Raw genomic sequence first — 576,716 nt, 5'->3', positions numbered from 1 at the left:
GAGAACATTTATTCCCATAGGGAGTGGTGATGCAGTGGCACAGCTGCCCAGGGAGGTGGTGGGGTCACTGTCTTTGGAGGGGTTCAAGAACCACGCAGATGTGGACTGAGGGATGTGGTCAGTGGGCATGGTGGGGTGAGTTGGGGTTGGGGATCTTACAGGTCTTTTGCAATATTTATGAGTCTAGGATTCTAACTTTCTAAACGGGCATATGATATGAGGACTGTTGGACCAAAAGTGTGTGATGTGTTGGTACCAGCTCCTGCTGCTGGTAGGAGGGGCAGGAGGGGCAAAATCCTCTTTTGTGGGCTTTCCCAGAGAGTCACACACGCTGAACCCCACCAGAGCCTGTACTGATTAGTAGTATCTTTTTGGTAGCAGTGTGGATTCAAGGAACTTTGCATAATAAAGAGAATCATTTCTAAAGCCTGCTGGAAGGATAACTATGAAGTGATGGAAAAGGAAATAATTAATTAAAAAAGAGAAACATTTGCAGCCAAGCTGCATTTTTTGCTGCTAATCTTGTAGTAGGCCGTTTTGATCTCATACTAAAAGCACAGGAATAAAAAGTGTCACAACAGATATGGAAGGCACATTCTGCAGCCCTGTTTCCTATAGGACCAAATGTCTTACTGCATATTCATCTATTTACTGCCTTGAATTCATCTCTCGTTCCTTTATTTTCAATATGATAATAGACTTTTCCCTGTGCAGACTCATTGTTACCATGAAATAGAATTTGTCTACACCTGATAAGTTCATACAACGCGTGAGGGCAGAATTCATCAAAACAATTGAACTATGAGTGGTGATATCACTGAGTTGCTTTTTGCCTCCTTTATTCTCATTTTCTTGCATTAGCATAGTTAAACAGGAGCTGCTCTGCCAGAATGTCAAAGAGTATCTTACAAAAGCAGTTGCCATAGTGTTATACCTGGATAGGAATTCTTTTTATACCACCGGCGCGATAAGTGGTTATTTATTTGTCCTTAAGCATATTTAATAGCTCTTAATTAGAAGGATGACACAGAGCGTTAAGGAACATCTTGTCTAGCAGAGCTATCACTCCTATTGTGCCTGATAAAGATTGCACAAAACTTCTTCAGATAACTTATTAAATAAGTAGTTACAGGAAGATAACTCTTTTTTCTTCTCTCTTCCAAGATTCCCCAAACTCCCACTGCAGTTGTTACTTACACCAGCAACACAACCATCCTCTCCTCTTTGGGAAACCCTCCCACAAGCGAAACTTCTCCCTGATTGCAGGAGGGGGAAGATCTTCCCATTTAATTACACTCTGAAAACCAGGAGCAGCAGCTTTGCTCATTCAGCACCATGGGCTTGGTCAGCACATGCTTTCTTCTCCGTTGGGCTCTTGTCTTTCGTGTGGCTCAGCAGTGGATTTAACGCTGGGCCTCGCCTGGCAGCTCTTTGGAGCAGAACATATTGCAGGAGGCAGGAGCAGTGCCTCAGCTGGGCTTTGCCTTGGGACTCAGCTGATTCTGTTCTATTCTTGACTCCAAGGCTGACTTGGGTGACCTTCAGCTCTTCCTGCCCATTGTCCTCATTTATAAAAGAGGGGATACTTTATCTCATGAAGCGCTGTGGGATCTACAGCCACGTGGGTTTTCTCTGGTGGCGATGTGTGGGAGGGGAGCGTAGTAACACCAAGGAATAAAAATTTTTCTTTTATCACCTTTAGTCATAGAATATTCCAACTGATGTATTTACATACTCGTATTTCTACATAGCTTTATTTGGCTGAAAAGAAATTTGTGTCAGAACATTTTCCATTAAATGTAATTTCCAGTGTCCGTTTTTAAATTCTGAAGTCTTTCTGGTCTTGTAGGATGGAGGAAGAAAATATCTGTGTGTGCTATGTGCAGTCTTCCTTGGGTAATTTCTAATTGTTCTAGGTTTACAGAATGTCACGATACAATTACAGCCCCACAAGTCCTCTCTGGATATGTCACGAGAGGAGGAATTTTAATGTGAAATACATTTTCAGAGGTTTTTATGTGTCTGCAGAATGCAACATGACAGCTTTGTTCTGTGCTGGAACGTGCCGTGCAAATGCACTGACTTCATCAGAGGTACTATTTTCATTTATGACAGAGTTACTGAGGACAAAAACCTTCCCCTTCCCCTTTCCTCCCTTTCCCCCCTCAAACCTGTATTGTTTTGACATACTGAATATGAGAAATAATGTAATAGCAAAGGAAATGCAGTATATTTTCCCCTATTGGAAGGTCTGTGTCGTATTTACTGTCTCCTTCATTGAAGACCTGTTATGAGGATTGAATGTTAAAAAAATCCTTCTCTGGCAGGTTTGTTCTAAAGCATCTAATTCTTCTTTGAAGGTTTTTATTCCCCTAGAAGTATTGGAAACACTTTTTCTGTATCTCCTTAGTTGAATGCAGCAGTATTCCAGCAGTACAAGCCAAGGTAAATCTTATTTCATTGTAAAACTACTACCTTGACATAACCAAAATAATAATAATAAAAAAACCCTCAGGGAAAAAGAGCCAACAACCCTGAAGCCAGAAATTACTGCTTATGCAAGAGTAGCGTTAGTGGTTGTGCCATTCCCTTTTAAATAATTCCTCTCTAATTGGTAACCCAATGTAATGGGTAAGTGAACATATTTCACAGCAGCAGCTGTTGGATGTTCAATGACTGGAAAATACAGTGATGGTTAAGTGTATGGAGTACTCATCCCATCAGTAAGAGTAAGTTAATCATATACAATTCACTGAACAGTAGAGTTGCATTTGCAGAGCAGTGGGCTGCCTTTTAATTGTTGCAGGTCTTTTTCAATATCTTGCAGTATCTTTTGTCTCAGCTGTAGCAGTTTTGGTTGCATCCCTAAAACTGTCAGTCTTCCTTATTTTTGCAAGGGCCTAACAATTCCTCCTTCACAATGCAGCTTAAATTGGACCAGATGCTGCATCAATAGAACAGTCTGCCCATCTCAGAGGCATTAAGCCCAAAATTATTTAGAAAATTGAAGCCTTTAACGTACTCTGGATTAATGTGATTAAGTAGAGCTTGCTTTAATTCATAGCCATCTATTCCTTTATTAATAGCCATTTCATCAACAGGAGCAGCACATATGGGTACAAGATGACTGAAAGTTAAATTGATTGCTGTAAGCCTGTAAGAAAAGCATTTAATGTTTCAATAATAACTGATGTAAGACTTCACTGTGGGGCATTTTAGATAGAATCAGACCAGCTTATAGGCACAGTATTTATTAACATCCTTTAATTTTTAATATAAATGAAAGTCTTTTTTTTTTTCTATCCCTTCTTTAAGTCAGCATTTGATATACAAGATCACTGTAGTTATAAAGAAGAGTATCTGATGTGAGTGGTAACAGCTGGGCCAGGGCATAGTGGAGACCAGACTTTTGTCAATCTTAGGGAAAGATAAAGCAGAACAGAGGTTTGTTTTGTGTGGGTAAACATATCCATGCATCCTCCAGTGACATACATTTCTGATCCTACAATCTTTATACATACTGGAAGCTTGTATACCCATAATAAAACAAGTCTGTGGTTCACACACTTACACTCCATTCTTGGGGAAGGTTTGGGTAGTCCTCATTTATTTCCTAATTCAGTAATGGTTATCATAGAATCACAGAATGGTTTGGGTTGGAAGGGACCTTGAGGGTCATCCAGTTCCAGCCCCATGCTGTAGGCAGGGACACCTCCTCTAGCCCAGGCTGCTCACAGCCCCATCCAGCCTGGCCTTGAGTGCTTCCATGGAGGGGCATCCACAGCCTCGCTGGGCAGCCTGTTCAGTGTCTCACCACCCTCACAGTAAATAATTTCTTCCAAATATCTAGTCTAAATTTCCCCTCTTCCTATTTTTGTGTACTAATTATATATACAAGCACACACATTACTGTTTGGAACCTGGAGCTGGACTTTTTAGTGGGTCCCTTCCAGCTTGGGATATTCTATGATTTTAAGTATCAGAAGAGCAGAGAGAGATTTACAGTTGGTATTTTTAAGAGGCATGAAAGAAGGGAAATCAGTGAGTTGCTCTTAGGAATGAATTGCAGTTTTTGTTTAAGTAATCAGTTTTGGCAAGTTTATAATCCAACCTTAAAGGAATGGGTACTTTTTCAGAAAGTAATAGGAGGCTGTCTCGCAGGAGGGTGAACCGCTAATTAGATTGTCACAATGTTTGTTAACAAATGTCATGGAATGTGTCAGAGCAGGTAGATTGAAGTTGGAGAGTAGTCCAAAATACTACCGACAAGGCTTTGTGGAACAGAGTTTGAGAAACTTGTAATTCAGTAGGAGTCTGGGTGATTAGCTTTTACTACATACCTAATTATTAGATGTTGGAAGCTAGATCAGGTGAGTCAAAACTGCGTTTTGGGCAGAAGGCAGGCAGTGGGATTCTCAGAGGAAGATACGTGGTCCCCATCAAGATGTGGGCACTGCTAGTCATTGAGGTGAAAAGAGCTTTCTCTGTTAAGAAACTGCATTGTGATACAGATTGAAATTATGTAACCTATGCTTCTCTCCCTTAGCAAGGCTGGGAAGCTTCTCACAACATAGAGAAAAGCCTCTCCAAGAGTGATGCACTGGAACAGGTTGCCCAAGGAGGCTGTGGATGCCCCATCCCTGCAGGCATTCAAGGCCAGGCTGGATGTGGCTCTGGGCAGCCTGGGCTGCTGGTTGGTGACCTGCACACAGCAGGGGTTGGAACTGGATGAGCATTGTGGGCCTTTTGAACCCAGGCCATTCTATGACTCTATGATATCCATGAGAAAAGAATGTGTGTCCCTCACTGTGCCAAACTTTATTGAATTCAAATAGATCTCACTGTTGTATGTACTGTGCAAGAAACACAAATGTGAGGACAGTGATTGATATTATTTGAAGGTATCAGTTTCTTGAGTTTTGTTTTTAAATAGGTATTAATGACTACTTTTCCTTCTCCATTGTTTTCTAACTACTTTTGGGCATCCACGTTGGTCATTTCTTTTTGGATGAATTAATATCAAGGAATACCGGTTTCATGTGAATTAAAAACATTTTTGGCCTTTCTTAAATATTCCCATTTAAGTGGGAATTTTAGAAAGGGTAGAAGGGACCTGTAATTTAAAACCCTTGATTTGTGAGTGGTCACATGGAGATAATGGATAGTCAAATACAATGAATGTCCATTAGGTTTAAACAGGAGGTAAATGCTTTCACTGGTTTAACATGAAGTACAACTTTTACATTTATGCAAAAGTGACAAAACTATTTTTTGTAACAGGTAAGTAACTATTAACAGTAAACTGTGTACTGGAGTAAATTTTAATTAATTTACTCAGCGACTGAAATAAAGGTGGCTCTTATTGGTCTATTATGGCATAATTAATCATCAGTAATAATTCATTTTACATGGCTTTGTGAGGTTATGCATTGGCACAGCCATTCATTAAAGTTGGAGTGAGAATTAATAATGTCTACAAGGTTTGCCACAAAAAAAAAAAAAGTGAAATATCTGTAAAGATTTATTAAAGGCTAACAATTGATCTACTTGCCTTTATTTTTCAAACCTGATCTCAGATATGGGTCACACAGCTGTAGAAATATATGAGCTGGCGTTTGATCTGTTTGCAGCGGTTAATGGTCTTTGTGAAACCTCTGACACCACGTAGCATATTTTTCATGGTGTCCTTAAGGAGATGCTTGTCATCACTATCTGGGGTTTTATGCTCAGGGTGAGATCCTAGGAATGAAGAATTTCCATAGTCAGAAATGAGAGACTGTAAAATGTACATGTAGCCTTCAGTGATGACGGCCTCTCCTCGTTGCAGGGCTGCTCATCAGGAAGGCTGGTGCAGCCTTCGTGCAGCCAAGGAGCAGTTGATTCTTTCCATCACTTTTAGTGGGTGACACGGCTTTTATTCTCTGTTTGTACAGCAGCTTGCATAGTGAGATGGCAGCTACAGTTGGCTCTGTATGATAGAATGGCTTGGGTTGGAAGGGACCTGAAAGGTCATCTGTTCCAATCCCCTGCTGTAGGCTGGGGGCCTCCCACCAGAAAAGACTGCTCAGAGCCCCATCCAACCTGCTCCAACCTCGAGCACCCCTAGGGATGGGATATTCAAGTAGTGTTAATGTCCAGGCATTACAATAATGAAATATGGCAACCACATTTTCTTGTTTGACATGAAGTTGGAGTAGCTATCCTGTTTCTTGTGAGTTTCCCACCTAATCCTTTCCCTTCTCTTTGCTTTGTTGCTCTTCTTTACCCGTTCTCTGCCAATTCAGTCTTCTACTTTCAAACTCGTTTGATTATTATTCTCTTAAGTCCTTTAAATAACTTCTTAATCAGCCAGCCAGCCAACTTTTCCACCCTGCTTCCCCCATCTCACATCTATCACCCACCACATCTGTACATGTCTTATTGACCTAATTCTGACCCCTCTGCAATTTTTGATACTTATACCAGGCAAATTTTTAGCTTCCTCCCTCAATGATCCTTCAAGAGTATCACTTCAATATGGACAACACTGTAGTGTGTGTTTGAAAGCAAAGTAATGGGATTTCAAAAGCTCTTAGCGAGGAGTGTTTTGCTTCACCAAAGCACTGGAAAGGAAATAACAAAATACATTTCTCCTGCTTTCAGATGAAGATTTTTTGTTCTTGTTCCCTTTTCTTCAGTTCCTCCGTCTTGTCTGATTTCGTTTTGAAGATGCCTTGTTTGCCTCTGTTCCCAGACATCAGCCTTTTAACAGTTCTCTGTACCAGGTCCAACATAATCACATGGATTTTTGTAATTATCGACCTCTCAGTAATGAACATCACCTGCACCTGATGTCTGCTTGCTCAGTTCTTCCCAGCATTCTCATAGCTGTATTTCAGATGAGTGAGTTGTCAATGCTTTGTCCTTCAGCTCCATTACACAGGTTGATTCCGACAAAGAGTTCAGCAGAAAACAGGTTGCTTGGCCACTTTCTGAATATTCTAGAACTCTACTGTTAGTTTTCATGGGCCTAAAAGCATTTAATTGGAATCTCTGATAGCTATAAAATAATCTCGAATGTTCATCCTGGTACTCTTTTCTCCGGAACCTCGTGGGTGTCTCTCTGTCATCATCACAACCTCTGCTCTGTTGCTCTCTTTGCGGTTTGCTGTCTATGAGAAGTGTCAGGTGAAACCATCTTCTGTTTTTTCCATGTTTATTTTGGGAAATAATGATCCTAACCATCTTTGTGTACAGCGTACAGCTGTCAGATTAGCTTAATAATAATTAGATATAAAGAGAAGGTTTCAGAGTACAGATAACAGCAATATTGTCTCATTTTTTTCTTTCTTTTTTTTATTTTTATTTTTTTTTATTTCTCTCACCTTCCCCCTCAAGTACTAAGTATCTAATTTGTAGATGTGAGCAGTTTTCTTCCAAGAGCTGTGTTGTTCCAATTCACAAAGAGTGAGAATTGGCATATTTCAGAAATCTAAGCTTGTATTCAGAGAATCCTCAGAGTGTGAAACTCTAACTGAAATCACTCAAAAGAGAAAAGGATCAAACTGCCATTTGGATGATCCTAGTGGAGAAGAAGAGATGTTAGCATATCTTACTTGTTTCTTCTTTTATAATCTTCCAGATTATTCAGCGTTTTCCAAATTCTTACACCAAAATTGCTATAATAGTTGTCCCTAGGCATTCTATTTACCTCCATGTATTCCTTTTGATATTTGTTCTCAGTTCACATTTCAGTTATTCTTTTCCTTCCATTCTGCCCATTTATTTAAGGAAATTCTGAGTGTCGCATAACTTCAGTACAGAGCCTTCCCAGCTAAAAGCTGCAATTCTTTCTTTTTTTGGAAAAGAAAAAATAAATCAATCTTATTTTCTGCTAAATTGACATGAGAAAAAGTTTTCCCGTTATAGATTGAAGCTAGGTCCCAGTACAGAGTGCAGGCATTTCATTTAGACGTATCTTTTTATCTTGTCCATTTCTCTTTTTGGCCTACAGCAGAGCCTGGAACTACTTCTGTTGTGTTGTTTGTTGTGTTTTTTTTTTGTGAAACAAAATGGACCTATCTATTGGTAGTCCCTTGAATCTTTTAGGGATTTGTATTAACTTTGGAGTAGTGAATAAATCACGACTCCCTAAGGAAAATTTCAGTGTTTCAACAGTCTTGCCTGGTTTTGCAGTCATCTTCTAGTTCTACAGGACTTTGGTTCTACATTCTCTTTGGTGAGAGAAGGGCATAACGCAGGTCCTGGGGAGACTGTCTGACTTTGCAAGGAAATACTGAGGAAATGTATTTGTAATCAGACAGGATTCAATCATTACCTATAACTCCATTTCTCAAATTGTCACAGGACCCGTAGGAGACTGCTGCCTTCTGGAGCAGCAGGTGAAGTCACAGAGTCATAGAACTGCTCAGGTTGGAAAAGACCCTAAAGATGGTCATTCCAACCACAACTTAACCATACTGCCCTAAATCTAACAACCCTCTGCTACATCATGTCCATGAGCACCACATCCAAACGATTTTCAAACACATCCAGGGATGGTGACAAGTACGAGTGATTTGTTCTGAGTCAGCTCCAGTAAACTAGATGCATTTGTGGCACTGCTGCATTAGTGGAGATAGCTGTTATTTCATGTAGTCAAAGATACCATCCTTTTTATTGGACTTGTTAGAAAAGCTATATTCTAGAAATGGAAGATACTATAGTGAAATTGTTTGCCATATGAATTTCTTACCTGCAGTCAAAATTATATCATTTATATTCCATGCATCTTGACAGAACTGATTTTGTTGTTGTTGTTATCTAAGCATGGTGATATTGTCTCCCTATGACCCACATGGCATATTTATACAAGGCAGGTCTGTGTGTTTGGGTTTTCGATGAACACAAAAGCTCATGGCAGAGCTCATTGTATTCGAATAAATTATGTTGCACATTTGGAGAATTAATTATGAAGAACACAATGTAATAGTGGTTTACGCTCTGCAAAATGGGGATAATGGAATCCAGATTTAGAAAGCACTTTGAAGTCCTTAGGACAAGAGCATAGTGCAACTGTGACACTGTGTTAATCTTTTATCCTCAAAGTTTTTCATGCCCATGGATAATAGGATATATTTCCTGGGCAGGTCTTTATTCATTGAGTTTATCTTTTATGATAAAAAAAGCCAACATCATTTCATTAATTGAATCCTTCAAAGGAGCTCTGCAATGGGCTTCTGGGCTACTGAATTCATAACTGTGTGAGAGAAAAAAATCCATGATACTAGACGTAGGCTAAAGCAGTGTGGAGTGTAATGCAGTGGGGTAATGAATCTTGTACTTGAATCAGTGGCCGACGTTTGAGTTGCAGTTCAGATCAGGTCAAATCCACATAGCAAAGGGCAATGGGTGTAGGTTGGATGCCCCAAAGTCTTACACTGCTGTGTTCTGTCTCCTGTTCTCTTCTGTTTCCATGCATTCCCATACAATTTTTTCTGTTGTTGATCTCTATACATAATACTGTATATATCAATCAGTGTGTATCACTGCAGCGATGAACATAAATTCACCTTATCCAATAGAGAACTAAGCTGAGCAGTTTGAGATTGGATTCTCCCCAAACACAGAATCTAGCACTGTGGTCATTAAATCTTTCCTACAGCATGATCAATTTTAATCGAAGGAGTAGCTTTATGTTTGTGATGAGCTTCCAGTGACAGGGTTATAATTTTTTATTGGAAATAAATAAAACTTTCTAGTGATATTACTCTACTGACAGCAGGTTCGGCACAAGCCTTGGACATACCTCCTCCTAGAGAGATTATTTATTGAAAAGTAAAAATCTTTCTTTCCCTTTTTTGGGTTCTGCTCTGTATTACTGTTTGATGCAGTACAGAGAAAAAAACACACCTGTAATGCAATGACTTTGAGAAATGTCAAAGTAGAGGGTGATAAAATCAAAGAAAATCGTGACATCATCTTCCAGGCAGAACGAATGGGCAAAATATAAAAAATCCATTGTATAAGGATCATCTACACAAAAGATAGAGTGTTCACATATAGTTAAATCAAAACTGTATGTTGTGCTGCTACTTTGCTGTTAGGAAGTTCTAGGAACATGTAGTAGATTTTCTTGTACATTCTTTGAGGAGATAGAAATAGATGTATTTGAGTTGGTTGGACTCGATGATCTCTGGAGGTCCCTTCCAACCCCTACAATTCTGTGATTCTGTGAATGAAAAATGATGGGCTCTGTATTTTGTTGCAGTCTCCCACAGCTTGTAATATAGTCCAGGAAAGAAAATTGAATGATTTCTGCTTCTTTATGTTATTGAGCGTTTCAGTCTCAGCCATGTGATGCGTTTCCCACCTAAACTTTGAAGAAGTTCAGTATAATTTTTCAAAAGCACCTGTCTGCTGAGCAGTTTGTTCATTGTGCCATCCATCCCGTGTTCATTTGACCAGATTTTTGACCTTAATTTATTTCTTATCACTGTCCAAATCGACTTTCTTTATATATATATATATATATATATATATATAAACATCTCTGCAGATGTTCAAGACCTGCCTGGATGCCGACCTGTGCGACCTGCTGTAGGGAACCTGCTTTGGCAGGGGGTTGGACTCGATGATCTCTGGAGGTCCCTTCCAACCCCTACAATTCTGTGATTCTGTGATTCTGTGATATATATATTGCAGTCTTTCAGTATTTGAAAGTCTCTGAAAATACCTTTTTATTTCCACGTCCTGAGCGAAGTTTGAAGCTTTTGTAACACCAATGGTTATTCTGGCATGCCATTCCTACAGAAATGTACATGTAGACCAGCTATGCCTTAACACTGGGCTCCACAGCAGTGTAAGATGTTGTCAATAACATGAGATTGCTGTTAGTTGGGTGGCTGTATTTCTGTAATTCCTATTACTTCTTCATATTTAATCTTTCATTTTATAAAGTAACATTCTAATTAACGTGTCCTACCCTAAAGTCATTGTTCCTCACTCTAAGGCAGGCACAACCATTTGTTTTGTTTTATATCCACCCACTGGAGCTTTTAGACTAGGTTAGATGGGAGAAGCCTGGCATTGCATTTTCCATAGTGCCAAGTATAACTGGTTTGTCAGTAAACATAATTTATTGAGATGTAAAGGCTCTGTCCATCTGATGTGTTTAAATTTAGGGTTGAATTCGGGCTTTAAAAGAAGAACTTTGTAAAAGTAGCAGCATGGTGCTTTTCTGCATCCAGCACTTCAGCTGAAAGTTATTAACTTAACTATGTAAAGATCATATAGAAACTGTAGTTAGGTTATAGTCTAACTCATTGGCGACGATGAAAAGAAAATACAGAAGTTCCAACTCTGTGCAGATAGCAGTGTTTGGAATAGAAAGGCTTTATTAAAGTTAAGTGAACAAAGGAAAAAGAGAGGCAATTCACTCATATATTCACAGCATTTAAGGCTTGTAAGGGCTTACTGCATTATTTAATTTGATATCTTTTATATCACAGGTCATTACATTTCATCCAGTTACTATTTTATTATGCCTTATATCTTTTTCCCTTAACAGGTATTTGTCAGAAGTGTCTCTTCCAAAAGGAGAGCTGATTGAATTTGAGAGTACCAGAAGGGGAATCAACCAGTTTCCTTAGTTTATAGGACATAGGTTTATAGGAGCACTGAATGGTCAAATGGTGTAATTGAACACTGTGGTGTTTTGTAGAAGATAACCTTCTCCAGTACGAAAAATGTGCCTGCCTTTCCATTTGAGTTTGCCTGGTTTCAGTTCCTACCGCTGGCTCTTGGTATGCTTTTTCATTGCTTGTTCAAAGACCCTCAATCATTCTCTATATTCTCTAATTGAAAACCTTTGGATTTTCTTTTTGAAAGCTAAACATAACATGTCTTCTGGGATTGTCTCTGAAACTATTTGTGAGGAGCTACTTAATGTCAGGATTCATCTCGCCAGTCCTGTTCACACCAACCTCATTTTTCTTATTCAACCCTTTTTTTTTAATGGCAAAAGGATTTCTTCTTTACTTGTTCCTCTGCTTCCACTCTTGCACTTTCCTCAAAGATTGTTCCTTATTTTCAGATTGTGCCACTTGTTCCCTTTGGTAAGATTTTACATATGACTGGTTTTGATTTTTGATTGCATGCACCCTTAGAAAGTGTTCGCTTTCTAAGACCCTCCTGTCAGCTTCCTCATCTGAGTTACCCAGAAACTTTGTAAGTTGAGACTTTTTATTTCTTTACTGATAGCAACAAGCAACAAGCTTTGTACCAGTCCCTGGAATGTGCTGATAAAAGTGCTGCCATTCAATGCACGTTCCGTTCAGACAATTTTTTTAGAACTGTCATTTAGACAATTCTTAATCCATTTAACACGTGCAGTATTGATATTGTATAGTGCTAATTTTTTAATCAGACTGTCATGAAGTAATAAGTCAAATGCATTAATAAAGTCTAAGTCTATTACACCCATGCTATTACATTCTACATTTATTACAACTAGACTTGTAATTTCATCAGAGAATGAAATCAAGTTTGGCTGACAAGACCTACATTCCATACAACCATATTGAATGGCATTAATTATATGCCTATCTTCAACAATTTTTCTTCAGCTGAATGTCTTGTGAGATGCTCTGTTGTGTTGTACAGTATCCCCAAGGCAAGGCAACTCATCGAGTTCACTGATCTCTGCTGTGAAACACCAGTCAAACCAGAGATATCCCGTATCACACATCACAACCAATACATTGCCCTATGACTCAGACATTTTTCCTACTACAAATAGTAGAAAAGCTTATCACTGGCACCTACAAGAAAGTGCTTAAATATTTTTTGATGCTGAGATTCCTTTTGAAAGAAATCAAATCAGAATATTCTCTCCTGAAGCACATTTAATGCATTCCAACTGTGAATAGCATTCAGCCCACTTGCCCAGACCAAAGTGAGTCTATTCTGCTAATCCCTCCCAAAGTGCTGGCAGTGGGAGCCTTCAGCCTAACAAAGACCTATCCTGTGTGTACAGTGAACAAGATGGCAAAGTTTTGTTGTCTCCTTTTATCCTATAGGCGATATATACGTGTGTGCATGTGTTTGTGTGTGCACATATTCCTGTATTTTCCTTTTACAGATTCTTCAGGCAGGGGAGATTCAGGCTGGACATTAGGAAGTATTACTGTTCAGAAAGGGTGGTCAGGCACTGGAATGGATGCCCAGGGAGGTGGTGGAATCACCGACCCTGGGGGTGTTCAAGGAAAGGCTGGATGTTGTGCTGAGGGACATGGTTTAGTGGGAGCTATTGGGAATAGGTGAACGGTTGGACTGGGTGAGCTTTTAGGTCTTTTCCAACCTTAGTGATTCTATGATTCTATGATTCTATGATTCTATGATTCAGTTGAAAGTACAGTTGAAGGAAGAAGGGCCCCCACGGTGCTGGAGCCCTGGCACAGAGAGCAGAGATCTGTAGGGTCTCCCCCTTGTGGATCTTCCACAGCCCCTGGCATGGTGCTGGACATCCAGCTCTACATGAATTTGCTGGGGCAGGGGGGACCAGAGGGACCCCGGGGTGCTTCCAGCTCCAACCACTCCCTGATTGTCTGAAGAGATACTGGGGAGGCACACATACAGAATCACAGAGTCATTAAGGTTGGAAAAGACCTCTACTATCACCCAGCCCAACCCCAGCCCAAACATCCAACACCCAACACCCAGCCCAACCTCGCCCGCATCTCCACTGCTTTGGAACACCTCCCTGGGCAGCCTGTCGCAGTGCATCACCACTCTTTTAGAAAAGACATTTTCCCTAACATTTTCTTTCTAAATTTTCGTTTACTTTGACATTCATCTGTCCTCTACTGAAACCAATAAGCAGACTTTCAGAAAATTCTCCTTTGCTATGTGCACCACACTGTAGCTGCAGTACATGGCTGCCTTCTCTGGGCATGCTGTTTTTTCAGGCAGAAGTTCGTAGTATTTAAGCAAAATTTTATTTAGATTAACAACTGCAGAATTGGCCCACGGTGATAAACTGGTTCCTTTCTCTGTAAGGTTGACATATATTTTAGTACAGCTGTATAAAACAGCGTGGATCACACTGAGAAGGTAAAGCATTGTATTTTGTAAATCAGAAACTCACGGAGGATAATGAGCAAGACATAACCTCCTATTTCAGAGCTGACAAAGTCTGTAGAGAACTGGGAAACATAAAGAAGGTAAAAACAAAAAAACAGTTAGCCAAATGTTAGTGCCATTTAATATTTCACAGTGATCTTCCAAACAATATGAAACTCCCCCCAGAAAACTGAAAAGTGGTCAGGAAAGAGGGAGTTGCAGGACTTTTTATCTACAAAAATTCTGTGTTAGGCAGGAAGTCAAATCATATTGCCATTATGGGCTCTTTTGCCCTCTGAAAGTCTATCAGAATGTTATTATTGCCATTCTTTTCACGCTCATTATTTGGAAGGTTAAAAAAAAAAAAGAGTTAAAAAGTTAAAAGGATCCCCAGAGTGGTTTCTCAGTGTGTTCTTGACTAACCTTTGTTTGCTTGCTTAACACATCGCTATCTGAAAGAGAAGCTGGAAATGTAATGAATGATATCTACAACATAATAAAAATTCCCAGGCTGGTTTGAAGAAGCAGATGCTCAAAAGACCTATTACTTTTTCATATAATACTTTACATATTCACTAGGGCCTTGGCTTTAGCTAGCACAAATTGTTTTAGCTCCAAAATCAATAAGCTCTGAAATATGCATTGGCTGAAAATCTGCTGCCTGTTCCTTTCAGTTACATTTAGACATTTGTGTCAGAAAGTATATGAGACTTACGAAAAGTTTATTGCACAAAGAAGGGGAAACTATAAGGAGAAGCTGTGAGATCATCTCTTAACTTTGGTGCTTGAGCTACACACATGATGCCTTACTTTATAGAATTGTAGAATCATGGCATGGCTTGAGTTGGAAGGGACCTCAAAGATCATCCAATTCCACCCCCCTGCTGTGGGCAGGGTTACAGTAGATCAGGCTGCTCACAGCCCCATCCGACCTGGCCCTGAGCACCTCCAGCAGAGGGGCATAATGGATGTAGGAGATGGAGAGGCTGGGCTGGCCGTATGCCTACCAGTGGCACACATGTCTTTGTTTCAGCAGGCAAAGAGAAGCAAGTCAGAAATGGGGCAGGAGGGAATAGCTTTGGCATTGCGTGGATTTCATAACCCAGTTCACCAAGGGCTGAAGTATCAGGAGAAGAAGCCCACATGCCATGTGGGTGCTGGCAGGTGAGGAGCCCTTTGAAGTTGTTCCACTTTGCAGGAAATAATGAACTGCTTACAGCATGCAGCAAGTTAAAAAGAATGAGCTCAGTTCTCTAATCCGTTGGCTTGGGCACTCACCTGGGAGATGATTAAGAAGGTGAAAATCTAAACACTATTAGGGAGAAAAAAAAATTGAAAAGAAGCACTGATGTGTCACTCAGATGTCTTTTTTTTAATATATTTTTTTTTATTTTCATTGCTCTTTACAGGGAGGCTTTTGCCAGAGCTCGAATCCCCACTGAAAGAGCTCACTGTAGCTAATCCTCTGAGAGCGGCTATGTTTTCTAAGCGGGAAATAGATACAGGATAAACAGACAGTCTGCTGTTGGCACACAGCCCTACCTGCCACGGTGTAATAAAGTCTTATCGGCTGCAGCGAGGTTCTTCTATGGCTAAGCTCCTTGCAGAGCTGAAGGAGAACTGAGCACCATGGCTAGAAATCCAATACTGGCACCTACAAATAAAGGATTTCCATTTGCACATTGAACAGTAAATTGAATTATACTTAGTGATTCAATAAATCATACGCTTCAAAGTTGTGGCTCTCTTGGGAGGAGGCTCCTGGAACTTTTGGAACTTGAAGTGAAGCGCGCTTTCGCTGTGGAATATTAAAAACCAGATAATTAAAACCAATAGGTGATCTGAGGACACTATGACTCTCTGACTTAATATAAATGGACGTTTTGTGATGAATTCTGGAAGAGGTACGAAGTTGAAGAGCTGAATATCACTGAAAGAACACCATCCATCACTGAGCAGATTAAATTGTTTCAGTTGTTCTATGTTAGCTGGTTTAAACCTCTCCTTAGAGGATGTGCAGCTTTTTTCTTTGATTACTGCCTCTCCATTTTAAGAAATCTTACCAAATAAAGATTTGGTTAGAAATGTTTCGATATGGGTGGGTTTTCTTACAGTGCAAAGGAGTGGTTGGCTGTTGCGATGCCTGCTCTGTTCTTTTCCCTGTTGTGTACTTAGCATATAAATCCAAGATAAATGCAATTATTCTGTTTTTGCAGTCAAAATTCACAGAATGATAGAACTGCTGACCTTGCAGGTCATCTAATCAAACTCCCCTGCAAGGAACAAGGGAATTTAAGCTTAATGCCAAAAACTAAGAAGGCAAACAGAGTTTTGGTTTCCTTTTGTCACTTTGGCTTTAGCTGAGTCACATCCAGCACGATGAGCTGAGCTTTGGCGTGCTGCTCAGGTTAACCTTGGGCCTCTGTTGAATTCTTGTGAAGCACACAGTACCTGCAGAGTGATTGCACCTTCTTTCTGTCCAGTGCTGTTTTCTCTTTGTGCTTCTCCTAGGGAAGCTTGTGCTCAATCAGTGCCACACGAAGCCTTTTACCTCTGTTTGCTCTTGCGCACCCAGTTGATCGGAAGAGTTTCCATGGAAATTGGTGGGAGCTGGGGGTGCTCACCACAAATGATTTGAGATTGTTCATAGCAGAAATAGCCACGCCATATTTGGAAGGAAAACCCAATAGGTTGTGGAAAGGCTTTGAGGATAATTAAAGGTGAATCTGATAAGACTGGCCATCATTATCTCCTGGCTTTCTCTGTGAGGATGAATATTGATTTTAAATATGCTCTGGGTTCTACCAGTCTGTTAGCCACACATCTAAGGGATTTTTTTCCATGAGGTCAGGCTATAGCATTCTTAGGGTAATGCTGTTATTTCCCTATTCAGAGGAAAAGAAGCAAACCGATTCTTTGAACTTCTGGATTAGTCAGAGCAGACAGTGTTGACAAGATATAATTGCTGCTTCAATTGAGAGGAAAGGTAATGCCTCTGTTGTTTTGAAGTTCTTGAAGAAACACTCATGTGGTCTGAAGCTGCTTGTCTCAGACAAGCAATTTGCTCCTGAGTGACAAGAACTTTCTCATGGTTCACATTGGCTTAAAAAAATAATGAAGTCGGAAGCTGCTCCTGAATCCTTTTAGTTACATGAGGTGGGCTTGCAAAATCTGGACACATCGTTGTCCATTTGCTCTCCTTTATCTCAAGCAACAATAAAAAGCCCAAGCTGGTCTTCAGCTAAGGGAAAAAAAAGAAACACTATTATTTTCCCTGATAATCCATGTTAAAACATGGAATTTAGAATAAATTCCTTCCCTGACCTAAGCTGGCCGTCAGTTCGCACCATTCTACAGGAAGACCATTTCACTTTACTATCAAGCCAACTACCTGTGACTTTCATTTTTATCCTACTAAATGTAGGATCCCTTTCAGTTACCTGCCCTCACAATTTGCCTTCAGATATTGGATCGCTTCAATTGTTGATTTCAATAGGCACAGTGCATGTGGAAGAGGAATGGGGCCATCGTTTGCCTGGACAGTATCCTGGTGGTCAGGATGACATGGCTTTAGCTACAGGTTACATATAACTTGTACTTTTTTGCCTTTTAATTGCAGGGAGCTTATCTTTGCTGTATTGTCAAGCACACTGGACAGGAACCAAATTGATTTTATCAAAATTTTCATTACAGGTATCCCAGATATTCCCCTTTTACTTCTCTGTGTTCTAGACTAAATTTAATCCTACTCTTTTAAATCCCCTTTAATAGCTAGCCCACCTGCCTGTGTGCCTCATTTAAGTTTTCTTCTTTTCACATGCCCCAATTAACTGATGTAATGCTGTCTTACCTTTCCCTCTGACACCTCTTTCGTATGTCCTACATCCTTTGCATTTCCTTCCGCTACTGTTTGGTTTTTTTTTCCTTCAAATTTCCCTTAGTACCAGATTGGTACTGATTTCACTGAACATTCCCCAGTAACTTATAGACTGATTTTTCTTGTTTGGTGGCAGCTAATTCAGAACCCCCCAATGGGCCAGACTCACCTGGTTGTTGCACTGCATGAAATTCCAGATGATTCTGTTGAAGTCAGCTGAGTAAAGGTGAAATTTATGCTGGTGAGAATGACAGGAAAACCTGGCGTAGTTTGAACAAGTAGCCTATTTTAGAATCATAGAATCACCAAGGTTGGAAAAGACCTCAAAGCTCACCCAGTCCAACCGTTCACCTATTCCCAATAGCTCCCACTAAACCATGTCCCTCAACACAACATCCAGCCTTTCCTTGAACACCCCCAGGCTCGGTGACTCCACCACCTCCCTGGGCATCCATTCCAGTGCCTGACCACCCTTTCTGAACAGTAATACTTCCTCATGTCCAGCCTGAATCTCCCCTGGCGTAGCTTGAAACCATTCCCCCTGCTCCTATCACTGATGACACGAGAGAAGAGGCCGACCCCCAGCTCACTACAACCTCCCTTCAGGAAGTTATAGAGAGCAATGAGGTCTCCCCTGAGCCTCCTCTTCTCCAGGCTGAACATTCCCAGCTCCTTCAGCCTCTCCTCATCAGCCCTGTGTTCCAGACCCCTCACCAGCTTTGTTGCCCTCCTTTGAACACGTTCCAGGGCCTCAATATCTTTCTTGCAGTGAGGGGCCCAAAACTGGACACAGTACTCGAGGTGCAGCCTCACTATGCCAACCTAAAAGTCATTCTGACCATCCAGCTTACTTTGGCTGATTAGTTCCTTGTTATGCTTTAACTGGAGAATAGGGTTGTTGTTTTTGGTTTTTTTTTCTTTCAAATGGAGATATTATGGCAACAAAAATGCCTACATTTATAAATTTTTGGCGTGTGCAGCACTCAGCACCATGGACTCTCACCTTGCAATGCCTGGGTGTTCAGCAATCTGTTAGTTTTTGCTGTGGAAAGTCATGTGGCCAGATACTTCTCCTTTTATGAACTTCATCTTTCAATAATATAATAAAGAATGAAAGAATTTAGGCCATAAAATAACTGAAAAACAGGAATAATGTCTTTTAATGTGAAGTAATCCCTGATTGCCTTCCTTGAACTTTATCTACTGCCACGAAGTTCAATTAGGAGCTCACTGACTCTTTCTGAGGCCCATTGGGAGCAGTGTGTTGGCGGATATAGAGTTTGGAATTTGTTGTATGATCTTGTGTAAACAAGCCTTTGAGCTTAGTCTTCATTATCAATTATTTCATCTGTATCTTACCTCATTGCTGGTGAAGCCCAGCTTCCTACTGCCAGGACAGTGTAGGTGTTGTATTTTTCATGTTTTCTTCATATGCTTTCATATTTTAATATTCTGGTTAGAATACTTGATAATATTTTACTAATTGTCAGGCACAAATATTTAAGAGATTTATTTTATTTTATTTTATTTTATTTTATTTTATTTTATTTTATTTTATTTTTTTGCTGAAACTTGATAACACCTGCAAAAATATCACTGGCTTACCTTATTTACACTCTGGCTGGTTTATTTCATGATGGCCTTGTCCAAACTTGTAGATATCATAGAGCTAGTATGTACATTAAACATTATGTATAAGAAGCTCATGCCTTTAAAAATACATTAAAAAAAATAAAAAGGGAAATAAGGATTGTGCTTTTGATCTCAATATTAAAAAAAAAATGGGTATGCAGCAGCTAATTCTCATTAATAGGATCTGATTTTTGTCTTTTAAGGTAGAACTGGCCACATGGAAGCTGTACGAGTGGTATATCAGCCAGAAAACATCAGCTTTGAGAAACTGCTCAAGGTCTTCTGGGAGAATCATGACCCGACACAAGGTAGAGTGATGAGTGAGCCAGTATTTAATTATCTTACTAATTACAGCTGGGATAATTAGTGTTTGAGCTGCATGGAAGAGATGAACCTTGAAATCACACTGGAGCTTGAGAATATGATTGCAGACATTTATTGACAGAGAAAGAGAGGAAGAGAGAGAATGAGAGTACAGAAACTCACAATACCCCTCCTCCTTTACAGCTGTCTGTGCTGGGAAAATTCCCACAGAGAGACACAGCAGACAATAGAATTTTTTTTTTCTCAGCTTTGATTATGACAATTTCTTCTGTAATGCTATCTTTTGTCCCTTAATTTGAAGCACAGTTCTTTGCAGCTTCAAATGTGGACGTTCTTTTTTTTGCTGAGAAAATTTATACTTTGTAAAATAGATATTTTTTTGCTGTATTTTCCAATGGCAGCGAATATACCTTTTTTTTTATGATGAGCAAAAAAATGAACAAAAGATGTCAGAATTGATATGCTGAGTGGAGCATTCTGGCTATTTGCTTTCTTCGAACCTTTCGATTTATCTCTCTTGGAAGAGATTTCGTGGTGACTTTATACACATCTGTGCAAACATAAATGGGAAACTGTGCTGGGAACACATTGTACATGTTTATATAGTCTCAATAAGCATCATGCTTTCTACCATTTTCCAGAAATATTACGCTCAGTCACTCATTTCAATATTTTAACAGCTATCATAATTATGCCACTTGTTACCACATCTGGTAACAAAAAGCACAGATGATACCTACAGAATGGGGCACCACCCTGAGAGTCAGTAATGCTGAAAGGGATCCAGGGGCTTTTGTGGATTAAGTGTCTTCCACTGAGCCCAGAGTGCAGCAGAAAGACAAAAAATTGCTATTGCAGCTCCTGCCTGTGTGAAAAGGGAAACCCCAGTCAGGGCGAGGACGCTTTCTGGAGGCAGCCAGTAAAATCTCATGGATTTATAAACAAGGCTGGAAAAGACCACTAAGATCATCAAGTCCAAGTGTCAGCCCAAGATCACCATGCCCTCTAAACCAGTGTTCCTAAGTGCTCTATCTACCCTTTTCTTGAACACCTCAAGGGATGGTGACCCCACCACCTCCCTGGGCAGCCTGTTCCAATGTGTTGGAACCACTCTCTAAGAAGAAATGTTTCCTAATATCCAACCTGAACCTCTTCTCATTCAGCTTGAGGCCATTACTCTTGTCCCAGTGCTGTTACCCGGGAGCAGAGGCTGTCCCCCACCTCACCACAACCTCCTTTCAGGAGTTGGAAAAACCAATGAGGTCTCCCTTGAGCTCCTCTGCTCCAGACTGACCCATCCCAGTGCACTCATCCACTCCTCCTAACACTTAGGGTCTATGTTCCAGTCTCTTCACTGCTTTGTTGCCTTTCTTTGAAAAATTTCATGTGGTTTCTGTGTTGACCTACCAAGGATTATAGAACAGGAAAAGGACACCTTCAAATGTCAAACATCATTGTGAGATTGACAGTCCAACCACTGATGGACCATGACAAAATCCAATAGCTGGACATTCAAGTTTGAGAAGTTTCACCTTGGAATGAAATAATTTTGCAGCTTGCAGTGTAATTAAGCACTGGTTTCTTTTTCCATCACTGTCATTTCAAGACTTTAAAATGAGATCATTTATCGTTTGAAAGAGGAGCTCGATTCAACTCCTGAGAAGCTCTGCCTATGTGTGGTGGCAATGGCATGTACTGGGATGTGCTGATTTATGTGCCTCCTTGATCAACCCCTTCCTTTCTGTTTGTGATCAGAATGATGTGCTTTCACCATCCTTGAAACACTAGCTCTGAGGCTATACCTGTCTTCACATCATTCTTCAGGGCCTTTGTGGTTTGCTTGTAGGTTTCAGTAAGGAATTTTACCCCATCCTACCACTGGTTAGTTCTAGTTTTGTTCTTTTTAATTTGGATTGTCAGCGATTGGCCATAACCTGGCCTCTTTGTGTTTTACTCATCCATTGGATTCATCCCAATTGCCAGAGCTAGGATCCTAGCCTTCCAGAGCAGCATGAGGAATGGATCTCTGTTGATATACTCAGGGAAACTACCACCTAACCAATTCTCTGCCACTGCTGTAGTCTTGCCTTGGACTGTGTTTGGTTGGTCACTGCATGTGGCACAGATGCAATAGCTTGGTCTCTAAAAAGCTTCAGTGCATTAGGTTGGCTGAAGTACGAGTACTGGGCATAATATAGTAGTTGTGGTAAATGAACTTAAGATTCCTTCTGACTTTAAAACAAAATAATAATAATAATATCTTTGTATTCACTTTACATCCTCACATAACTGAGGTTCAGAATAGTTCCAGTCAGTGCTTTCGGAAGAAGGTTGGATGCTGGCAGATGTATGATTCACTTCTTGATTTCTGGCAACTGAGGAAACATCACCTAATTAGCCCGGGCACAGAGCCACACTAATGTGACCGTATTCCTTCTGGGATGTAAGCTAATATCTCTGCATGATGCTGCAGTGTGCATACCCAAGTCATTCACAGCTACCTCAGGAATCTGTGTGGCTCTGTGGTGCCTGGTATAAACACAGCTAAGCCTTCATTAGGAGGAAGTTTTTCACCCAGAGGGTGGTGAGGCACTGGAACAGGTTGCCCAAGGAGACTGTGGATGCCCCATCCCTGCAGGCATTCAAGGCCAGGCTGGATGTGGCTCTGGGCAGCCTGGGCTGCTGGTTGGTGACCTGCACACAGCAGGGGGTTGGAACTGGATGAGCACTGTGGGCCTTTGCAACCAAGGCCATGCTGTGATTCTATGATTCTATGATTCATCCTAGCTTGACTCAGTAGAAGTTCCAAGTGGTTCTTTTGTAATAATTTGCAAAAAGCAAGAGCATCACTTTACCTGCAGAGATGATGGCAGTCACTGAAGCCTTCTTGTGTTCCAGACAAGGCTGATGTGGGCAGATTGCTTTACCTATGTATTTTTATGATTGCTTAATGCTAAACTCTGTTCAGTGTCTCTGCAAAGCTCGCTGCATCTCTATAGCCTTTCTTGATTTGAGAAAAACTAAACCACTAGTGCCCAATTTCAAGTTTCTTTGTCCTGTGGGATAGGGATGGTATGCTGTGTATCTTTTTCAAGTTGTGGCAGTTAGCACTAGAAGCTTGGTAAGGTGGAATTATTTCTTCATCTTTTTTGCACCCCGCTCCCTGCTTTTATCTTGCTATGAGAAATGTGGTTTTCTGTAAAGATACAAAGTGAGAATTATCTCCCTGACCTGTGATATTTTTCTTCTTTCCTGAAATTCAGCTATGAGCAAAGTCTTATTTAGCCAGCCTTGTGGGAATGCAGCTCAGTCTGTCAAAAGGAAGGCTTTTACTAAGCAGTTAAATTAGAAAGATTTCTTATTCATGAAATTCAGCACACTCCTTGGATGAATCCAGTGTCTCATACAGCCAGCAAGTGCTGGACTTTCTGAGTATAATGCTCACTCAGAAATACAAAAGCTTTGTCTGTGGCACTGCCTTATCTTTCCCCCAGAAGTCGGGTTAATGCCATTTAAGCCCTCGTATCCCCCAGCGAAACAATGGACTGGTCTGGTTGTCCCAGTGCCATTAAGCATCAAATATGGAAATATTCACTTGTATTGTTTCAGATTCACTTGCAATTAAGGATCTTTCAAGTATCGATCTAGTTGGCACCAACTTGCTAAAGGATACAGATGGGCAGTCCTATCATTCATTGTTGAAAAAGCATATTAATATGCAGAAGTTCCTGCTTTCCAAGCAGTTGGACCTCCTGCCTTCAAGATGAGGCAGACATCTCACTGGGATTCAAGGTTTCTCTGGGAGGCAGCCTGGCTCTTGTTTCATGGAGCTCTTGAGTCTGAGTATTATACAGAAGACTACTGAAAAGCAAGAACCTTTGATCAGTCAAACAGCCTGTGAGTTGAAAGAGATTCTCCCATATGAGCATCTCCTAAGTGTGGGGCCCTGATAAAGTCCTCCTTGACTATTAATTTAGGCTCTATTTTATAATTCATTACATTCGGGATACTGAAAAAGCAACAAACCCTCGAATTCTGCCAAGTGGCATATGGTTGTCATCTCTGTTCAGCCTCTACTGCACAGATCACCATTCCTTCTCTCCTAGGAATAATCTTATCCATAACGGGAATGCTCTACACAACTCTAGAAGTGCTTGAGGTGGTTGCTTCTTTGTGGCTGATACAGCAAAAGAGGGTGAATGTCCTATGCTAAAAATACTGCTGGAGAGTCCTACAGCTGTCTGCTTTGTGCATTGCTTTGTAGACTTACAGAGGCACAGAGCAGATTCCGTACTGCCCTGTTTTTGCACCAAAGGTGCCTTTCTTAGAGCCATCTCCTCCGAATTGCATCCTTACAATGGATTTGCTGGCACCTCCATTCTGTGTGTCCATTTTCAGCCCATCAGTTTGTGTTGTGCCTCAGCCTGTTTTCACGTTTTCTGGAAGCTAGTTTTTGACCTGTCTGGAGGATGCCACGTCTTTCTTCGTGCTGACACTGAAAGCCACAAAAAAATTCTCTGATCAAGCTGAAAAGTAACCCTGCATGAACTAAAATATAGCTTTGAGCCTGGACTTTCATTGCCAGAAGCACAACTGCCAGTGAAACTGCCCTTCTGGCACCAGCAGTGCCTGCCAATGTGTGAGCCAGTTGGGAAACCCAACTTTACTTATGTTCAGGGAAGAAAATGTCATATTTTATCTAATCAGAGAGTTTGACTACTCTGAGGGGAGTCAGAAACAATTTCTCCAAGTCTCTGGAAACATCTTTATAATATTGGAGGAATCAGTTTGTCATGGTGCAAGCAGGATGGCTGTTAAGCATGGTGCTATTCATAATTATGTTGATCTTTTGGAAGATTGAAGTCTTACATGTGTTAAAGATTTCAGCTCAATCAGAGGCAGCTTTAAAGGATGATTCTTTGTTGCTTTCATAAAATCGTGGAATCACAGAATCATTCAGGTTGGAGAAGACCACTAGGGTCATCAAGTCCAACCAATCACCCAGTCGCCCTTATGCCTGCTACCCCATGTCCCTCAGAGCCACATCAATAGTCATACATTTCTTCTTAGCAGAAAAAAATCCCAAATACTGTTCCCTCCTTTTGAAAACATACCTGGAGCAAATGAAAAATCCACTCATCTCCTTTAGCACCTTCCTCTCTTGAAAACTTTATGCTTGTTTCGGTAGTTCTGCTCCTTGTATTTATCAAGAGTATCCAGTGCTTCCCAGCTACGACAGTTCTCAATTCTCTCTCTGTACACAAATCCTATTGTCTTTCATTGCTGCTTCTGGCTTCTGTTTGTATTTGTGGTAGCTGAAGGAGCTGAGGGGAAGGCACGGCCCAATGGCCTTAGCAGCCCTCTGACACAAGGGTGTAGGGCAAAGATAGCCATGGCCATCGCTGCCTAAGAGCTTCTAGAAAATGACTTCTACTCATTCCTTGAGTATACAGAAAACCAAAGCTAGCGGTAAGTAATCTCATTCGTCCTTTCTGTCATGAAGAAGTCCTTATCTTGCCTGTGTTTGTCCAGGAAATGTAAGCAGAACTGATATTTTTCCAGCAGTTAAGGACCATCTGTACTACAACAAACTCATCACCTGCCAGATTCATTCAGAACATCTCTTAGTCCATAAGTCTTGTGTATCCACGATAAAGAAGAGATGTATGAGCTGTTTCTCCTCCCTGTGACCTTCCAAACAGTTTGGCATTTAGCCTTAGTGCTGATACATGAATTCTCCAGATTAATATCTGGTTTTCGTTGTGCTGACCCGTTTTAGTTGCAGAGGGTATATTTATTTCTCACCAGTTTTGAAGGACTGTACTTTTTTTAGACATCACATAAGGAATCTATCATCTGCAAATAATTAAAATTAGACACTGGAAATGACATTGTATTGCTAATGAGCAGATGTGTCTACTTACACCAGTGGAAGAACAGCTGTACACATAAAAAATGCTGCAGCGACCCTAAACTAACATTATGTATTCTGCTACAGGCCTGTAACTTGATTTAGAGATTGAAGGGGAAAAAAATCTCTCCATGTAAAATATATTCATTTTTGACTTTTTTTTTATTTCTGTGAATCTCTTCCCTTTATAATTTGAATGAAATCTTCGAGTCTCAGATTGATGCACAAACACCTTTGCCATCTACTTCAGATGTAATTAAAAGCCCTGATAGTTTCAGCATTATCACAAGCAGCAGAAACACAAACCTATTGTCACCAGGCACATTAAATATATTCAAAATATAATTACAGACCCCCTCGGGAGCCATTCCTGGTCCCATATTCTTCAATATTTTCATTAATGACTTAGAAGATATAGTGGAGAGGATACTAATTAAATCTGTGGTAAAGACGATGCCAGTAGGCTCTTGGAGGAAAGGAATAAAACCCAGCTCTGGGTTGATAAATCGAAAAAGCCGTGGAAATTGATGTACTGATACTCAGTGATGATAAATGTATATTGGTTCATGCAGGACTGGATACTCAACAGTGGGAATATGGAATGTATTCTAATTTCTGCTCTTACCTCAAGGAAGGAAGGTTTAGATTGGGTCTCAGGGGGAAGTTCTTTACCAAATGAGTCGTGAGATGCTGAAACAGGCTGCCCAGAGAGGCTGTGGATCCCCGTCTCTGGAAGTGTTCAAGGCCAAGTTGGATGGGGCCCTGGGCAGCCTGGTCTGGTGGAGGTTGGTGGCCCTGCATGTGGCAGGGGGTTGGAGATTTATGGAGATTATGGAGATTAAGGTTGGAGGCAGCCTGGGCTGCAGTGAGCACGCCCTGGTTAAGTTCGTGATCTCAAGGGATGTGGGCCTGGCAAAGAGTGGTGTCAGGACCCTGAACTTTGGAAGAGCAAACTTTAAGGTGCTCAATGGACTGTTGGCCAAGATTCCCCGGGATGCTGTCTTTAAAGACAAAGATATTGAAGAGAGCTGGCTACTCTTCAAGGATGCCATTGTGAGAGCACAAGAGCCCTCCAATCCTATGAATAAGAAAGCGGGCAGAGGAGGTAGGAAACTGGCATGGCTCAGCAAGGACCTGCTGGGCACACTGAGGGCAAAGGAAGGTGCGTACAAGCTCTGGAAGCAAGACTGTGTCACCTGGGAAGAATACAGGGAGGTCAGAGGGGTCAAAGCTCGTGTGCCTCCTTTGGTAAATGTAAAGGGAGAACCAGCTTCAATGGATGAAGAAATGGCTGAGGTACTGAATGAGTTCTTTGCCTCGGTCTTCACTGGTGGCCAGGATTCCAGTATTTCTCATGTCCCTGAGCCCTGCATCCCTAAACCTCTGGGTGGGGACCAGGGCAGTAAATCCCCCTCACTGTAAGGGCAGAACAAGTCCGAGACCATCTCATGAGACTGAATGTGTACAGGTCTATGGGCCGGATGGCTGCATCCCAGGGTTCTGAAGGAGCTGGCTGAGGTGGTTGCCGAGCCGCTCTCCATCATATTTGAAAAGTCGTGGCTGTCAGGTGAGGTCCTGGGTGACTGGAGGAAGGGTGACATCACTCCCATTTACAAGAAAGGGAGCAAGGAGGACCTGGGGAACTACAGGCCAGTGAGTCTCATCTCTGTGCCTGGGAAGGTGATGGAAGAGATCCTCCTGGATGACATGCTTGACCACATGAGGAATGAGTGTGTGATCTGAGACAGCCAGCACGGCTTCACCAGAGGAAGGTCATGCTTAACCAATCTGGTGGCCTTCAGTGATGGAGTGACGACATCGGTGGACAAGGGAAAGGTGACTGATGTCACTTACCTGGACTTGGGCAAGGCCTTTGACACGGTCCCCCACCACATCCTTATCTCCAAATTGGAGGGATGTGGATTTGATGGGTGGACCACTTGAGGGATAAGAAACTGGTTGAAAGGCTGCAGACAGAGGGTGGTCATCAATGGCTCTGTGTCCAGGTGGAGGCCGGTAATGAGCGGCGTCCCCCAGGGCTCTGTGTTGGGACCGGTGCTCTGTAACATCTTCATCAGTAACATGAACTATGGAATCGAGTGCATCCTCAGAAAGTTTGCTGACAGCACCAGGCTGAGTGGTGCGGTTGACATGGTGGAAGGAAGGGATGCCATGCAGAGGGACCTCAAGAGGCTAGAAAGGTGGGCCTGGGTGAAACTGATGAGGTTCAACACAGCAAAGTGCAGAGTTTGGCACTTGGGCTTGAGGAATCCCAGGCATCCATACAGACTGGAAGGAGCGGTCCTTGAGAGCAGCCCTGCAGAGAAGGACCTGGGGGTCCTGATGGATGAAAAGCTTAACATGAGCCAGCAGTGTGCTCTTGCTGCTCGGAAAGCAAATGGTGTCCTGGGCTCCATCAGCAGAGGGGTGGCCAGCAGGGACAGGGAGGTGATTATCTCTCTCTATTCTGCTCTTGTGAGGCCCCATCTGGAGTACTGTGTCCGGGTCTGGAGCCCCCAGTACAAGAAAGACAGGGAGCTGTTGGAGAGGGTCCAGAGGAGCCACAAAGATGATCAGGGGACTGGAGCACCTCCCCTACAAAGACAGGGAGCTGGGCTTGTTCAGCCTGGAGAAGAGAAGGCTGTGGGGTGACCTCATTGCAGCCTTCAGTACCTAAAGGGAGCCTACAAACAGGAGGGGAATCAACTCTCTGAAAGGGTTGGTAACAGCAGGACAAGGGGAAATGGTTTAAGTTGAAGGAGGAAAGATTGAGGTTGGATGTCAGCGAGAAGTGATGTCAGTACCTCACCTCACCACTATGAGAGTGGTGAGGTGCTGGAACAGCTGCCCAGAGAGGCTGTGGATGCCCCGTCCATCCCTGGAGGTGTTCAAGGCCAGGTTGGATGGGGCCCTGGGCAGCCTGGGCTGCTATGAAATGTGGAGGTTGGTGGCCCTGCATGTGGCAGGGGGTTGGAGCTTCATGATCCTTGAGGTCCCTTCCAACCCAGGCCATTTGTGATCCTTGAGGTCCTTTATGGTCCACCAGCTATTTTATGATCCTATGAAATCTCACTGTTGGGACATATTTGTCTGGTGTCTAGCCATCCCTCCAGCAACCAATTTAGTGGTCTCCTGTCCATAATCTCTTCATACATATCTGTGGTCTATACTTTTTGCGAAGCAAGTAACAAAAATACTCTTTGTCAGTAATGCTTCACTACTGTTGCACTTTGAGAATGCAACTTCTTTTCTTTCAGGAACTGAAATGCCTAATGATGTGCTGTTCCCATTTTTTGTCCTTCCTCCAGAACAAAATACGCATTAAAAATACTTATTATAAGGCTGTTTTGCGTCCCCAGGAACTTCAGCTGACATGACCTTATTTGCATATTATACTCTTTTTATCCGTATAAATTAGAATAGACTTTTTCTGACCTAAATTTCTAGTTTAGTAGCTGTTGTTTTCCATGGCACAGTGAGAAGCTGAGATTTGACTTTGCATCTTTTTTAATGAAGGGAAGCATTAGCCAGTGTTGTGCTTGCTGAGATTGCTGAAGAATTTGCATTATGAAGTGAAGCAGTTCTGGCTCAAGGGCAAAATTCCATCTGGGTTCTGATTTCTTCTTCGCTTTAAACTACTAGTGGTTTATTTCTTTCATTTATGACAACAATGTGTTATCCAGTTTTCCAGAACTACTAAAAGCAAACTTTCAGTATTGCTAAGTAAAATGGTACCTTGAAGATAAGAAAGGCCGTGGTATTAGTCTTTTATTCCATTGAGGGTAATGTGGTGACTGTTATGCCACAGAAAACATGCATCTACCACTCACCTGAAGGAATTCCATTTGTTTATGATTTCTATATCTGCTAAGAACAATTTTGGAAAATGCATCTGTTCTCTTACAAGTTTCCTTGGTGGTTGGGGCTTGATGATCCTTGAGGTTCCTTCTGACCCAAGCCATTCTATGATTCCTTGAGATCCCTTCTGCATCAGTTCACAATTGCAGCGTAGATGTGATTGTAACAGAGGGGAGGAGGAAAGGAAGAGTAAGGGAATATTCGTTTTAATTCAAGTTTGCTTATTTGTTCAGTGAGTTCTTAAGGAACATTTGGACTTCTCAATGTTTGAGTGTCATCATTAGCATTCAAATTTCAAAGGAATCAAAGTGCATGCGGTGTGAATAATGGCAGCTACTTCTGCATTTGCATTTACAGTATTAGAAAAGGGTAAACTATGGCCTTTTTCCTGCAGAATTTTGTGATGAACGGTTCCAATGTTTGTACAATTAAACAAAATTAGAACAAAATGAAACCAAACATTTCTTTTCTTCTTCAAGTAACCCACTTGTGAATTTACTGCACTTGGGTCTAGAAATCCGCGGCACTGAAGCGTGGTATCATTAATCATAGTTTATGGTGATTATTAGTAGGCTTTTAATCTTTGTTTTCATGTATAATTAGGTACAAGAGGTCAAAGCCGACTCTATTCTAAACAACAGTATTTTCAGTGAATGACTGTTTTTCTCTGCTTGCAATTTTCTCTTGCATATTTATAAGAGCATACTTGTCTGTATTTTAAGAGAGCAGTGTCCCATGAGTTTATCTGCTGATAAAAGCAAATGACAACACTGTAATTTTTATTATCTCTAATTATTTTTATTACTACTGCAGTAACACCTAGCGGATCATAGCAGGTTTAGATTAGAAGAGATTTGGAAGAGAAAGGAGAAGGCACATGAAGAGAACAATAACGAATCTGTGAGATCCCACTGCTGAGCTCTGCTGAGCTAATTCCCGATCAGAATTTCTGCATTTCTTAGTTATATTTGCTCACTTTATCAGTAGTTGTTCAGCTTTTTGTAAGCATTACAGCAGTGTGAGTCCATGAAGAACGGGGCAATGATGGCCCAACTCAGATGTCTAAACAGAGATATCTTTTGCCACACCAGAACCTGTGTGCATTCTGCCTGTCAGCAGTGCTTTAGAAAATGTGGGGCTCCCATATGCCTCACATCATGTCCTCCAGGCTTTTGCAGATATCTCTGCTCCATGCATTTATTTGGTGTTGAATACTACCAACTTAGGTTGGATTTCCCTGGCCAGCATAGACATGTCAGGTGGAATAAAGCTTGAATTAGAGCCACATAGATATAGATATTTCCATGGAGCTTCCATGGCTGATAATGGAGATCTAGTAACATGGTGGACTCACCTCAGCCATGTGTGTGTGGTCAGTTTTTGGTTGTCTAAGCCTGGAAGCTTAATTCCAGCTGCATCAGTTACATCAAGAATTGCTAAAAGTTATGGCTTTCACTCCTGCCACAACTTCATCCAGCCCTGAGAAAGATTTTTAAGAGAAGGCATCTCTGATGGAGCCTAATGTCTGTTTATGACAGAAGTCTAAAACCTTTCAAAAACTAACCATATAACTTTTAATGACAGTTAAGCAAAAAAATTTGTCTGCCATGAAGGATGACTCGCACATACACTCTCCATTCCACTTGCCTGTTCTGTGCACTAGTGGTAAAGGTGTATTATCAATTAATAATTAGAAATGGATTAAAGTTCCTGTCCTCCAGTAGCATTCAATTCGTTGTGACACTCGTTAATAATTAAACTGTGGTTTTACATGGGCTCAGTTAGATCATCCATTTCATTCACAGGTCAAAGAGCATTCAAAAATGCATTCAAACAATGTTATGTCTGATTTAAATAATAATTAAGCATACAGGGAAATCCTGACAAGGGGAAATGGTTTTAAGTTGAAGGAGGGAAGATTTAGGTTGGATGTCAGGGGGAAGTTCTTTACAGAGAGAGCAGTGAGGTACTGGAACAGCTGCCCAGAGAGGCTGTGGATGCCCCGTCCATCCCTGGAGGTGTTCAGGTTGGATGGGGCCCTGGGCAGCCTGGGCTGCTATGAAATGTGGAGGTTGGTGGCCCTGCGTGTGGCAGGGGGTTGGAGCTTCATCATCCTTGAGAACCCTTCCAATCCAATGCATTCTATGATTCTGTGATTCTCTTTCAAAGCCTTCTTTCGGACTTTCTAATTGTGTAAAATGCTTGAACTATCTTGAGAAGCAATCTTCGTAGCTATAGAATAATAATGCTATAAAAATAAGGAAAGATAATAGATTAGAGACAGATCCCCAGTGAGTATACTACTGTTACTTTGCTTTGGTTGCAGCAGTGTGTTGACCATCAGTGATGGGAATAGAGAAGGTTTCTTGTTGCATCAAATTATGAATCGTGGCAGCAATTCATCCCATTCCCACAGAATGTTATCACTAAAAATGAAGGTGTTCTCTTGTGTGTCCATACTTTGGGGTATGCTGCGGCATTAATGATGAATCTGTTGTCAGAAAAGATTCTCTTTAAGTCTACAGCTTCTGTTATTTCATCCAGTGAGTGTTTAGAGGCTGTTCTTGACAAAGATCATTTACACCAGCGCTGGCAATCCTAAGGAAGTATTCTGTGATGCATTCATACTTGGAGATATTCTGAATGGAATGGGATGAGATCATGGGAAGCCCGCTTGAACTGACACTCCTTTGAGCAGGGTTGGACTAGAGATGTCCACAAGACCCCTTCCTACACCAGCATATCCCCAATTCTATTTTAGCTTTAAAGATGCACCAGAAAACCTGGCAATCTTGTGACTTGATAAAGATTAAAGAAAAAAAAATGCCTGTCACCAGACGTTTTTGCAGCTGAAGCTATATTTATGTTTTCATTTAAAAAACATTGTAGACATGATAACACATGTACACATGTAAGTACACATACAAGTCAGAATTTATAGGGAAAGCTTTGGTCCCAAACCAAATGGGAAAGACCAGAACTGCAGTATCTTTCTTGACACTGAAAAACTCCAGTACTGAAAGCTCTGGAAAGCTTGTTTCCTATTGATAGTACGTTCCCTTTAATGTGTACAAACTCATTATTGGATTGTAACCTTCTGAAGAAGCTCTTTCATATCTCATTTATCCTTCCCGTGCTCCAGCACCTTGAAATTCATCAAGAACTCTCAATCCACAGCGCAGTCACTACCTTCTTTTCTATTAACATTTTTCTCCTTTAATCATATGCCATAAAGAGTTCTACTTTCCCTTGGCAACTTTTAAACTGTATGGATGTAATCATTACAGTGAGTGATGACATCAAGCCAGGGTGACATGGCGCAATTGATTTTTACTAAATAATTATATGATGAGCTGGAGGAAGGAGTTATGTTAGTGTTAATTCAGCAAGCATTGATTGGGGGAAAGAAAATGACTAATCAGTATATCAGCTTTCTGTGGGTCTAAGAAAATAAGTGACGGCTGCAGGAAAGCCTATAAATCTCAGGGAAAAGAAAAAAAAAAAAGAGATAAAAATAAGAGCTATGAACTGCCCTTTAAAATTTCACTAGGTGACACAGAAGACAGTAACAGACCTCAGTCATTTATCTCCATTTTGCTTGGGATACTCTGTGAAGAGCACGGTTGACTAATGATGCCATTACTTTCTTTTATTATTTTTAAATGGGGAGAAGAGAAGAAGTGTTGCACAAGTATTACTTTTAAGTCATTAGAAGGTTGAGTCTTCAGAAGAAATTCCTGATTTAGAAAGAAATAAAGTATATTTTGCATCATTCCTCCATAGGAATATACTCAAAAATCACTGTTTGGAAAGATTCTGTATGTTTGCAGGGAATTTTCCATTTCTAAAGGAAAAAAAAAAAGGGAAATACATGTTGTTATTAATGCTTTGGGTTTACCTATTTCTTACTGCCTATAAGATGCCCGGAAGTTAGAGAGGAAGGACAAGCACCACGTAAGAAGCATCTCAATACAAGTTCAAGCTTGGTGTGATAGCAGGACAGCTGCTTTAAAGGAGCAACTCTTAGGCCAGGAATACATAATAACTTTCACAAGGTGTAGAAAATGTGGAAGTGAAAGCACTGACCAGCTGCATAGAGGCAGGGATGCTTTCATGTGTTCTGATCATCCAAATCAAAGAAGAGCTGATACTTGCTACTTTGATACCAGAGGAAAGATGGGAGACCCAAACTAAGTCTAAGCACTACCCAGGTGCTTCAGGTGATATCAGATTGTTGGTAAGAGTCATTTAGAGTCATTTCTTTGACTGTTTTCTACATACACTACAGCTGCCATTCCTGTGCTCACAAATTTCTGTTTCTCCTACTTATCAGAGGTGGTCAGAGCAAGCTCTTTGAGAGCAGTCAGCTCTTTGGGGCATTTCTTGATTAATTGGTGTTCTAATCTCTGCTGGCACAGTGGAGAAATTTTATGGTCTCCAGAGCTCCAGTCTCCAGACTGTGAACCACTGAGATGCTTGGTCAGCCAAAGTGAAATTCCTAAATATGATCCGTGCCCAAGATTTAAATACATTTAGAGCTCCAAACGCCTTCATCCATCCTGGTTCTCCAGAGACAAGAGCTTACAAAGACTGGCTAATGCCAGGCACTGGGCTTTGGGCTTGTGCTCTTTGGCATCATGCAGCCTGATCCAAAACCATGTAATTTTCTGTCTTGCCAGAGGAATGCAAACTCTGTGCTTGTCTGTCAGTTCTAAAATCAGCCATTGTACCTAAACATCCCTTTGATGGGAGAATTTTAGTGTTGTCTTCAGCATGAAGGCTGGTTTTCTTTGCCTCAGGTATCAACAGCAAGTGCCAGCCTTTTGACTCCAGGATGTATTTGTTCCTGTTACTGATGGATGTGTTCCTCATGTCCTGCTCAGGGAGACAGATATTTGCATTTTAGCCAGTCACTGTCTTACAGCCAGATGAAACAGAGTGATCTTGCAAACTTTGGGCCGACCAAAGGGGTTCTGGGTGCTGTGGGAGCAAACATGGAGCTCAAGGACTTGTCTCTACTCTTCATCCTCTTGCACCAGATAAGAAGCAGGTAAATCACCCAGGTTGTAGCTTCATCTGCTTCGTAGCAGGGACATTGGGTAGCCCCTGAAACTCTGCCGGGTTGTCTTTAAACATAGAATTTCTGATCTTCACAGTGAACAAGCCCTCCTGACAGTGACAGAGCATTGACACAGGTTACCCAGAGAGGTTATGGAGTCTCTATCATTGGAGATGTCCAAAAGCTGCCTAAACATGGTCCTGGGCAACTTGCTGTGGGTGTCCATCCCTGCTTGAGCAGAGGCTGGACCACAGATGGCCTCCAGAGAGCCCTTCTAACCTCAGCTGTTCTACAGGTCTGTATTAATGCTTACAACAGGTTTATAAAGAGCCCAAATCCAGTGCTCCTTTTAATTGCTCCTAAGAAAACAACAGTAGGTAATCAAAAATCTACAGGTGACAAACCTTAACATTGGTGCATAAGAAACCTGTGAAAATTGCTGTCTGGATCTGTTGGTACCACCAACGTTGTAGAATCTTAAGTAGATGTCTGTACTTGTAAGAGGCAGATGGATGAAAATATCCACCTAGGTCTGGCATAGGATTTAAAAATGGAAGGAACAAATGTCTTCAGGTGTCAGCATGTAAACTGTTCCATAAACAGTGTCTTTGGAGCATCGTTTGGTTGATGAATGTAGTTCAGTAGTTGGCTATCTAGATTTACTTTTAAATATATGTCATTACAGAGTTATTTCACTTATGTTTTATGGTTGTGTCTGAAAGTTTGCATAAAAATTGGAAACATCTGAAATTGTACAGTTGCAGAATCAATCGTTCTCTCCCAAAAAAACAATATGAAGAGGTTTGTGATGGGCTTACAAGGAATAGGAGAGTCAGGAAAGGCCATAGCCAAGTATGGATATCTCATTAAAATGTATGGATTAAAAAGTGGTCCTCTTTTGAAGTTTCAGTGGATTGCAGGATGTGTATAGCTTGCAGTTAATTCTTCTACTCTGCAGCAGATTCTTCTAAATGCTGTTGTTGCATACAGTTGCATATGTAGGTTGATCTGGCAAATAGCTTGCTCAGGATCTTCTTCATTCCTGTCCCTTTGTGATTAGCAATGTCTAATAATGAGAGTGTCAAAAGAGTGCTTCAAATGCTTTGTGAGTAGATTTAATGTTCACTTTAGTAAACCTTCAATTTAATTTTGGAAAACTGCAATATAATTGACATCTTAGGTAAATAACTTTAATTTCTCTGAACCAACACCATCCCTATGTTTCATACATGTTACAGAATAAAAGACCAGGCATCTGGGAACCTGCTTTAGCAGGGGGTTGGACTAGATGATCTCCAGAGCTCCCTTCCCACCTCTACGGTTCTGTCACACTGGATTGAAAGCTGAGAAAGTTCAGGCCCTACTGACAGGGTCAGAACCCCATGTGTTATATCCTTGAGGAAAAAAGTTTGCAACAACCATAAATTCTGTCCCTGCATTAGCAAGTTTTGCACACAGAATGGCTGTAAGGCATCTTGCAGAAGGACAGTTAGAGGCAATCAGCCTTCCTCTGTGCAGAGGATCATACTGTACTGAAGATGCTCGGTGCATGTTCTCTAGGAATTATTTCTTATTCCAGTGTGGGGATTTACACAAACCTGATTCACTTTTTCAATTTGGAATTAATAGAAAAATCATTTGCATCCCTTAAAAAGAGGAGTCCAATATGTGTCCAGAGGAGCTGGAATAAGTGGCAACAAAGCTGACAATCTGATATGAATAGCTTCTGATTGAGCAGCACACAGTATCTTCCAATAACTTTAGCATCTTTATTAAATTAATTATTCATATTTTCTCATTCCTATCTGAAGCCTAATGTGCATAGCTGTGGTATTGTTTGAACACAATGAGACAGCGTGGCACGACAGACAAACTAAGAATGACATTCCAGCAAAGGAAGGAGAGGTAACTAGAGATGACACAGTGAGATTTTTAGATCGCCAAGCAGAGATCATTTCTGATTTAGTAGCAATTCTTTCAGACAAAGACAAGATAGTTAAACTCAATCATCCTACCACAGTTGTTTACTAAATTGAATTTCCTGCCTTGTTTGCTACTCATTGAGTTAGTGAATCTCAACAAGGAAGAGTTGCCAGAGGGTTTTAGAAAATCCATGATGGACCTTTGAGAAGTAAGTTTGCACGTGTGAAGTACATTACAAATAGCAATAACAAATAACAAATAGCAATAGGAACAGTGGTACTTGATTATTCTGTGCACATGGAATTTGTTTTATTTCAGTATCTTGTAACCTCTGTGGCTTTGGCAGATTATGTGTTAGCTACTTATCATGATAGATTTAGGTACAAGTTGTTATGAAACCGTCAAGAAGGGGTATTGATACAGTGTTCACATGATGAATGCTCTTCACTATTTTGATGTTGTCTTATTTCCCGTCTGGATTTTGAATTCTTTTGCTTTCAATTGCTCCATCTTATTATGCAGTTTTGGCAAGACTAAAGAGCCTTGTCTTTGAGGTTACTTCCCTATTTGCATTTATAAATCAGAGTCAGTTCTCCTCTTCAATAAATTAACTGAACTGATCACTTTCTTATCTCTATGTAATGGTTGCATGTGCATATATCAAATGATCTTGTTTACCTTCTCACTCAGAGTACCATGAACAGGAACTCATACTATAATGCACTCTTGATATGCATGCTAGAAACTGTCATACCAGGTAGCAATCGTCCATTTACAGAGATTTTTACTATCTGCTCCCCAGTCAGTTCTCAATTGGTTTGCTAAGCAATAAATAGATCTGTAGAATGCCAACGCTTAAGTACAAACATAAATCACCATTAACATATCCTGGCAAAACCAATGCTTAGCTGCCCTGGATTCATTTTACGCCAAACTATTCCTTAGCACTGGCTTTGTAGTCACTCTCTACCATCCTAAAATAACTTGTAAATAAACAAGGAAAATATTATGTGCCCTGCAGAGCTTGCTATTAAGTAATGATGAAGAACGTTGTTGTTGTTGTTATTATGTGTAGCAATGTAACATTTTAGTGCTTAAAGCCTAACCCAAACAATGTGAAAACTCCATAGGATTTTTCAGAATCAATTTCACTCGTAAGTGTTGTTGGTTACTGAATGGACTTTTAGTTCAAATGAATCTTTTAGGATATTTCTGCGTCTCGTTTTCTCTGTAGTCCTGACATGTTGATGCTGATCTTCAGAGGGACTTCTGCAGTGTAGGACAGTCCAGAGATGAGTCCTAATGATTTCCACTTTGTCTTGAGCTGTAGACATTTGGACATTTGGGAATAATCAGCTTTTTTGAGTCTGCTTCAGAGATGGGTTTTTCACTCACTCAAGTTCGATAAATAAGTTTTGTTACATCAAAAGCAAAAGCCTTTTTGTTTCTTTGTTTGCTTGTTTGTTTGTTTGTTTTCCAAACGCATGAGAGGAACAAGGTTATGAAAGACTGAAACTGCAAAACTGCAGTTCTAGATCAGCTTTAATGCTTGATGCTAAAGCATTTATGGAATGATCCATAGCAAAACTGGCTTCCAGAACTTCTGCCTGAGGGAATGGGAGTGGACAGTGATGGAAGGCAGCAATGCCTTTGTCCACTGAAGCTCCCTATGACTGCATCATGCCAAGCCGTGTCAGGGCCGCTGCTTAAGGGAATAGGACCCTTTATTTTATAGTTTTGTAGGTAGAGTCTAGCTCTGAATTTGGAAATATGTGCATGAGCAAATTCATGCAACTGGGTTTTTGAAATGAGAGCACATGCATCAGCAGTAAATGGGCTAATCCTTATACCAAAGTTATGTATTTGTGGTGTCGTTTCTGGAACTTAGTGAGCGTGTAAAATTAGGTTTTTTATTCATAATGTTAAATATAAAAAGTATTATATACTTCTGCCATCCATATTATCAAATGTGGGTTGCAAATAGAATTTAGTAGAGAGCTCATATATACCGTTATTTTCTACTTCTGCCAGACACCAGAAAGCTTTAAGGGTTGCTGTTCCTAAGCGTTGCTCACTCTAAAATCCATACGTTCTCCCAACCTTCTTAGCATGTTCCTCTACCAAAGTCCTTTTTGGAGTTCAGACTTCACAAGAATCCTTTCTTCTCTTCATAGGTAACGGTGGTGATGGTGTGAATTAATAACTTTGCTCCAAACTTGGTTCAGCAGTATGTGCATGCTAGTTTTTATCAGGGTTTCAGGCATCAGGGTTATCAGGTGATGGTTTACGAATAGAAGAGAATGGGTAGTTGTCTCCATGGATATTTCTCTCATTAAGATGTAATCCTCCAGCACAAGAAAATGTTTAAGCACTTGATAAAATCAAAGTTTTATTTATAGCGTTTGCATGGTTCAAAGCAAATATTTTAAAAGTACCTTGATTACAGTAACTGCAGCTTGATTATTTGAGGCTTTACATCTGTATTTGACTACTGTGTGATTTACCAAAATGTAAAATATTCACATTTCATTTGCACATCATTTCAAAGGAAGCATTAGAATTGAATCTGCTCTGGACTGTTCAACTAAAGAAACACTTGGTCTTTCTAAAAACACTTATGGAATATGCACATGAGAGACAGTTGTAACCCAGGAGAATGGGAAGTCCTAAATTTGAGTCTGCTAGGCTCACATGTTGCAACGCATTCACTTACGAGCAGGATCCTCATGGAGTGATTTTCTTTCTCCAGGAATGCGGCAAGGTAATGACATTGGCACTCAGTATCGTTCAGCCATCTACACCTTTTCCCCAGAACAGATGGAAGCTGCCTTGAAATCTAAGGAAGAATATCAAAAGGTAATGTTGGGCAGAGTGTGGCAGTGCTTCCCATGTTGATCAGAGGTCAAGGAAATTTCTCACAGCACCCCATCTCTTCTTGTGCTGCATGCTTTCTCTGTGTTGATGTTGGAGGTCCTCACTCTAATACTGAAGTTGAATCTTGTTTGCTCTGAATTCCAGTTGTTACGAAGAAGCTTGTTTGTGTTCGTGACAACTTGATGCAAAAATAAAGTATTTAGTTACTTGTACAGAGACAATTTAATTTCTTTCAGAGACTTTTTTCATGTGGGCTCCTCAGAGCAAAGCTGGGTGTCCTCAAAGCTAATGAAGTGCATCTGAGCCCCATACTCTGATGGGTGAAGCCAGTGTCTCAGACCCAAAAGTTCTTGAACTCTGGGGAAAAGTCCTCCTCAGCATGTCAACTTGGGATCTTAGGATTTCCTACCTGCTGGTTCTGAGATGCTTTTATTCCCCAAATTCCTTTGTTTAAATGTGGCATTCAGTGACTTCAGAAGGCCGTTTGTTTCGATGTGTGAGAGAAGGATGATTATTTGATTTACCTTTCCTTTACACAGTCTTGTTTTTCAGTGAAGATGAATTCTGTCTATCCCCTGCCATGCAAGCTATTATAGGCCTGGGTTTAATGAAAGACAGAGAGATTACTGTGTCCTTTAGTGTTGCTGCATTATAATTTCTGTCTGATCTGTCTAGTGGTCCTGCAAGGCAACATCCAGTGTCTGCTGCAAAAAAATATGACTTCATGTAACTTACAGGAAATAAATTATTCACCTAGGGCATCGGTGCGACAGATAAACTATTAAATGGTACTGTGAGCTTTCATGCATTCATTTGTGCTACGATTCCACGTAAGCATTATTAAAGATTTGGGGATTTGGTGAATATCTAATGTTAAAACAAAGAAATCTGTTCTGAAGAGTTATGCTGTATCAATCAGAGGCAGGCACCAAGGCACGGAAGGATATGCATGTGGTTTTTATAAGCATATACATGACGTTGGTTGATGATTGAGCTTGATCTGTGTTTGCAGGACTGTTGGCATTATTTTGTGTGCGAAGGGATGAACTACAGATAACTAACCTGCAATTTGTTCCTAGCAATGGGATAGCTCTGCATATAAATCAAATATTCAATGGCGTATATGTTTTCTTGTGAGTAGCTGAATGCATGGGGACGATCAGTCTTTCAGGTGTATATCTATTAGCAGAGCAGTTTCTGAAGGCTTGGTATTCATATTTATCATGCTGAACTTCTTTCTACTCACTGGTTACCTGAGATCCATCACTTTTCCAAAGTGTTTTTTGTTCCCATTTATTAACATCTGCTGACCACTGTCTCACTCTAAATCTTCCAGCTTTCAGTTTGCTTTCCCAAATCTATTATTCTCTGCAGTTATTTGTCATTAAATTAATACTGACTTGAAAGCAAAATTACAATGCAGGAGATTGCAATATGATATTACAGAATTTTCCATCATCAAATAGATTTTCTTAATAGCACAATATAAAATTTACCTACTTTGAAGTCTCTCACCATTTCAAAAGTCTGTATAATTAGTGCATTTATGTAATTAGGCGCAACTCTGTAAGTGGTCACATGTAGAGCTCATTTTTGCACTAATGGAGGAGGAAGGAAGGGACTGTATTGCCAGCAAAGGAACCAGAGCAAATATGTACTGAAATTCCTAGAGGAAATACAGTTTCTACATAGTATTTTCTCGTGTTATCAACAACAATATCTACAGTGTTATCTACTGTGGGATTGCAGCAGCAGTAAAATGGTTGAATTGGAAACACACTGAGCAAACAGTATGTTCAGGAATCCCTTTTCATATTAAATGCCTTGCATTACATTACTTTAAGGAAATGCAGTTTCCTTATTATTGCACTAATTTAAAGCAAATGCCAAATTCTTCTGGCAGGTGTACATTTCTTTACACCCGATAATGGCAGATTAAAAAAAAGTAAGGATGGAATAAAACTTGAATTTTCCATGATGGTCAGCATTGAATGTTCCAAATAGGGAAAGAACTAGAATCTGAGAATCATAGAATCATTAAGGTTGGAAAAAGACCTCTAAGATCGTGGAATCTAATCCTAACCCATCCCCATCATACCCACTAGCCATGTCCCTCATAAATATTAGAGCTATGGTAACCTCAATAAGTGAGTTTACTCAGTATGAATGACCGTTTGGTTTTCTGGCCCTGCAAACAAACAAAAAATGGGGTAGTTTATTTATTTGTCAATGTATAATTGTGTAAGTATGTGGTCTTGAATGCCTTTTTTCAGCTGATGACCCAGAAGAGAATGGAGAATGGCCTTCCAAATAGAATACTCCGTGTTTGCTTGAGGTGTTTTGTTTGTTTGTTTTGAAGCGAGGAATGATAGTTATTGCGAAGGAGTTGGTTTTGTTCACTGAGGACAGAAACTACCCAACTTCAAGATTTATGTCATGAATTTCTGCCTGATTTGCAGGCTAGCCCAAAGCCAGATAGGTGCATTCAGCTCTTTTTACTTTTAGAGTGCAGTTTGGGCTGGGAAGAGCAGATGAGCCGAACAAAATTCTCAGTGTCGAAGACCTAAAATGCACAATGTGCATTTCAGGGTTTGTTTTTCATTACCTATTGCTTGGTCCCATGTACCATTAGCTGGACTAGTGGTGCATTTCTGGTCTCTCTCCATCCAAAGGAATTAGGTTCATCCATCCCAAGACCATTCTGTGATGTGAACCTACATGTGGTAAGTGGTAATGATCAGAAGACGTTAGAAAAGCACACTTGTGCTACAGACTGAATGCTAATGTAGCTTACACACTTATGGTAGTGCCGTGCTCGAGTGCAAAAATACCACAATAAGTGCACCATGTCCACAGCTTCTACCAGCCTGCTGATGTGATCTGTGGTCATCCCTGAGCCCAAGTATCCTGTAAGGGCTACATCTGTTTTAAGTTGTGAAGCTTGTTGCTGTTCATGCAGCTGTTTTAACAGCTGAGAAATGGCAATCCAGCAATGAATATGCATTGAGCCATGCGTCCTTAGCTGTCAATGAAGCTGAATGCATGTGGGCAGAGTCAGCTAGTGGCAATTCAGTTCTGCTGCTGGTAAATTGTAGCACTGCGTATGCGTAATAAGAAAAACATAAAATGAGGGCCAGGGCTTGGTGAAAATGCTGTGAATGAGCTGTTCCATCAGTTTTGCCTGAAGCTGAAGTTTTTTAATACAGTTGAACCTGAGGTTACTCAATTTTCAAGACAGTTGCTAGGTTGGATTTGGTTTTCAAATGATTTATCTGGGCAGTAATCCAAATAGCAAAATTACTAGTGGGATGAAACTTTGTATTTACTTTTTTTTTTCTCTGAACCACGGGACTACATTTGTTTTGTCAAGCTCCTAATGCAGGGATTTCAGGCCCCAAGAATATATTGAGCCCCATCACCGCAGTTGACTTATATTAAGGTAGCACCCCCCAAAAATGAACATCTCTGCATCCTCACATAGGAGAGCACAGGGAATAAACAACGTGCTCAGAGAGCAAAATGCAAGTCTATTACTTTGCTGCAAAAGCAGATATTTGGTAGGAGAAGAGCAGCCCACACAGCAATAAAGGGCCTCTCTGTGAATGATTATGAACTGAATTCTGAGCTCTTGGCAGAGGTGTTATGTGATGTGAGCAGTGATAAGGTCCTGATGTTATGTGCTCTTATAGTGGTAACCTTGAGAAACTAATATGGGCTCGAACAGGCAGAAGAATAGGAACGTTGAGGTTTCATGAAAATGCTAAAAATGTGGCCTTTATAGAAGCCCCATAGAACTGTTTTCGTTTTTTTATGGAACATACAGGAGTTACAGATGAATAAAGAGGTAACTGTTCAGTTTTGTTTGATGGAACTCTGCTAGAAGTAATACAATGCATTCTTTTCAGGATTTGAGCTGTAAGGCTATAATTTTGGAAAGTTTCTCTGCTGGAAAAGATTGTGACACTAATAGGAATCCTCTCTGCAATCTAAATCAGCTAGTCAAAAGATTGAGAAAGCAAAATAAAGCAAGAACTGTACCAAAACTGGAGTTAAACAGAAAAAAAAAATAAAAAGAAACAATGCTAATGGTTTGCTTTGGGGCCTGCAGGTATCTTTAAGGAATTCAAAAAGCCTTGTACCTAGACATGAAGAGATTGAATTTTAAAAAAATATAATTTAGTGTAAATAGATAAGATCCAGGCAAGTGGAATTAACTAATTGCCCAGTCTGTCAGTCTGGAGAACATCCTCTGTGTGGAAATGTTGGGACTGAATGCTGCAGACAGGAGGGAATGAGGTCTGATGTGGAGAGGAGAGGCTGAGCCGTACTGCAGCTTTTTCTTCACCTTAGCAGCTATGTTTTGATGAAGAACTGAAGAAGATGCTTAATTAAATAAATGAAACTCTGTGAGAGTCATTTTTCTTGGCTTTTCATCAAAGTGTTATTTTCAGTTAATCTAGCAAATGAGTTGGCGTGACAAGCATGAATTTGACCAAACACCTACAATTTATTTTTGAATCAAGCAATGAAAGAATTAATACGTGGTACAAAATTCCCTCTTGGCATCACTCTACAAGACCTAATACAGTTGTGCCATGGATCTGATCAGTGTTTATAAGTATCTGAAGGGAGGTGGGAGGCAAATGGATGAGGCCAGACTCTTCTTGGTGGTGTGTAGCAACAGAACAAGGAGCAGTGGCCTGAGACTTGTACATAGGAAGTTCTGTACAAACATGTGGAAGAACTTCTTTACAGTAAGGGTGATGCAGCACTGGCACAGGCTGCCCAGAGCGGTGGTGGAGTCTCCTTCTATGGAGTCATTCAAGACCTATCTGGATGCCAACCTGGTGACCTATTGTAGGGAACTGCATTAGCAGGGGGCTGGACTCCGTTATCTCTTGAGGCCCCTTCCAACTCCTGCAGTGTTGGGATTTTGTGATTTACTCACGTGCAGCTGAGAAAGGAATTCCTCAACCAATAACTTCAGATCCTATTGGTTTCACAAGTGTACACATTGGAGCATCTGAACTTGAAACATCTTTCTTTATATAACTATTTGTGCTTCTGTGTTTTTTCATTCTTTTTGTTGTTGTTTTGGCCAACCTTCAGCTGCCAGCCCATGAGGCACACATACTCCTTAGGGTACTGTATCTGTCCTGTGTAGGTATCTGAGATACTTTGAGGGCAACTCAAATAGTGCTGAACGCTAATGGAATGGAGTGAAATAGAATTTTTAAGATTAGAAAAGAAAACATCTAAGATCTCCTAGTCCAACCCCAGCCCAACCCCACCATGCCTGCTGACCATCTACATCTCCACAGACATCTCCATGGTCCTTGAACACCTCCACGGATGGTGACCCCACCACCTCTCTGGGCAGCCTGTTCCAATGCCTGACCACACTTTCTGAGAAGAAATTTTTCCTAATATCTGATCTGATTACATTTAGCTAGCTGATTTTAGGCACACTCTGGTCTCTCATGGCTATAATGGAAACTGATATACCGTGGCCATAATGGAAAGTGATATACCATGGCTACAATAGAAGCTGATGTATTATGACTGTAATGGAAGCTGTTACACCATGACTGCAATGGCAGCTCTCAGAGCTCTCTCAGATGTGGACTCTGCTAGGTGTAAAACAGGTTGTGAGGGATGGATGCATTCTTCAGAGTAAGAAAAGCTTTCATAAACACTCTCTGGAATGATGTGGCAAACCACTCAAGTCTTCGACTGCAAAACCAAGTGGTGTCTATTTGACATGCTAGAAAGGAACAGAGATTTAGAAGCTGGAGTTCTCTGGCCAGCATAGTGAGCAAGCAAACAAATTGGTCGGGGTTGTATCTGTTGAAGCAAGGAAATGCTATTTACAGATCTGCAGGATCCAGCCGTTCTGAGCTAAATTTTGGTTGAAGGAAGGAATGCTTTGTGGAGTGAATGTGCAACATTCAGCCAGAGCTTTCTGTAGCATTCTGTGTGAATATTGAGCACGCTTTCACTTTTTTTTTTTGGCAGAGAGGAATTAAATAGGTCTTTAAAAAAAGTAGGTTGTTGTTAATAAAACAGCCTAATAGAGTCAATAAAAAAAATAACACCTGCTTACTCCTCTTCAAATTATGTCTATTTCAGAGCTTTACGTATCGAATTATCTTTGCTTCACTCTGAAGTGAATAGTAGCTACTTGATTCCTGATTGATGCTGGTAGTTCTTATGAAAATAAGCAAGCCTGATCTGATAAGCTAAGCCATTATTTATTTTGTAATCACTCATCTGTGCTACAGAGATACCCTTTTTATGTTCATCCCTCTCTGAGAAAGCTGCATTCAGCTGCAGTTGAGGAGGTTTTGTGTGAACAGTTGCAAACTCTTTTCATGTTTACCTAAAACTGCAGAAAATGTGCCTTCCTTGTTACACCCAGAAAATTCGGTCACTGTGCAGCAGGAAGATCATTCAGGACTAATACATGCTTTTGACTGCATTTCTTCATCACCATTGAGATGACTTTATTTTGAAAGACTGAAACACATAGAGCATGGTGGTGGGGTGCTGGCAATAGGTTGCCCAGAGGGGTGGTGGTGCCCCATCCTTGCAGACAGCCAAGGTCAGGCTGGATGGGCTCTAAGCACTGATGGAGATGTGGGTGTCCCTGCTCAGTGCAGGGGAGTTGGACCAGATGGCCTGTAAAGGTCCCTTCCAACTCCATTTGATGATTCTTTGACATGAAAACACCAGTGAGTATCCCTGAAAGCACAGGACTAAAGAGAGCTCCCAAACCCACTTAGGCAAAGTGCCTCCAAGCTATGCTGAATGCAGCATGTTATCCATTGAACATTGTTTCTGTTCCCCTGAATGCAGCTACAGCCCAAACTCCTTGCTTTTATTGACGTTGCACAAGTCAAGATTGTTTTAGCTTTCTCTTCTGCATATATGCTGTTCATTTGATGAAAGGCCGGGCTTTTCACTTAGCCCTTTGGCTGCTGTGAATACACTTAATCATGGATTTGAAGTTAGGCCTATGAGCAGCATTATGAAACCATACTTTCTATTTTATAATGACTTTTTTTTTCAGCTTGGAGGTCATGGGGTTCAGCAAAGAAACCCATTTTCTTTATTGTGCTGTGAGCATGAACCTGGGGCTTCAAGCTAACACTTATATTGGACACTGAAACTAATGTTTGAAATTGCCTTACTGTAAACCAATGTAAATATCAAATAGATTTGAATCTAAGAGTGCTCTGTAAATGAAACATTTCCTGCTTTGTGCTGCCTGCTCTGTTCAACATGGTGTTCCATCCCTGGAGGCACTCAAGGCCAGGATGGATGGGGAAGCCTGAGCTGGTGGGGAGCTGCCAGCCCACAGCGGGGTTTGGAGCCCCATGATCAGTCCTAGCCCATCTGACAAGGTCTCCAGCTGCCATCCCATGTGGGCATAGGTCTCTCTTAGGTCTTGAGTCACAACAGTGGAGCAACACAGTGGAGCCTATATTGATATCAGCACACTCATGCTCAATACCTTTACATCAGCCTGCAAATATATTCCTACACAGTTCGGTGGCATCAAGAGTCGTTCTGAAGGGCTTCTGGTTCAGCCTTTTGAATTCCTTGATCTTGATTATTCATCTGTTATAGCACTCTAAAAGTTTCACAAGCATATCAAATGTCAGGAGCATAATTTTAATAATGGTATTAATAATGATGGGTTAAGTGTACACAGTGCTTTACAGGGAAGAAGATAGGGTTCATTCTCTTAAGGAAGCTCTTAAGGATCTTAATTTCACTTAGAGCTTAGTTATGAGGAGGAAATGATAAAACAGTATAGGAGAAGGTAGAGGCAAAGGAAAGAAAGGATTAAAAACCATTTTTAGGATTAGCTATTGCTGTTCTGTGTTGTAACTTTTTGTCTTGGAGTTTAACGTAGCCCTTAAAGATGACTTGAGCGACAGTTCCAGGAAACAAAACCTGAGAAATAGTCTTGAGAAGCATTGAGAATGTTGTGTTGTATGTCTGCTCTGACTTGTGAATCCTTCTTTGGCCAGGTGAAAGATGTGGCTTATGTTGGGACTTCTTGCACTGACCTGGAGAGGGGGAAGGGACTTGGTCTGGTTTGCAGTTTCTGAACAAGTTTCCAAAATGAAACAGAAAGCTCTCTCTCTTTTTTTTAATGGCATTTTTAATGAATACAGTGAGACTGAGAGCACTACTTTTGCTGTCCAAACAGCTTGCTTGTCCTTACTGCAAGGCTGTGTGATTTGAGGAGTACTTTGGCTATTCAACCCTCTGATTTTCACAGTGACAATAATGTGCCCAAGCCACGATTAATTCAGTTAAGAATTCAAGTAGGTACTCATGGAAGATTCTTTCATTCTTTATCCAACTCTAAAATAAAAAGCCAAAAATTTGTCTGAAAGAGGTTTTCTCAAATCAGAAGAAAGAACATAATGGCACTTTGGAATGGTCTCAGTTTTACAAGTCACATATGGAAATCACAGATACTCTCTATTTGTAAAATACACTTGTGTGTATCTGAGTATGAACACATACTCAGGTTCAGTCTGATAGCTGGGTGAGCTACAGCATGCATCAACAGTTGTCACCTGATGTGATTGCTTTCTATCTGATGTTAACCTTTTCTTTAGTATCTCTCAAGATTTTCTTGCTGAACCAAATGCAAATCAACTGCACAGTTGCAAATCCACAGCAACACCGTTAGAATCAACGGAATTATTTTGGATTTCCAGTAATGCAGTCGAGATAAAAATCTGGCCCAAGACTTTCTTTCATTTCAGCAATTTCCCCAATGAGTTGTTGGAGGATTCTGTGTATTATTTGCTGTTTGAAGTATGCCGCTCAGTCAAATACAGCTCTCAGCTTTGGGGAAAACAAGTCAATACTTCCTGGAAAGAAAAATCAGAGCACGCTTTAACCAACAACATTGTCATGTCAGTTTTGATCTTGTGATCTTCTTGCATCAAGATCTTTTTCTTCTTTAATAACTTGCACATACTGCTTGTAGACTAATCTCTTATTCTCTTAGATCCCACATATCTACCAGTTGCAGTAAAAGGTGCAGAAAAGGGACAGGCTGTCCGTCTGCTACCGTGTTCATCTTTTGCTGGAGCTTTATGGGATTGTAGGCACTCAAAGCAACCTGGCTAGGAATCACAGAGAATCACAGAATCACAGAATCACCCGGGTTGGAAGGGACCTCAAGGATCATGTAGTTCCAACCCCCCTGCCTGGCAGGGCCACCAAACATACACATTCAGATCAGGTTGCCCAGGACCCCGTCCAACCTGGCCTTGAACACGTCCAAGGACGGGGCATCCACAACCTCCCTGGGCAACCTAGGAAAAACCAGGAGATCTCTTTTTATGTTCATGCATGGCTGTCATTCCCAAGGAGGAATGGGGTCAGGACAGGTCACACCTCAACTGTTTTCTCAGTGCAGCACTTCTGTCATCGCAGCAAGACCGATGGGTGAGGAACCGGCCCGATGGATGTCTACATTCATGTCACAACATCAAGCGAAGCCCACGTTACAGGGGCTCTTTATTTTTATGTGTGATTTGTTCCCTCCCTACACTGTTTTCTCACCCTTTTTCTTTCCTGGATCTTCTTGCTCCGTATCCCACCCTTCCTACTTCCACATTTTGCCCAATCTTCAGATTTTCCCCTTTCTTCCTCAGGTTTATGTGGTTGAAAAATTGTCCCTTGTCTCCATCCTTGAATACAAAGACTCATGCATATTTTCTAGCAGTTGGCCACAGGGTCTAAAAGTGAACCTTACAGCCCTGCATAACCAGGTGGACAAAATGTGTTCCTTCTTTGTGCTGCATAAAGCATCCCAAGATACCTCCTGCTGCCTGACCATGCTGCTGAGTGCTCTGCAGAAAGTAACTTCAAGGACTGACAAAGCATTTGGTCATCGCTTTGTTCCTGACCCTTCCCCAAGCAACCAGCTTCCTATGGCTCGTTGAAGTTAAGGTATTTCCATTCTGGCTGCACCTTTTCGGTGAATCAGTTAAAACATGTCTTTCTTGGAATTTTAAAGGAACTCTATTTTAGGTGTTCATAAAAGCAAACTTCCATTTTAGAGAAGAATTAGAGAATTTTTAGAGAATGAATGCACACTGAAGGCCTACAGCCAGAAACCTGAAGTAGGTGAGAATATATATTTGTAATAACAGATGACTGAGAGTGAAACCCATGGATCCACTTTCTCTTCATGAGGATTGTCAGGATTCTTCTATTATTTTTTATCGTGAGACGTGAGTAGTCAGAATTGTAGCTTGACATGTGGATGTGCTTTACGGTGACGTTCACCAAAAAGTGGGTTTTTTTTTGTCTGATTTAGTTTTAAACTTTCTCAAACTTTTTTTGAAGTTGGCTTTCTTAAAAAAAAATAATAATAATAATTAAAAATAGATACCAGAACTAGAAACAATACCCCAGAATTAACGTAATCAATGATGTAAATGTCACATTATGTCCCTGAGCACGCTGTTGTTAATAAATGGGTGTAGATGTGGGCTTCATTCTTCGTTCCTAGACATAAAATTCTGGTGTAGATTTTCTTAGGTGTAGAATTTGGGATTTAATTGCATTAAAATGATCTCAACTGCTCTATCTGAGCGCCCCAGGACTGTCAGCATTTGCTGTAGTCGACTTCCATTTTGCCACCACTAATTTTGTGGTTGTTTCTAAGACACAGGTAAATGTCAATCATGCTGTACTTCATAACAATTTCTGTTGAAGTCCATCTTACTCCATTTATTGTTTCCTGCATTGATACGATGTAGTACTTTACTTCTTTTTTTTTTAATTAAAAAGGTTAAATGGTACTAAATCTAAAATGGGAAATTGCTTGTATTGTACCTACAAATTCTCCTTCAGCTGATGAACTCGTAAACTCATCAAAGAAAGATGTTGGCTTTGTTTGACCTATTTTCTACAAAAACATGTTGATTGGCACTAATTACATTCCTTACCGTTTGATTTCTGCTTCATTTCTTGTTGTTTCTGTTTTTAATCAAGTACAAATAGGCCCACGTTGCGTGCGCTGCCTTACGCACCCCTTTTGAAGTGCTGCAGGAAACCAGACTCGTTCCCTCTCTCAGCATATCCAATACTAAACATCCAAAAGCACGGTGAGGACTTGCAGCATCCTCCTCCTCCTCATCACACACAAATCCGTGCTCACGATACCACCGTTTTGCTTTCTGTAATACTTTTTTTATCTCTGTTGGCTAATTATATGTCGGATGATTATTTTTCATCCAGCACTTCTTGCCATTCCATAGACGCGGTTGCTGTTTTATGTGCCAACAATCACAGGAAATAAATTTCCCCATTATCCCCTGATAGATTATTAGAGGAAAAGCCTTTGGTGCGAGCTGGGATTTAATGGGGCTGGAGGAAAACCAGATTTCTTCCATTGCCCTCTGGTGGCCTGGCTGCACGGCTGCAGCGGCACAGAGGCAGGAACTCGCTTTCCTCTTTGTGTGTGCTACACAAAACATTGGGTTTCTTATCACTTGAGTGTCCCAAAGTGATTTGTTCTATCTGTTATTTGGTATATTTGTTGCCTATGAAGTTATTTCACATCTCCTATAGCCACGGAGTACTGTTATGTAGGTGGGATAAAGCTGAATTATCCTGCTGATGGTTGGAAGGGATGACAGCAGGCGATGCTGCAGGTTTTGCTGCGGAAGAAGAAGATTCAGTTTTAGTTGTATGAGCATTATTTATCAAATGAATTTTGAGAGGGACACTTGTCCACAGTTACATGCAATCTGTAAGAATAGGCATCGTATTTTGTCATAAAATTGTATTTTAGGCACCATATTCTGCTTCCGTTGCTATGCGTAATCATGAATTCATCACATTAATGCTTCATTCCACTTGCCTGAAAATTATCCTTCATCTCAGAACAGAGATCTTCCTTGGGATCCATAGGGCTCATCTTGTGCCTGAGCGGATCACAAGTGTACTCATAATTGTAGGAATGCAGAGCGCTCAGCCCTGTGCACAGCTTCACAGTTGTCACGTTTGGAGGTTGACATTGGACAGAGATGACAGAAATCAATGGGGTCTAATTTTCATTTTGCAAACAAAAAGAATGTGAGGTTTTTTCTCCCCCCTTAATTTCACTGCAAGATAATGTTTGAACAAACATATTAGTAGGATGCATTACAGAATTAGATATTTACAAGAGACACAGAGGGCAGGAGGAAAAGGGAATAATGCTTGGGTTGGGAATGGATGAATATATTAAGAATTGCCTTTTGTGAATGTGGTGGGTTAACCTTGGCTGGCTGGAGGCCCTTTTGGGGCAGTAAGATGAGAGGAAATCAACCACTGCTCCAAAGCGGTTGCTGGCGCTTTCTACCCTGAGTTAAAATGCAACGTACTTTTGAACTGCAGCTTGCTAGCCTTAAAAATGTGGTGACTTTCAGCTGTAAAATGCCTGGGCAGTGTATATTGATTTTATGCCACGTCACATCTCTGTGCTGTTGGGTCAGGCATTAATTCAGCATCGTGGCTTTCATTGGAGAATGGAGCACCTGTGCCAGAGAGCTGAGAGCACACTTCTTTGTACATCCCTGCCTACGGATGTGCGCTGAGAGCACAAAAAAACCCCAATATCTTGCAGCTTTGCACTTACTTCCAAAATGACTCACTCCCTCTGGTGGGAACATTTAATTCTGAACGTGTGATGCTGCTTTCCCTCCTCCTCTTCTTGCAGCCGCCCCCCTCCCCTCGCAGCATTCATCTCGCTCGCTGTGACATCTGCTCCATGTGCTTTCGTTTCTATGGGAGCTGCTGTAGCCAAGGACTCGTGGACCCAACAGAGGAAGAAAAAGCCCGGGGTGGCCAGGTTTGGGTTCCTGGCTACTTGTTCTCAGTCAGTGAGCCAGGATCTATTGGACATGCCCCAGGGGTTGCTCGCTTCCATGGCCGACAGTGATCCAGAGCCAGGAGCATTTGCTTTCTCCTCCGGTGGGTTTGGTGGAGCTTCACTCCTTATTTCCTTTTGTCTTGTTGAGGTCTCCAATTTGGCAGCAAAAAGCCCTCAGATTCTGCCTTTCAGATGGTGAGAATGCAGATGCCAGACCCTAAGATATTGTAATTAAGAATCTATTTATAACATAGTTTGTCATTAGAATTACCATGTCATTTTATGAACAAGAGAGGATAATGACAGTTCTCAGTCTACACCTGTAACCCTTTATTCTTATTTATTTTTAGGACAGTTCTCTGATCTGCTTTAGCTCTGGATTCGTTACAAAGCCTGAGTTAGCATCGTGCCATATCGTCTGTGGCTCTTTTGCTCCTCCATTCCCTAGGTACCAACACCAGGGCTGTGGACTGGCTCCTTTCAGTCACAGGATCCCACTTCTTCCTTTTTAATACTTTAGGTAATGGAATCAGAATATGCTCCGTGTTTCTCTATCAAAAAACCCATAGGGATTGTTGTTCAGGCTGGAACATCTCAGCTCGTGTGCCATCACTTACCATGGGGCATTGCTGCTACGAAACATCCGATATTCAGGAGTGGTGTTATACCACTACAAAGACATATTTATTTTAGAACAGTTCATACATAGGAGACTAAGCCTGCAGGAGCCAGGATTGCTTAGTAAAATTAATATGAACTTGGAAAACATGAGAAGAAAGGTTGTCAGAGATTAATATCACTCCTGTTTCCCGTATCTGGTATAATAAAGGGCATCCATCAAGCTGCAGTGTGCTGCGAGTTGGGCTCAGTGTGGGAGGGTACTGGGCTTTGACATGCCTCCAGCACGACAGCTACAGCTTGGTGGGGTGAGGCTGGTGTTGGATGCGCTTTAGAGAATTGTGGGCAGTACTTTTTGTAGCAGATGCACAAGTTCTTTTCATGTCCCTGCTTTTATTCCTTTTCTTCAAAAAAATATTTTTGCCTCCTTCCATTTTCTTTAATTGTTGGAATTCAGGAAGCTAAGGATAAGTGCTTAGCCTTATGTGAACAGCATTTTACATCTTCAAACATGCCTGCTTCACATCATACGGCTGTGTTATCCAGTTATGTTGGTACCTTGCAACTTTTCCATTTTGATAGTTATTCCTATTTAATCCTACATATTCTTTCCCTGATCAGTATCAGCGTGTCTGGTCTCAGACCCCCTTCAGTCTGTGAATGGACAAAAAATGCTGCCAAGAGAAGAGGAGCCATGGATCCTTGGGATCTCTGGTTATCTGCTCCATTTTAAAAGGCTGCTCGGACACCTGACTTACTCCTTCTTTTGCTTCCATCCACTGTGTACAGAGTCCCTTCCAGCTGGATGGAAATCCCATCCTAGTCTTCCATCTTTGAGACCATTCCATTTCTATTTATTATCAATGGTCTTCCTTACAAACAACTTGTTTTTCTTTGTTTCTAAGAGCAGACATCGGTGATAGGATGTGATCCCTTTTGGAGAGGGGGAATAGGAATTCTGCTGGCAGGAAAAGCCATATCAGTATGGGGTACGGCCTCAGCAGCTCTTTGGAGAAGATGACAGTCTGTCCTAGAACGGTGCTGTGAGGAAATTGGCTGTAATCAGTGAAGACATGAGACCAAAGACACAAATCCAAGGGCTGAGGGCTAATTGCAGTAGTACAGACATCTGATTTGTTTGGGTTATAAGTTACATACTGTCTTAAATTCCTCCAGTCCAGTTTGACTTCCATTTTACATGCACAGCACCTAGCTCGTGTTCTCAACTTCCAGTTGCTATTTTGGCTGCCACTTCAATCTATATAGTTCATGCTGCTGCTGATAGAAAAAAAAGTCATACTGAAAGGCTCTTTTTTTATCATTGCTACAAATCCTTGACGTCTTGGTTGTAGGTGAAATGGAGTTGTATTTACGTTTTTGTACATTCCTTTTATACCAGTTGGTTGTTTTTTGTCTTGGTTTACGGCTTAAGTTTCTATGTACTGATCAATGTTTAAAGGTAATATTATAAGTGAGATTAGCGTGGAACAATGATATATTAAATAGTGCAATTCATTATTTTGTGAATAATGCATTCACATTATTAAATTGATTTGTTTAATTAAAATAACCATTAAAATGCTGGTGGTAGATTTACAGCACAAAAACACTACTGGCTCCCTTTTTGTCAATGGGACATAATATGATACAAGGTCTCAAACACTTCAACATTTTGCTAATTGAGTCAGCAGTTCAATTAGAAATTAGTATTGCTGGGGAGGAAAATCAAATCAAATATAGAACCTACTTAGCATTTAAAGCTCAGTGCAGGGGGTTCCCTTGTTTTCCTTTTGGTGAATGTGAGCAAGAGGTCAGGTTCTTCTGTGAACATTAAAAAATGTCATCACTCGACCTGCTGTATGTGTGACAATACATCATGTTTATGCTGACAGGAGGAAGCAAACAAAACCCAATGAGAAGGTAATGAGGTAGAGCACTGACAAGCTGGGAAATCTTCCCCTCAGAATGCTCTGAAATGTTTACTAAGGCTGATGGTTCAGTGTAAGAACACAAACTGCAATGAAATTGCACCATCTTTTTTTCCGTTTCAACTTTTTGGGCTTTTTTTTTTTTTTTTTTTGAATTTGACAGTGATTGAAAGGACAAAAATGAAATTGTTCCATATCTGAGAAGAAAAGCACAAGCTATATTCATGCTGGTAAATAGGTCTTGTTTCCATTGTGGTTCTGAAATACCATGCATAAGGTGGAGAAAGTCCAGTTATGTCCCTTTGATGAAACTGCCTTTACTGTTCACACTACAGCACTTGCAGACTGAGTGACTATTCTGTATTTCTCCCACAATCTTCACTCTCTGATCTAACTTTGTTCTGCCTCACAGTAACACCAAAGCCTTTTTTATATACATAAGCACAGTAAGTGCCTTAGCTTGGGGATCCTGAGTTTCCCTAGGCCAGAGGTCACCCCAGATGACCGAAGCCAGTTCCTAAAGCCTGAACACAAGGTCTGATAGCAGAGATGGAAGAGGTTGCCCAGAGAAGCTGCGGATGCCCCATCCCTGAAGGTGCTCAAGGCCATGGATGGGGCCCTGTGCAGCCTGGGCTTGTGAGTAGCAACTAGACCATGGCAGCACTTGGAACGAGATGATCATTAAGGTCCCTTCCAGCCCAACCATTCTGTGATTCTGTGATTCCATGATTCCGTGGTCTGTGTCAGGCACCTGGATCCAGTCTCTGGTTCACTAGTAGAAGCCTCTGTTGCTGGATTGCCCAGAGCAGGGTCATGAAGTGAGCTACACTCAAACACCTTGCTTGGGCTTGCTCGTAGGGTTATTTTTAAGCTGTATTATAGGCACACGTCAACACTGCACTGATGTTAACATGCTGACCACGGCTGTGACCTGGATCCACACACAGCTCTGCAGATACAAACATGGCATGCCTTAGTGTGTCCCTGGAATGTTTGTGGGCTTGTCCTGCCTGCAAAGCCATGCTTGTGGCAGATCCAAGGGCAACCCAAAGGGCTGTCCTCAGGAGGCAGTGGAAGAGGGGAGTCTGGCTGCTTGGATGTGAGCCCAGCTGCGCTTCTTGGCCTGGGGACTGTGTAATGAATAATGAATGATTCAGCACACTTTAATTTCCAGTATGAATGAAGCCATTCCACATCACTTCTGTGAATGAGAAAAGCTCCTACAGTTGCCTTTGATCACAGTGAATTCAGTTTTGCAGCTGGTTTAAATAATGCTTTGTACCTAGTTGGGTATCATTTTGATCATTGATGAAATGGATAGAAATATTTAACTAAAGCAGTGCCATGACCTTCTCTGGTGGTTGGACATTTTCAGATGCTGCAATCACTGACTAGACCTGGAGACACTACTGGAGGATGTGGGATGATGGACCTGGGATTTAGCAGCTAAGCTGTTTTCTATGCAACTGGGAATAGGAGCTGTAATGCAAATGCATAAAGCACTCATTCAGACCCCTTTGTAGCACTTTGTACATCTCTGCCTACTCATCTTCACGATACATTACTTGGTACAGGTGTAGAAAAGTCTTACCAGGATGCTCAGGGAAGATGGAAGCATTGTATGGGAGAGAGCTGTATGAGCGTGATTTCTTACCTGGTAAATAAGATAAGCAAAGACAAGATTATATTTGTTTGAGAAATACATCTCTGGAGTAAATTCCAGGGAGAGGAAAAGAGTCATTTAAGGTAGAGAACAAATCCGAGTGGGTACAAATTGGCCATCCTAACATTTAGGTTGGAAATTAGTGATTGTTGGTTTTTTTTCTAATCATTAGAGCCAATGAGTTCTGAAACAGCTGCCCAAACAGAATAGAAGGGGAGAGAATTCTGACTGTGTATGCAACAGTGCTGGCAAACTTCATGAAAGGATGTGTGTGAGCTTCCAGTGGCAGGAAACTCAACTTGATAGCACAGGAGGAGGTCTGTCAGACCTGTAGCCATACAAGTGCAGAGTGCTATAATTTTATAAGCTAATGTAACCTCAGTTTTTCCTTATTCTAAAAGAGCTGAGACTACATTAAGGCATTATACTGCACCCAGGGCCTTGTCTTTATGAGTTTATAGATTGACTGGGAGAGTCATTACCTTCATCAATATCCAATTTTCTGAACCCTATGGTTCACTTGTTACGTGTGTCCCAGTCTTCACAGCAGTTTCTGTAATGTCCCGAGTTGCAAACCCTGTTGTTCTGAAAATACTTGATTTACAGCAAAGAATAAGCAAGTCCTAAGGCCAGAGAGTACTCTGAAGTCAGTAGAAAGCTAGGTTTGCCAGGATCATGCACTGATGGCCAAATTGCATAACTGGTCGTCACTGTCTTCATAATGTACTTTAGCACTCTCAGCCTGGAGAAGAGAAGGCTGCGGGGTGACCTCATTGCAGCCTATCAATACCTGAAGGGAACCTACACCCAGGAGGGGAGTAAACTCTTCAAAAGGGCTGACAACAGCAGGACTAGGGGAAATGGTTTTAAGTTGAAGGAGGGAAGATTTAGGTTAGATGTTAGGGGGAAGTTCTTTACTAGGAGAGTGGTTAGGCCCTGGAACGGGCTGCCCAGGGAGGTTGTGGATGCCCCGTCCTTGGGCGTGTTTAAGGCCAGGTTGGACGGGGTCCTGGGCAACCTGATCTGAATATGTATGTTGGTGGCCCTGCTAGGCAGGGGGGTTGGAACTACATGATCCTTGGGGTCCCTTCCAACCTGGGTGATTCTGTGATTCTGTGTGATTGTGTGAAGTTACCCTTGAAGAACTCTTACCCTGACCACTGAACTCCCATCATCTTAATGACAGGAATATACAGAGAAAGCTTATCTATCCAAACACACCTTATTCTATGCAATAATCACAATGTAAGATGGCTTTTGCTCTTTGTTAAATGCAGCTGACAAATCTATCACTGTTACATATATACCGTGTGCATGTCTTTCTTTCTTTATTTTTACCCTTGCCGTGTCAGTTCATGAACATGGATCTGATGAAAGACAAAGTAGAGACCCCTGAAGTTAAGAGGGACATCTCATGCATGTACGTTCATTTAGATTTTGGGTAAATGATATGTGAGCTTGAGCAAAAAGCAAGAAGTTAATACAAATGAGTGTGAAAACACTCTTGTCAATTAAGCTTGCTAACACAAACATAGAGTCCTGTCTTTAAAGTCTAGGGATTCTGGTTGTCAAGTGCAAAGAACATTTTGTCCTGCTTAGCCAACCCGTTCTAACTAACAACTAATACAATTAGAATTTATTTGCACTTTTATTGCACTTGATCATGAACAAGTAAAATACTAAAGTTCACCTGTTTCTCTAGTAAATGGAGTATTTTTTGTTCATTCGTTGAATAAACTGCTCAAGCTCTTTGTGAATGGGTGTAATAGGGATTTTAGGCCTTTTGAACAGCAACTCTTTTCCATTGAAGGCTCCATTTTGCCAAAGACATCAACGCTCGAGATAAGTACTAGAGATGGCTGAGCTGTGGGGTCTTGTGCAGGGGCAGGGACTCCCTGTGAGAATTATATTTAATTCAGAAGATCAGTACTGGAGAGTGTTCCTCATGGGGAGAACTGGATTGCAGTGTGGTTTGATTTTTTGTAAAAAAACTGCAGGTTAATTATTGCTTTGATTATGGAGCTAGAATTGCCATCTGTCACAAGCACTGTGGGATGACCAAACTTATTTTAGCTTAGCGTTTTTCCGCATATAATGTTTATTATTCCCAAAATAATATAATGTGGGACAGATACTATCATCCTGGGACAACTTTGTCATGTGATGACTTTACTCATATCATCATATTGTACCGTAATGCAATTACATTTTCATGTGACACTCCATAGCGCTGTGTGCTATATTACATTGTGCACCACTTAGGTTGTGGCACAGCTACAGAGAAACAGTGCATCTGACTGACACATCTCCACTGTTTAATTAATGTTATTTCCTTATAAAGAGTGTCTAAAGTGTGTCTAGTAGTGTCTAGTAGTTAGCCAGTAGTGTCTAGAGTGTCCAGTAGTTAGCCAGGAGCTTTCTTGAAGGGTGAAGGGAAATAGGATGTTTCCTTTGGACTGAAATATCTTGATTTTGTCATGGATCCTTCTCACAAATTGATCTCCTCCCTTCCATTGGGAAGCTGTAGGATCTTGGGGGCCAACAGGTTGGCCATGAGCCAGCAGTGTGCCCTGGTGGCCAAGAAGGCTCATGGCTCCCTGGGGTGCTTTGCACAGAGTGTGGCAAGCAGGGAAAGAGAGGTGATCCTCTCCCTCTTCTCTGCCCTGGGGAGGCCAATCTAAAGCACTGTGTCCAGTTCTGGACTCCTCAGCTCAAGACAGACAGGGAGCTGCTGGATAGAGTCAAGAGGATAGCCACAAAGATGATGAGAGGCCTGGAGCATCTCCTGTATGAGGAAGGGTTGAGAGCCCTGGGGCTGTGCAATCTGGAGAAGACTGGGAGTGAATCTCACTGCTCAGCACTGTTGACAAATAGCTAAGATACAGGAATCAAGGGAATGGGATCAGGCTCTTTTCAGTGGTGTGCAGCATCAGGACAAGGAGCAATGGGCACAAACGGGAACACAGAAAGCTCCGTACAATCATGAGGAAGAGCTTCTTTACTTTGAGGGTGACAGCACTGCTCAGGCTGCCCAGGCAGGGTGTGGAGTTTCCATCTCTGGAGATATCCAAGATCCACATGGGCTCTTACCTGTTGCAAGCAACTGCTTTAGCACAAGGTTGAGGTCAGAGGTTTATCCTGTCCCCTACAGTTCTGTGATTCTGTGATCTGATGATTTGGCAGAGGGTTGTTAGAGTTAGGGTAGTATGGTAGGTTGTGGTTGGTCTTGATCTTTAAGGTCTTTTCCAACCTGAGCAATTCTATGATTCTATGATCATAGAATCACCACAATGCTCATATTGAGTTCCAACCCCCTGCTGTGTGCAGGTCGCCAACCAGCAGCCCAGGCTGCCCAGGGCCACATCCAGCCTGGCCTTGAATGCCTGCAGGGATGGGGCATCCACAGCCTCCTTGGGCAACCTGTTCCATTGCCTCACCACCCTCTGTGTGTATCTTCTGGTGCTGTTGCTGCATTATAAGGAAAAAGGTATGAAACCATCCAGATTTGTTTGTAGCTTTGCAGGTAAAAGTGAATATTTAACCACCACCTTGAACTGAAAACACTTCCAGGTGAGAAAACACAAATCTGTGAAAGTACCACTAAATAAATAGGCAGGGTGTTACCTACTAGCTTGACGAAGCTTCAGCTTCCAGGAAAACACATTGCTGTAATGGGCCTTGTTGTGATGAGAACTGCAAGTAGCAGGAAAATTTTCAAGTTTTGTGCCATGTAAAGTTGGGAAAAAAACTCACATTCTGAGCCAGGGCTAAATTAAATGATCGTTTTACACTCTGACAAGTGAACATAACGACAACAGCAAAGGCTCTTGCATGTATTTTTCCTGCAAAAAAACAAAACAAAAAAAACAAGTAGAGGAAAGCTGCAGGATGTGTCAGTTTTACCCATTAGCTGTTGAAAAGATACCTCCATGTCTTCGTGTGCCATTCTGCCCTGTCACTTACTGCTTGCTTCTTCAGGCTCTTCCTTTGCGTTCTTTGATCTGGGAACAATGAAGGGTATTTGAACCCAAAGTGTGTGCAGGGAATCGCTTTAGAATTACCTGATTATTTTAAATGTTTCGCATTAAGCTAAAGTCAGCCAGAAAGGAGAGGGCCTGGGTGTTACCTCCTCTTTCAGTTTATTGAAATGGCTCTGATGGAAATCCTTATGACCATTTCTAATCCCACAAAAAGGAGGAAGAGAAAAGGAGAATTAATTGCCAGCAGCCGAGCTTTCGTGGTGAGCACTGCTGACAAAATGCAGTCTATAGGCAGTGAATAAAGCGCGTGTGATTTCAAACTCCAGGGAGAAGGTGAAATCTGTAGCAGATCTCTGTTACCGCCTCTTATGGCTGACCAGAAAAAAAGCTCCTTTGTTGTTTTAGCCACAGTTTTGCTGTGGGATGCGAGTTACCGACTTTTTCAATTAAATTTCCATCAAAGCTGCAGATAGGAAAATCAATACGGTACATCTCGCGTTTCTCACGTCGCTCGAGCACTGCTTGAAAGGAACGCATTTGCAATGCTTCTTCTCCCCATTGTTTTGTTAATAATTGTAAATATCTGATATCTGGAGGGGTCACACCTTCCAAGCGTGATGCCAGCACAGAAGAGTGTTTTCCTCTCCTCTGGGGCACTGAAGGTGACGTTGCAGAAGTGGTGCTTTTATTGCTGTGGGTGTGCGCCTTAATGCCAGTGCAACAGTGGTCGAAGCAAACCCTCCCATGGGCAGCCGTGCCCAAGGCGCTCCTTCCAAGTAATGTTCTACTCCAAGGTGAGCCTCAGAGGATCTGCCAGAGGTGCTGGAAGAGATGGCAGAGGCAGCAGGATGGGGCCCCAGGAGCGTTTCGGAGGATTTTGCTGACGGCCTTTGCAAAAGCAGCAGCAAATTGTGAACCTAGCTGCCTTGTCAGCATCATTTTAATTAACTCTGCATCGCTTTAGCTAGCTCTGTGGATAACACTGGTTGTATTATTTCTTTAAATGAAGGGCTGGAATGCAAATGGAGTGCGTTTAAGTGTAGAGAGCAAAGGATGGTATTAGAGTCAGAGAAAACATATAAATGAGACTCAAAGAATCGCGTCTCGATGATATTGCTGCTTATGGCAAACTTGGTTGAAACGTGCATTCACCCATTATCTTAACTCCTCATGTGCACACAAATCGCATTCCTTGCTCTGCATACTGTTAGCACAGCCACCGGGGTGTTTGGGCAGCATTATTAAAACAGCATTAGTATGCAGCAAGGTGCTCCTCACCCTGCTAAATCACTTTGTAAAGTGGCCCTACAAGCTCTGCCTCTCTTTGTTATGACAGCATTACTCCTCGCGCTTCTGGTGCAAGACTAATAAGACTGATAAGTAGAGAGCTAAATGAGGTAGCTGGGAAATGAAGGCAGGGGTAGGGGCTGAATGGGGCTGATAGGGAAGAGTGGGTTGGTGGGAAAGGCAGTAGGGTGAGCACAGGGAGTGGCACTGAGAGTGGGACATGGGAGTGCAGGAAGGGCAGTGAAGGCTCTTCACTACCATTAACAATAAAAAAAAAACAACAAAACACAAATATTTGCAAAACGAGATGATCCAGTGAAGTGATGCATGTGAAAGGAATAAGGAGGACAAAATGCACAAAGAAAAGAGAAGGGAAGGCTGGAAAGTTAGAATATTCCCATTCAAAGGAAAGAACATTCAAGTCATTTTTCTTTCCTACAGTCTTTTAGTTTAAGAGTGCTTTTAACCAAACAGAATGCCGTATTCCTTGTCCTATATGGTATTTTTTAACACTTGCCAAATGGTGTCTGCTAACTTGTAGCAGATGTAAAAGATTATTTCCCAAATCTGCAAGAATTGTCACTTTACACTTGCAAAGTGAAGACATCTTGACTGGAATTACGGGAAGAATGAATTATGCATGGAAAGTGGTGCATGCCTATTTTTAATGGTGCATGGGCATCATCCGAAATAGTGTGTGTTTACTCGGCTTACCTTCCAGAGAGGTATGAGCAAGGAAGGAATGAGAAGGTGAGCAGGGGAATCTGTTGAAAAAGATATGCTGAGATTTTCTGATTGCAGGATCCAACAACACAGAGCAATGCTGCCCTGGGAAGAGCTACAGCCAATCCACACAAAATGTCAGTAGCATCTCGGTTCCTTTGTCACCACTGCTAGACAAATGGCATTACAGCTGCAGGGCAATGGCAGTGTTAGCAGTAGGCTTCCTAAATTCAGACTAATTAAAAGACTAATTTATTAACCACCCAAACTTTTGTTGTTTGCATTCAGTTTTAAAGGACAGGGAGAGCTTGCCTATCAGAAAGTTTGTGTTCGAGGGTGGATTGGTGAGATGAGGCCCTATTTGCTCCAGCCAGTTGGATATTTGGAGGAGGCTCTGTGAAAGATTTCCAAATGCAGGATGTGTTTGGGTGGTACCATCATACACGTGATACATAGCAGCAGGAATGTTAACAGAGGTACAGTTGCAATTAACTTTTCATTCTAAATTGAGTTTTGACTCCCTCAGCTCAACAAGTCTCATATTTTGTAGACAACATGAGGAAGACTGGAAAGCAAATTTCTTGGAAAACATCAAGATTACCAAGGCTTATGTGCTTGATTTTGTTTCACATTAAATCAGTTAAAGCTTTGATTTGTTTTCAATGTGAAAGAACAGAGATATCCTGCAGGAGAGACACACCACGCAGCTTGATGAGCTGGGTGAGGTGGGATCCACTGCTGCATTGCTTTGGCACTGCACTATCCTAGAGGTGATTTGTACCTTGAGAAGTTTTCATGGCAAGCATTTTGGTTCTGACCAAATGAACACAGATGCTTTGGTGGAGAGCAATAGGAGGGAATCAAGGAGCAGGAAGCGAAGCTTGGACAGGGATTTCTTCCCCGCAATTTGAGTTTCTCTCAGATAATTCTTCCCTTCTGTGGTTTATTAGACCATTAATTCTACCCTTCCATAGTTTAGGAGGCCACAAAGGCCCCTCAGCATGGTCTGGTTTTCCTCTGTCTGTCTTTTTTATTGGTTTTGCTATTGAGAAAATCCTGCTTGACGTTGATGTTTCTGTGTGTTGGTGTATTGATGCTTAGCTGCTTAATAACTGATAACTTCATCACAACAAGCATAATGGAGGTGGACATAGTAGAGAAAATTTGTAATACAGTGGTTTAAGAGGTCAGTAGACCCTCAAGAATACAGTCCCCATGCTCTGTGGGGACACAACTCCAGAGCTATCAATGCACACCATTCATGATGCATGCTTGCATCTTACTTCTTGAAGAAATAAGTCATTAGAGAGCTGAGCTCCCTCCTGGCACTGCCTCTGCCTTTTGGAGGCAATGGAAATCTACTCAGCCTTCAGTAGATTGGTTTGGCACGTACCTGCTACTGGCAGGACTTTGGCAGCTGGAGGACCCAAATGCCCAGCTCTGACTCAGTAGCATCTGGGAGTCAGCTCTTCTCTGATCCGGCTTTGCCAGCTCTCTTCTTGAAGAATATGTTGTGAAGTTCTCATCCGTGCGCTGCTTTCCGCTCTGTTATTTTCTTTAAATCTGATTTATTCATCCACTGTAGACTTGGAACTATGGGTAGAGTATCTATTGAGATAGTGGAAGAACAGCAAGAACTATGTACCATGTGCAACACCCAACACTACTGAACATGCAGTGCCTCCAGCAACTTCCCAGGTGACTATACAATTTCTAGAATTGTGTCTTATGATCTTTTGCTGTCTATCACACTTGAGCATATAAAATCAGCGAGAATTGTAAGTTACAAGTTGGATATTAGGAAGAATTTCTTCTCATAAGGGAGGTGCCCAGGGAGGTGGTGCTGTCACCATCCATAGAGGTGTTCCAGAACCGTGAGGATGTGGCACTGAGGGATGTGAGCAGTGGGCATGTTGGGGTGCAAACCTCAATGGTTCTCTGTTTCTATGAAGTCATGTTCCACATCAAAATTCCATTACATTTTTGTTATGCCCAATGGCTTTTGGAGGGATGGTGAAATCAAGATTCCTTTAAATACTGGGAATGTGGTTCCTGGCACATGTTTGCATGATGGTGACTTTGTGCCCCTTAATTTCAAGGGAAGCATTAATCCGTTTGGGGGTTGTAGGTTGTAGATCCTGTTTTCCTCTACCTTTTGGCTTCTTAGGGAAAAAAATCTCTCTCATATGGCACCATAGTATTTATATGTGTTTTATGCTCTCATGACATTACATCTTCACCATGTGTGAAAATCATGGTGACCCCATGCAGACCAATCATTAGCTGGCAGAAATAATCACAGCTCTGGTGGTTTCCACGCATTCCCTTTGTTTTATGCAATCTGAGAATATGATCTGCATCCTTTCAAACCTGCTATGCTAACGAAGTCAGAGCCCCATCCTGCTTTCAGCAAACCCAAGAGGCTTTTTGCAAATAGCTTAACAGTGCCTGAGAAGGCCCCAGGTCTTACAGTGTTCTTTATGTGCTGCTTGCAGTTTTAAGGTTTGGGAATATGTTAACTTAGCTCTGATGGAAGGGGAAACAGCTCTGCAGCATTGCTCTTCATCTGTGGCAGTACATTTGTTGGGTAGGCTGTGTTCTTTTAATGCTTTCCTCAAATGCCATTTTGTAACAGTAAAATGCTCACTAAAAATACTAAAATATTTTTAGTTGCCGAGTACAAATCAGATTGAGCTGCACATTTCCCTCGTGAGCAAAAGTGATGAGTTTGTGTTCATTAACTCGAGGCCATCTGGTACAGACATGCTGCAGTCTGTGAATCAAACATGCATCAAACTCCAGGGATCAGAGCCACGCCAGACCCGATGGCTGAGGCCTGGGGGTGGAGGGAGGAGGACGAGGGCAGCCTGCTCTACGTTCCTCTCTTTTTAAGAATTGCCTCTGCTCCACAGCAGGTTTAATGTGACAGGATTTTCAAGCTGAGCTCCGGGCTCATCGGTGACTATTGCAGCAGCCTTTGGGCTGCTTGCCTGCTGTTGAAGTGGTTGTACCTGTTGTCCTGGTTGTTTTCTGTATGAAATCACTGTGTTTCTCTGAGATTTTAAATGATGCATGTTGGCAGTGCGGCTACAGAAATGCACACAGGAAATAAACCCAAGCAGCATTTCTCAGTTGTCCTGATGCAAGTCAGCGGCGTTTTCATTTGCACAGCGTAACTGGTTCAGAGTTTGTTGCATTTCACAGCAAACTTTCCAAAAGGGAGTTGTAATTAAAAGGCCTTGCCTCTGTCTGAATCCTGCTCTGGTTCCCAGCCTGGCAGGCTTCCCACACCTCTCACCCAAATGCCTTTAGACTTTCTTCCTACCTCTCCCATACATTTTTTTAGGCGCTACCTTCAGCCCATGAAATCTCTTCAGCCCGGAGCATATGAAGCCAAAGTGTGAAGCAGCAGCACAGAATTAACTGTTACTAAATATTCTCCAATCCTGAGGCCAAGTGGCCACGTGGAGCCTGTTCCTATAGGTGTTCCCATATGTGGCCATGGCCACAGCACATTCAGAGTCCCTGTCCCACTGTGTCCCCGGGCTCAGGTAGTGCTGGGGCAGACACTAGGAGTGCCACAGACCCCCCCGCTGTGCCAGTGTCTGAAGCTGCCCTAGACTTGCTTGCTTTGTTCATATAAGCATAGCCTATGGGGCTGGGGAACTCCTCTGCGCAGTCAAAATGGATACGCATTTAAACTTTGCTTTTTCTTTCCAGTTTCAATCCCTATAATAACATATTACATTATTGTTATACAAGATATCTTGTTCTGAATAGGCCATCTGTGTCACTGTAACATCTGCTTATGAGATTTTTCTATTCCGAACGTCAGGAGGGGTAAAATCTCCAACAGGGAGCTGAAATTATTATGAGCTTGCTGAAGGAGCCATACATAGAGAGCCATAAAATAGGGAGTGCTGTGGCCATTGTCTGTTGAACTGTTTCTTCCAGTGATCCCTTGTGGGGTTTTGCCCAGGAAAGCAGGCATTTCCCTGAGTTAGTTCTGGATGCTCAATGGCTCTGTTGGTACATCTGACCTAAAGTCCTTGAAATCAGAGCCTCTGAGGAGGATGACTCAGCTGACCAAAGGTACATGTTGACTTTAGGAGCTGGATTGCTCTCTGGACTCCACTGGGCTCAATTAAGTTGCCCACACATATATGGCAAGTCATCTTAAGGTGGTCTGGGATACCTGAGATGTCCACACAACACTTGAAGACGTGACTCAGTACCCACAGGAGACATGAGCTGTGAGAAGGAAAGACAGGGTCTGGATATGATGATTAGGGATGTCTGTTAGACAACCACAGTGTGCAGCAGAACTTTCTTGTCTTCAAAGGGAGCCTAGAAACGTAATTCTAAATGCCCAAGTCAAGGTTTCTGGAAGAGAATCGCATTTCATCTATTTTAGTGGAAGTGCCATTGTACAGAGTGTATTCTCACTATCTGTGATGCTCTTTGGTGGCTCGCTGTCTTATAATCCAGAAGCTGTGACCTCACAGAATCACAGAATGGCCTGGGTTGGAAGGGATCTCAAGGATCATGAATCTCCAACCCGCCTGCCACAGGCAGGGCCACCAACCTCCACATTTAATACGGGCCTTAATACCTCCTTGCAGAAGGCATTTGTCTCCCTATTGAAATGGACACAGAACCCAGAAATGACACAGCTATAAACCAGAATGGAACCCATACAGGAGAAGATTCAGGTCCACAGTCTGTCAGTGGCTTAATAACCCCTCAGAAACTCTTTTATTAATAAATGGAGGGAACGAGAGCAGGAGTAAGTAATCACTTCTGAACAAAGACGAAGTTTCCATGACAATACCCCTATCGTCAGATAATCCATATAGCTTAAGCTTGTTCGTCCTGCTGGGATGTATTTGGGCATATTTGGAAAGAAAAGTTCTGAAACTCAAACAGAATTACACCTTTGAAAAAGTTGCTTTTTAAAGATTCTCGCTCTTTTCATCACTCCCTCAAATGAGTCGTTGTGTTAATGGGACGCAGTCAAAGCAGACAGCAGTCCTGCACAGCCCCCTTGTTTCTTCTCTCTGTTCTCTTTGAGTCTTCTCATCTAAATGACCGTCCCTGCTCTGTCTCTTAATTTCCTGCCTGGATTCAGTCACTCTGCTCTCCCATTAAGGGTATTTTGTGAATGACATCTTTGAAAGCTCATCATTGCTTTCATTTGCCTGTGAGCGAAATGACTGCTTACTCATCCCCTTTGGGAAATCAAGTTTACCTTCCAAGGAAGTCTTTTTTCAGTGCTTTGTACAGGAGTCTTTGCAAAATTCTCAGTAAGCCCGTTGGCTCTGCCTTTGTGCCTCCTCTAGGAAGAGAAATACGTGTTCGTGCTCATTTAGGGAAGACAGCGAGTGACTTTCAGGCTCCAATAGCTCCTCTTTTGACTAATGTTTTCCATCGGACAAGGTGACTCTTTGTCATCCTCTATTGAAGGATGTTTCAAAGTTGCATTGATTTGCTTCTCCATTGGACTGATTTCCCCCTTTGCACTTGTGGTGTTTCAGAGAGAGACTTTGGGTTTTAGTTGCTAATTCCAGATGCCTGTTCTCTTTGTTTTGCCTACCAGTTACTTAAGCACCCTTTATGCTCACTTTGTGGCATCTTTGTGGGGTGTCTGCAGGACGTTCACAGCAAACCTCCACAGAGATGACAATAAGGTGCATGGCTTTTGTTCAAAGCAGGTTCATTAGAGCATTTAGAATCATAGAATCCTTAGAGTAGAAGGGACCTTTAAAGACCAACTAGTCCAACTCTCCTGCAACGAACAAGGACACCACAGCTAGATCAGGTTGCCTAGGGCTGATCCAGCCTGGCCTTGAGTGTCTCCAGGGATGGGGCATCAACCACATCTCTGAGCAGCCTGTGCCAGCGCCTCACCACCCTCACTATAGAAGACTTTTTCCTTATATCCAACCTAAATCTTCTCTCTTTGAGCTTGAAACTATTTTCCCTTGTTCTATCACAACAGACCCTGATAGCCTGTCCTTTTCTTTCCTGTAGCTCCCCTTCAGATACTGGCAGGCTGCTTTGAGGACCTCTCACAGCCTTCTCTCTCCATGCTGCACAGCCCTGGCTCTCAGCCTGTCCCATAGGAGAGGTGTTCCATCCCTTGGCTCAGTTTTGTGGCCTTCCTTGGGATGTTGTCCAACAGGTCCATGTCTCTCCCATACTGAGGACTCCACTTGACTTTGCATTGCCTTAAGAAGCCTGAAGCTTCCCCATCCTTCCAAGTGGGCGACAGCATGCTGAAGCTGGCTCCAGCCCAGCTCCCAGTGCCCAAACACGGCACGGTTCACTGATCAGAACCAGCAGTTCTTGTGCTCTGCTCTCCGTGCTCGCCGTTATTGCCATCTGCAAGGCAGTGCTTTGGAGTATTGTGGCAATCAGGGGATCAGGTGCAGTTCTAAGTCAGGTAACAGTACCTCGATAAAGTGGCTTTCTGTTTTATTTCTGCTTGGGCTAACTGAACGGCTCACTTGTGTTTTCCAGGGGAGATTTTTTAGGTATTAATCTCTAGGAACAGTGATCTCTGGGGGTCATGGGGATAAAACAAGGCTATTTTCATAGATACGCACTTATCTTCTCTCTGTTCCTATCTCCTCTCAGAAATTGCGTCTTGTGTCAGAGGATAAAAATAAGGAGTTTTATTCAGATCTGAAGTGTCATTATTACACTTATTCTGTCCTCTCCTCTTTTCTTTTCTGGGCTCTCTTGTTTAGCTCTGTGCATATTTCTCCATGTAGGAGGCCACGTTTTTTAATTCAATAGGCTCAGTCCCAATGAAGTCAGCAAAGTTCAGGCTCCTCATTCACTTTGGGGAATTCAAATACGCTGCTTTGAAAGCCATTGGGGGCAGTGACTGTCACACACTATGCCAACGTGCTGCATCTAGAGCTATGCCAGCATGCTGTATCATGAAGCTATGGCACGTATTAGCTGACAGGGAAGAGCCAGCCTGTCTCCTTTGTAAATACGAGTGCACTGCAGCTGTGCACTCACACTGGGGTATGTGGGAACAGTATTAATTTAAATGTTTTAAATCCATCTGGATCTTCTTGGCTCTGTTGTGTGACTCCAGAAGAGCTCTCTTTATGAGGAAGGATATCTGAGGAGTTCTGTTTAATTCGGGTAAATAAACCACTGCTATGTGTTGGTCAGAAAAGAAGAATGAGGAAGTCCTAATTAATCAGATCTGTTTGTAATTGTCTGTGGCAAGGAGATTTTCAAGTGTGCCAAGTGCACAAAGAGGCTGAATGGCTGCTTTTGCTTAAATGCTGTACAGACTGTCTGAGACTGTTGTACGGAATCTGTTCTGATCTGAGCTGGTGAGATGGCAGCAAAATATCAGGTACAATAGCTGTGTTTCTGTACCTCCTTCTCATTGTGCCATTTCTTTGCTTCCCACACACTTTGTTTGGGACCTTGGCTGCATCAGTGTTAGCCCTAAATCTTGAATGGTCTGTACATAGAGCTGTGGCCTCCCCTTCCTGCTGTTGTTACAGATCCCTTGCTGGACTAGTACTAATCAGGGACTGAGAACGATCATTCTAATCTTTTTTTTTCCTGGTTTTGGTTCACGCAGCCTTTTGGGACCACGCTTAGCACGCAGTTTCACAGCATTTCCAAGCCTTCCAATGCGATGTTGACTGTTTCTGTTGGCTGTTCCTTGCTACTCTGAGGCCTCCTCCCTGGCCCAGATCTTCTCTCAGTTGAGGAACAGCACAAACAGAGCTGCTGAGCTCTCAGCCACACACATTCTTTGTGAAAAAAATATATATATATATATCATTGTGCTGTGATGGTACATCACTCAGAACAAGCTCCAACCCTGTGGCCCTCTGAGCTTGTGCATGGCGGAGTTCACCCTAGGAAACACTGTATTATGCTGGGTGCAAGGGACTTTTTAGCACTCTGAGGTGGATGTAGACACAGTCTGTCCAAGCCCAGCAGAGCCTGTGGCATCATTTCCCCCAGTATTGTAGGTAAAAGGCACAAGCTTTCCTCCTGGGTAATCAAGATGAGGGAAAAAGTGGAAGACAGCGTTGTTACAGCTATGGCTGCAATCAGCTTACAATGACACTGTATTGAATGTATCGTAAAAGTTCTGCTAATTAATTGATTCCTTACTGCCCAGCCTATTTGTTTGATCTTTCGCCTGCGTTTCTAAAGCAGAGTATCGTTTATTTTTCATTCCTTTCTCCTTGTGAACTGTACTTGCATACTTCATACTTCATGTAGTAACCATAGTAATGAAGTAAATGCATTGTCTTCATTTGCAGGGGTGTCTAAATAAGTACTCATCTCTGTGTAAGTGCTTTAACAAGGGATAGCCCCCTGCCACTATAATAAGAAGGCTATGGGCTATGTTGTTGAAATAATCCTTATGTTGATTTTGTGACGTCAAGCCCCAAGGCCTCTTAAAATTCATTTAGCTGTGTGCCATTGTGGCCAAGAAGGCCAGTGGTATCCTGGGGTGCATTGACAAGAGTGTGGCTGGCTGAGGGAGGTGATCCTCCCCTTCTGCTCTGCACTGGTGAGGCCACATCTGGACTACTGCATCCAGTTCTGGTCTCCCCAGTACAGAAAAGACAGGGATCTCCTGGAGATCCAGTTCAGGGCCACAAGGATGATGAAGGGCCTGGAGCATCTCCGTATGAGGAAAGGCTGAGTAACCTGGGACTGTTCAGCCTTGGGAAAAGAAGACTGAGAGGGGGATCTGATCAGTGTTTGTAAATATCTAAAGGGAGATGGGAGGCAAATGGATGAGGCCAGACTCTTCTTGGTGGTGTGTAGCAACAGAACAAGGAGCAATGGCCTGAGACTTGAACATAGGAAGTTCTGTACAAACATGTGGAAGAACTTCTTTACAGTAAGGGTGATGCAGCACTGGCACAGGCTGCCCAGAGAGGTGGTGGAGTCTCCTTCTATGGAGTCATTCAAGACCCATCTGGACACCGATCCGTGTGACCTATTGTAGGGATCTGCTTTAGCAGAGGGTTGAACTCCATGATTACTTGAGGTCCCTCCCAAACCATGCAATTCTGTGATTCTGTGATCCCTCTGTATGCTCTTTCTATACCTCTGCCAGCAGCAGGAAATGCTGAACTCATGTCAACACTGAATCTGGCTCTGATGAATGCAAACTGCATGTTGCTCCAAGTAGCACTGCAAGCATCTCTAGGACAGAGGAGTGTTTCAGCTACTGAGATTTAAATTTAGATTTTTCAGTTCCAGGCTGAAAAGGTTGATATTCTTGAAAAGAAAAGGCTTATTATCTCTTTTACATATGGAGCCTCCATTTCCAGGAAAAAGAGATTGGAAAGGATTCAAACCACTGGCAAATGAGAGACCTAAATTAGACTTCAATTTTGCACGGAAATATTTCTTGACTAAAAATGTGGAAATTTTCTTCTTAGAATGAATTTTGTATTTTTGGATATTGAAGCTTCTGAAAAAAAAAAGTATACGCAGTTGACTGTATGTATGTTGACATACACAGGTGTGTGCATGCTCTGTAAATACACCATCTGAAATATAGCTTTTTCATGAAAGCTAAGTGAAACCAGTGGGGTAAGAACAGATGGAAGTGCAATTCTTTATTTTTATGTTATATATGTATATATATTTGTGTGTGTGTGTGTGTGATTGTGCATGGAAGGAAAGAAATCTGCTAGCTCTACTTTTAACTGCAGGTATTAGCTTCTGGCCATTGCCTGTGTCTTATAAATGCCCAATTGCAAAAGCCAGCTGCTGACTCTGGACTTTTAAACTCTGTGTATCTCTAACACAGGAAAAAGTCTCTGGCAAGTGCATAGCATGGCTAGCAGCGGGGTAAGTAATTTATACACTCCCTGGGGTTTGCAGGGAGTCTGGAAATTGAAATTGAAGCTTAGCCCTATGTCCTAGTAACATCACTTCTGTATCAGCTGCCCATATGTTACTTAAAGAGCTCTCACCTGTTTCACTGCTGTGCTTTCAGCTTTGTCTGCTTGAACTAAAGTTTGCCCTGGCTGGGGCTGCTGCGGAGCTGCAGTCTGCATTTTGGGCACAGAAGGAGGACTTACAGGACTTGGAGGATTGCACTGGGTGCAGAGGGGTGTGCTGCCTTTTACTCAGCTGGATAATCCTTGTATTTTATGGAAAACCTCTGAAATCCTATTTATTTTCTGTTCTTGCATTACTGTGCAGGAAGTTCGTGTGAATTAGCTTCAGGGTTCAATTTTTTAGGGAGGTTGGTAAAGGCAGAGGCTGTTCTGACTGCAGTAAAATAGGATTGAAGCCTGCTGGTGGAGAGATGCCTTAGCCCGAAATAACAACAGTGATAATAGAAATAGCAGTGTTTTGGTGATGATCAGTCCTTACTTTTACGCGTGTCTCAAAGCGATAATGAGCAGAGAGGTTATGGCACAACAGTGTTCATCATGTCTCACCAGGAAATTCATGGGCTCTCCCATAGAGAATAGTTGTCTTAATCTTCTTTATGTAATCCTTTGCTCTTCCTTCCTCCTTCACCCCTTTTCCTGCTTCTTTGCCCCTTAGTAAACAATTTTGCCAACTGCAGATGTCCCAGATGTCCCAGCCAGGGCAGCTGTACTGTTCCAAGCCCAGAAGCTGTGGTTTTGTTATTTATTCTCCTAATCAGAAAAAATGGTTATTATAAATTATTATATCAGTGGTTCAATAAAAAGTCCAGTGAATGCAGAATTAAAGAGGTATCATATGTTATCTAAGTCCATGCTACAGCAGGCCATGTCGGATCACGTAGTTCTTTTCCTATAGATGATCTGACTTTGCCTAGGCGTACATTCTCTCCCCAATAACTCTTCCACATGAGAGCCTCTTTCATGGGCAGCTCTAGAATCTTAGGTTTTCTAAGAGGAAAATATACTGTTGCTTCCAAAGTAGCTGATTATAGAAATATGTGATATAGGAAAATTTACTCTTCCATCCCTCAGAGCTTCTGGTTGGTAGAGTGAAGACACCACAAGTGAACAAATGATGTTGCTATGGGGTCTTTCAGAACAAAGCCCAAACTTTTCCTTTTTGGGCAAGGGTTGGGATCTAGATCTTTTGCAGCAGTGATTACCCATACAAGAGCCCACATATTATCACAGGCTTTCAGCAAACTTTAGGGAGAGACTTTAGGGGAGACTTCATATGGAATTTGCAGTGTGGATTCAGCAGGCTTATCTGCTCAGAGGCAACACTGCTCATCCAAAAGCTGCAAGGCAGATCAAAGTGTTTCTGCACCAGAATTCACAGAATGACATTGTTTATCAAAGCAAGTGGATATGTTCGGATTTCTCCATCTGGTACAGGAAGATGTGAGTATGAAGGAGTTGCTGGAGAGATCTTGATCTAATGCCATAGGGTGAAACAGACACCAGTTCTTGGTATACATTTCTTTCACATCTTCATCTTCCCAGGGTCCTTCAAAAGCCCTGACTTGGCTGATGTTTATCATCTCAAACTTGCTTTGGTATTTGCACTTACTCAGACTATCCCAATGATTCTAGTGTCCTAGAATCATAAAATCATACCATATCCCAAGGTGGAAGGGACCCCAAAAGATCATTGAATCCAAGTTGTGGCTCCACACAGGACCACTCAAAAATCTGAGAGAGTTTACTTTCCTAACAGACATGGTGGGTAGGAACATCAGAGCAAAGTCTTCGTTAGGCATGTGCATTAAATTGCACTGGTCAGTAGACTCAGAGGAGCCAAGAGAACTGTGTGGGTGATCAGATGTTTGAAAAGTCATGGTGGTCAAGTGAAGTTGCTAGTGACTGGATAAAAGGCAACATGGCACTCATTTTTTTAGAAAGGATGATCCAGGGAACAACCAACCTGTCAGCCTCACCTAATTTTCAGGGAAGATGATGGAGCACATCCTCCTGGAAGCCATGCTAAGGGATATGGAAGAGAAGGAGATGATATAGGATAACAGCATGGCTTCACTGAGGGCAGGTCCTGCCTGACCAACCTTGTTGCTTTTTTTGATGGCATAGCTGTGTCAGTGGACAAGGGAAGAGCCATTGCTGTCATCCATCTGGGCTTCAGTAAGGCCTTTGACATGGTACCCCACAACAACCTTCTCTCCATATTGGAAACATATGGATTTGATAAGTGGACCATTTGATGGTTGAGGAACTGGTTGCAAGATCCTACTTAGAGAGTGGTGGTCAATGACTCAACGTCTGGATGGAAATCAATGATGAGTGGTGTCCCTTAGGGATCAGTACTGAGACTGGTGCTCTTTAACATCTTCACCAGTGACACCGACAGTGGGGTCAAGTGCACCCTCAGCAGTTTGTGGGTGACATCAAGCTATGTATTGTGGCTGACATGACTGAGGAATGGGGTCTAGGTTGCTCTGCCATCCAGAGCAACCTAGACTGAGCAGTGGGCCCAGGTGAACCTTACGAGGTTCAACAAATCCAAGAGCAAAGTCTGCATATGGATCAAGGCAACCTCTGCTATTAGTACAAGCTGGGGGATGTGAGGATAGAGCATAGTCCTTCTGAAAAGGACTGGTGGATGGCAACCTGACTGTGAGCCAGCAGTGTGCCCTCGCAGCCCAGAAAGCCAACCATACCCTGGGCTGCATCCAAAGCAGTGTGGCCAGCAGGGCAAGGGTAGGAATCCTGCCCCTCTGCTCTGTGCTGTGAGACCTCACCTGGAGCACTGCATCCAGATGTACAGTCCTCAGTATGAGAGAGACATGGACCTATTGAAATGTATCCAGAGGAGGGCCACAAACATGATCCAAGGGATGGAACACCTCTCCTATGAGGACAGATTGAGAGAGCTGGGGCTGTGCAGCATAGAGAAGGCTCTGAAGAGACCCGGGACAGGCTCTTTAGCAGAGTCTGTTGTAATAAGAGGTCAAGGGGAAATGGTTTCAAAGTAAAAGAGGGAAGGTTTAGAGTGGATATAAGGAGATTGTTTTTTGTTACAATTAGGGTTATGAAGCACTGGCACAGGTTGCCCAGAGGGGCAGTGGTGCCCCATCCCTGCAGACAGCCAAGGTCAGGCTGGATGGGCTCTGAGCACTGATGGAGCTGTGGGTGTCCCTGTTCAGTGCAGGGAGTGGAACAGATGGCCTTTAGGGGTCCCTTCCAACTCAAAGTATTCTGATTCTCTGATTCTACATGTCCTTATGGAGAGTAAATTCCTCCTGAGTCACACTGATTAGGTGCCCATTAACAGTACAAGGAGCTCAGACACCCAATGCACATGTAGGCCCTTAAACATATACACCTAAATGTAGTTGTCATATTCTCACACTGAATTCTTCCCTTAGGGCTAAATCATCTGCCTTAGATTAAATGAAGCATAAATGTGTCATTGGAAATACCTCGACTCATTCCTCTTGGCCTATAGCAGCCTGTCCAGATAGGTGCCTGGTCTCCTGTAGGCTGTGCATCATATATCCACAAGCCCTATGTAGATAAGTTGAGATGCTCTAGGGCATGGCAAACATCACAGGATGTCCGTATGTGGTAGCAGAATTCAATCCATGTAGGTACATGAATGGAGGTGTCTGATCCTGATGGTGGATGTCACTCCCAGTTTTCTAGAAAGAGATTCTCTGAGCTGTTCTGCTCAGAGGGTGTAAGGGGATTTAGCCTATAATGTGAAGCATATGTAAGGGCAGTACATGACAATGTTCCTGGCACTCCCCGATTTCCTCGGGACGTTTAAGGAATTCATTTCAGAGGCAGTTTCTTTTCGTGAACATAATTTGATCCTAATCATTTTTATACACGTAACATTAAGTTTTTCATTTGCCTCATTAACCGTTACTTTAAAATTTAGATGGTCAAATACTGATGAAGTACCAAGCTCAGAGACAGGCCACGTCCTCATTAACCAAACTCAATTGTTTTTTGTTTTTTTTTCCCATCATTTTTCATCCATTTCTCTGTATGCACTGATCAGTCACTTTTCTTTTAGCCAGAGAAAAATGTGTAACAGCTGAAAATAAATGTCTCACATCACCCCATACTGCAGCTCCAGAACAAGAGGGAGTCTGTTTTAGATCCTGTGTTGCATCTTGGTCCTGTGTGGGTATCTCAGATGCTGCATGACATAGAATCACAGAGTTGTTAAATTTGGAGAAGACTGAGATCCCCAACTCCAACCCAACCCACCCCACCATGCTGACTGCCCACGTTCCTCAGTGCCACATCCCCACAGTTCTGGAACCCCTTCAGGGACAGTGACCCCACCACCTCCCTGGACAGCCTGTGCCAATGCATCCCCATCTGCAGTAGCATTAAATGATTGTTTTCACGTGGCTGAATTGTACTCTGGGAAAACTCTCTGCCTGACAGAGGAAGTGCTTTTCATCTGAGGCATCAAGGAACAAAGTATTAGTATCTGTCAGCAACAGCAGACTGTGGTCCATGGAGATGCTACCTGCAGCCTTTACAAAGAGACTTGTGCTCGTGGATGTTGCTGTTTCAGCTCCTGAATTCTAAAAGAACAAGTCAGAGAGGACATAGATCTATCTCAGAGGACACGTGATAGTGTTTAATGGGCTTATAGAAGCTCAGTTATGGGCATGCTCTCTATACAGGGAGATTATTATTGAAGAAGCAAGGACCAATCAGTTCTCCACTCCTTGGGTGGTTTAACTAGGGCTGTATAAAGCAAAGGTTTAAGTTTTAATATCCAGTGCAAAGTGAAAGGGGAGTAATGCGGTAAAGTACGACTTAGCAGAGGGTTGTTAGGGCAGCATGGTTAGGTTGTGGTTGGACTTGATGATCTTGAAGGTCTTTTCCAACCTGAGCAATCCTATGATTCTATAACTCTTTCATTCAGTAGCGCTCTCTGTGATTAGTTATAATGTAGAAGACCACTGTGTTCTAAAATCTGCTTTGTGGGTTACAGAATCACAGGGGTTGGAAGGGACAGATGGAGATATTGAGACCAAGCCCCTGCTAAAGCAGGTTCCGCAGAATAGCTTGTGCCTATTGGACACTTTATCTCAAGTTTGTTCAGTGGTTCAGTGCAATACCAAAACCCAAACCAGGTTCGTTGTTGTGGAGGCAGACAATGAGGCCAGCAGTGCAGAGGTCACTGCAGAGCTACTGCTTTGCCTCAGAAGGTGACTGTCTTGATGTTGAAGGCTTTTGGTGTGGTTTGGCCACTGGTTCAGCCACTGATGGCTGTTCAAACTGCAGATCTAATGGAAGCTCGTATCATTATCTTCCCAATTAACATACCTCGTTTTATGCCTGGTGATGCAGTGGCACAGCTGCCCAGAGAGGTGGTGGGGTCACATCCCTGGAGGTGTTCCATAACCATGGGGATGTGGGACTGAAGGACGTGGGCAGTGGGCATGGTGGGGTGGGGTTGGGCTTGGGGTTCTTAGAGATCTTTTCCAACCTGAATGACTTTATGATGATTCTTTGATCAGTAAGTAAGTAATCTGCAGTTTATGTATGCTGCAGTATGCATGTCTGTAAGAAGATCTTGAGGTAAATCCAGCGGTTGACTCTTGGACAACTACTGCAATCATCATGCAATAAAAGTTCACGTTTCTTGGATTTGCAGAGTTTGAACCTGTCACCTGGAAACTAGAGGCATGTTCTGCCATCCTGAAATTAGTATAATAGATCCTTCTTACAGAATCCCCAATTTCTCAACATCCTTTTAAAATGAGATTGCCAGAAGTAGGTTTAATATTCCAGCATTAGCCTCGATGCTGCAGTAAATGAAAATCAAGTCACTCTCTACTCCTGCTCCTAGTCTGCTGAACACACATCCTTGGATTGCATTAGTGCTTTTCATCACAGCATCCTAATAGCAGCTCGTGCTAAGCTGTTTGTCTACTGTGACCCCTAAATTACTTTCAGATGCGATTTTCCATTATGTAATCCTTTGTTCTCACTGTTCCTGCTTTCCTTCTTCCTTTGCTGAACGCGGAGTCATATGTCTATGTTAAAATATGGGTTTGCTGATTGAGCCTAATGTACTAAGGAATCCAGGCTGATTTTATGACTGCCTCCCTCTCCTTAATACTTATCATGATGTCAAACTTTGTGTCATTTACAAACGTTAGCAGCAGTGATTTCATGTTTATTTCCATGTCCCATAAAAAAAATACAATAATAATGGTGTTAGAGGCCTTTAGAAGGTGATCCAATGCTTATGAAGTGGCTCAAACAGTTCAATCTGTAAGCAGTGTGAAACAGTGTATGTTTTGGCGTAATTCTCCTATTCAGAGCATGGTGAGTAGTGGTATTAACGGCCAACATGGTGCAATAAAACCCTGCTGCAAAAAAACAAAAAACAACAAAAAAAAAAACCATCACGTTTTGAGGGTAAAAATGAGGCAGATATTGGTAGCTAACACAGCCAGCTGGGCTCCACCAATTCCTGCCGCAGTTATTGGAAGAAGGGAGGGCTCCTCAGCTCCGAATTGGATGCGGGCACACACAAGTGCCTCAGGTCTCTGCGGGCTGCTGAAGGATGTCGGCTTCCGTGCCTGGAGCTGGGGGATGTGAATTACTCCTTTCCCCCAGCTGCTCAATGATCATCATGCTTTTTTATGGCTCCCTAATTTGAGGTGCCGAGCACCTATGAAATTCCCTCAATAAATAACACTGGGAACCTGCATTAGCAGGGTAGTGTTCAGAAGCCATTTTAGGCGTTAGGACGGCGGCTGTGCTAACATTTCACAAGCAGTGCTAATGCTTCCCCTGCCCACGTCTGTCACACGGCTATCCTGAATCTCCTGCTTGCACACTGCCTTCCCAGTAATGCAATGCACTGTATAGCACGCTGTAAGCAAAACAAGACAGCATTCCTATGCAGTTTTCTACATGTGCAGTGCTATGGAATAACAACGTATATCTGAGGAAATAAACAGCTCTCCTGCATTTCTTTTTTCATACGAATTAACTGTGTATTTAATTGCTTCATCTGCCAGTCTGCAATTTGCACGCGTTCACAGGTATATTGCTTTTGTATTTAACTGCTTCATTTCCATGAATTGTCTGCATAAAGGGGCTGTGGAGCTCTGTGCAGTACAACGCTGCTCACGAAAATATTAAATTACATACCTTGGAGAGAAGGAAGATCATTTAAAGCTGATTAAGATCATTTTAAACAGAGTAAGCATACAGTGAAGGGACACTTCCCATGTTTTGTATATATAAACAAAACAGGATTGTAGGGCAGTCTGTGATAGCTGAGATAGCAGGTAACAGCAGAACCACACCAGAAACCAAATTCTCCTAACAATAACTCTGTTGAGTTCAGGAGTTGGGCCAGAATTGAATCTGGGACATCTTTACATGTGCACCATCTGAGGGGGTGTACAGGTGCAGCTCCAGCTGTGGCAATACCTGATGCTTATTGCTAATTGCTTAATTGTAACATTCTCAGTACTCTTGGTTCAGAGTGGAACTTCTTAAATGGACACCACTCAGAGCTCATGAGCACCCACAAGTACACAGCAGCCAGCACTGTCCTGGTTAAAAAAAGTACCTGGAGGAAGTCTCAAGGCTGGAAATGATTCTGCATGAAAACCTGAACCTGGATGTGGAGTTTTGGCACATTGGGTCAGTCCATTGCATCGTAGCAGTGCAAAAAAATACAGCCATATAGGACTCTTCTTCCTTAATGCTTCTTCTGTATTTGAGGATAGGGAGAATGTCTGGGCACATCCAAAAGCAGTTTAGTCCCCACTTTCTAGTGTTTGCATGTGGAAAGGTTTAAGTTAGGCTGAGGCTGGTGGAGGGCCCCTGCAGGTATTTTTTTGTGTTGCAGCCTAATGATGAGCCCTGTGCCATGTGTGTAGCCTCCATCTTTCCAGCCAATCTTTATAGAATCATAGAATGGCCTGGGTTGAAAAGGACCACAATGATCATCTAGTTTCAACTCCCCTGCTATGTGAAGGGTTGCCAACCAGCAGACCAGGCTGCCCAGAGCCACATCCAGTCTCGCAATGAGCTGAGCCAGCATCTTGCCTGGAGGGCTTTGGTGCTTTTTTTGCTGCAAGGATAGAGGGAGTTGTAGGCATTCATCTCTTAGGCTTGGAGATGGAGGTGGAGATGGTGATGGAGATGGAGATGGAGATGAGATGGAGATGGAGATGGAGATGGAGATGGAGATGGTGGTGGAGATGGATGGAGATGGAGATGGAGATGGAGATGGAGGTGGAGATGGAGATGGAGATGAAGGTGGAGATGGAGATGAAGGTGGAGGTGGAGGTGGAGATGAAGGTGGAGATGGAGATGGAGATGGAGATGGAGATGAGGGTGGAGATGAAGATGCATTTGAGGCTGTCTGGAGCAGCTTATTGGGATGTAGCCCGTGCCAGTGTCTGTGCTGATAAGCAATGTCAGGGCACAGATGGGCACTACAGTGCTACTGTTCTCACCCCTGCCTGCCTGGCACAGTTTTAGCCCTGATGAATTTCTCAGACACTTCCCAAGCACAGTTTGGGAGTTGCCACACACTAGAGACAATTCCCAAGTGACAGTTTGGATTCTGCTACTCTGTTATGGAGTGAGTGTTAATGTCTATGGGAGCTAGCAGGAGATGGGTGCTCCATCAGCATTCAACAAGGCAGCAAGCACCACATCCCATAGTTGCTCACAGGGATGATGTGGACAAAGTTCATCCCCCCTGCAAAGAGCAGTGCAAGGCTTTGATACGCTCACACCCTTCACGTGGGTTGTGAGCAGTGCTAAAGCTCCCAGCTTGTCTGGGTACAGCTCAAAACCCAGCTCACTCTGAGTGCTGAGCAGTGTATTTGTGTGAACTGCAGTCTCTGACAGCTCGCATCCAGAAAGTGCTGATTGGAAGAAGAAAACTTTCAGCTAATTACCAACATTTTTTAATTTTTTTTTTTTATTTTTTCCCCTCCGAGCTCTGACTACTGTTCTTAATTTCCTGACCAGCTTGCGCCCTTCCCCCGTGCCTCTCCGAGCATCTGTGGTCGTTTCAAATTGAGCTGTACTACCTGCTGCTCCGACTTTCTAACATACCATACCAGTTGGTTTGCCAAACAGTGAACTGCCAGCCATCTGCCATCCGAAGCAGAATTTACATTGTTTCATCTTAAAATAACGCCTTCGGAATATCAAGTAACTCTCTGCATCAGGTTTTGGAGAACTGAAAATCGGCCAGGATTAAAAACAAATACCAAATGTGCCTGCGATAGGAGGGGAGAGGTAGAGTTTTTAATTTACTCTTTACCTGATCTGGATGGAGACCATAACACTGACAATTTGAGCCGTGCAAATGCAATCTTCCTAACATGGCAGCAATTTCACGGTGGCTGGTAAAGTGGAGCAGGGGGATTGGGACAGGATTCTTTGCATCATGTGGTGCTCGGCTACTTCTGCTCAAGTCAAATGCTGCCTGGGCCTCAGCTGATCTGTCTTCAAACACTTCTAAGTATTCCCAAGTTCATGGAGTACTTTGGCCTTGGGTCTGCCTTTTGTGTGTGTGGTTTTCATGACTAGCTGCAAATGAGTGGGTCAGCTGTAGTCAGAGTGCTAAATTAGTGGAGAGCTAATTTGCCTGACTCCTTAATCCCATTAATTAAGGGGAAAACCAATAGATTTACTGAAATTGCAGAACACATTCTACTGATTTAGTGGTTAGCAGCCCTGCCCATGGCGAGGACATTGGAACTAGAGGATTGGTAAGGTCCCTTCCAACCCAAGCCATTCTCTGATTCTACAGTTCTGTGAATATGATTCTGTGATTTCATGGTTCTGTAATTTGATATTGAGCACTTAGGAGGATTTGGGTTATGCATGGTATCTGGCAGTTCTGTACAACGTAAGCAATCCTCCAGCTGTACACATGTAATGGAAGTCTCCATAGGTGATGCTTGCTTGTAGACCCTACTCAATAAAAGAGGAATCCATTTGATTCTGTTCCTGGCTGCTGTATTTCTGCTTACAGAAGTCCGGAAGCATAGCCAGCCTACAGGCTGTTATGAAAAGTTTGGATGTCACCAACAGACCTTAACTTGTTTCTCACTTCTCCCACAAACCTTCCACACAGTTCTAAGATCTCTCAAGCCCTAAAAAAGGTATAAAGATTTCTTTTAGTCAGTATTTTACAAATGGCTGAAGAAGTTGTGAGTAGTGCAGATGCATTTACAGTAACACATGGGTTGCCTTTAGCAGTGGAAAGTAAAGGAACATAGATTCCATATAAATTCATTGTAAAGGAGCATAGATTCCATATAAATGCATTGGAATTCCAGACCAAAGGATGAATTTTCAATGTGCTTAGTTCCTAATTAAGGGGACTATGGGTGCATTTTCAAGCATGGATTGTAATAGCAGTCTCAGTCTTCTCATCTTCCATGAGTGATGTGTCTCTCAGAAAGGAGTACTTGGAGCAATATCCACCCTTTAATAGTAAATTAATTCCTTCAAATGGAATCATCACAAAACTGACATGTCTGCATGCAGACCCAAGGCGCCCAGTGAGAGTCAGACTGCTTATCTGCAGTGCCTAATACATGCTAAATACCGAGAAGGAATTCTTTCCAGCAGCATCTCCTCCAGGATCTGTAAACTCAGATGGAACATATGTTTGGGGCCAGAAGCATGTCAGCTTGATTACTTAAGCACTCAGAGGGAGATTACCCTTATTTTGCTTTAGCAAAATTAACAGCCTTAACCTATACTTGGCATGTAGGTTCTGTATTATCAATGGAGAGAGACCAGATCTCCAAGGACAACTCAACCCATTTTAGAAGAGATCTGTACTCAGAATACCTCAATGACAAATTTTCCTATCTTTCTCCCTCCTGAACCTCAAGAGCTAGCTAAAACTACCCGTCTGCATTTTAGATTAATCCTACTGGAATATATTTCACCTGCTATTTTGGGTTCCTGTTTGTTGTTTATTTTTTCTCCATCTGGTTTCCCATGCAAAATGCTTAAGCCTGTAACGTGGAGCAGAAACTGCAAAGTAGATTTTTCTTCTGCCAGAGCCCAACCTTCAGCAAAGATATTTGTTCTCAGGTTGGACATTGGTCATGTGAAGATCTCATTCAAATGCTTAAGCTTTAAGTCAGGTGGATAGACCCAACTTTGTGCATGGAGTGTCCAATATGGTAACTATAAATAATTCTGTAGAAGCACCAAAGGATAGGTTGGTGCTATTTTGTTGAAGAGGCAAGTAGAATTATGACACGGGTGCTTGCGTTGGAAGGTTCAGCTTCACACCACCAAGATGTTGTAAGGGTTCCTGGTGCAGCTGGCCTATTTTAGTCCAACTGAAACTCTGCTAACAGTGGTTGAACATGGTTACATAGCTTGGGCAGGCAAGTTGGCAGTTGGCAGCTGGGTTGCCACCAATATGTCTGGGAAGTATGACAGTGGCATCAATGAGGCTTCAGGGCCAGAAAACGGTACCTGGCATATTTTGTGTGCTGGTATAGATGGTAGCATGGGTCTCTGCATTATCTGTAGAGTGCTTAATTGCAATACACTGAATTGGTGCCAGGCACCTGCATTTTAGGCGTTGTACAGTCAAGGCTGGAGCTTGAAGCAGCCTGAATCTCACACATGGTGGTTTGCTCAGAACTGGGCAAGGACCCAGACTCTGTTTTGGGAGCTTTCTGCATTATTTATGTACTTGTATTTTAGTAGCCACTATAAGCCCCAAAGCCACTTAAGGAAAGTGTTGTGCTGATGTGTAACAGCAAGATTGTCCTGTCTCCAAAGCCACTTATGATTCATGAATAAGATGAGAGAGAAGAAGTATTTTCAAGAAACAGATGGTGGGAACACAGGATAACAAAGAGATCCATTAGTAGAGGTATTCAGTGAATTTTCTTCATTGCTTTGTCTCCTGAAGGTCACACCAAGTATAGTGTATGATAAAACTGCTAATAAAACTCAAGAAAATACCCTCAGTCAGGACTTGAGTGTGGTGAGATTCAAGCTGGTAGATAGGTCTTTACAGGAGCTCCAGAAAGACTAGTGCAGCATGTTGATAGCCAAATGACATTCAGAATGATTCTGAAGAGGAAAAATTGCTGACTTGAACTTCATGCCTGCACATCCAGCCTGCTTCTAGTAGGAAAAGCAGCTAGTTTAAAGCTATTTAAGGTGCCTTCGTACAGGTGCATGTTCTGTGATTTGCATTTACAGGTAAACTGTATTGGCAAATCTTGTGGTTTCTTCGAAGCTGATGTTTGACCACTACAAAATGCTGTTCCCAGAAATCATAGAATCATGGAATCATTGAGGTTGGAAAAGATTGTTAAGGTCATCTAGTCCAACCGTCCGCTCATCACCGCCATGTTCACTAAGCCATGTCCTTATGTGCTGCAACTGTCCTTTTATTGAAAGCCTCCAGGAAGCCATGGGAATTGTCAGGCATCATGCAGCCCTGCAGAAAAAGAAGGAGGTGCTCCAGTGGCACCTAGCAAAAACTAAGTTTTTTTGAGGGGGTCAGTGATTCACTTGTTCTGGACTTTTTAGGGTAAGCTGAACCCAACTACCTCCAAGTTTTTTGGACAATTTCTTTTTGACTTTTAATGTCTTTGATTTCTCTCCTTTAAGGAATCATTTATATGGCAAAAAATTGTGCGAGTGAGTGTATTTTCGTAGCATTTTTTGGCTTGAGGGACTGAAATATTCACAGAAGATTAGACATCAAATTTTCAGTTCTTTCTTTAAATATCTTCAAGTGTTTAAAGCCCCAAGAAATTTATAAACAAAAATATTTGAGATATAAATATTAGTGGCCGTAATCTCTGTGCTGTTTATTTATAGGAAACCAAGGAAACACAGGAATGGTAGGTGGATGAAATGAAATATCCTGAAGAAAACGCAGAGTGAGCAAACATTCTGTGCTTGGTGTTGTGCCTAAATTAGTTCACAGAAGATGTTCAGACTATGTTGTCATCAGTATTATATCATTTTTGAAAGAAGAGCATCAAAGGATGTAATTATTAGGAAGATCATTTCTATCTTGATATAAATGGACTCTTCCATTCTGTGGGGAAAAAAAAAAAAGAAAAGAAAAAGAAAAAGCCATCAGAATTAATTTGAGGTCCTTATATTGCCCATTTATACGCCTAAAATAGAAAATACTTGAGCAAGGAACAGTGAAGCAAGTGAGCAAGGAGATCAGATTTAGGCATGGGAGCAGCAATAGTGCTGAGAAGCAGTCAGTAGAAATGTTCATAAAAATGATTGAGAAAGGATCAGTGAAGGACAAAAAGTCAAACAACAACCTGCACCAAGCAGAGGTGGGATGACCTGCACCATGACTCCTGTAGTCACCATGTGTGTTTGCATCTGAAAACTGGGCAGAAAGGTGGCTGTAGAAATCAGGGGGGTGACTGAAATTGCTTTCTGAAGAGTTCAATGTGACTTTTTGACTTCTCACCATTCCCCAGTGAGAAGGCAGTTGAGAACTTTCCCAGCATGTATTTTCATGCCCGATGCAAACTTGCTTACCTTCCTCACCTTAGGCGGCATTTCTGCTGTCTGTAGAAGAAAATGTTCTGAAGACTGAAAAGAGCCATTAGTTCATCTCCCTCTGAGAAATGCATAGTCTGAGAGACTGCATACTGTTCAACATGCTGTCTGTGGGACGGATGGAATTCAGAAAATGTTCAACTCGTGCTGCAAACAAGGGCTGTGGACTAAATTTCACCTTGGTTCTAAGAGGTTCTGCGCTGTTCATACCTGACAGAGCTTGACCTTCTCTGAACGAGTAGAGCAGATGTCATATAAAGTTTGCTTTGATGAGGAAGGCAGGCTATGGAAACAATCTCCTGGAAAAAAATAAGCTAAAAAATGCTGCTTTAGTGCAGCAAACTTATGTCTGATACAAGGGTAATGGATGGAGTGTGAGAGGTGTTTCAAGTAGAGGAAGATAAAAGTTCTCATCTTTTCATGTGGTTTTAAAGCAGTTGCTGATATCCTATGTGGGTGTGAAAGTAATGGCAGTGGTTTGGTAGAGAGAAACAAAGAGCAGTCAATGATTATAAGCCAAAGGTTTTGAAGGTCGTTGTTCCAACTTACCAAAAAGGAGAGCTGAGAAAATAGGTAATTTTATCATTATTCTCAAATGCTTAACCATGGATTAGATCTCACACGTGGGACATTTCAGCCTTTTGAGAAAGATGTGGGAAGAGACATTGGTAGGAAGTCCTCATTGGGCAATATCTAACGTGGTATTTCCTGATAGCAAAGACAGCTGAACATTAAGACTGTAGAAACCCGGAATAATTCAGTCTGGAAAGAGATCTCTGATCCAATCTCGTGCTCAGAACAGGTTCATCTTAGATCATGTCGCTCATGGTTGTGTTCAGTTGAATTTGGAAGGTCTCCAAACTTCGATGCTCCACAGCCTCTCTGGTGCCCTGTTTCACTTTCGTGGTGAAAATGCTCCTTTCTTTATGCCTAAATGGAATTTCCCATCTTGCAGCTTTTGCCCATTGCCTCTTATCCTTCCACTTTGTACCTGTGAAGGAGTTCTTTCATCTTCTGTCTACCCTTCTTAGGTAGTTCAAGAAAACAGTAAGATCTCCCATCAGCCATTCCTGAGGTTGCATGATCCCAGTTCTCTACCCTTTCTTGTGCACCCCAAGCCCCTAATGATGGTGGTGGCCCTCAAGGCAATTTCTGAGGAGAAATGTTGGATTTGTTAGAAATTTTCAACAGAAGACCAGATAATTCTTCTGGACAACCTGCTTTGTAAGGTTTAAACAGAACTATGGCACATTTGCCCAGCATGGTTGTGGATGCCCCCTTCCTGGAGGCATTTAAGACCAGCCTGGATGGGGCTGTGAGCAACCTGGTCTAGAGGGAGGTGTCCATGCCTGTAGCAGGGGATTGGGACTGGGTGATCTTAAAGGTCCCTTCCAACGCAAACCATTCTATGATTCTATGATTATGCTACACTTCTGAGGCCATTGCATTTCTGAAGCAAAGTGAATTCATCAGTTTAACAGTAGGAAGAGACCATTCTCAGTCAAAAACCTGAAGATGATTGGAAATAATCAGAGATGATCAGAAATCTTCAATATTTCTGAATATCTTTTCTGTGTATTCAGTACATTCTTAAATATAAGTCTTTTGATCCGTGAGCTCTCAGTTATTTGGGAAAAACAAAGGAAGGAGAAGTTCTGAGAAGGTTGGAATTCTAAATTTATGTTTTTACAGCAGTGAAATCTTATTGCGGTTTTTTTCCATTAAAATGTTGCAACGTCATTTTCTACATTTCATCATGCCTTTAACTTCTTTTTCTCCCCATTTTGCCCCGTAATTTATCATAATGTAGCTCTTTGATGATTTTGTCAGTGTTTCACTGTTAACTTTATTTCTTTGGCATTAATTTTTAATTGTAAAGGAGAAAAAAATGGTGCGGAAGAAGAGATAAGCAAAGGTGCACTTTATTCTCATGCATACAGGAGGCCAGAAGAACCCTAAAATGCAGTTAAAATCAGTGATTTCTTAGGAAAGCTAGAATAGTTTAATAAAATGCAGGTTTCACATTGAGTTTTGATTTTCTGACAAAATTCATTTTCCAAAGAAAACACCACGAATTCTCACAGTTCTGTGCAGTGATGCTGTTGCCCTAATGGTTGCTATAGTAAACCTATTGATAAGCAGGTGTATGCATAGTAAGCTTTTAGATGAGTGCTTTCTTCATACTTCTTTCCATTTCCTTTCCTACATGATCCTGACCAAACAGACTTAGACATGGCCGCATCCTAATCTCACTCTAATTAGGGCAAATCAGAAGTGCTCTGTGAGTGCCCCTGGAAATATGCTGCTCAGAAAGCAAAACAAAATCTAGCTCCCATGATGCGTTTATGCTATGATTTTGTTTCACATGTTTTTTTTTTGCCATTATTTATTTATGTTTGGCTTAACAATCTCTATCCTGAAGGTGACACAAAGCCTGGTTTTACTGTTTTCCTGTTAGAGTCCATTTAGCGCCCAAAGCCTAGTTTGGATTGCTGAGCACAAGATCCCTTCACACCCCTCCAGCAAAATCTTCTATCAAAGAGTCATGAGCACTGAGAGGACTTAGAATTTATTGCATTATTAATAAAACAGCTGATTAAAGGACACGGTTCCCTCTGGCTTTTCCGAAACCGGTTTTGTTCATGACTTTGGTATTTTAATTTAGGCACATTATGTAATTAAGACATTTTGATTCCATTCCTATTAACAGGGATAAGAACTCAAGTCACCTGCAGTTAAACAGTGGAGAAAAGCCTGAGGACGTGACCTCTAAGATCCCCAGGTCCAACCCCAGCCTACCTCACCATGCCCACTGCCCACATCCCTCAGTGCTGCATCACCACGGTTCTGGAACACCTTCAGGGATGGTGACCCCACCACCTCCCTGGGCAGCTGTGCCACTGCATCACCACTCTTTCTGTGAATAAATGTTTCCTAATATCCATCCTGACACTCCCTTGAATGTAATGCAAGGAAAAGAAATCAAACTCATGAGAGCTGCATTCACACAGGAAGTGTACCGACCAATTGCAGATGTATCTCTCTACAGTACGCTGAGATTTGACCAGATTCTGGCATATTAGACAAAGGGTTTAATTGGCAAAAAAAAAAAAAGGCTTTAATTATGATTAGCATATGTGGAACATGCTGGCAATCCACTTTCAATGAAACGAGCATGAAGACCTGAATGAGCCGAGCTAGCTGGTGAGAAGGATCAGCGACTTCCAACTGTGATGAGCTGAGCCCATGTGTGAACCAACCCCAGCAGCACATCCCGGCAGAGCTGGCGTTCACAAATGCACAGCACTTTGGTCAGCTTTAGCTGGAGCCTGATAACTGACGTCTCTATTAGTACGCTAAGTACAGCCAGAACATGGGCTCAGATGTTGGCCTGAGGTTTTTAGCAGAGTCTTTGACACAGTTCTGGCCAGTTTAATTGGTGTTCTCACTGCTGCCCCGGATGCTGTCTGAGAGCCAGGGACCAAGCTGACGTTTGGAAATGGCTTCTCATAGAATCATAGAATGGCTTGAGTTGGAAGGGACCTCAAGGATCAACAAGCCTCAACCCCCCAACCTCCACATTTAATACTAGACCAGGCTGCCCAGGACCCAATCCAACCTGGCCTTGAAAACCTCCAGGGATGGGGCATCCGCAACCTCTCTGGGCAGCTGTTCCAGCACTCTCATAGGAGAGAACTTCCCCCTGATATCCTTTCCTCTTGGGGTATATTGTTGGTTATGGGGGCTGTGGCAGTTCATCTCCAATGTGTAGACTAGGTCTTTGCCCCTTTTTGAAATGCTCCAAAATAAGATCACTTAGGGCCAGATGGATAAGTAAAATGCAGGAGGAAGTTTATATACACATATATATTCTGTATTAACCCAACACTGCACTAGAAGTATTTTCTAGATGTAGGGCCATAAATGACTACTGAAATTTCTGTGCTTCTGAGTACCTATTACAAAGCCTCAGCATGTATTTTTGTAGTGACTGGGACACAGCATTCACTGTACTGCAGCTCTTTGCTGACTCAAATCACAGAAAATTGTTTTCTCTGCAGCAGAACTGCCTAAACACCTGCTGACTGCAGGAAATGTTGGTGGCTCAGTTCCTTTGCCTTCAGGAGGTGCTGCTGCTCATGGGAATGGTGGTGATGGGTTGACAGTGGTCTTTTCCAACCCTAATAATTCTATAATTCTGTGATTCGTGTGCATCACGCCTTGTGGTTAGCTTGTGGGGCTGTGGGCTAGTTTTCTTTCATTCCAGCTCACCACTGGCTCAGAAAAGTACTATTTTTCTCTCCCTGCTGGTCTATGCGCTAAGCACTAAAAGAAGAGTCTATACCCACTCTTCTTCTGTACAGGTTTTAAACATCTTCTTCACATCGAACTCTATAATCTCCCAGCCTTTCATAATAGATAGACACAAGTTGTCTGTCAGGGTCGTAATAGGAAGGCCATTGTGCTTGTTTCTGATCTAATGGATAAAGCTGGAACTTGCTTTCACACCGATGCCTAAAATAAATATGTTAGATAGATATAGATATAGATGTAGATGTAGATGTAGATGTAGATATAGATATAGATATAGATATAGATATAGATTAGATATAGATATAGATAGGTAGGTAGGTAGATAGATAGATAGATAGATAGATAGATAGATAGATAGATAGATAGATAGATAGATAGGTGGGTATTATATATATGTGTGTGTGTGTATTTTTTCCTTTAAGCTAGATACAAGGAAGAAGTCTTTTATAGTGAGGGTGGTGAGGCGCTGGCACAGGTTGCCCACAGATGTGTTTGGTGCCCCATCCCTGGAGTCTTTCAAGGTGAGGCTGGATCAGGCCCTGGGCAACCTGATCTAGCTGTGGTGCCCCTGTTCATTGCAGGGCAGTTGGACTAAATGGCCTTTAGAGGTCTCTTCCATCTCCAAGGGTTCTATGATTCTATAAATAAGTCAAACCACAGAAATCTAAGATCAAGTCCGCCTTTCCTTCCAACTCCTATTATTCTAACAAAATACATTTCCAGAATTCTTGTATTTATACCTGGTATTTTGAAGTTCTTCTAAAGGGATGTGTAAGACAGGGAAATATTTTAATATTGTATATAGGAGTCAGTTATTCAGTATTATTATCTTTAAGTACTGCTGCAAGCTGGTGTAATGAGCATATGCTGTCTCAAAGCAAGCTCAGAGGAGGATAACATTCCAATGCAGAGACACTTCTGGAGAGAAAGCAAATGCGTTCTCTCCTCGTCCCCCTTCCCAAGCCCCCGAATGCATGTAGTCAGCTCTTTCTTTTTCACCAAGGGGTTTTTATTCCTTTGTAATATGGCAAGCTGTTCCTTCCTCCTTAAATTTAGTTTAATCAGCAGTTAGGGCACAGTGTGTGGCTCTTCGTAATTCTGGGGATGTTTCTGCAAACGGTTCCTTAGCGCGGCGCTCTGTTGTTACTGCGGACGATCATTTACAAACATCTGTTGGAACTGACATAGGTAGAGCTGAGCCTGCCCGTGGATGGAAGGATGGCTTAGAGGTCCTTCCCAGGCTCATTTGTATAATAAGGACTCTGTTTATCCAGTTGCCTGGATTTCTTGTTTCTCTCTTTTTTTTTGTAACATCTTTAGCACTGGATGTCATTATCTGCCCCAAATCATCTTTTCCTTTTTTTTGCAATGCCCCAGTAATGAGCTTTTGTCATGTACGATGACTGCATCTTATTCTTTCCCCCTTTTTATCATAATATCATCTACTTGGGATGTTCAGAGAAGAAATGCAACAAGCAATGATAAATCACCTTGTCAAGTCACACGGTAATTCAAGCTGTTGCTGAAGTTGCAGCTACAATCCAGCAAGAGGCTTTGTGGGGAAGGAAGGGAGGTGGGGGCAGGAATCCAGCTCCTCAGAGCCCACATCTCTTTTCTGCTGGTAATGAATCTACGGGTGGGATGAAATGTGGGGGTTGTGTCAACCTTGGTGTTGTTTCTAATGAATCAAGAAGCCGTTCTGAAGACTTTCTCCCTCTCTCAGGAGCTGTTTCCGTGTTGCAGTCAGATGTGCGTTTTGAATCGCTGCCTCTTCAACCTGCACCTGCAGTGCAGTAAAACGTATTAAGTTTAGTGTGGTGCGTATGATCGGGTTGAAGGGCTGGGCAGACCTGGCTGTGAACCTTATAGATCTCTTTGCAGCCCAAGGTTTTACAGCAATCATGAGTAGAGATGTGGGAGGTTTGGCAGATGTCTCTGTGCTTGTTGTTGGGAACCTCAGAGGGGAATAAAAGCTTTCTCCTTTTCTCTTACAGAAAGTAAGCGGGTGCACAAACATCCCCGAGATCAGTTGCTCTGTAACACAGGGCTCAGAGTCCCCTTTGTAGTTTCTTCATCCAAAAAAATGGAGTTCTGGTGGAGCTCGAGCACACTCCTTTCATAGCTCTGTGCGTCTGTTCACAAGTCCATGGCAACTGCATCATTTCAGAACGAAGGACTTAGCTTTCAGATGAGAGAAAAAGGACACAAAGTCCAATGAGAAGGTTAGGACACAGTGTGTGTTTTCCTTTCACTGAATGCAGCCATCTTAAACTGCAGTCATTCTCTGAAGCACAGCTCCTGACGGCAGATGGGAAGGAAAACTGCCTGGATACAGAAGTAGGTACATGGAAATGGAAAGCAGATCACATCCTTGAGTACAGGTGAAAGCAATGGCTGCATTTTCACATGGCTTTGCTCCCATTTTTTCCCCCCAGTGGGGCAATAGTTCAGTGCTTTAACACAACTGGAATAAGTAACACCAGAAAAGACATCATCTGGAGGAGTTAAGATAGTATTATTTCCAGGATCCAGAAACCGTTGGTGTGTGAGGAGTGTGAAGTAAGCCCAGTGTAAATCAGTGCATAAATACAGCCAGGATCTCTTCTCACATGTACTGCTTGTGGGCACAGGAGCTCCTTTGTCCATGCTGGGCACTTGTTGGCTGTACAATCCAACCCCCAGGCCGAGAACCATTCCCAGCATGTGATGCATACGTGGAAAACTGTCATTAGGGCCTCAGAGAGGTTAATAGGATGGATGCGAGCTGTGTCATATCATCTGTCCTCTGAGCCATAGAGTGCTCTCAGGTGCATTTTGTGAAATGTAGGAAGGAGTGAGCGCAAAGAGTGTGATTTCCCCACAGAAGGGGGTTTCTTGTAACAATCCTTTGCAGCCAAAAGAAAAGATATATTATTAAATTACCTTTCCATGTAGTATTAGCAAGCGTAGTGTTTTGGCTGAAATTCGACTGGGTAATAGATGTACTTGGAGCCGTGAAATAGCAGGAGAAATGCTTGCTATGAAACCCAATTACAAATCCCAGCTTTGCACAGATGCTCGTATGGGGCCTCTGTTGTGTATTGCCAGATGCGAAAATATCCCTTTGTTCAACAGTTCAACACAGTTTGTTCAACAGACGGTGACAATTTCGGATCCACTTCGTTCAGCTGAGCTCAGGTATAAATTACTGGAATAGCCCAGGGTTTTCCCTGCCTGGGAGATAACCTCCTGGAACTGTGCTGTGAAGCTGGGCAGAGAGCAGCTCCCATGGGAGCATCTCCCCATGGAACTCCCATGTCTTTGCATCCCTTGGAAGAGAGCTGCAGGCAACGCAGTCCCTTTGCTTCAAGATCCTCCATCCGGACCTTGCTGTTGGGAATGGGAAGGCTTCAGGGCGTGCTGCAAGACTCAGCTGCTTGGAGGAGACAAATGTCATTGATCAGCACTATTTGGAGGAAGAAAGAGGGGATTTTTTCTCCTTTTTTTTTTTTTTTGTCCTGGTGAGAGATAAGAAATCACATCTGCGTACCGCAGTTTGGTCTGGCTGAGTTTTCAGATGGTTGCAGAAAATGCTTGTGGTCTGTTTTGCACCCTTGTGCGTGCCCTCGTAGCTGCCCTTGGTGCTCATGATCTGCCCTGTTGTGCCCAGTTCTGTTTGTAAGCTCCTCGGGGCAGAGACCCATCACTCCTCATTATCCTGACAAGAGCCGCGCGTACCCTTGCTGCTATATATATCATCATCTTGCATATAAAAACAGGGTTGTCATGGTGATGTTAAACTCCCTGAAAGCTTGCTGTAATGCAGTTAATCTTAATGCACATATCTACGCTTACTTAAAGTCAACCATAGGACAGGTCACCTTATGTGCGATGGCACCCAGCCCACCCCTTCAGGAGCCAAACATTTGCATCGGCCACGCAGCTGCCTTGTAGGGAAGTCATATTTGGAGCATCTAACTGCTTTTGACTTCACCTGGCTGCCAGATGCCGACAGCCATTCCTACAACCATGCAAGCAGTTTCCCTCATTTATAATTTACCAACCATAAATCGCAGCTCTTTCTCGGGGTTCAGGGCTCACACTGCAGAAGCGTTTGGGCATCATTCTTAATGGCACCTCAAAGTTCAGCACGAGGGTGGGGAGCTGCTGCTTTCTCCATGTGGTATATTCCTTAAATATTCAATGAGGAGAAAGCCAAAGGAAGGGGGAAAAAAGGATTCATTTTGCCAACCCTGTAGAGGTGCTCTGTAAGGAGCAGCTCAGCTCCCATGGATGTCAGTGGGAATGGGATCATGCCTTGAGTAGTCACTAGAGAAGAAAACAGAGATAGAAGATAAGTATTAATATTTAATTTTCAAAGACTGTAAGTTACATGGCTTTCCTGAAAAGAGCCCTTTCTGTGCCCAGCAAGAGTAAAGCATACAGTTCTTTCCCAGTCTGTACAAAAACTCAGTCTGAGGATAAAGATGAGATGTTCCCATACTGCACAGTGAAATCTTGTACCATCACAGAATGAAGTTATGACTTCATCCTAAGAGCGCCTGTACTGTAGTCTCGTTCTTTTTATGCAGCCATTGCATCTAATGCATGCTGAACTCCCCAAACACTGTGAAGAAGTCAGGCTTACAGTTCTTTATCTGGTTTGTTTTACTGCTCTGTTAATGGAGGGATCTCTGTCTCAGCCATTTCATTTAAACCATGTGTGCGGCACCAATTAGCTTCTCAAATGGTAATTGGGTGATAGTGAATAATAGTTAATCTGGAGCACTTGCTTCAGATGGAAGTTGTACTGTGCTCGTGTTTGGAAGCAGTTAGCAGCACTGTGAACAATTACCTATAATGCTCTGGCCCTCCTATTTACTGCCTTCCCATGGGGCTGCTGAGCCCATACTGCTCTTCTCTTACCCAGCCTGAAGGTGGATCACCCTTCCATCTCCTGGTTAAAGACCGAGAAGCACTCCATCCATCTCACACCTTTTCTTAGTGTGAAATGGAGCTTTTCTTGCTGTGCTGATCTACCAGTGGTTCCTTTAACCTACAGCCATTGCTTCTTACCACCAAACACATCATTATGAAATGTTTCATGATTTATCTTGGTCTGCTTTGGCGATGAGAAGGATCCATTTCAATGGGTGGCACACAGTACATTGAGAGCTGTGTATCTGTGGGTGATTTTTGTTTATGGCTCCTTCTGGCGTTGTGCTTCCAGTCTTATGGCTGGGCATGGTGTAGTGCCCAGGTCAGATGGGCAGATTCAGAAATAGCCCTGTAACTCTGACAATGACACTGGTGGTTTGGGAAGGAGAACAAAAGGTATCCAGGGGAGCTCAGGTGGGCGTACACATGATGGATCCTGTTGTTTTTCCTGTGTGTGTCAGAGGTTGAGCTGTTGGCTACCATAGGGGCACAGTGCTGAGCTGTGGGCCGGCAAGCTCTGCTTTTCTTGTGAGGACATGGAAGGGATTAAATGAATGAAAAAACATCCGAATGAGAACTTCTTGTTCACTTCTCTTTCTTTTTCTAATTTGAAAGAGAGTTTCCTCCTGATGTACCTAGCTCTCTTTGCTCTTGAGGGATTAGCTATGGGAAAGTGTGATACAAGGACTCAGATGTGTTCTACTCTATTCCTTCTCCATTCTTTTGATTGTGCTTTACATTTCTTATTTTTTGTTCGCCAGCATGTCTTCTTGTCCCTTCGTCTTCCTCTCCTTTGTGCTATGCTTGTTGCTTGCTAACACTTGTTACTATATATATACACAGTATTTCTCAACTGAAAAGCTTTCATGCAGTACCTTTATTTCTTGACGAGCTAAGTGCTTTTGCTGTTACTTAGTATTGAGTCTGACAGACACATGCCTCTGGCTTATTAATCTCATAGAGTGAGGTTCATTATGAGTATGTGCTCTTAGGAAACAGGAAAGTGCTTACTTGTAATTGCTGTTCTCTAAAGGTTGCCTTGTCTGTGGATTCAGATTCATCATCATCTTTGTTCTAGAAAGTGAAAATCTGTTCCTACTAATAGGGCTGGCCCTTATTAGCTTGAGCAGCAGTCAGTGGTGGCTTTAGGGGATCTCTGCTTTTTTCAAGAACTCCTAGGAACTGCCTATGGGATGGTGTTAGCCAGAGGCACCTCTGCTTTCACAGTAGAGACCCAAAGGCTGGATCCTCTGCCTGGCCCATCCTAGAGACACAAGCATGAAAAAGTACTCATGCAGTGTCTGACCTGTTGCCACAAACTCTTCTGGGGGAACTCAGCAGCCACTTCTTACCCTATTTCCATATGTTTCTGTGCTATACATGACCCTCAAACCCAGCTGTTGTCCTCGAGAAGTAGAGTCATCTGCTGGGATTCCTCCGTGTGCACTCTGGTCTTACTGCCTTGGCACGTTTTGCCAAGTTGCATGCAAGGAGTGAGAAGCCAAAAAAAGAAAGAAAAAGCAGCAGGAACCTCAGACAAGGTCAAAAGCAGGCAGCCTTGCCATAGGAGAAAATAACACTGTTATCTTGCTGAGATGCATCGCCTTGGGTACTTCCAGCCTAGCTTGCTGCGAGTGATTCTGCTGGGCACATGTCACCAGAAACACTGTATTTGGGTGTCGATTGTACAATGTCATATTTAGGATGACAAGGAAGGTGGTCTCCAATGGACTTGTTATTTAGATTGATCTATTACAGAATCACAAATGGCCAGGGTTGGAAGGGACCTCAAGGATCATGAAGTTCCAACCCCCTGCTGCATGCAGGGCCATCAACCTCCGCATTTAATACCTGCCCAGGCTGCCCAGGGCCCCATCCAACCTGGCCTTGAACACCTCCAGGGATGGACGGGGCATCCACAGCTGTTCCAGCACATCACCACTCTCATAGTAAAGAACTTCACCCTGACATCCAACCTAAATCTTCCCTCCCTCAACTTCAGACCATTTCCCCTTGTCCTGCTGTTATCAACTCTTTCAAAGAGTTGACTTCCCTCCTGTTTGTAGGTTCCCTTCAGGTACTGAAAGGTTGCAATGAGGTCACCCTGCAGCATTTTCTCCAGGCTGAACAATTCCAGCTCCCAGCTCAGCCTGTCTTTGTAGGGGAGGTGCTCCAGCCCCCTGATCATCTTCATGGCTCCTCTTGACCCTCTCCAACAGCTCCCTGTCTTTCTTGTACTGGGGGCTCCAGACCTGGACACAGTACTCCAGATACTCTGCTCACAAGAGCAGAGTAGAGAGGGACAATCACCTCCCTGTCCCTGCTGGCCACCCCTCTGCTGATAGAAAGTTCTGCTAGTAATAATTAGGGAATGGGAGGGCTCTTTCAGTGAGTCTGCGTGTTCAGATTTATAGTGCCACCACAGAGCAGAGGAGAAGATGGCAAAGATCCAGATAGTAGTTTGTGGGACAGTCTGTTTATCAGAGAATATCTCTATCATGGGGAGACACCCAATCCAGCCTGGAATGGACCCCTTGCTGTTAGGTGATGAATCTAACTGAGTTGGTTGGTGGTCTCTTAGCTGATAAGTCAGCCCCCCAGATCAGAGTCCTGCCAGCTACAAGCGAAGGCCAACTGTAGACTTTGAACTTTCATCTTTTCTGGAGTCAGCTTTCAAAGTTACAAGTGTCCACACTGTGCAGGCTACCAGATCCATAGTCTGTGGTCTCATTCATGAGCAGCCAGAAGTGACTGAGGGCTTCTTAGGACATTCCATAACCAACCTGATTTGCTATTCTAGGATAGCCTGGATGCTTCAGCCTCAACTCTTTACAAGGGTAGATAATGGCAGGACAAGGGGAAATGGTTGTAAGTTGAAGGAGGGAAGATTAGGTTGGATGTCAGGGGGAATTTCTTTCCTATGAGAGCAGTGAGGTGCTGGAACAGCTGCCCAGAGAGGCTGTGGATGCCCCGTCCATCCCTGGAGGTGTTCAGGGCCAGGTTGGATGGGGCCCTGGGCAGCCTGGGCTGCTATGAAATGGGGAGGTTGGTGGCCCTGCATGTGGCAGGGGGTTGGAGCTTCGTGATCCTTGAGGTCCCTTCCAACCCAACCATTCTATGATTCAATGATTCTTCAGGTGGGCTCCAGCCAGCAGTTTGGTTCAGGCGAATTCTCTGAGGAATGCTTTTCTGTCTGAGACCCCTTGTCCCCAGAGTAAAAAGTGAGGAAGTTGCTTCTGCATTCTTAAAGGAAAACAAAATTGTCTTAGTTTGCGCGGATGGGGTATGTTGTCTCGTAGATGTTTCCAAGGGTCATAGAATCAAGGTTGCAAAGGACCTACAAGATTTAGTCCAACCACTCTCCTATCAGTGTTACTACCCACTAAGCTACATGTTTCTGTGGGACAATTTAGATGCAGTGTGAGTATGGTTGGAGGCCTATTTTCAGTTCCATTAGTTTTCCTAAAAGAAAAAGATGAAGTAAGAAGTTATTTTGCCTCAAGCTGTGAGCCAAACAGCACCTCAGCAAAAAAGAAGCTGCAGAGCAGTCACTAAAAAGATTGCCAGCAAGAGAGTTAAGAGTCCAATAACTTATGGGAACTCTCTTTACTGTCTTGTCCTTCCACTGTAACAATGAAAGAGAAGGTGAGGTCATAGCTGGTTCTGAGATGACTGAATTCTGTTTTCAGGGAAACCTGGAAGCGAATCTTCATAGAGTCGTGGACTGTTCCAAGTTGGAAGGAGCCCACAAGGATGGAGTCCAGCCCCAGTCCCACACATGGCAACTCAAACCCTATGTCTGAGAGCACTGTCCAAATGCTCCTTGAGCTCTAGCAGCGCCTGGATTTTTTTAGATCAGGCAGTGACAGATTGCATGCATGGGGCATGCTGCTTCTACCTCAAGATGAACAACAGCGAAATGAAGCTGTGTTTTAGCATTTTGAGTTGTACGTTTTAACTCTGGGAAGCCAAGGAAGTCAAAGGCAGAATTTAAACACGAATCCCTCAATCTGTCCTCTTATCATTCTGAATTGCTGTGGTCTTTCACAGCGCGATCTCGGGCTGTTCTGGAATGCATAAACATACAAAAGGTTGCAGAAAAACAATATTTAAGAAACAGTATGCAATGATCTGATAAAAGATGACAACATAATTAATATCCTCAAGGAGGCAGAGTTAAAGCTTTATGAGCCTTGCATTTCTCATTTCCTGACTTTTGAGTGCTTAACTGTGCATATTTAATGTCATATTAAAATAAAGGAGAGGTGCACGCTGTAAGCAAATAGTCCCTTTCATGCTACTTGAGGATATTGAATTATTTCACGGAAGATGCATTGTTTTGATGATATCTGAACAACATGAATTGAAGTGACATCAGCTATGATCCACATTTATAATTCTAATTTGAACTATCGTATTAGTAAATTGGGTCATGTATTATTCTATCCAGCATTGGAGTACATGCTGCATTTTTGGCAGACATGAGCTAAGTAGGAAATTGAGAGAGTTGTTCTGATTGGAAACAAAAAGAGGCCAAAGCTGTTTTGCTGCTCTGCAACACGTTGTTACATAGAGCAACTGGTTAGGACTGGGGAAGAAAACATGGTCTGGGGAAGCGACCTAGAATGTATTAATAAATTTGCTTCTGGGGATGTTGGAGCTCACTTAATGCAAGTCTTATGCGAAGTAAAGCTGCTTAGCCACAGATTTCCAAACATAAGGCAAGGTAGCGACTTCCTGAGCAGTGGTGGGGACAAGGCTCAGTGGGGATTATTCCCAGAAATGTCACTGAGGCGTACTGCAAATGTTCCTGAACTCTTGAAAAGAAGAAGAGAAAAAAAAAGAGTGAATTCACAGCAAGCGTCCTAGGTGGAGTGTCACCCGTTTGCTCTTTCACCTTCTGTGCTGGCTGTGCTGCTGGCTCCCGGCTCCGGCACCTCCAGTGTCAAAGTCACAAGTCTGCACAGCTGAGCAGATGGGAGAGCCACGTTGAATAATACAGCCCCAAATCAATGCACGGCACTTGGCTCAGGTGGAGCACCGAGGTGTTGCTGCAAATAACGACACGAGTGCCGCTCTCGGTGCCCCTTACCCTGTGTTGTAAGGCTGTGTTTTGGGGGTGTGAGCCATCTCAGTGCTGTATGGCCACCTCTCTGCTTCACTTGGGAGGGCTGGTGGAGACCGTGGACAATGGCAGGAGCTCTTTTCCTTTTTGAATAGGGAAAACATGTTCACATCTTCATGCTAAGCTCTCTCTAACCAGGTTATTTTCCTTGCCCCATGGCCTTTGTATATCAAATACATATGAAGCAATCTGATTACTGACCCTTTATTACCAAACAGTGCTGACCAAGAGATTGAAGCACCTTTTCTCATGGCAAAACATGTTTGAGAGATGGTTTCTGGGGACCTTTACCAGATGTAAGGCTACTGCATTATTTTGCATTGGAATTTGCACAAAAATCACATGCCCAGAAAATATATATCTACATCTTTCTCCCAAGACTGCTCCATGTAATAAGTTTTCTTATCAGACCAATGAAATGTCTGGGTAGGTGTGGAGGATGATCACAGATGGGTTTTACTAGATATTTAATGCACTTTTTTGGTTGCAGGCTTTACACACCTATGTCTGAAATAAGGCTCTTAATAGATGGAGATTGAAGGCAAGCAGGAATCAGATCAAAATCAGATCTTTTGCTGTGGCCAAAGAGAGCCAGGCAATAGACAAGCATAGATATAATGGAATCATAGAGTCATCCAAGTTGGAAAAGACCTCTAACATCTAGTCCAACTGTTCACCCACCACCAATATTGTCCACTAAGCCACATCCATGAGTACTTCATCTACCCTTTCCTTAAACATTTCCAGGGATAAGGTGACAAGGTGACTGGAGCAGATGAGATCTTCAGGTTAGGAAGGGAGATAGGATGCCCCAGCTGCCAATCCTTCCTTTCTCATAGGTGTTAGGAGGGAAGGGATGAGCTGCAGGTTCTGCAAGGTTGTGCTGTTTGGATTATCTTTGTTCTTTCTTCAATAAATCACATATCCCATTCCTTCAGGAGGTAAGTCACAAACTGTGCTCCTGGCACACCTCAGAAAAGAAAAGCAGCCTTGGGAAATGTGGTGCCTGCTTTCCAGAAGAGAATTTGGTCTGTTTGAGATTTGGAACAGAGTCAAGAAGGAGTGGTGAAGTCATTGAACCCAGCACTTCTCAGACACACTGGGACAGGCTCTGAGGACCCACCTGGTTGACCAGAACATGTTGGAGAATTCTTACTCAGATCCTGGAAACCCTGTGCTCAAGGTCCCGCCAGTAAATCCCAGCCACTGTGAAATTTGGCTTGTTCTCTTCCTGCCTGTTCTGGGACGTCAGGGCTTCTGGTGAAGATTGGGAACCTCCAAGATCTGAGGACCCAGAGCCCAGTGTCCCACCTCAGCAGAGTTTCCAAGGCCTCAGTGTGGCTGGTGGCTTGGGATGGAGAAGGATTCGGGTGCCATATGGAAACTTGGGCAGGCTGGGGAAGGAATATTTGCCCCGAATCCTTCTATGATATGGCTGGGGCCAGAAAAAGGCAGGCTTTAGGTCTACTTTGCTACCACAAACCTTTAATGGTCGGTTGAGAGTCTAGCCTATTATCAACTTAAAATACCTTGTAGTGAGTACAAATAAAATACCCCACTGTTAGCAACTTCCTTCCATTAAAGTACAATAAGAACAAACTAATAATTTATCTAATTTATTTAATTTATCTAATAAAGCAATAGTTAATTTCTGGGCATAGGTAGTAGTATCTTGGATATTGTCTTCTGCTATATTTATACTTCTGATAAAGATAAGAGCTGCAGCAGCTGTCAATTCTGATTGCCAGGTATCAAAATAACAAGGCCAAAAAGCTGTCGTGTGATGTAAACTTTGGAGAAGAATTTTCTATGAATGTGAGACGTCAAGGCTCTGAGTCAGGACTCATCAGTACTATCTCTAACTCTGCCAGCAGACTGCTATGTAGGACACCACGGCTTGTTTTTCCTTCATGCCTCGTTTGCACCAAAATAACTCAGCTGACATCAAAGTCTTTACGTCTGTGTTGCAGCGCAGAAAGGAGGAGGAAGAGGAATAGAAGCATTGTGTCGAGGGACATGGTTTAGTGAGAACTGTTGTGGTAGGTGGATGGTTGGACTGGATGATCTTGTGGGTCTTTTCCAACCTTGCTGATTCTGTGATTCTGTGATTCAGGTGCAGTTGCACATTGCAGCAAATCATGGAGCTGCTTGCTATCGGAAGAGGTGATCCTGACTTCTGCCCCCTTCTGTGGTGCATTTCCTCCCCTTCTTTTTCACCAGCACTCATGTGAGTTTGTGTTGAGCCACTTGAAAGACCTAAATTGGAGAAAACGTTGTACTGTGTTGTGGGTTAGTTTTCCCCCAAAGGAGTTCCCCTGCCATATTGACTGCAAGGTGAGAGAAGCAGAAGCATCAGCCCAAAGAAAAGGGCAGGAATGCATGGCCAGGAGTGATAGATTGTCCATTGCAGCACCACCTCCTCATTTGTTCAGCTGATGCTTAGCTGATGCTAAGCACCACAGCCTGTTTTAGATACTTGTATTTTTTCGAGCAATTTTGTTTCAGTTGATGCTTCACTACTTTTCATGGATCTTGAGTTTCTGTAAGTAGTTCTTTTCTTTGCTGAGATACCGTAGTGAGCAGAAACAATCTTTTCTTGTGACCACGCAAAGGAATAGTTCAAAAGGGAAGAATTCCACATTACTGATAGGGTACACTAAGTCTACTCAAATGACCCAGTGATATTTGCTATTGATTAAAACCACACAAGCAAATAATCAAAAACCAGCTGAATGTGTCCCACTTCTATCTGTGCTTTGAGTCTGGAAAGAAGCAATCACATTAACTTCAGTACAAGAGCATGAATGAGATGAAACCAGAAGCATGAGTAGATTTTGAAAAATCGACCCAGTTAATAGGGCCAGATATCAGAGTCTCTACTTAGATCTCAACAGGCTTTTGCTGTGTAAAACAGTCTCTGTGCCAAACATGAGTCTTATCCAGAATCTCCGATTTGAAGCCAATGGAAGTTTGCCTAAAAGCCATTAAATGCATTATTTGGCACACTGATTTCAGTGACAGCTTTGAATGGGTGAGATCTAAGTCCGAATTCAAGACTTGGCCCTTAATTCTTTGTTTGTAAGAATATATCCTATCCAGCACTGTAAACATCAGTCCTTCCTTGTAAATGAAAATTTCCTTTTTTTTTTTAAGATGAAAATTCAGAAAGAGCTCATGCATTGAGACTGTGGTGCTTCACAAGGTATATCTTCAAGAAATTGTTGGTATGTTGAAGAGCTGGTGTATGACCTGGTGTATGATATGGATCCAAGTTGAAGGAGGGAAGATTTAGGTTGGATGTTAGGGGGAAGTTCTTTACTAGGAGAGTGGTTAGGCCCTGGAACGGGCTGCCCAGGGAGGTTGTGGATGCCCCGTCCTTGGACGTGTTTAAGGCCAGGTTGGACGGGGTCCTGGGCAACCTGATCTGAATGTGTATGTTTGGTGGCCCTGCTAGGCAGGGGGGTTGGAACTACATGATCCTTGAGGTCCCTTCCAACCTGGGTGATTCTGTGATTCTGTGATTCTGTGACCTGTATGCATATGAGCTCGCCGTCCCTTTCACTAGTATCTAAATGAAAAAGTCTGAGACTGCCACATAAAACTGGCTGGTATTGCAAGGAATACAGCAGAGCAACCCTGAAGTAATTACAGGTGAATGGACCAATGCACTCTTAGAAATGTAGTTCCATTAAGACATTTTTTCTTATAAATCTGGATGTTTTATTGACGCAGAGCTAAATCAAGTACCTGCCATCGCTGTGTTCTCTTCTTTCACCCCCAGTTGGCATTTCATGCAGCACATATTGCAGTTTTTCTTTTCGAACAGAAGCAGAAAGATGCCATAGGTGACATAGTTTAGCAGCATTAATGCATTAAATAGCTCTCTGTACTGCTGCGGATGGGTAAAAAAAGAGTCCTGTATGCAGGTCAAAGCTACAGAAATACTCGTTTTACTTTCAGAAATGAGCACAGCGTTTTTCATGCACATGGTTTAAAAAGAACAGAGATCTGAGTCTGGAAAGTGTTCCTTAGGTCATTGAATCCTATCCCTTGCTGTTCTGGACATCCATTTCATTGTATGGATGAAATGCGTAAATGAATTAAGTCCCATTTAACACTGTGAGATTTTTTTCTCTCTGCTGGTCCCACTGGGAGGCTGTTTCCTCATTTATCTGAGGGCTAAAGAATTTATATATTCTTTTACCTACGTCCTGTGTTTCTTCATGGCAAGTTTAGCCACATCTGTGATTCAGATTCTCTCACCAACTCTGTCCACATCTGCTGGTTTCTCGATGGCCTCAGAGAGTACACAAAAGTGCTTTAGAGGGCAAGGATAACATGGGATGGCAATTCTTTGTTGTTAGATAGTGCATTTTTATTTTATTATTATTTTTTTTTAGAAGAAAGCTGTCAGTCTCTGCTTATTGGAGTTTTTGCCAACTGCTACAAAATCATGACACAATTAAGATAATGTAGAAGGCTTGGGAGATTGAAATCAAGGAGGGTTAGCGATGTAGTTACACTGGGAGCATGAGTGAGCTTCTCATCTGTGTTGATACTTTGACTAACATGACCTCATAGAAAGGAATCATGGAATCATAGAGTCATAAAGGTTGGAAAAGACCTCTAAGATCATCATTGGGGGGTTGGACACGATGATCTCTGGAGGTCCCTTCCAACCCCTACAATTCTGTGATTCTGTGATCTGGTCCAACCATCCATCTGCCACCAGTGTTGCCCACTAACCCATGTCCCTCAGTACTACATCTGCCTTTTCCTTGAATGCCTACAGGGATGATGAATCCACTGCTTTGCTGGGCAGCCTGTTCCAATGCCTAACCACTCTTTCTGAGAAGATGGGACAAATAGGCCTAGAGTGAAGTGTATGTATATGTGGGAAGACAGTGAATGCAAGGTGCCTAGGAGTCCAGCTGGCCTGCCAACAAGGCTGCCTTTGATGGCCAGTGTTATTCTGGGCTCCTGGTGATTCAGCAGCCTGCCAGCAGGAGCTTTAAGGTGGTCTGATGAGTTTTGTGGTTTGTTAGCACACATTAACACAGAAGACCAGCTCTTAAGACATAGGGAAGCAGAAAAATATCATGGAGGTAGACAATAGAATTCTGAGGCTTTAGCTTCTCATATCGTTTAATGGCAGACAATGTATGTGACAAAGATGACACAGAGTGTCATCAAAATGAAAAATGACTTAAGATTGCTTACTCAAGCTCATGTCATCAGCACATATAAGTTAGTGTTCACATATAAGTTAGTGGAGTAATGGTTTAGGCCACTTGGTGATGTGCAAGTGGGAAAAAACAAACAAAAAAGCAAAACAAAAGGCTGGTAATGTGGGACAACATAAGAGATGCCCAAAAATAGTCTTTGTAATTACACTGTATGAAAGTTCTGTAATGTGAATAAACCACATAGGAAATACTCTAGGCAGGCAGGCAGGCAGGCAAGCAGGCTGTTATGGTATACATTGTCATGGGGGCAGTGGTTAACCTTTATCAATCTCTCCTAGAGCTGTACTGAACGGTTGCATCCCTGGGTTGTGTTTGACATTAATAGTTGCATTGTGTCAGAGGTGCAAATCTGGAATAGCAGAGTGTGACCTCATCCATATTAGTAGTCCTTCTGAAGCAAGGTAGTCACTTGCACACTGCCTTTTGGGAATGGTCCCTGGCCCAAGCTCTCAAACTGTGTTTGGAAAGCAAGGGCAAGTGTGTTAGTTGGCATGGACTAGAAGCATGCCATGGGCTGCAGTATAGGCTTCCTGGTTCTCACGATTGAGCTCCTCTGCCTGTGCCTTAGCATAGTTTACTAGAATGGCTGTAGCCACGTTATGCTTTATTAGCTTTGTGGATAAAATGGAATGACATTTTATCATAGATAAAACATAGATCAGACAGTCCAGGTTAGTTCCTAGAAATACACTGGATCAAATCATCAGAGCCTTTGCAAGAATGCCAGTGATAACAAGGAGCTGAGTAACAGTGAACATGGACTTGTCAAGAACAAATGACATCGTACTGATCTGATTTCCTTCTGTGAGAGAACAAAAAGCCTTGTGGACAGAAGAGGAGCAGTCAGTGTCAAATGCCTTTGTGCAAGAAAGCTTTTGACACTGTCCTTCATGACATTCTTGTAAGCAAGTCAAGGCAACAAGATCTATATGAAATGACAATAAAAGCTGTATGAAATTTGCTTGAAAGCTGTAGTCAGAGAACAATAGTTTTGACATTTATTCCATGTCAAAGTAGAAAGATGCATTGAATGGAATTATACAGAGTGCTGGTTTAGGCAAGCATTGTTATCTGGAGTTGAAAACAGAAGGCTAAGGTGATATTTTGTAGGAACATATTTAGGATGAGTATGATAAGTGGGACCCACCAATGTCCTTTGTGGAGAAAACTGCGCAAATACATCCTGGGATGTATATTTACGAGATTAGCCTGCAGGCTGTGTTCCATAATCCTGCTTTATTCAGCTCTCACAAAAGCCATAGCTGGCTTGCCATACATGGTTCTGGGTGATGCCCATCAACAAAAACCTAGATCAGCTGGTATGTGATGTAGGGGAAAGCAATAAGGATGATCAGAGGCTGGAAGATATTGGTCAAGTGTGCATCAGAACAAATGGAGATGTGTCTGTTGCTGTTATGGGACAGTAGGATGACCTGAAAAGCCCATGTAAACAATTTGATACTATGGTAGCTCTCATCTTTGTTGACATGAATGTGTTTTATCAACTCATTTCTGCTGTTCTGGGTCAAAGTAATGAGTGAGAATATGAAACAGGGTTAGTCCTAAGGATGTGCCTTGAATAACTTGAGTTCTAATCTTCCCTCTCTACCATTTCACTTCAATTTAGGATGTTTTTCTGCCATCTTTCATTTAGCCAGAGTCCTTGTGCTAATTAGCATCTTCACTTTCATCATTGATGTTTTCCCATCTGACACAAAATCAAACACATATGTATTTTTAGTATTAAAAGTTATCACAGAGATGTTCAGTTTAGGTTTTCCAGAAAATTCAGAAGGTTCTGTCCCTTCTAGGGAAACTCCCATGGGTGCTAATATTGCTTAAAGTGGTGTTTTGTGCCAATCTGTCAGATGTAGGTGTTATGTCTGCTTCTGTTACGTATGCTGAATACACAGGGGCTCAACTCCTGTGTTTGTTAGTGCAAATTGAACTTAAGTGTTGGAGTAGGCATGGCAGTTATGGTAGTCATTTGTAATATAGTAGGGATTTTGTATTTGCTGTGGCTTTCCCTCTTTAGATGGGCTATAATGAATGCAGGACGTAGCTAACACAAGTAACATGAAAAATTCCTGTGGAAACAAATGATCAAGTAGAATGTTTATTCCAACATTCTTCTTTCTGAGTGCTGAGGAGGCAGGCCTATATAATCCATTCATTCTATACTTTGTGAAATTTCTTGAACAGAATGGGCATCTCCTATGGGAACTTGATTATCTTGTTGCTAGAAATCAGTCCAAAATCTAAAGGAAGCTTCTTTCTGTTTCATGTCCTTTCCTGTTTCACTGCACTGGGAGTACAGAAGTGGTTAAATCTCTCCCTTCCCATCTTGCAGATGCACACACGTAAGAGCAACCACCACTTTACACAGTGTGTCTGCTTGGCAACTTGTGAGAGTATTGCTGGCACATGGGAGAGACCTGAAGGAGTCAAGTGCAGCGTTAATGCAGGTTCCCAGCGGCTTAGAGGGAAGCTCATTACTGGCCTGGCTTGTGAGCCTTGTTCATTTACAGTAACGCTTTAAATATTTAATCGATCTCTTGTTCTTTCCTGTCATGAACCATTTTCCCTCAATTGATTCCTTTTTGGGGGGCAGAGGTGGTTGGGATGCATTTATGGTAGCGGAATTCTATCAATTACGCTCGTTAAGAGGCCAGACACAATAGGCCAACGTGGAATTAGTCTAAGCCTCGTATTGTATTTTTTGCCCCGGGTTCTCGAAGCACTTTAGAAGCACTAACTAGATAAAAGTGAAGAGCAAAGCTGTGATGAAAGTTGAAATGTCTCTGTAAGTTCCCAGGAGCTGCTGCTTTGGAGACCTCGCTGCAGAGGCAACAGGATTATCTCCTACGTAGTGTTCAGCCAACTCAGCTTCAGCCTTTCTGGGTTTCCCGTCATGATGAGGGATGGGATGGATTCTACCTGGAGGGAAGGGAAGGCTGTGATGAGAAATGCCGCTTTTTCAAGCCAAAAGGTGTGTGGTCTTCTCACTTTCATCTCCTGAGACTCCTCAGTAGGTCAGGCAGTGCTGCGGCACCACTGGGGCTGTGCATAGATCTTGGAGTACAGTGTGGCTTTGTTCCTGATGAACATGTTAGTGCTCTATAAACTCTATAAAGAAGAAACTGAGGGGAGTTCGCTTTTCAGATCAGAGAAGATAATAAGAAAGCTTTGGTAGCTGGAGGTAAACACTCTCAGTGGGCAGGCAGAAGTGGGTTTCAGTCAAGGTACTTTAAGATAGGAGAACAAAATGGATGTTCAGAGCTGTTGCTGGGCTTGGCAAGTTCTGTGCCATTCTTGGTGAATGTGGAAATCACCTTTAAATTATGTTGTTCTCAAACGGAATGAAATTCCCTGCGCAATTCCTCAGTTGCTATTGATTTTAATGTTACTGATTTGCCAAGAAATGCTTAGATACTTCAGGTATTCCCACGTCATCTGGTTTTGTGCTGCCAGTCTTAAATCTAAACATCTTCAGTTACCTGAAAAAAGAAATAAATATCAAACCAACCCAAACCTGTCCTGTTCCCTAGTAACTTAGCGTGAAGTGCTATCCTACAAGTGTTTTTCTTCATATCACAATGATACAGTACATAAGAAATAGAAAGACAGGTTCATGCTTTGTGGGAACAGCGTGTTTTCGTGTATAGGAGTATTTGCTTTTCAACACAATACTTGGTAATACTATCCATCATCATGCAGCCTTTGAACTCCAAAGCTAGTATCACCTAACTACAAGGACCAGTGTCTGTGCAGCTCTATTTATGTTATTACTATTTAAGTAAGCATTTAAGCAGCAAGCTCTGAATGCAGTTAAATTGCAAAGACAAATGCTGCTATTGTCATTATTGATGGTACACGTCCTTGATACAAGTGCTGTATCTCAAGGAGTATTCATGCAGTCATCCTCTGCTGACTTTCTTGGCACCGTTCATTCCAGTTTTGTTTGGTAAGTGGTGGAGTCTTTGAATGAAGATGCAACATTTCAATTACTCATCTCTTTTCTTTTTTAGAAATTGTCAAGGGATAAGAGCTGTGATTGTAATTGAAAATATCACTCCAAAGCCTCAAAACGATTACAATTGAAATTAAAATCATATTATTTTACTACCACTGGGCTTCACCTTGAAAATTCATGCCCGACTTCCAAAGAATGATGTGTCAATGGCTATGAATAATCTTCGAGAATTTTGGCAAATATAGAATATTTATAGAGTCCTTACAGTTGGAAGGGACCTTTTAAAAGTCATGCTGTCCAACTCCCCTGCAATGTACAGGGACATCCACAGCTCCATCAGTGCTTTGAGCCCCATCCAGCCCAGTCTTGAAAATCTCCAGGGATGGGGCACCACCAGCTCTCTGAGCAGCCTGTGCCAGTGCTTCACCACCCTCACTGTAAAAGACTTTTTCCTTATATGCAAGATTTGGACCACTCATTTTCCTATATGGCCACAGAAGAAGAAGAAGAAGAAGAAAAAAGGAATTCTGAGTCTTTTAGCTGCAGATTTCATTTGCTTTGGCTTGTAATCACTGTCAGAAATTTTGGTACAAGATGCAAGAGTGTGGAAATAGTGGGTTCTTCTACAGTCATTGGAGAAGTACAGGCACTTCTGGATTGCCAGGCAAATTTTAGGAATCACAGGATCATAGAATCATAGAATGGTTGGGTTGGAAGGGACCTCAAGGATCATGAAGCTCCAACCTCCCTGCTGCAGGCAGGGCCACCAGCTTCCACATCTAATTCTAGACCAGGCTGCCCAGGGCCCCATCCAACCTGGCCTTGAACACCACCAGGGATGGGGTATCCACCGTACCAAGCTCCTTTCTTGGGATGAATTTCTCTTGATTTGAACTGGAGAGGAACCATGCTGACGAATTCCAGTTCTGTGGGAGGTTCTCAGCATGGAGCTGCTGCTATGGTTCTCGCAGAGATTTTAGATGGAGCCGTCCCCAACCAGTCACCCTGTAATGACAGCTCAGATAGGCACTGACTAAACTGTCTGCTAAACTATCTGACTGCTAAACTAGTGAATGGGTGAAAGAGAATTTCCTTCCAACCTCAGCCTTGCAGGTGAAGCTAGATGTTCCCCATTTTAGGGATGTCTGACAGTTCTTCTCTTCCTCACCTGATTGATATTTCAGCAGGCATCAATTTTGAGGAGGGGGGAGGGAGGGGTGGATTATTTCATGCCACTTTTCTGCCTCCTCAAAGTGATATTTTTTTAAGGATCCAGCCAAAATTGCTCAGAGAAGGAAGCTGAAGAAAAAACACGTTGTTTTCAGCACTAAAATATTTCTCCTGACCTATCTGCGAGCAGTTCTGGTGTCTCCCTGCAGTGGATCAGGGATCTGAAACTCAATGAGAAGATGTCTTCTGTGCATGTTCTGCTTTTTGATCTCCCCATGGAAACTTCCCTTGGCTTTCTTAATTTACAACTGTTTACAAGAACCTTTCCACCCCTCATCAACAGAGATCATAGAATTGAATTGGAAGGGACCTTCAAGGCCATCCGTCCCACTCCCTGCACTGAACAGGGACACCCACAGCTCCATCAGTGCTCAGAGCCCATCCAGCCTGACCTTGGCTGTCTGCAGGGATGGGGCATCCACCACATCACTGGTCAACCAGTGCCAGTGCTTCACTACCCTTATACTGAAAAACTTCTTCCCTATATCCAGTATAAATCTTCCATCTTTTAGCATTTCCCCTTGCCCTGTCCAGACCCAGGGGCCTCGGCCACTCCTCAGACCCTTTGACCTCCAGACCCCATAAACCTGGCAGTAATGACTGCATCCATAGAGAGGGCTGTAAACTCCAAGGAGGGGAAATGGGATGGAGGAGGCCTGTTTACTTGGAGAGATTTAATGGGGTCCTGCACCTCCTGATTTCCCACATGAACAAAGCTTTAAAAATAAGAGCCATGTTAAGCTCAGCACAGCAAAGTTCTTGTTGCTGGACTGGAATCCAGCAAACCCAGTAAGCATCCACATTCTTAGTGTTAGGTATTGGAAGGGAACAAGACACGCATGCCTTCCGAACAGAAAAAGAAAGGAAATCAAGCTGCTTTCATGTAGCCCTCGTAATTATTTTTCTCCTGTTGTTCAGAATTCAAGTTTGAAAAAAAAAAAAATGAAAAGAAAAAAAGAGGACTCTAACATTTACTGGCAGTAATCATTTCACCATCTGCTCCGACGTACTGCTTCCAGAACACACGTCCTCAGCTGTTGAGCACTCCGCTCTCTGCTCCCTTCCTTTTGGAGGCAGGGATGCCAGCAGTTCCTAAACTGTAACAGCATGAACAAAGCTTTTTTTTTTTTTCAGTTTTTCTTTTTATTAGTATTACTATTTTTTTTTAATATATATTTTCCCACTGGCTGGCATTTTATTCAAATGCAGTTAGGACTTTCTGCTGTCTTGTTTCAAAGATGGAGCAATTCCTTCTTCATCTGAGGGTGCCTATCAATGGCAAAAATGTGGAATACGTGAATGTTTTCATATTTAAGAGTGTCCCAAGAGAGTTCACGCTGTGGTGGAACTCCAGCTGCTCTCAAGGGTGGATTTAAAGGAAAAGATGGGAAAGATTTCCTAGTGGGGTGCTCTCAACATAGGTCATTGACACCTTTGATTTCTGCTCCCATCAGTCCTATTCCTGAGCTCAGCACCCTTCTTTCTCATGCTTTCTCTCTGGCATCTTCATGGCACAGCACATCACATGAACCAGGAGGAGGTGTACCTGGCTGGCAGACAGGCTTTGCTGCCTCCAAGCTCCCTTCAGCTGATGCTGAGCAGAAGCACTTAAGTAAATATATGGGTAATTTAGAGGGCAGAGGGTAACATTAATTAGCTCATCCTGTCCTTGACTGTTTCTGTGTCACTGACTCCCTAATCTATGACTCTTGCCTTTTCTGTTGTTCTTTCTCATGGCAATAATAACCCACGATCTCGGTTTGTACATTTAAATTCAGAATGAAAAATCATCCATCAGTGAAAGCCCCTGTTCAGTTTTCCCACTGTACAGCCAGTTCTTTACAAAGAAATGAGCCAGAGTGAATTCAGAGCCCATTAGGCATATCCCAGGAGGCACGAATCTATATGCTTACAGATGTGCTTACAGATTTAAGTCTGCATTAAGAGAAGAACAAAACCTGCTTGACCGAAGGTATTTTTTGTAAAACACAATTTAGAGTGCAGATTTATACCACTGAGTGACTCTGTGGGATGGCTGCATGTGATTTTATGTTTGTTTCACTGCGTCAGGATCAAATTTGCTCCTTTACAAGCACAGGAAATGTTATTCCTCTGTCAGCCTCACGCACTTGTTCTGCTTTCCCTGAGCCACGCTGGTTACCTACCCAGGAATCAGGGTTTTTTAATCAGCATTTGATGCAGCTGAACTGTAATGCGGACTGCAGAGGTAATGGGCAATTAAGGCTGAGGCTTCAAAAACACTTTGGGAATATTCATTGTTTTCCTGTGATAGGACAAGGGGGAATGGTTTTAAATTGAGACGGGGGAGGTTTAGGTTGGATATTGGGATGGAAGTTTTTCACACAGAAGGTGGTGAGGCACTGAACAGGTTGCCCAAGGAGGCTGTGGATGCCCCATCCCTGCAGGCATTCAAGGCTCCGGATGTGGCTCTGGGCAGCCTGGTCTGCTGGTTGGTGACTCTGCACATAGCAGGGGGTTGGAAGTGGATGAGCACTGTGGTCCTTTTCAACCTAGGCACGCTATTTGTAAAGGTGTTATGCGAGCCAAATACTTGTTACTCTCATAGCACAGGGTGGTGATATGGGACAAATCAGGAGGTCTGAAACAAGGAAAGAAGTCCTTGGAAGGGAAGAAGGAGGCTAGAGGAGAAAGTAAAGAAACAGGGCAAAGAGGAAAAGAGGGACAGGGAAGACATTCTGACCTGGAGGAACCCCTGAGTATCAGTGTTTATTGCAAGTTTTCCTTGTGCAAAGAAAACTCATCCATTGACCTCCTGCTGCTCCCATTACATACATGCAACTCCTTATAGTGCCACTGTATCTCTCGCAGTTATTACTTATAGGCCTGTGTGGTAAGGGGATCTTTCTTTCAAAGAGTGGTCGGGCACTGGAATGGCTGCCCAGGGAAGTGGTGGAGTCGCCATCCCTGGCAGTGTTCAAGAGGCATCTGGGTGACGTGCTACAAGATATGGTTTAGTGCTTGTGGTGGTAATGGTGGTAGGAGGACGGTTGGACTAGATGATCTTGTAGGTCCTTTCCAACCTTGCGATTCTATGATTCTATGCTTCTATTACTATTCCTTCAGCGGAAGCACAGTCAGCACAAGCAAAGACTATGGGTAGTCACTTTGAGTCCATCTGTAGTGTCAGGCGCGATGGGAGAGGCCGTGCTGACCTGTGGTCCTCAACGTATTGCTTGGAAGAGCATAGGAAATCCTTCCTGATGTCTCCCCTGTCCACTTGGAGCTGCCCAGATGGGGGATCCCCATGGCTTCCCCTGGGGAAATGGCAGCCTGGGTGGCATCTGCCGGTGCCTTTAGCCTCGGTGACAGCGAGGTTGGGGATTTTACACCGCTAGCCACTTCCTGATGAGGGCAAGCTCATAAAGGACCACTTGACATCCTGGGCGAGAGCCAAGTGCTACCTGCAGCAAGCCAACTCCAAAATGAAACTGATTTTTCTCTTACCTACATTCTGCATTCAAGCAGCTGCTCCTAACAGGTGCTCGCTCTCTTCCTAGCAGATGGCGACAGAAAAATGGGTTTGTTGGCAGGTTTCACCACAAAGCAGCCTTCTTATCGCACATATTGATGTGTATACAAACATACACACACACTATCAGGCTTTCAGTTAAAAAGTAATTCTCCTTCTGATTTAAGGGCAGTCACGTGGGGGCTTAGAAGGGACAGCGCGTGCTCTTGGCTTTTGCTGCATGGATCTGGAGGCATTTGTGGCTGAGCTGCCACAGCACAACCCGGCAAAAATTTGCCCATCCGATCGAGTCTTCTGCTGTATCTGAAAGCCCATGTGGTCGGAGGGATGTGCAGTGTTTGACTGCATACCTCTATATGTATCGGTCTTGTGCTGACTTAAATAACGGTGAGCTAGAAAGCCGGCAGGTTTGAGATAGAGACAGCCCTGATGGATTTCTCTGTGCCATTGTTAAGGGTAACATAGCAGCAATACAGAAAGCAAATTCTCTCTCTCCTTAAATAAAGCAACCGACTGAAAACTGACAGTGGAGATGCAGCAATGAACTCGAACAAAGAAACACAACAGCAGTGTCTTATCGCCAGGAGACGCACCGGGGTTTGGAGTGCTCAATGCGCTCCACGCTGCCTCGGGGAAGTGTAGGGGGAGAGCATTTGTTCCACGTTCCTCACCCGAAGAGAGACAGCTGTCAGACAGATCCTCACATCCCAGCTCCTCCTCGACCCGATAGCTCTGATTCTGCCTGGTGAGGGCTGTAAGCTCAACAAAATGGTGCAGAGCTGTGCCAGATTCGGAGGGCTGCGGTGTCGGTCCAAAGCTCTTTCCAAGCCCATGCAAGCAGCACCAGGAAGACCCCATGCTCGCTCTGTTTTGCTGCTCATTTCAAACAGACAGCCCGAGCCAAGGCAACCAGATGAGGGTGACATCTGGCTATCAAACCTCTGCCAAGTCACTGCTGTTCTGTAGCTGGCAGGGAGATGCTGTGCTGCAAATGCCAGCTTCTCGCTGAAACACAAAGTGCATTCCCTGCATTTTCTTTGCTTCCTCTCCAGCCACAAACGGTTCGATATTTTGTTTTACTAATAGCCAAATCCAAATCTCCTTTCCAGGGGCATAAATCCACTTCATCAATTCTAGAGGGCTTATACAACAAGTGGAATTTGACCCTGAAGTCAGAGATGGTCTCACATTTCTGTAGCTTGCTGACAAATTAACTTGTTGACTTAAAATCTCAGCTGCCTTCGTTCAAACATCCAATCCTTTCCTGTAGGGTACATTTGTGCAGATAGGAGAGCAGCTTGTATCTAAACTCCTCAGGCAGGTGGATAAGCTGGAGTAGCTCTGGAGGTCTCTTTCACTACTCTTTTTCTCTAAGCTGCATCTCTTTATATTGGGAAAAATTATTCATCAAACAGGCAGCCATGCACTAGCACAGGCTGCCCAGGGAGATGATGGACTCAGTGTCCCTGGAGGTGTTCAAGAACCATGGAGATGTGACACTGAGGGACATGGTCAGTGGGTATGGTGGGCTGGATCAGGTCCTGTGCAACCTGATCTAGCTTTGAATCATAGTGTCAGGATGGTTTGGGTTGGAAGGGACCTTTAAGATCATCCAGGTGCAGCCCCCTGCTGTAGGCAGGAACACCTCCCTCTAGCCCAGGTTGCTCACAGCCCCATCCAGACTGGCCTGGAATGCTTCCAGGGTGGGAACATCCACAGCTTCTCTGGGCAACCTGTTCAGTGTCTCACCACCCTTGCTGTGAAGAATTTCTTCCTAATATCTAGTCTAAATCTGCCCTCTTCCAGTTTAAAGCCATTTCCCCTCATCCTGTCACTACCTGCCCTTATAAAAAGTCCCTACTAAATGTGTCTGTTCATTGCAGGAGAGGTGGACTGGATGGCCTTTAAGGATCCTTTTGAACTCTAAAGATTTTATGATTCTATGACTTAGGGATCTGAGTGATCCTTTCCACCCTCATCACAGTGCACGGAGAATCACATGATTCTACATCTCTTTAGTAGGAAATCACTATAGCTTGTGAAAAAAATCATTGTAGCATGTGAAAGAAGTCTGTCACTAATCAAAGGTGCATGGAATTGGAAGAGAGCTTGCGGGGCTCCCCATAATACATTGCTTTTTATTGCTCTCAGGAACAGTTTGATCCCAGCGACTCAGGCGGAGCTCATTCTGGGATGATGCGTGAAGGAGCTGAGCTGCATGATTTACCCTGCTTCCTTATGTAGAGTTCTCATTTTCACCCATCCCTGTGTGCTGCTGTACTCTCAGCACTTCTTGGCAGCTGCCAGAGGGTGTGAAAGAAATAACTGCCCCAGTTTTTGCAGCTGGTATTGTGGCCAAGTGTGTTTCTCCACCTCTTCTGGTAAATTACTTCTGCTGCAGGCACAGTAACCACTTTGCAAAACTGAATATGCCCAAGCAAAGCTGGGGCCGTTGGGATGAATTTGCTTTGCAAAGGGTGCAAGTTTTATTTCTACTTTTCCAGTTAGCCTCCAAAGTTGAACTTCTTTGCCACGTATTTTGCAGGCTCCAGGAGCACTGTGCTCTCGGTCTGCGGGCTTTAAGCAGAAGCCATCTGCTTTTGAGGGTACTCAAAGAAGTGGATATTAATACTTGAAAAGTGACTCAGATCTTTTAGGATGTCTTGGGTGGACCAGCTTGCTATAGAAACTAAGTCTAATTCCCACAGCCCACGTAAAAATCTTCACCAGAGAATCCATAGCTGAGTAAAGACCAGAGAAACGGAATTAATTGTGTCTTATTTTGTCAACTGCAACTCACCAGCAGTTTTATCTTCCTAGCTAGCTTGTATGGAGCTGGTTTCAGAGGGATACATGTTTGGATGTGGCCCTAGTAAGATAATGCCGTGAGCAGCACCATATTTAGGAGGTCATCATCATTTCTCATCAGATCTGCCAACCTCCTGAGCATGGCTGTGGTACACAGAGCTCACTGCAGGAAAAACGAGGTGTATACATAACAGCATTATTTTGCCTTCTGTTCCAAGATCAGTTGATTTCAGTGCCACAACAGCAAAACCGATCTGTATGGAAATTCAGGGTTGAACATGCTGATTGAGTGGTGATTTCATCTGCTGGCTCCATTTAGATCTCGTAAAGAGTAAATGCAACCCATAACAACTTTTGTAACGTTATCAAAAGTGCCCTTCTATCCATGCTGTAGTAATAGATAAGGATATTTTAAATTTAAATCAGATTTGATCAACGATTTGTCAGGCTGGGGAAATCTCTGCATTGTGAGGCGTAGATGCTGGTACCAAGCTTGAATTACATCTGATGCTATGTAACTGCTCAAAGTGAAGTATCATTGTGAATCTATATCATATATAGCTTTAGATGCTGTCCTTATCATATCGTTGTGCCATCAAAACATGTCTTCCTGTATAATAATCACCTAAGCTGCAGAGCTATTGCAGCAGCATGGCATATTTATGTCGGGACAAACGAAAAACAGTCGGTTTGATATAATTCAGGTGCTTGGGAGACAAAAAGCTAATTCAGGTTTCCAAAAGTGCGTTTGCAATTATCGTTAGTAAGCAGCTTAACCAACCTGAAAGCAAACGCTAAACGATCCAGATCTTAGTCTTATTAAGCCTGTGTGTTTCCTGCCACTTAAAAGTCTATCAAAAGCCCAAAGATCTGGGAAAATGGGATTTTCTGGAAGGCGAGCTTTAAAGTTTCCCTCCTCCTTTTCTGAAAGGAGAAGGCGACGCCTCTGCTTGCATGCCGTTTCTGGAACTCAGACGGAGTGCGCACGTCACTGCTGCAGTGTTTCATGGAACATCCTTTGTTTATTCACACTGTGCCACTTTTAAACTTCAGATGTAAACAACAAAGGCTTCTTTGTATTTCACACTATCTCATACTTCACTACCTTGCGGAGTCCAAAGCCAAAACACTGTGCAATTTTACCCTCCTCACACTTTCTTCTGCTTGTTGGATGCGTTCTTCTATCCTTTCCTATTTATAGTAGCTGGAAAACTCCTTATTTTCTCCTTAAAATTTTTCCCTTGACTTTTCAGTCCTTGCTATGGGATTAAAATTGTATTCCTTTTAACTACTTTGAATATAATTTTAGTAGCAATTATGCACATATTCAATAACTGAAGCAATTTGTCATCATGAAGGATTCAGATTGCTTTAGAGTGGTCAACCTGTCTGTGGTTTGGTATAGAGATGAAAATCTGTATAAAGACCCAGAGAACTCAGCTGGTCAGTCAGAAAGGGCAGCTGACCTGGGCTGGAAATGTGGCAGCACACAGAATAGGATGGGATGGTTCCCATTTTGAACCAGGGTTCAGCTGGAAATTTCACAGAAATGAAGCAGCATAGGAACATCGCACCTCCATCACCAAGAGTTCTCCCCAGCCTTTACAATCATAAAGGGCTTGGGTTGGAAGGAACCCCAAAAATCATCAAGTTACAACCTCTCTGCCACTGGCAGGGCCACCAATCTCCAGATCTGGTACCAGCCCAAGGTCCAGGGCCCCATCCAACCTGGCCTTGAACACCTCCAGGGATGGACGGGGCATCCACAGCCTCTCTGGGCAGCTGTTCCAGCACCTCACCACTCTCATAGGAAAGAACTTCCCTGACACACAATCAAATCCTTCCCTCCTTGAGCTTAAAACCATTCCCCCTTATCCTGTCACTGCCTACCCTTGTAAAAAATTGATACCCCCATTGTTTATAATCCTCTTTTTAATACTGGAAGGCTGCAGTGAGGTCACCCCACAGCCTTCTCTTCTCCAAGCTGAACAAGCCCAGCTCCTTCAGTCTGTCTTCGTAGGAGAGGTGCTCCAGCCCCCTGATCATCTTTGTGGCTCTCCTCGGAACTTCTCCAGCAGCTCCACATCTTTCCTATGTTGGTGGCCCCAGACCTGGACATTTTTTTACCATGGGGTAGGACCTCAGTTTTATGTTGCACTGGATATGCAGTGGGCCAGACTGCATACAATCCTGACCTATACATGTATCAGAGATGAAATCATTTCAAGAAAATTGGAGAAGAGCCACGCTGACTTTTTCTTTTCCAAATGATACTCTCTCATGATCCCAACCCCTTACGATGCATTTGAGCGTAGAAGAGATTTCTGAGGAGCTCATTTAAGTGGAATATTTAACATACAGCCCAGAACAGTTTAGGCAGGTTGAATCAGAATGTCAATTTAGATGTGTTTGTTTGGGGCAGAAGATGGTATTGGTTGAAACCTTTCACAGAATCACAGAATTGTAGGGGTTGGAAGGGACCTCCTGAGATCATCGAGTCCAACCCCCCTGCCAAAGCAGTTCCCTACAGCAGGTCGCACAGGTAGGCATCCAGGCAGGTCTTGAACATCTCCAGAGAAGGAGACTCCACCACCTCCCTGGGCAGCCTGTTCCAGTGCTCCGTCACCTCACTGTAAAGAAGTTCTTGCACATGTTTGTGCAGAACTTCCTATGCTCCAGTTTCTGGCCATTTCCCCTTGTCCTGTCTCCACTCACCACTGAAGAGTCCGGCCTCGCCATTCTGCCCCCCACACTTTAGATATTTATAGACCTGGATCAGGTCCCCTCTCAGTCTCCTTTTCTCAAGGCTGAACAGACCCAGTTCACTCAGCCTTTCCTCATAGGAGAGATGCTCCAGGCCCTTCACCATCTTCGTGGCCCTCCGCTGGACTCTTTAACCAGGGATGGTCAGAGGTGAGGTGGGTAATAGTCCTGCTGCTCTAGAAAGCAGGCTCTGGGCTTCCACCACAAACAACTTTAACTTCTACAGAGGGTGAACAATACCACCCAAATAATCTCCCAGCCTTGCAAGGATTATATGGTTTGGCATTACATGCTAGTGGCTGTGAGAGGCTGAATAGAAAAACAGGGCTTGTTATTAGAGGCACAGTAAGTGGTAGAGATGCAGGTTGCATCAATCTCTACTGTAAGTATCTTTCAGATACTCTGATGTGCCAATTTTTGTGATTTCAGAAATAAGTTTTTGTGCTTGATGTCTGAAGGTTTTCCCCCACAGTTATAGCAGAAGTTTTCTCTGTATCTCTCTGTATAAGTTTAGGAAGAGATAAATTGTTTATTCATCTTAAAAATTTATCTTTCCTGAGAAGCTGTCATGCCAATGCACTGTGGAAGAAAAACTTGATATAAATCCAGTGTTAACTCCTGTTAGAAAAATAGAATGATTGCAGTGTAGGAGCTAAATAGAGCCCTCAACCTTAAGTATATTAAATCATAGGGTCATAGAATCATAGAATCACCAAGGTTGGAAACGATCTACAAGATCATCCAGTCTAACTGTCCACCAATCACCAATAGTTTTCACTAAGCCATATCTCTAATGAACATTTTTACTTCCACACTGCAACTCCCTGGAATGAAAAATAATTGCAGCGACTTCCATTTATTGCAGAGGATATTTGTGTCATGCAGGTTTGCAGTGTAGCATGGTGCAGAGATAACTGACCTAATGGAGGTGGAAAAGTCTTGTCAACAGAGCATGTTGATGTGGAGTTTTCCTTTGCTCATGGAGAACTTGAATTGGCCTCTTCTTAGCTTTATGCTGCTGTTGGAACCAAGTTAGCCTCTCAGCATCGTTCAGGGTTGCTCTACATGGAGATACCATCTCATGTTTGCACTGGTTAGAAGATTCTGCACTGAGCTTCAGTGCTCCGTATGTGGGTTGTTAGCAGTGTCCACATCTTGGTTTTGACTGGCCATTTTTCACTTCAGGAATATGAGGTAATGGATGAATGTTCAGTGAAGAGCAGTCTGCCATCTCAAACCATGGAATAGATTTTACCTTTAGATCCCTGCAAGTCAGAACAGGGCATATCTTTTCTTAGCCATCATCAATTATCCATGCGGGATGTGCAGTAAAAGGCTATTTGGCTACGTTAAAATTGTCTAGACAAACAGAACTTCCAACTCTCTCAATGTCTCCTTCAACACCTAATTAGTTCCCAGACGCTAGTTGAGCAAGAATGTCTTTTATCTTTGCTGATGTTGTCTTCCTATGCCTCCTAAATGCCCTCTGCTGCCTTTCTTCACTTTCATTTTCCATCCCTCAAGAGAAGGCAAGGTGGGTGTTCAGGAAGCTCTGTGCTGCAGGTCAAGCTTGTAAAGACTGCAGGTCAAGCTGATCCTGTTATACCAGTCAGTATCAGGAGCAAAAACTTTTAATCCAGAATTAGACTGATACGATAGAGAGCAGGACACAACTTCCTTTTCATTTCCAGAAGGAAAATAATAGAACTGCAGATTTTATGTCCCTGTCAGCTTCATTTCATACGATGTAGGACAATTTCACCATTTATCTTTTTGCAGCGCTAGAAGATGCAAAGAGGTCTGCCTGTACAAATGTGCCATTTCAGCTGGCGTAGCTGATTCTTGTGGGCAATGAGGAAGCATATTCAAATGTAAAAGAGGAGGAAATATCAGAGTAACTGCACCTCTGATCCTTCCTGCAGCTTCAGAGCATATCCACTTGGCACCTGGGCTGTGTTAATATCCAGGCTATCGGCCAGCAGTGATTTACCTTGGCAGGTCTGACATATATCCAGGCCCAGCAATTCCTTCCCCTCTGGCAGGGATGACTGACCAACAGCTTCCTTCAAGCTAAGTATTTATCAGAGAGAGCAGATCTTCAAACCAAGAAAACAGACTACATATATATATATTTATATACGTACTGTTTTCCCCTAAGGCTTGTGAGGCTGTGTCTCCATCTAGGTTCAGATGTGCTCTGTTGTGTCTGGTTGTTTTTTTTTTCCAATAGGCTTACAGCTCCTACAGAGTCGGTTTTGCAGTTTTATAGATTAGAATCAAGATTCTACTGCTTAGCACTTTGCACCATCATCTTTCTAAGTGCCTGTTGTATTTCTTTCTTATCTGCATTTTCCCTGTGCTGCCCTAGAATACAGTCATATAAACAATTACAACAGAGCCATGTAACAGCATTTTTCCTCTTTGACCAGGTTATGTGTGGTCCCTGTAGGATGATTTGCCTCCAGATTTATCCTGTAGTCACATACCAGCTAGTTTTCTCTCACAGCAAAGTCCAAAGATATGAAGCCATTGAGTTTCACCATTTCTGCTGTTCAATGCATATGCCCACGCTATGAAGGATGCAAAATTTGTGCTAGCCCAGCTAAATCTTTCCCAGCCTCAATCTTGCCCAGTTTGCAATTGCAAAGTAAGTTCTCAAGGCTAGACAGCTTCCCTGCAAGGGTATTAATAATACTTAGAAATTACATAGCACTCCAAAGCCCTGTGCAAGCATTAGCTAATTGTGCAGCACTCCAAAGCCCTGTGCAAAACATGAGTGAATCAATTCTTGCAGCACCTATCGGATGCATCAGTGCCTCTCAGTTCCCTATACAGAGAGGTAAATGGAACCAGAGGAAAGGATCCTTGGCAGCATTGTTCTGCCCAGCTGGCTTGCTGTGGGTAAAAACTTGATTTTCAAAAAGAGGTCACCTCCACAGATGGAAATGCAGATTTTACCAGCTAGGCACGATTTCAGCCAATTGCAGGGCTCTGCAGAGGTCATTGACATTGATTAGATTGGAAAAACCAACCTCAGTAAGTGACATAGAGAAGACTGGGCCAGGCACAACAAAATGAATTATAATGTTAGCTAGAATAGCAGGCGAATGTTTACCGGTGCAGTGCTCCAGCCAAATGAAGGCAGCACAAAGGAAACAATTTAACATGATATATCAGATATATCTCTGCAGAGAGGCTGTCTAAGGGAAGACAAGAGGTATGGCTACATGATACTTGGCAAATGAAAGAAAAGATGAAACATCCTCTTTCAATTGCACAGTGCTGAAGCTTTGCACTACTCGTGTTAATTCCTCAAGCTGATCCTCACTGCAAGTCTGCCTTGCAGGAGAAGTGAATTTCAATATTCATAGGATGACAGAATCATGAAGGTTGGAGAAGACCTCTGACATCACCAACCTCAACCCCAGCGCAGAGATTTTAGAGGGCCCATTGGAAATACAGAGGTGCCATGTAACTTGTTGAGGCAGCAGACAACCTGCATGTTGAAGCTGAGTGTGTGCTTGCTTCTAAAGAGCATAGTGAATCACACAAGGATGATGCTATTTTTATTAAAAGCCACAGAATGCTAGAAACCAATTAATATACTCCACTGCTTCACTAATGCTTCTGCTCAGAAAATTAAATGGTTTCACTTAACAAAACCAATTTTAAAGCTTTTTCTGTCAAAATTACAAGTGGGTTCAACCCATCCTCTAAACTGCCATGAGCCATGCAGTTTCAGCACAACATACCAAAGCATCAGTGACTAAAGTCTATTCCTTCAAGTATTTGGAGGTGCAAGAGTATCTGGCCTTTATGGCACAGTTCATCCCAAATTCTTAAAGCACTCTGTAAGTATTAGCTGCTCCCATCTGAATATAAGCAAGGAGCCACACACCTTGAATGTGTTGTTGCCATGCTGGTATACGTCAAATGATTAAATATTTTGACATACTTTGGCTCACTGTAGTCAGCTGGCTACCAAAAGATGAAGCAGCAATTAATGTCAATTCGGAGGGCAGCAGCAAATCCAAATGGAGAAGTATCGTATGCTAAATATTGTTGCTTGGGAATAAGTGAAGAACAACCCTCTGGTTGCACTAGTTTGGTTTATTCCTTGGCAGACTACCATACAATCTCCCTGGCTGAAGGACAGCCCATCACGAGGCATAACTGAGCAGAAGTGCTGCCAGTGAAACAAGCTGATTTCACTGACATGCAGTCTGCAGTGCACCCCAGTGACCAGTGCTAGGCCTTGAGTGAGGCAGTAAGAACATGTGGAAGATGACACTTTCTATGCCAAACAGTAGGAGGTCCCTTAAAATCTGTGTTTGCACATCGTGGGTACCTCACACTGCAGCTGAGATGGGACTGTGAGTCCTGGATTGGGTGACAGATGGTTGGAGAGCCAACTGGCGTAGTGCAAATGGGAAAATAATAGGGTTTGATTGCTGCAGTCCATTGTGGTTTTGAGCCTATGAGTCCAAAACCACTACTAATTCACTCATGTGTTTTCCTTATGAAAGTTGAGTATTTTACATCTCAGTTCTGGAGACTGACTATGCTTGTGGATGCTTGAGCTGTCTATAGAAGATATGACACAGATAACACCATAGCAGAAAGCCAAATTACTCACACCCATATTCACAACTGAGGAATGTGAGGTTTCCCACACTGCGTCATGGTTACAATTTGGAGAAACTGTCTCAAGTACAAGCTACAAAAGAGATTCATGGTAGAGCTGCTCAAGGGTGGCAGATCAGTGCACACACATGGATGTGTGGTGGTTGGCTACAGGTAGGAAAAGAACATAAATTAGAAGGGGCTTCCACACCAGCATCGTGGGTAAACAGTGATCTAACTTAGACCTGCTAGCAAAGGGCTGGAAGGTGGGCATCTCTGAGATGATCCAGCAGAATTAAAGACATTTTACACTGCAGGCTGGGTATTGGAAGTTGATGGACAAGCACAGAATGTGGCATTTCAGAGAAGAGTCCATGTGACTTTAGAAGAGGCAACTTGTGTCTTGCAGATATGCTTTTTTGAAGAGATGAGCTGAGAAAAAGGCAGACAGCTGCTGAGGATTAAGAGGAAAGTTTTTCTTTTGAATAACTGGTTATAGATAGGAAATAAAAGATACAAATAACAGGGCAGTTTTCACAATGAAAGGAGATTACCAGGTATCTGTCCTGGGAACTGGTGCAGTTCAATATCCTCATAAAAGAGCTGAAAAAAGGAGACCGTCATCAGTGATGGACTGAAATCTGCTGATGGCATAGAGTTATTCCAAGTAAGCAAAAGTAGACATTGCGACAAAAAGCCACAGAAGAACCTGACGATATCAAATGTCTGTGCAATAAAATAGCTGCTGAAATTCCATGTTGATGAAAGTCAAGTGCAGTCACAATGATGGGGTTTAAATTAACCCGCGAAATAAGTCCTGGTGCCATTGCAGATGGTTCTTTGAAAACGTCTGCTCAGAGCTGAGCAGAGGTCAGAAAGGCAAGTGGAATGCAAAGAATTTCTGGGAAAGAGACGGGGAATGAAAGAGAAAATGTAAGTGCAGCACTGAGTAAATCCGTGGTGATTTTGTATAGAGTGCAATTCCAGTCACCCCTTCTCAATGAGGCGGTAAAATAGAACCAGAGAGGATGCAGAAGAGGGCAAGAAGGCTGACCTGAGTTATGGGTGGGGAGTCTAAACAGCCTCAGCCCCTGAAGCCTGGAGAAGAAATGAATGAACGGAATGAAGGCAGAGAATCAAGATCCCTATGCAAAGAGCAAGTAAGAATTATTTTTTGTGGCAGAGGCTGTTCTGTGTAATGACATGGCCAGGCAACAAGTTTTAAGCAAACTTTTGCAGGCTCTAATAAATTACAAAACTCATCAAACAAAACCTTTCACATTCCAGAAGTACAAGTTGTTTAAAAAAGTGGTGCTGCTGAGGTTCCCAGTGCAGGCTCCAAGGCTTTTGTCTTCCACGACCGACCCCAAACATCAAAATGACTGTGTTCTCTTCATCCATTTTGGTTGGGCAGGACTTGAGTTCTGGTTTGGTTTGGCTTCTGTTCTAAAACCTGCGAGGTTTTTCGGGGCTAGGTTGTAATCAGATAGGGGATGGTTGTGCTCTTCCACTGTGATCTCTTGAGTCATGAAAGCCACAGAAGTCCCTTGAATATATTAATGAGTTAGGTCTATTTTAACTGTAGTGGGATATCTGGGGGAAAAATGATCCAAGAGTACTTCAGAAATTTCCTGCACTCTGTGAAAGGTCCCAATGGTGGATTATAGAATCCTATCATGGAATCATAGAATGGTTTGGGTTGGAAGGGACCTTTAAAGGCATCTACTTCCAACCCCCTGCTGTAGGCAGGAACACCTCCCACCAGACCAGGTTGCTCACAGCCCCGTCCAGCCTGGCCTTGAATGCCTCCAAGGAGGAGGCATCTATGAGCTCCCTGGAGATATTATAAGAGAATTACATTCTCTTTCACTCGATTCTTCCCATTTCTGCATGCAAAAGCTGCAGCTGCCCTTTTGGCTGCCGCATGGTGCTGGGAGCTCACACTGGATAGCTTGGGAATTGTGTGGACTAAAAAGCGAGGACCAAAAAGTCTGCTAGAACAGGATTATTGTCAAATTACATCTGCCTTGGCGGCAGGAAATCAATCAAGAGTGTGCTGATTTACACCTGCCAGAGCCAACACATCATGAACTTCATCATCTTTCCCGGTGATGTTTTTATCTTTGCACTGACACAGTCAGTGAGAGGAAAATATTTTCCCATTTAAAATCGAAACATTCAAGGTAGTGTTTGGCAAAGCACTGGAGCCTGCATTCCCACTGATTCTGACAACAGTGCAGGTATCTTTTGCTAATGACCAAAGAGCAACATAATGAGTTGTCTTGGGCTTCTGCTCTATTCAGCGTGCAGCGTTTTAATAGGCTGTTAGTAATTCTGAAAGGGATAAATGATGTTTATGCCCCCTCGTGGTGTGTTACTGAACGGAATGGATTTTCTAACTGGAAAAAAAAAATTAAAAAACAAATGAGGCCAATGATGGAAAAGTCCCAGGTAAAAATCTGTAACAAGCAGAAAAATACCCATCCCTCCAGCAGCATCCTCATGACTCAGACAAGGAGGAAGCCAATTTTGCAGCATTTTCAGCAGCAAGTAAATGACTAATGCCCATGATGACAGAGCCTGTGCCATCTTTCTGCGGTGAAGATAATGTCAAAAGTGCTTTTCTTTGCTAGAAATGTTAGGAAACCAGTGAAACATAGCTTCCTTAGAGCAGTTGTGTTGACATCTCTCTGTGTCGGTTGTTGCCAATCTGTTGTGATACAGGACTTCATGTTTTTATCTTCTTTGCTAATACATCTGGCACGTAATAGCCTGGTTCCCTTGGGACAAAACCCGTCCCGAAGATGAGAAATATTGTTCAGTGATTTTATGTGGGAAAACAAGATTGGAATCCTGTGAAATAGGGCTTGTTATCTCTGTGCTCAAATGTGGGATCACAACATTGCTTAGCTGGTCCACAACTTCCTTATCTGCACTGAGAATTTAGATGTCAGGTTTTGAATCAAAGGGCTCCCCACGCAAGTCCATCACGGATTTTGTAATCTTATTACTTAAGCCCTGATAGAAAGCTGAATACAGCCAAATGTGTCTCCAGGAAGTGGAATTACCGGAGTGCATTGGACTGGTGTCAGCCTTGTCTGGCAGCTAACTCCTGAATGGTATCAGTACTCTGCTATACTGAGGCAAGAGCTAAGAAACCCTATTGTATGGTATTTTAAGGCTCTTTGGCCCCAAATAATCACCTTTTAATGTTTAAATACTTGCTAATGCTTCATTTACATACTTTCTTGACTTGTCATCCTTCTCTTTGAGCAGTGACCAGGGATGTAGGAGACCACTGGAAAAAGAAAAGGAATGATTTCCTTTCCATGTTCATGATGAGTCTGACCAAAATAGTGGGTTTAAATGAAAGCTGTGGGCTTAATCCTGGCTAGGCCAGGATGGAAAATACTGGAATGCAATCACTGAGTAACCAGAAGGATGTCCATCTCTGAAGATCTCTGAGAAGCAGTTAGACAAAGGTCTGCTGGCTGTTGTGAGTTGTATTGTGATGAAGGAAGTTGGATTGGATGACTTCCTGCAGGTCCTTCCAGGTCTGCTTTTATGACGTGGTGGCTTCCTTTTATTGTTTTTATTGCCAATATGACAAGATTTGTCAGGTACACATTTGTCAGGTAATCAGCTTATCTGCTAATGCTTTCTTCTTAAAGCCCATCTTGCTGTCAATTCTGGCTGACAGCAACACAGATCTACCAATGTCTAGGGCTTTAGAAATATACTTTACAACAGTAAACACTAGCCTGACACCAATTAAAGTGCTTATAAGATTATCATGGACTGCAGTGAGCAGTCCCCACTGAGATGAGATGAGAACTGGCTCCAAAAGGTTGGTGCTTAGCAATTTCCTTAGAAATGAAAAATTCAGTAGGTAAAATGACATGGCAATTCATATGAAAAAGAAGTTTCCTCTATCGGAAAACCTCCAGGAGTTTTGAATTCAGATAGGGATATCAGAAAGAAATTTCAGTCTAATTTGAAATTCCCACCCACGTTCCTTCTCCTGTCCCTGCAAAGTGATTGCTGCTACTGGTCCACTCACTGGCAGATCTTCTTTCAGAAGTGAGACACAATTTGTCTAAAAAATACCTTTCTGTTCATGATGGAATCATTCATTTTGAAGGAAGGGTTTGCAGAGACAGTGAAAAGAGCCTGAATGTTCTTATTTCCCTCTGTTGTCAGTGGGGCTCAAATTTCATCCCAAAATTTTTCTTGGCACGATTGGCTGAAAAATGTATTTCAGAACTGAGACATTGGCCAAGAGAAGTCCTTGGACACCTGCAAAGCCTTGCACATCTCTTTTCCACTTGTATTGATGGCACCACGTCTCTCCCTGGTACTGCTCATAAAGAGAACAAATGTGTGGCGATAGCAAATTAAACAAATGAGCCATTAAAAATGAAGGGTGCACTGCCCCTTCTCTCCGACACGTATTTTGGTGCCCACAACCTCTTCTAGAGAAATTACAAGGATAAAAGGCTCTCAGAAATGTGCTGTAAGTGTGGTCCAGGCACTGAGAGATGCCTGTGGTTCCTTCTGAGAGGAAACCGTATGTCATTCATCAGCAGGGAAGCCAACAAACCACTAATGGATCTCCATGTTGTCTCTTGACAGGTATTGACAGAAAGCGGTTTTGGTGCCATCACAACAGAAATCCGGGAGGCTCCGGAGTTTTATTACGCTGAAGATTACCATCAGCAGTACCTCAGCAAGAACCCCAACGGATACTGTGGCCTCGGGGGAACAGGGATTTCCTGCCCCATCGGGATCAGGAAATAGCTTGTGCTCATGGCACCCCCAGTGCTTTGTTCTAGGGGGTTGTTCTGAAAAGGCCGACAGCAATGAGAGGTGTTCCGGTACCCACAGCATCAGCACATCAAGATTTGGGATGGCTTGCTGTAATCTGAGCAGCTTCCTGGTCGTTGACATTAAAAGCCAAGGAGATTTGGAAATTTTGCTTGCTGGCCAATGCAGCTTCTTGCTCTGTGCAGTTCCCTGGTTTCCTCATGAGCTTGAAATTTAGAGAGGAAAGAAACTTCTTAAAGTTTGGCTTGAAACGCTGTTAAAGGGATGGATTATGGGGTGGCTGCACCCATTAAGCACTTTGCATAGCTAATGTCTATAGGCATACTTATTTTCTTGGATTGATGAATTTGTTCATGCTTTAGCTTTGACTTCTGGAGACATGGCTGAGCTCATCTTAGCTATCACAACCCTGTAATTTGATGTCTTTGAGAATGATGAATTTAGAAGATCAGTAATTCTCTCACAATTCCACTTTTGCTGCAACGTGTAATATCACCTATAGTGCCTATTTTCTGAAGCAATTTTAGTAAGAAAAAGTAAAAATTGTAATGTGATACTTTTGACAGTTCCAAAAAATGTACAAACACAGAAAGAAATCAATTTGGTTTCCTGCACTACAATAAATTACAAAGACAGGAAAGAAAAATGCTATCTCCAGTGTGTTCCATGGCTCTAAATATATGTCTGGGTAGATCTGGAAAAGGTATCAAATATTAGAAAAGTCTGCAGCTTACTAATTAAACACCAGGGCTTTTTAAAATCAGTATTATTATGCATGACACTACAGAGGAGTATGCTAGGTGTACAGTAACGTAATTATTCCCATGATTAGCTATTTGTACTTCAATAGCTTGTGATGTCACCGCCAAGATTTTCTGGTCAACTGGAAGAGGTCCCAAAGGGTTGAAGACTTGCCACTGTGACTCCCATCTACAAGAAGGTTCCTAAAGAGGATCTGGGGAGCTGCAGGCCGCTCAGCCTGACCTCGGTGCCAGGAAAAATTATGGAGAAGATAATTTTGAGTGAGATCACATGGCATGTGTGGGACAACTGGGTGATCAGGTCCAGCCAGCATGGATTGAAAGTGAAAGGCAGGTCCTGCCTGGCCAACTTGATCTCCTTCTATGATGGAGTGACCGCTGCTGATGTAATCTACCTAGACTTCAGCAAAGCCTTTGACACTCTCTCCCACAGTTCTCTTGGAGCTTCTTCATACAGCTTCTCGTAGAGACTCGTGGCTTAGACAGGTACTCTCTTTTCTGGGTAAGGAACTGGCTGGAGGGCCAGGCCCAGAGAGTGAAGTCAAATCCAGCTGGTAGCTGGTCCAAGTGGTGTTCCCCAGGGATTGGTATTTGGGTCTGTCCTGTTTAATATCTTTACTGATGATTTGGATGAGGGCATTGAGCACATCCTCAGTAAGTTTGCAGATGACACCAACTTGTGAGGAAGGATTGATCTGCCTGAAAATTAGGAAGGCCCTACAGAGAGATCTGAACAGGCTAGATAGGTGGGCAGAAGCCAATGGGATGAAGAGCAACAAGACCAAGTATTGGGTCTGGCACTTTGGCCACAACGCCAGGCAACACCACAGGCTTGGGGCAGAGAAGCTGGCTGGGAGACTGCGTGGAGGAAATGGGCCTGGTGGGGTTTGTCAGTGCTTGGCTGAACATGAGCCAGCAGTATGCCCAGGTGGCCAAGAAGGCCATTGGTGTCCTGGCTTACATCATAAATAGTGCTGCCAGTAGGAGCAGGGAACTGATCATCCCTCTGTACTCAGCAGCACCCCTCACTGCAAGAAAGACATCGAGGCCATGGAATGTGTTCAAAGAAGGGCAACGAAGCTGTAAGGGGTCTGGAGCACAAGTGTTACGGGAAATGGCTGAGGATTGTCTGGAGAAGAGGAGGCTCAGAAGAGAATTACAGCTCTCCACAGCTACCTGAAAGGTGGGGTTTGGCCTCTTCTCCTGTGTAACTAGTGAGGGGAATGACCTCCTTGCATCAGGGGAGATTCAGGTTGGATATTACAAAAAAATTTTTATCTGAAATAGTGGTCAGGTGCTGGAATGGGCTGCCCTGGGAGGTGGTTGAGTCACTGTCCCTGGAGGTGTTCAAGAAACATTTAGGTGTTGTACTAAGGGACAGGATTTTGTGGGGAAATATTCGTAGGTGGACAGTTGGGCTGGATGATCTAAGAGGTCTTTTCCAACCTCAGTGATTCTATGATTCTAAGATCAGAGCTCATTATGGTAGGTGCTGTGCAAACGTAAGATGTGGGACTGCATCTGCATGTATAGAACGCAGAGCAGCCAGAAAGAGACAAAGCCTTTCATTTTGGGGGATCTCAAAAGACCAAAAGCTGGAGATGAAGGATGTAGGCAATGCAGGGGATATCCTGTATGGGTACAGGATCTTTTGAGACATATATACGTTCTATGGGATGTCATCTTAGGTTAAACAACTTCAGGGAGAAAGATGGGGATATGTTAATTCCACCTACACAGCTTGTTGCTTACGATATTTCTCAGACTGGTGAGAGATGTGGCCTTCAGCCTCTCGTTTCCTATTTTGGAAGCTGCCCAAATCACTACTTTTGGAGGGCGTTGGTGTGTTCTCAGAGATGTATAATGGAGCAACTTTGCTTTTCTTTGGAGAAGATTGGCAGGAGCTCATTTTGATGTGGCAATTCTGGGCAGAGGAACACGTAAAGATTGTTCTGAGGGCCAGATAGTGAGGATGCAGAGACACACATCCACACCATTTCACTGGATAGCTCAATGATAACTGTTCTTTTTAAGAGGCTTATGCCTGGGGCAAGTTTGCAAGGAGCTGCTACTGGCAGGATTGCCATGTTAGGCTCCTTCTGGAGACACCCCAAAATGTGTCCGTATCACAGTTGGAATTTCCAGTTGCCATAGGAACTGGTCACCTATTTGTTGTTAGTGTTTACCTCTGAATCGTTTTGTTGCTCACTGTCAAGGAAACCAGCACTTGTGCCCAATTTCCTAGGCATGGGGTGACATAAAAGCAAAAAAAAAGGAAAATAAAGTCTGACTTTCTTCCTATGCGTTTTTAACCTTGCTGCATTTCAGGCTTCAGCGGGATAACTCTTGGTTTGCTCCATTGTACAGGGCAAAACATATCATATTTTGAATCATTGTGATGCTCATAAGATGTTACCTGGTTTCCTTTGTCCTTTCCCCTCCCTTGCCCCCCACTCACTGGTGCAGTTATTGTATCACTAAAGTGTTTGGAGAAAACACCATTCTGTCCTTAATACTGAGCTCAGGTCTGAATTTGACTTCTTTTGAGTCCTCTCTCCTTATTTAGTGGAGGTTTTCTACAGAGGAATTTTGGCCTTGAACTCTTGCAGTTGCTGTTGGAGGTACAAACAGTAGGGAGGATAAAATTAGTTAAGGAGAAATGATGCAGTTTCATGGATTGGTTTTCTAAGCTGGGTGTTGTTTTGTAAGCCACTCTTGTACACAGTTTTCTGGAAGGATGGGAGTGGGTGCCTCAGCATCTTTGGCTCTGTAATTCCCTGGAGGCATTCAAGGCCAGGCTGGATGTGGCTCTGGGCAGCCTGGTCTGGTGGTTGGAGACCTTGCACAAAATGGCAGGGGGGTCGAAACCCAATGATCATTGTGATCCTTTTCAGCCCAGGCCATTCTATGATTCTGTGACTCTATGAATTCACACTGTTTGAACCTGGCCCTACCACAAAGCTGCTGCTTACTTCTGATAATGTAGAGGTGGTCTGAACAAAGGGGAAAATTCATTCAACTTTTGATAGGCTCCAGCACTTCTCAAAGATGAAAACCAAAGCAGGACCAACAAATAAAGTTTTTGGAGAGAAAAAGGTGGTTTGAGAATGAAGGCCTACAGCACCCAGCCCAAGAAATCCACTGTTGTGATACTCCATGAAATTCAGTCCAGGATGGAGTACTGACCAATCTCTATCATAACTAAAGCAACTGTGTGAGCTTTCCCTCATTGACAGTTGGACTAGATCTTGTAGGTCCTTTCCAACCTTGTGATTCTATGATTCTGTGATCGTCACAGAAGCGTAGCATCCAACTGTGATGTCAGCAGGACAAATGAATAGTGTGATATCACAGCCCAGTTGCCCCTGTCAGAGGGATGTGGCTGTGGAAGCATCACTGTCCTGAATATTGTGAAGAGCATTGGTCCAAGAGTGGGATGATAATGCTTCTCTTTACTTTCTGGGTGTTAACTTCTCTAATCAGCAGCATCCGTGCAGAAGGTCTTTCCAGAGCTTATGTGTTCTTCAGAAGTCACCAGCCGATCAAAATGGCTGCTACCCAGTCTGCATACTCACACAATGGTAAATGCAGCTCTCCTGTCTCATTCCTTGAACAAGTTGTAAGGATGATCAAGGATCAGTGCTTTCACCTACATCTTTCCCTTCGAATTTAGTAGCACAGGCAGTGCTGCAGGCATATGTGAGCAGTACGTCTTATTTTGTACCCAGAGTGTGGCCTTCGACCATCTTTTGAGTCCTTTCTGTGGACTGGCAAGAGGATCACAGGTGGGAGATATGCCAAGGCTGGAGAGTTCCCATGGCAAGTGAGCATCCAGAGCAATGGGAAACACATCTGTGGAGGCAGCATAATCAGTGCGTTGTGGATCCTGACTGCGGCCCATTGCTTTGCAGATGAAGTGTGAGTACTTCTTTGCCCAGAGGAGGGCTGTAAAGTTAGCAAAAGGGCTGGAGGGTAGAGGCTTAGGGGAGAGGATTAGGGAATATAAGTTGTCTGGCTTGGAGTAGAGAAGGCTGTGTGGACACCTCGCTGATCTCTTCAACTTCCTGAGGAGGGGAATTGGGTAGGGAGATGCTGGTCCATAATGTGCTTCAACTTTTTGTTAGTCCTGAAGAAATCAGACAGTTGAACTAGATGATTGTAGGTCGATTCCAACTCAAATATTGTATTGTACCGCATTGTATTGCCCTACCCTACCCTACCGTACCCTACCGTACCCTACCGTACCCTACCGTACCCTACCCTATCCTATCCTATCCTATCCTATCCTATCCTATCCTATCCTATCCTATCCTATCCTATCCTATCCTATCCTATCCTATCCTATCCTATCCTATCCTATCCTATTCTTTCTACTCTATTCTGTTCTCTCTGCTCTACTTGGGGTCAAAAAGAACTGCTCAGGCATGATGGAATGATAACACTGCTCTTCAGGATGTCCTTGGGATCAAGTGCAAAATATATGTGGTGGAGCCAGGAAAAGAACTCTGAGAGTTTTTCTTTCTTTGGAGAAAGAAAAAAAGACCAGCTATTGATCACAGGTAGCATTACAACAGAAATTTGCAAAAATCCAGGAGATCTAGAAGGCGAGTATATTGAAGGATGGTGTGAGCATCCTTCTGTAAATGGTCATGAAGTTGTTCTGCTGCCCCCCCAAACTGTACATCAGCACATGTTGGGGTACCTTGTAAAAAGAGATATATTCCATTCCAATTTATCCTAAGCCCCAAATTACACTGGTATCATATAGCAAACACCTTTACCTTACGGGCAGTCTGACATCAATCCAGCAGTTTCTGGACACATTAACTCATGCAGTGTCCAATGGAGCAGAGTCCAGCCCTCCAAAATAAGGCAGGTTCAAGAGCCAGGACTGTTCAGTGACAAATGACCTGTGGCACCACAGCCTGGAGCAACTGACAAGGGACATTGTAGTCATGGAGCAGCCAGCCCTGGGCACAGCTATCCTGAATACCTAGCTCTCCCCATCTGTTCATTAGCTAGGCTATTTAGAACTTGCTTGCATTCACTTTCTACCTCTTCTTCCACCTAACCTGAAAATTAGCTTTGCCTGGAAATGAGGGCTGATTTCTGTGATATTTATAGCTAACCCACCCCTGCTATTTGCAGAGAACTATGGTACCCTGCTCAGGGAAAGGAGGCATCAACCTCTATAACACAACACCTTTCCATTTGCTTATGCATATACTATTTTTATGCATATTTTTATGCTCATACATATACTTTTTTTTTTTTTTGTATGTTTATAAGGCCACCAGATATTAAGATTGTAATGGGAGCAGTTGACCTTGACCTCCCACTGGAAGTACGTGAGCCAAGCAAGTTGATCCTCCATGAAGACTTTGACAGAATAACCTTGAAGCACGATATTGCTCTGATCATGCTCAACTATCCCATTGAATTCAGCAATGAGAAAATCCCCATTTGCTTTCCCTACATGGATGACATCAGTTCATGGCAACACTGCTGGGTTGCTGGATGGGGAATGACAGGTGCAGGTGAGATGTTACAGGGAGATGTATTTGCTAATGGAGGTTTTCATCCACTTAAAGCAGATGTTCTCCCTCTGGGAGGGGTTACCCACAATGAGCATGTATGCTCCAGCTGAAAGCTTAGAACCCACCATTGCTTTGCAAGAACTCAACCTTCTTCCTTGACTTTTTGAGCACTCAAAGTAAGGCAATTTCCAACCACGCTGGGAAATTTACGTTGGGTCTAAAGTGGTGTTGAATAAGAGAAATGAAGATTCAAGGTTGCCTTTGGCAAGATGCCTTTATTAAACACATTATTCAATGGTTCTGACCACCCCTTCTTGTACTATATTTGGAAAAGTAGATTACCATTACTAATTGTTCCATTCAAGCCCTAATAAAGTAGCTCCAGCACTGATTGTGACCCAAAATGCCTATCCTGAGCAAATACCACCAAATAGCTAATGAGCTATTTCATTATTGGAAAGAAGTAATCAGGACAAAGTGGGTAGAGTGGTGCCTTGGGGCTTTAACAGTCCTTCCCTGATGCAGGAAGCTCATGTCCCATTTTATCCTTGCTATTCTGCTCTGTAGAGTTACTGTCTCCTCTCTGAACCTCTGCATTTTCTTTCTTATGCTTTATTCACTTCATATAACTGTAGATCAGAACACAAAGCTGTGTTTTAATTGTGAGGGTCTTCGATTTCACTAAGGTAACATGCTCTTAAGAAACAGAAAAGCAGGGGCAATTCTGTGGAATTGTTCTGGCAGGATTCCACCTGCAGTGAAGTTCTCTTTGCCAGGTGCATGGTGTGACTTATTTTGCTATGTGTCAGGCTGAGTTTGCCTCTGCCATCCAAACTGCACCCAGTGGGAAGTTAGTGCACCCAACCCTGGCACCCAGCCCTTCTGCCTGGGAGACGTTTCAGAGGAAAAACTGGAAAAGCTGAGACTGGCAAGTGGGACATGCATTGGTGTGGCATGGGTCATACCAAAAATATAACCTATTGTTCTAGCATGGATGGAAGCATGGTTGCTTTCTTGACTTTTGTAGGTAGACATCACTGAAATGTCACCTTGAGTGTCACCAGCCTGACTCCCTTTTGATTGCTGTCAATTAGACTTCAACTAGATATATAGCCACCTCCCTGGAGATTCCTGTATTAAACCATTTTAATTTCTGTCTGCTTCTATGAAAGGGTTCCATGTTAGCTGGAAAAGAGCATGAAAAATTTCTGTCTTTTAAGAAGTTACCTTTGAGTCCTATCTTCCTTAAGGTTGTGTAAAGTTGATGAGCCTTCTCTTCTCACTTGCTTAACATCTGCAGTGTCAGCATCCCACGTGCTGCAGAAAGCGAGGATGAAGCTCATCAGCCGGGAGGAGTGCTTGGACCAGATACCAAAGCTGCCAAAGGATATGTTATGCATTGAGCTGGAGCAAGGATCCTGCCAGGTAAACCATCCCCCAGGATGGCCATGCTGCCAGTGAGGGCACAGTGACATCCACGCTTCCTGTGGTTTCATAGGTTTCTTTGCATTAGGCCAGGGCAAGAAGCTGAAAGGCCAAGGACCTGCCTATCTGATGTACAGCAAGTGCACATAGACCCAAACACTGTGGTACTCCTGGAGGTCAGTGGTGGTTGTATGCAGTTGGGAGCTCAGCAAAGTGTGGTCTGCTTTCTCTTTGGTACAGGCAGCACTGTTCTGTTATCAGGTTAAATACAGAAAGAAGACAGGCAGGTCTATCCAGGAGGGCCAAAGCAAAAAGAGTGGGTGATAAAATGAGTCCAGGAGTGTTTAGTTTTTCTCTTGTGAGGTATTGGCACAGGCTGTCCAGCGAGGTGTGCAGTCAAAGTGTTCAAGTGTGGATGTCACACTGAGACACATGGTCTAGAGTGGTCATAGGTATGGGTTGATGGTTGGATTAGGTGATCTTGTTGGTCTTTCCAACCTTAATGATTCTATGATTCTATGAATGTTAGAAATCTTTCAAAGGCTGGTCTTTGTGCTGACAGGAATGTCCTTAGATAGCATGGCAGGTTTGTCTGTGGGTTCCAAAACTAACTAGTTTACATATTACAGTAGGTTAGTGATATGGGATGATGGAGTTTTGAAGCTAAATTATGAAGCTCGAGTAGTATTTGATATAAGGGACTACTAAGGGGAGAGAGCTGAAACAAACGTTGGTTGGATCAGATGACCTCCAGAGATCCTTTTCAACCTCATCCTTTCTGTGATTCTGTGGAATGTCTAGAAATGGGGAAACCTCACACAGAATAATGTGCTGTCAGAACATGCTCCACACACAGAATGGCTGTAATGATGTCAAAATCTGAGAGCCAAAAAAAACCCCTTGCTTTCACACAGTCTGACCTCCAGCCCCTTCTCTGAGTGCTCTCCCTGTAGCTTCTACCGTGATAGGAACAGGGCTAAGACCTTTCTCCTCTACTGAGCAAGGGTTTTCTTAGAAATGTGCCTGTGTTTGGAAAGGGACAGACAGTCAGACACTTGAACTTGTACAACTTCATCCTGTAGGAATCCTTTACTAAGGGAAATAACACCCAGGACTCAAAGAGATTCTTGACTTTAAGGTACAGGCAGCAGGAACAGGGGTGTGGATTGCTCATAGCTGGGTGGAGAAGGAGAAGCTTTGCTTTGCAAAATCTATATTTTTGATATTTTTTTTTTTACTTTGGAAAATAATTTTTGTTGATTAGCCAGAGAGTGTTTGCCTGTGAAGCCATTCATCTAGTGACTTTCACCTCCATTAAATTCAATCAAAAATGTAAGAAGAAAACTGCCATAGGATAACATTAACGTGATTAAAGAATGCACTTTCCAGCCCAGCCTTAAGTTCTGCATTTGAATTATGCTGGTGAAACTGCAAGAGCACTTGTACCCAGCAAAACTAATCTGCTGCATTCAGAAAACTGACAAGGGTGCTATTTTGATCTACAGTAATGTTAGAGTAGTCTGAGAAATGAACTAGAAATGTGAGCTTTCCAAGCAGTCAAAGAACAGAGTGATTGGATGTATAATAATGCTCATAACCCAGCAAGTGCCCACTTTAGCAGAAGTTTGGCCAGATAGAAATGACTTGCAACCTGAAATAATGAAAACAAGACTAGAATATATGCTAAGCTAGAAGTAGGGCTGTTTAGGGGTGAAACAGTGACATGACTTCTCATCAGGGTTTTCTAATTTTCTGGAGGGGAAGTATTTTGTGGTAGATGGTTTCCATTGATAGGGTTTGAGTGGGGAAGGTTGGAACCAGATGGCAGAGGAGTTGGAACTAAATGATCTTTCCAACCCAAACTATGCTATGGTTCTTTGACTATGATTTTATGGCTCTGTGACTATGATTCTGTGATTTTGGCCTTGCTAGGCTGGTGCAGAAGTCTAGTGTTTTGCTCACAGTAGACTGCCGAATAAGGAAGTGGTAGAGTAGGTCCCAACATGATGATGCTCTGCAGGAAGTCATACTGCTCCAAGTCCAATTTATCGAGCTATTCTTTTCCACAGACTGGGTTTTGTTTCAAATGAAGAAGAGTCCAAATCTCAAAATGCCTAAGTCCTTTACAAAGTGAGAGGGACTTCTCTGGACAGCTCTGTGGGAAGCCTTATTTATCACACCAACATACATCTGAATTTTGGGGGACCCAGATGGGATTAGTAGCATTGCTTGTGGTTTGGGGTTTGAGGTTGTTGGATGGGATTGGATAAACACTGGGAGATGGGGTGATAGAAGAAGAACACCTTTTATATTTTAGTCTCCTGTCCATGCTTCTAAGTGTAGGTCCTGCCCATGTACCTGGAAAAAGACATAGAAGGGAGAAGGGTGCCTTTGTTCACGCCCAGAGTTAGACTAAGATGGGAAAGTTGCGTTTAGACCACAGGCTGTAAGTCTGCATGATCTGACCTGGATCCAGAGGATTACCATGCTTGACCTTTACTCTGTGTACCACTTGTGTGATGGATTTTGTATGGTTTTGTGTGAGCAACCAGAGCCACACAGATATCTTCACCAAAGTGTCATGTAAAAGTTTTATTCTACTGGTAAAACTTGGTATACTCCTTGATATGTGGCACAGGTCATGAATCGAAAGACTCAGACTGTTTCATTAGCTGCCATCATAGTATTACTAGAGCATAACTAATTTGTGGATCACTGTCTGTATTCCAATAGTAATCCAAGGAGATAAAATAGAAGAGCTCCTGAGTATTTGTACTTAAAAAAAATCTATTCACTTAAAAAAGAAAAATCTGCTGTATACCAATTTCCAAGCAGTTCTTCAGACAAATATATAGATTGACCATGAATTAACACTAACAGGATCTATAATTGACTTATAGTTCTATTTAGTCATAATCATCAGCATTAATGGATGTTCATGGAGTACAAGTGCTAAAGAACAGATACTAGAGGTGGCCCATGTGTTATTTTTTTGTATGCTATGTTTCTTCCATGACCTCATGAACCTTAATTGATGTCTAATTCCTTGCTTCCTCAAGCACCTTTTGTTAGGCCCTGATGCAATAGTAACTTGAGTGATAATTAGAGTTTAAAGGACTTGCAAAGCAAATGCCTCTTCAATGTCTTGCCTACCCAGACAAAATTCATTAAATGACCCAATTATGTTTCAGAGAGCTTCTGCAAGGGAGGTTCTGTGGAGGTTGCTCAGAGATGTGGTGATTAGGATGGCACTTGTCTTGCTGGATGTCACATTTAATGTACATTTCAGACCCAGGACAGACTTGCAGGAGAGTGAACCACTGTGGGACCAGAAGCAGGCTGTAGAATTATTCCAATTCATCTTCTCTGCCATGCTGTGTTGGGCAGGTGCCGGAGCCCTGGCACAGGGAGCAGAGAGCTCTGGGGTCTCCTCCTTGGGGATCTGCCAAAACAGCTGGCTGTGGTGCTGGGCACCCTGCTCTGGGTAGTCCTGCTGGGGCAGCAGGGAGCAGAGGGATGCAGGGGTGCCCTGATCCCAACCATTCTGGGATTCTCTGAATGGCTCTGTAGCTTTTGGGATGCTAAGGCCTCCCGCACCATGTAGCTATAGCCGTAGCAGTAGTTCTTTGGTGAGGTCTATCTGATAACATGAAATGTCTCTTCTAAAGCTATTTGCAACTAGCCAGTCGTATTTCTATTAATGGGGATAAAAAAAAAAGTGATTTTGAATGTGTGATTCATTTGAATTGTTTCAGACATCTGTTTTAAAATGAGCTAAATCCCTGTAGGAGCACTGATCATTCAAGTTCACAGGTGAAGACACGGCTCCAAGGTAGGACAGTTCCCTACAAGGAAGTCTCCAACATAGTCTTAGATATTCCAGGATCCATGGGGAAGTTTTTCACAGAGAGGACAGTAAGACCCTGGCACAGGGTGCCCCATGTTGTTACCCAGACCCTGGAGGTGCTCAAGGCCGGGTTGGATGGGGCCATGGGCAGCCTGACCTGCTGCCTGATTTACTGGTTGGCAACCCTGCCCAAAGCAGCGGGGTTGGAATTTGATGATCTTTGAGATCCCTTTCGAACCAAGTCATTGTATGATTCATTCTGTGATTCTGTGATATCCTCACGGCATCCAGCTGTCCCCATTTTGAATCATACCCCAGTGGTGAAAACATGATTGGGCAGGGAGCTTGACATTTGCTCTGGAATTCCTTTGGAGTTGTGATATTTGTCTGGAGCTGCCTTCCCACTGTGCCTAAGAGTGAGAGGTAAACCCATGTAGTAGTGACCAGAACTCTTGCATCATTTTACAAGCCTTTTCATCCTTTTACTTGTGCTAACGAGGCTCAAGAACTGTGAAGGAAAACTTGTGAAACAGGATTTTTTAAAAAGGAGGTCTGCAAATGAAACTTGGCTTCATGCAGGTAAATGGTCACAGAAACGAGGCAAAGGCCACAAACCAAGAAAACTTGCTCAAATCCTGCAGCTGTTAAAAATATACACACAGAGGTGGATGGATGATGGTGTGATTGTGGTCTGTAGATGTGGAGAGTATCTGTGTGAGGTCTGAGGTCATAGGCTTTTTTTTCTATCAATAAAAGGTCTCCTGGGGTCTGGCTTTGGAAGCTAGCCATATTTCAACTCTAAGTTGTTACTGACAAGACAGTACTGCTTTACAGTTGCACCTTAATATTGAAGAGAGTTACCCACTCACATGTTTCATGATAGATTCTCCACCACAGGACAATTGCTATCATGTCAAGGTGTAGGGTAGTTTTTTCTTTTTTCCACAGAGTATGATGATTTTAAATAGGATGGTGTTATGAAAAAAAAAAAGCAGAACAAAGCAGTTGAAAGACATTTTTGCTTTTACAGTCTGTTACATTTGCTTCTAAAGGGTGCTTTGATGTGCAGCTTATAAGAATTAGAATATTTTCTTGTGTCCCATGGCTTGATAGAGCTTTCATCAAGTGATCATTTTATCATATGGGCAGGCAAGTGAACACATGCAAGCTGTAGTGACTTATTTCTTCCATCTGTGTAAGCTGTTCCTTCCTATGGCAAAAGGTGCTCGTGGTGCCCCACACCTCTACTAGAGTTTTGGTCTTTTGTCCCTCAAACTGAAGCTGCTTGGTTTGCATGAATGGGATCCAGCATTATTTGGATGGAGATCTGGGGAGAGGAGGGGGGGGTTGGTGGAGAGAACATCTCTGGATCCAACTGAACAGAAAACCCAGTGAGCACTTGTCCTTGGAGTGAGGTGACAGGTGCAATGACTCAGAGCAGCCTCTTCTCATTCAATTATGCAATGTGAGTCAAGCAGCTTTCAGGGGAAGACATGACTCACAGATAGATTCCAATTCTTTGAAGGAGTTGACAAGCATGTGGCAGAGGGTGATCTAGCTGATATAACGAACCGAGATACCCAAAATTCTTTTAACGAGATTTCTCACCCATGGCTCATGCAGAAAGTGAGCTGTCATTAAGTGGAAGGGCTTTGGTTTGAAAGGGAAGCAGCATGGAGGAAAGGTTTGTTAGGAGAAAGGGCTCTGGAGGTGGGTCCCACTGGGATCCGTGCAAGGATTTGTGCTGTTCAGGGAGGACTGAGAAGGCAAAGCTGGATGATGCCACAACACTAATCAGAGTGGTCAAGATTAAAATGGACTGTGCAGAGGTGCAGGAGGAGCTCATTATTCTCAGTGTCTGGAGGTTAAAAAAGCAGATGCAGTTCATTGTTGATAAGGGCAAGGTAATGAATACAGGGAAAAGCAACTCCAGCTGTACACATACAATAATGGGCTCTAAATTAGCTATTACCATGTAGGAAGATCTCAGAGTGACTCTGGATAGTCCTTCAAAAGCATCAGCACGAGGTTCTATAGAGGTCAAAGAGGCAACAAGAGCATAATGAGTTATTAGGAAAGGAACAGGTAGTGAAACAAACACGTATTACACTAGGGCAGTAATCTTGGAGGCCTACATCATGTGCTGATTGCAGTTCCCATCCACTTCATCTGAGAAGGAAGGTAGTGTTAGAAAGGAGAGTAGAGTGGGAAGAGCAGGGACATGAAACAGCTTCTTGCAGGAAGGGAGACAGCAGAGCACGACTCGAAGGCTTGTCAGATGTCACATGAGAGTATGACACAGATTTCTAAAGTCATGAACAGCACAGGCTGTTCTCTTGTCACTGTCGTTCAAACCATGTGAAGGATGGGGAACCCAGTGACTGTGTCAGGCGGCAGACTCAAAGCAAGGAGAGGGAAGTGCTTTTTCATCCAGCAGATAATTAAACTATGGAGCTCACTGACCAGGATGTTGTGGGTATTCATCCTAAGGGATAAATGAATTCAAAAAGCAATTAGATAACTTCCTGGACAAAGATCTCTCTAAAGGCTATTAACCACTGTGATGTAAATACAACTCTGTAAGCACTTGCCCTGCTTCTCATTCTCCTTCCCAAGCACTTGCTACAGACATCAGTCAGAGACAGGAGTCTGAGTCCCATGAGTCTTTGGTCAGATGCATTATGGCCACCTTTACTCACTGCCTCCATGGCTGCTAATGAACATCCCTGTGGAGAGTAAGGCCTTCTTATTCCCCCATTTTCCAATGAGGAAATGGAGGGATGGAGCAGGTGGAGGCTCTCATCTGGGATCTCAGAGGGATCCCATGAGAGAAGTCCAGGTGCCCTGTGTTACCTGATCTATCTTTGACACCTGCATGATAAAAAATGGCCATAGCATCCTTTCTTCTACATTCCCTTAAAGATTGTCTGTTCACAGAGAAGCAGCTGAAGAAATTCTCTCTTTGCTACAGCCTTTACTTCCTGCAGCCAGGGCAGCTCTAATGGCAAATCTTCTTATTCACATGCTGATTCTCTCCAATTTACGCAGAGCTTACAGTATGAAAATGAAACCAGCAATGACTCGCAAGGGTTGTGCATCAACCTAATGAGTATCAGATGGGTTGATCTCCCTCCCCCAGAGCTTCTCCCAGCTCAGACAATTTATGTGGCTGAATATGTTTGTTCTGATCAATTACCATTTTGCAGACACAAATACAAATACGAAGGGAAGATTAAGCTCTTGCTCCAAAGCCCACTAAAGTCAGCAGAAAGGCTCTTTATGTTCACAAGAAGACTTTGGCTGTGGTTGAAAGGATAAAACTTTTTATCAGCCTCAGTGAACAAAGTGCCTTGTTAGTCTGTGACAATTTTGACACAACCCAGAATTATTTACCAGCTGCTATATCTTTTTTCTCACCTCTCCTAATGGGAGGATTAACACATTGTTGTGGAAGGCATGTGTTCAACAGCATCTGATTTGACAGTGTTGCCTTTCATTTAGTTCACCAGTTGATAAGAAACATGCAACAGAAGTGAAGATGCTATTTGCAGTTATTTTGCTGTCCAGAAACTTGCCTGTGGGCCTGAAGAGCAGGAGTAGCTATCTGGCCCGTTGCTGACCAGAACCATTTCACTACCGGGATTCAATACATTCTTCAGTCTTCAGGGTAATTAACCTGAACATTCATTAAATTAGTGCTACTGGAGACATCAAGGAGGTGAGATAATTGTAGCAGCACTCAACATTCCTTTGTGCCATTATCTCCTACACAAGGATAGAAAATGCGAGGTCAAAATTTGTTGAGAGCTTAAGGTGGATAGAGGGCTATTCAGAAGTGCCCAAGAGCTGGGCACTTATTTTCTCTGTCTTCAGCCCAGTAAAAATCAGGCTCCTGATTCAAATGGGGTGCTGCTATAATTCAGTAGAAAGGATGATTTATCCCTCTTTTTGATGGACATGTAAGTTAAATAGCTGAAGTTGAGAGAAGTGGCACCTCCTCTTGCACACATGGCACAGACCATCTCAGTCCACATGGAAAGGTGTCTGAATTAGGATTTGGGTTCTAAAGTGTGTGGATTTGAGAAGTGGATTTGCACTGCCTAGTTCTTTCTCTGGGAAGCTTTTAAATCACTCTTCACAGCTGGCAGCTCTCCCTTTCCTCACCAACTGGGTGGAGAACAAAGCAAACACAGCTAAGAAGGAAAACGGGAAATCATCTCATTTGAAAGGAAAACTGCATGATCAATAGCTTTGAATAGGGATTCCTGGCTCTGGCTCCTGGTTCTGCCATTGCCTTTTGCAAATCCCATCCCTTCTCTGCCTCTATAAAGTGTGATATTTTCCCCTAGGAATACTCACAAGGTGTCAGGAATTAAGTGGCGTCAAATTGTGTAAGTGCCCTGGGAGAAAGATCCATTGCAAGTGTGGATGCCCTCCAAAACTGGCAGTGTGAGATGGATCCATTCTGCAGATGGTGGAAGCACTGCTGTGCAGATGACAGAGCTCTGGCACAGGGAGCAGAGAGCTGTGGGGTCTCCTCCTTGGGGATCTTCCAAAGCCCCTGGCTGTGGTGCTGGGCACCCCGATCTGGGTGGCCCAGCTGGTGGCAGGGAGGGACCAGAGAGACCCAGAGGTGCATCCAGCCCCAACCATTTGGTGATTCTGTCATCCTGGGGCTCCATGTGCAGGGGCTCTGCCAGTACTCATGTCTCTAATACTAAGAGATACCAACATGGTGCACCCCAACGTGTCACTGATGAGAGCTCTCCAGCCACGACTGTATCACACTCACTCTTCTGTCTTCATTCATCTTCCTGTAGGAGGCTGAAAGTGCCTTCCTTTCTCTACCATATAAGTTTGGCCTGTTCCTACCCTGAGGGAATTAGCAGTAACATTCCCAGTAATTTAATTGCTCACACAGCTTAGAAGATGCTCATTCATTCAAACAGGATGGCGTCACCCAGAGCACTGATAATGCTTGAGTCCAGGGTCACTGTAGGGTCACTGTGAATCACACCAGTTCTTGGCCAAAACAGAGTTGAGAAACACCTTTAGATTCTGACTTTGCAAAGGGCCCAACACCGCTGTTTGAGGTACAGAAACATAGCTGTAAGAACAGCACTTCAAAGCAAACAGTGTTGGATGCTGAAGAAACATGTGCTCTGCCTTTATCTTTGCTTTTTTCCTCTCCTGTTCACATGTTGAATTAAAAAAAAAAAAAAAAAAAGGAAGGTAAATGCATGATGAGCCTTGATCATCCATTTGATAAAATGAGCAGGAATTCTGCCACAAACTTTAGTTAGTGCTGATGAGTTGCATAGAATCATGGAGTCGTAGAATCAAGAAGGCTGGAATAGACTTCTAGGGTCACCTAATCCAATCATCAACCCATCACCATGATGCCCACTGAGGGACCACGTCCCTCAGTGCCTCACCTACTGTAGGGAACCTGCTTTAGCAGGAGGTTGGACTTGATTTCTTGAGGTCTCTTTCAATTCCCACTGTTCTGTGATTCTGATTCCCATGGTTCTTGGCCACCTCCAGGGACAGTGACTCCACCACCCTTCTGGGCAGCTTGTGCCAATACTTGATCTCACTATTTCTGAGAATAATTTTTTCCAATATCCAACGCAATATTGCCCTATTGCAGTGGGCAATACTGCCAATTCTCTATTAATTGATACAGATTAGCTTACTGTAGCTGCTGTGGCAAGGGAGTCCATACATGGGTGTTAGAGATAATTCTCAAACTAGGGAACAAATTTGGAAGGGCAACATTCCCCAGGAAAGTTGGCTGTCTTGGGAAACATGTTTGCATTGAATTTCTTATTGGCCACACACAAAGTACTGGAGACAGGATATAAAAAGTATTTGAACCCACTGTAGAATGAAACTACTTTATGTAGAGCATGGCTGTACAGTACATAATTGTCAAGAGGAGTGTTGTATGTGGCTGGGTACATTTTGTGCTGGTTTCTCTTCCCTAATAGGTTGCATTCAGAGGCCATATTCATAGGGTATTCCTCTTATAGGGTGGCTGCAAAGGGCATTTGAGATCTTGTAAATGCCACAAGGAATCTCAGATCTAAGCTGTGATATTTTGAGTCCCTGTTCCCCCAAGTCCTCATGAGCTTGGAATGGAGTTTGATTTTCCCAATCAGTGTCTAAGATGCAGATGTTCTGACAGACCTGAGGTTTGCTTCTGCTCTAATGCCTTTCTTATGCTGTAGGTGGACAGTGGGGGACCCCTGGTTTGCAGCTACTGGAACACCATGAAGTGGTTTCAGGTCGGCGTCATCAGCTGGGGAGACAATTGTGCAGCAAGGCCATATTATCAGTTCTACACTTCTGTCTATAACTACTATGAGTGGATCAAGACTGAGACAGCCATGACGGGGAAACCTTTCTTAATCGAAGGCATGGCTAAACATGTTGTGAGTACCACAGAGGTTCATTCTGAGGCCAAAGCTCAGCTGGTGTTTCTTGAGTCTGCTGTCCTTTTATTTGCTTCTCAAGTGGCAATTGGATTGTTCTAGAGCAATTTTTTCAAAACATAATAAAAGTCAGAATGACTGTCTTCTTCTTTTGCTTCAGAACCATAAAGTTGTATCTCAGGTCAGCATGCTCCATCTCACTGAGGTGGATATAGACAGCCAAGTGAGATGCTGCATTCGGACTAGAGAGTGATATAGGGCTGGAGACTTGAAAGGAGAGAGCAAGGATCCAGATTTTCCAGACTAAGAGGGTTACATCTGGCTCAATCGTTTGCTAACTCAGAAGAAATGTCAAGATGCAGCACCTCAAGGAGAGCTGAAACCTTAAGAAAGATCTTAGCTCACTCAGTTGCAAATTAGTTTAGCTACAAGATAACTCTGGGTTAATACATCCTACAGCTAACTATCTGTTCATAGAATCGTAGAATATCTTGAGTTGGAAGGGACCCATAAAGCTCATTGAGTCTGCTCCACTCAGCACCACCCAAAAATCAAACCATGTGGCTGAGAGGGCTAATATGTCTTCTGTCTTCAAGTTGGACCAAACTAAGACTTCCCGATCAGGGTGGTGTGTTGAGCTGCTGGGAAGTGACTACGTGTCAAACTCATCTATATCTCCTTAAGCTAGAAAAAGGACAAGAAAGCCATTGGGCAGTGTTGGAAGCTGTAGCTTCATCTAACTGGTTGGTCCTATTGCTATGGGTCGCAAACGGTACCTTTGTGTTTGTGTTTCTAAAGACACTGGAGAAAGAATCTGGCTGGCTGGAAGGAACTGCTCCTGAGTGTCCAGAAAGTGCTGTCTTCAGAAGTCCCTTGTTTTAGTAATAACTCAAAACACATCCCTTACAAAAATAATAATAGTAATAATAATAATAATAATAATAATAAAAATCTAAAGGAAATTGCCCTCTTTTTTTCTCTGCTAAAGGCCTGTTACATGCATTTCTGAGATGTCTGCTTCCTAGTTTGAACTGGGACTGAGCTGGTTCTTCATGGAATGCTGCCCTACACTCCTCAGGAACCATATATGTTGCAAAACTCTTTTCACAAGGAGATTGCTCTTCTTAAAAGTGGTGGGGAAGAAGGCAAGCAGCAAGGTCTCCTTCATGTCCCACCTTTGCAACAGCATAAAAGCACTTGTAATTTGCAGCAGTGATAAAACTCAGTGACTGTGCAATGGGACAGAACCTCACAAATTGGTTTTAATTACCTTGATATTTTCTGGCTAGCTGATGGAGAAGGCTTGTAAATGAGAATTTATTCATCTACCTTAAGCTAATGCAAACCCATCTTGGCATAAAAGTCAGACTTCATTTTCTGTGTTATCTGAGCAGAAAATAATGCTTAATTATTATTAGTTCTGAGTAATGCTTATGAAAATTGTTGCACATTAATTTCACATGGCTGACTGGCTAATGGATGCATAAGGGTCTTGTAACCCTTTGCAAAAAGACTAATAAAAGCTAAAAACAAGGAGAATATATTACTGTAGCAGCTATTAGTAGTAGACGCTGTCTGCTGGCATTAATACCTATATTTATTTTCCTTTCTATTAATAATATATCAACAGATTCTAGAAGCAATGGCAGAGGCTGGACATTAGGAAACGTCTTCTAATGCTGTAATCTATTTGACTACAGAACTGTTTCCCCCAAAGGAAACGAGAGATGTCCTACTGCTTGAATTGTGTTAATGTAGGGGTTGCATGAAGCATTCTTTACTGCAGCACAAGGCATGAGAAAAGCCTGCTCTTACAGGGATCTGCAGAAAGACTCAGTCAGTCTTTTCCCCAGCAGCATTTGCAAAGTGATAGCGGTCTGTGTAAATGAGGGCAAGGCTCCTGAGTGATTACAGCTGCTCACTTACTGGGTAGCCTTAGGGAAAGTCAGTATATGCCACGTGCCTCAGTTTCCCTGTCTGTGAATTGAGTTAATGACATCGATTCACTTGGCTTCACTTCAGGAAAGCACATTCTGTGGGCAAAGACCAGCTACAGAGCTGCGAAGTCACAAACAGCAGAAGCTTTTCCTCCCTGTTTAAATCATCAGAGAATTCATTCAACTAAATTAATCTTGGCCCTTACACACGCTGCTCAATAATTAGGGCGAGCAACAAAACGTTTGGCTAATATTTCTATGCCATTAGTAGGCCTGATGAAAACTTGTAGAAATGCCTATTTCTCTGCAAGGTGTTTGTGTTTTGAGAGAGCACACCATTTTCATCATGATTTTGATGGGAGTGTGGTGAAGTCACACAAAATCAGAATGCAGTTTGTCTTTGTCATTAACGCTGCAGTGTGACCCAATCATTTTTAAGCCTCATAGTACTTCTGTGCTGTTTCATATACTATAGAATTCTGCCATTATGGGTTTAGATAATCTCAGTGGAAACTTTCTAAGCACAACTATCTCAGCTTTTATATTTCGGGCTATCGTTTGGGATGTTAATTTCTCATCTTAATTTGCAGCTTGTTTCCTATTACCCTCTTCCGCACATCTAGATGGGCTAATGGAGAACACAGATCTACAGGCAGAGCAAAAGAAATGTTCCTTGTGAAGAGAGACCTCCTCTCTGTGAAGGAGATAAGAACAAAGGCACCTCCCACAAACGTCAGTGGCAGCAATTTAAAAGCCAATATAACAACAACAACAACAACAACAAATTGGCTTAGTTCTGTAGGACTGAAGGCCTCCATATATATTCATGTGTGTTAGGGGGTGTTGAGTGAAAAAGCATCCATGAATATGGCAAAAGTCATTGGTCAGCTCTTCCATTTGTGACTTCTACTGATAATCCAGTATAGTAGATCTGCAAACTTCAGAACACAGAGGAGCTGCATCAGTTCACACACTGACCATAACTTGCTAAGTAGCCTCTGGACAAGGCTTTTTTCAAACCAAAAGCTCAGTTTACCTGTCTGTAAACATGGGAATAATTTAAAAAGCCAGGAATGTCTCTTGAATGCACCATTTGTATATTGACTAATCTCTTTTATTAACTAAACTGAAGATATGGGACAGAAAATACCATTGAGTAGAACTGAACTTCTTGATATGTTCAACAACTGCAGAAGAAAAAAATGGTGTTAGACTACAAACTTATTTTAAGTATGTGTATTGAGGTCTGGAGGACAGCTTGGCTTTAGGATGAATACAGATGGAAGCTGACAGCCCTTGGCTTACTTAATTAAGCCACTGACATCCCCAAATACACTCCAAAAATATAACCTTGCCTTTCACTGCCATGTGTGAATGTTCAAGCATAATGGACCTACGTCCATCCTTTGAATGATGACTGTGCTTTCTCACCCTGATGAAACATATCTTCTGCCTGCCTGGCATTTTTACTCTTTGAGCAATTCATTGCCAGGTAAATCCCCCTGGTTTTGGCTTCCCATGACAGTGCAGCCACATTGCTGACCATTGGTGGCTTGGCTATGCCGTGTTTGAGCTGCCCATGCACCTCAAAGAGCACCACCTTGGCCAAATCTGGGGAGTTCACACTCCTTTGCTGTTCTGCCATTGGTGTGCACAACTCCCCACATTTATCACAGAATCACAGAACCAACACTGGAAAGACCACTAAGATCACCTGGTCCAAGCATCAACCCACGCCTTACAAAATGAACCAGCCAGCAGCTGGTTTCACTGCGTTCTATACTATCATGCAAAAACCTCTGAGTATTTCTGACTATCTGTGTTGAAAGTATCTGCCTTCCATGTTCTTCTCTTAGAGGTGTTTTGTGTGGTAACGCTTTTTATATTCACAACCAGTTGCTTTCTGAGTGTCTCATCATGACTCATTGCTTCAAGGGCTTTTTAATATGCAATACACTTCGTTCCCACAGCCCAGACCACTAAATGATTTAGTGTGTGACTGCAGTGGAGAGCTCTGCTTTTGACTCTTCTGCTAGGAAAGGTGAGCTTCAAGGCACCACGGGAAAGCAAAAGCTCCTCTTCCTCAAGGCTTATGAATTCATGATATGTATTGACATTGAATCTGAAGACATTAGTCATGAAGTAACCAACTCCAGGCCTAACTCGCCTGCCTCCAAATTAGGGAATGAGGAAGAAAGGATGGTGTGATGGGTTATGCACTGAATGCAGGCACATGGGTATGAATTCATCTCTGTAGCAACCCTGTGAGATCCTAGAGGATACCCAGAGGGTTGCATGTGAAGAGGTCAAAGTCTTGAAACTTGAGACAATCCATTGTGAGCCATCTGAAATTCCTTTGAAGAACTATCATTTGGAGAAGAGAGATTTGGTGTCGTGATAGAAGAGAATTTGGACTTGTGCTTTGAGTGCATTCTGCCTATAGATGGGGATGCATTTTCTAACCACCGTTGTTAAGAGTGTTGCTTCAACCCAAGTTTCTGAGGCATTCAGGAGGAAGAAAACTGAGAGCTTTCACTGAAAAAGGGTCATCTAAAGCAAAAATTTGGGGAGCAGCCTTGTTCTGAACAGAATCATCAAAAGGTCCAAGCAAAAAATAAGAGCTGAACTGTTTTGACCATGAGCACGAGTTTACAAACAGCTCCTGAAACAGCATGATGGTCTGGTGGTCTGCACATTCCTTTATTTCAAGGCACCCTAATAATTTGCCTTGATTTACAACTTCCTGGCCAGAGTCTCAAGCTAAAAGTGACACTATGCAGAGCAGAGGTCTTTGTTAGGACAGGAGGGGACCCCAAGAGGGATGCAGCAACTTGAAGGCACTGGGGAAGTGGTGAGAAACCCCCCCAGCCATTGGAGTGTCACTGCCCCAGACACGCTCACAGCAAGCTCCAAGGAGGTGGAGTGTGAAGCTGAAGGTGGCTGTGTAGGGGAGCGTGAAGAATCACAAAGTGTTTATTTGAGGCAGGCACAGTTGCAACAAGAGAGTTATTTTGCACATGAGCAAGCATCTGTTGCTCTGTTTGCACGACTGGTAACGGCAGAATGAAGCTATTCGTGCAGAATGGAGCCTCCCAGCAAATGCATGTTATCACATCCCAGGTGCCTGGGGTGTGTGTTCAGGGTATGCTGCCACTTGCAAGTTTACCCGCTTCCAATGCACGACGTTTGAACCTGCTTCCCTGAGGAACCTGGCAGAAGGGAACATAATTCACTCCAGAATCCCCTGCATACAGATGTATGATCTTTCAGTGTCCTTTATTGGCTGTTCTTCTAAGTGCCACAAGGACCTTCATACTGGGTCTGATATGGGATGGAGCTAGTTTTCTTCATTGCAGCTTGTCTGGTGTTCTGTCTTGGATTTGTGATCAAAACTGTGTTAGTAACACGCTGATGTTTTAACTGTTGCTAAACTCTGCTTGCTCAGCATCATGGCTTCCTCTGCTTCTCATGCTTCTCAGTGAGCAGGCGGGGGGTGCACAAGGAGCTGGGAGGGGACACAGCCAGGACAACAGACCCTAACAGACCAAAGAGATATTTCGTACCATATGATGTTCTACTCAGCATTAAAAGACAGAGGAAGAAAGAGAAAAGGGCCACATCCAGGATTATGACGTTTGTCTTCATAACCATTTCACATGATGGAATCCTGCTTTCCTGAAAATGATTGAACGTGCACCTGCTGACGAGAAGTGATGAATTAATTCCTTACTTTGCTTTGCTCACGTGCACCACTTTGCTTCACTTGTTCAGCTGTCTTTGTCTCAACCTTTGGGTCTTCCTTTTTTCTTTCTGGTTATTTCCCCCATCCAGCCTGGGGCTGTCTACCTGGGTTAGCCCCCAACACACTGCCAAGGTGCTGGTGCTTTGTAAATGGCCACCAAATTTGACATTACACCAGGTCTTTCACTTGCATTTGTTAAGGCATCCAAACCTCATGGACCATTAATGGAGCATTTAAATCTGCTCTTGCAGGCTCTTGCATAGGCTTCAGGAAAGTTATTGCATCTCATAGACTCGTAGAATCATTTGAGTTGGAAGGGACCTTGGAAGGCCATCTGGTCCAATGGCTCGTCAATGAACAGAGACACTTACAGCTCCATCAGTGCTCAGAGCCCTATCCAGCCTGATCTTAAGTATCTCCAGGGATGGAGCACCCACCACCTCTCTGGACAACTTGCACCAGCACCTCACTGCACTTATTATCTCCCCTGCAGTGAGCACACAAAGATTGTGGCATCCAGCTCACTCAATCCACACATCAAGCCTCTGAGCTGATCCAAGCTGCCTCCTGGCAACAGTTGGTGTTTTTTAGTTTGGCCTAAAGCAGGACCAGAGCTGGCAGTGAGCTGTGTGGGTGAGTGCCTGTTCACACTCACTGATTTGCAGCACAGAGCTATGGGTTGTGCATCCTTCCCTCCTTCAAATCCAGCTTCATTTCTAGTGCTCATGCAATAACTTCTGCTTGCTGCCCATCTCTAGCATCCTCCTACCAGCCTTGCAAGTTCACCCCAGACATAAAGCCGTTATTCAAACCCTTAAATGGGCTCAAAAAATGCCATTTGGTGTTCCGTTTCTCCCACTGTGTTTAGAGGCACACTGAGTCACTGCTGAAAAGGGTTCTGACTGAACTGCTGCCTGCAGTTACAGCAAGGGGTTGCACCACAGAACTTCTCAATGCTACCTACACTCCCACTCAGCTGCCAGGATTTCAGAGCAATCACTGCACGATTACAGGCTAACTATACAATGAGGAAAGGGAACGGTACCATCCCACTGTGATCTTGCAGAGAACCACTGAACTGTTCCTTAATAAAGGTAAATTGTTTTCTGCTTTGCTGCATAATCAACATCCGATGATTTCGACGGGAGAAATCCCAATTAGAAATGGGCTGAAAAGGGATGTCCCACCTTGGGAGCGTGTCAGAAAGGCTGAGATTTTTTTCCTGTTGTGTTTTGTGCTTAAAGTAAGGTCTTACATGGGAAAAAGCACCTTGAGCTAGCCCAGCACAAAGCTGCAAAACAACATTCAAGCCTTCCTCCATCTGTTTTGACCTATAGCCTGGTGGGAAGAACTTCTCACCAGAAGAGCTTGTGGAGTCCTCCTCCTTGGAAATAATCCACTTCAGCAATGATAAAGAGCATCAGTGCATGAGCTGTTCGGTGGTGGGAGTCTCTGTGGGAGCTGCTCTGTCTCATATAAATAACTATTCCTGAGGCTAAGGGGGGAAGAGATTGACACATTTCTAATATGGAAAGAAATTTGGAAATTCCCCACAAAGCTGCAGAAGCGAAGGAGGAGCAAAGGCTTATTCAGCCTGAAAACAAAATAAAATAAAATAAAATAAACCAACAAGATGTGGTTGTAAGAACCACAGATTTGCACTGCAGCCTCTGCTGCTTTGGGATTCCATGATCAAGAAGAGTTTTATTGGGCCTAGGTGTGGAGGGAGACTTGGATTATAATAAACATGAAACCTTGTTGGACATCTCAACTTACCTCACGTACACCGGGGTGAATGCAGAATGGCTCTGCCAGCACTGGTTATGGTAGATCACATAACACCAGAGTGAAACTGCAAGGACTGCTAAGCCATACATCATGAGGATGTGAGGATGCATATCTGAAGGTTTAAAATACTGAATCCAGAAGTTCTTCACTTTGCCTGGCCTTCACAACTGTAGTTGAAAGGTGTTTTCTTCTCCTGGCTCTGGCAATTTTGGGAAAATGCATGTTGTCTAAATCTAGCAAAGCAGACAGGCCATGGAGCACTCCCAACACACACTGGCCCATAGGCAACATCTGGCTGATATTTCTTACCTCAAGACCCTGATGACCCTGTGCTGTCATTTTCATTATCTATAAAATGTGTGCCAGGCATCCTCTTGTATTTGGGTTTATGAACATAAACTCTCCTGATGGTTTCCTGGGGCTCACAGAGCACGTGGGGGATCATAGAGGGCTTAATCTTCCCTCTTTCTAGAGGACAGCAATGGCTATTCCCTTTCTTAGGGGAAAAGGGATGGCAGAAGGGATGGCAGAAATTTGTATCCCAACTGGACTACTCCTAACTGGTTTGGAATGCATTTGCCATGAGATAGGGCAGAATTAATGATTACTTTTTTTCTGGCTGATGGGGCAGAACCTCCTGTAGGACTGACCAGGGAATCACACAGCAGCCCTGTCATGGTCTCTCAGGCAGTCAGAGACTGAATTCTCTTGGGCATTTTAAACCCAAAGGTATACTGTACAATCTTTATTAACATACACATTATGGCACATGGAGGTTTTTTTTTAACTAGAGGACAGCCATGGCTGAACAGGAATGTCATGGCAGCCCTCGTAATTTGCTACCTGCTCTTGAAGCAACTGAGCTTTTATGCAGCTATTATGGGCATGGAGCAATTGAAAAATCTGGTGCTAAAGCTTTTATACTTTTAGACCAGTAGAATATTTGGATGGAATAACTAGAAGTTGCTATTAATTTTTTAAGTGTTATTTCATCCCATAAGAAAATATTCATTTGAGAAGCAGATTTGGGAAAGAAAAAACTTCCAAATGAGCTCAACTTCTACATGGGGAACAATTTCCCAGTGGACACAACTCTCATCACTTGAGAGTCTTAAAATTTCAGCAAATAAAGTGTTAAAGACTCCCCTTCAAGAAAGAAAGTGGGCAGGCTGATATAGGCTCAATGGCTTTGCAGTGATATGTGCTGGGGGCCTGCAGAAAGGAGCACCGACCTTAGTAACATCCCCAAGCTCTTTAGATGTTCAAAAGATGTTTAGATGTTCTCCTGAGCAGTCTGTTGGATAGAGCGGTGTCCTGCAAAGCTGAATCTGAAGGCTGCACAAAGTGAGGCTTGACCTCAGTTCAGTTACCAGTAAAAGGAAGGTGTTTTCCTCATCTCATTCTCTTATCATTGTGCCAAGCATCTCTCATTTACCACTTTTGGGGTTATAATCATGGGCTAAACAGATCCACTCAACGTTCTTCATCTCACAGTGGCCACTTAGATGTGGAAATGAAATGTAAGGAAAACAAAAAAACATTTTTCATGTCCCTCCCAAGTTGCTAGACCTTTATCAGCCAGGTATAGTGGTAAACTTTCAGCAGTGTGAGATGGAAGTAGGGAAGCTGTGTCTGTATCATACTCAGAGCTCCTTGAGTCTTCCTCTGTAATACCACATTCAAAAACCCATTTTGCATTCCTCAATGCTGTGAATATGAACACTGGATGGAGTTTCATAGGGGACCCACCTGCTATCCAGAAAACGGTGATTTTAGGGATCCTGAATTTGATTTTGAATGTTCAGTTTAATTTGATTTTGAAATATCAAAGAGTTTCAACCACAGATTGCTCAGGGACGTGAGTTAGTGGAGGGCTGTTAATTAGGGTGGTTTGGTTAGGTTATGGTTGGACTCGATATTTAAGGTCTTTTCCAACCTGAGCAATTCTGTGATTCCATGTTTCTATGATTCAAAAGACAGATTCAAAAGAGTTTTGGTCTAAATTTTAGGGCCAGAAGAAACTCTTGTTATTGCAGAACCTGGCCATCAGTGTACCTTAGTTTTTGAAAAAGCGTATCTGCATATATGAACATATACATATATATTGATATGCATATATTAATAAGGTCAGATTACAGTTTACCTTTTTCATTCTTGGTTGTAATTGAAAAAAATGGCCCCTAGATGGCAGAAACTCCTTCTTTTGGCTTTTTAAAATTGCTTTTTAAATCCCTGAGCAGGATGCTGCAGTCAGCTTATTGCAAGAGAGAGAGTTTAATACAATAGATAGGTTTATAAATATTTAGCCCTATCCTTTCCTGGAGATAGTGATAGGACAAGAGGGAATGGTTTTAAACTGAGACAGGGGAGGTTTAGGTTGGATCTTAGGAGGAAGTTTTTCCCCCAGAGGGTGGTGAGGCACAGGAACAGGTTGCCCAAGGAGGCTGTGGATGCCCCATCCCTGCAGGCATTCAAGGCCAGGCTGGATGTGGCTCTGGGCAGCCTGGGCTGCTGGTTGGTGACCTGCACACAGCAGGGGTTGGAACTGGATGAGCATTGTGGGCCTTTGCAACCCAGGCCTTTCTATGATTCTACAGTGTGGAATCATCCATCTGTTAAGCCACAGTGAGTTCACTTATGCATACAGCAAAGTTTATGCCATACTACAAATATTTCTTCTCTAACCAGACCACTGAATGTATTTGGGTGGTCGTTTAGCCTAACTTGTTGCGAAATCAGGGTGAGCCAAATAGCTATAGGTTAGAGAATACGGGCATTGGAGAATCGTTCGCATAGTCTATCTGGTATATTTATCAGGAAAAAGGCGGGTTTATGGGGTGTGATATGAGGCAACAAATTCATTCTGCCTGGAAATGCCATCCAGATGGGACCTAGACAGGCTCTACAGAGCAGTGGATCCAGGAGAACCTTATGAGGTTCAACAAATCCAAGTGTGAGGTCTTGCACCTCAGTTGAGGCAACATCCACTATCAATATAAGCTGGGGAATGAAAGGATCAAGTGCAGTCCTGCTGAAAAAGAGCTGGGGGTACTGATGGATGGGAAACTAGACATGAGGCAGCACTATGCCCTCATAGCCCAGAAAGTCATCTGTACCCTGAGTTATATCAAAAGCAGTGTAGCCAGCAGGGCGAGGGAGGTGATCCTGCCCCTCCGGTCTATGCTGTGAGACCTCATCTGCATCCAGATGTGGAGTCTTCAGTACAGGAAGGACATGGAGCTGTTGGAGTGCATCCAGAGGAAGGCCACAAAAATGATCCCGGGAATGGAACACCTCCTCTGCAAGGACAGGCTGAGAGAGCATGGAGAAGAGAAGGCTGCGAGGTGACCTGAGAGTGGCCTGTCAGTGTGTAAAGGGGAACTACAGGAAAGAAGGGGACAGACTCTTCATCAGGGTCTGCTGTGATAGAACAAGGGGAAATGGCTTCAAGCTCAGAGAGAGTAGATTTAGGTTGGATATAAGGAAAAAGTCTTCTACAGTGAGGGTGGTGAGGCGCTGGCACAGGTTGCCCAGAGATGTGGTTGATGCCCCATCCTTGGAGACACTCAAGGCCAGGCTGGATCAGGCCCTGGCAATCTGATCTAGCTGTGATGTCCCTGTTCATTGTAGGGGAGTTGGACTATATCATCTCTAAAGGTCTCTTCCAACTCTAAGGATTCTATGATTCTATGATTCTATGAAATCAGAGTATAGAAAAGTAGGAAGCCAAGGATCAGAACCTTAACTGTAGCCCAGCAATGACCAAAGAACATGGGATAACCCTTGGTATTACTGAACAGTCTACATTAAAGCGTGAAGTGGCTAAAACATATCCTTTGGCAGGTGAATGCATAACACTGGCAAAACCTTGTAAAGGAGAATATGGCACAAGAAAATAAGAACAGCCAAACTGCTTCAGGTAATGAGTCCCTCCAGTGGATGCTCTGCTAGCGGTCAAGTATAGTCAGAGATGGGTTTGCCTATCTGTTCCTCTTGAACCTCATAATAACACTAAAGTCATTGTTCAGTTCACCAGAAGGAACATCAGAACCATATTCTCCAAGCTCCTCTGTAGGTCTGGCTCTTAAAATTCATGCAAAGCTCTCTTCTTCTGATGATGAAACTTCATTATGGGTAAGACCAGTTCTAGCACCGAATCAGGATCTCCCTGGGACCTGGCCTGGAAAAGGGGCATTTTCCAAGATAGATGCTGTGTTGGTACCAGGGGGCATTATGGAGCCAGTGGCCCTCAGGTTGTGAATTCATTGGGCTCTCATGTCTTCCTATGGCCCCAGCACCTGTTGTGTGGTGGATGGCTGTGGACTTCAAGAAAGGTAGCCTTGGCTCAACAGGGGAGACTGGAAAAGGCCAGATTTAATGGCTCATCAAGTCTTTAGGCTCCTGCTATTGCCTGTAAAGACCTAGTAAATGATCCTAGCTGGTGATTCATCTCACCCTAAATCAGAAACCTACACTTGGTCCAATGACTCACTTAGTTGACTGTGCTGAATGGGATTCTACTGACGTTAACAGGAGGCTAAACACCCACCTTAGATATAGATGTCTGTGCCATAGGAGGTTCTTGACTCAGCTGCTCACATGCAGGTGCATAATGATGCCAGTTGAGATGTCCATCTCTAATATCCATGATGCATCTGAGACATTTCCATCCCCTGGCAGGTGTGACGTGGGATATCTCTGCCTTTGGGGCCTGCACCTGGAGGCTAGATTGCACAACCATGGCATCTCACGTGGAACAAGATGTTCAGAACTAGAAACCTGAGCTGAGCATTTCCAATAGTGAGTCCCCAACAGGTTGACCGAGCAAACTTTCTAGGACATGTGCATGGGAGATGCAGGTTTAATTCCACATTGTAATGTGTACAAACACCAGAGCCACAAAAAGGGGAGTAAGCTGGAAAATACTCAGCCTATGTTGCTGATGTTTTCCACCTCTCACTTAACAATTCAGTGGAGCAAGGAGGTTTTGGATGATGGATGATACAGCCACCAGGTATGCTTTCTCCTGCAGTTCAGCAGGGTGGTCATCCAGGATTGGTACTTCTCCTGCAATCACTTCTGCCGTGGGAAGGAGGGATTGGGCAAAACCAGATCACATCCATGGATGTCTGGTGAATCACAGCTACTTGGACTTCAGGATGTGAACACTTGTAGAGATGTCTCTGATGAAGAAAACTCCACTGACATGCAAGTTGTATGGCAGAGAGGAAAAGGAGCCTGGATGAGATTAGGTTACACATGGTCACTTGTATGTCTCTGATGTGCTGATGGAATGCAAAACCCATTAAAAATGGAAATATAATCCTGAAGCCAAAGGAAAAGAAGAATGCAAAGGAAAGAATGCAAGGCATCATCAATGAATGCAGCAAGTTCCAGAGCAAGAGCTCTGCATGGAGCCAGGGGCACACTGAGGGAAGAAGAACCTACCTGGAGGGGTTGCAGAGCTGGAAAGCATTGCATTCATCTCCTCCATCCTGTAGCACATTGGGATGGGGGAAAGTTTTTACTGCAGAACTGATGTAATTCTCTGTCTTCATCTCTGAGGAGCATCTTGGTAACGTTCAAACCAAAGGAAGATTTTCATGGTCTTGGCAACCAAGTGGTACCTCAAGCAGGATCCTTGATAGCTCTGTAACATAAAGTACTCTGAAAACTGCTTGATTTTTGGCTGGCAAGTTATCAAGCAGTGATAAAGGTCACCAGGGGCCATTAAAAGACTAAACAAGCCATAATCTAGGACTTGCAGTGAGATACCTCCAAGCAGCTGGTTTCATGAGGAACAGGTGCTTAGCTGAAAAGCCTGATTCTCCTAGGAGGTCTTCAGCTGGACTCCTAAAAACTACAGGCACTAAAGCAATCTTCACCTGGATGCTGTTTTCCAAGAAAAAATACACCCTGTGTGTGACTTCAGTGGCTCTGCTACATGGTGCAATCCTTGATATGGGGGCAAAGTGGGGCACCATTAATGGCAGTGGTGCTGAAAGGCTGGTTTATGGCATTGTGAAGGGCTGTGTTGGCCCGGAGTGGGGTCTCAATGACTTCAGCCCCCCATGGAAAGTGAGCTTGGGGAGGTGTGTGGTGAGCATGCCCTGCATCTCACGCACATCTCCGTGGCTTGGCACTTTCATCCCAACAGCCTGTCTGGGGATTTGGAGAATACTGCGGAGATGGAGAAAGGAAGGAATAGAGTTTCACCTTTTATTCTTTTATCTTGACAACAATGCGTGGTGGGAAAAAGAAAAAAAAAAAAAGAAGAAGTTGTGAATGGCAGAATTAACAATAATATAAGGCCCCCCCCATCCCTCCTCCCTCTCCCTCTGCCGTCCATTCAGGCGGCCGACAATAAACAAGGTCATTTGATTCATTCGGCCCGGGGTGTAAACAAGGTCTCACAATAAAATCCCCACCACGGCCCCCCTTTTTCTCTAAGAATAGACACCCCCTATGCCGGGGCTCCCCCCTTCCTCCACCTCTCCTGCCACAGCAGCCCTGGATCAGCGGCCACGGGCGTCCAGCCCTGCTGCCACTTCCTCACTCTCCGTCCCGGCTCCGTGAGGCCCCGCTTCCTACTTGGTGTGGGAACCTCAGCTTCCCTGGGCAACATCTGCACACACAGCCCCGTTTTCTCATGCCGGCAACACGCTGCCCTATGGCGGGTTGCTGCTGCAGGGAGAGAGAGAGAGAAAAGGAGAGGAAAAAATACGGAGATAAATAAAAATAAACCCAACAATAAAGGGATCTGCATCCCCTCCCTGGTCCGTAGGGAGCAGGTCCCAAAAGCTTGTGATCAGCTTCCTATTTTCACAGGCTTTGCTGCTATCTGTGCGGCTGCAGGAGGAATAGCTGCATGTGTGAGAGTGTGTATGCATGCAGGTGGGGAAAGCCATGGGTTGTGCAAGGCAGGAAAGATGCCTTCTCCAAAAGAGTGGTTGCTCACAGACTGCCCAGGGAGGTAGTAGAGTCACTGACCTGGAGGTGTTCAAGAACCATGGGGATATGGCACTGAGGATATGGTCTAGAGTGGTCACAGGCATGGGTTGATGGTGAGACTGGATGATCTTAGTGGTCTTTCCTTAATGACTCTATGATTCTGTGTGCAAAGAGCCATGTGCTGGGATCAAGCATGAGATGAGGAATAGGGCTGAAATAACGAGCAACGAGGTGCTTCTTGATGTGTTGCAGTGCGTTCATTCCTGGGGGCTGGATGTGGGATTTGATGGCCCTATGTTGTTTATGGGAGGGTTGTAGTGTGGTGGTGGGATGGTGGTGGTGGATATGTAGGATAAGGAGCTTTGCAGTGACTCTGGGCCTGTCACAGCCCTCTGAAGGCAGATGGCTTAAATGCTTGGGGATGTGGTTAGTGGGCATGGTGGTGATGGACTGATGGTTGGACTTGATCTTAGAGGTCTTTTCCAACCTTCATGATTCTATGATTCTATGCTTTCTCCTGGCTGATGTCACTTCTGATTGGGTTCATGCCACAAGGTAGGCTTTGGAAGCTTGGAGACCTTTTCCATCTTATGCCTTGCTAAAAATGACTGTTGCAAAGCACTGAGTGGGTGCTGAGTTAACCACCCACACACCAAGGAATGTATTCCTTCCCAGCCTGCCCAAACTGTGTATCTCCTGTGCTACCTAAACAAGCTGAGGTGTCGCTTATGGGTCCTACCTGTGTGCTTCTGCCCTAATATGAGGTTATCTTGTACGATAGGTGTTCTCCAGACGCTCCTTTTGCCCTCCATTCCTTGAGCTCTTCAGGTGATCATAGGGTACAGGAAAGGAGATCAGAGTGGCCCCCTGAAGGACTGAAGCTCATGCTATAGTGAAGACAGATAGAAATTAACAGTGACTCTCCTAACATATTCAGTTTTGCTTTCCATATCTCAGCTCTGGATTTAATCACTGGCACAGCTGGCTCAGCTTTTGCTCTCTTGAGATGACCACAAACATTCTGTATATGATCTTGAGCAGCACAGATCCTTGGGACAATCTTGAGTTTCCTTCTCAAAGACACCAGGGCAATGCACGTTCAGTCTTTGTGAGTTCTTTTATCTTGGTGTTCAACTTCTCTTTTCGAGTGTAAATGTACAATGTCAGGGGTTCTCTCATGATGCTTCTGCATCATCTGATGCAATGGAAAACAACTCATCTTAGGCAATTTATCTAATATCACGACACTTCCACAATGGTGTCTTGAGTTTTGCAATAATAATAAAAATAATGAAAAGGAATGAGTTGTTCTTCCTCTGGGGAGGAAGGTTATTTTCAGAGATGCTCAAGCTATGGGCTATAGCAAGTAATTCTAACACAAAGCCTTTTTATTGTTATTTGTTTTTCAATTCAATGTTCTCAACGCTGCAAATCTGGCTGCATTTGTACTTTTTGTCTGTCTGCTGGATTCTTTCACGTTTTTTTTGCCAGGAGAAGACAAAGAATGCAATTTTTTCCCCTGTATTTCCTGGGAGGGAGAGGTATCCAAAATACAGCTGTCGAGAACCTGAGCTGTGAGAGTGAGGAAAACTTGCAGACAAACCACTGGGCAAATGTACTGCAGGAAAATCTAGCCAATGGCATCTAAATCTTTTGCTTCAGTTATCAGCAGCACAACGCAAATGTAACTTTTAGGCAAGGAAAATGCATTTTCCTCTCTCCCACACATTCCCTCACACACATAATAATAATTTGCATTTCATCTGCTGAACTGTTGGCAGGTGCATTGCAATCCTCACTGATCAATTCCCCTCCTCAAACACAACATGAAGTCATGGAATCACAGAATGGTTGGGTTGGAAGGGAGCTGAGCAATCATTAAAGCCCAATCCCATGGGTTGCCATAGGTTGTTCGCTCTGCTCCAGGTCAGGATGCCCAGGGCCCCACACAACCTGATCTTGAACACCTACAGGTCCATGCACAGCTCATCTGGGCAGCCTATGCCAGGGCCTCAGCACCCTCCGAATAAAGAATTTATTCCTAACATCTAACCCAGAGCTCATGCTATGCAACAACATGTAGAGCTCAGTCAGCATCACTCTCTTGATGTTCAACATGGCAAAATTTCATCCCGTCAAATGGCACAAGATAGATAATTGGAAATTTTCTATAGGCTTAGCAAAGCAGCATACTCTGAATAACCAGGCAGTGGAACAAGGTCCTGTCTGCATATCACTGGGATTTTTCTGGATTCAGTCTGGCTATATCAATAGAAATAAAAATAAAAAAAGAAAAAAGAAAAAAAAATAACTAGTTTTGAGCTAGGAAATGGCAAAAAGGACAAAACATCCATATTTTCCCCTTTGGGATCCTTTTAACTGCAGTAAGGTCACTCCAGGTCTGATTTTTCAAAATTTGTGTCCAGTATTTTCCAGAGGCTCAGCATCTATGTTTGTCCCTCAGTGGGACACTGGGAAGTTCCCAGTCTGAAGCTGTTTGAAAGGATACATTGCAAGGATGAAGGAAAATTTAAGCTCAGTCTCTGGGAATTCTTCTCGAGCCAAGAAATTCACATTGTTGGAAAGAGTATCCCAGAGGAAGTGATTGAAATATTGTCGTGTGAATCATATCTGTAAGAAGGCTGGGCTGTAGGAAACAAATATCTGCTGAACATTAGGAATAGATTAAATGACCTAAAAAGACTTTTTTCCCCCTTTATTTTCTGGCAGAAATGGCCTTTAGAAGCCCATGTTAAATGAAGGATCTTGCTTTTGTGGATCCATCAGGGCTGGGCTATTGTACCACATCATCTGCCACTAACTGTGCTGCACGAGGTGCTCAAGGACAGCTGTGGAATGGGATCCTGATATTTAGAGTTGTATGAACCAGTCCAAAGGATGGTTAGTGTGATTAAGGTTGCATGTGGGATATTCTCATGGTGTTGGCTGAGGCTTAGTGGAGCCACGGGTGGAGACCTGTCACGGTGGTGGCGGTGGTGGGGCTGTGGGGACAGGAGATATAAGGGAAGGTGAATACATCACATGAGCTTGGGGTCCTCTCTGGGGATGGCTGGTGGATGGTACAGAGTAGAAGAATGCAATGTGGGGCAGTGAACAGCGCGATGGTGTGAAGAGCTGGGGCACTGCACAGTTGTGTGAGGAAAACGTAGCCATGAACTCAATTGGGATCCGGGCTACAAGTCTTAGATAGGGCTGAGCAGGGGTTAACTCTAGACATACTTTCCATGATTCATCTTGCTGTGTGCTATTTGCTTCTACTGTAATTTCCCTGTCACCCCCATCAAGATTGTTGTGTCAGGGACAACGAACACAGACAGTATAAAGGCAATCTGCTCCAAGGAGATGAACATCTCCACGTGCCTTGCATAAAACTGCCAAAACGGTCTGCACGTACCTGAAGAGGGCATCAGATATCCTGCCAACCCTTCTATCCATCTCCACAGGTGGAAGGAAAAATGGAAAACCCACATAAACTACTGTTTATTAGATGGAATTAACAAATACCTAATTTTTTCAGTAGTTGCTTCATCCCACAGCCTGGTCTCATGGTTGGCAACCCTGCCCATGGCAGGGGGGTTGAAACTAGATGATCTTTGAGGTCCTTTTCAACCCAGGCCATTTTGTGATTCTATGATTCTCTGACTTCTACTCTGCTCAGTCCCACTTATAGCCTATATTTAACTCCACAAATCTGGCACAGATTTATACCAGTACTGGTAACAATGGCACTGAACACCTGTCCATGACTGCATTTGCCCAGGGATTCACTTCGTTCCATGCTGTGTGTTTAATAATTCCTGTGAACAATGGGACAAATAAACATATTTCTTACTAAGCTCTAACTCAAGCCAACACTACGGTCCAAATTGTACATGAGAGGCCTGGAGAGGCTGGTAGTTGTTTCCTAGACTTGTCCCCTCTTTCCCTCAGAAACGATGTTGTCAGCAGCTCTGTGCTCAGAGAGGGCATTTACCGCTTGTATGTAAGGAAGGAAGAAGGAAGAATGAGCAGGAAAGGAGCAGTCATGTGGGGCTCTGAAGGCGAGGATGATAAATATGGATTTGAGAAATGGATGACAGACAGTACTTCTAAGACAGGCTGAACCTGAGCAAAAAGAGTGGGAGATGCAGATAGTGCATGGCTAAGGATGGAAGAATGAAGGGATGCAGGAGTCAGTGTAGGTGGCAGGTTGCTTGGGCAGAGGAAAGGTAACACGTTAGAGATGTGCTGTAGAAGAAGATGGAGGAATGGGGATGGCTGCCAGTGCTGCCATTGGGTGGGGAATGGCTTGAAAGTCAAGGCCAGCTGTATTTAACATGGAGAAGTTGGCTGCTTCTGGCATTATCTCCCAGGAAAGGGCATCTGGAGAGCTGCTGAGAGCTCAGTGAGTCTTTGGCCAGCATGGGCTTTTTCATGTTAGGAGTAAGGGCCATGTAGTAATTTAATCCTCTGACTAATGATTTTCCAAGCCATGTTGGATGGGGTACTGGGAAACCTGGTGCCTGATTTAGTGGCTGGCAACCCTACCCACAGCAGGGGCCTTAAATTTGGATGGGTTTGGAGGTCTCTTCCAACCCAAGTCATTCTGTCATTCTGTGATTCTATGAATCAGTGCTTAATGTCATCAGGAAGATGAGCTGTGCCTTGTGAGGTTGAATGGCTGGATTCCTTCGGTGCAGGAGTGTCTTGCTGGTCACCTGTGGATGCATAAGAGCAGATGTCTCAGCAGGAGTTCAGCAGGAAGAATGAGTGGTCTGATCACAAAGAAAATGTAAGGCTTTCAGGCCTCAGATGTTTGGGGAAACCTTTCGACCTGAGTGTTGCGGTCACCCCTTATTACCTGTTGTATCTAGAAAGGGATCCACCACGACCAGAAGGGTTGCTGTTCACACTGTGGGCTCACCATGAGCTTGACAGTGGTTGAGGGAACAAATTCACCTTCATTCAGATCAGCTGAAATTCAGGTTTATTAAAAACAAAACAAAACAAAAACTAAAAACCCAAAATTTGGCAAGCTGGGTCTGTCCAAAGTCTGAATGAATAGAAACTCCAAAGGAAGCACCTGCTGCTAAAGGAAATCCAGGACAAGTTTTATTATCCTTTTTCACAGGTCTATTCAGGACTACATTAGGGGTTTCCTCTTTCCTTTTCTGGTACTTCACACTCATTCACAACAAAAAACATATTGTGCTTATGAATTATATTCCAGAGAATATAGCTGGAGATTATAAAGGCCCTGGCCAAAGATCTTTATTTTTAACCTTACTCCCCTGCGAATTAATTTCTCAAATGAAAGCTTTGCAATTGTTTAGGGTTATTTTTCTCTCTTTTTCTTGGATGGGGCACAAGCGCAAATCCTGCTTGTGCTGTGTTAACAAAAAGTGCCTCTCAAGGAATGAGGAGTAAAGGAGGTAAGTGGGGCTTTCGCTGGAGCTCAGCTACAAGGAACAAATGGAAAATATTAGCGTTAGCCCTCATAAACCAGCAACATGCTAGAAGGCCCCCTATGCCACAATATGTGCCACATTTTCTATTTCAAATGTGCAAAAAGCTGCACAGCAGAAGGGGAGAGAAAACTCTCATTGCTGCTGAAGGAGGTGCAAAGAGTTCCTTTTGGTTTTGGTTCTGAGACCACTGGAGCTCGTGCTGAGGTACCTGGGAAACACCAGGGAGTTTGCTTATCAAACACAGCTGCTCAGCTTGACATCTTCCAGGCACAAAGTATATAAAGCTGAAGGGCTTGCAAACAAACCCAGTGTAACGCATAAGCCACTCACGCACCAAAATGTTTGCTTTAGTGGGTCGCTTTGCACCTGTGCAAGATGGATGTGACCCAGTCCCTGAGCAGCCTGGGAAGGCTTTGCACCAGCAAAGGCAGCACAGAGGAGAGCACTGGGCCCTCTCCATAGAAAATACACTATCCCCTGTGAGTGTAAGGAGTTTCCTGCACACCCACAAATACTTTTCTCATTTTCTTTCTGATCTCTCCTTATACTGGTTTTAAATGCCCTGTTCCACCTTCTGCCTCCATGCCATCAGGTGTGCCCTGAGAACATCTTGGCACTGCAGCTGCTGCCCCTCTGGGTGCTGGTTCTCATGGAATCACAGAATGGCCTGGGTTGCAAAGGCTCACAGTGCTCATCCAGCTCCAACCCCTTGCTGTGTGCAGGTCACCAACCAGCAGCCCAGGCTGCCCAGAGCCACATCCAGCCTGGCCTTGAATGCCTGCAGGGATGGGGCATCCACAGCCTCCTTGGGCAACCTGTTCCAGTGCCTCACCACCCTCTGTGTAGAAAACTTCTTCCTAATATCTAACCTAAACTTCACTTATCTTAGTTTAAAACCATTCCCCCTTGTCCTATCTCACAATCTGCATTTGGGAAAAACCTGCCCTGTCTGTGAGCACTATTCAGCACAAGGATTTCTTCTCATTCCACAGCTCCTTGTTGCTTCTGCTGTGGAAATAGTAAATTAGAGCAATTAATGACAGTATAAATCAGAATCTGTGACCAGACAAGGTCACCAAGGACCCGAGGGTTGAATCATTGCAGTAAATTACCCAGACAGGAATTCCTTCCTCTGCACTGCTAGTTTCTTAACATGGTTCTGGCCCAGGCTGCAGCTATGCTGACCCCAGGAGAGGTTTGGGTGTTAGCACTGGACAGCAAGTGGCAGAGCATTTTGTGTTGTCCCCTCGCCTGAATGGTTAGAGGACAACCACTGTGGAGACATAGCCAATGAGCAAGGTATGGTGCTGCTCAGTGGAGATACAGCCCACTAGTAATGAGTATGAGGCTACTGTCAGTGAGTGTGTTCATTATGGGGAGAATAGGCACCAGTTCCCAGACTGGGAACTTGATGGTCTCCACATTTCAAAGAATGTGGAATTGTGGAATCATTAGGGCTGGAAAGACCACTGAGATCATCCAGTCCAAACATCAGTCCATTCCTAGGACTGCTCTGGACCATGTCACTCAGTGTGACATCTCCCTTGTTTTAACACCTTCAGGGATCATGACTGCACCACCTCCCTGGGCAGCCTTTCTTCACTCACGGATTACCTGAAGATGTTGAACCAAGGTCATAGAACCATAGAATCGTAGAACCACAGAACCATAGAACCACAGAACCGTAGTAGAACCATAGAACCACAGAACCACAGAACCATAGAACCACAGAACCATAGAACCGTAGAACCAGAGAACCAGAGAACCAGAGAACCATAGAACCACAGAACCATAGAACTGTAGAACCGTAGAACCGTAGAACCGTAGAACCGTAGAACCATAGAACCACAGAACCATAGAACCACAGAACCAGAGAACCGTAGAACCGTAGAACCGTAGAACCGTAGAACCATAGAACCACAGAACCATAGAACCACAGAACCACAGAACCAGAGAACCGTAGAACCGTAGAACCATAGAACCATAGAACCGTAGAACCACAGAACCGTAGAACCGTAGAACCGTAGAACCATAGAACCATAGAATGGCTTGAGTTGAAAGAGACTCCAAGGATCACGAAGTTCCAACCCTCTCACCACAGGCAGAACACCTCCACATTTAATACCGGACCAGGCTGCCCAGGGCCCCATCCAACCTGACCTTGAATACCTCCAGAGACAGGGCATCCACAGCCTCTTTGGGTAGCCTGTTCCAGCACCTCACCACTCTCATAGTAAAGAACTTCCCCCGTCATGCTGCTGCTGGTCTTTGTGATTTCCAAGTGATGCCAGACACCAGGTCATGCTAAGCTAAGGCACAATGTGGCTCCCTGCCTGGCAAAGAATAGTACAGCATATGAATCCCATGAAGCCCTCACTACACGACAGCAGCAGAGCACTTCTACACAGATAGAAGGATGTTTTTTTTTCCTTTTGGTTTTCTCAGTGTCCTTATTTGCCTTGTTAGATGGCAAGAACACTTCCAAATGTCACTTAATACCTTGTAATATAAATACCGAACATAGCTGAATATAGAGCTCATTTTCTTTATTGATGATCTGTATTACTCCTACCATAAGACAACTACATTGTTTTAGAAAGTAACATGAAATTTAGGAGCTAAAGCCATTGGCAGATTTGTATCTCGTGAATCCAAGCTGAGGAATAGCTTCAAATCTTGGTTGCTTCTGACCTGTTGCTGTGTAATTGTATCTCCATTTGCAGACAGTTCCCAGTGTCAGGCCTGGAATTTTGGTCTCCTTACAAAATATCCTGGTCAGAAAAATTCTTTGCAAAGCGTAGTTCCTCCCATTCACACACTCAATCATATCCTCCTGCAACTGGTTTGAGCTCTTGGTTAAGAAGAATGAACAGGATAAAGATGAAGAGGATAACTCTTTGAAAGGGCAGATAATGGCAGGATGAGAGGAAATGATTTTAAGTTCAGGGAGGAAAGATTTAGGTTGGACGTCAGGGGGAAGATCTTTACTACGAGAGTGCTGGAAGAGGTGCCATGGATGCCCCAGTCCTGGAGGTGTTCAAGACCAGGTTGGATGGGGTCCTGGGCAGTCTGGTCTAGTATTAAATGTGGAGGTTGGTTGGGGGTTGGAACTTGATGATCCTTGAGGTCCCTTCCAACTCAACTGTTCTATGATTCTATGATTCTGTGAACAGGAAAATATTTATCAGTCATCTTGTGATTTACTCCTTCAGTTCCTTATCCCAGGATTATCCCATATTCAATTTAGTTCTCCCCATATAGGTGCCTGCTGGCATTTAGTATGTTTGCTAGTGCTGTAGAGATGGAGATGGGATGGGACACCATAGAGAATGTCATAGAATCATAGAATCACTTAAGCTGGAAAGGATCTTTAAAAGTCATCTAGTCAACTCCCCTGAAATGAACTGGGAAATAAATTTCATATGGCATTTAGCACCTATCAGTAGATAACCAAAGACCACCTTTCATCTCCACTTGCTATAATGAGAGTTTAGATGAAGCCACGTGTAGATACCTGCTTGCAGACACCTGAATTGACACAACTTTCGTGACCTAAAAACTGGCCCTGTGAGCTGTCATAGACATTCCAGGGTTATATAGAAGGTAGATATGGTACAGGACTCAGAGGGAAGGTACGTGCCCATGGAACAGCACTGTACAACCCAGTGACACTAACAAACTGTGTTAAGGTAGTTGAGTTTGTCCCCTAATATGGAGCTGAACTCCACCCACAGATACCACTTCTCTCCATCCCTCTGCCCACCTTCACAAGAGGTGAAAATGTGGTGGTATGGAGCTGCTTTGCAACCTTCTTGTGTGGCTCCTCTTTTTCCTGATCACTCTTAACTCTTATAGGTCAATGACAGAGTTTGCATGGAGGGAGAATAAAGGACAGGAGATTTTTGTTTTATACCAGATAGGCTTAGCATAGCATTATTTCTAGAATAGGAAAATCAGAACAGAACAGCTGGCTTGACAAACACAGAGCTTTGTACACCTCTCTGCCAGAGAGAAACTGAAACCCACGTGCCTCCATCTGACCACCTGCCCAGAAGCCCTCCTTCAATAGAGTTTTGTTGTCTGTCCAAGTAAAGCAGCAGAATGTGAGCATCAGGGAAAGAGCCTTTATAGCAGAGCCCAGCTCTTCATGCTGCCTGGCCCTGTGGTGCTGTGCCAAAGGAGCTTCAGTGTCTTCATGGCACACAAGTCACCCCCAGGGCAAATGTCCGGATGTGGAACTATTGTGCAGAGGGCAGGGTGTGCCTCCTCTGGCTGTGCTTTCAAAGAAAACAATGGTTCTGGCTCCCAGGCACTGCAGCTCATGGGAATCGTGGGCTGTGCATCCCCACCATGTCTGCAGGCAACAGGACCAATTCATGCCTTGGTGTTGGCAATGGCCTTGCTCCAGGCTGCTGGCCATACAATGAGCACCTTGAGACATGCTGCTCTGCCAAAGCATGGCAGAAAGAACTCGAATGCCTTCAAAAGCAATACATGATATATGAGTGCTACCTCTGGTCAGGTATTGCGTGTTGGAGGCCACCTCCTCTGCTGAGCTTTCTTGGGACAATGTCCATCCTCATTCACATCTCTTCTCAGAGCAGTGTCTGAGCTGCTCTACTGGGATGGACGCAGTAATTTCAAGGGAAGATCCTTTGTGAGCAAGCTGTGGAGACAGAAAGTAAATGGACTGAGCCATAACCCCAAGTGGTGCTTCACAACTTTCCATGCTACAGAGCACATTCTCCTCTGTACAAGGATTTAAACCTTTTAGGGAGAACTTATCATCGCTTTGAAAGCTAAGAAGTGAATTAGGCTGTATCCCTTCTATCTTCACTGACCGGTGGCTATCCAAAATGCTGTTAGAATGCAACAGCTGAGTCTTCCCTACTTTATTCTGGGAACTGCAACCTGGTGGAGCAGCTCCAGGTGTAGCTTGTTGGGGTTTGTGGAGGGGCTGGCAAATAGCTGAAGCCCTTACGAAGTAGAGGAGCTGTGTAACAGTAAAGGAGTTTCCTCTCTTTTAATTTGTAGTGGCTTTTCTTCTGAGGGACAAGACTGTATCCTGTGCTTGTTTAGTGAGATTTTAATATTGTCTGATGTTCCTTGTGCTGTCTTGCCTGAGAAGCTCATAGAACAACCTGGTGAGTACTGTATGTTATTATGGAGGAAAATGACCATGACCAAGGTCAAGGAAGGGGGAAGAGGTTCCCACTATTTTCTGTTTTGCTTCTGGAATTGAATTCAGATCAAGGAGGTGAATTTGGGGACAAGCAAGATGAGTTCAGCAGCTGTGGCATTGAAAGGCAGGGACCGTAAATGGCAGGAGGAAGGGAAACCCAGTAAACAGTGTTCAGGACTCAGCTGAGCATTGCCTCTGAACTACAAAGACCTGCGAGAAAGTGGTGTCAAACACCCAGCTCCTGCTCTGACCCCTGGAGAGGGGAAATGAATCAATGTTGGGAAAATCTGGAAAGCAGGATGAGATTATCTGCAGTATAAAAGCAACTGGGAGAGATGGATTGGGATATTTGTGTATTGAGACTCCTTCCATGTCCTTTATAGGGGGGGAGGGTGCTATTGTACCTATTGTGGCAGATCTTTATCGGCCCTGTTTATCACGGTGGGTGCGGGGAATGTCAGATTGCTGAATGTCAGGTTGTTGACTGTTTTCATAACAGGAAGTTGCCTGCTGTCTTGCTGTGTTAAGGAACTCCCTCATGCACAATATTTTCCAAAACAAGAAGAAAAAATAATAATCTAAACACTCCGCTGTGGTTGGGTGACGGCACGGCTTCAAGTTTCTATTGTTCCTTGTAAGGCAAAATCCTGTATAGACAAATGCACTTGATACACATATGCCTGTTATTTCTTTTGTCTAAAGATACAGGAAATATGGCTGTTGTTAAGCCAAGATGAAATATTTCCCAACGCTAAAACTTAATCTCGGCTCTTTTTTCAGTACTTGGGAGCCTGGAGAGCTGCCATATTTGGGTGCAGGTGGGACGTGGGAGAGAGCAATGCTGGCATTGGTTTCTCATTGCAATGCAGAGCACTGCAGGACCCAGCTCTGAAGTGCCTTCATCCTTGTGAGCTGAAGTTAAGCATCCGCTTCCCCCTGGCACTTCCGAGAGCGGATGGCTAATTCCCATTTCCTATCAGAAAACTGTGGCTGCCTCTCTTCATCGGGGAGCCAATGTCTGTTTACGCTGTGAAATAAGTTACCTGAATACCAAATGCAAGAGATGCTCTTTGCAAGATGGGACATGTAGGAGCAGGTAAATTTGGGCACCAAGTGTTGAAATTCGGGTGAGAGGATGTCCTAAGTTTTCTGTTCAGGGTCCCAAATTTAGTGCATTAGAGAAAAGCACAAATGAAGCTCTTGCATGCATACCAGCCAAGTGGCAGTCACTCTGATGGTCCAAAAGGCATGCAAACACTGTGTGAAATAAAACATCTGCGAGCACAGCCTCTGATCACTCCGAGATACGCTGTGCCTTAGTGCAGTTAAGAGAAGTTGTTTTGGATTACCCTAGGATGCGGAGTTTGAACCTGAGTCTTCCCTCATCCTTCTGTCTGCTTTCATTGATGGACAGAGGCAGAAACAAAGTTCTTTTGCTGGGAGAGTGAAATAACTCAGAGGGAGATAGAGAGCTGACCAAAACTTTGGACAAGGGGAGAACATTCCCGAAGGGTTTCTTTTCAGACATCACGTAAGAGCATGATGAAACAGGGTTAGCATGCTTTCAAAATTGATCAGAGCACAGCTTTGGGTCCCTGTCATTTGGTCCACAAGATGTATGCCTTCCCTGAGATCCCATGAGGATGCCTCTCATGGGCACATGGCATCAGACTGCTGCCTGGGCTGTGGGATAGTGGCAAGCGACAATGAATTAGCAATGGGATTCCTTAAAAATCCCCCAGTATTGCAGGATATCGGTGCTGATATTATACAAGGTGCTTTTGGTATTTATACATAATCCTTGTGGTCAGCATGTTTGTTTTTCAGCCCCCACAAAATCCCACTCTTCTTACCTGTAGAATGACTGGAGTTGCAGTCAGTGATGCTAAGCCTTTCCACTAAGCACAGTGTGTGTTTTCAAGAGCATCTTCCCCTCTCCTGTGACCAGGCAGTGTCATGAAGATGCCAGCCCTATGCAGGTGATGTTGGCAGATGAGGTGGAAAGGTGCAGATGACCATGACTGGTTTCTACTTTGAACATCTAATGGGCAGCCAGCTGTTGCTTCCCAACGTGGCACCTGCACAAGGTGCTGCTTTTCTTCTCATGCTGTTTACTGGGGAGGGATGGGAAGGAAAAGATGCTTGTTACCTTAGAGCAAAAAGTGGCAGCTCTTGAAGGAGGAAATTACCTGATCTGCAACTTTGAAAGAAGTGGTTTGTTAGGAGTTCTGAGAATTTTGGAACAAACAAGATTCGTCCTAAGAGGTCAGCTGTGATTCCTCAGTTCTAGCTGTGCTGCTCAGGGATGGGAAAACTAATGATCCTTGGAGCCAAAGCTGGGACAGAGTCTTTAAAGCTCCACAAATCCTGTAAGACATCAGGCTGATGGAAGCAAAGACCTCAGGGCTTCTACTTTCAGCTCTTCACAAAGGTTGATAATAACAGAACAAGGGTAAATGATTTTAAGTTGAAGGAGGGAAGATTTAGGTTGGATGTCAGGGGGAAGTTCTTTACAGAGAGAGTGATGAGGTGCTGGAACAGCTGCCCAGAGAGGCTGTGGATGCCCCGTCCATCCCTGGAGGTGTTCAAGGCCAGGTTGGATGGGGCCCTGGGCAGCCTGGGCTGCTATGAAATGTGGAGGTTGGTGGCCCTGCATGTGGCAGGGGGTTGGATTTGATGATTCTAGGGGTCTCTTCCAACCCAAGCCATTCTGTGATACTTCAGCTCTTGAGGAGTGGCATCTGTAGGGCTGGGACGCAGATGCTGGAAGCAGGCTAGCCGTGGTGCCTAACCATTTGGTTGTGGTAATCAGAATTTGAGCAATATTGCACTTTGTTCTGCAGTAGGGCACGGTCAAGATGTCCTTCCATTCCTTTTTTTTTTTTTCTTTTTTTTTTTCTTGTGATCACGTAAGGGCTGAGCTAAGAAGTAGTGACACCAGGTCTGGCTTTGAATTTTAGCTTTTAAGCGAAATAGGACATACTCATATTTATCACATAGTCAGCAGAGGGCGTCAAATGCACGCGTCTCATAAGCTCAGCTCGGAGTTGGAACAGCAAATCCATTAATAAATGGCCAACTATTCCTCTGAGTGTGGCTGATGCTTCCCCGCCAATTGTGCACTTGTCCCAGGTTTCCTTCCCTGCTCGGCTGTGTGTGGTTCCATACATTAGAGGCAGACCGAATTGTTCAACCCACGGCCCCTGCAGACAGGATACAAGTCCAGTGCCAGGTGCTGAATTATTTTCCTGTGTGGTGGTATAGTGCATGGGAATTGTTGATAACACTAACAATACAGCAAAGGAAAAGTGGGAGAGGAGGAGGACAATTAAGCAGCCTTTGAAAGCCCAGGGGACATGTAAAGTACCCTCCCTCTATTCATGTGTCACCAAGTCCAAGTTCTTAGGCACAGAAATGTTCCTGCAGTTACTAGGTAAATCTTTTGTACTGAAAGATTTCAGCATGCCCTGGGCAGTCCTGTGGTGACATCCACTCCACTGGATTAGTGAAGTTAAGTCAGGTTTATCCCAGGAAGCTGTCAGTCATAGGGTCCTGCAATGTTAGGAGAGAACTTTAGAGCCCATCCAGCTCCAAGCCCTGCAATGGGCAGAGACACATCCCGCTAGACCAGGCTGCCCAAAGCCTCATCCAGTCTGGCTTGCATCATCTCCCAGGGAATAGCAAGATATAACTATGTTTCTGTGGTGTTGGGGTTCCAATCTGCTGTCCCCAAGGTCTTGTAAAGGCAGGTGAATGTAATAAAAAGATGGGGAGTTTGGGGAGCGGTAGGTTTTGTAGGAAAAGCAGACCTAGGATGTGTCCCATCCCTGGAAGTGTTCAAGGCCAGGTTGGATGGAGCCCTAAGCAGGCTGATCTAGTATGAGATTTGGAGATCGGTGGCCCTGCCTGTGGCAGGGGGGTTGGAACTTGATGATCTCTGGGGTCCCTTCCAACCCAGCTATTCTAGGATTCTATGATGTAGGAGATCTGGGGTCAGGTCCCATTTTGTTGTTATCAATTCTGAATGCTTGTAGAAGTTTTAAGATTTTAAGGTTGAAAATGCATATGTTGATGTAGCACACACAGTAAGAAGGTGTACCTGCTTTTCAGGAACTGAAGGTGTAACCAGAGTACATGGAATGGCTAACAACTGTTGGCAACAGCATTTCTGCCCCAGCCATGTGTGCAAGGAACTTGTCATCACCTGAGATGCTATTAAGTGGCAGCAATGTGTAGGTCTTTCCACAGAGTACTAGGGGTACTGGATACTGGATGGGGGTACTAGGATTTGTGCGAAAATAAGGATTCAGGCACCTTACTCCTGGGATTCTGAGCCCTTCAGGGCACAGGATGAGCCTTTAGTTATTTGCAAGCCCTGTAGAGCTGGCCCTGTAGAGCCACCAGCCCTGGAGTTTCTGCACTGCCCAAGAATCCACCATGTCCTGACAAGATGAGACATCTCAAGCTCACTGCTGTGGTGACACCTTCCTGTTGTCCAGTATGCAAATCCCAGCACAAATCACCAGCACTTCTTCGTCAGCATTTGGCACTGGCCCAGCAGAAGTGACACCAATTATTTGTGTCAGCTCCTCTCCTGATAGCAGGAGATATATGAAATCTAACCCTGAGACAATCCATCATGGTGTGCAGTGGGATTTAGGACCTGTCACCCTGATGGGGTATTGACTGAGCACAGCTTCTTCCAGGACAGAGAGGTTATGGAGAGCATTATATCACCCCAAGCAAGGCACTGCAGGTTGAAACTGAAAAATGAGCCTCAGAGTCTCTTAACTTGGGTAAATGGTCCAACGAGAGCAACTGAAGTGAAACCAGGCAGCTCCTGGTTTAGGGTTATTGGAAGAGTTTTAATAACTGTTATGTGATTAAATGTCAAATGTTTGTTTTAAAGCAAGCTGTGGCCAAGCCTTATATTTCTCTTCGTATTTATCATCAGCCTTGGGTGATGTCAAACCTTTTCATCAGGGGAGAATGGCAAGTTGTTGCTTTGCTCAAGGGCCATTGGAGTTTCCGAGTTGTAATGGGCCCTTTTCTTTGCTCTTTCTTCGTGAGCTTGTGCTGGGATGGTCTGGGTTGAAGATCTGCAGCTGACAGCCATAGATCTAGAAATTTGTTCCTGGGACCTCTGGTTTTTTCCTTCCATTAGAAATGTTCCATCCTTGCTGCAAAGTGATTCCCAGGTAACTCAGCTCCTAACCTCAGCAGCACCTATTTCTCAGCCCTCCTAGTTTCAAAGAAACTGGAATTAAGGAGCCTGGGTACTGCTAGGTGGAAACATTCCCCTTGCAATTGATGAAGGAGCACGCCTACATCCGCACTCGTGCATTAGAACTATGGATGAAAAGAAAAACATAAGCACATGGAAAAAGCATTGAAGAGGCAAATAGTCAGATCAGGAGGTATGCTTACAGTGCAGGTTAAAAGTGCATTTTCCCACTATTCAGAATATTTCTTCTGATTGTTTTATTATTGTCCCTTGCCAAATAGCCAGGAATAGGTGCTCTGCTCATGGATGAGAACAGTAACACAATAACACAACTTCTAAATTCTCCATTTCTTCAGCCACATGGCCACACTTGGTCTGCAGATTTTGAGACTCCCCTTGCCAGAATGGCAAGTTCAACCTTGGTGTGGTGGTTTTGGGATGCCTCAGTGTGTCCAGAGACTTACAAGATGTCCCACCCTGTAAGGGAGCCAGGAGTTCTGGGTTTCTCAATCAGGCAACTTCAGAAATGGCCCCAGATCCCAGTGCTGCACTTGCTGAACTTGCACTGCTGCATTCTGCTTTTGGGTCCCAACACAAGAAGGAGATGCTCCAACAGGTCCAAAGGAGGCCAAAAGGATTCTCAGAATGCTGAAGCTCTTCCCTTACGGACATGGGCTGAGAACTGGGGGTGTTCAATGAGGAGAAGCCTCTGGAAAGACCTCACTGTGGCCTTTCAGTGCCTAAAGAGGCCTGAAGGAAAGCTGGAAAGGGACCTGGTCTGATGGGAGGTGATCCTGCCCCTAGCAGGTATTGGAATAGGGTGCTTTTTAAGGTCCCAAGCACAGGAAATTTCCCCCCAAAACAGATGATCCCACTACCACAGTGCTTCCCAGCACCAACCAACTAATCATTGCTGCACCAGCTATGTTTGTGGGATGATGAGAACTCAGGGCTCTGGCAGAATTTCTAGTCTCATTGGATTTCCCTGGAATCTTCATTATTTTCAAGTGAAAATAAACCCTTTGACCCATGAAAATGCTATAGAGACTATCAGCAGAATCATTCGTTCATGGTGGAAAGGCGTATAGGATATTTTTTATAAAGAGGGGAGTATCTTTCTTCTTTGTCTTTTGCTTCAAGTACTGCGTACTCTTTCCCTGTGTTGGGAGTGCAGAATTAAATCCTCATTAAAGGCTGTAAAAAAAATAGTGAGTCTGAGAGGCCAGCAACAGATACATATTATTGCAGCTTTCATAGATCATATGAGCACTGTGGTGACATAATAAATAATCCACCCAAAGTTTTTAAAGGTAAAAAACAGCAAATCATTAATAATGGCTCTGGCACCATATATCAAACTGACGCCTTCCTCTTACAGCTGATCCCCAGCAAATCCCAGCTGCCCTTTAGCATTGCTGTGTATGTTTCTTCCTCCCTTTGCATTTCTCTCTCTCTCCTGCTACCATATTTCTGTGCTCCATGCGTAAGCTTTTGTTTCTCCAGTCCACTGAATGTAGGCATGGATCACCTGTGAAAATGCACACTGAACTGTTTAAACCCTTTTGCTCAGGAGGTTAAAACCTGCCCCTACAAATAAACCCTGGCAGAAACTCTTATTATCAGGGTAGAATACAGAAATCATAGGGTAATAGAATGGCTTGGGTTGGAAGGGACATCAAGGATCATCAGGTTCCAACCTCCTTGCCACAGGCAAGGTGTCCAACTGCTAGAATGAATGGTCATATGTTAGGCCATTTATTTCTGGCATACATTATTGTATGTCACAGAGGAGCACTTCACTCTGTGATTTTTGAGTTGTTGTTTAATCCACATAGCCTGTTTTATTATCTGTCTGCCCTTCAGTGTGTGTGTGCCAGAGGTCTTGCATCCAGTCCTGAATGGATGTCTCAGAGACCAAGAGGCACTGAAATCAAACCCTTCCTGTATCATGAGAGGGTCTCCTCTGTGTCGTAATGAGAAATGTGATTTGTACACGTGGCACCAACCTAAGGCAAACTCATTCATCTCTGATACCATGCCATTGCATCTTTAGGGCTGAGCGAGAGCTCAGACTCAGAGTGAAATGGGAGGGCTGTAAATGCATTCGCATGAAAGGCGATGATTAAAAGTTGTTGCAACTCTCAATGGAGCTAAACTGCAGAGATGTGTGTAGCACTGAGGTCACACATCCTTCCAGGTGTCGAGGAAGAGAAATTTGTTGCTCTGTCCTTACTCCATGAGCATGGATGGATGATTCCAGCAGGGGAAAATTATGGATCTCCAAAGGCTTGGTTGAGTTTGAGTTCAACACCAACCAACCTTTCTTGCAACACTCTTCTCTTCCTTGTCACGTTGAAACTTCAGTTTCCTTTGCAGTGTCCCTTATGCCTACTTCTGTGCTGTCCTATTGCCAAAGGAAAGTCGGATCCACTGAATGGACTTGTAATTTCTGTGGTCATCTGAGAAGGTTGTGAAAAATTTGAATGAGATATCTGTATTTAAAAAAGTATGTAGGGCCTCAAGTTCTACTGATTTCTGGGGGATTTAGGCTCCTACCTGTATTTCTGCTCATGGATGTAGATCTACTTGACAAGGGAATGGGTTCTTATTTCACATACTGCCTTCATTTGCAGTAGAAAGCCACCACTGATGCTCAGCATCGGTACTTTCCTCAAAGAACATCATAGGCTTACAAGTGTAGCTTCTACTGGGCTTACACTTAGCATATTCTGTTTCATGTCTATTCATAGTAACCAGAAAAAGGTGCAGGCAACGAAGGTATCATTCCTACCACAACTGTTGTGACCTGCCTGGTTCTAAGTTCTAAGCTTCTGCACCAGGGATGAAGGAAACTCTAGAAACTCAAAAAAAGAAAACACGAAAAAAGCAACAATTACTGTTCTGGATTCTCTAAGCACAGCAAGCACTTCGCGCTGTCATTCTTAGGGTTTCATGCTGCTGCAAACCTTTAGAGTAGTTAATTTCTGAAAGAGATCTACGGGCTTGAGACACCATGTATGGGAGTGCCAAGATCAGTAGCACTGAAATGTTTCCCTCTTTTTCTGAATGCTTGCTACTAGGGAGAAATTAGCTTTTCTTTTGATGTCCATCTGACTTGCTATCCCATGTATAAATACTGTATCAACTCATAACCAACTTGGAATCCCGTAGGAGGCACATCTCTGTGTGGTGATTGCCTAAAAATCTCGCTTTTGGTTACAATGAGGAGCCTGTATTTGTAACAGGCTGCAGAAGAAAACTTATCATGCCTTGACTGAATTGGGAAAACCTGGCAAAGGGTCCTCTTATATGTAAACACGCTTCTGGTTACAGCATGGTATTGGCTATAATTCAGATGGAAAGTGTTGTATCTTCCTTTCTGCTGGCACTGGAACAACTTCAAATTGAACTAATTTCTATAATACTCTCATAGCCTGATGTCTCATTGAAAATTTTTTTTCTTGTGTCTTCAAGGTTTCTAGGGAGGAAAATGTACCCAGTAGAGGTATATTGTCAGGATGTTGCTGTTTCATAACCAGGCTAACTGATAATTCTCCTGTATTCAGAAAAAGAATTGAAAGGAATCAAAAAGTTTCAAGCAAATATCTTGTCAGCTGTCTGTTCTACCTGCTGCCTACAAGCATTTAACAAGCTCATTTCTTGGGCAGTGAATTTTTAATGCCCAAATGATAACATCCTCCTTGGAAGCTGTTTTACAACTTTACCAGTTTCCATTTTTCCTCCTCAAGATACATTTCTCCATCTGCTTTTCATTCTGATTTTTCTAAACCCATCCCACAACCCTTGAGCATCCCCCCAGCGATCCTCTACATTAACACTGATGTAACACACAGCCTGAGCCCGTCCAGTTCTACAGTAGGACTCAATAGGGTTGGAAGTGTACAAAGAATTGGGTACCTCAATGACTCATATCGAGTCATCACTAAGACTAGAAATCTTTTGGTCACAGATTGGACAGTAACAACATAAATGACTGAAAACCACTGGTTACAACAAAATTTAAATTTTTGTGTTGGATACCTAAGAGCTATTTTGTTTTTCTTTTTTCCTTCTTTTAATTTGTTTTGGTGTTTTCTCATTTAAAAGCCCACCTTTTGCCTGTGAGCTTTCCTCCAGTGCATTTCAAGCCTGATCTTCCAAACGCTTGATTTGCAGCCTTCTATCTCTGGATGCAGCAGTTGCTTTTTATTTCCAAGTTCCCACCGGTCCAGTCTCCATAACATATCAATTTATCTGTTTCTGGACATGTTTGGAACAGCCTAAATCTTGACAGCGATGAGCAGTGAGGAGCTTACTCATGTCTAAACCCTGTTGGGATTCATCAGCTGAGCATGTCCTTACCTGCTTAGCTTAGGGGATTGATTCAGAGGGTGTTTTCAAACACTGCCAACTTGTTCCTTGCACAAATCGCAGCTGTAAGTGGAAGTAACTTCTTGCCTGTCTCACGGTTAGACCCTCTGTGCAAACTTTCAGAGGGTTTTCATTCAAATAACTCCAAATGAATCTTAAGCAAATATTTCCCACATTAGAGGAAAAAGTATGTGTACTTTGATACCTCTCGCAATTTCTCTTCCATTAAATCTACCCAACAGTGTATACCAAGAGTTAGGGTTAGGAGCTTGTAGTGAGGTGGGGTGAGGGAATCATAGCGAATCATAGAATGGCCTGGGTTGAAAGGGACCACAGTGCTCATCCAGTTCCAACCCCCTGCTGTGTGCAGGTCACCAACCAGCAGCCCAGGCTGCCCAGAGCCACATCCAGCCTGGCCTTGAATGCCTGCAGGGATGGGGCATCCACAGCCTCCTTGGGCAACCTGTTCCAGTGCCTCCCCACCCTCTGGGGGAAAAACTTCCTCCTAAGATCCAACCTAAACCTCCCCTGTCTCAGTTTAAAACCATTCCCCTTGTTCCATCACTGTCCACCCTCATAAACAGCCATTCCCCCTCCTTTATATGCCCCTTTCAAGTACTGGAAGGCCACAATGAGGTCTCCTCAGAGCCTTCTCTTCTCCAAGCTAAATAAGCCCAGTTTCCTCAACCTTTCCACATAGGAGGGATGTTCCAGCCTTCTAATCATCTTAGTGGCCCTAAGGGGCCACTGGGGTCAGACTGTGCTCCCTCGTAATAGTGATGGGATGATAGATAGTGGACTTAAGTTGTCTTAGGATAGGTTCAGAAAGAGCAGTGATGCAGTGGCACAGCCACCCAGGGAAGTGGTGGTGTTCAATGAGGAGCTGTGGCACGTGGGGGTCAGTGGTCACGGTGGGGATGGGTTGATGGTTGGACTTGATCTTAATGTCTTTTCCAGCCTTTGTGATTCTAAGCACGCTGCTCTGAATGATTTGCTCTGTCCCTTTGATATGCTCTGCAAAACAAAACATCTTCCTGAAGAGAGATCTGACTGCAGATCACTGCAGATCACAGCCCCCTACTGATATCCCTGAGTGAAAGGCTGCTGTGAGACTTGAGCAGCTGTTTCTGTGTGTATTTTTGCTGAATGCATTTGGCATCGCCTGTTGTCAGAACACTGAGCAAACCAAGGCCAGCAAGTATGATAGCTGGAAAAGTACCAGCTTGTAGACTCTGAATTTCTCAGCGTGACGAAGATGTAGGGGACTGTGTATGAGCAGCAGCAGACAGTTGCCTACAGTTAGTTAGCCAGCCATCAGTGCTAAGGAAAGAGTTGTGGTTTAAGCAACATCCTTAAATTGGCTGGGAAACCAGTGTGGTTAATTAAAAGTTCCTCTTTGGTTTTGTACAACCTATGTTGGAGGAAGGTGGGGCCTCCTCTCTCTCTGCAGCAGACCCATGTAAAGCAGTAAGAAGTTGTTACAAGACCCAGGTCATTGTGCTATCTCTGGTAACCCTGAGGATCATAGCTCTGTAAAATGCCTCCCCAGCTTAGTGTCATATGCAAATGTACTTAATATGATTGACTTCTAGCTCTTATTAATGATCTTAATACCAATCCCCCCCTTTCATTTCAACTATATGATCCTTATGGGGCCCTTCCAATCTAGGACATTCTAGGCTTCTTTGACATTCCACAAGTTAGTAAGTTCCGACATTGCAGCAACAGCAACAACAACAACAACAAATCCAGAAGCAGAATTATCTGAAACACTCCTGATTTGGAAAAGAGACCCTAAAACAGCTGTACTTGCTCAAATACCCAGAGCCCTACACGGGGATGGTCTGCTCCTCTTTTTGGTGGGGATCATAGGACAGACCATTTCCCAGCACTGCTCAGTCCTGCCACCCTGACTGCAAGAGGGGAGTTGGGTTCCTGTCATCGTTCTGGGAATAGGGCAGTCTCTGCCAGGATCAGCAGACAGGAAGAGATATGGGGAAGTTTTTCCCCAACTCCTGTCCTTCCTCTCCAGCACTCCCACACGCGGAGTCAATCCAGGATGCAGCCAGAGATGCACAATCCTCTTTCATTGCTCAAGGGATGTCACAGGAAGGTGAAATCTGATGAGATTAGTTGAGGTACTTCACCATGACTGGCTGGCAATCCAAAAGACATCTGATGTAACCAAATCCTTGCAGTTCAGTGTAGGCAACAGCTGTGGGAGGTAATAAAGATCTTGCAGAATGCATGCATTCTCTTTCCCTCCTGGCACATATTGCTGTTTGGGATTCATTTTGCCAGTAATTATTGTCCTCACTGGCCTGGAATCTTCCATGTAGCCTCCATATTTATTAAAAGCATCACCACAGCAGTGGCTTGGGAAACTGAGTTGTACCATGAAAGCTCCTGAATTGCTCTTTGCTTTGGTCTTGTGCTTTTGGAATGTGATTCTCAGACATGCAATGAGGTGCAAAGCTTGAATGAAGCTTTCCTCGCTTCTGGGACAAGCATTAGGCCTCTGTCCCCAGGGAAGTAATCAGCGTCCTTCAATTCTTACTCCTCAGTTTGCTAGGATGCCAAGAGAAATGCAACATGCTAGGAGTGATGAGTGTCTGTTTTTGCAGTTAAGATTGGGGCAGGGTGAAATATTGGGCATGAGGTAAAGACTTCTGCCATAATCATAGAATAATGAAGGTTGGAAAAGACCTCAATAATCAACCCAGTCCAACCCCAGCCCACTCTCACCATGCCCACTGACCACATCCCTCAGTGCCACATCTCTGTGGTTCTTGAACCCCTCCAGGGATGGTGACCCCACCACCTCCGTGGGCAGATGTGCTACTGCATCACCACTCCTTTTGAGGAGAAATGTTCCTAATATCCAGCCTGAAAGAATGTTAAGAAGTATATAACCTGGGCTATTTGGAAGAATAGGGAAGGTTTAATTAACAGCAAGCTCCTCTTTCTTCAGATCAGTGTAGATTTTAATGAAGAGTCCCTGCTATTTGCTCTCCTCCGTCATCTGAATGCCTTTGGGGTTTTACAGCCCAAACCAACTCTGCATGTCAACACCACGACCAAGAAGAAAGGGAATCCCCATACCTCTGCTGAGGCATAGAATCAGTGAGTGATAGAGCCTACATGCATGGATTCCCACACTGAACTAGTTATGCCTGACATGAATGTTTGGTGAATCACGTGTCTGACATATGGAAGCATGGCAAGGGAAAGACTGCAGCTGACAGACAGAGCCAGAAAATTACTCTTCAAATGTTTTAAAGAATTTTTGCAGGCTCCAGAGATTTGTCTATGTATTTGTGAAGCTTAACGTGGAATCAACCCTGAAAGGCTGAGGCTGCTGTCACGAGGAAGAGAGGCACTGCTTCAAGACAGCACTGCAATGGGAAATGAAATGGTGGTGTTTATCGAGTCTTGGTGCCAGAGCCATAGGTCTTTGTATCTGCATATGGAGAATCAGACATGCCAGAAACAGCCAGAGCAGCCAGTTCTCTAAGGCAGTCCTGCCACCAGGGACTGTGGGGAGCTCCTGGATCAGGGACTGGTAAGGGGGGGTTTCTGTGCTGCAAGAGACTAATTAGGCATCAAGGCAAAGCATTTCCATCCGCTTAGGAAGCACTGTCCTGACCTTGCTGCTACGCCTACTCCCTCTCTGTCACAGGACTGAAAGAGCTTTGTTCAGCTCTTTTAAAACTGGAAAAGGAGCCCAAGCGCCATCCTTTATGCAAAAGCCGAAAGGTTAATACGTGTCACTTTTGTTGGCTTGGAGGCTGCAATAGGCTCAGGAGGAACAAGCCCTTTTTAGTGAGGAAGAAGCAACACAAGCCTGTCACAGCCTGCCCTTTTCAACCCTCACAGTTCAAGCCCGTTTTCACACCACAGAGTTCAGAATACATCCATCCTTCTCTGCAGCAAATAAAAAATGTGACACAATGCAAAGCGATGCAACGCGAAGTGATATAATGCAGTGCAGGATGCTGTTAGATATGGGTTTTGCTGGGGATTGCATGGATAAGCAAGCATCAAGCCCCTGAAATTAGAAAGGTCAGCCGAGGCGCTTCCTGTTGGAGCTCACAAACCCTGGTGCTCAGCTCAGAGGGCAGGAGGTAAAATTAGAAGTGGCTGACACAGGGCAGGGTCTGTGGCTTGGGGGCATGGGAAAATAGGCATTACCAGCAATTCTGAATGTGTCAGAGGATCACCACAAAAAGTATTAACCCTTCTGTCTCAGATGCAAGGCTTGAGGTATCTGTAATCCCTCCCTAAATAATTCCCCTCTCATTCCCTAGTTTATAGCAGATAAGTACAGATCTAGCTACAGGCAACCAAATAACTGAGACTCAAATTGTTTGGGAATCACCAGCCCTGTTTCTTCCTAGAAAGACTGCGTTAGGTAAACAAAGCTCAGTAGATGCTTTGGTGTCTGGCACTTTCCTATGATATGAAAAACTGAGTAATTCACTTGTTAGTAGTTCAGAACTTGAGGCCCCTACTGCAATGAGAATGTCTTGCATCTCTAGGACTATATGTTCACCAAATGTGGAAGAGCTTCAACAGAAAAGACAAGGAGACTGCTCACAACTCCAAACAGCCTCTATTTGTTGCTAACCTTTTCAGATACTGTTCTTCAGCTGTTTGTCTCCCATGTACTCAAGGCATCTAACTCCAAGGAGGGCAAATTGCAGGCACTGTCTGCTTTCAGGGATGCAGTGTCGTCATATGCAACACCCTCTGCAAAGATTTAAACCAATGTGGTCTTAATCTCATATTCTAACCACAGACAGTTCCTCCAGCCTCCAAGAGGACACACTAACCTGAGGAACTAATGGGTCTGATTGACTTACCACTAATCATAGAATCATAGAATGGCTTGGGTTGGAAAAGACACATCAAGTTTCAAACCCCCTACTGCATGCAGGGCCATCTACCTCCACATCTAATACCAGACCAGGCTGTCCAGGGCCCCATCCAACCTGGCCTTGAACACCTTCAGGGATGGGGCATCCACAGCCTCTCTGGGCAGCTGTTCCAGCATCTCACCACTCTCAAAGATATTTTTTCAAAGGATTTTCTTCTAGATTTGCCTTGAAAAGCAAACAAACGAAAAAAAAAAAAGGAAAAAAAAAAAAACAACCAAGCAAACAAAATCAATGCACATCAAGAAGCAATTTGTCTGGCAGGTAAAATAAAAATAATGAAATAAAAATCAAAAGACAGAGATACACAGCAAAACAAGCTGTACAGCTCTGCTCACAGCCATGCAAGTCTCGCGTTGCCTCTCTGCCTTCCTCCTCCTGCCGAAAGCCAACAGCTGTAATCCCCTCCAGGTGCTGATAGGTTTATCTCTCCAGCCAGTATAAACGTGACAGCTCTGGAGCTGGCTGGCAGCACGTGTTCCTGTGCTGCAAGAGGCAGAAGAGAGCTGCAAGACTGAACATGAGAGTGAGTCACAGCAGCCAAGGGGAAACATCAACTTTGGAAGCAGCGAGAGATGTAATTGCGAGGGATCCTTTACAGCTGCGTGCCTTGTTCATGGGTAAACCTGGGAGATACTGGCAGCGAAAAGAAACACCTCCTTTAGCAACATCTGCCTCCTGGACCGATACCAAACTGCTTTCCAGGTGTTTGGTTTGGTTTCTTTCTTCCCACTGGTGCTGTCCGAGACGCCCACGAGTGGGGAAGCCGCTGACTCAACACGGATAGGGCGTGATGTTGACTGTGCACAAGCAGCTTTAGAATGAGCAAAGTCAACAGGCTGGAGGAGAAACCATGGGAAAGGCTTGGCCTCTCACTAACCCATGCGGTTGCAGCAGTGGTTTTTAGCAATAGTGTTAACAGAGTGATCTTGGAGCCAATGAACTTTTAACGCTTCCATGGGATGACTCTGCAAGCCATCACTTGGAGCATTTGGTGCATTTGTGATGCTTTGGTGCAGTTGTGTTGGGACCAGCTCTTCCCACACTAGACATCTCCATCCGAGCAACTTTAGTGTGTCTCGTGCCAGTATCAGAGCTATGACTATCTGGCTTAGTGTTCTTCTGAACCCCACAAGAATTGATGCCTCAGAAAGCAGACATTTCACTTTCCTGACGATGAAATCAGAATGCCTCTACATATGGCGTAGCACTTACTAGCCACAGTCAATCAGGAGAGAAATGCTGGGGTAGCAAACCTCCTTCAGGGACTACCAAGTACTGAGTACTGAGCCGCTTCAGATGGCAAACATATCCTCCCTAGCACTTGGTTAGCTCCCTAGTAGACATTAGAGAACAAAGGTGCCTCAGTCTGATCTTGCACCAAGTAGATTGGTGATACCTGATCAACTTCCAAATTGCAGTGGTAGTTACAGCTTGAATGTACACCTTTGCTCTGAGTGCCAGTGTTATAGGGTGCTGTGGTTGAAGAGTTCTCCCAGCCATATGACAGTCCTATGCTGATCTCTCATTAACACTGGCAGATCCTGGTTCTTTGCACTGCTTGGAGAACCCAGTAGAGCAAAACACCTACCACTTGTATTGGTGTCTTTTCCTTCATTGTATGTCAGCGGATAGAACTGTATTATCTGTATCTCTAGATACCTGAAAACCTGCTTTCTATATTGATTAGTGGAAATCTTAGAAATCTGTGTTACAGATTCACAATATTGGTGTCATGGGACAAGGCTATAGAAGGACAAAACAGCCCTGGAGCACACTACTAGTGTCCTAAATTACATCCTATATGGAGCTTTGATGGTATAGAGGCTACATAACTGGCATTTGGAGCAGGTATGGTGTTCAGCATGTATTTTAGGTGTGACAGGTCAGACTGTCAGCCTCTATCACAGTGCAATACTGAAAGACTAGATAATGCATGAGTCAGAATATGCATTGAGTCAGAGGAGAATAAGGTCCCATGTTCTTGTACTTCAAAGCCAACAAGGGTTTTAACACTGAGCTTCAAACTTTCACTTCAATCCCCTGTGGTAGGATTTGTCTCACACAATTTTAGGAGCAGATCAGTTCTTTTACATCCATGAGTAATACAGTTTAAGATGCCCTGGAGCACCTATCTATCTATCTACAAGGGGCTCTACACACCTTCACAACAACCCTGGGACATGAAACAGATTCTCTATGCCTTCTCAACAGGCATGAAACATCTATATTTAGACAGTGAAATTGAATCCTAGCTTGCAAGAGATCTTAGCTCTGGCAAGGTCTACACAGTAAACAGAGAACAGAGACTGTCAGGTGAGACAAACTTTAAGACAATTGGAGTTCAGTGGAGTTGTACCTATGGAGAGGTCTCGTTTCATCTGAAATTACCTTGTTGACCCAAACCATGCACATGAGGTAAACATATGGAATTGTGCTTGCCTTTAGGAAGGCCCAGATCTTTCCTCTGCATCTTGAGGACAGTGGAGCTGCCTTGGGCTCCCTGGAATATCTCAGCTGGCACTGTGAATCTCCATGAGGGTAGCTTAGCTGAGATCTAGCTCTGTGTTGATTGTTTGCATTGGCCCTTAAGTCACAGGCACTGATCACTAATTATCTATGTCTGGAACGGAACCCTACTTCTTAATTTAGGTGAAATGAATCTTATCTGTGGAAATCAGTTGATAGGGTATGAGTTTAAGGAAATGATTCTTGAAATGATAACAGCATTTATTATTTCATTTTGAATATTATTTCAACATGTCTGCACGCACCTGATACAATGCTACACACATACTTCTTCATCACACATTTTAAGGCATTTTGCTTTTACCCTCTCTTTGATTTTTGCTGTTCTGTTCTCCTTTGTAAATTGTTGATAAATTTAGACTGTTTCCCAAAGAGGTGTACACATGTTTGCAGCTGAGGTATGGTCAGACATCTCCTTACATTAACTGGGCATTTATTCAGAAATGCATACGTTGCCCTATAGGAAGAACAATGTACATAAATAATCCAATAGAAAATAGCTGCTAAATTAAGTTCACAGTTTTATCATGCTTTGTAAACTCCAACTTATCCAATAAATGCTTGAGCCTCTTCCAGTTGCTTGCTGCAGCACAAATACTCTGAATTGTTCCATGTTAAAGATGTAATTTGTTAAATAGTACTGATTGAGTGCAAGGGTGAGGCACTGAGCAACAGCTTTGGAACAGGGCCTCATACAAAATTGTTTGAGGGATCCCAGATGATTGTAAAGTGCTTAGATACCATCATTGGCATAATAAAGACAATCACAAGGAAGTGGAGTTTATCTATGTCTAATTTGGTCAACACTGCATTCAACCACTTGTAAAGGACCAAAGGTGGGACATGACAGCACTTCTCAGATACCTGGCAGATGAATTAATTCATCTTTTTTATCTACTAGTGCATCACCACATACTGCAGCGATGAGCACAGTACAAACGTATTGATGATCTGGAAGAGGAGAGATTGACTGGGATGACCCTTTTGGATTTCTGGTGATGTGAGGATCAGTCTCACTTCTCCTAAAGAAAAACAAGGAAAATAGGAAAAGACGTGGATGCCTCAGACCTTCATACAGAGAGGGAAGAGGAGATTGGAGGAGAGGGGAGAAAATGAGTGTACATCTCTGTGGGCTCTGACCAGACTTTGGCAATGACTCCAGATTTTGTCACATTTCTGTGGATTGGCAACCTTTCCAGGAAAATGGCATGCAACAGACGAAAGGCATCCTGAGGTTACTCAGACATGATGCCCAGCAGAGCCACAGATACTCAAGCAGCAAACAGCATGGCTTAAAGAAAAGGAACAAGAAGGTATCACAAACAAAACAGCCTTCTCCTTCCCCAAACCAGTTTTCTAATGAAACCACTAAATCTTTAAGAGTGTGCTAGCCCTCTAGAAATGAGGGCAAGTAATTGCATCTTTACTCACAGGATTCAAGATCAAGTTTACCACATTTAACTCAGAAGAAAAGCCAATTATGATGGCTCCACTCACTGGAGATACTGCAATATGTAATCAAAATTTACTTTAAAAAAAAAAAAAAGAAAGAAAAAAAGTAGTTTTTGATAAGCAGTTCTAGAAATCCAGGTCATCCTGGTCAATTTCATCAGAACCTTCTTTATTTTTAGAAGCCTGAACCTTATGTTTGTCTCCTTTCTGATCTGCACCTTCAGTATCTGGCTGTTCCTCATCTCCCAAAGGATCAATGCATGAAGATGCTTTGTCCTCTTCTTCTTCCTCACTATCAGGATACATCTTTGAAGGTTTGCTGCTCTCATCACTTTGAGCCTCTCCACTGGGGTGCTCGCTTATGGAGTTATTATCTCGGCATTCCTCTTCACTTTCATCATCAGAACCCTTCTGGGACTGTTGTGAGAAGTTTCCCAGAGAAGAAGAACCAAAAATGGTAACTGCTTTCTTCAGACTCTCTAGCTTTTTCCTGTTTCTTTTGCCTTTGGCCTTGGAGGCTCTTTCAGAAGACTTACTGTTGCCTTCCTGGTTTTTGTTTGCCATGACCAGGTCAGGGTCATCACTGGTGGGTTCCTCATCATTCTCTTCATATTTCTCACCACCTTCACTGTTGTTCTCTTCTTCATTTGAACATGCCTCATCTTCTAACTCTACATTTCCATCTTCTGCTGCCTCATCCTCATCCTGCTTAGCTTCCTCACTTCCTTCTACAGCATCTCCTTCAGGATTCTCATCTGCCTCTGAGCCATCAACATCTTTGCATTTGAATGTCTCCTCCTCCTCATCAGCTTCAATGTCTTCATCCTCTGGCTCCTGTTTTTCTTCAACTTCATCATCAACTTCATTTTCAGCTTTGGATTCTACTTCAATTTCCTGCTCTTCATTTTGCAGTTCTTTTTCTTCTTCTTCCCCGTTTGCTACTTCCTCCTCTTTCTTTGTTTCTTCTTCATCTTTTTCTCCTTCATTTTCCTCTTTTGCTTCTTCTCCTTCCTCTTTTGTGTTTTCTTCCTCTGCTTCCTCTTCATCCTCCTCCTTCTCTTTTACTCTTTCCTCACCTTCTTCTGCTTCTTCTTCCTCCTCTCTTTCTACTTCCTCACCTTCTTTTGCTTCCTCATCCTTCTTTGTTGCTTTTTCCTCATCTTGCATTTCCTCGTCCTCTTTTGTTTCTTCTTCTTCCTCCATCACATCTTCCTCTTCCTCCTTTCCTTCTTCCTCTTCCTTGTTTACTTCTTCCTCTTTTGCTTCTTCCTCCTCCTTCTCCATGTCTTCTTCCTCCTCCTTTGTTTCTTCCTCCTCCTCTTCCTCTTTTGCTTTTTCTTCCTCCTCTTCTCTCCCTTCTGTCTCCTCTTTTGTTTCTTCCTCTTCCTTCACTTCCCCTTCCTCCTCTTTTGTTTCTTCCTCCTCATTCACTTCCTCCTCCTCTTCCTTCCCTTCCCCCTCCTCCTCTTTTGTTTCTTCTTCCTCATTCACTTCCTTCTCCTCTTCCTTCCCTTCCCCCTCCTCCTCTTTTGTTTCTTCCTCCTCATTCACTTCCTCCTCCTCTTCCTTCCCTTCCCCCTCCTCTTCTTTTGTTTCTTCTTCCTCATTCACTTCCTCCTCCTCTTCCTTCACTTCTCCCTCCTCCTCTTTTGTTTCTTCCTCCTCATTCACTTCCTCCTCCTCTTCCTTCGCTTCTCCCTCCTCCTCTTTTGTTTCTTCCTCCTCATTCACTTCCTCCTCCTCTTCCTTCACTTCTCCCTCCTCCTCTTTTGTTTCTTCCTCCTCATTCACTTCCTCCTCCTCTTCCTTCACTTCATCCTCCTCCTCTTTTGTTTCTTCCTCCTCATTCACTTCCTCCTCCTCTTCCTTCACTTCTCCCTCCTCCTCTTTTGTTTCTTCCTCCTCATTCACTTCCTCCTCCTCTTCCTTCCCTTCTCCCTCCTCCTCTTTTGTTTCTTCCTCCTCATTCACTTCCTCCTCCTCTTCCTTCACTTCCTCCTCCTCTTCCTTCACTTCTTCCTCCTCCTCTTTTGTTTCTTCCTCTTCATTCACTTCCTCCTCTTCTTCCTTCTCTTCCTCCTCCTCTTTCGTTTCTTCTTCCTCCTCCTCCCCTTCCTCCTTCTCATCTTTTATTTCTTCTTCCTCCTCCTCTTCCTCCTCTTTTGTTTCTTCTTCTTCCTCCTTCCCTTCCTCCTCTTCCTCTTTCTCCTCCTCTTTTGTTTCTTGTTCCTCCTTTGTTTCTTCCTCTGCTTCCTCTTTTACTTCCTTATCGTCTTTCTCGTTTGTTTCTCCTTCAACCTCCTCTTTTGTTTCCTCCTCTTCCTCTGCCTTCAATGTTATGTCGTTCACTTTTTCTTCCTCTTCTTCCTCCACTTCTTTTGTTTCCTCCTTTTCTTCTTCCTTGGTTTCTTCATCTGTAACCTCCTCCTCAATTGCACAGTTTTGACTCTCTAATATTGGTCCTTCTGCATCTTCTTTCGGCACTGAACCATCCATTTCATCTAATACTGACTTCTTTTCTTCATTTTCTTTCACTTCCTTTTGGCCTGACTGGTGGTCACTCTCATCATTCTCTTCATCTCGATTGGTGTTTTCTGCTGTTTCCTCCACATTACTGGGAGTTGCTTTGCTGTCCTGGGCTGCTTCTGAGACACAGGCTTCCTCATTTTCATCTTTCTTTCTCTTCAGGATCTGCTGTAAATCAAATGCTTTCACAACTGGGGCATTGGTAGCCATCACCGGGTTTTTTATGGGCTTGGAAGACATTTTTTTCCTCACACAAGTGTCACAAGGGCAGTATTCCTCCTCACTTGGTTGCTCACTGATACTTGCCTCAAAAGCTGTGCTAAATGCTGTATCTTCATCTATATCTAACGATAAATCTGATGTGTCTGCAAGCCTGCTGTGGGTTCCAGTGTTGTCACTGAAGAATGACTTTTTATGCATAGTCTGCAGCCGCCGTCTCCTCTGCTCAGTTTGGAGCGTTGACTCACGCTTGAGAGGTCCATCTGGTGGTCTTGGCATCTTGGTTCCTGCTCTGCTTTTGATCTTCTTCAGCTCCTTCTCTATGCTTCTTTGTATCCTTTTGCTCACTTCCTCCTTCAACTCCAAGATCATTTCGTCCATTTGCTGGTTGTTCTGCAGGTTCCACCTGACTTTCAACTCATTCATAGCATTGACATAGTGAGCCATGAATTCCTTCTCAATTTTCTTTAGTAGCCTCAGGACCCAGACTGGATCCGGATCTACTGAGTTTTGCTGGACAAGGGATGTGCCCACATTGGTGGCCATATCAACTTTGGGCTCTGGATCCTTTGTAGACCCTTTTTCAAGCTGCTCTTGAATATCAGCTTTCAGTTCTGTCCCACAGTCATCATCACTGACGTTTGTCTCAATAGTAGTGGATAACTGCTCAGTTACCTCTTCAAGATTTTCTTTTAGAAGTGCTTCATTTACAGCTTCATCTTCTTCTTGCTCTCCATTTTCAACTAATCTGTTATTTTCTGTGTTCTCATTTTCCTCCCCTTCCACCCAATCGTTCTCACAATTACTGCACTGATCCTGAATCAGAGATTCCTCTCTAGCAGAATTTGCTTTTTCCTCACCTTTTGATTTTGAGCAGGCTGTTGAAGGCCGGGATGAGCGCTCTTCCTGTTTACTCTGCTCCTCAGCCTCAGTCAGTTCAGTGGCAGTTTCTCCATCTTCCACTTGACCATCTGATTTGAATTCAACAGTTTTTTGTGCTAGTAAATTGCAGTCCTTGGAACCAGCAGCAATCTCTTCTCCTGAACCACCAGAACCACTGCTGACATCCACCCCAGAGGAGGACATTGGAGTGAAGTCACCATTCACAGATTTGGGGACTTTAAACCCAGAAGCTGACTTTTCCTGTCCACTTGCCTCTTGACCTGAGCTTGGACCACTTTTTTCAGCTGTTTGTCCAAACCACAGGGCTTGGAAAATATTTAACAGTTCCATATATCTTGGTTTATTCAAACATTTTGATTTATCTGATGGATCTTCTGACTCTTCATCAAGGAGCTGCAGACTGGCAAGACAAGTAATCAGGACAGTGGCAGAATTACTCAGTTTTCTTCCCATTGTGGGAGACACTTCAGGCAAGCTGTTTGATCGGTCAAATTTTGCTTCGTGTTTTGAACTGAGCAAGGCCTTCATAATTTGGACAGAAGTCTGGACAGAGGTAGGCAGGTCTTTTTTGTTGCTATTTTGGCTAGACGTAACTGACTGACTGCATTCTGCTTGGTCAGCCTTGGCAGCTTCGGACAAGACTTCAGGGATTTGTTCCTGATTTGTGTACTCTTCAGCCTCTTCATTTACAGCAATGACTTCTACTGTCTCTTTCTCCACTTCATCCACTGTTTCATTTTCAGCTTCCTCAGCATTCTTCTTCTCAGCTTTTTCATCCTCTGGGATTTCCTCAGCATTTGTACAGCACGACATCTCAGTGGTTGCTTCTATACATTCCTCTTCTGCATTATCCTCCATTTCATATTTCATAAGCAGTGTTTCCGAAGGGATTTTACTTAGCCATTCTTGCACAACTTCTTCTGGAGATGTATTTGGTAAACTAGATGGCATTAAATTACTCCATTCCTCCTGCACTCCCGTGTCTTCCAACACCTCCTCCACTTTTCCTTCGCAAGAACCAGTAAGCTTTGTATTTTTCTGGTCATTTGCCTCAGTTACAACTGATTTAGATCCAAAGGAAGTTGGTTTGGAGGAATCTACAACTTCTTTTTGCTGTCTTCCTGTAGTGAACACTGACTCAGTACCTATGCTGCTAATGGAGGAATTCTTCAAAACGGCTGACCGTGGTTTTCTGCTGCTTGGTTTCCCTTTTGGTGGGGCAGGGCAATGCTTGCTGCATATTGACATAGTCTCTGATGGTGATGCTCGACTGGAGTTTGACATCGCCACATGAAGATTTCTACTTTTAATCTGCCTTGATTTTGAAGACTGAGATATGTTTGATTGTGAACACCTACCATCACTTTCCTGGGATACCTGTGTCAACAAGTGTTTATCTTCCACTTCTGATTTTGAAGAGACTCTTGAACTGACACTTTCAGGATTCCCATTCCTAATCCCAGTCTCAGTTAAGTGGTCACCTTTTGAACACACACTCTCACTTATACTTCCATGTCTTGAAGAATGGAACTCTGAATTCATCTTGGAATGACCTTCTCCACCTTTTCTATTAGGGCTTGAAACGCTTGAGCAGAGAGATGATGGCTTGCTGTTATCTTCTCTATGGATTCCTCTCTTTGAGCCTTTTGAGGATGCGCTGTAGCCATTAGTGGTACTTTTTGAGCTTTTCTCCTCAGTAATAACAGCAATTGCCTCTGCTTCACTTGTAGATGAAATGTTTGACTGAAAAGATCCTGAGTTATGAGACATGGGGTCTCCAATAGATTTTTTCTTGATTTCACATGAGCTTTTGGAGTAATTAGATGCTCTGCTGCATGATCTTAGATCATCTGCATGCAGGGAATTCTTCTTTTTATTCTGAGTGGATTCAAGCGAAGATACAGACATTTCAGACTGTGCATCCAAGTGAAGATGGCTGTGTTTGCTCTTTTTGGATACTCTGGAAGAGCAAGAGGCATTGCATGGAACAATCTCATCACTGTCACTTCTCCTGCTATTCCTGACACTAGCTATGGACTGGGGTGTTCCTGGCGCAGAGCACTGCTCACCTTCACTGCTCTCATCTTTAACTGATTGGTTGGGCTTTGTTTTTGTTGAAACTGAGCTGATTTCATTGATTTCATTTTCTTCTTCTTCAATCTCTTCAGCCTCTTTCTTAGGGCAAGACTCGCTGGAGAAGGAGGAGACTACTGCATTGTTTTCTGAGTGGTCATCGTGTTCACTCTTTGCTCTAGGTGTGCTACAGTTACTAGACCTGCTGTGCACACTGTTGGCAGGAGTGGAACACACAGTGTTATCTCCTTCATTTGCTTTCTGAAGGCTGGAGGAGGACACGGTCCTACCCACGCTACTTGTTTCCTCACATATATTCTTACTCTGTCTGGACTGCACTGATGACCTTGATACGACGCTTCCAACTCTGCTGCTTTCAACCTCCTCTGCATCATCCTTTAAGCACTTGACAGAGGAAATTTCAAAACAATTTTCATCTTCCTTCTGTGAACTGGTTTTACTGGCCTCATAGTCTTCAGGGGCTTCTTGAGTATCCAGGTTATTTTCACAACTTGAATGTGACATTAATCCCAAGGAAGAAGGCCTCTGACTGTTACTCGTGCTCGTCCGGGTGTATTCTTGCTGATCTTCTCCATTGGAAGCACCTGTAGACAAATCACTTCTACAAGTACACTTTTTAATAGATCGATATGCCACCCTATTCTCTATAGTCTCTGAGTAGGATGAGGATTCTTGCACAATGTGCTCAGAGAATTCCTCACTGGATGTGGTGCGGAAACTATCCACAGAAGCCTTTTTTTTGTGGATTACTCTCCTCCTGGAAGATGTGCTCGAGCACGATGACCGTGTGCGCCATTTGCTTCGTACACTGGGCTCTTCTCTTTGGGATGTGTGCATGGGGTTTTTCCAGATATCATAGTCCTGGTGTTTCTTGCCACAGCTATGACAGTGAGCCTCATCACACTCCGATTCCTCAAGTTTAGACATGTAAGAATCAACATCACATGGGTATAATGAATCATCTGCCTCTGAGCTGGCTTCTGGGTTCATTTTCTGTATGGGGTCTACTCCACTGTCCTCCTCTAGACCTGATTCTTCACAAGGCATCTGGTTCATCAAATTTGACTTTTTGATTTGGGTGGACCATTGCAAAGTCTCGTCATTCAGCAAGCGGAAGCGGACTTTCATCTCAACAGACAGGCTGCCATCCTTGTTCACATGCACTCGCTTCTCTATGTCATCATTGACCAAGGAATGGACCAGGTCTCCAGGCTTTGGATGTGAACAATTGTTTGAGAAAGGTGCACCATTATCTGGTGAGGCAGCAAGACCATTTGGGTATGACTTCTCCGATGATAAGGAAAATCTCATTGATCTGTTGCTTGATGCTGACCGTGGATGGATAATGCTTTTTTTGGCTTTCAGTCCAAAGTTCACTGCAGTTTGAAAGAAGTCAAGAAAAGAAAGATGGAGATAGATGTTAACTATATGAGGCTGACAAAAAAATATATGGATCAAATCTTCAAATTAGCAAATGTCGGTAATAGTCCGTTCAAGATATGCCAGTTCACATTGTTTGAAAATTTAGCTTTGACTAAGTGATGACTGTAAATGTTGAGTTAAAATAGAGCAGAATGTTTTGTTTGGACAATCTATATTAAAAACTTCTGTACCTAAACTTCATTTTTTGAATCTAAATTAGAAGAAAAAGGACATATAGAGCAAGTTAGTATCAGAACTTGTCTACTTATCACAGAATTACATTACGAATACTCCTTGTGAATGTTTACATCCTTATTTGAGAGAGAGAACTTAAATGGAGAAGTGACTTATTTCCTTTGCTAGTAGTGAAGTGTCAAGCATTTATTCTGAATTGTCTACTTTTCCATTCATATGCTCGTAAACACAGGTAGGGCCATGTAGATCAGAGCAGTGCTCAATACACACAGGGATGTGACACTGTAAATAATTACAGTATTTATTAAAATATGAAGAACAAATGGAAAAGAAAGTATAAATTGGTGGAGTTGGAAAGAGAAACAGTAATCATGGAAAGAAACAATAGTAGTAAGGAAATTTTAAGAATTTTAATCCAAACACCTTTATGACCCAATGCAGTGATCTGCACAGATTTCTTGAGGTGCTGGACCCTTCAATACAAGCAGAGCATATTGCTGTCATGGTGTCTTGAAAAATATGTATCTATAGCATTTCTTATACATACATTGTCTTGTTGAGAGGTTACTTGTTTGTACATAAACAACTAAATGGCTCCGTGGGCATGTGGATATGCAGCTGAATGGAAAGCATTTTAGGAAGGCTGTATGTCAAAGGGAGCACACCAACCAAGAAGCATGAGATGTGAAATAGCTCCTATCTAACCATCTTCATGCATTTGAACTGGCATGTCTGTTCAATCTCTTGATGGACAAAGAGCTTCTGTTTATTCTCTTTGCTCTCTACAATTTTTTTCTATCTCAGAGTGTGAGTGTAGAAGTTGCAACAGCTTGTTGTCAACATGTAAGTGAATATTTCCTGGTTCCTACTGTTGGCAATGGAGAGAGGAACGGCCACCTCAGAGCACACTTCATTTCATCCAAAACCAAATTCCTAATACGGATATTACCCTTTGGAAATGGGCAGCTCCTTCCCATTGGCTACTAAGGGTAGCTGGGGTGATTACCTGTGACCTCAGGCAATCCATGATGAGGTTCTGAATAACCTACAGCATACTACTCCTTTAACCTAACCTTTCTATAAAAGCATGTTTTATTTCCAAAGGTAGCTCCTTTAACTGCAGGTAGCTCCATTGTTTGAAATGACTTTCACACCCTGAAAAGTTGTCTGTTGTTTAGAAAAAGTATAACAGAGTCTGAGAAACTGAGTTTTCTGCAAACAAATACAGAGCATCCTCTGGTCCTGGTGCAGAAGTGCTAGCATTATATGAGTGACAGACAAAGAGACAGAAGATTCGTGGGAAATCTCAAGGGTTTGGGGAGTCTCAGAGGCAGACACAGGAAAGGAGGGAGTTCTGGAAGGAAAAGGAGACACAGAGATATGAAAAAGGAAGGGAAGTCAGCCAGACATGGGGAGCATGTAAAAGAAAGACTAGAGGGTGTAGGGAGGAAATCCTAGAAGGAAACCAGAGAAAAAGAAGGAGAGGATGGAAATGCCTGGGAGGCAGAGAGAGGGAAGTGCATTTTGCAAGTGAAGCAGCACACATGAAATCTGCACACTGGGGTAGTACAATGGGTGCCTATAATCTCCAAGTTGTAGGACACAGGCCTGGAGATGACTGTGCAATGTGCCCCAGAGTTTTTCTTACTTTCATTGTTTTCGTTGACATTGTTGCCATTGGAACGGGGAGCCAGGTCAGGCAGCTTCTCCACCGAGTGCTTCCTCAAATTCTCCATCGATACGGGCTTAAATGGCTCACGGCCGACACACACCAGCACGTTGGGGCAGTGCAGCAAAGCCTGCATGCTGTCAATCTAGAAAGATAAGAGAAAGAGGATCGCCATTAGGTGACTGATGAGACCTATGTTTTTCCTCCTGGATCTGCAGTCAGTTGGCTTTTAGATGTCCCTTAAAATAAACATGTTAACATTACGAAGAGTAGAGAACTTCAGGGTCTGTCAGAGGCTGCTGGAAGGCTCTCTTGCAGTTCTCTTCTACTGAAGAAAACTTAAAGATTGGATGTAAGGAAAACATTTCTTACAACAAAGGTAGTGAAGCACTGGCACAGGTTGCACAGAGAGGCAGTGGTGCCCCATCCCTGCAGACAGCTAAGGTCAGGCTGGATGGGCTCTGAGCACTGATGGAGCTGTGGGCGTCCCTGCTCAGTGCAGGGCATGGGACAGATGGCCTTTAAATTTAAACGATTGAACGATTCTAAAATTCTGTGGTTCTATGAAGAAGCTCTGTTATGCTTTAATCAGATTTCACAAAACAGGGAAGAGTTGGGAGAGATTGCATAATGGTGAGGATATCTCATTTATTGGAAAGTTTTACATCTTCTGGGAAAGAATTTAGCATGATACATATTCACTGAGAAAGACATTGGATCTGCTGACTTCTGAATTTCTCTTATAGAGGATTATATTCTGTAATTCCTCTAAATCCTGCACAGGACAGTAATTATGATCTGGTAGATGGTGTATTCCAGATTGATCATTAGTTTTCTTCCTTCCTCTGCTCAGGAAAGTATCTAAACTGATTTTCTTACTACTACCTCAAGCACTGTCTCAGTGATGGACAGTGTGGGACACTGTCTCTCAATGGGGATCATCCATGTGAAGGATTCCATTCCTCCATGAGAACCCAAGCTTACAGCCTGCATGATCATCTCCACTTAGTGACCTGTTGGTAGATTATGCACAGAGTCTTTCATGCCATCTGCAGCTGGTAACCAATAGCAGGGCTAGAAGTGGAAGAAAGCCACTTTTACTCAAGCACAACATTTGTTTAGGAAGTAAAGGAGCAGGACTTTTATTTTCACAGTCTGCTGATGAGCATTGGCTGGACAAAGCCTAAAACTCCTCGTCTCTCTTGCTTCTGCAGTCTGTTATTTGTAAGACTGAATTTGAGCTCCCAAGTAAATCACCTGATGGCTTTGAAGAGGATTGAGAGATCTTTCTCAGTGTCTGAGAGGACTTCACAGTGGCCAACATTTGTCTGGGGCCTTCATAGATGTGCTAGAATGCTCTTAGCTTCTCAGGCTGTTACAACAGGAGAACATCTCTGGAGCATGTGAGTGCTTATTACTAAAAAGCAGCCATGCATTGGGCTATCAAGAGCTAGCACTGCTGGTGAGCTGAGCACCATTTCAGCCATGAGATGCATCCTGACCCAACTGTGTCACTCAGTCATCAGCTCTTTAACCAGCAACTGAGGATGAAATAGAAAAATCTCACAGGCAGTGTGATGACACATGTGCCTGGCACAATGGAGCAAGAAGAAAAACCTCATCTTCTAAATTCCACATAGCAAAGGAATGCGGGATCAGCACCCATCAGAGTTCAAGTCTGTGAAATGCTTCTGAGGCTTTCTGAGATTTGTTAAACTGTATGACCAGTGCTTTGAGAGGTACTGGGATACCAGTGGTGGATCTTGTGCTACTCAGAGAATGGATGCATGAGTACAGGGTGAAAAAACAAGGCACACAGAGTCACACTGACAATCCTATTAAACACATCAGATAGATTTCCTTAAATTAAGGCACATGGCATTTATTTATTTGTCTACTTACTTGTTTACTTACCATGAATATACTTATATCCCATCATCCTCCTGTTAATTTTTGTTCAGTGTTTGCACTGTAACAACATTTGCAACATGAGTCCCATCCTGTTTAGTGCTCTGAAAACCTGCAGTAAGAGTGTCTCAGCTTTCTGATGTTGCATGAAGCACAACTGCGTGTAAAGCAACAAAACTGAGTCTATATGGTTAGTATAGTGAGGCAGAAACACAAATCCCAGTCTATGTCTATTGCTTGCCATTTGTAAATAAACCCAATTGCTCTCTGCACATTTCTAAAGGAAACACTTCTTTAGCTCACATGGAAAGTGTATAGAAAGCCTATAATCTAATAAATGACAATATTTGGAGTATTTTAACTGCCTGTACATTTCATTCCCACTCTTTTCTGATTTATTCTGTTAGTGAGATCTTTCGGTGTGTATTAGTACAAGTAGGAAAAAGGAGGTGGGGAGGAAGAGGAAAATAAAAGAATGGACAGGAGGAAGAAAATCAGAAATGAAACCCCTTCTGACCTTGATTTTGAACAATCTGTCTGTAAAACCCCACCATAGGAAATATCTGTATGATTTTTGCCCAGGTCATTTCCTTCCCTGGTGCCTTGCTTCAGTCACACACATCAGCACAGTGTTACGTGTGCAAAAAATGGATTGTGCCGATGACACCACTTCAGCAGTCAACAGAGCAGAGCCAGCTGAGTTACTGCATTTATATGCATGCATATGAATTCTCTTGTGTTGTGTGATTTCGAAGAAAGGCTCTGTCATGTAGCATTTCTGGCATCATCAGCTCTTTAGCAGTAGTCTTCCTATAAAACAGATCTTCTGCCTGATATCTTGCAGGATTAATCTTTTTAAATTAACGATTGTATAAATTCACTTATGTTTGGAAATCAGCATTTCACAATGTTTATTGCTCCTCAGCTTTGCCTCTCTTGGAGGCATACATAAAAACAATTCTTAACATGAATGGTTCAGCTCCTGATCCTGTAAGCACGCCAAGGTCTGCTGTTGAGACTCATAATGCAGAATTTCTGGCTTTTCTGGAGACTGCATCTTACTGCTGGCATGAAAACTATGGGTTTTATTTTGCCATTCCAAAGAGAAGCAATCCTGTTCTGCTTGGACATAACAGCCACCTGATCAAGAACTATTATAGCTCTCTGAAATTGTGTTTTCTGTGCATTTTCTGTCACTGATTTCCATGCTAGGAAAGGAGACAGGATGTCAAACAGAAAATTGATGAAGTGGCATGAGAGATTGGAGTACAAGATTTGTCAGTAGCACCATGGCTAAAAGCAGATGCAGCAGCTTATTCTTAGAAGCATGTGATCCCCAGAGAAATAGATGGAATAATGGATCTGATTAATGAAATTATGGAAAAATAATCTGATGTTGAATCTCTGTTCAGGACGTGTATGAGGTGGGAATGGTCTTACAGAGAGGATAGTATGAATGCCACCATATGGCATCTTGTTGTCCAAGGATGAAACGTGCCTTCCTGAGCACGATCCTTGTCTAACTCTTAGAAATTCTGTTACCCTACAATCACCACTTCTGGTCTTAGGCTTTGTGCAGTAATAGAACAAGATAGGCCAAAAGTTATAGACCTGGGATGAAGAAGAGAAACTATCACTGCCGTAAGAATTAAAAGATTTTAAAGGGCTCATTGACTTCATTGCAACCAGTTTAAACACAGGACCTTAGAGTCTGCTGTTGTCTGACCTGTACTGGATTGGATAATTCATTTATACAGGAAATTCCACTTAAGCATAAGGAAAAAATCATCATGAGAGTGATTAAACACTGGAACAGGTTGCTCAGGCATGCACAGTTGCCATCCTGTGAGATATCCAGCTGGACACGGTCCTGAGCAACCTGCTCTAGCTGTGGTTTGAATAGAGGAGTTGGACAAGATGACCTCCAGAGGTCTCATCTCACCTCAGCATTCCTGCGATTCTGTAATTTGTTGCAGGGTATGTTGTTGCTGCTGTCACGTAGGCGCCAACCTGATAAGCAGTATGGTGTCTTATCTGCTTTAGTAATCACAATCAGTGGAGAAAAAATAAATGCCAGCGGGGTAGGATGTGCTCCATTCTAAAAAAGTCACTTAATAAAACCTTAAATTGTTGATGTTTTATTTTAATACAGAGGAGAAAGTGGGAGGTCAGACCCAATAAATTAAAATGGCAGCTACCGATTGGACTCCACAGATTTCTTCCAACATTCATCTTCTCTTTGCTCAGAGATGCTATTATCTTTTCTGAGCAGGAACCTGTAAGGAAATCCTACTGGCAAACAGATTTCCCACTTCCTTTGGGCTGCCACAGCAAGATTCTTAAATACCCATGCCAGGATACTCTATTATGTGAAAACAGTATTGCATCTCAGTTCAACACAGTCTTTTAAAACAAAGACAGCTGACAGCAAACTTTCAAAATCTGGTCATCACCTGAAAGAAGTGTGATGGAGAAGAGAATGCTCTTCCCTCTAGTTTCGCCATGAACTTGACGATAAGAGTCATCTTATACCGTTTAGATTTCTTGCATACTTGGTGGAGAGCAGTTAGTATTTCTGGAGGGTAGGTTGTTGGCCTCAGGAAAGCCACCTGATACAGGTGATATATTCCCCTCTAGGCATGCTTATCTCTAGAGAAAAAAATCAACCAGTTAAATGCAGTTATGTTAATGTAGATGACTAGAGCAGTTTGAGATGGTATCTCAAGGGTATCTCTATGACAAGATGGCAGAGAGGATTCAAGATAAATACGAGACCTGTGTCTCATCAGACTACCACCTGAAACCCAAGGATGCATCTAGTACATTTACATAGTGACAATTAGAGAACTGTCTTCATGTGCAAGCTTAATCCGTGACTATGGCATCTGCAAGCATACTCTAATCTGTGATAATGAAGAGTTAGGAATAAATTAGAAGGAAACAAAAGGCTTATAATAAAGTTCTTTGGGGGGTTAGGAAGGAGTTCCTTTGAATCTCTCTGTTCCAAGCCCTTCTGTGAATTCCCTCAATGTAGTTACCCTATCATATGACCTCAGGGTAAGGACTACTAACAGTTCAAGGCACTTGAAATGCAGATATAAACTGCTCTGAACAAAATTTAAAGGGAATGTCTAGCAGTTGTCTCTCAGTGGGCTGAAACTGACTCTTACTGAAGTTTCATTGTGTAACTCATAGGAATGAAATGATGCCTCCCAGTCCCACAGCAGGGCCAGATCCAAATCCCACTGGAATAAATCAAGACCTCTTTATTGACCTCTACATCAATCAAGAACAAAGTGAATTCTGGAGGTTGTGAGGGAAGTTCTGGGCCAGAAAGCAAAAATCTTGATGCTAATGCTTATTTCTGTTGAATGATCTTTGCTCTGACCAGTCAACTTCTGGTCCAGAAACCACGGTGGTCTCCTAAAGATCAGGTGTTGGGTTCAGGGCACGTGAAAAAAATACAAAACCTTAGTTTGCTGCGCTTTAAACCTACATGCACAGGATCTTCCAGGGAAGTTTTGGCAATGTTCATTGCTTCTGTTGAATTCTTTTAACTTCTGATGATATAACTGCGATTTTGCAAAGCAGTAGAAGTTTTGTTTTCTTCTTCATTATGCATAGCACAAGAAATCCATGTCACTGTGGGCTGTATCGATTGGTTCAAAACACTTAGGTGTTATTTAAAGAAATAAATTAATAGACATTAACTTCAACCACATTGGGAAGGCAACTACTGTGTGAGGCAGAAATGTAGAGACATCATTTCTTCTGAACTACATCTCTTTCCTCAGTCTAGTTTTGATCCATTGGAGAATGAATTGTCTCCATAAGTACACCAGGAACTGAACAGTAACAAAGGGGCTGTGATCTCAGCAAGCACCTCTAGGTGCTACTGCAACACAATTAATAATGCAACAGTCATCAATACTGAAAACAGAAGAAGAACAAGCAAAATAGCTCTAATTTAAAGATTTCTCTGTGTAGAGAACATGCTGCCCTCTGCTTTATACCAGAGAAGAAAGAACTCATGGAAGCTGTACTCATCTCAGAAGCTGAATAAAAATACCAGTTCCTGATGAAGGTAAACAGCAGGATGTACACTTTGCATTCCCTTTACTGGCTGCCAGCCAACAAAAGGCATGTGAAGGAGTCAGGGAGAGAAAGTCCAAATGGGGAAATAATGCAAGATATGGATGAGATCACAAGTCCATAAGATGGTCAATTTTCCAAAGTACTGAGATGTGAGAGAGAAACAGGAAAAACTTGTAACAGGCATGATGAAGAAGAGGCTAACGGGCTGAGTTCATTGCTTCTCATGCTGACTCATTGCCCCATTTCCTTGAGTTCTTTCATCTGTTCCTTCTTGTTTTTCATTCAGATTTACAAGATAACCTTTCTGTTTTGTAGTCGTACTGTATGTAATGCAGGGCAATATAGGATCTGGATTGGAGTTTAGTAGTAATGAATTTTATATTTTATTAATTTGAAGAACCCGTTTTCTCTTCTCCGGTATTGCACTGGAGGAATGAGAGAGGTGCTTCTGGGGAGTGGTTTTTTAAAGCTATGCTAATCTGTTGGTCAGAATGTGAGTAATGGGGCGTTGCCACCCCATGCCCACATACATATTAGCAAATTAGCGGAAGAAAGAAAGGTGGAAGGTACAGGAAAGTGCATTACTTGACCTCGCTTTCACTGACATCAGCATGGCCAACCCTCTGCACGCCCTGCTGCCGTAGAACGCCCCATTTGCCAATTGGGAAAAGGCTGGTGGGCCTCTTGGACGTGGCAGGGTGTGTATCTGACGAGCAGCCAGAAGTCTCTCCTGTCACGTGAGGAGAGAGGCAGAGCAAAAGCTAATATTGAATTCAAAATAGGGAACTGAAGCATAGAAATGTGTCTAATCCTGCGCAAATGGTAGCATTCACCAGATTAGTCCAGAAAACACTACACATTATCTTTCTTTTCCATGGCACATCAATATTGTGATCTCCTAGGGGCTATATGAAATCTAGAATCTCAAAATCCATGTGCAGGAAACAGGAGAGATGCCAGTATCCTAGGCTCCTGTAGTAGCAGATGATCTTCTAAGCATATTATGCTACTACCTTTATTTGCTAATTATATCTGGGGAGTGTGGGCCTGTCCATTAGCTCAGATGCCAAAGAGATTCACTAATAAGAGATGATTGGTCATAGTAACACTTCTCAAAACATTAGCCTACGAGAATTGCCCAGACATGGGCTGCAGGAAGACTTTCCTATGTGCTCTCTAGGTTTTAGTTTTGACCATTGTGTAGAACTGCATGAAAAGTGACATCTTTGGGAGTTGTGATCTGGAAATCAGGCCATGAAGCGCTCAACCAGTCAAAGTAAAATATTTGAAATCTGGAGTAATAATGCACTTCTCTGCTTCCTCCCTCAACAAGGTAAAGATCATGTTTACCTGGCAGCTTGCTCTTGAGGACTCAAAGATGCATTTTCCCTGCATCTGGCACTTTGAGCAGGCATAAAGAAAATGCTCTGAGTTTGGTTCTGGAAATACCTTGGATGAACAAGTTCCTCAGCAGTGCAGGAGAAATACTGCAATCAGAAGTTTGGTGGCCATTGGAAATTGTTTGGGAATCAGAAGGAAAAAAATATACCACAAAGAATAAGGGAAAGGAAGAGGAAAGGAAAGTTCTTGAGAAACAGGTGAAGAAAGGGGAAGAAAACTGATTTACGGTCTGGTTCATCTGGTTGGACAAGCTGCTAGGATCAGATGAGAAATGCTGTGGTTACTACCTCTGCAGAAGAAGAGAAAGCTGCTGATGAATACTGTGAATGTCTTTCTTAGGACTTCCTGTGGGTTCTGGATGGAGTCATGAGATCTCCACATCAAGCCAAAGTCACACACAAGCTTGTTATGGCCTTTCCCTTACCCAGCCACTCCATCAGCTCAAAACAAGGTCTGACACTGAAGAATTTACTTACCGTGAATCGGCCAGAGAAACAGATGAAATTTCTGTTAAGAGGGCAAACTTCAGCATACAAGAGACCAAATATTTCTTGAAAAGTTTCTCCTGCAGATATTTTCCACTTTCTGATATACTGATATGCTGATATACTTACAGGACCATCAGTTTGCCACCTGCTTCTTTGACACCAGGTTCATTAAATAGCTACAACCAACATTTAAAACTAATAAGACAAACTTCACAAAGTGCATGACCGCATGCTTTCCAAGGATAGGCTTAGCTTAAAAGTTGACAAATGTTGAAAAATAATAAGCTTTTTGTTCTTATGATTAGCCTTTTTATGACTGATTCTGTGGGGATTCATGAGTTTGAGTTCTTCCCTGTGACCAGAAGTTCTCAAAGCTTTCTCTTTCTACGTAAGAAATGTACACAGCTGGAAACTGAAGGAGGACGGGAGCACAGTATAGATGTGCTCCAACTAGCTGTACAGAGAAACACTGGGACTGAGTATATAGACCTATTGCTTCTAGATCAAGCCCACAGAGTGCCCACAGGGCCCAGTATGGCACCACTCCATGGTCTTACCATCCTGAGCACTTCTTACATGAAGCATTTTTCTTCACTGAGCACTAAGAATACTAAGAATACTAAGAACTTCATTGAAAACTAAGAATACAGCCTATGATGGTCAATTTCTGGAGTAAAAAGGGCAAAAAAGAAAAAAAAAATCTAGCTGGAAACTTTGTTTTAATGGGACAGGAGTATTATTTTTATCAAGGCCAGACTATTAACCCCAGTTTGCTAAGCTTCTACTACAGATTTGAAATTGGCAGCACAGTAGAATTATCTTCCTGATATTAGGCAGATTTATCTCAGAAAAGATGCCCATCAAAAGAGAACTAGACCTCGCTGAGTTGAAGTAGAATGCTTTGGATTCTCTGCTCATAGTCCAAAGGAAGAAACAAATTAATGAAAACGTGAAAGACGTTCTGTTTTCTTTTTCACATTTGCCAAAAACTGCTAAATCTGTATTTGGAAAACTAGATATATTTTTAAAAAACTGCTTTTCTTGAAAAAATTATTTCCAGAATCAGTGATCTCTACTTAAATTGCTAAAAGAATATTCACAGTTTTTCCAGGAGAGGGTAGAATTCTGCTATTCTTTGCACTCTAGGTAAATAAATAAATGGAAGCATAATGCTAACAAATATTATTGCATGTACTCAACAGTAGTATCGGATTAAATTCAAAAGAATTAGAAAGTAATTACACTTTGCTACATTATTATTGAAAGAACAAAATCTCCTCAGGCTAAGGGAATCATTTGCATTTGGTAAATGATAGATAAGAGAGCATTAGATTTGGTACATGTTAGATAAGAAAGAGGCTAGCACACGGAGTCCATTTAACTGCATCTTGTAAGGCAATGGGCCAAATGAATTCAGGGCATCTCAAAGGTTCATAAAACACACCTGGATACGTGTCTTCTTATGGATCAGGTTCATGGAAAGTTTTGATGAGGTTTACAGATCGCTTGTGTAAATCTCATTGGAGTGTTTGTGGTTTTGGCATGGAATCAGAGAATATTGAACCTGAAACCTGTGGTTTGTTTTCAGACCATGAGTCACCCACATGGTGGGTGGAAAATGGTACAGTTCACTTGATAACAATGGTTTGCACCAGATGAGGGTCTGAAATTGATTGCAATCATTCATATCTGAACACAGCACAAAAACAAGTGTCACAGAGAATATGGCAACACGGAATGAGAAAATTAACTATTCCAAGAAGGGAAACAATCACCTTTCTTCTCTCATTTAAACCTTTAAGCATTTGCCTTCATGTATCACATTTCCCTCTTCCATCAGGGTCTCGATGACACCTATCTTTAAGATAGATGAGCTTGGTAGACAAATGTGAGCAGCCTTGAGGATGCCTGCAGATATCCTAGAAATGGCTATAAGGATGTGTAGGAAATATGTCAGGAGTCAGGAAATATGTCAGACAAGCCTGTTTCCTTGCCCTATACCCTAAGGTCACTGCAGATACAGTCATTATTACCAAGAATGATTTAGTAATAGAAGTCAGGATAATACCTTTACTAATAACAACTAAAAATAAAGCTTCTGTCTTTGGTAGTAAATTAAACAGCTTTGGATCCAGAGCACTGTGATATAGTTGCCAGTACTATTACATTACTAGAATAGCCTTTTATGTGTTTAAAGCCTGGATGAACCACCTGCACTCTCACGCAGTTCCTGGGAAGATATGGGATTCAGCACATGACAAGGAGCTTTCCACAGAATCACAAAGTTGAAGAATGGCTGAGGTTGGAAGGGACCTCTAGGTCCACCTGGTCCCATCGTGCTCCAGCAGAGCCACCCAGAGCAGGTTGCTCAAGACCAGATGGATTTTGAAGATCTCCAAGGAGGGAGACTCCAGAGCCTCTTTGGGCAACCTGTTGCAGTGCTCCATATAGGTAGCTTGGATGTAGGCATCTAGTTTTGCAGGTAAGGGGATATTTTGGAACACCCACCAAATGGGTATGGCTAGATAGTTCCATGTGGTCTCAGGATCAGAGTAGGTGCTCTGACGTAGGTCTTCAGGCTGCCTAAGGCTGGGATGATACATGAAGGAAAGAATCACTTATATGTGCCTTTCTGCTACAACTGTCTACTGCCAAAGCTTGCTTGATTTGTTTGAGAATGGTTAGTTTTGACACAGCTCCTTTTGTCTCTCATTCCTAACTCTACACAAACACGGAAGAAAAATGAAGGTCCCAACCTCCAAGGAGTTTCTAATGGCTAATCCTTTACATTCTCCAGTGAGTGATGCCTAGGGAAGCATTCCTTCAGTCAGGACTGTCTCTGATTAACTTGCACAGTAATTCATCCCTCAAGGAAACTTTCTTGTGTTCCATAATGATTTCTCTTTTAGAGAAACACAGTCTTTCTGGTCATCAAATATAATAACTTACAGTCAGTCTTGTGTGCCTACGAAAAAACATATCCAAGTCTTGGCCGGGCTCCAGCAAACACAAAGCTAGCCACATCCCTTGGAAAACTCTTCTGATGGCTGATAAGTCCCATTGGAGCAGCTCATGGTAATTGCCACCAGTAGCCATAAACTATGTGAACTATTTGCCATAACACAATGTGGTTTCAAATGCCATGCAAGAAAGAGGATTGGATTTTAAGGAAGAATTTGTTTGGGTTTTGTTTTTATATAAAGACAGCCAGTAAAAGGATGGCCTAATGATTCAAGTAAGTCCAGAAGTCACGAGATCTGCAGCTAGAGACACAGCTGTGTTTCTGGCTTCCTGTGGCTTAAACAAGTTCTAATGAGCGTTCAGCTGGTGGTTCCTGGAGGACTCACATTTGCAAGGGAAATCCTCTAGTAGTGTGCAGTTGCTGTCACATAATCCTACACGTTACTTCTTTATTTTAAATGTTTGTGAGGATTTCTGGTATTTCTGTGATCTCCATCTCTTTGCCCCAAGACACTTTCTTCCCTCTCTAGAGGCAGGCAGTGGGAATATGCACATAGGGTTCACTCTTCTGTGGTCTGACCCAAGGAGAAAGGCTGTACAATGGTTTGCATGATAACTTCCCATAACAGAGATGAAAATATGTCCGATGGAGATGGAAACCTACATGTTTTTTGTTCTATGTTTTGTTACTGAGATGTCTATTCTTAGTAGCATAACAGATTCTTTTTAGAGCTAATATCCCTAGCAAAAATGAGCTAAGCTGCAATTTTCAACTGGCTCACCAAGTAAGAGATTGTCAGATGTAGTATCCCGTGTCTTGTGTTTGCTAATGTTCAAATATTTGCAGGACTTTAAAGCAAGTGTATGAATAATTGTTCCTAGGTCAATCTCTCCTAATTTTAGGTGACTGGGCTGAGAAAGTCTTCTCATCTTTCTCTATTGAGAAACAAAACATAAGAGACAATTACTTCCAACAGGCAAAATGATCCCCGTCCTGTATGCCTACTAAGGTGATAAGATTAGAAGAAATAAGCCTAGGCATATCTACTTCTTAGTGCACAAACTCACACAAAGTTTAACTGGCAAGTTAATGACATATTAATGATAACCTAATTAACAGATTTCTCTATTTGGGTATTAAAATGCTGGTCCAGTTAGTCACCTTGAAAACAACAACTAGAACTGAAAGGTGCTATATTATTTACCCTTGCAGGAAAATTAACTTTTTTGCTAGGCTAAAAGCAAAATAAATTTTGTTCCAACACCACAGTCATCAATTTATTATGATTTAGAAACTGATAAGAGGAACAACTGCCAGCTCAAGAAGAGAGTGTTCAGACTCCGTTGAAATCAGTGCACAGACCCTTAAACACCTACTCAGTTCAGCAGGGGTAGCTCATTTTTCCAGTAGGCACAAAATCCAATTTACTGTCAATATACAAATTATTGGTTTCACCCAATTCAAAGCTTCGGGAAACAGAACAAAAATTCAACTGTGCAAACTCCAACAGAATCCCTTTGTAATTATGCTGACACTGGAATCAGTCTCTTTCAATTAGTTTTTCTACTGACCTGAGGATTCTTTTGTGATTATCAAAAGTTAATTGTGAATTTATAGCACTGGAAGAATTTTCAAACCTCGGAGCAATTAAAGCCCCATAATTCAGGCTATAGAAGAAACAACTGGCAAAGAGTCTGGCCTTCCCCAAAAGCTTGTAAAGTACTACTTTCAAAATGTGAGAGGTAAGAAAACAGCTGGCATCAAAAGGAAAAGGGAAAATAACAGCAAAATAATCTGATCCTGAAAGTAAGATCTCTGCTGGCTTCCAATGGATCTTGAATCTACACTACCACCTTTAGACATAGGATTGTGCATAACCACCCATGACCTTCTGCTGACTTTTTTCGATAGGGGAAAAAAGAGGTACAATATTTAGCCCGTTGGCTTCATGAACTCACTAGCATTTTTCCCTTCCCAACTGAAACTTCAGACTACAGATAATTTTGGAAAGAAAGAAAAAAGAAAAAAAAAAAGATAAAAGGCAGAATGAAAGTCATAAAAATAAATGAGACAAGTTGAGAAAAAGTACTGATGTACAAAAGCTAGTGAGATTTGCTGCTCGAAATTGTTATTTCCTTGAGTTACAATTGAATTAAATGCTGCATGAAAGGAACACAAAACAAGCCCAACAAGCCTTTTCCATGTTTATATCCACATAAAGACATAGAAGGAAAATAAAATGTGTAATTTTGAAGCGTTCCGTGTTTACTCAGGATGGTAAAGAAATTAAAACAGAGGCACTGGGATAATATAAGCTAACCATGCATTCTGTTCCAGAGATGATTTCACTTAAGATTTTAATTTAGATCTGGAGTTCCAGTAGTAGAAGAAAACAAAAGCAGACTGAAGGGGCAATGCTCTTAGGTCTACAAGCAGTACTTTCATTGATAGAAAAATACACTGATTCATCTGCAGGAGAGGGTTCATCTCTTTGATTTTCAATATGTTAAGGAAAAAAATGTTAGCAAAAAAGACTCCGAATCTGCTATTCAATGCTATGAATAGTATTACTTTAAGCCAGACAAATACAAAGTCAATCAAGCAGCATTCCAGATTCATTGCTCAGGAATAAATCTCACTGTTATTAAGCTCATCTGTCATATCACAGGAATGCATGTCAAGAGTTATAAGGGCTGCTCTGATGTGCCTCCTATTTTATTATGTTGGCCTGTGACATCAGATGGTGGTAAATAGGAAGCAGTGCCTTCTGAGCAACCTTTATCCCCTCTCTCCCCTTTCCAGGAAATAGGGGTCTCTGTAAAAAGGCTTTCAAAAATGTGCATAGGCACACAGTAAAAGAAGCTAAAAGAAGCAAACAAAATTATTAGAAGAGAATTTTAATTATTATATGTAGAGAACATAGAGAGCAGCAAAAATAACTACCCAAGAACTATGAGGCATATATACATCTTTGAATAGTCATGGAAGAATGAAGGCATGATTCACTGTCACTAGAAGAGAACATAAACAGAAGTATAAAGGTAAGACATATAGTCAAAATTAATCTTCAGCAGCAGCTGAAGGAGATAATTTGAGGAAAATTGCCCCAAAAGGTATGATAAATTTGTCATTTTCACTCTTCAAGATGACTCTTAGTATCTAGTGAAAACTTGGGGACACAAGGAACTGTACATAGGGAGCAGAGATCTTGAGGATGAGGCACGACAAGAAAACCCAGGCAGAAGAATAGAAGTAGTTGAGAAAATGCTTACAAAAGGGAGAGACTGAAAAAAAACAAGACTGAATGATTTTTTTCTGTTGTTGTTGTTCAAAAATGCTTTGCACTCCAGTCCAGGCTATAATCTCCATTAAGTACTAACATAAATGAATAAGCAGTAAGAACTGCTGGAAAGCAAAAGGTAAATGATTAAAATGAAGAATGGTAAAACAAAAACTTTAAAATCTTTCTCATTAAAGACAGCAATAATCACATTTCCTAGAGGGAAAGCTTCTTTATTTCGAGGATGGAAGAGCACTGGCACAGTTGCACACAGCAGGTTGTGGAGTTCTTCACCTCGGTCTTCACTAGTGGCCAGGATTCTAGTCTTTTTCACGTCCCTGAACCCTGTATCACCAAACCTCTATGTGGGGACCAAGGAGGTAAATCCCTCCCCACTGTAAGGGCAGAGCAAGTCCGAGAGTGCCTCCTTAGACTGAATGAATACAAGTCTATGGGGCCGGATGGCGTGCATCCCAGGGTCCTGAAGGAGCTGGCTGAGGTGGTTGCCGAGCCGCTCTCCATCATATTTGAGAAGTCGTGGCTGTCAGGTGAGGTCCCGGACGACTGGAGGAAGGGTCACGTCACTCCCATACACAAGAAGGGGAGCAGGGAGGACCCGGGGAACTACAGGCCGGTGAGTCTCACCTCCGTGCCTGGGAAGATCATGGAACAGATCCTCCTGGACAACATGCTCGGTCACATAAAGAATGAGCATGTGATCCGAGACAGCCAGCACGGCTTCACCAAAGGAAGGTCATGCCTAACTAATCTTGTGGCCTTCTATGATGGAGTGACGGCATTGGTGGACGAAGGGAAGGCGACCGATGTCATTTACCTGGACCTGAGCAAGGCCTTTGACACGGTCCCCCACCACATCCTCATCTCCAAATTGGAGGGAAGTGGATTTGATGGGTGGACGACCCGATGGATAAACAATTGGTTGAAAGGCCGCAGACAGAGGGTGGTGGTCAATGGCTCTATGTCCAGGTGGAGGCCGGTAACAAGTGGTGTCCCCCAAGGGTCTGTCTTGGGACCGGTGCTCTTTAACATCTTTATTAATGACATCGATGAGGGAATTGAGTGCACCCTCAGCAAGTTTGCTGACGACACCAAGCTGAGTGGTGCGGTTGATACGGTGGAAGGAAGGGATGCCATTCAGAGGGACCTCGACAGGCTGGAGGGCTGGGCTCGGGTGAACCTGATGAGGTTCAACACGGCAAAATGCAGGGTTTTGCATTTGGGCCGGAAGAACCCCAGGCACCTGTACAGGCTGGGAGGAGTGGTCCTCGAGAGCAGCTCGGCAGAGAAGGACCTGGGGGTCCTGATGGACGAGAGACTGAACATGAGCCAGCAGTGCGCTCTGGCAGCTCGAAAGGCAAATGGGATCCTGGGCTCCATCAGGAGAGGGGTGGCCAGCAGGGACAGGGAGGTGATTGTCCCTCTCTACTCGGCTCTTGTGAGGCCCCATCTGGAGTACTGTGTCCAGGTGTGGAGCCCTCAGTACAAGAAAGACATAGAGATTTTGGAAAGGGTCCAGAGGAGGGCGACTAAGATGATCAGGGGGCTGGAGCACCTCCCCTATGAGGACAGGCTGAGGGAGTTGGGCTTGTTCAGCCTGGAGAAGAGAAGGCTGCGGGGTGACCTCATTGCAGCCTATCAATACCTGAAGGGAACCTACACCCAGGAGGGGAGTAAACTCTTCAAAAGGGCTGACAACAGCAGGACTAGGGGAAATGGTTTTAAGTTGAAGGAGGGAAGATTTAGGTTGGATGTTAGGGGGAAGTTCTTTACTAGGAGAGTGGTTAGGCCCTGGAACGGGCTGCCCAGGGAGGTTGTGGATGCCCCGTCCTTGGACATGTTCAAGGCCAGGTTGGACGGGGTCCTGGGCAACCTGATCTGAATGTGTATGTTTGGTGGCCCTGCTAGGCAGGGGGGTTGGAACTACATGATCCTTAGGTCCCTTCCAACCCAGGTGATTCTGTGATTCTGTGAGTCTTCTCAGGAGATATTCAAGATCTGCCTGGATGCTTTCCTGTGTGATCTGCTGTAAGAAACATGCTTAGCAGGGGGATGGACTAGATGATCTCCAAAGGAAAGAATAAGAGTAGGTAGAATAATAATAAAGATGAAGTGTTTACTAGGTGTATGCTACTTCTAAAGCCCAGCTAATGTATTATTTTTTACAACAAACATGAATAAAAGAAGTTATATTGACTGGAGAGAAAAGGTTTAAAAAAAAAAAAAAAGAAACTGTGAAAATTCCCAAAAATTGAAGATGAAAAATTTACTACCACTACACAAGATTACTATCTTCATACAGACTGAACAGGAACCTAAGTCTTGAAAACTGGAAAAGTGGTCGGCAAAGTATAATGCTCTAGATTGTTACACATCTTAGAAGCAGCATTGATTGCTTTTTTCCTAATTCAAATTGGCTGTAATCATAAATCAAGCAGTGCCAGACCCTATTCTACACCATGGGAGCCAACAGAAACAGCCCAGCTGCTCTCACACTAACTTGGGCTGACCATATCCAAACTTCTTACAGTGAATGGTCACAAGCCCTAACCCTTAAGCTTTTCCCAGAATTTATCTGGTAGATGGTTATTCTGAGCCAATATCAAACCAGGAAGGATGCCAACAGTTTAGCAGCATGGATGAAGAAGTGAACTGACACTTTTAAAATTTAGTAATACAGTTGTAGCTGTGAGACGTGGTAAACTTTCAAACATTTCATGGAAGCTAGAAACAAAGAATCTAACCAATTTTGAAGGCTTGTGAAGTAGGCACCTATCTTTGGCCAGCTTCAAGTTCAATTGATTGTCAGCTTAGTTTCCAAAGCTGCATGGGAGCTTAGCTACTTACCTCGCCTATGGACACATTTAGACACTGACATTAAAGTAGCTAAGTCTGAAACAAAGCCATCTCCAGATACCTGCAGTCATTTAGACTATTGCTTATAAAGTTGCAATTGAAAGTGCCTATTTCTATTGGCAGTTGAAGTACTGTAAAGCATCAGCTTCCTCTCCTCCATGATGAAGGTGCCTGCTCTGCAAAATATCAAGCTTCTGGATGTGTCAGAAGTTGCCTGCCATTAACCCGAGCCAGCATGCGATATATGAAATTATTAGACGACCGAACCAGATTGTTCTCCATCACACCTACATAAAACTCATGGGGAAGTAACTAATGTGACAGTCACAAGTCCAAAGGCCTACGACAGTGTGGGTAAATAATTGGCATCATAGGATATAGGATTTGCATCATGTGGAATGATATGAAAACACCTCATAAATTAACAGCATCAGAGCATCGGGTACCAGAGACACTTGCCTTCTTCCCATCAACAGTGAAGAGCTTTTTCACTGGAAATTGCAGAATCTCTGAAATCTCATCAAGGAGTGTTTTGAAACTCCTAGCGTTTCTGCGGTTCAAGATAATTGAGCGCCGAAAGCTAGTTTCTCCATTCTTAACAAGAGTGATTTTCTTGGGTATTCTGGGACCATGCTGAGTGAAAGATGTGGAATAGTCATCTAGTCTGCCCTCCTGGGCTGCTCTTCTCAAGGTACTGGAGGGACGACCATTTCGTGGAGGACCTGGCCTATGTCCAGCAGAAGCAATGTTAATAGGCTTGACGTATTTCTTGTCGGAACAAAGGTAGCATCCTCCATCCTCCAGCTGGTCCAGCTCACTAATGCAGTGTATTCCTCGCGGGGTGGTGATGGTCCGTACTCCAAATGGCAGTGGGACCCTGTGAGAAAGGTCATCCATGAGTGCATTGAAGCTCTTGAAACTTCGCTGGTTGATGGCCATCTTCACTCCCCCAAACTGAGGATCCCCGCTCTTGAAGAAGGTTATTTTTTTGGCCGGGGGTACCTGGGTGACAGTGCTTGTCCGACCCACGGAGGGAAGGGGCTGATCATAATTGTAGGAGCTGGTGGTGGACAGGTAGTCAGCAGGCACCTGAGTCATTCCTCTTGCTTAAAGGTAACTACAAAAAAAGCAAAACTAGATTAGTTTGTTTGAGTCATGCAGAATCACAGCCCAACTCGCATGGGATTGAAGTTCATTTTCCTTCATAACTGTTTTACCATCTGAGGTTCAGGAAGGGCAGATTCTGACTCATGGAGTTGTGTCTAGGTAAATGTGAGGAAACAAAGCAGCAAGAGTAGCCATAACACTGCTCTTTACACTTAAACTATCCATGTCCTGCAGAAGCCAATGAGAACTCAGTCAGTGTCAGTAGCCCCTGAGACACAAAACCACAAGTCAGACCCCAGGCAAAACCCACAGAAACAGATATTTGTATTCTGTTGTCCTTCTGAGCTTTGTGTCCTCCTTGCTGATATCTTTGAGGTTTTTTTTCTGAAACCATCAGAACTGGAGATTACTTTGGTTTTCTTCTCACAAACAGAACTGAAATTCTCATGTAACCCATCAAGCCTAAGAACTGGCACCAAACAACAAAAAAAATACTGAACTTGGTCACAGAATCCTAGAGTATCCCAGGTTGGATGAGACCCACAAGGATCCTCAGGTCCAACTCCTGGTTCACATAGTGAGTGCACAGTGTAGCATACGTCGTTTCTGATTGTATCACGAGTAGCCTGGATTCAGAATAATTCCACATGGCCATGCCACAGTGTGCTAAGACAAGATCTAGATGAAAATTCAGACCAGTTATACAAACAAAAACAGTATGGCATATCTCAAGACCTCAAATAGAGCTACAGATTTGGTTCTGCTGAAAAAAGAGAAAACTTGAATTCAGCCTAGTAGGGACTGATAGGAGGATATTATCTGCCCAGTTTGTATGGTAGCTCCTGGTGCCTTCCACTTTTAAAGCTAAATTCATTTTAGAGGTAGAGTCTAAAAGCTTTGGAACCTGTTTTTAAACTATTTGCTTCAATGGAGGCAAGCTGAGAAGAGACTGGGTTCTATTCTTTCTTGCTTCTCCCTGTCCAATAAATTGTTTTGGAAGCCAATAACTAAAAGATTCTGACCCTCACATGGAATGAAACTACTATGCTAGAAAAAGACGTTTTCTTTTTAATATGGAGAAAGCAAACAAACAAACAAAAACAATTAAAAAAAAATCAACATTGGTTATAATGAATGACAATTTATGAACATACAGAGTGATTCCAAGGAGTAATTTAATCACTCAGATTTAAGTAGAAAATCTCACAGTACCATTTTTGGTGGTGGTCTCTGGCTGCTCCTGAGCTCTGTTAACTTTACAGATTACATTCTCAGTTGATAGCATTTTCTATGGCTACTTCAAAAAAAATCTCACAAGAAATAATTTTTTTAGTGTTCAAAAATGAGTTAGAAAGCAATCAATACATTTTTAATGACATACTTCCTTTATTTTTTTTTTTTTCCGGGCTGCTTTCAGCATTTGAATAAAGTTCTAGTTTCAAGAAAATAGTCATCCTACTAACAAGGTATTCATCAGAGAACCAGTTCTGTGAAAACTTTAAATAATGGGAATTCCATCAGTGATTTTCAGAGGTGCAGCATTCAACAACCTGCAAACACTAAGTTTCACTACGTTTTGGAGCGAAACCGTTGCTTTCTAACTGCGCTACTCTGAAGTGAAACACTCATGCGCTTTGCACTACAGCAAATTCATTTCTGCAGTAATTGAAAATTTAACCTGGGGAGGTGAGAAAAGACATTAGGCATCATTTGAAAGATCATCATTTGGAGAGTTCTTTTCCTTTCGATGTCTTTGCATACTGAAAGATTTCAGCGTGATTTATTCTTCCTATTGATGTATTTCACCAAGCAATTATTCAGTTCTTTATTTTCCAGTTAAAGGTCAATGCATCACCCTATCTTGCAGACAATAAATATCTCTTTTCTCTGTTTTTCAACAGTTTTCAGAAAGCTGACCCTAATTTTTTCCCCTGTGAGACCGACATCAGAGCTTCCAGACACCCGCAGTGTAATTTCCAAACAAACTCATAATCCAGACAAATTGTGGTCTCTAGACCAACAGTAACCCGCAATACTCTGGCAGCATTCCTAGACATGTAGCAGCTTCCCAGTGATTTATTCTACTATCTCAAACTGCTGGACCGTGTTGAAAGAACTATAAACAAGTAAAACATGGGGCAAACAGATTGAAGAGTTTTCAAACACCGGTTTTATTGGGGGATATTTTCACAGGGCTCTTTTGGGATCACCTGTGTGAAGCAATTCTGTCCCATGTGTTTGGGGTGATAATAGTTGGTTACCCACCCAAACTTTAAAGGTCTGTCAGACAGTATCTTATGAAGCAGCACGCAATATGAAGAAAGAGAATTCCATAAAAACATCACATGAAATATAATCATAGGCCACAGGGAGAAGTATTTTATTCTCAGTTTCTTACAGAATTGGAAGGGGATTCTACTGAATATCTGGCAAAACATCAAAAACGGTGATCTTGCCAAAATGCACCTTCTTATACATAGGTAACAGAGAAGTCTCAGTGCATACTTACATCGAAATACTTCATGTTGCTTGCTCAAGATGACTTTCTCCTCGTTGAATATCCAGGAGTTTTAAAATAATAAAATTAAAAGACAAAAGCCAACAAAACCATTCAACCAGGACCGAATGCATTGGACAACGCAGGGAAAAGTGTTACCAGGCTACATGCTGTCAATCAAACTGTCCTCAAAATGACTGACCACAGCTTGGAGGGTTAATCAGGACTGCAGCGCTAAAGATAGAAAGAAAAGCTACCTAATCTACTGGAGAAGGCTCTCAAATCCACTGGGGTTTAGGCATAGTTTGCCCAATCCTTTTCTTGCTTGTGCCCATGTCACTAGGATGCAAATCTGACTCAGTGACACTCCTCTCAATCATGCCAGTATAAATGAGGATGCAATCAAAACCAGAGGCAATTCCTTCCTCTTGCATAAAGGACTAGAGGACAACTTTACTGAGCCACCACAATGACCAACTCACCAACCCATCCACTCATCAGCCATGATTTGGAATCAGATTAATCCAGTTCAGATAAACCCAGGAAAATCAGTAGAGTCACAGTAAAGATGAACATTGTTCTTAAGAAATGTTTAGATCTTAATTACTTCTGAGCTGATAGATGGCAGAAATTTGAAGAAAATTTCAGTGCAATGCTGTCTTAATGGGAAAATCCAGTGGATCCTAGCCCAGTTGTTTTCAGATTCAGTGCAGTTGTCAAACTCATGTTCTCACATGAATGTTGAACAGCTGGATCACTGAGATTTGGGCAAAAGCTAACGACAGATAAGTAACCTGCGAATGATAAATGTCAGAAAGTGATGCTCTCTTTTCTAATTCACATACAAGAGACTTTCTCTTCTTGCATTTCCTCTTTGCTAAGAAAGCATACACAAACAAACAAACAAACAGAGTCATTTAATCAGTTGGATTCAAATATATAATAAGTGGAAAACCTTACTTTTGTACAAACTGAAATTCTTGTTTTATTCCTTATTTATGTAGCCATTGCCTCTCTTCACTGATGTCCCTTACAGCACTAAACATCTTCTGCAGAAAGCAATTACTTTCAGAGAGAACAGAATATAAGTGCTCTTACTGGAAGTGCAGGGGTTTGAGGGTCTTACAAGAGCATGTCCAGCAAGTTTTACACCTCAGATCCTTAACATGAGTTTCTCAAATGTGAAGATACATCTTGAGACACTATGCAGTCCCCCTCATCCAGCACTGCTGCTCCACCTGTGGACAGCATACCTTTCAGGTAGAGACCATTGTTGTGGGGTCCTTGATTCAGAGGAGCATGGTCATCTCTCTGTTGGCCTGTATTTTCTGCAAGATTTCAAAAGCTCTACAGGAAAATCTGTAGGAATCCATCCTTGAGAAAGACAGAACACCTTCTGGAGACCATTCCAACTTCTCAGGAACTCACCAGGTCCAGAGTCGCTCCAATTTTTTTGTTTCCAACCATAGATTAAATGACATCACAAAAACACTAAACCATAGCACTCAGACAGACAAGCCATGCACTTCTAAACCCTATCAGATCTCTGCTCGACTTCAACTGACCTCCTATCCTTCCTTCCTCCATTTGAGATACAAGAAAACCTTTATTTAACCATTCAGACTTCAACATTTTAAGTTAATTAGAATCTACCTCATCAAAAAGCAGTTCCAATAGTTAATCTCTCTTTACAGCTAAATGTCTGTGCCTTCTGTCTAACCTGAATGTGTCCACTGGGTTTTTTGTTTCTTTTTTTCTTAATGCTGATAAATTCACGTTTAACATTTTACTGGAAATTTCTCTTTCCACTCAAGTAATTTTAGCTGCCATTTTTAAAAAGTCATTTCTTCAGACTGAAGAGCAGTTTGTAGGTCACCAATAATATTTGAAATGCAGCTGGCTGAAAAATCTAGATATGTATTATTGGAAAATCATAAACGAGATTATTTCATTTGAAAATTTTCTCAGAAAAGGTGGATTTCTGTCAAAAAAAAAAAAAAAAAAAGCAAGTTATCTTGTAAGATCTAACCATGTTTCTCTAGAAATGTTCACTTCAATTTGCTCCCATATAGTAGCTTAGAGTCATAGAATGGCTTGGGTTGGAAAGGACCTCAAGGATCATTAAGCTCCAACACCCATCTATGAGAAAGAAAAAATATTTTCTAACGGAAAATGATCTTATCAACAATCAATATTCATGGACAGACCAAGTGGAAGCATTGTGTGGAAGAAGACAGAAGCGATAATAAAATGATTCTCTGCAAATAAAGCAGTTTATTGCTTAAAATTACTTGAAAAGGATTGTCAAACCTTGTGTTGGACTTGAAATATTTATTTGCTTGGAAAAGAGGTTTCTGATAGCTGACATTGTCATTCTGAGCTCTGACTGAACAAGTTTAAAACACACTGACCATCACCCAGGTCCTCAGCAATTTTACCTGTGACACCCAGCTATGGGGAGCAGCCCACGTGTTGGAGAGCAAGGCTGCCATTTGGAAGGACCTTAAAAGGCTAGAGAAATCAACTGACATGATTCTCAGAAAACACGCAGCACGTATCAGGGACAGAAAACCCCTCAGGCTGGTGGGTAGTAACCTTGCAGGAGTGGTTATGAAGGTCGTTGTGGTGAACAGGTGTCAGCAGTGAGCCCTTCTGGGAAGAGATGCCTTCCAGATACTGCACTGTGTTAGTAAGGATCTCATATGTAGACCAAGAGAAATCCTAATTCCCTTCTGCTTTGCACATCTGGATACTGTGTCAAGTTTGTGTTCCATAGCACAAGAAAGACACTGGCATACTGGAATGAGTTCAGCAAAAGCCACCACGAGGATAAGATGTGACAGACGTGCATGATGTGCCAATGGAGGGCAAATCACTGGAAGTGTATGATCTGGGGAAGAGACCACTGTCTCTAACTACCTAGAACATGGTTTTAGTCAGACTCTTCCCAGATGTGCCTAATGAAGTAGTAGGGTGAAGTGGATAGAAGTAGCAACAAGGAAATACATACCATTTAGAAAGTACAAAGATTTACCTTTTTTTTTTTTTTAAATGAAAGAATGCATTACTTCTTATTTACTCATATCCACTTCAGTTTGAAGCAGTCTGGTCTTTAAAGTGCAGCAGTACAAATTTTATTTCCAGGTACAAGCTTCCGTGCAGAGGATTACATTGTTCTTAACCTAGGTAATCAAGAAGACCAGCTTTCTGGAGGATAAGAATTAGTCTCAGGGATCAGATTCACCTACAGTAAATCTCCCTCTTGTTCTGGATACATTATCTAATGAGTTTCTCAGCAATAAATCAGGAGCGTGAAGAAAGAAAACCTTCTGAACTTATTATTTTCAATTCTCCTTACACTTAAAAATATTAATTCTGTAGAAAATATCTCTCGAGTAGTCTTTGACTTCAGACATTATCTTATACTATGAACCTGTGTTCTTCCTGCATGGAATAAAATCTGTTTGAGATGCATTATGATTGTGCCAGCAGTTACCTTCACCATTGCAACTAACAGGTGAATTTGTGAAGCTAAGACAAAAGCTCATAATGCTTGTATTTCAGAGTAAAGGGTTTGGGTCAGAGATCTGGTGCCAGGTCTGGATAGACCTTATCAAGGCTGGTTCCCCAGCAATTTAGGAGGGCTTGGTTCAAATTCCTGAGTTATGGGATTTGTTTTCTGCTTGGGAGGGGAAGCAAATGAGTGCAATGTAATAAAACAAGATGACAGACTGCTCTTTGAGAGCAGAAAGAGAGAGGGGCATGTTGGTGCCCCGTTCATTATCCTTTTCCCTGTACATCCTGTTGTCTGCAATCATTTCCCCAAGCTCCTCGATCCAACTGTACAATAACAGCTCCTATGGGATGCTGATAATCACAGCCCAATGTGGACAAAACTAAAGCATTCCACTGAAAAAGGAAGAGAAGAACCCCAGCACAGAGAACTGGTATTTCTAGTGCAAGAGCTTTCTGTTGTAGACATCTGGGTACTGACAGAGAAGATGTAAAGACCTTTACTCACACATCTAGCAATACTGTGGAAAATAACTTTGCATCTCCCTTTGAAGGAAGGCTTCATGTTTCACATCCAAGATTATAGAATCATAGACTCACCAAGGTTGGAAAAGACTTACAAGATCATCCAGTCCAACCGTCCACCGATCACCAACAGTTCTCGCTGCACCATATTCCCCAACACAACATCTAAATGTTCCTTGAACACCTCCAGAATCGGTGACTCCACCACCTCCCAGGGCAGCCCATCCCAGCCCCTGACCACTCTTTCAGAGTATGCACATCTTTATGCCAGAAAACTGATAAACAAATGCACTACGCATCCAATCAGATGGAGGTGACAGCATGGCAGGAGCTGAGCAGCTTACAAAAATGCAGAAACCTAGAACTGGCACAACTGCCTACATGAAAGGAACAAGAGCACATGAACAGATGCACCTCCCCAGGATGCTTGTGTAGCACCACACACACTTGTATCCTGCTATTTTCATCATCCATAAGGCTCATTCCCAGTTCCATGTTTCTCAGTGAGTTTCCAAAACAATACTTACATTACTTGAGATTATTAGTATCCTGCTATGTAACATTTACACTTTTTTTCCAGCATGGACCTTGTTTTTCTGACTGTTTCTAGTTTTTCTATTTAAACCCTTTCTCTTTCATTTCTGATACCCATGGTTCCTTATATTATTATCAATTATGATTTTTCTTAATATGTTTTTTTTGCACTTCTACAGAACTATTTCAAAATATATTTAACAAATCAAATCACTCTACATTTTAACATGTATACTCTTTGTAGATACACTTTTTCCAATATGTTTATTACTGAATCTGTGGACAGCTTTTACTCACCCTAAAATGAAACTTCTAAAATCTTTAGAAATATTTTTTTTCGAAGCCAAATTAGACATTATAAAAAATTGATAAGCAGTAGAAGCAGTCTTTTTCTTTCTTTTTTTTTGGCATTGTGCATTTACTTGGCCCTTCATCTGTATTTCTTGTGCCATGCAGCTGTGTAGCTATTTCTGCCTTAACATTTGTCCCATTATACTAGAATCTCTCACCTGGAATGACTTTCTTCTTTTGGCTTTGGTTAGTAAGGCAAAAACGAAAAAAACAACCCACCAACAACAACAAAAAACCCACAGATATTGTCCAAATCCTTTCTCCTTTATTCACTGCAGTTGGCATCAGTTGTCTCTGGGGAGCAATGCAGTTGGTTTCTCAATTCATTCTCTAACTTCCAATCTGCCATCATGATCCAGCTGATCCGTGTGCTTTCCAATTTTTTCAAAGATTCCTCCACTTTTTCTTTGTCAGTGGGGTTTTTCAGTATAGGGACTTCCTTTCTAACTGAGAATCCCATCCAAATTATTTTCCTATGTGTTTGTTTCTGTTGTTTAGGAGAGAGAGTTGGGTTTTTTAATGTTATTTTATTTTAAAGGAGTTCAGTAACTCAGACTGTTTTGAGTTGCTGTCCTTTTGCATTTATTCATGGACTTGCTTAATCTGCTATCTCTGCTTTAACCCCAAGATTCACATCCTTCCAATTTTCCTTACTCTTGATTTTAATTCAAGTCAGTGGACTGTTAATAAAGGATAGCATTGCTAACAATGGCACCCTTGCCAAAGTCTAAATTCGGGGGTTTCTCTTCTCTTGTCTGCACTTCTAAAACAATAAACTATTCTTTCTTTTCCTCACATACTGAACCCAAGTGCCAGATTCTCAGATTAGATAAGCTAGCAGGGCTCTGTGGAGCTCCCGTGATCTCCTGGGATTAGCACTTGCTGAACATCTGCTCCTTTTGGGCATTGTGCAGGAGCAGAAGGGACAATGCCTTCTCTCCACCACCAGCTGCCGTGCAATGATGGGCATTTCCTCATGCAAGCTCTTTTCCAAATGTGCTGGGGCCGTTCTGAAGGAACAAAGCAGGGGCTATGATCAGCCAAGGCCGTGGATAGGGGCAGCTCCCACCTGCCCAGTCTGCCCAGGGCCCAATCCATCCTGGCCTTGAACACCTTGGATGGGACACCCACAGCTTCTCTGGGCTCCCCACATTCGGCAACATGAAGAAAAGAAGCTCAAAGTGATGAATTCAGGTGGCGGAAATAAAGAGGTTTTATCAGATGTATGTCATCCCTTGTGTCCTGAGGCTCAAGAGAATATTGGAAATGTTTAAATGGAAGGGAAGGGAAACAATTGTCTTTGGTTGACTCCTGAAAAAGGATTTTTGGAGCTTTTGGGGAAAAAAAAAAGTATGGTAAAGAATTATCAAAAGTGAGTATATGAAATGCTGAGCAGAAAAAAAGGAAAAAAAAAATATTTTCTTATCTGCTAATCTTTCAAAATGGATTCAATACTTTTGAATGATGAGGATGGAAAAAAAAACACAACATTGTCAGCTGAACAAAAATTTAACTTCACCTGACTTTTCACATCCTGTTTTAAGGCAGCTGGAAGAATTGGCTAAGAAAGAAAAAAAAAAAAAAATTAGAGAAAAAATTCACTGAAACAATCAAAACTTCGTGGACAGAAAGGTTCAGGTTAAATCCTAACCACAAAAATCTCCAAGAGGGAAATACTTTAAAAATTCCATGTTGAACTTGGTCTTAAAGAACAACCCAAAAGGTCCACCTCCCTTTTAGTTTGAGTCCTTGGCATCCAGCTCTCCTCCGCAGCAATGGACATCACCTTCAGTATCCTCCACCTCCCCCATCTCTGAATGTTCTTCTTCCCCATCCTCATTCTCTTCCTCGTGACACCGTGCTCCCTGTGATGCCACCATGCCTTCTAACATCATTCACCGATCCACTGCAGCAGGTGCAGCTCTCCACTGCTGGGCTTCTCCTCTCATCCCCTCCCTCCGAGCTCTTTCCCAGCCATGGGGCTGCCAACACTTTTATCACGGTTGAAAGAACACCTCCTTATCTTTCACCACAAACTCTTCCCTCTGCCAGCCTTCCTCGCTGTGCATAACCCACACTTAGCTCACAGTCTCTGCGTTGTATTCGACACCTACATCTCCTTCACACCAAACCCTCACACCTGGATGGTGGCCAAATACTACAGATTACTGGCTGTAATCTCCCCAAAATCTCCTGCTGCCCCTTCTTGCTACAACACCTACCTGTTTCTAAGCTTATCTCAACTTTCATAAACTTTACTGGTTTTCAAAATGGTACAGAACCGTAGAATCATTAAGCTTGGGAAAGACCTCTAAGATCATCTAGTACATTACCCAGGTGTATTCAAAATCCTCCCAGAAAGACTCCTTTCTTTTACAATAAGGGAGGTGAGGCACTGGCACAGGTTGCACAGAGAGGCGGTGGTGCCCCATCCCTGCAGACAGCCAAGGTCAGGCTGGATGGGCACTGAGCACTGATGGAGCTGTGGGTGTCCCTGCTCAGTGCAGGGAGTGGGGCAGATGGCCTTGAAGGGTCCCCTCCAACTCAAACCATTCTATGATTCTGCACCCTGGTGGTTTCCCTCTGGTTTTCCAAATTTTTGCATTCACTCCTGCCACTACTGCAGCTCTGAACATTTTCACCTTCTCCACCCTTTCTTCTGCCTCTCCTGAAAATTTCTAGGGTTGGCCAATTCAGCTCACACCTCGCAAACCACAGCAGGAAGCACTCAGATATTGCAGCTATTGGCATCTTGTGAAACCGTAGGGAGAAATGTACTTCTCCTGCTGCAATTCACCTCCTTTCTGGGGCCTCATACCCATCTTCAGATCTCCTAAAACTTGTAGGAGTAAATGCAAAGCTTATACAACACCACAATCATCACTCAGCTCCTTATCACCACCATTTCCCAGCTTACAGCTGATGCTGACCTGGATTCATGTGTTAACACTGTCCCATTTGTCCTGTCTCTCACTCAGAGGCAGATGTGATAAGAAATAGATTATTTATTAAGAAGCTTTGCAAGCCTTTGAGGAAGCTTAAAGAAATGGCATGCTGAAGTGAGTGAACGAACCCCAAACAAAAAGGGAATACTCTGGAAAAGTACTGCAAGATATACCTGGGAGTCTGCATGCTATCTTTTTCATGGATTGGCCAATTGCCATGTTTGTCCAACCTCAGTGTTTGCTTCACTTGAACTCCAATGGCAAGAACATCTGCCAGATGTGCTCATGGGCATGCTGGGGTACTCATGGAGGCAAGTCAGAACCATGTCCCTGCCAGGCCTCATGACCATATCTCAGGGCACGAGAGTGGTGCAGCCAAGAGACAGGGACATCAGGTGATGCAGATAACTAAGCCCAGACAGCGAATGCACAAAGAATGCAGAAAAACCAAGCTACAGAGCTAAAGAAATCAATTATCAGTTCATGTAGGATGATTCCAAATGAATTATGATGCAACAGTGACTGTTCCCTCAAGTAGAAAAAAAATCCCGCCACACTAATTTATTCAACCAACTGTAGGGTCTATCCCAGTACTTGAAGGTGCACCTTTAACATCAAAGGTCTCAGTAAGTACAAGTCTCTTTTCCTAGTAATTCTAGATGTAGAATATTCTAAATGTTTAAATCTGAACTGGGCTTGTTCAGTCTGGAGAAGGGAAGGCTGTGGGAAGACCCTCAATGTGGCCTTCCATTAGTTATTTCACAGAATCACAGAGGTTGGAAGAGACCTCCAGAGATCATTGAGTCCAATCCCCCTGCCAAAGCAGGTAATTTATTTATAAACATGAGGGAAATCAACTTTTTACATGAGCAGGTAGATACTGATAGAACAAGGAGGAATGGTTTTAAACTAAAGGGGGGGGAGGGGGGGGGGGGGGGAAGGTGGAGAGGGGAGATTTAGATTAGATGTCAGGGTTTTTCACTGAGAAGGTGGTGAGGTGCTGGAACATGTTGCCCAGAGAGGCTGTGGATGCCCCATCCCTCCAGGCATTCAAGGGTTGGATGGGGCCCTGGATGGGTTGGATGGGTAATCTGATCTAGTCTTGATTTGGCAGTTGGCAATTCTGCCTGTGGCCAGGGGTTGGAACCTGATGATCCTTGAAGTCCTTTCCAATCCAAGCCATCCTATGATTCTATAAAATTTATTTTTATTGCTTGACAAGGCCTTTTCTCACCTGGACTCAAGGTCATGTTCTGCTCATCTCTCACTCCCAGTCCCTAGCAACTGAGCTAGACTAACCAGCACTTGAATGCATTTTTCCATACAGAAGCAAAGAATCCCGTTCCCACTCTCGCCACTCTGTGGACTGCAGCAGGATAGCAAAGTCTAAAAACACATTTAAGGAGCAGAAATGGCACAATACAGCTTTTAGATATGCATTGGATTGAGTAAGAAGGCAGAATATCTACAGGTTTACTGCTTCTTTAGATTCCAGCAGTGTTCTGAAGCCACCGCTGAGGTGACTGATGGTAAATGCACGTGTTAGGACATCTACACTGCCAGTCAGCACTGGCCCAAGCTTGCTGTCAGGAATGGGCTTGCCCAGCTCCACGCTGCAATCAGGCACGCGTACACAATGAGGTCACTGCGGCTCAGTGGATGCTGCGGTGGCAGCCAGGTTCTGCTTGCTGGGACAAGGTCGAGGTGGCCCAGCACATGCCATGAGAAAGCCATCAGCAGATATTACCTAATCTTGGCACCTTCCAAGTGGTTTCTGAATGCTGAGACACTGCTGAAGCCCAACACGTGGCACAGAGTGTGGGTATGAAGCAGGAAGTTCAGGGAACCTACAAGCGATTGGGGTCTCTGTTTGTTTCATGTTTATATACTCATCCATGAGCAATAGTTACAGTTCCTAGAGCAACAGTCAGAAAAGGCAGAGAAAAGCTGGAGTTGAACTCGATGGTCCTTGTCAGTCCCTTCCCACTTTAGGCTATTCTATGATTCTAAGCTAGAAGAGAAACTGAATCCTATATCACATATTAGGCTGTTGGAACATCACTAGGAAATATCTTCTCCAAAACAGTGATGATGTACTGGCACAGGTTGCCCAGGGTAGTGGTGGGTCACTATTCCTTGAGGTGTTTGATGTGCAAGGGGGTTGGAGTTTGATGATCCTTGAGGTCCCTTCCAACCCAAGCCATTCTCTGATTCTATGGAGATGTGGCACTGAGAGACATGGTCAGCAGGCATGGTAGGGATAGGGATTTAGTGGTCTTTTCCAGCCTTAATGATTCTATGGTTCTACGACAATTTTTGCCTTTTTGTTCCTAGCACGGTGACTTACACTGCCTTACTAAATAAAGCAAGAGGAGATATGGCAAATTTCCCAACAAAATTGCATTTTGTCCCTGTGAACTGCTCTGATAGCAGCATGGGGGGATTTGCAGAGCCACTTCAGTAGCCCACCCCACCTGTTAATCCTTTAAGTCTGTATGAGGCTCCGCTCACACAATAGGCCACCAATATAAGCAGATATACCTTGGAAAGTAAGGCAACAAACTTAACTTCCACACCCTGCAGGAGGAGGAAGAAGGCTGAGGATAACATCAGACAGCCTGCGGGATACCGACAATTTGGAGAGGTTTTGGAGAAAGGCAGCAAAATGATTAAGGGCTTGGTTGGGGGGGGAAGGGAAAAAGGGGGAGGAAAAAAAAAGATTGAAAGCACTAAATACACATTGCTTGGCCAACTAACGCCCAAGGGAAAATAGAAGAGCTGGCAGGCAGGAGGGAGCTGAGAGCCAAGGAAGAAGTAGGATCTCCATTGTTAGGAGCTCTCAGCATTTGTAGGCGAACAATGAGGAATGAGTGTGCTGCAAGCTAGGAGATAAGTTAGGGGAAGCTGACGACTGTAGGCACTACATAAATAGATGAAATCAAGACCCTTCTCAACCTATGTTCTGGCACTGGCTGCACCTGGGTCTAAATTTTCTCCTGTGCTTGTAATTGTCTGTGTGGTTGAAATGTTAAGGTACTGATTCTTCCCAGGCGTGCAGAGGAATTGCTCATCATAGAGCAAGAAAGTATAAATGGATGTAATGGGATGGAACTGTGAAAAAGGGGAATTGAGGTCACTTAGGTTGGAATAATCCAGAAATGAAGAAGTAGAAAGCCCTTCTCACAGGTTATTTAAGATTAGATTGTAGGAATTTATTTATTCCTATACAGGGAAATAGACATTAAAGAAAAGAATTTTAATGTAAAGGGCATAGAGGGTAGGATCCATTGTCTCTCTCCAAAGTATTTTATTTATATTTTATATAATCATATATTGCATACAATATATTTTCAATACAAAAAAAAAACACTGTATAAGCCACAGAAGTCATATTTACACTTAAATGTGCAGTTTTCCCCTTCTTTATATGTAATGGGATCAAATTAATAACAACATTAATTGGTAGCAATAAACCTCACCTATTTGGCCAAATGATTCGGGTTTCTCCAAGGCACAGTAAGAACACAATCATGATTACAAGGAAATAAATGAAAGAAATTAGAAGAATCTTATTAAAGCTCCAAAAGAGAGCCGAGGGAGATCCAGTGAAGAAGGAAAGAAAAAAAACAAGTGGAAAAAAAAATGCAGAAGGACATGGAATGACTATCTCACGCCTTCACCTGCACTAAGAAGCAATTTAGGGAGCAGATGTCCAGTGTTAAATACTAATCAGTTGCCATCACAACCAATAATTCACTGTGATTATGAGTAGACCAAGAACCTACTTTAGTCTTAGGTGTTCAAAGGCAAATACAAGTATCAATTCTAACCCTGCAGAAAAAGTCACAGAGATGCAGAAATCCCCAAATCAAGAGCACGTCCACCAGAAAATATTCATCTGAAGTAGACAAATGAAACCAAATGGGTTTTGAGCAAAAGGCAAGTGAATGTTGCGAGATCTTCTAATCAAAGGCTCAATTATCTGCTAAAATAGAGACCTGTGGCAAACCTTTATCAGCACCCTTCCACTTATCTGTGCTAATTTAGCCCTTAAAGATGCGAAGTCTTGACATCACGACTTCCACAACATGACATACAAGGACTGCAAAAAGCAAAAGACCAATAACTATGGGATGAAATTCAGTGCCCTGCACTATTCAAGGGGTCAAATTCTGTGCTGAAGTGATCCTTATGTCATCATCTCTCTGAGTCTGTTCAGCTTCAAATGTGAATTCATTTCTTCATGCTGTCTCACTCTTGAACAGCCAAGGGTTAACGACTTGAAGCCTTTATTAGCCAAAAACATTAGGCCTCCCTTTCGGCTTGTACAAGGCTGGGAGATTGCCAACAAAAGGGTAAAAAAAAGTCCTGTGGGCTACTCAGATCTTACTGAAGACAATCAGAGCTGAAATTCTGGTTGAGCCCCCAGCTGGGATTGTGGTAAAAGCCACCATCTCTGCTACCAGGGACCATGTTGGATCAGGCCTGTGCATGGCCTGGCTCCCTGCCTATGCAGCGCTGCTCAAAATGGACAGGAGTCCCTGATCTGCATGCAGGAGCCCTGAGCTTCTTAAGGCTTGATCCACTCTTAATCTCCTGCTGTCCCTGAATAGCAAGGGAGATTTCAGGTGGCAAAAAGAAGTTATATCAGGAAAGCTGCCGTCCAGCTCAGTTCAAAAAGAGACTCATTTTCTTAGGAAATACCCCACTAAGGAGTGGACTCAGATCCCAGGGCAAAGGCTCCCAGAAGAACAAAACCACAGCCTGTGGAAATCTGCTAGGATATTGCTTTGCATTGCTCCACAGAACAAAACACAGCCACCAGCTCTTGCTTGATCTCAACAAGCTTCTGCCATAAGAACAGCTCTTATTTATCACAGGCAACTCACGTTGGGACCAAACAATCTTAATGGCCTTTCCAACCTTAATGATTCTATGATTCAGCTAATTTTCTAACAGGAACATCAACTTATTTCCTAGTAGGAAACAAAGGATACGAGAGAAGACAACATACATTGGAAAAATGTTATCAATACTAACAACAAAGCCTCTATTTCTTGCCATTTTTCACTAGTCCAGTGCTTCCCTTGTTGGCTCCTTTCCCCTGCATCAATTCACACATGCACAGAACACTGAGAGAGGCAGGTTCAACTTACCACAGCAAAGGTAATCCAGGTACATAGCTTTGCTCAGGTCAGTAATCCATCCCAGGTTGGGCCTCACGTGAGCGCTCACAGAGGAGATGAAAAGCCGGAGAGAAACCTTTCCTCCTCACGTTGCTTGTCCCTATAAATGCAAGATGGAGCACTTCTGCTCACCTGCTGCCTACATGGGGGGACAGACCCCCATCTCCCTTCTAAGGGTTTACATTTCTCCCCTTCTCACAGCTTTCCCCACAGCCGCATGCTCAACCACTTCTCCTGATAAAGAAACAAATGGGCTGTTCTGCCCAGGGTAGCCACTGGGAACAGGATTAAGACCAGCAGAAAGGAGCTTACAGCTGGGCACCATCTGCAGTGACGATAATTAACTAATGAGGTTTAAAGATGTTTTTCCTTATTCCTTGCACAGACTTGTTGATTGAGGAATTTGCCCTGTTCTGTGACAAGCATGACTGAATACCTTCTTCTTTTTACACACAAGTCATGAGCCTGAATGCAGGGAAAGATTGATGGCCTCAAGTTGCAACATGGGAGATTCAAGTTGGATGTTAGGAAAGATTTCTTCTCAGAAAGAGCAGCCAGGCACTGGAATGGGCTGCCCAGGGAGGTGGTGGAGTCACTGTCCCTGGAGGTGTTCAAAAAATGTTTGGATTTTGTGTTGAGGGTTATGGTTTAGTGAGTACTATTGCTGATAGGTGGATGGTTGGGCTGGATGATCCTGAAGGTCTTTTCCAACCTTGGTGATTCTGTGATGTCTTAATGGGGAAATATTAGTGGTAGGTGGATGGTTGGACTGGTTGACCTTGGAGATCTTTTCCAACCTTGGAGATTCTATGAATCCTTTGCATGAAATGCCTGGTGGCAAGTGCTTTTCTGAACATTAAGCCCATGTTTTAGTTTCCAGCCTGCAATAAATCAGATGAGATGATTGCAAACTGAAGAATGAAGAGCACAAAGAAAAAAAATCAAAATCCAGGACAAACTTCCATATACTCCATCAAAGGATGGAATATGTGAAAGCAAAGGATTATCTCTAAATACTAAGGAATGAAAAAATCACTACCCCAGAGGGGTGAGTGAAAACATTATTCCTTGTTCACCAGTGGAAAAAGAGATGTTGTCAGATTCAGGGATGTCTCCCATGGTCAGGGCAGGTGCAGACCACAAATATTCTCAATCTCTTCACCCCAGATGAGATCCCATTCCTTACCAAAAGTATGCCCATAACGATTAATGATCATTAGCTCAACAGTTTGCCAGATTATGCTGAAGCTCTATTCTAGATTTCTTATAGAGGCTTCCATTGGGTTGCACCAGAAGTGTGGAGAAGATACGGTGCATGGCTGGGTGTCATGGTAGTGGGTCACATAATGGGTGAAAATGACATACAGTGTCTACCCCACGAGTTAGCAGGCTATGGTTCCTGTTCATCATGCTCCTGGGGCACAATTCCTCTTATCCCATAGCAGATGTCAAAGGAAGGAGTGATGATTCACCTTCAAGAGCAGCTCCTCCTTTCCAGAGCATAAAGGAATATTGAGATGCTAGCTCAAATACCTGCTAGGCACCTAGAGTTAATTGAGATGGATGCCCAGTCATAAAATGCTCATGAGAATAAGCATTTTCCAAATACTTTCCTTATCCTGGAGTGAAAGCAATTAGCTCACTGCTCTTCTGGGTACTTATTATCCAGTAATTGCTACAAGTATTTTGTTAGCGATCAGGAGTTTGAATCATAAAAATGGCACCCATTATGCTTTACATACAAAAGCTTCAATTGTTCCTTTTTTTTTTTTTTCTTTTCTTTATTTTGAGGTATTCTTTTATTTTAACAAGGTCAGATGCCTTCCCATCCCACCTTAGTTGCAGGTCAGCTTCAGCCCAGCAGTGTGAGAGTAAATCTCCAGGTTCAGAACAGAACAGTGCCTGAAGGCAGCCTGTGGAAACCAGTAGAATAATTCAGATTTGAATTATAGGGTCATTAAAGTTGGAAAAGACCTCTAAGATCATCAAGTCCAACTGTCCACCTTCCACCATATTGCCCTCTGACCACATCCCTAAGTATCACATATCACATATCACATATGCTTCTTGAAATTCGTGCTGAAGAATTAGCACAGTTCCCCTCATAGGTTGATGAGGATTTTCCTTTTGGAAAGGTGGGCAATAAAACTGCAGCTGTTGGAATTTTACTTGGTAGAAGACAGACACCTCCATACTCTGTGCATTAGGGTCATCTGGGGGATTTTTCAGTCTCTACCACAGTTCCAACTGGCTGCTAAGAGAAACAACAACATCATACAAAAAATATCTAGAGCACAATCATGAAGAGTATTCAGGATCTGAATTTACACACCCTGATTCCATGTGAGCTGCAGTGCTAGGCAAGCAGTCCTGGCAATTACCACCCAACCTCAGGTGCTTCCATTGCTTCTCCATTGCAGGGGAGATGGAGAGACCTCAGCCAGCTCTGAGCTACCTGAGCAGGTGAGTATTGCTCACCTACAGGGCAAAGGCTGCCTGGAACACATTATTCAAGAGACATAACTACAGCAGAATCTAATTCTGCATGACCTACCTAAAAAAAAAAAGAAGTATTATTTTATTATTATAATAAATAATAATAATAAAAAAGCAATGATTATGCAGTAAAAATGATTTTCCTTTGGTATGTTGTACTCCAGCCTCCCTTCTCACCCTTCCCTACCTGAAACTTAAATCACATCTGCATGATGTTCAGACTGGAACTGAAAGCAGGGCTGACTCCAGACATGTGTGAGGACTCCACATGCTGCAGTGTGCAACTTCAGGCAGTTGTAAAGTTGAATTTCTGGAGGGATTGATTGCTGTTTATCATCAGAACAAGGGGAATCTCTCAGGCATTAACCTATGAAATGGTATCACAGGTTAAAGCTATACAAGATCAGCTTGAGCTCATGCTGCAGTGGTTGACTTTTTGTCCCTCAAAAGAAGATTACATGCTGAGTTACTCAGAGTGAGGATTTCCAGCTCTTTTCTCCTCCAAGATTTTCTTAATAAATAATCATTAATTGCACTCTGGCAGTCTCTCTGGTATATTCTGCCTATAAATCTCTATGCAACTTCAAGGCATTAATGAAAAAGGATACATCCATGAGGATCGTTCAGGTAGAATTATGGGTGGGGTAAAGGGATTTCAGAAAACTCTTCAGTTTTGAGAAAAGTCTTGCTGGAAATGTTCCTCAAATTCAGAGCTGAACCCTGGTCAAATTATAGGGGAGAAGTAACACCCAGAATAGAATCATAGAATGGCTTGGGTTGGAAGGGACCACAAAGATTACCCAGTTCAAGCCCTGCCATGGTAAATCAGGCCCTAGGAGCAGATAGCTATTAACCCAAATTTGAACCTTTTTTTTCCTCCGTGAATTAGGAATCACACTGGAGGCTGTGGCTGCACATGGCAGTGGTTGTCCTGACCTTGCTTCCTCTCCAGATTAAGAGTCTTATAATGTCTTGAGAAAAAGCCATGGCATTTCTCTGCACTGAGAGCAAGAGAAAGGCAGATGCAGTAGCGCACGGAATGCAACACAGCAGCAGGTCACACAGCAAACCCCAGCATCTCCTTTTGCAGTCCCTATTTGCTCTTAATGGTACTCCCTGCCTAACAAGAAATCAGGCTGGTTACCAGAAGACAGGAGAAATTTGCTGACTGAGAGATGGAGGGAACCTAAGTTCTTTGACTCCCATAAACCCTTCCTTATGTTTGAATATTATTAGCACCTGTTTCTCATCCATTATTTAAAGGTTTCATGCTTAAGGGCTGAAATTGGCAAGGGTGTTAGGTCTCAGAAAAAAAAACCACAACTGTGTATAGTACAGTTGTGATTACTTTAGGCAAATCACCTGCTCCCTGTTGACAAGGGAATATATCCAGTACCTTATTTCCAGCAGGTGCTCTCAGGTTCTCTTCCTCTGAACAGGGCCTTGGTTTTTTTATATGGCCCTATTTTCCATATACTGAAAGGATATCAGTCCCAGCCTCCCTGAGGTATTCATCAGGAGATAATTGTGCTGCCTGGTCTTTACAGCACAAGAGAATGATCATAGACCTCCCTGTTTGCCTCAGCATTTATTGCTCTTAACCAAAGTAATTTTATGAGTTAATAATGTTCCTTGGAGTCTCCGTGTGTATGGTAATATATCAATATTGTGCAATCTTAGGCCAATCTTAGACTTAAGGACTGGTTTGCTCAGACGAGCCCAACTGCAGATGATCTACACCATGAACCTAGGCACCATGAAGCCTAGGCATGATCAAGAGTATGTGAAGACCTCTGGGGAATACAGAGACATAGGAAATCTAGCTGCAGGCAGACCTCTGCACTGGGTGCAGGAAATCTCTTTTCCACTGACACTAAATTTATCTCTTTGTCAAATCATAGAATGGTTTGAATTGGAAGGGACCCTTCAAGGCCATCTGTCCCACTCCCTGCACTGAGCAGGGACACCCACAGCTCCATCAGTGCTCACAGCCCATCCAGCCTGACCTTGGCTGTGTGCAGGGATGGGGCAACAACCACCTCTCTGTGCAACCTGTGCCAGTGCCTCACCACCCTTAGTGTAGAAAACTTCTTCCTTATATCCAATCTAAATCTCCCCTTCTTTAGTTTGAAACCTTTCTCACCAAACACACATTTTACTTCAATATTGTAGGGTCATTAAAAAAAAAAAAAACAAACACCTTTTTATTGTTTCTTGTGTATTATAAAAATAGAAACAAAGGTGGTTCTACCACTAGGGTGGGAAGCAGAGAGAGGTCTGCACTTATCTAGCTGCTTTTGCTCTGCCTGACCACAGTCAATCTTCTGCTCCCCTACAGCACCAAAACAGAGCAGCAAGGTGGAGAACAGAGAAGCCAAAACCACAAGCCTGAGAGCATTGACTGATTAGGAGATGTTCTACTCTCAGGACAATGAGATGACCTTGAGTTGATCCATTACAGAGATAAGAGCTGGTTGTGGGGTGCTCAAGCATCTCCCCAGCTCTCACCTTTGAGAGCATCTTGGAGGGGTGTTGACCACAGTGGGGGGTACCTGCAGGACTCTCCATCACCAGCAACATTTCTAGGTGACCCAAATGGGGAGCTTGAATTCCGCCAGCCTTTGCTGCACTTATCTCATCTGGAGCACAACTTCTGACTTATCTGTGCAGGTCCATCTCTGTGCTGCAACGCCAGCAGGCAGAGCCCACCAGCAGATGCACAGGGTGATACTGCTGCCTCCGTCCAATGCCCCTGCACTCATCACGCTCTCTGAGATTAGGATCTCAGGTCACTGTTGGGAAGCAGCTGAAGGACCACAAGCTTTATTGCTGAGGTCAAGTCCTCTGGACTTACGACAGTTATACCTGCAGAGGGTAATCGTAAGGGTTTTCTGAGCTGGTGTTCTTTTCATCCCTCAAGATGCTGTTTCTTGTGCTGGGATGGACTGTATGATGCACAGAGAGATGGGTGTGATGCAGAACACAAGGGCGAGAGATGATAGCCCCTCCCTACTAATCTCCTTGTACCCAAGATCTGTATAAGAGAGAGCTGCCTTATATGCTAAGGCATTAATGTATTAGTGCTAAGAGCATTAGGGGCTCAATTAGTACTGCAACCTCCACACCCCTACCCACCACGTGACCGAGTTTTAAAGAGCTCCATCCTTGCCTGGTCCTTGTGCCTTCCTGCAATTTCTTGTCATTTCTGTAGCTATACTAAAATACAACCACATGTCAGCGAGAGGCTTGATGTTCCTTTTCTAGATGATGTGAGACCTTACCAGGAGTCAGCTGCTCCACGTGCAATTCTGACTGATTCCTATAGCCACGCCATAATGTTGAGAGCTTGCCTTCAGTTCAGAGGCATTTTCTGAAGAGCAGAGGTTTTCATGATGAGGTTGTGTTCACAGTTTCAATTGCATAAGCCTGAATTCATCCAAGTTTCAGGCATTTATGTAGTTGCGATGAGCATTCCTTAGGTATAGATCTTTGCTGGAAATAATTCAGGCCATAAAGAAGATGTAGGGGTGGGGCGCATCTGATGTGGAAAGCTCCTGCATTCTGTGGAACGATGCATCTCAAATCCAAACCAGAAGATTTGGCCCCAGTTGTACCAGCTCATGGGGAGATCCCTTCCACTCATCCCGTGAGCTCTTTGTTATTACAAACACTTTGAACTCCTGAAAGCAACAACAGAAATGATAGTGCTAAACGAGGTACCAAAATATCTGGTTCTCTCCTGGTTGCGCAGCAGGTTCTGAATGCTTTAACATGTGCTCTGCAACCAAGACATGGACTTCTACTTAACTCACCCGATCAGCAGCCACTGTTAACCAGAGAACATAGGACATGGAATCATAGAATCATTAAGGTTGGAAAACATCACTAAGATCTTCTAGTCCAAATGTCAACGCATCACCACCATGAACAGCACCATGCATTTAAGACCTTCCCGTGGTGTCTAAGGAAGAAATGTTGCAAACTGGGGGTTTTCCCCACCAAGGAAAGGAAACGATGCCTCTAGAGAGGATTTGTATACAGTGTGGGATGGTTAGCACAAAATCCTGGCCATAGCAGGAAGGTGTTGTGTCAGAGAGGGTGCACAAATTGCATTATGTGTTAAATAGGGGCAGAAAAGTCCACGGTGGACTGAGAGTTGCCCCAGGCTGGGATGAGGCCAGGAGGGAAGGGCTCACCAGAGCTGTGGTTACTGGGGACACCAGGAGTCACACTCTGCTTTGCTCTGAGCGAAATGTCTGGGAGTGCAGCCCAGCAGAACAAGTCTGGTAGGGTTGTTGGCATATGCATACCGGTGTGATTGGTATGAAATCATGCCCTCACCCTACCTCCCAGTGAGCTGCTGAAGAGCTTCCCTGTTTTGTAATATAGATGACAACATCCATCCATTCCCTGCCAAGTGGGGATGTGAGCGCGGCAGGTAAACACCCCTGGGGCCAGCAGGTAAGATGGGGTCCTGCCCACAGCTGCTCCTGGTGCTGGGCTCACCCCTCCATGTGCCTGACACTGTCATCAGGTTAGTTTTGTCCCTGCCTTTTCTCACTATACAGCAGCAGAAAGGAAAAGTCAGATGAAAAAAATGAGACTTTGCATGATGGTGAAAGGTACTGCTAGGGATTTTACTCATATCTTATGTCACTTCAGACTTATGTCCATTCGTATCAGGTGAAGATACAGATTTTCCATTACAAAGGTGCAAATATGGAGTAAAGATATTAAAGTTGAAGGAGCTAGTATGGTTTTATATCATTGAAAATAATCCAGAATTCCATCCTCACTTGGTGTTGAGCATTATAACCATCTTGGGTGTGACAGTCTGCTTAAGAATGAGAAATTGGCTCTGCCGAAGGACTTCTGCAGATACCTGGTTTTGGCACTGCTGCAGACTGCAGTGCAGATGGATCATCCCCAGTGAACAAGGACAGACTGTGCACTTACCTTCTTCTAAAATTACCAACTCTGTTTGCCACCCCCCTGTCCTTACTTCTGTAGGCAAGTCAACACCTTGCCCAGCTCTGACTTCACAGAGGTGACTCCATTTGCTCTTTCATGAGATGTGTGAAGATTCTTATTAGGATATGTTTTACTCTGTTTGGTAGCGGAGTTACCCAAGGATTCACTAGTAAAACTAAGGAGTGAATTAGCCTGGAAGCATGTGTGAGCATGTATGGATGGTCAGGCTGCTGGGAGCTGGTCAGGCTCACTGGGAACTCTGGCTACTCGTGGGTTAGTGAGAACTATTGGTGATAGGTGGACAGTTGGACTGGATGATCCTGAAGGTCTTTTCCAACCTTGGTGATTCTATGATTCTACACTTCTATAAATAAAGTCAACTCCATGGCATCACGCTCCACTCTCCCAAGAATCTTCCAGGCACGGTTCAGGAGTTAACACAAAACCACTTCGCAGGCTGAATTTGCTACTGCCAACATGGCCAAAACTCATCAGGACTACCAAAGGTCACAGAATAGGCCACTGTTTGGTTTACAGGCTTTGTAGTATCTTTTTATTATGCTGTCTCTGACAGCTGTGGCTTTGTTAGGCATGAATGTATTGGTATCCTCAGGGCTTTGCCCTGTAAGAGTCTCAGTTTGCATTGTTTTACAGGTTGCACAGAAAGTAAAAACCACCTGGGTACTTTGAAGTATCTGCATTGTTATGGCCATTTATAAATATCATCGTGCAGCTTGTTTCTTTCTCATTCCTTCTTGCTGCCAAGAAGTAAATTAGGGTGAATATTTTCCTTGATTGCTTATGAGTTAACAGAATTGCTTCACACCACTGGGTGCCTCCCATTGCTTCGTAGCAATGGTAATGGGAGGATGGTTGGACTAGATGATCTTGTAGGTCCTTTCCAACCTTGTGATTCTATCATTCCACGAGCACTCAGCACAACTCTGAGCAGTGCTGGGCAGTCACCTCCCACTAGGGAGAATGGCTGCCCAACCTTCTGGCTTGCCCAGGCCTCACTGAGTGAAGAGGAATTGTCTTGGGTCACATATGCATAGGTCACTCCAAAAGTAACTCCTCCTATTTATTTCCATGGAAACTGCAACCGCTACAAAGAGTAACACTGTTTGATGGAGCAAATTCTCAGCTACAAAAGGCTGTGTTTCAACATAGCTGTCACCATTAGCTCTGCATTTTTACCAGTGGTGAACGAGAGCATGCACGCTGCACTTGTACAAAGCTGCATCAGCAGAGGATCTCTGCAGTGACCTTTAGGGGCAGAACACATCTATTTCCCTCAGACTCTACTTGTACGTTCTGTCTTTAGCCCTCTAACCATCTGCATGATCTCTGCCTCATTCTCTCCAGTTTGTCAGTCTCTTTTTCCATGAAAAACCTGAAACAGAAAAGTCCAAATCTAGATAAAGTATTCTGGATGCATCTCACAAAGTCCCAGACACTTCCATATAAAGGGGAATCAGTCCTCCCTATCACGCTCCAGAAGGTACAGTAAGGCTTTTTCTCCTCTTGAGATGCTTTCCCTTCCATCTCCTTGGCATTTTTAAGTTCTTATATGAACAGATGCACATGAGGCAGGAATCAGACCCAAGCTAAGCTAGGAGAGAGCTAGGGATGCTGGATCCTTTTCTCCTCGTGGCCCCGCTGAAAATTACAAGTGATAAGAAAAACCAGAAGCAAAACTTCATGAAGAACTCAGCAGGAGTTCTTCCATCCAACTGACAGCTGCACTGGATGGAAAGAGAACAGGGAATGGCAGTATCTCTGGGCACCTGTTGTCTTGCATGGGTTGGCTTCCCACCTCACTCATCTTTTGGAGGTTGTCCATGTCCACCAACGGACAAAGAGAGATAGCAGGGTTTGGTGCACCTGCGAGATGATCTTAGTGGTCTCTTCCAATCTTAATGATTCTATGCAGTGAATCTGTTCTCTTTTTCACTGTGATTTTGAGAGTACCTATGAAATAAAACTAAGATGTAACCCCTCCAGGCCCTAAACTCCATATCAAAGGTGCAGAACCAAGTGTGGAGGGAGTGTGGTTATCTGCCCTGGATTAGACCCTGCACAGGGAAACCAGAGATATTAGGTATTCTGGTTCTTACAGAGATGTTTACTCTTAAGATAATGAGTAGCCTGTTCACACAAATTAGGGTGGGTCGTGTTTGCATAATGTTGATTTCAGAGGTGAAATTAATCTCACAGGCAACTTGTTTCCACTGCAGATAATCCATTCAGCACATTCGATAGAGGATCAGATCTCAGCCTGACGAAATTGCTGCAGGGTGGATTTTGAGGGAAAGGAAGGAGGAAAAGGAAAGCACAACCAGAAACGTAGCTGAACTTTCCCATACAGTTGCTAATGGATTGCTATGTCTAGGCAGAATTTAGCCAAGGTTTTATGATTTGTTTCTTGCTGACCTTCCTAACAAGAGGGTGAGTTTTACTATAATTAATTCCTTATTCGTTCTGTAAAAAAATACAGCCTCAGTTATGGAACATCTCCTTCAATCCTCCCATGCTTCTTAACCCACAGACCTTACAATCTTCACTTTCTTCTTTACAAAAACACATCCATTCATTACCACCCCAACACTGTATGGGAGCAGAGCACCACTTTTCAAGCACTCACTTTGAAATAAAAAACAACTAATGACATTTTTGTGTGTGTGTGTGTGTTTGTTTGTTTTTTAATTAAATTTGAATTAAACAGTAAGCAATTAAATTTCTCTTTGCAGTCAGCTAGGTTGGGAAGGGCCATAGGGCATTATGACAAAGTTGCAGATTTTCTAAGCTTTCAAGGGGAGGGATCTATGCTGATTTACTTATAGTCAGCTCACTGAATAATGCATTGGATACCAATGACGGACTGAAATCCTGAGAAAGAGCCAGCATACTTTCATAGTTCACTTTTTTTTTTTGGAGAGAAGAAGTGCAGAGGGGAATAAAAATAAATTTTACTTCATCCAAGTGTTGGAAGGAAGAAGTGAAGGTGTAAAGTCAGGGGCAGACTGAGCTCATCTTCGTGCCTTATACTAACTTTGGTAGCAGCAAACTGAGATGGCAAAAAGCAATGGATCATTGGTGGTGGAGGGGCTCTAAGGTACTTAACACAGGTAAGCATGGAGGCCTGTGTTATTTATGGTCACAACACAGAGCAAGAAAGAGGCTGTCCAAGACCTACAGAAGCTCATGGAGGCCACCTGGCTTGAGAGCAGAAGTCTAGGGATGGAGAAATAGGCCCAGATATTACCCACAAGTGGAATGTTCTTGTTGGAGAAATGGTGGAATGGTGGAGAACTTTGAGCATAGGAAGGGAAAGAGTGCTTTGATTGCCAGTAAGGGGGAACCTACGCAGACCTCCTGAAATGAGTGCTCTTCTCAATGTTAGAAGGTGGCCAAAATCCTGGGCATGATTTTTGGTGTGAGCCATTTAACACACCTCTGGTGCAGGTCACGAGCCAACACAGAGCAGGGATCATTCCCAAGAAATGGCTTGGGTGAGGCCACTGTATTTTGGAGACTGGTGTATTTTGGTGACCACTGGCTGAAGGTGAAACCAATGGTGCCATTGCATTTTCATTTTATAGCGCAGATATAGCCAGAAATGCATCCCAGTCTGAGACACATCCCTCAGAAGAGAGTCCACTTTCCCAGAGGTGATTCCTACAGCCACCCTTTCCTCTCCTTCCTTTTGACCCATTGCTGAAATGAGAACATTGACACTGGTTACCTCCACCCAGCTCTGACTCAATTTTGGGAGATATGTTCCTAATTTGAGTACAAATTGCCAATTCCCATCCATCCTCCAGCATGGTTTCAGCCTTGTTCCTCCAAGGCATCCAACAATTTCCCATCTACTCCAGAGCTTCCCTTTGCTATTGCTTTGCATGGGGCAAGTCTCCTAACCAGCCCATTCTGTATTATGTTACAACTGATGCCTGATAAAGATATCAGGCTTAGAATCATAGAACTAGAAAGGTCAGAAAAGACCTCCGAGATCATCCAGTCCAACCGTCCAGCTACTGTCAATACTTCCTTACTAAACCATATCCTCTAATACAACATCTAAATGTTTCTTGAACACCTCCAGGGATGCTGACCCCCACTCCCTCCCTGGGCAGCCCATATCCAGCACCTGACCATTCTTTCTGAGAAGTTTTTCTGAATTCCTTGCAAGAGATTGTATTAGAAATACATTAAAATGTATTAAAAGCCATTTCTTTATGCCCCAACAAATGGAACGTGCATCACAGAGAGCAGAATTCATACTTTAGGAGACCCATAGGATGTGCTTTAACTTCTCAGCTCCTTTTGCAACATAGGAGAGCTCAGATCCCTTGCAGGCATCTACCAGCAGGTTGTGAGGCCACATCTCATATTGCCTAATCACTAAGTAACCTCAGGGAGGTTAGAGCTTAGAGCTCTGGACTTTCAGCATAAGCTTGAGGTCTCTTTCCGCTACAGCTGTCCTTCAACACTGGGATGTTACGAGTTCTTGGTGCTGCAAATAACTTCCTCATGCAGCTGAACTTTGGTGTCCCCTCTGCCTGTTTCTTGTCTGCAGGCCTCAGGGAGGAAATCATAGCACCTCATTTCATGTTGCATGATGCTGCTGTGAATTGAGAGCAACTCCTTGTGCTTTCATGGAGCTACCTCACATTGAGGTGGGTGTGATTAGGTGCTAAGGGGGTGCAAGAAAAGAGTGGGGGAAGCTACAGCTGGTGGGCCAGAGCTTACAGGGAAGCAAATGAGAAGTAGTTACGCTGAACCTTAGGGGGTAGCACTCAATGAAACCAGCATGTGGTTGAAATGAGTCCATATCCAAACATGATTAAGTCTGTGTCCATATCTTAACATGTTAACTCTGCATTTTGGCCTCCTAGCCCTGTCTGTAATGGGCTTGGGGTGAAGGATGTTGATACTGAGTATTGTTGCACACTGGCTGAAGTCCTCTGGCAGTTCAGTGATAACTGCTTACGTAGGCAGTAAAACACCGGCGGTGAATCAAGAAAACTGGGTGCTGTTGTCTAAGCTGCTTCAGGCTCCTCCTGTGGGGTTAGGATTTATCTTCCCAAGCTTAGTCACACAAAAAAGAGCAGCTAAAGCCAACTTCACCTTTCTCACTCTCCTTTATACTTTATAGAGAAGATACTGAATAATGGAGCATGAACAAAGGGCACTTCTATAAAGGACAAGTTGTCTTATTTTTAAATAGATGTCAAAAGCTTCCTAGCCACCTCTCAGCTTTCCCCTTTGGCTAGAGGAAAGCTAAGGAAATTATCTTGGTCTTCAATTTTAGGCTGTGCTTCTACTAGCAAATTAGGGAGTCTCAGAACACTCTGGGTTAGGGTTAGGGTTAGGGTCATGGTTAGGGTTAGGGTTAGGGTTAGGGTTAGGGTTAGGGTCATGGTTAGGGTTAGGGTTAGGGTTAGGGTTAGGGTTTGGGTTAGGGTTAGGGTTAGGGTTAGGGTTAGGGTTAGGATTAGGGTTAGGATTAGGGTTAGGGTCATGGTTAGGGTTAGGGTTAGGGTTAGGGTTAGGTTGTCTACTGTCTACTCTGTTAAATACTTAACATAGACCACAACATGGTTTTATATTGGCCAGCTGGCACTGACACAGGCTATTCCTGTGCATACCTGGGGAGCTAGTACTGACTGGGGACATTTCCAAAGGCAGTGTATGAGCATCATCCTAATAAAGAGGTTAACGTTTTGGTTGAAGATTCAACACAGCAGTTTGGCCAGAGAACAGGCCTGATATTATTTAGATAATCAATGGAGATATAACCTCCAAGTGCCTAAATTAAGGTAGGATAAACAGCATCCTGGTTATTATATGTGATCCTATGACTGATGCTCAGTCTTCCACCATGCAAAGCTACAATGCGGTAGAAAGTACAGCAATAACAGCAGGGTGGCAAAGCCCTAGTGCAGCAGCCATGCACTCAGAAACAAAGGAAAGACTCTACATGTAGAGCCAGGAATCTCCAGCAAGACACCCACTGCCAACCCTTAAATGAGGTCTGGGAATGGGTGGATCCTGGCTCCATCCCTTCCAGTCACTCAGGTGCATTGCACCAATGCTGTGAATGCCAGTTCCACAGAAATAATATTACCAGTGATGATGATGATGATATGAAGTGGTTATAATTTTTTTTTCTTCTTACTTCCCTGGATGCAGTGCCAAGTTCAGTGCTCAGTGCTACAGATCTAGTGCATAGTGAATAGGATTCTACTGCACTGCACACACTGAACAAAAGCTGTAGCCCAGCCTTCCTGACACTTGAGTGTCACTGCAATGTTGATAACACATATTTGGTCTCTTCCTTGTTGTCCTGTTGAGGAAGGTGTGCAAAGTTATACGCTATTTATTTTACAGTTTCTCTTTTATAATTGCACAAAGGGTGTAGGCCCCACTTCAGTGTTTGAACCAACATTTGCAAAGTCTGACTGTGTACTTAGGAAAATTTACACAGTGATAACCCATTCCCATTTGTCCCATGGATCCTGAAGGAGTTGCATGTCTAGGTAGGAAGAGGACGGGACTAGAGAATTCCTAGCCTTGTTCCTGTAAAACCACTCCTGTGACATGACTCATTTTTGGACATCAAGCTTGGAGAAAGTCTAAATGTGCCTCCAGGTGAGATCCCTGGCATCAGGCTCTCACATCCCCATGTAATTAAGACCTTTCGGATATTTTCCGTCAAAAAGAATCAGGGGAATGGAGCACTTAATAACCACATCAGTTTATTCAACACTGCTTTGCATCAGTTCCCCAGTGGGCTTGACTGTGCTTTTGCCATGTGTTGCAGTGGATTTTCCTCACCAACCAAATATCTTCATTCCAACAGTCTCATCTCCCAGGAATCAACCTATTGCTACAGACATTTCTCCCAGAAGACACCCATCGCTCTCCAAGTCATTACTGTCACCTTGGAGCAAATTAACAGCAGCATCTGTTCATTAGGATTTTGCAGAGAATAATGGATGTTAGATAATTTAGCTTCCCAATTCCCTTCAGGGAGGAATTGCCATTTGTGTACAGCAGACAGGTTAGCCAGAGCTCACTGAGGGTAAGGGGCTTGGAAGAGGCTGTGTAATGATTTGATGGCAGAAGAAAGACTGTAATTGTGGAGTCCTGATTCACGCCATTTGTAATTGCCATCTGCCATTAACATCTCTCAGATTGCAGGATTAAGAAATAGTTCTCCATTCCCCTTCAGACTTAAAAACCCATGTAACCCTCACACCTGATTTTTAGAAGTATTCCGTGATTTTGTAGAGGACATTTTGTAATTTGGCAATCAGCAATAAGAAATTGAACAATCTGAATTGTTCTCTCCATTCAGGTTTCTCATAACATTTTCTTCAACAAAAAGGCACGTTTCTGAAAGAATAATATTGCCTCCAAGTCACTGCTTCGCTGACTGGAAGGGGATCATCTGATGGAAACCTCATATCTTCCCACCTCTGTTACTGTGATACTGTGTCTTGAAACACCATTGAGTTTTAAAGTTGGGATATTATTATTATCATGAATTTCCTCCCACCACTCTCACATATTTCCCATTCTACACAGCACGTGGTAAGAGCATTATCCATTATTAGAAAATGGTCCCAGCAGAGATGTTGGGGTGGATTATTTCATCTCAAACAGTTCATGAAATAGATGAGTTAGATGTCCCAGTAATGCCTTTATCTCTGTTACCTACAGAGTTCAGTTCTCAAGGCAGTGCCTGTGTTATAGACATTAGAGGTGAGATACAGCCCACCTACCTTTAGGTGTCTCCATTGAGACTCAGTGACACTTCCAAGTTTGTGGACATAAATAAAGTACCTGAACTTTTGGACCTCCTTCACACCCTCAGTGGGACTGAAACTGATCAAAGACTTGCATATAGCGGGGTAAGGAACAATAGACTTGGATAAATTACGTGACTGCAAAATAACATTTCTGTAACACTTATGGTTTTATCTATTTTTAAGAACTAAGATTGTTTATTAAACAAGAAAAGTTCAAGGTTGGACATTTGGTTTTTCATTATGTCGTCTTTAATCTACTAAAACTGCATAAGCCTCCAAACTGTTAGAAATGCATCAGTAGTATGAAACCTAACTTGACAAAGAAGGCCTTAATTTCAATTAATAAAAAAGAAATAAGCGTCATGCATGAGAAAAAAAATCAGATTTTCTATTTTCTATGGATGCTCTGTGAGACAGTGGGTATTGCCATGAAAATATTACTTAAAAAAATATATGCACCATTTCCTTTAATAAAACCAATTTCACTCTGGCAGGTCAGTTATCACTTTTACTTTTCCTTTATATATGTGGTTCATTAAAGAGGAAAGAAGAGAGGAAATGTTGCGTAAGATGAATATTCTTTAAGTTTGTTTGAGGGAACCTAAGCCAACCCTTGAATTTTCGACAAGTTCTCTCTATTTTTCTTCAGAAGGAAGTTTTCTGCAAGGAAATCATCAATGGAAAATGTTTGGCCAGCTGTACTCTTATCTTTAGATCTGGAAACACATGCAATACATGGAAATCCCCACCTCACTTGAAGTTTCAAGGGGGTGATTGGATTTTGTGCTCATACTTCTTTCGGTATGAGTAAGTGTTTCAGCATTTACTTTTATTTGCTATCCATGCACTCCAGTTCAAAGAAAAACATGAAAATTTCCCCCTTTTCCATTACAGTGCATGATCACTGTGAAGGGAACCATGATGTTTGTGCTTGTTTTGCTGTAGTCCTCTGAAGAAGTCCTTCCTCGGTTCTTTCTTTTGTCTATAGGGAATTTAAAAAGGGAGATTGACTTCCAGCCTGCAGGAAACAGCAGAGACCTTCTGGATATCCCTTGATATGGATTGCTCACCAGAGCTCAGGCATTTGCACTGTTGTTAACATAAGCATTTGTTTGGCTTTCACTTGAGTCTGCTGGCAGAGCCCCAAGTGATCCTCAGCTGTGGACCAGCAGTTAGCACAACCTAAGGGCCATTCCTGATTGGTTGTTTCTATACAGTCACTTTGTTCTGGAGAGACTTTAGCTCTAGGGACTAGACCACACCAAGACCATCTAGGCAGGGTATGGGCCCTGCGACAGGTTAGTCTCTCTGAAAGCAATTAGTTCATTCATCAGAGTGGTTTTCTTTCCCTGAGGTTAGTGACAACTGCATCTTTGAACCACAGAAGAAAATGCCAGGAAGGTATTGTCCTTTGATGAATGTTGTCTCATCAAAATGCTTGCTTGACCTCTTTATTGTCAAAATCCTCTAGGCAGAGCTTACTAGGTTACCTTGGAGGATTCTTGAGCAAGATCTGGTTAAACAGTTCTTTGGAAACAGCAGCCTCTCATCCTCTCTCCTGTTCAGGTAAAAAATGTGGGAAACAAAATAATTATAATAAAGGGAAAGAGGAGGTTAAGTTATTTTTTCCAACTGAACAGCAGCTCAACTCATCAAGGTCCTGAATAATCTGCTATCACTGGTCCTGATTTGAGCAACTAAAAGGGAAGTACCAAAATAGTGCATGCTGATTGCTGCAGGAATCTTGCAGGCTTATGTGGGCTTGTGTTCACTCACTTTTGAGCACACAGTTAAAGATCCTAAATAGCTATTTTAGCTGAGAGGTCACCGTTTGTAGTTCATGGAAAGCCAACCATTTCTGGAGAGTTAGTAAGATGTCAAAGCAGGAGGTTCACACTGAGGAGTGCCTGTCTCTTTTCACTGGCTGAATTCATACCTCTGGGGCCATTATAGTCTCTTTCCAAGTCTAAAATCTCCCACGTTCTTCAAATCTTTTGGGAAGAAGTTGCAATCTATGAGCCAAGGCTGAAGCTGCTCGAGATGAACATCACATACAATCACTTTCTCAACACGTGCTTCCGATATTTCCACCTCTATCAAGTCATGCTGTGCCATGAAAGAGCAATGGCAGAGAAGCTATGTCAGCCTGGGGGTCCTTATGTCCCCATTTCTGCTCCCACATGTATGTAAGTGTTGAATCAGCTCATTACTACCCTATGGGACAATGATACCCAAAAATACAGCACCTTGCTGCTTCTGTGAAGGACACTGAGGACGGAGAAGGATATCATCATTAAGTGTACAAAAAAAAAGGAAAGTAGTCAGAAAGGTAAAAACCCCATATACTAAAAGATGTTAGTGGCACAGAGCTTGGAGCGGGCTAAGAGGTTGGAGACCAACAAATTCACTTTCTGATCTTTTGACCATCTCATTTTTCACCTGTGAGACTGAGGAGGAGGATGAGATATGAGACTTGCCTTGGATATACAGTCAGACCTGTCTTTGTTGTACAGAAATCTGTTTTTGTTTGCCATCCAAAGTTGTTGAGTTTGAATTTCCTCTATCCTCTTTCCTGCTTATTTGTTTGTTGGCTTTTGCCAAACTTTGACAGAAGGAATTGATTTATCTAAGGGTGATTATTCCAATTCTTGGTCCAATTCTCCCCTCTGTATCACGAAGTCACTGTTGTGCAAAATCCTGTTGTTCTTACAGGAGGAGAACATTCTTGGAGCCATGGGAGCAGAACGTTTGTAAGATCTGGCTTGTCTTCATACAATTTGGATTGGATTCCCACTGCTGGTTTTATTCCATAGCACACCAATGAAGAGTTGATGAGACTTTGGAGAAAAAATCACCAGTGTAAATAAAAAAAAAAAAAAAAAGACACTCCTAAAACCATACATACACACATACACATGCAGACCTGCTTCAACTTGCATTACAGGTTTTCAGCCCGGGAGCAAATCACTTGGGAAATTTAATTAAACTTTAATGAGGTACTTTGATTGTTGGGCCGTATGCCTAGTGAAATTAATGTACAATGAAGGGGAGTCTCGTCATGCTGCTGGCAATAGCTGGCAAGTTCATGTAGAGCAGAGCATGTCATCCTAAATCACCTTTTGAACTCAGGAAGCAGGGAAGAATAACCAGGAAGCTCTAGTGGGTCATTTAATTACAGAAAGTCCACTGAAAACCAGTCCTAAGCACTGAAAAAAAACCTTAATGTTGGTCATCTTGACTTTTTGGGGAGGGTGGGGATGGAGGGCAGGCTGTGGAGGTATTTTGGTGGTGGTCTGGGTTGTGGGCTTCCTTCTCCTCCTTCCACTGAATGGGCAGGAGCCCTGATATGGGGAGCCCTGCAAGAGATGGGTGGTGAAGGGACACCTCCAGGGGTTCTCCACAGGACCTTGGCTCCCAGCTACCTGCTAGCCATAGAAGGGCATAGTTTGGTTGCTGGTAGAGATGCTGCTAGTGGAGGGTCTATGCAAGAGAAAGGCTGCTCTGTAATGTAATGGTGGTTCAGAGAGGGCCATTTGACCTCACAATAATTATTCTACCACGTCCCATCTCCTTCTGCCTCAAAGCTAGGCCTTCAACCTGGAAAAGATCTGTCATAGATTCTGTCCTATCCCATATGGGATCTCCAGATATCTTTCCCAACCTCAAAGATTCTGTGAAGAACCTCTGAACTAGGCTGTATCTGGGCGAGTTCCATGTTCTAGAAGAGGAAGGAGTTCCAAGATTTGCAGGAGAGAAACACAGGATTATTCAAGTTGGAAGGGACCAAGAGCAGATTTCTAGTCTGTGCCCCTGCTCAAAGCAAGGCCAATTAGAACAGGTTATTCAAGAACTCAGTAAACTGAGATTTGAATACCTCCAAGAATAGACATCCCATGGATGTCCTGGACCTCATCCTCATGCTGAACTACTTTCAGAGCTTCACTGCTGCAACTTGCATCCTTTGAATTTATCCATTTTCTGCACAGGTCTCACAAGAGACTGTCTGCTCTACAGCCTCCCATTAGGTAAATGAAAGCAGTAATAAGATCTTCCATGATCCTTGTCTTCTCCAACCTGAACAAACCCAGCTCTCAACCTTTCCTCATACAATTACTAGAAAAAATAACCCTCTCCTGAGCTTGTTTGCCAGCAAGAAGCAACTTTGAAAGGTGAAGTCCCAACATTCCTCCATTTCATAAGGAGGCCCTTATGAAAGACATAAACAGCATCAAGGTAGACACCATCCATGAGATCTTCCAGGTTGATATCCAGACTGTCTTTGACATCCTGGAGCTGAGACTCCAGAAGCCACCTCTTTCAATGCATCTCTAGATTCCTCAGTGTAGAAATATAGACCTGCTCTATGCCTTTTCAAGTGTGCTGATGGGAGAGGCATTTTTGGCTCTGGGCCTGTTTTAGGATTCATCACCAAGGCAGGGAATGGCAACAGCTTCCATGAGGAAGGCTCCTGGAAGGACAGCTGGGTTTACTTGGAAGCCCAGGTATCAAGGGTTCACAATGGACTTGTTAATCCCAAGGAAGATCTAAGCATGCTCTAGTCAGGGATGTGGGACTGCACTGAAAATTCTGGCCGTTGGAAAGTCAGAAATGGGTTAGCATGTATCCACCTGAGTTTGGGATACCAAAGGGACATAGAGATCCTGGCATGTCACAGGGTGATCAACCTGTAACAGAATGACCTGCTGAACCCCAGCACCACCAGGTCCTTATGTGCAATTATCTCAGATCAACCCTCCACAATGCCAAGAGATAAAGGCCCTTTACCTCCTCTGGTCCATGCAAATGAACCGAAGCAGTGCTGGGAACACATCCCTGGAATGGGTGCTTAACTCAAAGCACAGCATAAGCTCTTGAAATCTGACTGAGCAAGCCAGACAGGGACAGAGCAGAAAGCTATGTCTGTACATGCCAAGTGATTATGTGCCGTGTTCTTGGAAATTTGGAGGCCACCTATCCGATAGCAGCATTTCTTGGCCTTTCTGTAAAACCATCCACCCACAGTCTTACAAAACCAAGCCGTCAGAGCACTGACGTGGTGTGGCTTGGAGGGACAAATCAGTTTGTGTTCTCCGCTGATCTTTCAGCAAGACCTGTCCATTCCTGCTCCTCTTCTCAGCACCTAGAGACAAGCCAACTTCTCCACTCTCTGGGAAGTTAAAGATGTGCGGGTTTCTGTCATGCAGGGCACTGAATGAGTGCAGAACTAAGAGCTCCTGCCCAACATCCATTTCTCCTCCTGGTGCCAGTGTTTTGTGATTCAGCTTTCTATTCTATCTCAGGATTGCTCCATTAGATGGATCAGACGTGCAATGAAGGAAAATGCTACTGCTGAGATCCCTTGGTCTTGCTGACTGGCAACACAAGAAGGTATGAAGTGAATGAGGTAGGGATGTTGGACAGGCATGGACATCCTTCCTCAGTGTTCACATGGACACATGTTGGTCTCAGAACCAGTTATCTCTTCACCTCTGCTGTTCAGACTGTCTATCAGGGTTGCAAGAAGATCAGCCTGCTGGAGTCACAGGCAGAAAGTCTTTTGTTTTCCAGATGCTTAATTTGTGAGCAGCAGCTGCTGTGCAGATGGGCTGGGTTGGTGCCCTTGCTGCAGGTAGGAGCCAGGCTGCTGAGTAGAGGTTGAGTGGGCATCCACCATCCATCTGCCTGATGGGAAGTTCCTTTCTCTCCCTGATATCTTGCCTCTCTGATGGCCAAGGAATTGGCTGAGCTTGTGAAGCACCAGAGTATTAGCAAGACAAACATCAAGAAAATCTAAATCCTCTGCTTTTGCAGCAGAGCGGAAAGACTAAACAGAAAATAAGTCCCAGATCTGGGCTATAGGTGAAGAGTGAGTAAATCTATCATCCAGTCATTACCAAGATGCTGTGATCTACACTTAGCCACCTGAATGATGCCTCTGCTGGGGTGTTCAAGTTGGGAGCACTGCTACTCTGGGATCTCACAGTGGAGATAGCTGGGCATGTCTGGGAAGTAAATCCCACCTTAAATAACTGATCAGACTTGCCCAAATCTGTGCAATCACCGGGGAGGGACCTGGCAGGCTCAGTAAAATGTTCAAATTGAGTGGATGCATCCAAATCCATCTGTGGGATGAAAGAGGCATAGATCCAAGGGGGGAAAAAAGAAGTGTGATCCTGTAATGTGATCATGTAAATAATGCCTCTAACTGCATGATCACATCACAGGATCTCCTGTAACCTCAGGTCTCCTGCAATGCCTGGCACCTAGAAGGAGTTGCACAAGCATGCTAGAGTCCAGTGTTTCCTAACACCGGAGCACTTGCCTGTGCAGTTGTTGCACACTTCTTCCACCAGATGAGACATCTGTCTCTGAGAGCAGAGAATCAGTTTGTTGGTCTCAGTTCAGGGGTGGTGAGAAGCCTGTTTTAAATTAGTTTGGTTTTTTTTTTTCTGTGTTCCTCCAATTCCTCCAAGATATTGGCCAAGGCCGAAAAGGGCAGCATAGGACCCTTAATTTTCCAGAGAAGGAAGTCCAGCTATTTTCACTCAAACTTCACAAAAAAAGAGAAGAAAGGAGAAGAGAAGAAAGGAGAAGAGAAGAGAAGAGAAGAGAAGAGAAGAGAAGAGAAGAGAAGAGAAGAGAAGAGAAGAGAAGAGAAGAGAAGAGAAGAGAAGAGAAAAGAAAAGAAAAGAAAAGAAAAGAAAAGAAAAGAAAAGAAAAGAAAAGAAAAGAAAAGAAAAAAGAAAAGAAAAGAAAAGAAAAGAAAAGAAAAGAAAAGAAAAGAAAAGAAAAGAAAAGAAAAGAAAAGAAAAGAAAAGAAAAGAAAAGAAAAGAAAAGAAAAGAAAAGAAAAGAAAAGAAAAGAAAAGAAAAGAAAAGAAAAGAAAAGAAAAGAAAAGAAAGAAGAAACAGTACTTGATTTCTCAAAGCTGGTGGCATAGGGGAAGAATTTTGATGCTACAGATGCATTAAGTAATCAGCAGACACAGGTTTGGGCAGTCACTCAGGGCAGTCGTTCCCACCTCCTGCCCAGGCAGTGGGGATCAGGACCATCCATCCCCTTGGTGCCTCCCAGCTCCCTGGGATACTGGGAGGGAGCAGCAGGATCGTGACTCAGCCCCCACGTGAGTGGGTTTCCTTCCTGTACCGCCAGCCCAACCTTCTGATGTTTTGTTCGCTTGCGAAGCTCTGGGAGCCAGGATCTGTGACTGGTGCGGGAGCTCCTGGAAAATCAAAGGGAAAGAACAACATCTTGGGCTTGCTGAGGCCCTCCTCGCTCCCCTGCTGAGATGCATGGGCTTCCCAAGCTCTGAGAAGGAGGAAGGGAAGGGCCATTCCCTTTTCCCCCCACTCCTCTCTCTGCCCACAGGGTGGGAAATGGGACCCCAGCAGTCCTTCTTACACTGAAGTGGTAAACAGGGGTGGGGAAGAAGTTCAGCCCTATAAATCATCCTGGACAGGAGATTGCCAGGTTTTCTCTATTTTTGCACTTTTCTACCCTTATGCCAAAGACAAAACTCTCCATCAGAAATTGCTCAATGTTAGGTTAAAAAAAAAAAAAAGAAATAACAATTAAAAAAAGAACAATACAAGCCCATACAAGCTACCAAAACCAACAGAAACTACAGATTGTCTGGTGGTGTCCAGATTCAAATTCTTGTCCCTAAAACCCCTTTGGATTACTCTCCATGATTCATATCCTCTCTGTTGTTCCCACTACCCAAATCTTGCTGCAGGACAAGCTGGCCTAGGCACTGCTGTACTGAGAGCTGTTTTAATTTTATAGAGTGGAAGTGCAAATCAATTGCAGGTTTCTTTCTGTCTCATCCTCTGTCCAGGGACAACCCTTAAAAAACATGCTGACTGTCAGGCAGTGCAGAGGTTTTGTCTTGAGCCTTATGGATGGCACTTGAAGGTCTACAGTTATAAATGAAAGAGAAGGGTCTAGCCAGTGCTAGGTTTTACTGATTGCTTACAAAAAGACAGAAATCTGTCCTTTGGAGAAGATTCCCATTTATCCCACTGCTTCCACATCCACTACACAATCTCTCCCTCTTCCTTGACCAACCTGACCCTGCTGGGGTCTCAGATGTAATTCTTCCATCCTCTTTCCAATATCCGTATCTGCTTGACAGAGTTGGGCAGCAGCCAAGCCTAAACCTTCAGCCTTAGAGACCTCAACTCCTGCCCTGAAGGGACTCTCCCACATACTGGGAGAGCTGAGCAAGGCCTCACTGGGGCTGAATCCCCTGTATGTGGGCACCAGAAGTGTAGGGGCAGGCAACACACTGGGTTTGATCAATCAGGTTGATGTGGAAACTGCTCTTGACTGATGCTGGGCCCGAGCCTGTAGGGTTGAGGTTGAACATCAGTCTCCAAAGAGGTGGTGGAATCTCCCTCCTTGATCTCCCACAGCCCCTGGCCATGGTGCTGGGCACCCTGCTCGGGGAGGACCTGCTGGGCAGGGAGGACCTACAGGTGCCTCCAGCTTCAACTGTTTTGTCATTCTCTGGGTTGACCTGGCACCAGCCAGTCCCAGGCTTGTTTCCCCAGCTACCTCTGCCTTTGCCCTTTTACCCTCCTATCCCAGCCCTGGTGAGGAGGAAAACCCCCCAGTCCTCCTTCCTTGAGGCCAACACTCTGCTCTGTGCCTCCAGCCCTGTTTTCCCATTCCCAGTGTTTATCCTCCTGCACGTAGCCCTGAGGGAGCCATAGGATTGCATGGAGGGAGAAGTTATTTTTCCTTGACATAAACAGCCAGGCCTTTCCTCAGCCTCCTCTCTTGAAACATGGAGGTAGGCCCTGGACTCATAACATCCGGCAGGAGGGGCTGGCCTTATCTGCCAGGAAACACTCAGCTCCGGATACATCCTCCCTGCTCCCGGCACCCGAAGCAGCTCCCATTGGCAGTGCTGGGCAGGAAACCACTCAGCAGCTTGTCTCAATCCCTCCTCTGGAGGGATGGGAGGGAGGGTCTGAACCTTCCCTCCCTGCTCCGAGGAGGAGCTGCAGTTCCATGGGGTGTGTGGACCAAGGGGTGGAAGGAGAAGGATATCATTCGTGAACTGGAATCTGGGGTAGTGGGTGGTTTCAAGGATCTTCCTTAGACTCTGCCCCTGGTTTGTAGGAAGACTTCAGTGTGATCCCCTCAATCAGTTTTTGCCTCCATTTCATTCCTGAGCTGCCTGCCTTCTGCTCTGGGAGCAATGGAAGGAAAAGAATAATCTCACATCTGATTTTGTAGCAGGGGGCAGAGACCCCTTGTGCCAAGGACAACACAGAGACTTTGTCCTGTTCAGATTCTTGGTAAGAGGCAGCTCATGTTGCAATACCAGACAGAAAAAGGATGGGAGGGAATGAAGTGTTAGCTCCATTTTACAAACAGGGAAACTGAGTCACAGAGATGCTGCGTGTCACCAGGGTCTGTCCCTGCTCTGTGTCATAGGGGCAAGCCCTCTGTGCCACCCAGCTCACACCCAGCTCTTCCTGCCATTGGTGATGTTCTCTGAAGAGGGCAAACCCTGGGATCAAGCTGCCCCTTTCCAAAATACTCCCTTTTCATGAAGCTTTGTGAGATGGGGGTCACCTCCCCCCATCAGAGGTCAGGACATGAAGGAGAGGAGTCACCACCTGCCCAAGGGACATGAAGGTCATCTCCCATCATGACAGAGCATGTCACATGCCACAGCCCTCAGCCAGTCCCCATCCATGCTATCCGGGAAGGTGATCTCATCCTGGCTCCCAATACCCAACCACCGAGAGTCAAGGGCAGCCTGGGGACAAGGGTTGGACTCATTCTCTGGCTACTTCTTGGCAAGGAGAGGGTCTTATTCTGGCCCTGCCTTGCCACCCCTGAGCTGCAGCCCGGTCTGAGGTCATTTTATCCCTTCCTGCAGCTCTGATTTGATTTTCCTGCTGGTTCCCAGCCCGGAGAAAGCAGACCACAAACCACAGGACTCTGGTGTGCACAGGAAGGGAGGGGAATCATGCCCAGGAGTGATGAGGAAAGAGTCCTTGGTGTGGAGATCTCCCCAGCGTTTCTAAACCTCCATGACCATCACTCCTCTGCAGAAGCATTCCCCTCCCAAGCCAAAAAAAAGGTTCCTCTCCACCTCTATTAGCCTCTCATTCTCTACCCGCCCCCTGCAGCTGTGCCTGGGAGAGTGTTGAATCCCAACAGCTTGTTATGGGGTTGGGGTAGAACTCATATCACGCCTTCACCAGGCTGCCAGAGAATGGACAAACAGCTCTGCTCCCGAATTTCACCTCCACTGTCGGTGTGTGCCGCGAGGGAGACGGCGGCTGCTGCCGGCGCTGGGTGTGAGCCCAGATCCGGATGGCAAGACCTGGCTCCCAGGAGCCACACCTCACCTTGGCTGCAGCTCCCAGTGCCCTCGGGGGGCCCCCGGCTCCCAGCCTGGGCCTGCAGCTGCTCCCGGCGTTCCGAGCATGGGGTGACACGCTGCTGCTGCTGCTGCTGCCGCTGCTGCCGCTGCTGCTGGTGCTGCTGCTGCTCCTCACGTGGCTCTGCGCTGGGCGAGTGGGGACAGGCTCATCTCATGGGAGTCACAAGGCTGGAGTGTGCAGAGAAACTCCTTCTCCCCCAGGAGACAGACTCTATCCATCACTGAGAGCTCTGAGCACGGGCTTTGCAATTTCCAACAACAAATATGTGAGAAGAAAGGCAGGGACGATGCTTTTGGGGTAGTTGAGTCAATACCGTGGCAATCAGGCCATGGTAACAAGGAGTAGGAACTTCTCCCACAGAGAAGGTCCCATGAGAGGGCATGGATACACAGAGCTGACAAGAGCAGGAGTTAATCTTGTTTGTGGGCTCTCCTCACCAGAAGGATGTGTCCCACCTCACCCTACAGCAGAGCTGGCAGGAAGGACCCTTTGCAGTGTCCCTGTGGTGGGTGTGCTCTCCAGTGAGAGTTTTCTTGGAAGGAAGCAGCCATCCGAGTTCAGTGGTTGAAAGGCAGAGCCGTGGCAGAACCATTACACACCATCAGTGCAGGTACCACTGGGCTTTTTGCCCTTGTGTCATGCCAGGGCAAGAGTCACAGCAGTGAGCAATGCCAGCGGGTCACCCCAAGTCATCCAGTTCACAGCAGGGTGCCCAGCTTCACGTGGCCAAGTGTGGGTTTGCATGCCTGAGCAATGGGCAAAGGAGAACACAGAACTGTCTCCATGGGGACAGAGTTGGGCACGAAGGAGTACCACAGGACTAGGTGATCATTATGGTCCTTTCTAAACCAAATCATCCTATAAGCACAGGACAGGGGTATATTGGTGCCTCCCTGGACAGTCATCCACCTTCTGGGAGTACAGGCTGCCTGAGACACAGGTCAAGGAAGTTTGGAAGGCAAGGCAGCCTGGTTGGGTTGGGTTGTATTGGACTGGGCTAGGTGACCTCTGGAGCCCTTCCAGTCAACATACACAGACAGTCATCACAACATGCATTAGGAAACGTGCTCCTCCATCACCAGTGCACACTGACACGTCAGAGGCAGAGCCCTGCCTTAACCTCACTGTATCACCTATGTAGAACCCAGCTCTGAAAGGTCTACCCACAAGATGATGAAAGTGGGATCAAGGACGACGTGCTGCCCCGCCAACACACTGCAAGGAAAGGTATGCATAGGTCCTACCTCAAGGTGTTCCATCAGAAAACAATCCACAGTTTGTAAAGATAACCACAGATCTTTTTTATTAAAAACAAAAACAAAACAATAAAAAAACAGAAGTAGAAGAGTTTGGCTGAAACAAAAAAACAACAAAAAAAACCTTAAAAAAATAGCACTCGCACAGGAAATGTTTCTCCTTTGAAAACTTTGTCAATAGCTACAGCAATTTAAATCATAAAACAATCATCGTATAAAAACATATTTATTTAAATTAAATATTTTATGCAAACTCATATGTACACTCATTCAAAATGCATAGAGTCACACAAAAAAGATGGAATGTATTAGCTTAAAAACCTGTGAAGTTGTGTTTTTTAAGTATTATTTGCAATTATTATTAATACACGTCCGGGACTGAAACCAGAAAATCATAGCCACGCTACTAACTAATCATTACCAAGTGCCATACAGTAAACACTAAGATTAATCATGTCATATAACTGATTTAAAATAAAGCTTCATCTTTATGAAAAGAAAGAGAACTCGAGCAATACAAAATCCGAGGGGAGGAATAATGGAAGGAATAAATCAATGTACAGCTTTATTACAAGCAATAACACGCGGAAGTTAGAGGAGACATTGGGCACTGCGGCTCGAAACATTAAGCGTTCGTCCTCAAAGGATGCTTGATACAAATGTGTCTGCTACATCATCATCTCTTTGCCAAAGTGCTCATCCGAAGGCTTTTTCCTGGCCTGGTGGGTGCGGAGCTCCTGCCGCTCCCACTTTGGGATCGCTCTTGTTGGAAGGCCAAGCAGGATCCATAGAGGGCCGGATCCTGCCACGCACCCCTGATCTCAGCCTCACCCGACATGCATGGAGGTTGCACCCCAAGCTGCCTCACCCAGGGCTGCTGCCTTGTCCTCTGGGGTGTCCCCAGGGATGAAGACACCACTTGGGACAACATGACATGTTTGGGGATGGGGGAAAGGCAATGTTTGACTCTGCTGGTGTGCTTGGCCTGGCTGGAAGGCAGCATCACCAACACCAAGAGCAGGGACACGGGGCAGCACTGCTTGCCTGGGCCCAAAACCCAGAGTAGGCTCTTGGGGTAAAGCACACTCACAGATCACGTGCTCATTTAGCAAAATCTTCCCTTTTTCCCCACTTCCTGACTTCTCCCCTTCAAAGGGGTTTCACCCATGCTGTCTGTGAGCCTCCGCTCCAGCCTCCCAGCTCCAAAGCAGAATTGAGGGCACCCAAAAACAGGATGCAGCCTTCCTGTGCACCCAGACCATCTCTGCTTTGGAAGAGGGGCTTTGACAGCAGGAACCCCCCTTGGCCATTTTGGAGCACGACACCCAACACTTTGCACCTGTGGCAAGCTGACGACCGAAATCCTTTACCTAAGCACCAAGGAGACTCCATGGCCCTCGTGGTTTGGATTCGGACACCCTAAGGGGAAACGAGCATTGTCCCCTTGCAATGCTGTCAGGCCCTTCCTCAGCAGGCCTACGTGGCCACGGCTCTAAGAGACGCTGTAGTTGTTGTAGTAGGTGGCCGTGGCGTCGGCAAGGACGGAGATGAGGCTGGTCTCTGCAGCGTGGGAGCTGCCAGCTGTTGAGGCTGCAGGGACGTGTCCATTGGCCAAGCCTCCAGCATGGTGGTCGCTGTGGCCGGGGGTGTTGAGATATTGGTCAAATTCATTACGGTCCATCTCCCCCAACAGCTCAGCTTGGCTCAGCTGGTCCAAGGTATCAAAGCCATGGTGGTCAGGCGGTGGAGAGAGCTGGCCCAGGTGGGCATGGAGGCTGGTGGGGTGCAGAGAGGGGAAAGCGGGTGTGTAGTAGCTTGGAGGAGGAGGAGGAGGAAGGGGAGGACAGCTGGAGGCCGGGGGGATCATGCAGGAATTTGGCTGCGGCATGGGGCTGAGAGGGTGGTGGTTGCACGGGAGGGAGCTGCCCGCGTACTCCGGGGAGAAGGAAGCTCCGGCGAGGTGGGAGCGGTGATGATCCTCAGGGCAGGGTGAGGAGAAGAAGCTCTGTTCAGGGTCTATGGCGTCCAACGGAGACATCTCGGGAGGGGTGGGCAGCCCATAGGGGTAGGCGTCCACGCTGGTGCTGCTGCCGCTGCCTGGGGGATCCCGGTAGCCCCGGATGGGCGGCAGCCCTGGGCGAGGGGGATACTCACCCGGCCCCTCTTTCTCACCCCCAGCCCGGCCACAGGTCCGCTTCTCAGGCACGGCGTTTTGGTCCCGTGCGAGGCTGCCCAGCAAAAAACCGGGGTCTACCCTCTTGCAGATCCTCTTGACTTGCTTCTTCCTCCGCGGCCGGTACTTGTAGTTGGGATAATCTTGCATGTGTTTGACCCGCAGCCGCTCAGCCTCCTCCACATAGGGTCGCTTCTGTGAGAGGCTCAGAGCCTTCCAGGATTTGCCTGCAAAGGAGAACAGAACTCCCCTTAGCACCCGCAGATGCCGTCTTCCCGGCTCCCAACCCATAGGAGGGTTGGGGTATCCCACTGCCACGTAGAAGACGCATCCTACAGACACCGTATGAGGACGAGACGGTGAGGAAAGGGATTTGAAGCCTGTTTGCCAACATCCTACCCCCATCCTGAGTCCTCAAGCAGGGTCACGCTGTGCTCAGTGTGTGCCGAGCCCCACTGCAAACAACCCAAGGCAAATAAACTCCCCCAGGGCTGGATCCTGCACTGCCTGGCTGGGACTCAGAGCCCGACGGGGAAGTGGTGCGCTGCAGGGCCATGCCCAGCTGAGCAGGGGTCAGGGCGAGGTGTCCCTGGATGCATCCCAGCCCTGGGCACTGCGACCTCACCACTCCCTGCACAGGACACTTCCACCCAAAACATGAGCCGCACCAGATATTCCCATAGTTGGGGGGGAAATGAGGAGATCAGAAAGGTTCAGTGCATTCTCATTCGCCAGAGAGAGAGCAGAAATGACACTATAAGCAGAGATGCTGCCTGGAAAATCAGCAAGGAGAAAACCCAAAAACCCACCAAAGAAAACACCGCAGAACTGCCCAAGGAAACACAAAGTTTGGGTAAGAGGCTGGATGGAGGAGTGTTGCAATTCAGGCAGCTCGTTCTCAGGCTCTTTGGGCTGGTTGACTCTGTTTGCCCGCGGTGTGGCATGAGAAATGAGGATTTGGAAAGGGGGGCAATAGTGGATATGGAGTGTGTGTGGGGGGGGAATCTGAGTTTGAAATGGGGTGAGATCCCTGCAAAGAAACAGCAGAAACACCCCAAAATCACAAGGGGGAGGGGGGGGGGGGGGGAGGAGAGGGAAAGTGGGAAAGCAAAGACAGGCAGGAAAATTTGGGGGCCCCTCCGCATGCACACAGTGGGGTTTGTAGCTCCAGGGGCAGCGAGGAGCACACAGGGGTTCCTGTACTCGGGGTGCAGGACCCCATTTGTGAGATGGCCTAAGGGAGGTCACCCACCCCACAGGCACTGTCCCGAGGCTCTGCCTCCCACGGGATGGATGTGTAGATGCCCACCCCGGGGTACGGGATCTGGGTGGGCTTTTTCTCCTCCCCCCAACACCACGGGATGCCCACACAGGTACCACCCGAGCTCTCCCTTTCCCCCCCACCCCCCCTCCAACTCCCGAACTCCGCACCGCCCCGACTCCTCACCGAGCATCTTGCTGAGCTCCGCGTTGTGCAGGTCGGGGTTCTGCACGGCCAACCTTTTCCTCTCGTCTTTCGCCCACACCATGAAAGCGTTCATGGGGCGGCGGATGCGACTCTCGCCTCCCTTCTCTCCCGGTGGGCACCTTGGGGGCGGCCCCGCTTGCAGCCCCTCGGCTTCCCCCCCCTCCAACCTCTCTGGCCATGGGTAGGTGCTCATTAACGCGGCCATGGCCCGGCCCCCCCCGCCCCCCGCAGCTCCTCCGCCCGCCGCGCTGCGCTGCGTTGCGCTGCCCTCGGGGTCCCCGCGCAGTCCCAGCCTCCCCACCCGACCTCCCCGTATTTATGAGCTCCTTGGAAAAAACCTCCTCCAATGACACCGAAGGGACGGGGCTGCTCCTCCTTGTTTGCAAACTCCTCACCCGGGCAGGAGAAAACTTCTCCCCACCCTCTGCCCCGGCACCCCCGGGGGAGGTTGGGGAGGGGGGAAGGGGGGAAGGGGGGCACACAGCACCTCGCTGCCCACCCTCCCCCCCCCCCCCCCCTCCCTCCGCCACCCCCTCCCCTTTATAATAGAATTTTAGTTCTTTTTCTTTTCTTTTTTTTTTTTTTCCTTGTACTTTGCTTTGCACGGCGGGAGCTGGAGGGGAGCTGGGCTCCCACCTACACCTTCAAAGCGGTGGGAAAATGGGGAGAAGGGATGGGGGCATGGGATATATCACGGGGAAGAGGGAAGGGGTGAAAGGGGGTTGGAAAAGGAAAACGAAAATGGCCCCAGAAGTGTCCCCTTCCCCTCCCCCTCCCCACCGCTGCCTCCTTCAAACCCCTCCTAATGTTTTGGTGAGCTGCAAGCTGAGCCCTCCTGCCCAAACCATACATCTGTGCTGTGGTGTCTGTGCTGCGTGTTCTCACCCCATTACCACACATTCCCAGCTTCCTCCCATAGGAAGGGAGCTGGGACCCGGTCGGGGAGTTTTGCGGGGTCACACAGAGCTGAGGACAGCAGAGGGGCAGCAGCGTCCCCGTTAAGTCCTCACTGCTCACCTCTGGGACATCAGGAGGTGGAGGGCCAAAATGACACTTTATGGTCTTCTCACTGATGTGTGTCATGGTGCAGAGCCCAGATGGGATGGAAGCACCACCATCACATCGCCGTATACCCCATGAACAAATCCTAAATCCCATTTTGGTGCAGGAAAATCAACTCTGGGGAGCTCTGTTCCAGTTGGGACTTAGAACCAGCACGAAGATGATGGCACCAAAACAGACCCCTCGCCCAATTCAGCCCTGAGGAATATATTTCAGCTGCTTGATTCCTTTATGATTCTGACCCCCTGACATGGGCTTGGCTTTGACTGATGGTGGATTTCCTCCCCGAGCTGCCAGAAAGCTTTGGGGCCGGAGGGGAAGGCATTTCCTCGAGCTGCCCCCGATGCATAGAGAAGGGGAAAAATCCAAGGGCAGGGTGTTTGTGCAGGTAGATCCGTGTGCCTGGGTGTTCCTATTGACTCTGGGCAGGTTGCAGGGGATGGGAAGCGAGGTTTGTGATCCGTCTGGGTTTCCTGGTTTGTGGCATTGCTGCAGTGCTGCTCCCCAGGACCATCCAAAATCCTTACGGAAACATTTTCCAAAGGAGCTGATTAAAGCTGTTAAGCTATTTACACGCAGGCTCGATCAGAGCTGTGTTATCTGGGAATACAACAGGAAGGCAAACTTCTCTTCGATCTGAAAGGCGCAGGAGATTTCCTGAGCTTGGGATAGGTTGACAAACCCTTGACACACGCGGAGCATTCGCCTTTCATCTGGGTTTTGGAGTCATGCTGGCCCCATGTCAAGGCTCAAAGTGCTGGGACAGAGCAGGGATGGGGGCTGCCGAGCCCTCAACCCACTCTTGTGTGTTTTGCAGTGGGGAATGATAGAATCCTAGAATCACTGAGGTTGGAAAAGACCTCCAAGACCTTCAGGTCCAACCATCAACCATACCCACCATGCCCACTAACCGCATCCCTCACTGTCACATCTCCATGTTGCTTAACACCCCCAGAGACGATGACTCCACCACAAAATGCTGCACTGGTCCACGTCTCTCTCCTCCCCTTTTTTTCCATACAGTTTTCCATAGGGACCACATCTTCCAGTGCTTGGCTACGCAGGGCTGGGACTTGTTGCAAAGACCTGAAGAGCAAAGACCCAATGAGCAAAGACTCAATGAGGGAAGACCCGAAGAGTAAAAACCCAATGAGCAAAAACCCAGAGCAAAGACCCAAAGAATAAAAACCCGAAGAGCAAAGACCCAATGAGCAAAAACCCAATGAGCAAAGACCCAAAAAGCAAAAAACCCAGTGAGCAAAGACCAAAATAACAAAATGCCGAGAGCGAAGACACAAAGAGAAAACAATCCAATGAGCAAAAACACAAAGAATAAACACCCTAAGAGCAAAAACCCAGTGAGCAAAGACCCAAAGAATAAAAACCCAAAGACTAAAGACCCTAAGAGCAAAAACCCAGTGAGCAAAGACCCAAAGAATAAAAACCCAAAGACTGAAGACCCTAAGAGCAAAAACCCAGTGAGCAAAGACCCGAAGAGCAAAAACCCAAAGACTGAAGACCCTAAGAGCAAAAACCCAATGAGCAAAGACTCAAAGAGCAAAAACCCAACAAAGACCCAAAGACCAAACTCTCTCCATCCTCTTGGAAAACCGAGGGAGAAAACCCTCCACATCATCTTTTTTAGGCTTCCCCTTGGTAGGAGTTAAAACACACGGAAACTCAGGCTGTTTTTCTTTTGAACACGTTACGCTGCTCAGCATTATTTTAAGCTCTTGGGATGCACGAGGCCTGGATACAGTCATTATGATAGCACCACCAGCTCTACACTCGAGGCCCTGGGGACCAGGAGATTTTTTTCACAGCAGTGCTACAATAAATCCTGCCCAGGGAAAAGGAAAGGAATGGATGGATCCCATCGGAATCCATTGGCACAAGGTGGCTGAGGCCGTCCTGCATTGCAATTCCAGGACGAGAGGAAAGGAAAAAATCCACGGAGGCTCTCGGACCAAAATAAGAAGCACTTTTATTATTTTTTCCCCCCCTTCTCCTTTCGCACCTGGCATTCTGATTGCATTAGTAAGATGGGTTTCATTCTGCGCCCTACTGAAAATGCAGGTTAAACCTGTCCCGTAGGCAGCGCCGCGTTACATAAAGGCAGCCAGGCCATGTGAAAATGCCACCTCTTCCCTGCGACAGCACGGGGTCATTAGCAGCAGTCGGGGAAAGCTCCCCTGGACTTTATTTTTCTGCTTACCTCCCGGATTGCAGCGCGACGCTCACCTGTATCTGGGGCACGGGAAGAGGCAGGAGCTCTCGCAGGGATTTGATAGCGGGGAAATTGCCAAGCTAAATCAGAGCCAGCAGACAAAGCGGGGAAAGGAAGCTTTGTTCTCCCCATGTCCTGGGGAACGGTGGCAGCAGCTCCCATGGGGTGGCACAGAGAATCCCCACGGCTGAGGCCATAACCGCTCTCTTAAAAAAAAATCTCCCCTTTTGGTGTTTTAACCCCAACAGGAGATTCCCTTTTCATGAAGCAACCTGCCCACCCCCCACCTTGGAGAGAAGGAAAACGTGTGAGGAAGCACAAATCCTGAATTAGCTCCATATTCGCATCTTCTTTAATTACAGACGGAGCCCTCCTCCCCACAGGGGGTTGTGCAGAGGCTGCTTTGCCCCCTGCCTCCTTCCCATCCAGGCACTGTGCGGGTGCTGGGAGATGCCACAGAGTCCCCTTTGCAGAGAAAGATGTAAAATGTGAACGTTTCAGCACACAGTGATTGGTATTTCCACCAGCACCATTTCTGAAATGCAGCTGGAATGTCCTAAAGCACGTTTGGGTTGGTTTGAAGCGGGCAGCAGAACTGCCTTACCTTTTAAAACTGATCAAAACGGGGGAGGGGGGAAAAATCCAACATAAAACCCCGAGTGACTCAGAAGCCGAATTTAAGTTCTGACTTGCTGAGAAATGGAGTTTCACTTTGGCATTGGGACAATTTTCCCACTGCTGCAACCACAACCCTTTTTTTTTCTTTTCCTTTTTCTTTTCATCATATTTACCAGCCCCACACCACCAAAAGTTTGCTTACAGAAAGGCAAGTTTGCTTATCCCAGGTATAAGCAGAAGGACAACACCCTTATTGATGGCTGCCCGGCCTTCTGGCTCGCCTGGGCTGCACTGAGTGCAGAGGAATTGTCTTGGTCTGTATATACATGGGCTTGCTCTGAAAGTAACGCCTCCTATTTATTTCTATGGAAATTACGACCAATACAAAGTGCACTTCCATGTCAGACTGCCCTTCTGCTGCCATCTGTCACATGGCAACAACGCATCATGGGACACTGGTGGGAAGGTTGAGTGTCTACTGCCATCCCACCAACACCCTCAACAAATGCACGCACTGCCATGAAGCGACGGCACCAATAAGGTGTGATGGTGAAGTGAAGGATCTCTCCCTCTGCTAAGTGGAAGCCTGGTCAAGAGACATCAGCAGCAGCCTTTTGAGTTGAATTGCCACGACCACATTGCCAGCCATGGACAAGCTGGCCCTTACTGCCATCCAACCACTCTGCAAACGCTGTGGCTGAGATTCACAGCCCCATAGCAAACCCCCGTGCCCAGGAGCTAGACAGATGCGAGCAATCCTCACGCTGTTGGAGGACACGTTGCTGTCAGGTCTTTTTCTAAGGCTGGCACGATGCTATGCAGTGTTTCCAGTGACTTTGTGTGGTTTTCCTCTCTTCTTGCAGCTTCCTTCCTCCCCTCGGTGCTGGCAGGTCTGGAGGTTTCGTGACGTAAATGGTGCCTTTTGAAGGTACGTGCTTGAAGAATTTCAGTCTTGTGTGTTTAAACAAGAGAAATTGGTTAATTACATTGGTGCATTCAGCTAATTTTGCCAAGAGCTGCTTATTTGAAAGAAATGAGCACTGGAATGAGCACTGTCTCTTCCTTAAAGGAAAACTGCATTAATTTAACAAGATGCTGAACGGAATGGGTCCCTGAGTGCATTTCCTACATTTCACAAAGCAGCTGCATCTCAGCTGAAATTCACATAGACATAGGGGTATGAAGTTCTGAATCCTAATTTTTGTTTTGAAACTTGTGCTTAATACAGCCAACAATCAGTTCTTGGATGGAAATTGGAGGAGTGGTGCTCATACCAATCCTGCATCTCCAGAGCCATAGAGCAGCAGAATCATAGAATGGTTTGAGTTGGAAGGGACCTTTAAAGGCCATCCGTCCCGCTCCCTGCACTGAGCAGGGACGCCCACAGCTCCATCAGTGCTCAGAGCCCATCCAGCCTGACCTTGGCTGTCTGCAGGGATGGGGCACCACCGCCTCTCCGTGCAGCCTGTACTGGTGCCTCACTGAAGCAGACACCAGCCAACCAAACCCTGTGTCCAGCTGCAGCTCGAGCAGACTTTGGTTTGGTTTGGTAACAAAGTACTTGGAGTGGTTTCTACTTTTCAGGTGACTACAAACACAAAAGTTAGCGTACTGCCGTTCACAGAATTGCAACTGCAATTCATGTAGCTTGCCACGGAGCAGGCTTTGCACCAATAACTCATTTCACAGCTCAAAGTGAGGAACAACTCCACACCCATAAGGAACTCGTGACAGTGTCATTTTCTTCTACGTCTCTGCTGACCTGGGATCACCAACACAGAAAACTATTTAGTTAAAGACTGAAAACGATGCAGCATCAATGCTGTGTGTGCATCACTCTCAATCTGGAAGCAAAACCAGACTGTGGCACTCATTTTGCTTGGCTTCTGGGTGACTTCACTTGGAGGTGCGTTAAATTCGTGCTGCAATGTGTGGGTATAACATATAACAGAAGACACTGCTATTTACAAGTCCAGCTTTTGTGGGAATAAACCCAAATCATTTATTTGTGCTCATCACGCTGCTAATTTCACCACCCAAGTAATGATGTAATTCTTACACTTTCTAAAATGACTTTCTTGCCAAACCGTTTGGTTAAAGCTGAACTCGCAGCCCTCTATAAACAAAAACAATTATTTATTACTTTGAAACAAGTGGCGGCATTGGTCATCCACTTCACAAGGCACCATCTGGATGTGGGAAGGCACCACTGCTGGATGTGGCTCTGGGCAGCCTGGGCTGCTGGTTGGTGACCCTGCACATAGCAGGGGGTTGGAACTGGATGAGCATTGTGGGCCTTTGCAACCCAGGCCATTCTGTGGTTCTACGATCTGGCATGAAGAGCTTTCAGTTGCGTGATGCAGAGTTGGTTGATCACTAACATACAAAGAGAAGTGCAGCAATGTGAGTCACTTCTCTCAGATTTGAGTGTGTCGGGAAAGACTTTTTTTCCCCCGCCACCCATGTTCTGCCCAAGGCATATTAAAATAAAGTCCCCCATTTCCCAGGAAAAAGTGAAATTCCCATTTGTTGTACAAACAGAGAATCTTCCGTTTGTAGCCCGTATTTCAATCTGAGGCAGACTGAAATCATAGGCAGACTGTGCTTAACAGCAGTAGCACCATAAATTTAAAGATTTATTCCTTTTTTTTGTTCTTTCTGTAAGTAACACTGGAATCTGGCCAAATGCTTTCCATAGGAATTAGCACGAAGAAACTCGTGGAAGATTAATAGAACAAGCAAACAAACCCAGCAGTACTGGGAGAAGGAAACCCTATTCATTTACTAGCAACTTTTAAACTTAAAATTCCAAAGAGATCACAAGGTTCAGCTCCTTAGGAGTTAAAAACAGCATTATGGGAAACATGGTGGGGCTCCTACTGATAAAAAAAACTCCAACTCATAGTGAGAAAGGAACTAGAAGAGCTGCTTTAACACAGAGATGCTTCAACACAATGTGAAACATTATTTTGGTGCTTCTCCCATTGAGAAGATAACTTTTTTTCACGTCCCAAGTGCAGCAATCTGATGGTGTTCATGGGAGCTGTCGTTGAAGGAAGGCAGGGGACAAGCCCAGCACAGCAGCATCGTGCTGGCTAATATCTGCATAGTGCTGAAAAGCAAATGCCATAAGGGTTAAAAACCAGCACCCCGGCAGGGAGCACAGGGAAAAGCAGCTTGCTCTTCCTGACAGTACTGCACATCTTGCTGCAATGAATGAGAGTGTCCTCGGGGCAAGATAGGTGCACTTGCAAACCAACACAGCTTACAGAGTGAGAAGTCCAGTTCAGCTGCAACTAAAACAACCAAAGCCATGTGGGCCACGTGTTGTGGGCTGCATTTCCCCCAATGGACAATAAAAGCAGCTGAAGGAAATTCTTTCGTATTACATCTGTGTCTTCTCAATGTTTTTCAAACCACATTCAGCTCCTCATTACTGCTTTCCAGGTTTACAATGAGGAACAGGCTCTCATTTGGTTACAAATGTAAACTGCAAGGTTTCAATGCGTAAATGCAATACTACTGCAGATAAAATCTATTTGATCTCCTAACTTCATACAAAACTTTGCTCAGCCAACACATCTTTGAATGGTAGGTGCATCATTGGGAGTACCATGAATGTTGCCAGGGAACCAAAGATTTAGATATGGATCATAAAGGCACAGCTCCTGTAGCTCTGATTCGAAGTTAATATTACTTGACAATAGTTAACTACTGGATAGGGAACAAAGGGAGTTATTTTATTTCATTCTTTAGTACTGACACTTAAGCATAATCCTTTAATTGGACTCAAGTATTTTGGGAAGAAACAACATTAATTTTGTATGTAAACAGAGATCAATGAAAAAATTACACATAACTTTGCAAATATCAGTAAAAAAAATACATCCAGTTTTGCAAAACCCCTTCTGCTCCCAGGAGCTGAGCTTTCAGAAGTGAAAACAATGGTGGCTTTACTAATAAAGGCAGTAGTAGGATGTCAGTCAATGTGAAGCAGCAGGTGACCATTTACCACTGTCCTAAATGCAGTGGTTAAAACCAGCCCTGACTTTGCTTACTGTTGCCTGAAATGGAGTCACACCAGCGTGAATCTGGGCTGAAGGAGGTACAGGTTCTGCCTGTGTAAAAACATAGCTGCTGCATCACCTCAAAGGTGAACCTTAGGTTTGTCTTTTTTATCAAGTCTTGCTTTGTAGCCAAGAGAGTGGTGAGGTGCTGGAACAGCTGCCCAGAGAGGCTGTGGATGTCCCTGGAGATGATGGAGGCCAGGTTGGATGGGACCCTGGGCAGCCTGGGCTGGTACTAAATGGGGAGGTTGGTGGCCCTGCATGTGGCAGGAGGTTGGAGCTTCATGATCTTCGAGGTTCCTCCCAATCCAAGCCATTCTACAATGATTTGTAGCCATGCAGGTCTTGGCCCCATACATGGATACATTTAAAATGGCACTGAAGCTCATGTTGGTCTGTCACAGTGTTCTCAGCCCCCTTGTAAGAGCTACATTTAAACACAATCTGTAGTTTTGGTAGGATGAAGAGCTCAGGTGTACTCAGGACTTAATTACAACTTGATGTCTGGCTGGTGCTTACGTAGGCTCCTCATCCAGCATGATAAAGTTCCAGTCACCTCACAGTCTCAGTTTGACTCACAAACAGTTAAACCTACTTGCAGCGCTTCTTTTTCTTTCTCCACATCCCTTCAGTGCATTCCTCTTCCTCCTCTTTTTGCTTTTTGTGCTTCTTCTTATGGCGTTTCTTTTGCATTGCCTCAGAGTCCTCAACGCTGAGATCTTCCCCATCAGATACTCCCATACAAATTTCTCCATCACCCATATTTTCATCACAACTAATGCTTTCCCCATCATGCTGCTCTTTATGTTTCCTTTTCTTTTTCCTCGAGTGACATTCATTTAAAGGAACATCCAGTTCCTTCCCATTCAAGCTACTTATCTTACACTTTTTCCCTTGTGGCTTCTCACAGTGCTCTGTACTCTCTGCCTCATCTCTCTTCTGCTTCTTCTTTTTCTTCTTGGCTTTAGTTTTCAGTCCTTCTGAAAGCTCCAAGGCGGCTTCTGCTGTGGGGCAGCAACCATCCAAACCATCCAACTTTGTTTCTGCTTCATTCTGGGATCCTTTCAGTTTTGCCATGCGCTTGGCAAAATATTCCTGGACAGTGAGAACACTCTTCACAGTATTGGCACTGTCTGTAGACTCAGAGAGCCAGGAGCCTCTGTGCTTCTCTTCCTGAGACTCAGCATCAGTAGCCTCGTCCTGCAGGGGAACAAGGAGGAGCAGGAGTGAGAAAGAGAAACAAAGTGGCCTTAAACAAAGTTGAAAAATGGGAAGCACTTAAAACCATATGCTGCTTTGAAAATTAATGGCAGCCTTTGGCAGAAGTGAGGCTGTTCAGCCACAAGTTGGACTCGATGATCCTTGTGGGTCCCTTCCAACTACTCTATGATTCTCTGACCATCAGGTAGGGAAGGGGATATGATTTTCTGTTGTTTTTGTTTTCTTACTGTTTACCTGCTCCTATGCAACTCATGCAGGTTACATATAACACTGTCACACACCGTGTGTTACACTCACTTTGTCTCATGTCTCTCCAAGATACAGAATAACATAAAAAATAATGCAGTATGACCAGTTAGCCTGTGGCATAAAGGAAATCCCATGCCCCAGAATACCTCCTAGAGCGAAGTGCAACAACTTATGATGTACAGAGTAATCCAGCACTGATGCACCTCTTCCATCTTATCTGATCTTTAGAAATGTTTGTTTCATAGCTGGTTTACTGTCACTGTGTCCTAGACGTTGTTATTTAAACATGCTCCATTTGATCATATGTTATCAGATGGCAAAAACAACATCGCAGGTTAGATCTTACAAGGCTTCTGCATACACAAAATAAATAGCTACTGAACTCTAGCTGCAGGTGAGCGGCTATAAAAAGAACCTCGTGCCTTGCAAATAAACATAAAACAAAAAGCAAACTACAGCCATTGAGCTGGATGTTATGTGTGGCACGAGGAGAACTGACTCTGAAAAAGCAACAAACACAACAAGATGAAAAGATGAAATACATAACTTGTTAATTATCTCTGACTTGCAAAACAAACACGCTAAAAAAGCAGATGAAATGCAGACCTGTTGACATGGATCATAGAACCATAGAATGAATCATAGAATCACAGAATGGCCTGGGTTGCAAAGGACCACAGTGCTCATCCAGTTCCAACCCCCTGCTGTGTGCAGGGTCACCAACCAGCAGCCCAGGCTGCCCAGAGCCACATCCAGCCTGGCCTTGAATGCCTGCAGGGATGGGGCATCCACAGCCTCCTTGGGCAACCTGTGCCAGTGCCTCACCACCCTCTGGGGGAAAAACTTCCTCCTCATATCCAACCCAAACCTCCCCTGTCTCAGTTTTAAACCATTCCCCTTGTCCTATCACCATCCACCCTCACAAACAGCCGTTCCCCCTCCTGTTTATACGCTCCCTTCAAATACTGGAAGGCCACAACGAGGTCTCCCCGGAGCCTCATCGATACCCAAGCACTCAGAACTGATCCTTTGTGGCATGGCCTTCTTCTCTGCAAAAGCCACAGATCACCTTTAGAAAACCCCACATTTTGCACTGACTGAGATACTACCCTGTTTTTTCCATTCATAAATGCACATACAGATGGGAGCATCCATTCTACCCATGCATCCTGTACACGGACTGATATAAAATGCAAGCAAATCAGAGCAGGTGTATTTCACAGTGCATACACCAGTGCACGGGGTGAAGGCCAGCAGCTAACAGGGAGAAATGAAAGCACTTATCACAGCGCTTTATAGCTATCGCATGATGGTGCAGATCTGCCATCTGCTTCTCTTCAGAGCTTCACCTGCAAGCTGACACGCGTTTGGTGAGGGTTTCTAAGTAAGGTTTTGCAGGTCTGACTCTTTATACATCCATAACCTTTACTCACACGAGCAGGAATGCACAACTCTGTGTCATTAGTGATGCATTACGAGCAGCGATTTCCTCATACGTTGGCTTTCAAGAGAGCTATTCCAGTGGAACGAAAGCAACGCCACACTTGAGATTCCAGTAATGTTTGTGTGGACACTTATGAAAACGATTTACTTTTCTTGCAGGAGTGCCATCAGGTAAGTTTATGAAGAAGTCCACAAAGAGCTGTTTCACATCAAGGAAAAAAGCACACGTAGCTACACACATAAGGTAACTATACACATAAATACAGCGTGCATAGAGCATAAATAGAGCTGCAGCAGAAGCTTGACAAGACACAATCCACAGAATCAATGGACCAGGCTACACTTGTAGTCACTGTCTTATTTAACGATACACATCCCAGCCCCAACGCAGATCAAAAAATAGATGCCCTGCTAAAGCAAAGTGAACCAGGTCACTTTCTTTTCCTTTCCCTTCTACCCACAGAAGGATTTTGACATCTTGCACTGCAAAATGACAAAGTCTCCCAGGTTTTCTTCTGCCAGCCAGAACGTTTCCCTCCCCACCCCAAGATGTGAAATGCACTGGCCACCAGAACACCAATTATTCCCTGGCCAACCAGGAAAGGATTTTCTCATTCCCTTGGTGACTTTGAGTCCTGACAACTTAATTACTGTAATTGAAGGCAAATATTACTTGAACTCCACACATTTCTTTTTATAAGATACATTAGGCATATTAAAAAAAGAAAAAAAAAGAACAGCATTGCTTTGGTTAAGCTCAGTTCAGTAGGTAGGCATGATCACAGAAAATCAGAACCTTGCTCAGAAACTCCTTTATTGATAAGAATTTTAATAACCACGGGTCACCGAACACAGAACTAACAGGGCATGGAGACAAGCGAGGAGGTGCCAACTCTAGAAAACCTCTCTGTTTAGGAAAAGCTTGTGTAAAGCCATAAATCATCCACAAGGGCTGTTACATGCCAGCAGTGCTCCCCTTCCTGCCCAAGTAGCCATGGGAGCACTGCTGGAACTCTAAACATGGCTCTTCTCCCACCTCTCGATAGAAGAGTTGCAGCTTATGCAATTCCACAAATAAGATGCACTTAAATGAATACTGCATTTCTGCAACCTCCTACAAGCAACTGTACGAGAGAAGAGAGGGAAGATTCCTGCTCCAAAGACTGAAGGACACGTAAAAGGAAAAGAGCAATTCTGCTGTAGCTGCTGGGAGGCCTGCAGGCTTTGGAAGAGCTATCTTTGTGTCCTGAGTTCTTCAACTGCCAACAAAATCAGGCTGAGGAGCTGGGAACAGCAATCTGCAGGGAGTTGGTAGGATGGTTTCAAGCAGCAGCAAAGCACTGCTTAAAACAGTGTTAAGTGTGGAGTGATTAAGAGGAAACAATAGGAAAATTCGAGGAGAGGCTGGGAAGTGCACAGGAAAAGATGAGGGTCAATTATAGCCAGAAGTCCCCAGTAAACATCATCTGTTTATGCAATTGGTTGAACGTATGGAAAATAAAGCACTGTAAGTACTAGCAGGGTTGGTTTTTTTCTGCCTGCTTTCTTCACTTTATACACACAGTGCTGATTTAATCATTAAGCTAGCACACCAAACTTGTGGAGTGAAATCCTGGCTCTCTTGATTCGTGCAGGATCAGGACTGCATGTCCCAGGCACTGTACTCTCAGAGCATCTTTCAGCCATAGCTATTTAGGGAAGGAAAAAATATGGCATGATGGCAAATTACATGCTGAAAAGGATTCACATCACAAGGAGAAGAAAGTTTGGCAGCAATAGAATGGTCTGCAGATACCTCGTGAAATCAGATGAGCTTCAAAGCCAAACATATTTGGAGTTTTGAGATCTTGGGCTGAAGAATTAACACCCCAAAATCCAACAACATAAAAAGCAAACTGGAGCAGAGCAGGGTGCCAGTACACACACACCAGGAGCAGGCTGCAGTGTGGACTGATTCAACAAAACGTTCCTCCTCTTCAGACTGCAGGCATTTCTTAGCACTTAAAGCTTAAAATAGGTGAATTGAAAAAAAAAATAATCTACTATACAGTCTAAGATCTGCCAGATACGAACTACAATTACTGGAGTCAAGAGATTTCACATGCCTTTGCTTCCTTGTTTGCAAATGAGGGTGCACTACTTCACAAGTCATTTTGTTAGCCCAAATTGACAAAAATGACACAAAAAGGAAGAGTGCAGAAGAGCCAAGAATAAAGGCAGAATACAGCTAAACTGTAATTTCAGTAGATTCTCGCTTAAATTACAGAAAATGGGCTAGATGAAGGAAGCAGAAGCTAAAGCTCCAGCCTGAGATGCAAGGCGATCACATGACGCTCCATGGCTTTACATTGCCACCCCCATTCCACAGCCTGAGTGAATCACAGTGATTAATTACTTTCTTGTTGAGAAACCATACCAACACGATTAATTTAATCCAGCTCTATTCCTGTTCTTCCAGCTCCTCGATGCTGGTAGGACCCCCATGCAGCGTGCAGAACTTGACAGGCAACAACAACCCAGGGCATCCCTGTATCTTTCCAACCCAGTCTAGCTGTAACTTTCCAACCCAGTCTAGCTGTAATGCAGGGAAGCACGGCAGATTATTAATAGAGAATCACTCTGCAGTTCTGCAGACATGAAGGATGACAGTCTTGCTTTAAGGAGCTGACAACTTAAAATTAAGTATAAGCACAAACATTTGGATTGGGATCAAACAGGCAAGAGAGCGAACAAAGACTTGCAGCATGATGAGTTTAAGCAGGATTAAAATAAATGCATGCATAAATAAGGCCATGAACCATCAGTTCTGAAGTCGATTCTGGCGTAAGAATGGGTACCCAGGAGGCTCTCACTTTTTCAGTTCACATGATTAAGACTGGTATACTACAGACAGCATCTTAGGAAGAGCTAGTGATACCAGGTTTCTAATACAGGAAGAGCTGCTGCCAAGAAAAGGGGAGAATTTCCCCTGTGCTTACGATGGAGGAGACAAGTGACAAGACATAAACCACAGATTTTTGCTAGCAGGATGAAGCTGTCAGTACATACATGAAACCTCAATCACCAGGAGCCTCAACCACCAAAAGCAACTCATAAAACTAGCAGGAAAGCATTAGGTGGAGTTAATCCTAGTTTGGCCCCAAGCTGCTGGAGTTGATGCAGCATTTAGACACCACTCTCAGCCACAGGGTTTGGATTTTGGGTGGCGCTGTGTGGAGCTGGGGGTTGGACTCAATGATCCTTGTGGGTCCCTTCCAAATGGGGGTATTCTATGGTTCTACGGAATGGAATATAAGCTATCTGGGCTCTAGAAGCATTTTATAGCCCTCTAATGCCATGAGAAAAATAATAATTAAAAATACAATAACAAAGGAGATGCAATTTGATTTCTTGCCATCATACTTCTTATACTGAGTGCCAATAAAGCAAGGTATCTACCTTATGGGAAACAAAATATAAGTCCTACAAGTCTAACAGCTGTCTGGGCCACACAGCATGACAGCACTTCTTCAGTGGACTTCTGTTCAGAAAAACTCTCCTCTTCAGCTCCATTAAAACAAATTCCGTGCTAGAGGACAGGGAAACCAGTGGAGATCTTTCAGTTGGATATTAACTACTGCACTCCACACGAACCATCAATTCTGCCTGTTAATCAGTAAAGACAAGGAGTGAGGTTAGGAAGCAACTAATGGAAAAGAGACAAGGAAAAAGCCTTTTAAGAAAACCTGTTTTTTCTGGGGCATTAGGATCCATGCTTGCTACAACTGCCTGCATCCACAAGGAATGAGCAGGCAAACTGCTCTCGCTGCAACTAAGGGTAAGGAATTTTGTAGCACGTGCTCAGAACAATTTTGGGGTTGTTCTTAGAATCACTGGTTGGAAGTGACCTCAAGCCAACGGCCAACACAGAACAAGGCAGCTGTGGCTGCTTCCATCTGAGCTCTGAGAACCTCCAAGGGCAGAGGCTCCTCAATGCTCCCAGGTACATGTTTTTATCATCACATAGCAGCAATCATTGCAATCTACTACATAAATCCAGAGGTGCTTGGTGTTCAAGTACACTTGTGCTGCATCTGCTGACTCCATTTTTTATTTCAATATTAAACTCAGTGGTGATGTGTTTCCGTTCTGATGGCATCCAAATTCTCCCAGACCTTCTTGTAATTCTATTTTTATTATTCTATTACATGTTTTGCTGCAGGTTCACCCCCTACCTCAGCAAGTGGCCAATTTCAGCGTTTGCATTTCTTTGTATAACTCACTATTACTATAATGAAAAGCATTACTATCACTGAAACAGAAAGCTGCTATTTCACTCACTGAACGCCATCTCTTGGCATTCAAAATGCCACTTGCTTGTCATATCAACAATGCACTTCTACTGCCTGTACAACGTATTGGATTCCAGCCTGTTTCCATCACTGAAACAGGAGCCATCCAAGAAGCTGTAACACTCAGCCAGGTTTTGCCTTCAGCCTGAGAACAACAGCGTAACAGGAAGCAACAGGGTTGCAAAAGTGCAAGGGATTAAATTTTGGCCAGGGACTTGATTACAATGATAGCCATGGGGATTCATTCCAGCTGTCATTATCAGATCCTGGTCAGTCGTACAGCACTAGCAGTCACAATGCTGGCAGTTACAACACCTGGACATCCAACGTCAGCTCGAGAGCCCTGACACCGTGTTGTGCAGAGAGCACCCACTTCCTCCTACTGTTCTCACACTTTTCAGGAAAAAAAGCTTCCATTTACGTCTCAGCAAAGAACCACAGTGTGTGAAGTCCATGGGCAGAACACAGCCTGCGATGGGCTTGGAGGTGACACACAAGAAGGGTGGAAGGCAGGCGGGGAAAGAGTTAAAAAGAAGTCAGCACACCGCAGAGCAGAAAAATCCTTTTTGTTTCTTGAAAGAGAGACACTTAGATATCCTTGTGACATCTCATTTCACTCTAGCTACACTGCTGAGGCCAGCAAAACCTCTCTTCCTTTGCATTTCCTTGCAAATTACATCTGTGTGTTAGACTGAATATAAACAAAACTAAAGGAAGAGATTTCCCTTAGGATCTCTCTGCTGGCACGGTACAGAGATCCAAACACAGTGACTTCATCTTCCCAGAAGCATCTCAATCAATTCTAACTGTTCTGTTCTCACCTTGAACAACAGAGGAAGCTCGGTCCAGCAGAACAAGCACAGCACTGGGAAGGTCACGTTTCCCAAGTTCTCTTCCCAGCTATAAACAGAGCTGGTGCAAAACCACAGACAAGTTATGTGCTACGGCCCAGGCTACCAAAAAAAGGCCAAGTACAGAATCACAGAATCACAGAATGGCCTGGGTTAAAAGGGACCACAATGATCATTTAGTTTCAACCCCCTGCTATGTGCAGGGGTGCCAACCACCAAACCAGGCTGCCTAGAGCCACAGCTTGGCTTTGAATGTCTCCAAACATGCCTTAGCACCTATGTGGAACTTGCAGCAGAGCTACAAGTTTCATTAAGTGTTTATAAAGTGCTCTGAGATCCTTGAAAGAGGCAACCCAGATGCGCAAGGATGTTGCTTTCCCATTTCCCTGTGTTATGCAGCTATGACACTTAGCAGTGATGAGATACATTGCAACTTTTGTCTGTTCTGCAACATGCCCATATACACTCTCAGATAGAGGATTTTGAAGGAGTGGGCAGGACTGCAATGAAATCAGTGCAGTCTGGTCTTTTTATCCCACAGCCACACTGTAATGTCAATGCCAGTGGCCAGGGCGGCTATTGTAAATGGCATCCAGAAGACAGCAGCGCTGTAAGGAACTCTTAGAAGTAATCAAAGACTTCTTCACACGGTTGTTTTACTACTATCATGTCATTCCCTAGGCACTCTTCATTAGCCTTTTGTAATAAGTGGCACGGGCAGCTGCTTTTAATCCTTTCTAATCAGGTTTCAGAAGACCAAACCCTTTTCAATTACCTAATGAAGGATTCCTTCCTATACCCCACAGATACAGAGTCTGAATGGAACAGATGGAACTAACAAGTGGGCTTGGCTAGCCACACTGTGAATATAAACAAAGGTACAAGCAAGGAGAATGTAAAATGCAGACTAAGATGCTGAGAGAAAAGATACCATTAAAATCATTGGAAACACCCAGAGAATAAAAGTAGTAAGAGTAAGCACAGTTAGCATCCAGCTTGGCTTCTGCTAAACATATTCTGAAATCTGAAGATGATACCTAAGCAAAACTTCTATTCTCTTTCTAATAACAAACCCAGAAAGGACTGCTTGTGTGTAAGCAGAGTTTTTCCACGAGCCTTCAAAGCAGATAGTTCAAATGGCCATACCTTCAATCCTTTCCCCTTCCCCTTAGAAAATGCTTCTCAAAAGGAACATACGCACTTGAAACTCTTCCGCTCCTTTGCTCTGAGGGGGGCAATATGCTGGAGAGCTGATCCACGTATCAACATCAAGTCAGACCTTCGTGCAAGGGTACAGATATTACAGATATTTCCTGTTTTTCTGCACAAGCAGTGGCAGAGGAGCTGCTGAGAATACCTCCTTGTGTCACTTTTTAGTCACTTGTTTGTTAAGCTTGCCTTCATCGGGACTTGGTTCCTTTCCTTTAAGCAGGTGTGAAGAAGTATTTGCAGCACAGGAAAATGAATCAGAACATTACGATTCAGAGCAGCACAGACCATAAATACCAGCAAAGCCCTCCTGCCTGAAAGCAGGCAGGCTAAAAGACAGATGCAGAAAAAGAATAGAAATATCACGAATAAGAGAGCTGAAATCAGAAATACAATCCCACAGATGTGCATGCATTTTTTTCTTCTCTCCCATCTATTAAGGACCAGAGAAAACAGTGTCTGTGAGGAAAGGGTTTTATTTTTCCAAGGAACATCACTCATGCAGCCCTACAGTTCATACAGATCCTGTTCTTGTTGTCAAGAATGGACTAGATGATCTTATAGGTCATTTCCAACCTTGTGACTCTAGGATTCTATGAATTGTCAGGGTACAGCTCTGCATTCCACCTCCTCTTTCCAAGCTCAGGTTGGATGGGGCCCTGGGCAACCTGGTCTAAGTTGGAGGTTAGTGGCCATGCCTGCAGCAGGGGGTTGGAACTTGATGATCCTTGGGATCCCTTCTAGCCCAAGCCATTCTACGATTCTATGATTTTCTGCAAATAAGCTCTATTCAACCTCCTTGTAGTCTTCTCCCATACATTTTTGCATTTTTCTTCATTGCTGCCTTTAGTTTTGGCTCTTTCTTACACAAAAAATTCCTACCAGTCAGCTCCTCAGATCAATTGAAATTAGCACCCATGCTTTTCCCCCACAGACCCAACTCTCCCACAGCATGCTTCACAGTGGTACTGTGTTTTAAACACAGACCTAAGGGCTTAACTATCCATATTGCCTGTGTGTCCTACCTTACCCTTTTACTTTCTGGTATGTGTAACATCCTGCCCCTGTTCTGTCCATCATTTCATTGGAAGTTCCCTGGGGAAGCAATTAGCCCACATGTGAGCACTATATAACATAATTAACAAATAATAACTACTGAGAAATGTAGGCCAAAAAAGCAAAGTTATCAGAGCAACATTTCTGCAGAGACTTGTATTGTTCTGTACTCACTTGCAACACTAGCTTCCAAGATCCTGGAGGCACGTATTATACCCCAAAGCAGCATAAAAGCAAAGGTGAAGAGTGTGCTTTAAAGAAGACATAAGATGTTCTGACTTTATTTGGATTTACAGGCTTTGCTATTTTTTCCACATTCATTAATGTTACCAGTAGTAAGTATTTACACAGCAGCCTACAGTTAATAAGCTTCAGAATTCGAGGTGAAAAGCTTATAATTTGGATCTAAATTAACTTTGGCAACAAGAGTATCAAAGGAAGGAAAGACAGGATGACTGTAACCATGAGCAAGATGCAACACAAACTTCAGATGTGACATCACTTACTGTGGAAAAACAGCTTGAGGAGACAAGGACACAACCTTTGCTCCTGGGTGTTCCTTCCCACAGCAGCTAGAAGGGACTGGCACTGATCATTGCTGTCCTAACAAGGGAAGCTTTATATTTCAGCAAGAAATATAAATAAATATAAATAATCCCAGTCCTGAGGTATACCAGGACTGCACCTGAGGTATCACAGGATGGGTATTGCACACTTGCTAGAAGTTGTAAAGAGCATTGCGTATCTCTTCAGTGCAATCTCTGTCCCCTTGTACTGAAAAGGAAGTCCGGCTATTAGTTGCCAAAACCAATAGATGTGGGTTTCTTATAAACCTGAAAGAAGGAAGCAAAAAAAATAAAATAAAATAAAAAAATAAAAAAGATGAACAAAAGGAAAAAGAAAAGGAAGAGTCAGTTTGGCTTTGTTATTGGGAAGAATAAAGGCAGCTCTTGAGATGTACAGAGGAAGAACAGCCTTCAGGAAAGAGGATGAATAAATCTCCTCACATCTCCTTTTAGACTACATCAGTAACGGTGACCATACTCTGAAATGCTGCTTTTAGTTCCAGCAATAGCTGACCTTGTCTTGAAATACTACATCAAGATGGTCCCTCCGGGGAACATGACAGTAAACAGCCAGATTATTTCAGCCACAAAGCAGGTGGAAAGCTTGCCAAGAAGCAGTTGATGCTACTTCATGGGTAATCCATGGAAACTACAAGTGCCAGCATGCAGCCTCGTAGCTGGAGCAAGACAGAGCATGTCTGCTGTGACCTGTACCAAAGACGGGGGATTTTCATGGTGAGTTTGTGAAATGTGAAGACTTTAGACCCCATCGACCTACAGAACAACTCATCTATTTTAACCTATGTAGGCAAGCAATTAAAGGAGAGAATAGCTTAGATCAGCACATACAGTGTCCACACTACCAAGGCCTCCTTCAATGCCAAAGAAAATCCTAGCCATCTCAGAAGCCAGGTCCTGTGCTTCGATACGGACACACAACCATATGATGTAAAGATGTACTCTCATGGATGACTTTATCTCAGCTTCACTGCAGCAAGAGCTCATGGGCCCTACAGCTCTATCTCCCAACTATTTGAGGTGCAAGCATTTAGTTTATTTTTATTTCACATCTGTACCTATCCAGACTGCTCTTGGGCTTACATCACCTTCCTCCTCTGGGAGTGAAGAGCCTCACTCTCCATCTTCAAATTCCTCATCAGGCTTCACTTCCTTTGGCTCGCTTTCCATGGCTGACCTTTGCTCTTCTGCTTTGCTTTTCCTGCTTGCCTCCCACTTCTGCACCTTGCAAGCTACAGCCTTTATTTCACACCCTTCTTTGCTCTTCCTCCTTACCTTCCATCTATTCTGGTGATTACTTATAAAACTCACTCAGGTCAAAACTATATACACACATCTTTCATTACGCTAAGGATTAACTTCATAGTGCTGCATAAAGATTTAGCAGTAATGTTAAAAATGACAATGAGAAAATCCCTGCTCCTGTAATTCCAAATAGATTTCCTAGGATTTTCTTATTAATGCTTCATGTAATGCCCGAAGGGAAGCAGAGTGCTCTGTGGTTGCCCAGTGAACCACACAAAACACAAAACCTGTGCCTCAAGGGACTTGCAGGGTAAAGCCATGAGTGGGTACAAAACAATACAAATAATTAACAGGCAGGCAGTCCCGCAGGGAGTGTGTGTGCTCCAAGCTGGAACGTCTCCTGGCATAGGAGCTTTGAAAAAGGAGTGGGAATGGGATGCTTAGCACAGCTTAATACAAAACCGCTCCAGGAACAAGCAGCAAAATGAAGAGAAGATTTGGGAGGAAATGCCAGATTAAAGGAAAGATCCAATTGTTCCCAGTGTCTCATTTGTTCCTGATGTTCTGCTGTCTACTAATAAGAGGAGATGCAAAGGCAAAAAGTGCTGTCTCCAGCCCCTCAGCCACATCCCACAGAGCTGTTAAGAGTGATGTGATGTTGGTCAGGATCTCAAATCCTGGTTGGAAGACTTGAAGTACTTCACCTGGATGTCCTGAGCATGCTGAAGCAGATGGAAACCAGACAGCCCTAAAATTCTCACTTCCTTATGCCGAGAACTGAAAAGATGTAGAAAAAGGAGGAAAAAAGATTCCTGCCCAACAGACCTGAGCAGCCTAGCATTTAGCAAGTGCAGAAGCTTTCAGAGATTTAATTTCCCTAGTTAGACTCTGTAACAATCCACCCTTAAAAGCTACTTTCTGCTTGGGATTTACTTCCTTTCAGTCAATCATCCTACCACTAGCTCTCCTTTCATTACGAGAGCCCTCTGTAATCCCTTCTGCTACCTGCAGAAGCTGGGTGGTCCCCCTATCCAGAGCTCCACCAAGTCAGCCAGCCTCAAAGCTCAGCGGTGACTCAGCAATGCCAGCTCAGTTTTATTCCTTCCCTTCATTACCCCACACTTAATGCCCTAAGAAAAGCTGCAGGAGGAGCCAAGAGTTTTTAAAGAAGTCATTCCAAGCACAGACAGAGGTCACAGCTACCCCAAGATCTGAGCTATGTGTTTCACTTTAAAGAGTATTCTGGTAGGAGCTCTGAGCAAAGCAACGAGGCTTTCTGTGGCTTTGCAACTTGTGGCTGGATGACCCCATATCTACTGAAGTGCAAGTCCTGATTGAAGCTGTTCCTGTGGTTACGACATTCGTAACGGCTTCCCTCTGCGTGGATTCTCTGATGTCTAATAATACAGTCGAGCCCAGCTGGGAAAACAATTTGTCTTTCCTCTTTATGTGACCATTTATTTTCACAAGGAGTAGGAATGTAGCATTTGTAAGGCTGCTGTCTCCTTCTGTAACATGGCTGAATCTGTGGGAGGAGGGAACAGATGAACTGAATAATCATATATGTTTAATTGTCCTGGAAATCAGGCTAAAAATGAGGTAGCAATGCAGGTAGTTGACATGGCAGCAAAAGGGTGAAAGATAACCTAACATGAGCTAACATAAAAATTAGAAGTCAGTACATATTTCAGCAGTCCATCCAGCCTGCTAATGCCACTGATAATTTTGTGCACTGAAAGCCTACAGCAATGAACTAACATGTGCCAGCACTGCTTACCCTTAATGCACATGCACACCATCCTTCAGCTGGTTTCTCAGGCATACCCCATCTTCATGAGAATGTGGTTTGTGCTAACAGGTAGGTTTGGATTTTACATGGAAGTGAGGCTCAAGGAGAAACAAGAAAACAGTAACGGCAGCATAAAGCATCACTGATAACAATTTAAACAAACTGGCTGATTTTGTGCAGGAGAAGATGAAAACTCTGTTCTACCACCTCTGCTGCAGAGCAAATCACCTCTGGAAAGGAGGCAGTAATACACAGATCAAAGTGGTGAGGGTAAAACACAGATGGCAACCATCAACGTGGCCATTTTTGCAGCAGTCAACACCTCTGGAATTAAAAAAAAAAATCCACACAAATTGGCAGGTACTAAGAAGCCAACACATCCCTAAAAAGGAGCAATTGTTCAACTACATTGCAGATGTAGGCACTAACATCCATGTTGCAACCTGTTATCGACCGCAGTATGTTGAAGGGATTAAAAGCCAACGACGCACCACTGTTCCTCTTACAATCCTGTGTCAGGCCAGGGTCTTCCAATTTTTCAGCTTTAATATCCATACAGTTGCAACACCAGACCAACTGTGTTTGCTCCTAATGAAAGCGGTGATTCACTTCCCTTCCAGGAGCTGCACCATCAAATGTTGATTAGAGTGCAAACTGCCCCCAAAACTTAAAACAGAGGGAAAAAGAAAACAAAGTGAGGTGTAAAAGAAGATGGGAGTCGAGGGGAAAATCAAAGCTGAGAATTCACTAGGAGGTAGAGATTTTATCAAAGCGATTGGTTCATTAGGCAGAAAATTTGACTGTGCATTAACACTGTACAGTCGTGTTTTTCGTTAGTGAGTTCTTCAGGGCAGACATCTTTGTCTTTATACTTATAAAATCCCAATTAATATCTTGGGCAGACTACAAACAAATCAACATTAAAACAGAGCAGTGAAAGAGAACCATTTGTATATCCTGTTATGCCTGGAGTCAGTAGGACAGATTCAACTCTCTGGAGAGAGACCATATTCTCTTCTCTTTAATAGCCTCGCCCATGTGTTCTGCTCATCTATAGCAGTTAAAAAATACAAACCTTGATTTATATGCTTGCTGAGGTTCAGGAGGAGTTCACCATAGGATGCTGCTCTGGGAATTCTTGTTACACTTCTTGTGTCTGTGTATTCAAGCTAGCTTTAAAGTAGTAACAGAACAACTTCAGGAGCAGAGCCCTCTGCAGCAAAGCCCACTCAACACACTGTTAAACACTGCACATCCAGCCCCATCATATCCCTCCTTCAGCAATGTGAAAGCAAGGCTGTCTATTCTCTGATAGGTTATGGGCATGTATGGGAGATGAAAGACCACTGGAATGGTGGTGGACGGAGCCTAGTCTTACTTGGTCTTGTCTGTACAGTAGGAATGGAAAGGGTTCCTCTCCAAAAATGCACAAAGAGGATGTACTGGAAAGAAATAGCTTGTTCATGTCAAAGCAGAGCTTTGGATAGAATTTATTGATGTGGGTGACTTGTCACCAGGACCCAGGAGGGAAAAGGAGGAACGAGTTATATCAGCACAGGCATACCCAATAACTCAACAGAAATTTATAACTCAAAGCCACAGCAAGCTTCCTTTCTAGCCGCCTCTACTCAATACAGCATCATCCCCCACCCTGCACACACACACTTTCTAAACTGGAAAAGCCATTTAATACTGTTTTAGCTGCCTAAAATATGTTCAGAGGAAAGTCCAGACACAGCAAAATACTGCTGGTTTTGGGTCATGGCAATGGTTAAGATGCCATGCCATGGATTCAGAGTCTGAGCTTTCCTCTGGTTCACACTAAGGGCTGGCCACATCGAAGTTGCCCTAAGAAAGCTAGCAATTTAGGCTCATGATTGAAAAAAGCTGCAAATATGCCAGCCACATCTCTCTGTTTGGTATGCCAGAAGCTATTAAACACTAACCAAGACTACAAGTAAGAATGTACAACTTAGGGTTTATGATTCCCAGAGAAGCCTTAATGTCAAAGGTTGGAAGAAAAGAGCAACATTACCTCTGTGTTTTGCTCCCCTTGGTATAATAATGATCTTAAATAGTAGCAACAAAGATGCAGTTTAAGAGTTGGAAAAGTCTTCCCATGTTTGGTTGAGCACATAAATTGTGCAGTTTGTGGAGTTCTCGTAAGACAGGCTTTCTTATACATCATTGCTTTCTTATACACATCTCTCCAGAATGATACAGAGCTGATCCCACCTACAAAGAAAGGGATTTGATGGGTCCCTTCACACTTACCTCCTATAGAAGGAAACCTAATGCAGAGAAACACAGAAGAGAAGGATTAATAGCTACATCCTTCAAATGAATAGCAGTTCCAGATCAACTTGAAGGGGGAATGGTTTTAAACTGAGACAGGGAAGGTTTATGTTGGATATGAGGAGGAAGTTTTTCACCCAGAGGATGGTGAGGCACTGGAACAGGTTGCCCAAGGAGGCTGTGGATGCCCCATCCCTGCAGGCATTCAAGGCCAGGCTGGATGTGGCTCTGGGCAGCCTGGGCTGCTGGCTGGTGACCTGCACACAGCAGGGGGTTGGAACTGACGAGCGTTGTGGTCCTTTTCAACCCAGGCCATTCTAGGCTTCTATGAACTTGTATCTTCTCCTTAGAAGATGTTGATTCCAACAAATTGGAAACAGAACAGGGTGAGATTCAGAGATCTCATGAAAGAGTTAAACATCCAAGCAGGTAATATCTGAATTTTGAAAGAATTTGGCCACCACAGCTACTTCCCCGCAACAGTTACAAGATGCTGCTGCCAAGGTTAACATCAGAAGGCAGATACTGACAGGCTTTTTTTTGCCCAGTCAGATGCTGCTATTGACACTCATTCAGACAAGCCAGTGCAAACACGCAGAAAAGGACATTTTCTATAGCAACAGCTTCTCAGGTAACTAAGGAATTTACCAACAGTCATGAAATCTCTGGCAAGCGAGTAGAAGATGGTGGGGATAGCTTCCCAAATGTCCTGGGGCACGGAAAAGCTGATGTGCCTCACGTAACAACAGCTCCTACCACACTGTTTCAACCTGGGCACTTGGAGATGAGTGACGGCCTCCCCACGCTGTGCATCAGAACTGGGTAACTGTGGCCAAGTGATGTGGAGGAAGGGTGATAAACTGCAGCTGCAGGTCAGGCTCCTGAGAAAAGGACAGTTTTGTTGAACCAACAGCTCCTTGACTTTCATTTAGGCTAGAAAACCAATGGGAAGTTTCTTTACCCAATGGTTCTTGACTGGTTTAATGGACACGGTGGAGATGTGTTGATGGTTGGACAGGATGATCTGAGTGGTCATTCCCAACCTTAATGGTTCTGTGTTGTGAATGAGGGAAACTTTCTCAGAAGTACAAGAAGGAAGAGTGGTTAGAATCATGGCCCAAATTTCTGCCTCTGTATTTTCTGCCCCAGTTCCCTGCACATCACCTAACCAGACACAGTGAGGTTCTGCTAATGCAGAAGGTAAGACTGATTCACAGAGAGGAAGCTGATCTCATTTTGCAAAGTCTAGGGGAAGGGTGAGCTGTGCAGAAGGTGTGGGATGCTCCCTGCAGCCTGAGCACTGGGTGTGGAGATACCGAATCAAAACTATCACGATTTGCACCTTTGGTCCATCACTAGTTTGAAGACAGAAGAAAAGCCTTACTCTCAGCAAATTCAATCTGGTCTCAGATTTGCAGTGCTTCAGGAAAAGATTCTGCAATTTTCACCATCAGTGAGGTGAATACTAGAAAACTAATACTAGAGGAGAATAAGGCCTGGATAGGTATTGTCAGTGTGCTAGAGATGACAGATTAGCCAACTCTGCAGGGTACAATTTGCATCTGATTCATGGGGACTAGAAGGGAACTAGAAAGTTGAGATTGTAATGAGGTTAATCATACTACTCTTGGGACCCCATTCATCCTGCCTCTGAAAGGGTCTACATCCACTTTGTACTATCTGATCTGCATTTAGGAAGCTATTTGGGGCTTGCTGGGATGGAAGCATAGTTGATTGGAAGGAGAGTAGAGATAAAAGTTTGCTGGTTTTCCAATCATGCTGGTCTGTATCAAAGTTATGTGACTAAGAGCTGAGATGAAGGAATGTAGCAAACCTCACTCAAATTCCAGACTGAAGCTGAAAAGCTTTGAGATTTAATGCTTATAATTCATACAGCTCTTGCATTTACCAGGAGTGGCTGTTAAAAAAAGAAGAAATCAAAAATCAATCAATCCGGAGGAACCGTTCTGCATCCTGAAACAAAGGGAAAGGATGAGATCATACCTATTTCTTCAGCCTTGGTGAGGTCTGAAAGCTAACGTATGAAACAGATGAGGAGACTTGCTCTTAGCAGAGCATGCTGATGTTTGTAGCAATGAAGAAGTGTTTAAATAACAAGACAGCACCCTGCAGCTGATGTGGCAGCATATTCCACTGCTGTCAAAGCTGGGCAAGTTGCACGAGTCCCAAAATCCTTGGGTAACTGAAGACATCATAGCATAACACCTAAGTAGACTTCAGAGCACAGCCACTGTGTAAATGCTGGGTTAACAGGCAGTTCTAAAGACTTTCACTGAGATCTTCTGTGTTGAATTTGGCACCACCATGGAGTACTCGGACTGTTCTACCAATGGGGGCACAGAGGCCCAGAAAGCAATGAAGCGCTTTGCCCCAAATTGTACAGCATCAATATTTGACGTGGGACTGCTGGTTTTGTTCCTGGATTTCCAGTCCTGGGCTTTGGCTAAATGTGCCGAGCAGAAGAGCTGCAAGCTGGGATTTCTTCTGTGCAACTTAATGAAGAACAGTAACAGATTGAAACCTCGCTACTAAGTATAACAAAAGTAAGCTGGTCGAACCAATTCGCAACTGCATGAATACTTTTCCCTGAATCAGTGACTAACCCAGGGCTGCAGCACAGACTCTGGCTATGATCCCGAGGCCTGGTCTCACAAATCTCAGGCAGTCCTGGTGGAAGGTTCTCTTTGCTCCAGTTCCCATCCTTTTTTACTCAGACCCTTCATTTCTAGGTCAAATAAAGACAATACATAAAAGAAAACTTCTGATGTATAAAGCCACTCACTGTCCAAGTAACCCTTTCTTTGAGGACAATTTTTATATGACCTCAGTTCCAGATTTGATAGCATAATAATACTGCTAGAAAAATGAATTAAATGCATTTTTACTTAATTCACCTTCTGCAAAAGTCTAAACAAACAACCAAGAGTCAACGCTGAATTTACGCTCTTTGGAAACAAAACAAAACAGTACAATGTCTACAGAGCTGTCTATTGACCTAGCAGTTATCAGAATTTTTTCCCTTTGTTGGCACAAAAGTAGCTTTCTAAACAGCCAGTGACCCACTTTCACCTAGCTGGCCTCTGAAGTTAAGAGAAGATTCATACACTCTAGACGTTAGAGGCTCTGTTTGAAGTCACTGCTGTCAGGAGATGGTCAGTTTACGTCTCTTGTCCTAGGACAGGAAAAGGATGCACTCTCAGCTCCATGTGCTGCAGCGAGATAAGCACAAAGATTTCTGTCCTATGCCCTTATCAGCTTTTCCTGCTACTCTCCAGAACAGACACCACCAAGACTGGCAGTAAAAATTAAACTTGCTTAAGGAAAAAAAAAAAAAGAAAAAAAAAAATAGCTCAAGTATTTCTCATAACTGTTTGTAATACAAAAGGTTGAAGTTTGGGGGAAAAAATAATCATGATAGGATTTTTGGGAGCTCTAATTCTACTTAAAATTTTCTCTGCTGTTCGTATAAAATGATCTCTTCCTTAGACACACCCAGGATGCCTCACATTTTAAAACATCTCAGCGGTTAAATAGCAGCCCTTACTAAATTAAAGACAGAAATACTCCCCTTGCAAACAAAACTACTTAGAAGGCAAAAGGACGTGCTTTGCGTATGGAAATTATGTTGTTTATTAACATTTTCCTTTGCTTTTCATTCTCTACTGCTCTTTCCTTCTCTTTATGTTGCTTCTGTCACTGCAGCCTGGTTTCTTAAGTGCGCAGAGCACAGACTAAACAGACTCCAAGGATCTCAGCTTATCTCCTATCTTTCCATCGCCTGCCCACAGATGATTTCATGTATGGGTGCCTCAATCTGCACCCAGCATAGAAGTGGTGCTACGCCTTGGTAAAACACTGCCATCCAAAAGTGAGATGGACTCGAGAGCACAGCAGTGCGTCGGTCCAACAGAAGGGATTTTACAAACTTCAAGGCGTTCTCTTGTTTGCTTTTGGGTTGTTTTTCCTAATAATGTTGAAGATACACTTGTGCTTCTCAAATCCTCCTGTTCATTTCTCTTCAATCTACACCCTGGTGGGTGGGCAGCACCACCATGATCACAGCTCCATGAACACTTATGGACGGTGTGTCTTTGACATTTATTGCCATAGTTTTACTGCTCCATGTGGGTGACACAAAGGCACGCTGCAGGAAAGCTCTTGGGAAGTTCAAGATGCCCGACTTCTAGACTGTATTCTGCTACTGATTTCTTCTACGATCAGGTATTTTTGGCAAAGTTTAAAAGAACAGTCCAGATTTTTTAGATGATTTAATAGTGATAGGAAAAGTTTTCAAAGAAGATATTGGTATATTTCTCCGAGTCACCCTTTGGTTTCTGTAATTTCCCTTTAAATTCTACTACAATGAAAAAAAACTTACTTGCTCCAACTACAGAATCATAGCATGACTTGGCTTGGAAGGCACTTAAAGAGCTTAGAGGGAATGGCCTCAAGTTGTGTCAGGAGAGGTTCAGCTGGGTATTAGGACAAATTTCTTCTCCGAAAGAGTGGAAATGCACTGCAATGGGCTGACAATGGGATGACCATCCCTGGAGGTGTTCAAGGAAAGTTTAGATGTTGTACTAAGGGAAAGGGTTTAGTGGGAAATATTGGTGGGAGGCGAAGAGTTGGACTGGATGATCTTGGAGGTCTTTTCCAGGCTTGGTCATTCTATGATTCTACCATGCAGTTCCAAGGCCCTGCCATGAACAAGGTTGCTACTCACTAGACCACACCACCAAGGGCCCTAATCTTCTGTTACAACATAAAAGTACAGAAAAACCTGTACACAAAATCAAATTAATTGTTTCGTTGAAATGTTTGCAAGAAAGCAAAACCTGGATAGATTTTTTTAGTTCTAGGTAACTTCACTGTTTTAGTTTATGGCAAGAAAAGAGCAAGGGGATGCTAAGAGGAGAAACACGTCCCTATAATCAGATGTTAAAAACTTCATGAGACATAGAACAAGGCATTTCACGTGCAGACTCTTAGCCATAGACACGCAAGTTCAGAATTGGAAATGATTGCTGAGTGAGACAAGAACTATGGCTAATGGAAGCAAAAATGTCAAATATTTCTTCAAAACCAATCTGGAACGAGACATTTTACGAAAATAGATGACAGCATTATGCACAGTGCTCTGGATAAAGCTGTATGTGAGTGCATGTGTCCGGGTGTGTTTATCCCTAGATATCAGACAGAACAGGAAAGGAAGAGCTGAAACACTTGTCCAGCAAATCCTCAAAAAGAAAACACAGCCAGGCCAAATTTAGAAGCTTTACTTTGCTGAAATATCAAAGGCAGGGCTGACTGTAAAAGCAACCACCTCTCAAGAATGGCAAAATAAACCTCTCTAAGTCTCGGGAGGAAAACACTGATCAGAGACTGGATATTGTTCACTGCTGCTGTTTTGGTTAAGGGAGGCCTTCTTGACACTGCTACGATAGCCCTGTCAGCAAACAGCAAAAACGAAAAGCAGAAAGAAGTAAAAAGCAGCCAGGCGACAGTCATTCTAGGGCAGCGTGTTTGCAAAGTCGGGCTTCACAGAACCATAGAACAGCCTGGGTTGAAAAGGACCACAATGATCATCTAGTTTTAAGCCCCCTACTATGTGCAGGGTCACCAATCACCAGATCAGGCTGCCCAGAGCCACATCCAGCCTGTGACACCAGCTTTGAGCTGGCGTCAGAAGAAACACAACTCTGAATGAACTTGGGAAAATACTTTCTTCCTCCTTTGGAAAGGCAGTATAAGGCCTTTTGCAGACTTCAATAAGCTGATTGGCAACTTGTTTTTTGATCAAAGTGGAAGTCTAAAGCATCTGAAAAAAGATCTTTTGACAAGCTCAACTCAGAGGAAAGTTTCCCTAGCAGAAACTAGGCTATTAACAAGCACCCATCAGATAAAAAGAGCCAAAAGCCACACATTTTAATAACCTCTACCTTACAAGACATGACGTTTACCTAAATTGTTACCCACTGCATGCATAGGATACCAGTGCACCCAAATTGGTTTGAAGCTGTATGAGTCTGTGTATCTTTGAGAACCATTCGGGTCTCTTCCCTTATCACAATCACAAATTTCAAGAAGAGGGAAAGAGAGAATGCTGAACTCGGTCAGCACTGCCTTGAAATGGCTGCTACTTCACCTGGGGAAGTCTGCCTTGAGGATTTAGTACAAGCAGTGAGGCATGTGTGTCAACATGATCTATACCATCCGATGGATAAACCTGGCTTCAGAACACACCCTCGCAGTGCCAAACTCCCCTTGTCTAGATAGTCAGAAACTTAAGTGATGTCAAGCAATTTCCCTTGGCTCAAAGTAATGCCAGTAGACAGACACTCTGACGCCAAGAGAGGATGATGGTGAGATAGTGCGTCCCTCTCATTTTCACAAGAACTCGAGGGAACTGCTCCATATCTTTTGCAGAATTAATCAAGATAAGTTAATGTGTGATAACACGCATCTGAAGCGCTCTGAAGGGAAGAAGACTCGAACAGCTTCTAGCTCTCCAGGATTAACTTGAATGGCTCTCCAAGAAACACAGAGCTTCCCTTTTCTACCCCTCATCCATCCCAAAACAGTGAGAAATACCATAGAGAAATACTGAAGATGGAATACATGGTATGTCGCAGAAACTCAAGGTGATGCAATAGCATTTTGTAATACAAAATCATTGACATAATACTGATGTTGGTGCACCCTGGAACAAAGATTTTAAACTAAACACACTTCTCTCTATTACTCTTAAAACCCTCCACAGTAACAAAACCTAAGGTTTTTTTTTGCATGCACGTGCATGGAGACTTTTTAAGTTCCTTGTTATGAGTGGTGAGGTGCTGGAACAGCTGCCCAGAGAGGCTGTGATGCCCCGTCCATCCCTGGAGGTGTTCAAGGCCAGGTTGGATGGGGCCCTGGTACTACACGTGAGGTTGGTGGCCCTGCGTGTGGCAGGGGGCTGGGGCTTCATGATCCTTGAGGTCCCTTCCAACCCTGGGCAGTGTTATTCTGCATGATTTTAAGATGCTTCAAAGAGGTCTAAACTCTATGCTGTTGCTACATGACAAATGTGAAGCGTTTTGTATTAAATGCAAAAGCCAGAAACTATTGTAACATCTGGCTTCCAGGGAAGGTAAGAAACTGGAGCAAAACTTTTGGTGCTAGCACGTAAAGTGGAGTTACCAAGAGACAATCACCCCTGCACAAATGCAGACCTGCATTCTCTCTGTAACTCAAATGTTCCAAGCAAGCTGTTGCCTTCCCAACCAGCCTTGCCTCTTGTGTAATATTCTTTTTTACATCTTCTAAATGCTGCTTTCATAAAACAGAAGGAACAGCTTGACTTCCACCTCCTTTTGTAACCAAGACGTGAGCATGCTGGCTTACAAGATGCCAGAAGGGGCCACGGGATGATTGCAAAACCCCATTACTACCTGTTCCCACTCAGCTGATGGGGACGAGTCCTTACATGCAGGCAGACGTAGGCAAGAACCTATTCCCCACAGCAGTCAGTGCCTAATTAAAAAGCTAACTGAAACAGTAAAGTGAGGGTTTTGTAAGATAACATGGTTTTGCTTACTGCAATATAAACTACTTCAGCACCTCTCTCAGAAGTCTGCAGGATGTTTCTCTCAGGGGGGTGAAGGTCCTTTGATTCTATGCTCGAGAAGCACTGCTCTCCCCAGTATAACACGGCAATTAACACAGTTCTTAGCCAGCTATCAGTGTCTAAAGGCTCCCGTGTCTGCGCTGCTTTATTCATCACAAATGAGGCACTTTGCAGATGCAAGAAGTCTTCCAGCCACATGACAGTAACGAACACACCAGGAATCACATGCTAGCAAGGAAAAATCTGCAGTGAGTGCTTTGAAGTGTTCACAGGGAATTCCCAATGAGTGCGGCAAATTAGATCTAATTAATAAACCATGCTAGCAAGAAGCAGACTGTGTGTTTGTAATCACTTCTAGGCACATCCAGGCACTGACATGGCAGCTGGCGAGCACCAGGCATGTGCATGTTGTACACAGGGACATCACAGAGTTAGATAGCCAAAGGTGTCTAAAAATATCAATCAGTGTTTTTACAGAAAACACGCTTTGAATGGAAAGCTTTCATGCTCCATTTTCTCACCTGCGCCGTTCACCGTGTGACACAGATAAGACACATCCCTGATGGCATGGATTAATGGAGTAACTTCAGAGGATGAGTTCCTACCCAGGTATTTATATCATCTCCCATTGCGAGTGAGCTGCCTGCACTTAGACAAGAAACTGCAACCCAAAAAAGGCAGAAGTGTCACTGCATCAAAAATGAAGTTGAATAGAAAAAAGCAGTCAAATTTGCCTGTTTTTTTTGCAGACAGACCTGGTAGATGTGGAATAGATCTCTAAGGAAAAGGCGATTTGACCAGCGTGTTTCCCTCTCTAGCACAACACCACTTCTATTGAGCAGCAATGAATAGCATCACCTGCAAAAATGCATGTTTCTTTACTCAGAGACTACATGGAAAGATGAAAAAAAAAATAATTGTAAGTATACCCATTGAACAATTAGCTGGGCTAATCAAAAACACTTAGAATTACACAATCATAGAATGGCCTAGGGTTGCAAAGGACCACAGTGCTCATCTAGTTCCAACCCCCTGCTGTGTGCAGGGTTGCCAACCAGCAGACCAGGCTGCCCTGAGCCACATCCAGCCTGGCCTTGAATGCCTGCAGGGATGGGGCATCCACAGCCTCCTTGCACAATACTTCAGTTATACCTGCCAAGACCAGGAGTAAAAACACAGAAACCTTTGGGATGCAGGTGTGTGAACCAGGATATTTAGGCACCTAACTCTTTCAGCACCCCTGTGCTTTTGCAGACTGATACAATTTTAACCACATAACTTCGTGTTGTTTTGAACAGGACCTCCCTTCATGCAGTGAGCAGGGCAGACTTGTTCAGGGATGAATCAGAGGGTTGCACTGAAGGAGACAGAGCACTGCAGGACCCCATTGCATCCGGTACAAAACACACAAAGCCACATGAGTTTTCTGGTTAAACTACCTGAGTACTGACTTCAGACTTTCAGTCCTAGCTTGGCCTTGGCCACAGAGCACACAGGGATTAAGCCAAGCCCTTCACTGCCTGGATGAGGTCCAGAGAGACCTGAGAGGAGCCTTTCAGGTATCTAACAGGGCACTACAAGAAGGAAGGAGATAAGACTCTTCAGCAGGGTCTGCTGTGACAGGACAAGGGAAAACAGTTCCAAACAAGAAGAGGGGAGATTTAGACTGGATATATGGAAATAGTTTTTACACTAAGGGTGGTGAGGCACTGGCACGGGCTGCCCCATCCCTGCAGACAGCCAAGGCCAGGCTTGATGTGCTCTGAACACTGATGGAGCTGTGGGTGTCCCTGTTCAGTGCAGGAGTGGGACCAGATCATCTATGAAGGCCCTTTCCACCTCAGATGATTTTATCATTCTATTGCTTCTGGTGGATTTTGGTTTTTGTTTGTTTTTTTTTTTTAATAAGCACCTGTCAAAAACCTTAAATCTGAATAACACTCAGTGTTTTTCTCAACATCAGTAGTAGTGTGAACACGTGCAACTCTGATGTGAAGCAACAGGGAAACAAAACAGCTGAGGTTCCAGGCGTCTCAAATTGCAAACCTAGAATCAGCAGACATCTGCACTGCATTATACAAAACAGCATGCCCAAATTTTGACACAGGCTGATTTCCTAAAACAGGCCAAGGCAATTTACAGCCCATGCTTCCAGTTCAACAACATGGACAACTGGAGACCACTGACCAAGGAAGTAGCCTGGCTTCTCGAGTTTACTACTAATACATATGCTTTTTGAGCTTAACTGCTCAACAAAAGGTTAGGATTGTATCCTCTCCTTTTCACAGCAACATCATGGGGACTGGGACAAGCAAGAAGGAAATTCTCTTTGCTTGGACTCTATTAGATTATAGATCATCCTGCATCTTCAGGATATAACAAACTGTCTTCTACAAGTACTTCATTTCTTCCCCAGACTGCAGAGGAAATGCCAAAAAGGAAAGAATTTAGATACACTGCAGCAAACAATTTAGAAATCCAGCAAGAATATTCATAATTAGCTCTTCTGAGTAGTGCTTGAATTGAATGTAGTAAACAAAGACCTAGGTCACACCCTCAATGAAAACAAAGTACTGAATAGTTGTTCACTGAGTGCTATTTCCAGAGAATTGAACAGTGTATAATTATGTAAATAACAATTACAATTGTTTAAATAATCTTATTGCAGAATTGAAGGGAGTCAAGTTTCATGATCATTCTCAGATTCAGCATTTACTCCTTTTTCAGTGCTTGAACTAAGACTAGGTTCAGTATAATATATTCTAGACTGAGACAGCACTGAACTCAGAACTGCAGAAGCCATTATGTGAAGGTCTCTAGGAGACACATGTCAATCCACTCCAACCACACACGGTATGGGCACAGCCAACGTGCAGCCAGCCCAACTCCATCTGCAACAGCACGGAACCACAGAATCACCAAGGTTGGAAAAGACCTCCAAGATCATCCAGTCCAACCGCCCACCTACCACCAATGTTTCCCCACTAAACCACGTCCCTTACATCTCAACTTCATGCAAGTATGCTATTTGGCTGGCAACCTATTTAAAACACAAAAGCTGTGTGTTCTGCTAAACATCAATATAAACAATGTAGACCGCACTAGGATTTAAGAAGTCACCATATGTGTGTTACAGCTTACAATTGTTTGTGTAAGCAAGTATTTCAGATTGTTTGCTTTATGAATGGATTCTTTTCGTAGAATTCCCTTTCAAGACTCTTCTGAAAACAATGACATTTTTAAATTTTACCATTTCCAGTTCAGAATGGACGAAACCCAACGTTTCTTTCAAATACAGCCAGCTCTGCCTCTGGACATTGACATTACCACTGAACCACGCAGACAGGTGCTGAAATCAATTCTGCAGAGCTTGCAGAACAGAAAGCCACGTCCCACTCTGTTTGCTGCCTGGAGTTCCTTGTCGAACTCCTCAGAGCAACTGAAAGCTCCAACAGTCTTGGCAGTACACATTCCCATTTTGACTGGGTTAGCCAGAGCAAGACTAGACCACATTCCTGCTAGCTGATCCTGGCTGTGGTGATCTGCACTTGTGTAAGCTTAGGTACGCAGGCAGCAGTTTATATCCACAAAGCTCGCTTCACAAACACACGTGCAGAGGAAAGAGCAGCTCAGGAAACTGATATCCAGGAGACTGGAAGTCCACTAATCACAGACCTATGGGGAAAGACCCCCAAGATCCCAAGCCCAAGCCACCCCCACCATACCCACTGATCCTCAGTGCCAGATCCCCATGGTTCTGGAACACCTCCAGGGACGGTGACCCCACCAACTCCCTGGTAGCTGTGCCAATGTATTACCACTACTTTAGAGATGTTTTTCCTAATATCAAACCTGACCAGAGAGCTCCAGGTCACTAGTTTGATACTCCATATAGCTTTCCTTAGGATCTGCTTAAAATACAAGGACTGCTCTGAAAGTAATGCCTCCTATTCTCTGATGTTGGCCTAGGACACAAGAGGTGGATGTTGGTGGGATGGCAGTAGAGGTTGAACCTTTCCACCAGTATCCCATTTCGTGTTGTTGCTGAGTGACAGATGGCAGCAGAGGGGCAGTCTGACAAAATGACATGGCATGGAAATGTGTATGAAGCAAAGGTTTGTCAATGAATTCCTCTACGTGAAAAAAATTGGACTCAGTGATGTTCATCAACGCTCGCTGAACTCTTACTGTTGACAAGACACAGGGTCAGTAATAAAAGCCAGAGTCAAGAATCATAGAATCATAGAATCACTAAGGTTGGAAAAGACCTAAAAGATCACCCAGTCCAACCGTTCACCTATTCCCAATAGCTCCCACTAAACCATGTCCCTCAACGCAACATCCAGTCTTTCCTTGAACACCCCCAGGGTTGGTGATTTCACCACCTCCCTGGGCATCCATTCCAGTGCCTGACCACCCTTTCTGAACAGTAATACTTCCTCATGTCCAGCCTGAATCTCCCCTGCCGTAGCTTGAAAGAAGAAGATGTTCAAGATGAAGACCTCAGCAGGTAAAGTGATCTGCACTGTGTTTTGGGATCAGAAAGGGGTGATTTCCTGGAACAGGGACAAACCATCAACTCTGACTACTACATCATTACCCAGACCAAGAAAGGCTGGAAATTCCAATGTCAGGCAGAATCATGCCAAAGAAGACAGTCTTTCTCCTGCAATACAGTAATGCCAGGCCCCATACCAGTTCAAAAACCTGCAACACTCTATCACAAAATCACAGAATGGCCTGGGTTGGAACAGACCTCAAGGATCATGAAGCCCCAATTCCCTGCCACATGCAGGGCCACCAACCTCACATGTAATACCAGCCCAGGCTGCCCAGGGCCCCATCCAACCTGGCCTTGAACACCTCCAGGGATGGACGGGGCATCCACAGCCTCTCTGGGCAGCTGTTTCAGCACCTCACCACTCTCATGGTAAAGAACTTCCCCTGACATCCAACCTTAATCTTCCCTCCTTCAACTTAAAACCATTTTCCCTTCCTTGTCCTGCTGTTACCTACCCTTTCAAAGAGTTGACTCCCCTCTTGATCATAGGCTCCCTTCTTGTTTGGATTATACCCACCATATAGTCTGGATTTGGTACATTCTGACTTCTATCAGTTCAGGCCAATGAAAGACAGACTGCATGGACAACATGTTCCTAGCAACGATGCCATCACAGCAGCTGTGAAACAGTGGGTCACTTCTGCTGGTGCAGATTTTTATGAGCGTGGTGTGTAGGCTCTTGTTCATTGCTGGCAAAAATGTAAAGCTAATGATGGTGAAAAACAATGTTCTGTAACTGAGAATTTACTCTGTCAAACAGTGTTGTTGTTCTTTTTGTACCTGTTGTAGTTTCCATGGAAATAAGTAGGAGGCATTACTTTTGGAGCAACCTACATACCTTAGGGATGACTTCCACTAACAGTTTTTCATGACAGCTAATTTCTACAGTGTCTGAGAAACTCATGGCTGCTGGAAGGGAGTTTGTGAGAGAAACAAGGTCTTACTGCAGTAAGATCCTGGGGCTGAAATCTATTCGTCCAGGAAAATGCAACTGGTTACGATTGCAAGGGAATCATTGACACCTTTTTAAACAGCTCAGTAGTTGGCATGCACATCACCAGAAAAAAAACAGAAGTTAATGAATAAATTATTCCTCTTTACTTAAAGAGAAATAAAAGTTAAAGCTCTATTAAGATGTTTTAAAAGGGTTAAGAAATTGTTTTAATAAGAGCTAGGGGAAATTCTTCGACATTTGGAAATTGATCATAGAACCGTAACATGCCATAGAAACATAGAATGGTTTGGGTTGGAAGGGATCCTTAAGATCATCCAGTTCCACCCCCCTGCTACAGGCAGGGACACCTCCCACTACACCAGGTTGCTCAATATCCTGAGTTGGATTTGCCTTCCAACCAGAGAACAGGTGCCTGGGAGGTACGAAACGTAACACTCTCTTCAACAGAAGGTTAACCAACAGTACTGTAATAAAATACAACAAATGTTATTACTGCTTTTAAACAGTACATGGAACAGCATGGCTTTGTGCTTATGCACTTTGAAAGATGACTGAGGAGCTTGCATACTTTCTTGCTGGTTATAAAGTAGGGATAGAATACACAGCTCTGAACATCACAAACCTACGTCACCAGCAATTTTCAAACATAACAGGGGGAAGATATTTTGATTCCAATTAAAACAAGAACCACCATGTTTCAAAAGAATTACTTTAAATGAAGTTTTATTTGTTTTGAAGCCACAGTCCAGAGATAAGGGCTCTGGACCACTGTGTAGCTGCTAAGGACAGCCTTGGTTCATCCACACAGGCAAAGGAAAATCCAACTTGGGATATTGAACAACCTGGTGTAGAGGTAGGTATCTCTGCTATAGCAGGGAATTGGAACTGGGTGATCTTAAGGGTCCCTTCCAAACCAAACCATCCTATGGTTCTATAATTAGAACTGCATTCCTTCACTGCTCAAAATCAACAAATATATTAGAGGGATAAGTGCTCCACGCTTCACAGCTTCACTGTTTCAGCAAGTTTCTAGTAACACCTAATTAACAAGTCTCTGATGAGCTGTTTCTTAGAGAGCTCAGCCTTGGTGCTCCATGCAAACCTTGGTCAACTCGCCAGCCGTGCAGCTACGCCACCCTGCTGCCCCTGGATGAGAGAATGCTGTGTTTCTTATGGACAGCTCAGAGGTCATTCATAGCCCCCCTGCTCAATAAAAAAGTTTATTTACTAAACTTGGGAGCATTTAGTACAAAGCAAAATACAGCAAGCTACATCAAAGCCTCCCTATTATCACTCCCTAGTGAACTGTGAAAATATAAATTCAAAGCTGACAAGCTAGTTAGACTTTTAACTAAAATCTGACTGCAATTAACTTTAACCATGCCACTCTGCTACTGTACTTCTGGCACCAACTTTGAGAAGTGGCCCAAATTCTTCAGAGGAACAGAAAGACCATTTATCTACTACATTTATTCAGGGCAAACCTCCTTCGTGTCAAGCAGGGAATGTAGCGTTGCTGATGGAGACTGGCAGTGATAAAGGAGCCAGTATGATTTTCAAATGAGTAGCATGCCCTGCTTTCCCAAAAGCTGGAGAAAAGTGAATAATATGCCCTCCTAAATAACAACTGGGTACCAATTCTGAGACACACACACAGTGGGAAAAGGTGCCTATAAATTACTGGGCATATAAAGCTACTGCTTTAACAAGGCTTCCTGCTTGGATCTCCTACAGAAATGGATTTTTACTTGTAAAGGTTGATTTAGGAAAGTGATTCACAAAGAGGGAGAGAGAAGAATCATCTATGTATAATAATGTTAAGAAATGACATTCATTTACACAATAATTTGTGCTCCTGGGGTCCCTCCCAAGGCTCCTTGAAGTCCTATGCACACTCTCTGTACTGATTCATTTTCACAGTACCAAACCTTTAAGACAGAGCCTGACACAAATGAAACTCATTACCTAAGGCTCCATATAGAAATGAAAATAGCACCTATCTTTTATGTATTTGCAATACATAAATCAAGAGCTGTACCCAAAGCACAATCCATTCCAAATATTTATATTTAGTGGAGGCTTTAAATCTGGAGGCCAAAATCATCATATTCAATGGAGAGAGGTGACCCTCAAATGCACAGGTCATACCTTAAGTGAGTTAAATGGCCCTTCACTGGTGCTGTGCTCTTCTCCTGATTCTTAGATGTTGCATCACTAAGTTTAACCTCTCAGCTAGGATTAATCTCCCTCCTCTTTAGGCCTCCAGCTTAACTCTGAAACAACTGGAGAACACAGTCTTGACTCCATCATTATCTGCAAATCTCCACAGCAACAAGATAACTTGAAGGACAAAACAAGAAAGCTAAGTGGGTACCTCTCAAATGACAACCTGAAGATGATTGTGTGTCAGGACCCTGAAGTGGTATTAAACACCACAGCTCTCCCTTGAGAGCAACCTCGTGTTTTCTTTCAAGGACTTCAGACCCAGGAAGACAGAATTCTCCTACCAGAATGACAATACAGGTTCCAGAGGAACTGGATACTGATTAGGACAAAACAGTTTTGCAGCTTATAGTTCAAAATTCTGAACCATAAAAAGGAAAACTTCCTGGAAATCTAAGTACAAAAAGTACTTCTGAGATGCTATGGTAGAGTTCTAATATTCTGTTACCTGACATTAGCTCCAGATGTATTTTCCTTGCTTTCAACCCTGCAGTCTCCCCCAGAATGCTGCCAGTTCCCATCCCTTCAGCCATCCTTCCCCCTCTCTTTCATTCAGGAATATCACCTGCATCTTTCCAGACTCTGTCCCACAGTGGCCTGGCTCAGTGCTTGTCCAAGAGCTCTGGCAGGTGAATCCTGGTGAATCTTGCTGCAGCAGCTGAAGATGTCAGCAGATCCAGCTGTCTGCACACCACTTTGCTGAAGGTTACTGTCATCACCATACAGCAAAATCAGCATAGAGCATCTACCTATAAATTAGTCATTCCAATGCAAAGCCACCCTGCTGACAGGCTATAAGCCAAAGTGCCATGTTGTGTACTAGAATGGGTAAGGTACACGTATGCAATTCTTCTTCAGCTGACTCTGCAGAAGGAAACATGTCTAGGAACAGAAAGATCTTACAGCCCCATAGATATACCTAAGCCCTTCTGTCCTTGGGTGAAGAGCATTCAGTTGTAATACAAGAAAGAATGAAGGTTCAAAATCAAACTGTAATTCTAGATTTGAACAATATTTGCAACAGACCTGCAAGGCTTCTGTGTTGTATGCTTTAAATATTACCAAACGAGTGGAGGTGCCACACTCTTGAGGTACAAAAGACATTTGGGACTCTATAAACCATGCAGTGAGTTCTGCATCCAGAGACAGCTCTGCGGGTAAAAGCGAGGGGACAGCATCACCACTAGACTGGAAGATTCCCAGAAAGCAAGCACAAACCAGGACTGGGCACGAAGCCCTTTATTGTTATCAGTTTTTGTTGTAAAGTCAGTTGCCAGGAGTGACAAACCTCTGTTTTCTAGTAGCAAGTGTTAAAAATCAGAACACCCAGACTTTTGTTGCTGAAGAGCAAGGGCTATACTGATGGGCGTCTCTTGGAGACACCCATTTCCCTACGACAATGGAGGAAAAAGGAACAGGCCATATTTTCTGCCTTTGGATGCGATCCATCTCAGTTGCTACACACAGCATTCCTTTGCCATTTGGTAACTGAGAAACACTAGGCTTATTAAAAAGGAGGAAAAAAATCTCTGCGGCGCTTTGGTTGGTAAGCACTGGTCAGAGGAGGTCTGCTGTAATGAATGGATGTCAGAGAATCAGCAGCCCAAGTGATACATTAAGTACTAGCTGTCAAAACAAGGGCTGCTACTTCACTTTACCAGAAGCAACCATTTATACAAACACTCCTGCAGGTAGATACCTCTTCACTTCTTGCTTGACCTCAGCTTTCCAAGATGCACAGACCTGCAGGGTTACATACCCTCACCCTCAGATGTGTACATAATGTGGTGCTCTGGAGCACTTCTCCCTCCCATCCTGGTTTTATGTAAGCAGCCTTGCTTTTGCAGGGATTTCAGAAAAGCTGGAGACAGTCACGCTTCAGGAATCTCTCGAAGTTTAATTAAGTAACGATGTCCTAAAACCACAACACAGCTTCACTAGGCACTGTGGCTGTAAAGTTCAAAAGGTAAACAGGCAAGCACATACACTACACTTCAAAAGGCTCTACTGGTTCTCCAGAAATAGCCACCAGCAGAAAGTGAACATGTGTGATACACTCTGCACTTCAACATTCTTACTTATCATCTAAATATTTCAATGCACTTCATGAAGAAGTGCATGCTTAACATGAATTAGACTAATACCACCTACATGGCATACATGAATCATCCCCAGATTTAGGGATTGTGCAACGGGGATGCAGAGAAGTGACTTGACCCAAGGCTGCACAGCATGTGGGTGGAAGCAAAGCAAAGAGCCCTGACTGCAAGCTCACTGTGCCTCACCTGAATCACATTCCTGGGATCCACTGCAGGGTGATGTCCTCTATAGACAAATCACATGCTTAAATCCATCTTGGCATGAAAATGCCAAGGGTCTAGGAGAGAGGCGTTTAGAAACAGAGATTAATAGAAGGCTTAACGAAGCATAAGTTAAAATGGGGACAACCTGCCTTCCAACTTGTTAGTGTGCAAGTCACAACAAAAAGCTTCCTTTTCCACTTGCCTGCTGACGTATAGGATTACACAATTTTCTCTCATCACCTTGAAGTTTGGCCGAGCATTCTCCCTGCTTTTAAGATGAAATGTAAATGAATGCCTAAGCTCCCAGCATTAGCACAGTCACAGATAGTAAGTGGCTGAAATTAGGTCACTTTGACCAATGCTGTATCGCTCCCCACAGAACATTCATTCTTCAGTTCAGGAGAAACATTTTTAGACAGAAGCAAACTTGAGAACTGCATAACCTGACATTCACGTGTTTCATTATATCACTGCCCCAGATACAAGCTGAGCAGCACCACAAGGTTTATATAAGCAAACTATTACGGTGGTCTTCATGGAACAATCTGAATTTTGAACCGATGCCATCACTGCAAAGACTGATAACACAGAAAAGGAAAGTACTTAGAAAGCTCTGTAACCCACTGGACTAAATGTGTTGTTTACTGATCAAGGACCCAATTCTGGGACAAGCTGAGTCACAAAGATTTGAAGCCCTCAGACAATTCAAAAATTGTTGGAGGAAATAGCTTTCATTTGACCACGACAAGCAGCGAGTGGCATACAGACTTAACAGCTCCTGATATACTACACATTAAATATAAGAAATACATGAAACGTTGCACACGGGGCACTGGTGAGACCACAGCTTGAATGCTGTGTTCAGTTTTGGGTAACTTACTGCAAGGAGGAAGCTGGGTTGCTTGTGTGCAACAAAGGTGGTGAAGGGACCAGAAAACAAGATGTATGAGGAGCAACTGAGAGCACTGGAGTTATTTAGTTGGAAAAAGGAGGCTAAGGGGAAACCTCATTGCTCCCTACAACCACCAGAAGAAATGCTGCAGCGAGGAAGGTGCTGGTTTCTTTGGTTGTGCAGAGAAGTGGTGGAGTTCTCATCCCTGGAGGCATCGAAGAGATGTGTGGACCAGGAGACATGGGTTAGTGATGGGACTTGGTAGGTCAGTCTGATGGTTGGATTTTCATCTTGAAGGTCTTTTCCAACCTGATTCCATTCAGATTAGTGAGACATCAAACAAATACATATACACAAAGGATTACCTGGAATAACACATTCCTAGAATTAGATGACTTTTTTCACATCAGCTGTTTTTCCTCCATTAGGGAATATATTGGTCTTATTAATAACAATAATTCTAAAAATGCAGCACCTCCAAGAAATCTGAAAATAAAAACAACATTCCTACTAATTCCTATTTCTACTTGAAAATATTTGCTGTAAAATATGAAAGTTGCCTATTTTAAATGAACATAAACTTTTTTTTTTTTTTTTTCCCCAAAGAAAATGATCTTATTTTTGCAAACTGGAAAGCATTTCCTAATTAGCATTAGCCTCTGACTAAGCCAATGTGCAAGAGGAGCTTTTTCTTCTTCCTGGCTTACAGAAATTTCTTTGTAAAAACTACTGAGAATAAATAATTTTCTTTCAACTACTGAAGAACTAAGTGACATTTAAATTCTTCAACACTCTGGAAAATAAGATTTTAGGGCAGACAGGATTTTTGATCTTCCCTTCACACAGGTGACACAGGATCCAGTTAGCCTGAGTTCGATTCTGCTGTCAACACGTTCCAGGATTCGAAGGAAATCAGATCATGATGAGAAAAGAGATGACTTAAGAAGAGAGCAAAACAGAAATAATCACCTCAGAAATAAGCATCTCAGAGATAGATGTACTTCCCATGCACTGGACTCTCTATCATCTGTGAGGTCTAATCATAACTGGCCTCGTCCATTACACAGGAGCTCAGAGCTCAGTGTAAGGGACATCCAACTAAGTACTACGCTTACCTTCAGCTGAGTTAAGTGACAGATGGTCACAAAACGGACTTCATGAGCCTTGATGCAGGCTGGATGGGGGCCTGGGCAGCCTGGGCTGGTATTAAATATGGAGATTGGTGGCCCTGCCTGTGGCAGGAGGTTGGGGCTTCATGATCCTTGAGGTCCCTTCCAACTCTGGCCATTCTGTGATTCTGTGATTCTACACACAAGGATTTCCTACCAGCAGGTTTACACTCATCTGTGCAGAACTTTCTGCAGGTCCCTCATGAACTGTGCAACAAAATTCCACAGGAGCTAATTACCATAACCAGCAACATTTTCTGCTCCAAAGCCAGAGCACACTTCATCTTGTCTTCACTACTCCCCACCGGGTTCGTATTACTTCAGAGTCCACCAAATCGAAATGCTTGGATGTACAACCCATTTCCCTCACAGAGAGGAAGAACAAACCACACACAAAAGACAGATGTCACATCACTTAATCCAGTGTAAGGAAGAGTTCAGACAAAGTTATGTGCCAAGAAACATTGGAATCTGTACAGTACGGTACTCAATCATTTTCCAGCTGAGCAAAACTCAGGTTTGCTTGAGCTCCTCTCAATCTTTATTCTGTAGCTTACTTCAGCTGCATGACCCTTGCTTTCTTGCTTCTCCTCTGTATGCCCCCTCCCTGCAACCATTCCAGGCCAGGCTGGATGGGGCTGTGAGCAACCTGGTCTGGAGGGAGGTGTCCCTACCTGTAGCAAGGAGTTGGAACTGGGTGATCTTAAGGGTTCCTTCCAACCCAAGCCATTCTATGATTCCTCTTAGCAATAACGTGACTTAGTATTCAAAGCTGGGCAGCACTCATCCTTAGTACCAAATGCTACTTTCTTCCCAAAAAGCATTTTGGAACAACACAACAAGCCATCAGCAAGATGCTGGTAATTGACATCATTTTAAAGCTAATGATAAAGCAAACAGAAGTTGGAAGATACTTACTATCCCACTGCACCATCTTCTCCACCATACTGTTTTCTTAATTTCATTCATTGCATTCATTAGTAGATAACCTAATTAGCAATACTAGTCAGCTGGTCATATCTGCCTTTCAATATGGCAGCAGCACAACAATTCAAAGGAAAACACTGATGACAGCTTGCAAAGTCAGAATATAGGGAAAAGAAACCACAGATAAGGGATTTCTTCACCTTGCCCTATTATTTTGACAAATTAAAATAAGTCCAAATTGACAACATTTTAAAACTAATCAGGCAGTTGAGACAGGTCAGAGAGGAGGAATTATCCACTCACAAAGCTGCCCTGAAGAAGAAAATATTTTTCCAGATTGGAAAGCAAAAAAAGCTCATTAGAGAAGCCAAAATCACAGAATCACAGAATCACAGAATCACCCGGGTTGGAAGGGACCCCAAGGATCATGTAGTTCCAACCCCCCTGCCTGGCAGGGCCACCAAACACACACATTCAGATCAGGTTGCCCAGGACCCCGTCCAACCTGGCCTTAAACACGTCCAAGGACGGGGCATCCACAACCTCCCTGGGCAGCCCGTTCCAGGGCCTCACCACTCTCCTAGTAAAGAACTTCCCCCTAACATCCAACCTAAATCTTCCCTCCTTCATCTTAAAACCATTTCCCCTAGTCCTGCTGTTGTCAGCCCTTTTGAAGAGTTTACTCCCCTCCTGGGTGTAGGTTCCCTTCAGGTATTGATACTGGATTAGAAGTGGAAAAGCTCATTTCCTTGATTTCACATACATTCTCAGGTTGAATAATCTATTTTGCTCCAACTTCTGATCCAGTTATGCCATCTGAACCAACCCAGCAGCTCCATGATGGGTTTTATGGCCCAAAAATCAGGAGAAACCCTCACTGAGAGGTCAGACACCTGTTTATAATTAAAAGTCAGAAAAAATAAGACCACGTTGTAAAAATCCATTCCTTCTGCATGCTGCCTGTGGATGATAATTCTTTTTTCTGCTTTCCAATGGAGAATACATACTGCTATTTTCCTATCATTTACTCTGTTGCTATACTCCCATAGGATCCCAATCCCAATCACTCAGGAACAAGCTCCTTTGTGCCAAGGCCCGTTGTCTTGGCTCTGTGCTGTGGCAGCAGAAGGAAAGAGCACACAACATACTCTCATACCAGGACATCAAGGAAAGGAGGGCAGACAGCAGCCTGCAAAATCAACTTGCTGTCAAGAACTTGCCCACCTGCCTTTCAAATCAACAGGAAGCCACCTGCTTAGTTCACACTTCCATCCACAAATCCTGTTGTGATAGGATCAAAAAAGTGTACTTTTCCTTGTTTTGAACTACGGCACTGGAATTTTTATTTTATTGTTATTTTTTAAAGAAAGCTCTTTGATCAGATAAATATTTTTAAAAAGAAAAACACAACAAAGTCATCCTATAAAAGCGCAGGCCCACGACAAGGGCTGTTTGGAAGGAAGAGATTACTCATGATGGAAATAAAGTTGACTTCATTCCCCAGTACCTGTGCTCACATTCTTAGGCACTAGTGTGCTACTTACTCAAAGTTGGTTCAAAAAAACCAACCAAACATCCAAGCAAACCAAGAAACCCAAGGCAAAGCGCAACAGCATGGCAAGGATTTCTTTTGTGCACCCAATTAAGCAGCTGTGCCTTTTCTAACAGCATTTTATGGTTCCTTATACAACCCTATTCATGCACCCCATGTAGAAGAGGGATTCCAGATCTCATTTGTATGCTACTATGTGACTCCCATTTATAAGAAAGGTCGTAAGGAGGATCCGGGGAACTACAGGCCTGTCAGCCTGACCTCGGTGCCAGGGAAGGTTATGGAGCAGATTGTCTTGAGGGAGATCATGCGGCATGTGCAGGGTGACCGGGGGATCAGGCCTAGCCAGCATGGGTTTATGAAGGGCAGGTCCTGTTTGACCAACCTGATCTCCTTCTATGATCTAGTGACCCATCTGGTGGATGAAGGAAAGGCTGTTGATGTGGTCTACCTAGACTTCAGCAAAGCCTTTGACACTGTCTCCCACAGCATTCTCCTGCAGAAGCTGGCAGCCAGAGGCTTGGATGGGTACACTCTTGGCTGGGTAAGGAGCTGGCTGGAGGGCCGGGCACAGAGAGTGGTGGTGAATGGAGTCAAATCCAGCTGGCGACCGGTCGTGAGTGGTGTTCCGCAGGGGTCGGTGCTGGGGCCTGTCCTCTTCAATATCTTTATTGATGACCTCGATGAGGGCATCGAGTGCACCCTCAGTAAATTCGCAGATGACACTAAATTGGCTGGAAGTGTGGATCTGCCTGGGGGTAGCGAGGCCCTACAGAGGGATCTGGACAGGCTGGAGAGCTGGGCTGGAGCCAATGGAATGAGTTTCAACAAGGCCAAATGCCGGGTCCTGCACTTCGGCCACAACAACCCCAGGCGACGCTACAGGCTTGGGGCGGTGTGGCTGGAGGACTGCGTAGAGGAAATGGACCTGGGGGTATTGATTGATGCTCGGCTGAACATGAGCCGACAGTGTGCCCAGGTGGCCAAGAAGGCCAATGGCATCCTGGCTTGCATCAGAAACAGTGTTGCAGGCAGGAGCAGAGAGGTGATTGTTCCCCTATATTCAGCACTCGTGAGGCCGCACCTCGAGTACTGTGTCCAGTTTTGGGCCCCTCACTGCAAGAAAGATACTGAGGCCCTGGAACGTGTTCAAAGAAGGGCAACGAAGCTGGTGAGGGGTCTGGAACACAGGCCATATGAGGAGAGGCTGAAGGAGCTGGGAATGTTCAGCCTGGAGAGGAGGAGGCTCAGGGGAGACCTTATTGCTCTCTATAACTTCCTGAAGGGAGGTTGTAGTGAGCTGGGGGTCGGCCTCTTCTCTCGTGTCATTAGGGATAGGACCAGGGGGAATGGTTTCAAGCTACGCCAGGGGAAATTCAGGCTGGACATGAGGAAGTATTACTTTTCAGAAAGGGTGGTCAGGCACTGGAATGGACTGCCCAGGGAGGTGGTGGAATCACCGAGCCTGGGGGTGTTCAAGGAAAGACTGGATGTTGCGTTGAGGGACATGGTTTAGTAGGAGCTATTGGGAATAGGTGAATGGTTGGACTGGGTGATCTTTTAGGTCTTTTCCAACCTTGGTGATTCTATGATTCTATGATTCTATGATTCTACTTCATGTAGAGCTGGATTCTTCCTCTCCCACCTTCATCCTTTAAAAAAACAAAAACAAAACCATCAAATGCACAACTCACAGTGGAGAAATCCACTGAAAGACCATTTTTCCAGGACAAAGTGTTATATTCCATACAGATGGCTTCAGACATACCCAAACTGGTTCGGACAATATGAAATCTACCACCAACAAAGGCTTCTCCATGCATTTCCCCAGATATTTCTCCAGGCTCAATTATGGATGTGAGCTACATCCATATAATGTGTGAGGAATCTCATTTTCTTAATTATTATTATTTATTTTTTTTTAAGAGGTGGAGAGAGGTGATTCACAAAAGAGAAGAACTACAATTTTCACTCTGTTTGGACTTCGCTTCTTAAAAACGTTTACAATCTAAAAACACCCACAATGCAAAAAGCAAGGGCAGCAAAAATACACCTCCAAAAATGCAGTGCAGCTTTCACACAAAGTGTAGTTAAAAAATGACTAAGTTTTCTTGATATATGAATTTGCGGGTAAACCATTTATCAATGACCTGTTTACCTGTGCAGCAGAGTCCCTCAAGCCGAGGGCCATGTCATTCCCCTTTGACTGATTAATTAGCCAATCAAGGGATATTTTTCACTGTGAGGCATGATGGTTTATTCCAGCTAATGCCTGGTCTCTAATGGTAACACATTAAAGCCAACTCGGCTGTTTATGCCTATCGAAGTGACCAAAAGGGAAGGAGAGAAGATAAATCAAAAGAGCCTCCCCCAGTTTTGTTTCAGTTCCTAACAACCCCCCCAAGGAACTAATGCTAGAAGCAAGGCTCTCCTCCAATGAAAAGAGAAGAAAAGAAGAAAAAGCACCATTTCTTCCAGACTGGGAGATGTCTCTTTCCTCTCCCTCTCTCTGCTGATATCTCAACGGCACTAATTTATCCTCTGTTGATTAACAAGGTGTTTATAGAATAGGCAACGAGGACACCACACAGGCTAAAGTCATTTTTACCAGTTCTCCTGGAGCAATCTTGTCTGCATGGAGGAGTATTAACAACATGGCCCCAGTTAACACCTTGAGCCTAATTCAACTTCATTCTGACTTATACAGTATTACAAGTTACCAACTTAGAATAATGTTTTAAACCCACTTAGAATCACAGAATCACAAGAGGTTGGAAGAAACCTCCAAAAGCATCCAGTCTAACCACCCACCTACTACCACTACTTCCCCACAAACCCATGTCTCTTAGTACAAGTAAGAAGTATTTCAAGCTACTATGTGTTGCCAGATGACTTGCTCTATCTGCACCACCTGCATTTAGCCCCTTAGCTGTATTGTCATGCTGTTCTTGTGAGTTTGCCCATGTTTGAAACACAACCAGTGCATGTTAGTGATAGAAACCTGTTCTTACTACTTTGAGAACCTGTTTTATTTCCAGGCTGGATGTGGCTCTGGGCAGCCTGATCTGGTGGTTGGCGACCCTGCACATAGCAGCAAGGTTGAAACTAGATGATCATTATGGTCCCTTTCAACTCAGGACAGTATGATTCTATTTTGCTGCATTTTTTTGTTTGGCTTTTGAAGGAAATCCTCATCTCTCGCTGTTAAGAATCAGCTAGAGATGCTGATAAGTATGCTGCATAAATATGCAGTAGAGCAAAACTGGAAGACCAAAGAAGCAACTGAAGTATTACAGTAGTATTAAAATTACCATTAGCAAGGGCTTTTTACATTTCATTCAAATAGTCAGAAACAGCAATGATAAAAAAACAGAAACAGGTGAACACACAAATCTAATGATACTCCCAAGCGTTTTTGCTGCAGAATACAGCAAAGGCACCTACTGAATTCAAGAAAACTAAGCTACTGCAAGTTGGCACTTACAATTCCTTCTGTCATGAAACTCTGTAGGACCAGCAAGGCTTGCTCACATGTAGCTCTGAGCTAGGGGCTTGCAACCTTCTCCTAATTAAGCAGGCTCCTGGGGATTCCAAGTCTGTGAACACACCATTGGGTTGTGCAGACTGGGCCACTCTACTGCTAGCTTTGTTCCACAATCCAAGAAAGAATACAACATAGCCTTCATAAGAACTGGATAGATTAAGCATGGAGCAGTAGCCATACTCAGAAGAACACAGACAGCTTCACTGCAGGATACACTGACAATATAAATTCGGGGATAAATAGGATGCACCTCAATATTAGCTCCCTCCTTAGACCAGTAAAGAAAGAGGTGAACATCTCTAGGAATGGTTTGGCTTCACGTATATGTATCATCTCTGGAACAAGTGAACACTTGGGCACCTGTGTCTCAGCACTACCAAGGGAGCCTGGAGAAGATGCCCAGTAATGCCCATTTCAGTATTTTCCTACCATCTTCCTCCAGAACCCAACGACAGCAATTACATTTTTACTGCAGTTTCTTAAGGAAGCAAATCTTCCACAGTCTCTCTGCCCCGATTATTTGTGTACATCACACGCTCTTGTTTCTCAAGCAACATTTTAATCCAACCTAACAGCAGCTCAGCTATTTCAAAGATACTAAAGCACTCAAGTATCTCATGCAGATGGGCAGCTGGACAGAGAAGGCCAATAGATCAGCGTGCACATGGAGAGGGACTTCAGCATGAGCTCATCTCCTTTACGCCACAGAACCCAAGCACAGCACAACTGCAGGAAACCAAGCTTCATTACTGGAGCCACACAAAGAATAACTTGTTGGGAGATGTTTTACTTACATCTTTCCCCATTCCAATGGGTCTAAAAGTGTTAAATTCATCTTTTTTCTTGGCATCGCTTACTGAGGAGCTGGGATTTCCCTTAGGGGACTTTTCCACTGCCCTGCTGACATCACTGTGAGGAAGCCTGCTCAAGAGTAAGGTTGTGTCTTCCTTTTTCTAATTGAAGGTTCTCACCCCCATCACCATTCTTGGCTTTTGCCTACCCTGATTACTATCCCTTCCCGTCCTCTGTTCCTCCCTCCCCCTGACCCTCAGATATTTATAGGCAGAGAGGTCACCTTTTTCTGCCTCTCTTCTCAGATGAACGTATCCAGTTCCTCCACTCTCTCCTTCTAGGACTTGCCCTCTAACCCTGTCACCCATTTTACTAAAACCTTTTGGACTCTCTCCAGGTTTTTGATGTCCTCTTTCTGTTCTGCTTCTCGCTTCCAAATCTCTCACGCTAGCTGCAGTCTCCAAAGCAGAACAGTAAAAAGGTGGAGTTAATTTTTAACTAATTTTCCTCTCCTGCAGGTTTTTGTTCCCTGAAAGCACAAAATCAGAACCTTTTGCCACAGGTAAGAAAATCCAAGAAACTAAAGTTGTCACATGCCTATAAGACACTGTCAAACCCCACCAAGATCAGCATCATGACTGGTATTTTGCAGAAAGTTCAGCTGTAGGGAATTGCATCAATTTACCCGTAGCTCCAGTGGGCCAGTGACAGGGCCTGGCTCTAATGGATTTTCAGTTACATCCCTGAAGATTAGCCAACAAGGTTTTCTGATAAGTGCTGGGAAACGTAAGTCAGTTGAGGAAGTTCTGCAAAATGTGTCAGAAGATAATTTCCTGATTTAAAAAAAAAAAATAAAGAAGGCAACAAGGGCAGATAGTTACATTTCTAATGACTAACACGGAAGAAATCACCACGAACTCAAGACTTTCGGGCTGCTCAGATCAGGTTGTTAGAGGGAACTTACGCAGGTTTACATTCAAGCTCCAGAAATTCGGAGGAAGCAGATTACTCATCAAATGGCCTGAGACATGGAAGTGAGATGGATGCAAAACATTCAGTTTTGTACTCATCTCAAATGGAGTTCTTACGAATGTGCCAGCAAATCACAACCAGTCCCCCGGCCCCCAGAGTGAAACCAGTGCCAGAATTATGTTGTTCAGCAACCAAGTTGGGACTGTCTGTAACTCATTCCCAAATCCTCAGTCTCACTCAGGAGTATTTTCTCCAGTGATAAGGCTTCATCAGGAAACACAGCTGGATGGAGGAAGGAAATTCTGAGAAGCAAAAAAAAAAAAAAATAGTGGGGGTTCGAGGAAGTTCAACCAGATAGGAACTAATGGAATTTGTTTTTCTGTCTCACCGGCTCCCAGTGTACCTAAGCAAGCGAGAAAACCAGAGGGAAAGTGGGGGCAAAAGAAAAAAATAAGCCTGGCAGATCTCACCCTGCAAAACAGGTCCTCACTGCACGTCCCTAGAGAGCATCATAATTACAATTCAATATTTTCGATCACTTGCTCACCCTGGGAAAAACTACAGACGTTTCCAATTTAATTCCACTCTGAAACCCAGCCATTGTCTTCTTCCCCCCATTTTTTTTTTTAATTTAAAAAAAAAAAAAAGGAGTCCCTGTGTAGTTTATTAAGGAAGTTTTAGTTGGACACATGATTTATCTAAATCTTTATAAAGTGTCGTTGTGTGTAACATTCAGGAGAACGAAAGGTTGTGCCTAACACGAGTAAGGCCTATCCCGATGCCATCCAAACAGCTTTCACTGGGATCCTGGTTTTATTACTTCTAGAGAAACTCCTTTCAACCCTTTGGGGCAAATAGAATTTCCTTCCATATCCTTTGTGATTCCACTCTTTTGCAATCTTTAGTGTCCTCTCGCCAATTCCCCTTCAGTTTGATAACACAGATAACCCAAATTTCAACATCCTTACTTGCTGCAGCGGTGTCAGTGTGACACAAGAGTAAAGATCCATTCGCCAGATCAGTCACTGGCTACTGAGACAGTTAAGAGTGAGCCCGAAATCTGCTTTTCAATTAGGACATCACAAACCAAAGTAGCACAAAATGTCTCCTGCCAAAGACACACAGGTCAAGATCATAAAATGACTGCCAATAAGCATACAGTTAAGACTGAATATGACTAACTGGGACAACATCTCTCAGACATACTTGATCTGCTGAGACACCAGCAGCTCAGAGGGGGGCATGTTTTTGAGAAGGACTTCAGAGAAGGCAGGGTTATCCTGTAGGGTCCTCACCATGTCACTTAGCCTTAAGTCCTTCCATTGGTTTCCACTTGACTGTGGGCACAGATGGAGTTTACTGGGTATCACTTTCTTTTCCCCCTTCTTCTCCTAATCTTTAACAATAGCCTGGTATAACACAAACCAACTGTGTAGCACAGGACCACAGTGCTGAAGTTTCTCATTGCAACACCACTGCCAGGATCTACAGCACTACAAGCCACTGCTGGATACCAAAAAGCTCAAAGGCTGAAAGTGTAGCATCTCAAAGGAGTGAGAGAAGATCTGCAACTCACAGATTAAAATCTTGGCCATAATGCCACCAGACATTGGAATACAACTTTAATCCTCTCTGTACACTTCAGTGCCCCTGATCCCTATGGAATGGTCGTGGAGTCTCCTTCTCTGGAGATGTTCAAGACCTGCCTGGATGCCTACCTGTGCGACCTGCTGTAGGGAACCTGCTTTGGCAGGGGGTTGGACTCGATGAGCTCTGGAGGTCCCTTCCAACCCCTACAGTTCTGTGATTCTGTGAATAACAAATGCTCATCCAGCTGAGCCTGTTTTTAGCACAAGAATTTCATTATTCCAAGTTGTTCCTTATCTCCTACTCTGTAAGTGATCCATTTATGGAATTCTGTTATGAATTTGAATTGGAGGCTTTAAGGGAGAGAAATGGTCAAAATCTAACCTAGCAAAGTCTGAATGAACTTGCTACAGTTGACCCTACAACTGAACTAGGGAGCTCCAGAGGTCTCCTCCAGTCTGTGATTGTATGAAAAGCAATTCTTGCATGCTTCCATGAAATCATACCCAAGATAGTCCTGATCTCAGTTTGAAATAACTAGAAATCTGGGCAACAGAATTATTATATCTTGGTCAGAAAGTCAAGAGTTGGGAGCTGAGGACAGATCATCCATTCCAAATTTGATTTGGACTGAATGCTTCTCTAACCAAATCTTGGGGGGGGAGGAGGGGTGCGGGAGGCAAAACAAGGGGAGAAGAGGGGAAGGAATCTAAATACCTTAGAAGAGGATTTAAAAATACAATGTCATGCTACAGGAACAACTTTTATACATCATCTTGGTTGCACATACAGCATGGAACATGTAATTGGATTTACAGTTCTAGAACCTATGAAGTATGGAAGCTGTCCTCATATTCTCTGAACAGGGACAGCAGTGTACAGCATTTATCAGCTGTCACAGGGGCTGCAATTATAGGGAACCACAACCTACCACAGCCTGAAGGCATAGCTCAGGGCTCTGATGGACACCAGAACTCTCCCTACCTTATCTCTGTACAGGAACAGATAGGAACAACTTGCTTCCAAGAGAATGACAGCACTTTCCTGCTCCTGTAGTGCTTTCTCTGCCACACTTAGGCAGTAGCCAGAGTACAGGGATTTCAAGAACAGAATGCAAACATAGACAGGGAACAGCACTGCACATCCTCAAGAGGCAGCTCCATTTCTGCCACCTTAAGGACCAGGCTCTAGAACATAATGGGAAGGGCAGAGAGAGTTCACGGGTGCAATGAAATGGAATTGCTCAGAGCTGGAGGGCCTGAGCAACACATTTTTGTTCTGTGAAAACTCCACAGATCTCTGACCCATGAAGGGAGGAAAAAAAAAAGAAAAGCAATTGTGCTCTCCCAGTGGCTGCTTAGCAGCAGACGGTAGCCAGAAGACAACAATGCAGCTCCAAATCATATTACCTCCTGCCTACATTTGCATGTGGAAATCTGGCCACTGAACAGGGAACAACCTGTGACTTCTTGCCAGAACCATGAAACACGAGCTTAGCTTTCAGCAAGGTTAAAAAGGAAATGTGCACAACAGTGGCCATCACCTTCTGCTGGCTATAACATCACTATATTGGTCAAGGAATTTGCACCAACTTGCACACCCCTCACAAGCTGCCACAAATGCAGGCACTCAACAACAACAACAACAACAACAACAACAGAAAGATGAGGAGCATAAAGAGGAAACAAAATAAACTACTTGGAAAAATATATGAGTGGCTACTGCCTTAGCCATAACAACTGTCTTCTTCCACTGATTTGCACTAAAACCCTGTTTTTCCTCATTTCATAGTGATTTTACTGCAATGGATCTAAGGCGTATTTTCCCAATCAGCAGTGGTGTCAACTGAGAGAGTTCTGTTGGTGCATATGTACTTACAGCATTTGAGGCCTCTAACAGCTCTCATGAATTTGAAGTGCCAAAATGCTCGTATCAAGACAATAATAAGGTAACACTGGTTCTGTGAACAGAAGTTAACAGTGAAGTGACAGAACAATTTTCAAGAGTACTGCAGAATGAGCAAGGGGATATTTCAGAAACTGCCATTCTAATTTTCCAGGTGCCATCTTTCCCTCTGGCTGCATGAGACTTCAGAGACCTCTGAATCAACAGTGTAATCCTCACAGCATACTCATCTGTGCTTTTCCAGGTGTTATCTTATCCAAACAACACTTCTGGGCACATCAGTAGCATCCCAGTGTAAGCCTGTTTTTCATACACTAATCCAGCAGGCCTATCTCTGCAAGGGCAAAGTGCTAACAGATAGAAGAAAAAGAATAGTAGTAAAAACCTTGACCTCATCACAACAAAGTTGGGGAACTCTTGGCACTAACTGCAAAGACATGACATCATCACAATTTCTACAAATATTTATACATACATTCATAGCCTCTAATGGTTCAGAGCACAGCCCTCCACCTGCAACCTTCACAAAGAAACAAGAGTGATTCCACTTACACAGAAGCCCTTGCTTTTGATAAACGTGTGGTAACCTCATGAACAGAAAATTACGTATTCTTGTGTTAGAAAAATAAGCAAAGAAACAAAAGAAAGGTGAAGCCTCTTGTTTACCTGTGTCTTCACACTCTTCTGTCGCTTCCCAAAGATGCAGGACAGGTCATCCTCACTGCGCAATGAGAGATCCTTACCTGGAAGGGATAAGGGGAAAAAAAAAGCACAATCTTCTCATCTGGTGATGATAGGCACATTTTGATAACCAGCTGTAACCTACAGACGGAGAGAAATTACTTTTGGAGGTGCAAAAACCAAGAGTAGTATGTTACAGACACCAAATGAAAGCTGCCCACGGCTCACACATACTGCAGGATGTGCACACGTGGGTGGGAAAAGGCTGGTGAGGAGACAACCACAGCCTGCTAGTGAAAATCTGTGGGAAAACATCTGTAACATTCACTTGTTTTCTCCCACCTGACATTGTAATTGGCATAGCAGAATGAGGGAAGCAGCCTGTTCTACTCTAATGGGAAAGGAGAGTTGTATTCTCCTGCACGCAAGAAAGCAGAAGGTGAAACTGAATATCTTGAGACCTTAAAGAGAATTTCCTATTTCTGTCTGAATTCAGGGATTACACCCTTATACTGAAAAAAATTGCCCATCTTTACTCTCTTAATCTCATATTAATGTAGATTTCCCAGATACAAGTGTGGCAGTTAGGACTATGAGCAGTGCCTGTGCTCCTCTAGCAGCAAGGCTACAGAACAGCACCAGGAACTTTTGATGGCTGCTGCTCCCTTCTCCTGCTTTTGTGTAAGCTTGTCTTGTTTAGTCTGAAAGGAAGCAGGATCGGACTTTAACAACAAGGGCCACAACAACATCAACCTTTTTCAAATAACTTCTCCTCTTTCCCTGAAAAGGAGGAATTTCCCTGTTTTAGACCACTGAGGGTACAGTCAAACAAGGGCCTATCTTATTTAAGCACTGCAGCCAAACAAATAAGGGCTATTGTTAATATAAAAGCCTTGCTATGTGTTTTACAGGCTCTGAAGACACTTCTTTTTTTCTTCTATATTTAGCAAAAGGTTAAATCCAAATCAAAATAAATCCTCTTTGCAACTACCTCAAGCAGGCCATGGTCTCTGTACTTGGAGACCTGAACTACTTTAATTGTTTAATGTCATAAAGTGGCACGGTCCTGTTAGAACACTTGACTTCCAGGCTGAATTCTTTCAACACACAAAAAAATTTCCAATATCAGAATTTGGCCTCCATTCAGAAGTCAATTACCTGTTTTAGTAGAGGCATTTGTTAACAAAAAAACATCATACAGAGCTTTAAGTTTAATAAATTAGCCATTAGTGGAAACTGAGCCTAGCCATATAGTGAACCACATCTATACACACGGGTGTGTGAAAGGGGACACTACCAACAGAGAAATACAGCAAGTGATTGAACAGTGGCCAGGAGCAGAAGACAAGTTTGGCTGAAATCATGTCATCGCTCTAACACAGAAAGAAGCTACCAAACCCCACAAGCTTTTCATACAAAAGCTGTCCTAATTTACCCAATAAAGCATATAATAGATCTAAGAGGGCTTTCCTCTTCCTGCGTTCAGGTTTAATCTGATCACTGATCTTATCCACATGATCTCTTAGCAAGGGTTACTGCAGATTGCAGAGGATAGTGCAGCACAGATAACGCAGTTACTTGGCCACCACCTTTGCCTCTCGGTCCAGCCCTCCTCCCGTAAACACAGCTGAGAATATTCATTGTTCCTTAGTCAGCTGATGGCTCCTACAGATAGGAATTGATTTATTCAGCAATATCACCCTACAGCCATCTAGAAAAGTCCAACAGAAAGAGGAGCAGTATACTCCAAGATGCTGCAAGGGGTATTTCTAAACCATCATTCTACTTGCTGTATATGGACTACAGAAGGGAACTGATCAGTTGGACATGTTTTACACATCTTGGCTACAGATTAAGACATAAAATTTCTCTTACCTTTTGCAAACTTCATATAGTGGACACGCTTCCTAGAGGATTTTGATTTTTCCTCAAGATTAAATGTCTTCTTCTGATTAGTCACTGAGGATTCTTAAAGAGAAAAAAATGCAGGTTCAAACCCTACTAGAAAAACATTAACAACCAAATTCAAACAACACTGTATTTAACTTTCTCTTTCAAAACAACTTATCACTGAAGGAAGCACAGTAACCTCTCTCAGAGACATGTTAGTGCCTGACTTTTTGCCACATCCCCTTCCATTCCCGTTTCCAATCTAGTGTAATTTGAATAGGCAGACAGAGGTACTGCAGATCAAAGGCAAAGACTAATTTAACACCATTTCTATGGTAAGAAGAGACTAGTAGATCAGGGTCAACTGTTGACTATTACAAAATATTTCCAGTCCTAGAGTTTGAGAAAGCACTAAGAAACTGGAAAAAATAAAACAGTGAATCTAAATGGACAAAAATGGACACAGACCCACAAAAAAGAAACATAGCACCAAACAGGCTTTTCAACCCTACTTAATGTGCCTTGATACTGCCATGTAAGGAAATCAAACAGCAGCAGACCTTTTTCATCCCTAAGGCCAGCAAAAGCTGCCATGTGTGTATTATTTAATTCTGCTAGCTTTCAGAAGAGGGGCTGCATCTAAACTACCCACTGGGAATGGTCTCTGGGGTCAGTTCCAAATTCATTAGGAGCTGTTTAAAACAGAGTGTTGGCTTGCACAGGTCAAAAGCATGTGAAGAATTAGTCTAACTATTTAACAGTGCAAAGTTCCTGTGCCTGAGAGGTTATCCTGCTGCTACAGACACACTCTTTGTATCCACAGAGCACGTTAATTTACAGAACTACCTCGGGAGGAGGTAACCTGCAATCCTGTAACAACCACTTTATTGGTGCTGTCCTGAAGGGAAATAGGCACTGCAGGATTCCATGCTCCATCACTACAGAAAAGGCTACTCAAGGTGAGGTGGTTTTTTTTTTTCTGCCAGTGGCATCTGGGATGGGTAGATAAATCAACCCATACCCTGAGGGTCACGTTGAGTCATTGTTTTCATACCATCCCACCCCTGACAGCTCTGCAGCCCAAGCTTTTCTGACACAGGAATTTCAGCACTTCATGGTTTGCTTAGTAATGCCACCTGATGATAGATTCATTGACCTAAAAATGAAATCCACGGCTTGCAGTGGGACAGTTTACTACCAGAAAGCAGCCTCAGATCTATTCTTGAATTTACACATAAACATTAATGAGAGAAGTAAAGACAGGAAAACTCAATTTCAAACAGAATTCACAGTCAATTCGAAAATCCTCTTAAAAGGCTCTATTGGGAAAGTGAGTATGACAATTAAGATATCCTGACCATAGATGAGGCATTTTGAGTCTGCTCTCTGATTCACTTGTACTAAAAGGAACATTATGCACCAAAGGATTTCCATAGGAGCTTCCTCCAGCACTTCATCCTTACAGCAGAAGGGGCAGCAGCACCTCCTTGTGCCTTCCAGAAGGAATTTCACTACTGAACTTAAAAACGTGCTGGCACTGACAACAGAGTAGGTACATCCCTGTGTCCTTCTGTGCTTTACAAAGCAATTTAGTCACAGTAATAAAATCGTGGCATTTCTAGAGCAAACCTCATACAGATTAATATTCCAGAGCACAACAGACATGGCCTGCACGCTTACTCTACTGATGGGAAAGGGAGTCAGCCATCATCACTCAGTAACTCTTGGCTCTTTTGTTGGGTTAAGAACTCCTTCCTCACCAGGCACTCAGTTAGAAAAAGAAGAAAGCTGAAACTATGTAGATAAAGGGTATTTGAATGTTGGCATACTAACCACCAAAGAGCCCTTCCCTCCCAGCGTCTAATTGCAATCCAGCTCTGGCAACTATCAGTTATTTAAGAACAATGAAGGTTTTCAGCTGACTTTTAATGCAATTTGAAACTGGATGATGGCCAGCAATGTAACATTTGATCCTGAAGCACAGCTGCGGGCAGAGTTACCTGGATGAGTTTTGCCAGCTTAAACAATTGCCAAAAAAACAAGTTTCTGAGCAATGTTTACAGTCTGCAAATCACCAAATGTGACTCTGACCAGGACTTTTCAACTTGTACCCAGGTTTGTGCTCAGTGATTGAAATCTCGTGTCCAAGAAGACCAAGGAAAAACAGCAGTAGAACAGAGAGAAACATGGTTTGGGGACCATTTTGCATTGGTACAGATGACCCATGGTACACAGCACAGAATTAGGAACAAGACAGCCTTGCTCAATGAACCTGCCTCTCTGCTGACTCACTGTGTCCCTGGGCAAGTCATTTCAGCTCTCTGCTCATCAGTTTGCAGGTTTCCCACCAGTTACACCTAAACGATCTTCTCATGTCTCAAGTTGGAACTTGGGTAGGATTTAGATACAAAGGAAGACAGGAACTTTTGGAATTTCCCTCTGATACTCTGTTCTAATCTCTCGAGGACTTCCACTACAGCAGCTAGCCCTGTGGCCTTAGACCAGTGTACAAGGACAACTTACACAGCAATTAAAATTTTAGAGCATTAGGTTCAGGATTTTCACCTTCATTCTCCAGGATTAGAAACCAAGTTTAAGCCTTTTTAACTGATCTTCCCGCTCTTCATCTTGTCTTTCCTCTTGTGCAACTCCTGTTCACAAATGCTATTAAGCTGGCAGCACGTGGACAGGCTGCTGCATCCAGAATCCCTTGGTTTAACAACACTCCACAGAGTTGCTCAGATGTATGATCAGTTTGAGATAGGCCAGTCCAAAGGAGAGATGAGACAGCCTGAATTCCTTCTGTAAGCTCACACCTGCTGGCTTAGCACTGCTTCATTTCTAGAAGCCAAGGTCTAACTGTACAAAGCTTTACAAAATTAAAGCAACTTGCTAAATAACCCTTTGGGGAAAGTTATGTATTTTTCCCATTTGCTTGCTCTATATTAAGGCTACAAAAATCACATCATATGACACTCAAAACAGAAATGCATAACTCTGAGTTAAAAGCTGAGAAGCAGCTCTTTGAAGACAGGAAAAGTGGGTATTTAAGAAACCACCAGAGCATGGAAGCCAGATTGACAGTTAATTAGCAAATGAAGACATTGCAATGGTGGATGATTCTGCTGTGAACCTTCTGGCTCTGGTTACTTTACAAAGAAACAAAGGCTGGTGTAGTGCATCCCAGCAAAAGGTTCCTCCATATTGTAGTAGCCTTGGGTAAAATACCCAAGTTTTATGCTTTCTTTCCCCATCAAAAAGTCTTTAACTGTGGTTAAACCAATGAGATCTACACATCCAAAGTTGAGCACGGCCACAGATAGCAGCATGTCCTTCAATTCCCATTGATTTGGGGAGAGGAGGAGGAGAAGCTGTGTGCCTCAGCGTGGATACTATTAGTAGCTCAAAGGATTGGGCCTCAGCTACCCTTATAAGACAGATCATGGAAACTCTGCTAAGCTTCCAGCACCTGACTGAGCAAAGCATGAACCTACCTGTTTCGCCCTGTCCATGGCAATCATTCAGTTCAGCCAGGAGCTGGTTGAAGTCATCCTGATGAGCAATCCAGTTGTCCTGTAAATATCACCCACATGAATACAAAGCAACAGTTTTCAGACGGAAAAGAAGTTTCACTAAAGCAGGCATTAAAAAAAACAGTGCTTTCCAAGAAGTAACTTAATTACATATACTGGATTCTTGGTGGGAGGGACCCCCTGAAGCTCCACAGGTGGCAAATACTAACAACAGCTTGCTATAGTTACTCAAAAGTGCAGAACTGATAAGGGTTGTGTTTGTAAGCTTTTAAACAATGCTGAGGTGCTGTTGGCTCCGCATGTCCCAGACTGCATGAGATGTTTTCAACAGTAGGCAGGAAATACTAGTGTGATTTTCCAGCAGTTACTTAAGTTGTTGATTTTGTTGATTCTGAGACAAGCACCTTTTTAGAAGCATATTCTGCTCTCCCCACATGTACCTGAACTCTAGTCAGCAAGGTGACTGCATCAGGAAGAGGGAAAGAAAACATAAAACTAGGCTAGGTGGAAGATATATGGAGGAAGCAAGTATTCTGTAGAATGGTCTGGGTTGCAAAGACCACAGTGCTCATCCAGTTCCAACCCCTGCTGTGTGCAGGTCACCAACCAGCAGCCCAGGCTGCCCAGAGCCACATCCAGCCTGGCCTTGAATGCCTGCAGGGATGGGGCATCCACAGCCTCCTTGGGCAACCTGTGCCAGTGATTTAGAGCAAAAACTCTCTGAACAGCTCTGATAATTCACTGTAACTTTCCCAAACAGATATTTATTCCCCAACCACTGAACAGAGCCTAAATAAATTTTAGGTCAAGAGTCTCTGCAGAGAAGTGCATGCTGCCACTCGGTGTGACAACAGATTTCACTAACATCCCATTACAAAAATCATGCCTTACCTAAAAAAGAAGCCACATCTCCTTACCTGGGTTTAGCACTCACCTCATACTTGATGGATGCTCCTAACCCCAGCATGTTGTTTTTCACCTGGACCTTGATATGTTCTGTATTTCCTTGCTCCTGAGCTCCAAGACCCTAATAAGGATTGAAGAGTAAAAACATAAGGGTTTTCCAGCAGTGACTAAGCAACTAGAGCTGCTGTACTGAAGACATTTTGCAATGAAATATAGCAAGAAACCACAAGTTACTATTTATTTGCTTGCCTGCAACTGAATTCATTCACAGGCATCAGCATACATGAGATATTAAGTATTTTTAATTTACTACTTAAGCCTCCAGCAAAATACCATAAACACTAAAATAACATCATTAAGCAGTAGGTGATTAATCAGGAAGCCACCTGACATTCCTAGGCAAGTCCAAAGTGTTTACAATTTTAAAACAAGACACTACATAAAAAGAACATGCCTCTCATCAAAACCACCTCCGCCATTGCGAAGGCAGTTGTGTAACAGCTACAAGACAGCTGCCTCACGGAACTTAAAAAGCAGAATTAATTTATATTAAAGTGGGTGAGAGGAAGTGGAAGGATCAGACTGGAGCTAGAAGGTCATTAGGAACTTTTTCCATCCTGTGTACACTCGTAATTTGGTGAAGATATTGGAGCAAACAAATGTTGGTTTTCTCTATCCTAAATAAATGCAAGCATTCCAACCTGGGAAACAGTCTCCAGACCCAGTATTATCTTTCTTAATTGTACAACCAGGAAAAAAAACAAAAGATGAGGCAGTTATTCCTGCTATCTGCTTTTCTCTCATCAAGATATAACAAATATACACGCATGGGTCTGATGGAATGGTGGAATGAAGTCCTGTGGATAAAGCATGTACCTATGCAGTATGTGAAGCAACAAGTAATGTTTGAATAAGGCTGCTGCTGTCACAGATCCTGCAGTCTTTTTTAGTCAGAGGGGTAGAAGACTCACCCTGAAGCTTCTGCTAACAAAAAAGTATGGAAACAAGCAGAGCATTTGGCTACACATCTCACCCTGACCCAATTCCAATACAACTAATAACAGGACTAACGTAATCAGCTTAATTTCAGAGCGCAGACGGGCTTTTACCCCTTACCTCGATCAAGTTATGGCTCCATTTGTCTGAGTTTGCAGCAGAACAGGGTCATAAATCCCTCTAGTACAACTATAAGTGTTGTAGAAGAAGATTTAGTAGCTCATGCAGGAAACTTATTGTCAAAAAGGTGGGGGGGAATGACAGAGAACACCACAAGGCCCTCCTTCCATACCCTGACACAACGTGTTCATATCAGTAAAGGCATTAACTATGTTGAGAGGAACTGGCAGCCTGAATAATAATCAGTACTCTTTCTACTCTGGTTCGTATACCTATTTTAGTCTTGCACACAAAACAGCCACACATACAAGCTGATGTAACAGTGCTCAGTCCCACACTTTGTTAACAATTCATTCTAATGCCTACAGACAGGCAGGCAGAAGCCAGATCTATACTATGTCAGCTATGCTGCTAACTGAGGCAACAGCAGTAAGCTAAACTGAGAAATTCGAGGGTAGCCTTATTTTTCCTCACTCTTAATTTTTAATACATTCACAGTATTGAAAACAGCCCTAATTTTGTTCATTTTAAAAGGGAGCGGAGGAGATGTAGAAGAAGAATTAAATAAACAGCATCGGAGAGGTTCTGCGTGTTTGTTTCACTAAACGTGCTTGATTCACAGGCCCAAATCTCAGCTTTGCTGAGGCACCTTTGTGGAAGTTAAACTGCTTTTAAGTGGCAGCAGAAATGTCTGCAGCTGTCTGCGCTGACCTGGAGATTATTCTTAGCACCAGCAACCAGTCACCTCACACCACAGGTACATGCTGGATCTGGGAGGGAATACAGCTCATGTAACATTGCATTTTGTACAAAGATCAGAAGTAACCTTTAAAAACACATGAAGGACTACAGCAGAACTTGTTCCTTCTTTCACCAGTAGAAACAGCCAGGGAGAGAACTGAGGGCATGAAAGCAACTTAAAGCCTTCTCTAAAATTACCTGATTTAACATTATCTTGTCAAAGAGAGGGGAGAACTCTTTATAAGGGCAGATAATGGCAGGACAAGGGGAAATGGTTTTAAGTTGAAGGAGGGAAGATTGAGATTGGATGTCAGGGGAAAATTCTTTACAGAGAGAGTGGTGAGGTGCTGGAACAGCTGCCCAGAGAGGCTGTGGATGCCCCGTCCATCCCTGGAGGTGTTCAAGGCCAGGTTGGATGGGGCCCTGGGCAGCTTGATCTGTTATTAGATATGGAGGTTGTGGCCTGCAGCAGGGGGGGTTGGAGTTTGATGATCCTTGGAGATCACTTCCAACCTAAACCATTCTGTAGTTCTATGAGAAAAGCTGATTCTATAAGAGAAGTAAGACAGGCACAAGCTAGCAAATATCTTTGTAAGAAATTATAGAAATCTAACATTGCTCAAATTCTCTGTGTTCTTAGCAGGCTTACGAGAATAAACTAAATAAGAATCATAGAATCATAGAATGGCCTGTGTTGAAAAGGACTACAATGATCTTCAAGTTTCAACCCCCCTGTCATGGACAGGGTCACCAACCACCAGACCAGGCTGCCCAGAGCCACATCCAGCCTGGTACACCAGAATACCACAGCTGTTTTAAACACTGGGACCAACATCACCCCAGTAGCCCTCTACCCCTTATTATTTTTGTTTCCTTTCTTAAAAAAAAATTTAGCTCAGGAACAACAGACACAACCCTTCAGCCACAGAGCTCTCCTGACCATACCTTTCCTTTGGACCAGCCCATCTTTTCCAGCATCTTCTGTCCAAATTTAGATTCATCTTTACTCCAAGCACTGTTTCGTGGATCCACAGACCACTTTTGTCTTCTACGGGCTAAGACAGAAAGGAAAAAAAAAAATCAAATGGGCTCCACAGTGTTCCAAGAATTTAGTCAACTCAAGAAAAGCCTTCAATCCAAAGAAACAACTTATGCCACACCAATCATACATTTCTGGAGTTTAGTTTTACTGAATGAGATACTAAAAAAAAAAAATCCAGTGAAAGCTTTTATTACAAAGAATGCCTAAATAAAACATCATAGATTCATAGCATAGAATAGTTTGGGTTCGAGGGACCCCTAAAGATCACCCAGTTCCAACCCCCTGCTATAGGCAGAGGCACCTCCTTCTAGCCCAGGTTGCTCACAGCCTCATTCAGCCTGGCCTGGAATGCTTCCAGGAAGGGGGCATCCACAGCCTTGCTGGGCAACCTGTTCAGTGTCCTCATGGTAAAGAATGGGACTTCAGTGCAAGCTTTCCCAGTACTGGACAAGTGTCCATTGCCCATCCTTCATCTTCTCTAGGAGTTTTAAGGTTGGGTATCATCTACAGAAGCGAAGTTGAAAAATCAAACTGAAGTGACTGGAGAAACTGAACCACAGGACACAAATTAGAGGGGTTTCATCTGCCACAAAATGGCTTATTCAGAAACTGAAGAGTCACCAGAAACTCCCCCAGGTGTTAAGAGATGCAACTTAGAATCAAGGCTCCTTTTTCCTACGTATACCATTAATGAAACTACAGTCCCTCAGGCCCATGTGTGTGAGCTTGTCTGTATCATCAGGAATAGCTTCTTTGAAACTGAGGAAGAAAAAAGTTAGCACAGTTAACCAGTCACTAAGCGTGCACCTAAACACATGCAGGAAGAGAACAGAAATAAACAAGGCAAAGAATGGGAGACAGGAAGATTACAAACTTCATTAAACACGATGGGAAACGGTGGATCAAAAATGACCGATTAACCCAAGGCCGCTGCGAGTCAGCAAGAAGCCAAGTCCACAGGGGCACTTCCAACATAATCAGGAAATCATCTCTTCCTAAAGTGCAGCGCTTGGGATTTAGGCCAGAGGGAGAAAATATTACAGGTATCTTCAACTCGTTGGCTGCTCGGTCTTGGTTCAGAACTAAAACTGGCAGAATGTAGGATGGCGGTGTTTTTTAACATACTTTTGAAGCTCAAAATAAGTGCTGCAAGGCAGACCCACAAAAAAATAACAGTCTGATAAAGAATTTCATAAAAGCTCTAATGGTTCATAAAAAGATTTTATGGTGTGTTAAATGACTTAGTGCTGTGAGAGGAATCCAAAAGCACTCAATTAGTTCATTTCTCTAAGGGAAAACGATGACCAGAACCATCCAATACATGCCCTGTCTGGAGAGAAGCCACTGGGGACTGTGATTTTAAACAGACCCAAGCAAATCCAGGTTCCCTGCTGTGTCTCTGAGGCCAAACATTCTGGTTTCCTCAGGCAGAGTTTGCTCATGTGTTGCTGTGTTTGAAATACTGAGTTAGAAATTGGGGACAATTAACATGTTCTGTCATCTTCCCTCGCCCAAGATGTATATTAAGGACTCCAGTTTCCACTCATTTATGGGGAAGAACATTGTTTTGTTTTGTGTTTTAAATCTAGTTGTAACATTTTCAGCCTGCTTATCTTCTGTTGTGCTGTCCATACCTTGGTTCCCAGGTGGTGACTCTGCAAAACCCAGAACATTCAATTCAATGCAGTCCTTACCATTACAAAGCCACTCTGTGTATCTCAGGACTTGTCTGCACAGCATAGGTAATCTATGTCAACCGAATGCATGAATCACAGAATCACAGAATTGAAGGGGTTGGAAGGGACCTGCAGAGATCATCGAGTCCAACCCCCTGCCAAAGCAGGTTCCCTACAGCAGGTCGCACAGGTCGGCATCCAAGCAGGTCTTGAACATCTCCAGAGAAGGAGACTCCGTTTTCAGATTCAGATTTCAGAATTCAGATTTCAAACTGAATTGTTTTATGCAGTTCATCTCATCCACTTTACATACTAATGTCTATTAATTCTCCTGAATATCCCTCTGCAGAGAAATCCTAAGATGTTTTACTCCCTGGAGGACCCCGGCAACAAAACACAGCAGCACCTAACACTGAGATTTCTCAAGTTTGAAACGTTCACCAGATCCTCCTTTTCTCAACAGTTTCAATCTGTGGATTTCTAATCCCATGGCTACTGTTCTGGGATGCATCCTCACAACTCTGCCAGGTCAACACGCTCATTTTCGTATGTGCTAAGCTACATGTAAGCAGCTTCCTTTACTTTCCTACATCTTCAAAATATATTTAAGAAAACTAGAACCACCTTCATGCCACACACAGCAACCATCAGATTACATGAGAAATGTTTGTTCACCAATTACTTTTAAGAGCATGGAAGGAAACAGTCTAATAGCTTCCAGCCAGAAAATTCAGAATTCAGCACAGATGTCCTGAGCTGCTCTCAGAGTGATGCTTGAGATGGTATTGCAACAGTGGGTGAGCAGCACCATCCAGTGGAGAAAAGCGACATTTCTTCGGATGCATTGCTCAGATACCCAGCTCTTACCAGTTAATAAACCCTTCCACCAAAACTAATTCTGTGCCAAGAGCATTAAAAACTATTTCTGAAAGTTTCCTAGCAGCTCTGATCTAAACCACAGGAGGGGAACAACTGTTTACATGGGTTGATGGAGACAGGACAAGGGAGAATGGTTTTAAACCGAGGCAAGGCAGAGGGTAGTGAGGCACTGGAACAGGTTGCCCAAGGAGGCTGTGGATGCCCCATCCCTGCAGGCATTCAAGGCCAGGCTGGATGTGGCTCTGGGCAGCCTGGGCTGCTGGTTGGTGACCTGCACACAGCAGGGGGTTGGAACTGGATGAGCACTGTGGGCCTTTGCAACCCAGGCTGTTCTATGATTCAAAGAAAAACAACTCCACAAAGGTGACTCTCAGCAACTAGATTTGTTTTTTGCAGCAACTGATTTTAGAATTCATTACATACAGAAGCAATTCTGACTACAGAATTACTACTGAAACTGGAATCACGTGAGTTGGAAGGGACCCTTTTAAAGGCCATCTGTTCGACTCTGCACTGAACAGGGACACCCACAGCTCCATCAGTGCCCAGAGCCCATCCAGCCTGACCTTGGCTGTCTGCAGGGATGGGGCACCACCACCTCTCTTGAGTAACCTGCACCAGTGCATAAACACCCAAATAAAATTTTGAAAAAAACTTACCAACAAAGTTTACAACTAAAACAAACCAAAAACTACGTGTAGTTTTATTTCCCTCCATTCACACCTGCACTTTCTAGTGGGAAGCAGATTTTACCGATCATTGAGTCTTCTGGCTTCACGTTAAGGGTGTCCTGACACCACAAAGCTTACTGTAAACTCCCAATGATAGTGAATTATAGATTGATAGAATGGTTGGGTTGGAAGAAACCTTAAAGCCCATCCATTCCCAACCCCTGCCGTGGGCTGGGTGCCTCCAGCTCAGGCTGCCCAGTGCCTATCCACGGCCTTGGGCACCTCCAGGGATGGGGCACCCACAGCTCTGTGGTCTGTTTGAAGAGAAGGCAGTAAAAGCAATTGAAGTCTTCTTGGGGCTGCTCAGCCCACAGCTGGGGGGGCTCAGGGAGTCCCACCGTGTCCATAAATCCCCACGGGAGATACAAGGGGGCAAGGAGCAGAGAGCGGCGGGGCTGCTCCCTAGGGACCCCCCTTTCGAGCCTACAACTTAGCCTCGATTTTGACAGCAAGAAGCTGAGCGAAGCTGAGCAAATCCTGCCCACCTCCCGCCCAACACCCCACAGGACTGCCGCCCTCCCGCCACCATCGCAGCGCTGCCGCACTCACGCTCTGCCAGCATCGCCATCTTGGGGGCTTTCCTCTGCGCGGCGCGTGTGACGAGACGCCATCCCGTCCGCTCCAACCCCCTACTTGCCACCTTTTTATTTATTTATTTATTTATTTTAAGCGTTCTAACATCCTGTGGAAGATATAAACGTATATCTTTGATTCGTTCCGAGCTGCTTTTCCGCGTTTCCTCTTCGCGTGCAGGCACTGACTCGGACAGCAGGCGGGGCGGCAGCCATGGCCGCCTGCGCGCAGCCCTGTGAGAGGACTTGGTCCTTCTGCGCTTCTTGATTGAAGTGCAGCGCCTAAAACAAGACACGCACATGGCTGCTGAGTTCTTCAGAGCTCTCAGCAGGAGTGGCCTCTGCCCCTGGCTGCGTTTTGCACCTGAATGCCACCTTAGGTGCTCTAAGCCCTTTCACTCTGGAAAAGATTCCCAGGTCCAGCCCCAGCCCACCCCACTATGCCCACTGCATCCCTCAGTTCTGGAACACCTCCAGGGATGATGACCCCACCTGCAGCTGTGACACTGCAGCACCGCTCTTTAGGAGAAGAAATTCTTCCTGATATCGAAACAGAACCGCACCGACACAACTTAAAGCCCCTACGTCTCATCCTATTAAAGCATCTGCCCCAGTTCCTCCTTTAGAAGAAGGGTATCAAGTTAATCCTTTGATAGTTTTCTAGGCCCACATTAAGCCTTCAGAAATTCTCACAGCATGTGCTCTCACCAGACTTTCCTATCAGTTTTCTAAGTAGTTTCAGGTCGTGTTTGTCAGGCTTGACAGATGGGAAAAACAAATAAATGCTTCCCAGTCCTTCACTACTTGAGACAGAGATCTTTTGCCTCCCTTGTTAATTGCGTTAGCCACTTGATTGCATCTAATCAATGCAGTGAAGACTGAGTGGATGAATCACCTTCTGAGTTCCCTTTTTGCTGCGTGGGGTATTAACCTTGCCTTTGGTCTTTCTCTTACACCTGCTGTGTTAAAGTTATGCCCCTGCTGCTTATATCTCATTCAGTGCCTTAAATTATCTCACTTTGTCTCTTACGCTCATATGATATATGCTTAAAAAAAGTTGGCCTAATGTTTTGTTGTGTCCTTCTGGTTTGCAGGTGGGTGTTATGCACTTGAGTACTTATTAGTGTCATGTTAATGAATAACTGTCTTTAATTGATAGACCAGGCTTTTAAGAGTCTGTCTGCTAATTTTGAGCTTACTGGGTTTTATCTCAAATCTATCCGTTTGATTTGGCTCCTCTACTGTGCAGCCTTGGGAAGAAGAATCCTCATTCACACCTGAAAAAAACAAAACAAAACAGGTTTGTAGCACCTCTCATAATTTTCCTCTTGTAGGAAATTCCTGGTAAATGAATCAATGCTGGAAAGCCCCCCTTCCTTTTTTTCTCCTGTCCTAACAAAATTTATGTGCACCAGAGATCTGTCCACAGCATGGACAACCTCACTTCCCTGAACTTCTTACTTTAAACAAACTGGACATTCATAAGTCTGTCCATAATCGGATGCATCCACAAGTGTTGAGGGAATGGGCAGATAGGGATTGCAAGGCCGCTCTCTGTAATCTTTGGTTGATCACTGCAAATGGGAGAAATGCCCAAAGATTGGAGGAAACTCCTTCCTGTCTTCAAGAAGGAGGATGTGGGGAACTACAGGCTGGTCAGCCTCACCTGGGAAGCTGATGGAACAGCTCATCCTGGAAGCCATTCCCAAGCACAGGAAGAGGAACATAATGAGGAGGGGAAGGCATGCGTAACCAACCTGATAAGCTTCCATAATGAAATGACCAGCCTGACAGATGAGGAGGGAGCAGTGGATATTGCCTTCCTTGGCAAGGCCTTTGATGCTGTCCCTCATAAAAACCTTATAGATAATCTGTTGTCATCCGTGACCATAAATACCTGAAGGGAGGTTGCAAAGTGAGTGGGCTCTGCTCAGTGGTGCCCAGTGCCAGGCCCAGGGATACTGGGCACAAGCTGGAGCCTAAGAGCTCCCCCTGATCAGTGGAAGCACTGCTGTGTTGGGTGGGTGCTGGATCTCTCCCACAGGGACCAGGGATGTGTGAGGGCTCCTCCTTGGGGATCTCCCAAATCTCCAGGCAGTAGGTCTGCTCACTCTGCTCTGAGTGGCCCTGCTGAGGCAGGAGGAGACCAGAGGTGTCTTCAGCTTTACCCAGTTAGTGATTCTATGTGATTCTGTACAAAGCAGTCCTGTAACATGAAGTACTGAAGGTGCTCATCTATCTTCTAACACAGAGGGAATTTAGATATCCAGGTGATTTTCTGGTTAGTACAAGTTGAATCCCATCAACTTTGCTCTTTTCTGAATTGCTTGTCACCATGAGCTGGGATTCTGCTACTTCTCAGAAGTCATCTGCCCCCCTGGCTGCTTTCTAGTGCTCTAGAAATGCATCTAGGTCATGCATCAGGATCTTCCTCTGTCTTTATCACTGCCCAGGATCTCTCTATGCTTATCATCTGTATCTTAGATGTGTGACGTATCCTCACCTCCATTGTCCTCCTACCTGTGTTTCCCAAAAAAAGTATTCCTCTCCACAGCAATAGCCATTTCTAAGTATTATCCCTCTGATGTCTCTTTTAAACCAATTAAATAGTGATGTCATCCATGAGTTTAGTGTTCAATTAGTCATCAGATCGCATGAGCTATTTCACACCAGCCAAATTCTGCTTGCTTTTTTTTTATTTATTTATTCTGGAGAGGTGTAAGTCTCTTAAGTGAGAGGATTGGTGTAATATTTGATCACTCCAATAGATAGCAGCATTACACACATTTGAGTGAGCTTCATTGTGCTCTGAAGGCATTGCTCACAGTGCAAGATTGGAAGTAATTTCTATTAAAGGATGACTTCAGTGTTGATCTTTATTGCTCATTTGTTTTTGAAACAATATTTGACTGCATCAGAGTATGTTTGCTTCCAAAACTGTTATTCCCCTGCTTGCTATGAATCAAAGCTAAACAAATATACGAGACCTGCTATAATTGTTGCTGCCTGTATTTAAGTTGCGGTAGGCTCAAGGTCAAGATCCAGATTGTTCTGTACAGATGTACACAGGTATCACAAATCACAGGCTTGATGTTTTGATCCTGAAAATATTTAAGTACATTCAAACACATAAAAGGACATTGAAATTAGGTACAAAAGAGGAAGGTTTAATCTGAAAGCGATTACTGCAATTCACAATGAATAAAAGCTGGCTTCACAAAATGGGAAAATATATGTATTTATGTATATATACTACCTTCTAAGAGAAAGAGCAGCTGATATGGATGGTTATAGCCCTCTATAATATATAAATATCCCGAAGTCCTATTTTCTGTGTGCTTGGAGTGGTTGAAGTGTAGCTCTTCACTGAAAAAGTGATAAAGATTCCTGGCGGGCATTACATTCAGAGTTCTCCACTGATTCCTCCCAAGGGTCATACTTGAAAAGAGGTGTTTCCCAACAGCCAGCACTGCAAAGATCATTTAGGGCTCAGAGATTGAGCAGGGTATTTTCCTTCTGGTGCATCATTACTGATCATACAGCGGCTGCAGCCTGCACTGTGCTGTTAGCATCAGCTCCAAAGTCCCCACGGGCTTTGGGGAATTCCTTTGATGCTACTGTCAGGTTGAAGTGCCTGGGACTTAGGGAGAGATCCAGCTGGGATGAACAGAGCTAACAACATAGAGAAAATTAAAATAGCATATAAAAGGAGAAGGGTTGCATACACATGTGAGCCTAAATTTCATCTTGCAGGTCCCATCCCATTCCACCCAGGGGAGAATCCTGGAAGAAACGATGGAGGACTTGCCCAGATAATGAGCCCCAGCAAGGAGTTCATGCTACTCATTACTCTGCTGCAGGCTGAGGACATGGAAGTGGACTCCACAAACATCGTAACCCTCTTGGAGTTGATGTGGAGATAGGGTTTGGGTCCCTTGACACTAGATACCTGCAAGAGGCATCTAAACCTCGATGCACTGTTGTGTTTTCAAATGGATATGAAGAACCAAAATTAGTCAACCCCCCCATTTTTCTCTGTTCTCCGTTGAAATGCCCCAACAACAAAGGAGATGTAAGAGGGGAGAGGAGAGGCTGCCAGGAGGAGAAAAAAAAAGAAAGAAAGAAAGAAAGAGAAGTGACAGAAAGGTGGAGGAAAGCAAGTAAAGAAATAAGATGTGAATCTTGGCTGTGCAACAGGTCATTTGTGAGGCAAATCAGCCTCTGCTGTGTGATAATAGCCTGAGGCCAGGCTGGAAATGCTTATTGAGCGAGTCCTGGGAGAGGTGTGATGGAAGCACTGGAGACAAGGAGTGCCTGGAGACCTTAAAACAAAAAGACAGCTTTGATTTAGGACAGTGATTGGAGAGAACACGCGGATTAGGGGTGAGCTCTGGTATAAATCTGCATTAGCGGAGCAGAGAAACCACCCATCAAGTGCTAGGCGGGGAGCAGGAGATTAACAGCGTCTGACCCATGGAGCAAAAGATGTCAGAACGAGTGCCTGCAGCCAGGAGATGAGGGGTTCAAAGAACAGCCACTGGGGCAGGCGAAGAGCAGGAAAAGGCTCGAGGCAAGGGTGATGCTGCTGGGAATGCTGCCAGTGAAGAGTTGAGCAGCAGTGTGCCTGGCAGGGAAGGATGGAGGTAGTGTGGACAAAGGAGGCAGCAAAACTCCAGATATTTTTCTTTCTATTCCATAAATTGTTTTTTCTAATTATTGCCACTCTGGTTATTTCGTCAACTTGGATTTTATGGGATGCAAGACTGAAGTCTCATTGTTGGCAGTTTGTTATTCGAGGAAGGAAAGAAGGTAGGCAGCAGATGAGAGAGGCAGTAATTTTTAGAGGAGGAAACTGAGGCAGGAGCATGATGTAAAAGTCAAGGAGCTAACAGACTGCGTTTCTTGTGGAGGTATTTTAAAATACAAAGGATTTCTAAAGAGCCAAATGATAATGAGAGATTAAATTTATATCAATGTGCAAAGGCTGGAGGTTTTTTTGGTATGACTTGAGTTTTGGTGATCAGAATTCCTGGCTGGGCCATACTGATTGTGGGTTGGAAACAGAACTATGAATTGTGATTATGGTAGATTGAAGCTAGGCACCAGAGGGTCTCAAATGGACCAGTCCAAAGGAGGAAGATGGGAAGCCAAAGAGCTGGAGCCAACAGAACCAAAGGGCAAGGCCAGGTATAATTAAGAGGATCCCTAGGACATAAGCTACAGCTCAGGGCTTGGGAACAGCCAAAAAATAGGCCACAGAATCAGAAAGGTTGAAAAAAACCTGCAAGATCATCAAGTCCTGCTGCCATCCCACCCCAATCATGCCCACTAACCATGTCTCTCAGAGACACATCTCCACCATTCTTGAACACCTCCAGAGACAGTGACTCCATCACCTCCTTGGGCAGCCTGTGCCATTGCATCACCACTCTTTCTGAAAAGAAATTGTTCCTAATATCCAACCTGAACCTCACAATTCGAGGTCTGTACTTCTCATCCTATTACTGTTACTTGAGATTCACCCCCATCTCACCACAACTTCCTTTCAGGAGCTGTAGGAGCTCCTCTTCTTCAGACTGACCCATCCCAGCTCCCTCAACTGCTCCCCTTAAGATCCTTCACCACCTTCATTGCCGTAAAGAGAGGCAGGGTCAGAAACCAGTAAATAAACGGTTGACAGACAGGAGATGGGACTGAAGCTGGAAATAAAGATGTGGAGCAGAACTGTGCAACCCTGAGTAAATATTCTGTGCAGTTTAACAGTGCGGATTTGATGGTGGGAAGAGAGGTCTGACTGAGAGATTTGTAACTAGTGGAGACTCCGATTGGAAATTTTGAGAAACGTTGTGAAACAACCTTTGAATCAGTAAACACTATAATGAGGGAAGGACAGTAATGGAGACAAGGAACCATGGCTGGGTTACCTTAACTGCAGCCCCTGGGAAAACACTGCAGTTCTTATCTAAGCAGTTCAGTATTTGGCCACTGGAGGATAACAGAGTGGTGGAAGCCTACCTACATAGCTTGCTTGGTACAATCCTCAACAAACAAACCTCATAGTTACTTCTATGGAGGTGCCTGGACTTGGTGACTCAAGTTGAAAGATTTTTCATCTACTCAAGAGCCGCAGATGCATGACCCTCATCTCTCAACACTGCAACACAAGGAAGCCCGGGTTGAGTATTTTGGGGGGAGAAAAGGGAGAAGTCTTAGAAAGACTTTTAGCACCATCCCACATGCAGATCTATGCTCCAGACAGCATCCCCATAGCACGGAAGCACGCTGTGTCTAGTCAGTGCTTCGTGAACCACGCAGTGTGGGGCAGACCATCTGTTGGTGTACCATGCACAGAAGGGCTGCAAGCAGCGTGGAAGGCAGGATCAGAATCCAACTGATCACATTGAGGAGGTGGAATATCCTGAAAAGATGAGTTAACAGGCAGTAGAGCAAACAGGCAGAGAGGCTGTGAGGGAAATAAAGAAGGAGGAGAGAATAGAGCTAGAAGTTAACTAATTAAATGAGAAACTGCAGTAAAATGATGATTCAAAAAGACCCGCTTCTTTCTGGACCACATTATCTGTGACAAAAGGGGATAATTGCTCCTTGTCCTAGGGTTGGAAAAGACACAGCATTAGCACCATGCTCATATGTGCCACTGCACTTCAAATAACTTAGATATGGAACTGGAGATGAAGCACAGAAGAGGAATAGAGCTCACTAAGGGGTGGTGGGATTGTCTTTCTTGATGGTCAGTCACGTCACAGACTGACCCAGCCACAGAATGGGGGGAAGAGGCTTCCCAGAGCTTCTCCAGTTCATGCTCTTGTCCACGTCTATTCCTGCATGAATTAACCTATGAAACTCTCTCAAAGAAGCAAATTATACTTCTGTGTATAGCAGAGTCACTCCTCTGGTCAAGAAGGAAGAAAAGGGCTAGGTTCAGAACATAAGCCATACCAATGGCTCAGATCAAGTTTAAATCTGGTGGCAGGAAACGGGGTCAGAAGTGGAAAAAACAAACAAACAAACAAACAAAAAACCCCCAACCAACCAAAAAAAACCCCAACAAATAGATCTGCAACAGTTTTTAAAGCAATTTAATGTATCTAGTTTACAGCCCGTTTTACTCATTAGCCATCACTGCTTCTGATGTTCTCCTGGCAGGACTGAGGTTACTTCTGAAGGTTTCAGAACTGACATTGCTCACGGTCTCAGCAGGGTTCAGCTTTGTAAACACAGCTAATTAGATTTAGGGCTTTTGAACAGAAATAGAGAGGGAAACCCACAAGGACGCTGCTCACTTTCCAAAGCGTGGCTGTGCTTTCAAGACTGACCCAGTACTGTCATTTCAGGGTTGTTTGAGTAACCACCGGAAAATGAAAGAGCACTAAAAATAACCAACATGGGATCATTAGCTCTTTAATTGCATGTTGATTTTCCTTTCTCTCATTTACATGTTCTACATTGTCCTGTGATCTCAGATCCGACATTGACACTGGGGAACTGCCTTGGCCTGGTGAACACCAGGGTGATTTACTGCCAGTTCTCCGTGGGATCTTTTTATCCTTCTCTTTTCTGAACTCTGGAAGAATGGGATCCTCCCGTGAAGCCAGTGCTAAGAGAAGCAGGAAAGAAAACAGAATGTGGGCAGAGCAGTGACTGTAGCAGCCTCTGAAGTGCTCAGAGCTTGTCCTGGTACATGATATCCAGTTGTATCTTTATCTATTGAAGAAGCAATTATGAGTCCAGCTAAACAGACGTTCGCTTAGCTGAGGTGAAAGCAGTGTCTGTGCTTCCAGGGATAACTCTACTTTTAAACCCTATTCTACAACTCCCTGAAAGTAGGTTGTAGTGAGTGTGGTCAGCTTCTGCTTCCAGGTGATATCAATAGGAAGAGATGTAATGGCTTTAAGTTGTGCCAGGGGAAGTTCAGTTTGGATATTAAGAAAAATTTCTTCTCATAAAGACCAGTAATGCATTGGCATTGGCTGCCCAGGGAGGTGGTGGAGCCACTGTCTTAGAGTGTGTGTCCAGAGGTGTTCAAGAACCATGGAGATGTGTCACTGAGGGACATGGTCAGTGGGTATGGTGGGGGTGAACTGGGGTCGGACTTGAGGATCTTAAAGAGGTCTTTTCCAACCTGAATGATTCTATGAACAACTGGGACTGAATTCTAAGTCTGGGTCTGGGGTGAAGGACTGCCTACACAAGGCTGACCTTCCAGACCGGGCAAGGCAGATGATATGCCAAGTGCTTCCCTGCTTCCCTACATGGGGACTTTCAGCGTTCCTACTTTGACCGCTCACTGGAGATGTCTGAATCCAGACCCCTGCCAACCTACTGGCTTTTCTGTTTGCACTGCTGTCCCTGGAGCCTCCTGTGTGGCACCAGTTCCTCGTATCACAGCTGCTGTGTGGTGGTACTCAGCGCTGTGGAAAGGATGCAAGCACTGAAGGGTATGTTGTAAAAGGGCAGGTCCACCATATGCCATTACACATAAGTGCTGCTTTCATTTCATGAAGCCTTTAAAGTTACGATTATAGTAGAGAGATATGCAAAGTGAAAAGATCATTCTAGATCTCATGCTTTTTCCTGCACTTCAACTGTTGGCCGCTGTCTCAGGTAATGTGCTGTGCACCTTTGATTTGATTTAAAGCAGACCTCCTTTTCACTTGTTACCAAATGCAGCTTCATGGTACTTCTAGTGGAGCCCAAAGACAACAAACCAGCTAGTTTTTGAATGCCACTATTTATTTTCCACATGCACCTTGCAAAATAGGAGCTGTGCTGGCACTTTCATTTGTTTGGTCATCGTAGTGTTGATAAGCCTGGAAGAGTATCATGGCATGCATATACCACAGACAAATTCAAATCCACAACTAATGCGAATGGCAGCATGAACAGTGCTTGTAAATATCATTGCTTACTTAGCATTTGTGGAAGCACTTGGGCAAGTGCTGTGCTTGAAAAGAAAACCTCCGCTTTAACTCAGCGCTCAGGCCTGAGTTTTAGGTCAGGGCAGTCCCAGGTATGTGTACAGACTGGGAGAACTCCTTCAGAGTAGACCTGTGGAGAAGGACTTGAGAATCCTGATGGATGAATAGCTGGACATGAGCCAGTAGTGTGTGCTTGCAGCCTGGAAGGCCAACAGCATCCTGGGCTGCATCAACAGAGGGGTGGCAGCAGGGCAGGGAGGGGTTGTCCCACTCTGCTTTGCTCTTGTGAGGCCCCATCTGGATTACTGCATTCAGGTTTGGGGCCACAGTACAGGAAGGCTGAGGGAGGGCCATGAGGGTGAGCGAAGGGCTGAAGAAAGGTTCATGGAGCTGGGCTTGTTTAGCTTGGAAAAGAGGAGGCTGTGGGGAGACTTCATTGTGGTCTTCTGGTGCTTGAAGGGAGCTTACAAGCAGGAGGGGACTGACTTCTTAACAAATCTGACAGTGACAGGACAAGAGGGAATGGCTTTAAGCTAAAATGGGGTAGATTTAGGTAAGATGATAGGAAGAAATTCTTTACTGAAATTACTGGAAGAGTATGCTGAGGCCTTTGGACAAACTGCTGGAGAGAATGTGGGTGCCTCATCTCTGGAGGTGCTCATGGCCAGGTTGGATGGGGCTCTGGGCAGCTTGATCTGGTGGGAGACAACCATCTCATGGCACGGGGTCCCGTCCAAAATTAGCCATTCTATGAATCTGTGAAATCTAAACCCTTCTCTGTCTTTGGTTATGAATGCTCAGCTCCCACCCAGCTCACCTACCCAGCGCTGACAGATCCTACCGAGAGAATTTCCCCTGTAGTCTCACCTTATTCTACTTTGCAGCCTGAATCTCAATTGTTCCTTTTTTTTTGTTTTTCCCTACATGTTTTTTTTCCTAGACTCTTTATCTTCCCACAGCAATATCTCTACACCATTGTTGTGCCTGGTACCTTATAAACATGGTGATCTTCAATTCAACATTGTTATGATGGCCTGGCAATCTTTGCTATGAAGATGTAGATGCTGGCATCTGATTGCATGGTTTCAAACAAGATCAGCTTGGTTCCAGACATGATTTCAGCCCAAACAATGTCCTCAATTCCTCTGAAAGAAGCTATTTCAGTCTGATTAGGTCTCTAGAAACCATTAAAACTTGGTATAGGCAGGGACAACTGCTACCTACCTTGTGCTATATGTGTTGGGAGAAGTTCTGCAGGCAGATGTGGCACAGCACAAACATAGTCATGTGAGAGACTGAGATGAAGTTCTCCTCTCCAGAAGTTGTTGGTCAGTAGCAAGCCAGAGAAAAATACCGAGGAAAGTTAAAATTTGGCATATTGATGAAAGGTAACAGGGAGACTATTTTGTTAGAAGGATATCCTGGGGTGAGTATTAGGAAGAGAGACAGACAAGTAAAGCACTTTCTTTATTGTACCTCCACTCTGTTAGGCAAACACATTTATTTCTCCTTCCTTTCCCTCTCCCTTCCCACCCACAGTGGTGTCCTGGCTGTTTTATTTCAGCTCCTCTGATTGCTGTTTGTTGGCTCTCAACCCACACTGCGGCCCATGTCGTAGCACGTGGGCCATTGTCTCTCTGGTCCTAGGGTCAGCAGTGTTAATTTGGCTATAGCAGGAGGTAAGAGGAGAACCAGCAATCTCCCTCCTGCTAGAAGTGTTCTCAACAGGTGAGGCCACAGCGAGTGAGATTCTGTGCAGGGAAATAAGATCCCCATTCCCAAAATCTTACAGTCAAAATAGATTAGAATAGGAACAAGAAAGACCATCTCCATCTTAGAAAAGCAGGGAGGCTGTGATTTTCTTGTTCCTGTTAGGGACATTTGCAGAGCTGGAGCCAAGTCTCTGAGTGACACCTTGACTCTCATTACAAAGAAATCATTTCAGTGAGATCGACATTAGGTAGGACCAGCACCAGGGCATGGTGCATCAGAAAGGCATGGTGTGGGCATTTGGCACGGGGTGCTGGAGCAGGAGCTGCAAGCACGGTACGCAGCTGTTCTCATCCGGGGCCGTAAGGGCACAGCTCTCTATGAATACCAACACAGTGGTCACCCAGCGTGGCAGATAGACTGAAGCAGAAGCACACATGGGGAGCCACAATCTTTCTGGGCTGATGCGTGCACCCAGGTGGACCTCCTGAGGACTGAGAGAGCTGCCCAGACCTTTGGGTGGCTCTGGAATGTGAAGGGACCGACGTAGGGAGGGGAGTCATAGATGCAGGTGTGTCCAACTCGATCTTTTTCAGCAGATGACAAGGCTGCAAGGCCAGGTCGCCACACAGAGATGTATCCAGCAGTCGGAGAGAGAGATTGATGCCTGGGATCATGTGGTGGCACAGGCAGACAGACATCCTTGACTTGGGTCCCAGCCAGGGGAGGAAGATTTTCCCACGTGGAAGAAAGTAAACACATTCAGGGTGAAGGTGACTGAACCTTTGTCTCTGCTTGGAGCAAAAGGAGATGACTCCCCCTTGTTCCTGAAGTCTCACTAGCCAATATATTTCAAGCTCTGGTGTGGAAGAGAGAATTGTAGAATCATAGAATCATTAAGGTTGGAGAAGATCTCTAAGATCATCTAGTCCAAATGTCCATTTACCATCAATATTTCCACACTAAGCCACGTCCTTTAGTACAACATCTAAACATTTACTGAACACCTCCAGTGACAGTAACTTCACCACTTGCCTAGGCAGCCCATTCCAGCATCCAACCACTCTTTCAGAGAAGAAATATTTCCCAATATCCAACCTGAACCTCCCCTGACTTAGCTTGAGGCCATTCCTTCTCTTCCTATCACTAGTTACGCAGGAGTCCAGGCTGACCCCTACCTCACCACAACCTCCTCTCAGGGAATTGTAGAGAGCTGTAATGTCTCCCCTGAAGGTATGGATGACTGGCTCTATGGGTGGTGTCATGCTGAAGGCTTTGACTTGCATGATCTAGGACACACCTTCAACAGACCAGGAAGGCTGATGTTGAATGGGACACAACTGACCAGGATGGGCAAGAATATACTGGGCAGCATGCTGGTGGGGCTCATCAACAGGGCTTTGAAAACAAGAGCTACTGGGGGATAGGGGTGTACTGCTGGGTGACAGAGAGCTCTACGTCCAGGAGGAGCTTGGAGACGAGTGATGTCCCTCAGGGGTCGGTCTTGGGACTGGTACTCTTTAACATCTTTATCAGTGACATTGATGATGGGATCAAGTGCACCCTCGGCAAGTTTGCTGACCATAGAATCATAGAATCACTCAGGTTGGAAAGGACCTCAAAGATCATCGAGCCCAATGACACCAAGCTGAGCAATGCCACTGATACAGAAGCAAGGGATGCCATGCAGAGGGATCTTGATAAACTTGAAAGGAGGGCCCATGTAAACATAATGAGGTTCAACAAAGTGCAAGATTTTGTACTTGGGTTGGGGCAATCCCATATATGTATGCAGACTGGGACAAGAACTCTTGAGTAGCCCTGCTGAGATGGACTTTGGGATACTGGTTAGATTTAGGATTAACGTGAGCCAGAAGTGTGTGCTTGCAGCCCTGAAGGCCAACATTATCATGGGCTCCATCACAAGAGGGCTGGCTGGCTGAGCAAGGGAAGGGACTGTCCCTCTCTGCTCTGCCCTCTTGAAGCCCCATCTGGAGTACATCCAGGTCTGGGGGACTCAACGCAGGAAGGATTTTGAGCTTCTGAAGAGGTTCCAGAGGAAGCCACGAAAATGATCAGAGGGCTGGAGAACTTGCCTTATGAAGACAAGATGAAAAGCTGGGCTTCTTCAGTCTGGAGAAGAGAAGGCTGCGGGGAGACCTCATTACAGCCTTCCAGTATTTAAAGGGACATTATAAACAGGAGGGAAATTAAATTTTTACACAGCTAGACAGTGATAGTACAAGAGGGAATGGTTTTAAACTAAAGGAGGGAAGATTTAGATTTAGATGTCGGAGAGAAGTTTTTCAGTGAGAGGGTGGTGAGGTACTGAAACAGTTTGCACGGAGAGGTTGTGGATGCTCCATCCCTGGGCCAGGTTCAAGGCCAGGCTGGATGTGACCCTGGGCATCTTGATCTAGTGCTTCATCTAGCAGTTGGCAAACCTGGCTGCAGCAGGGAGGTTAGAACTTGTTGATCTTTGAGGTCCCTTCCAACCTAAGCCATTCTATAATTCTGTGATTCTATGATTTTCTCAGATGGCAATTGCTTGTACTTTGAGGAGGAGCAGAAGCAGTGCATAAATAGCCCGTCCTCAGCTAGTTTTCAGAGAAGCATGAATTGCTTAGTTCAGAGAGGGTCGATTGGGTAAGAATAAAGGAAGCTCTTTGCAGTGAGTGCCCATGCTCTCCCAGTTTTCATCCAGCTGCCTTTCAATAACCCATGGGCTCTCTTCTCTCGCATCCATTATATTTAATATGGAGGTTACCCAAGTCCCCACTCTCTTCTACTTCATCCTCCATTCAGCATCTCAAAGATCTTCCCTCCAAGCAAAGTCCTATCTATCCCACTATGACAGATGTAGCAGAATGAGTTATTTTTTGTATCATAAGGAGTTTCTTAAAAGGAAGGTGGTACCTTCTGGAGAAGGTCACTGAGATTTTGGGATATCCCTGGGCAAGAAATTTACTTTCCCTGTCACCTTGTGCTTGGCAGCAGGCCTTGCACCACAGAGCATTTTTATTTTTAATGTTTGACGAGGAACCTTCTACAATCTGTCTGTACAGAGCAGTCATTCTGCTTTGAAATACAGGGTGGAGAAATTGCAGGTTCATACCCTTCCTTTACAAACCATTGAGTCAAGGGATCAGATATCCTGAGGTGCGCTAAATGAATGCTTGGGCTCACAAAGGGGTTGGGAGAGGGACTCAACAAAAGGCACAGAGTGAAGTGGGAAAGGAGAAGGCACATCCTACTAGCAGCAATACAGAGATGTCCTACCACTGTGCAGTGGGTCTGTGTGCCTTTCAGGCCAGGCAGGAGGAGCAGGAGGTGAGGAGAAGAGGAGATGAGTGAAGAAAATCAGGAACTGGAGATAGTCAGTCCTTATTTAGGGATTGAGTGAGTGGGGGTGAGCAAGGAGAGGGGCCAGCCCCTCAGCTCCTGAGTCAACAGGTTCACATGGAACGGTCAATGTGGAGACATACCAGTGCCAGAGGATGCAACCTGCTTCCCCAGTGGCTTTGCATACTGGGGACACGGTGTGGTTGGGCCATCCCCTGTCTGGAGGCCACATGGGGATATCACAGAACCTACAGTCAGCAGCAAATAATCAGATTTGCGCCTGCATTGTAGTTTGGTTTAAACCTGGACCCCCTTACCCACCAGATATCCTCTCAGACTGTCTCCTCTCAACATCTGACCCTGTCCCATTCAGTTTTTCCTGTGCGCTCTGCTGACGACAAATTCTTGCTCTGGTTTAAAAGAGCAAGGATTCCTAGCACCCGAGATGTCACAGATCTGCTTTTGGTTTAAATAGGCTCTGTGTCCAGAAGCTTTTCCAGGGTGGAGTAGAAAGGAAAGAATAAAAAGACACAGCACAATGCAAACGTTATTAAAATGAACTGTTTATATTATCTCAGTTGAGTCAATACATTATAATGTATTAAAATGGAAAGGTACAAAATTGAAATAAATACTTTCTGATTCATGTATAAATCTTCTGTCAAGATGACATTTTGTTTTTTGTTTTTTGTTTTTTTTTTTTCATCAGTACATGTTTCAATAAAACATTTAAAATGACATTTAAAGTATCATTTAAAATATGGTTCATGGAAGAAAAGGTTGAAATCAAACAACTTTTGGCTTGTTTTGGCATGAGATCTTGACACAATCTGGGTTCCCCAAAACCACGTAAATGGTGGTAAAATATAAATGCTCAAACTTATTTAAAAAAATAAACAGGCTTTACAAAACCCTCTGATCCTTGACTTAGCCACTTTTCTGTATAGTCTGCACTTACGATATATACATTCATTATTGTCCAAGGGAAGACAGCCACTGACTTTCATTTAAAGAGCTTGGTGGAGAGGCCTAACAAACATTATGCAGCTGACTACAATTAACACGGTTTAAAAAATACCTGACAGTGCAAAAAACAGCTCGAAAACCAAAGTGTACAAATGGGACGGGGAAGAGGCAAGTGCACGAGTCCAGATCTGAAGCAAAGCATGTTGGGTGTGTTGGCCAGCTCTACCAAAGGGCATTTGTGGGCATAATCCACCTCGTCAGCTACCCCAGCAAAGGTCTGCACCTAACACTGAACTCCTGGACCTGTTTGCTGGCATAAATCATTATTTCAGGCTCCCCTTTATATCCTAGGGGTGTTTGTAGGAAAGTCGCGTCTTGAAACTCGGGGGCCTTCTGCAGAGATGTTGTCATTTGCAGTGAATGCAGGAGCTGCACAGAGCGAAACTCTGTGGTGAGAGCCTGGCCTGGGAGTAAGGGATGATGTCTCAATGTGAAACTGCAGAGCAGAAAGGGAGGAGGGATGTGAATGTGGGCTTGGGACCTCTGAGAAGAGGCCACGGGGAATTTACTCCCGGGCAGCGGATTTTATCAGGATCATGGAGCAGGCATGTTTGTGTGCTTTAGATTCAACAGTGTGCTTATTTCTTCTTTGTTGCCATAGCCGTGGGCTGTTATGGTCCCTCTAACCTCTCCTGTGTGCTTATCATCCTGGGGCAATGGACAGGCTGCTGTGCGGGGCAGGACGTGGGAGCATGGATGACAGCTTTTCCCAAAACTCAGTATTCCAGGAACGATTCAAGTTTCATCAACAAGGGCAAAAAAAAAGAAAAAAAAAGTGCAGATACATGAAAAACAAAATGAACAAGAGACTTCCTGCCGATCTCTAGATAAAACTCAATGCTTGGAGCAGCTCCTGTGGGTGTACTGCTGCCAACAAGTTGAACTGCACAATCAGAAGAGTGACTCCTCTTTGTTTGATGGTTTGAAAGGCTGTAGAAGACTCTGTCACCTCAGAAAGGAAGAACAGCTCAACGGAATGGCAGGGTGGGATCCAAGACAGGACAGCTTTCCTTGATGCACTGTAGGCTCACTGGGATCAAGTTCTGTTGCGTTCCTGGTCATTCCCATCTAAGTGGAATGACCTGTGATGTTCCATACAGAGCTGCAGGAACAGGGCTCCTACACTGAAGTCAATCCCACTTCCAAGAGGGAAAAGGTTGTAAAGTTTGTGCCATGTAGGATAAAGGGTCAGGGAGATGTGATTTGTTTTGAAAGCTTGTTTTTTCATCCTCCTCAAGACGTCAGCATGTCACAGTTAAAACATTGTGGAAAGTGCAAGTTTCAAGATGTTTCTTCTTGAAAAATACCACAGCCATGGAGAAATGAAGGATATGACTTGAAGCTCTTTGATGTCTTCAACACCTTCATTCAAGCTTTTTCACCTATCACTTCAAAATGCAGGGTAATCCATTAAAAAAAAAAAAAAAAGTAGGATAAAAACTGTTCTAATTGGCATATGCACTGTTTTACCTTTTTTTGTTTTCTGTTTGCTGATAGCCTTTATGTCTCCATGTTAAACTCATCAAAATTCTTAAGGGATGGACCCACTCTTTCCTATTCAGCTCCATCAGTGCCAAAAACACGATTCATCTCAGCTAAAGCTTTCCTTGTCCATATTATAGGGTTTACAGCATGGTTTTCAAAGGCAAAGGCTGCAGAAATCCTCTGAGTGCTGCTTTCTAGTGAGGGAGACCCCTTCCAACTTGCTCCAACAAGGTCCCTGTACCTGTGTGGTTGAAAGGAGGCAACTCATCCTGCTGCTGCACATGGTACACAAGAAGGGTTCCTGTGAGCTCCTTTTCCTTCTCTGGGAGGATTATGCACCCATTTATCTTTTTTGTTTTTTGTTATTTTTACCTTTTTGTAGCTCAATCCAATCCCCTGTCAGCGTCCAAAAGGTCGTCTCAATGATTCCTTTCTTGAAGGAAGCATCAGAAATTCCTGTACTTGGGAAGAATGGTTTTCATTCTGTTTGTCATTCACTGTTGTTAAGACACAGCTGGGGATGGAACAGCATCTGCTGACTATGGGGTAGGGTAGGAAAGTGACATTTGTCTCTCTTCCTCTGCCAGTTGCTGGGATTAATGTCATGAATCATTCATGCTAGAACCTGAATTATATGACTGAAATATGTATGGTCAAGCAGAATTGTCTCTGTGCATCAAGGTGCTAAACTCCTAGCAGAGCAAAGAAATTATTTACAAAGTTTCCTATGCTCACCCTTACAAATATCAACCACCTGGGCATTGCCATGGAGCTGTAGGACAGCCTGAACTGTGTCACAAAACGTACTGGCAATCTAACATACAGCCCAAACGTGCACTTGCATGACTTTCAGTGTCTCTAGTGAGATTCTACAGTCCAGAAAACATCTGTAGCAGCAAAGAGATTAATTACAGTGTTGGAAGGTTAGGACAGCAGGGCAATAAACCTTCCATGCGTGTGACTTTCAGACAATGGAGGAATAAGAAGAACAAGAGCAGAACTTCTCCTATCATGCTGATCTCCTCCATGTGCCTTTGTGGAACTTTTGCAAATGGTCCAAACCTCGACAACAGATAAAAGCAAGGAATAAAACTTGTGTCATGGTTTACTTCTGGCAACACTGATGGTTTAGGAAAATATCTGATCACGGAATGCCAATGAGATACTGAATGAATGGGATAATTTCTCCTCCACCTTCCAGACAAGGATCTCGAGAACAGAGCCTCACAACACCCCTGTGAGGTAGATATTATTATACCTGGGTGGGTAAACTGAGGCACACATAGAAGAAGTAGAGAGCAAGCAAAAGGAAAAGCTAAGAGGAGGATCCTGAGATCCTCAACGCCAGTCTCTTGCTCTGAGTAGCATTTCCTCTGTGAAAAAGAAGACACATGACTGTCTGCTGGAAGGCGAGAAAGAACGACTGGTGAGTTCGTGAGACAGCAGAAACAATGAACACCCATTTTCCTAGTTTAAGTTTGGCTTGTTAAAGGTCAAAGGAAGACACTGAGCATGACAGCAAGGAAAGAGATTACCCAGAAGATGTCAGAAATGTCAGAAACCAAGTCAAAGAACATGAACAAAAGCACAACAGAAAGAGCTCCAAATGGGGCGTCCCTCAAATCAGCGTGGAAATACCTATGGAGAGACCAGTTGGATTTGCCTTTGCAGATCTAAGGCTACTCCTTAGCTCACAAGAAAGAAGGAAAGGAGAGTAAAAGAGAAAAAAAGAAAAAGAGAGATGGGAGAGAGAGAGGAAAGGAAAGGGGCAGAGAAAAAGAGGAAAGAGGTGGGGAGAAGGAATGGAGGAAGGAAGGAAGGGCAGAAAGAAAAAAAAGAAAAAAGAGAGAGAGAAACAAAAAGGAAAAAAGACACTTAAAGCCATACACTTTTCCCTGTTTGTAACGTGCCTTTGCTTGTAAAGAGGCAAAAAGGGGATTTTCCCTTCCAAAATTCTGCAAAGTGTCCGCAGGCAGAGAGAATACAGGGCAGACTGTCTGATGCAGAAGGTTGTGGGAGATAGCACCTGGCACAAGGTTTGCTACAATAAGTTGGTTGTTCTTTATTGCGTTGGATATAAAACAGTCTTGTAAAGTCCTGCATAAAACCATAGCTCTGGCCTGCAAAGTCTCAGCCTCACCTGGGCTTTGCGGAATAATTTCGGGGCATAAGATTTGGGTTTTGCTTTGTTTTGTTTCTTTTTTTTTTTAACTTCACTTGGTTTCAAGGATGGAAATTAAAGCTGTTTATGGACCTTCTCAGAGAAGGAGAAAGTCTGTCTACAGAGAGAGGTGTATCCAATGGATTGCTGATGGGGCCAGAGGATGAGCAAAGCATGTTACTCAGGTTGTAAACCACTGCAGTGTTTTAGAAGAGAGTTTTTGCCTGACCCCAGAACATGCTCCCGTTGAGCAGAGCAAGGCTTGGTGGCGATGAGGAGATGCAGATCTCTCTGACAGCTGGTGGAGAGCTGTGCCATGCCTTTGGCTGGTGTGTGTCAAAATGGCTCCAGTTATTTCAGTAGCACTCTGATAATCTACACCAGCTGTATGGTTAATTGCTCAAATTAAAACATTTGCATGCTAGCTTTGAGACAGGGAAGAGAAATTGACCATTGGAGGCAGTCTGTGGAAGGCTGCTCAAAAAGCTAGCCTTCCCCAGTGCAAGTAGAGTCAAGAAGAGGCAAACAGATGTGAGGTGAGGTGACACCGTATGAGCATTCTTCCAAAAGACATAAGCAGACTTCCAACAACTAAAGTCTTTCCTACAGGGAACAGAGCCTTTTTCCAGTGATGTTGAAGACAGAGAAGGTCAGCTTTATAGAAGCAAAATCTTAATGACTAGAAAAGGCCCTTTCAAGGAACTGACTACTGATGTCCTCTATCAGAGGATGCTCCACATACATCCTCGAGGGATCTGAAGTAAGAGAGCTTGCAGCCTTAGAAAGCAAAACTTGATTTCAGCAGGAACTTTCCTATGTAAAGACATAGGACTCCAGATTGATTGGATCCCTGATGAGAAAAAAATCCATTAAGACATGAAACATTCACAAGATGATTTCCTCCTTGCCAGAGAACTGTGTTTGGGCACTGGTTTTACTGCAGAAACCCTGGGTACGCAGCAAAGTAAGAACAGAAGCAGACCACTTCTGCTTGCAGAGCTGGGGAGATGCCCACCACAGGCAGCTTTACATGGATGGAGCTGATCCTGCAACAAATCTCAGGATCTGTCATCAGTGTTGAGATCCATCATGCTGTATGCTGCGGCTGCAGGACAGGGCATGTAACTGCATGCCAGGCAAGGATTCCTGACAGTGCCGAAGTCGGGATGGTTGTTTATTTCCAGATGAAAAGCAGTTAAACCATCAAGCAACAAAATCAGAGTGCAACCATGGTTTAAAAGAGGTGGTGGGGATTAGAGAAGATTGAGAGAAAATAATTCGACCCATAGCTTTGCATAAAGGAGGAAAGAGAAGGCTGGAGTTGTCCCATTTCTGGAGCAGAGAGGTGGATTCTCATTCCCTATTCTCCTGTGAAAAAGGACTATTTTATAAGCTTTTAGGAAAGAAAAGGCTGGTGAAAGCAAATTGCAGCTGTTTAAGTTACCTGGACATCTCACTGCCCAGCCCTGTGAGGATGGACAAAATGAAAGGAACTGCTCATAAGGGGAAATAGCAATGAGTCAGACTGCTGTTGATGTGCACGTGGCTGGGATTTGGACATGTTATACCTTGCTAGGTTCCCCCAAGGCACAACCCACACTTCTTGCACCAGACGGTCGCATTCTGATGATGCCACAAGCAGACAGATACGGAGCAAGGTGACCCCAGAGGGGGCTGTGATAACAGTGCTCTGCCATGGACAGGCAGTGTGAGTCACATCGTGTCCTGCTGGAAAAGCCCTTTGAGATTCTCTGGGTTGAAGAGCACTAAGAAAACTGGTAGCTCTATGTATCTACATCAAGCTCTGCGTTACCTTGGGGGAAGGCCACTGGAGGTTTGTCAGGTATTGGAAACACAAACGTCTCCGCATCGACCTGTGCAGGGAGTTCAGTGCCAGGAGCTGTTCATGGGCAACTGCAGCTTTGATGGTGTCAGTGGTGTCACTTGGAAATGTTCCCGTTCTGGCAGTTTGGCAGAAGCAAAGCCTGGAGCAAACCAACGAGAAGTCTGATGAAAGGGAACCGCGTCCTTTGCCTGTATGCTTCCCACACCTGCAGGGCTGGGCTCCGAATGAGCTCCTCTGGAACACGGTGGGTTTGTGCTTCTGGAAGTAGGGAGCTTATTGCTGAACAGCTTCATTATGTTCCTCATGGGCTGATCGTCCCCACTTCACTGCTGTTGTTTCAGCGACGCTGCTAAAAGCCATAATCATCCAATGGAGAGCTGGGAGAAACCCTGGGGAGCCTGCTGTGATCCTGATAAAACACGTGCTGCCGAGAGGAAAAACCCAACTTTCTCTTGCTATGGAGGGACCAAATCCTGCCCTTGTACCCCACCATAATTCGAGACTACAGGGCCTGATGTTGGTGTCCTGGTGTAGGACAGGAGCCGGCCCCTCGCCTCAGCCTTGTCCCAGGGTCCTCAGCCCGGCTGTGAGCATCTCCCCACTGGCAAGAAAGATCCCAATGGAAAGTCAAACCTGGACTTCAGAGCAAAGTAAATGGAATGCAACTGAATCACAACCGTGATGCAAAACATCATTTTGCCTGACGAAACGCAGTTTCCACAACCTGGTTTTAAGGAACAGTATTACATATAGATAGATACACTATGCTAGATTTTGAGAAAAAAATAAATAAATATGCTAAATAAACTAAGACATACAGTATAGGGGATATTCTGATCAACAAACCAATCACCATTAGAATCAAAAAGTAAACCAGCCTTTCACTTAGGACCCTAACAACATTTCTCAATGCACTAAGTACATTTTAAACCATGCAAGTTTACACAAACATCTTAACTAGGTTTTTTTTTTTTTTTTTTACTTTTTAAAACACCAACATTATGCATTTCTTTGTTAATTATATTGGTTAAAGTTGCAGCCGTTCGCTGCCAAATATCAGATACATCATATACATATTTTTATACAGAATCTGGACAACACAACATTACACAGCCTAAAGAGAGAAAAAAAGATTATTTGTTCCTTTGTTTGTTTGTTTTCTTTTTTCTTTTGTAAAAAATATGAAGTGATGATAGGAAGGAGGGAGAAGGTGTGGGAAATCTACCAAATTAAAGGATTATATCAAAATAATTCCCAAATCACAGTACAACAAGGAAGAAAAATGGTTCAAACTCAGCTCCACATGTAAGGTTCTCTTAGCTAGGAAACAAGACTTTTACACACAGAATGTATCAGTATTTAAAAATAGAAAGGATTGCAACACCATGCTGACTGATTCCAAATACATCTCATTTGAAAAAATTAAAACCAAAACCGAATCAATCAACGAACGCAGCGATTGCAAAGTGATCTTGTTGGTTGGGATTTCCTACCTACTGGCAACGCATTGCTGTGTGATGGAGCTGGACAGCCAAGGCAGCCAGAGCAACGCCGGCATAAAGGAGCGGCTCGGACGTGGCTCCCTGGTTCTGTTGGTCGGACACTCGGAGCAGCTGGGACTGCTGAGGGGATCTGACATCATCAGAAGGGCTTGGGGTCTTGGCTTTTCCTCCCACTCGGCTTGTTTGGGTGCATCTTTCTGACAAGAGCTCGGGGTGACCTACGCGGCTCCCATGGCCGTCCCCTGCCCGTCCACATCCTGTAGCAATGCGTGTGTTTTGTGAGACAGAAAGGAAACAGAACCTGGGAACTAACTGTGGAGGATGCTGTTGTGGACATGGTAAGTATACAAAAATGCTAAAATTTCAGATATAATCAAAGATACAAAATCATTCTGACAAGTTTTTTTTTTTGTTTTTTTTTTTTAGCTTTTTTTTTTTTTTTGATTGTTTGTTTTTAATAGCAACCATTACAGTGCAAGGTTTTAAAAGTTATTATTACAGTAAAAGGTGTGTATCTGGTTTTACAGTAACTGAATCACTGATTTTTGTTATGTATAGTAGGTCCCTGATGTAAAGTGTATGCACCAGTTTGAGAGAAAACCCCGCACAATAACGGCTCTTTAGCTTTAAATACATTTTTTTTTTTAAACAGATACAAAAGAACACATCAATTTCACAATTTCACAAGCACGTACTTTTGCCTTAATAAAAGCATGAAACGTTTGTTGAAATCCCGACGATTCAAACATAAAAACCATTGGATGAGGGACATGACTGTGTGTTTGAGTCACGGCATTCTGCGACCCCACTGAGCTCCGGGGGCTCACAGGGCTTGGGCTCTCACCCTGCTGCCTCTGCCTAGGCAGACCGCTGTTCCACCTCCCACAGCTGGGATCTGAGGTTGTGCACTTAAAGGTGACGTTAGAATTGATCTACGTTTTGTTTGGACAGGTTCCCTGCAGCAGGATCATCCGTGCTGGCCCCGTGATTCCAAGCCACAGATATATTTGGAAGGGGCTTTTTCCTTCGAGTAATTTTAAGGTGAGATGCAAATGACTGCAGCCCTGGCGATATTCCACTATGAGGGACTAGCTCAAGGAAGATGCTCCACTCACACCCCTTCTACCACTAAGGACTCAGGACATCACAGGGGCAAAACCAAGCTCAACACGTTAATTCAGTGGTGATAACTCAGCGTTACACCAGACTGCCCTGTCTTCATGGGTTGGATGCACGCAACTGAGGTCCCACAGATGCCACTCTGAAAAGAGAACAAAATGTTCCAGCACTCGGAGAGGAGCCGTCGCTGTAGTGCACAGTCTGTGTAAATCTTCCCTGTCCACGCACATTCATTTCTGTACACATGCCCTAGACACACACACATGACTTAACGGATATGGCAGAAGACCCTACAGCTCCTTCATCACTGTTAAAAGGGATGGATAATTCTCTTGGCTTCCTCTGGAAATAAGTCCCTGCTAACAAGTTTTCTTTCTTTTCAGTATTTAAGCAGCGTTCTCTACTTTGTTTGCACAAAAACTGAAGGCTAAGCCCTCGGGGAAGCATTTGGTGGATGCACCACCTGGCATGGACCACTGGCAGAGGCCACGAAGCCCCACCAGACATGGTAGGGCAGAGTGAAACAACATAATGCAAGATATCTGATGATTAGAGACAGCCATCCTGCCACCTCGCTGCTGGGCAGATATTTACCATCACCAACCTGATGTTGGAGTCTGCCTGTTTTGTAATCAACAGACAGAAACGGCCTCTTCTAAAATGTGATTCTTCTTCCTATAATGAAGGTGACCAAATGTGATGCCTCACAGTCTGACAATGCTGCAGCAGGAGTATAGACAACAAGTTCAGGTGAAGAAACCACTTCCATTAATTTAAGATTAGGTGAGATAAGTCCCTCCATCCCTGACTGTCAGAAGGGTAAGACAAAGTGTGTTGCCTATTAAACCAAACCAAAACAGCAAAAAAAAACAAAACTCAGGGTGAAATCTGGACTAGATCAAAGTGCCAAGATGTTCACTCCAGCCAGTAGTCACATACATGTATCAGGTATGGTTAAAGTTGGAAGAATCATTTAAAGGGTGAGCAGGTAGCACAGCTGAAAAATTCCACACCATAGATAATAAAGTCTTACTATTTTCACTGCACAGATATTTAGCCAGCCAGAAGTTAAATGAGTATGGGGTTGCCACGGATCCCTCCTTCCATCCTAGGACAGATAGAAGATGGATCACTTCCCAGGAGGACCAGCCATTTCTTGTGGACTGCAATGTGGATCTCGACAGCTGCATTGGACTACAGCATCCAGCTGGTTACGTTGCTTATGACAAAGAGAACCAGGTTCAATCTTCAACTGACATCTACTGAAACCAAAATTCACGAGAGGTTACACACAGCTTCCTGAAAGATTTTTCTCCCATTCTAAACCATTGTTCCTGCACCGCTTGCTGAACGAAGATGTCCGGTGTTGCACATTGTTGGTTTGTGCACACACTCCTAGGGCTGGAATTATCTCTAGTTGGCACTGAAAGGAGAACAAGTGATTTATAAGAAAAAGAAATGGAACTAGAGTATGTTCTAGCCGTATCTTTGTAGTTGTTTTCTATTACAACTCAATATTTTTTATTCTGCCTGTGTTTAGCAGTGTTCAGCAGCTTCGGCATTTCTGAGCTAAATAAGCTTCAAAATAGTAGAAACGTACTAGTAGCATAATAGAAACAGTAAAGACTTTAATCAAGCATGTTGATCTTAATTTAAAACCAACTAGATAAATCTAAATAAGAAAACATAGAAATCAGAAGATGGTCAGAAAGTTCTAAGGCTGCAGGTGAAATCATAGCTCCAAGAAAAGGTGTCCAGTGATTCTGTAACCAATTAAAATGCTAGCTTGGAGCAGAAACATCCCTGTCCCTTGAACAGCATCTGAAGAATTGATTTAGTGCTTGATTCTGTGATTTCCATTTCACATTGGCCTTGCTCACAAATACGATGAATTCCATCTCACGTCAAGTTAGACATGAGAAAGTTCAACCCAAAGAAGTGGTGTGAGATATGTGGGTTGAATTCCTTTCAAGCGTGCCTATCTGCTTCTGCTGATGGAAGAAGAAGAAGATCTAAAGAGGCTAGGCAAGGCACTTTTAGGGAGTGAAAGTTGAGTAGAATTAATCCTTCTTTCAAGTTTTCTCCCTGCTCCTAATGGTGAGGTTAGTTACAGTATTGTCAGGTGGGAAAGGCTGCAGAATTACTCAGAGGGTACATTTTATATTAAAAGGAAAAAAAAAACACCACTCATACTTTGAAAATTACATCTGCACTCCTCAGCTAAATGAAGTCCCAGCCGGAGGCTAAAGAACGTTATGAGCTCAGCTGGAGATAAAGACAAATAATTTCTCAAAGGTCTTCCGTCCCTTTCTCTCTCTCCTGGCACTTCAGACTATTCCTAACCCTTCTGAGGAGGTCATGCACATGTTGGTTACCTTCTTTTTGGAAAGCTACTTTCTTCTTGAAAAGAGTTTGCCACTGTTGATGAAATCTACCAAGCGCTGGGAGAGCTTGTATCGATCCGGCTCTTAGAAAAATAAGAAACTTGACAAAATCCCTAGTCAGGAACAATGCCTATAAGGAAGGAAGGTTCAAGGATGAGACACATCCCCATCACAGCGCTCTTTCGCTCGGGGGCTTTAATTAAATGAGGCATTCCTCTCAATGCGTGATCAATCACTAGAAAAACTGCCTAAGTACGAAGGCATGTGCTGGGCGTGCTGCTCAGTCTTCACTGCAAGAGGCATTTATTCAGCCTTGATCATTACTCTAAAGGAGAAATAAATTTCAAACAGGAAGTACTCAGGTACTTAAAAGCATGGGTTCCCAAAAGAAGTGGCCAAAATCTGATCAGGCTAATCACTTAAAATGGGACTATGTAAAGCCTTGGGACGTGAGATTGTGATGATAGTTGAGTAGGAGAGGCTTTGTCATTCCAGGCAATGCTGAAGACCTCTGCCTCGTATGGTGATTTTGCCCCTTGGATGTTAATGTGTGAACTTCTCTGATGAATGATGAAGATGGATAGCAGGAACGTTGCCCCATTCCTACAGAGAAGAATTTTCTTCATGATTAGTGAAAATGGCCTCTAATATCCACATCACATTGGAAGAATCACCCTTGACTCCTTTTGTAGTCAGTGGAAAGAAAAGTGTATTTCCAGAGACCAGTACATCTCTTGTTAGGTATCACTGCTAGGAGTATTCTCCAAAAAATGAAAAGAAAGTTGAGCTTAAATTTGTAGAGTTAACTTTTTAGTTATCTTAGTCAGATAAAGGGAATCTTACCAGCTCTTAAAAAGTTGTTACGTTTTGGATTTTCCAAAGTACAGACACAGTTCAGTGTCATCCTATCCCACCTTGAGGTTATCAGTCCATCTTGAAGTAACAGCTCTCTTCTTTGTTCCTTCATTTCATGCTGAAAAACTCACAGTTTCTTTTCCAAGGCAGCTCTCAGAACAGTTTCTCTCACTTAAAAATACCCATAGACTGTTTTTCCCAAGGTTGGTCACCTGTGTGCAACCTTTGATTTTCATCTTAGGCAATGGATCTGTGAAATGAATGTATCTTGTCCACCGGGTCGTGCAAGGACACTGCCTGCTGAAGCACCTCACAGCATCCTGGCTCCAGCAAGACATCCACAAAGACATCTGCAAGATCTGTGCTTTATGGAACACAGGGAACGTCTCAGCACTGGATATTTGATGTTATTCCACTAAAACCTCTTTTGAAGATGAGGACAAATGATCGCGAAAGGATGTCTGTTTCATGTAAAAGAGGTGAAAGATTTCGTCTTGAATTGTAAGGTAGCAGACATCACAGTCCAAACCTTTGAATTGTTTTTATGCGTTGCAGTACAAACCCGGAAGAAGTGCTGAAGAACCTTACACAGCCCCATAGACAAGTTGGTCTTGGTTCTTTAAAGCTGTTCTACCACCTATGGAAAGTTATTTAGATTCACAAGTATAATCAAGTCCAGATAGAGGATCAGGACTGAAAGTGATTCCTTGAGATTCACTAGATGACACTTCTCCACTGAAACTGGACTGACATCTGGACTGGGGCAGAAGATGAAAACTAGACTGTCTGAAAGCTCTAATGTGCAAATAAGAGTGCAAACTGATCCGTTTTTTGCATCTTTTTCCTCCCAAAGCAGATAGGCCATTATGGAACAGAAGGAAAGTTAAAGGACCGAGAATCATTTCCATGGAGGAGCTGCTATTTCTAATGGAGACTCAGTGAAAGCCTGTAAACTCCATAGATTCCCATTGAAGCTTTGTGGGAGATATCTCAGTCCTTGCTAAAGAGAAAGGGGAATAAAATTAAATTACTGAGGAAGAACGACTGAATACCAACATCTTGCCTCACATATTCGAGGTACAGAGAGCTGAATAACTGTTGTGGAGATCGAGACCAAATGTACCTTAATAAAGAACTGCCAGTAAGTTATGTGCTAACAGTTTGCATTATTGCTGCTAAGACAAATTATCAAAGAACTAAAATGGCCAGGAATTCTCACAGTGTCTTCCACAGTGCCTACAAAACCTGCCTGAGATCCTGCCATAACACAGCCAGAACACAGCTGGGAAGAGAACTTCTGGCTGCACTTTTGGCTGCCAAAGTTCATAGATTTGACGTGTCTTCTCCTGCCACTCCTCAAGCAGCTAAATACATTACAGGAGTAGCCATTCAACACAGAAATCACCAGACATTAAATCCTGCTTTTCAGATGACATCAAATGAGAAGTAAGCAGTGTCCCTTCAAAGACACGGTCATATTTTAAAGGGAATCAAGTATATCTCAGAGGAAGCGGGATGAAAAAGGCAGTGCTACCAGATGGAAGGAACAGCAGAGCAGAAGAACAAAAGACATGCCTTGGCCACAGTGTTCTTCTTGCTTTTCTGATGCAAGTGTACCAAGACAACCATCTTCTCCACAGCTCAGGAGCTGTGAGAAAAGACTATTTTATTTTTCTCATCTGTACTAGGAAAAAAAAAAAGGATTTTGGTGAGAACTCGGTAAGACATGAGAGGGTCTATGAAATAATCTACAAAGAGCTTCATCATATGTCATAAAGAATCTCCCACCAGGAAGGCTGAAACCACAGTGGGCTCTAAGCAACACGTCCATTGGTGATTTCAGCTGAACAGTCTGATGAAGGGTATGTCATAACTGACCGGATTAATTTCAGCTGACTTTATCTTCATGCAAATCAGGCAATTCTTGTCCTGAGCAAAGAACTGTACTGCTCCAGTAGTACTAGGGACGATGTCTGCTCCTTGAACTACCTAGAACTGACTGGCAGTCTCTATTCGAAATGAGTCTGGTTTATGCCAAAGCTGATTGTGCCGTGGTATAAGAAGAGGCAGATGCACCTTTTTGTCCTCCAGCAAAAAAAAAGTTTTCAATTTACAGAAAACAGCAATTCAAAAGCACCCAGTGCACCGAACGCAGGGTGGGATGGAGCGAACAAATACAAGTGATCCAAAGATCTGGGCAGCCATTTGTTTCACCGAATCTGTGAACTCCTAACCCAAGCTGATGTGACAAAGCTTGCCCAGGGCTCACAGTGCAGAACAACTCCAACTTCACGTCTTCCCTGGGAGGATTAAGGGGAGAAGAGTCTCTGATCCACTACTAGTCCTCAATCTGTGAAAGTCTCTCCAGAAACTGCAAAGGAAGGTGTCATGAAGAGATGAAGTTCATAGGACCTTTGTAGATCTGAGGTTTCTCTGCCCTGGATTCCACCTTGTAGCATTAGTTTGAGCACATTTCTACATTTACCCATTTACCTGCACAGCTGTAACTCTTCACGTTGCTCTGAAAACCAAGCCCAGCAAAATGGTCCTAAAAAAGTCCAGCCTGAAACTTCCAACTGCTTCAGAACATTAGAAAGGGGATCTTCAAGATGCTGATGTTCCACCTCCCCATCCAAAAAGGGCAAGTTTTTAAGTCAAGACATACTACAGGCTAACAGAGATGAGAACTCCACTGCTTACATAAATTCTGCCACAGGCAAAATCTCTTCCTTCTATCTTATATGATCCAACATTGAGGGAAAGGTGTCAGTCGATGCAAATTCTTTCAGCACTTCTGGCACTGAGTTTTGAGCAAGCCCAGGGCTGAGTTGCAAGTAAGCGTCAGAGCAGAGGGAATTATTTTAGGAGGGATTGATATTTTGAATCATATTTTGAATTTGAAGCCTGGAAAGTGAAATTGGGGAAAGTTTCCTCAAGCCTGGAAAATAAGGAATTATTGCAGGAACATGCAGCCAGCCATAAAACTGATGAATTCTGCATTCTGAATTTTTGTCTGAGGGAAATAAGACTTAAACACGGCTCATTTTACACTATTAAAACTCATGTGGTACACTGGTGTCTTATTTTTTTTATATATTTTTTTTATTCTTTTAAGAAAAAGCAAGTATAGCAAGGCCATATGCTGCCCTTGAGGCTCTGTTGGCAGGACAACAAAAGAAAGGCATGGAGCAAAAAAATTCCAGACTCTTCCTGGAACATACTGATCCCCTCAGCTCACAGAAAGCAGGGATGGTATTTTTGGACATAATAAGCAACCTTTGGCACCTTGCAAAGTTGAAGTCTCTTGCTTTGGTATGTACTCTGGGATATGAAAAGGGTGCACGACTTAAAGGGCCACAGAAGTTTGTTACCACTGGAATGACAGTATTGAGACAAAATCAATTGGATAGCATTTCTAAAGATGTCCTAGATGTGTTATGGCAGCTGGCACAGCTTAAGGTAATACAAGAGGCATGGCTTAAAGGGGGAGGTGTTTTAATAATAAAAATATATATTTCTAGTAAAAGATAGGATCTCTCCCTCAAACCTTGTCTCTCTCATTAAGCACAGACTTGGCTGTAGGTCTAGTCTGCTCTAGTCTTTCTATTACCTCCACTTGACTATGCTGCACCATTTAACCAGCATCTGGCAAAGGCTATGCTGATTGTATCTACAAAAACAAAATGGTACCAGGCCCCAATCCTTTTCCCAATCCCTTAACCTCCAAAACCAGCTGCCCAGAACCATAATGCCTGTTCTTTCCAGCTCCCCCTGCTAACTCCTCAGGTAGAGGATAGCTTGGGACAAAGCTGGCTGTCCCCAACTAAAGCTATGCCAGTCGCGCAGCACTGTGGGCTGGATGCTATAACTTTGTGTTTCCAGACCCAAACAGAATTAGTCTAAGATGATTTTTTTTAAAAATCACCATTCTGACAAGTAGTAAGTGAAGCTTCACTATCCCCTAATTCACATCCCTACCTTCCTTTGTGTACCTCAGACAAGGATTTCAGTGGGCATTTTTTTTCTGCGTATTTAAGCTCCTGCATCTTTTGTGGGATATTTTGATGGCACACTGCTCTTTCCTTCGGCTCATGAGTCTGGCCATGGCCTAATGCCCAGCCACAGAGCCACTGAGAAACCCAGAGCCACTCAGAACACAGTTTCACCATTTGACATCACACCAGGACACAAATCTGCTTCTAAATAGCATGGGGACATCCCTCCCCTGCTGCCATCCATCCTGACTTGACCTGAGCCTCCAATGGCTCTGTGCCTCCAAGTCCCAGGAGATCACAGAGAGAATACAATGGAATCCAAGCCACTGCCATCTCTCTGTTGCCTAAAGGGTCTCAGCCCCTGATCTCAGGTCAGTTTAACTCCTGGCTACCTTCAGAGCAGCCTGGACCTCTTATTCTTCAAAGAAGCTGCTCTTATTTCTTCACCATATCGGGAACTAAAAACCTTCTGCAGCTCTCAGCATGGAAACAAGGCTCAAATCTTCCCGGCTCTGTGCTCTTAGACCCCACTGAAGGTCTGAACCTCTTCCTCCGGTGGGTGAGGACTTATACCAGGCTCCTGGTGCTTTCACACGCACACAGCCTTCTGTGCACTTCTATGTGAGACACAGCCTCTTTCAGGGGCACCAATTGACTCAGTGCTATCTAACTTCTCAAACCCATGGTATGAAAGCTGCTTTAAAAGAATTAAGTCCATTGAGTCCATTGCTGGGTAGCGCTCAAGATCAGGCCTTTTTTGCTTAGACCTCGTAGCTGCCTTTTCTGCCAGTTTCAGGGTGAAGGTTCAATGCTAACTATCCCACAGTGAACAGCACGCTTCAAAAACACTACCGGCGCTCTCAGAAATCCCCCAGTGGCCCAGGAATAAAAGTGAAGTCACTTGGCTTCATTTGCAGCTTCAAAAGACAACAGATGCGCCTCCTGTTGAAGACAGAAACAACCGGTCACCCAGAGATGCCTCCACAAGAGCAAGGTCACCACGCAGTAATGTGACCTGCCGAACCTCCCCTATCCTCTGGTGATACACTACTGCCAGCCATGAGTCTGCTGCACAACATGAGATTACCCTCTGTCACCTCTATTCCAGACGCGACCCGTGCAAGTATCAATTTGTCCAATCTCACCTGCCTTCTGGAATATGCTGATGGTTCCAGATGAAAACCCAAATCCAGTGAGACTTGGCGTAAGGGCTCCATCCCCAGAACCTACTCAGCCTTTGCTCAGATTCAATTTTTTGCAGAAGACATTCCCAATGCTCTTACATCTACACATTTTAAGTCATCTGTCATGCAACAGTCAACAGAGAAGAGACTCCTGTTCAAAGCACACCCTTCCCACCAACGCACGCTGCTCCTCTATCCCAGGATAAATGTTGAGTCAGCTTCACCAAAGCTGGACATTGCTCACCATACAGCCACCAAAATAAACAGTAACGAAAGATCTTACAACCTGGAAAAGAGGAGAGCTATTGTATATGATGGAAGGGGCGCAGAGCTTCTCAGTAAAGCACAGTCAATGCCACAGATGAACATAAAAGCTCAAATTCAACGTTAGCAAATCATGTTGATACAACCACACTAACAACACAAGTAGACTTAACAAGGAAATGCTTCTATGACCAAAAACAAAGCCATCCCATGAGCATCAGTGGAAATCTCTGTGAGAATAAGGGAAGCAAATGTCGGCTCTATTCAGACAAAGCAATGAATGACTTCTCCAGCCAACCAACTCTGAACATCTGAGGACCAAATCACCACTTCTCAGCCATACCTGCATTAATTCAGCACCTCCCCTTACAGCTGAAGAGTGCACCACAGATAAGCTTGCCCTCTCCATTCTATTTATCAGAGTGACCAAATCAGATCTACAAACACTCTGCATGACCCAGTCCTTTGCAGTTCACTGCAGCTGTTGAAAAATCAAGGCTGTCTCTTGCGTATACCGCATAGATTCTTTGCCACTCAGCTAAAGGAAGACCTTGTTGTCTTTACGGTAAGCATCAAAGAGAATAACCACAATCTAAAAATTCAACCCCATTCTTAAAGCAAATAAAAAACAAATCAGGCCAGGAATTCTACGTGGTTTCAGAGCAGAAATGAAACAGCTGCATCTCTCCCTTTTGCCTAATGTAAAATGACTAATGAGCAGGTACAAAGGATTAGATATTTCATGACAAAATTTGGGGATTATAGGAGTCCAGATAGGCAAAGAGTGAAATAACATAATAAAAATGATAATGTTTTAACGATAATTGTGCTTTTTTTTGGTATTCAAAACACCCCAACCGTCATAAAGTCTCATTATTTCAAAATAAGCCTTTCAAAAAGCTCAGTAAAATGACAAAATGCTCAAATTCAAACACACACTTTGGAAGCATACTTTTCATACAGATATTTCTCTTCACATTGTTAGTTTGTTTTTCTTTTCCAAATCAATTCCAACCTGCAATTCCATCTGCTATACAATTTCATGAACACATCTGTATTTCATTCCATATAGACAAAATACTACACCGCAAAAATAGAAATAGCTGGGAACAGGCAACAACAATAAGAAAAACAAACCAAAAACCCAAGCCAGATTTGTACAGACACCAGATCAGAATGAGGAAAAAAAATTGCTGTTAGTACTGAACAATTGTGCAAATTTTAGAGATAAGACAACACAGAAGAGGTCTTGTGAAACCCACCCTAAGTGATGCATTTTGCAGTCCTGTCATGTGCTTTAGGTGAAACCCAATAACATTTCCTCCTTTTTGATTTGCTCACGTTTGGGTTTCATTTCTTGCATCTTTCTTTTCTTTTCTTTTTATTTTTTTTTCTTTTCCCCCTATGGAATAACTAGATTTAGGTTCAGTAGTGTTTTTGCTCCTTACTTTTAAAGCACATGTCATATTCCATTTGCGTCTGATTCTTTCTGGTCATTACTTTTTTTTATTTTTCTCTTTTTTTTTTGACAAAGCAGTGAAGGAAAATGTTCATTTCCTTACAGTCTGGTGGAAGGGAAATGGAGAGGATTCACCTCATTCTGCTCCCAGTGAAGGCAATGCGTGAGATCCATGGAAATATTCTCTACTCAAGTGAAGAGCGCCAGCATTTGGGCCCAATGTATTTTTTCCCCTAATTCCAGTCTATGGGAGCAGTGTCCTCTTAGCAGTCCCCCCGACACTCATCTCCCTTCTGTAGGACTCGGCATTTCTGTGCCAGATGTTGATCATTTTTGGTACTTCAGGATAGTCCCTGTGTCTAAGGATGCTATCCACCACACGAGCATAGGACCAATAAATAGGTAAAGTACTATTTTCCCACTTTGCCAAGAGGGCAGGAGCTCCCACCTTCCTCACCCCTTCCACTGACAGAGCACAAGGTATCATCTGGTTCAGAACAATGCACATGACCAAAACACTGAGACGGTTTTCAATAGCCAGGATGATCTTTGTGCACTTACAACGGGAGTCCTTGAACTTGATTTTAGCCCAGAGATCTGAGGTATCTAACGTGAACTCATCTTCTCTGCTCTATCCACAGAGAAAGGGAGATCCTGCCATCCTGAAGGAGCTGTATCCCACATATCTTAGACAAACGTCTCAGGTGTGAAGAGCCCTAGGGAACTTTTTAACTCTCTCCATTCCATTAGAAAAGATCTGGATGTGTGCCTCTGGTCCAGGGACTGCCATGAGGCAGCAGCTAACTTTTCACTGCCTGGAATTAAGCTCAATGACTGTGGTCTCCATCATCAGAGATGCGCCACAATTATTTCAAAGAACGAATCCTCTCTTCAGCCAAATTGTGATGAATATCTTTACTTCATTCCTTCCTATGATCACCCTAATAGTGCCTCTGTTTTTACTTCCACTCCCTGCTAAATCCAGTGCTATGATCAGACTAGCCAAAATTGAAAGATCAGGACTGCAAATCATTTTCTTTCAATGTCACTGTTTGACTCCAGTTACAAGCAGGCTATATACGGGGAAAAAGCACACAAACCAATTCATGTTTTGACAATTCTGGTGTCTATCTCACATCTCAAAAATATCACCTAAGTGGAAAAGTAACAGAAATAATAATCATTCACCCGTGAACACAATATTGATCCTAGTGTACAGGAAAATAGGATCCAGACAGGATTTTACAACTAAAATGGGAACATCACAATAAAGATTATGACATTTTATGAATATTCAGTGTTATAGCTTTGAGCTTTATTGCAAAGCAAAAAATATATATTTTTATATATATATATATATATTTATCTACATATCACCTCTGACATTGTATACAACACTAAATCACAAGAAATCAAAGAAATCATAGTGAGGTAGATACAAAACAAAGGGATGTTGAAGAATCCAGCTGCTAAATTTGGCTTAACGCAATTGTCGCTAACATATGTATATCCAACACAGCAGTGAGCTTTGATTACTTGATCAATGGGTCCTACTAACATTGATACCAGTATTACAGTCCACTTAGAAACAGTGCCATTGGAAAGCCAGGGGAAAGGCAGAAGTAAATCAGAAGCATTTTCTACAAACTAGTCATCTTCAAGGGAAAATTTTCATGATGTTCAGCATTGATAAAGAGGCTCTGAGAAATAGCCTGTGTTCTAGGGGTACTCATAGTGCATGAACACAAAGAGGGAGAGCACTAAGGGAATCTACTGGCACTCAGTGAAAGAAAGATAAGCCATTTCCCCTCTCTTTCGGTGGCTGAGGGGAAGCAGCACACCCTGGGAATGCTTGAGGCTACATTCACCAACACATGCTTGTGAATATTAGCTCAGACTTGTTGACAGTGGCCAACAAAAGAAGGCTTCAGCAGAAGGGCAGCCCCTTGATGGATTCTGTTCAGGCAATAGCAGCTACGTGGCAAGAAGGACAGAACTACTGAAGTGGCGAGGCTATGGGGTGACCAGTGTGGGTAGCTGGTGGGATCTGGCTGCATGGTCAGCACTCCTACAAGGAGACCTGCTAAGGCACCTGGATGACTGGGGCTCTTAACTCTGATCACAAAGCTCAGGGGAGGCATTTGGAATAGGGTTAGGCTTACTGGCTTCTATATTTAATCTATCAATCCAGGATGGTGCGTAGGTGGCACTTCTGTAGCAGAAAGGATACAAAGATGAGAAGCAGCTGGTTTAATTCCAGCCATGGGAAGCGGATCGGATACTGGTAAACATTCCCAACAAGAGTGGTTGAGCATGGGACAGTTGGTGAAGGCTCTTCTCAGGCCGCTGGACCAGTCTCCTCCAAGTGGTTTTTCCTTTTTGCTTTTCATCTAGACAAAGAATGACCTTATCCTGTAGGAAAACAGATGGAAGGTTATTCCTTATGTATTAATTTTCAAGGTCTTTTGTGAACCCTTACAGCGATCAGTGGACTGTCACAGAAAGTGACACTTTCTCCCAGTTCTTCAGTGGGTCCAACTCTGAATTGCAGCCTGCTTTTCTTCAGTCTGACTGCCTGGTGTGGATTCATCCCTTTGGTATGGGATGTTGAGGAAGCATGGAGCTCTGCAGAAGAAGATAACTTTGAATGCTTGTTGGCTGAGCAAACAGAGCAGCAGTCTGATGGTAAGACGTGGTTGGAAATGGTTTGGAAGTGTGGAGAATCCTGTCTACTTCAGGTGGGATTCAATTCACCAGCTAAAGGGCACACAACCGATCTAAATTGGAAACCAAGTGGGAGAAATCCCTATCTGGAGATGATCTCTCTCCTGAATATGGAAGGCATCATGATAACTCAATGAATACCCAGCTTTTCTTGCTAAATTAGAGGAGATCTGCCCCATGCTCACAGAGCCAGAAGGCAAAGAACCTTGAACAAGCATCTCCAATCAAGGCGACAAGAGAAATGCTCCCTCGTAGGGTATGAAAGCTGCAAGTAGCTTTATACTTGTCCACAAGGCAAACCTCTCCTGCTCTTTGCCAGCACTTTTTTTTTTCCCTTCTCATTTCATAAAAAGCCATTTTGAATGGAAAGACAGGTCTGCTTTTATTTTAGCTCCAATGGCTTCATTGCCTTGTTTGGAAGGCTCCAAATAACCTGGAAAGGAAGAATACATCACCACGTATCTTCCAGGTATTTATTTCTCTTGCAGAGATTTTCTGGATGAGCCATGGAAGGGAGAAGCCTTTTCAACTTACTGCCTTAAGAAACTGGAATGTGTGAACATGAAAGACTTTGTCTGCACGGTTATGGATTGAGTCAAACTTGACCTCTAGGCTCGTCCATTTGTTGAATCTAGCAATTAGAAAGCTATCTTTTTTTTTTTTTCTCCTTTTCTTAAGGCTTTAGTACAAATCACTAACTGGGGCAGAAAATGATTCCTCTTGGCCTCGTTTTTAGATGGACACCTCTCAGCATTGTATTTTCAGAGAAGGAAATTAAGTGTTCTGCCTTCAAGTCACTCAGTGGGAACAAGACTGTCTTCGATTTGTGAGAGGGATTAATGACTCACACAGATCCCAGCACCCTAATGGCAAGTCCAAGGGACAGCTATATCTCCGTGCAAACATTAGCCATAACCTAAAACTTGCCATTAGGTAGAAGAGGCTGAAAAAGTGGAGAAGTAGACACTTGAGACAGTACAGCTGTACTACATACTGCACTGTTATGTAGACGATGTGTAACATCTAAGGCTGGGCGTCCTATGATAAATTATTTTAAGTATGAATGCTGTTTTCTAGAGAACTGAGTTACAAGAAGCAATCACGATAGGTTTCCAAACCCACCTGGCTCTACAGCTTAACTGAGAAGGGCTGCTAGCCATGACCTTGTGCAAGACAGGAAGACTGTCCCCAGCTTTTGCGTGGCAACAACTGTGGGTTTAACTACAAAGGATGACAGGATGTTCTTGTTTAGGACTCGAACATGGAAGATGACCTGAAAGGACATCCATGCTGCTACAGACTGGTGTGGACACTTGTATTCTCACTGACAAATGGAAGAGATGCCACAAACACATTCCCTTGTACTTCCCACTTTTGCTGGCTTCCAATAAGGGCCCTTATATATCTAGAGCCGAGTATAATACCAGCCTAGCTGTCTCTTGGTCACATGGAAGAGCTTTACTAAATCAGGGGTCCAATGGGCAGTGAAATCAGAAATGGGGCTTTATGTGCCCTACCCCAAGAAAGAGGAAGCCCATGTGTAAGATGAGGGGCAAAAGTGGGCTTGGAATTAGTTCAGCACGATGGGACATGGCCATCAAGGGCAGGGAAACCTTAAGTGGAAAGAAGGAGAAACACACAGGTGCTCATTTAAAACCTAGTGCTAAGATGATGAAGGTCAAAGCGTGCACCAGCAAGGCAGGGGTGGGCTTCATGAACAGAAGAGAGCTAGAGGACAAGGGTAAGACGGTGAAGATCTCACTGTAAACTGGCCCAAATCACCTCCCACCGGTGTTGAGGGGAACCCTGTGGTATTGGCAGAGAAGGACCATGAGTGCAAAGTGCTTAAAGGCTTGGAAAGAATCAGCAACCCCAATCTGACAGGCACAGAGAAGTGGGAGAGATGTTGCTCTAGGCGGCATGGTGAATTGGTGGCAGGGGACATGGCAGCCCCATCTGGTGGTCATGGTTTCCTGAGCTCGTCACTGGCTGGATGACCTGTTTTCTCTTCCTCTACACCCACTGGTAAACCAAGGTGGGAAAAGAAAGGCTGTAAAGGCAAACTCCCCCTATATCTATGCACACATTTTCCCATGACAAGGGGACAGTGTACTGGGGACAGCAAAGGAGGATAATTTTCTACCTTTCATCAAAGGATAAGGAAGAAGTTGACCGAATAGAGCCAGGCTATTAATCGTAGCTTGAAAACCTCAGGGGAATGCAAAACCTCTACTTCTATGGTATAGGTGGGCATGATCACGTGTTTGGATGCGCGTATCTATTACACACACCCTAACATGGACATACGCTATTATATATTTCTGTAATATATAATATAGTATATAATACACACACACATGAGATACTCAAATATCCGAACTCCTCTTAATCAAAACTCTCTTCTTGGAAGGTCAGATAACTCACTACTTTTTCTATATAGACAACTTTGTACATACATGTCGTAAAGTGCGTCAAAAAGCGTGTAAAATTTTCTATGTAGAAAACTATATACATATAGCACACACATGTACTAAAACACTTGAAGTTAAGCCAAATTTCACCTTCATCTTCACATCCCCAATACCTACAATACAAAACCAGATGCAAAAAAAAAAAAAAAAGAGAGAAAATAAATACAGAAGGAAATAAATCAGTAAATAAATCCTAAAACCCAAGAGAAAGAACATCATGAATCAAGAAATGAAACCAAACCCAAAAAAAACAGTCAACAGAAGCCTGGCACATGTAGAAAACATCAATTCATTTAGAAAACATTAAAAGGGTCATGTCTGAACCTCCTTTTCTCTTAAAAACAAAACCAAACCAAACCCCTTGTGTTTGTCTGTTTGTTAGCTCTTATCGCTTGAGAAAAGTCACAGTAGCACTCTCACCTTGAACCAGAGTTTGGAACTTTTTGTGTTTCTTTGTACGAAAGAAAAAACGGTTTAGGTTATGGAAAATAGTTGGGAAATTTGAGGTTGGAGAGAAGAGATAGAGAGAGAAACTGGAAGATTGCATAGTTGTGAACAGTGGCTTCTCATCAAGGTGAAAAAGTGCATCATCTGATAAAATAGCATTTGATTATTATTTTTTGTTCGGTTCCATATGTTTTTTTTTTTCCTCAGTCAACTGTACATGTCACACATGAAAAGGTATATACAGCACACACACATGCTAACATTAAACGTCTGACATCGAAACAGCCATTCTTTAAATGCTCCATCAGAGTATTTTTCCATGCAAATTTGTATTCTTTTAGATACACTTTTTTTTTTTTTTTTCTTTTTTTTTTGCTACAGCCTAAGACCACAAACCTGTCCTAGCCCATCTCGTGTAATTGTGATCATTAGCAACATAACAAGGGGAAAAGCACCAGAATGGCTCGGTTTGATCACCAAACCTCTGCTTTGACTTCTTCCTTTTTTATTTCTCATTACTTCATTCGCTGCTGGTCGTTCATGTTTTCATTTGTACTGTTGTCACTGATGTCAATTTTTTTTTGTTTGAATTTTCCAGACACGGGAAAAGAAGAAACAATTGACTTTTTCTTTTTTTGTAAGCATTCTTGAGGTAAGAGTTACACTGAGCACCTGGGGCAGGCAGCAAAGCTCTAAAAAGCGTTTGAGAAATGGAGTCCAAACACAGTCATAAACCAACCAGGAAAAAAGGGAAAAAAAAAGTGATGAATATTCCAGGCTTGCCTGCTAGCTAAACCACCCGCCTCCTTCCCATTCCTCTTTCCTTCTCCCAAGAAAATCATCTACAGAATTAAAAGGAAATACAAGTGCCTCGGCACATTCCCTCTTGCACCAGCCAAATGAAAGAAGACAGCTGTTGCGCATAAAAAAAGGGTGCTACAAAAGCTTTCCATGCTTGCCACTTGCCTCAAGTGCATTTTAATATATGTCTGATCATTTACATTTATATAGGAAACTCATATGTGTTACACTTTACACAGGATCACTTCATTTTTCTCCTTTTTTAACCTTTTCACTTTTCTTTTTGTTTGTTTTTTTTGGATTAGAGAGTTGGTTATAACAATCTACAGTAAGGCTGCACAGGAAGAATTCCGTGTATATTATTTTTCTCTAAGAACCAAAGTATATAAAATGAGGTTTGATTCTAGCACCTTTTACAGTATTATTGGTGTTGTTCCCTTTAGTAGAAAATACCTTCACTCAACATCTGTCCTATCTGAAATGGGCCCATAGGTTCAGCAATATGATAACGACTGACCAAACCCAGCAGTCCATTGACAAAAAAAACTGCCCCCTGAAGTCAGGCAGAACTACTGGCATGAGCAAAGCAAACCACGTTTGCCAGCTTCCCTCCTCCCCAACATGGGAAACCGAGCATCCCAATGGGAAAAAAATGAAGCGAGCGCATTGGAAAGATGCTTGGGAAGATGAGATAGGAACGCTTGCTGCGGGGCAGGGTGGTTGGCTAGTGGGGAAAACCGCTTGCAAGCTGTTGGGTTGCATCCCCTTGGTGCAGAGGAAAAGGTAAAGCCACCACCTGGGGACGCCATCCCATTGGTCCCATCGTGCTCCCTTCATGGCAAGGCAACATCCACCCGTCCATGGCAGGAGGACGATGTTACCGCATGGCATCATCTGCCCCAGAATTTGCAGAAGTGATCTGGAAATTGTTCTTGTTGTGTGGAGGGGAAATGAGTGACGTGAGAATGAACGCGTGGGAGAGAAGCTCCTTGCCAAGGCTGCAAGCCTTTATGAGATATCGAGCTGTTGGTTTCACCCAGTGTAATCCTGCAGAGGAACGGTTCGTTCCCCACACAGCGGCATCAGAACCTCAATTATATATATATAATTATAACTATAGTAATATTTCTATCTATCTATATTTATATATGTATACATTATACTGTTACTGCAGTGGCACATAATCCGGAGGAGAAGTACTGGCATTGCTGTTTGATGTGAGTGGTTGCCTTGACTGGAGTCCTGCAAAGGGTAAGCACCACAAGAAAAGGCACCACAAGGTCTGGAGAATTGAAACGTTGCTGCCCTAACGACACTGGCATCAACAAATAAAGGGCTTTTGGAGTTAATGAGGGCAGGTGGGGCCAGGCCAACATCTGGTCTTGCTGATGGCAAAAAAAAAACCAGGCTGTTTCATTAAAAAATTCATACAGGCTTCATACAGTGAAATGGGGACCAGAATTTGGTCTTTTTAAGGAGCACGTTGATTTTGCGAGCTCTTTTCTTGCACTTTGAACACTTCTAAAACAGCCTTCCTAAATTAAAAAGACCACATCTTGCCAAGTTCAAGATGCTTGTGCCGGCGTAAGGGAAGCAGGATTTAGTGCTCAAAGCTTAATCAAAGATGATCAGGGCACAGCCTGACGTGGGCTGCCTCCTGGGACGTGCTGGATGTGCTCAGAGAGTCTGATCTCATCCCTCCACACAACCCTGCCCTGAATATCTCAATCTGTCACTCCCCAGGAGCCCGGAGACAAAACTGTCCCGGACATAAGCAATAGTCTCAACAGATTTGCAGAAGTGCTGTCAGATGGAGACGGAGATCAAAATGTGCGTGTCTGGTTTTCTCAGGCTTACCCCGCACTTCTCATTCACTCAGTCCAATCCTCTCCTGCAGTGGTTGGCCCTCACCCTGTTACTTTTGACACTCAAGCACCCGCACGTGCACACCTTGCCCTCTAAAATGCAGAAATTGGAGGAGGAGTTGAGGAATAAGATAGAATACCTCAGAACCCTCCCATGAAATGAGAAGTCACAGCAGACGGTACATGAACCTTGTGCATAAGCTAATTACTTGGTGAGCAAGAAAAGAAGACACTCGCAGGCACTCTATGCCAAGTTAATAGCACCAGGTTTGCATCACGATGACGCCTGCCTGACTCTGCTCTCAGTGGCACAACACCAAACCAAGGGGACAGCCATGGAGCTCGGTGGCAATGCAAGAGGATCAGACCTGCCCTCGTCTGCTTGTTTTAGCCAGCTCAGAACAGGGGTTGTTGGGGGTCTTCATGCCTCCCAGATGCATCCTGCTGGCAGAAGATAGGGATGGTGCTAAGATGCCACCATGGCAGGACTTGAAGTAATTTTCCTTGGTCTTTCAGATCTTTTCGTGGGGTCTGCTTTGGAGCCCAGTCTGTCTAGACCCCAATAAGGACAAGAGGGTGGCACACGTGCAGAAGTGACCTAGGAAGGAGCCAACCTTTCCTGATCTCAGCGGTAGATCCTTGATCCTAACATGATGACAGACAGCAAGCCCCACAGGATCGGAGTGGCAGTGGAAGGATAACTTCAGATGATCTGGGTCCAGAATACGTTGAGTTTGGTTAATAAGGCAAGATTCAAGGCATGAGCATGACTGAGTTTCAAGCTTAGTTTGCAAAAATATATACTTCTTACTAGGAAATCTTAGGCCATAATTTCTGTTAAATGTGCCTGATCACGGGGGTCTGGGGTAAGCAAGGCCCTATTCCCATGGAATATTTCCATGCAGACAGGATTCAGGGGGGGGGAGCGTAAGATACAGGATGCCAGCAGCACAGGCATTCTTGGGAATGAACCTGATGACCCATGTGCTCTTTCCACCTCTGCTTTCTCTAAATCCATGCACAAAGATGACTGCAAGAAAATCCCTGGCTCCTCAACTGACTTCCATGGCTGTTTTCCTACGGCAGAACGAAGCATTCTGAAGGATGAAGGAAAGTGTTGACTCTAAGCTTAGCATGGCATCTCATCTGGCTTTTGCTAGTCCTTCTTGAAACAGCCAAATCAGAGCAGTGTCTATCAGGCTGCATGAAGACACAGACCAGGAGACATGCTAAACTGCTTTCACCTGCTTCGCCCATGAATGCTGCAGTTCTACGGTACTTCTGATGCTAAAGCACTTTGCTGTCATTGACAAACTCCTCACAGCATCCTTGCAAGGTAAGCTTCATAGATCCCATTGACTTGTCCAAGGTCACAAAAACAACTACAGTCAAACTAAAAGCTCTTCTGGGGCAAGTCCCTCTGTGTTTTGGTAAAGTGCTCGGCACAAAGGGGTACTGAGCTTGGCTGGGGTCCCAGTGCATGTACTGCAAGGTGGATGGGCAGTATTCAGCGGATAAAGTTCAGCACATTGTAGATGCATTAGAAGAACCATTTTGGAGTGACTTGGGAATTCATGCTCACTGAATGAGGTTTATCTGAGGAACCCAGTGTAAGAATGTTTTCTGGGTTTTCAATGTTAACAAAGAGTTCCAGCAAGGATTAGTCAAATTTCAATGTTTATGGGAAAAGTGGCACTTCTGAAATATTAGTACTTAATTGTGCTATTCTCTATGGCTGTGCCAACCTTCCAGTGCTATCAAAATTCACTAATCAAAAGTGCTTCTAGGATGAAAGCTGATTTCAGAAGATGCCATCAACTTACAGAATTCCATTCAATCAGAAGGTGATCAAGAGCTTTGCAAGAAGTATTCCACTAGCCTGTCTTCCCAACACTTCTGTAGGGCATGAAGGAATCCTTAAAGTCATGCTACAATGCCTTGGGGAAGAATGGCAGAGATGTAGGGCTGGAGATGGGTGTCAGACAACAGCCTGACCATTCCCTCATTACCTTCTCAGGAGCACAAGCCAGTGGTACCAGGGAGTTTGGGCAGGGAAGGTTGCATTTGCTAGCAGAGACATTCCTAACATCTTCTTGGTTTGCCTATCAGCCCACAGCAGAGATGGAAAGAGAACACACATCTTCAGAAACTGTGATTTTACCTTCTATATACAACAGTCCACCCAAAAATAATACATGCTAAAGAGATGATATTTCCTTGCAATCCAAAACAAAACCAAAAACATTTATCTAGCCTTTCTGTGAACCTTTTATTGTTAGAGAAACAGCTCCTGGGGTTGGGACATGGTGGAGATCCTTCTGCACGATGGACATGGTATGCCAGGTCTCCAAGTGCATCACCACTGGGAATACATTGCACGTATTGGGTCACCACTGGGGTACCACACAGGGGCCCCACCTCAACTGTTGTCTCACTCTGGTTTCACACCATGGGAAATCACGTTACTGGAATGGTTTGCACTTGGCCCAGTGACACAAATGGAAGCCACCAGACCTAGATTTGAAATAGTCCTTCCCTGAGTATTTAAACGCTTTTGAAACTACTTCCCATTCCCACTGAAACAAAAGGCTGGAATGGTAAAAGAGTTTGCAGAGTGGAACCACCAGACAAAACCATTGCTGTTTTTCTTCTGATAGAGGGCACATTTTGTAACTAATGGCAAACTTTGACATTTGATGTAAAATCTCTTTCTCCTCACTCTCCCTATGGAGAGAAGACAGGGCTGAGGGATTTGGCTGTGATACCTTTTTAGATAAGAAAACACACATCACAGCTCTCCTCCAAATGGCAGCAATTACATCCAATTTAAGGCTTGTTTAATTGCTGGAGTAGTGCTAAGAGGTCTGTGGGTAAGTGAGAACCAGTACACTTCTCCTGCTACTTATCCATCATAAATTTACTGTCTGTTAACCAGTTTTCAGTATTTGTTGAAAAAACAAACACGAAAACAAAAACAAATTATATGGGAACAGCATGAAACTGTAATTTGGGGGGAATCTGGGGAACTCTTGGTGCATGGTTTCTCTTTTAGCAGTGTCAGCTCAGAGCCCATTGAAGTCAAGTGGCTTCAACTTCAGGTTGCTGCAGTTTCTGCAGGCACGTGTCTCTGTGTGTACTCATATGCCCTCTGAAACTAAAATAAAATCCTAAAGCAAACAGATTGCAGGTGTAATCATCTGGCATTTGTCCTGGACCTTTGCTACTTGGGAAAGAATAGCATTTGTTTTTAAGGTGGAAGAAAGGGGAGGCATGCAGGTGGTGGTAGCTGAGTTTGAGGGAAGGGACTCTGGCCCCAGCAGCAGGTTTTGTTGGCAAAAACAGGAAAATATGAGCTCCTTGTTCTTGTGATTGATGGATGGGAATGAGAGAGAAAACAATTCTCATTCCCTTTGGGTACCAGTTGGCATTTAGATCCAAAGGGCCTGAAATCAGATTTGGGGTCCAGTCCCCACAAAGAAGGACGCACTGTGCTGTCCCTATGAGCAGGGCTGTTCCCACTGGTATGGATGGCAGAGAAAGCCCTTGTGTGGGTCAGGGCTTTGCAAATTCACCTGGCTCTGCTTGGTTTTGTCCAAGATTTTGTTTGAGTTTAGTCAACAACAGAAGGTCTCGTATCACCCAGTGGGGCCCAGTTTAGATTCCCCTGGCACCAGATTGTTTTTGAGATGCCGAATGTGAGGACATCAGTGGAGCTGTACTGATTTATACTGACACTGCGTGTGGCCCCAGTTTTCGGTCTGATTTTGGCTTCCATCTTTCTTAAAGAAAGGAAAATCAGGTGGTACAGCATTTCTCCAAAAGGACCTTAAGCTTCTGATGATTGTTTATCCCTGTTTTGACTTTAAAAAATAACATACTAGGAATACTTATTACAGCCCTACCTTCAATCCCCAAATTCTTTGCAGCTCGCACCAGAAACTACCTTCCTCATCTTGAAAAGCCCTTAGGAATTCACAATGTATTCATATATATATTAAAACATATATACTGTTGCAGTAACATGGCATGTATGCTCGTCTATATCTCCACTGTGTATATAGATGCAGGCATACACGTTGACTAGTCCCTTTAATCCCCAAAACTCTGAGCCATTCACTTCATATCAGACCTAACACCTGCTTGTTGACCTCTGCAGTTGGAACAGCCATTGCTGCCGGAGTGGCTCAAAGCAAAACAGCTGTCTGCAAACGCAGGCAGATGTGTCTACTGTTGAATAGTGCACTTTCAGGAAAATTAAAGGGTGATTTATTGATAAAGGTGAATTTTTCATCATTTCTTATATATGTATATATATATAATGCCCTCAATACCTTATAGGCTATATCCTACTTAGTTCCACAAGTTGTTTGACAATTAGCTATGAAAGCAGTCTGCATTTATATCTTTTTTTTCCTTTTTTCCTTTTTTTTTCTTTCTACTAGACATGCATAAGACTTCCATCGCTTTCCAAACAGCACTCGCCCTCTCTCATCCCTCTCAGTTCATGCCTGTTCAACACACAGATGTGTGGTGCTTCTTAGGACAAAGAGGGATGATCTGTACGTTGGCCAGCACTTGGTTGGGTAGAACAAAGCAGTCAGCATAGCACCGAAGGAGTTACATTGCTGTGTTGTTTTTATCCAGCTTCAATCTTTTTTTTTTTTCTTTTCATTTTTTTTTCTTTTTTTTTTTTTTTTGTGGAAGAGAAGCAGTAAAAAGAAAAACCAGAAGCACTGAGCTGAGTGCTTCAAACAGGGAAAATAAATGGTGGAGGAGACGAAGGGGGAAGGAGCAGCCCCAGAGCTGATGCTCATGGGGAGAGGCTCGTCTGCAAGAAGAGAGCTTCTGAACGTGCTCTACCCAAAGGGGAAGATCTGCAGCTACATGGTTGGTGATGTGGAAGAGACTAGGCCATGCAGCCAGAAGATCTGACCGACCTCTCTATAGTGGCACACAGGGGCAGGGATGGGAGGCGAGGGACGCGGCAGACTAAGGCGGAGGTGGAAGAGGGTTTCCCAGCTTTGTTCTGGCTTCATGCAAGGCAAATCTCGGGTTAGTGAAGATGACGGCTTGCTGAAACGCTGCCCAGATTGCAGTCCTAACTCAGGAAGAAAGCAAGACCCCACAGCGAAACCCAGGAGCTCTGCTTGGGTAAGGACTGCGTGAGCAGGCTTCACAAAGCACTGCTGGAAGGGAGCAGGCAGTCTTGCCTCACATTACATTTCCAAAAAAAAAGAAAAAAAAAAGACATTACAGGATGGTCAGGACACTCAAACAATTAAAAAATAGTAAAACAACAGAAAAGGCTTCGATAACATGCTTTTTCCCCTTCTGAATTATCAGATAGTTGGAGCAATGAACTAGACCCCTCCCCTAGTCTAGAGAGAATCACTTTCAGTGAGCATTCAGGGGTTAAACCAGGGGTGAATCCACCTTGAAGGACACATCATCTGCAGCCAAAACTCCCACTGGTGGTGATGGGGGCTTTGGTTGAGTATGGGTGTGAAGGCAGCCCTGGTCTGGTCTCTCTGGATGTGTTTTTGGCAGGGAAGCAGGTACTTGGAGAGGAGCTGCACGTGAGCAGCACTGCCTCTTGTTTCCCTTTGCACAACCTGCCTTCACCCTTTGCAGAAGGAAACAGTTTGAAAAAAGCTACTGTACAACCAAATGAACTGCAGTTATCGTGTTGTCCCTGGGCAGCCAAGAAACCCAAAGGCAAAACCATAAAGAATAACAGATTGTTCACGTTTTTCAGTTGAGACTCCAGTTTCCCATGCCTACAAGACTCAAACAGAATACCAGCCTCCCAACCAAGGTCCAGGCTATTCCAAAACAGCGTGAGCAAATTTTTCACTGTATTCAGATGGATGCTGATGACTGAAAGATTAGTGCACATTAACCGTGGCTGATGAGAGCATCTTTTAAAGAAATTCAAGTATTCATCAGTAATCTGTTCGGTTCAGAAATACTTTCGTGATCTTTAGTTTCAAGTTTCCAGAAACAGAAAGGAAAAGGGAAAGGTCACCTGCTGCGTTCAGAAAACAATATTGCAAACAGCGCTGTTATCTTTGTCTGGGAAAGCAAGGCTACTGAGTTGGCACACAACCATTTTTTTCCATTTCTTGCTTTTGGGGAGAGAAAAGACTTAAGATCAATTTCTTGACACGCACATGGACCGGCAGGATCTCCTTCCACGTGGTGTAACCAACCCCTTCACTGCTCCTTCCTGATAACAGCACAAACCCAGGAGAACGACAACGTTACGGCGCGATTCCAGCACCTCCCGCACGCATTTGCTTAAGCCTCACAACACCCCTGTGAGGTAGGTAAATATTATTATACCCATGTATACAGATGGGTAAACTGTAGGCACAGAAAGGTTAAATCACTTGCCCAAGGTTACACAGCGACGTCGCGGCAGTCCTGGGGCTGAAACCCAGGAGTCCCATCACCCTGAAACCTGCAATGAGCTTTGCACCATGGCCCCTTGCTATGCTTGCTGGAAAAACCATCTGACCAACACAGCTGTTCACAAATCCAAATACGAGTAACTCCGCACGTAACAGATTTCCCAAGAGTTCCCTTGCTGCACATGTCCCAAAGAGGGAGAGAGGGAAGTCCGTGCACTCGAATTATTTCTGTCTGCTTGCAATGCTTTCTTGTTGTCGTGGCTTGGGGATTTTTGTTTGTTTCTTTTAAAATATACAACAGGGAAGAACAGACCGCATTATTTTATCAACATTGCTCATTCCAATTGGGTAGTGTGTGCATCCAAATTTATACTGAAGTCCAGATTGTTTTCACGGAACCACAGAACAGCTTAGGTTGGAGGGGACCATAAGAAGATCACCGAGTTCCAACCCCACGGCCGTGGGCAGGGCCTCCAGCAACTAGACTGGCAAGTTCAGATTTTGCAGATTGAATTGTCACCGACTGCCTCCCTCCTTGGTAGTGAAGAGCCAGTGGGACATATGCAGCTATCTTTCACCACACTTCTTCATCTTTCTCATTATCCTACAGCCTGAGCTTCAAGTAAGGAACAAGGGTTGAACACAGGCAATCTCCAGCTCAGAAAGAAGGGTCCTCCCTTTTCCCACATCACACCACAGCAGAAAAGAGCCACCACACTGCTATTTCCAGGTTCAAACACAATGAAGCGATTCTGAACACGCTCATGGAGAAATAAGCGGTACCCAAAGGTCTGGAAATGCACTCTGCACACAGTGAAAGGTTTGCCCACGTCTATTTGGGATAGCCTCCAATCTTCCCATTCAAACCAGGCTGAGATTCTCTGCACCAGAATACACCTGAGCTCCAAGGAAAAATGAAAACAGCAATCACAGCCCCGGGCATCGACCATCCCCAAAGCCCAGGGCTGCAGAGAACTGCCAAAATAACAGCACGCAAGCTGCAGCAAGCAAAGGGTGAGCAACTGAGTTCACGTCGTCCCTACCAGCTAGCCTTGGCTTCTGTGGGGATTGGCATAGACCTTATTTTGTGTGGGTTTTGTTGTTTGTTTTACTTTGCACGACCACATTGGAGCTGAACAGAATCCAGAGGAAAGCTAACCCAGTAACAGAAGATCCTAGAAAAGCCTGTCCCTACAATTTTCTACTGACTCTGGCAGCTTCCAAATGGTCTCATGCCCAAGCTGCCCAGCAAGCAGGCACTAAAAGGTTTTGCAAAAGCACAGTAATAAGTTTTCCTTTTCAAAGCACCTCTGAGCTTCAATGAAATCATGCTGGGTGGACCTCAGACCACATTTTCTTCAGGCGGTTTGGTGATGTTGGGGTGGTGTGGGTGACTCAGTTCATGCAATTCTGTGCAGGGATGAGGAGCAGGGAAACATTGTGAAGTGAATCTTGTGTATGGGAAAATGCATCTGAAGAGCAAGGGACTGCTGCTCTCTGAAAGTCAACAGCAACACCTTCCTATCAGCACCACCAGATGGGTTTTAGCAGAACGCTGACTAAAGCTTGAGATTCATTCTGTCCCATTGAATCTAGTCAGCTCTAAATGAAAATACAGGCAAATGGCTACTGAGTTTTTGGCAGGTGCAGAGATGGACAGGATGAAGTGGACAATCAGCTCCCATCCAACACACTGCAAAATACACATTTACTCTTGAAATCTGTGGCTCGCTTGCACTTTCCACTTGGCAATTACAGAACACCGGCTCCTCTTCTGCAGTCCAGATCAGATGCAGTTTGGGTAAGAAACACCTTGTGTAGGTGGAACAGCATCACGAGGGCACGGTCTCTTCATCTTGTAACTCCTGTATGCCCATTGCTGACTTGGTCTGGTCTGAATCACTCAAGTCTCCAAATCAACTGCCTGCAGATGTGTGGCACTGCCACACCGAGCATGCCAGACATCTGACATGGATGAGGAGGTGGATGCACTGACATCAGCTCAATGTAAGTGACACTGCTTGCAAAGTAAGCTCAGCAAAAAGAAGCAACCAAGAAATATTTTGTCCATCGAACTGGGCAGACAACAGAAGTATGCCAGGCCAGAGCTGATGTACTCCACAAAATCCCAAGTCCTGCTGTGCAGCATACAGATACAACTTTATTAGCAGAATAAGCACTGCCAGGATCCATTCTGGTCTCAAAGCCAACCGTGCTGGCCGCATCCATACTACTAAACTCTTTCATCTCAATACAACATAGCCACATCCACACTGCCAACTGGGGATGGTCTTTGGCCAGTATCAATGCCTGTGCAAGCTGTGCCCAAGTCTAGGCTTGCTGGAGTGAATGAAAACCATGCCAAAGAGGGGCTGAACAATTCAACAGTGGGGATGGTGAAGCCCTGGCTTTGTCCTGGCATGGTGTGGAAGGCTCATTTCTATGGTCCCAGGGTGAATTCAGCAGCACAGACGTGGCAGAGAAGTTGTCCATGCAACTTGTGGTGTGAATAATTACAGGCTCAGACTTCTCCAGTTCAAAAAACTCCTCAAGCAGTATCTTCTGGCAAGAAGCTGGGACATGGCATAACTGACCTACCAGGGAGTTAAAAAACAAATGAAACCAAAGCATCCTGTCAGGGTGCACTCCAAAAACCAAGGGGATCTGGGGGGAAAAAAAAAAAAAGAAAAAAAAAGCAAAGAAAAAAGGTGAGGACAAGATTCTCAGTTTTGGGATTACGATGAACAAAAAGATGGGGGCAGTTTTGCTCTCCATGCTTGGCAAAAGGTGCTGTTTGGCAACATGATTACAGACAGTCCCTAGAGGAGATGGTCACCACCCCAAACTGTCCGTTGGGTGCAGTGGGAGAGCACTTTAAGGCTGCAATGAAGTCTTTCAAACAGAAATAGTTCTTCAGGTTGGGGATGGGCTCTCACTGGAAATCTTTTGCTAAATCAAAATGCCAGTGGATATCACTCAAAGCAAGGACTCAAAGCAGAGGCAGACAGTTTATGTGTCTAAGGATAATGTAACAGTCTTAACACGCAGCGGAAGCACCTGCTTTTGTTGTTATCCATACGACGAGACCCGAAGAAGGAGGACTTTGGAGCAGGAATGAGTCAAGCCCTTAAGTCAAGCTGGTTTGGTTGTGAGAAGTTAGCACTGTATTGAGAAGTAAGGTCACTTCTGGAGTGGTTTGCCCCTCCGCTCTTGCAGTGAGACAGAGAGGACGGCTGTCGGTGTGGTGGTCTGGAGTGAGGGTCTCGTTCCTGAGGGAAGGCAGGCTGCAGGTGCTCCCGAGGTCAGGCAGCACCAAAGGGTCTCCTCTTTGACTCCCAGTGAGCGTACCGTGGCACACTGGCTCATCTCACTGTCTTGGTGCGAGGTGGCAGGGTCCAGCTGTTCCGTCAGATGTGTTCACCTCTCCAAATCAGACCTGAAGTTTGACATGCTTGGAGGGCAACCTTCTCTTGGTGCTTTTGGAAACGAGAGTGCTGTCTCCTGGAGGACGTGTCCATGAGGAAGAGTGGAGGTGTTTGCCCATCCATTCCTTTCTCATGCTTGTGCCGATGAAAAGTTGGATGTGTAGATGAGAGCTCTTTGTGGAAGGACTAAAGAGAGTCTTTAAGCAGGGTGTGAGGCTTGGAGAAGCAGATTAGAGTGTATCTACACTGGTATTAAGGGCGAGTCCTTGCAGGAAAAGAAGTGAAGTCTCGGGAGGGGAAACTCAAGGTAATTGTCAGGGGTTTAGCACTTGTGTCTTTTAATGACAGCAGTGCAAAATTGCTCAGAGGACAGCAGGTTCACTTCACAAATTACCTCTTTTGATGGAGACAACAAACGGATTAGGGAAGGAACAGGGTGATGCGTTAGTAGGATGCTCGAGAGGGGACTGACATATAGGATATGGGCAATGGAGAAAGCAAATGGAAGCTTTCCACAAATGTTCATAAGGGTAGATAGACATGTGTATGAGCACGATAAACAAGGGATCAGGAATTTGGGCAGTGGATGACAAGACAAAACACCTCCCTCTGCATGAAAATGTGGCCATCGCGTCAGTTCTAATCAGAGCCCAGAAACGTTTGCCTGAAATGGGAGTTTGACTGGGAGTTACAGTACCAGTGACAATTTGGCTTTGTACAAACTTTGCCGTGTGTCTCTAGTTTGGCGCAAATGAGTCCTGCCCTCCTTAAGAGGGGCGGACACGAGTTAAAAGTTTCTTTACAAAAGAAAATGGCACAACTGAAAAAAAAAAAAAAGAAAAACGTGTCTTTTTTTTTTCTTTTTTTTTTCCTTCTCAGAATACTGCAAAGTATTCACTGATTGAAAAAAATGTTTCTCGTCAGGTATATTCAGGCGAAGAAAGCGTTCAGCTTCTTTAAACTGTTATATAAAATTTGTACTAGTTTCTTCGAATGCTATCATAATTAAAAAAAAACAAAACAAAACAAAACTGATTCTTCAAATAAAAGAAAATAATAATAACCATAATTGTAATTAAAAAATATCCCCCCGTGCTGATTTTCTCTACAGAAGAGGCCAGCATGGGAGTTTTGCACCCTAGACAGTTACAGTATTTCTGGAATAAAAAACTGCAAACGCACACAGAGAAAACACTACAGTATTCACGTAAAAATACCATTTTTGTCGTTGTTGCTTCTCCCCTCCCAAGCAGAGGGGCGGTGGGATTGAAAAGATGCCCTGAAACGGGAATACTCCTTTAAAAGAGTAACACCCTCCAAAAGGAAAAGGGCGGTGGGTGGACGCGACCCTGTGATTGAACTCGAAACAGAGATTCCAGCACGGAAACAGAAGTCGAGAGATGCGAATGGTCTGACAGCGGGCGGGTTAGCGGGAAATGTCAGGACAACCACGCGACCCTTGGCCGTGATCGGAGGCGGCAGAATCTCCTTGCGGTGGGAAGGCTAAGCTACACCACGATGCTCCCTCTACGCTTCCTGCGGTGTTGTTTCTTGCCACGTACTTACAGTCGAGGGTGACACGAGACAGTTTTATCAGCAGTTCCCCACATGTACCGAGTCGAAGAAATCTCAGCTAAATCACAACAACATCAACAAAAATACAAAGCACCAAAATCATCTCAAGAGACGTTGAGTCAGTTTACAGGTTATTACCGTTTGAAGAAGTTTGTTGTCTTTTTTGTTTGTTTTGTTTTCCTGTCGTTGTTTGTTTGTGTTGTTGTTGTTTGTTCGTTCCTTTGCTTATCCCGATTTTCAGATTTTTGTTTTCCTTAAAAATAAAACAAAAACACACACACACACACAAAAAAACAAAAAACAGAAGGAAAAAAAAAATCAAAACCCCCAAAAGCCCCAAATGAAACAAAGGATGCTTTACAATCACTTTAAGGCTCGCACTGAATGAGACGTGACAGGTCTTAACACGAGATTACAAATAATACACGTATGCCTTTCACAGCCTTAAAATGATACAGTAGGTCAAATTATTTTGCCAGTCACTGATCAAGTATTGTGCCTTTAAATTGACTCGCTTTTTGCTACTATGCTGAGTTTTATTATTACTGAAATTATTAGAGATGCGTAGGTATACTTTAGTAGAGCGTTTTTTTGGTATAAAATTTCACAATTGGAGATCTCTTGTTTTATTTTCCAGAGATCAACATGGCCGGCCTCATTCTGGGCTCAGGTGGTGGTTATTGATTCCACTGAAGCCAGTGGGCATCAGCACGTGCAGCTGCTCAAGACAAGATCAGCTGTGCGTTGCCACGTTCCCCCTCTGCAAACTGACCACGGCGCATTGGGCCACCTGCAGGAGGAACGTGGCTCCCCAGCAGGGCCACATTTACAACACGGCTCGGGCAAGGTGAGCGGGCTTGGCCAAACAGCGTCACAAATGTGCCGCCAACCGGAGCTGCAGACCTGATGTTGTCTTTTAGCCTTTAGGAAAAAAAACAATCTCCATCGGGGTGTCTTGGCCTTGCTTTCTTTGTTTTGTTTTGTTTTGTTTTCTTAAGTTAAATCCAATGAGAGCGATGAGATATTTTCGGACATTTCTCTCAGTCTCTTTGTTAATTTTTTTCTTTTTTTTTTTTCTCTTTTTTTTTTTTCCTTATTAATTTTAAGGTTTGTATTTCAATCATGTATTCTTTTATCATTATTATCATTATTTTCCTGGCATATAATCATCAAAGAGTTTTGCATGAGAAAGGTGACAGTACTTAATGAAACTCAGCACCTAAGGGCATAAGGCAGTTGTAGGTTTGTTTGTTTGTTTTTTTATTTTTCAATCAGCACCAATCCCATAAGTAATGTTCTACACTTGGTGTACGGTATAAAACTGATGTGGAGATGCCTCCTTCTCCACCTGTGAATCCTAGGTGTGGAAGTTGAAATACTGTTTCTTGTGTGTAAAAAACAAAAGAAAAGTTTTTCTTTTTGTTTTTACTTACAAAACATAGAGAATATCTTTTTCTTTTTTTTTTTTATACATACAGCAACCAGAAAGAAAGCTTATCTGAAGGTTTGTGTTTGTTTCATGATCTGTGTTTACCGTAAACAAAAATAAGGTCCCCTCTTTTACTTTTGCTTTAAGGAGCTTTAAAGTGAAGATTCATATTGTAGCAACTCATATAAGAGAGGTCCATCTCTATACCTAATACCTACAGCTGTGGGGGTGACATACTGGAGGATGTTGATAGTTCTTCTTAACCTCCTGTCTACAAAATGAGCATCCCATGCAGGATATCTCTTTCTTGGGATGTCAATCTTAATGAGAGGCCCCTCGGGGGGGTAGGGTCGCCCAGATGGAGTAGATGGTACCATTGCTCTCACCTGGAAAACGGGCAAGCAAGTGTCAGCTGTGAGTTCCTCCTGTTGCTCCGTGACCGCTCTGGTGGGCGTAGCCTGGGCCCCCCGGTACCCAGGGGTTTGGGGTGCCATGGGCTCAACATCGGGGGGCAAAGGAATGCCCCAGAGCAGCTCGGCGCAACAGGAGCTGGCAAAGATCTTAGCTCTTGGCCCCATGGGATGCAGCACACCATAATATAACAGCATCAAAGCTATCCCAGCAGCAAAGCTAAGAAAGACACAACACAGTGCTGGCACGGCATATGAGTCAGTGGTGTCAGGATCTCTGTAAAAATACCAAAGGAGCGTCAAGGCAGCGTTCTCCGTCAGGACTACCGTGTAATACGCAAACATTCTGTATCGAGTCCGCCCTTCCTTGACATTAAACCAGCAGAAAATGTACACAATCCCTACCACCATGTTGAAGAGGATCTCCTCCCACTTAGACATGCAGAAATCTGTCCCACCATGGATGATCCAGAAAGCCATGGCACACCAATGGACCACTACAAAGATCCCAAAGTAGAGCTGGAAGATGGAAGCAAAGAGAGCAAAAGAAATAACTCGGGATGAGATGGTGAAGAGGCGCCAGAAGAGATGGATGAGGGCCCCTCTGTAGCTCATACTCTTCTTGTCGTCCCTAGAGTCCCGAAGAAGCTTGTGATAGGAGGCTAGCACCCAAGCCAGGGACATCAGGGAGGCCACAGAGGACACACCTGCCGGAAGACACACAGATCCACTGAGTTAGACAGGAGGATTGGTTGAAAACATCATCTGCTCACTAAATTATTGCATCTGGGGCAGGCTCAGTAGCCCAAAGGTTCAACTCACGCCAGGGTGTCCTTACAGTCTGGAGGAGAGAAATACAGAAATATCAGTGTGGGAATTGCAATCGATGCTACATTCATGTGTTTTCCGATGCCTGTATTCACAAGCAGTGGGCTCTGCCACCCCACCCCAGCTCTGCCCTTCCTACCAAAAACAGCCTCAGTCCTCATCATGATTACATCCACACCTGAGAATCTGAAACTCAGATCCCATCCCTTGGGTTGCAGCCCAAGGATGAAGTTTACTTTCTGCAAAAAGAGATCCATCTTGGAGCACATCCTTGGAAGAGCAGAACAACTATGATTCTTTCACATCCTTTTTAATCTAAAATACTTCCCTACAAGCTGCATTCACGTTAACTTGTAAGTGATCCTGCCTTGATTGGGAACCTCTGTTTGCATCCACCAATGGGAGAAATAGGCAGGTGATCACTTTTATCACTGGTGGTCACATGCAGATGATTATACAGATGCCATCAGTACCCATCAGATGGTCCCAAAACACAGAACCTGACTGCTCCAGCAATCCTGGAGTCCTGGAAATCCTATTTCCAGGACAGACTGAAGACCTGCACTGAAGGTAGCACGCCTCCATCACCGACTCCAGAACAGACACGGGACCAACCCTACAGTCATGCCTCCAGCCCTTTTTTGTCTTGGTGAGGCCCACTTGAAGAACCTTGGATCTCTTTCATCTCCTTGCTCTATCTGGGACATCTAGTGAACCATTCAGCTCTGCCTAGTGCTCTTGGACCCTACTGGACCACTCCCACCAGTGAGGTTATTGCCTGCACTGGGGTCAACCTCAGCTACCAGCTTGTGCCCCTTGCACTCTGGCATGGGGCAAGCATCCCACAGTATTCCAAAGAGTCTCGTTCTTCTTCCTCATTACAGCCAACACTTAAACTTATTCATTTGCTTCAATGGATAAGATAGCACTCCATCACACTCCAGGACTGTGATAATCTTTTGAGAATACAATACCATTGATCATCACAACGGTAAATTGAACAAATCACTGAGCAAATCATCGTCATAAAAGTTAAGAGACAGATTCCTGAAAACAAATAAAGGCCACTGGCATATCACTCCTTTGCCCCTGTTGCAGATCTCTGGACTTCAACAGCCCTGCAGGTGAGGCAACTGGTGATGGACTAAGATACACGAACGAGAAGCCAAATAACAGGGTAGCAATTATTTGACCAAGGCTCTGCCAAAAATTCCTCTGGAAGCATCATCTATACCTTCAAATCCTCCTTCCGTCTCCCTTCTCTCTCTGCCTGCAAGTCTCCCATAGGGACAGTAGAAAGACCTGTGGTTTTTCAGACATCATTCCAGAGTGACCTCAACAAGGTCTGTATACAGGACTTGGGAAAGTATGGAAACTTCTGAAAGTGAACAGCCTAAGCTGCAAATAGTTGTAGATCAGATTTATTTTCAGCCTGCATGATTTTTCTAAGGTGCATTGTATTTTTGATGGACATGATAAACAGTTTTGGGAGCCTGGGAAATGTCACAGAATTTTTAGGTGATTGCCACGCTGTGTGTAAGTATCACTTGCTGCAATCTCTTCTAGCCATTCAGTTTAAAAACTTTCCATGATTAATAGAAATAAAAGTCAGGCGTTGGCTTATGTGAGTGCTGCAATACTAGAAACATGTACAGCATTAGGTGTACCTGAACAATGAAACTCAAGCAGTGCCAGCCCACAAGAGGCAGATGTGTCACGCTGGCTTAAAAATGTTTCAGTTGAGATCATTTATTCTAGTAGGGAGAGAGGAATAAAATGCATCAGAAACAAAAACCCAGCATACACATAAAAGCTTTTCCCACTGTAACGTTTTCTGTGCATAAACCTACACTAATCACAGCCTTTCCTGTAAATTGCATAGAGCTGGCTGTGAGTATGGGTGTTGAGTCACTCGCATTGCATGGTACCAGGCCTGCTGACAGTCATCTGAACGTCTCCTTAAGAGGCAGACACCCCCAGAAAGTGATTCACCCTGTCCTAAGATCCACGTGTGGGACAGGGGGGGTTGACTCATGCTCCCAAAGTGTCTGTCTCCATCCTTGACAGGGGAGTGTGTGGACTTGTAAACACTGGCGGACAGGCAAGATGAGTCCTACCCTTACCAAAATACGTGCTGCATCCTCATTTGTGCTCTGATCTGAGGAGGGGAATGAAGTTTCTCTAGACAGTTTGACAGACTCTTGCCACTGTTTAAAAAATTCACAGCTCTGTGCTGAATGCAGCTTTGAGCTGGGTGTCATTGGGATGCAATCAGTAGGCAGACATCAAACAGAACCATGGAGCAATATGAAGGTTTCTCCAGCACTGGGGTGCCACAGAAATCATTCCCTGGCTATTTTATCCAAGCCTAAATGACAAAGCATGCTTTGATTTTTGCCATCTTGGCCATGAGTTTCTCATTCCCATATTTCCCTGTTAATTCCAGCCTGTGACCTCTTCATACAATAGGATATTCTGGGATGCAAACTCTGGGATGACCTTTTCTTTTCTATTTCACTTCTCCCAGGCCTTATTTCTGAACAGACTTCTGGAGAAGTCTCCACTTAACAAAAAGTTCTGGCAAGCTGGATCACATGGGAAGTATTTTCTTATTTTTACTTTAATTAATTAATTTGCACATGGTGACTGACGCACCTTCATGAGGTGCATGAGTGGGTTTCAACTCCCTTCCAAGGTTTGTCTATCAAATCCAGGCTGGGGTTGGTTTGAAACTGAAGTCACTTCAAAAAACCCACTCCCACTCCTCCCTCTCTATGCTTAGTCTTGGGAGTACTTTGCTGAGCCTATGTGGGCCCTCTTAAGCCAGCAGGACATCACCTATCATGGGACTGGAAGCCTCACAGACCTGTGAGGTCTGTGCCACCTGCCTATAACAGACCAGGGTGACATAGGCTGGTGGCATCTCAAACCTCTCTGTACCAGGCTATACAACAGCCCTTGAACTCCTGTTATCACCCACTAGGCAGCAGTGGGTGACTCACAGGCTACAGTCAGCTCTACTGAGGAGTCAAGCCCATGTGCCTTGAATGACACATCACAAGAATTAGTCCCCCAGATCCATTTAGTAATGTGCCCCTAAGTCCCTACAGTGAGACATCTACCTTATGTTCAGCACAGTGAGGTAAAGCTTACAGTGTCCTCATTTGACAGATGAAATACCAAGATCTTGGTAGAGGTACCACCTTGGTAGAGACCACCTTGAGGCATCTGTGGCTGAGGAATGCCTCTTACTGTACTCAGTGGAGAATGAGGGCTAAGTGCAAACATTTGAGATATGATTCATATACCATTTGAGATACTCTAGGCTATTCAAGATCTCCCAATGGAGCTAGAAGATAGGAGAAGCTTGCATACAGAAGATAACATTTTAGAGCTGGAAGCTGGACTGGTGCAAGTACTCAGGGCTTCTCAAATAATTACAGGCTTACCTTAAGTCCTGCATCTCACCTTGAGTACTGTGGACAGTTTTGGGTGCCAAAACAGAATAAAGGTGTAAAACTATTAAAGAGCATCCAAAAGAAGGCTCCAAAGATGTGGAAGGGTCTAAAGGGCAAGATGTAGGAAGACAGGAGAAAAAGACCCCTCTAAAAGAAGGGTCCTGGAGCCTGATGGAAGCTCATGGGGGCAGGCTGAATTTTAGGCTGTTGTTTCTCTGTTTCCTGCTGATGGCCCAGAGAAAGAAAAGGTCACCTCAGAAATGTAATGAAGTTCTCTGAAAAATGCCCACTGACAAGTGAGACTCAAACAAAAGGCTCCTCTTTAAATGGCCATCGCTGTTCTTAAAGCCCTCCAATATTTAGGAACAAAAGTAGTGCGTGGAAAGACATCTCAGGCTATCTGGTTTGTCAGTGCTATACAATTGCACATGGCCTTACAGCTTGTCTAATAACAGCTGCAGACAAATCACACACAAAAAATGATATTTAAAATGAACACGTTACACTTGCTCATACTGCTACTATTAGATGTTGCACTGAGGGACATGGTGGAGTGGGAAATCTTGGCGGTAGGTGGATGGTTGGAGTGGATGAACTTGGAGATCTTTTCCAGCCTTGGTGATTCTATGACTCTATGATTCTGTTTTACAGAAGAGAGAGTTTTTTCACAAAAAGCATCTTCTGCTGCAGGTTATCTGTTGTGGGAAATCTGAATGCAGTTTGTACAGCATACTGCCTACTTGCTTACTGTGGCGCCTGTCCCTTTAAAGCTGAAAATGATGCCTAAATGGTTCTCTATTTCCTCTTTGACATTAATTCTCCTGCAGATTCTCTTACAAAACCAGGAAGATACCAACGTTTCTTTCTGGTGGGCTGGACAGCAAGTGCTCAGCATGACACGAACCCTTCCATCAAGCTCTGCATGGAGGCAGCACCTGCTTAACACAGCGTGCTACATCTCGTGTCCTCCCCATCACTCTCTGGCTGCTCGTGCTCTGTGCAGTGAACCCTCTTATTGTGTTTTCCCCTTTGGGTGGCACGTTCCTAACTGAAGCTCAGCATGAATCTAGGAACAGCCTTCATTCTGATGCACACAGAGGGCGAGCGCGTTCCTATACAAAAGAGATGGAGCCAGATCCTGCTTGTGTAACAACACTGCCTGAGAGTTCTTCTCCCCTTCTTTTTAACCCATTATTGTTATTTATTTGCATCAGGGCAAAAGGGATCAGAATCAGACTCCGGATCTAATTTCCATCTGTTCCCGTAGAGTCTGATGCTTGATCTTTCTTCTTTTAATTTCCTTTTAGAGGAAGGAATAATTTTTATCTTCTTTCTTTCATTCTTCCCCTTTGTCTTTCACTTTCAAAATGGAAGAATATGAATCTTTACCATTAAAGAAATTAATCAGGGGCTGCATAGACTGTTTTTGCCATTCATTTTCTCCATAGAATTTCAGTTCACCTCCTTTCTCCATTGTGTCCCCAGTCCATTCCAGTAGATGAACACCAGCATCATTCATGAGTCTGACCCAGGAATACTCACTCTGTGTGCCACCTATTTCTATAGCCCTTGAATACTCTGAAAATAACTCTGCAGTTGAAACCAAGTCCAAAAGTTGAGCTGCACGTAACTTTGGAGGCAGAAACTTCTCCATTCCTCTGTCTGCTTTTAATGGAAAGGATGATTTTGGCTCAAAACCAGACCTCCCATCAGGTTGACTCACTTCACCCATCTCAGACATGGGAAAATAAATGAACCCCCCAATTTGGGGGGTCTTCCTCCATCCGGTGACTAAAAAGGGTGTCAGCTGCATTTGGACAGTTTAAAATGAAGGTTAAGCTGTCTAAGACGAATTTGATTGCATAGCAAGGGGGAATGGATCCCATTCCAAAAGAGCTGAGGGATCCAGAGGACGTTTGGGTAAAAGGGATTTACTGAAACATTTCCTAGGATGGGGACTGTGCCCATCTGTCATGGCAATCTGACTTTGACTCTATACTGGGTTCTGCCTTTGCCTTTGCATTGGATTGCCAGCTTACATTTGTACTGCACTCAGAGCTGGAGTGACCAGTGATGGAAAACCAGAGCCTGACATTAGGAAGATATGTGACTTGATCACTGAGTTTTTCACTGGCTGCTCTGATATCCTGTCTTTTGCCCGGTTCTCACGAAACACATTTTGGTTTCATTGCAGTTTGGGCAAGAGTTGAGTTTCAAATCCTCAGCATCTGCTCTCTTGCTAGAAACCTCTTATGAGACCTTCCCCCAAGGAATGCTCACAGACCTGTTCTAACTCCCACAGGAGAGATGTACCAATCCATAAGAAAAATGCTGGAGACTGCGAAAGGTAGGGAGTAAAGACAAGTAACTCAGTTCCAGAACCAAGCTTCAAGTAGATCTGGACAACATCTGGTCTTCTACCACTGAATCCCACTGGGACTTTCTGATACAACGAAGCTTGCTTTGAACTTCTACTCAGGACCATCCGTGACCAAGATAGCACAAGGAAGCTCTTCCATATTAGACCAAATAAACATCCACATTCCTCAGCCTTGTATTGAGATAGGAGAGGGGGTGCAGAATAGCTTGCACACACAGAGAGCTGCCCCCCAACCCCAAGCAGTTAAAAGCTGGCTCATGGCCTGAAATGTGAACGCTTCCTAAAGCCTGCTCCTTCCACATAATTAGGATGTCTGCAGATGTCCTCACCGACCCCAGAAATGTTGGATCCTTTTTAGCTTCCCCCCAGGTCTTTGGCTTTACACTGCCTTGAGTAACAGAGCTCCCCAGGTTCACTGTGGATTGTGTTTCGGAAAGGTTTGCTTTTCTCCCCTTTCATCCTGCTGCCTTTCAGCTCTCCCAAATGCCCCTTTTTTTCTGTACTGCCAGAAGAGGTGACCAGCCACATTCGTCTGATCTGTGCTCTCGTTATCTCGGCTGCCTCTGTCACGTCTCCTCCTATTCATATCCTCTGTGAACACAGGAACTGCCAAACTGGCTCAGGCCCTGAGGCCATCCAGTCTTGTATCTTCTCATGGATGCAAGCCAGACACTGATCCTTCTGCAGGAGGCACAAGCACCCTAGGCCAAGCAGAAATGGGATAATCTGCTCTCTGTTTCGGAATATCCTTGAATACCCTCAGCGAAGTGACAAATCTCCTGTTGGAAATGTTGGCTATCAATCACCTTTCATGTAAGGACTGGCAAGCCTTCCCCCAGTTTTACAACATTCTTAATGAAGATCTTCCTTGCATCATGTGCCTCAGTGCTTATCTCACCCTAGGAGAGCTGTCAAAGGCAAGGGATGAGATGCCCTCTGGAAATGCCTCTCTGACGTTCCAATGACTCTGCCTGGAGTGTGGATGATCAAACTGAAATGACAAAGCAAGTAGAAGGGAGAGAGACAAAAAGCACCCTGATAGCAGTGGTTTGGCATCTACCAAATCCCCACCAGAGCTCAGAGGAGAGCCCTGAGCTCCAGAAGGGTGAGGAGAGTAGAAAGGAGGATTGGGGAAACCTGTTCCTTGCTCCAGGTTGGGCAGCACAGCTGCTGGCTTCCACAGAGCAGTTGTCAGAACCAACAGAACGTGGGGAAATGCAGGTGATGCAACATTAAGATTCTCTACCACTGAAGGACAAGCAAGGAAACAGTGCTCCAACACCCTGCTGATGAGCAAAGATACCTCCAGAGATGTAGGGAATCATGGAGCGAAGGAGAGAGGAGGACATACAACGAGACCAATCTGTCCTTTGAGGTCTCTTTTGATGAGTTTTTATTTAGTATAACACTATTTATAGCAAGAAGCTACTTAATTGGAAATGCATCTTCCATTTAAGTGTTAAGTGGAACGTTCCATCCAAATGTTAAACAAATATAAAGAAAAGAATTCACTGTGCCTCTCAAACGAAAAGCAAACAGTCCCTCTTTAGTGAATGCAATTTTCAGGCTGTTAACACAACACAAGCCTTTCCTTTGTGATGTTTGGCCAATAAACCAGGAACTTCAATAAGCTCATTTTGATGATGCTGTTAGGATCTCACTAGCTTTGAGTAATTTCCAACAGGGATGGCTGCTGTTATCCCTCAAGCTGGGGCTCACATAGCCTGGAAACCCATCCCTTAGCACTGGAGACTCAGGCTCTCCTACCCAAATGCCAATACCTCTCCAGTATCTCACTGTAAGGGCATTCTCTCTTTGAAGGGCATGCTGAATATCATATGGGCAGGTCTGCTTCAAGGTTCACAGAAACTCTCAGAACCATTAGCTACATGCATCTCTTGCTTCTAATGTCACCCATATAGGAATAAATAAATACCCAGTCTAAGCCTGGTCTACGTTTATGCAGGTCTGAATTACTTGGGCTAATTCTGCAGTGGTAATGAGCTTAGTGAGCAGGAGACAGGATTTCCTAGGCACAGTTGAGGCAGTTTGTAAAAAGAGCACAAGAACTCCAACATACTTCTGTTTTTCTCAAAGACTGTATGAAATGCCACTTTTCTCTTACCCTCCATCCAGTCATCCCTGTCATTATGAAGACCCCAGTTAAATTCCTGTTAATCTGAATGTCTTAACTGCTATCTTAGGATAACACTAAAAAAAACCACACACACACACAGTAGTCAAATCAACAAATACCTGAATCCCCAAACTGAACAACCACAGACAAGAGGATTCAGGGCATCTTAAGAGACCCCAAGGGATTTCAGTTGAAATGTTCCATCACAATGCCTTGGAAACACCTCAGCAAGGACCGTATCTACATCTATGCATGCATATTAAAATCCATCTCTGTAGGGTCTAAAATGGGTCTATAACATAAACCTGGCTCAACCTGAAAGGAGCAAGGCCAGCAGAGAAGTGCAGAAGTCATCTCTACAGATTGTCATTGCTTTTTCTCAGTATGGCCACCAGCCAAGCAACGCTGAGGCCCCGAGGCCTCCAGATCTTAATGGGCACCTGAAATGGGAGAAAAGCCACCTAAGTTTCATTTACAGTAAATGTAAAGAACCAAGCAGGTGTTTGGTAGATTAACACAGATCTACAATCAGCCTCCGATGCTGATTGACTGAAGATGCCCCGGTATGACAGAGCTGCTCCTGTAGTCTCTTGGTTATATGCTCAGTGTTGAGTGACCACTGCTTGATGAGATCTAGGTTTTTTCTCTCTGATGTTGAGACTAGTCTTTCCTAGAGCAACAGGAGGAAAAAAGAACCACCTTTTTGGTGATTATTTTAACTGAGAGAACAAGATTTGCTGACATTCTTGAGTATTCAAATATCTTCACAGATTCCAGCAGTCACTTCTGATTTACGCCCTGCACAGATCCAAACAAACTTCCTTTACTGAGATGTTTTTTAAGACACAACAACATTTGAACCCTACTAATAGGAACATCTGGTATAGAAAACACTTTACAACACTACTAGAATGCACTGAGATGGGAGAAACTTTACTAGAGAAAAAAACATATGGTCTGATTTAAAACAAAATATTTCCCACCCATTTCTGTGTTCTGAATAGGGATAGCTGGCATGAAACAACACAGCTCTTACCACAAACACATACAGCATTCTAGGATTTTCACACTGTGCATTTGGTATTTACTACAGCATTTTTTTCCTGATATTCTTTTTTAATTTGGATGAGAACCACCGTCACGGAGAAGAATTTAAATCTGCCTTGGGACAAACTGAAAGGACACTGAAATCTTGCAGGTGGGACTGGAATACTCTGAAAAACAGGGGAGCACATCAGCCCTGTGAAGGAAAGCTTCTGTCCGCTTCCAAATGTAAATTCAAGAATCTCTTTTCCTAGCACAGATCTCAAACCTGGGGCTCTGTGCCTGGAGATCAGTGACTGAGCAAATCCTCGTTCTGTTAACTGCTACATCCAGGTCATGGTTCTGTCTCAGCCTCTGAAACAGGGTGGCCCAATCCAGGCTGCTCACTGGGAATGGTCCTTGGCCCATACTAATGTCTGCTACAAGCCAGGGAATTGTCGGGGTTGGTGCTAAAAATGTGCCAGGCACTGTGCTGCTCATTGAACCATGTGGACGACCAACATCTAATGGCTGTGCTCATGTTCTGATGTGTTTTGGGCTAGGAACATGATGAAACCCAACAGATTCATCACCAGACTGGGGAAGCAAGATCATCCGATCTTCTGTTCCTCTAGAAAATGAACTTCCTGCTATAAATACAGCCCCCACAGCCAGCTCCTTGGGGGTGAGGCAATGGCAAGGCAAGACTTCAAGCAGTGCGACAGTATAAAACATGGATCCTGCACAGCAGCTCTGGTTCGTGGTTAGACCTAAGCACAGGTGATTTGCAGGCCACTGAAGGAACAGATTCATCTCAGTCCTGGAAATGCTTCTGACTCATGTGAGGGGCAAGAAGGGAATCCAGTCTGGTTCACACTTACTAGCCAAAGGAAGAGACTTTCAGTCATTGAGAAGAGTCAGTAGTGCACACCTTGCTCACCTTATGGTTTATGGACATTGTGTAGGATGGAATTATCTCGCTGTCATTGCAGGGAAAGGACTGGTTTCCTGAAAAGAGGGAGGATCTCAGCCCTGGGGCTGAATAGCAGGGCTGGCATAGGGAAAGTGAGTCTGGCAGAGTGTTTCTGTGAGGGGGAGTGACAAAGTGACAAAAACGGATGTGGTGCAGCTGGTATCATCTTGCAGTGAGGTAGTTGCAGGCACCAGGGAAATGGATTCCAAAGAATGACAGCAGGAATCTGTTTCTTCCTGTGCTTCCCAAGCTCTGCACGCTCTGAAAATGTCATGAGCAATGTGTAGCAGGCCAGAATCCAATGGCATGCCAGCGTCAACCAGTTCAGTCATCCTCAGGTTGGTTTGTCTCTCCTGGGACTTTCTGTCTTCTCAGAAGTTCATGTATTTACAGGATGGAGTTTGAGACTGCCTCTCAAAGAGGATAAAGAACATCACCATCCCCAAAGACAGGCTGAGGTCAAACCATGCACCTGCTCCCCCATTGAAAATGTCTGTTTGCACCTTTTGGTGCTTTAGGAGTGGCTCTGCCTGCTGGATTCGCTCTGTTAGCAAGCAATGAGGTCACTCAAATGCCACTTAGGACAAAAGTCATTTCAGGAGGAGATTTCCACTGATTCAGTAAATCTGTTGCACTCCCAGATTCAGGACTGTCCCCCTGAGCTGGTTGTATAAAAACAGTGATAGCTTCTGAAGCAAAGACGTTCTTTCCTTTAGTGCTCACCAATTTTGAGCCAGCTGTCAACTAAGCCAACCTGAACTGCTCCATCTATGTCAGGGACAGAAACACGGACAAGTCCCTGCCTACTGCTTGCCTTGCATCTTCCCTAGGTTTCCTTTGCACATCTCAGTGGATATCTGCTCCCTGCTCATCCAGAGTTATCATGGTTTCCTGGATGCCTGAGATGAACCCCAGAGCACAGTAGAGCAACCTGAAGACAAAGGGTTGAATTTCTGTATAATTTACCAGCCAATTGCACTGCAGTGCGCAGTCTCCTATGCTCTAACCAGGACTTTGCAGCTATGTGTCCAAGAAAGTCTGCAACACAAAATTACCTGAAAAGGCCTTAATTTCCAGCCCGGGACCTGTTTGGCATGACCTTGCTCTCCAGGACCCTGTAGCATAAAGATCCCTCAAAGACCTCAGGCTAATCAAACCTTTCACTCTGTGCCTCGGTTTCCCAGCTTGCAGCTGCTAGGAGAAGCATGAGCTCATGCTTGTGTAGTGCTCTGAGGATGCCATACCTCCCTGGTGACTGCCACCATCTACAAAACCTAAAACCGGCAGCGCTGGCTGCCTGCCAGTGCTGTCCTGTGAATGGTGACTCATCTCTACTGGCTGTGCCATGTCCTGTGCGTGATGGTGGCACGTGATGTGGAACAGAAGGTTTTTTTTTATCAGCGCTCCAAAATAACAGAGCAAGAGCTATGGCAAGGCAGCGGACGGAGAAGCTGAAGATGGGGGTAGGAGAAGGGAGAAGGATGACGTCTCTTGCTGGGCTTCCTCCAAAATCCCATTGGAAAAAATAAGCTGCTCCTGTCTTCAAAGACTCCTGGACCCAATCCTTCCCTGTGCCGGTACAACACGGCTGATGACAGGGCAAGCTTTCCCCACAGCCTTGGGCCTTGGGTTGGCCTGCTTTCAGCACACCAGAGCAAGACGTTTCTGTGCCCACTGCCAACTGTGGAGATGGCTTTTTTGATGCTGCTGGGAACTGGCTGAGGACCAGTGACTCATTTCAAGCAGGGCACCAAATTGCTATCTGTCATCCGGCATTGGTGAGAGGGAGGGGAAGGCAGGAACAGAGCCATATGCCCCTGTCTGGCAAAGCACATGGGTCATATGAGCGGCCTCCTGAGAGAGCTGCTCGCGTGTTTGGAGCCTCCGTGGTTTGTCAACAAACATTTAAAGAGAAACTGTGGTTCAACCAGGGCAAGCTTTCAGTGAAAATAACCCAACTCCTCTTTGCCAAGCTCTTTCAGTGAGCAGACACCCAGTGAAGTCCTTTCCTCTTTGCCCACATGGCTTCAAGCAATTGCTTTTTTGCTCACCTCTCACTGACGCAGGGAACTGGGCCTGTAGGACAGATATCTCCCATTTCCAGCAGTCCAACTCTCCAACATCTCCAACTCCACAGGGAAAAGTTTAACTGTTGTGTTTTTTTGCCCTATGAATTGTCACACAGCACAAGTCCAAGCCTAGAGCCTGACCCTGCTGGACCTTCCCTTCAGCCTATCTCCTGCTATCTAGGACTCAATGAGGCAAAGATTTTCTTAGACAAACATTTCTATTATCACAGAATCACAGAACGGCCTGGGTTGCAAAGGCCCACAATGCTCATCCAGTTCCAACCCCCTGCTGTGTGCAGGTCACCAACCAGCAGCCCAGGCTGCCCAGAGCCACATCCAGCCTGGCCTTGAATGCCTGCAGGGATGGGGCATCCACAGCCTCCTTGGGCAGGAGAAGTTGAAAGGTTGAATGCTCCCTTTCTAATTCGCCCCAGCTAAGGAGGTTACATTGATTTTTGGAGCATGAGTTGTAAGTAAGTGGCTATGAAGTAATCCATTAACTTGTTGTCCTTTACATATCACCTTGTTTTTACATCTCAAACCATTCCATAAGACGTATTTCTTATCTAGCAGGATATTCCAGACAGTATATAGTTCCCAGCAAAGCCATTATTCACAGCATATTATTGGTTAACTATCAGCCTGTCATCAGGGAAAATTAATTGAGAAGTCTATCTTCACATTCGACCTAACTCATTATCGCTCACACAGGAAGCCTCTCACTCAGGTGCAGGGGTGTTGAGTCAACTGGAGGTTGACTCATCCCAAACCCACACAGCATGGCTGGAAATGCCTTTTCCAGGCAGCAAGGACAACTGATAGTAGCTCACTGAATTTCCTCCAGTACCCTTCCCTCCAATTCCCCACAAGAACTGCTCCAGTTTTCTGAACAGAGCTGCAGGGAAAAAAGTATCCTGAAATGTCTCTGCAAAAAAGGACGAGCCCTAATCCTAAACAGTCAACACTTTGCTTTGGTAGGAGCAACGAGATTTGGGTATGATTTTTGCAAACTCTACCACAGCCCTGTGACCAACACACATCTGTAGTTATGATGTCACATAGCCTAAACAAGTGGCACCTCAGGCAGGCTGAAGCTAATGTTGCTGTTCCTTAAATATACAAGCCGATTCAGATTGCAGGCTGCAGAGAGTGCAGATGCCTTACAGAATCCTGGAGGTTACAACAGAGCTGTGAATAGTGGAGGCTTATGTTGAAAATCTCCTTCAGATCAGCAGCAGGGCTACACAGCAGACGGCACAGCGTCAGTGGATGGACAATACTTATGGTGGGGAAAAACCCTGCACTGAACACTGCAGCCTCACACAGGCAAGCTCCCATCAAAAGCATTGAAAAAAACTCTCGTATCATGACAGGGAGGGACACTTGACATTCTGCTAAATCTCATTACATTTTTAAGTAGCCACATGAAAAAAAATTAAGTGAAGGGAAACCTCTTTAAGAGATTTATGGTGAAAAAACTGACGTCTCTCTTCCCTCACCAACTGCCTAGAAGCTGGTTGTACATGCCCCATGCCATTCAGGGGAACAGGCATCTCTGAAGGATGATGTGGGCTTACAGCAGCTTACTCCGCAAGAAGGGAGGTGGATTATCCATAAGGAGCAGTTATGGAATGAAAATCTGTGTTTCTGGGCTCTTTTTTTTGGTTGCTGTTAATATTATGTTTCCTTCCTTAAATACACCGTGTAATTGATATTCAAGGCAATTGGTGAATTCCTCTGTGCACTGCTGCCCAGGAATCTGAGGGTATGGGCCACCTTTCCACCCTGTCCTCTCCAAAAGCCTGGGGACAATTGCAGTGAGTGAGGGACAGGGCTGCCCCTTCTTCTGAGTCCCATCATCTTTTACCTAACGATAAAGGCTTGATCTCAACTCAGGTCCCTCTACATTCCCTGGAAAAGCACCATCACAGAATCATAGAATGGTTTGGATTGGAAAGGACTTTTAAGATCACCTATTTCCAGTCCCCTGCTATAGGCAGGGACACCTCCCTCTAGACCAGGTTGCTCACAGCCCCATCCTTTGGCCCTTTTGGATATGGGCTGACCACATTTTGGAGGTATCCTCCCTCCTTCACCCTCCGCTGGCGCCACGACAAGGCTTAGTGATGACACCCTGTAGGTGAGGTTGGCGGTTGGACTTGATGATCTTGAAGGTCTTTTCCAACCTAAATGGAAATGATGCTATGACTGTTCTGAACTGACTGCCAGTTTTGCAGACAGCTGCGCTTGTAGCAGATGAATTGCTCGCAATGGGCCTGCATACCAATACCAGCTCCTTCCACATACATATTCAGGAACTGATGTAGACCCACTTGTCCCAGCAGCCACAGCACGAGGTTCTCCTGCTCAGGCTCTCAGCATGCATCTTCCAGGTCAGATCTGCTGACCTGATGGAGTACACTGCGTTCTCGCTTCTTTTCTCTCCGTGCTATTTTCTGCTCTTCCCAAGTCATCAGGCAACAGCAGCTAAGCTGAGATCTGGTCTGCCTTGTGCCAAGGATATGATGAAGGAACGGGTCTGACCTTCATGAAATCTCAGCAGATGATGTCCTGAGCTGTACAGAGTCTGGGACTTTACCTCAAGTTCCAACTCCAGCACTTATGTGGCTGGTGGTGTCAGAGCATGCAGGAGATGCTAATTCTTGGGCGATCTGGGTTAGTGAAACAGGTAAATACATTTTCCCCAGCCCTTTCAAAGAGATGCTTCTCAGACTAAAATGATTCTTGCAAAGCGTGGTAAGGATTTTCATTCTGCCCATCCACAGAATAGAACCACAGAATCGTGGGATCCTTTGAGTTGGAAGGGACATGTAAAGGCCACCTGGTCCAACTGCCCTGCAATGAACAGGGAGACCTATAACTCCTTCAGGTGCTCAAAGCCCCATCCATCCAGTATGAATGGAACCCAGGAAATAAAGTATAAATCTGATCTCATCCCCATCTGCTCCCTGCTAACTGCAACTACAGCTGTTAAGATCAGCCCTTGCTGTCCTTGTGTTCCTAAACATTTCTGAAGGAGATGCTGTGGGTCTAAGTAAGTACTCCCAATGGATCCAATCCTCTCATCTCAACAGCTATCTTAACATGGGAACCAAAAGGAAAAGGCAAAAAGTCCTAATAGTCATCGCACTGATGCCATATCTAATGGATAGGAGATGGAAATGTGAGCTGACATTTGCTCCTCAAGACTGCCTTGGCTTCCAGCACTGGGTTTGGCATTGTAGTCTTAAGATTAGGGAACACTGAAGCTTCAAAGTGGGATGTATGCTGTGGGAAATGGTAAACAGACCATCTTCTAGCACTGACCGAATCCATGAGAGACTGTGGGAGTAATATAGGAACAACTGGAGTGTGGATATATAAGCATGGGCCATTCCTGGGTTTACAAGTCCTGATGTGGGTTGCTTTGCCCGCGTGCATCCCCCAGTGATGCAGCTGATGTTCTCCTTGTTTAGAAGCAGAACTGGCCTCTCCTGTCCCATGACACACGACACCACGAGTCAGAAGAAGCTGGATTTTTAAACACATTGACTTCCTAACAATACTCCATTTCCTTTCATTTCTGCCTGCTTTTAGGGAAATCTCTGATGCTCCTGTTCCTAACTGATCCTCTCAGTAATTTCTCTATGCAGAATTATGTGCTGACTAGGAGGAGCTCCAGGAAACCTTGCATCTGGGCCAGGAGTGCTGAGCAAGTTGTGCTGCCTGCATCCCTGGGCATCACCTGCTGCGCTGTGCTCTCAGAGAGAGGATGTGTGCTGCCTCAGAAGAGAGAGCAGGCTGCTCACTTTGATGGAGGAATGGAAGAACCGCATGGCTGGAGGAAGGGAGAAGGAAAAAAATGATGCAGCCTGTCCGGTGGATCAGGCAGTCACACCTGGAAGTGGCAAACTGAAACAGCCACAGGTCTTCTTACTTACTGATACCACTGATGGTTCTCAGAAGGGACAATTCTCTCTCAAGCTGGAGACCAGTTGGTGGCCAGCTTGCCCACAGGCAAGGAATGGGGAGATGCTCATCCAAGTGCTGAGACAGGAGCTAATGTTTCTTGGCTGGGATGGAATCCCCATGCTACAAAACCTTGCTGCAGCAAAAGATATTAGAATTGGCCAACTCTGCTCTGTGTCTGCTTCTAAGATTCTGCTCATCTGTCTATATGCCTCCAGAGATTCCTACTCTACAACATCTTTGTGTCCACACACTCCTTTCCACTGACTTCACCCCTCTATTTTCTTGGGTTTGCTGAGAATGATGGTACCATGGTCACCCCTTCATCCTCTTATGGGCAGGGTATGACAACGATCAACCTTAATTACTGGGCTCCCTTCACAAAAGATCCTCCAACCCACAACAGAAGCTCTTATACGACATCTTATACACTTATTATACTTCACACCATCAGAGCATTGCATAGACATTGAGCTGTTTGTCCTCACAACATAATGCCAAATCTGGCCAGCTTTATCATCTCACAGATGTTAGGAGGAAAACCGAGGCACAGAAGGATTGTGTTCACCCAGTGCCAGGTGACAAATGAGTGGTGGCACTTTCAACTGCAACAGAGATTGCCTGCCTCCTCCTGATAATGCAACGGACTGTACAGGGTTTGGAAGAGCTGAACCTCATCTTTTGACCAATACTGTTTTTTTCTCAGTGGAACAAGCACAGATTTTACCCAGCAAACGCAGAGTGGAGCTGGAATGAGATTTGTCCAAAGTGGCAGCCCCGTAACACCATTAGGTTGCGTCCATCGGCAGCTGAGCAAGGGATCATGGGGAAGGCTGGGAGGATGGGGAGGGGAGGACGAGGGGCCCACTTACATGGTAATGTTTCTGCACGGTTCTTTTGGATCATTATGCAGAGCTGTAGCACCAGTTGAGGAGCGCTCTCCAGGAAAGTTTCCAGGAGGCGCAACATATTTACGTCTGCATATTCGTACATCATAGCCCAGTAGAAACGCCGCTGGTGTTCCTTCCGCCTCTGGCTCTGGATCCCCAGGTACATAGTTCGGATATACCTGCAGGAAACGAGAGGAAAAGCAAAGCGTGAGACTTTGGCGTCCTACAGAATCCAATGGGAACGGGGCTGTGGGTCAGTAGTTGGGGGAAGGGAAGTTGTTGGGGGAAGAGGGAGACTGGGATGGACACAGGTGTCTCTGCAGCTCTAACAGCAACAGCAACTCCTGTAGGATCGGAGGGTCTGAGAAACCTACAGCATCCTCACTGTGCAATGCAGAAGTGGGACATCTTTGACTGACACCACCCAAATATGATGTGTGAGGGGTAGGAAATGCTCACGGGACATTTGAACAAGGAAATAACTCCTCTACTTTGTTTTCTTGAGGAAAGGAGAAGCTACATAGCAAAGGCTGTTACTGACACTTGGTGGTGGTCTGACCGATGGCCTGAGACCCTTCAACACTCCACAGAGGCCCCTCCCTCATGAACCCCAGAGATATGACTGCATATCATCACTGGCGGAGCAACAGGATGGCATTTTCACCTTCAGCACACATGAATGCAAAAGGCCACACAGCTTGCCACTGGTCAACAATTGAGGTTTTTGGCCCTACTGGACTAGAAGGAGATGCTGTCTCTGTTTCCATAGCAAGGTGTGCAAGGAGACCTGCAAACCTCACCCTACGGATACAACCTCCCTTGAGAGAACCTTCAGCCAGCCTTTGTCAACAGAGTTGATCAAATCAGGGCAGCACAAGCTGCCCAGATCTAACGAGACTCATAGCATTGTAAGAAAATAAGTATCTCCTAACAGGTTCCCTGCTAATTCTTGCTGATATTAATGACCTAGTAGTAGTTCTCTTTAACTCTGAGCAGTAGCTGTAACCTTATGCTCTGAGATGTAGTATAGGAATTGCTGTACTTAATGCTGACCCCAAAGCTGGTCATTTGAGAGAATCAATGGAAAGCAACAACCCCTCTGCCCCATCTCAGATGCCTGCATGGGGGTGGGATGTGGTGTTGGGATGGGCTCCCAGCTTCACAAACCAAGGTTCCAGCAAACTGCTGAAATCATTCCTAGCCACCCAGGACTGCATGGCAAGGAAGGGGGTTGAAACAAGATGATCTTTGAGGTCTTTTTCAACCCAGGCCATTCTGTGAAGAGCGTGAGGAAAGGATGCAACTCTTGGTTGCTCTAAACAACGACAGGGAGAGGGGAGAGAAGCGCTGCAAGCCCTGCCCTTGCCCAAGCACATTGTCTTTCCCGTTTGCTCTTCACAACCACAGAAAATTAAAGACCCCGAAGGAAGACTCAGAGGAAACCAAATGACTGACGCAGGAAAGCCACCAGGTGGGGCTCGACACTCGAGAAAAATGCTACACAGATGACAGGTGACACTGGTGGGACAGCCCCAGCGGAACCCCAGTGGGGTGGAAGCACCCGTGGACTCGCTGAGTCACTCAAGAAGAGCAAGAAGCAGCTCCCCTTCTGCATCTGCACAAAATGCACTGGATAATGCATGGCCTGATCCTGACTCCATCAGGAGCTGGAACAACGGCAATGACAGCGTCACACCTAACTATTGAACCCATGGCTTTTTGCACAGGTTGGCTGCACCACGCTCCTTCCATAGTTGGGGAAACTGAGTCATGATGTCCAAATGGCTCTCCTGAGTCCTCCAGACAGGCGGTGAGCAAGAACCCAGATGTCTCCACCAGCAGTAAACTGGTGGGAGATGTTGACTCCTTCAGAAGCACAGAAGCCTTGCAGAGAGATTTGGACCAACTGGAAGGCTGGGCCATCACCAACTGCATGCTGTTAAACAAGTGCAAATGCTGGATTCTGCACCTGGGATGGAACAAGCAAGGCTATACATACAGACTGGAGGACTGCTGGGCACCAGTCCTGTGGAATGGGATCTGAGGGCTCTGGCACGTTGAACATGAACCGACAGTGTTGCCCTGGCAGCCAAAAGGGCCAACCGTACCCAGGTGATGCTGTGTGGAGCCAAGAGCTGGACTCGGTGGTCCTTCCAACTGGGGATATTCTATGCTTCTACGACTCTCCCCACCTCCCAACCTCAACCCCTTGCCCAACACCCCTTGTGGTTCCACTGAGAAAAAAAACCCCTTCAGACTTTTGAGCTTCCCAAGGCGGCGAATCCTGCCTCACCACCAGGAGATGACACACCACTCCGTCTCTTGGTCCAGGCAAAAATACTTTGCCAGTAGCAAACAGGGTTCTATAATTAGACTTTCAAATCCATATTGAGGCCTGATCCTCAAGCTTCAGCAACACGATGCTTCCCCTTATGTCAGTGAAAGCCATTCACCGCTCTGCGCTTTTGAAAATCAGGCTAATTTATTTATTTAAGAGCTTAATTTTGGATACAGGAGCCTAACTTCAGGCTTTCTATTTTCTTGAATGCTGGCTATTTTTATCTGCTGGTGTGTGTATTTGCGTGCACGTGTGTATTTTTAGTTCTGAGTTCCATCCCGGCTTCAAGAGACAGAACTAATTTGGGGCTGGGGTGTTTTTCTTTACATGCACAGAGGGTTGGCTGTCCCCTCTGCTCTGGCAGGGCTCCCAGAATTCCTGTTGGTATAATTACTCTCATGCTTATTTACTACGGATGCTGCAGCAGCACACAAACCACGGGCAAAGGCGATGCTGTCCTGCGACAAAGCACATTTCGGAGGAGCGAAAGCCATCAGCTACAAAAATGTGGTCAAATAACTTTTGGATGGGACCCCGTGGATGATAAAGACTGCTTAGCAGAAATGCCCGGAGATGGGATTGTAGAGTCAGAGGCTGTATCTGTACCATTAAACAAAAGAGACCAAAGCGTTTGGCCAGCTGGCATGACTTGACTCCACGTCTCTACATCTGTGTTGGCTGGCCTTGGCCAAAGTTGTCAGAGCCTGCATGGGTGATATAACAGCATGGACTGTTCCAGGACACTGTCTGTTCCTCGGCTCTGTTCTCTTGACAGAGGTGTCTGAGTACCACCAGCAGAAAGTGTAGGAGCATGCCCCAGGCACTGAGGGAAAAGACAAGGACAGTGGTATGTGCAAGGGCCACAGGTAAGGAATAGCAGCCTAGCCCCTGGGCTGTGTTTTAAGGGAAGAAGTGCCCTAATGGCCTGTCCCACACAGTCACAGGCTGACCAAGGTCAAGAATCTCACACTGCATCTACAACAGTCAACAAAGCATGTGAGCCTGACTGCCCTACCGCAGGCCAATTGGCCCAAGATGACCCTAGAAATGAGCTCTGTCATGACCCCAAGCCAGCTGGCTGCCTTCAGATCAGTACTAGGAGTGATTTCCAGCCCCTGCTCGGTCCTGAACCCTGTTGAGGTTATTATTTGCGAGAGCACTACTATGCCTTGATCAATCTAGTAGTGATGCTAACAGTTTAGCAGCCTGATGAAGTTACAGTGACCATGAGCAGGTCTTAAAGTTGCCCATTTTACCATGGGTGTATGGAAAGATGGAAGATAATAGGATTTGCATTACTCAGTTCACTCCCAACAACTCCAGGTTAGGAAACTCATCTTCACCAAGCACAACCAAGCCTACTACTGCTTTCTAAGAAGCAAAACCTGAATGGAAAAAAATGAGAGTATTCTGACCTCAAGGATCACTTTTGACAGTTTTAACCCCTCTAGGCTCACTTTTGACCCTAGAAGATCACAGATAGTAGAGGCACACGAACGGACTCCTGACTGCTCCCTACAGACCAGAAGCAGAGCATAAGAAATAAGAAGCAGCTCAAAAAATTAACTCTGCTTGCAGGACCTTACAATGCCCTTTTGGCTTCATTGGGGTTCATCAGGACCAGGAAGGCAGCAGGTACAACTTCCTTCGTTTCTCTCCTCTCCCCCAGTACTACAGATGCATGGTGATGACCTGAACAACATGGTAGCAATGCACACGGTGTGAACAGGCACCATCTCCCTTGCCATCCTGTGGCACCAACCATTTCCCTGGTGCTCAGCCCTGGGAGAAGAAGGATGGTTTGGGGTGAGTTACCCAGCTGCTGTCTCACCCTCCTACCACCTCCTCCTCCTCCTCCTCCACAGGCACTCCTGCTAGCTCTTGCAGAGGGCCATTATCTTTATGCACCAGAGGGTGTTTGCAGATTAAAAGCCCACTCCTTGGAAGGAAGGAAATCAGGACATGTGGAACCGCTCAGCTGGAAGGCTTGAAAGGGAGGCTGGCTAAATGCAGCCTTAAAATGAGGTTATGTAAGGCCAGATCTCAGCTGGAGCAAGTTGGCATCCATAGGGCTCTAGCAATTTACACCAGCTGAGGCTTTGGCCTGCTTTTTTAATTTTAATGAATTATTTTCATTCTAACGAATATAAGAAGGAATATAAGATGCAACGCTCAAGCAACAGGAGAATATGAAAGTAAAATGCTATCTATTAAAAACAATCAAAATCAAACATAGAGTTACCAGTGCAATTAACATGCTCAGTATCAACATTTGTTGGGGGGTTTTGCTTTGTGATAGTGTTGCAAGTTAGCAATAAGGATTCACTGACAATTAGTGTTCCTAGATGGAGTACCAAGGTTGTAACTCTGGGCCCCATCCAAGTGCTGACACAGCACTGCTTCCTCTGGCTGCATCCAAACCATGTTGGGGAGCAGTTCCTGGCCCTGGGATGATTCCCAAAGGGTATTTCAGGGCTTTTCTACACCACTGCTGGCTGTCCTGGGCCCACACCATGCTGAGGACCATTGCTAAATTGGGAAATATCACTTGCCACTTCATTAGCAAGCAAGGATGCCTGAAATCTTCCTCACATACCATGGCAACCACACACAACTGTATCTTTCTGGATTTGGGGGGCATTCGTCAGGCCTTTGTTTCTCAGAGCTCTCTGATATCTCAGAATCACAGAACCATAGAATCACCAAGGTTGGAAAAGAATTCCAAGATCATCCAGTCCAACCATCCACCTATCACCAATATTTCCCACATCTTGTTGCTGTTGGCATTTTTTTTTAATGGGGTTTGTACCCCAGAGTGAATAAAATGCAGCAAAAGGTGTGTTCATCAAGTATTTCAGCCTTTCTGCCTTGCAGTTTCTGCCCTCTCTTTCCCAGTAAACACGCCATAGTGTACAACTAACCTTTACTTAGGTGACTGCTTCAAACCATGCCTAATAATTAATAATCTCCAAGCCTTGCCTTGCTCGTCTGAGGAGAATGTTGCTAAACACAAAACAAGCTCGTTCTAAACTTCAGAGATGCTTACATGAAGGGCATGACAGCATTTGTGACTTCTGTAAACCAGCAGAGGAGGACAGCATTGCTGGGGCACAGAGTTTACACTGTTATCTTAGCACCGAACCTGGAATGCCAAAATTATTTCATTATCTTAGCTTGAAAGCTTCTCTGTGAGCAAGATTCTCAAGAGCATTAGTCAGGACCTGTTCTCTTTAAAGACAGTCAAGTCAAGTCAACCCAGGCTGGATGGGGCTGTGAGCAACCCTTGTCTACAGGTAAATGTCCCTGCCTATAGCAGGGGGTTGGAACTGGATGATCTTAGAGGTCCCTTCCAACACAAACCATTCTGTGATCCTGTGATTCTAAGTCCAACTTTCACAATAACTTCAGAGAAAACACTTGCCTTCATGTGATTCAAAACCTCACTCTATAAATGCATGTATTTGAGAGGGGATGATATTTGAATGGCCATTTATATTATAAGGTCATTTTGAGACAATCTGTTTGCAACTGTAGCATCTGCTAGAAAAAAATGATAGTGCCACTCTTCTGCTGTGTAGGAGAAACTGCAATCATTTCGTATTTTAAGCTGGTTTAAAGCTGTTTTAAAACACAGATGGCTTTACTGTACACCAACCACAGAAGAGGCATATGATTTATTTCACAAAACGTACATTAGGGAGGATCATATCACAGAGTGATAGTGTAATTTGGTTTGGAAGGGAGTCCTAGATGTCTGTGGACCAAGTCTCATCTCAAAAAGGGGATAACTTCTGACTGGTCATGGCTTTGTGCAGCCATTAATCCCCAAGGACAGGGACCCCACACATCCTTCCCATATTTACAAGGGGATTATAAACAGTGGAGGAATCAACCTTTTACTCAGGTAGACAGTGACAGGACAAGGGGAAATGGTTTTAAATTGAAGAAGGGAAGATTGAGGTAGGAGTCAGGGGGAAGTTCTTTGCTATAAGAGTGGTGAGGTGCTGGAACAGCTGCCCAGAGAGGCTGTGATGCCCCGTCCATCCCTGGAGGTGTTCAGGGCCAGGTTGGATGGGGCCCTGGGCAGCCTGGGCTGCTGTGAAATGTGGAGGTTGGTGGCCCTGCATGTGGTGGGGGGTTGGAGATCCACGATCCTTGAGGTCCCTTCCAACCCAACCATTCTATGATTCTGTAATTTCAGAGCAATGTTCCCAGCTCCTGAGCAATGGAGCTGCTTTGGTTGCACTACCAGTAGAACACAGCACAGTCTATATTGCCTCCTCCAGGATGCTGCCCACAGCCTGTGTTCAATTCCCTTTTTACTGGCAGTTTAAGCAGAGATTTAGGACCATTTCTCTGTGACCTCATAGCAGAGCTGCAGGTGTGCTTTTATCCTGCTGACAGTGCTGGGGTCATAACCTCCAGCAGACACACGGGGCAGAGAACTGGGGCAGAGGCATCACTGCAGCTAAACATGCCAGAGGCTGAAGACACGTGTGCTGTCTCTCCCCATGCTGCTCAGTCTGGGGCTGTTCCTGGCATTCATCTGTGTGACTTTCTCCTTCCGTAGCTGCAGATATTTGTCTCTGACTCACAGACTGAGACCACAACCAGGAGAAGAGAAACAAACCATAATTACTAGCCCCACTTTCCACTACTACTTCATCAAACTTCTCCGAATCTGGGCTGTTACTGCAAGAAAGCCTGGCATGCAGTCATTTGTTTGCACAGATAGTCATGGCTGTGTCATAGAATCATATAATAGAGTCATAGAATGGCCTGGGTTGCAAAGGACCACAATTCTCATCCAGTCCCAACCCCCTGCTGTGTGCAGGTCGCCAACCAGCAGCCCAGGCTGCCCAGAGCCACATCCAGCCTGGCCTTGAATGCCTCGAGGGATGGGGCATCCACAGCCTCCTTGGGCAACCTGTTCCAATGCATCCACCCTGTGTCATTGGCATCATCAGCAGTTTTGCAAGCTGCTTCCCAGCCCCTCTCTCCTCACCCACATTCCCATGGCCCATGGGGCTCCTGGGGACAGACAGAATCCCCACCTGCAGATCTTCACTCAACACAGCAGTATTGAGTATCGATATTGTACTGATACAGTAAATCAATACAGCATCAGAGATCAGCTTTGTAGTGGGAGTTACTACAGTGTTGAGATGGCCTTGTAGAAACCATGTTTATGTTTTGACTTGTCGATTATTTTGCAAAGCATACAGCCTGAAACAGGAAAAGAAAACAAGGACCTCTTCATCACCATGGCACGACAATCCTTTTTTTCTTAATTTTAATGTGGGATGCATCTTCTGCACAGTGCAAAAGAGCAGGCGGGGTAGCAGGGGCTGCTGGAGAGGGCATCGCAGTGCTGGGTGCTGCAGAGATGTCACAGGATCTATCACACGTGGGATGGTCTCGTATCCCAGCACTGAGCCAAATGCCCTCTTCTGTCACAGGTTCTCCCCAAATCCTTTACGATTCTGCAGTCCCAATGCCTTTCCTATGTTACACACCCTTATTTACTTAAAGTATATTCCGATAACCTACTGCTATCGCCCCTGGCAAAGCCTTCTGTTTTAAATCAAAGCTGTTAAATAGCTTTATGTCAGAAAGAAAGAAGTTGAACTCAGACTGAATTTTCATTTCAAGACTGTGTGAGTGAATGGAGTTTAATGTCAGGGCTCTTCTTTTGGAAATAGAAGTGGTCCCAGTCCACTAAGCATTACAAAACGGATGCGGTCTTGAAAGTAGATGGAAGTCTTTTGAATGACCTGTCTGGTCTTGGCAAGTTTCAGGGCAAACCCAAAGAAATGCCTGAGGGCTCCAAAAATGTAAGTATTCAAGGGCACAATACTACAGGGACACATGGAAACAGTCACCTTGCCCTTTCTATAGGACAGGCAGCTTTATAGTACTTAACCCAGAAGGTCTCCAGAGATAACTTGGCAGCATCTGGACTCCCCAGAGCCACCAGATATCTCAGGGGAGGATGAGTTTGCATTGGCTTGGGAGATGAAGACAGGGACATGTCCTCACAGCTCTCTGCAAGCTCCCAGGATCCCTTGGTGGAGGATGAGAGCAGTAGAGAGGAAAGTATTGGCTGCAGTGTGGGTCCCTGGAGATGTAGGCATACGGTGGAGGTTTCTTCTTCTTAGGGTCTCCCACTTCCCAGATGATTTAACAGACCATTTTTGGCAGAGCAGGTCCAAAGATCTGTACAGAGACAGCAGGCAGCCTGGGGTATAAACCCTCCAAAACCAATGTGGGCCCCAGAAGCAAAAAGAACCACGATGGGGGGCTGATCCATTTGGTCAGGTGGAAACATTTCCTGTTACCAGGCTCTAGATGCTGGAGAAGGGGAGTCACATCTCTAGCTATGACATCAGACACCTGATAGAATTGGTAGTAGAATTTACTGAACTTACAGTATTTACTCTCCCCTTGGCCATCAAGGTCACTGATGCCAAAGTAGGACCCAAAGTCATTGGGCAGCACTGCCATGCAGAACTGTGGCTCTGTGGAGCTGAGGAGGAGGTGAAGGCCCCCTCAGGGCCACCAAAACCCTCCTGTGGGGACACTGGGGTACAGCCCAGCCTCGTAAGGGACCACCACATCCCTGGAATACAGCATTCAGCAGCACATCCCCAGCTGGTCTGTGCTGCTGGGTCACAGCATCCCCAGAGCAGGGCTTCTGACACGGAGACGCTGCACAAGAGCCGAGCCTGTCGCCTTCGCTTTGCTGTCTGCTGGAGAAAAAAGGAGCTAAGAATTGGGTGAGCGCCTGTGAAATCCTGGAAGAGCGGCCTCAGATCTCGGCTATTTTTAGTTTCACAGAAGCTGTGCATACATTACCAGGGGCCTGCCTTCCTCTCTGGGCTCTCAGAAATCACACGGCGTCCTCCCAGCCTGCCAGGAAAGAGTTTAACCCTTGTTTGTCTGGTGGCTATCAGCCCATCTGTGTCAGTCACACCTTCGTACGGATCCCGATGGGGACCAGAGAAGGGTCTGGAAAAGTCATCACGCCCATTTTGGCTGTAGTCAAGTGGAGGAGGATTTGGGGTGTTTGCTTTTTAGTCTCTTACATCATTCAAGACCTTCGGGCAGACTGTTCTAGCGGAAGACATCCCCACCCACAGCAGGGCATTGGACCTGCATGGCCCTTAGGGTCTCCTTCAGCCCAAACCATTCTGTGATTGTATGATTACATGGAACTTCAACATTATCCAGCTCTTCAATATTTATTACCTCTGCTGCTTTGTATTACTCATCAGCTATTCCTGGCCAGAGGAAATGCACTGGCACGCTGCATAGCATGTTTGTAATCTGTTCTTTAAGGGGGCTGTGAGTACAACTGCAGGCTTGCAAACACGCACACACACACAGACACTGCACTGCATTTGGGTGTCATGGTATCCTGGGGCTTTTGAGGCATTGGTATCAGAGAATCAAACAAGACTTCATCCCCACAGAGTGGCTTTTCCAAGGTTGCAAGACGTGGTTAGCCACCAGGAGAGGAGACATGGTGCTTTCAGAAGGCACGGGAGCCCTTAATTCAGCATATTTGTGCTGATCCCTGCAGAAATACCCCTTTCCCCTTGGTATGGTTTGGAAGTTCAGAGCAGCATCACTCCTTAGGCCACATTTGCAGTACTGCATCCAGGCTTGGGGCCCCCAGTACAAGAAAAACTCAGAGCTCTTGGAATGAGTCCAGAGGAGGGCCACTAAGATGATCTGAGGGCTGGAGCATCTCTCCTATGAGGAAAGGCTGAGGGAACAGGGCTTGTTTAGCTTGGAGAAGAGAAGGCTCTGGGGAGACCTCATTGTGGCCTTCCAGTACTTGAAAGGGGCATATAAAGGAGGGGGAATGGCTGTTCATGGGGGTGGATAGTGATGGGACAAGGGGGAATGGTTTTAAACGGAGACAGGGGAGGTTTAGGTTGGATCTTAGGAGGAAGTTTTTCACCCAGAGGGTGGTTGAGGCACTGTTCACAGGTTGCCCAAGGAGGCTGTGGATGCCCCATCCCTCGAGGCATTCAAGGCCAGGCTGGATGTGGCTTTGGGCAGCCTGGTCTGCTGGTTGGTGACCTGCACACAGCAGGGGATTGGAACTGGATGAGCATTGTGGGCCTTTTCAACCCAGGCCATTCTGTGATTCTATGATTCTATGATTCCTTGCACTACCTGCAGTGATGTTATGGGTCTCCTCCCATCCTGATGATTAACAACAAGCAAACCAGCAGCCTGCCTACTCGCAGCACTTATTCCAGCTGCTGGGAGCTCAGGGTATGGATGTACCGCTACAGATAAGCAAGCTGCACACAGGAGCCTATGGGTACCTGCAATTGCAGCTGTTTCATTAAATAGGCTTCTCATTAAGACTGACTGGAAATAATGAAGCAAAGAGAGATGCTTTCTAGCGGTCACTATCAGGAAAAAAGCAGCCCAGGTGTGGTATTGCACGGCATTATAGTAATCGTTCTTTTTCCTTTCCTCCTATCAATTCAAAAGGAGCTTTCTGCTCAGAGCTTAATGGCAGCGGAGCCACCTGAGCACATCTCCTTCCCCCCCCCCCCGCTTGCTGCAGAGCACACGTGCTGGTGGGCAGTTTGTCCAAGTGACACCAATGCAGCTGCAGGAGCTTTGTACCAGCAAACAGCATCTGCAAGGCACGGCATCCAGCAACGAGGGGCCGATGTTCATGCAGTTCAGCACAGAAATGGAGGCACGGAGGTCAAGTGACGTCCCTCACTCCATTGGGGAAATGGTGTGCTAGGGGGAGGTTTGCAATTCAGACCCTTGTCTCTCTGCCCCTCCTGGATTCAGCTTCTTGTCTCCTTTCGGATGTGCAAGGTGAGCGCCTGACACAAATGGAAATAAAGCCCTTCCTTCTCACACGCGTCCTTTCGACCTCCCGCTGCTCACAATGCTTCCCCAGCCCAAACGAATGCTTCCTGCATGCCTGATGCAGCCAAGGCAGCTGCCCTGCGCTGCGCGGGTGGTGTTTGCATTAACATTGACTATCGTAACTGCTCAGACGAGATATATCCCAGAAGCATCAATAAATTGCTGAACTCATTGATCTAGACATGACTCAGGAGTCACCACTGAATAATCTCTCATAGGCACCTTCCTCTGGCTGAGCCCGAGCGCAGTTTCTGCTCTCATCAGCAAAGCAGGAGAGGTCTTTTCCATCTTGCACTTCTCTAGGGGAAGGCCAGCTTAAATGACACGTGGGGGTTATTGATTCCAGTAATGTATGAATGGATTTTCCTCCCCCTCTGCTCCCCCTGCCCCGCAAAATCATTCAGCCCCTCTGTCATTCACTGCCCAAGTGCCTCTCCAAAGTGCAAAGATGCAATCCTTCCCTGCTGGCATTGCATGCTGTCTCCAAAGCCCCGATCTTGGCTGCCATGTTTTCTCCTGCTTCCTCTGATCCTGCAGAGTACTGTCTCCTGGAGGCAGGATTTAACCTTGTGCAGTGATACAAGGATCCAGCAATGGGGAACATGAAAGGTCTCTACATAAGAAGGAAGGCGTGTGGCCAAAGCAGCTGGGGAAGTTCGGGCTGCAGAATGGATGGGAAAGGTGGTACAGCTGCCTGCTGGGATGGGCCTGGAAGACTTTGCAGCACCCCATGAATCCATTCCATCTACTCCTAGAATCACAGAATCACAGAACTGTTTGAGTAGGAAGGGATCCCTAAAGGCCATCTGTCCCACTCCCTGCACTGAACACGGACACCCACAGCTCATCAGAGCTCAGAGCCCATCCAGCCTGATCTTGGCTGTCTGAAAGGATGGGGCACCACCTCATCTCTGGGTAACCTGTGCCAGTGCCTCACCATCCTTACTGTATACAACTTTTTCCTTCTGCAGCCAGGTTCTGGTATCCGGCCTCCTGCTTCTGGGACTCTGCTCTTCTTCATCACCCCACATTCAAGTGTCCCCACCACCCCATAACTCTCTGCCCAGCTGCCACTGATCACAGCTTACAGTTATGGCTCTGCAGTTGAAAGATGTCACTCTGTGCACATGTTCAAATGAGACCATTTGGGGGCACAATCCCCACACGCAGCATCACTGATATTGCTCCCATCCCTACATACCTTAGAATCACAGAATAACCTGGGTTAGAACGGACCTTAAACTTCATCTAGTTCCAGCCCCTTGCCTTGGGCAGGCACAGCTTCCACTAGAACAGGAGTGAGGACCTCAGACATGATAGGACTTAGCCTCCATCACCTACATGTGTAGACATTTGAGAGACCTGCCATTAGCAAGCAGCTTGAACAGGCTCTGAGAAATACCCTGTCCATAAAATGGAGCTGGGATTTGTTATAACCCCTCCACTACAGATTCAGTTTGTCCCCTCCCTCCAAAGCTGAGCCTCGACTGGTTAAAAAGATGCAGATTCTTTACCTTTAAGGATTCCTAACTTCCTCTTCCACTGTCCCATGTCTTCAATGCACCAACCCATATACTGGCCTAGAGCTCAGCACCCAACTAGGAACGGTCCCCACACTCCTATCAGCCCAGAGAGTATCCTGGTGGGTACAAACCCCTTCATGTGGGTCCATATCCCATTTCTGCTAGGCGTGAAGGACAGCTTTGACCTTGGCCATAAAACATCACAGGTGAACCCATTAACCACCCTGAGCCAAACAAGGAGAAGAGGCTCTCAGATTCCCGTGTTGGGGCTGTGGTGCAGGATATCTAACACTTAGGCATCTCCTGAGACATGGCAGCATGTCAGAAAGGCTCTCATCAACCAGCTCAAAGGATGGCCCAGAGAGGATAGCATGGAGGTTCGATTCCCCACAGCCAGAAATGCTTCCTCAGTAGCACAGAGTGGCCAGGTGCCAGCAAGGAGGAGAATCAATACGGTCTTCTGTGGATGCTCTGTTGGAAAGAGGGGGTGAATCAACTCCCTTTCCCCTTCCTTTCAACACATCATCTTTTTCCTTCAGTTGTGTGGAATATCTGGATCTCCCCTTCCCGTATCCACAAGTCTATCAGATAGTCCTAGATGTGATAGGAGTTTTATATCAAAAGCTATGTATGTAAAAATCTTTTCTGGAGCCACAGGAGTAGGACCCAAATCTCCTTGAATGGGATTTGCTTTCTCACTTCAGCTGTCTGAAAGTGGGAAAACTAATTTAAACCCATTCTCTTAAAGTCCCATCTTTCATCAGTTATTTCCGCAAGGCCGTTCATCCCATCCTAAGATAAATGTCTGTAACATCTCCTACAGATTTCCCATCTCCTTGCTCTGACTATAGGCAGGGTCCCCAAACCCAGCTCAGATGCTCAGATCTGATGGCTGATACCAGATGCCTCCCATGTCCTTATCATCGTGTTGTTATCAGATGTCTCTCACCTCACTGCCATGATTTTGATGTGCCATTTTGAGGACTCACTTGCACTGGATACACATATTTCATTCCCCAAGGAAAAGACGTGGGGAATATGGGAACTGGGCCAGTGCCAGGAACCATGCTAACACATTGGAAAGGATATTTCCCTGGGAAGCAAAGTTGACTCTAATATGGAGTGCATTTCCCTCTGATAGCTATGCTGGAGCTCCGAGGACTGCCTGGGAGGTTTACTGGTCCATCAAACACTTAACCTAGCTTTCTTTTCCTCTGTGGAGCAAACACACAGCATTGAGAAGGTGATACTTTGAGAAGATGACACACTCCATGGATATCTCTTGTCCAGAACATCTCCTGTCCCATGGCTTCTGGGTCCCTCATGCCTCTCCCCACCAGAGGTGCATTCTTGACCTTCAATGAAGGCTCCCATGGAGAACCTGATCTCCCACTGGCTTCTCCAAGGCACCTCTGAAGAAGTGGAAGATGAAAAGCAAAACTAATAGGCACTGAAGGCTGTTTCAGACAGTCGTAAAAAAACATGCCAGCTGCTGAGCCCTACTGGCCCTGCAGTATGGGATGCGCTGCCATTCTCACAGCCTTGAATGGTGTTGGATGCCAAGGTGTGGGCAAGTGAACAGAGCTCCCAGAATTCATCCCAAAGAAGGAATCTCTACCACAACAGGCTACCCAGCCAAGAAAACCAATCCTACTCTGCCACAGAGAAGGAAGCAGGCACTCCTGCTCCCTGTGCTACTAGCTTCCCTGTCCATCCCTTCCCACTGGGGACTCAGCTTTTTCACCTCAAGCCTGGAGGTCCTGTCCCCCTCAGCTCCTGCTGTCCACTGCAATCACTAGCTGGAAGAAAGCCTCGCCATGAGACTGACAGCAGAGCCTGCACGTCCCTGCAAGCCACAGCTAGCCATCCCCTCTGTCCTGGCATCCTCCAGGGCTGCTAGTTCTCCTGTCACCAGCAGTGCCCTTTGACAACGATGTCAGTGCTCAGAGCTCAGCAAAGAGAAGCAGCACATAAAGCTGGAGATCGTGGCTCCGACCTGGGTAGGTTTGTAGGCAGCACAGAGTAGGACACGGGCAGAGGACACCCCTCTGAACAGCTTTGTTTCTTAGGGCAGCAGGCAGAGAAGGATGGGAAGTGTGGAGGAGCAGGACAGCAGCCACACAGTGAAGCTGTTTCTCAGTACTGTATCAGTTCTGAGGGTAAACAAAACCCCTCTTGTTCATTTTCTTAGGACTAGTAATCAACTCTGTAGGAAACTCAAGCACATTCAGATTAATTACTCACGACTAGTTATCCAACTCCTACCCCATCAATCTACAATAAAGTTACTTGTGATCAGATCCTCTGCTCCTCTCCCATTCAGCCAGTCCTTCCAACCACTGTTCTATAGGTGTTTCACTTTAGAGAAGGTTGAAGCAGCTGGTCCCTGGTGCACTGCAGTGCTGATAGACCTGGGCACAGAACCTAGCAGTCCTGGCTCCTAGGTATCACTGTTATTTATATTACAGCAATGCTAAAAGGCTTCTGCTGAGATCAGAGTTTGATTGTAGGGAGTCCGGTTCATACAAATAGTAAGAGACAGTTCTTGCCCTTAAGGATTTACAATCTAAACTGACAAGGACAGAGACACAGCAAAGGAAGAGATGTGTTATTAACAGCAGGGGACCAAGGCACTGAGAGATGCAATAAATTGCCTGCGGTCACACAGGGAGCTTGTGGAAGAGCCGAAGCCTGACCCTTGGTTTCCCACTGATGCTGCCCTGTCTCAGCCTGTGGTGCTTGCTTGTCGAGGGCTGCACTACTGCTCCAGGACCCCTGCCAAAATCCTATCATGTTCAGGAAGCAGAAAAGCCTCACTCTGCTGCCTCCCCCCATGTTACCATCCCATGTCAGATGGCTTTGTTTCGTACAGCCAGGTCCTCCAGGCCCCATTAGAGGTGAAGGCTGAGGCTGGGGTGACATCGATGCTGCTGCCCATGGAGCATCCCATACAGAGCTCAAAGGCTCTGATGGGGCTCATCGTCATTTGTTCCCAATGCTGTGGGTTGCCTTCTCCACCAGGAGGAAAAAAAAGCTCTGCAGTGGCTGGAAGCTGCTTATGCCATTTAGCACAGTAGATGCTATAGGAAAACAAAGCATTGCTAGAGCATCTGAATGCAGTAAAGCTGATAAATGAATCCACACACTCCAAATGTTCATTCCTTTTCCAAGGCAGTTTTCTAGGCTCAAGAAAGGAAGACACTGTGAGGTTCAGTCAGGCCTTGACGTGACCTAAGCTGTGGATGGGTCTGGCAGCCCACCCAGCCCAGTCATTCTGCATCCTCACCATGTCAGGCTGCACATGCTGCAGATCCTGCACAGGCATCTGACTGAGAAACTGCCATCAAGAACTGGATGCTCAGACTCAAGACAGCTAGTCCTTCCCCAGAGATCTCCTGGATGAAGCTTGGGAAATGGACCAGGGAATCAAGCAATGCATCTTTAGCCACCCTGCTTCAAGGGGTGAGAGATGATAGGGGTGGATGTATCCAGCCTATGCCAAGGGGCTCCAGGGACAGAGAATGGGTGCTGGTACCCTTTTGTTTAGGAGTAGGGAACGCAGCCTTTTGGCTTCAAGAAAACCTGAAAGCTCAGTTTTTCAGCCTCCCGCTATTCCAATTGCACTGGACTCTGCTACTTTGGTTTTTCCCTCTGTTTTTCATCAAAATGATGGAACATGGTTGATTGCTCACGGTGGGAGACCACCTGCTCTTCCATGGAAACTGTGCTGTGATCAGTGAATTGACTCAAGACTAAATACAGCTGTGGTTGGAAAGACCACCTCAGTCGCTCCTTCCCCTCTAAATCCATTCACTACAAGGTGAACTACCCTTCCATTTCACACACCTACCACTACAAAGACATTTCTCCCAAGTCCTATTCCTCTGTTAAGACCCACAGTCACAACTCACTCTTGTAAAAGGAGAAAAGCAGCAAAACCCAAATGCAGCCCTTAGAAGGCAGTCCAGGAACTTCTATGTGCTGGTAAGGAAGATGAAGCTGAAATCACTTTTACTTAGGGGAAACCTACCTGAAAAAGCAGGTTTTAAGGAACATCTCTTTGAAAGAGTAGCCCTCATCAAGTTTGCTAAGTTGGGCACAACACCAAGCCAAGGCTGATGAGACTTCTTGGCCACTTCTGAGTCGTGCCAGGACATCTCAAAGCACAGAGATGATCCCAGCTTCCCTCTGCACCTGTCTGTGCACACATACTCTACAGCACTCCGTGTGTGTGTGGGAGGGTAAGCACACAAAGACAAATAAATTATCTCTATTTACTCAATAGAGTCTGGTATTAGTTTTGAGATTCGGCTTCCAACATCAATTTCTTCTGCATTAGCTTACCAAAGCTTACTTTAACTGTCAGGGATGGATTCAAACCTTAGCAGAGATGTGAAGGAGATTTATAATAGAATCAAAGAATGGGAATGGTTGGAAAAGACTTCTAAGATCATCCAGTCCAACCGTCCACCTACCACCACCATTTCCCACTAAAACAAGTCCCTTGGTACAACATCTAAACGTTTCTTGAACACCTCCAGGGACACTTCATGGTCCTTCTCTGGCCCCAAGGCCAACGGGCAGAGTCTGGCCATGTCTCTGCTATTGGAGTTTCCTGGTGGAATATCCAGTGCCCATAGGAGTGGGAGCAGCTCAGGGCTGCAGAGATCAGGGGGGTGCGTTGTGGCTGCAGCCATGCAGCGTACTCTCATCAACAGGGACAGACAGGATTTAATAATGCCTTATGTCAATTTATTGTAAATGTTTAATATTGTCAGTCTTCTCCCCCGGGAAAGCATCTGTAACTCTGTGAACCAAAAGCAGCCTGAGATAGCTGCTGCCTCTGCAAAGCCTTAATCTCACAAGGGTCCTGTCCCAGGGCGCTGATCGCCTCATTCCTGTAGAAGGTTAAAGCCTTTGGGATGAGAACCCATAATTGATTATCACGACCTTCAGTGGGTCCTCAGGTCCAATTTTCTCCACGACACAGATTTATTTACTGAAAGAAAGTTGTGCATCATACTCCTCATGCATCCCAGCATCCAAAAAACACCCCCTGGCTCAAGTAGACTTGGTGTCTGAGCAAGAGCTCTTGGGCTTTGCAGTCTGCCCCTTCCCTCTATGAATCACAGAACAATTAATTGGAACAGACCACAAAGATCATCTAGTCCAACCATCAACTCATCACTATCATGCCAACTAAACTCTTTCCTGGCTTCAGCCACCCATGGTGAAAGTTGACTTGGGATGCCAATCTTCAAGTGAAAAATGGTGTTAGTTTGGGGAGCACCAGATGGAGGGCACCTGTCCACGCACAGAGGTGGTCAAAAGGAAGGGGTAAGCCTTGCTTTTAGGGATGTCAATGCATCTGCAAAACTAAGCATTAAAAGTCCTGAAGTTCCACTGACCACAAGTCTTCTTGGTGATCGCCATGGCACAAGAGTCTATGATTTTAATAGTATTTTCCTTCAACAGCTACAAAAACTGCAGTGCCTTCACCCATTCTGCTGAATAATGGGAGTGTTTCTGCGAGCTTACCATGATAATTTAAAATCAATTTTGCTTTTGTATCCCGTTATAAGTTTTGCTATAGGAAATTAGCACTTCAGTAAATCATATCATGTTTGGAAAAACATCACCACACATTACATTGTAGTACTGGAAGGTTGGGTTGGTTTTCAATAAAAAAAAAGAGCAAGGCCAAATGTCATTTATAACAAAGCACAAAGTGTTGCCATGTTGTTTTGGAGGCCAAGAGACTTGAGCGTTGTGAATGTGGTCAGACCATGAAAGCTGGTCTCAAGGTCAGCGATAGCGACTCCTTCTTTAGTTCAAATGCAGCCATGACTTCTGGACTTTGAGTCCCATGGTTCACCTGTCTTTCACACCAAAAACAGCAAAGAGAACTGCTTTTTAAAAGGTGTGATGTTTATTGTATGGAAACTTCATGGCTGGCTCCAAAAAAGCTTTCTCCAACAAACCAAAGAAACCAATTGGGAGATGGAAGCACAGAAGGAGCTGCAAGAGAAGAGATGCTGGAGGCAACCAGTGCACATCTCTGTGGGGAAGCCTGTGTTGTGTGAGGGCTGCAATTCATGTCCCTGCTCAGAAATCAGACTGACATGGTTCCAATGGGAGCACAGGTGGGATCCAAAGTTGTCCATAAATGAGAGGCTGCCCAGCTCGCACATGTGGATTCATCAATGGGGGTGGAGGATGACAACATCACTGTACCCTTTGGAGGAGCCAAAATTGCCAAAGCACAGAGGGAGAGCTAATGGATGGAGGTGATAAATAAAGCTCCTTTAAGACAGTCCCTCTGCATATTGTGTTGGCAAGGGTCTGAACTGGATTCTCTGCTGGCCATCAATAGGTCTCATCAACAGTGTACAGTAGAAGAACTTTTTCGTCCTCATGCATTTGGGGAATGATGATCAAACCTGCTGGCAATGCTGGTGTGAAAACCAAAGTTATCTCTTCCATAGCAAGTGAACTGGTCTCACCAGGATGATTTTCTGTCCATTTTCCCACTGGTGAGCAGAAATTGCAAAACATATTGGTTATCTCCAGCCCCTTCCACAACCATCGCTTCAATAAGAAGGCTTGCTAAAAAAAATACACACTGAGAAGAAAAAAATTGCCTGTTTCTGAGTTCCTCCATTTAAATTGCTGCAGCCGTTCAAAAACGAGGTGTTTCACGCTGTCCAGACCTCCGGATTACCCAACCCATCTCTTTAAATGCACAGCACCAAAAAAAAGGCATTAGGCTGGGCCTTCATCTCCTCTCTCAACGATGCCTGCTTTCAGCCCTGGCTGTCAGCAGTCCCCTCCTATCATCAGAGGAATCAAAGGCGAAACCAGCTCTGACATGACAAATAATAAAAGCACTGGCTCCTCGCTCCTGAGCCGCCAGTCGTTAGGAAGTTCCTGCCTCTCTTCCAGTTGCACGTTAATGAGCAGAGGGGGTGGTTTAGCTCTGTGTTTGAGAGGCAGCTCAGGGGAGAGATGAAACCTGCCGCTCAGTGGCTTTTACAGGAAAGCTGCTCTGCTCCCAGGCTCTGAAAACCTGCATGAAATCCAGCATGGGTGGCCTGAGCCAAAGGATGGAGAGCGATGATGATGGCTGGCTCCTGTAGGGATGCAGGAAGCCCCTCTGATCAGATCCCATTGCCCCCTTGCTTCCCTCCATGGTGCTTCCCATCCTGCTGGGGTGTTAATTTAGAGTGCAAGATGAATTAGGGATTAACCCAAGGACACACAGTGCAACCTGCTAATGGGCAAGGCAGAGTAGACCTAGGTCAGAATTTGGGATTAATCCAAGGATGCACAGCAGAAACTGCTAATGGACAAGGTAGGGTGGACGACCTACACAAGAGTTTGAGATTAACCCAATGATGCACAGCACAAACTGCTAATGGGCAAAGTATTGTGGACCTAGACCAGATCCTCAACCTCCTCAACTGAATGGAGATATCAGATTCTCCAGGGATGGGAGATCTGATTTGCCTTCCTCACAGTGCTGCTGCTTGTAAAACAGAGGCATGAAGGTGAAATTGTGATAGATGGGACAAAAAGGCCATGCCTACGCTGCAAAACTGCCTTCTATTTGTTGCCCCTTCTTCCCCATGCGTGCCAAGATACAGGAGATGTACCTCATCCCGTATGAACACACTCCCCTTACCAGCTGCTTCTGGAGACGGAACCAGAAGACCATCTTGGACACAAACACAGCCTTTCCCACTAAAGCTTTTCCAAAATAAGGGCTGCCACCTAAAACATTGGCTTTTGGCAAACGGACAAATTCCCTCAAGGAAAGGTAAGCAGCTTCTCTCTCAAATGTCTTCTGCCCATATGAGTATTCTGCCACACAGGGACCCCCACAACCCCGCCACATCAGCTGGTGACAATTCAAACATATGCTATGAGATCGGAGCTCTGAGATGCCTTCAGGGGGCTGATAGGGTGCCTTGTAGGCTTCCCAGTGTACAGTAAGCCCTGGGGCATTACTTGTGCCACGTCGCACCACCTCAAAGTTGCATGGAGAAGGAAATACAGTAAAAAAATAAAGATGTGCTTGCCCCATCCTCTATCATCCCCAATCAGCGAGACGCTGCCTGCGCCTGGGGCACAACGTCCAAGCCAATCACGGCTGACAGCGCCTTCAAGGGACGCTGTCAAAGAGGTTCAGGCTCAGCATTCAGTGGGGAAAAGACTTTGTGACCGACTTTGTGGGAAGCAGCACCTCTGCAGACATGCCAGGAGTGCTACCTGCAGCCGGTGCAGCTTAACCCCTGGTTCCCTCTGCTCAGTATTGCTGCAGGATGATATCACCAGCCTGGAAACCAGTGTTGGGTCCAAAGGGCTGTAAGAGAGGTTGGCTGAGAGGCTGGAATGAGGGAAGCTCTAATTCGGGTCATGGTGGAGATGCCGTGGCACAGCCAGCCCTACGGGACAGGCAGATGTCCTTCACTTGTCCTTTTGGTCCACGTTTCCAGTGGTTTGGATGCTGCATCTTGACACGCGATGTTGAAACTTAGGGGTGTGGTGAGCAGAGATTCTCAGAGCGTCAGGTTATGCTGTGTCCCCAAATCACACATCCGATGGCAGCAAGGGGCAAGGCAGAGCATGATTCATCTCAGGAACCCGGGCTCTGCACTGAGTCATCCTCCAGAAGAACCTCTCCCAGATGGGCAGCAGGAGGATGAGGTGGGCACAGCAGTGGCTGTCAGGGCTTCCTACAGCTGCAGGGGCTGAGGCTCCTTCCAGGAGCGCCCATCACCCACACGGTAATGTGCAGTGCCCTTTATATTCATCAGGAAGAAAAGTTGTGTTTTTTCTGTCGTGATGCATTTCAGAGATCTGCTTTAGGCTGAGATGAATTATGAGTTTAATTATAAATTATATAGCTCATTTCAAAGCATCTCCATTGCCAAGATACCAAGTCAGGTGCGGTAAATCTCTTCCTTCTGGTCCAACCATTCTCCTATTTAGAAATTCTCTACATATTCACTGGTTTCCATTTTCTGACACTAGACTGCTGCCCCATTTTTGTCTTTCCTGGGATTTTGCTTACCAGCCTCTTTATGCAATGGCTCTGGAATTAATTTTTAAGCAGTTTTGTTGGTTTTTTTTTTTTAATTTATAAGCACCACAGAGGGCTGTGTATCCCATGGAAATTACTTCAAGGAAAACAGCATACACAGAATAAGTAAGCCACATTACATCTACATGCCCTTACACATAGGTGCAGGTTCATATATAGGTACAAACCTATACATTTACAAGGCTTATTTATTAATTACCCATATATACACATGTTTATGTCTGTATTTATGCATACAGTGTATATTTATAAATATGTGCACATTTAAACACCAGTTTTTACATCTTCTTACATATTCTTTTATAAGAAGATGTCACCTATTTGATGGGACACGGTCAGTGGGCATGTAGGTTGATGGTTGGACCAAATGATCCCAGTGGTCTTTTCTAACTGAAATGATTCTGTAACTCTATGATTCTATTATCTAGTCTTTCATGAATCCACAAAAACAATTTCCTGCTGGCAGAGCAGGTAAAACTGGAAATTACTGCTTGATGTAAATATGGCAAACCAACATAGAGGTCAAGTTGGACCAAATAAATGAACATTTTGAAAATTTTGTATAAAATATCCTTGGAACTACTTGGGACAAGGTCTTTTCAGAATCCTACGAAATGTTACGGTCTAGCACAATTGTTCTTCCTGCTTGTATTTCACTTTTTAAACTTCACAGTAAGTGTATGCCAGTGCTGGGTGTATTATCACAACAGAATGCTATTACAGAATCTTAGAAACACAACATCATTAAGGCTGGAAAGACCAATAAGGTCATTAAGTCCAATTATCAAGCCATGCGGTGACGCTCTAGACCACATCCCTCAGTGCCACATCCATCCTTTTCTTGAACCTTCCAGGCACGGTGACCCCACCACCTCTCTGGGCAGCTGTGCCACTGCATCACCACTCTTTCTGAGAAGATTTTTCTTAATATCCATCCTGACCCTCTCCTGGCACAACGTAAGGCCGTCAGCTCTCATCCTACTGCTGTCACTTGAGAGCAGAGGCTGACCCTCACCTCCCCACAACCTCCTTCAGGTAACTGTAGGGAGTGATGAGGTCTCTATGCCATCCTTGCAGCATCTCCTTAGCGGCAAAGCCCAGCTCCCAGTTTTTGTTCTGGGGCACCTGGCTTCATGTTTGATCTACAAATGAGCATGGGAATGACTCATTTCATTCTATGTATACACACACACACCCTAGCCCGACGTATAGAAGGGAATCTCTTTCAAGCTGATTCATGAATTAAATCTAAATTCATGCACCTGGCAGCACAGATACAAACTTAGAGGTCTTAGAGATGTCCCCATCCAGCTGCCCCTCCCTTGTTCAGCTATCCATAATCTGCAGGGAAGTTCCTCAGAGGGGAATTATTAATGATTCATTGAGGTAACCTTCATGACTGGAGAGGGAGAAAAGCACAGTGCTGGACAATGCACCAACCAAGGCAAAGAGGAATACCCTCCACCTGGTGTAGGATGGGTATTCCACCTGGATGCTGCAGTGAGGATTGAACAGGAACAGCATTTGGCTTTCCTGGAAAATCACCAAGGCAAGCAATAGTAATTGGTGAGCTACTTGTAAGCTGGGCATCTTCTCCCCTGCTAAAAGCTTTGCCTGTAGTGCTGGAGGAGTGGCTTGTGATAAAAATATATATATATAAAATCAGCTCTGACAAGCGTGAAGCTGGAGAGTGGAGAGGGAGAGGGGGAGGTAAGGCGGGTAGGAATCACACATCAAAATGTTTTGCTGCTCCTAATTAAATCCACCAACCTGTTTGTAACACAACCATGCTAGGTCAACAGGAAGAGATGTTGATGGGAAGCTGCCACCGTCTGTTGGCCATGATAGCCAACTGCTTCCTCTGTGAATATGGTGGCGGTGCCTTCAGACTTTGCTTTCTGCTTCAGCAAATCTCCAATCATCTGTGCCAGCACAAGTGGGAGAAGGGAGAGAACTGCAGCTAGGAAAGTGTTGTAGGCTGCAGGGAGCGCTGGAAACCTTCTCATGCACCACAACTTCTTCCAGACGTCGGCAATGTGCTGCTGCCTGCACAGCAGCCACCAGCCCAAGAGTAGGTCAGAATGGTAAAATCAGATCATAGAATCATAGAATCATTAAGGCTGGAAAAGATCTCTAAGATCATCCAGTCCAACCGTCCACCAACATCAACCATTAAACCACGTCCCATAGTACAACATCTAAATGTTTCTTGAACACCTCCGGGGACGGTGACTCCATCAGCTCCCTGAGCAGCCCGTTCCAGTGCATTACCCCTCTTTCAGAGAAGAAATGTTTCCTAATGTCCAATCTGAATCTCCCTGGTGCAACTTGAGGCCATTCCCATTCGTACTATTGCTCGTTACCAAGGTACAAAGGAGGAGTCAAGGAAGAAGAAAGCAAACCAGAAATTATGCTTCTGCTCCCTTGTCCAGGTTGCTGGATGCAAACCAACTCATCTCTAGAAGGACACAGAAGAACTAGAAAAGGCTCAGAGAAGAATGATGCAGGACATTGCAGGGATGGAGCAGCTTCTATACAAAAAGACACCACAAAGGCCAAGACTCTTCAATACAGAAAGAGACAACTGGTGTGATGTAAGATAAACAGCTTTAAATCATGAGTGGCCCACAATGAATGATTCTCCTAGCAAGAGCTGGGAGCATAATATGAAATGATTTGGTGACAGTTCAAAGCTAGCAAAGGGAAGAACTTTTTTTTTTTTTTTTTTCCAGCTGGACATCACCTTCTGATGGCATATTCCGACTGCCAAGCATCCAAAATAACAACAGATATATTAAAACACGGAGGAAAATACTTAAATGGTTACTAAACTGATAGCACTGCACCCAGGAAGGGCCCTCAAGAGCACCAAAGCAGCAAAGTGTGCTTGTTCCCACGGCATCCTGGGTCTTTCTGTTGCTTTTTTCTTCACAGAAAGACAAATGAGGAGGTGGTGTTAACAGGGCAGTAATGAGCTTCTGGAGCGACTTAATGTGTGGGGTTGAGTTCCTTGCTCCAGAACTTCAACGGAGCCCTGTCTCGTGTTATGGCTTCCAGAATGCAACCCAGCCTTGGTGTATCCATGCAAATAATGGAAAAAAATCATAGTCCCTGTTGATGTTCCCATTTCCAGCAACCCACACTGCCGAAAGATGCACACTTTGTTTCAAGTGGGAATTGGCGTGACGGCGCTCGCCAAACTCAGATCTCAGTGGGCGATTTTATCTCATACAGCAGTTCCTGCCTTCCTGTGAGCGAGCAACCAGTGGTGCCCATTCAAGAACTGGCTGTGCCTTTAGAAATCAGAAGTTCACCCACTGGGGCTGTTCTGACTTGGGAGACAGGAGCCATGGGAACCATTGTTAGCATTTTGCAGTAGAGTGCGTTCGTATTTTTTTTAATCAACATTTGCACACTTTACATTCATTTCTGTTTTATTTTTATCCGTCTCCTTTCTTCTCTTCTTTTTTTTTTTTTTTTTCCAGAGGACAAAATGAAGACAAAAGAGAAATTTTAGATTAAACTTGAGAAGAAAGATGCAGTGCTAAAGCTGTTCTTTATATTGCAGGAAATAAATCACTGCGAACTTTTTGGAGAGCCCTCCCCATTCCGGTGCTTTGGGTGCACTGTGTCATTGCAGACCCATCTCAAAAGTGACCTCAGGTCCCAGCTTGTCTCCAGTTTGAACTTAACTCTCAGTTCCTGCTTCATAGACAGAGGAACCAGCCAAGGCAATGAGATGCCAGACCCATTTGAGGCATGCCTGGCAAGAGATGAGCATGCCACAACCATCCAGGTTGGTGTGGAAAATACCCTGCACTTGGGCAAAGATCTTCTGGACAGAGAAATTACACCAGTGTTAATAAATCACAGAATGAAGACTGATGCTTTCCCATCTGAACTTGGTAAACTCCTCAGCTACTAAAACTACTGAAGATTTTATGACTGATCCACATAAAACTCCACCAGATTTGAAATAGAAATGTCATGGCTATTTTCCTAGGAGCAATGATTCAGATGCTCCATATTTTCAATCTTAATAGGATAAGATTTCTTGGAAAACTTCAATTTCCAGGATGTGCCAGCCTTCTTCCCTTGGTATGTGACATCACAGAGATAATATCTAGAGTGCTTCCATTAGAAATACATGGATGCATCCACCATGCACTTCTGCTCCTGGGCCATCCAGGCATTGCTTCTGTTCTTGTGGCTCTGGAAGAACTGCCAGGTTGGCCATTTTGTAGCTTACTTAAACCACTGGAAGTAAAATACCGGTCTTGACATGGCTTTGGGTGCAAGTCAGAAACCCTACCCAACATACAGTCACACTACAAGTTCATTACTGCCCTGTTATCACCACTTCCTCATCTGTGAATCTGCGAAGAATGCAATCTGTCCCTAAGCACAATGCTCCTACAGGTTCTCTATCCAGGATGCCATCCATTCATAAGTAAAGCTGAGGTTTGAGACCATCTAAAGAATCTGAAGTTGCACGAATCCCTGGGACCTGATGAGATCCATCCATAGGTTCTGAGGAAACTGGCAGATGAAGCTGCCAAGCTGCTACACATTGTATTTGAAAGGTCATGGCAGTCTGGTGAAGTCCCTGCTGATTGGAAAAGAGGAAAAAACAACCCCCATTCTCAAGCAGGGGAAAAAAAAAGAAGATCCAGGAAACTACGGGCCAGTCTCACCTCTGCACCTGGCAAAATCGTGGAGCAGATCTTTCTGAAGGCCCTACTAAGGCACATGGAAAATAAAGATGAGGTGATTGGTGGTAAACAACATGGGTTCTCCAAAGGAAGTCAAGTCTGACAAACTAGTTGACCCTTTATGATGGAGTTACAGCGTCAGTGTGTAATGGAAGAGCAACTGGATCATCTACCTGGACTTGTACAAAGAGTCTGACATTGTCCTTCATGACATCCTGGTTACCAAAATGGAGAAAACAGATTTGATGGATGGACCACTTGCTGCATAAGGGAATGGCTGGATGGTCACACTCCTGGAGTTGAGATCAGCGGCTCAATGTCCAAGTGGAGACTGGTGATGAGTGGCATTCCTCAAGCATTGGTGCTGGGAATGGTGCTGTTTAACATCTTTATAGGAGACATGGACTGTGGGATCGAGTGCACCCTCAGCAAGTCTGCAGATGACATCAAGCTGAGTGGTGCAGTTGACACATCAGAGGGAAGGGATGCCATCCAGAGGGACCTGGGCAGGCTTGAGAGGTGGCCCCATGCGAAACTCATGGTGTTCCACAAGGTCCAAGTGCAAGGACCTGTGCCTGGGTTAGAGCAATCCCAAGCACAGATACAGGTTGGGTGGAGAACTGATTGAGAGCAGCCCTGGGCAGGAGGATTTAGAGGTGCTAGTTGATGAAAGACTCAACATGAGCCACCAATGTTTGCTTGCAGACCAGAAGGCCAACCGTATCCTGGGTTGCATCAAAAGAAATGTGACCAGCAGGTTGAGGGAGGTGATTCTGTCCAGAGGAAGGCCACAAAGATGATCAAAGGGTTGAAGCACTTCTGTAAGGACAGACTGAGAGAGCTGGGACTCTATAGCATGGAAAAGTCTCCAGGAGACTTTTTCTACAGGGGTTTTCCAGTAACTCAAGGAGGACTAAAGGAAAGCTGGGGAGGGACTTCTTATAAGGACATGTAGAGACAGGATGAGGAGAAATGGTTTTAAACTGAAAGAAGGCAGATTTAGACTAGATATTAGGAAGAAATTATTTACTGTAAGGGTAGTGAGACAGTGGAACAGGTTGCCCAGTGAGGCTGTGGATGCCCCTTCCATGGAAGCATTCCAGGCCAGGCTGGATGGGACTGTGAGCAAGCTGGTCTAGAAGGAGGCGTCCCTGCCTACAGCAGGGGGCTGGAACTGGATGATCTTAAAGATCCCTTCCAACCCAAACCACTCTGTGATTTCATGATCCCCAAGTTGTTGTCTCTGGGTATCTCCAAAGATGCTAGTCAAAGGTTTTTAGACAAAATGCTGAAGCTGAATAAGCAGTAAGCAATGAATTATGCATAAGTTGAACTGAATCTTAGGTGTCTAAAATGCAAGTGTCTACTCTTGAGTTTGTTGCCCCAGGTTCTCTCTGTAATCAACTGCGAAAAATGCATTTGTGCTATTTTAGCTACGTTTCCCTCCATTAACTAAAAGAGGTCTAGGTAACAGTTCAGAAATAAGTGTCTACACGGCAGAGGTTTTCTTCTGGCCAGATGACTCTCACTGTTTATATCTTCTTGTTTTTCCCAAAGGTAGATGATCTTCTGCTCTGTTCGTGATGTTTATCTGAGCATTCCAGCCACTGTATGTTGCAGCCATCACTGCCTATTTATCAAAAATATGAATGTCCTCAGTTGTTCTTGTTTTTAAGAAAGGCCCCAGAAAAACAAAGCCTTACTCGTGTCCGTAGTGGAAGGGATGGATTAGCACACAAGACAACAAAGCATCAGCTATTATTAATACCTCATCTGTATCACACCTCTCACTGTAGACGGCCGCTATCACTCCTCCTCCTACCAACTGTCCAACTCTGTAGAGGTTAAAATAACACTTCTCTGCAACAGGGATGCAGAGCTAGCAGACATCAGACAGGGATTATATTTCAGGGGTTTTCAGGAGAAAACAAACCAAAAAAGCCCTCTGCTATAGTCCAGTGGTAGACTAGAGATAAAGGCTTCCTCAAGCCCTCCTCAGCTGGCTCGTTAAACATCACTAAGTTAAACATCACTATGATCTGACAACACACTTACTCACCAGTACCAATGAGGGTCTCATCACGCTTCCATGGGCCTTGGAGCAGCAGTTTGGTCACCAGACCCAAAGCTCCCAAGCAGTTTGGCAGCCATCATACAGACAGCATTCAGTCTGCTAATGGGCAAGACATGTTTCCCTCCGCACCTTGGCAAGGAAGTTCCTTGGATGCAATGGTTCATATCCTGGCTTGCTCCCCTTTACGCAGGAGCATTTGCCTGTCAGATTAATAATGCAGTCGATGCAGCCTGTCACCATGCATAAGGTGAGCTGTGATAAGCCCAGCATCCGATAAAGCTGTCTTCAATACTGACAGCTAGTGTAATTTCCCAGACTGTCGGCAGGGAGAGAATAGAAAGAAATGTAATGGGACTTTTCCAAAGTATTTCTTGGGCTTGCTGATCAGTGCCATCAGCAGGGAAAGCCTGCAGGTGAAGACCAAGATCAGTAACTGGATGCAGTGTGCAATGGCAGCCTGAAATCCCCACAACAAAGTCTTCCCATCCTCTCTGCTCTGATACTAGGTTTAGTTGATAAGGGTAACTGCAAAGGACTTTTGTCAAGTGCTTGGCTTTGTGTCCCACAACAATGATATGGAAAATCAACACAACTCTGTGCCAATGGAGCTCATGCTAACTGGCTGGTTAACTGATCTCCTGTCTGGTTGAGGCTGCAGCAAATCCCACAAATACTGGTTGGAAGAGAAATATGGAGGTCTCTGACCTTCTGCTTGGAGCAGGACTACGTGCAGCCATGGAGAAAGCTCACCGGGTCCTGACAGCCTCCAACAGCAGCGACTCTCCATTCCCTAAGTACCTCTTTCACTGCTGCATGACTCAGGGTAGGTATCAGAAAACACTTCTTCTCTGAAAGTGTGGTGATGAGCTGCACAGATGCCCAGGGAGGTGGTGGGGTCACCGTCCTTGGAGATGTGGCACTGAGGGATGTGATCAGTGGGCATGGTGGGGTGAGCTGGAGCTGGAGTTTAAGATCTTAGAGGTCTTTTCAAACTGGAATGATTCTGTTAGTCTATGATTCCATGGCCTCTTATGGAAAAAAGCTTTCCTGATGTCCTGCCTGAGCCTCACAATGTCTTGGAGAAACACTGCTTCAACTAAACAACGGCTGGAGTGAAGGGAAGTGATGTATGGATTTGAGTAACAGCTTTGTATTAAAAGTAGAAAAGCATCGAAGAAAGGAGAGAAAAGTGTAAGAATTCTAGACTGAGATTTTAAAAAACAAATGCTTCAATATCCCCTGTCAGTAGCTAGCTTAAAACTAAAAGGAAAATCACCCTGAAACAATGGTACTTCCTTTTTTTTTAATACCCAAAAGCAATGTGAGCTGCATTGGGGAGGATCTGTCCTTTAAACGTGCAGATGTGCTCAGAATCAGGCAGTAAAACCAGGGCTGGACCCCCCTGCACCCAGTTTTCCTCCTGGATTCCCACCCCGCCCTGCAGCCTGCCAGGCTCCCTATCTGGGATGCTGCATCCGCAGCCCCCTCCTCTGCAACCCATGAGTTAGAGACCACACCACGCATGATGTCATCCTGCAAGGAGGAGCTGGGCAATTCCAGAACCACTTCTTTCCTAACCCTTTCATTCAATCCCTCTTCTAACAGCACCGCAGCGGAGAACAACTGGACAAAAGGAGCCTACCCACAGGGAGATGGGGAGCACAGGAGGACGTCCCACACCGGCATCTCCAGATCAGCATCCCTTCTGCTGATGGGGAGCAGCTGACTGCCTCCCCGCCGCCCATCACCTGCTGTGTGTCACAGCCAGCTCGCTTGCAAGAAAACCCGTGTGCTGCAAAAGGTGATGTCATCCTTTCCCCACTCCTGAAATCCAGCTCCTCGCTGAACGGGGCTGCTGTTATTCACAGTCCCTTCTGGTCCCTTCTGACACATCCCGTGCTCCCATGATTTCTTTCTTTTTTTTTTTTCTCCTTTTTTTTTTTTCCCTTTTCACTCCTCTTTTTTTTTCTTTCTTTGCTCTTGCTGCACACTGTCCAGGCTCCTGAGAATCAGGTTGATTAAATTTCTACGCCTAGCAGCTTCCCCTGGAGTCCACGTAATTTATGTAAATACGAGAGATAAGAAACGAGGGGGAATCACAAGAAAAATGGAGCATTAAGCCGCCAAGATCCATTAAATTCTCCATCACCCTTCTCAGAATCTCAATGTTCAGCCGCACCGCCCCCATGTTTTCCCCCTGCCAGAGCACCATGGATCAAATTAACACTCATTGGGCTGAGGAAATCCACAGGATCAGCCCTGCCTCCTGCCTAACATTTGGATTTAGCCCTGCCTGCAATGAATCAGCACACAAAATGAGCCCTGTCTGAAAAAAAAAACCCAAAGCAACCTAAACAGGTGGTGCAGCTTGTTGCAGCCTTCTTGCCTCACTGCGTGGCAATGCAACACAGAGCTGCCTGAGGTCCCTCTAGGCAGGAATGATGCAGTGCACATCCCAGTGTCTGGAGGTGTTAGTGGGTAAAGACAAGCAGGGCTTCTCCTTTTGGGGTTATGGGGGAGACCATCAGAGTGTACCCAAGGTGCTCTTGGAGGACACAAAGACCAAAATGATGCCTGAGGTTGGTTTGGGAGGTGACCTCGGTAAGGGCAGGACTCAGTCTGTAGGTTGGGCTGAAACTATGAGTTCTTTCCTATGGGAATGGTGAGGAGCTGGAACAGCTGCCCAGAGAGGCTGTGATGCCCCGTCCATCCCTGGAGGTGTTCAAGGCCAGGTTGGATGGGGCCCTGGGCAGCCTGGGCTGCTGTGAAATGTGGAGGTTGGTGGCCCTGCATTGGCAGGGGGTTGGAGCTTCATGATCCTTGAGGTCCCTTCCAACCCAGGCCATTCTATGATTCTGTGATTCTGTGAAACGAGCTGCTGGAGATCAAGGAGCACATGGGCAATGCTCTCAGACACAGGGTTTAGATTTCGGGTGGTCCCATTGGCAGACACAAGTTGGACCCAATGTTCCCTGTGGGTCCTTTCCCTTTCATATTCCATGACTCTTAATCTGTGACCAAAGGACAACAGGGACATCCCATAGGTAGGCCAGGATGTGCCACGTGGCCTCCGGACCATAAAACACACCTGGAAATCTGCTTCTAAGCTGCAGGAGCACTGGGCACACACCACCCTGAGCTCCATCTGCAGGTCAGAGTCACCATGGCCATGACTTCCCCAGGCAGCAGTGGGCCTCAAAGCATTCTGGTGTGCACCCACAGCAGCTGAGAGCACTCCTGACAGCATGGGCAGCCTTAGGGCAGGCTGCATTGCTTGAATATCACTCCAACCCAGAAACCTCCTCCAACGCACGGCCGCCTGCCTCCCTCCAATTTCCCTCCTGCACAGAAAATAAAGTTAACCTCGGCTCTTCAGGAATAGCTTTTCCTCACCAGAAGCATTGCTCATAATACCACTGAGTTTTTATTTAAGTTCTGAGCTCACGGGCAGCACTTGAACTGCTCTTCTTAACAAGTGCTACGGATAGAAGCATCTCCTTAGTGGAAGCAAAGACTCTCCAACAAAATTGTGATTTTAGGAGAGGAGAACACTGCAATTCCTGAGTGGTATAGAAGTCCCAAGAGCAGAAGTCACAGAATGACAGAACGGCTTAGTCTAGAAGGGACCTCAAAGCCCACTCAGCCCCAACCCCTGCCATGGGCTGGGTGCCCACACCAGTTCAGGCTTCCCAGGGCCCATCGATGGCCTTGGGCACCTCCAGGGATGAGGCACCTACAGTTGTCACTCAGCCCTGTCCCAAACCTGCAGCATTACCCTGGGTGCTGCTGCTAACACTGCCTAACATTGTGCTCAGGGCACAATGAATCGGTCCAATAATCAAATGTCAGCTTATAGATCTTTCAGTAGTCATCACGGATCGTGATCTAATGAAGACTACAAGTGAGTTAATCACATCTGATGAAGTCTTCTAAGAAAACTACACCCCAGACTTCCATTCTTCCCCCTGAGATGCAGATGCTTTTGATAAACCCCCAAAGAAGAGACTGAAATAACAGAGTCCAGATGGAGAGATGGGCACGAGCAACAATGCTACATAGGTTTCATAAAGAACTCAACCCATAATCTCCAGCTTGGAGTACTGACTTATTTGAGACAAATTTGATTTGACAGGCTCCTTTGAAATACCTAATAATTCCACAAATCACTTTTCCCAGCACACACTGGCCAGCAATTGAAAGAGACCTATTGAGTCTCTCCCCTGGCCTCAACAAAAAGTATAGGTTTCAGCTGTGGGTAAATGAAACATGCTACCAGGGCCACCCTTGATCACAGCCAAAAAAGGCCAAGGAGAACTGGCAAACTGTTTGAATTCCAAATCAACAACGGCAACAGCACAGCCCAGAGTGCCCTGTGAATAGTAAGTGTGCCTGACATTTAACTGGGCTCAAAAGATCTGTTCCCTGGTTTTGTCCTGTCCCACCAATGCATCATTTGCTGTCCCATCATGCTAAAAATGACTGAGGTCATTAGGAGCAATTTATACTTAGGAAAATAATGATGGTCATTAAAGGGGCTGCAAGGAGACAGCGTTAGGAAGCGGGAGCAGAGTTGTGACAGTCATCCACGCGTGCAATGTGATTGACATGCATGGCCATTACCATGTTCACATGATCAGGCATCCCACCCAAGTCATGTTAAGGCTCAGAATGGAGCCTGTAAGTGATATGTCCAAGGGATGCTGGAGGAAGGCCAGGGGGTTGCACCAGGAAAAGCCACAGCAGTGCTTTGGAGTGCATGGGTGGGAGTCACCAAGAGTCACCACTGACCATGGCAATCTACAAAGTCTGTCTGCCTCTTAAATCTATTGCTAACACTGGCTGTCAGGGCCTTATAATAAGGTCATGCCCAGCTGTTAGAGCATAGCTTCACAAAAATACCATGCCTAGGCCAGTGGGTGAACTTTGGGCCAGCTGTTGGCATTTTGGGACCACTCGGTGTAAAGCAGGACTGAGCATGGGTAGCTGCATGGAGGGCTTATCCTCTGGTGTAGCTCTCCCAGAGAAAACCAACAGTGAAAGGAAATCTTTAAGCATCCAATCGCACCATGTTTCACGCTGGAACATGTGAAACAGTGGGCCAAGAAATTTGATGAGAATTGAAAGTCTTGTCTGGGTTTCCTTAGGCTCCCTCTTACCATGAAAAGCCTGGGATTATTGGCAGTTAGTTAATAAAGCTCGTTTGGGCTGTCTGGACAGTCTCCTGGAGATTTAATATATTACTTAACAAAAGAGTGAATTTGGAAAGGATAACGCTTAGTAAAATTGGCCAATGACTGATTGATATCTACACCAGTGATACAAATACATGCTGTTTTCATTGAGACCAATTAGGAAGGGAAGTTCATCTCAGCTGTTCACATCTAAGGCAAATCTCTTCCCTCCCAAACGCGGGAGCACGAAGTCATCCTCACTGCACAATGCACACAACACATACAGGTAGGTAGGAGCACGGCATCCTGGCCATGTGGATGAGATTCAGAAGATGGATGACCATATATTTTGCACCATGGAGGACAACAGTGATGACCCACAGGTAATCACAGAATCATAGAATGGCCTGGGTTGAAAAGGACCACAGTGATCATGTAGTTTCAACCCCCTGCTATGTGCAGGTCACCAATCAGCAGCCCAGGCTGCCCAGAGCCACATCCAGCCTGGCCTTGAATGCCTGCAGGGATGGGGCATCCACAGCCTCCTTGGGCAACCTGTTCCAGTGCCTCACCACCCTCTGGGGGAAAAACTTCCTCATAAAATCAGACAGACAGAAACTGATCACACAGACCATGATGTGTAGCCATCTTCTGCAGTAGAGGATATTGTGTCCATGGACTGCAGCCAAACCCACGTTATCCAAAACTAAAGGGGAACACGGGCTCTAAGGGTCACTCGGGAAGGCAGCCTTGTTCAGATAGACAGCCAAAAGTCTGACAAGAAAGGCAAAATGCAGAGAAGGGAACTTCTACCTGCCTTCCCCAAAACTGACTTCCCTAATGAATGAGCCAGCAGCTCAGCATGAAAGCAGATCAAGAAGTAAGACTCTCCTCCCCATCACGGGTGGTTCCTTGCGGTGAATCCACAGGGAGGAGAAAGCAGCAGCAGGACTGCTCCCAAGCCCTGGATTTGCCTTGGGAGTAGGAGATGTGGTGAGGAAGTGTCCCTCAGTGCAGTCCTCCCCATTAGCTGCCTGTGAACAGAGGGCTGGATGCCCCGTGTGCTCACAGGCATAAATCAATCCACGGGTACGATGAGCACTCCTCCGCATTCAGGGCAGGATTACCGAAATCATCCTCTGCCCTTTCCCTGCAAAGAATGGGGGGAGCTGAGCTTTTGAGTGCGGGGCTCTTTTCCTGGTGGGGTTATTTGCCTGCTTAACCCCCTACAGAAAGGATGAGCTTTACAAAAGCACTTGAATCAGCCCCAATCTGTTCCATCATTGATTTCGGAGGCATAACCCCTGTTGACTTCAACGTGAGCTGAGATAGCCCAGCGCTGAGCTGCTCTGGAAAATCCGGCCCTCAAAGCATACATTCTATTAATCTTTTTTTTTTAAAAGGTTTTTTTTTTATATATAAACTCTTGCCGTGCACATTATCACAGGCTTTTGGTGCAGCTCCCACAAAGCCAAAGGCATTTTCACTGCGTCTTGTGAGGCAGTCATAAAGAACCCACTGTCCGTGTTATTGAGCTCTTGTAGATATTTCTTTGTCCTTTACTCGCGGCTGTAGCCTAACAGTTGTGACAGATTTCATTTAAAGTCTTTTATTTACAGCTGTGATGTGCTCTCACTTAATCAGCCCTGTCCACCCCGCTCCGCCCGTTATATGTGGCCTGTGGGTTTGCTGCTATGAAGAGAAACCTAGCAGTTATTTAGACACTTGCAATGACAATGCCCCTCTGCCATAGGTGAACCATGGGTGCCATGTTGTCTTCTCCACTGCTGAGGTTTCCTGAGATATGTGGGTAGAAATTTCTGAGCAGGCTGCAAGGGTGGGTGGACCACACTGGGGAATAAGACGGATTCTGAGTCATAGAATCGCCACAGAATTACAGGATGGTTTGGGTTAGAAGGGATCTTAAAGCCCATCCAGACCCAGACCCTGTCATGGGCAGGGACACCTCCCACAACCCCATCCATGGCCTTGGCCACTGCAGGAATGGGGCACCCACAGCTCTCTGGGCAGAAGTGCCACTGCCTTATTCCTTTCGAGTCCTATAGCTGAGCATGTTTCTTCTGTCCTTGGCCCTGGCACTTCTCCTGTCTTTCTTCACCCCATCCAGGTGGTCAGAGGTGTTGGGATGCTGCAAAATTACCTGCACTGGGCATCTCCCTCAATAGGCAAGCAACCCTCTCTCCATCATCCAGAATGTGAGCTGTGATCATCATTTTCTGAAGATGAAATACCAGGCCCTGAAGCTGGACCCGGTCCTGGAGCATGGGACTTATGGAAGCCATGAGGTTCTGGATGGTGAGAAGCACAAGCACCTAATCCCCTGGTGCTCTCCTGAACCTGGTGGCCAAGTAGAGCAGGATGACACCATTGACTGCAGCTTAGAAAAAAAACCCAGACACATACTGAACCAAAGGGGTTCAAGTAGCAGGACAAGGGGAAATGATTTTAAATTGAAGAAGGGAAGATTGAGGTTGGATGTCAGGGCGAAGTTCTTTCCTATGAGAGTGGTGAGGTGCTGGAACAGCTGCCCAGAGAGGCTGTGATGCCCCGTCCATCCCTGGAGGTGTTCAAGGCCAGGTTGGATGGGGCCCTGGGCAGCCTGGGCTGCTGTGAAATGTGGAGGTTGGTGGCCCTGAATGTGGTGGGGGGGTTGGAGATTTGTGATCCTTGAATTCCCTTCCAACCCAATCCATTCTATGATTCTATGGTTCTATGATTCTGTGAAGTGTTTGATCCTGAGTCGTTGGTTAAACTGTTCTTGCAGTGTGGCAGACTCAAGCGATTGCTGCTTGATGTTCAACATGACTGCCAAGTCTGGAGGCTGCCCTGATGAAGGTGGGATAGAGAAGCCATTTCAGATTTTATCTGCTTTTTGTCCACTAAGACAAAGTCTTGGCAAGCCAGTTGTGTTCACCCTTTGGGACAAATGGTAACAGATAAGCGATAGCACTGGACTTTCATTGGTTCCAACACACCTTCCCCACTTCAGCGTTTTGCCAGCCCCATGCCAAGACCTGGGATAGCAGATAGGATATGATCTGGGCTGTACAGGTGTTAGGAACAGGACCTCAGTGCCAAGGGACTACCAGGAGAGGGACCACTGCATGCACATCACCCTGGGACAGCTCACATGAAGAGGTACTAAAATGAGCAGTCCTCTCTGAGGCTTGATTCAAAGCCACAAGGCCAGTTCATCACCTCCATGGCTTAACTTCCCTCTTTCCAATGCACAGCTCAAAATTCCAAATCATCAGAGCAAGCAAATGAAGCTACAGTGGGAAACACAAGAAAAATCCTTGTGTTGCATCACATAGCTTGACCATCCTTTCTTTCCACAAGTACTCTGAAATGCCCAGAGATCTCCAAGGAAGAGCATATATGAGAGATGGGTTCCCATTGCAGCATGGCTCCTGGGAGAAGAGCTGTGTCCTCCCCACTGCCTTTACACCCTCTGTTCTCAAACCACAACTCCTCTCCTTGCTGCAGATCTGGCTGGGAAAGCCGTGCCAGCATCTTTGCATTAACATCCCCATAATTGTTCCCCCAGGGAGCACATCACAAGGAAGCTAATGTGAAAGGATGGACCTCGCCATCATCTGTTCCTGAAGTGACAAAGATCTCTGATCATCTTAATCTCCGGAGGATTGAATCCTGTAGCTGAAGGGCAGCTCTGCAGAAAGCCCAACCTCCATGCAATGGAGAAGTCTCCCTGAAGGTTTGGTAGCGTGACCTCCCTGCGGAGCCCAGCTGTCTCACATGGGGACAGAAGACATGATTCTTACAGAGTTCCCCTGCCCTGACTTCCTTTATTTTGTATCTCACCCATCCTGGTGCCTTTGTGCTTCCCTTCTGCACCACAACTCCTGCTGTTGGGCCACAGCAAGACCTGGATGAGGTTTCAAGCCATGAATAAGAACCTTCCTCTTCACGATGAAGGGCCATCCAAGGGCTATCCCTGCCCTAATCTAACTCCAAAAGAGCACCCAGGAGCCACCTGGGCTCTTGGCCCCAAATCACATCTTGGCACTGCTTAGGTTGTCTTCTCCAAGCCTGGCTGCCATCATGACAACTTAAAATATTACCTAACATCAGCTGAGACTCAGCCATTGCTGAGAAGTGTGGTTGTCACTCAGAAGCAGGTATTGCCAGGTGAGTTTATCCTCCTCTCTGAGATGGGGTATTAAGCTGAATTGCTTTGCATTTTCTATGGGATCGCCTGCCTGTTCGGTTGGTTGGCAAAGCTCAGCTGATTTGTGCTAATTTCTTAACCTGGTTTTGTGGTGGGGCCCCAGGTGTATTGATCTAATTTGGAACAAGGCGTGTCTGAGTCTAGAATAAGAGCATCAACACAGGGAATTAATTATGAACTGCTAATGTCAAGTGCACAGTCCAGAATAAGTCCTTGGATAGATGAGGCTTAAGGCTGGCTCTGGCTTCTCTCAAAAGCAGGTATTTTTTTCCTGGGTCCATCTCTCAATCTATTAATCAGGAAATATGACATCATTTTGCCTTTGTCTCATTTCAGCCCCGACCTTTCAAAATCAGCTTTGTGAATGGGATGATCAAAGCCCTCTTTACAGTTAGGCCTTGATCTCACCGTTGAAGCCAGAATGATGCTTATTTTGTCTAGAAGAAATTACTGAGATCAGGATCCTACGTCACCAGAGTTCCACCCAGTCCAACCAGTTCAAATACAGATTTCCTAAAGGCTGTATGGGAGCACCCTAAAAAAAAAACAAATCAAATCCATAGAAAGTATCATTTTCCAAGCGTGTGAATCTCTCTGCATTCAACTCCCATGCACACAACCTCTATATCATTTTTGAGTATGAAATGGGATGTTTATTCAGACTATGTACACAAGGAGTTTTAAGCCAAGTTTTAGAAGATAATCAGACTTTCAGCAGCGTTGCCACTTAAATACAACCTTTTAAGCCCCCACTATAGTCAAGCTGGCTTTAATTACCCCGGTGTAATTTAGATGATACAGTTCCCTATGATTACTCTTTGAACCGGATAATGCCAATGTAGGAAGCCTTCTGCTTCAGCCCCACTGGCCCCATAGAACCCACCAGGAGAGATGGGGCTGCCACCTCCCTGCCCCACCTGGGAGGCCCCAGGTGACCAGAACATCTGGAGAACATCTGGAGAACACCAGTGACCTGATTTTTAACCACAGCTTATCTTCAAGATTGCTCTGCTCCTCACCCACCCTCCAAACCTGGCTGATGCTCCGTTTGCTCTCTATGAACCCATTAGGTTGTGGGTGCGAATGCTGCCACCTCTTGTGCAGGCTCCAGAGAAGAATTTTAGCCTTGTGGAAGTGTAAGCTGGTGCCTTTTAGACCTGAGAAGCTTTCTTGGCCTGAGGACATTGTGTTACAGGAATGCTGGCATACAGATACTGCTCTCATCCAGGGAAGTTTCATCAGCATTGTTAGATAACACGATACAGACATGGCAATTCTGTTCAGTTTGTCACTTATTTGCTCAAATTGTTTTCAGTTAGAGATGAAGTGCACGGGTAGTTCCTAACAGCAATATAACCATGACAAAGTGAGGATAAACGCTAAAATTAGTTTAACTGGAGTGATCTGTAGAGCCATCAAGAATGATGCCGGAACGTATGAATATCGTAAAGACATCCTCAGAGCTCTGCCAGCAAGGAAAGCACTCCTGGTCCTCATGCAGGTCTAGAAAGAGGATTTTCCCTTCCCCTTCTGGTACAATCACCACTCATTACCCTGTGTTCATCAGAAATAAAGCCATCTTCACGCATGCCGCCATGATTCTTGTGTTTTCTATCTGCCCCTATACACACACCCCCTGGGTGCAAACCTTGCATGCTGTAGATGTTTGTGGGAATTGCCCACTCAGCTTCTGACCCCACCAGCTCTGCCAGATGGAGAGTCCCAAGGGAGAGCCTGTGGCCCTCCACATTACAAATGTAACTACATACATTACACAGGTGCCCACGTGCGTGGGTACAGACACAGGGTAAGGAGGTGGGAAGGGACCTCCAGGTTCCCCCTGAACCCTCAATCATCCAAGCTAGGGATAGCTTGAAAGTTAGATGAAGTTAGATGAGAATTTCTAGTGGCAAGTTTGTGCCCCCTGCTTTCCATCCTTGCCTTGGGCATCTTGGAGAAAGGGTCCTCTCCATCTCCTCTGCTCGTGACAAAAAGACAGCAAGTGAATCTTTCTCCATGAGCCTTCCTCAGACCCTCATAGGGCAGACACGAGATGACAGAGGGCACTTCTCTGCAGCACACCTCTTGGTCACTTCACTCTGACTCAATTTCCCAACGTTTTCTCTTGCAATCTCCTCAACATCCACACAGAGCAGATGTGGTCACCCATGAATGCAGCCTGCAGTCCCCATGACAAACCTCACCCTCTGAGATCACTGCCTTGCATCCAAGGACTCGCTTTTCTCCAGCATGTCATGGAACCCCTTCAACACAACCCAGTGGCCCTCAATGGCCAGAGGGCAACGACTGCAACCCCAACCAACATCATCAGGCTCCACTTCAATACAAAACCAAAGACACAAGTAATGAGGAATAAGCATCCAATCAAATCTTAGATGAAAATTCCTGCAAGCAGAGAAATCTGGCTGCAAATTCTTCCACCCTAAGAACTCTGCAACCTTTGTTTCCAGCCTCCTTCCCATTAACTCTCCCCCATCTTTTTTATGAACAGAATCAATGATGGAGCTTAAAAAGATGAATTACCTGATCTGCATACTCAATGAAATTCAAATACTTCATAAACGCGACATGAGTTTTAACAGTATTTAATGGTATGCATTAATTAATAATTCTTTAAAGACGTCAAACATTTGTAGATTTAAAAACTTTATAACTTTCAATAAATTCAGCGGGGCTTAATGAATTCATTCAGATTTATACAGCTTCTGAAACATGCACCATCTCAAACAAATTCAATCATGTGTGCATGTTAAAAGGCAGGAAGAAAGAGAAGGACGGAGGAAGAAAGAAAAAGGGTGAAAAAAAGAAGACAGCGTATTAAGTCTTGATTTAATGGGAAAGAGATGTATTAAATCTCTTTGGCATTCTGTTGATTGATTTTTCAAGCAGTTCTGCCAAAGAACTCTTGATGTGATGAGGGGCTGAGCGAGGCATGGGCTGGGTGAACACCACCCACAACAAATGGGAGGTCATGCTTTTCAATGTGGGTTGGGTGAAATCATCCCCAAGAGGCGGGCAGAGACCTGAAATGGTCAGACTGCACCATGGATAGGGATTAACACTGAGCTGGGATGTTTTCATTCAGGAATACCCTCATACCCAATAATATCAGCAAAATGAAGATTCCCCATTAATATCTGTGTGTATCTACTGATATAGATATATGTCTCTCTACATATCTGTGTCTGCACTTGTATTTATCAATACCTGAAGGGAACCTACACCCAGGAGGGGAGTAAACTCTTCAAAAGGGCTGACAACAGCAGGACTAGGGGTAATGGTTTTAAGTTGAAGGAGGGAAGATTTAGGTTGGATGTTAGGGGGAAGTTCTTTACTAGGAGAGTGGTTAGGCAATGGAACGGGCTGCCCAGGGAGGTTGTGGATGCCCCGTCCTTGGACGTGTTTAAGGCCAGGTTGGACGGGGTCCTGGGCAACCTGATCTGAATGTGTATGTTTGGTGGCCCTGCTAGGCAGGGGGGTTGGAACTACATGATCCTTGGGGTCCCTTCCAACCCGGGTGATTCTGTGATTCTGTGATTCTGTGATTTATACTCATATTCACTCACAGAGTTGTGCAGCTATAGATACGTAGCATATATAGAATCCAATAGATGCATTTTATTAATATTATTTCTGAAATAAAGTATTCCAGACATCAAATCCCACAAACACACCCTAACGCTTCTTGTTTCCACCTGGTGAGAACCCAAATTCTGGATACACCATCTTCCCTCCTCCTCTGGTAACTGCAAGATTTGGGGAAACTCTGCAGAGAGAAAAGCTCAGGTGAGACACTGGAAACAGAACACAGCTCATCCTCATGTGTGTACAAACAGGCTGGGTTTTATCTTAAAACAGCTTCTCACACTGGATGAAAGAAAAGAAGGCCCACAAAACCAATGAGTTTACAAAAAGAGCCTTTGCTCCAGCTTGTTCAGGGAGCTATCGATCCCCTGATGCACCTCGCAAGCCTTCTGGTAGAGATCAATCACCCCACTCCTACAACATACTGGGTACATAAATCTCAGGGGACAATGGCTGAAGGGCTGCCCCTGCCCTCAGGAAGGATCAGTGGGTCACAGCAGAGGACTCTGAGCATGGGGATGGAGAAGGAAATGCCCACACTCTCCAGAGGCTTGTAAGCATTTTCTTAGCCTTAATCACATTGTGGCCACACAAAAACGGCACAGAGATCATAGAACCATTCAGTTTGGAAAAGACCTCTCACCCAGTCCAACCCCAACCCAACCTCACCGTGCCCACTGACTCTTAGTGCCAATCTCTATGGTTCTGGAACACCTCCAGGGATGGCGACCCCACCACCTCCCTGGGCAGCTGTGCCACTGCATCCCTGATCTCTTGAAGAAGGAATTATTCCTAACATTCAATCTGAACTTCCCCTTGGAGCAACTTGAGGCCACCACCTCTCATCCTATCGCTGTTACCTGGGAGAAGAAACCCACGTCACCACAACCTCCTCTCAGGAGTTGTACACAGCAATGAGGTTTTCCCCTGAGCTCCTCTTCCCCAGACTGACCCATCCCAGCTCCCTCAGCCACTCAAAAAATCAGATATCCTACAAACAAAGACAATCTGCCGATATCAGTGAGGACTTCCCCACCAACACAACAATGGGGACACGGCCATGGTCCCTCAAGGTCTTCCCAGCGAGTCCACATGCCCACGAAGGCATGAAGGAGAATAAGCAGGATGTTACCCAGAAAACAGAAGCTCACATGAAGGCTGGGTATTCATGTCATTTATCTGCACCTTCTTGCTCCCACTGTTTGACACCTCTCTCTTCTTTGAGCCTCTCCTGCAGTGATCCCAAAACCGGAGGTGCAAGGCTGCAGCCTCTGCGAGCTCCTGTCACGCAAACCAGATCCTAGCAGGCGCCTCTCAATTCTACCAGAATAATTTTTCTTATCCTACAGGTTGATGTTTTGACTTTCGGCAGTCAGAAGGCTGCAATAATATCAGCAACATGAGGGCTCTCAACTAATTCACGTGTGATACTATGTGCCCACACCTTACTACAGGGGCTGTCCGATGGGATGGGATCATAGAACCATAGGATGGCCTGGGTTGAAAAGGACTACAATGATCATCTAGTTTCAACTCCCTGCTATGTGCAGTGTCACCAACCACCAGACCAAGCTGCCCAGAGCCACATCCAGCCTGGGATGCCACTATTCCCCATGGCTTTGGCACCTCTCCTTGTCCCTGCAGTGGGGACACAACCCCACAAATGGACTTGCTGGGATCCATCCATGTGGATTTCCTACTGACGTCAGTTTGGTCCAGGAAACCCATCTGTGTGCCTGGCTCAATCCTGCAGCTCTTCTGCAGCATCCTGGAAATGTCCTGGGCATCAGCTCTGCTGGGCAGGCTGGGTTTAGGAGACAGAGGAAGTAATGCTGAATTGCAACAGAGGGGAAAGCTGCAGGGGGGTTGTGTCTGGATGGCACGCAGGAGCTAGAAAAGCAAGCAACAGCTTGGGGAAAAGATTTGAAGAGTGGCAAGCAGGGCTTGAGCTGCTTCACCACATTGGTTGCAGCCATGGGCACTGGAGGAGGAGGAGGATGTTCTTTCCAGATAGGGCTTGTGAGATGCAGCCCTGGTGTGCTGCACAGGACCAGCTCCAGCCCACCTGAAGGTGCTGAAGGTGCAGCCACCACCAGCACCAGCTCTCCTGCAAGGTGGGTATGGCATGTTTAGAGAACAGGTTGCCCAAGGAGGTTGTGGATGCCCCTGGCATTCAAGGCCAGGCTGGATGTGGCTCTGGGCAGCCTGGGCTGCTGGTTGGCGACACTGCACATAGCAGGGGGTTGGAATTAGATGATCATTGTGATCATTCAACCCAGGCCATTCTATGATTTTACGATTCCCCCTGCTAATAAATGAGAATCTTTCCTCACTCATTGTCCAACATCAACCCAACCATGTCCATGCAGTTCCAGACTTCCTGCTCCCAACATGGGACATGCCAACCCATGCAGTCACACCAGCTGGGAACTGGCAGTGGTCAAATGGCCAGAGCTGGAGGAGGAGCCCTGAAAGATATATTTATTTAAACTGATGCAAACAGATGCATGGATGTGCTCGTGTTGGTTTCAGCTGGCCTTTGTTCTGCTTAATTAATGACAACGACTCTGGCAGCGTGCTTGGCATTCACTTTTAGAAGTGTCATAAAGGATCTGGGTTTTTTTCTTCTTCTTTCTTCTTAATAGGACTAGTAAACCAATTTTGAGCAAGCCTAAGTCAAACACAGAGGAAGCGTTCGGGCAATACGTCAGTAATGATCTAACAGCAGTATTTAATCTGATGTTTTGGTAGGGACAGGCACTGGGGAAGGGAAAGGTAAGGGAAGGCGCAAAGGGCAGAGGAGGACTCTTGGGGATGGGACAGTTTGGTGGTTGAGGCCACCTCAACCTGCTCTCCCTAAGAGAAATTCTGCAGTCATTCTGGTCATCTGGGGATTATTACTGTTATTTTTGTAAGGACTGTCCGTTGAGGGATTAGCTCTCAGGAGAGCGAGGACTGGAAATACTTCTCAAGCTATTTATGAGTCAGCAGCTGGGAAGCGCTAATTACTGGCAGCAGCTGACATCCGAAAAGTGTCTAGGTCTTTATTCTGGTATCCCAAAAGGCCGCAGACTTTTTCATCACTCCTGCTTCAGAATGAGTGCCCAAGCCTTCAGGCAGGGCTGAGAATACAGGCAGAAGAAGACACTGTACCATAGAATCACAGAATGGCCCGGGTTGCAAAGGAGCACAGTGCTCATCCAGTTCCAACCCCCTGCTGTGTGCAGGTCACCAACCAGCAGCCCAGGCTGCCCAGAGCCACATCCAGCCTGGCCTTGAATGCCTGCAGGGATGGGGCATCCACAGCCTCCTTGGGCAACCTGTGCCAGTGCCTCACCACCCTCTGGGGGAAAAACTTCCTCCTCATATCCAACCTAAACCTCCCCTGTCTCAGTTTAAAACCATTTCCCCTTGTCCTGTCACTGTCATACCCAAGGGAAGGTATTGGCATTGTCATACCTGGCATTCTCAGTCATAAAACCAAAATGCTGGGGCACAGCAAGGCTGTGAGCATCCAGGACAGCACCAATGGATAAGGGGGAGCAGTCTTGACCTCAGCTTTTTTCTCTCGGCACCTTCTCATTTCCACAAGTCCTATTCCAGATGCAAGGACCCCATACTTTAAGCAAACCCAGGACAAAGATAGCCAAGAGACATCCACACCGAGCCAGCCTTAGTGAGAGCAGAAACCACCACAACTCAGCAGAGCATATTTTTAATGTGAATGAGAACAAGAGGATGACGGCCTGCCCTACAAAACCCTGCTGCAGGGCATCCAGCCCAGCATGGCAACACTCCCGAGTGGCTGCTGGGGCTCTCGGTGCTAAGTTTAGCCCTATGATGAGCTCAGACCCCTCGCTGAGGTCTCTGAGTCACCACCTCCCCCTCCAACCTCCGGCACTGTCCGTGCTGATGGATCCTTTGCCACCGGTGCTGAAGCAGGAGATGTGAATGCATCCATGGGACGGGATGGCATGAGGCTGTGTTTGTCCCGAAAGCTTTGGCTCTGAGGGATTGGCGACTGCCCTGCATTGCTCCCTGTGCTGGTTTTGGCTTTTTTCTTTCTTCTATTTTTTTTCTTTTTTTTTTTTTTTCTCCTGGCTGCCTGTTGCATGGAGAACAAAAAACAAAAAGCAGCACCAGCTCCTCCTCACCCTTCCCCTTCTGATTGTCAGAGCTGAGCTCTGCCCTCTGCGTGAGCTAAGATCTGAGCAGGAGGCCTTCAAGGACATCTTGACAAAGCACGAGACATAATAAGGGAATAAATATGAGATAAATCAGGGGGGGACCCCAGGAATATCACCGCCATCCCCAGGACTGCACAGAGACGAAAGGAAAGGAGGGGCAGCCAGCAGGTGGCTCGCTATTTTAAGGACAAGCTCCAATAGTAAAGCAATCATCTCCCCAGCAATGCTATTTTCTGGATCCCTGCCCTCGAGGCAGCACGAAGCCACCGCGTTTTCTATTCCAGTCACACCCAGGGCTTCTCACCGATCCATCCATCTTAAACCCGGCCCTGCCAGGGTTGGGGGGCTGCCTGGGGACAGGGAAGGGGGGGCAAGAAGGGATGCCACCAACGTGGGGATGGGGACACGGGACTCAGCCCTGGGTTGGGATCAGCCGCAGGCACGATGGGTGCATGGATAAAGGCGTTGATGCTGCACCAGCACTAAGGGCTCTTCTGCTCCTTTCATCTGCATTCTCACTGCTGCTGGACAAAATGCCTCCCACGTAAGCGGTTCCCAGCCTCCCTCCTCCCCGCATCCCCTCCTGCATCGCATCACGGCTGTGGATAACAGCACCGGTCCTGCGGCTACGGGGTCATTTCGGGACCCTGCTTTGTGCTCGCAGGCATAAGATGCTCATCTCCGTGGCAATCCCAAGGGATGGGATCAGCCGGAGCCACAGAGATGCTGGGATGCTCTGCATAAGCTATGCCTGCACCCGCAGCACATCCCAGTGCCACCTGCTGTTTGCACCCCGTGCCCCATGGGGACAAGCAGCATATACACAACCCCACAGCACCTTCACCCTTCCCACAAGCACTGGGAATCCCCTCGCTCAGTGCACACAGCCCAAACCCCACCACAGCTCTGCCTAAATCTCTTCTTGCTCATCCATGGATCGTCAGCCAGGAGCTGCATTTCGTGCTGCAAGGATTTCCCTGCAAACCTCACCTTCAAAAGCCCCAGTCCCCAAAGCCCCAAGGCACAGTGCTTCCTTCTGCTCAGTGCAAGTAAGTGGTCCAGAGCTTTGGTATTTTGTTTCCTAAATATGCTTTTTGTTGTGGGCTGTTGTTGTGTTTCTTTTATTATTATTATTATTTTTTCCAGGAGCCTAAGAGATGAAAAGCCCAATTGTGAAAAAGATGTTCACAGGGAGCACAAAAGGATCTGGATGTTAAACAAGAACAGGCACACACACCAATGCAACATGCTGCACTGTGGGACCCTCCTGGGCACAAATTAACTTCAAGTGATGCTCTGGGAGGAAACCTTCCAGGGGCTGTGTGTTGTAGCAATACCCGAATGCCAGCCATTGCCATAAACCTGAGTCATTCAAGGCAATTATGGTCATCTGAACACTTGAGTATGAACGTTATTTTTCCATCAAACTGACTCAGAAACCCTGAGCTGAGATGTGCCTCCCTCTTCACCTCAGTTTCCCCAATTGCACCAGCAGCTGAGGCAGAGCAGAGCCACAAGTTTGCTCCAATACTTCTTCCTGCTGAAAGAAACCCTCTGCAAATGGAGAATCCCACAAAAAAGAGACAGGATGGCACGAATAGGAGCAGGGTTTAACCCTCCCTTGTCCAAACCCCAGGATAGCTAAAGCTTTATTGATACACTCAGCTCAAGCAGGGGCTCTTCCCATGCTCCTCTGCCCCTATCAGGCTATGCCCCTTCCTGACCTCTCATCACCCATCTCCTGTCAAACTGCCCTGGCCACGTCCTCACTCATCAATAAGCATTCAGAAGCCCTAATGGAAAATAAATAAATCCTCATAAATACTCCCCAATCTGGAAATTCTTAGGGTTTTTTTTTCCCTCTAAAAAAGAGGAGGGGGAAAAAAAAAGCAAGGCAGAATGATCCCAAAACTCCTAACAGGCAAAATCAGATTGTGCTACAGAGTCATACCAGGTCCCCAGGACTAAACTGGAGCAGGTCCCTAGGAGTCACTCGAGCAGCAGAGAAGAGTCAGAGTGCTGCAGGAGGCAGCTCTACACCCTGCAGCCAGCAAAATAATAATAACAGTAATAATAATAATAAGCCATGTCCAATCAGTCCTAATATCCATCACTGCCATCAGGTTCGACGCAGGATTAAGAACGGGAAGCGAAGAAATACGACTGTAATTTCCACTGCATTCAGAGAGTGATTGGGAATCCCAGCAGAGATGCATTTCCAGCCACGGACTGGAAGAGCTTTGCAGAAGCACTGCAGAGTTTTGGTGGGCTCTCAACCCACATTTCATCCCACTCCTCTTCCTCACCTCTCACTTATGGCTTCAGCCATAGCTGGGATCATGCAGGGCTGTAAATCAAGCTAAAGAAGCCAAACCAACTCTGTTTTTGCCATAGGTATAGGAAACATATTTGGAGAGCGATCTGCAGCACTGGATGAAGTCTATCACCTTCCAGAAGCAGTTCCTCCCACTACAGAGGCAGCTCTGGGCTCAGGCTACTATCTAATATTTATCAGGATAAATCATGGCTCGCCATTGCCACTGCTGCTGGTGAAATATTCATCCCAAGCACAGATGGGGATTTACGCTTAAATTTGGCCAAAATTTCATGCTGAGCCCTCAGGCAAACCTGTTGTGCTGATCTTTGTGGAGCAACAAACGTCCCTCTGCAAACACCTCCTGCAGGCTGGGGACACATGCAAGTCCCACTCAGCTCCGTTTTGGCCACCAACACTTCCCTTTTAGCAACGTGGCATTCACAGGGGGAACCATTCACTTGGGATGCTCATTGCAGTGTTGAAGGCACCAAAAAACTATTTACTGTCCAATCAGACAAATGCTTGATCACAGAATCATAGAATCATAGAATGGCTTGGATTGAAAAAGCCCACAGTGCTCATCCAGCTCCAACCCCCTGCTGTGTGCAGGTCACCAACCAGCAGCCCAGGCTGCCCAGAGCCACATCCAGCCTGGCCTTGAATGCCTGCAGGGATGGGGCATCCACAGCCTCCTTGGGCAACCTGTGCCAGTGCCTCACCACCCTCTGGGGGAAAAACTTCCTCCTCATATCCAACCTAAACCTCCCCTGTCTCAGTTTAAGACCATCCCTCCTTGTCCTATCAGGAGAGCTGGTGCTGGGACTCCTCTACATGCTTCGGGGTTTGCTTAATGCTACATGTAGCCTGGTGCAGACAACTGAGCACCTGCAGAAGACAGGAAAGCAATTTGCACGCATCAGTGTCACACTGCAATGCTCACCTGTGCATGGTGAGCGGGGAAACCTGGGGACAAGCTTCAGTCATCAGCACGATCCCTTAGCAAGAAGCAGACATTAGTGTGGGCCAGGGACAAAACCCAAAATGGATGGGGCCACCCAATGCTGGAAATGTAAAACAATCTTCAATTTTTGAGCATATACTATTGAGATACACCAGGCCATACCAATGGGATAAGAAAGGTGCTTTATTCAAGATTTACTCATGGGCATGTAGCTAAAAGCAACAGATCTGCATCCAACACTGTGGTGAGGCACTGGCACAGGCTGCCCAAGGAGGCTGTGGATGCCCCATCCCTGCAGGCATTCAAGGCCAGGCTGGATGTGGCTCTGGGCAGCCTGGGCTGCTGGTTGGTGACCTGCACACAGCAGGGGATTGGAACTGGATGAGCATTGTGGTCCTTTGCAACCCTGGCCATTCTGTGATTCTATGATGCTACGATTTTAATGTTTTATCAAGATATTGGAGACAGTGGTAGAGGAAACTGGGAGGTGTGAGGGTGCAGCAGGGGCTACAAACTCTCTCACTGCACCATACCCAGCATCACACACCTCGTCTATATGGCTGCAGTGCAGGAACCACGGGGACAACAGCACTCAGTATTATTTCTCCACACACCTCTGGATCCTCATCACGAGCCAGCTCATTTTCTTCCTTCTTTCCCTCTTTCCCTTCAGTGCCACGGGGAGGAACGGGTTGACTTGGAGAGGGAGCAACGCAGACAGATCCATCAACTTCAGCCCTGCCGGTCGGGAGGAGCCGACCCAGTGAGCTGCTGAGCTGCGGCATGCAAAGCAGCAGTGAGATGCCTCCACCTCGGGGGAGCTCTGCATTGAGGGATGACGGAGAGCCCCCAGCCTCCCTGCCTCCCCGAATCCTCCGCCTCTGCACCGAATCCCTCGTTTCCGTGACGACAGCCGGCTCGCATCAGTCTCTCTATGATACTGCACTCACTCGGTGCAAGGGACAGCCCTCGTGGCTCATCCATCCTGTGTGGGGTTCTGTGGGGCCGCCAGCCAGAACCCTGCTGGTTGGGGATCACCCCTTCGATCCGACTGCTGGGAAAAGCTACTAGAGGTGATGCTGAGAGCACCTGGGGTGGAGGAATGGCAAAGCGACAAATTCCAGCAGAGCTTCGTGCTGAGGATACACCTCTGTCAAAGAATAAACTCAGAATGGAACCTGGTCTCCAAGAGTAGCCATGTCCACGCTATCAGTCACAGAATCACAGAATAGCCAGGGTTGGAAGGGACCTCAAGGATCATGAAGCTCCAACCCCCCTGCCATAGGCAGGGCCACCAATCTACAGATTTCATACTAGAAGGGTTATCAGTCTCTCTCATCCTAAGCCACCTAAACCATCCCCATCTCACCTGCGGATGGTCCCCAGCCCATGCCAACACCAGAACTGTGCTAGAGATGGTTTGGGTAACCCTGGTTTGGCCGGGTCTGAAATGGCACTAAGGAGGGTATTGGCAATGCAAGGGTAGAGACGGTTCAACCCTGAACTTCTGTTTCATCTACAGATCAGATCATCAGATAATCACTCAGTCACACAGCCACAGTAAGGCCAAAGCCTTGGGAGCTGTTGGAGAGGGCCCAGAGGAGCCACAAAGATGATCAGGGGGCTGCAGCACCTTCGCTATGAAGACAGGCTGAGGGAGCTGGGCTTGTTCAGCCTGGAGAAAAGAAGGCTGCAGGGTGACCTCATGGCAGCCTTTCAGTACCTAAAGGGAGCCTACAAACAGGAGGGGAATCAACTCTTTGAAAGGGTTGGTAACAGCAGGACAAGGGGAAATGGTTTGAAGTTGAAGGAGGGAAGATTGAGGTTGGATGTCAGGGGGAAGTTCTTTCCTATGAGAGTGGTGAGGTGCTGGAACAGCTGCCCAGAGAGGCTGTGGATGCCCCGTCCATCCCTGGAGGTGTTCAAGGTGGGATGAGGCCCTGGGCAGCCTGGGCTGCTATGAAATGTGGAGGTTGGTGGCCCTGAATGTGGCAGGGTAGTTGGAGCTTCATGATCCTTAAGGTCCCTTCCAACCCAACCATTCTGTGATTCTGTGACTCAGGGCAAACCTGAGCCCATCTCATGGCTGCTATCATTGCTAATTTTAATTTAGGATATGAAGATATCTCTATGGACACTGGTAGGGGTGACAGCAAAGAGCTGTGCCTAGAAAACGGCCAGATGATTGGAAAAAATAGCAGGAAGGATATGGGTTAGTGCAGGTGTAAAAGTGACCCTTCCCCAGGAAAGGAATGTCCCGTGATCTTGCTATTGCTGAAGACATCAGAATGTCCCAGTGGGGTGCACAGCCCTCACCAAGGCTCAGTCAAAACTTGCACCTGCTGACAAAAGCATTGCAGCCAGTCAGGAAAACCAGGTTGTGTTTGCTTTGCTCAGCCCAAAATCTCTACGACAACTCTGCAGTCAGCTGTAGCACACACAGGGGTGGGAAAGGGATAAAAGCAGAGCGTGCTGGAAGGGAGGTGAGAACTGCAATCAGCATGAGGATGTGGGTAAGGGAGAGGTAAGGACTCACATCTCACTCCCATTGCTCTGGGAAAACCCAATCTAGAGGGAAAAGCCCTCTGGTTTCCAGTGAGGGCTCAGGGTTGGAGGCCAGCAGCATGGGATTTACATACACTGCTCCTGCCCTAGCCCATGAAAATGAATCAATGGAGGGGAAAACACAGCTCAGTGTGAACCCTGGACCACTGGAGAGGGAGTTAATTAGCCCCCCTGCAGCTTATTACTGCCACGAGATCAAGTGTTTTGTGCTCTTTGGAGAACGCCAACCATTCAAGGAAAAGACAAAGGAGGAAAAATCACAGAAGGAAAACAACAACAACAACAAAAAGGCATCTCACTGTCGCTGTTGGAATTTGTTTGCAAGACTGCTTTCTCAGCATCAGGAGAACGGCCGGCTGTTTGCAACTGCAGGGGTCCACAACTCAATACAAGGAGCTTGGTGGGAGCCCAGAGCCCACTGCTGCCTGCTGTGTACCCTCAGGTGATGGAGATGCTCTTATGGGCAGCCAAATCCCTGTGGTGTGCAGGAAGGGATTGGTGCGGGCAGATCTGCCGTGTTATGTGAAGTCACCTCTTACTGTGAGTGAGAAGCAGTGTCTTCTTCAATATCCAGAGCCTTGGCCTCAGTGGGAACACAGACACTTGAAAATATGGGGTCGACCTCATTGGTGTTGGGCAAACAACTCGGATTCATCAGGTCCCCAGAACACCCAGAGTGTGGTGAGGCACTGGAACAGGTTGCCCAAGGAGGCTGTGGATGCCCCATCCCTGCAGGCATTCAAGGCCAGGCTGGATGTGGCTCTGGGCAGCCTGGGCTGCTGGTTGGTGACCTGCACACAGCAGGGGGTTGGAACTGGATGAGCACTGTGGTTCTTTTCAACCCAGGCCATTCTATGACTCTACAATTCTATGAACACTGAGCACTTGTACTTAACAGCATGAAGATAGAGCTATATGTTATGTACACACACACACACATACACACACGCAGAGCTGTTCCTGGCATTAAAATTTCATTACAAGGAGTGCACCAGGAATAACTATTATCTATTATATATTACACACTGCTTTAGTTTAAAAGAAATCTAATGGCTAAGGGGCTCTGCTGCAAGAAGGAGCCTCTCTGGACTGCAGCTGGTTGTGCTGAGCAGCCTTCTGCTTCATGACATCTCCCCACCATCATCTCCCTGCCCCATATTGGCACTGTGGGGAAATCCAGCCCAGGAGATGCCTTGCAGATTGCTTCCCTGGCTTGGTGCAGGCATTGCTGGATTCAGGGTCCTTTTGTGGGATGCCCAGGGCAGGGCAGGGACAGAGGGGAGGATCTTGTGGCTTTCAGAGGAGTTGTTCTGCAAAGCCCTCTCTTCTCTACCTGGATAAGGCCATGGTGTCACAGTGCTCCAGCCCAAATGCTCCCTCTTCTTGGCTGTTTCACACTCTGCCCTTTCCAGACAGCCCTGCTCCCAGTTCATCACCACACTGGTACCAGATTTACAAAGTCCAGGAATTGCTTGTGAGTCCTCACCAGGATCCTGTAATGCTTCTTTCCTGCCGTGCATCCTCCTTTCTACTCACTCAGACAAGACTTGGTCATTTCTCACGATCCCAGCATGATCTTCCTGGCAGCTCAGGGCCAGGAAAAGATGCTCATCAGGAGACCTTTGAATGCTCTCCAAGCTCCTGCCTCCACCAGCTCTCAGGCAGCATGGAAGATCACAGTCCCCATCAGTCTCCAACTTCCCTGGTAAGGAGCAGCTGCTCATCAGCTCTACAGAACCCAATTGCCTGTAGGTTGAACACCTACAGCATCCATGCAGGCAGAGGACCAAGGTTTAAATGTTGAACATGCATATGTGACATGTCTGACCCCAGACTCTCCTGCCCACCTTGAACACACCGCTGCATGGCCATCATAGCAAGAAATAAACATCTGCAATGTACAAAGGCTTTCCAGTTATGTGATGTGCAGATCTTGCTTGCTGGATGGCAGACAGCAAACAATCCCAGCATCCTGATAGATGCCACCTAATAGAAGAAATTAACAGGGACACTAAGCTGTAATGGGGTGGAGAGAGGGGCTGCCGGGCTAAAATCTTAATGCTGCCACGCTGAGCTTTTAGTTCAATCAGTGCTTTGGTGTATACAGAGGTGGTGGGTCCCTTGGAAACCTTCAAGCAAAGGCAGTCAGGTGGGGAGTGGCCACAACTGTGCAGGACTTTGACCATCCCTCTGCTGTGCTTCGGGGAAGCTGGGGGGGAAAAAGAAGGGAATGAAACTATAAAGCCAGCTTGACCTTGTCCAGTGGATCACACAGAAAAAAAGTTTGCTGGTTTCTTGTTAAAAAAGGTTGGGGGTCGGTTGTAGGGTCACTGGGATGGCAGAGCAAGGTGGGTGAGCAAACCCAAGCTCAGGCAACAGCTGGAGAGTGCTGCCAAGAAGCAGAGTGGATGTGACACCCTTGATGGCTGAGAGACAGCAGCAACAGGAAAGGAGCATTAGTTGTGCAGGCATTGGTTGTTCTAATGCTGGAGCAGGTGCCACCTTTATTTGGTGCCAACGAGCCCATCTCTGCATTTTGAAAGCCCTTTTTCCCTTTCCCATTCAGTACACAATGCCTGAGAAAGTGATTTCTCAGGATGCAGATGAAAGCAGAAGAGCAGAGAGCCCTCAGCGCAATTATGAAAAGGAAGTCATAAAAACCGGTAATTAAAAGTCGTATTTCTGCTGGGTAAATGCCTGGACAGGGCCAGGAGTTGTTAAGAGAGAAAGATGTCTGAAAGATGGGATGTGGAGGAGGGAGGGAGGAGACAGGAAAGCTGTGTGTGCACCAGGGAATGAAGCAGGGACAAGGGCAGGGATGGGTGCAGATGCCCGCTGCCATTGGGACACGCAATGCTGGGTCTTCCCAAGCCCTTTACATACCTGGCATGGAGGTCTCCCAGCAGAAGGGTTTGTAGGTGATTGCAGCTTGAAGGTGCTGCTCTTGGAAACTTGAACCAAGCTTTTGCTGTGGGCATAAAGGCAGAGGAAGCTGCCAGGGGAATGATTACAGTACCCTCCCAGGAGAGGGTTCACACATCATCCATCAGCCCATTGCAGCTGCAGTGACACTGTGCCAGCCCCAAAGGTAACAGATGTGGCCCTGACTGCGATGAACCTTTTGGGACATCTTTTGGGGGGGAAAAAAACACACACACACACATACAATAAAAAACCAACCAGGAGCCAACAGCCTCCAATTCCAGCGGGACCCCACGCCTTCCTGCCGCAGGCCTGAATCACCGGCAATGCGGGCAGCGTGTCTCAAAGAGAAGAAGGAAGAGTGGAGCAACAGTAAATGGAAATTGTAAACACGAGACAGATTAAAAACTTAATGGGTCTAAGTAGGCACCAGGGGAGAGCAGGAGTGGGAAGGGGTGGGGTTGGTCTCGAATGATGGCAGAAAGGGCTGCGGGAAGATCAAGTAGATCCCACTGCACTCAGGGGAGGGAAGAGAGAGCGAGAGCTGGGATGCACTGAAGATGATGCTGATTTCAGCACAGGTTGCACAGAGAGGCGGTGGTGCCCCGTCCCTGCAGACAGCCAAGGTCAGGCTGGATGGGCTGTGAGCACTGATGGAGCTGTGGGAGTCCCTGTTCAGTGCAGGGAGTGGGATGGATGGCCTTGGAGGGTCCCTTCCAACTCAAGCCATTCTATGATTCCATGCGCTCCTGAGCATTTCCCTTCAGTGAGGACACTAACTGCTTCCTCCTCTCTATCCAAGGGCCTGGACATGTGAATCTTGTGTTTATCCTCTGCCAAATTAGTATTAAAAGTTAGGATGAGTCCTTCTGCTACTGACAGCCCCCCTGTACTGCCACGTAGGTCTGGTTTCCTTAGAGAAGCAAAGTCAATCTGTGACAGTCACTCTGCTGAAAGACACTGCACAAAATCAAACATGAAACCTCTGGAAACAGATTTTAGCACCTCTCACACAAAATCAGGCATTTTAAATGTCTCCAAGGTGAGAATATTTGACTTGAAAGTTTTCCTCGGGCCTCTGACACCTAAAGGAGAATAATTAAAAAAATGATGCTTATTTTTTCTCTACTTGGTTTTATTTCATTTCTGAGGAGCTGAAATACATCCCAAGGGCCTGAGACTGGCAAAGACACAGGAGAAGCCACTGAATTCCAAAATCTAGGGGCTGGTTGACCACACCAGCAGAGTGGTAGGGACTCTGGAGATGTTCAAGACCTGCCTGGATGCCCACCTGTGCGACCTGGTGTAGGGAACCTGCTTTGGCAGGGGGTTGGACTCGATGATCTCTGGAGGTCCCTTCCAACCCCTACAATTCTGTGATTCTGTGATTCTGTGATTCTACCTGGCTCTCATCTCCAGCAGTAGTGACCTTGTCCTGCTCTGCTGTGCTTGTGACCCCAAGAACAATATGGAAAAGCCAACAAAGGCTGCAGCGTTGTGCATATCTACTTTTTGGACCATCTCCTTCAAAAAGAGACTAAACTCCTGCATGGCTTCCCTTGGGAAGAGGAGACACACAGGGTATCACCTTATCCATGTGTGTTCAAGCACGTACCTGTGTTGGTGTGTGTGCTCACATGCTTGTGCTCACGGTAAGCTTGAGCATGCAAGTGTGTGTATGCATGTATCTTAGTGTGCATGACTGGGTACATGCAAGCTTTTTATTGCAAATGTGTGCACCGTGTGCTCATGCAGTGGTGTGAGCACACACATGGCCAGGTTGGTGCTCAAGTGTGAACAGTCTGTTTGCACGCCTGAGTGCAATGGGCTGGAAGGCTGTGTGTACACACATGTATACAACCAAAGGGGCTGTGCATGGGGCTCCATGCAAACCCAAAGCCCTTCCATGCCAGGAGAATCACAGCCAGGTGGGCTGACCTGCACCACGAGGTATTAACAAACAGCAACGGGATCTCGCTATGACTCATCAACAAGGAGCTGAAAAACTGTTGATCCCATTGATAAAAGCCCAGAGGGTTCGGGCACACAGCCAAATCCCTTCACTTCATTCATGGAAAGGAGGGCCGGGGAGGAAAATCGGCTGGGCTCAGGGCCAGGGAACAGAAGCACAAGCTCTGGCTATTGCACAGGGCCCTCTGATAGCCGTGGATGGAGGCCAGAGGCACAGGCAGGCAGCATGAGCCACGGCCACCCCTACGCAACAAGGCTTTGGCCAGCAAACAAGAGTTACATGGCATGTAAAAGGAACCACAATTAACGCTGCAATCATCCTTCATATCTCCAGATTTTACATTGATTCCTGGATGTAGAACACTTGGCACCGATGGCATCACACCTCATGTGTATCAACAAAACCGTGTCCTACGCTCACTCCCAAAAATTGTGAGTGAAACAAGGCCAAGTGATGGACAGGAGCCACGTGCTGTGTTCAGGGGGCTCCAACACCTCACCATGCTCAGCCTCGGATCTCTGTGTTATGGGATATGTAGATATCAGCCTGTGACCCGTGCTCTTCTTACCCCATTGGCAGCCACAGAATCATAGAATCACCAAGGTTGGAAAAGACCTCTAAGATCACTCATGTACAGCCAATACTGCCAACTAAACCACATCCCTCAGTGCCACATCTACACGTTTTTTTGTCCCCCACCAGGGACAGTGACTCCACCACTTCCCTGCTCATCCTTTCCAGACAGCCCTAATCCAATAGCTCCATTTCGGTCACCTTCTGCTTTCTAGCACAAGACAGACAGACAACAGCAAAAGAGAAACACCCACCAAAAGCCCGGTTCCACTGGACCAACCCTTCTGGAGGGTGATCCACATCATTCCCTCACCTCATTTCCACGCCTGGATGCAGAAATCAGGGAAGCACCTGCCTAAATAGCGGTGACTAACGACGTCAAGCAGAGAGGAAAATGAATGCTTTCGACGCGTATTGTAGCATTAGTCACGAACTGCTGTGCGTGAGAAGCGCCGGTCCCTGCGTTGTGCTCTACCCACACAAGCAGCCCCATTGAGATCCAGAGGTTACTCAAGCGGGGAAAGTCAAGCAAAGAAGCGAGGCTGTGTGGGTTGCTCTCACGGTGCTTTTAAGGTAACGTTTGAGGCTGCCATCCAATTTTTTTTCTTTCTCTTGAAATTCACTGAGCAATTTTCCCCTCTCTTGTAACGCTTTGCTTTTTTTCTTTTTCTTCTTTTTTTTTTTTTTTCCCCCAAACAAATGCACGTTACGGAGAAAACCGGTAAGAAACTGTAATTGTAGAGGAGGGGAGTTGAATGCAGAGGAGGGAGACAAGGCAGATGTATTGACCATCTGCTATACTGCTAAAAACACCCACTTAAGTGTCTGTTTACAAATCAAGTTGCCTGTGTTAGTAGAAACAGAGGCGCTTGCTTCTGGAGTATCAGAGGATTGGCAGCAGCGCGCTGAGTTTATCAGGTAGTGGGCTGGCACTGTGTGCAAGGCATGGTAGGAGGAACAAACCCAAATGCTGTTCTAACAAGGAGATACTGGGATAGAAAAAGCAGTGGCCACGAGGAGCTGCCAAGAGTGCCCAGCCTGGAGCCAGCTGCTATGGCTGGAGGAATAATGATGAATAAACACTCAGCTCCAGCTCTACCAAAGACCACGCGTAGGAATGCTCTGCTGTCACAGAGACACTTGTGGTTGGGTCATGAGATTGCATTATTTCTTCAAAAATACAAAGTTCTTGCTTGCTTACATATTACTTTACAACTCTGAGAACTCAGAATCCCTCAGGAGCGGGATCTGTATCGTCCAAGTGTTTTATCTTGGAGACAGAAACCCAAACAGCTCATATGAACTATTATTAAATTAATATCTTCGTGATGTTTTGTGATTGCTGCCACAAGATACGGGCTGATGCCTGATGCTATCAGCCTGGCAGCCTTGATTGAATTCCAAGCAAGTGCAAGAAAGAATTCTGAAGCCCAGAGCCTGAGAATGCTCAGCATTAGGAGCCCAACAAATCAGGTCCTGTTCTCTGCTTATATGCCTAGAGAAGATCTGATGGTGCTGTATAACACTGTGTAACTGCTGGTGGCTTCAGGGCTGGGCTGTCTGATGGCTGCTCAGCCCCATGCTGGGTCTCACATGGTTGCAGGCAGGGCACATCATGCAGAAAATCCAGCCTCGTTGCAGGATCCCTTCCTAAGCATTGCCAAAGAAATGCACATTGCTCTACTCTGCAGAGTTCCTATTAGAAGTTTGCTTTCTTGTCAGCAGCTGTCTCCAGATGCAGGAGATGTTCTGGAGGATTCCTGATGCTCACATGTGCTGTAACCTTCTGAAGCAACACCTTGTGGCCAGGTGAGAACCCCGGGCCATCTCAAACTGCACTGCATCCTTTCCGGTGAACTGAATCAGTCCCCAGAGTCAGGGGTTGGGTGTGGATCCAGAAATCTACATTCATGTTGTAGCTATCTCTATGTTATTTGTGTTCCCAAGCCCTCACCATAGTGAAGGAAGAGGGGTTGGGGACCCAGGTTGCCCCACCTGGCCTCTAGCTGCTGCTCCAGCCTGCACAGCAGCCCCTGCCAGGATGTTCAGATACTATGAATGACACTAGCAGCCTACATGTGGACAAATACTGGAACACTGTGCACAAGCACTGGCACAGGTTGCACAGAGATGAGGTTTGGATGCCCCATCCCTGCAGACAGCCAAGGTCAGGCTGGATGGGCTGTGAGCACTGATGGAGCTGTGGGTGTCCCTGTTCAGTGCAGGGAGTGGGACAGATGGCCTTCAAGGGTCCATTCCCAATCAAACCATTCTATGATTCCATAATTCATGTTTTGCTTTGTGGCCCCAGAGGTGCAGCAGAGCCAAACACAGCCCTCAGTGGAAGAGCCAGAGGAGCCTGAATGTCAGATGGCATTGTTTGGAATCTCATATCCATTTTTATATCAAAACATGAAACAAAAAGTCCCCAACAACCTTCCCAAGGTGTTTTTGATCACAGCAGAGATAACGAAGCACCCTGACCCCTAAACAGTCAGGTCATCACTCATAAATGCCTAATGGTGCCAACAGACTTTTAAAGACTGATCCTTACTTCCATCTGCATCACCACATGGCAAACAGGTGCAGGAGGATGTAGCTGCATCTGGGGAAACCACGGTTTGCACACACAGCTGAGGCTGCCTCTGCTTTGAGAAGAAGGGGCTGTGCACCTCTGGCAAAGCCATGTCTCAGATTGTGCCCATCAGCAATCAAAGTTAGGTCTCCAGCAACCGCCTCATGAAGCAAGAAGCCATGTGTTTGCTGTGTTGGAAATGCTTCTGACACAGGGAAAAGATGTTTTTGGTGTCAGCTATCAGCGAATGGGCCTTTAAAAGAGAGTGAAAAGAGCAGACGCTGCCGATCAGCTGCTGATGTTCACTCCAAAGAGAAAACATGAAATCAGATCTTAGGGGATAGGACTTTTTTTTTTTTCTCTTTTTCTCTCTCTTTTATTCCTTTCCCTTTTAATTCGCTCCTTTATCTCTCAGGCCCTGATGGTGTCAAGCACTGACCGATGAGTGCAGTGGTAACTTGCCTCTGGTTAAATCAAACACAGCTTCGAGCAATGAGTGTCTGGCTAGGAGCAGTTTAGGATTGATGGGGAGACAGGGAATAGGCAATGCTCCTTCGATGAGTGGACAGAAGAAGAAAATGTCCCCTGCATCAGTGATCCCCATAATCTGGCACATGGAGCTGCCCACGGTGGGGTGGGCAAGAGGTGAGGTCTGTGAGGCTAATGCTAATGGGCCTGAAGGCTTGGAGAATCAGCAGCATCTTCCACTCCATCACGGTGCCCAAACTGAACGCACTGCCAACACCGATACCAAACACCAGTGCAGTCATTGCGAGTTGCTCACAGATACACGTATTTGAGCTGAGTTTTCTTCAAGGTCAGTTCCTGCCTCTGCTCCCACCAGGTGAAGCTTCTCTGCAAAGACGGTGCTCTCTTCCCACTCCACTTTATGCCATTTTGCATTAGCATCAATGCCACTTGGAGCTGCAAAGCTCTGCTCTTTATTAATTCAGCAGGGCTGTTCATCCACCTTATGCAGATGAACACCGAGCACGTTCAGAAGGGCCAGCACTGGGGAACAGTCCCCCACTTAAATGAGCAATTTTGGTTGACAAATAAAGCTGGAAAGGCTGGAAGATGGGGTCATTTAGGAGCTGTGGGGTCTGCAACACACCAGGTGTGAGCCAGGCTACCTGCAGCATTCGTATGGCCATGTCACCTTGATGGGAATGTGGAATTCCCACTCTGACTCTGAAGTCATGCAGCAATCACAGTGCTGAACATTGGGGGAATGGTTTTAAACTGAGACAGGGGAGGTTTAGGTTGGATCTTAGGAGGAAGTTTCTCACTCAGAGAGAGGTGAGGCACTGGAACAGGTTGCCTAAGGAGGCTGTGGATGCCCCATCCCTGCAGGCATTCAAGGCAAAGTTGGAAACGTGGCGAAGAGCAGCTTAGCTTTCACAGCCTGATGATGCAATGCACAAACGCAGCACCTGCAGGACACGCAGCCCACGTCCATGCTGGGAAATCAAATGGGTCACTGCCAGTTCTCTGAGGGCAAGCAGCACGGCACAGCTCACATCCATATGGCAAACCTTGCCCGTCCTCCCAAACAGGGTGGCTCTGTGCCCACCTCAAGGCATCCACGCTAAACCCTGAAGCATGCCCACATACCGTCTGGGAGAAATGGAGTTGGTCTGGGCCAAAACTGTGCGTTGGGCTGTGACGATGGGATAGTGGTGTGCTGTGGGTGACCGTGGGCCAGCATGGAGCATCGTGCTCCTGCCCTGTTTGGTTTGTTAGCGAGAAGACACAGGCATAGGGCTCTCAACCACTGGGTTCGGCTCTGTGCAGTGCATGAGCACCGTGGCTCTTGCCAACCCCCAGGGTGTGACTGGAACAGTCAGGGTTAGTGCCCATTGCCCTAGGCCAATGTTATCTGCCTAGAGCTCACTGCCCTCCCTTCTTCTGAATAACTGCACACACATGTGTGAAGGCATGCGCAAGGCCAGAAGCAGAACAGCTCCTAGGAAATAAAGCATTATTCGGCACGCTTCATCACGCAACTCGTTATTCACATCCTCTGGTTCTGCAATGAGAGCTTTGGCTGTGTGCACGCTACAGCTTTAGTTCTGTGGTCTTCTGCCTTGGCTCTGCAACACATCTGAAAGGCTTTGAATCAATCCTGAGGGGACATTTATTATTACAGCTTTCACGTTTGTATTTTTAACCTCCTTGAAGAGTTCCCAAGGATAGCCAGAGGAGGCAAACTATTTTAAGTGCACGGAGCAGAGGAAAAAAAAAATAAAATACAAAATTAGCACTTAGTGCATTTAGCAGAATGGAAAGCAGAGTGTTTGATCTGATCCTCAGGTTGGAAAGGGTTGGATTTCCTTGCACAGCATCCTCCTCCCAAATCAAATTGCAGCCACCAGTACCAGCACCTCACTGGCTGTGGTTTCAAAGGATGCTTAACAGAGCTGGGAACACACGTATTGCAATATTACCATTGCAGCATTGCTTTAGCTTAATTACGAGCAGCAACGCTGAAAATCTCCAGTGCATGCAGGCATAGCCAAATCAATTGCTGGACCTCTCTCAATGCAGACCTGGTGCACACATTGAGAGCAGAACATCTCAGGACAGTCTATCTCCACTTTCACACACCGACCCTGCATGAGCTTTGTTCTGCCAAACCCCACAGTTTGAGGCTGTTCCCATGTTCTTCTTGCAAGCAATAAGCCAGAAAAGATGCAAAATGATTCCTCTGTTGGGCTGCAGTATTCCTTCAGAGCAGCAAGTGCCTTGTAAGGATGGGCAGCATCTTCAATACCAGGATAAAGGTATTTGGGACTGTTGTAACCCCGCTCCATGTGAAGGGGAGCATCAAGATGATGTGTGGGACAGCTCTTTCCTTCTGTTTACTCTTTGGTCACTGTCATTCCAAGTGTGATTAATTCTGCAAACCTTTGGGGATGCTAGCAGATTTATGAGCGTGCTGCTAATAAGGCAGGTTAATTAGTCCCTCCCCTCTCAGCTGCTTGGAGGTGGTAGCTGTGCCAGTGTGGTTTCAGCCAGGTTGTGTCTGTGCAGTGTAGGATCTCAGCCACTCCCAGGTCTCATTACAGTGTCCAAAAAAAGGGAGAGACCCCAGCCACCAGGCTTAGAGCACTCCTTACTGGTGCTCCAAACCCATGGGGAGATGGGGTGCTTCCAGCTGGTTCCTTACAACCCTCCCACTATCCCTCTCCGTGATGAATTTAGGGTGATACAGACAACCCCCCTCACCCTGTCCTGTCTTCTGCTATCACAGGATCAGCGTTCAAGGCCAGGCTGGATGTGGCTCTGGGCAGCCTGCTCTGCTGGTTGGCGACCTGCACACAGCAGGGGGTTGGAACCAGATGATCTTTGTGGTCCTTTTCAAACCAGGCCATTCTCTGAGTCTATGATTCACTTCCACATCGTGGCAGTGCTGAAGCCAGATCTGGAGGCCAATATTCTGTTTGCAGGCCTAACAGAAATCACTTTGTCCATCTGAATGTGTGACAGATCAAACCTTTGTGCTTGGATCCCCCTCTCTAGCCAGCACATCCTTTTCAGCTTGTAAGACGAGTGCATTTTGCAGCACGTCATGGTGGCAGTGCCAACACATGCAAGAGGATGCCAAAGAGCATCAGCAGGCTCTGTGGGCAGTGCCTGGCCTCAAGAGGTCTCCTGGGATGGGCAACATTCAGGTTCCACAGAGGAGTAGAGTTGGAGCTCTTTTTTGGGAGGGGCACTGAAGTTGTGCAAAGCCTTTATGCTTCCACTTCTCTCCATTGTCCTGATGAAGCAGTTGTGTTCACTCTTAGCTCCTTAAGATCATGAAATTTCTCAGAAAAATATATATATTTTCAAAGCAAGGATCTTTAGGAAAATGAGATATTTGATGAAAAGCTATCCCCTTACCTTCCCTCCCAATTATTTTTGTAAGTACTGTAGGCATGAAATAAAATATTTTCATTAAAATGTCAGCAAGCAAACAAAAAAATGTGAGCAGATCTTCCACAGCAAAGCCAAAATCAACTCTGAGAAATGACTGAGGCAGAAGAGCTAACCCCTAGACTGTAATTTCCTTCCTAAGGAGGGAGCAAAGCCTACAGAGCTCTCTGTGCAGAAGGGACTACAGCAAAGCCTGGCATTATTTGATTTTATTGTTTTCACTTCAGAGTAATAACAGTCCTCCTCTAAGACTGGAGACTGGATTTGTCCTTACAATACGACCTTTTTGTAACCTATGAGTACTGGGAAAAGGACAAACTCTGGCAGTAAATGGACAAGATCTCCGGCTTTCTGCTGGTGGAAAGCCGGCTTTTATCCAATCTCAGTTCCAGCTGCACTGCAAAAACAAAAGCAAAACAATAACAGATGTAAAACAGCCTCTCACCACTCGGGTGGCTTCACATCTGAGTCCTGCGAGTAGGGAAGGATCTCACCTCAAGCCTTCTGAGATCCCTGACATGATCTCAACCCATCCCCCATAACCACCTCTCAATCCTGCATGCTGACAGAGCTTGAATTCACACTGCACCCCATCCCAGAAGGATCCCAGCCTGGCACTTCTCCTCACCAGCACGGCACCATGAAGGAGCACGGAGATGGCAGGGAATCACATGGCCAACGAGTGGTGTTGGATGGCGGATTACTGCTGTATTTTTAATGCCTCCCCTCCCAGATGTTTGCTGACAGAGGTGATGACCCCACTCATGCCTTAGGCAGGATTCAGTGGCCAGGTTCCTGCTGAGTTCTGGCTTTTCTCGTGGTGGTTGAGCTCTCCTCACTCTCCAGGAGCAGAAGGAGCCCTTTCCACCTTGCTAGGTTTTCTGCACTTAGAATCATAGAATCATAGAATCACCAAGGTTGGAAAAGACCTAAAAGCTTATCCAGTCCAACCGTTCACCTATTCCCAATAGCTCCCACTAAACCATGTCCCTCAACGCAAAATCCAGCCTTTCCTTGAACACCCCCAGGGTCAGTGATTCCACCACCTCCCTGGGCAGTCCATTCCAATCCCCACTTCTGAGGGTCTCTTCCTTTCCCTCACAGAGGAGACCCCAAGGCTGAAGTCCATTTATTTCCCTCTCCTGGACTCACTCACACAGCTCAGAAACACGATGTTTTCTCACTCAAAGAACCACAATATGCTAGAATACATAACTGGTCCTGCACAGGTTGATCCACCTAAAGTCTCACCTCCTGTAAAACTCCAAGAACGGCAGGGGGCCTTCTTGCCTCTCTTGTGGTCAACTGTCCCATTCTGCCCACTAAGAAAAACCCAAGGAACTGCTCTCCATCCATTTCAAAAGTCCAAGAATCACAGGAAAATGGCCACGTACTGAAAACGGATGGAGAAATTGCTTTATTGGGTGAATCAGAGAGGATCAGTGCAGCCTGTCCAACTCCAAACCCATCCTTTCCTACAGTGCTAAAGTAAGGAACTGAAGTGGGGTGCTGCTGGAGGTGGCACTGCCTTGTGCCTTAATGTCACATAGTGAGAGAAAGCTCACATTTGGTTCTCAAGAACAACCAACAGCAGGAATAAGATGCCCTTCAATGAGAGGAGAGGGAACGGCGCAGAAATGCAATCTCATTTTTGTGCATGGGAAGCATGAAGACCTTCCCAACCAACTCAGTTGGGTCTGAAATGTCAGGCAAATCCTTCCTCAAGGAGCGCATCACTAGGTACATCAATCAGACAAGCCTTTCTTCCAGCATGCACATGAATGAACGAATACCTCAATTATGGCTGCGTGTTTCATTGCGCTTGACCTTAACAGCCCAATGCTTTCTACAAAGGGGTTTGATTCAATTAGCACACCCATGGGGTTTTCAGCCAGGCTACTGACTGACCAGATGATGCAGGGCATTTAAAGGCAGCACAGGGACACAGCAGCTCAAATGTACCATCTCATCTTCCCCTTTGCCACCATGCAACCCCAAAAAGGACACCAACATTCTGGCTGTTGTTGCAAAAACAACAGTTCGGTTTTGTGGGCTTAAAGCAGAGTGATATTGGCCACTATTCTTCAGTCTTTCAAGGTATTCAAACACAGATGTGTAGCAAAGCACTCATGAAACCAGGATGAAGTTAAACCTATCAACTACTCAATGGAAGGGTCTTATGCTGGGAACAAAAGGCAACAAGAGGTGAGATGGTGCTTCTTTGGAACAATCTGCTTTGCAGGTTGTAGCAGACTTGCTGTCCCATGGGTCAAACAAGGGCTTTCGTTTTGCTATGAAGAAGGAGGGTTTTGTGCTGGACAAATATCAAGTGATGAAGAAGGCAGTGTTCAGAGGAAGGCTCATCACCTCTTCCATATCAAATGACCAGTTTGTTTTGAGTTTTTTTCTGGAGCTACAACAGGATGCCTCAAATCAATGCTACAAGAACACCCTGACTTGAGCCACTAAAGAGCACAGGTTGACACATCTGCTCCCTGATCACAAATGACCTAGAGGTGTCCAAGGCCAGGCTAGATGGGGCTCTGGGAAACCTGGTCTAATGGTTGGCAACCCTGTTTGTGGAACTAGATGATCTTACAGGTCCCTTTCAACCCAAGCCATTCTATGATTCTTTGATTCTATGATCCTATGACAGATGCAGCAGGGACACATTGGGCAAATCATGGCCAGCATGCCAACGTGCCACTCAGCCACCTTCTATCCCAAGTTCCTCTTGACCACATAAGCACCCCTACTGCAAACTAAACATGAGCCAAGGTACAAGCTTCACTTTTGGGAAACCAGTGATCCACATCACCAAGAGTTACTGAAGTTTGTGGCATGGTTTTGTTTGAAACTCCCATTGACCCAGAGAATTCCCAGGCAGTGACCATTCCCAGTACAAAACACAGAGAAACTGCAGCAGGTTGCCTCCACCCATCCAGCAAAGCCTTGCACAACCATCCTGCCTGCTTTTAACTACCCTTGGAGATGCAGCATTTCATAGAATCATGAAGTTATAGAATATCTTGAGCTACGAGACATGGTTTAGTAGCTTGGTGGGTAGTAACAGTGATAGGAGGTTGGCTGGACTAGATGACCTTGTTGGTCCTTTCCAACCTTGGGATTCTATGATTCTATGAGCTGGAAGGAGCCTCTAAGAGTCGCTGAGTTCAACTCCTTCAGAGCCCAACAACAGCAGAAAAGAAAGCACCTCTCTCCCTGCCACCCTTCAGAGTACGACTTGAGGGGGCAATTCAGGAACATCCAATTCCACCTAACTTAAAACATAGCTTTTCAGAAGTCTGCATGCAGGCTGCTGTTCACTCAAGATGCGCAAGGAAGGTCAAACTGAATGGTCAAAAACTTGTGAAACACCAGTGCTGCTACAAAGCCCATGAAACCAGAGTGCACCTCACTTCTGCCCAATGCATGATGTGTGCTGTGCTGCATGCCTTGGCCAGAATTTGCCAGGCCAGGTGTATAAGGGGGTTCTTTGTGGTGTGAGCAACCAGCAGAGCCTGTTGCACCTTTGCACAGCATCCCACTGGCAGCAGTGAGAGGCGGCATGGAACGGACAGGAGACTTCAGGAAGCACCGAGGAGATGCAGGGAGTGGTGGGAATTGCTGAGCGGACGTGAGCCGAATACCGAGCAGAACGGGCAGATGGGGAAAAGCAGCGAGGCTGCAAAAACTGGAGGTCAGTTCCCAGTGCGTTTGCTCCGAGGATGGCAGGGAAGCAGCCAGGGAGCGTGGCTGGCGAGGCAGGGGGAAGCAGGGGGAGGCAGGGGCACCCGCGGCACTCATGGCTCTCCTGGGTATCTGGGAGCTGCAGGGAAAAAAAAAGGAGGAGAAAAGCCATCCAGCGACCTCGCTGAAATTAGAAACTTAACAATGAACACGCTCCACATACAAGGAGCCCGGCTTTGTCACCATGGAGACGACTACAAATCTGTGTCAGCTGCAATCCACTCTCCAGTTCCTAAAATTTTAAACCAAAAAGGAGGAAGGGAGGGCGGGGAGGAGGGAGAGGGAAGGGGGAATTCCTCCACGCTGTTTGGCTTTGATGTGCATCACGTTTAAAGGCACAGGGGATTAGCCCAGCCTGATGCCGGATCAAGCACGGCTGCGGAACAGCTGATGCGTGCCGGCCACGCTCCCCTCCAGCACTGCATCTCTCAGGACTCTGTGAGGCCATGTCAGTGCATTTCAGTGCTGGGGATGGACCCAGTGCCACAGTGCTCCCAGGAGGCTGGGAAGCCTTCGGCATCTCTGCTGGGCAGCCTGGTCTGGTGGTTGGCGACCCTACACGTAGCAGGGGGTTGAAACTAGATGATCATTGTGGTCCTTTTCAACCTGGGCCACTCTACCATTCTGTGATTCTGTGATCTCCTCCTGGAGGCTAATGGCATCTTGGAGGGGGATAGCAGGGACCAGGAAAGGAGTATCGTGAGGCTCAGTGCAGGAAACACTCAGCAAAGGGCTGTGGTCCCTACACAGCAAAATGGGCAGAGCTGGAGAGGAATTCCTGCTGCCAGGATGAAAGGGTAAGAAGGCAGTTGGTCTAAATGATCTTAATGGTCTTTCCAACCTTAATGGTTCTATGATTGATTCCAAGATGAAGCAGGAGGAAGAATGGGTCCGGGGATTTGTTTCTGCTTGGCTCAGAGGTCACAGCTGGGACGTGGGGCATGAACAGCACACCCAGGTTAGGCAGCCTGGTGGCTCCTCTCTTGGCAAAGAGGCAGATGTAGACATGCCCACCTACATCTTTGTGGAAGGCACGTGGATGCATAAGCAGGTTCATGAGTGAGTAGGACCAGCGGTGTATTAAACCTATGGCTATGCAGAAACATCAGGGAAAGTGAGTATGTCGAGTGTGAAATGCTTGCAGGGGAAACTGGTAGAGCCTTTCAGCTAGGCAAAAGCAAAGCCATGGGATATGAGATAACCAACAGTCCGCATGGAGAAATGCTTCCCCATCTTGGCAAAATACACCCAACCATGAGCAAATATCCCTTCCCAAACACTTAATCCTCACCCCTGATAGTTACTGGGATTTAGGTCATCTTTTTTTTCTCCTCTCACTGAGACTACTCTTGTTTTGGATCATTTCTTCTACTGTGCATCTCCCTCCTACTCCTGCTGTTACATACGATTTTAAGGCAGCAGAGAAACCACATCACAGAAACACAGAATTACAGAATATCCTGAGATGGAAGGGACTTACAAGGATCACTGAGTGCAATGCTAAAGAAGTGAAGGAAAGTACAAGGGGAGACTGAGGACTTTGAAACTCTTCCTGCAATTAAGTAATATTGAAGGTGACACTGTCAATGCTAATTTATACATTGCTGACTTCAACCCATCCTGGAGTGAGTATGGACAACGTATGGAGGTACAAAGCTAGGAAGAGCTCTGGGCAAAGCCAGGAAGAGCTCAGCCCTACATCTCCAAGGAGCCCGTGAGGAGATGCTGTAAGGCACCAAAGTCACTAGGGAAAGCAAGAAATGTCCATTCAGAGAGGCAAAATTGATACAGCCTGGTAATCTCTATTTGTCTTCAGGGCTAACTCACAAAATCATCCTCTGGTGACCAGTGCAGAAACAGGTTGCAAATTGAAGCCTACTATGGCAATAAAAGGAAGCACAGCTCCCATTATTTCTTGTATGATGGAAGAATGTTCCTAGACATAAGTTCAGCCTAACCCAATGGAAGCAAAATAATTATCCCATGCATTCATTCCCTGCTCTACCATAGTCTCACCAATATTACAGGAAGACTTTGGATGGGTACGGTAGGCAAGAACAAGTTACCCAACAGAGGAAGACACTCAGAAGACTGGAGCTCATAGAATCAATCACAGAATCAATCATAGAATGGGACCTTAAAGCCCATCCAGACCCAACCCCAGCCGTGGGCTGGGTGCCCCCACCAGCTCAGGCTGCCCAGGGCCCATCCATGGCCTTGGGCACTTCAGAGATGGGGCACCCACAGCTCTGGCAGCAGTGCAAGGGCATCACCACTCTTTTCCAGTGCCTCACACCCTGTGCTTCTGCCTTCCAGCAAGACACATCTGCAAAAGAGAAACACACCTCACAGCAACCGTGATAACTGAACAATCTGCAACTTCTAATTCATTAACCAGTGCTATGGAATAAGTCACTTCCAACAGAGTGAAATTGCCTAGCTCACTGCAATGCACTGTCAAACAGGTTACCACTTGATTAAGGTCTAAAATGTGCACGGAGGATTTTTCGGAATGGTCTCATTTGCTGCAATGCAATTAATTAGAGATACATTCCCAGTCAGGTATATTCTTAATGCTGTCTGATCACTCTTCAAAAAAGAGAAAGAGAAAGAAAAAAGGACAAGTTAACTCATTTTAAATCAGGAAATTTCATGCATCAGCGTATCTCCCCTTTCTAGAGCACAGAGGTTCTGCTTTTCCTCTCTAAGAAAAATGCTTCACAACAGAGTTTTGCTGAATCCTGGGTTTCCCCCAGCAGCGAAGTGCATCTGAAAGCAGCAATCAGGCTTGAAGGAAGAAAGCAAACACGAACACTGGGACAGACCTCTCAACAGTCACACGAACACCCAACCCTGACTTATCAGCAGGGCTCTACTCGTTCCGTGCACTGCAGTAACTTTGCAATTAATTCATTCACATTTGCAAAGCCATTGAAAGAGATAAAGCATTAAATATAGATGCTAACTAAAGAGGAATAAACAGCAACCAACACTTAGCTCTCCAGGTTTTCAGGCCCCGTCAGCAGGGACGTTCAGTCACTGCCCACAGCAGACTCCTTAACTAAAACCTGTAAGTGCAGTATTAATTTTTCAGCAGCATCTCCCAGACCTAATGAAGACTCAGTTATGATGAGGAGTCAGCCCAGAAGAGCCTTAAAATCTCCTGTCTGATGGCTGGTCATGGCCAATGCTGAACTTCTATAGGATAATCTGGGCACAGACCAATTTGGTGCCCATTTTCACGTTCCCAAACTGTGGCTGCCCCTTCCAGGACATGGTAGGGGCATGATGTAACACATGACGAATTAGGCAGCCACCACCAATCCTGCCTCTCCCAATCTGGATTCTTCTCTGCATGAATTCTGTTCTACTTTTTGACGCTTCCTGCTGTCCATGAGTAAAGATGGTTGCAGCACCAGGAGCAAACTACAGGCAAAGACCTTGCTACAGCCTCTGATGCATGTCTGTGCAATTCAACGACCTTGGCATCCACAATAGAGAAGGTAGATGCACACGAGACTGTGGGTCCATGTCCCATGTGAAACACGGTGCTGTGCCCAGGATAACAGTGCTAGTATAGATGTAGCCAGTAAGGAGATAATATACTGTCTGCTGGATCCTGCAATGGATTCCAACACATCCTGGATGGTGTCCAAAGACCTCGGTGGAAGCCAGGTTCTGCTGAGCAGCAGGATCCTGCAGCACTCCTCTTCCTTGATGAAGGCTCTTTGCAGGCACCTGTTTCTATATCACAAAGCCCTTGCTCCCCTTTCTCATCCCACTGACATTTACGAAGAAGAAAACTATTCCTGCCATCACGGTGAAAGGCTCAAACACAGGATTTGGGGCTGTCCCAGTAGCTTTTAGCAGCCCACTGTGCTGCCAGGATGCTGCTGATGTCCTCCTTCAGACCAGGGTGGAGGAGCACCTCTGAGTTGTACACCTTTCTGCAGAAACTGTGCTGCCTTCCTCTGTGAAACAAAGAGGGAATTCCAGATCCCACACAGGGGACTGCATGTCTGCATATATAGTGAGAAGGCACCAGCAGAGAGTTTAAGATGCCTTACGTTAGGCAGAAAGCTGACCTCCTTCCTTTGAGAACTGTTGTCTAAAAAGTTGCTGACCCTCAGAGTGCTTCTTAGAACCAACAGGACTTCCCCAGAGTGCCTCTCATGAAAGGCAACAAGTTTCTGTCCCCTCCAGCCCTTGCTCACATCACCTTCTGTTATTTCATCGTGCATGACAATTAGGGGGGTCAGCATTCCAAAAATACCCTCTTTACGTGTCACCCTGTGAGCAATATGGTTTGACAAGACAGGTTTATCATCTGCACATGCTCCCTTGCTTTGGGATTACACTAATTATCCCTATTTTTAAGCTTGTGGGTAAAGCCCCCTAGCCCACAGCAGAGGCAAATAACTCCCAAAGAAAAGGTATTAACATATCTTTGTATTCCAGCCTTTGTTAAGCTGCACCAGGGTTCCATCCAGAACCAGAAGCCTACTGATTTCCAAAGCCTGGAGCATTTCCAGGATTCAGTTCTGCTCCAATCCCACTGCCTTTTCTCCCCCTTCACCCTCTTCTCTTTCTTTCCTTGCTCTCTGCTATGGGATGCTCTCTGCTTCTGGAGATGTTCAAGACCTGCCTGGATGCCCACCTGTGCAACCTGCTGTAGGGAACCTGCTTTGGCAGGGGGTTGGACTCGATGATCTCTGCAGGTCCCTTCCAACCCCTACAATTCTGTGATTCTGTGATTCTATCCATGGGAGTTCACTTGCCTCACCGTACCTCCTTGCATTTTGTTCTGCTTGTGCCACTATTATCCTCACAGCCAAAACTCTTCTACAGGAGGTTTAAAATGTGTGATGCGTCCCTTCACTTGAGGCTGCATCCCCATTGCTATCAGCAGCCACAAAATGCAATGTCTTATTAAAGTCTTCTCTCTGGTTAAGCTAATGAGATAATCCCTTCCTCAATGACCTGTCCTCAGGATTTGCCCTAAAACTTCTAGTGTCAATCTCCTTATTTTTCAAGTCACTGCAATTCATCCTCTGCCGGGCAGCAAGTAGAACCACAGAACAGAATCACCAAGGTTGGAGAAGACCTCCAAGATCATCCAGTCCAACCATTCCCCTGTCAGCAACATTTCCCACTAAACCACGTCCCTCAGTACAACATCTAAATGTTTCCTGAACATCTCCTGCAGTACACCAACAGAAAACACCGTGACAGCTAGAAAATTTCTGAATGATGCTCCGGAATGGCAGGTCCTTGCTAGGATACAGTGATACAGGAGGTGGGATTTGGGAGCATGGCAAGGTGAGTTATGCAATTAATTTCCTAACTTCATGTGCCAATGCCACAAGGAGCTTTCTCACGCCTTCACCTCTCCTTCCAAGGGCAAAAGAAACAAACAAAAGAGGCTTTTGAGCCACTCCACCTTCTGGTTGTCCTTGCTTTTCTTCCCAAGCCTGTGTGATGTGAAGGCTCACCGAAGAAACACAGCAGTCTGAACAAAATTAGCACTTCAAGAGCTTTTGGAGATCTACTTTCAAATGCCCTGTAGGTCAGGGGACAACCACAGGCCATTGGAGCCTGGGGACATTGCCCTTTGCAGTTTGAGACAAACGTGAAGGAGGACAGGAGAGCAGGAGACATGGTGGCTGGAAGTGCCCTCGAGATGGGCTGAGCAGCTCTCTGGAAGCTGCCCTCCCTCTGATAAACATGTGCACAGGTATGCTCACCAGCAGAGGCAACACCTTCCAAAAGTGCACTTGATGCAATTCAAGATTGCAGGTTTTTTAAGTATTGCAGGATTACAAGTTCCCTTAGGCTGCAAGGAACCTTCCAGAGAAGCTGTGGGTGCCCCATCTCTGGAGGTATTCAAGGCCATAGATGGGCCCAGGGCAGCCTGACCTGGTGGGGGGCACCCAGCCCACAGCAGGGGGCTGGAATTAGATGATCTTTGAGGTCCTTTCCAACCCAAGACATTCTGTGATGCAACAGTTCTGTGAAGCTGTTGCCCAATCTCTGTCCCATGCTTGGTGACTACGCAGCCTCTGTGAATGGAAATGGAGAATGGCTGCAGGGAACCAGAGGCCCAAAACACAGCCAGGATCAGCAAATGGGAGGTTTTCACAAATACTTGTGAGAACACAAGGAAGTAACAGTGAGGAGTAAAGCTCCAGAGAGTGCATCTATTCCAAATACAGTAGCAAAGAAAAGGATAACGCATCCTACAATGGGAAGTGGTTTATTTTAAGTGAGGATGAAGGTTTAAGACCAACGCAATGAGCACTGAACAAGGATGGAATATGGAATATGGAAGCAAAAGACTTCAGTGAGTAGGGGTAGGGAAAAGTACATGGAGGTAGCTCTGCTGCTGTTGGGGATGCCATCACCGTACAGGCCAACAGCCAAAACACATTGTACAAGGTGCTCTCTGTGCTTTATCCATCACCTACATGATATGAATTTCAGCTCGGGTCCTCAAAGCTATTCAGGCATCCACGTTTGAAGACAGCTGGCTGCCCAAATGGTCACATTCATGCTCAGGTGCCCAGATCACAGCAGCGTGCTCCCACATCTTCCAAGAGGACCTTCTTCTAGGAGATGCTGGAACCAGTCAGCCTCACCAAGAAGCTCATGAGGTAAAGCTTTACACCACTATATGTCCCATAAGGAAGGCTTGTCCTTGCTTTTCTTGCTCTTGTAGGATGCATCTAGCTAGACACGAATACTTCCAGCACTGAAAAGGTCTGTGGACACCTGCCCCAAACCCAGGCCAGAAAGAGGCAGCACTGAAGGGGGATGAAGCCGCTTGGGAAGCATATGACATCCCATTTTATGTGACCCTGCATCTACAAACTGGAAATGGGGCTTAGTAATCCAGTCCACCACACTGTGCCAGAGCACAAATATCTACAGCAACAGACCTTGTTCCCAAAACCACAGTGATTCACTGGGCAGATCAACTTAAAATCATGGAATATCTCAAGTTGGAAGGGACCCATAAGGATCACTGAGGCCTTCTCCAGTTAGATCTCAGGCTCCAGTGAAGTATTTATCCAAAATGCAGTATTTATCCTCCAGCATAGGAAAGCACAGTGCCTGGCTTGGCTTTCTGCATGCAAATGTCAATAATCACAAACCGTACCCAGGCTTCATAACACTGTTAAAGAGAGAATTAATATTAAAAAAAATCATTTAAAAAGATGCAAACCAGCCCATTTTTAGTGGAAACAATTCCTGGTGCAGAATGAAAGCGGAGGCCGTGCTGTCACTCAGCATTCTATGTGCTCACAGTGCTTTCTGAATGCAGAATTGGTAGAAAAACAAACTCCCACTCAGGGCTTGCTTGCTTCCCATCCCACCCTCGCTGTGAGTCTGCTCCATGCATGGATAAATGTTGTGTGTAGCTCTTATGGGGTAACCCTTATTTTGTATCAAATCCCATGAAGGAGCGTGCCGGACCTTGGCAGTGGGAGCAGCTGCCAGATCATTTGTTTTATGGGGGTTTTGCCTCAAGGAAGGAGGGAAATGGGTGAAATCCCTTCTGGTCAGAGCTGCTTCGAGAGTGAAATCATTGCAAGAGAGGGGATGTGAGAGGTGCTGGCACTGAGCACTACCTCACAGCACAAACACCCACATCAGATTCATCCTCTCTGCACACTGCTCCAAAAGAAAAGACAGAGGAGCTGCTTAAATTCTATATGGGAGATGCTTTGTGGACAAGGCTTCCCCACTGCAAGCAGATGCAATGCCCACGAAGGGGCTGATGCTCATCTAATCCCAGATGCCCACCTCTGAGTCCCCTCTGCAGGCTGATAGAGACACCCAAATGCAGCCAGGGAGTCCCTTCCCTGGAGCAGAATCCTATGTGTAGGTGTTGGTGCAAAGGAACATAGCCCCAGCATGGCTGGAGAAGATCTTCAATCCCCCTTCTATCTTTATTTGACCCCTAAATTTACTTACAGCCCCCTCTGTCCAATCTACAGCGTGGTGAGGCACTGGCACAGGTTGCCCAAGGAGGCTGTGGATGCCCCATCCCTCGAGGCATTCAAGGCCAGGCTGGATGTGGCTCTGGGCAGCCTGGGCTGCTGGTTGGTGACCTGCACACAGCAGGGGGTTGGAACTGGATGAGCGTTGTGGGCCTTTGCAACCCAGGCCATTCTGTGATTCTATACAGGTTTCCCAGTTGATCCATCCACCTGCCCACCCTCTGCCACAGAAGCACCTCACTTGGGATTGCGGCAAGGCACACACGATGCCCTGCTCACAAAGGTGCTGGTGATGGTGTTTTCTTGATGAAAACTGACATTTTGACCTAAGAAGAAAATGGGAACAAACAATCGAGCACAGCTGTTGTTCGTGCAACCAAAGCAAACAGGCTCAGCAAAAGTGGGAATGAAAACACACTATGGAGTGTGTGTTCTCTTGGGCTATGCTGACAAAAATCTCTCAGCCAAGATGCACCAGGCTGCTGAAGTCTGAAGTCACCTCATCTGCCCATTCCTCCCATTCCACTGCAAGCTCTCATAGGGGCACAGTCTTGTAAATTCAGCTGGAGACTGCCAGGACTTAACATAACCCAACATCCAATGAAGGAATCTGAGTTTCCCCAAGCAAGGCATGCTTAAAGGGAAGCCAAGCAGCTCCCAAACTGCCTTACACCCTTTGTGGCTCTTGGGCACACCCAACACTATGAATGTGGCACATTTGGGGTCCCTGGACACCAAGACCCCAGCCACCACCACAACTAAGGAAGCAATATGAAGCAAGTAGATACTTCTCTGTCAAACAGGGTCAGAGCACTGCTGACTTCACAGCACCATCCAAAGACACCCCAGCTCTGGAGGCATCTCAGTTCTGAAATCTCTCCAGGTTTCTCAGTTCTGAAGGCACCCCAGGTGGGAAGGTTCCCCAAGTCTGAAGTCTACCTTGAAGCCCAGAGGGACTCTACAGAGAAGGGCTTGCTTGTTTTTGAGGGGAAAGAAATCTTCCTGCCCACACACCAAGAAAAAGTGCTGCAGAAACACTTTGAAGCTGTTAAACTTCCCTCCTGGGAATTTCTCCCCAGGTTTGAGTTTTTCCTCTTAAAAAGAAAACGCGTATTTTTGTGGCCGTGGCATCACACGGTGGGACTGCTCACACATCAAAAGGATTCACAACTCACTTTGAAAGAGGTTCACAGAATAGCCATAATGCTTCCTTGCTGTTCCAGCCACGAAACCTACTTGTCTCTGGAAAGCAATTGCTCCACACCACTAAGGATTAGGCAGGAGTAGACTCGTCTGGCTGCAAAAGGCACACCGCCATCCTTCTGAAGTGTAAGTTTGTGTTGTAAACTTACCTCGAGCTCTTGGTGCTGTTAACTCAAGTGCTTATTCATACAAAGAATCTCTTTAGTCCAATGCAAAGGTGTTTTCAAACTGCTTTTGCTGGCAGGGCTGATGTACGCAGAAGATGTTGGGGAAAGCAGCCCATCAGTGCCACTCTGGGGTGTCAACAAGGGAAAATTCACCTCCATAAAACCATTAGGAAGTATTACTTTTCAGAAAGGGTGGTCAGGCACTGCAATGGATGCCCAGGGAGGTGGTGGAGTCACCGACCCTGGGGGTGTTCAAGGAAAGGCTGGATGTTGTGTTGAGGGACATGGTTTAGTGGGAGCTATTGGGAATAGGTGAACGGTTGGACTGGATGAGCTTTTAGGTCTTTTCCAACCTTGGTGATTCTATGATTCTATGATTTTGCAATGCCTCCCAAAAGCATTTACACTCCACCTCAGCTGCCAGCAGTGTTCAAGCCCACAGGATCTGCCTCCAGGTTCCACAACACACAAACCCTCAGGTTACCCTGGTTAACTCAAGAGGACTGTGATCGTGGGCTCATCCTGACCTGTCACAGCCAGCAATAGGGACAAGCACAGATCCAGCAGCAGGGACCTGCACTCCTGATGAGTGCACTAAGGCAGCTGTGCAGTGACCATCACCTCTTGAGCTCCGTCAGATGGAAACAGCACCACAGGAGTGTTTGGTCAGTAAAGGAAGGCACTGCTTTATGGCAGTTTGGATTTTCATTCCCCTTGAGCCCAGCTCAAGAGAATAGAAGGAAAATAAATGTCTTACAGCAGAATCAATGGGGGAGTAGCCTCAACCTCAGCACCACAATCTCAGCATCCCTGCCCTGCTCTTTGTTTCCCCATTTCACACAGAGTGAATCCCAAAACCCACGTGAGCTGCTATAAAGGCAGTGCTTCTCTAACAGTGCCCGCTCTAGAGACTGCTGGAGAAATCAGGCTAGGCAGCCCGAAATGACACTGGAGATTGTGAACAACTGCACCTTAAAAGCATGCAGCTAACCCTGAGAGCCATTCAGTTCAGAGCAGAGATCAGCAGATTCTCTAAATACCGCAGAAGAGGCCGGTATTTCAGCTGCGGATGGAGAAAAATTATGTCAAGAGCATGGTTCAAATCTCTGCTGTTTAAATAACCTCCTCCAAGCAGCTTTGGTAAATATAATGCCATGAAAGAGCCCTTCTATGACAGCAATCTGCCATCCGGATTCCCCCACGTGTGCTCCTCAACCACCCTGCTTCTCCTGGAGGGGAGGTGCTCAGAAGGAACAAAGCCTCTGCAGTCTGGAAACAATGCTGGAAAGCACAGATAGGATTCCCTGCTGGCTTAGCAACATCATAAATCACGGGTTGGGGCCTGACACAGAACACACAAGAACCTTCAAGTGATGCTTAGCCCCTTCGCTCTGACCACTCTATTTCTCTTCCCAGTCCTATTGGACATCGGCAGAAGGAGGCACATCCTTGACCAGAAGCTCTGCAAGCAGACCTGGATGCATGCCCTGATCCCCACAAAGCCCAACCTTGGTCACGTTTGCTCCAGCATATCATTCCTGTTTTAACTGGCCATACTTGCATGCCTGAATACCATGATGTGATTACACTCGCTCCCCTGGTGCCAGCCTGGTTTAACAGGTAGAGTGCTGATTTACGAGCCACCCTCAGCACCACAGCAGCCTTTTTCATTAAGTCTCACCCATCTGAAGATATTTCCTGCTGCTACAAAACTTCCCATGCTCTGTCTCAGCCCTGAAGTGATGCTGGAGGAGGGAGAAGAGGGAAATCTTCAGTCTCTAAGCCATAAACACAAGAAGGTTGAAACAGCCCTGCAGGCATTCAAGGCCAGGCTGGATGTGGCTCTGGGCAGCCTGGTCTGCTGGTTGTGGCCCTGCACATAGCAGGGAGTTGGAACTAGATGATTATTGTGGTCCTTTTTGACCCAGCCCATTCTATGATTCTATGATTCTATGATTCTAATTCAACTTCCAATGCATGAGAATAATCCCAAGTTTCCAAACCCATGCTCAGGGATGGAGATAACAGCATCCCAACTTTCCAAAGCACTGCAGCCTCTCTGGCACCCATAGCTGAAGAAAACAATATGGATGGTGTCTATTTTAGAACCTGTAATTTACTTTTAATACTTTCCAAGACTGTTTGTTGTTTTTTTTTTCCTTTTCATTTGCAACTCCACCTTTGGGATTAGTGATTTTATTTTATGGAGGGATATTAATAGTAGGCAGCCAGCCTTGTTTATTGTTGCTTTTTTTTCTTTCTTCCAAACCAGCATTCAGAAGGAATAGATTAAATCATTAAATACACACAAGCACAGGAAACACTGGAAACTCTTAGCCATTATCCTATGAAGGGAATGCCAATGCAAACACTGTAATAAAATATTCTTCACTGAAATCAACACTAATTTTCTGAGGCAATCAAATTCATCCCCTTGATCCCTCCTCCCAGGGAAACCAGCCAGCACAGCTAAATTCAGATCTATGTGGCTCCATGCTTAAATTTGGTTTGGGCATGCTGCAAATCAATGGTTTCAGAGAGAAGAGAGTACCCAGAGACAGCTTAGCCATGAGGATGATGATGCTCTGAGCTGACGTCCCACCAGCAGCTCAGAACCAGCACCCAGCCTTTCACAATGCCTGCCCTTGTGCAATGACCAGCATTTATTCTCTCACCATAGAATGGTTTGAGTTGGAAGGGACCCTTGAAGGCCATCTGTCCCACTCCCTGCACTGGACAGGGACACCCACAGCTCCATCAGTGCTCAGATCCCCATCCATCCTGACCTTGGCTGTCTGCAGGGACGGGGCACCACTGCCCATCTGTGCAGCCTGTGCTGAAGTGCCTCTGACATCACACAATCATACACAGTTGAGGTTGAGCACAGACCTCACATCCTTGGCACAGGAGGACTAACAGTTAAAACTGCTCACAAGGAGTGCTGGTGCACCCTGCTCTGCATACGATGACTCTGTCATAGAAAATGAGGAAAGAAATCAAGCATGTTCATGAAATCATAGAATGGCCTGGGTTGAAAAGGGCCACATCTAGTTTCAAGCCCCTGCTATGTGCAGGGTTGCCAAGCACCAGACCAGGCTGCCCACATCCAGCCTGGATGTTCAGCATGGATTAATCCTGGGCCTCGAATCAGGATAACTACAGCCAGGAGGAATAAAAGTAACACAGATAGCCCAGCCACTTAGTGGGGTGTGCTCACAGTGTCCTGCTAAACAGCATCTGCCACTGTCCTCCAGAAACCTCATTCCCAAGGGGGAAGAGAGAATTCATTGACAGCCCTACAACTTCCCAGCACTGATTTCCTTGAGAACATCTTAGCTTGTTTTCTAGAACGTGTCCCCATGGTGGCAGGAGCCGTGTGGTGGGATGGGGACAGAAGAGGAGACTTCCAACCCCACTTCTTTTGTATGGGTGATGCAAATTCTCTAAATCATGGAATCCTAGAAAGCATGCTGGTTCTCATGATTAAGGAAGAATCAATCAGGTCAGAAAAGACCTCTAAGATCACCCAGTCCAACCCCACCATGCCCACCATGCCCACTGCCCACGTCCCTCAGTGCCACATCCCCATGGCTCTGGAACACCTCTGGGTGATCCCACCACCTCCCTGGGCAGCTGTGCCACTGCAGCACTGTTCTTTCACCAAATCAATACTACTTAATGTCCAGCCTGAACCTCCCCTCTGCAAGGAACAACTCCAGGAGAGGATGGCTCATAAAATGCCATCGCTGTGGATTTGGGTTCTTCCCCACAACTATTGCCTATGAAGAAAATGGCAGGAGCATGGGGTGCCCAAGCAGCTCTGCTGGAAAAGCAGAAATATCCTCTGCTGCTCAGGTTGCAGCAATACATCCTTAACACTGCTAAAAATTGCTCAGATTGCACATAGTTTTCAAGTGCACACATAATTTACTGTAATATGAAAAAAGCCATCTCCATGCACAGTATTATGATCAGCCACTGTGTTCATCTTTTGCCATCTTCTGCTTGCTCTCTCTTCCTTCTAGAAATGCTGCAGGTCTTTTATTTCACATTTTTGTTTGTTTGGTTTTTATCTTTCATTGCCATCTGCACTGAGAAGAATGAAATAATACTGCAGGATGTGAATTGAGACTGAAGGCACAGGGCAGGATCAGGTCCAATTCTGGGATCTCTCCAGCTCACCACTGCACTATGGATACTTGCAAAAACTTGGAATTTAAACTTTCAACCTATAAAAAGCACTTTGGGGTGTTAGGCTTGCATTCCTGACTTACCCAACACTTTCTAGTCCTAGAAACAGCTCCTGAAATGTGCTTGGGATGGAGCTGGGTGCTGATCTAGCATGGCTCTAAACAAGTTTTGGCCAGTCAAATAAAACATGCTGTCTTCTTTTAAATGCACTGCCTGCATACTTGAGATAGACCACGTGCTTCAATGCTCTGCTGCTCTGCTACTGCCCCGTGTGTGCAAGGAACAATGCTTGCAGAAAGGCACTTCAAAGATCACAGACAAGTTGTTTTTCAGCCTGGAAGTACACATTTATTAGAAAAGAACAATTATGGTTTTACAAACTCATACCACGCTGCATGAAAAACTCCCAGACTGACCATTTAAGCCTTGCACCTTGCTGGAAAGCAGCAGCATTTGCTCCTTTTTGCCTTGACTAGCAATACTGCTGCACATTTGGCTCATCTCACCTTGTTTCACGCCACTTGTGTTGATGCACTACGATCCACACTGACTGCCACAACCCCCCTTATACACAGATATGCTCAACAGCCCTAAACACAAGTTATGTGTAAGAATGGGGTTCAGATCACCCAGCTATGTGTGCAGTAAGCATATAAAGCAGCACAAGCACGGTAACGATCCATATGTCTTCAAAAGCCATACCCTACAAAGCAGAGACATTAAGTATACGGCACAGGATGAAATGGGATGCAGTAATGGAAATGCAAATTGAATCTCAAGTACCTCTAAAGCAGAGGCTCCACCACACAACTGCTCTGCAGAAGCCGTAAGGAGCACAGTCCCCTGGGACGTGTAAAACTGGATTAGACATAAACTTCAAAACCTGTGTGCTGCAGGATAATCCTATGCTGGCAGAAAGGGATCAGGGCTAATTTCTCTCTCTCTAACTTGCTTAATCTTCTGCAGAGATTTCTGAACTCCAGATATCCTGCTGGAAGCTCACACACTCTCTTTTTCAAGGTTCAGCACGGCTAACTGAAAACACAGCAAGTTCAGCATCCCAGAGAGCAAAGTGATTTTTAATGGGCCTTTATGAGGGCAATCTGTGTCTGGGGACAGCAGGTCAAAGCAAAAACATCATGATGCAGGTACACCTACTTGGTCACTGTCAGGATGTCATCATCCAAATCACAGCACATCTCAATCCACAAGTCCCAGGATGGTTTCATACAGACATGACGTGCACATGTGTAATTTAAAACCATCCAATAACAGAACGGTTTGGGTTGGAAGGGATCTCAAAGATCTTGTGGTCCCAAGCCTTGCTGTGGGCTGGCTGACCCTCCCCAGCTCAGGCTGCCCTCTGATAACAAGAGACAGATTTCCCTCTGTTTTACTCACATCAGAGCACAAACCTTGCTAAACCCCACACCAGTGTGAGCATAAGCTGACACAGCTCTGCACATGAAGCCTATCTCCTGCATTCCTGTTTCTGCCCGTGCAGAAAGAAGAGGCATTTGGACCACGTGGGCATCACCGTTCTGGTATCAGTGATGGCTGAACAGCTTGGCAGCACCTCGGGGACCTCCTCTGCCCTGGGATGGTTCCATTTGCTCCATGCACACGCAGTGTTGTACCTGTTTGTGCATATAAGTCCACTTCCCCTGGGGCTGCCACGCTGGCTTACAATTAAGTTGACATAACACAAGCAAAGAAACAAAAAAAAACCCAACAGACTCCTTCCCGACAGGAAACAAAAACCATTGATCCAGGCACTGGAACATCTCACAACCCATAAAAACCTTTCAGACCTAAAAAAAAACACAAAAAAGAAAGAAAGGAAAAAATAAATAACAATGCTCAAGTGTGAACTAATCCACCATCAAAAGATTCAATCTTACACAGTGAAATTAGAATTAAAATAATGTTTTAAACCCACACCAGGAATTTTCCTCACTGGGTGCACTCCCATGTTCCCATCTATTAAGAGGGAAGAGTTTTATTTATTATATTATATATAAATATATATTATATTTTATTTATGTCCTGATGAAGTAAACCAGGGGAATTCTCAGCATCCTAACAATGTTTGCTAAAGGTTTGGATTCATGTGTAGATGCACAGTTTTTGAATGGAACAGGACCAAGAAGAGATGTGTTTGCGTCGAAACAAGTTGCCCATGATGTCTGCTTAGTGGCACTTTGGGTATATACACCCACATGAGCAGGATCCCAAGATACAAGGCATGCATCAAAGGGGAATGGTCTTAAACTGAGACAGGGGAGGTTTAGGTTGGATATTAGGAGGAGGTTTTTCCCCCAGAGGGTGGTGAGGCACTGGCACAGGTTGCCCAAGGAGGCTGTGGATGCCCCATCCCTGCAGGCATTCAAGGCCAGGCTGGATGTGGCTCTGGGCAGCCTGGGCTGCTGGTTGGTGACCTGCACACAGCAGGGGTTGGAACTGGATGAGCACTGTGGGCCTTTGCAACCCAGGCCATTCTGTGATTCTATCATTCTATAATATGTACCTATGGATATGTATGGCTATATGGGGTCCTTCCACAGTTTAAATGCACTGTGCTGTGCAGGTAAAATGCTATTGCTAACTACTAAAAGGAGAAGTGTTCAGAAGAAATTGTCTACTTTCAAGTGTAAATCAACTCTTACCCACTCATCTACAAACATCCTGTTGGACAAAAGGAACAAAAACTTGTGCACACAGGCTAGGTCGCATCAAAAAATGGTTAGACATAAGCAGATGCATATCATAGGCATCTGCTCTGTTAATTATTAATTTAAATGGACACATCTAAAGATATATATACTCATTATATGGGTAAGCACTTTTTGTTAGAAGAGGGCAACTGCCATTAGTGAGACTGGAAGGAAGAGCTACGGAGAGCAGAGCAAGGCATTTCATGCAAGAGAAAGGCTAAGAATGAGAACACCTGCTACCAGAATCCGACACACATGGACAAGGCCAATACAATCCTCACATGCATGTCTTCATATGCATTCAGTGCAGCTCCTAGAAGTCAATTCCTTTGTACAGGATCTTATTAAAACCCGAGTTAGTTCTGGGAGGAGCGCGGGGTTTCGCTCCAGCTCAAACCAGACATTTTTTCCAGGGGAATTCCTGGATGCCCCACGTTTGGAATACAGCAGATTAAAGCCAACAGAGAAGGAAAGAGGAGATCTGTCAAGAAGCAGGGGTGGTGTGTGAAGACAAAGAAACAAAAGAGCAGCAGCACAGCAGCAGCCTTTCTTTTTCTCATTACCATTTTGTTGAAGTCTTTCAGGGCGATGATCTACAGCACCTTCTGTGATGAAATCAGCTGATGTCAAATAAAGCCCAACTCAGCCTTACTGCTGCTTAAGCTAAAAACAAAGATACACACGGATGGTTATGAAATGGCAATGAGGAATGGAAAATAATGCTTTGTTTCACCATTCTGGATTAATGAGAACTGTGAATATATACATTATAATAGAGGGATAATCACAGAATCACAGAGTGGTTGGGTTGGAAGGGACCTCAAGGATCATGAAGCTCCAATCCCCCACCACAGGCAGAACCACCAACCTCCACATTTCACAGCAGCCCAGGCTGCCCAGGGCCCCATCCAACCTGGCCTTGAACACCTCCAGGGATGGACGGGGCATCACAGCCTCTCTGGGCAGCTGTTCCAGCACCTCACCACTCTCATGGTAAAGAGCTTCCCCCTGACATCCAACCTCAATCTTCCCTCCTTAAAGCCTTTCCCCTCGTCCTGCTATTATTTACCCTTTCAAACAGCTGAATAATAAATGGGTCATCAAAAAGAAACAACAAAAATAATGGGTAAAAATGTCTATTATGCTTCTCATCGATGACAGCAACGATTGGAAATCCGCTTAGGATGGGGATGGAGAACAGGTTTGACGCAGCACACTCATGATTTGGGATAAAGGCATTTCACCAGTTACACAGCTGCAATTAAGATCATCTCAGTGGCAAACAACAGCACTGGGGGAATTATTAGTGGCTTATTTGTCATACTGAATTACCTGCCGCATGTGTGTGCAGAACTACGGGCTTAACCATTCAAACGAATTGCCTCCAAGAAAAGTCATCTTTGTTTTCATTGTCCTCAATTTCACACCCAGGCCAGCAACACAGAACGTATGCATGTCAGCACGAAGCCTGCAGTTTGAGGAATCCACACTGACACGACAAGAACTAATCCTATTATTTCCTTAACAGCATCTGAATAGGCATTTTCCAAGTACTGCTTCTTATTGTAAATTTAACCCGTGTGTTAATTCTCTTACTGAGATCTCAAGCTGCTTTCTCCAGAATCGGGGATTTAGGGGAATAAAATCTCTTCTATTCAGTTTTGTACTTAAGAGAGACGAACCTTTCAAAATTAAGTGGGGGGTTGCTGACTGCATGCCTTAAAAGCATTTCTTCTCTTTCCAGGGCATTTGGAAATGCCTCTCAAGGCAATTTTAGCACATAGAAAACAACTTCTTAGTATATTTCAAGTACACACCTCCGTAAGATAGACAGCAGTTTGCACAGCTGTCTTTAAATAAGAATCAGGAGTGCAGAAATACGTGATGGGAAAGATTTTCAGCATGACTTTCATGACAACTTGAGTGAACAACCAAGCGCAGCTCCATTAGACTGAGTTACTTCCCACAGATTCAATACCTCTCCAATAAACCCCAACATCCAACGGTGCTCAGGTGGGGGAAGACTTGGGGGAAACAGGTTCCTCACCCTGACCTCCTGCAGCTGGGGAAATTTTTATCACCTCGTGCTCAGGGCAGGTTTCCTTTCTGTAATGAAACACTGAGGTAAGCAGCTGGTGTAGTGACCCTTGGCAACCCTGCCTATGGCAGGGGGGTTGAAACTAGATGATCTTTGAGGTCCTTTTCACCCCAGGCCATTCTAGGACTCTATGAAAGCTAACACTCGACACACACACACGCTTCCCATGCCCTCCTGCAAAGCCCCACTGCTTGCTTTGCTGTGGGTACACAGGAACTTCTAGGTGGCGTATCAAATATTGATTAAAAATAAATCCAAATAATTAGGCTTAAATTTTAATATCCACGTACATTTCTCTGTAATGCATCACGAAGGGAATTTCATAAGGTTCCATGCTTAATTTTAATTATGCATTTCTTACATAATTCACCAAATTCAGTAATGGGCGATGAGTCTCCCAGCCATTCAAGTGAGTAACGAGATTTATCAGCCCAGTTTGTCACACGACAAATAGGATTCAGAGCTGTTATAAAGGCGGGTGATGAGAGATACATGGAGGGAGGGAAGAACCAGCAGCACTTTTATTTCCATGTAATAACGCTAATAATATGCAAATGAGTCCCCATCTTAATGAATCCTTCAGATGACTGCCACTTTCCAAACGCTGAAAGAATGAACGCAGCAGCTCAGCTGCTGGGTTTTCAATGCTCTTCTGAAGCCATGAGGTTACCAGTGCCTGTACCCATCCACTTCCACCTGCCCAAGACGACACTCTCGCATCATGAAAGTTATCCCCACCTCCTGCTTTTAAGAAATAGTGATCACATCAAAGGCAGCTTCAAACTGTGCATGACTGTTGAATGCACGGAGCCCCGCAGGGCGTAAATGTGGAGCACGACTCTCAGGGTGCCTCAGAGACGATGCCAAATGCTCAACCCACCTTTGGACTGAGACTTGCTCTCCTACAACTCCTCGAACTTGATTTTGGAAGTTTCTTCAAAATCTCTACAAGGATTGGAAAAGCAACCTTTGCTGTCCTTCAACCAGTTGCACTCAGGCTTCTGACATCAGCTCCCCTGCAGCAGCTCCCCCAGGAGAACAGGTTCATGCTCACAAGCAGGAGACATCAGCTATCAAAATGGCCTCGAATGGTGCTCTCCTCACCAGTTATTTTATCTTCAAACACATTACAGGAACTCAAACATTTCAGATTTCTGCATCTCTTGCAACTTGCAAAGCAACTCCACCTTGATTGTAGCATCCTTTCCCACGTGAAAGGGAGCTCATAAGCAGGAGGGAGACCAACTTCTTGCACAGTCTGATAGCAAAAGAAGGGGTTTAGTTTTAAACTGAAAGAGGGGAGATTTAGGTTAGGTGTCAGGAAGAAATTCAGAGGGCGGTGATGCCCTGGCACTGCTGCCCAGAGCTGTGGGTGCCCCATCCCTGGAGGTGCCCAAGGCCATGGATGGGCCCTGGGCAGCCTGAGCTGGAGGCACCCAGCCCACGGCAGGGATTGGGACTTGTTGGGCTTTAAGTTCTCCTCCAAACCAACCATTCTGTGATTCTACAATTCTCAACTGAAAACCATTTTTTCATTCCTGCTCTGACACCCATTTTACTCAATCTTCTCACACCTACATGTATCCACTCTGAGTTCCAGTTTGTCGTCCATTTCCACAGACCTTTAGGACAAGTGTCAACCATCAGGGTGTCTCACCCCTCTGCTCTCCAACCAACTCTCCAACCTGACTTCTAAGGCTGTGATGCGGTATTCCTTTTTGAAAAAATCATTTACATATATATTTACCTATACAGCCATTTGTAATTTATCCACAAATCAATCTCATTCAATATCTATTCGCATTAAGCTCAACCCAAAATCGCAGCTCTAGTTTTAATGGCATTACGTCAGCTATCCTTTTTCCCCTAATAACTCCATTTGGCACGGTTTTGCTTGGAGCAGCTGTTCAGTAAAAGAACAAGCCAGTGTGTGTCAGCTTAGGTCATAACACATGTAGTTTTAAACTTTTAGGTTGCTTATCTGACCATATGGTACGTATGCCCATACCAAGGATATCCCGATTTGGAAAGGACCCATAAAGATCATTATGCTCCACACAGGACCTCCCCAAAACCATACCATCTTAAAGACAAGTTATGTTCTAGAGGCTTTATAAAGATATCAAGAGAAAAGAGACCCTGAGTTCCCACAGAAAACAGAACCACAGAGTCACAGAATCACAGAATTGTAGGGGTTGGAAGGGACCTCCAGAGATCATCGAGTCCAACCCCCCGCCAAAGCAGGTTCCCTACAGCAGGTCACACAGGTGGGCATCCAGGCAGGTCTTGAACATCTCCAGAGAAGGAGACTCCACCACCTCCCTGGGCAGCCTGTTCCAGTGCTCCGTCACCTCACTGTACAGAGGAACTTCCTATGCTGCAGCTTGTCTCCGTTTCCCCTTGTCCTGTCTCCACTCACCACTGAAAAGAGTCCGGCCTCGCCATTCTGCCCCCCACACCTTAGATATTTATAGACCTGGATCAGGTCCCCTCTCAGTCTCCTTTTCTCAAGGCTGAACAGACCCAGTTCACTCAGCCTTTCCCCATAGCAGAGATGCTCCAGGCCCTTCACCATCTTCGTGGCCCTCCGCTGGACTCTTTCCAAGAGATCCCTGTCTTTTTTGTACTGGGGAGCCCAGAACTGGACGCAGTACTCCAGATGAGGTCTCACCAGGGCAGAGTAGAGGGGGAGGATCACCTCCTTTGACCTGCTGGCCACGCTCTTTTTAATGCACCCCAGTAAGCCATTGGCCTTTTTGGCCACAAGGGCACACTGCTGGCTCATGGCCAACCTGTCGTCCACCAGGACACCCAGGTCCCTTTCCGCAGAGCTCCCCTCCAGCAGCTCATCCCCCAACCTGTACTGGTGCATGCAATTATTCCTTCCCAGCTGTAAGACTCTACACTTGCTTTTGTTAAACCTGTAAAACCAGTTTGAGCACACAAAAGATGACTGGTGAGGCACTGGCACAGGTTGCCCAAGGAGGCTGTGGATGCCCCATCCCTGCAGGCATTCAAGGCCAGGCTGGATGTGGCTCTGGGCAGCCTGGGCTGCTGGTTGGTGACCCTGCACACAGCAGGGGGTTGGAACTGGATGAGCACTGTGGTCCTTTTCAACCCAGGCCATTTATGATTCTATGATTCTATAATGCCAAAGAAGGTTCTGAGCCCTGCTTTGCTCACATCCTCAGGGAAAACCACAGCATGAACCTTTCCCTTCTCAGTCATCAAAGAACCTGCACAGAAGAAAACCCTATAAATGACAGAAAAACCTTGCACCAGCCTGCAGTACCCTCCTGGGGGCCAGAGCAGCCAGCCGTAAGACAGCAGCCCCCAGGACGCCAGGCTTCGTTAGGCCTGGCACTCACAGCATGGCCTGTGAGACGTGTCAGCTGGAAGACAACAAAGCAGGCCCTTGCCAATGTCTCCCTTCCCAAAGCAACATACTGTATGACTTCACTGGGAAACTGCTGCCTCCACAAATTTTGCTCATTTTGACCTCAAATTGAGCTATTTCTGCTGTGAGGTGGGACCTGCAGAGATGGGATTTCAACATCTGATCCAGCAGCAGAAAAGCTCTCCGCTCACTGAATGCAAAATACACCTCACCATTCCTCTTCCTGGTGCGTTATGGGTGGCCCAGAGGTGAAGAAGTGGCAGGAGCTTCAGTTGGAAGCTAAAAACAATCAGCTGCATCTGAAACAGCCTGAGAAAACACAGCACTGCCAGTTAGGGCATCGCGACACCCTTCAAAGGAAGCGACCCACAGGTTTCTGATAAGCCATGAAGCCCTTTGTTCCTCCCTAAATTACAACTAAGTAGGCAGATGAAAAGAAGCAGCAAGTCTTGCAGCAAGTCCCACAGCACCCAAATAAAAGAGAGGAATGATGATGGACAAATAAGCTACCAGGCTGGGGAACATCACTTAATAGAGCAGCTTTGTGGGCAGCACCAAGCTGGAAATCTTTATTCCGGCCTTTACAATCACCACTTGAAACGCCCTGTTGACACAACAGAACATGGCTCAATTTCAAGCACCGTTGAGGTTGAGTAATTTCAAACATCTTTTAATGTTTGTAGATGGTCCAGAGGGAAGTTGGCTGAAAGGATCTCCAGGGCAGCCACGTGGAAATCCATACAAACCCTTCAGATCATTACAGCGCCGGGCAGGTGGGAGGAGTGGATAATGAAGGGAGAAAGGTGAAGGCTCAGACTTCCAGATAAGTTGCTGGAAGCGTTTATTTATGCCCAGTGCCGCCATTACAAGGTCAGAGTGTGCCTTGGGGACCTGTAACAGAGTGATTCCTTCAACGCAGATTGCTACTTCAAAAGTGAGATTTTAAGCATAATCCATACCCCGCTTTCTTCTCATGGTGTGAGTGGAAGGAGGTTACACGCTCCTGCTTTCTACTGGGTAGCACAAACCGTCGCATGAGCAATCAGATAAGATGTTAATGCAGCTGGACTTAACCAGAATATCACAAGTCCAAGCTCTTAATGAAAGTCTGGAAAAGACTGCTGATAAATCTGGGTTAGAAACAAAGCATGTCAGAGAAAATGGGCAAAGTGATTCATCTGCAGAGCATCCCCTAAACTCGCGAGGTCAAGGGAGAGCCCTCTGAAAGTCTTGATTAAATTTACAAAGCATAAAATTAGCTGTTTGATGCTATTGCTAATATTGCAGTGATTCAGCAGCAGGATGAGCTGGTGTTAGACTATTAAACCAAGGTATGAGATGGAAAGGGCTCCAATGTCCCAGCACCTTCACAGGACAACAGAAGGGCTGGGGTAGGAAGGGAGGTCAAGCTGGTGCAACCCCCTGCCAGCTGGATCTTCTAAATCCAGTCCATCCCTCAGGTCTGGTTCTTCAGATACATAAAAATAACCTGAAAGGAGCAACAACACAATTTTGGATATTGCTGGCTGCTGAACCAGGGCTAAAAGCTGCTCAAATCCTGCTGACACTTCTCATTTCTCCTTTTCCTTGTGACTCAGTGCATGAGCTGGGTTACCTACTGCTTCCTGAAGCTTCCTATTAGCACTTAGCAGTGGTAACGGTCTTAGAAATTAAAACAAAGGTAAACGTTAATGAGCCAATGCTCACACCACTTCTGTATGGAGATGGCTCTGCTCTTAAGGGAAGAAAATAAAAAGCAGCAGGGCTGCACAGGTTGCTCTAAAGCCAGCACTGGGGACATCTGACAGCTCTAGCCTGCAGGACTGCCTCCTCTGGGCATCCCTCACTGCATCGACCCTTTTGGAGCTCCACTGGCAGCATCACTTGTACAGCTTCAAAGAAAAACAAAGTTAAATCCTTGCTAGCTGTCTGCAGCAATATCACCACCACGCTTGCATCTGGAGACGATCCATCCCATTATACGGACCCACACTGAACAGGATCAGGATGGATTCTCTTTTTCTTTAAGTTAAAGCTGCACTCAGCACTGTATGGCAGTAAGTCTATTGGCATCCTAAGAATCACAGAACTAAAGGTCATCTAGTTGAACTCTCCAGTAATGATCAGGGATGCCTACAGCTAGATCCAGTTGTTGATCCAGTGGGTGAAGAATGAGAAAGGGTGTGCATGAATACCCACATCCCAATCCACATCACCTAACAGAGCACAGCCTGAAGCTGTCTCTGCTGCCAGCTGAACATCCAACCACAAAAGCCTTTCCTGAAGGAAGGTTTTGCTGGACAGACAGACAAAGTAATGCCCTGCTGGGACACAACCCTTCAGGGCACCAGCACACAGAGAGCCATGCAACCCAGCATTTCTGTATGACCCCTGCCAGTAATCAGCTGCTTCACAGGTGGGGTTCCTTCATCTCCTCTCATCTCCCATGTCAATTTGGATGCTTATCATAAGCAAACTCATCGGTGCCCATCTAACTTCATCCATCTGGCCCAGACACCACATTTGTTCACACCAGACTGTGACATATGGATTTTTCCTTCAAAAAAAACAGGAGTGTTGGCACTGTGTGCAGACAACTGCTATGACAGCCGAGACGGCGTCTTTTAAGCATCTAACATTTCCTCCTGTGTTCCGGTTGGTGCCTTTCCTTGAAAGAAGCTCTGTGTCTTTCACTTGAGACGGCAGAACTCCTCTCCCTTGCCCTGCAGAGAACAGCAAAACCTTTCAGTGTGTGCCTGAGCTGCTTGTTGTTGGCCTGCTCAGGACTGAGATGCCCGTGGTGATTTGATGAGTGCACACCAGGCCACACAGAGCTGAAATCCCTGGAGGTGTTCAAGGCCAGGTTGAATGGGGCCCTGGGCAGCCTGGGCTGCTATGAAATGTGGAGGTTGGTGGCCCTGCATGTGGCAGGGGGGTTGGAGCTTCATGATCCCTGAGGTCCCTTCCAACCCAACCATTCTGTGACTCTACAATGATTCTATGAAGTCCTATCACAGAATCACTCAGGTTGGAAAAGACCTCCAAGATCACCCAGTCCAACCCCAGCCACCCCACCATGCCCACGTCCCTCAGTGCCACATCCCCATGGTTCTGGAACACCCCCAGGGACAGTGACTCCACCACCTCCATGGGCAGCTGTGCCACTGCATCACTGCTCTTGATGAGAAGAAATGCTTCCTACTATCCACCTTTCTCCTGCAGCACGGTGTTGTGGATACACGTGATAATGATTAACTCTCCCCTTCCAGAAGCCAAGGCAAATGTCATGAGAACTTTGCCAAGCGAAGACACTGCTGAAATGGCCTTACAAGTTCAGGTAGCACTGGGTCCTTCAGCAGCTCTGATTTCCTGAACGTGAAGCAGCCTCAGCTGAATTTCACTAATTCCTTCAAAGGCTCTCTTACACTCGTCTCCACAGATTATACAGTAAATACGCTTTAATGAAGCACTTTCTAACCTCAACATAGCTTTGCAAAAAAATAAGCTTTAACCAATGGACCTCCGGTTATTTTCAGCATTTCACTGCTGCTCCTTTTCACCCACTCATCCTCAACAGGAAATTACAAAGTTATTCAGTGCTTTAAATGAGTTGCTTACATGAATGCATCCAGCTAGAAAGTTCAGCAAGGGCCAGGAACACCCAATTCCTCCTGAAAGTCACCACGTCCAAGGTCAGTGACATTTAAGCACTATTTCTGTAATCAATCAGCACCAACCCATCAGGATCCAGCCTGCTGCATGCATGTCTAACACAAGCCCAGATGGGATAAACCCAAATTTATCAGCTCCCATGTGATGACTTTACAAGAAACCTTTCAAATAACACTGCATTTTGGAGTGACAATGTTTACAACGCTTGGGAGCTGTGAATAAAACTGGAATAGCTCAGTGACAGCTTTCTCTAAACACAGCAGCCTGCGAAATACGTGAAATGATGCACATGCTGATTAGTGAGTTACTTGCTAGCTCCGTAAGGTAACAGTGCTGGTGTTGTCCTACAGATCCTTTGTGCTTGACACCTTCGTGCACCATGAACATTGCAGGAAAATTGGCATTGTAAACTCAAGGGGCAGCTCAAACCCTGGGTCGTGGCAGCTCCCCATCAATGCAAGCTGGTGGATGAAAGGACGGAGCTCTGCCAAAAAGGACATGGGGCTGTAAAAAAGGGACAGACTCTTTAGCAGGGTCTGTTGTGACAGGACAAGGGGAAATGGTTTCAAACAAAAACAGATTCACAGTGAAAGGTTTTTAACAATAAGAGTGGTGAGGGACTGGTACAGGCTGATAGAGAGGTGGTGGTGCCCCATCCCTGCAAGCCAAGGTCAGGCTGGATGAGCACTGATGGAGCTGTGGGTGTCCCTGCTCAGTGCAGGGAGTGGGACAGATGGCCTTGAAGGGTCCCTAACAACTCAAACCGTTCTATTATACTGGGGTAACACAAACTTCTCACTTTTGCCTTATTCAGTCACAGTCAGGAGCTCATCCTGTCACCAAACAAATAAGAGGAGCTGATGGTAACAATTTCCAGGGGTCCCTGGGGGGATGACAAGCTTATTTGCAAGCTTTTTGTTCACTGGGTGCACACAGCCAATGCACTGCAGGCATTCTCACATTCCCACCACCACCCCCCAACAGTAGCTTTTCCAGCTCACCTCAGTCTCACCCTTCCCGGCCTCAGATGCATGCCAGATAACATCTAATCATATCATAGAATCACAGAATGGCCTGGTTGCAAAGGCCCACAATGCTCATCCAGTTCCAACCCCCTGCTGTGTGCAGGTCACCAACCAGCAGCCCAGGCTGCCCAGAGCCACATCCAGCCTGGCCTTGAATGCCTGCAGGGATGGGGCATCCACAGCCTCATTGGGCAACCTGTGCCAGTGCCTCACCACCCTCTGGGGGAAAAACTTCCTCCTCATATCCAAACTAAACCTGCCATGTCTCAGTTTAAAACCATTCCTCCTTTCCTATCACTATCCGCCCTTGTAAACAGCCGTTCCCCAAATATGATAACTGTAAGCAGCTTTTGCATCTGAAGGCCCTCAGCTGAGCACAGAATTACACATTTGGTCTCTTTAAGACAAAAACTTTCTCACTGTGCTTTTGAACAGCACCCAGACAGATTCTCAACCTAGTGGATTGAAAGCAGTTCCAACTACAAAAGGAAGGAAAAACTCAGGAACACATCCTAAAGAAAAGAGAATGGGAAGCAAGGCCCTTCACATGGATGGCTGCAGCTCTGCTAGAACCAGAAACCACAGAACACAGCTTTGGGAAGCGTAAGATGTGCAAGAGGCTGATAATGGCTTCAATTAGCATCAGCGTGCAAAGCCAGCCCTGCAAAGAGTTGGAGCAGAGTGGTGCTGCGATAGTTTGCTGCTTTCCAGGAGGGGTGAGCTGCAGGGACTCCTCTCACATCCATTATCCGTGAGGAGCAAGCTCTTGCCTGTGGAAATGAATCTTGGCTCAGGAGCGAGACAGCGCTGTTAGAGTGAAAGAAGCGCCTACATCCAATTACACTGCCTTAATGAGTCTAAGAATAGATGAATATTTTATCAATTTTCACCCTGAATATTTGGAGGGTTTTTCATTTCAGGAGAAAGAGAAGATGCAGATTCGTGGCACAGACGGTTCAAAATGAAGCAGACGTGGTCTTGCTCTGGTGAAGCCTGGTGACATGGCTGGACCGCAGACCCAACAAACCGTTTGATGTCACTCCTCAGCCATCCTCTGCCACCAGTGTAAGGACAGATATCTCCTTCTGCAGGGCTGGGAATAGAGGGGGGTTGGGTGATGCTACAGCTAACTCCTAGATTTATGCATCAAAACACTCTGCTATGATTTGTCCTCCTGCAAAGAACATACATGGTTGGATAGTAGGCAGAATTTCTTCTCAGGGAGTGGTGATGCAGTGGCACAGCTGCACAGGGAGGCGGTGGGGTCATCATCTCTGGAAGCCTTCAGAACTGTGGGGATGTGGCACTGAGGAACACGGGCAGTGGGCATGGTGGGGGTGGGCTGGGGTTAAGCCTGGGGATCCTAGGGGTCTTTCCCAACTGTAATGATTTTGTGATTCTATATAGAAGAGCAGCCACTATTTTCTGCAGGAGGCTGCAACAGCAACAGCTCAAAACACTCCTTGGTGACCCATCTACAGGCAGTTCTCTGTTCAGGGTGGCAGGGCATACCCTGATCTAAGGCCAGTGCGATGCAACTGATTTAGAGACAGGCTTGCCTGATCTCCTGGGCAGGATATTCTCCCTCCATCTTGAATTAAAACTCAGCATGAAGCAAAACTGGCTACTGTTGAGTTGTGATACATGAAACAGTTGGTAAAACATTTTAGGATCCTTCAGGAAAAATGCTAAATATCTCTTCTATAATTCAATGTATGTTAAATACACTCACAGCACATCTTGACTCTTCAGTGCAGAGGAAAATACAAGAAAATCGGTGCTTGCATTGTGATGCTAAGGTATGGAAATGGTCCACAATCTTGGAATATTCAGTGCTGAATGGATAAAGTTTTATGCAAGGAGGCTGTGGATGCCCCATCCCTGCAGGCATTCAAGGCCAGGCTGGATGTGGCTCTGGGCAGCCTGGGCTGCTGGCTGGTGACCCTGCACACAGCAGGGGGTTGGAACTGGATGAGCATTGTGGGCCTTTGCAACCCAGGCCGTTCTGTGATTCTATCATTCTGTGATAAGAGACACTGCTACAATGGATTAGTGGGCATGGTGGTGATGGGCTGACAGCTGGACTGGGTGATCTTAGAGGTCTCTTACAATCTTAATGATTTTATGATTCTAAGAAGGAGTCCTCCTTTCAAAAGCTGTTCCTGTAGTGGGGCTCCATCCCTAGGCTGCTTTTGCCTGAGATGACCTCACAGGGACAGAGCTGAGACCACAAAGCAAAGGCACATGTACTCTTTTTCCACACCTGCACACCATTAATTGCTGCTGGCAAATTAATTGCAATGGAAAAATATTTTTGCACACTGCTTGGAGCAGCTTTGAGCATTTAACTGTGCTCCACTGTTGATGCAAACACGGGGGACCTACTGACCATAAGCATCACCATACACTTCGCCAACTTGGAACACATTCCTTCTTAGGTGCTAAATTAGGTGATTGACACCTAGATTGAGCAACAAGGAAAAAACAACAGTGCTGCAGCACACCGCACGTGGCAATGCTCTCATCTAGGATTCAATTAATCTTCCCAAGTCCCTCCCAAAAGCTCTGCCAACTGTTTTCTCCCCAAGGATCTCTGCTTTCTGGACCCCGGCCCATGTCTCAAACCGCTCTGTCTCACTCACATCCAGGCTGGGAGCTCTGAGTGCTTCGGCAGTAGGGGAGGGAGAGGCACTTTACAAGCAGAAGTATTATTCTCTTGCAGTGAAGCACCCTCTTCTCCTGCCTGGAGCAACAGCAAACCTTCCTTTTCTTTGGTTTCTAACAATATCTTCTTCCTGCTGCAGAGTTACAAAAGGCCCGACCTGAAAATCAGCTCTTAAAACAACTGTCAGCAGTTTTTAAAGCCTGTTAAGTACTAGGCTGGAAGGAGAAGGGGAACCAACATGCCTGGGAGGCAAACTACTGTTCAGCTTCACTTCACCGGAGAAACCAAAGACAAAATAAATACAGGCGTATGTTGGTAAACCTGAGCACTAAAATGTTATGGGAGAGCCCCAAAACACCAAGCTGTGCTCACAGCTCAGCCCTACCCAAGGAGAAACCCTACAGACCCTCACCTGCACACACACCCGCAGGTATCAGGGATCTGAATGCAGCTGTTAGATGCCTTTGAAGAGCTGGAGCAATGCGAGGTGGCAACAGTGCGACAGGTCTGCAAAAGCACTGCCTTCGTTCAGCTCTGAAGCAGGGAGAGTTCTGTGCACTGTGCTGCCCACCCTGCATCAAGGATTTGTTTAAACCTCAGTACGTTCCCTGGCGGGGGGCCAGCCATATTTGCGTGACCTTCATCTTCTCATTGCCCAAGTGTATATTTCATAGACCAACATGTTATATACCTCCAGGTAATGAAAGCGCATTCATAATCTGATAAACCACTCTCCCCAGCCAGGCTCAGACGAACCATTTAACTCTACTGTTATATTTTTTTTTCTTTTTTAATGGAAGATTAAACCAAGAAATCATTGTCTATTCCTTTTTCTTAAGCACTGGTGCATGCTGTGCAGCATCTGACAAGTAAAGAGCCAAGAGTTCAAAAACCCAAATTCCTAACAAAGCTGAGAAACCTGTTTAAGAAATAAGACAGGGTCACAACATTTTAGCACCTGGTAACTTCTTGATGCTGCTTTCAGCAAAATAGTTTGTAAAGCGGTCATACAGGATTCCACCTTTATTACCTCAGCACTACCAAGATTTTGACTCTTGATATATGCAGAGTAATCATAAAATGGCTGAGTTGAAAGGGACCTTAAAGCTTACAGAATCACAGAACGGCCTGGTTTGGAAGGGACCTCAAGGATCACGGATCTCCAACCCCCCATCACATGCAGGGCCACCAACCTCCCCATTTCATAGCAGCCCAGGCTGCCAAGAGCCCCATCCAACCTGGCCTTGAACACCTCCAGGGATGGACGGGGCATCCACAGCCTCTCTGGGCAGCCTGTCATGGGCTGGGAAACCCCAGCAGCTCAGCCTCGCCTTGGGCACATTCAGGGATGGGACACCCACAGCCTCTCAGGGCAGCAATGCCAGGGTCTCACTGCCTTCTGAGTAGAGGATTTCCTCCTAACTTCTAAACTAAATCTGCCCTCTTTTAGTTTAAAGCCATTGACCCTCATCCTATCACTATCAGACCATGTGAAAAGTCAGTTCCCCTCTTTCTTACCACTTCCTTCAAGAACTAGAGGGTCACTCTCAGGTTTGCCCAGAGCTCCATCTTCTCCGAGCTAAACAAGCCCAACTGCCTCAACTTTTCTTTGTGTCAGAAGTGCTCCAGCCCTCTGATCATCTTCGTGGCCCTCCTCTAAACCCAATCCAACTGTTCTACTGTTCTGTTGTGCTGACGTCCACGTGCCATCCCTGCCAACCTTGTGAAAGTCACCAAGGCCAAGAGCCAAGCTGGGGCAATCCCAAGCACAGATACAGGCTGAGCAGGGAATGAGTTGAGCGCAGCCCAAAGGAGAAGGATTTGGGGGTGCTGGCTGATGAAAGATTCAACATGAGCCAGCAATGTGCACTGCAGCCTACAAGGCCAACCGTACCCTGGATTGCATCAAGAGAAATGTGACCAGCAGGGCGAGGGAGGTGATTCTGCCCCTCTGCTTTGCTCTGTGAGACCCCACCTGGAGCACTGCGTCCAGCTGTGGGGCCCACAACACCAGAAGGACATGGAGCTGTTGGAGCAGGTCCAGAGGAGGGCTACAGAGATGATCAGAGGGCTGGAGCATCTCTCCTATGGGAACAGGATGAGAGAGCTGGGGATCTTCAGCCTGGAGAAGAGAAGGCTCTGGGGTGACCTTACAGCAACCTCCCAGGACCTGAAAGTGGCCTACAGAAAAGCTGGGGAGGGACTTCTTATAAGTGCATGTAGATAAAGAATGAGGAGAAATGGCTTTAAACTGGAAGAGGGTAGATTTAGACCGCTCAAATTACTGAGTAGAATCACTCGTATCATCACAGGAAAGTAATTCCGTGGGCAAGCCACAAGCAGCAGCACTTTGGTGCTAAGGCCAGAGAGGTGTCGGTAGGAGCAAGGAGACGTCAGCTCCATTTGCACACAGCCGGTGCAGCCGTAGCTCTGGAGCTGTTAGCGATGTCTCTGCAGTGTTCTCTAGGGACCAACTCGGTATCACTATCACATACTTCTCCGCAGCGATGGAAGCACATTACAGGCTGATAAAAGGCAATCTGTGGTGTTTCTTACAGGCCTCCGAAGACGAACAATTTATTAAAAAGAGCTTTTCAGGAAAGTGGCGAAAACAAAACGTTCTTCATCAACACCTCGCTCCAAATCCATCTTCCCTTCACCGATTACAGGAGTCGTGCTACAAAGCCGCCCTTCCCTAATTGCCACTCTTTTGCTTTTGCACATTACAAGCGGTGATGCCTCCTCACTCGTCAGCAAAGGTCTGTGCTGAAAGGTCACGACGACATCCAAGAGCTCAGTTGCCATGCTCCCAATGAGAGCTCCAGTAGGGACAGGAATCCCTCCTCTCAGACCAGGAGGTCCCATTGATAACTACAGAGAAAGCCAAGCTGACAATGCATAGCAAAACAGCATACACAATTAATATCTAAACTGTAATTATCAAAGTAAAGAACAAAGCGGCTCAGAGATGGTAATGAGCCTTGCTTTTCTCATCCTCTGTTCAGTCACTTGCAACAGGTCTCCCAGGCACTACAGTGAAAGAGTGTAACGAAGGGATGCTCCAGGGCTTGGTTAGAGGCTACTGCATCCAGCTGCGCATTCTTCATTAGAACAAAAGGAAACTGGGAGGAAACAGAGGGTCTGATTCTCATTTACCACTTTAAGCCACTCTGGAAGAGCACAAACTACACCCACACCTCCTCTAACAGCAGTGCAAATGAGCTGTAATGGGAATGACGATCCAGCTGAAGATTTCAAGTTAAGAACTAAAGGAAACACCGAGGAAAGCTGTTTTGTTGTCTCGTGCTCTGTGCAAACAGTGTTTTCTGTGTCAGGTGGGATTGCTCACCTCTCCCTGAACAGCACACGGGGGTTGCAGTGCTGAGTGAAAACACAAGGCATGGAAATGCCCAACAAATGAACCAGCCAAAACCTCCTTCTGCTGTGACTGCACCTCCACTGATACAAAAATCTCCCCTCGGCCCGTCTGTGTGAAATCAGCCCAATCAGCCAAGTCAAGTGAAATAAGTAGGGCTCTAACAGCACCAGGAGCCCCGCTCCTTCCCAGCACACCTTTATCCATCACAGGTCACACTGCTGGATTTCTGGCATATTGTTCCTCTGTTTCTGAGCAGCTCAAACCTGACAGCAGCGCAGCATGTTCACGTCACCCTGTGATTTATTAACTCCAGGACGTCTCCCTTCTGTCTGGGTCAGGACATCCTATCTCTACTCCGGAAACGATACTCAACACTGCTTTATAACTCAGTCCCACGGGATGGAAAGCCTTTTTCTGCTCTTCCTCCAAAAATTTTAAGGGATTCCAGTTCATCGCTAAGATTAGAATACATCATCTGAACGCGTTATAGAGACAGAACAGAAAAAATGTCAAAAAACATGTTCCAGAATTACATTATCAAATTGGATTGGGGAGGGGAGAGATGTCAAAATATTTTGGTAGAGGAAGAATTTGGAAGCTCATCTTTGAAATCACACTGCGGTGAGCAAAGCGGGTGGCACTCAGCAATCAGCCAAAGCCCAATTCATTTTTGCTCTGACTCAGAGTAAGCCAACAACACATAAACCCCAAATCCCATCAGCACAGACCCCCTCAACACTCTCCATCGCTCTCCTTATCCATGCCACGGAGGGCTGGCCCATGCTTCCAAAGCCCATGTGGAAGCAGATGGCAGTCACCTCATTGGGATTCAATGCAATCTGCTGCTGGTGGGGGAAAAACCTTGACTGTCTCTCCCACAAATGTAAAACCTGGGAAGTTCAGCCCACTTCTCAATGTTTTCTAACAGTTTTGCCAACAAAGCCAGCTATGCTCAGGAGGAACACATGTTTCTTGTTCACGGGTTTGACTCCACAGTGAAAAAGCTTGCAGATAATTCTGGAAGTGGTTTGTTGTCTTCTTAGCACAGCTTTGAAATCCACACACACACACACACACCACTCATGACAACATGATACAGACTATAGGTTTCCTAGCCCATTTTCTACCAAAGCACTCAGGATCTTAAAGAAAATATATAGATGCAAGTTTGCATCTACCCTTGCCAACTCCTCCAGCCCCGTCTAGGACACTCTCAGCAAAACCCTGCCCTCCCAGGTATGAAACCTGTGTCATTTCCAACCACGATGAGCATTTTCCATTGGGTTGGCAGAGATGCTGGCAGGACAGGTCCTCAGGCACAGACCTTGTGGTGCCAGATCACACAATCAAGTTTCTACCCATTTACTTGTCCATTAACATCCCAGCTTGGAAACCAGGATATTCTGGGCATCAGTGTTGAAAGCTAACTTTGAGGTCAATGGCACTCATTGCTCTTCCCTCGCCCACAAATCTGATCTTTTTAACTCAGAAAGCAAGCAGGTTGTCCAGGCATGATTTAGCCCTGATAAATCCATGCTGAATGTTCCCCAGCATCTCCTGCAAATGCCCACAGATGTGTTCCAAGAGGATTCACTCCAGGGATCGAAGTGGGGCTGACCAGCCTGTAGCTCTTTGCATCATCCTTGTGACCTTTGAGGAAGATGGGTGAGATATTTGCCTTTCATTCATCACTGAGGACTTCCCTTGATCCCCATGATTTTTCAGAGTGGCCTTGCTTTCAGCACCCATCGACAGAGCCCATTTTAGGGATTGTCAAGTAATACCTGATTCTACTCTTATTCTGCTCTGTTTCTCTGCATCCTGAGCCCCTTTGCTAATTGCAGAGGCCTGGGAAACCTCACTGAAGACCAAAGCAAAGAAAGCACTGAGGACCTCAGCTTTATCTGGGTCTTGTGTCCCTAAACCACCTCACCTGCCCCATCCAGCAAGAGGCCACGTTGCTAAAGCAGCATCTCATCATGCTGCCTCTAAACATCCCCTTGCAAGTATCAACTTGACATGAGTTTTGACTTTCTTACCACCATCACTGTATGCCTGGACAATATTCCCAACCTCCATCCTTGAAGCCAGACTCTGCTTCTGCCTCCTGCGTGCTGCTTTTCTGCATAGTGAAGGCACCAAGAACCTCAAACAGAGCTCATAACACGATGCCTCCAAAGAAAAACATATTTGACCCCATTCAAATCTCAAGGTCTAATCATAGAATCATTAAGGTTGGAAAAGGCCCCTAAGACACTCAACCTCAGCCCACCCCACCATGCCCACTGCCCATGTCCCTCAGTGTCACATCACCACGGTCATGAAGCCCCTCCAGGGATGGTGACCCCACCACCTCCCTGGGCAGCCATGTCACTGCATCACTACTTTTCCTGAGAGTATTTTTTCTTCTCTAAAATCCAACCTGAGAGCTCCCCAGGAGATGAAAAACTGCCTGGAGCTGTTAGTGATTAGTTAACTCCCTTCACAGCAGCCTGTAAATAACCCTGGCTTGACATAAATGCCAATGGTCACAAAGCTTCAAAGTTCTTCACAACACGGCAATGTTATTTGACTGAGTATCTCCATGCAGGAATGAATTCTGGAAGTTGATTCTATGTGATGCAATCAGGATATTTTAGTTCCTGGAGATAAGATGGCACTTTTTCTCCCACCCACAGCTATAAACTTCAGAAGCGTGACAGATTTCTTACAAACCTACAAATGTTTGCTTCACTGTTTCAACAGTCCGAAAGTGCATGAACTGTATTAAAAGGCTATAACCTGTAGTTACAACATTTCTGTCATCCCCAGTGTTTTATACACGTTAAATGCAGCTTTCAGTGAGCACATTCTGATTCTCCCTAGCATAGAAATGCTTTGTTGTGATTTCTCTCTTGGGGAGAAATGCACCTCCGAAACCCATCTTGCTGACCCCAAGAGTACAAGTAGAAAGCAGACGATCAACTTCTGAATTGGGTTGAGCTGGGAACTCAAATGTGCTATAATGAGACCAAAAAGCCCCACTATCTACACCTTTTCTTCACAAACCTTATTTATATTCCTGTAACACTATTCCTGGGGCCCATTCCAAACAAACCATGTTACTCAATGCTTTGGCTTATGACCTCCTCCTGTTATGGACACCTTCACCATGCCCTCATCTAAATGAGATGGAAGACGAAGCAATGCAAGAAGATTTAGGTCATAAACCATCAATATTTACATTGAAGGTTTTAAAAGATCTAAAGAAGGAAAATTACAGTTTAGAGAGCCTGCATTTCTTCTTGGAAAGCTCTCTGCATGTCGGACGTTTCCAATCCTAACAATAATTTGGATCTTGCATCATAGCCTTTTTACACCTCCCTAGCAAGAGCCACAGTACGCTCACAGCATGCAATTTGCTCAAATTCAAGCAAACCAGACCAGTGCCACCCTTGGGTGATGCCCTCCTTTCATGATGGACCAAAATTCTTCAGGACATGGGAAAGCCCACGTTATCCCCTCTTCTCTGCCAAGAAGCAATCCCTTGAAACTACCTGCTGCCTGGAAGAGGAGCTTGAGGAATTTGTTATTGATTGGCTCCCCTGCCAAAAGCAAAGCATAAAGCTTTTTTAACCTACTTTAACCCCATCAGCTCATGTAAAAAATTCATTAAAATTGCTTCATAATATAGAGCAACAATCACCTTTCACAAACAATGCAAGGCTTTGCAGTTTCTCCCTGTTGTGCCATGGAAAACCTTCTGTGGCTGAACATCACCTGCACGTGCTGCTGCTGACAACACAGCAGTGCTGTTCCACAGCCCCATCCCCTGCAGTACATCCTCGTTTATGAGCCCTGGGGGCAGGATCCACGTCAGCACTCAGTGCACATGGGTCATGCCAACTTTTAATTGAGGAAGGGTGCCACCAGGTGATGCTGCACCAGTGCCAAACCTTGCTCTGCCAGAATTGTTCTGGAGACCGTCTGCAACATTAACAGCAGGGAAAGAGCTGAAGACGGGTCTGTTTGATTCTCTGGAGAAGGTCTAGCTGTTTTCCTTGGTTCACACATCGTATGTCATCGCTTTGAGGACTGTCTCTGAACACAGGGCTGATACCAACCCTCAGGCTCCATCCAAGCACACTGATTCAGTCCTTGGCACGCCGTATTAAACCTAGCACAGTGCAGACACTGCACACACTGTGGGCTTCAAATGATGTGCCAGCTCTTGACCCACCAGGTCAGCTCTTAGACACTATGGAGATCACAGGCTGAGTCTTAATGCCCTGGAGCCAAGAGAGAGACTTACCCTAACAGTAATTTTACAGAATACACCTCTCCAGAAGCACTCGTGCTCACTTTAAAGGTTAGGCACTGTTTCACAAGATTTATTTTCATTAAATGAGATTTTATCTTCCTTTCTATAAATCATTTGATGTCACATTATACTTGGGCTATAATACCAGCTGGACAACTTCACACCTTCCCAGGCAGAAATGTTAAACAGGGAATGAATGCTCAGGAAGTGGAGAACAACATACTGGTTAGTATGTGGGATGCAAAGCAATGCTAGGCTTAAGAGCATCAAACCAACTTGTTTAGGGCAGGAGACAGACATGAAGTGTTGGGTAAGACAAATACACCAGTTAAGAAGAGACTGATAAAGTATATAAAACCTTCTAACCAAGAAGAAGAATCTCCTCCTACCCTAAAGTTCAGTCCAGATGGACACTACTTGGGCATGGTTCCTTCTTGAGGGCAGCCTGAGTTTTCAAGCATTACAAAGCAAAGTGGAGATCTCCAGGTTTACCCCATTTCCAGTACATCAACTTCAAGTACACGAAACTCTAGGGCCATCATTATTACGTGTTTTGGAGGCAGACATTTTGTTGTAAGTTGGATGGAAATCACTTATCAGAGAGCAGTAGGTGGGATATTATTGTACTCCTGACTAGTTGGCCTGAATAGCAATAAGTCTGTGCATCTATAGCAAAAGGGGAAAAACCACAGTCATCTAATAAGAATGCAATTCACTGCCTCAGAACACAGTTTTGGTCAGATCTTAATGCTGCGTAAATTACATTTGCTTCAGCAATCAAATCTCCCTCTCATTACCTTACTGCTACCAGGACCTCTGAAATAATTGACATGATCACTTGTAATGGGTAGGAAAGTTTTGATTTTAGGGCAGCCAATCTTGCCCTCTTTTTCTGCAGTACTTAGACTCATCCGTTCATATAATCAATTTTTCCATTTAAATGCTCCTTTTGACAGGAAAATGAATTCAAAATTGTTCAGCATTCCCAGTGATTAAGAAGAGAAATGGAATGAAAGTTGTAAAAAGAGTTTCTAAAAGACGACACTGTGCTTTCTCATGCTGTGAGGGGTTCAGGTGCCACAGTTGTGGTGGTGGGGGGCTGCAGGGGCCTTATCATTCTCTGCCAGAGATCAAGACACACTTTTCTACATGCCCATAGCAGATCCTCAGCTCTGTTGTCTGCCAGGTCCTCTCTGCACAGAAATACTCCTTCACTTGATCAGGGAGTCTTCTGCTCCTAAAGGCATCCTTGCACTCACCCGTGCTTACAAGCTTACACCTACCCTGCTCAAAACCAGGCTGGCTGAAGAGACAGTAAAAGAATTAGAAACCAAAAAACCCTAAAACTTACACATCTGGTATTTCCTCTTAACACCTCTTCAGCATTCACTGTTCGCTGAGCCTTTCATTTCCTTCTCAAATAACCTCCTACTGAGTTAAACCAACGCAATCGAAGAAAATCTCAGTAACCAGGCCAACAAACAGAGCTTGCATCTGTCTACAAAGCACGTCTGGATGTGTCACACACCCTGCAAGGCCTTGGGTGCCGTATGGCTGAGCTGGGAATGGCATCAGGAAGACAACCAGAATCCCAACCTTGGGTGACAGCATCACTCCTGCCAAACATACTTGTGGAAGAGGAATGTTTCTCTAAGACGAATGGGTCTATGAGCAAAGGAAGTGATGAAGCTCCTGCAGGACTCACCCACAGGCCCTTTGACACAACGCATAGCAGCTTTACCTCGTAGGGACTGCAACAGGTTCTTTTTCTCCTCTGCTTTCGTGGACTCTGACAAAACTGGACATCTTCAAAATGCGCACTGAAAAATTTGGTTGAAATTAGTCAAATTCCAAAGTGAGCAGCCGGGCGGATGAGGGAAAGGCTGCTGATGTGATCCACCTAGACATCAGCAAAGCCTTTGGCACTGTCTCCCACAATATTTTCCTGGAGAAGCTGCAGCCCATGGCTTGGACAGGTACACTGTTCACTGGATGAAGAACTGGCTGGAGGGCCAGGCCCAGAGAGCGATGGTGAATGGAGTCGCATCCAGCTGGCGGCCGGTCCGAGTGGTGTTCCCCAGGGGTTGGTACTGGGACTTACCCTGTTCAGTATCTTTACAGATGACCTGGATGAGGGCACTGAGTTCCCATCAGCTTTCACCAGCTCCCAGCTCCAGTTTTGGCACCAAACTGGGTATCCTTACGATCTGAAAATGCAGCACAAAAGATCTCACCTGTCCTGGCCACAATCCTTCTCCTGCACGCTAGCTTTCTTAAGAGCTCATGTGGTCAAAGAAGACACTTATAAGCAGAAAATGCAAAATCTGGAGAAACCTGGCTGTGCCCAAGGAGCAGAGAAACCTTGCTTGGGAAGGGATGTGCTATCAGTCTGATACCTGCTCCAAGGGGAAACATGCAAAGTTCATATGGCATGGGCAAAGACTTCCCAAATAAGCCTAAGTCAATCCAGCATACAACAAGCAGAGTGTTCTCTGCTGGCATATCAAAACCACATCCAAGACCAGGTACAACCCCAAAACACCACTGCAGCTTTTCTGCTTTCCTCTTGCCCCACATAGAATCATAGAATCACAAGGTTGGAAACGACCTACAAGATCATCCAGTCCAACCGTCTCCTCATCACCATTGCCACCACAAGCACTAAACCACATCACGCAGCACGTCATCCAGACGCCTCTTGAACGCTGCCAGGGACGGCAACTAATAATATCCTAATATCCTCTCCAGAAGATTGTAAGTAAAAAAATGTTAATTCCAAGCTCAACCAATTCCAATGAGACACGCTATGCCGGCTCCCGTTCTACTGAGAGAACAATTTCATACTCTGGCTGCAAGATAGAGAAGTTTGCGGGCTCAGGACTCTGCCAAGGCAACACATGGATATCACAGGGACCCTAACAAAAGCTGACAGCAGACGCTCTCCTTATATTCTCTGCCAGGTCTCCTCTGTGCCAGAACATTCAACTGTCTCCAGCCCCCTCCCCGACAAAATGCCCCAAAGCTCTGCCTTACCCTAATTGACGGGCGAAGCCAATTTGCACAACACCGATGGACAGAAAGCAGCAGCCCAGGTTACGCCAGCCGGCGCAGGTGCTGATTATTTTCAGCATTTAGGAGCTCTGAAGTCATATCTCATGGCTGCTGAACAAAACCTGCAGAGTCTGGCATTACGAGCTGCGTTCCTGCTTTCTCAGAAAGCCAGCAGTTAATGGCATTCAGGCTGAATCTAGAATCATGAGAATATCTTTATTAAGCATGTCAGAAAACGTAGCAAAATGCTGTGTCAAACAATTGGCCGTAGCAATGCTACTCAGTTCTGCAAAGTGAGTCTGTATCACATCTGATGTGTTACATAAAATATATGTCAGCATTTTCCTGGCAATAACAGTACAGCAGTTTCTGAAAACCTCAACACGCAGCAAATAAAATATTTGCAATGCACTTGGAATTGTGGTCACTGCGCAGCTTAACACAGCTCCATACTCAATGCCTCAATGGCCTTAGAAGAGCACTGAACAAACGTAGCCTGTAAAGGCATAGAAGTACTGGGTGTTAGGTCTCCAGGTATGTATTTCAGGTTGAAAAGAAGCTATCTGTTTTTATTTAGCTCTGTTTATGCATTCCTGCATATAGGTGAGTTCCCCTCGAAAAAACAAGAGATGAAAGCAGGGAAGGAGGACTGGCGTAAGAAAGGAGGCACAAGCTTGGGGCTTGAAAATTGCTGTGATTACTCAAGCTAAGAAAGGAATCAGAAAGATGAAGAAAAAGATGGATGGTTCATATAAGGACAGGAGGGAAAACACTACAGCAAGCGGATGGAGAAAGGAAAAAAAAAACAACCAACAAGCGAAGGAGTGACTTTTAAATGAGCTGGAGTATTGCCTAGGGTCAGAGACGAGCACCAGGAGCCAGGAACAAACCCTCCGAGTTCATCGAGCATGTGATTTCTGCCTGAAAACCTGCTCAGCTGCAGCCCTCGCTGCTGCACGTGATGAGGCTTTGCAGCCATTGCTGCTGGGTGCCAGCATCCATGGGCAGCCCTGCACCGCACATCCACCAACTCACACACTGCATGCAGCGCTTAAATGGGAGGGAACCTTGAAGCAAACCCAAGCGCAGACCAACAGAGGTGGCTTCCAGTGACTTCACACCATCCAACCCCTCCAAATTCTCTTCCCAAATTCCCCACCCAGAGGCTCCAAATGAGCCCAGATTTCAACTCAAGGGTCTGAGAGGCACCAGCTCCCCCCAAACCCCATTTGTGAGCTCCTCCCCCAACCACACAGCTAACCTCAGCTGGGAGAAGAGAAGGCTCCAGGGACACATGAGAACAGCCTACCTAAAGGGGGGGGTTGGAAGAAAGAAGGGGACAGACTCTTTAGAAGGTGAAGGACAAGGGGTTCATCAGCACGTTTATGAGCCAGCCTGGGTGTAAGGAAGAAGTTATTCTCAGTAAGGGCAAGTGAAGCACTGGCACAGGTTGCCCAGAGAGAGGTGGGTGCCCCATCCCTGCAGACAGCCAAGGTCAGGCTGGATGAGCACTGATGGAGCTATGGGTGTCCCTGCTCAGTGCAGGGAGTGGGACAGATGGCCTTCAAGGGTCCCTCCCAACTCAAATGGATTCTGTGATTCTATGATTCATCCCTCTCATGTCCCAAAACGTGCTGCCCATCAGCCATGCTGCTGCACTGTCCATAAAAATCCCTCTGAAAAAGGAAAAACAAAAAATCAACCTCAAAAGGAACACAGAAGAACACTGCAGTGATCCAGTACCACTACAGACTGAAGTCAGTCTGATTCAAGTGAGGTACTGCAAAACTTGCAGCTTTCCACACAATATACAAAGGAGTATGCAGGGCTGGGCTGGAGCAAGTGGAAAAGGAATAGCAGCTGTGTTGTGGGTCCATATTCAGCCCTGACATGCTCAGCAAGAACAGGACCAAGTCTGTTTCAGCTATCTTTGTTTCTGCTGGTGTCCTTCTCTTCAAAGTGCTTCCATTTCTGTGAATGCAGTTATCCCAGGAGAGCAACCCTGAGTGGTTTAGGAAGTCTTTTGTTTAGAGAAATTGGAAATCCTAGCTACAGATCCTAGCACATAATAGGCAAAAAACACCAAACCTACTCAGTTTTTTCAGTTCTCCTAGAAAACGAGCTCCAAAGCAAACCAGATTAAACAGAAGGAAGAAGACGAAGCGCTGCCAATGGGGCTCACTGTGACCTCCACAGCCATTCCCTGCTTTAGGTAATTCTATCTTTGTCTCAGCCAGCCACAGAGAAAGCACTGGTGCTGATTTTGATGCTTCTTGACACCTATCAAAACTCCAGATCTTGCAAGTACGGTGAGGTGCCTCTCCTACCCTTTCCAGCTCTCCTTCTTCCTTGAAGAAAGACATTAGGTGAGGTCACAGCCCTAAGCTTGACAGCATAAATTCAGGCTGTTCTCCCAAAGAAGGAAGGTATCCACACACATTTGGCAGAGGAGGGGCTGAGCATCTGTGATGCTCCTTTACAATTGCTATGAAAAGGAAAACAATTAACCAGCTAGCAGAGGTCCAGTTTAGATCATTCCTTCTTCCCAGGTCTGCAGTACAAGGCCCCTGCAGCACGGAGATGCTGTCATGTTAACACCGCATCTCCTGCAAAGCAAAGAGCAGCTTCCAGGCCTGGCTGCAGCATCCTGGTGACCCAGCTCACCCTGGGACCCAGTGATGGGCTGAGAACAGCAACAGGCTCCGTAGGCAGAGGACAAATGCTAGAGGAGAGGTTTATGGGAGCAAGAGAGTGACGAAGGCTGGCAGGCACATAGGACGCCAAATTTCCTTAGAAATTTTTAGGGTCTCCCCTAAATCTTCCTTGGTCCTGCCTTGACTAAGGCTGGCCCTGCCAGAGACACTAATTTTCCCTACCCCATCTGTTTGGATTTGCTTACTTACTGATTTATAAAACGTCTATCTCCATGGTGGCTAAGCATTTTAATCACAGTGATTAACGCACTGAGCAAGAACAAAACAAAAATGGTTAATCAAAGGCTATTAGCAGTGTTTGAATGTCTAGACGCCACTTTTTGCACATGAATGCTGGTAAACGATCATCTCCCCATAACCCTCACATGGTCCCTGATTTATTCCTTCTCCTTCCAGCTCCACTGTTTGCCACACCACATTGGGAGTTTGACCCATTGGGCACCAAGAAGACATAACAGGCTCCTGCAGGAAGCACCTGGGCTTCTCAGCCCAGCTGAAGTTCTCAATACCATGGCCAAAAGCAAGAGGAAAACCTCACAACAAGCAGATGTGACTTGTGCTCCCCAGGCCTTTAATTTAAGAGGATCCTTCTGAAGTAGCAGAGGGGCAAATCAGACCGACAACAAGAAACACAAAGCACGGTTGTTATTAGATATACAATATCCTAACTAGGATTTGCAACAAGGGAGTATTACATACTTTGCATTATGCACAGATAAGAGTTTGCTCTCACAATCACGTGGCACCAGCTGACAGCTCACCTCCTGGGTACAGTGCTCACCACCCCACAACTGCAGTCAGCATCCAAGCACTGGAGGAAGTTTTTCCCCCAGAGGGTGGTGAGGCACTGGAACAGGTTGCCCAAGGAGGCTGTGGATGCCCCATCCCTGCAGGCATTCAAGGCCAGGCTGGATGTGGCTCCGGGCAGCCTGGGCTGCTGGTTGGTGACCTGCACACAGCAGGGGGTTGGAACTGGATGAGCACTGTGGGCCTTTGCAACCCAGGCCATTCTATGATTCTATGATTCACAGAACAGGCTCTGATACAAGAACCACCCATAGATGCAGAGCACAGGTACACAGGTAAGCCCAGGGATGCCCTAACACCTGGACAAAGCACTCATTTGGAAAGCCTGAGGCCCTAAGAATGAGTTCCCTGGGCAGAGAAAGCAAGTCTTATTGTTTTTTGTAAAGCCCTGTGTAAATTAACAGCCTTACACAGACAAGATTTAAAACAAAAATACAAGTGCAACTACGTGGCTTATTGCTCTAAATACATCTCCATGGGTTTCCACCGCCAACAGAGTTGAATGGCTTCATTTACAAGTCATGACTGCTTAAGGTAAAGCGTGAACACTACAGAGTTTGGCCACTTTTTCAGGATTTCAGTTCAGCTCCTGTCAGCTAGTCATAGAATCATAGATTCATAGAACGGTTGGGTTGGAAGGGACCTCAAGGATCATGAAGCCCCAACCTTCCTGCCACATGCAGGGCCACCAACCTCCACGTTTAATACCAGCCCAGGCTGCCCAGGGCCCCATCCAACCTGGCCTTGAACACCTCCAGGGATGGACGGGGCATCACAGCCTCTCCAGGCAGCCTGTTCTCTGTCTCTCATCTCCTCCTGAGGTTATTTTGACCAAATGGTGAGATTTTGTTGTGCAACAGGGCACCACCACTGCAGCACTGGGCCTTGGGCTGGGTCTAGTTTCACATACCTCCATCTTCGAAGCTTTTGAAGGAAACACTAGATGTGGCACTGAGGGACACGGCCAGTGGGCATGGTGAGGGCAGGTTGGGGTTGGACTTAGGTGATCTTAGTGTTCCTTTCCAATCTCAGGGTTCTGTGATAACTTTAGGTTGGGTAAATGTCCATGAGAGCCAGAAAACCCAGAAAAGGAAGCAGCCTTGTGACTGCTCACAGTCATCCAACTCTTGCAATAAAGAAAGGTTTATTTGGAGGCAAACTAGAAGGAAATTAAATAAGGAGCTAAAGGAAATACCCATCATAAAACATGTTGTGCTTTGTATGTCCTCCTCTGTTTCCAACAGATCACCACTCCAAAGACATGAATCATTTCAACCGTAGATTTATTTTATTCAAAGTTCATGTTCACAGCAAAATAGCATCTTTATCTCTGGGTGAAATCCTGAGATTTCTATCCACAGTCATGGGACTGTAGACAGAGAAGATAATCTCAACACATACCTAGCTCAGCTCAATCATAAGATCATAGAATCACAGAATGGTTGGTTTGGAGGAGAACTTAAAGCCCATCCAGCCCCAACCCCAGCCGTGGGCTGGGTGCCTCCAGCTCAGGCTGCCCAGGGCCCATCCATGGCCTTGGGCACCTCCAGGGATGGGGCACCCACAGCTCTGGGCAGCAGTGCCAGGGCATCACCGCCCTCTGAGCAAAGAGTTTCTTCCTAACATCTCACCTCAATCTCTCCTCTTTCAGTTTAAAGCTATTCCCCCCTTCTCCTATTACTGATAGGAGTGTAAACTGTCAGTCCTCCTCCTGCTTATAAGCTCCCTTCTTTCTTCTTGCAGAGAAGCAAAGAAATAGCAGCCACAGCACCTCCACCCCAAGACGCAACTGAACCCGAGCAGTCGCTGTAAGTTGTGTTCCCTGGCAGGGAATGAACCTTTCAAACCAAACAATGCTGGCACTGCCTTGTACCATTCCCTCCAGCACTGCCTGGGAGCAGGTTGGGTTTATCTGCCCTGGGGGGCAGGACTTACAGGAGCATTTGCTCCAAGTCTATTCATTCTGAGGGCATCACTGCCCTCTGAGTAAAAAATTGCTTCCTGACACCTAACCTAAGTCTCTCCTCTTTTAGTTTAAAACCATTCCCCCTTGTCCTATCACTGTCTGCCCACATAGAGAGTCGGACTCTCTCCTCTATATAAGACTCCTTTAACAACTGGAGGGCCACACTGAGGTCTCCCCAGAGCCCCTCCTCAAGGAGAGAAGCCCAGTTCCCTCCACCTTTCTTTGTAGGAGTGGTGCTCCATCCTCTGACTAATTCACATACATCTCCAGCCATTTTGGACCCTTGTAACAGTATTACCAGCTACCGAAAGCAATAACCACACTGAATGTGCACATTATTAATTTAAAAAGGCTGTCTGCATGATTCTTACATTGACTGTCCCAGCTTTCTACCAGTCCCACTCGATCTTCAATCGTTTATTTATTATTTACTATCTAGGTGTCTCTGGGACAACTTAATACATTAAGCTGGTCTCTCATCTCATCCCTGCTAATGAATGTAATAAATAACTACAGTAAGCATTATAATCAATACTACACTCTGCTCATATCCCGGAGAACACGAGGTCTGTGGCCTGAGGCCCCGCTGGGGATACAGCCCTCTGTGGGCTTAAATCCTGCTCAGTGCTCAGCCAGAGGTGAATTAGCAGCAGTGTGCTGGGTACCAGGGCCAGGCGTGCTCCTCAAAGCTGGAAGGTTGTGCTCACTCCAAACGTGTATCCAAAGCAGCAATAGTACAGCAAGTGCTGGAGAAAGATGCTTAGACGTGTAAAATATAATGCAAAAAAAAACCAAAACAAAAAAACCAAGAAGGGTGAACATGAGAAGAAACATCAGAAGTTTACATACTGTGTAAATCTCAGCAAAAAGCCCTACAGATCAGTCTCTGTTCAGAGATAAGATAGCATTGCTAAAGGAAAGCAATACTGCCTGCAGAGCATGAACAGGACGGTGCTACGTGGAGCTTTCCTTTGTACAATGCAGGATCACGGAAAGCTCACCAGAAGCTCAGTTCAACTGCTTTTTCCCTTTGGTTGTTCTCTCACGAATGAAGAACCCTGCCCAGGATTTAATTCTGCCACTGGTTGATGCAATACTACTCCTCAATTCATTCACATACCTTTCAGCTTTGTCTGGCCCCAACCTGCACCAACAGCTCCAAGGCACGAGCCAAACCACAGCATCCAGAAGCTGAAATCAGAAATGTGCTTTTCTTCTTAACACTGCTATCACCTCCAAGATTAGCTGTTACATGACTTGGTAGGCTCCCAGAATGTCTATAGCCAACATCTATCTTCTTGCAACACCCACACTCTCCTCTCACTGCTTGCCCTCTTCCTGAATTCTTCTTCAAATTAAGCTGTACCTCTTTGCAGCCAGGATCACAGCCTGCTGCAGCAAAACCAGTGGGGACCCAATTCTCACTAGACTCCATGGCAAAAAAAAGAAAAGCAGAAAAGCTAGAGAAACCACAGCTGAATGACTTGGCTGAGAATGCCTCTGCAGCTGAAGGCATTCCTTGTATGCCAATAAATTTGTGCATCAAATCACCCCAGATCCCATGCATCAGCATAGGTTGTCCCAGGTAGGAGATGATTCCTGGTCCTGAGGGGTGCTGCAGGCTTCCAACTCCTGCAAGAGTCTGCAAGTCCTTTCAGTGCACAGCAAATTCTCAGCTGACATTATTGTGTAGATTTACTGGAGTTGCCATCAAGATGGAACTTGATCATCCATGTGTACAATGTAGAGAAGCTGCAAAACTCAGCTTCTAATATTCGGTATCTTGCTCCACTGAAAATTAGAAGTCTCCACAATTAGTCTGGGAAACAGCATTTCTTGCACAGGTATCTGTAGTTACCCCCATTCTCAGTTTCTGCAGAAAAACAGCTTTGAGCCCATAGAAATGATGCCATTATGTAGGAATGTCCCTTGTCAAAATCTCCAAGTGGAGCAAAATTTCCTGAACACTGCTGAAGAAATTTCTGCCAAACTTCAAAAACCCTCAGAGGACTGAAGAATTCATCACTGAGATCCTTTTCAACCCAGGCCATTTTATGATCCTGTGATCACGGGCTGCCCAGTGAATTGCACCTCCTACCTAGGAGCTATCTAAGCCAGAAATGCCACAGGACAGCGTGATATTCTGATGGAAAACCCTACATGTGTGCCCGCATGCATTGCATTTTCCTAAGCATCCTGTGCTCCTGAACAATCAGACACTCAATGAAGAGGTGCAGGGTGCTTTGGCCTGATAACTCTTAAGACACAAATCATAGAATCACAGAATGACCTGGGTTGCAAAGGCCCACAATGCTCATCCAGTTCCAACCCCCTGCTGTGTGCAGGTCACCAACCAGCAGCCCAGGCTGCCCAGAGCCACATCCAGCCTGGCCTTGAATGCCTGCAGGGATGGGGCATCCACAGCCTCCTTGGGCAACCTGTGCCAGTGCCTCACCACCCTCTGGGGGAAAAACTTCTTCCTCATATCCAACCTAAACCTCCTCTGCCTCAGTTTAAAACCATTCCCCCTTGTCCTATCACTATCCACTCTTGTAAACAGCCCTTCCTGCTTATATGCTCCCTTCAAGTACTGGAAACCACAAATGCTGTGGTTACCCTTTCTACACTCCCAGCAAGGCTCTTTCAAGCACTGTGAACTGTTTGCAACAACCAGTAGGGCTTCAGAAAATTAAAAAGGTGTTTTATGCTCAAATGAGAACTCCACTAAAAGCACCAGACATTGGTGCTTCTTTGCTGTTCTGCCTTTAACTCGGGCACTCACTGTAGATCAGAGGCAGCTCTGCACAATAGCTAGTTATGCCTGTCACCCACAGCTCTGACCCATTCAGGACACAGAATTATTTCTCCAATTCACAAAAGCAAATTGAACAGATGCAGGACACCCCAGGAACAGCCCCCATCAAAGTCACCGTGGTGCAAGAAAACCCCACTCCAAGTCAGGAAGGCTCAGACAGCAAACGGCTTCATTGAGGCAACCTGCTGGTCTGACCCAAAGCAATGCAATCTCACCAGATAACAGAACTCCTGTGGGAACAAAAGCACGAGATCATAAACTGACACAAGCTGACATTACTGACTGCATGCAGAGGTTTAGGAGGGATCTCATTTAATGTGCTCCACGTGGCGGCTGGGTGGTAAACTGCGTACCAAGGAAAATAACAGTTACTCTACAGAGCTGGGTAAGCAGCCTAATTTAGAGCAGGGATGTCTGTTTCTAATTCTACTCGTATGATTAGGAAGAGCAATGTGTATCTTTTAAACGGGCAAATAAAGTAATTTCTGCATTATCATTAAAATCCTTGAGCGAAGGATGCATGAGGAAATTTTATGATTGGGATGGCAAATTCTCGTGGTCATTCCCAGCTCCTAAAATGTACTTCCTTGAGGTCTAATATACCGTATAACAGTGCTTCCAGTAAAACCAGTCAGGCTTTTAAGTTGCATTTCTACTATGAACCTTTTCTTTTGTTGCTCTGTTCTCAGTTCTGTTTTTTACCATTGGAAGGAAAACGACCCCAACCAACCTCTCTTGCAGCGAATGCCTTTCCTTAAATCACCAAGTTGGCTTCTCCACCTCTTTTATTTTTCAAAATCTAGCAGCTGTAGAATCACCCTTACAGTAATGATGGTGAGGCACTGGCACAGGTTGCACAGAGAGGCAGTGGTGCCCCATCCCTGCAGACAGCCAAGGTCAGGCTGGATGGGCTGTGAGCACTGATGGAGCTCAGAAGGCAACCTGTTCCAGTGCCTCACCACCCTCTGGGGGAAAAACTTCCTCTTAATATCCAATCTAAACTTCCCTGTCTCTGTTTAAACCATTCCACCTTGTCCTATCGCTATCCACCCTCGTGAACAGAAAATGTCTAACCTGAACACATGCATCTTAATTCTTTACTAAAGACCAGCAAGTATGCAAGTAGAGGGCTGTGGTCTCTTATGAGCAGTAAATTTAAGGCAGAACCCAAGAGTCTAGCACCAGATTCCAATTAGAAGCACTTCCCCTGGTTACCTTGAGGAGACTTGTACTGCCTTCCAAACAGACCCAACCTCTGGTGTGGAACATGGCACCTCCAATTGGTACACTGCTATTCAGCAGTTTCTAGGCAAAACAATCCAGCAGCTCCCCTACAAAACAGAAGTCTGATTTCCCCATATTTCAGAGAATCATAAAGGTTGGAAGAGACCACTGAGATCACCTTGTCCAACTGCCAGCCCACTAACCCATATCCCTCAGTGCCTGTGTAAAGGACCCCTTCCATTTGCCCAAAAGCTCACCTGCAGTGCCTTGACAAGTAGAAAAGCTTCAGAAACCAAACACAACAGCTTCTGCAGATCCACTTTAGCACATTCCTTACCTTCAGCACCTTGCAATCCTTTCATAGAGTGATGTGACCTTCCCAGCTTTTTAGGTACCCGTGTTAGGAGCGCCGGTTTACAAATCCTCTAATCCCCTGTAAGAGCAGGGGAAATAATCCAGCTGCAGGCAGAGAACTCAGCAAAGTATCAGAAATCAAACTTACACCCCGGATTCAAGCTCCCTGCACTCTGGTTACACGGCTCCTAGCAGTTCTAGCAGGGCTTTTCTCTCCGAGCACACAACGCCAACAAGAGAAACAGAAGGGTCAGAAATGATTTGCCATTACTGCTAAAAAAACTCAGTGATTTTTGAGTTCCCAGTGAGAGGAGCAGGAGGGAATTACAGGAGATCTGCATGTTTAAACAGTAAATTCAGTGGCTCGTTGCAGGCAGAGCTTGATCACAATGAGGAAAAATAATGAGAGCTTATAACGAAGCTCCAGTTGTGCAACAAGCCATGCCACAAAACCTGCTCTTATAAATGGAATTATTAAATTGCTGAGTGGTAAAACAAAAACACTCCTTGCATAAGCAGTAATAAAGCAACAATTTAGGTGATGTTTAGAAGCGCACCGATTGAGGTATTAGCCAGGTAAACACTGGGTTACCCAGGCATGGTCTCTCACTATTAAAAAAGCAATGCTTAACGTGATCCTGAACACCTCTGTGGGCTCTCCTGCCCGTTCTGGGATATGGGGCATCAGCAGAAAGGGCTGAGCAGTAAGACATGATTGATAGGCTTCATTTGTGCCGACAGCAAAGAAGATTTCTGGTGCTTGCATCCCAACCAGAAAAGCCACAATGATTTCAAAGCAGCTGAAGGAACTCTCCAGGACATCTGAACTCATGGACTCCAAGGTTTTTACACCATAAAACTCCAATAGCTCGTCCATAACTTCTGCAAAACTGCAAATAACATCTGAAGTCCTGGCTGTATTCAGCTACCAAAAGATGATTAAGTTGAGTATCTACAATTACTTTTAATCCTAAATAACAGATAAATGTTTAACTCCCACCATGCAGCATCTAAGGTGTGATATTAGCAGGAGCCTGTAGAAACCAATCAATAACCATTAAAGCTGGATCCTATCAGCTAGCACCAGGTATTAGCCACTTTCTCAATATTTCAAGCATTCTATTATTCTTAGATGCAGTTAAAGTAGTAAAATGAAGTGGTCTCATACTGACACTGTGATAAATACCAGATTAAATATAGAACAAATTTATTACTTCCCGAAGTCCTACTGAGCGTCCTGATTTTTTTTCTGTACCCACAACAATATAGTTTGCTTTGATGCTTTATTATTCCAGTTCTAAAGCACACAACCAAAAAGCAAAGAGCACGCTGGCGCACAAATGAGGTTCAGCCACATCTGGGTGAAGGTAGATGACCCCATAAGTATGGATTTCTGGCTCTCCTGGACATCTGGCAGGGACAGGACACCGGCACTATGCTGTCTGGGTGGCTCAGCTGTCAGAGCAGCCCTCATCCCCAAAACTCACAGAATCATATGAATTACAGAGTTGTTGCAGTTGGAAGAGACCCTTGAAGTCATCACAGAATCATAAAATGGCCTGGGTTGCAAAGGACCACAACGCTCATCCAGTTCCAACCCCCTGCTATGTGCAGGTCACCAACCAGCAGCCCAGGCTGCCCAGAGCCACATCCAGCCTGGCCTTGAATGCCTGCAGGGATGGGGCAAAATCACCTAGCTCAACTCTTCAGCACTGCTCAGGATTTGATCCATCTTTCACAAAAGAAAGGTGTGAAAGCCCACCACGCCAACTTTTGAGACAGGCACATGCCAGTGCTTAGCCTCAACCTGCAGCTCCTGCTCCAATGCCTGCACTGGTATGCACCACATTCTCTACTGCACCTCAATGAACCCATTTTCTCCCCAGCCCAAGCCTAACAAGCAATGGGAAACCAGCACTAAAGCAGTCTCACACTCAAAAGCTGAGACAACACATCAGTGTGACACAATATACGTGGTGACCTCACACCCCAGAGCAGCTTGCATCTTCCCCAAAAGAGGGCTCATGCCCACAAGGGAGGAACAGAGGCATTGCTACAGTCAGCGCCTCAAGACTTGGCGGTGCACGCTGTTCCAAATTGCTTCCACTCCCAATTAATATTCATAAATGAAGCACAACACCACGCTTTCCATCAGCCATCACACGCCACCCACGCTAGATGAAAGGACAACTACACGAGATAAGCAGTTTATTGGATCAAAAGTCCCCTTTAGATGAGGAGACAGCTATTGCAAAGGCATAAAACTGATAGCATCCCATCCTGGGTGTACGTATGGAGGGAGTATCCGTACATCTCTCTTTAAACCAGAGATTCAGCACTGAGAACACACAATGTAATTATTATGTTAATTTAGCTGAATTTTTCTGCCTGCTTGAGGTTTGAGCTGGAGGTAGGAACTTAGGTTTGAAAAGCTGATGTTGAAAACCCGCTTTGAAAACAGAAGTGACACCTAATTGTTTCATCAGCAATAGTTGAGTTTAAATCCCTGTTTCTCTTGTCCCCACCCCTGCCACACCAGTCTCAAAGGGATTTTAGGGGTAGACCTTGCTCCAAAGTTTTTAATTTCTATTGCCATCACAACAGCTTTCAATCTGGGTGCTCAACAAGCATGGTCAGAAACATGATCCTAATTCCTACCCCACCTCACCTCCCCCCAGCAATGCTCAAGCAACATCCAGAAAGTGCTTTTCCTCCTCCTCCTCCCCAAACTCATCTTCAGTGGCAGAAATCAATGTTCTCATCCTCCCAAAGATCGGCAGCAGCCGTTGGGTGTAAGCCCTGTGCAGACAATAAATGCATCAAAAAGATACCTGAGAAAACTCCCCTCGAGCCCAGTACAGTGACTGACAGCATGTAAGCCACAACACCACACTGCTCTCTGCACCAACCAGCAAACTAAGGCTTCCTACAAGTAACAGCAAGATGCTACAAGGTTGATGTCTCCAGCCCACCTCTCTCTAAAGCCATTCAGCTCTGTAGCCACGAGGGACAGAAATGGGAGGCCCAAGAGGTGTATTTACACCCCTCGCCAGAAAGGGAAAGTATAAATATTGCCAAAGCTTCCTGAAGGCTAGTACTTACAGTCATGCTTTGAAAGGGAAAGAATAAAGCAAAATATTCAATTAGAAAAAATTACTGTAATTGCAGGTTCTATTTTATCACTCCATTAATGCAATAAAGTGCCTTGAAATATTGCTGAGCTGGGATACAGAGCTTAGTGCTACTTAACATTTTAATGTACATCCAGGGGGCTAATTTAATTTAGATGTGCATGAGGGTCTCCTCTCCATCCTCATCCCTACTGTCTTCCCCAACACTCCTCAAAATATGGCAAGGAATAAATGCTTCCCCACCACAAAGAGGGATGGATAAGCAGAGCTGAGGCCAGACATAATCCCTGACACATGCAGCCGAAGAAAGAGCATCAAGAACACAAACGTATAGATCCACAAAGATGCATAGTTAAAAGTGTGCTTGCATGCACCTGAAATCCCTGGCATCTTGAATTGGTGTTTCTAGCAGTAGAAAGTGTCAAGCTGTTGCTGCTGCCCAAACACCAAATGCAATCCCAACAGAAATCATAGAATCACAGAACGGCCTGGGTTGCAAAGGACCACAATGCTCATCCAGTTCCAACCCCTGCTGTGTGCAGGTCACCAACCAGCAGCCCAGGCTGCCCAGAGCCACATCCAGCCTGGCCTTGAATGCCTGCAGGGATGGGGCATCCACAGCCTCCTTGGGCAACCTGTTCCAGTGCCTCACCACCCTCTGGGGGAAAAACTTCCTCCTCATATCCAACCTAAACCTCCCCTGTCTTAGTTTCAAACCATTCCCCCTTGCAATGTAGGACCGTACCATTTTGTTCCTACGATGCTGCACACTGCAGTTTGCTGAATACAATCCCGGTCCTCCCTATGACAGAAGATAAGTGAATCCTATTTTCAGGAGCCCTTCATCCCTTTAATTAAACAAATTAATATCACTTCTTCATATCGCATAGCCTCTATTATCTTTTGTGAACTCCTCCAATTCCGTTGTAAAGATACATTGAAGAAGTACTAATTGAGATGATCTCTGGAATTCGAGAGTTGGTGTATTTTTAGGCATGTTTTAAAAACTATTTTCCCTTTGTTTCTGGAATGCCTCCCATCCTTCCTCCTATGCCAGACTGTTTACATTATCTAAATGCCTTCTGCTTATACCACTCTTTGCAATTTTCACTTCAACAACGTCGGCCTCCGTTGCTCTTTTTTCCTTCGCTTAGACATAACTGGGATGAATTCCAATCCCATACTCAAAACCACTCCCTGTGCTGCACTGCTGCTTTCTGTGTTAGCTACATCCGGCAGTGCGTTTCTATGGCAAAGGTTCAGCGGAGGGAACCAAGTACAAAGGGTTAAACCACTGAGTTGGAAGGGACCTTTAAAGGTCAGGGTCCAACTCCAATGATTCTATGAAACCGCTCTTCTTTTGCAATAGAAACTGTGGCAATGGCCATTTTCACAGACAGTAGAGCTTGGTGCAAACTCACCCCAAACTCCTCACCCCTGCTTTGGGCAATAAGCCCTCCCTGTGATGGTGACCTTGTAGGGGATACAGTCGAAAGAACAAAGTCAGGAGCATGAAGTTCAGCACAGAAACACAAACCCAAAACCTTCCTCCATCCCCAAATCTAAGGGGTCACCTCCAGCTTTCCATTACACACCTCCCTGAGGCTCCCCAAGCAACAAGTGCATTTCACAGGCTCGGAGCTCACAGACAGGGCTCAACAGTTCACCTCCAGCCCTTCCAGCTGTGAGGAGAGAAACTTCCATGTCCTGGCTCAACGAAGATAGGAAAATCCAGCACTCCTTTACTCTGCAGAGGAAACGAGGTCCTGGTGACAAAGGTGCTGGGCTTCAATACAGTTCTGGATGCAGCGCCAACTCTGCAAGAGACCTTCCGTGCCACTGAAGTCACGTAAGGACACACTGTGAATATTTCATAGGCGAACCTGAGCCCTCACTGATTTAGCAGGAAGGAGATGTGAGGAGAAGCACGCACTCCAGATCCCAGGATGCTTTTGGGGACAGATTTAAGATCGTTTCTTCCTTGTTTTTCCTCTTGGGCAAGATTCGGTTTTGCCGCAATGGGGCTGCCCGTTCAGCTGAGGCTCCTAGGAGGCCTCAAGGAATTACACAGCCACTTACACCAAGATAGGGAAGGCACAGACACGGCTCAGCCAGCCCACGAAATGCAGACATCAGATGGAGCACTCAGCACATCAAACCTACCCAAGGGCAGACAGAGAGCAATTCCTGACTCCTCAACAGTGTCCTGAAGATTCCCCTCCCCAGGAAAGCCCTTCCCTGTTTCCTTGGGATCTGCAGTGGAAAAGCATCTCCGTGCCCTAAAGCAGAGCACTGTGAATGCCAGCATATCAGAAGGAGGTGCATCAATGAAATTACAGCATTTGTCACATCTTCCCTTAACATGTTCAATTACAATTTAATTTCACTTCTAGCTGTAAGAAAGCATTACTCTGATTCATAGTTCCCTCTGTATAAAAGCTTTCAGGTGTGAGGGCACGGCCTTACACTACCACTGGTCTTCAAGACAGCGAGGTGCTAAAAATCAAGTCAGAATTCAAGGGAAATAAAGCAGAATGGAAAAGTTCTGTGGAGCCTTCTCCACAGGCTCACCTTCATTCCCCACGGAAAATTATACATTTGCCATCCAATTTCTTTTCCTTGCAGTCTCAAGGCAGTGAAACAGCTCTCCTCCACAGAGATGCTTTATCACCATCAGTTCTTCCTACATCCTTTTCATTAAAGGAAATGCTCCCTGAATAACCTACATTTGTACTGAGAGGAGAACCACTGCAAGGAATAAAACCAGCTCAATTCAGCTAAAAGCAAAATGGAAGTCTCTAGAAGGGTAGAAAATACAGAGCTTATCATTTTAACATACCAAAAAAGGGCAAGCTGGCTTTCCCTATCCCTCTGCACCCTGCTTCCCCTCCATCAGGAAGAGTGTTTTCAGATTGCCATCGGTGTTAGAAATAAAACCAGAGGGCACCAGGAAAAAAATGGCACTCTCAGCCCTAGAGCTCAGCACAAAGCCTGAGGAAGTGGAAAAGGGACGTCCTGGTCCAAGTCTTTGGGAAACCAGGCTGTCACCCAACTCCTGCTTCTCTCTTCCTGGACTGTTTTCTGACTCCTGAAGATGGTCTCTGCAAAACACCTACGGCTGGTATCCTCACCCTGAAAGCCAAGGAGGCTCCATCCCTGGAGGTGCTGCCTCATTGCTGGAGGTGCTCAAGGCCAGGTTGGAGGGGGCTGTAGGCAGCCTGATGTGGTGCCTCTTTTAGTGGTTGGCAGTCCTACCCATGGCAGGGGGTTGGAACTTGATGTTCTCTGAGGCGCCTTCCAACCCAAGCCATCCCATGACTATGAAACGTTATGCTGGTTGTGGGAGGAGAAGAGATAGGGCACTAAAACATCTTTGTGTCCCCATATAACCCCGCAGAGAAGTGCCAAGTGCTCATCACTGCATGACCTCCTTATCTGCAGAGCACCTTGTTTCCCCTTGGCTCTTCCTCAGCAGCATCCCTATGCCCAACAGGGAGCTTCCTCCTCCCAACCTTGCCCATCCACTGCCCCAAATCACACTCCCAGCACTGAGCTGCCCGGAAAGAGAGCTGCCAGCAGGTCAGGGAAGCACATTTTCCTCCGTAGGGGAGGGGGAGGTCTTGAGGAATCTGCCCTCCCAGGGCTGGGAAGCAGATCTGCTTCAACATCTGTGGTTTGACCCCCTCTAGTGGGTAGCACTCAACAAGACATGGAGCCCTGCCAACCAATGGAGACCCCACTCAAGCGAGAAAGCCTCTTCATAGTGATGATGATGGTTATTACCCACTCCCACAGCTTACCTGCCCTGTACTTCAGATTCAGTACCTTTGGCACATTCTAACAAACTGGACCTCCATACCCAGTATTTATGGAGATCCTGGAGAAAACTCTTAGAACTGGGGACAGAACAAGTAAAGGTTTTGGAAGGGAGAACCGCTTCACTGGGGAAAAAAAAGTTATACCCCAGACTGGTTCTGTAAGAGAACACATTTATCATCTGTTCCAGAACGTCTTCCCTCTGCCAACTTGTCAAAAGCTGACAAAACTCCATACTATAAAGGCAAGCTGTTAAAACTTGGCTAAAGGGAAAAACTTAGCTGCCAGACAAGCTAACCAGAAAAAAGCTGAAAAAAACATTTGAGTGTGCCAGGGCAGACAGTAAATTCACAGAAAGGCTCTATGGAATTAAACACCCCAAACCAAGACAAGGAGATGGCGTTCGGACAGCAGCTGCTTCACCAGTCATCTGACAAGGCGATGCCTCCCACTTCAAGAGACTTGGGCAGACATCTTTAGATATCTTAGCTGCTTGCATTTCCAAACTACCTAAAGTAGCTTATATCCAACTCACAGTTCACCCCAGAGCAAAGTATTTTAGTAAAGCCAAAACCTACTCATCGCACAGTCATTAAATATCACATATTCCTTTTAAACCCATTGATTCATCCTTCCACCTCCGGGCACACCAAGTGATGAACAACTCATAGATTTGGTCTTTCCACTAATAAACAAGATGTCAGGTCTTTGCCTAAACTTTAGGAGTTTTTCCCTTAAACACGCACACACACATGGTGTTTTAATGTCAAAATACAGCGTGGGTTTTTTTTCTTCTTCTTAGCAAAATGTTTCTCTTCTAAATATGTATTCCAATCAATTTTTAAAAACAAAACCCAAATATACTGCACCGCAGTCACGCATCTTACCATTACTGACAGTCACCAGACAGTGAGATCTTCAGCTGATCAGTGTTCATTTTAGCACCAACTCCACGTTCTGACAATCCAATGGAATTCAATACTGTTTTCTTTAATAGCACCTTGCACTGCAAAAGGTCAGACTTTAAGCCTTGTACTCCAGGACAGCAACCATGACCCACTGACCCATTTACTACAGGGGTACAGAAAAGTACAACATGCATACAAGATGCAGCTTACACTCCCAGTCGTCACAAATACACCTTCTACAACTACTCAAGACATGAAAACTCCAAGTCAAAACTATTTTTCCTGAATTTACAGAGATGAATGGTTTCAGTGAAAGCAAGAGCCCTGGCAAGCTGAAAGGACCCACCAACCTTCAAAAAACCACAGCACTGCACTGCTGCTCCTCAAGAAGCCTCCTTTCTGCAGCTCACAGGGCTGGAGTGCAACAGCCAGTGTTGTGTGCCCAGCTGGCATCCTTCACTTCTGTAGCAGTCTGCTGAACTGTTCTAGTCTATGAGATAGTCTAAGGGATTGAGATGAAAGGTGAAAACTGCAGATGTATGAAGGTAAAACCCTCCAGTACCCAAGCTTTATCGGTGGGAATGCAATTTAAGATCACATTGCTTCAAGCATCCATTCAAAATCTCCATATAAAGATGTTTGTATGTATATTTTCACTATGCACTTTCTTTCCAGCAGTCAGCGTAGGAAGGCAGTATGAATACAGCCCCAATTCTCAGCTGAGCAAAAGACAAATGCAACAAACTCCAAACATCACTCAACCCCCCTCAGTAACCCCCTGGTTACCTCTCATACTTGTAATAGGGGACTCAGGACACAAGCAGAAGACAAAGCCCCCACCCTCCCTTATTACACAGACGCAATTAACTACATTACATCCACCACCACGAAAGACTGACAAACAACCTTGCTAAAAAAAGAGCCTGACGTACGTTTGAGTCCCTGCCATAAGAATGTGCTTTATCCATCTCACTGGTGAGCGTTTCCAACATCCAGGAAAAGTCCCTGCAGGAACCGTGTTATCCCCGCAAGTAAAACCCAGATTACCTAATGTCTACCAAGAAGCAAGCCCTCGGCAATTCAGGAACAGGATTGCTGTACAACTCCAACCTGCCCCCTCTGTTCTCTGCGATTTCGCTTCCAGCTGCTGAGCAACAGCCACGACAGCCTCTCCATAACGTACAGCCCTGATTACGCTCCATGCAGTCTCAGCGCATATCCATTATCATGCAGGAAACCAGGCTGGATGCATTATGCACTGAACTTACATTGTTCTAGGTCTTCCTCCTCCGTCCCCACGTATCAACTTCTTACCAGCACGGAGCGATTTAGCTGCAGGCAAACACTGCTAAAACAGCGCCTTCCACTATTAGTCCCATCACCACATTCAAGATTAATTTTAACGGCGTTTGCAATCGTTACAGTGGGAATGGAAAAAGATGCCTTGGTGGAGGCTAGCCTACAGACAGCATGAAGTTATTCTTGCTCTGGTCAGATACTGGGAGGCAGCTTTACGCCTCCAGTGTGCCCTACAAAGCAGGAGTCGCGTGCTGGAGAGATGGGTGATCAACAGGAGAGCACGCTCCCTCACTGTGCCTAATGCCATTTGGGCTGCAGAGCTCCTTCCCAGTCCCTCTCAGCAGCCCCAGCACTGCACTGTCTCACAAGCCAAGATTTTTTTCTCTGCAGTAACAAAGCAGAGGAAATTCTGAGTTACTTGAGCCTTAGTTCTTCACGTGACAAAATAAATCACCCCTCTATACACATCACCCTCCACAGGCATCACCTCCACAAGGCTCCAGCATCCCCCTCCCCGCTGCTCACTGGAGCATGCCGGGGCTGTCTGTGCCCATGCAGGCTTGCACCACACTAACAGCCATTTATTTCTCCTGGCTCTGAGAGAGGAGAAACCCAACTTGCAAAAGAAGCATCTGCATCAAGAAACGCTTTTGCTGATGGGATCAGCATCAGGAAAAGCAGAGAAAGGGTCGCATCCCGATTTATTTCCCTCGTAGGCATCACAGCTCACCCACCCCTTCAGCACCCCCAGGTCCACATGTCGGCTACAAGGAAACAAAATCCACCCCCAACAGGAGCTGAGCACCAGCGCGCTCAGAACATTACACAAATGACATTGAAGGTGCAGAGGAAATATATGTACGTGCTGTTGCGCTGCGCGGTGCCACGGGCTCCTTTCCCAGGTATACATTTCAAGCAACCTTCCCACGCAGTTCCCTGCCCCTCCACCCTCCCTCCCCTACCCGGAAAGAAATAATACAAAATCTTTGATGTGTATATTCATTTTTATCTCCAGAGCGGTGTCCTCAGAAGAGGTGTCAAGGCCCTCCCCTGCCTCCACCCACACAGCCCTCCCCCAGGCTCCCGTACGCTGTCTCCATCTTAACTCCAGCCACTTCTCCACCGATTTCATTAGGCAGCAGGGTTAACCCCTTCTGCTATCCAGATGGCCAAAAAAAAAATAAAAAATAAAGCACTAATTAAAATAAATAAATAAAGAATTGCTTCCTCATCAATCATCACCTTCTTCCTTTCCTTCTCATCCGTATCCCAGTGAAAAATTCCTACCATCCATCCATCCATCAGGTTATTTTGGCCCCATGGATTCACATCGGAAATGCCGATGCAGGGATGTGCACCCTCCCAGTTTCACCATTTGGTGCTGTTTTCCCCTCCCTCAAAAATCCAGCACCTTCTGCCTACCGATAATTTTAAGAGCTCTCAAGCCCAACCAGCCCCATTGAGACCCTCTTCCCATATGTATGGAGGGGGGGCGTGCATGCAGGACCCAATGCCACTACTCGGAGCCTTCACTCCAGCCTCCATCACCCACACCTCCTTCTCCTTCCATCTTATTAACCCATACCCCCTCCAGAGCGATCTTAGAGGACGCAGGGCCACGCCGGGTCTTTACAGTTGTCCTTACAACACCTCTTTCCGTAAAAATGCTGTCTCTCTGGAAGTGTTTGTATCTTACAGGCTCTCATCCTAGAGAATCCCTCCCTGCCTTCCTCTTCCATCTCATTTGGGGGATGACAGCTCCTCGCTCACTCTTTTATTCCCATTGAATCCAGGGACATTCCCCATCCCCTGATAGCTCCAGGGCCTGTCCTCAAGAGCTGCTCCACGGCATCGGTTCCCGACTCTGACCTTCAGTCTCACACTAACAACCCGAAATACATCCCTGTTTCCCCACTGCTTCCTTCCCCACCACCACAGGGGACAGATGCAACCCTCCCTCCCTCATCTACAGCAGGTTGACGCCAATCCCTTTGGAAACAGCAGACCCCACAGCCGGAGGCCTGCCCCCCATCTCTCCCCTGCCTCTCTGAAACAGCTCCCTCTTTCCATGGGGCTGCTTCCTTGCTGCCCCCCATCTCTTGGGGCCAGCCTTCCCCATGGCTGCAGGGCCTCACTCTGTAGTGATGCCGGCACGGGGGTCACCCCCAGCCCTGGGCCTACATCCACACTGTCACCTCTGGGGGGTGGTTAGCATCACCTCTCAGAGCACCTGCAGGGATGAGCAGCCCCAAACCCACACCCCGGTCCTGCCCCAACCCTGTGGGGCAGGAAGAGCCCATTCTTAAGGCACCCCTTCAACCCCCTATGCTTGTGGGAGGCACAAAGTCACGTTCCCCCAGGCAGCAGCCCCTCCACATCCTCCCTCCCCATAGCTCCCCACACACTGACTTTTGGGGAAATTTCTCTCCCCTCCGTACTGTGGGCTCCTCATCTCCCCCTGCTTTTACATGGGGAGAGTGCTGGCCCTGCCCAGTGAGGACCAAGAGGTGACAATGACCCCCATGGCCTCCTCAGTCCCACACACTTACCTGGGGGAACCCCTTCTCAGCCTAGCAGGGATGATCTCTCCTGCTTCTATACATGGGGGGCAATGACTCAGACGATGAATGGACAACAAACTTCAGTCCCCCACCTCAGTCCCATGGGCATATTTTGTGGGAATTTCTCTCCCTTTGGGCAGCACGAGGAGAACCCCCACATCTCCTCCAGCTTGGGGAGCACTGACTCACATCCACCAACCTGTGTGCCCACGGGCCAAAAAGTGGCAGTGAGCCCCATTTCCCTCACCTCAGCCTCACAGACCACTCTAGGGGCATCTCTCCTCCCTTTGAGGCTCTCTTCAAGCTAAGGGGAACGAACCCCAAATTTCCTCTCTTTTTCCACGTGGGGTGCCACTGACCACTTCCACCTCAGACCATGAGGTGACAGTGACCCACGTCAACCTCGGACCATCAGGAGACCCCTTCAGCCCGACCTCAACCAGAGGACCTTGACCCACCTCAAACCACGAGGTGACAGCAACCCTCATGTACCCTATTACAGCCAATGGACATTGGGTGTCCCCATGCTGAGAGGACCCATCATGGGCAATGTGTGGGCAGCGACCCTCATTCCAGCCGAGGGACAGCAACCCACTTCCAAGCTGGACCACGAGGTGACAGCGATCCTCATTCTTTCACCTCAGCAAAGTGACAGTGACCAACGTTCATGCTGGAGTAAACTCATTACTCTCCGGACACGAGGTGACACCAAACCTCACTCCCCCACGTCCATGCGGGACCACGAGGAGGCAGTCAACTCACTACCCCACATTCCCAATGGACGTAAGGCGATGCCGAACCCCACACCTCGGACCACGAGGCGGTGGCGACCCCAGCTCCGTCACCAACCACTGCCCCACGTCCCCACCGCACCGCGAGGCGGCAGCGACTCCCAGCAAAGACACACCGACCCGCGTCCGCTCCGGCCCACGAGCTGACAGCCAAGCCGTCAGCTCACGTCCTCGCTGAACGCCGAGCCCCGTTCCTCCACATCCAAGCCGGGCCACGAGGTGACAGCGATCCCCCCATTCCCACCGCAGCCCGGACCCCCGCCCTTACCTCCACACCTGTCCCATCTGCAGCAGGTGGATGACGGACTGCCAGACCCAGACGGAGATCCTGCAGAGGCGCTGCGCCCCGGGGGTGGCGGTGCCGGCGGCTCCTCCTACCCCGCCGGGTCCCCCCCGGCGCCCGGCGGCCCCCATCATGGGCGGCCCGCGGCTGCTGAGGCCCTGCACGGCGCCCAGCCCTCCGCCCGTGTAGTCCTGCACGAACCAGCGGAAGCTGAGGATCTGCACCAGCACCGAGGGCAGCAGCACGAAGGCCAGCGTCAGGCCGCACCAGACGTAGTCCCGCCGCCCGTAGTGGTGCAGCGCCAGCCACAGGTCCGTGCCCACGTCCCCCAGCAGCACCAGCAGCGCCAGCACGATCCACAGGCAGTCCAGCCACGGCCGCTCGCCCGCCCCTCCGACCTCCGGCGCCCGCGGCGCTCCCTCGTCGGCGGGGCGCGGGGCCAGCGGCTCGGCGGCGGCGGCGGCGGCCGCCCGCCCGAAGAGGTTCCGCAGGCAGGCGCTCCGGCAGCCCCAGTAGCACGACGACGTGTTGCAGCAGTGGCAGATGTGCAAGGAGCTGCTGCCGCCCGGCTCCTCCGCGCCCTCCGCCGCCGCTGCCCCGACGCCGCCGCAGACGCCCGCCGCCGCCGCCGCCGCCTCGTCCAGGTTGTGCAGCTGGGCGAAGCCCACGCCGCCGCCGCCGCCATCCGACTTGGCCGCCATCTTGCCGCCGCCGCCGCCGCGTCTCCGGCCCCTTCGCCGGGCGCGCTCGCTCGCTCTGCCCCCCCCGTCCCCGCTCCCGGCGTCCCCCCACCCGCCGCCCGCCCGCCTGCTGCCTGCCCGCCCGCCGCCCGCCCGCCGCTTCCGGGGGCGGCGCTTCCCAGGCCGCGCAGCGCGGGCCGGGCCGCCTAGCGACCGAGCGGGGCAGCGCCGGGCCGGGCCGGCGGGTGGCGGGGGGTGGAGGGGGAAAGCTGTGGGGCCTGCGGCCGGGCCCTGCGCCGGGTTCGGCTATGCCTTCGTCGGGCTGACCTCGCCCGGCCCCGGTGTTCGCCCGGACCTCCCGGTGCATTGTAACAGAGTCGCAGAATCGCGGAGTGGTTGGGTTGGAAGGGACCTTAAAGTCCATCCAGCTCCAACCCCTGCCGTCGGCTGGGTGCCTCCGCTGGCTCCGGTTGCTCAGTGCCCATCCATGGCCTTGGGCACCTCCAGGGATGGGGCACCCACAGCTCTGGGCCTCACTGCCCTCTGGATACAGATTTTCATCCTAACATCTAACCCAGATCTCTGCTCTTCTAGTTTAAAGTCATTCTTCCTTCTCCTATCACCGGTCTGTGCAAAAATCCCCTCCAGCTCATAAGCTCCGTTCAAATACTGGAAGCTGCAGTCAGGTCTCCCTGGAGCCTGGTTCCCTCAGTCTTTCTTCATCCTCTGAGCATCCCTGTGGCCCTCATCAGCCCTGCTCCAACAGCCCCACATCCTTCCTGGACTGCAGTCCCAGGCCTGGACACAGTACTGCAGATGGGGCTCATGAGGGCAGAGCAGAGTGGGACAATCCCCTCCCTGCCCCTCTGCCACCCCTCTGCTGATGCTGCCTAAGATGCTGTTGGCTGCCTGGGCTGCAAGCACACACTTACAGTCCAATTTCTTGTCCACCAGGACCCCCAAGTCCTTCTCTGCATCATTCTCCTGACTCTCCTCATAAACACATGGGCCCTTCCATCTTCTTTTCCCCCATTTGCTAGCTCCCTCTTTGGGGACACTTAACTAGCCCACCCCATTCTTACAGGGCCAGGTAGACTGGCAAGATCTTCTTGGTGGCCCCACAAAGGATTTGGTGTTTGTCTGGACCTGAGCTGCTCCCCAGGCCCAAGCTTTGGACAGGGACCTGCTGGGGAGGCCAACTCCCTGCCCTTCCTCCAATGGTTTCCTTTCTACCCATTTACATTTGCTCACTGATCTCATCCACATTCTTTGCTGTCTTGTGCTGTCCTCTGTAGGTTATCATCTCTTCTGTTTTATTTTTCCCATTCAATAAGCATTCTCCTGCTCCAGCCCTGCTGCTCTCCTGTGGGCTCTCGCTTCCCCCTCTCTTTGTTTGATTTCTTTTTTATTACTGTGGCAAAATATCAGGGCAGCTGGATTCAGGGCTTGAGAACTGGCAAAATAAAACAGTGAGAAGGTGGAAAGCTGCACTAGTGTGAATAAAAATACTTTTTCCAGCAATGAAAAAAGTAATAATTGGGGGAAGAGTGTTTGCATGTACTAAATAAGCTGTGTGAAAAGGGTGCATTTGGCCTTTCCAAGTGATTTTCCAGGGGATGGTAAGTATATATTACCTAAAATCACTCTTCTCTTTGATGCTGCACTGAGAAATAAGGACTCTCTGCCCTGTGTTCCTGAGTGATGAACGCATGTGTTTTGCTTAAACTTTTGGTTTGCAGTGCAGTGAGATATAAATGGGAGCATTCCTCATCTCTGCGAACTTTTCCATCTAGCAAATTTGCTACATACGATTTCAAAACAAAACAAAAGACAGCACAAAAGTAATTAAACTATTTAGCCTTATTTAAGTAGAAGTGTAGGTGCACGTTGCACTTTGTGAACCAATAAGGCGACGGAAGACTCATCTGTTTTGATACAGAAACAGCCCAAAATTGTGTGATGAGACATACGGGTGGGAGAAGGCAGCAGTTGGGGATTATAGCATTGGCACGCTAAATGAGAAAAGCAATTGCTTGGGTGATATGTGACATGAGATAATATTCTGTTGAGACTGCCTCTGCATTTCTCAGTGCATTTTGTGGCCAGCTGTGTCCAAGAAGGGTGAAGTCAGGCTGGATGCGGGTAGGGAGGAGCCAGGTGCTGATCAGAGATCTGTGCTTTCTTTCTCCTGCAGGCTGAAAGAATTTGGCTTGTTCGCTTCAGCAAAAGTGAGAATGGAGGGGGAGTGTGTTTTCTGTATGTAAGTACATCCTGGAAAGCAGATGGGAAGGGTGTGACACTGAGGGGCAGCAGTAGAAGAGCAAAGGAGTAGGAACCGGTCATGAGTATATCTAGTCTAGAAAGCATAAGATCCTTCCAGTCAGAGAGAAAAAATAAGTAGTTGACATTAACACATTGCTTTGCAGTTTTACAGAGGAAATGACATACCAGTGTGAGAAAATAAACAGTTGGGATGAGAGACCTTGAAAGGTTTTCCTGCCCGGATCATCTGTCCTTGGAAAGATCTTGTCCATTCTGATGCGTGGTACGCTGCGCTCCTTCCTGCATCAGGCGATGAGTCATGGCTACATGACTCTGTGGGTGGCCAGAAGTGATATCTCCACCGCTTACATCTTAATTCCTGATCATCCCATGATGTTCTCCAGCTCCAGCTCACCCACTTATCCCACAGCAGAAGCACGGCTGTGCTCAGAGCACCCCAAGCACCCCCCTCGCAGCCTCTGCTGGATCACAGCTTCAGCTGAGGTTATGGACAGGGTGCTCTGCCCCTTCCATCAGGCTGCAGCCCTGTGTGATTACAGCACTGGCCCTTACAGAGAGCCAAAGAATCATTTGAGTTGGAAGGGGCCAACTAAGCGGTGACCCTCCATCACGCTGGAGGCGCTTGTGGCCAGAGGTCTGAGTAAACTCTGGATGGCCCTTAGATCTGCAAGTATTTATAAAACATGTTTAGCAAGGAGTTTTCTCTTGCAGCAGTCAAAGCTGATCTGTCTGATCCTTGCATTTCATGTTGAATTCTGCTTTTCAGAAGCAGCAGTGAGCCACCAGAATGAAGAGGCACGCTTGGTGCTCCGGCAGCACCCAGCAAAGCACGGCGTGGAATGGTGCCCTTCTCTTGCTGGTTGGTTAAAGGCTTTTTTTGTCTCAATCAATACACTAATTGAGTTGTGTGGTCTTCCATCTTCCAGGCATTTATTCAGATCAGGGGAACAAACACTATATATAGAGAGGTATGTAAGCCAGAATCAGAGTTGTGTAAATCTGGAACTACCTCATTTAAATAACTGAGGGATCCAGCTGAGTATCTGGTGGATGTGGAGTACTCTGCTACCAGCCCAGATAATCACAATTAACAGGGATTTACTTTAAGCAAAGTAGGTCAGAAAAATGACATTTTATTGTGTCATTAGTTTCCATCAATTACTTCCAAGTTGTTTGCTCAGTTCCCAACTCAAACGAGTGTGGGCTAACTGACAGCCTTGCAAGCTCAACTTGGTATTGTCTCTAAAAATCAAACTGCATTATTTCTGCCTCATGCATCATCACTAACAATAAAGCATCCACTGTTGGAATATAGCAGGTGGCTTTGTTATTCATGCATGAGGCAAAGAAGACTCTGGCTTCTTTTGTCATGATGCTAAAGTCTCTGCAGTACTGAAAGTTGGTAAACTTAATAGCTAATGTGTGAGCCTGACAAGAGGACGCACCTGGGTCAATCCTTCTGCCTGTACTTTCTGTTAGACTTAATGAATGCTTCATGGATATGCTGGGGGAGGATTAACACGGTGCTGTTTTAACTGGTGTCTCCCTGTAGCGGCACTTTGTGATATTAGCTTCTCTAGGAAAGGTACAGAAGTTGCCAAATGTTGTATATTAAAAAGCTAGCTCACAGTTATCCAAAGAACTGCCTGTTTGGTGAAGCTTTCAGGTTCCAACACTTTGGTTTTATTTGGGGGCTTAGGTTTAGAGCTTTCAGTTAAAAAATCCAATCAACTGATGCAATCCAATCAAATGTTATTAGTGGCCATCTATAATAATGATGTGTTAATGATCATCCGAATGTGGTGTGTCCTCACAGCTAGATCGAGTGCTTGACTTCTGTAATTCCATATGCAAAAGAGTAGTTTTGAATCATGCAATCATAGAGTCATTCATGCTGGAAAAGACCTCTGAGATCTTCCAGTCCAACCCCAGCCCACCCCCACCATGCCCACTGACCACATCCCTCAATGCCACTTCTCCAGATTGAACATCTCCAGAGACAGTGACTCCCCCACCTCCCTGGACCGCTGTGTCACTGCATCACCACTCTTTGGGAGAAGAAATTGTTCCTAACATCCAACCTGAACCTCTCCTGGCACAATGTTTTACCTCTCCCTGGAAGAATATGTTCATGCTCCAATGATCCAGCCAGAGGTGGGTCCTTCTGCAAAGTAAATATCCCCATGAGCAGAGGTTTTAGCAGGATGGAGGCAATCACAGAGGAACAGCAACTTAAGCAAGAGGTTGTTCCTTAAAAATGGAGCCCTCTTTATGGCTGTGTTTTTGTCAAGATGGAATGCTATACCCTAAATACACTGCTGTACCCTAGAGATGTCGTGAAGTTCGAACTATGTCCCTAAAATGTGTTCAGGTTCTCAGCTATTACATGATAAAAGACAGATAATATTTCTCTACTAAATATGTAATTACAGGAATCCCATGTTTTCTTCTATTGGACAGTAATATTTTATTCAAACCTCTTTACACCTCCTGACAAATTTAATAATTGGTATGGTCCTGGGAAAGTTAGAAAACTTCACAGCTCCCATTATCTAGATCTTACCTGCGGTGACATGGTTTATTCAGCTCTTCTCAGGCTTCCTTTAATCTCCTGAGAGCTGCAACTGTGTTCATTTATTACAGCGCATCAAAAGGAACCTGTCTCTCCGCTTTCAGAAAAGTGCCTTTACTGGGACACCTTTTAGATGCAATCAGCTAACCTGGTGACATCGGATGTGTGATCGTAGGGCCTCCTGGGGACTGGTCTGTGCAGAAGAAGGTGACTGCAAGAAGCCTTCTGACCTGCCTGCCTTTTCTTTCCATAGTCTTGTTAAACCAAGCACAGGCTAATCCCTCAGCTGTGCTCTTAGAGGTACTGGCTACCCGGCAGAAGAGGTGATGAGTGATGCAGGGAAGTGTGTTTCTTCCCTCAGAAGAGCATTAACAGCTAAGACCTCCAGTCTGATGGACTCGCTTGGTACTCTTCCAAGCTGAGATTTAGGAAAAAGCTACTACACAGCATTTCCTACTTCCCCCCATGGGACCCCAGTGATTTAATTGGCTATGAAGGGCAGGGATGTATCTCATACAGTAGCTGGCTGCTGTTGTCAGCGTGCCACACTGCTACTCGAAGCTCAGTGAAAAGAGAAGTTATCAAGCAGTTCTTCCCCTTCTGAACTGAGCACATGGGAAGACAGGTCACTCTGCCCACAGGAATTGCACGTAGCAGGTAGTTTTTTTGTTCTTCTTGGTTACTGGGAAAGCCAATGCATCGCCTTTGGTCATGAGAGCAAGTGGAGCTGGAATTCACACCTTAACTAAGGTGAAGTATATTCCTTGTGACACAAATCCCTTTCCACATAAACACACTGGTGTTACAATACGTGAAAGCTCTGTAACCTCATCCAAACCCATGCATGTAAAAGGGTAACCTATTTTCTATAATTAATGCTTGCCACCACAGATTGCTTAATTCAATTCATGATCTCTTCTATCAAGCCAAATAAAGACAGAATATTGCATTAATCCCAATCTGCCTGGGTTTCCTTTGGAAAATAAGAAAATGGTTGTTGGCTGTAGCAGCTCTGGTAACTTCAATCTCCCATCTCCTTTCTCCTGAAATATCATCCCACTCATTGCTCCTCGGTGGCGTGGGCTTCTCAGTCCTTCCTTCAGTCAAGGCATTGCTGAGAAATCATCTTCCCCACTCATTTCCCACTGATCTTATAAGATGTCGCAGCAGTTAAGGTTGGTTGTGTCTTTGCAGCCCTTGCCTTTCGTGTTGAACCTTGCAGGATATCTCAGTTACATGTCCTTTTGTTCTCAGCTCCACTGCAACCACCATTTCTACCACTTTGGTCCTGAACAAAATGCCTCCATCTGGTAGTGCTCGTGTTCTGTGTCAGTGGGTGCTGGATTTAGCTCTAAACCAAGACACCTAATGGTACATGTCCATGGGTGAGTTATGTATCTGAGTTCCATAGTCAAGAAGGAGCTTACCAATGGCTCTGGGCAGTTGACCACATGTGGACATCTGGTGCCATTTGTAAGGTTCTAGGATATCTCACCAGGCCTCCAGCTGATGCTCCAAACGGGCTTCGATCTTTCGTACCTCCAGTATCATACCTGTCAGTTGGATCAACATGTCCAAGCCACCTTTGGGCACCTTAAATAGCATAAAAGATTGGTAAATTGCATCAGAGTATTTTGCATTAGGAGCAGGTTTTTTCCTATTCCTTATATTGGTTCTAGGGATGGGTAAGATCAGCTTCTTCTCAACGGCAGCAGAAGTAACAAGATGGCATCACCATTTCCCTTTCTATGATTTTAGTGCTTTAAATTAATTTGACTGTGTGCAGATCATTTAATATCTCAGGGGACAGACGAGATTTGCCCAGGTTTGAAATGGATGCTTAAGGTCTCACTTTTATAATAAAAATGATCATGTGGCTATTCCACACAGTGTCTACAAATTAAGTAGTGCTATTCTGAAGTCTCAGTTCAGGCACACACTGTGCTTTCTAACATGGGCACATCACCAACGTCTCTAACTTTGGCAAATGCTCCTATCATTTCTTCCATCTGCCAGCAGAAACAATATTTCCGAATCTGTTAATTAAGGAAGTGAAGTTTTGCCCTAAGATACTGGAGTAACTTGGTCTGTTTTCTACAGCAAAACTAATGCTTGCCTTGTCCATAATTATCTAAATTGCTGAGACAAAAAATTATTCAGCTTTCATGTTGATTCACTTTTGTAATTTCATTGCCAAGTGTGGCACCATATAAATTATCCCCTACTCTCATTTTACTCAAGACATGCTATTTGCTAACAAAGATTCAATAAGGAAAAATGGGAAGGTGACAACTACCTCCTTCATCAATGCAGATGACAATAATCTCCTCTCCTTCGCCATGTGAAAATAAACATTGAATCATCTCAGATGGAAATGGCCTTCTGCATTTTGAGGTATGGATGTGGGAAGGGAACACCTGCTCTCATCTGTGTAGTCGTAACATTCAAGTTTAGCTAGCGATTCCATGGAAAATACTTCAGTGGTATGAGCCCAGTCGAAATTGTCACCACCGTTTTTCTCAAGAACCTGCACATTCTTCATTATTTTGTGCCATTTGCGTTTGTAGTGGAAGATTAATTTCTGTTCTTGTTAAATAATCGACATGGTGTTCAGTGATCAACTTTGTGGTTTGGGATGGAAGGACCATGCGCAACTGCATGGGATGTTCATACAGAACATAGAATGGCCTGGGTTGAAAAGCAGCACAGCGCTCATCCAGTTCCAACCCCCTGCTGTGTGCAGGTCACCAACCAGCAGACCAGGCTGCCCAGAGCCACATCCAGCCTGGCCTTGAATGCCTGCAGGGATGGGGCATCACAGCCTCCTTGGGCAACCTGTTCCAGTGCCTCACCACCCTCTGGGGGAAAAGCTTCCTCCTCATATCCAACCTAAACCTGCCCTGTCTTAGTTTCAAACCATTCCTCTTTGTCCTATCACTATCCACCCTTGTAAACAGCCATTCCCCCTCCTGTTTCTACGCTCCTGAACTCTTTACACCAGTACAAGACTCTGCAGCCTTACCTGGGATAGCAACAGAGCGCGTGTCAGGGAGCAGGATGCATCAGCAGAGGTTCATATGTGATGGTGTGGTCATGAAGTCTGTGAAGAACTCAGAACTCTGCATGACAAAACACTGTGAGGTTAGTAGGTTTATCGTAAGGTATGTAGCTCCAGTTATTAAATGAACATTTCTTTCATAGTCTGGCTCACAGTTTTTCTCAGCCCCTCCAGGCTTTTACCAGTGTCTGCATGAGTGGGCACCTTTGTGGGACCCAGATCTGAAAGGTATTTGGGGAAGTGTAAGAGTCCAGCTGCAGTGCTGAACTTCTGTGGAGAGCTGAGTGTTTTTGCAAACTTGATGAGAATCTGCATTAGAGAACCATTCAGGTTGGGAAAGACCTCTGCAATCCCCCAGCCCAACCCCAGCCCACTCCACCATGCCCACTGCCTGCGTCCCTCAGTGCCACATCTGAACACCTCTATGGACGGTGATCCCACCACCTCCCTGGGCAGCTGTGCCACTGCATCACCATTTTTTCTAGGGAGAAATATTTCCTAATATCCAACCTGACTTTTTACAAGAGTGTTTTCAGACTGCAGAGTATCTGATTTTGTGGACTGGTTCATAAAAGCCAATGAGGCCAGAGGAAGGTCCTGGTACTGTTGGGTGTGCAGAAGAGCTGTTCCGTGGTCCTGTTCTCAACAGGGACAGAACTAGCACCTCCTTCTGCACTTTTCCCATTCCTACTGGTTTCCACCAATTTCATCTTGCTAGGCGGATAAGCACAAGTAAAGCATGCCCACACCTGCATGGACCTTGCATGGAAAGCGAGAGCAAACCACCCCAAAGGTGACTTTTCTCACTCTTCTGACTTCTTCTCCATTCACTTCTTTCCGTTCCTCTCGTGGTTTGAGCCGTTCTTCTCCAAGTGAGGATGTTTAGATGCTCGCTTTCTAATCAGCTGCAATTACAGTTTTTCCCGGTGTCTTCTGCTGCCAAATTGAAGGGAGGAAAAGAGAAAGGATTTTAAAAAGGAGAGGGAGGCTAATGCTTGAAAAGACATATGTGTTTAGTGTTGTTGGCAGATTCGTAAACTTATTAGTGCCTCCACACACCATGTAATTAAGATCTACTGGTAATTAGTCAACAGTTAAAAACGGGGGTTGGTATTGTGCTGCTGAAAACGCCTACAAAATAATAAGTTCTTTGCACTCAAAATGCAGTCAGTGTCTTTAAAAAATGCTAATTTAAAAAGTATATATTTGTTTCAGAGCCAGATTTTCAGCAAAGTCGAGTTCAGCGTGTTTGTGTGTCTGCATGCGTGTGTTGGACCTATTTATCTTTGTGCATTTATGCGTGTTTTTGTGATGTCCAAAGAGACTGACTGCATATTTTGTCTTTTATACAAATGTTGAGCCGTAAAACTGCAGACTCGACACAACCGTGGAGGCAACGGGAGCTTTTCTCATTTGTAGATTTCCATCAAAATAAACCTGCTCATTAAAGGAAATTGTTCAGAAATCCATGGGAATGGCAGATGTGCAGCACATGGGGCAGATGTCTGATGTTTGGAGAGTCGTGCATGTATTTTCTAAATATTCAGGGATTACCCCAGTCTATAGATATAATCCCTTAGTAACCTGAAATGTTAAAGGCAATGGAAAAGCTCTAATGCCTTGTAGCAAATGTTTGGCCAAGCTGCCCCATAGGAACAGGCGTTGCCATGCATGTTTGGAGCCATTTGTCCTCACTCTATGAAACAAGACCCCAAATAGTTGGTGTGGTTTTTAGCTTTCCCATCTCCAGCTTTATCTTGTGGTCCAGAGCTGTGTGAGTCGCTGGGTGATGCTCTGAAAGGACGTCTCATTTGGCTGTCATGAGCAATCTGTGGTGATTTGTTGTGCAGACAGACATTTGTCTCAAGTAATCCACGGGGTTTATTTTGACTGCTTGAGAGATCCAAGGAACACACAGTCGACTCAAGGGGGGATTCATTTATTATGCTCCCAAACCATTCCTGAATCTTATGTCACGTCAGTGGGTTTGGCAGGCCACCCTCACCCAGCACTGATGCACTGATGGGAGGAATTTACCCTTGCCAAGCAGAGTTAGTTGCTCTGTTTATAGACCTGTTCCTGAAGTACCAGCAGTGAGTGAGATCCTGTGGCAGGAAATAAACAGGAGTTTGTTTCGTAGCCATGAGAGAAGCATATTCTCTTGATCTTGGGAAAGAAACCAACCTTGCTCCTATTTCATAATGAAACAGAAAAGACCAAGCCTGGAGATTCCTACCAAGGGCCAGCAAACTTATCTCACAGGTTGTTTGTGATACGAGCACCCATTAGTGAGTGAAGCCCTCTGAGGATGTATGGTGCATATATGTGCTGTTGTATGTTTTTAAACAAAAAATTCATTTTAAGAGAGAATTAGGTAATGTTATACTATTATGTATTATACTCTGGTGTGGATTATTTTTTGGTTTGTTTTGTTTTTTAATTGAAGAGCACGTAACCAATGACTCTTACATGGCAGATTCTTTTTTCTGTGATCACCCCTCCATTGGAAAACGCTGCCTAGTAGTAAAAGAGCAGCATGGCAGAGGGGCAGTGCAGCAGGCAAGCTCATACACAGAATTGGCCGTATTGTGTAGTGGCCACACAGAGCAACCAGCAGGGACCCTTCAGATTGCCTCTCATCTGCAGCCTTTACAAGGAGAAGACATTAATAGGACATCTAGGTCAAGCAGAAATTGGCCCAGAGATGAAGGATTCACTGGGAGTGAGAGAGAAGATAAGGACACAGAAAACCAGCAGTGCAGCACAGACTGCAAAGTCCTGGAGGACCTGAGAAGGGTGAGTAGAAGCCAATTTCACCACCTCTTTCAGAATGAGATCTAGCAAGAAGAGCCTATTACAAGCAAAGAGCAGCAGATTCAAGGAATTCACTGGCTTGAACACGGCCAGAAAGTGAGAAATTAGCAGGGATAAGGATCATATGAGAAAATATTATGTGAATTCTTGGTTTGAACAAGTTCACCTGCTCTCAGTGTGGAATTATCCCAGTAGGATGCATGCTGCAAGTGCTTCACTTTGACTTGCTGTGAGATGAGGTTGGAGCAGACCCCACGTCTCTGCAATATACAGTCCACTGGTGTTTGCTTCACATTGACATCTTTTCTTCTTAGTTAGAAGTTCTGTTTTGAAAGGCAGTTCTGATGACTGTGATTTACAATGACAGCAGCTTCAGTGGCATTTAAAGAGACTGGAAGGAAGAAATAAATAAGCGTGAAGATTCCTTAATAAAGCAATGGGAAAAGCATGAAGGCTCTCGTATCATTCGTTCTTCCCACATAGTTCCTAAACACTAAGCTGGGCATGGGATTCTGCTTCACCTTGTTTTAGCTATCTGAAAGCTAGATGATGTGTTTAAGCTGGTCCTTCAGAATCCTTCCATAGGACTTATGGAGGATGCCAGCACATGTAGAAAGCAGTTCTTCTCCCAGGTGTAGACATACACCTTGTGAGGAGAAAAACTGGCTCTGGAGGTGTCTGTCCTCTTTCTGCTGACTGTGGTGAGTGCAGAGCAATGCACAAGAAGTCTACTCTATGGCTGAAGCTAGGCAAGAAGAATGCAGACTAGCAAAGCCATGCTCAGAGGTAGAGCCAGCCCTCAGCATCACTGAATGCTTTGGTTGGGTGACACTTTGGGTCTTGTTTCTTGGGTTGCCTGAGTGTGAGAGCCACAGAGGTTGTGCTTGGTCTTTGGACAATGTGAGCGACTCCCATGAAGTGCTTCTTGCTTCATCCCATTGGGAAAACCAGCCTCCTGCTCTGCTCAGTGCAATACAGAAGGAAAGCTGAGGATGTCAAGCAAAGCAGGAGGAGAGAAAGGACCCATCAAAGAGAAGAGTGAGGAATTCAGTTGTCTGCTTGCTAGGCGGATAGAAAGGGGCACGGGGGATTCTGCAGCACAAATGCTCAGGTTGAATCTCTGAGAGGATAACAAGCTCTGGCATTTTTAGGGCAGAATGGAAAAAAAAAAAAAAAAAAGAAGCTGAAACAGCAGCAAACAATAACTCTTGATCTAAATCTTACAGATCACTGTGCTTGCAATAAATCCAATGGCGCAACCATCCAGGAATGGACAACCAAACAGAGCCTGTTGAGTGAGACCTACTTTGACCCAAAAAGTTCTTTATTTCCTTCTTAGTCCAGCAGCACAGCCTTGCCTAGACACTTCTCAGCCCCTTGGGTATTTCCCTTAAAGAGAAGCAAGAATTCCTATTCCTCTTAGATATAAAGAGAGACTTAAATCATAGATCCGAACAGTAAGAGTTGTGCTGCTTGAGACGGGTCAGAGTATCCCAACAAGAAAGCTCTGTTAGAGTAAGTGCTTCCTTCGTGATGAAGGGCATCACGATATAAATAACCACCCCCCACTGCTTTGCAAGGTACTGGAAAGATCAGCGTGCCTCTTGTGCTAGCTACTCATTAATTAATATTCCAAAGAGAAGCCACCAGTTCCACTTGCACGAGCAAGCTCCTGTGCTGCCAGGAGGTCTTGGTGCAAAATGGCAGCTGGGCTGTGGGAAAGCAAAATCTTGCTGCTTGGGAACTGTGGCGGTGTCATGGCACGTCTGGGACTCGCACACACAGCAGATTCCATCCATTGCCCTGTGTTTCTCTTGGGGAATGTGAGTCACACTTCAGGAGAGATCTCAGTGCATTCAATCCCAGGGTGCCCACAATCCATCCCTGTTGTTCATTCATTCAGGCTGTGCGTTGGCCTCTGGGCTTCCACCCTCTGGATTTGTATTGATGGAGGATAGAGGCTGCATTGCCTCTGGTTTTTCCATTCAAAACATGTGAACTAGAGCTTGGATCTCAGAAGCTGAGTGTGAAAACTCTGTCACACGCTCCCCTTGGGGCATCAACACTGGGAAATGGAGGTCGCATGCTCTCCTACCCAGCTCATTCCTGGTGTCTGCTGTGGACCAACCTCAAATCGTAGCAGGGACCTCAGAGGTCATCCAGTTCCAACCCCATGATGTGGACACAGTTGCCAGCCACTAAATCACCAGATCAGGCTGCCCAGAGAGGAGTGCAAGGTCTTGAGACTTGATGTTCTCAAGATCTTCCCTTTTTTCCCACTGGAATAAGATGGATCTTTCTAAAGCTTCCTTTATCAAGTTCACTTTCATACTCATCATTCAGAAGCCATTATTGAATAATCTGTGGTTTCCCAACCATTTTCCAGGACCCATCCCTTTTTCTTTCAATGGGGCTTTGATATGTCAGCAAATAAACTAGCACTAAGGGTAGGTTATTGGGCTGAATAGGCTGTATGGGCCCTAGGAGCACAAAACATTGGTGAATGTCAAAGCTGCCTGCCAGCACTGCATGCTTAAAACTTATTCTCTCTACAGCCATGTATACATTAACCCAGTGCTTGGCAAAATGTGAATCTGAGAGCATTCAGCAGTGTGAAGGCAATGTAACAGTCTGGCAGTCGGTCTCCCAATGGAAATCCCATGCCTGGATCCTGTTGACCCCGCTACGTCAGGGAGCTGCAATCATGACCGGAGGTGATACCTCCATTTTCAGGTGCAACTGCTCTTTCAGCTATTTGCCTTCCAAAATCACTCGTTACTGCTATGTGTGAAAACCTTCGCCACTGTGCAAAATTACTGTGTATCAGATGGGAGTAGTTTCCTGGCCGTGGTTTTCAGTAGAATATTTCACAGCTGTCGGCTTTATGGGAAACATCCATTTCTGCTCCAGTGTCTCCTGACTCACAGGAGTTATAGGCTTTAGCAGCCTCCTGATACTGAGCTTTGATCCTGCAATCTCCGACTTTTAGGTTTGAAGAGCACTAATTGAGCATCCCCTGAACCTGACACAGTGGGTGTTTTGGTCTGGATGTCCTTCACATGGCTGGATAATGTCATTTTCTCCGAGATGCTCCTTGCCTATGCCGTCTTCTTATCTCCAAACTTCCCAGCTCTGCAGTGCCTTGTTGACACTGAGATGCCAAAGAATTTTCCTATTGCCACGTCACTTTATTTTCCTTTTCCCTCACATACAGTGGAAATGTTAGAGGATTTTAGTTATGATAGGCAAAGCTACAAGAGTCAGCTCCAGAAATACACTTTTTGGCTCCCTGGTTTTTGACTCCCAGCATGATTCCCACCATGGTGTTGTGTTTCTTCATTCACGTGAATCCCAATGGCTTGTCCTAGGAGGGAGTTTCAGTGATACAGCTTTTCACTGAGGAGCTCATCCAACCACCATCCTCATTCTTGAACTGGGCCAAGTGCCACCTGCAGTCTCCAAGGATATTTCAGACTCCATTGCATATGTGCCCTCTGGTCCTTTCTTGATGCTTCAGACTAATGTTTGATGTTCAGGCTACCTCCTGAACTGCGTGTATCTCCAAATGTGGCAGCAAAATGGCTCACTGTAGCACATTAATCACACACTTCACCTTTCGTGATCTCCCCGGGTCTTGCACAAGAATTGCCATAGCCAGTTAGATCACTGGCTCATCAAATCCTGCTTCCTGCCTCCAGCGATGGCCAAAACCTGAGGCTTCAGAGGTTACCTCCACAGCACTCCAAGCTAATGGCTCAGTTCTGGGTGCATGGCTGGAAAACCTCTTTCCTAGCTGCTGCAGAAGATCCACTTATGCTTTGAAGCATGAGATTTGATTACCTTTATTACAAGATCTTTCCATGCAGAGCTAGAAATGTTCATGGTCATGCAATTATCCAGGTGACTCAGTAACCTTTTTGTCAGTGAAGTCCATAAATTGGCCATAGACAACTGTGGGACTTCTAATTTCCTATACCTCTGCTGAACTTTACCTTCACTGATTGCCAAGTGATACTCAGGGCTTACATTGCACATAGCATGCTAGAATTGAAATATTAATTATTTTTCCATTAGTAAGTAGAATCATAGAATCATTTGACTTGGAAGAGACCCTTAAAGGCCATCTGTCCCACTCCCTGCACTGAACAGGGACACCCACAACTCCATCAATGCTCAGAGCCTGTCCGAGACCTTGCCTGCCTGCAGGGATGGAGCCCCACCACCTCTCTCAGTGCCTCACTACCATTATTAAGTCCTCAACATCTAGATCTGTCTTCATTAAAAGTGTATTTGTGCTGTTCTTCAGGCTTTTCCAGTGCCCTGGATTGGAGGTGGATGTCCTCTATGATATACTCAATACATGCTGGATGAAGATCTCAGGTATGTCTGGGAAGAGAGCACAACTATTATTCATATACAAGAAGAAAGTTCTTTGCAAGAGCCAACAACACCTGAGACCTGAATATGGAAGATGAGGAGTGCACCCAGCTAATCTTTCAAGGAAAATGTATGGATGAGAAGAAATTCAATGATCCAGAGCATCATTTGGCCTGCAATTTCATTTCACAGTGAAAGTAGCAGAAGCAACAGGAGGAACCATTATTCAGGGGGAAGTTAAAAATGTTGGTTATAAGCACAATGTCTCACAAAGAAAAGCATTTAGCTTCTCTTCACACCCATGCTGCAGCGGCCTCGAGTGCAAGGAGCCGTAAAAGTGAGTAAAGCAAGAGCCCCTAGAGTGCATTGCTCAAGTGTAAGGAAGCTGGAATGAAATGCCAGCCATCTCCATCAGCCCCTCACTCAGCGCTGCTCAGAAGTGCCTGATGCTTTCTGACTGGGTAGTCAGGGCTGGAGTAATTACTCCATTGCAGATTTTTCACTTTTACAGCAGGAAGGAGGGTTCTTTTCTTTGCTGGAGTTACAGTTGTACCTCGTGTTTTACGAGCTGACGTGGACAACACAAGCCTTTGCTATACGGTCCTTCTGACCATATATTTGGCCCTTCAGGACCTCCTGTCCTGGTCATAACGCCTCATAGCCACTGTTCTGCTTGACTGTACTTGAAGCTAAATTCCCTCGAGCTGCCATCAATAGCTAGAAATTAAACAGTTCTGGACACAGACAGTCATTCACAGTGCTAAAAAGCCAGTTTCAGCCATGGCCAGAAAGCAGTGACCCAGACCACTCTGGGAAGCTGAGAAGCTAGCATAAATCAGGAGCCATTCCCCATAGAGCATCTGCAAGGACTGCCCTGTTTTGCAGGCTGAGAATTTAAAAGCATGCATGGGACCAGAAACGTGCTCCAAATGATCTCAGCGTTAGCAGCACGGCCGTGTTTTTTGGGTTTACTTTGTTTTTAGAAGGCTGGATGTAGCCCTCCAAAAGGAGATCTGTCTCCACTACACGGTCAGGAGGCCTGAAAGCCCCCTCCAAGCAGGACATGGAGGCTGAGCTGTGAACCCAACAGCAGCCGGTCCCAGTCATGCTCATCCGTCCTCCCATTTTTCTCCATCTCAAGCATCTACCTGAACCTTCTGTGTGCAAAGTCCTAAGACGTTTGTGAAGACATCACATATCCTTGGTTACCCAGACCTCCCCTTTTCTGGTCTTTGGTCTCATTTTTCACCTCCAATGCATCTGTAAATGCACCTCCAATGCATTAGTAAAGAGTTATGTTTCCCTTGCTCTCTTCTGCCTTGCTCTTATTTCCCACATCAGGTCTAAGCCTTAAGTCTAACGTTCCAGATCCAGCTTAGCTTGTATTAATATTCTAACTCTCTCTCCTTATTCTCTGTATTTCACCACCCAATGCCATTGCCTCCTGCCTTTCCCTTACTCTTGTTTCCCTGTCTGCTGCCAAGTGATGGCCCCTGGAATCCCTTCCACTGTATCCTCCTGTGTTTGCTGGCCATCCTTGCCTTCTTAACCTCTTCCTTATGTGACTGTGCTTTGTCCTCCAGCCTTACCTGCTCTTGCCCAGCCCTTGCAGTGCGATGAGTGATGGAAGCCGAGGGGCTGAGCCCCACCACTACTATTTGGTAGAGTGCAACCCCCTGGAACTCCCTGCAGAAGAGGGGGGAGCCTCACATCCTAGCTGAAAAGCAGAATACATTTCCTGCCAATAGCATCACCTTGCCATAACCCTCACTTTCACCTTTCTGTGCCACTCATAGTTGCTTCCTTCCTACCAGGCCTCGCTCTCCCAAAGGCAATCACAGCCACCAGCCCCCATGATATCTAAAACCCAACAATCCTAAGCTATTCCCTGTTCTTCCATTCCAACCCCTTCCCCCCCAGCACACACTCTCCTTTTCTAATCCTCAAGGAGCCACGGCTTAGGAGCCATAGCTTAGCATCACATGATGTGCACGTCCCGTTGTTCTGCACTAATAGCATAAGCCCTTCATGAATCTCCTTGATTTTAGAGCATGGATTGTTACTTGAATTCCTTGCTTTGTTTTCAGTGCTCTCGGTTCTGCACTGGATCTTTTCCATTATTAATTTGCTGGATAGTCAGAGCATGGTGAGATGTATCATTGTTTAGATCTTAGGGACAGCATTTGGCTTCACTGTAGATAAAAAAGCAGGGATGCACAAGAGGGGGAGTGGTCTATGTCATGCAAATGGGGACAATGTTTGGGAAACAGGTTAAAGTCATCAAGCTAACAAGTTTAGTAAAAAATCCCAACACTTACTGGCTTGGCTAGACATTCCTAGCATCTGTCAGCTTGATTCTGCCAAACTGACTGCTTTAAGGATTTGGGTTGGGGGCACTCTATTTTATTTGCATTTGATGCTGTTGAGGGGCTGGGCTGAAGATCTTGGCTTGGTCTGAGATGGCAGGAGAGGTCAAGCAATGGAGAAGTAGAGCTGCCAAACTTGTGGAGGTGTAAAATCTTGGAAGCAATGGATATTTTGTCAGATATGTTGTGTGATTTGTCAGATATTTCTTTGCCCAAGAATCTAAGCAAAAAAAAATACGAATTACACTCATGCATTGACAGGGCAAAACATTTGGGTGTTAGTTTACTAGATGAAGGCAATGTGAGATCAGAAAAAGATGCTTACATTGAGATATACTCTTCAACTCTTTGAAATAATAGATAACAGCAGGACAAGGGGAAATGGCTTTAAGTTGAAGGAAGAATATTTAGGTTGGTTATCACGGGGAATTTCTTTACCTAGAGAGTGGTGAGGTGCTGGAACAGCTGCCCAGAGAGGCTGTGATGCCCCGTCCATCCCTGGAGGTGTTCAAGGCCAGGTTGGATGGGGCCCTGGGCAGCCTGGGCTGCTGTGAAATGTGGAGGTTGGTGGCCCTGCATGTGGCAGGGGGTTGGAGCTTCACGATGCTTGAGGTCCCTTCCAACCCAACCATTCTGTGATTCTATGACTCTATGATTCTATGATTCTATGATTCTGTGATTCTATGATATGATATACAGAAGAGACAGGGAAAGATGGGAAAGGGATGTCTGGCCATATGGGCATGACACCTTGCAGGTCATCTCCCTTGTCCACGAGGCAGCAAATCCTTCCCTCCTTCCTGCCCATGGAAAGCAGATAAGCAGACTGGATGCACAAAAGGGAGAGAAAAAATGACACAATCCCTAAGAAACACATCAGCGTGGGGGCATGGCAGTGGTCCCAGCAGGGATCCATTCGTTCTGGGAGAGTTCATAAGGGGCTTTGCCCAAGACATATTTAAGCAGCTTATGGCCATTAGACAAATGTTTAATCTGCAGGAAAGTGGGCCACCAGGAGGGCAGGTGCTCTGACGCATTTGAGGCCATGGAGCAGCTGGGACTTTGTAAGGCTTTTTGACGAGAGAGTGATGGAAAGGACCCAGGGGGCAACTTATGTTGAGTGTAGAACCAAGGTGACTGGTGTCACAGCTTCCATACCAGGGGCTGAGAGACTGTGCGGCAATTGCAGCCTGCTGGAAGATTTTGGTGGAAGAGTGAAGGGAGGCAGTGAGACCACCTAGCTGCAAGGATAGGGAGCCCCGTATCTTTTTCGGGTCGTATCCTATTTGCCCTAAAATAAAGCTCTGGATCAGTCTGTGGGAGGCAAGAGAAGAGCAAGAACATCTTCAATCGCCCACATCAGTACCTCCAAAAAGAAGGCTGGGGCATCAACTCGGGATCGTGAGCAGCGTTTCCTGAGCAGGCTCCGTTATTTTGCAGTCATCCAAAAGATGGCAGCCTTCCCCAAATCTTCCTCCTCGCCAGCTGGCTGGACTCCGAGCCTTAGGTACGTGTCCTACCTCGACTCCAACACTGCAGCTGCCACAGCCCATGGGACACAGAGCCCAAAAGCTGCAGAGGGCTTTTAAATCCACGTCTCTGGCCCTGCTCTTGGTGTTTTGCTAGTCTTGGAATCTGCTTGTGAGAAGTTATCACTCCTGCCTCCTCCTGGGAGAAGAGTTGGGGTTTGGCTCCTGGTTGTGTGTGATCCAAGTTCCTCTGAGCTTGCAGACCCAGCATCTAAGGTTGCTGCTGCAACATTTCATAGAATCATAGGATATCCAGAGTTGGAAGGGACCCACATGGATCACAAAGACAACCCCTGTCCCCATACAGCACCACCCAAACCCAAACCCTATGGCTCAGAGCAGCATCCCAATGCTCCCTGAGCTCTGGCACCTCAGGCCCTGGGAGCCCTGGGAGCCCTGTGCCATGCCCACCACCCTCTGATGATGAAGATAACATTTGCAGCCTATGGAAATCTACTGAATGACCCAAATAGAAAGTAAATACAAAATCTTCAGCCGAATTTCCCCAACTCCATTTGTATGAGTTTACCAGCCTTAGAGAAACAAGGCAGCTCAGCTGCTGTGGCCTCTTTCCCATTCTACATCCCAAATCCTAGAATAGTTAGGTTGGAAAGGATCTCTGAAATCACCGAGTCCAACCATCCACCTACCACCCATACTGCCTGCTGACGTCCCTCAGTGCCACATCCCCAAGGTTTTTCTTAACACCTCCAGGGACAGTGAGTCCATCACCTCCCTGAGCAGCCTGTGTCAGTGCTTTCAGACAAGAAGTTGTTCCTAATATCCAACCTGAACCAAATAACTTCTTGCAAGAGATTGCTCCTAAGTTCTCCCAGGCAATTAAATGCTATAGCCGCAGCAAAGATCAACATGAAAGCCTAAGGAGCTAGCAGTGGCTGTGGTTGGCCTCACACATGGCCTGCTGGTGGTCAGGATGTGATGAAGGCTGCTGGGATGCTTTGCACCAACACTGGCCAAGCTGGAAATAGCTTGCAAATTGCCTTTGTAAGCATCTTTGGGTATTTCTGACTTCATGCATCTCAGATAAAGAGGAAGAGCATTGCTAACACCTGCATCCAAGTTAGATCTACAGTAGGCTTTGTTGACCCAGGATGTCTCCATGGTTGCTAAAAGATTATCATTGTCTGCTGTACATTTTGGCATGCTGGAAGCAAGCACCAGCAAGCTGGGTGCATGCAGCAGGCCTGATTCCCACTCCCAGCATCCTGAGCGATGTTCCTCCCTTCCTCAAAGCAATTACCACGGCCACAGGAATGCAGACTAAGAAGAAATGAAGGCAAAAAAGAAATGATGATATGCTAGCATTGTTACTGCCTTGGCCAAGGATGAGCAGCTGGCAAGAAAGTTCCCCACACTGTCTTCTTGGGAAGAGTTTCCTTTTGATTCAGCAGGAATGCCATGAGCTGTTTCCTCCTTCATGCAAAGAGGGACACCCTAATCTGGAGAACACGGGGGCTAATGACACAAGACTGCTGATGAGAGAAAGTGAAGTCCATTCAGGGACAACACTTCATTGAGGTGGCAGTGTGTAGATACAGAAGGTGAAGCACCATTTTCATACTTCCCCACCCCTGACTGGGTTCAGTCTGCTGTCTGAGATGTGGCAGATTGTATCTCTCTTCTCTTGCTCAATTCCCCAGCACAGCACAGGCATTTCACAATGTGGTAGCAGCTATTCCATACCCTCATTCCAGTCCTGTTCTTGTACCATTTAATGGGTGAGAGCTTCGCTCATCTGTACAGAGGGTACAGGATCAAGGCTCTACTGCAGTCCAAAACAAAGGCTTTAACAGGAATTTGCTGCTGTACTGGAACAGCAGTTTGTTCAGTAGTTAATAGCCCTTCATAAGACTCTTGTTATCTCTATTGACAAATAGTGGAGGAAGAATGGGAGGAAGCATCATGGGATACAGATCTTTTGCAGAGTTGGTTTCCAATGTATTGGCCATGCAAAGGTGTGAGAGTTGGAGCTACAAAATCTCAGAAGCCCATAAGCTTTCTTATATATTGAAGACATTTTCTGAAGAAATTGGAAAGGTGTTTGGGAACAGAAACTGTAATCTTCATAGGATCGTGTCTCAGCTGTTGATTCAGATTGTCTAGGCCAGAAGAAGAGAAACTTATGTAGGAGTCTTTGGTCCCACAAGCCAAAGATGGCTTATGGGCCACCTACAAGCCTGGACACCAGAGCTTTCAGCACAACCTCACATGAACAGACTGCTAAGGAGCTCAAGTATGACTCCTGTCGTGATGGGGCTGATATGGGAAAATGCAGTTCCTGTGTTTGACCATATCTCCACTTACAAACATGGATTTATCTGATAGGACTTACCCCATCTATCCTGATGCCCTGCACACGAGTTTTTGGAAGACAATAAACAGCATAACATGCTTCAGAGTAAGAGCTGCTCTTTTTAATGAGAGGACCAATCTTCATTGCCACGAAACGAGAAGGAATTACTGCAAACATCACCGTTTCCCTCTTTGTCCCATCACCAAAAGTCTCTGCTCTACTTCTTTTTCCTGTGTGTCAGGCAGCAATATGGGCTCCTACAGTCTTCAGTATGCTCCTCCTTCTCTCTTTTAGTGCACATCCTGGAACAACACCTACCGCAGCACTTTTTTGACTGGCTTTTTCCTGTAGAAAAGAAAGGAAGAGGGTTAAGTCTGCATCTGTTGTCTCATCGTGGTCTCTTGGAACAGAAACTCCACCTCCGCACAGAAAACAATCTCCATAAACATCCACCTCCAAATTGATATTTAGGAATGGACCCTGGTCAAGAAAATCTCTACAGAATATCCCTACCCACACCTGCTTTCCTGGAAAAGTCTGGGGGGTTTGGGTTTTTTTTTGCCTTTATTCCTCTATGGTTTATTCATTTATACATTTATATTGTCGCCTTACCTGGGGTGGCCATCAGGGCCATTAGAAAAACAACAAACACAACGTAGATGATCTTCATGACTGGACAGCCACCAGGACCACAGCAGGACTGGGATGCAGCCTTGCAGAGAGAGCCTGAATCCGTTTCTAGAAATAAGGCTGGAAATGCTGATATTTATACACATTCCTTGACAGAAAGGATAGTGTTAAGGAGGAGCGTGACTCTGCTGCTGTCCAAGGACATATTGTTTGCTACACAGTGGGATATTATGTCACTCCAACCCAGTGGCCATCTGACAATGAGGCACCCACTCTGCACCCATTTGTCAGTGGTTCTGTGAGGTGGGGCTGTGCAGACTCGTTCAGAGCAGTGCTGGCACAGTCAGCCCCTGGGTGTGGGGCCGTGGCTTGGCTGTGATGGAGAGTGTCAGAATGACAAGGATGAGAGTGTTCTTCTGGAGAAGGACTGGTAGTCCATGGGCCAATGCCACCATATGCATTCTCAACAGTATGTCAGGACATAGATCCTCTACTTGGATGCAGAGTAGCGTGGCAGTGGATAAGAAAGGTGTTATAAAGCTGAAATAACTTTCCTGCAGAAGATCTCTGTGTATCTCTAATTTAGCTAACACTCCAACCACTCCCACTTCTTTACTGTCAAACAGTGCTTGGCTCTCATATACTGAGTCCCTGCCCACGGCACAGAGTTGGAACTGCATGATCTGTACGTTTCCTTCCAACCCAAGCCACTCTATGATTCTATCTGAAAGCAAGATCACTAGTTGAAGCTAATCAGCTGTGGCTTAATTCACTTGCCTGAATGCAGATAGCCAGCACCATTCCCCAGGTGTCTCCTACTCATCAGTATATCCAAGGGATATGGAAGCCACGCTCTGCAGATAAATTAATCAGCAAGTCAGTCCTAGTTTCTTATTCTCCTAAACCCTCTGAATGTTGGGTTTTAAACATAAGTGAGTAGAATATAGCAAAGAAATAAGTGCAGAGATGATCAAAAGCATTGCTTCTATTGCTTACTTAGAATCTCTACCACTATAAAGTGAAAAGGAGTCTTAGCATTTACATCTACATCAGCTTGTGATTTACATGTCACTTCATAGGATGGCTTGGGTTGGAAGGGACCTTAAAGCCCATCCATCCCCAACCCCTGCCATGGGCTGGGTGCCTCCAGCTCAGGCTGCCCAGGGCCCATCCATGGCCTTGGGCACCTCCAGGGATGGGGCACCCACAGCTCTGGGCAGCAGTGCCAGGGCATCACCGCCCTCTGAGCAAAGAGTTTCTTCCTAACATCTCACCTCAATCTCTCCTCTTTCAGTTTAAAGCTATTCCCCCCTTCTCCTATTACTAATAATGATAGGAGTGTAAACTGTCAGTCCTCCTCCTGCTTATAAGCTCCCTTCTTTCTTCTTGCAGAGAAGCAAAGAAATAGCAGCCACAGCACCTCCACCCCAAGACACAACTGAACCCGAGCAGTCACTGTAAGTTGTGTTCCCTGGCAGGGAATGAACCTTTCAAACCAAACAATGCTGGCACTGCCTTGTACCATTCCCTCCAGCACTGCCTGGGAGCAGGTTGGGTTTATCTGCCCTGGGGAGCAGGACTTACAGGAGCATTTGCTATTCATTCAGAGTAGGATTGATTTTGAAATGAGTACACTTGAATCTTGATGCTCTGGGTGTCTACAGTCCTTTGACAGATGACAGACATCTGCTCAACGCAGTCTGTGGAACTGGGAGAGTCATTCATCTCACAGACCAGAAGATTTTCATTTAGAGAGAGTTAAACCACACACTGAGGTCTCTCCAAGCCATTGGCTGGCTATTCCCAGTGGCTGTGGCTGTCATCCTTTGGGTTGAGTTTGGAATACCCTTCTAACGCTCTGTGTGGAATCACGGGGACACAAGCAACCACAGCACACACACAGGAATCTTTTTGTTCTCTTTCTCTTTATTGAGCAGAGGGGATGACACGCGGCTCAGAGCATGGAGAAGCTGCTCCCAAAGCCACTGCAGCGCCTCCTCTCCCCCAGGGGCTCCTCCTCAGCCCTTATTTCCACTTCCAGCTGGCAGGCAGGCAGCAGTGCACCTTGCAGTCGGAGGAGCGGGCCCAGACCTCTGCCTTGGAGCACTTGCTGGAGCAGTAGCCGATCTTCGGGCAGTACTTCAGGACCTGCCCATAGCCTGCGAGGGGAAGCACAGGGTGTTTGGGGCTCAAGGTGCTGCCTCCAGTGCCACCTCCAGGCACAGGCACTGTTCAGAGGGATGACGGCCCAAGCAGAGAAGTTGGAAGGAAACTTGAAGAACACAAGCTTAAGAAACGAACTGCAGCTCCCTCTCCCTGCTGCTGGTGACTACAGGGCCAGCTGATGGTGCAGATGTGGATGAGGAGTGAAATCTGAATGGGGTTCCTAAGGCCTGGGAATCTTAGCCCAAAGTCACCTTTTGCCTTCTGTAGAAGGACCAAAGTCACAGAAAGAATCATTAACAACTACAGCTGTGCCACATTAGTAAATCAGATACACCCAGGACTGCTCCTTGATACAGAAATCAATTTGAATGAGTATTCTCTGGTAGCTCCCAACAGGTTCATCCACATCTGTACACTTACTGAGAAATGGTCTGTCCTGGGCTCATTCCCAGACTGAATACTGAAGTTATTCTCACTCAAATCTGCCTGAGCTAGTCCTTATTTCACAGCCCATTGCTGATGTACCTGGCCTGGTGATAGCAATCACCTCCCATGGTGATACGTATATTTTTGAGAGTTTAAATCACTTCAAATGAACGAATCCCAGTTTGTATCAGCTCATCTTGCCCCATTTGCCCTCTTACCTGGGGTGGCCAGGGAGATCAGCAGGAAGACGGAGAAGATGAGGTAGAGGAACCTCATGGCTGGAGGTGAGCTGGGGTCTGAGCGAGGCTGAAGAGAGAGGAGCTGCAGAGGTCTCAACGGGAAGAGGTGGTATGGAGTGAAGCTGTGGCTGCCAGTATTTATAGAGCGTTCCCCTGCCGAGTGGAGGATGCTAGGGAGGCATGGGAATCCATCCAAGATTGTGCTGTTTGTGGCCGGGCGCACAGCTGTGGAACGAGCACCAGAACTTCCCGCATGCATCCAGGTGTGCTGGCAGCCTCCTCCTTCCCCGGGTCCAGTTGCTCAATATCAGGGCACCATTTCAACACGCTGCCTCCGAAGAGAGCACGAGGAAATAAGGACTGTCAGCAGCAGGACTGGGGGGATCGACGTGTCAGAATCACAGAACGGCCTGGGTTGAAAAGGACCACCATAATCATCTGGTTTCAACCCCCTGCTATTGCAGGGTCGCCCAGGCTGCCCAGAGCCACATCCAGCCTGGCCTTGAATGCCTCCAGGGATGGGTCAGAGGGACCTGATGGACATCTGTGGGAAGAATGAGATTGATATCACAGGGCTTGGGCCTTTCTCAGCCTCTGGCAGAGATGCAGCAGAGCTGAGCCACGGCCACGATGTACTGATAACTCTCCCTATTGTTTGGACGCATCACCATGAGAGGCTGGCTGCAGTGAGAAAGGACTTGCTGTGAGCAGCCTTGGCTTGGGAAGGACCTGGGGCCTGTGTGTCCATCCCCAGTGTCACAGGAACCAACACAGCTCTACTATGGCAAACCTCCTATTCCACGTGACCCCTTCTGTTGCTCCTCACCCCACTGATGAGCACTGGGGCTAACTCCTTTACCCAGCGCATGGGTGAGCTTGCTATTTGCGGACATTTTATTCATTATCCCTGCCCCACAAACCAACCAGTTCTCCAGTATTTTATGACTCAAAAGCTGGGTAGGATGCAATGGTAAAGCATGCACTTATTAGGAAATTACCCCAAAAAAGCCCTCTTTCACACCGAGCATATGAAACAATTAAAAAACTCACAAAGTTAAATGCAAACTCGAAAGTTAGATATAAATCCTTCTTGAAGAAGTCCCCAGATTTCATGTTACTGCAGGCTGGAGAGTTTTATTGATTGAAAACACACGTTCCTGCCCTCTTTCCCATGCACTTGTCATAGAACTGTAGAATTGAGGAATTGTGTGAGTTGGAAGAGACCCTTCAAGGCCATCTCTCCCACTCCCTGCACTGAACAGGGATACCCACAGCTCCATCAGTGCTCAGAGCCCTGTCCAGCCTGGCCTTCATCTTTCTATTGGCTTCAGTCTTCTCTTACAGGCCCTATCTACTCAATCTCCTGCCATTTTCTCAACAGCCTTCAGCTCTTATCCTGCTGAAATGAACTACAGCACGTGGACTGGCTGGATGCCTTTTACAAACCCAGCTCCTGTTGTTTATCCATGTGGAACAGTTGGTTCTGTCCTCCCAGCACCATGACATTGCTCCTTTGTTTCGTTTCTGCCTATGACCCACTGCAATCTGATATATATATATTTTTTGTAGGTTCCTTGTTTTGCATTCTCCAGCTAATTGCTCTTGTTTGAACAGAGAAGGTAGCTTTCCCTGTATTTGCTTTATTATTTCTTAGGCACAAAAAGATCCATGGGATTGCTAATTCTGTCCTTTAATGCTTTGAAGTCCCTTTCAACTTCTTATCTATGAATATATTCAATAGATTCTGTAGATGACCACAACAATCCTTGGGCAGTATAGTGCTGGACTCACAACAGATTTCTGACCAGATACAGTGTGTGATTCCATTTTCTTAGCTTCATTTAGGTATCTGCTTATCTCATTTAATCAGCCTTTTGGGAGACATTCAGACAAAGCTATCTAAACATCTCTCAGGCTATTGCTGTGGAGCACTAGGTTGGGAAAGACCCCCAAGGAACCTCCTTGCCAGCGCAGGGATGAATGCAACCTGAAAACAATTCTCTGTGATGGATGTGATCATAGCATCACAGAATCATCACAGCTGGAAAAGGTCTCCGGGTGCAACCCCAGCCCACCCCCACCGTGCCCACTGCCCACATCCCTCAGTGCCACAGCCCCACATCGAACCCCACCAGGGACGGTGACCCCACCACCTCCCTGGGCAGCTGTGCCAATGCATCACCGCTCTGTAGGAGAAGAAATGTTTCCTAATATCCACAGTTTAGACACCCCAGCCTTACAGAGCAGGGCGCTGGGTGCCCATGGGTGCATCTGGAGGAGGGGCATCACACCCCCATGTCCAGGCTGGGGCTGGGAGGTGAAGCCCACTGGAGCATGGCCCCAGGCGCCAGGCACCTTTGGCAGTGGGTGCAGCAGGTCAGGGTGACATTGCACACACCAGAAAGCAAACACTGCCTCTTTGGAGATGGCTTTGGTGGCGTTCCTCCTCCTGCCATGCCGTTCATATCAGGAATCCCTCTATAAAACCCAGGGTCTCCAGAGCTGCCCACTGTAGCCGTGCCAGACCTGCTTTGCTCTGAGTGTGCTGAGATCTCCGCTCTCCTCCAGACATGAAGCTGCTCTGCGTGCTCTTTGCTGTGCTCCTTCTCTTTTCCTTGGCCACCCCAGGTAAGCCAGCAACAATGTCCCCAGGCTCTGGGGGTGCGGGTGGGTGCACAGCCTCCAGCAGAACCACCCCCAAATGCTTTCCTTGGGTCCCTGAGTTTTAGTGGCACACAGTCACAAGGGATGTACTGGAAGCACCTCCTGATCTTCTCCTTTCCATGCTATAGCCTCTGCCCTTCCTTTCCCTTCCACCCTCTGACCACAGCACCCTGTGCCTCCTGTCTTTCCCCTCCAGTTTGCAGTTGGGCAGAAGGTGATGGTGCTGGCACTGCAGCTCTCCTCCTTTCTACCCTCTGCTCCCTTCTGCTTCAGACCAGCGTAGAGCTGAGTGCCCAGTGTCCAGGAGGGTCAACGGGGAAAGAAAGCACTCATCTTACCCTACATGAGCACAGTGTTATGAGCCAGCAAGGAGATGATAAATCCTGACTTTTGGGCTCTGCTCTCCTGCGTGTTATCTCCTGTCTCCATCTCTCCCACCACAGGCTATGGGCAGCACAAGGGCACCTGCAAAGGGTACTGCGCCTCCGCATGCAACAAAAAGGATGAGTGGACGTTCCACCAGTCCTGCAAGAAGATGTACTGCTGCCTTCCCCCTCCCAAAAAGGGAAAATGATGGCCAGCAGATCCAGCAGTGGAGCAGGAGAGGCTCTGGCAGAGGAGCTCCCAGCCCTGTGTTCCTTGAGTGACAAGATGGTGTTTTTTTGCTTTGAAATAAATACGAGTTGATGTGATTTCTGTGTGCTGTGTGGTTCATGCACCTCTGGATAGGTGCACCAGGAGGGGCTCTGCAGCATCCCTGCATAACACACCTCAGGTAGCTGAGGTGGGACTGCAAAATGACACACTGGGTGGGAAGAGGTTTTGGGAGCCCTGCTTTGAAGCAGAGCGTGGAGTAGTTGAATGGATTGCCTGCTATTGCATTTTCCTCCATCACAATTTAGTTAGAGAAGACACAACAGCCCCCAGGGCCCCTTCAGTCCCACTCAGCCCTTGGCCCAAGGATCTTGGTCCCACCAAAGAGGCAGAGGCTGGGGTGAACAGCCATCTCTGCACCCCCAAATCCCACTGCTGGGCTGTCTCTAGAGCATCCTCACCCAGTGCAGGCACCAAGGTTTCACATCCTGCAGCTGCCTCTGGCACAGGACAAAGCATGGGACTCGTCAATGCAATCCATCACCAAGTGTCCATGGGCCACAGCTGCATGTCCATATCCATCAACAGAGGTCAAGTATCCTGTGGCCCCTTGGGGATCACCAATAACAGGAGAAAAGCTGCACAGCTCTTCAGTGCCCCCATCCCCACCCCTCTGTCACACAATAAACCTGCTGCAGGTTCTGCATCTAGAGGAGCCTAAGGAGCAGTATCAGAGGGTGAGATGCTTTGTGCCAAAAAGGATCAACTCCTGACTGCCCTGTGGGACAGACAACAGTGCTGTCCAGTCCTCCAGAAAGTAGAACAAGTTATCAGCAATGGGGCCCTTCATACACAGCAAAAGGCTCCAGCACTGGTGCACGGTGTGCCATTGTGAGCTGCTCCCATCCTGCTCACCTGGCAGCCAGTAAGGAGCAGTGGTTTGCCGAGCTTCCCTTGGCCCCAGACAACAGGTTCTGAAAACAAAGGGAAAAGCCTGAAAGAACCATGTGCTGACATTGAGATGACACAGCCATACAAGGCTGAAATGACCAGATATTACAACATGCAAGAGGAAACCCCAAACAACAACAGCAATGAACCCTTCTCTGTTTCTTTGCCATTATTCCCCGAGAAAAATATAATAACATGAAGAAAGCAAAAAGCCCTGTGAAAGTGAGTGAGCTGCAAAATGGGTTTTTGAAGAAGTGTCTCTAGCTCTGCTGCATCTCCAGCCTTCAAAATGCACTCTGCAGCCAAAGAAAGCTTCTGATACCAATAACTGATTCCAAATTTCCACTGTTAGGAGAAGGAGAGCTCTCCCCAGTATTACTGCCCTGTAGATGCTACTGATGTGTCCTCAGGAGAAAAAAGCAAGGAGCAGAGACCAAGGGACACTGGATGGTAATTGCAACGTTTTGGCCACCAAAGTGCTGTCTCTGTGGTATGGGAGTGATGCTTGTCTTCCCAAAAGGGCAACAAAATGCCCCTCTGCAAATAGCATCCAGGAGGCTCTCAATGGGTCCCTCTGAGGGCAAGCCAAGAGCTGATGGGAACAAAAGATCAACCAGTCTCTTGTAAGGAAGGTCATTAATAAACATCTTAAATAGTAACCCACGTTAGCATCACACATTGTACAACGTCGTCTTGATGGTGCATTACCTGTTGTGTGCTTTGGGTGTGATGGTGTGCAGTGGGAGACGTGACTCGTTCTTGCTGGAGTTGGGATCTGACACAGAGATTTCACAATCTATGCTCAGACCACGACTGGGAGTCGATTATGCCCAGAAATGAATTAGTGTTGGCATGGATGAAAGGCATGGCAGCCCAAATCGACACTGTGACTGCAATGCAATTGTGGGACCACGGATGTTGAAGTAGGAAGACCCCATTAAAATATCACAGAATAGAACCACAGAATTACCAAGCTTGGGAAAAGATCATCCATCCATTACGAAGATCATCCATTCCAACCATCCACCTGCCACCAGTATTTCCCCACCAAACCACGTCCCTCAATACAACATCTGCACAATTCTTGAGCACCTCCAGGGATGACGATCCATCACCGCCCTGTGCAGCCATTCCAACATCTGTCCATTCCTTCAGAGGGGGTTGCAAAGGCCCACAGCGCTCATCCAGTTCCAACCCCCTGCTGTGTGCAGGGTCACCAACCAGCAGCCCAGGCTGCCCAGATCCACATCCAGCCTGGCCTTGAATGCCTGCAGGGATGGGGCATCCACAGCCTCCTTGGGCAACCTGTGCCAGTGATATGCCCTCTTTATTTAAAATTTCAGCCATTATTAGATGAATATTTATGCCTTAGAAAGTCAGCACTGATAAATTACTGCTGCACAGTTTTTCTGTGTTTGCAGGGAGGAAAGAGCAGTTACGGGCTCAAGCCACACGGAAAGGCCACTATTTCTGTGCTTAACTGTGATAAGAGAGCTAGATAAAAAAGGGGGGGAGGTTGAAAAGAGGACGAAAGGGACAGCTAAAGGAGTTAAACCTTTGCAAATAGATTATTTGCAAGCACTGCGGGAACAATTTAAGGCCACTGTGTTGGAGATTCAGAGAGAATGTATGACACCTATTAAAATAAAAGCCCTGAGAAAGAGCAGAGAGAAAAGGTCACAGTAAAACAGTGGGATGAGGAAGGTTGTTAAAAGGAAGAAGTTGAAACTGTGTCCAAATGCAGAAAACAGAAAAGGTAATAAATTGTGCCTGACAAAAGCAAAGAAGCCTCCCCAAATAAGCGTTTTATTTCAAACATGTCAGAGCAGGAAGCTCAGTGAAGAGACGAAGGGCAGGATATGGCCAGAAAAAGAAAAGCCACTCCATGGATGTTAAATGAGAAATTATAGAGCCATAGGATGGTTTGAGTTGTTAGGGACCCTTCAAGGCCATCTGTCCCACTCTGTGCACTGAGCAGGGACACCCACAGCTCCATCAGTGCTCAGAGCCCATCCAGCCTGACCTTGGCTGTGTGCAGGGATGGGGCACCACCGCCTCTCTGTGCAACCTGTGCCAGTGCCTCACTGCCCTTATGGAAAATAACTTCTTCCTTATACCCAGGCTGGCTCATAAACCTGCTGATGAACCCCAGCAGAGATGGATGAGAAGTGATGCACATCAAACTCATTTTTAATGGCAGCTGATATCCTCGTGCAAGAAGAAGGAAGTGTCTGAGGCACTGAGACTTCTACGTGCCACTAAAGAGAGAAATGGGAGATCTGGGAGCCTTCAATCTCCTCCTTGTTGGGAGGTGAGAACTGGAAGAAGCCCTGAGGGGTCATTGCTTTGCTATGAGTACAGACTGCACTCAGCCTGACAGCTCCATGTCCCCGTGCTTTGGACTGAGATGCAATCTGTTCTTCTCCTGCTGCTCCCAGGGAGGAAAACTCCATGCGTTCAGCCCTTTTGTTATCAATTGTGTGCAAAACCACCGCTGAGAAAGGATACTAACAAGAAAGGATGCTAACGGGTCTTTGGGGTGTGCTCAGGGAACCACACTAATACTCTGCCTGGGGTCAACAGCAAGCAACCACAGCACACACACAGGAATCTTTTTGTTCTCTTTCTCTTTATTGAGCAGAGGGGATGACACGTGGCTCAGAGCATGGAGAAGCTGCTCCCAAAGCCACCGCAGCGCCTCCTCTCCCCCAGGGGCTCCTCCTCAGCCCTTATTTCCACTTCCAGCTGGCAGGCAGGCAGCAGTGCACCTTGCAGTCGGAGGAGCGGGCCCAGACCTCTGCCTTGGAGCACTTGCTGGAGCAGTAGCCGATCTTCGGGCAGTACTTCAGGACCTGCCCATAGCCTGCGAGGGGAAGCACAGGGTGTTTGGGGCTCAAGGTGCTGCCTCCAGTCCCACTGTCCTGTGCCCTAAGGAAAATGGAGCCCCAGCAGCCCCAACCCTCATCCCTCCACTCTCCCATTGCCCTCTGGCTTCTCCATCAATGCAGTGCTCTCCTACCTGGGGCGGCCAGGGAGACCAGCAGGAGGACAGCGAAGACGAGGCAGAGGAACCTCATGGCTGGAGGCGAGCTGGGCTGTGAGCGAGGCTGGAGAGAGCTGGAGGAGAGGAGCTGGGTGCTGCTGAGGGCAGCGCTGGCATCCTGCTACTTATAGGGAGTGTGAGCAGAGAGGAGGGCTGTGGGGAGGGCCTGCTGCTCACCACACCTCTCTTGGCTCCCCAATGGCAATGCAATGGCACTGAGCCTGCCTGAGCTGAGGGAGCATTTGGACAGTGCTCTCAGACAAAGGGTTTGCACTGTGAGAGGCCCTGCGTGGAGCTGGGAGTTGGATCTGATGATCATGCTGAGTCCCTTCCCACCCACAATACTCTGTAGTTCTACCTTCCTTCTCTCCTCTCCTCTGCTGCCTTTTCTCCAGCTCTTGTTTCTCCATGGGATGGAGCACCTCAACATCCCCCAGCACTGCTTCCCTTTATCTCTTTGCAGACTCATCTGGACTCAACCTTTCCAATCCTTGTACCTTAACTCAGGGAAGGAAATCATAGCTGCTCCTTTTGCATCCAGAAGAGGTGGATCCACACAAACACTGTGGCTCTGCATGCTGAGCCAACGTTAGCAATGAGCAGTGGTGTTCATTGCCATTCAAATATGAATAAGGGGTTCTCCTAATTCAAGAATTTATAGGAACTTATACATTCCATATCTGTAAGGTAAACAATTGCTTGTCAAGAAAAAATAAAGAGGATGCTCTCAGTTCAATTCAAATAAATAGCATTATTCATTTAAGAAACTTACAAATGTCCAATTGCAGAAATGAGCAGTTATTTCCCTACAGTGCTTGTGGGAAACTGGAATAGGACAGAGAGAGGCAAAGGGGAGAAGCAAAGGATGAACAAGAGAGCTGGGATGGCATGGGCATGTGGTGACAGACAGTTGGGATTAAAACAGACGAAAAATGGGCAAAGGAGAAAGAGAGGAGAGAATGAGTTTTTCTCCAGTTTATTCTTCAGAAAAAGTTCACATACATGATTTATGGCTTTTGGAGTCCTTACTGCACTCCAGTACAGCTTGCCTAGACCAGAGCACTGTGAAGGTGGTGGTCTGGAATCATCAGTTTCCAGCTCTCCCTGCTCCATCTCGCTTCCCAGCTGCAGTGTTACCCAGCTGTGTGTGGAGAAACACCAGAGAAGAGCAAAGCAGTGAAGAAAATGTTCGTGCCAGGGGACCAGATGAGATCTCGGCACGCCAGGAACACAGAACAATCCTCACCAGAAACAGAGACAGAGACGTTAATTAGAGGTGTATTCCTGATATGAGCGGCATGGCAGGAGGAGGAACGCCACCAAAGCCATCTCCAAAGAGGCAGTGTTTGCTTTCTGGTGTGTGCAATGTCACCCCGACCTGCTGCACCCACTGCCAAAGGTGCCTGGCGCCTGGGGCCATGCTCCAGTGGGCTTCACCTCCCAGCCCCAGCCTGGACATGTGGGTGTGATGCCCCTCCTCCAGATGCACCCATGGGCACCCAGCGCCCTGCTCCCTGCAGTGGGATCTCTCCATACATTTGACCTGAGGATTATTTGGGTATTTTTTCTCAATTTTTGCCCTCAGTATCAATCGTGACTGAGTACTGTGTCCAGTTTTGGGCCCCTCACTGCAAGAAAGACATTGAGGCCCTGGAACGTGTTCAAAGGAGGGCAACAAAGCTGGTGAGGGGTCTGGAACACAGGCCATATGAGGAGAGGCTGAAGGAGCTGGGAATGTTCAGCCTGGAGAAGAGGAGGCTCAGGGGAGACCTCACTGCTCTCTATAACTTCCTGAAGGGAGGTTGTAGTGAGCTGGGGGTCGGCCTCTTCTCTCGTGTCATCAGTGATAGGAGCAGAGGGAATGGCTTCAAGCTACGCCAGGGGAGATTCAGGCTGGACATGAGGAAGTATTACTTTTCAGAAAGGGTGGTCAGGCACTGCAATGGATGCCCAGGGAGGTGGTGGAATCACCGACCCTGGGGGTGTTCAAGGAAAGACTGGATGTTGTGTTGAGGGACATGGTTTAGTAGGAGCTATTGGGAATAGGTGAACGGTTGGACTGGATGAGCTTTTAGGTCTTTTTCAACCTTGGTGATTCTATGATTCTATGATTCTATGTGACTTTGTCTTAAAGGAAATGAAAACAAAACGGTCCGTGACCATCAGTTACTACATTTCTAGTTACCATGGCAATGGTAGAAGGACATCTCAGAAGGCTGTTCTGAGTCCCGATCTAACCAGAGTCTTCATTATCAAATTGCATAATGGAATAAAGACTGTGCTTACTGAATTTGCAGACAGCAGGCTGAAGAATGCTGGCAATCAGCACCGTTTGCAGAAGATTGATGGAGAAGTTGGAACAGGTAGTAACTGACAGTGCAGCAGTTCTGCAGGAGAGGTGTGGAGCTGCAGTGGGCAACAAGGACACAACTAACAATGCACCATCCTGTCACAGAGATGGAAAAGCAGGATTATAGCTGGGCAAGCACTTATGGAATCACACAATCATAGAATGGTTTGTGTTGCTTTCTGAACACACAGACAAATTCTTCTCCCACAGTGAGCCATGGCAATGAGTTGCACCACCCTGGTGTGTGCAGTGTGAGAGAAGACTTTTTGTTCAGTGCATCATCCTTTCATATGTTGTCTTCTGCTTCTTTTGTTATGAGAAATGAAAAATCAACACTCTTTTTCTGTTGCAACACTCAAAGTTTTGCAACGTTGCCACCATGTCCAGGTTCCTGGGAGAAGACTCTCAGTGTTCCTCCCCAGTAGTGAGAGTGCACCACAAAACAGCATTGGACACGATACCAGTTAAATTAACAACAGAATCACAGAATCACAGAGTGGTTGGTTTGGAAGAGACCTCAAGCATCATGAAGCTTCAATCCCTCCGCCACATATAGGGCCACCAACCTCCACATTTCATACCAGCCCAGGCTGCCCAGGGCCCCATCCAACCTGGCCTTGAACACCTCCAGGGATGGACGGGGCATCCACAGCCTCTCTGGGCAGCTGCTCCAGCACCTCACCACTCTCATAGTACAGAACTTCCCCCTGGCTCCAACCTCAATCTTCCCTCACTCAACCTAAAACCATTTCCCCTTGTTCTGCTGTTATCTCCCCTTTCAAAGAGTTGATTCCCCTCCTGTTTGTAGGCTCCCTTTAGGTACTGAAAGGCTGCCATGAGGTCACCCCACAGCCTTCTTTTCTCCAGGCTGAACAAGCCCAGCTCCCTCAGCCTGTCCTCATAGGGGAGGTGCTCCAGCCCCCTGATCATCTTTGTGGCTCCTCTGGACCCTCTCCATCAGCTCCCTGTCTTTCTTGTACTGGGGGCTCCAGACCTGGACACAGTACTCCAGATGGGGCCTCACAAGAGCAGAATAGAGAGAGACAATCACCTCCCTGTCCCTGCTGGCCACCCCTCTGCTATGGAGCCCAGGACACCATTTGCTTTCCGAGCAGCAAGAGCACACTGCTGGCTCATGTTAAGCTTTTCATCCATCAGGACCCCCAGGTCCTTCTCCACAGGGCTGCTCTCAAGCACCGCTCCTTCCAGTCTGTATGGATGCCTGGGATTCCTCCAGCCCAAGTGCCAAACCTTGCACTTTGCTGTGTTGAACCTCATTAGGTTCACCCAGGCCCACCTTTCCAGCCTCTCGAGGTCCCTCTGCATGGCATCCCTTCCTTCCACCGTGTCAACTGCACCACTCAGCCTGGTGCTGTCAGCAAACTCACTGAGGGTGCACTTCTTTCTGCCATTGCTGTCATTGATAAAGATGTTAAAGAGCACCGGTTCCAAGACAATGCCAAGGGCTTTGCTCTTGTGTTTCCTGAGATGGTGAGGAAGGGGACACAGATCCCAGATTTGCCCCAAGCCAAGGCTGCTCACACCAGGTTCCCTCTCATGTCTGGATCCATGGGTCTAGACCGCAATGAGAGAGTTATTGCTGCATCATAGCCACTGTTCAGTCCTATTGCATGGATTTACATCTCTGCCAAATATTGAGAAACACCTGAATCCCTGTGATAGTGATCTTGATTTCCATCAGGTTCCTCTGCCCCAGCAGATCCATTCTACCCATTCTCTGGCCTTTTATCAAAGTCAATGGTTTTCTTTTGAATATGGTATAGATAGCAGGGCTGGGGGGGCAGTGCTACCAGCAGACCCAAGCGTTGGGCGGAGGCGCCAGCAGACGCAGTGCAGTGAGCCAAGAGAGGTGTGGTGAGCAGCAGGCCCTCCCCACAGCCCTCCTCTCTGCTCACACTCCCTATAAGTAGCAGGATGCCAGCGCTGCCCTCAGCAGCACCCAGCTCCTCTCCTCCAGCTCTCTCCAGCCTCGCTCACACCGCAGATCGCCTCCAGCCATGAGGTTCCTCTGCCTCGTCTTCGCTGTCCTCCTGCTGGTCTCCCTGGCCGCCCCAGGTAGGAGAGCACTGCATTGATGGAGAATCCAGAGGGCAATGGGAGAGCGGAGGGATGAGGGTTGGGGCTGCTGGGGCTCCATTTTCTTTAGGGCACAGGACAGTGGGACTGGAGGCAGCACCTTGAGCCCCAAACACCCTGTGCTTCCCCTCGCAGGCTATGGGCAGGTCCTGAAGTACTGCCCGAAGATCGGCTACTGCTCCAGCAAGTGCTCCAAGGCAGAGGTCTGGGCCCGCTCCTCCGACTGCAAGGTGCACTGCTGCCTGCCTGCCAGCTGGAAGTGGAAATAAGGGCTGAGGAGGAGCCCCTGGGGGAGAGGAGGCGCTGCGGTGGCTTTGGGAGCAGCTTCTCCATGCTCTGAGCCACGTGTCATCCCCTCTGCTCAATAAAGAGAAAGAGAACAAAAAGATTCCTGTGTGTGTGCTGTGGTTGCTTGTGTCCCCATGATTCCACACAGAGCATTAGTGTGGTTCCAGGTAGAAAACTGAAACATTGCCTTGGAAGGAAGGGATGCCATTCAGAGGGAATTCAACAGACTTGAAAGGTGTTCCTGGGTGAACCTGATGAGGTTCAACACAGCAAAGTGCAAGGTTTGGCAATTGGGCTGGAGGAATCCCAGGCATCCGCACAGACTGGAAGGAGCAGTCCTTGAGAGCAGCCCTGTGGAGAAGGACCTGGGGGTCCTGATGGATGAAAAGCTTAGCATGAACCAGCAGTGTGCTCTTGCTGCTCGGAAAGCAAATGGTGTCCTGGGCTCCATCAGCAGAGGGGTGGCCAGCAGGGACAGGGAGGTGATTGTCCCCCTCTACTCTGCTCTTGTGAGGCCCATCTGGAGCACTGCGTCCAGGTCTGGAGCCCCCAGTAAAAGAAAGACAGGGAGCTGTTGGAGAGGGTCCAGAGGAGCCACAAAGATGATCAGGGGGCTGGAGCACCTCCCCAGTGAAGACATGCTGAGGGAGCTGGACTTGTTCAGCCTGGAGAAAAGAAGGCTGCGGGGTGACCTCATGGCAGCCTTTCAGTACCTAAAGGGAGCCTACAAACAGGAGGGGAATCAACTCTTTGAAAGGGTTGATATGTGTAGGATGAGGGGAAATGGTTTTAAGCTGAGGGAGGAGAGATTTAGGTCAGACATCACGGGGAAATTCTTTACCTAGAGAGTGGTGAGGTGCTGGAACAGCTGCCCAGAGAGGCTGTGATGCCCCGTCCATCCCTGGAGGTGTTCAAGGCCAGGTTGGATGGGGCCCTGGGCAGCCTGGGCTGCTGTGAAATGTGGAGGTTGGTGGCCCTGTGTGTGGCAGGGGGTTGGAGCTTCATGATCCTTGAGGTCCCTTCCAACCCAACCATTCTGTGATTCTGTGATTCTGTGATTCATAGCCCATTGTCCTTCCTATGCTTATATGAATGCAGGTATTGCACAGGCTTACTGAAATCTTATACCCCTGGATTGTGTGGGGCATCTGCAATCACTGTGAGGCCGCCTGCAGCAGCCAGCAGTTCCAGCTGTTACTTACATGCACAGTGCACCAATTGGCCTGTGGCAAACTTTTCTTTCCTTTTCTTTCAGTAAATGGAGGGACAGCTTGAGTAAAGCAAACACCATTTCCCATGACCTCTTTAGATGCCATATTGGGAATGGATAAATAGAGTGCTGAAGAGAAAACCATAACCAGAGCCTGTGCAGCAGATTTCAGACTTGGAAAGGAGTTGCAAACCGCCTCTTGTCCCACATTGAACACTCATAGAATCCTAGAGTATCCCAAGTTGGAAAGGAGCCACAGGGAGCACTGAGCCCAACCCCATCTCCATCCAGCATAGCCTAAACGCTATGGCTGAGAGCATCCACTGCTCCCTGATGTCCAGCAGCTCAGGGCTGTGCCTGTTGCACTGGGAGCTGTGCAATGCCCACTGGCCTCCAAGGCAGATGCTTTTCCTCACCCCCACCATAGGTCTAACTACAGCCTGCTTTAAAGCAGTTGGTTTTGAGGTCTTCTGCCATGCAGCAGTGACAATAATCAGATTAATTAGACTCATATGTAGCTGTTAATTATTTGCTTCAGGAAAGGCAGATGCAATGGTTGCAGTTTTAGAAAATAATAGCCTTTTAAATTATTCAGGAAGTGAAATTATGTTGGTCTTTGTTGTTTTTGAGCACTTGTTTTTCACCTGCAACAAACAATGTTAGTCTCATGTCCTCTGAGGAGGAAGGAGGACAGTAAGAAAAATATCCTCTCCTCTCCTCTCCTCTCCTCTCCTCTCCTCTCCTCTCCTCTCCTCTCCTCTCCTCTCCTCTCCTCTCCTCTCCTCTCCTCTCCTCTCCTCTCCTCTCCTCTCCTCTCCTTTCTCACCCCACACTACCCTATCCTATCCCTTCCCATCCCACCAAGGGTGTCAGACACCTCCAAGATACCAAGCCATTTAGTCATAAGTGTTCCCACAAGCAGATATAAATATTCATAGCTAGTTCTTCCAATAGCCTGTGATTTATGTTTTTTTTAGCTGGTGGTACCCAGAGGGCCTCCCTTTTCCACTGCTTTTGGCTTACTTAATCCAGCAAATGAAGACACATCCACTTCTGTTACTGATTACTCTGACTCTTAAGAACTAAGCTTTCTGTCTATGCACAGCCTATCTAAGAAGAAGCATCAGGAGGTTATGTCTTTAATTAAGGAGCTCCCTTTGATTTTTGGCATTTTCTCCCTGTGAAGACACTTACACCCTGTGCTGGACGACTCCTGCACACAGATCTTTGATAAACCTCACTGATTTCAGCTCCTTATCTTTCCTCAGGGTAACCTTTCCTCCATCTTACTGCATAAATCCATACCCTTTTCCAAAGCATATCCTTTCCTGTAGCATCATTAGCCACAAGCATTCAAATATCTTTGCATCTGTGAAGGCAAACTGGACTGTATCAGTAAAAGCATGGCCAGCATGACAAGGGAGGGGATTGTTTCTATCTGCTCGGCACTTGTGGGGCTGCATCTGGAGTCCTGTGTCAGTTTGGTCTCCTCATGCAAGGAAGATCTCAATAAAGGCACAAGTGCTGCTCTGTTTCTCTCTGGAGTTTGAACTCTCTGTTGCATTTGCCTTCCTAAGATCTGGTGCCTTCTTTCTGTTAAAAAGCTATTTCATCACGTTGGTCTGCTGAAATCTATTCAGCTGAGAACCCTTGATGCGTTTTATTTTGCATTCTTGCTTGTCTGTTTGTTCCCAAAGCCTTGCACAACGTTGAGATCAGATCATATTCACCTGGATGGTTTTATTCTTCTCAATCAGAACTGTAATAGTGTTTGCTGTTCTTAAACTTGTTTAATCACACTCTTATCAGATCCCTGACAAATTCATAGGCTCATGCAACCATAGAATACTTGGAGTCAAAAGGGACCTTTAAAGGTCATCTACCCCAACTCCTCTGCAATGAACAAGGATTCCTGTTGTTTCACTGTGGTATTACAAGCCCCTCTTCTGAATCTGGGGAAGGATAATATTAAATGATCTTGACGGGACCCTTCTATCCTATCCTATCCTATCCTATCCTATCCTATCCTATCCTATCCTATCCTATCCTATCCTATCCTATCCTATCCTATCCTATCCTATCCTATCCTATCCTACCCTACCCTACCCTACCCTACCCTACCCTACCCTACCCTACCCTATCCCCTCCCCTCCCCTCCCCTCCCCTCCCCTCCCATCCCATCCCATCCCACCTTTTAATAAGACTGTCCC

General features: G+C 45.1%; 7 protein-coding genes across 16 annotated transcripts in view; 4 read left to right on the top strand and 3 right to left on the bottom strand.

Annotated features, from left to right (window-relative positions):
* The window catches only part of MSRA (methionine sulfoxide reductase A), a 267,633-nt gene extending 137,485 nt beyond the window's left edge, over window positions 1-130,148 (top strand). For 7 of the 8 annotated variants that reach the window (XM_048937484.1, XM_048937486.1, XM_048937481.1 and 4 more), the window contains 3 exons: window positions 19,813-19,917; window positions 39,434-39,540; window positions 129,308-130,148. In XM_048937484.1, the coding sequence (XP_048793441.1) occupies window positions 19,813-19,917; window positions 39,434-39,540; window positions 129,308-129,472 (377 nt within the window). In that variant the 3' untranslated portion in view covers window positions 129,473-130,148. Of the gene's footprint in view, window positions 1-17,719; window positions 17,794-19,812; window positions 19,918-39,433; window positions 39,541-129,307 lie in introns of all 8 variants that reach the window. The other variant, XM_048937480.1, reaches the window with a different exon arrangement.
* HMBOX1 (homeobox containing 1) overlaps window positions 1-253,331 on the top strand; it is a 728,731-nt gene extending 475,400 nt beyond the window's left edge. Inside the window, exon 12 of the transcript XR_007375417.1 lies at window positions 253,320-253,331. The gene's annotated coding sequence lies outside the window, so the exon portion shown is untranslated. The remainder of the gene's footprint in view (window positions 1-253,319) is intronic.
* On the top strand, window positions 133,579-147,903 carry LOC125689802 (serine protease 55-like). The gene is given in 6 exon segments (XM_048937454.1): window positions 133,579-133,635; window positions 133,637-133,841; window positions 133,989-134,178; window positions 135,550-135,797; window positions 137,098-137,222; window positions 147,300-147,903. Coding segments are annotated over 6 exon segments (1,131 nt in total). The 3' UTR covers window positions 147,606-147,903.
* A 7,504-nt stretch (window positions 253,332-260,835) lies between the features above and the next one.
* SOX7 (SRY-box transcription factor 7) lies at window positions 260,836-264,582 on the bottom strand. The gene is made up of 2 exons (XM_048937452.1): window positions 264,342-264,582; window positions 260,836-263,121 (listed from the first exon to the last, which is right to left on the bottom strand). Exons 1-2 carry the CDS (start codon window positions 264,565-264,567, stop codon window positions 262,214-262,216), a joined length of 1,134 nt encoding a protein of 377 aa, XP_048793409.1. The 5' UTR covers window positions 264,568-264,582; the 3' UTR covers window positions 260,836-262,213.
* Window positions 264,583-270,134: 5,552 nt separating this feature from the next.
* PINX1 (PIN2 (TERF1) interacting telomerase inhibitor 1) lies at window positions 270,135-333,453 on the bottom strand. Its single transcript, XM_048937457.1, has 7 exons — window positions 333,363-333,453; window positions 329,431-329,540; window positions 326,657-326,749; window positions 325,684-325,762; window positions 322,175-322,267; window positions 320,285-320,361; window positions 270,135-273,536 (listed from the first exon to the last, which is right to left on the bottom strand). The coding sequence occupies exons 1-7, from the start codon at window positions 333,379-333,381 to the stop codon at window positions 272,928-272,930; spliced, it is 1,080 nt and encodes a 359-aa protein (XP_048793414.1). The 5' UTR covers window positions 333,382-333,453; the 3' UTR covers window positions 270,135-272,927.
* LOC125689819 (uncharacterized) lies at window positions 311,607-570,624 on the top strand. The gene is made up of 2 exons (XM_048937492.1): window positions 311,607-312,353; window positions 570,608-570,624. The coding sequence occupies exon 1, from the start codon at window positions 311,636-311,638 to the stop codon at window positions 312,332-312,334; it is 699 nt and encodes a 232-aa protein (XP_048793449.1). The 5' UTR covers window positions 311,607-311,635; the 3' UTR covers window positions 312,335-312,353; window positions 570,608-570,624.
* XKR6 (XK related 6) lies at window positions 372,837-536,591 on the bottom strand. Of its 3 annotated transcripts, none has more exons than XM_048937388.1 (3): window positions 535,841-536,591; window positions 405,920-406,116; window positions 372,837-388,917 (listed from the first exon to the last, which is right to left on the bottom strand). In XM_048937388.1, the coding sequence occupies exons 1-3, from the start codon at window positions 536,554-536,556 to the stop codon at window positions 387,953-387,955; spliced, it is 1,878 nt and encodes a 625-aa protein (XP_048793345.1). In that variant the 5' UTR covers window positions 536,557-536,591; the 3' UTR covers window positions 372,837-387,952. The 3 variants fall into 3 exon arrangements, 1 of the variants encoding a protein (XP_048793345.1); XR_007375415.1 differs by lacking the exons at window positions 372,837-388,917; window positions 405,920-406,116 and adding exons at window positions 484,640-488,696; window positions 490,163-490,262 and having other exon boundaries at window positions 535,841-535,952; XR_007375416.1 differs by lacking the exons at window positions 372,837-388,917; window positions 405,920-406,116; window positions 535,841-536,591 and adding exons at window positions 484,640-488,696; window positions 490,163-490,262; window positions 492,578-516,809.
* Window positions 570,625-576,716: the final 6,092 nt, after the last annotated feature.

Source organism: Lagopus muta, chromosome 2 (assembly GCF_023343835.1).
Source record: "Lagopus muta isolate bLagMut1 chromosome 2, bLagMut1 primary, whole genome shotgun sequence".
Taxonomy (NCBI): Eukaryota; Metazoa; Chordata; class Aves; order Galliformes; family Phasianidae; genus Lagopus; species Lagopus muta.
The sequence above is the reverse complement of the archived record's forward strand: the minus strand, read 5'-3'. Positions and strand labels throughout refer to the sequence as shown.

Excerpts from the sequence above, each read along its gene's own strand:
- XKR6 (XM_048937388.1), bottom strand. The coding sequence starts at position 536,556 with ATGGCGGCCAAGTCGGATGGCGGCGGCGGCGGCGTGGGCTTCGCCCAG. Across the intron at positions 406,117-535,840 it reads CAGATGGGACAGGTGTGGAG|GTATATCCGAACTATGTACC; the intron begins GTAAGGGCGGGG and ends CGTTTCCTGCAG. Across the intron at positions 388,918-405,919 it reads CCGTGCAGAAACATTACCAT|GTGTGTCCTCTGTGGCCTCC; the intron begins GTAAGTGGGCCC and ends GTCTTCCGGCAG.
- SOX7 (XM_048937452.1), bottom strand. The coding sequence starts at position 264,567 with ATGGCCGCGTTAATGAGCACCTACCCATGGCCAGAGAGGTTGGAGGGG. Across the intron at positions 263,122-264,341 it reads GGAGCTCAGCAAGATGCTCG|GCAAATCCTGGAAGGCTCTG; the intron begins GTGAGGAGTCGG and ends TCTCCTTTGCAG.
- PINX1 (XM_048937457.1), bottom strand. Across the intron at positions 325,763-326,656 it reads GAGCATCCATCAAGTATGAG|GACAACTGGATTGCTCATCA; the intron begins GTGAGTGCTAAA and ends TGATATTTACAG. Across the intron at positions 322,268-325,683 it reads CCATGGACAGGGCGAAACAG|AATCCTCAGTGACTAATCAG; the intron begins GTAGGTTCATGC and ends TTTCTCTTTAAG.
- LOC125689819 (XM_048937492.1), top strand. The coding sequence starts at position 311,636 with ATGAGTTTCAACAAGGCCAAATGCCGGGTCCTGCACTTCGGCCACAAC.